Source organism: Rhipicephalus sanguineus, chromosome 3 (assembly GCF_013339695.2).
Source record: "Rhipicephalus sanguineus isolate Rsan-2018 chromosome 3, BIME_Rsan_1.4, whole genome shotgun sequence".
Taxonomy (NCBI): domain Eukaryota; kingdom Metazoa; phylum Arthropoda; class Arachnida; order Ixodida; family Ixodidae; genus Rhipicephalus; species Rhipicephalus sanguineus.
Window position 1 is genome coordinate 13,491,060 of NC_051178.1, and position 576,716 is coordinate 14,067,775.

Genomic DNA, 576,716 nt, shown 5'->3' on the forward strand with positions numbered 1-576,716 from the left:
ATTGGTAAGACCTTAAATATAAAGGGCATTTTCGTCGAATGAGTGCCTTCATTCTCATTTCCAAGGTCCAGAAGGGAGCCGACAGATGGATACACGGAGTGGGATAGGTTTCAAACAGGAGAAAGTGCCTCAGACAGGCTGGCCTAACGTTTCAATAGGAGAACCTATCTTTGTCAAAGGCGCCTTGTCATCCTTGGCGTGTTAGTTTTAAAGGGTTAGTGTTGACGTCATGTCCGGCGGTGGCGCTTGTCGCTAATTTCTGCCCGGAAAGAGAAAACTAGATAGAGGAGTGTAGCCCTTGCCACATCATTTCAAGAACGTTTGCAACGGCGTTCCGGCCCCTCTTCTCAGAGGTAGGGGGAGCTGCAAAGGAGAAAAAGAGAAAAGGGGAGAAGGGGGGGGGGGTCTGCCAAAGCGAGAGCCGTAGAAGGCTGGACAAAGAAAAGAGCGGCGTATGGAAGCAACTTGGAAAGGCTGCAGAAGTGCGGCCCGTCTAGCACTCACAAAGGGCTGCAGAAGATGGTGTGGCAAGCGGAGGTGTACTTTTGAAGCCCACTCGTGCTTAATGGGTGAAGTCATTGGCGGACATACACATCAAGTGTCATCGATGGCCTCAAAAGTTGGGCGGCAGTCCAGTAAGAAGAAGGACGAGGAAAAAAAAGAAAAAGAAAGTCCTGATGGATGTAGGGATTGAAATTTGTGTATCAAATACAATTCCATGTATTTCCTCTCACGTGGTGACCGGAAATTTGTTTGCAGAATGTAAAGTTTGGCTTGATCGAAATTGTGGTCTTGGTTGAAGTGGCTATCCCACCTCATACTCATTTTATGTTTTGTAGAACCCATTTATGATGAAAAAAGAATGTTTGTCGGCAGGAGAGCGTACCTTATTGAGTATTTAAAGGAAAACAAAGGTGCTCCGTGAAGGACACAATTCGTGTTCATTATAATATCAAGGATTTAAGAAAAAAATGCCAGGCCTGCGCTGAAACCGCAGTACAGTCACAGCGAAAGCTGGAAGAGCGTCGTTCCTAGAGCCCGTTAAGCTCTCTTGGGGCTACAATACAAGTACACTAGAAAGGTACCCACTACGCCATAAATCACAATTTTTGTGAAGTTAAGAAGCACCTACTAAGCTATTATTCGTCATTCTGCGGAGAAGCGAGGCACCAGCTACACGTCTGTAAGGCATTATGTGCACTTTGTTGACGCGACGACTGATGACGATGAAGAATTATGGCTCAGCACTTTGTAATGGGTTGGAATCTTTAAACGGCCAACCAGTTATGTTTTTTGCATTGGGTGACGCCCGATCGCTATTTCGCTCTCCCGTCATGCTGTATAACATACGTTGACATGGGAGAGAGACGGGGGGGGGGGGGCGTAGAACCTTACTGAAACCCCGAGGAAATGAATCATGCGCTTATGGGCTTCCTTGGCAACCAATACAAGTGCACTTGCGAGGAACCCACTAGGCTATAAATCATTGTAGTTTTTGAGAAGTAGGGCAGCAGGCACTGTGCCATTTTTCGTCATTCTACGGAGAGCGTTGGTAGCTGCTAAACCCATGTGAGGCATTTTGCGCACTTTGTTGATGCTGTGCCTGATGACGATGAAGAATTATGGCAGAGTCCTTTGTAATGGGTTGGAAGCATTCAACAACCTACTCGTTGCGCAATTCGCATTGTGTGACGCCTGGTTACAGAATTCGCGTTGTGCGACGCTTGGTGCTTATTTTACTCTTCTACCACGCTAAATTGCATATGCTAATGTGGTTCCTTCCCGGCATGAAGCCTGTATAGGACCTTTCTGCAAAGCAGTTTCAAGCACCGGCATGGCTCAGAGGTTGAATGCTGGGCTCCCACGCAGAGGGCCCAGGTTCGAACCTCGTTCCATCCTGGCATTTTTTTCTTATTTCGTTTTTTTTCTTATTTCGAGCGATACTGGTTACGGACACCGGCGGCGGCGGCGGCGGCAGCGGCGGACAACTACGGCGCCAAAAACGGCCGGTGAAATGATGTCATAACAGCTTTCGCTGTAAAAGTAATGAGAATGCCATCGGCATCGTAACAGGAAATGTTCATCAGGCTTAAGCGAGTTTCCATTCCTTAGCGAGTAAGGAATTGAATGTACATGAAAACGCTTGTTATTTCTATAAAATGAGTTTTATGACGTAGAATTTGAAAAAGTTGCACATTCGAGGAAAAACAAACATATACTTGTTGCGCAACTTCGTCGTCGCGCCATTAGTGCCATTAAACCAAGCCACGTGACACCGACAATTTAATGGTATTTAGGCACTTGATATTCTAATCTCTAATTGCATTAGAAGCGTCCCAGTAATCAAATATAATTTGCGTGTGTGCAGGTGTGAACCTGTGTGAACCGGATAATAATGTTATAAACGGTAAACAACCCTGCAAACTCCTGTTCTGGACGTACACATGTATGTAGCACTGCGTACACAGCTAGATTAGATGCTATACGTAAGACTTTTTGATGCCACATGCACTGTGCACCGACGTCTGTGGCTAAGTCACGCCCCGCATTATCATTGTACACCGTCCCGTCTTAGACTTCCCCCGAGAATCAAATAAATGAAAAAGAACAATAGCTTGCTTCGAAGATTCCGAACTATCTCCTTGCTCTATTGCAAATCAGAGGGGGCAGGAAAAGAAGAGGGGTCAAACCGACGACCCGTGAAAGCATCTTCTCTTTCGTCCAAAACTGCTTCACTGGAAGTGAACACAGAGTCACAGAACTTGCGGTTGTCGCTCTTTCTGTTTAGGAGTAGATGACCGAATACAATACATTAAATGAAGGAAATTCGACCTGAAATCACCTCTTGAATTGAAATGATAACGTTAACAAGGCCACCTGAACGTGTACGTTGGATTCTCGGTGACAATGACCGTGAAGCAGTTACGGGGGGGGGGGGGGTCAGGTCGGCCTCAGGGGGGGTTACAACCCCCCCCCCCCCCGTCGGTGCGCCACTGTCTCTAGTCTTCAGTTGTTAATATCAGCTACATTGTTTTATTGGCATGACCATTCTTTATTTGTCTGAGGTCTAGTCAAATGTAGTGATCCAAAGCATCGCTTATATCTTGCTTTTCTCCAAGTTATTGCTCTGTCAGCTGTGATGTTCTAATGATAGGATCATATATACATGTGTAATAATTTGCGGTAAGTCTGGTCGGCTCATCAGTATTGAATGTTTGTGCTTCAATGACGGGAGCATACGCTTATTAAATTCATTTTCATAGAGTGTCATTAAGTTTAGAATGACGGTAATTTTTATTATCTCTAGTCTTCAGTTGTTCATGTCAGCTACGTTCTTTTATTAACATGAACATTCTCCATTTGTCAGGTCTAGTCAAATGTAACGATCCAAAGCATCACTTATCTCTTGTGTTCTCCAAGTTATTGCTCCGTCAACTGTGATGTTTTAGTGATGGGATCATATGTACATGCATATTATTAATTTGGGCTAATCTGGTCAGCTCGTCAGTACTGGATGTTCAGTAAAAACCACTGGAAATTTTTGTGTTAGCCAGTAATAAAAGATTTCAATAAACGATCATGTTTGACCTGAGAAGTGTGCTCCAAAACTAATTTGCATCGCTCCGAAACACTTTTTGATGCTCCAAAGCTGCTCCAAAGCTCCCATTTTACCGCTGCAAAGCTGCTCCAAAACAGCATTATTCCTGCTCCCTAAGCGGCTCCAAAAGGCTGAAGACCACTTCCACCCCTGTAATGGGGGCTTGTTGGTATTGCATTCTACTTGATGGTAGCGCAGGCTAAAAACAAGGCAACAGAAAAAAAAGGCACACTCGACACAACACAGCGCAGACTTTCAACAGGTTTACTTTTCGGTCATCCCGCTAGTAGATGTACCCTGACAACGTAATACGTTGCGTGTGCATGACTAACAAACATACGCTATAACCACTCTCATACATATCTCAAAGACATGAAAAAACAATATCATTGACCATGTGCAAGTGCATTTACCCATGTTGCTAAACCAAATGCAGTTAATCGCGAAGACATATAATCTAGTTCTTTATTCGGCAACACAATGGATGGACTGCTCACGCATACGTCACCAAAAGTTGAAATTCTACTGGCTTCCATGATCAAAGGAGTCATCTTGCACCTACTTCTACTCTTGATAACCGTTTCTTTAAAGGGACACTAGAGGCAAATAAAAATTTCTGAGAGTGAGAGGTCACGGTTTCAGAACGTCTAAGACGTCAATATTATCAGTAGCAGTTCTCTAGTAATCGAGAAATTAAAGGAGTACTGACACGATTTTGAGACACCGCAAAAGGGACATTTTTCGTTTCCTTGGTATGCAGTGTCAACGCTGTCCACACACCGGAGTCGGATAACACGTATAAAATATTTTAATTTGACTTTGAAGTTTTCGTCGCTGAGCATCTGCAAGCCAGCTCCACTGCAATGTACATTATCCCGACGAATCAAGACAGTTCCCCCGAGTTTGCGAGTTCTGCGTCATGCATGCAGCCTAAATCGTAGAAATCACTGTTGGTGTCACTGGTCGATAATCCACTCATCCTTGCTTACGTGCACCACGAGCAGATGACGGATTTGCCGCTAGTACGCCGCGAGTTTCTGTATCCCCGTGACGTCACACTGCTATGAGACGTCACTGAGAAGCCGCCCCCTCGAAATCGAAACCGAAAGTATGGATAATGAAATGAAGGGATAATGAAATATATACGATGCATTCAGGGGCGTAGCCAAGGGAGGGGAGGGGGGAGGGGGCTTTAGCCCTCCCCCCACCCCGGAAAATTTTCGTGCTCTCTTTCACCACCTATCAGGGGCGTCGCCCGGGGGGTGAGATTTATTGGGCTTAAACCTACTCGCCACCCCTTGAATTTTTTTTCTTGTTTTCGTTCTATTATACAACGCCGTCCGAAATAACCACCTTCACCGAAAACCACCCAGGATGTCGTCTAAAATGTATTTTTTTTTTCGAGCACGACAATACCACGGACGGTTAAAAGGTTCTGGATAGTGGCTTTTCTGCAAGGTTTTTTTTCAACCATGCAATTTGTGAAACAGGGTATCACTCTTTTTCTTTTTTGAACAGGAAAAAGAAAATTGACTCTGGTCCGATTATTCCTATTTTTACCTTACTTTCACGCTGCCGGCGTCTGCCATTGTGTTCTTCCTAACCTGGAAGCTCTGCAAGGCGACGCAGGTTTAAGTACAATAATTTTTTAATGACTAACGTCCCCGGATCTAACATTTACTCTCCATGCAGTTACTTCTACAAGGCAACTTTTAGTCTTCACAGATCACCTCGCCAGACGAATAGTCGTTCCGCTCACAGACTGCATGCGAATGATCTTTTTATCCCCAGTTCAGATGAGCTGTTAATCCCCAGGGATTATTTTTCACATTTATTTAGCGCAAGGCGCGAATACTTTTTTTCACGTGTTGTTTTCCGTGGTTACAAAAAATCGCGCGGAAAAGAACGAGACAAAAAAATATTTAGCATTCCGTGCCTCACTGCTTTCGCGGTTAATGCGAGAACTAAATACAAACGTAACACAGAATGAAATGTTTTATTTTTCTATGTACATATAAAACTTCTTTCTTTCCGTAGACTCACTGTCAAATGTACGCGTGCAGTGATAAGAAAAGAAAAGAAAAACGTCCTTAAGAAAAACAACCCCGGTTGACATGTCAAACCCATTGCTGAAAGGACACTACCCTCCGACCACCCTCGAGCCACTTCGCTGCTCCCCCCTCCGCGCAAAACATTACTCGTGGCACCACTTACGGGCTCGTTACCCCAACTCCCGCTCCAGCGATTCTGCCGAACGAGACTGTAAAGCAAAGTGCGGAAATGGTTACCGCGCCGAAGGAATGTCAGCGCGCAAACAATTATCAAAGGTGCCGACCGGGCGCCCGTAACCCCGCGACGTGTGCCTGTTCCTCGCCGTTCACGCATTCGAGCGTCAAGGGCCTACCCGCCGTCTGAGCCGTCTGATGCACGCCACACATGACGAATGCCTCCGGCGACCGCGCCGTGCCGAAAAAGCCGGCCGCATTGTCTTGTACCTCCTTGGGTGGCGACCGCGAAGCGCGCGAACAGCAAACGGTGGGGCCGAACCGACGCGACACCTCGCCACCGCCGCGCCGGGTCCTGGAAGCGGCCCATTCATGCGCAGCCGGAAGGGATCACTGGGCAATCGGGGAGGTCATTACGACGGCGTTTCCAACCCTTCCAGCCGCCGCCCGCGTGGGAGCGGGCTCCTTTGTCCTAGGTGCGACAAAAAATCAGATGGGCTCCCTCATCTCCGGAGCCCAAGTACTTTGCGGGGCGACGCGCAGGCACTTCGAAGCCTGCGGTCAGGGCCAATCCGGTCGCATCTGCTTTCACCAAAAGCCGCCCAAGTAGCGCCGCGCGCCAGAATGAAGGCAGCACCCCGACCGGCGTGGCCTCCCTAGTTTTCCGCTCAAAGTAAACAAGAAAACAACAACTATCGTGCGCCCAGTTCTGACGGCGGTCCTACAGACTGCTACCCAATTTAAGGCCGTGCCGGTCCGATTGTTAGGGAGTCGCGCCAGCCGACGTGGTTGAGCACCCACTCGTGGTCCCAACGGCTACGCTACCCGAGTCGCAACAGAACCGACGTGAAGAGATTTGGCGCTTCAGTTGTGCGGTCATGTCGCAGAAAAGAATATCGTCATTTTTTTGACCTGCGCCAAAGCGTCCAAGCCATGACACCGAAGCCAGCAAAGGTAAGCACATCATATTTTTGTACTATAATCCCAATTCCTTAGAGCACGTGAGCCTCTTTGATTGTCACGCATGAGCGCTTATGGAAGGTGTTGGAAGATGGCTGGGCGTTGAGGAAGTGGTTAAACTTCAACCGCACTGCTTGACGGACAGACAGAATGACAGACCAAACATGTTTAAGTTCCCCAAGGAAGACCATCGTCTTTAAAACTCGAAGCGAACGAAAACAAAGGGGCTAGAAGGTGCGTGCCTTATCGCGCATCATGGCCCTGGGCAATTTCTCTCTCTTTTTTTCTGTGAACGTGCGACTTACTTTCAGTGTGATCGCGAGCGCGCGCGCGGGCACATGGATGCCTTCCGTGGCGGTCGCAGTAACTGTGCAGCCTACGCATCAGCCACCGACCTCCGAGTGTATTACGGATTCGTGGCGCAGTCATTTCGGTTTATTGCATCATTTGTCGATAGAATAGGGGACAAATTCTAGCTGACTGAGAATTAATCGTAAGTTACAGGCCGCGTGCTGGGTTTCCAGCGGGCTTGGGAAGGAAATGGAGGAGCTATAACGTCTCGCTCGCGTGTTCTGACCATGCTGAAAAGTTGTTGCAGGGCCCTTTTAAGCACACGCAGAAAGAACATGAGGTGAGGAATGCGTTTCAATTTTTTCCCCAGCATGGGTAAGATAAATAGGGAAATAAGAGAACTTACCTTTAACGCCTCACTGCATATCTCATATAAGTGACCATCGTTAAAATTAAGGGAAATTATTTGTGAAACGAACGTCTTTTCGAGCTCGCTTTCCCCACACACGATAACCCAGTAGAATCAGCTACGGCAGCAAATTGCGGATTGTCTTACCGAAGCATTTTTCAGAACATTACTGGCGAATGTATTACGGCGTGAACTTATTTTTTTTTATTTCTGTTGCGTTAATTTTCTTTGCCCAGTTGTCTATTTCTACGCGCACGTGTAACCCTGTGTATTTCCCTCCTGCAATAATGCCTTCGGGCACTGCAGGTATTAGAAATAAATGGCAAAAAATATTGTTCAACTGGTACTGAGCTTCACTGATGCGGTCATCCCAGAAAATACTCGTGCAAGTTCACTGTAATTCACCAACGCCACCGTTTCTTGCGTAGGACATCGGAAGAGCCCTGAACTTGATGCTAGAAAAGAAGACGTCTCGCAAGTTGGGCTCGTTCAAGGTGATGATGAATCCACTCTGGGTAATTTACTCACTCCTCTCTCAATTGCGCGCTTCATTGTGATGAAGCGAAGCTGCCTGTTGACCTAGCCTGCGTCTGCAGCACGACTGCTTGCTGTAATTATGAAAAACTTAAGACCAGGCTAACTGAGACCCTTCATGTGTTATCAGGTTTCTCCGTCTTGTGGTAGAGGTGAAGAAGAAGTGCGATAAAAACTTGGAGGACGCTATAGCTTTGCCTTCAAGAGTAGAACGCGATAGCGTAATCGCATCTCCTTCTCAATTGTAGTTCTCGTTCGGTGCCTCAACCGCGCTGCAAGGAAACGAACACCTGTGTGCGTCACGTTAGCCGTTTTAAACTATCGTAAAAATTTTACTGCAAAGTGCAGTTGGGTAGTGCCGACCAAGCCGTAATTCTTCCTTCAGCGAAAGGCGCAGTACGCGTCCATATAAGGCAACACGCGAAGCTACGCAGCTGCTCACGCTGTTGATGTTTTTGCAGCTGATGACGATTTAGGATGCCTGTGCGCTTTGCATTCGGTGGGCCTTTAAAACCACCAGTCTTGCAGAATTCACATGTTTTGACACTTGGCGCGATTGTACGCTTTTGCCACGCAATATTGCATGCGTTGAGGAGGCTCCTCCCCCCACATGACATTCATATAGTGTTTTTTTTCTGAAGCAGCTTCAAGCCGTGATGTGACTCTGTGGTAGAACGCCTGCTTGCCCCGCAGAAGGCCTGGGTTAGATTTTCACTCAAACCGAACATTATTATTTAGTATATTTCTCAAGTTTTCACTCAAAGGCAACTCTGATTTTTCGCTCACAACCGCCGACGCCGACACCGTAATTTCCGCGAAACGAGCTCTTCAACGCTAGCGCATTAAAATAGCTGTGACATTACAATGAGCGCAGGCTGATCAAAGTCGGTAATGTTACCTTTCAAGATTCGTTAAACATGCCCCCCGCGCCTCCGGCGGAAAGACTGACGCTAATAGTGTTGCCGGCATACATGCGTTAAAAAAAATATTGCCACGCCCACTTCTTGTTTTATGTTGATGTATTCAGGTTTGACCAGCAAGGACGGTTATCAACGCTCGACGCTGTCCGCGAAGCAGTGTTCGAGAAACTTCGCGATTGTAGTAGATCGTTTTGTTAAGATTGCGCGCCGCACGCGAATGTTCCAGCTTTGTCGAGAGATAACGCCACCACCAGCGATATTGCTGGAAAGTTCGATGGCGCCTGTATAAAAGCCGACTCGCTTGACCGCTTGTCAGTTGATCGACGGTCGACGCTCTGTTCGCCGCTATCAGTGCAAACCGTGTGTACTGCTGTAAACTAACTTTCCATTTCCCGGGCACAAGTTCGGCCAAATAAACAGCTTCATCTTGAAAACGCCGACTGCTGTCTTCGTCGACGTCACGACCACGTGACATCTGGTGGAGGTGCTTCCCCGTCCATGTACCGAACACACTCCCCACCCCCCCCAACCGTGAGCCAAGCCCACACCGTCAAGGGGACTCCGGTGCCACCGCTGACCAGCGATCCAGCCGCAGACAGCAAGGTCTACCACCAGAATACGGACTCCTACCGGACAAGCCAAAAGCCACGGCAACGAAGACAAGAGCGACGATGACTGTCGCAGTGTCCCCAACGGCGATCGTGATGCAGCCACCCAGGGAGTCGCCGACCTTCCGTGGTTCGCCTTGTGAAGACCCCGAGACTTGGCTCGAGACCTTCGAAAGGGTCTCCACGTTTAATTACTGGAAATGCGAGGACAAGCTACGCCACGTATACTTCTACCTAGAAGACGCCGCGAGGACATGGTTCGAGAACCGAGAATCCGCCCTACAAACATGGGATCTCTTTCGGACAACGTTCCTAAGCACGTTCACGAGCGTGGTCCGCAAGGAACGGGCCGCGGCTATGCTGAAAACCCGTGTGCAGCTGCTCAACGAAAATATTGCCATCTACACGGAAGAGATGAATCGCCTGTTTCGACACGCCGACCCAAGTATGCCCGAAGAGAAGAAAGTGAGGTTCTTCATGCGGGGTGTCAAACAGGAACTCTTCGCTGGATTGATAAGGAACCCGCCGAAGACGGTCGCTGAATTTGCTTCGGAGGCTTCGACAATCGAGAAAACGCTTGAGATGGCAACGCGGCAATACAACCGCAGCTTCTCGGCCACAAGCTACGCCGACGTTCAAGCACTAGGATCCGCTGACCTGCGTGAGACGATTCGAGCAATCGTGCAAGAGGAGCTGCGAAAAATTCTACCTTCGTCGCATCCTCAAGTAGATTCCATAGCCGACGTCGTGCGCCAGGAGATCCAGCATTCACTCGGCGCGCCTCAGCTAGCAGAGCCGCAACCGCAAGCTATGAGCTATGCTGCTGCAGCCCGCCGTCATGCTGCTCCTCCACGCCCCCGCCAAGACGCCACACCGCCGCAGTACCGTCGCCAGACGCCGCCGCCGCCACCGACGCCCTACCGTCCACCTTTCGGCCAGCGCTACACCCCGCCGGCTCTGCTACCACTGCGGGGAGGTCGGCCACACGTACCGCCGCTGCCAGTACCGACAGATGGGGCTACGCGGATTCGCCGTCAACGTGCCGCGCCCGCAGCCAGGCGAACGGCCTCGCGACATCGACGACTACCTCACCTGAACACAGTGGCAAGAACGACGACCTTCCCGCTCGCCGTCGCCCGGCCGCTACATGTCACCGCACCGCCGGCAGTACACTGGCCCAAACCGGGGCCGGTCGCCTAGCCCGTATCCGGAAAACTAAGGGCAGTAACCGATGGAGGTGCGGTTGCTGAACGACGAAATGCTGAAGATCCTCCGCCGTCGACGACGACGCCGCGACGAAGTTCCGAGGCCCCGCCGCACGCCGAACGACGTCCTGAAGACGACACTTTGCGACCGGAAACAGACCTGACGACGCAACGCGGAAGCAGCGGTGCAAACCGACGTAGCCGTGACCCGACGCCGCGACGTAACCGCACGCAAAACGGCGGACTAGCGACCTCGACGTTCTGATCGACAACCATAACGTCACCGCTCTCGTCGATACTGGAGCCGACTATTCCGTCATCAGTGGCCCGTTCGCAGCAAAGTTGAAGAAAGTTAGGACTGCTTGGGAAGGCCCCGAGATCCGGACCGCTGGAGGCCATCTGATAACGCCGATTGGTGTCTGCACGGAGAGAGTCACCATCAATAACCGGACTTATCCTGCGAGCTTTGTAATCCTACAAAACTGCTCCAGGGATGTGATACTTGGAATGGACTTTCTAAGTGACCACGGCGCCGTCATCGACCTGAAGTCTGAGTCGATAACACTAACCTCACACTCTTAATCAAATCCTGGCTAACTCATGCCCTGTAGGCGGGACGCTTCAAAACTCAGGAAAACTCCCGGCTATAGTAGGCCTTCGAAAAGGAGTTAGCCGTGACAAGTGTATATAAAAAACGTGCACCCTTCACCGCCTTTTAGACGGCCTGCAGTATTAGTCGCGCGTCGGTGTGGGCCGCGTAAGTGAGAATCCTGGCCATCCTGGCTACAGCTCAGCGTATGCTCCCGCATGTTACAACTTGTCGGCGCAAGCGTCGGTGTATACGCATGCGCCGACAGCGTCAGCCGCAAAGGCGAGCTATGCTGTGAGGAGGCATACCCATGGAGCTAACTACGCGCTCTCTCTTGCGTGCGAGAGAATAGGGGCTGCTACGCTCTCCGTTGCACTCCGCTTCTGCTGTTTTGGCGCAGAGAAAAGAAAGGAAGGAGGTAAAAACGAGAGTTCGAAGATATTGTGTGACGGGAAGGGGGTTGCGTTTTTGGCGCGAGTGCTTAGTTTTAGCGCATTCCGCGACAGCGACGGATGTTTGATAGGTTGGTGTGGTTTGTTGAGCGTGCCGCGTGAGCCGGTACTCGGCCGCCATGGAAAAATTCTCTTATCTCAATATTAAGGGGGTGATGCGAGGACATAGCGACATCCCCTTGCACGTGCTATGGCTACACGCAAGCAGTTGACGCAGGATTACACGACGCTTTCGCGCCATTTCTGTCTCGCTGGTGCGCACACTGCGGACACAGCCCGGCGCATCGTACCCACCTGGGTGAGTGTTCTTCTTTCTTCACATATATGCTCGTGCTGTTAGCGTTCACATTGTTGCATGCTTGCGCTGATATATATGAATGATGGTACTGAGCTGCCAGAATATTCTATTGCCGGCTTTTGAAATAACTATACGAGTATGCGTACGAGTAACTATACGAGTATACGAGTACTTATCTTTGTTGTAATCGTGATCCGTCTCTATAGTTGCGCACGTGTTGTCGTGCTGATCGCATTTATTGTGAACTCTCGTACAGTTCAGAGGCTTTCGTCGCTCTTGACAGGTGTCACTGAGATAATCAATTCGTGTTGCTTGACAAGCTGTGTAATTTTAGCTCTCGCATGGCTTCTTATCTTTCGGCTAGTAACTGTCTTCTGCATTTATGGTCAATGATACAATGCGGCAATCAAAGGAAGCATATTTTTGCTAGCAGTTGAATGATGATAGGACATCCTTTCATGGTAGATCGTTATACTTCGCATTTACATTTCTTTTTTTACCTTTGGGAAGCGGAAAAGTTTTCCCCCAATCAAAAATTAATAAAACTGCACTTACGAGTACCGAAGACGTTAGTACCGTTTCATTGAATCAGGCGCTCTAGATACGACTAGCGGCATCTCTTGTTTTTAGGAGGAAAAATCAGCAATTTGACTTTCTGAATAGCGACAGTCTTTAAAACGCGTTTTGCTGCCTAATTTCTAACAAGTTTTAAAGCCAGCCTCATTCATGCTCGTGAATATATTTGCGTATTTACTGTGCCCCTTCAATGATTTCTGTGGTTTCGGGTCACATTTGCCAATTGGTCTTATGCAGTGCCAAGTGAAGTGTGTACAAGTACATCAGTGCATCATGCACCAGCTGTGGTGCCTGTGCAAATTGCGGATCTCGATGAAGGTAAAGTAATGCGTCATATGTAATTTAGACGTTAGCTAGTTGATGGCATTTTTGTTCTCTCATCCATCATTTCATTCGATGCACCAGCGATATATAACCGTGGTTGTATAAAAGTAATGTTGTTTTCGTTGGCAGCTTATTATTTAGGTTGGGTTGATCATTGTTAATGTTATTACAGAGAAGTGAAATTCATACAGCAGTCGTAATAAGGGATATAATTGTTGTTCATTCTCGTGATAGTATACACAGAATTTGAAGACGTCGGCAGGTGACAAAACCTTCTGACACAAGAGCCAGGCGCAGTTTTATCGAGCAACTGGCCAGGAGCTCACACTTTGCAGGGTCTCCAGCAGCAGCAGCAGCAGCAACACCGGCCGTGGTGTTGTTTACAATGCCGTAACTGAGCATACGATCTTTCTTCTTGTGTTTTTTATTCATTTTCTTTTTTTTTTGCGTTTCACTCCCATCTAAAAATCTTATTTACTTAACCAATGAATCGTCAGTCTATTGTAAAACTGCTTTCCTTGTACCCGATTCTCATCAAATTACGACTGTGCTGTGGTTTTCACTTGCAGCCGACATTCGAAACAGAGCTTCACTTCTAAAAAAACGGGAAGTTTCATGAAGAAGCTCAACAAGGTCAGTCATCTTCGGTCAGATGTTCAATGCCCGCATGTATTTATTTCGTGGAGGTCGACGAGTATTTCTGAGGAAATGATGTTAAGCTTTCTTTCATAACTGTGGTAAGTTTATGGTTAAAATACTATAAGAAAGCTTCATTAGGAGCTTCTGAAAACACTTTTGTAATTTCCAACTTCTGCGACGCTATTTAAACAAAATTCGACAAGGTGTACAACAGAATGAAAACAACCGCTTCCCAAGTAGAAGTTTTTGTGTGATGGGCGAAAAGGGCAGGTGATCTAAGAACATAACGTCGAATGTGTCTTCTTGCTTTTTTTTTTTCGTCAGGATGACATGCCAGCAGCCCGCCCATTGCCTGACCCCGGAGGTTTGGAGGGAGTACGACAACAAGCCTTTCTACTGCGATCAAGCGCAAGAGAATTTGAAACGTTCGATTGGCACAGTTCTAGGGAAATTTGTGCTTGACGCTGTACGATACGATTATTTTGTGCTTGACAATGTACTATATTAAGGTCCTCACTTACCCAACTGGGTATGCTCAATGCTTCGTCGTGTGCAGAGTGCAATGAGAAATACCCAGTTGCTTCCCAGGTGTTTTGCCGGCGGGAAGCTGCTGAAGAAACATTGAAACGATCAAAAGAAACGATCATTGAAACATCAAAAACGATCATTAACACGATCAAAAGCACCAGAATATCGGATGTCACGTTTATCGTTTCCTTCAGCGCTGAGCATTGCTTTTAGTGCTGTTTGTATTTTTTTACAATAAAAACTTATTTTTACACGTGAGCAGTACCTGTTTCTCGCATGCTTATACACGCTAGACACGGCAGGTACTGTTGAACTATGAAGCTGATAGGGCCAGTCAAGTCATTCTCAACGAAAATGATTCCGCTGAACGATACATTTACGAGGAACATGGTGCGTCCATGCTTTAACCGCCGTTACTGAAAAAAAAGGATGCGAAGTTTTATACGCATGTATAAACACACTTCATGCTTATAGTTTCCAAGTTACTTGGAGTGGTTACTCTAGCTAACCATCAAGGGGAAACTGAGCGTAAAAACTCTCCTATGTGATGTAGTCGGTTCACGTTAAAAAAAATCCCAAGTGGTTAAAATTAGGCACTATTAAAACTCGGTACCCAGAGCTTCGTGAGTACAATTTCTTGTGTTTGTTGCCACTGCGCATCTGTCAAAGACTAGACACTGGTATACGCACGTTACTTTCCGAATACAGTATAGCGTACGTGCCCAGCCAACGCAACGTCTGCGTACACAATTCTAAAACTCCGTTAGCCAACAATCAACCACTACACGGCGTGCCATTTGACGTCAAGGGAGTCCGCATTATGGGTGCCGCAACCTGACTGCTTTCTTGGTTCTTGTGCATGCCACAAACACACAAAAAAATAGTAATGAAGACGCTGGATAGGATCAGTGGGGGATTAGTGAAGAGACCTTCGCCCTCAAGTGGACATATAATAGGTTGGTAATGATGAAAAACAAAATGCTTCCTTGGACAAATGCGCGAATCGTTTGCCGTGAAATGTACATATCTAATTTAATGCTCTAGTAAAAGCAACGGCATGCTGTCGAAATCAAGTGCGAGCAGTAGAGCTCCCACGAGGTTTCTAGATTTCGCAAAACCGTTCACCCTTTTCTCCTAAATCCATGGTAAGCAATGCCTAAGTCTGGAAAACAATATTTGCATACTTAAATTACCGTCCTCTGGAACGTACATATGTGCCAGCGCGAAGTGCGTACGCCGGTGGGTGTACCTCGTAATAACATCGCTTCATTGGCCTAAAAAGTTCAGAAATCGTTAAACACCCTCATGTTCGACAAATGGCCACTCTAGGTTAACTTTCTTGGGATAATATATCATAGTTCAGCAGTTTATGTTCCTCGTGACGACTGCCACACTGAGGCGAAACCGCTTTGTATGTGCGCAATAAAAAAATAAATAAAAATCCAGCTTGCACCAAAGTTGCATCCTTCATAGACCATACGTTGTCTTTTAGCATCTGCGCATAGCTCTGCAACACTAGAACCTATTACTCGATGGTGTCAAATTCCTTTTTCATTAATGCACCACTATACTGCGTTCTGGATTTCTGGTGTGCGCAACACCTCTCAGTAATCCACACATAAAAAAATTAAGTGCGCGTACAAGTAAAAAACCCCAGAAGGCTATCCCATGCACTCTATAGCACAACAAACTAACAGTCGCGTGCGCATGCAAATGCAGCTGTGCGGATGTAGCTCGCCAATTTTGCGTGTGCCGCCGTATTAATCGTTGCGAAATATGCCAAAAATTTATTGAAAGGTGAAACTTGTATGCAGTTAGGCTCTGCATGACCATGAAGGTGCCTTTCGCACAAATACTGCGTATAGTACAGTGCATGGACTCGCGCTTCCAGAAAATATTCTAGTAAACTTATGTTAAAAATATTGTATCATCCAGTGTGAGTTTAGCGAATTCTCCGCTTTGAGACGAGTATGAGGTGTTTTAACTTGCGCGGCGGGACCGCTATACCCGCATGAATCGAGATTTTCTAAAAAATATGGCCACTTATGGAGTCGTAACAGAACGTCGCAAATATTTCGGCGATAACTACTGCCGGATATAAGATCCTGTTCATGTTAGCAGCGAATTCCCGCTTGCGCACTGCGTGTCAGACAACGGCGAATGCCGAGCCGCCATGTCTTTAGCGTGGACAGTCCACTTCACGAGTCACGTCTGTCGCGCGAGTGTCGTCCTAAGTAAGCGCATGTGAGAGGCATTTCTTCCGCGGCGCAGTCCTCCGAGCGACCGCGAAGCTGCATGCAGTCAGCTCTACCTCCTCGCTTCCATGGTCGACCGAAACGTGGGCCTCACTTTCTGTTGAAGCAAAAATATCTGCGGGAATAGTGTCATTCGTTTGAGGGGAAGCGACGTGCACTATCCAACGTTTAGAACTAAGATGAGTTCCTTTACAAGTGAAGTTCATCTGCAGTGCGTGCGCGGCACACCGCACCTGCTCGAGCGTGTTCGCATATTATACATATTGCCGACAATACCACGGTTATCAGCGCATGTTCATCTCAGTGTGTAATTATTACGCGGAGAGGGTCGAGCCAACAACGGTAAGAAGTAAAAGATCCTGGCATATATGAGCGTGAGCGCTTTGTTCTGAAGCACGGTCGACTACGGCTTCGAAATAAACTGAATAGGCTTAGTGACGATATCGGCTACCGGCCCGGTAACCATCGGCGGTGAAGCGGCCAGCGACGTTACTTAGAACACGGCTATTCTCCGTCGTTGCTACGTCGTTGCTACGGCTACGTCGCTGTGCGGTTGGCACGGATGGATTCCGAGCTCACGTCCCACGGCAAGCAAATCTTGACGTTGAAAACTCGTTCAATCCACGAAAGGCAACAGGCTGGCGGCTTACGTGAATAGAACTGGGGTATTATGCACGCTAAGATTCCTTAAATGTCACTGAGGTGCCAGTGCCAAATATACAAATTCGCTTCAAGCATGCTCCGAGCAATAACTTGAGTGACCCCGTATATATTTTCACGAATGTCATTTAAAAAATGTCTCCTTACGTATCAGTGAACACTGCATGTATAATAACGATCTTCACTGCACTAATATGCCAGTGTGTAGCGACCCATTGGTACATATAAACCCCCGTTCTTTTACAATGCTGTCGCCGCGGCGTGCTGTGGTGTAGTGGTTAGCGTACCTGCTTGCTGATCGAATGTTCGCGAGTTCGAATCCGCGAGTGTGTGTTGTGAATTTTTCTGTGGTTTACTTCTGAGTGTAATATGTGTATATGTATTATGTATATCATAAAGTATGTGTCTAAGCCTCCAAATCCCCGATTAGAGCTTGAAAGGTGGCTCAAAATCAATTTTTTGTTTCGCCGCTTCATACACCGCCTATTCGCGGCGAGATCGACCTATAGGTGGCAGCACCGTCACCCCGCTAGTGTGAATACTGGTTTCGTGTGGTGTGTGTAGAGGTGCACGGGGCTTCTGTTTTCAGATCGTGATTTTGTGTTCCGTACCCGCAGAAAACTCTTAGTTATCGATGGTGAGTATTTGTTCGGTGCCACAATGCCGCACATACTGCACAGAGCCAGGGATATGCTTCCATTTATATCCCACCGACGCGGAACGTCGCCGACTGTGGCTCGTTAGGCTTCGTAACGGCAAGACGCCTAAGTACGCGATGGTGTGCAGCAAGCACTTCGACGACGGTGCATTCTAGCGTTCGCGAACGAGAACGGATGGTGAGTAGTCAGCGATAGCTACGCCAATGTGTGCATTTATATGCTTGTTGCTGCTGTGCACTACGAGCGTGAAGACGGTTGTAGTAAGCGAACGCTCGGGGAAGCTTCCATGTGCTTTGATTTTCCTACACTTCCGCAGGAAAATTAAGCGAGAATCAATCGACAAAGAAGAAAATTAATTCATGGAATTTATTCAATGTCATTCATGTACCGTCTGCGCTGTGAATACAAAGTTTGTTCGCGCTTGGCTATGAGTCCCATAACGAGAGTCCCCTAGCCCTTTTGTAGTTCGCGCATGTTCCATTGTGTTTACACGGTCGCGAGAACAATTCTCAGTGTTCCGCAGAGCAAGTGCGTGCACCGAAACGCGGCAAGTGTGTATGCATGATCTGGTGCATTGTAAAGGGTATCGTTTTATGAGCCCTCACTCGCCACGTAAGCGATGAAAATGCGCGAGCAAGTTCATCGCCACTGCTGATCTTGATGAATATATTTTTCTCGCTTGCTCTCTTTTTTTAAGGGTTTTCGCGGAATAGATTGAGGCCTGACGCACTTCCGACACTGAACTTGCCAAAGCGCAAATTTGACAGGCATAAGCTACCTCGCAAGTACACGGGTGTCTTTGTATACATTTCGCCACAAGTTATAATTGCGCAAGGCAACTCAGTTTTGCGATTTCCATGTCATTCCATTTTCTGTTTTGTTTAGGGGACAATTTAAGTACCCAAGTGTCAGACGTGACTTGACAAAAATATTTCTCTGCAGTGGGACCAGGACCGTACACAACTAAAGCTCGTCGCCTAACCTATAAACGGCAGTCCCGAAGTTATACACCTAAGCACAACGCGCAAGTGCATGAGAGCCTTTTTTTAACCACCGAGCCGCTAAAAGGCTATATTCACATGAGATTTCATACTTCTCATCTTTAGGACAACGCCAAGTGCACTTTGCAATGCGCTTGAACCACAGAGCGGCACCTACACTGATATGACGTTCGTGAACGGACGGTACGACGACCACGCACAGCACTCTCGACAAGTGCACTCACTGATCTTATTACAGTACATTTAGCGCCGATCAAGGCCAAATGCTTCTTTACATCGTGTTAGGCATGGGTACGAGCGGTTAAAGTTGCACCAACGCAACGGAACAAACTGCCTTTTGAGGCCCTGCATGACGTACGCGCACATGCAAACACAACGCGGCTAGCAGACGACTCATGGAGCAATCCACACTAGGCGCGCTTCAGCCAGTAGCCGCCAGGCGGCGACTCCGCTCGATCTCGCGGCCAATAGCTAGGACGTGCCGTAGCTGGGACACACCGTAGCTAGGCTCAGGCGGAGCGAGGAGATATTCATAGCCGGCCTCGTAACTAGCCGGGATTCGAGACGAAAAATCTCCGGCCTATTTGAGTCCCGCCTATGAGATGAGCCGAAATAAAAAACGCTCGAAATATCGCTCGAAATAAAAAACGCTCGAAATAAAAAACGAAATAAGAAAAAAATTTCCAGGATGGAAATAAATATCGCTCGAAATAAAAAACGAAATAAGAAAAAAATTTCCAGGATGGAACGAGGTACGAACCTGGGCCCTCTGCGTGGGAGACCAGTATGCTACCTCAGAGCCATGCCAGTGCTTGAAACTGCTTTGCAAAAAGACCCTATACAGGCTTCATGTCGGGAAGTAACCACATTAACATATGTAACGTAGCGTGGTAGAAGAGTAAAATAACAACCAGGCGCCACACAACGCAGATTCTGTAACCAGGCGTGACACAATGCGAATTGCGCAACGAGTGGGTTGTTAATTGCTTCCAACCCATTACAAAGGGCTCTGCCATAATTCTTCATCGTCATCAGTCACAGCATCAACAAAGTGCACATAATGCCTTACAGGTGTTTAGGAGGTACCACGGTTCTCCGCAGAATGACGAAAAATTGCATAGTGGCTGCTTCTGTACTTCGCAAAAATTATGATGATTTATAGCGTAGTGGGTTCCTCGCAAGTGCACTTCTATTGATTGCCAAGCAAGCAAATAAGGCTTCCATGATCCATTTCTTCAGGGTCTCAATAAAGTCAACTCCCTCTCTCTATCTCTTTCTCACGTTAGCGTATGTTATATAGCGTGGTGGGAGAGTGACATAACGACCGGGCGTCACACAATGCGAATTAAGTAACTAGTGGGTCCTTTCCTTTAAAGCTTCCAACCCATTACAAAATGCTCAGTCATAATTCTTCATCCTCATCTGCCGTCGCATAAGAAACTGCTCATAATGCCTTACAGATGGTACCTCGCTTCTCCGAAGAATTACGAGTAATGTCGTGGTGGGTGCTTCCCAACTTCACAAAAATTATTATTTGTGGCGTAGTGGGCACGCTGCTAGTGTACTTGTATTAGTAGCCACAAGATAATTTATAACGGGCTCTAGAAATACCGCTCTTCGAGCTTTCGCTGTGACTGCGCTGCGCTTTCCGCACAGGCCTGGAATTTTTTTATATCGCTTTTGCGCTAGCTGGGATCACAGCATCCACCGTGGCTGCCGCTTTCCTTGCCGGATGGATCTCTCGCTTCGGCTGCCCCAGTGTTGCAAATACGGAGGGCGGCCGTCAAGTTGAGTCCGAGTTGTTCAGAGCACTGACACGTATCCTCGGCGTACGTCATGTTCGTGCAACTTCATAGCACCAACTGATTGGTCTTCACCGGCGGTTACACTCATTGCTCACGACTTCATATGTTGACGAGCTCGTGCTGCTCGAACTTCGCTCGGCGATCAAAGATGAGCTTGCGTGCGCAGGCCGCCGACATGGTGTATCGCACCGCCCTCCCCCAACCCGGGCTACGTGTTCGTAAGCAGGGACCTTGCTTCGTCAAGTCACGTCTTTGTGCGACTTGAAGACATCCGGCCATCACCTACGGCACCGTAAAAAGGTCCATTCAAGGTACAGGACCGTACTGAAAAGACCTTTACAGTAGCTGTAAACGGCCGAACGGACGCTGTGGCGATCGGCCGCGTGAAACCAGCGTGCATGCCCCACTCAAGTAAATACGTCTCACTTCCCCTAAGCTAAACGGTCGCGTCGGCGCGAATTGCGTTTTCTGAATATCCTTTATCATAATAATAATAACAACAAAAAAAGGTCTTCTCCTCCACAGAGGGGGGCTTGTAGCGGCACGCTTCCGTTTCCGCTTACAGTGACACCAACTCCGAGTGGTGCACTCATGCACTCCCGCTTATGGCGCATTCACACTTAAGAGAAAGCAAAAAATCACACCATCTCCGCTAAAGGACACAATGAGGCGATGCGAAGCAGCGTTTCGGCATGTCGAGCCCGCGTTTCAGAGGGGAAGTGGAGAGGGGGAAAGTGGGAGAGGAGTTGTGTGGAGAGGGTTCGCGCATGCGCAGCAGGGGTGCTCACGCCGCACACCACCACAGGATTGAACCCCGCCATAAGATGCTTCGCATCTAAAATGCCACAGCGGCCGGAAAACCACGCTCGCTCGCGCCGGAAATGTTCAGGTTAATTTTGTTCTGCCCCTCTTGCATGCCGCCGCTGTCTTCGCCACTTCGATAATTCATTCGATTTTCCCCGTTTCCTGAGCACTTAATTTCTTACCGAATTAAGGTGGGAGCGGCCCGCAACGTGCTAGGGCGCGTTCCGAGGGACCGAAATAAAGTTTATCCATCCATCCATTAAGGTAATGCATGTAAAACACAGAAAAGAAATAGCTTTCGCCTTTTCAAACCATTCTTTAGGGAGATGCACCTGCAGAAACTACATAAGCGGGCACGCCAGCAGCGGCAGCGGCGGATTCACCCGGCTGTGCGAAAGCGAGATACGTTGGGGCACGCCGACTCGCTGCCGCTTCACCTTCTGCGAATTCCAGTCTTCTCCGCAATCTTAATCCAAAGCAGGCTCTCGAGGAACGCGTCCTTGGCGAGGCTGTGAGTCTTGTCGTGCTGCACGGGTAGTTTGCGATTGCGCCGATGCGAGCCACCGCGAACGCCGTGGCCGTCCTGTTGAATTTGCGGCCGGACGTTGCTTACATCATGTGGTTTAAGTTAGTGCAGCCAAAGTACGGCTGGTACGGCTTCCCGTGAAGCGGAAGGGCGATCCGATTTTTTCGCGTCGGGCTCGCTGCCTGGTTTTCCGGCCGCTTAGGGGGCGAAGCGAGTGAACTTCTGGTTAATTTGTCCGCTTTCGCGCCCTTCGAGGCCAACTGTGGCCGCACCTTTACAGCGGCCACACCGCGTGACGCAATACGCGTGAAATAAGGATCATCCCCAGCGTTCATCGTGTGCTGACGTATATCACGCTGCTCGCCTATGCGCGTCTGCCTACAGGTCCCGATATATTCTGTTTAACCTCTGTGTCGTGCGCTAAACAGTTTCAAGGAATGGAATGGCTCCTCAATTTTATGACGTCTACACAGCGCCTTGACTTGCATTGCTTTCGCCTTTTCTGTGTGCAGCTACCCTTTCTCGAATACGGTGTACATGCTCCTTCAAGAGTTGAGCTTTCAGTTGCAAAGATAACTTTTACGTCTGGTTGCCACCTAACCCTGATACATAATACCATTTCTCAAGGCATCAATTAGGAACATTTCAAAGTCGTAGTTTCTTGACAAATGCTTGAGCACTGTCACGAAGTTTTATGCTTTCACCTTCATTCTGAATTTGCCTATTAAACTTATAGCGTTCGCAGATGACTGAATATAGTGAATTAAAGTAGTTTTTTAACGAGTCCCGCACTTAGCAAAAGGTTTTGGCAGTGGGTGTGGTGGAAACTAACATTTCCTTATGTTCCTCTAAAGACATCTGGGGTTTAAGGTCCCAATACTAATTTAACGTCCCAAAACTACCCACCATATTAAGAAAAGATTTCAACTATATATCTGCCGTAACATCGATATCCTTAAAATTTTCGAACCTTACAAAGTACGACTTTATGTTGCCCACATTCGCATCGAACTCCGCCATGTTTCCTAAATGAGATGAGGCACAGCCCAGCACCCGTTCGCTTTCATCTTTCGGCGATCACCTCAGCGTTCGTCTGCTCTGCCGTTACTATACGCCCTACTCCAATAGCAGCCCTGCCGAGGTGCCACCACTGTTGTCACATGCTCATTGCCAGCTGTTCTATCCAGCCGAGGCATCCGTGCGGGCGGTCCGTGGTTCGAACGCCACCCTAAGCTGAAGCGCCCGAGAAGCCTTTCCTGACTGATACAACTTGTGACTAGGCCTGAGATGCCAGGAAGAATGGGCTTCATTTGTATGAAATGCGCTTCTGTATGTACCGACGCTCTGATGTCACAGCCTCGTCGGAGAAACGTGCCCGGCGTTTTATTTAGACAGGTACGATGGAGGACACACTAGCTTTATTTACACGTACTCGGAAGCGGACTTGCACCGCAGGAACCGCTCTCACGGACTTTATCGCTGTACAAGTAACGATGGTCTCACACACCAAGTCTTCGTTCCCATGGTTCTTTCAATTACTGCTACCAGTCAAGCTTTTGGCGAACTGTCGGTACCCGGTCTGCAAGAAAGAAAATAACAGAAATAACCATCAGTTTCCATGCACAGTTGGATTCGATGTTGTCTCTTCATAAACTGTAAATGCAGTGGCAAAAATTTCAATTTACTGATAGGATTATGACCCAAATACATAGCCAGCTAGAAATGTGTCTTAGAAGGAGGCGTTGTTCACATCACAACGTATCATAAAGGGAAGGCCTTACATGCAGCCCATATTTTACTGCATTTAGGACTAGTCCATGCCAGCTAGCAGAATATTAGTTGGGCACACGGAAGGGTACCTCTGAAGGCTCCCCGGAACAAACCGAGATATAGAGTGATATTCAAAAAGAAATGCTACTTTAGATGAAGCACGCAGATGCTTTAATGAACAATATTCGTGGAAAAAGGGCATTTCATCCAAACATGCCCTTCACTGGACGACGTTACCGTGTTGTGAATATAACCTAACAGAAGATTTTTTTCTACCGAAAAGTCAGGGGGGAGGGCGTGAAAGACCTACAATCTCTCATAGGACATCCAAGTGGGTGGGGAGATCCGGGATGTTGACCCTCCCCTCCCAAATAAAATCCTGGCTATGAACTTAGTGCTACCATATATTCTCCTCATCGAGGCTTAGTCGGCGCATGTATTGAGCCATATAGTCAGTGTGAAAAGAAGATGAGGTGAGCAACAGGAATGTAGCAGGTAATGGGTTATGTAGCAAAGAAATGGTGAAACCTTCATATAAGTTAATACAACAGCTGTTTGTGCAGGTGGCATTTCTAACACCAACAAAGAGTGTAGACATTCTGTGTTTTCAGCCACAACAAGGTGTCTTGTGAGCAATGTAAACAAACATTATGCTTTATATTTGCGTGCTTTTGAAAACAAGCTATATCATCTCTCATAAGGCACGACTACTTCATATACACATAGCTCACTTTGTCTTTTTAAAGAGCAAACAGGAATTGGTAAACAGCAAAGTAAAAAAATATTTGGGGAGGAGCGAAGCATGTAGGGAAGGGTGTTTCAGCTCCAGTAACGTGAAACCTGTGGAGGGGCGAAGCATGAAGTGTGCGCCTGTGTTTCCCACAACAAAATCACTGCTAATGAGCAATGAGAGACAGAAGAAAGATTAGACACAGAGACCCGCAGTCCGCTTTTATTTAACGTTACACGCTGCGAATCTTTATTGTTCAACTACGCACAAGAGGAATCTCCCAGCGGCACTGCATTGCAGGTCAAGGGCCAGTGCCTATATATATGGGGTGGCCGGTGAGCGGTTGTGCAGCGCGAGCAGTCGGTTTTTTCAGGGAACTCACTAGCAGACGCTGCCCGCGTCGGCGTTGTCTCTCGCGGGCGAGAGCGTGTTCTGGTTCCTCGCAAGCTGGTAGTTCAGCGTTCATCGCAGAAAGAGCGTTTCTATTGGCCGCGAGATCGATCTATAGGTGGCAGCACCGTCACCGCGTTAGTGTGGAGAGGCCGTCGGCGGCGCGTATACAAATGCACACAGCGGCGCTTCGTTGTGAGCGGTTTGAGCCGATTCTCGGCGAATAAAATGCGTTGATTGCCGCTTACTGGTAATATATAAGCTCTTCACTGTTGAATCGATGCACGAAGATCATCCAATGTTATTATTACTAGTGAGAGAAGCGCAATCTGCCGATGAAAGGGATGCTCGTCCTGAATGACAGTCTGCGCTTACGCACTTTATGGCGCTTTTGGTTGTTTTCTCTGTACGTGTTGGGCTTGTGTTCTATGTACTACGCACTGCTGTAGCACGACTGAACTACTTAAGTGTTTACTTCTTGTTCATTTGTATACCAGCCCATATTCATGTGCAATTAGCACTGCTCGCGCAAATACGCATTTTTTATTATTCAGTTCTCCATGAAATGTAGGACAGTTGATAAGTTTAGTCAGGGAAGCTACGTGATTGACAGCGCTTTAGCGCCACGGAGACGTTAAACGCGTACGCACTTGTTCTTGCTCCAGTAACAGAATAGAAAGGTAAGAGTTTAGCACAGAGCTTTGATCACAGAGCTTTTTTTTAAACAAATAATGTCCGCTGCCTTCCATCAATTTGTAACAATTCCACACAAACGCTCAAGATAATGTAATAAAAAAGGATGAGACTTTGCGTGAAATTATACGACAGAAATGTAAGGTACGCCGTCGGGATTAATTTTGAACATCTGGGTCCTTCAAAGCGTACCTATAAATCTAAGCACACGGGTGGTTCTGCATAAATTTCGCCCCAAGTTCAAATTGCGCGCGGCAACTCCGTTTTATCACTGCCGTGTCATTCCATTGTCGGTTTTTTTTAGGGGACAGCTTGAGTACCGAAGTGTCAGACTTCACTTGATATAAATGTTTCGCTGTAGCGCGACCACGACCGTACAATAAGAGGACATCTTAAGCACAAATAAAACTCATCGCATAACCAATGAACTACAGTGCCACAGTTATACACATAAAAACAACGCGAAAGTGCACGGCCTAGAGCCTCGTTTTTGTTTACCAACGAGTCGCTGAAACGTTGCCTTCACACACTATTTAATGCTCCTCATGTTTGGGGCTATGCCAAGCGCACTTTAGGATGCTCTTAAACCAGAAAGCGGCACCAACACTGAAATGATTCTCGCGAACGAAGGGCACGACACCAATACACAGCCCTCTCGAAAGTCGCACTAACTGATCTTATTACAATGCGCATGCAGCCGAGCAAGCTCATTTGCTTCTGTGCACCATGTTAGGTATGCGTACCAGCAGTTAAACTCGCGCTAACACAACAGAACACGCCGCCCTTTGAGAACATGCATGACGTACGCGCACATGCAAACACGACGTGGCTAGCAGACGACGCAGGGAGCAATCCACACTTTTCAGCCAGTAGCCGCCAGGCGGCGACTCCGCTCGATCTCGCGGCCAATAGTCAAAGCACGCACCGTTCGCTCTCGCTCGGCACACGGCGCGCACTCAGAAGGTGGCGCCCTCTCTTGCGCTCAAGCAAAGGGATAGGACACGACGATGCAGGCAAGCAAATGGGTCACGACAATGCACGCGGCGACAGCCGACGACGGTGCACCACCGACAAGCCGAGGTCCTAAGTTGCTTCGCCCCTAAAGAAACATGGCTTATCCATTTCAAAATGTTAACAGCGCAAGAATAAAAGGAAGGGACGAGACAACAAAGGTAAAGAGCGCTCTTTACACAGCGCTCTTTACCTTTGTTGTCTCGTCCCTTCCTTTTATTCTTGCGCTGTTAACATTTTGAAATGAATCCACACCAACTTGCCCAAGCGTCAACCCTTGCAAACTACATGGCTTATCCCTCCGTAACATGAATCGGTATAAAACGAAAGTGAAACGTATCTTCACAGAAGTAGCGCCTATTGTGTAGTGATATATGAGCGCTTGTACATTGTCTATTCATGTTTGGCAGCTCTAGCGCCGTTTGACGTCGATGCACCGATGATGACGCCTTGTGGCATGCCTCCATTGCGACGACTAACGCCCATGATCATGATTACACCGTTGTCGTAGCTGAAGTTGTGAACATACAGGGTGTTTCAAGAAATGTGTCCAACCTTCTAAAGAAATCAGGAAAATGCGATATTTGCTCGGGGCTTTCAGAATTGCTCTTTCTGTAGAGGCAGGAGTCTTAAGGTAGTTAAGGACATTATTGAGGACAGTAATTAAGAAAGTTACATTATTAAGTTTTTTAAATAGTGGAGTTAGGTAATTGTGTCAATAGGAGAATTGAAGTTCTTCATGCGAGGAACCCATCCGAGCTTTGATATTTCGAAAAACCGTCCTCTATTAATTGTTGTGGCGTAATGAAGTTCAACCAAATGCAACGGCTTTGAACGGCGAAAGCCATCGAATTCGGTTGAAGTTCATTACTTCGTAGTTATTAATAGAGGCCGCTTTTTCGCAATCTCAATGTTGGGATGGGTTTCTGGCACGAAGAACTTCAATTCCCCAATTTGACACAGTCACCTAACTCCACTAATTATAAAGTTAATTAATTAACTTTATTAATTACTGTCTCAAGTCACGTCTCTAACCATCTTAAGATGCCTAGCGCTACAGAAAAAGTCGTTCACTCATTTTGGACGTCTTAGATGAATACGGCAGATGCGTTCTTCCATGTTTCTGTTTAGGTTCGCCATTGAATATGGTTCAATTTCATTACTTCGTAATAATTACTAGATGTCACTTTTTCGAAATCTCAAAGTTGGATTGGTTTTCTGGCATGAAGAACTTCAATTCTCCCTCTGACACAACCATCTAACTCCACTAATAAAAAAGTTAATTTATTTAACTTTTTAAATACAGTCCCAAATAATTTCTTTAACCGTCTTAAAATCCCTACCACTACAGAAAAACCAATTCTGAAGGCAGCAATCAAATATCGCATTTTCCTGATTTTTTGAGAAGGTTGGACACATTTCTTGAAACAACCTATATATTTGGACACAGCGAATCTTGAATCCCGCATAAAGACGACATCAACAAGCTCATAATCAGCTCTGGTACCCGATATACACTTCAAAACTCCGTGAATTAAGGAGAGAAACGGCACGGTGTGCGCTTTCCAGTAATGGGTAACCGACGCCTGTGCTCATGCATACACTACCACACTGCGCTTCAGCAACACGGGAGGCAGAGGTTCGTAGCTTGAGCCGCAAACGCCTGCGTCCCGCTGGCCTCTGTCTTGCTCGGCACGATATTCGCCCGTCGAAATCGCGTCCTTTCTGCAACGCGCATTGCAGGAGTTTTGTCAAAGGGACAGGCAACTGGACAGAACGTCTGATTAGATCCTTGTAGAAATGAAAAGACCGTGAAATATAGTGACACATTGTAGCATCCTTTTGGCGTTGTGAGTAGGATTTATATTTTTAATTCGTGCTTAAAAGTAAGGAAAACCAGTATGTCGCGCAGCCTAGCGGAAGAGCCTTGAAGCAGGATTATGAAGACGGTACCATTGCTGTACGTAGTCTGATGCTGTCATGCGCGCCATAAAGTGTCCTCAAAGTTAGAGTATGTGTATTATTATCTATTCCCGCTCTGTTCTGTGTTGCCTACGAGGTAAAAGAAGTTGCACGGTGACAAGCGGCGCTGCCTTCGCGGCTGCCAGTGGCCCATGTGGAGCCGCGGCCCATGCGCAAGAAGTGCCCGCATGCATAGTAAACCGCCGCGCTTGAACACGAACAGCTCTCGCACTCACTGTTTGCAGCATGTGTTGTCAAGTGTGTATAAGACTTCATATTCGACACAGATAGAAAAATTCTGTTTAAAAATCACGCCATATCCACGAAGTGAATGATGATTGAGGAGCTGGCTCATAGATAATAGGGTAAACCGTGAATGCTACGTACAATTCTTATGCTGTCATAAAGACGTCACACGTTGTTATAGTAGCGACTGTGATCAGGTTGTTGTCGAATCACAAGCGGTCGCAGACCTTGCAGCTGTGGCCGAACGGGTGGTCGAGGAAATCGCGCTTCAAGCACGCGTTGGCGCCACCAACTTCAGGTAGCGATCGCTTTCGGCGCTTGGCCGCTGCATCCCGCGCCCGTACCTCTTCGAGGTTCTCTTGCCGCCGCTTCCGCACTGCTCCGGCTTCGCGGGCTTGTATCTCGGGGTCCACACGACGCTGACGTCTCTCTGCGGCCTCGCGAGCTCTCCCCGCAGGGTCTTGGCGGCGAGCCCGCGATGCTGCCTGGCGAGCCCTCCGCTCTACCGTCTTGTCTTCTTCGTTCATGTCATTAGTATCGAAGCGCACTGCCGGAGTGGAGCGAGCGCGGCATACTACAGTTGGCTATGCTATATGTGGTTTTGCCTGCGTTATTATCATCATCAAGGCTCTCGAAGAACAAGAGGAAGACTTCTCTTTCGCGCGAGCTGCGCCTGTAGCGGTCGCCTCTGGAACTAAGGTCAAACTTTCGGCGCGGGACTTTGCCCCAGCTTAAGAACCTGGCGAGCCAGCTCCTAAAATATTTCACGGCGTTTTCCACGTTACCACTCCGTGGCTAGACACTCTTACCAGTTAGCCTTCCAATGCGCTAAAGAAAACAGGTGCCCTAAAAATTGGTTGTCAGTCCTTTTAAGGCCGAGACAGATGGTACGATTTTCCATGCGATGCGACGTCCGACGCGGCGGTGCCGCAGCTGGAGTGGCGACGTTTCATGGCATCGGACAGCCGCATCGCATGCCCGGCGTGCATCAAACTGGGCAGATATTTTCGTCGCCGCGTCGGGCCGTCGGACGGTCACAGACAATGACAGCTCTGGAGATGCGTCACGCCGCTGGTGGCGCCCTCTCTCCGTGGCCCAGGCGAGTCGGTGCATTCGAGCCTCGGGTCATTTGCCGACATCACCGCTGGCGGTGGCGTGATACACGTCGAGTACATTTTGTTTGTGACCTGAAATAATTCCTGATTGAATAAAGCGATGTTTGAGGTGTGCCATTTCTGCAAGACAGTGCCCGTTTCCAAACCACTAGCCAGATCGCGAGCAGCGATGCAAGGCCATTTCCCAGGTAAACACAGCGACACCGTCGCCTCAGCGAGCCGGCTCGCTTCGCTTCCACCTTTGCTCTTTGCATCGACGACGCTGAGAAAGTTAATAGCGTAGAAAAGTTAATGCGAGTACAAAACTTAATCGTGTTGGCAAAAACAAGTGTTCTATCACGAGCTCGTGTGTAATCGCGAACGGCGTAGGCGACGGCCGGCGGCCGCCATGCTAGGCCTACCTCTCGCAGTCGTGAGTGACGGCGAGCTGTTGCGATTAGCTTGTCGTTCGCGAAGGCGTAGTTTTAGTGATTATTTTCTTACCGAACGAAGCGTGGCTGTGCAATGTTGTTTGGTTTGTGCTTCATTACGAAGATACGAAGTCATCCGAGTGTGCATGCCGAGGCTCTGTATGTGGGCGGAGCTTACGGCTGATTGCTCGTTCGCTCCGTGTGTGCTGAATCGTCGTACGCCGCATGCCGGACATCCGACGCCGCACGCCGGATCGTAGGCAAAATCGTACCGTCTGTCTCGCCCTTCAGTCGCCGCTCTCGCAATCGAAGCAGTCGGCGGCAGCGAAATCCCTTTGGTGCATGTGGAAGCTGTACTATTCCGATGAGCCGGCGCACGCTAACACGAAGCGAAAGGCAAAGAACGTAACTGCATGCGTGTAGGGTGTCTCGGCGACGCCAGCGCGGCCAGTGTCCCTCGCTGGTATCGAGACGCTTTAACCATGACCTCCGATATCACGCGCAATCTCGGAGTAAGCGCTAGTAAGTGTCGATCGTAAGGCATTACTTGTTTTCACCTCTCACAGACGGCGGCACCGCCCTGCCTACCTACAACGCCAACAGAGAGCACCGTGCGAGAGAGAATGTGTGAAAGATATAAGGCGCGTTCGTGATGTGTCCAGCCAGGGTTGCCAATGGTGGCTACTTTTCGCCAAATTGGCGAATTTGAGAGGCCCGTGGCGACCTAAAATTATGAATGGCGACATGGCGAATTTTTGGCGATTTTCAGCTTAGGTCTCCACTGAGTTATGCATCCTAAGCTCAGTGCCTTCCCAACGAATGAGCGGCACTATTCTCTGTATTTTTCTGGGCTTTGAGGTGCACATTGCGCGCCGTTCTGTATGTACGTCCTGTAACTCGTGTGTATCTCCTCAATTAATCTAGATGCTTCTAACTCAATTCATCTAGATTCATCTAGATCGATGCTTCAGAGCTTCGCTAAAATTTCGCTTCTGAAGGGGCTAGATGACGGGTTGGTCGTGTGTTCCGGCCATTTGTTCCGCCAAAGCTCCAACTGTTCTGAATAGTTTGGCGACTTATTCACTGCTGCAGTATCCCCTAATCGAGCTCGTCTAGCGAAGATTGGCGGATACGCGGGTGTTCGTGCAATAAAAAATTATTTATTCAGGCATTTTCTACTGTTCTCGGTGAGCGTGTGCAATGAAAACAATTGCTATATAACATTTTACAACGTCTACCTGTTCAATTATAACGCACTGGATTGACGCGGGTACATATAAGTGATTATATATGAAAGGGACAGTGGCGTCCGGTATCACATTAGTTCACACTGAAAGGCATAAGACTCACTAATGAACGATACCTGTAAGAATTCTGTCTTGCTACTTTCAATAAACCTGTTAATCCTTTTTTTCATATGAGGGGATGTAAATCTGTCTACAAACAACGCCTTCGCGGCTTTCGCCTAAGGTTTACCACACTTTTACCTTTGAAACGAGCGGACAGGGATGGAAGGATATCATGAGCGTTTTATCCTTTCATACTTGCGCCTCCGCGCACATCTTGCGGCTAGTCAGAGAACCAGGTGCACCAAGCACTCCCATGGTGAAGGGGCGATGCGCCTGGCATGAGAAATGTCAATATACTTTAAGGGCTTTGAATGGCACTGTAGTCTACGGGGCTATACATCAGTGGAAATTCTTATTACTAGGATATGCCGTACATATCTAGAATGGCGACTTTTTTGGCGAAATTCGTAAAAAAATGGCGACTTTTGGCGACTTTCTGCTCGTCGTTTGGCGACATTTACTCGAAAGTCAGTGGCAACCCTGTGTCCAGCATCCGTCAAGGTATCTTAGTCGGTCTAGCGTCGGGCGCTTACCGTCGCGGCCGTAAGGTCGTGGGTTCGATTCCCAGCGGCGGGTCTGTTTCTACCTTTTTTTCTTTCTCCCCCGTTGGCGTCCATTTTATCAACGTCATGACCGCAACGGAAGTACTTGGTGGACCCCGGCATAAAACACTTTCGTGTTAAAAATCCACACAGAATCTCATTTGCCTTTGTGTGAAAGTGATTCGTGAACGTTGAGTTTCATTGTGGATGGCGGTGCTGTCCAGCTCGCTGCAATATCGGGCTTCCCTATAGAAAGCTGTTTGCGCGTGGCACCGACATGGCGTATTTCATGTTTTTCGAAGCTTCGTCGGCGTCTGAAACAGCCGTATGTCCGTAAACTCATATTGAGGTGCGCGTTAAAGGGGCCCTGCGACACCTTTGTGATTGTCTTATTTAGCGCTCGAATGCGTGTAGTAATAAATGCCGAGACGAATGCAAAAAGAATTACCAAAATTGGTGCGCCAAACATGATGTTATTAGTCTTCAAAGTTCAAAACTCGAGCAGACGACGGCAAGAAACGTTCCCTTTCAAGTTTCACTCTCCCGCTGACGCCAAAGGCCATTTACAATCACCGCGCGCCTCTTATAGAGAGATACCGGAAGTCTCGCCTCATGGTGGCCTTCACACAGTGCCTTGCCACCGCTCTTTTTGACGGCGTTGCAACCATGGCTACGACGAACCACGTGCGTCGCCTAGCAGACGGTCCCCTCGTTCGTCGTGCAGTGCACACAATGAGTCGGACGATCTAACAAACCTTGAGCGCGAGCTCTTGCGACGTAGCAATGTCCTGCATGTGGTGCCATATCCGGGCACGCCAATATACCTTGAAAGTGCGTCGCTGAGGCCCGCACAACGCGAGGGTGGCTCCGAAGGTCTGGACGAAACGCTACCCACCCGATGACGCGGGAGGCGACCGTGGTAAGCGTTTAGAATTCTTCTTTCGTTGACAGCATTGTGCAGAACTGAGCTTTGCGAGTTTCGCAGCTGCTGGTGTGGCCGGTATCGCCCGATGCCGCAAAAAGCAAAACGGGGAAGAGTATCGTTATGGTGGCTAGAGGAGGAGGTGTCATCAACGGCGCGCCGGAGACGCAGCATTTTAACAAGAAAGTGTTTTATGCCGGGGTCCACCAAGACTTTCATGACGTATTTCCGTCACGGAAGTACGTCAGCAAAATGAAAGCCATCAAATGGCAAAGAAAAAAATCTATAAGAAAAAGTCACAGTTTCGCCGCAACGGCGAAGCAATGAATGCGAGAGCAACAAATTGGAATGTAACGCGAAGAACGGAAAGCAGCTCGAAATTTCCAGCGCGTCGCTCAAGCGCAAAGGACGCACGAAAAGACACACACAGGACGAGCGTGAACAATCATGCGGCACAGCTCGACACTTGAAGCGCACTGCTCAAACATAAAGCAGGACGCACGAAACGAACGGACAGGTACACACAGGACGAGCGCGAACTAACTGTCACAGTTGTTGCTTATTTCTGTTTGAACAGCGCGCTCCTTTCTCAAATGCGTCCGCTGCAGCGAGCGAAGTGGCCTTCGCACTAGTGATGCAGAACTATCGATAAATCGACTATCGATAGTATCGATAGTTTTTTTGAAACTATCGATAGTGTAGACAAACTATCGATAGTACTACTATCGACAAACTATCGATAGTGCAATCGGTAGTACCATGGTTAATATTACTAGCGATATTACTGCCACGCGTGTGTATTGATTTGTTTTGATATATTCGGGTTTCACCCACAAAGACGGCTAGCAACGTTTGACGCAGACCGCGCCGTAATGTTTGCGAAGCATCGCAATTGTTTGAGATCATTCTATTAGGATTACCCGCCGGACGCGAATAGTCAAGTTTATTCGAGAGCTTACGCGAGCACCAGCGATAACGCTAGAAGATTCGATGGCTGTGTAAAAGACGACGCGTTCCACCGATGATCAGATTACTCGATGGCCGACGACTGTTCTCGCCGCTATCAGTGCGCAGCCTGTACTGCTTGTATTTTGAGTTTTAATTTTCTGGCCACAAGATCGCCCAAATAAACAGCTCCGTATTTCCCAGTCTTGTTGCAGCATTCTTCACCGTCACAACCACGTGACAGTACTATCGATAGTGGTGTAAATAATGATGCTGTTGCTGGCCGGCCATATTGCCAAAATATTTGCGATAGCCTACTATCAGCTTCGCTTATTTTATGAGCAATTTTTGGCGAAAGAAATAAATTATTTCCGTGGTGAAAATAACGGTCTATGTCCATCAAAAATCCACATCCAAAAGCAGCCAATTGCACCTTGCAATTAACAAACTTTGTTCATGATATTTTATTTTATTTTGAAAACATAAAATGCAATATAAATTCAAAGCCGCGCAGTTCCAATGCATGTAACGCCTTCCGTCCCGCTACAGCCGAATAGAATGAATTTATGACTTAGTATCGAAGCTTGGGCGTGTTGGTTAGACATCGGAGGGGATACAGCGCAAGAGAAAACGAGGACAAGAAAGGCGACGCACACAGAGCGCTGACTTACAACACTTTATTGGTAGAAAGGGAAGGATGAACATTTATACACTTCGCTGACATGCGCCACAACCGGGGCAACTGACGATTTTTTTTTTTGAACATTATACATAGAGCAACCATCACTGCGCACACAGGCGTATCACTCATGGTCTTTTTATATATGATATTTCATGAGATGAAAGTGCTATCGAAGGAGAGCTGATGTAACTGCTATCGAACTTTCTGATGAAGTCTGCCTCGATGATTTCGCGTGTCAACTGCAAAGAATGCCTGGCCAGGACCTCGCTTTTTTCAAAGAAGGGCGAACATGTACGGCGAACATGTATGTTGGTGTTTTGAACCGAGGAGCGGAAAACCACTTCTGTCATTCCATTCCGCTCATTCAAAATTAGTAAAAAGAGGAATAACGAATGTGTGCCTCGTCAATGCCCTTAGAAGGTCGTGTCCGCATTCGATGCAAAAAAGTTTTGACGCCCAGGTTAGCCGCTTGGTATCTGCAGGGTATACGAAGGCTCTGGTTTCGGCTGTGGCGGAAAAGCTGTTAAAACAAATCAGACGTGGTGAAAATGACCGTGTACCAGTTGCGCGCGTTGAAAAGAAAAAACTTGCTGTACTTCCGTACATACATGATCTGTCCCACAAACTTAAGAGGGTAGGGCAACGTGCTGGCGTTAAGGTAGTGTTTTCCGCACCGGAGAAGTTGTCCAAGCTTTGCAAGTTTGCTTCGAGTGGCAGCCGTAATGGCTGTTCTGTGAAGCATAAAAAGCAGTTTGTGCCCTGTACCACTGGCGTGGTATACGTGATTCCTCTGTCCTGTGGGAAGAAATACGTGGGACAGACTGGTAGGTGCTTAACCCCTTAACTGCTTTGGACGAGCAGAGCTCGTCCTGCCCAAACTGTCCCCAAACTGCTTTGGACGAGCAGAGCTCGTCCTAGCGGAATTGGTACTCCCCTCTAGCGTTCAGGGCAAGAGGCGCTCTTCTACAGCTTAGATTGCGTGTAATCCACCAGATGGCAGCATTTACTTGGCAATTTATTTTTCTCCTGCGGAAAGAGCGCGGTTTTTGTATGAAAAGATGGCTTGCGGTGGCGGGCACCTATGCATAACTGGCTCGTCAACACGAAAAGAGGCTTTTCGTTTTCGTCATCTTTTTCGAGTGATGATCATTCGGATACAGATGTTTATCTTGTGTCCGGAAGTGAAGACAGCGAAGGCGGTGAATTGAGCATCTCCTCCGGTGATGATGAAAACAGCTCGGAAGCAAACATCGCGAGTGCTCGGCAGTGGATCCTGCTTGATGCGGGCAATCCTCCTGTGAAGCCTCCTCGCTTTCCATTCTTGGTCATTCCAGGCAAGACTTTCAACTTGTCATTGCCAGATGACCTTATGGAATATATTCAACAGTTTCTTCAAATGTGCTTCGTTTGCTCTCGGAAGCGAGGAGAAAACGGGAAAAAATTGAGAAAGGAAACTCGCTTTTGGGGCAGGAGCTGCAACAGGCCCCCTTGCGTTATTCCGTGTTTTGATTTGACTAAGTATGTGGTACAAATATTTTTTTAACATCGACTAGCTATTTTTTAGTACAATCAGATTCGAAATCAGCAATAAAAAAAATAGGCACTTTTGGTTGGGAAATTTTCAAAAAAATAAAGCACTTAAGGGGTTAAACGACCGTCTAAGAGAGCACCACAACAATGTGTACAACACGGTTCAGGGCCACTTGGGCATTCATTGTCGTGACTGTGGCTGCGCGCCCTTCTTTGAAAAAAGCGAGGTCCTGGCCAGGCATTCTTTGCAGTTGACACGCGAAATCATCGAGGCAGACTTCATCAGAAAGTTCGATAGCAGTTGCATCAGCTCTCCTTCGATAGCACTTTCATCTCATGAAATATCATATCTAAACAGACCATGAGTGATACGCCCGTGTGCGCAGTGATGGTTGCTCTATGTATAATGTTCAAAAAAAAAATCGTCAGTTGCCCCGGTTGTGGCGCATGTCAGCGAAGTGTATAAATGTTCATCCTTCCCTTTCTACCAATAAAGTGTTGTAAGTCAGCGCTCTGTGTGCGTCGCCTTTCTTGTCCTCGTTTTCTCTTGCGCTGTATCCCCTCCGAATTTATGACCATGTGTCAGCGAAGCACTCAGGTGAAGAACAGAAGCATGTCAACTTCAGCATGCTCCTCCGGCTCCACTATGTACCACGCGTGCGGGGAACCAAGTTTATTCTGCAATGAGTTTGTGATGTTGATTTTATACTATCGATAGCACTATAGATAGTATTGTTTACCATCGATAGTTCGATAGTGACTCGGCTATCGATAGTGCCATCGATAGTTCTGCATCACTACTTCGTACGCTCTGTGACTTCAGCGCGGACATCGCGGGGAAAGCACAAGACAACAACCCCCCGCTCCACGACACTTTCCTGTCACACTGCTCTTGGATGGATGGATGGATGGATGGATGGATGGATGCTATGAGCGTCCCCTTTATGACGGGGCGGTGACGTGTGTGCCACCAGGCTCGAAAAAATATTGTAGTGGCTTAGCTCGGCTACGCCGGATATACGTAGCGTGAGCTAAGGTTCAGCTGATCATTCGTAGCTGTTCTGGTTGTCTAGGAATAGCTTCATTATCATGCTTACTGCTGCTTCAATGACACACACATGGTGTACGCATTATGTGACACATGTATGTTTATTTTTTTGCAGAACGCCATTTCTCTATTGCCACAAAGACGGCTTGGTGGTCAGTGTAGTAACAGTAACACGCTGCCGTCTCTATGGCAGCGTCTCGTGCCCGGTCCCAATGCCCGCCGCAGCGCCGACGTTGGGACCGGGCAACGCTGCCGCGGCTATGACGTCACTCGTCTGGAATGCGCAGATCGGCGAGGCGCGCGCGGCGGCTCTGGTGCACCAGCTGTGCGCCGTGTGACGTCACTGCTCCTCGTGCATGCGCAGCACGGCGCTTGTACGTGCACGCGAAACTGCTCTGGCTCAGCCAGTGTAGCCAACGCTACCAAAAAAAAAATTCACCATCTCCCACTACAAGGAACCATGTGGGGATACGAAGGAGCGCATCGGTCGACTTAAGGTTCCGTTCATCACCGGCACCTTGCCCGATGTTAACGCATTCTTACAAGTGGAGCACACCAGGAATTCACTGTAGTTGCTGTTGCTGTCACTCGTCCCGAACTCTTGTTGGAGCAAGCCACGCGGGTTCATCGCGCGCCTGCAGAATCTCGTTCCCCGACGCCATCACGTCATTCCTGAGAGAGTGTAAGGGGGAGAAGCCACAGCGTTTTACCCAGCCCCTTACACAGGCCCGAACGCTCTAGCGCGTGCCAGCACACGTGATTTTGTCTGCATTACGCCAAGCTAGACAGCATACGGCAACCCGGGCCCCTAAAGTGCTCTGCACGTATCATCATCAAGGCGGTCGAAGAGAGGGGCGTAGCCAGAAATTCTTTTCGGGGGGTGGGGGTGTTCAACCATACTTTATGTATGTTCGTGCGCGCGTTTGTATGTGCGCGTGTATATATACGCAAGCAAAACTGAAAAATTTCGGGGGTTTTCAACCCTCCAACCCCCCTGGCTACGCCCCTGATCGAAGAACAAGACGAAAAAGACTTCTCCTTGGCGCGAGCGCGCGCTCAATATGTTACAGATGGCTATGGTAGGTTTTAGAAAGCGGACGGTCGCCAATTGAACTACGGACAAAGCCCAGCGCAAATGCTGCTTCGCATCTAAAAAGTGCCGTTGCTACGACCGTCCCATTCGGCGCGTTTGGAATAGAAGTGTGATTTCGTCAAGGCTTTAACACACCGCGAAGTGGTGGCTTTAGCATATAGTGAACTAGAACATATATCCTAGTGGTGCGAACGGAGGAGCCTGGCAATGCAGCGGCTGAAACCGAACGCGTCTCCTCGCCGCAAGGCTGCACTTTTTTCTAACGCTCCCATGCGTTCGCCTATGGTGGACTCACTATGCATTGCTCTTTTTGGTGCCACCCCGCAGATATTATTAATATTTTTTGACAAGCGTCCAGCTTTGACAGCACTGCTCGGCGCCGCCGTTGAAGAACGGTGAGACGCCGTGAGATGGTGTATCACTGGCGTCTGAAATATGGTAGCTGCGCCTTAATCGAAGCAGCTGAGGCAAAATGTAAAGAAAAATATAAGAGTATAATAATAAATTCTAACACTACAGACGCCGCTTAAACACCGCAGTTGTACGTCCTCACCAGAAAGCGGCGAAAGCGCGCATCAAGGCACCTTAATGTGTCCGCTGCCGTGACATCGTGTAGTTGTAAAGGCTTTCCAGAAGTTAACTAGCGTATTTCGGCGTAGTTCCTCAAGAAACTGCTTAGAAAATCATCTCGCGTGTGTCCATTTGTGAAGTTGCTGCTATGTAGACATAAGGCGCACGATGCAGAATAAAGAAAATTATCATCCCCAGCGTATTGTCCACTTTTCCATCTCACGCACTCGCTGCATGCGGGTTGCTTAAAAGTAGAATGAAATTATTCTCAATCGCGGGCACAATTACGTGCATACGTTGTTTCAGCCTCCTGAAACTGCTGAGTACGATATTCCTTGGAAGTTAGTCGAAGCGAGCGGCGTACACGTTCTCTGTTAAACGCGTTGGACAGTTTTATTTGGGCGTCCGCAGCAGCTCTGCGGACGCAGCCTGCCAGCCATTCCCAATGACAGGCTGCGTCCACATATATGTAGCGGGCGCTCAACAAAAACTGTCTAATAATGCACGGCACCGCTACAACGACGCGGAACGTGGAGAAATGCACACAAAAACGTGCGCAAGCGCCTACGGCAGAAGGGGCGGTGCGACTAGAAAAAGTTGCACTGGCGCCACCTGGATTTTTCTTCGCCAAGAGGAACGCCTGAACCCTCCTGTCGCGCCACTCCTGTCAATAGTAATATCTGGGGTTTAACGTCCCAAAACCACGATTTGATTATGAGAGACGCCGTAGTGGAGGGCTCCGGAAATTTCGGCCACCTGGGGTTCTTTAACGTGCACCTAAATCTAAGTACACGGGCCTCAAACATTTTCGCCTCCATCGAAAATGCGGCCGCCGCGGCCGAGATTCGATCCCGCGACCTTCGGGTCCGCGCCACTCCTGTCGCGCCACTAGGAAGAGGCATAGTTTCATACAGATACACAGAGGGAACTCTGGCGCTATGGGAGCTGCAACCCATGGCGCTTCAGCCAGCATGGGATTGATGGGTAGTACACGGATTTGTCTAAACTTCGTTCTTCCGGCTCCGTTTGGCTCCGCGTCGCCTGCATCCGCTTTGTCGCAAAACGAAGTTCAGCAAAAGCCAGTAGTTCCACTTCACTACATTAACCCTTTTAGGATCACCAATTCAAATCTGGTCACGAAGTTCACAGAGAGAGAGAGAGAGAACGTTTATTTACACCCGTCGAGAATGATGGGAGAGGAGGCTTTGGCCTCTGCCCCCGTTCATCCCCCTAGCGGTCAGCCGGAATCCCTTGAAACTCGGCGGCGTTCAGGGCGAGACCGATGACTTTACGTTGTTCTTTGGCATCTTGGCTGCGTAATAAGGCCTCCCAAGATTCTACGTTTCTGCTTGGCTCGTTGTAGCAAGGGCAGGTCCAGACCATGTGCACTAGACCCGCAGTGCTATTACAGTACGCACATCGGGAATCAAACACTTCCGGGTGCCATTTACTGTACACGTGAGGGTTTGGAAACACCCCGGTTTGCAATTTTCGCCACATTATTTCCTCATTTTTGTTCAGCTGTTTAGCTGCCTCTGGATAGATCTTACGGTGGGATTTATAATGTCAGGTGATTTCATGGAACGCTCGTAGTTCGTCTCCTGTGGAGAGGGGTTGCTCGAGTGGAGGCGGCGAGTCAGCGGCGATCGACCGGAAAGTGAGCCCTCGGGCGATCGAGTGCGCCTTCTCGTTCCCCTTCAGACCTTGATGGGCCGGGGACCATATCAGTGAGATTTGCTCTGCGGGTACTGGTCCTTGTCTCAGAACTTCGGCGGCTGCAGCAGAGATCCTGCCCATGTCATAGTTCTTAATGGCTGACTTAGAGTCGCTGAGAATCACTCGTGTACCTTTTTGTTTTATCGCAAGAGCAATCGCAAGTTCTTCTGCCTCAGTTGCAATTGTGTTTTTAAAGGTGCAGCACGAGACCAGGTCCCCACTCTCGCGAACCGCTGTGTATGCTCCCCTTCTTTCGTATTCAGCAGCGTCCGTGTAAAGCACGTCGGATCAACCTTCAAGTTTGGCCTGTAAGGCTACAGCTCTTGCTTTGCGTCTGCCTTCGTGAAACACCGGATGCGTGTTTTTCGGCAGCGGTGTAATTTAATTTTGAGTCTGTCCCTAGTTGATTTAGGTATGGTAGATGTCTGTCTGGAACACTCCGTGGGTTCGAACCCCAAGCGCTCCATGATTTTCCTTCCGCTTTTTTACTTCTCAAAAGCCTTTGATGCTGTGACATCGTGGCGGCTTCTATGAGCTCATCCAAAGTATTGGAGATGCCTAGCCCAAGAAGTTTTACCGTAGAGGTGTTCGGGGGAAGCCCTACTGCAGTTTTGATGCCTTTTCTTATAATGGCTTCAATTTTATCTTTCTCTGCTCTACCCATTGTGAAGGAAAAAACAGCGCTACAAATGGACGAGGACTAAGCAAGAAAACACGACACAGGCGCTGAACTCGCAACTGAACTTTATTGGAAAAACACACGCACACATATATACAGCAGCTGACTCGGTCACATGACCCTCCATATCGTCTGCGCAGCAGAGCAAACCAGATCTACATAACTAACAACTCATGACGAACCTATACATTTGTAAGAACATCCGATAAAAAAGAACAACAACCCATCTATATAAAAGCCTGCATAGCATTCCACACACACACAAAAAAGTCGCTATTAACGCGGCAGCATTGAATCCAGGTATCTAACCTCTTTTTCACTAAGGGCAACCGACGGTTTGCTCACGCACCCTTCCCCTTCCCTTTCAATGTAAAATGCTTCCATCACCTCCCTAGTGCACTTGTCACGATGGCCAAACAAACACGTGGTTTCCTGCGCCATGGGCTGGCAGCCACAATCTCTACAGTGAGCCGGCAAATGTAAACCTCCGGAAGCCGTTAACGATGATAGGTGTTCCTTTAGTCTAACATTAACGCACCGCCCGGATTGTCCTATATACACCCTCCCGCATGATAATGGCAACCTATAAACAACAGAAGACTTACAATGAACATCTCTATTCTTCTTCCTGTCCGGACAGAAAGTACATGCTTTGCGCACCCCCGAGGTTCTTGCATGCAAGCGGGGGCAAATTGAGGACATCTTGTTGGGAGCAGACATTACAACACGCACCCCATACCTACTCGCCGCATTCTTCAATCCATGAGAAAACTTATGCACGTAGGGGACCACAACCGGTCTCTTTTCATTGCGCAGGCCTTCTTTTTTCCTGCGTGTGTGATTGCCTCCTTTGACCCACTTGATTAGATTTTGGCAGCATCTTAAGATTTCCGCATCAGGGTAGCTCGCCGACTTAAGCCTTTCAACTTGACTCATGAAACTTTCTTTTAACGCATGCGCGCACGTTTTCTGGAGCGCAGCTCGCAACGCAGCATAAATAATGCCGGACTTAACTATCTTGGAATGACCTGAGGTAAATGGCAAGATACCCTTTATGGATCGGGGCTTGTAGAGCCAACACAAATGTTCCTCATGAAAACGCAGTCTGATATCGAGGAACTGAAGCTCTCTTTTTTCCGGCAACTCGAAGGTGAACTTCAACCCATGACCAGAATCCTTAAACAGGGATAAGATATCTGCAGTCTTGCTAGGCTGATTGTCGGTTGTACTGATGATCAAGAAATCGTCGACATAACGGAAAACACGGCATGTCAGGTCCCGTACCTTCTCGGCGACGGCCCTGTCAACTTGACCCCAAAAAATATGACTTAAAACCGGTGCCACCTTCGAACCAATACAAACCCCCGATTTTTGGGCAAAAATTCTCCCTTTCCATTCCACAAACATAGACCGCAGGTAAAACGCCAACAATTCTAGAAAGCTTTCCAAGAAAATGCCACAACTGTTGACAAACTTGGCTTCATCATTGTCCTCCACAACGCAAGACTTAACACTCTGCAAAAGTTCACTGTGAGGTAAGGAGTAAAACATATCCTCAATGTCAATGCTGAAAGCCGTACATGAACCCGGGTTGCTTGTCCTGAGAAAATCGACTACACCTTCCGAGTTCTTAACTGAAAAAGGATCGACTACATTGAGTGCTTCTAGGTGCTTCTGCAAGTAGGTCGATATTTCAGATAACCAAGTCCCTTTTTCCGAAATGATGGCTCTAAACGGGGAATCCAGTTTACGGGTTTTTACTGAAAAGAAAACCTGCAAGTTCGATTGTTTTGCCTTTTTTACTCTACTAACGAGACTGCACAGGTTCCTATCTTGCAGCATAGCGATCGCCCCCTGTTTCACCTTCCCTGTTTTGACTTCAACTCTTTTGAAGTTCTTCAAAACAGCCGTTTCAGACTTTTCCATAAAAACGCCCTCTGTCATGACCACAAACATTCCTTCCTTATCTGACACGCATACCCTCAGACCATTTCCCTCCAAAAAATCGACGACATACTTGTCCGGCGAAGACCTTCGTCTAGCCAACGACGTCTGTGCGCACACATCAACACAATCAGACACGCATCTTACTTGCTCGCCTTCAGGCACATACCGGGAAATGTTCCTTGAAAAAGCAACCTTTTCCGCCGGTGGAACCTTCGGTTCAAAAGCGAACTTAGGTCCCAGGCTCAATACCTTGTGTACGTCCTCCGGTACAGAGCAATCACCAAGAAGGCGCACTTCCTCTTGAGTCAGGCATTTCTTCTTCCTGGTCGGTGATCATCTTGGTCGTCTCCCGCCATTCTTGCAGGCGGCGCTGATGTCTGTATGTAGGTTCACTGGAGCAGGCCACCACCAAACAGTCTTGGAAAAACCGTACCTGCCTCCACCACTCGGAGCGCATTATGCGCTCCGAGTGGTGGAGCGCATAATGAGTGGTGGAGCACATATAGTGGTGGAGCGCATTATGCGCTCCACCACTATATGTGTGCGTGTGTTTTTCCAATAAAGTTCAGTTGCGAGTTCAGCGCCTGTGTCGTGTTTTCTTCCTTAGTCCTCGTCCATTTGTAGCGCTGTTTTTTCCTTCACAATGATGATTCACCAACTAGCCCAAGTTTCTCTTCTAGTACTGCTCTACCCAGTTTAAGGGGAAAAGTATAGTACACGGCTTATCACGAAAGTTTGAACCAACCTCAAAAGATTGGCTTCCTTCATCCCCGCATATTTGTTAGAAATGCGCTTAAGCAGGCGGCACGTCTGGTTTGCTCTAGCTTCGAGTCTCCGGATAGTTTCAGTGTTCTTGCCATTTGCTTGTATGCGCAACCCTAGTATTCTAATACTGTCTACGGTTGGAATAGCATTGCCATTCACTCGTAAAGCTATATCACAACCTCTTCCAGGGGGATTGTTTCTTTTCCTTTGTTGTGATGGTAGAAAAAGCGCCTCTGATTTTTCTGCCGAGCATTTCAACTCTATCGGTTCGAGATATTTTTCTATGATATCTATAGCCCTCTGAAGTGTGCTTTCAATGTGTCCGTCGCTTCCCCTGTTAATCCACAGCGTCACGTCGTCCGCGTATATGGTGTGATGTAGGTTTTCGAGTCCGTCCATCTTTTCAGGAAGGCCGATCATCGCTATATTAAGTAGAGTCGGAGAGCGGACGGACCCTTGTGGCGTCCCTCTGTTCCCCAATTTAATGTTTCCGAGCGACCGTCCTCCATGCTGATGGTGGCTGTGCGATTAGAGAGAAAATTTCTTACGTACTTGTATGTCTTGACGCCTACATTTAGCGCGCTAAGGTTCTCGAGTAAGGCTTCATGTTTGACGTTGTCAAACGCCTTGGAGACGTCCAGCCCCACAATGACCTTGGTGTCAACAGTCTTTTTGTCTATTATCTGCTCCTTCAGCTGTAGCATAATATCGCACGTCGATAGGTGTGATCTGAAGCTTATCAGGGTACAGGTTTTGATCTTTCATGAACCTAGTCAGTCTTGTTTGGATGACGTGCTCCATCAATTTTCCAACAGAAGACGTGATGGAAATTGATCTGAGATGCTCAAGACTAAGCTTCTTCCCTGGTTTCGGAATACAGACCATATTCGCAGTTTTCCAAGCTTGCGGTATCTCTCCCTTGTCCCAGCATTCTTGCATATAAGTGGCAAGGTGACGAATGGAGCCGTCGTCAAGATTTCTGAGCATTCTGTTGTTGATTTTCTCTGGCCCGGCAGCCGTTTTGGTTTTGAGTCTGTTAATTTCAGCCCTCAATTCCCCAACCGTGATGTGGCTGTCTAGGTCTGGGTTTTCTGAACCCGCGTAGTCAGGGAGATTTTTACATTCAGCGCAGCTGAGGTATCGATCCCTAACCTCCGCTAATAATTGCGTCGTATGACCTTCATATTTATACACATGCTTGTGAAGTTGCTGTCTAGCCTCCGACTTTGTTTTCTCTGGGTCTAATAGATGTCGTAGTAGCTGCCATGTTTTAGCATTGCCAATTTCCTTATCCATCTGATCGCAGATACTGCCCCACTTTTGCCTGGTGAGTTCCAATGCATGATCTTCAATCTCTTTGTTCAGTGCAGCAACTTGCTTTCGGAGATTCCTGTCTCCTCTTTTCTGACTGATTTTTCGCTCGAGCTCTTTCTTTTTGTTCCACATGCGCACAAGATGTCTATCAACAACTTCCTGATCATCAGCGTCAATCTCTTCGGTAGCATCCTGAACCGATTGGATAACCCCTTTACTCCATTCGTTAATATCATTTATCGGGTCCTGTCCCGACCTGATATTTCTAAAGGCAACCCAATCTGTAGTCTTAATTCTCCTCTTATTCATCACCGGTGGGCCATTCTCAACTATGATATCTAAAATTCTATGATCGCTACCTAGGTCTTCTCCGGTATTGCACCATGTGGCAGTGGTGCCACTGCCTACCAGAGTTAGATCTGGTGTCGTGTCCTTGGATACGCTATTTCCTTTCCTTGTGGGCTTCATCGGGTCCGTAATAATGATCAGCCCATGTTGTTGAATTTCATTCCACAAATTTCTGCCCTTAATCAGCGTGAATTTATAACCCCATGCCGTATGATGCGCATTAAAATCGCCCAAAATCAAAAGTGGACTGTTTGTTGAAATAACCTTGGTTTTCGTGAAAAGATCGCCAAAGTCAAATTTGCGCTGTTTGGGGGAACTATACACATTCAGGATGGAAAGATTCTTGTCTTTGCGCTTGCGAGGAACGAGTTCGACTAAAACATCATCAATCTGCGAATTCCCCGTCTCGTGCTGCAACGTTGGAATGTTTCTCTTTACAAAGGTCGTAACTTGGGTATCGTTACCCAACCCGGAAAAAGATTTGTAGCCAGCTAATTCAGCATTTTTCCCGCACTCCTGGACCGCAATAACCTCCGGTCGATCGCCGTTGGTAAGAAAGGACTGTAAAACCGCACGCTTACGCAAGAAACCCCTACAGTTCCACTCCCAAATCGTGTTATTACAGGGCCGCAGAGCCATCATGTTTGAGTTTGAGCCCTTGGCATAGCCATTCTATCTGTCTGTCCCTACTAGCAAATTCAGCCTTCATTTGCTCGATAGCGCTGCCTACTTGTTTCATCTGTTCCAGTACCGTTTGAAGCGTTCCTTGTAAGGACTTTGTTTCTACCTCAAGCGCTACAATTCTCCCTCCGTGATTTTCTTCAACTTCTATTTCCTTAGCCCTCTTCTTCTTTAAAGGCGGTTGGTTTGCTACGCGGGGTGTTTCCAGTGCCTGCCCTGGTTTACTGGTTAGTTGTGCCTTAATCTCATCAAGTTGCTTGCGTAATTCCGCATTTTGCTCTTGTAGTATCCTGTTTTGCTCTTTAAGAGCATTAATCATTTCTGCATTAGCATCCTGGGAGACTTTAGTTACCCAACCCGCCTGTGGTCCAGGGGACTTTGACTTCTCTCGGGCGCAATCACCACTATCCTGGGGTTCCTTGTAAGAAAGTCCCTGCTTCTCCAGCGATGACAATCGGGGAAAAGATTCCGAGCGTCCTCTCGACCCGCTGCGATGCTTGGATTTACGCCTCGAACGATCTTGACCCCCGTCTGTCCTGCTGTGGCGCTGCGTTTCCGCTTGGGCCTTGCGTCGTTCCTCTTGCTTCCGCGCTGCTTCTTCCAGCTTCATTTCCCACTGTCGCTTTTTCATTATGTAAGGTGTTCGGAAAAGTTCTTTGCACCTTTTGTCTCCGGTTACGTGATCCTTGCCACACAGGCGGCACGTCGGTGTGCATTCATGGTCCTTGGATGGGGAGGTCGCCCCACAACCTCTGCATTTTGCGTGCGGACTGTCGCACACGTCGGATCGATGTCCCAGCTCACCGCACCTGTAACACACTTCATGTCTCTTCTTGTATAGAAAACACTTCATCGGAGTCCCAAAACAGATCATCCATCTTGGCACGTAGTCGTCGACAAAGGTGATGATTACCGAGGTGGAGTTGCCCATCCTCCGCACACCAAGAATGGGACGATTTTCTTCGTGTGAGAAAGCCAGTTCCAATTCCCTCTAAGAGAGTCTCAGATCAAGTCCACGTACCACTCCTTTTCCACAGCTTTCGGGTGCAGCCATAAATGCGGTCACCTCATACTCCTTGCCATCGAGCTTGATGACTTTCAGGCCCAACATTTTCTTGGCGCCATCCCCGTTGGGCGAGCTGTATATCAGCGTTCCTTGCTTGTCGTTCACGACGATCCTGTCCTCCTCCCGACCTTTCTGCCATGGGATGCCTGCGGCCATCCTGACTGCTCCCCCAATTACGGGCGCCGACAGTTTGGTGAGCGTCAATCCTTCTTTGCGCCTGATAATAGGCGCTTTTAGCTGACCGATTCTGCTGTCCGTTCCCCGTTCCGCTCAAACGCTCAACGTTACCGGAGCGCAACGCGCGTTTTTGGTTTTAGCCAAGCGTCTTTCGGTCAAGGCAAGCGCGACGCCACCTGTGCATGAAAGTCACAAGTACGTTGAAAATGGAAATAAAAATTGTACTTGTCTTGCAGCAAGAAAGGAAATTCTGTTTTAAAAGAGTGAATTTATTTATTTTCGATTTACGGTGGTGCTTGACGCATCAGCCTTTTTATTTTTTTGTCACCTTGGCTTAGCGCTGGACTGCAATCTAAGCTACAATTATCCAATCTTATGTGCATGGTGTCTTCATGCTGTTAGGTATACATTGTGCCCGCCCAAGTTCCGCTGTGTTCTCCTGTACCCTTTGTGTATAGCGAGTACTCGTAGACTGAAGGCTGCATTGCTCATACCGGATACAATCCACACAGCCCAAAGGGTAGATTTGTTCGGAGTAGAGACACTATGCATAATACTTCGTGCAACTACAGTTCTTATTTAACGACAGCATCTTGTGTGACTTATTGCGTGAATTACACTGAGCAGTACGATTATAAACTCTTGAACCCATTTTGTTAACTGCTGAGATACAGCAGGCCCGTCATTCTCTGCCTGAAGTGCACATGCATCCAGGTAAAAGGGTGTTCCATTTCGTTAAAAATTGAGCAGCTGCTTATGTTAGAGAAATAAATATTTACATTCTAAGGTATTGGATTAATAATGCTGGAAAAGGCTCATTTTCCGCTCCAAAGCGGTGTTTTACCTGCTCCAGAAGTTGGACTTAATTTGCTTCGATCAATAACATCACTGAAAGTGGGAGTGAACCCGGAGATGCAAAGGTGTTGTTTTCTTTATTGTGAACAAGGGTACAGATACGGTGACGGTGCGGCACAAATGCCTGGACATCATCTGGCTCCTGCACAGTGGTTTCATCTTGTCTGTTGTCCACCGGCACTGCAGTGTCACCACTCCCTTGGACTGGTGGCTCAGGTTCCTCATCTCCAGTCATTCCCAAGAGGAGTGATGCCGGTGACTGGTTTTCTGCAGCAAAATAGAGGGCAATGCAGTGAAATTTTAAAAAAATTCTTACCCAGCGGAACACTATTGCAAATAAGCGATGAAATCTCGCAATGAGGAAATCACTTCCGGTACAACATGCTTCTCGTGCTGTGTGGAGCTGGTGTGAAAATTTAGGTTGCGCATAACGCATTAAGCTGATGTTGAGTTTGACAAACATTGAGAAAAACAAGTGAGAGTGAACAATGTCTACGCACTTGCTCGTCCCCCTTTCTCACGGCGCTTCAAAAACCATAAATTTAGATTGAGTGCTTTCGACTCTCTGAACACTGCTACGAACAGGCACCACGAAATGGGAAGCAAAACGTAATGCTCACATAACCCACAGCCATGAGAATGCAGCCAGCACCACAACACTGAAAAACATTTATGAGAACAACACAACGTTAGCAGTTTTTCGCAAGAATAGAACATCAACATGACATCACACATCGCCAAATTTTCTGGCGTCACTATGTTGTCGTATTACATCACGTCACATTACGAATTCATCAAATAACATCGTCCATTTGCATTGCCTCTGTGATCGGCGCACCAATCACGAAGGCAATGCAACGCAATAACAGAGTCCTATCACCAAGTGCAGCAGAGAAAGGCCGGCGTTATAGTTGGTGAAAATTCTTCCATTCCAGACCTAGCAATGCAAAGTATGAGTTAGCTCAGATGAGCTCACGCAGTATGGACGCTTACCCCCGTATTCAGAAGCGCTTGAGCTTAGACACCGCTTTCAAGTAGCACAAACGCGTTTCAAACGCGGTGCCCTGGGGCAGCGTTCAGCGCGTTGCCCTGTGGCAAGTCAAACTAAAGAGCGTTTCTGAATAGGCGGGAGAGTGGCTGCTGTTAAAAGCTAAATTGTTACTATTGTACATGAAATCGCTTACTTGCGAAGGTATGCGGAGTCCTGTTGACGGAAGTACCAAAGAAGCAGCTCCAGACGCTCCTTCATGGCCCGAAGTGTCAGCTCTCGATGTATCGCTGCAACGACGCTTCGTAGAACGTCATCCCACATGCGCGGATATTCAAAGGGATTGGCCGCGACGACTTCTCGGAGAAGCCACAGATGCTCGAGTATCCTGAAGTGCCGTCATGTTTTGCGTGTTGGCCGAATAACCGCTGTTTTCCGAGCAGCGCGGACTCGCGACACAAGAGGCTGCCATTTTGGTTGTTTCTCCTCGTGTCACGTGATCCCTCGCTCGACGGTCCGGTCACACGCTCAGCGCCTGACCGTCTGGCGCATGCGCAGTGACGCCACCACCGACTGGCTGAGCGGGAGGTGAAATACGGTCAGCTAAAAGCGCCTATTAATCTTGTGATCCGCTTTCGGAAGACGCGGTAGGTGCGACGCCACGGACCGCTCCGCGAGCTTTTTTCCCGCTGCTGTGAACGAGGGTCCCCCGCGTACACCATGCTTGTCGCTTTTGTAGCCGGCTGGCACTGTCCTCCCTTCTTTTCCGCATCCACCGCTGGTGGCGCCATTGCGTTCTCGTTGTTGACGCTCCTTGAGCTCCGCCACGCGTCTCGATACTTTCGTCACCCAGTCCGAGCTTTCCAATTCTGCCGGATCGGCATCCGTACCGTGAACGCTCACTTCCATCGCCATAGCGCAGCCGCCCTACGAGCCGACGCCTGGGCCCTCGGACGCCGCTTCTGCCACCTCGGCGCTAGGGCGCAAAAAAACCTTCAAAGTCGACTTACAGTCTTGAGAATGGTATCCACAGGATCCCGAGCACGTCCGAAAAACACACACAGCACTTTATCAGCAGGCCGTTGTCTTTTACACGAGAGAAAATGGTCATTTCACGGAGCCGACGCAACACACGTCCGTTCCCTCCGGCCCTCTAGTGGCCATCTCACGAAGTTCACAACGATCCATTCTTTTATCTGAAAGAAAACCAAGGCCCGTATTCTCAAAAGGCGACAATCGCAAAAGTATCGCCTTTGGTGCGCGCTGATTGGCTATTGAGCAAACCGGAAAAGTTAGGGCGCCATCTGGTAATTCCGCCGACGTCAATTTTGCGTCATGGTGCTCGACGGTGCTCTCGACATATTTGCAATAAACGAAGGCACCGTTAACCGTCGGTTCGTGGTGAAGTCTAGCATTTCAGTGACGTAGGCGGTAGCTTCTAATATTCAATCCTCGGGGGATATAGGCAGCATTTTTTACGCTGAAGCTTTCATCGAGCATTACCTTGGGGTGTTATCAGCACTCGTTCTTTGCCAGCGCGTGTTTTTCGTGGTTTGAACGTCCCAGGAACATGAACCGTGCGTTGCTCGCGTGGCTTATCGCGAGCCGCCAACATGTTGGGATCTTGAGACGATATCGCTGCGGCAGCACGCTACAGCTGAACTCTCCGAGTACGCCGTGTTAAACTCTCAACGAAAATACGTTTCACGCAAAGTTGCATTCTTTAAATATTATACTGTGCATTAAATAATCGAACAAAAAAACGTTGAAAGCACTTTCAACACGTCTTATATTTCAAGTAGCCACAGCCAAGCCGGCCAAGCCTGGCCACTGCGTAGAAGCAGCAGCACACGCTCGAAAACGCCGCACTCTGGTTGCGCTGCGCTCGCGCTCACTCCTGTGTTGTGAGACAATCGTATTACCAACGGCCAGTTGCAACAATGACGTCACAGGCAAGTGTATCTTTTACTTATTGAACGCATCAAATTCTACGTCACCAAACGCGATACTATCGCCTTTTGCGATCGTTTGAGAATACGGGCCCAAAACACAGCAGTAAACAAAGCCACAAGTGCGTTCGAAGACCGCAAGTACGAAGACTAGGCAAATTTGTGCACTACCCATCATTCCCATGGTGGCTGAACGATCGCAGCGTCAGAGTCCCCTCTAGTTAATTTTAGGAAACTCTATGGGAAGATACTTTAGCACAAGCCTCGCTCATAGCATTCATCCATTTCGAAAAATAGCTCTCCGACGCTCGCCTGGCTGTCGCACCGCGTTCCCCGCTTGCCCTGTGAGAATTAACGACCAGGCTAGGGAAGACAGGACGCGCGTAGCGTTTCTCTTCGCGTTCCGCGATACTTTGAAGGAGTGCATCTCGAGTATCGGTGTTTATAATGAGCTTGTTGATGCCATATTTTCTCGGTATTCACCATATACGGTGTCCACGTAGATCTTGACAACTTGAGCTACCACAAGGGTTAAATCATGATCATAGGCGTTAGTCGTCGGTACGGAGTTGTGCCACTAGGCGTCAACGTTAGTGCGTCCACATCAAGCGGCGCTATATCTGCCAAACAACAGGCGACATTGTACAAGCTCTCACATACCAATGCACTATAAGCAATCAAGTACTTCTGTAGCGACACGTTTAACTTTCGTGTTATACTGATTCCTATGACAGAGGCATCAGCCATCATTTTTTTTCATGACGATGCGTCGGCTCCGAGATGTCATACGCGCACTGGTTTAGGTCCACGGGAGCATATAGCACGGACGCCAGGTGCTTTTTCCGTCCACGACTTCTTACGACGCACACTAACCATATAACAAAATGATTTTCGAGATTAGGCAAACGTATCAATGCAGCTGGCCCAACAAGAGTTTTGCTTCGTACTCTTGTAGCTTTCTGTGGAATATAACGCTTGGAAAACGGCCGATGCAGTGGGTGGTCCTTTACGGGGGGTTATTGCCTCCCCTGGCAACTTCTTGGAAAGGTACGCAGGGACGTTGGAGAACAAAGTTGGAACCGCATCTGTTGTTAGGGAAGGGCGACCACGGGGAATTTTCACTGTTCTAGCGTTGATCACATGTGTGTAGCTGCGAACCTCTCGTCAAAGTGAAGTTCACAGACAATGCAGTTCTTGTCCAGCGGCTATTAGCTTGTACAATGGAACGCTCCCAAGCCTGGCGACGTTCATCACCGGCGGGAACTGCGAAGTGAGAGACCTTTCTATCTTTTTTTTCTGGCTGAGACGTATCCTGTAGTGTATCCAAGGGCGAAGCAATGTCTCTGCTGTCTCTGTTGTTTTGCCATCAGGTAGCGTCAGCACATAACAACAACAAACTCCCAGGTTAGCCGTCAGCGCGATGTAGCGGGCACTTTTCGACTTTCTGGCCAGGCGCGGTGGACCACATAATGTAACTAATGGTGTATCCAGACGACGGACTGACCCGCGGGCGGCTGAGTCACGTGACAGCAAGAACGCCAGTGGCCCGTCCGCTTGCTCCATACACACGCGCAGTCCGAAACGGGAGAAATAAAGCCCGGACCGATAGCAGTTCCAAGCGCAAACGATGCTGCGTCTCGAAAGACAAAGCGCATGTGCGAAGAGCCGCCGGCGCACTCGGCTACCGAAGGAAAAAAACCTGTCTTGTTGACACCTCCGAGCACGCGGCCCGCAGGCGAGGAGGGGGACGGACGGTTCGTGAAAATGTTTTCGGCATTGTTGGCCCTCCCGATCCGCGGCCCAGGGGTGCTATGCAGGATGGCTCGAGTTTGGCGAAACTCGGGATCTTTCCGAGCTCTGGCGACACCCTCTTTTGAACGCGCTAACAGTACGCGAAGGTGAAATTCATCCCTCAGCGCTCGCTCCGTTCCATTGGTTACGATGGAACGCGGCGTCACATCAAGGGCGGTCGAGAAGGTTGGGTGGTGTCTTCGAACTAGAGGCACCTTCTTCCATTTGTTTGTCGTTCCACTGAGTGCAGAAGTGCACACATGCAAGAAAAGTGACAGAAAGTTCTGCTAACTATATTTTTTATGTGTTCGCGGGCCGTTTGAATCCATTTTCAAGCGTTTAATGCCTGCACTAAGTATCCTTCAGAATAATCAGCACCGTGGCCTCCAAGATTACTTCCGACCGAGCGCCTTACAACACCGCCGCTAGAGCTAATCGCCGATGCCACGTGTATAATCACCATGGTAGGCCTCTACATTCTAGCGCGTTGCTCGGCCGGCGCGCGCCCTCTTCCTCCACTTATTAATCGTTTGCACGCTCCCCGAGCAGGTGCGGCCGGCTGATTAGCTAATTGGCTGGGCGGTATACCTAGCTAAGTCAGGACGTGCTATGACGAAGCTGATTAAGCCAAATCATGCTAATGCCGAGCTAATTAAGCCACGTCTTACTAAAAGCATGCTAATGAACCGTGCAAAGCTAAGAACAAATTAAGGCCATGCTGATTAACACGACGCTAATTAGGGGCGTGTAATTAAAACCAAGATAATCAAGACCTTCCTCACCGAGATTGTGTCAATTTTTATAGTGCTAATTAGGATTATGCCAATTACATCTGTACTATTCTAGACCTTGCGAATTAAACCTGAGTTATTAATGTCGTGGTAATTGAAACATTACCAATCAAGACAGGGCTATGCAGTATCATGTTAGTTAAGATAGAGCTAATTAGAGCCATGCTAATTAACACGACGCTAATTAGAAGCGCGCTGTTTCAAACTAAGCTAAATACGAACTTCCTCGCCAAGTAATTAGCATTATGTGAAGTACATTCGTGCTAATGAGGACCTTGATAATGAAACCTGATTGATTATTGCCGTGTTAATTAAAACATTATGAATTAGGACATCACTATTCACTGCCATGTTAATTAATGCCTAGCTAATCAATAGCACGAATCTTGAGACCGAACTGACACGGTCATTACTCTGAAGCAGGCCAAGCATACTGAGTAGACGAGCCACATAACAAGCTCGAAGAAGCTAGTTGACCACAAGCTCCTCCGATGGCCCCAGCCTTGAGAAGCAGTGCAAGCTGAACAAATTATTTTATATGCAAAGAAGCTTCTGAGTAGAGTCCACTGCATGAAATACTTGGCAGGCACACCGGCACTATGACAGCCCCGAGTTGAACTGGGGCCTTTTCAGAATCAACGGGTTTGTGCCCGAGTTCGCACGCCAATCAGTTTTATTGACAGAAGCCCGCGGCGAAGATCGAGTCCGCCCACCGCGTTTGCTCTCGCGGAGGAGCAGTGCTCACGGCGCAACACCAGTGAGCGGCACTATTAATCTATCAGCTTAATCGCACAGACTATGCACGCACGCACGAAGAACTAAAGGTTATATCATCACGTGGCTACGATGTCTCGCATTCAACTTCACCGCGCTCACGATGTACCACTCACAGCCACGAAGCAAGCGCCCCTGGTGGGATTTGCGGCGAGGAATGTTATTATTTACTTGTTTGTGGAGACACTGTTTCTTCTGATTCGTTACTACAGAAAAATCTTCAGACGTGTAATGTAAGTATAACAGTAACCTGTCCATTTATTTATCTGTAATATTCCAGAGAAGCGAAACGAGCTGCACCAGAGCGCTGCGTGTGCGCCCTTGTTGCCTTCGAGAGCGGAAATTTCCATGCTGCAGGTGGAACGAAAGAATTCTCCGAAACAGGACAAACGCCCAGGAACACGCCCATGGAGGCGCGATGATCAGTTAGAAAAAGATAGCGCGACAATCCCGCTGACCTCGCTACGCTGTCAAAAAGTTGACTGAGTGGCGGCGCTGCCGCGTTCGCACGCGGTGTTCCTCTGAAAACCGCTGCAAAGGCCGCACATGCGTATGTGACGCCATACTCGTTCTTGTAGCCGTTTTTATCAACGCTACTATAGCGTGCTCCGCACTGTCTTCCTCTCATGACCACCGTAATGCGAGCTCGGAGCAAACTCGTGTGCCCGAGAAGCTCGGGCCATCCTGCATAGCACCCCAGCTACGGACTCCCCCAACCGGAAGTGGAGGGTCACGTGATGGCGAGGCCGCGGGACAAAAGAGCGGTTTGGCCCGTCGTCTGGATCCACCATAAAGCTATGGTGGCTAGAGGGGGAAGTGTGACGGGCGAGAGCGGAGGGCTGTACGAATTCCCAATGAAAGATGGCGGTCACACCAGGTGGCGCTACCTGCGCCGTAGGTGCTTACGGCGGCATTTGCCCGCTTTGCGCATGGCCGCTAGACGTTAGTTTCACTTGTTTCTAATAATCGCTTATACCCCGCGCCCGTGCTGTTAAAGGCGCTACGTGTTTGTTTCGCTAAGCATGTGTTGCAAGTTCTTAGCGGTGTTAAGCAAGAAGAAAAAAAAAGAAAACCAAGAATGCATTTAAATCAGAGAGAACTGGCGTGCTCCAGGTTTTCATATTTAAATGTTTCTTAATATCGGTTTGCTTTGACATGTTTAATGTGCAACAGTGTGCGAAAACTAGGCTAGTTGGTTGATTTTCATGGTAAAAGCAGCGCAAAAAGATGGCAACACGAGAAGAACGACACAGGACAGGCGCTGAACTGTTCAGCGCTGGTTCTGTGTCGTTCTTATTCTCGTGTTCCTTTTGCGCTGCTTTTGCCATATTTATAGTCTGCTTCATTTGAACTAAACCACTTGCTCGGCTGCATAGCTCAGCTGACTTTAAAGTGTTTTTTCCTCTTGGTGAAGTGTAAACTGTTTACAATCGTTCATAGCGAGTATATTGGCTGCAGTGCACTGCGTTTTCCTTCTTAGTCCGCACCCCCCCCCCTTCATTTCCTCTGTATTGTAGGGGGTTCTCTTGAGCGCGAAATGTTCAAAGCATTTACATTTTCCGGCTCCTTTTCCTTGAGAAAATTGAAGTGGAGATCGGAATGCTGCAGCTGGAGGCTCTTTGATACTGAACATATTATTTTATTATTTTAGCGATTGTTCTATCTGTGCAAGGACCAATGATTTCTGTGAACTTACGGCTTTAGATGCATACTAAATACACGCAAGGGAAATGGTAAAACATGTTTATTTATCACCCATTTGTCATCCCATAATTATGTCAGACATTTGTTATCACATACTTCCCTATCACGTTAAGAGGCCAAATTACCTCACCCTCCTCAACTTCAAGTTATTGGCGCTCCCTTTGGACACTCCTGTCTGGCGAGGCGTACGACGGCACGTTTCGACGTGCCCTCACATATCTCGTGGCACGTTCAAACGCATGCTGAACGTCATTCGACACCACCGCGGCTTCTGCTCGATGTGCGTCGTTTTGTTGATACTTTGGAACGCAAAAGGCTAGCGAAGATCGGGACACTTCGCTGCACTGTGGCGCAGCGGGCGAGCAGCGATGCCACCGATTACTCTCCGCTGCGGTTTCAGTGATGTGATGTGTGCGGACGGGTACCTTCGCGAGAGTGTGCTGTCGAAAGGACGGAAGCTGTCCAATGCGAAGTATGTCTATGACGTGGAAGAAGCTGTTTTTCGCAGAGCCAGCGATTGTGACCTTTCGGCGAAGTGTCAAGCATCGTACGACGTGAACTTACAGGTAAGTGTGTTCAAACTGCGCTAGCAAGCTCGACAGTGTATGCATTGTGCTCGTTATGCATCCGCTTTGAAATAGCTTAGCGCCTCAGGTAGCACTGAGAATATTCAGCCCAGTGAGTGACAGCTGTTTTGAGCGAGACTGTCACATTTACGTAATCTGTAGTTACAGCTCTCGTACTATATTACAGAAGTTGTTTCGCTACACGCTTTCCTTTACGGTGTTTTTAACGGCTTGCATGTGCTCACTAAATGCTCGTATCGCATTCTTAAAAAAAACGTTTTTGAAGCTCACGATGAAGCGTGAAATAAATGTAAAACGTCCGGTGTACAGTGAAGATCAGTCGTGTTAGCGGAAATACAAACATGTCGCAGGTCTCGTGTTTTAAGGACGTCGACTCGCCATCCATCATCTGCAGACCGTTTGCAAACTTGCGATCGGCCGTCGTCTAAGCCTGATACTATAAAAAATGCCTTTGAGGAACCTAGTGGTAATTGACTTCGTGGTGGTTCCGAGTTTGACATGCAGTGTGTGATCAGCAATGGAACATGCGTAGACAACACGGTTTTTCTAGCGGTCATGAATTTGTAACCGGTCTAGAGCTGTGCACTAGAGAGTGACGCATAATACTGTTTTACTCGAATGTAACGCGACTTCTTTTTCTAGATTTTTGCAACCTAAAGTCGACCCTCGCGTTACAATCGAATACCGAAATTCTATTTTTTCTTCCTGGACGTAATAAAATGTCACCCCGGCGTTACTATCGTGGTCATGTTACAATCGAGTAAATACTGCCACGCCCACTTCTTGTCTTGTTTTGATGTATTCGGGTTTGACCGGCAGGGACGGTTATCAACGCTCGACGCTGTCCGCGAAGCAGTGTTCGAGAAGCTTCGCGACTGTAGTAGATCGTTTTGTTAAGATTGCGCCCCGCACGCGAATGTTCCAGCTTTGTCTAGAGATAACGCCGCCACCAGCGATATTGCTGGAAAGTTCGATAGCGCCTGTATAAAAGCCGACGCGCTTGACCGCTTGTCAGTTGATCGACGGTCGACGCTCTGTTCGCCGCTATCAGCGTATTGCTGTACTTTGACTTTCAGTTTCCCGGCCACAAGTTCGGCCAAATAAACAGTTTCATCTCGCACGTGCTGACTGCTGTCTTCGTCGACGTCACGACCACGTAACAAACGGTATGTGTAATGTACGGCGCGATGCGTACGCAACCTAAGCTGTCATGTACTTTCTTTAACTTTTTCAAGGCAAGTTTCAAATAAAAGATTTGTGATGTTTTCCAGAGCGCCAACCCATGTGCATCGGTGGAAAGCAAAGCCGAAGGGAGTCAATTATGCTCAAGACTATTTTTTTTTTCAGTTATTAAAGACATTTTTGATTGTCGCATTTGTGAATACAACAATACCGCCGGTCTCGACGCTTCTTTTTCCTCGTTTGATGATCGCGCACGGCGGCATGGTTCATGTTAGCAGCCACTCGTATTTGTTTGTATGCCCGAGTGCTTCCGGCCGTGCCCGGCAGGGTGGCGCACCCTGTCCGCGGAAAGTCCAGCGCTGGTTCCCGCAGCACAGCCGAGGCTATCTAGTACACTATAGCCAAGGCTACTCAGATTAAAGCCTAATCACGCACTTGTTTAGTACGCTTCTGCATGTAGTCCGCGAACGCTAACTTTTGTAGACTACGTAGCATAAAAGAAAATATAAAAAGAAAAGAAATAGATATTATGTTCAAGTTTGTTCGCATGGAGTGTAAGAATGATGATCCCGTAAAGCATTTACGATTTTTGCTCTTTCGAGTTTTCAGGTTTCCTGGTGTCGATTTCACGTTTTCCTGCCCCAGTAAACAACGATGGCGTCGCTCGGCTGCAACAGGTGCACATCGAAGCTTGTAAACGAGCGCGTGTTCGTTAGGTGATCCGTCGACCAGAAAGAAACGAAGACAGCAGTGCGTTGTGAATTATTTTGTTGATTTGCGCGCATACAATCACGCGGAGAAAGAAGTTGTGTGTAAGTGATACCACCAGCGCAAGCAGGTCTCTTATCGCGATAGCCATCTTGAAGGTGACGCCGGCGACCTGCCTGTCTCCAGCAAGAGCAGCCGCTTGAAAGCAAAACTGCGATTGGAAACAGTGCGCAAAATGAGTGACCCATTTCATACACTGCGTTGCATACATGGTCGGTATTTCGGTCGCCTGTTATTGTTGATTAACGCTGTCGATTGCTTACTGTAACATCGTGCCCGTCGGCGTCTACGGCGAGAAGTGTTTTGGCGCTTTGCGATGAGAGCCATTTACCACGATCGGATCACCCGTGCACAGCTTCGCCTCGGCAACAGGCGCGTTCGCGTGTATTATGCGAGTGACAGCGTGCAGGGCGCAAAAACAGCATTCTAGGCCACGGGAGTAAGGAACGCGTTTCACCCGCCTGTAATTGCAAACGGGAGACGCCCGCTGTGACCGGTCGTGGCCATGATTTCTGCTGCCTGCCTCTCGATGCCTTCGCGTCCCCTGACAAAATGATATGAGCGTCTCCAGAAAGTTATTGCGTCTCCAAATGTAGAAAAACAACAATGCCGACCCTGCATGCATCGAAATTCAGGAAATGGCTGGTTGCCTTTGCGTAATATTTCCAATTGCGCAGTTACTGCTGGGCCGTGCCTTTTTTCTTTGAAAAGTAAAACCGACCGCTTCAATAAAGCTGATTCCTGCGTTTTTTGCAATACAGAATATTCTATACATCGCTTTCCAAAAAAAAATGAAATGTCAGGAACACTATATGGTGCTCGCTTTGCATGCGGACTTGAACCACTGGCACATAGCGTTATATAATGTGATTTGCAGAAGAGCTGAGCAATGATTACAGGTATCTGTGCTGCATCCATAAGTATATCAAGGCTTGTGGTAGATTTGGATTTAATCTGTATAGAAAATATATCTATGTAAATTCCCAATTAACATCATAAGCCGTGAATATTCGTATGAAAACGCACATCTTGAATGCGCTTACGAAACCAAAACCCAAATCGCCCGCGAACGGACTACTTGGCGTAGTAACACATGTGCAGAAGCTCCGCCCAGGTAGCTTTGGCTGTCCTGCCACAGAAAGTTGTCGCCAGGTATAGCATCGTTTGATTACCATTCTCACCTGTTCCACAGCTCACCTGGCGTTGTGTCCGTTGTTTTGAAAATACAGCAGTTAGAAACAAAAGTGATTTGTTTTTGAAAAAGCATAAAAAGGGGTTTCATTCTTTTTTAGGGCTCAGTTACGTAACCTAGCTACCACCGTATGCATATTAAATGGTACTTGTCGCGTCAAGCCAATGAAAACGCACGGCCTTTGTCGTCACTGCCACATGACGATACGTCACTTCCCGTAACAAAAATAGCCGATGTCTGTCGCTGTAGTCCGAAATCAAGGTAGTTTGTCCAGTGAAATAAAATTATAACGGCTTCGTTTTCGGCGATAACACTTGCGCAGCGATGTCGGCGCATTCCACAGTACCACAACAAGCGTTCAAAACAACATGCTTAATTTGTGTCGCAGGTCCCCTTTAGGTAACCACTGGTGGCCGAAATTTCCGGAGTCCCCCGACTACAGCGTGTCATATCGTGATTTTGGCACGTAATGCCCTAGCAACTATTACTGAAGGAGCGTAGACAGCAAGAATTTCGATGAACATTTCAAAAACTCCCGTAAAGGGTTTTAAAACCTCCGTGTGAATGAGTATAACAATTCACGAAAACTTTTCGGCGCTAACTGAAAAAAAAATCATCAGATCCCACGCATTCTGGTAATCAATTTCATGCGAAGCACTCGGGTAGAAGCAGTCTATGCCAGATTTTTTTAGTTGAGCCAAGCGTTATGACGTGCTTCGTGTAAATTGAGTAGTGTGCATATCGTGTGCTTACCAGGCACGCCGAGTACACTGGAGCGTAAAGGGTAGCGCATGGTTCGATGTACTCACGTTAGAGCAGAGACGTCAGTTTCATCGCCACGAAGTGCACGCTACGGAATGATGATGCGCATATGATACGTAGCTGTCGTAGGCGTACTCGCGCCACGCATGACTATAGCTAGAGGGGTCATAGATATGTCATGTTTATTACATTCATATAGAAGCGGACAGCCAACACTGCCACCCCAATTGGCGTTGTCCTGACGCTTGTATACGGTCTCTTATCGAAACAGTTTGACGCACTGGCATGGCTCGGTGGTAGAATACGCAGAATTCCAGCGTTTGATTCCGGCTCGAACCGTGGTTTTTATTCTTTCCTTACATCGGGATATTTAACCCATCCACAACACCGCTGACCCTGGCGCCGCATTTTCTGTGACACCGGCTTCTTCACACTAAGGGGTAAGTTTTCCACAGTGATGGTACAGACTTAATCAACTGTGGCGCATACTCGCGCACCATGGACCGCGCTATGGTGGCATGTGCCGCACGTGACTGGTGGAAATAATTTCATTGCGTACGCGACAGGGATGTCACGTTATTCATATCATGACCTGCGAATCGTGTTCGTCATACATTCAAGTCATGTCAACTTTGACGTGTACCAAGCCAAGGAGACGACCATGGGAGCGCCAAGATGCAAGCGGTTCGATAGATAGTCAGAAGCGTTCAAAATGTCTGAAAAGGAATGTTTGAAAATTTAGTTGAATCGCACCGAAAAAACACAGACTAGAAGAAGCAGACAGGACAGCGCTGTCCTGTCTGCTTCTTCTAGTCTGTTTTTTCGGTGCGCTTCAACCAAATTTTTAAACATGAACGTTAACCAACTGGCGCAACTTGCCATCTGGCCGCTAAGAAATGTTTCACATTTAAAAAGGGGTGAGTGGCACTTACGCAAAAGAAACTAAAGTCAACTTCGTTTGTTGTTTAAAAACAATCTTACATCATCTCAAGTAGCAGAACAACGACATTCATGTCTCGTAGACTATGCTTGTACAACGCCGAAATTGATAAGCCAGCCAGATATATTTTTCTGACAGTTTTATGTTTAGATAAGGCTGAAAGACACTACTTGTGCCCTTTAAGGAACAGTGCGCGAGACAACCGGACAGCGGAAGAACACGCACTCAGCGCTGTGTGTGTCCACTTGTTTATCGCGCTGTTCCTTGAAGTATGCACAGACTCGACCACTCTTAGGGTTCTTATGACTGTCACTGGCAACACGTCGTCTGTGAGAGCTGGCCGGCGGTACATTTCGACGCATCTCGAGACTCCTTGATCGTTACCGGATTCGGGCTTTCCGCGGCGGGGAGCAACCCCACGAAGAGCTCCGATGAACAGCGGGGCGACGTCAAAGCTGACGCCGCCTTCAGAATGGGCCGCTGTGGCTTGTTTGGGATGCCAAGGCGCCGACCGGGCTCGTGTGTTTGGACCAGAGAAATTATAGGTCGCGGTAAACCCTCTTCTGGGGAGAGGCGGAGGAACTCGCCCGACATCCTGTTCTCCCAGCTTCACCCCACGTGAGTGTCATTGACCACAGGAACTTTGCTGCATCGATAAGTGCAACAATCCATCTGCATCAGAGTGTTATTGGCTGGTGTCTTGGTGGGTGGTGTCTTGTGTGTGATTGATTACAATGAAGAAGGGTTTGTCACGAAAACCCATAATCATACAGGCAGTTAATGATATGGGGGCCAATGATGAGGAACTGAGTGAAACATGGGACCTCATCATTTAAAAAAAGGAAGAGAGGCTCAGACAGGAGGAAGAGCGGGAAAAGGAGGTCCACCTCTAACGAGATATGAGGAAAAGAGGCGCGAGCGAGAAACGCGGCCTAAATGCAAAAGAGAAACAGAGAGACTGGAGCTCCGTAAGTTGGAACTTCGGGAGTTGGGCAAGGGCAGTTGTCCCCAGCACGGGGTACCTCTTCCCAACAAGGAGGCACATAGTTCAATGTATCTAGGTACATGCAGCCATGTGTTACGGTATGAGGGGATATCGGTTAGAATTACAGAGAGCTGAGCTAATTGGTAAGTATTCATTCTAAAAAGACAGGGCGTGCAAACACGGACACGGACAGTCAGGGTGTCCTGACTTCTTTCTTGTGTCCGTGTTTGCACGCCCTGTCTCTTTAGAAGGGATATCGGTGTTGTTGCGAAGCCTTAGTACTGCTCAATGGGTTGCGCTCTCCAGAGGCTTCCAGTGGGTCGTTCTCTTCTGAACGCCGCGCGCGCTCGGAGTCCGTGCTTTTGCATTGACTGTCGCCACTGCGTATTGCCGCTGAGCGCCGTCCAATAACCACCTTAAGAAATTGCTCCCACAAAACGTTCGCAGGAAAGCGAGAGAGACCCGAAGAGCACGGACCCTAATGGAAACAGCGCGAGATACGCCAGCGCGCCGTCTTCTTGCGAGTCCATGTATCATGTGATTATGCGCCATCTCCATCTAGCACTCTCGAAGCCGACTGAGAGTAGATCCCGCGCTTCTTTTGTTCGCGACAAACGATGCCCTCGCGCGGAGAAATGCCTCGCGCGCTGGTCCACTCTCTCCAGCGGTAAGTTAGGACAAATGCGCGCGTACAGAACTGCGGCCACCATCAGTTGCGCAGACGCTCCCGTCGGTAAAGGCGGACACCGCAGAACTTGCCCAAGCGATAACCCGTCGCGCGGCAAAACCGTCGGGCTTTGATTATCGTCACGCTCGAATACAATAGCCCGTGAGGGACAATGGACTGGCCGTTCTGGCATCAATGACGAGAGAGAATTTTCGCGGAGTAAGACGACCAATTTATTGTCAAGAGCTACTTACTGTTGGCCTACCGCCTTGTGATGAACAAATTCCCCCTCGCGAATGGCGATCGTCTTGTAAGTCGAGTTGGGAGACGTGTTTGTAAGGGAGAACGATGGGTGTTAGTGCCGCCTTATGATGCCATTCCGCTGTATACGAATTTTCTCGTGCACAGTTTTGTACACGCTGGTGTTTTCGAAGCGTTCTACCAGTTGTGCCATTTGCAATGTTGATTAACCGGCTGTGTCATTGCGGTTCTATTTAGCATGACATACGTATTTTCCTGATCCGGCTCCTTGATATTATGTAGCCACTGCGTTGCAGGGATGCCAAGAAAACAGGCGCAGTGAGTGTGAACTGGCATAGATAGAAAACCGCATATAATGTGCCTCGTAGTGGCAGTTTGTCTTGCGTCGTTTTCATCAAGTCGGCAAAGACATGGCTTCGGGCTGCATTTGAAGTTTGAGTAAGACAACACTGAGCCTTGAAGTAGATAAAGCATCGCTAAAGTTGCCGAGGTTGCGGCAGACAAAAGAACTGTTCTTTGTTAAAAAAAGAGTTCAGCAGTAGACAGATCAGCGTGTAGCATGCTCCCAGGACGTCATGCTGCGATAGCATTTTCTCTCCCGCCACGACGCCGAAATTCGTTGCGCGCCAGCCGAAATCGAACTATCCCCGTTCTCAGATTTGACGCCAGCAGACAGTTCATCGGTATTGAGCACGATCCTCGTCAAAGACGACACCAAAGTGCCTCCAAACTCATCGACGGCTGTGTCAGTCGACTGCGCTGGTCTCTCCGACACCGTTGCCCCCATTTCGCCATTCGACCGCTTTTGCACTAGGAAAGGCTTGCTGGTACCTTTCGCGACCGTGGAAGTCATGCAGGGCAGCACCGCTATTTTTCTTACCAACCAATCTCCTTACATCGTTAAGTTGGTGCGAGGGGAATGTCTCGGCAGAGCGGAACCCCTCGAAGACGCACAAGTTATGGACGCGCCGGATGACACGCACTGTCCCAGCTCCCATACGCTCATTGCTGTTTCCACGTCCAATTCGTCACCTTCTGATGTGTTTGGTTCCTCCATTGCTGACAACCTCACATCGGTCCAGCGTTCTGAGCTTCTGTGCCTGTTTGAAGAATGTCGTTCTTCTTTCGATGTCGGGCAAACTTCTCTCGGCCGCACCTCCGCTGTTACGCATCGAATCGACACTGGCGCCCAACCACCACTGCGGCAACGGCCATATCGCGTGTCTCCCGCAGAACGTCGGAAAATAATGAGCAAGTCGACGATATGCTTCGACGTGATGTTATTCGGCCCTCGGACAGCCCATGGGTGTCTCCTGTTGTTCTCGATGCGAACAAGGACGGTTCTGTGCGGTTCTGTGTGGACTACCGACGGCTCAAGAAGGTCACTCGCAAGGATGTTTATCCGCTGCCGCGAATCGACGACGCGATTGACAGCCTACAAGGAGCATAATTCTTTTCATCTCTTGATTTGCACTCGGGGTACTGGCAAGTACCCATGGCTGATGACGCTCGACCGAAGACAGCCTTTGTCACGCCCGACGGCTTGTACGAGTTCAACGTCATGCCGTTTGGTCTGTGTAATGCGCCCGCGATCTTCGAGCGCATGATGGACACCATTCTGCGCAACTTGAAATGGCGCACGTGCTTGTGTTACCTGGACGACGTCGTCGTTTTCGCTCCAGACTTCTCCACGCATCTCCAACGTATGCGGCATGTTTTGTCGTTTTTGAGCAACGCCGGTCTTCAACTCAATCTGAAGAAGTGCCGATTTGCAGCACGGCAGCTGACAGTCCTCGGCTACGTCGTGTCCAAAGACGGAATCCTTCCCAATCCGACGAAGTTTCGGGCCGTGGCTGAATTTCCCAAACCTACGTCCGTGAAAGAACTGCGCAGTTTCGTAGGACTGTCTTCGTACTTTCGACGACTCATACGTAACTTTGCCACAATCATATCGCTGCTGACGAAGCTCCTTGGAAGTAACGGGCCCCTAAATTCGTGGTCGGCCGAGTGCGACGACGCGTTCGCAAAGCTCCGTCGTTTGTTGACGTCTCCTCCTATACTACGCCACTACGACCCTATGGCCCCAACGGAGGTACACACGGACGCGAACGGTGTAGGCCTCACAGCTGTCGAAGAGTGGTAAGTTGGGCGAGTTGGTAATGATCCATTATGTAACTGCGCAAAAAAACGGACGGTGACACAAGAGGAGAGGAAAGCACAAACAGGCGCAGACTAGCGCATTGTAAGAAATGTGGCTGCTCACCGCTCTTCAGTGACACTTCTGTGTTGTTCCGCCACAAAAATGAAAGAGCGCGTGAACTTGTTGAGGCCGCGCACATTCATAAGCAATCTGGGTCTTGCGTCAGTGTTCCCTCTGTTGCTGTACATGAAAAAGAGTTATGTTATCTTGGTTCTGTATGACGGGCGTGCTATGGTTGATGTGCCCTGGGTTTTTGTTGATATGGGTCCCTCTTGGCTTTTCCTCCCCCCCCCTTCGCCCTTTCTTGCTTTTATCCTGTCCTTTATATTGCCTTGATCTTGCAATAAAGCTTCAGTTGATAGTCTGCGCCTGTTTGTGCTTTCCTCTCCTCTTGTGTCACCGTCCATTTTTTTGCGCAGTTACATAATGGCTCAGAGCTGTCCTTGCGCAGCGCAAACCAGGCTTCCCCGAATATGTCGTCTCATATGCAAGTCGTACGCTTACTAGAAGCCTCTGGAGAGCGCAACCCATTAAAAAGTACCAAGGCTTCGCCATAGTGTGTGTGTATGTTAAAAACTTTAAACGAAAGTGCGAGGAACCGTCATTTTAGCGAGACACTTGGTCTCAGAGGCTATCGAAAGTTCTGCCCTGTGGGGCAGTTGATGTTGTTGTGCGACTCAGTGAGCAGGACGCGGACAACTACGAGGTAGTTAAATAACTGTATTCCGGGGTTACAGAATTTGACTTTGGAGAGAGGAAAGCACGAGTGGCGCGCTGGCCTGAGGAAACTGAGCGATAGGTCGCCGTTCGTGAGATCGGGCCCACGCGTTTTCAAGAGTGTATGAAGGTAGAGCATGTCGAGAACGAGGCCTTGGCCGGTCTGGAGTTAGGGACAATTCCGAAAGACGTTTCTTGCGAGGCCGAGGCTTATTCCAGCAGCCATAATGGGGTCAATGATGAGCTGGCAATCTCCATTGTGCCTCGAAAGGGCATTTCGGAATCTTCAAACGTAGACACGGTTAGCGTGGTGGCTGACCATAGAAAGGACTCTACGCTTCAGGGGTTCGGCGATACCGTCGGGGAGGGCGCAGCTTTAGATTTTATCAATGGTAACAGAGATAAATTGGCCCGACAGCCCAAAGAGGTGGAGAAATCAAATAGATTGTGCAAGAGAGAAGGTGGAGCACAAGCACCAACGAGCTGCACAACTCCGCATATCGCGACACAAACTGATGATCGGAGCACCCTGGGAAAGGATGTTCGCCGACATCGTAGTTCGGCGCAGCGAAAGCTTTGGACAGGTCTCACCCCGCAGCCAGAAAGACTGGGACATAAGGGATTGTAACCGTTTTTCTTTCCTTGTTGCGGCCTTCGAAATCCCCTGATGGCTTCCCGCCCTTCACCCATCGTAGCAACTTCATGACGCGGCTCCTTAACAGTTGATTATCATACCCAGCAGATCTGAGCCTTTCAATCTGTTGGTTGAAACTTTCATTTAGTACATGGGGGCAGGACCTAGAGATGGCCGACTTTAAACATGACGTCATGATGCCATTTTTCACTATCTTAGAGTGACCTGAACGAGAATCTAGAAGCGGTTTTGAGGATCTTGGCGAATACATCCAACAAACATGCTCTTTTGTAAGCCTCAACTTCATATCTAAAAACTGGAGTTCACGTTTATTGGGCGCCTCGCAAGTGAACCGTAATCCAAAACCACGTTCCCGGAACAGCTTCAGGACATCAGTCATTTGATGGCACAAATCACCGGTTTTCATGATCACCAAAAAATCATCAACATATCTAAATAGTTTTATAATTCCCAAGGACTCCATGCCGAGATGCAAGTGACAGTCTAGTTTTGCAAGAAAAATGCTGCTTAGTAGTAAACGGTTACAATCCCTTATGTTCATTGTTTTTCACATGGCGTGAAGAAGGTGGGGGCTAGATACGGCGTAAATGTTGCCTTGTCCGCCCCCAATAAGCTGGGTAGCATGTGTAAGAAAATTCAGGACAAAATAAGCGGAAAAGAGGATGATAACGTTTGTAAAGTCAGGCACAGAATGCAACATGTGCCATGTAATATGGGTGTGGTTTATTCAATTCCTTTGACATGCGGGGCGTGTTACATAGGACAAACGGGCAGATGTGTCAACGTTAGGTTAAAAGAACACGAGAATTCCTTAAAAACAAAAGGGTATGGTCATTTGGCTTCTCATGTGGACAGGTGCGGGTGTGAACCGATATTCAGTAAGGTTAACATTTTAAAGAAACATAGGAACCAGTTTGTTCGAGAGTTAAATGAGGCATATTTCATTAGGAAACAAGGGGGGTCATGTATCAGCGAACCGTCGGTGACGTTATTTGACTGTGAGTTTGAATTTTTGGACCAGCACGTGTAACTTTGATGTATATTGTTGTTGGGCTCGCCTCGCTTTTTGCTTTTACCTGTACGCGAGCTCTATGCGTTCTCTCAGTTTGCGCATGCGGGGAACGTAGGGGCTTGATCATATAAGTGTTGTTTCTGCAATAAAAAGTTTAGTTGTGAGTGTGTTCCGTTTCGCTTCTTTTCTCTGTCCGTGTGTGTGGTTGCGCTGCCGGTAAATATGAAGAGTATGAAAGCTTGTTGTAAAAAAAAAACACACTGTTGAGTTGTAAACAAGACATACTCGCTTACTTGTAAAAACAAAGCACACTGCAACTGCAAGAACAAACGACCTTATCATCAAGTTGACCTGTATACAGCGCAAGATGCAAGAGGAACGAAAGAGGTGTACACACGGACAGCGCTGCTTCTCCGGCGTCCGCGATGTATCTTGAGCTGTACAGTCAAAGTTAGTTGAAAGATTGATCAAGGTCAACTGGTCCGACTGTCCGCTTGTTTATCTGCAACAAACGCGCTCGTTTTCTTGCGTCTGTCGTGAAAGTCGTTATCGACAGCAAACAAAAGGGACACTATGGTTAGGAGAGAGTTCGAGAGCACAGATAAGCGCCGCAGTGAAGGCAGTAGAGGATAAGGAAGATTTGAAGCAGCGGACAGAAATCAGATTTGAACTAATGTGCGGTGAGTCAGTGTGCCACTTCTATCGACCGAAGGCGTGGTGGAAATGTGCGCTCGTCAATCGCACACCTGACGACAAGCATGACTGCGCCGTCCCTCGCGCATCATAAACAGTTTTCATGACAGCGTGTTATATAGAACTCTTTTGTGTCATGGAGCGCAGGTGGAGAAATTAGCGCTCGTAACGCAATCCGGTTGAAAGGAGAACAGCGCTAAAACACGAAGAAGAGGGGCAGACTACAGGGCACAACGGTTCGCCTTTACCTGTAACCACTATTCGTAATTGATCAAAGTTGTACGTTGGAGTTGTTATGGCACTTTTAGAGTGAGGGTGCACCGCACCAGGACACAAGGAACACGAAGCCGGCATACACCTAGTGCCGCGTCTCTTTTGTGCTGAGATGTGCACTATATCCTTGTACAACAAAAATTTAATTCTCGCTCCTCTACCACCTGTTCCTCGCTCCTTCTGCATTTGTGACTGCCCGCGTTCGCATTCTATAGCTTGGCGTTAAAATCAAACACACTTCAACATCCATCATGTACACAGGGCGCATTCCACGCCTCAGACATCAACGTGAGCAACGGTGTGCTACGCTAAGCTAGAGGTGACACCACGTCACTTCTGATGTGACACTCGTAGCCTACGTACCAGATCAGTGTCCGCTGCTCCGCTCCTAGGTCTCCACCGCCCCCGCCACCACGGAGCCAACCAGTCGGAGCACGCTGCATGCAGACGCCAGTTCTAAGTGTGGGACCTCAGTCAGCAGAAAGCACTCATTGCCACAGGGGAAACGCAAAAAAGAACCTACAGGCCGTTTTCACGGGGCGAGGAGGTGTGATCTGGCAACTCACGTTCTCCTCCTTTCTGGTGTGTGGAAACGGCTCAAAGTGCGCGTGCTGGTGTGCGCAAAACGGCTCGGAGTGCGCGTAGCCATGCAAAGGCGAGTGTTTCCGCATTTTACTTCGAACCGATAGAATCAAGCTAACACACCGGGTGGCACCGTTCAGAATCCATGCTACAGCTGGGGACTACCATTACACTGACTAGAGCACTGCACGGGCCGTGATTCTCGGCCCGGGCCTGACCCGGGCCCGGAACTAAAAGCGAGGCCCGGGCCCGGCCCGACCCGACCGCAGATCGGACCCGACATAGGCACGAGCGAATAATCTTGGTGGTGTTGCCCGTACATGAAATCGACAGCAAGACGTTTCAAGTCACAAATGTCTACTCTTTTTTCGTGCATGTTTCGCTAACAATTACACTTTAACCTCCGGTAATTTCTTGTAAAAAGCGGCTCACGGTGGAAACATGTAGCCGAGCGGGGGTACGATGAACGTTTGTTGTGCAAATACAACTGGGATCACCAAGAGCGTTTTGTAGCAGATATTGTAGCACAGGAAGGGATTCACAGAATGAGCTCAGTTTTAATAGGAAGCCCAATACACTGAAACCTCGGTGATACGATCACAGCTCATACGAATTTCGGGGTGATACGAATAATTTTTCATTGGTCCCGGCCAAGGCCCATTGGCCTGCAGTGTAATGTATTACGGTTGTTGCGAACCGATTTTCACCCAGCGACGTTTGATACGAACGTACGCTACCGCCCAGGTACTTATAGGTGCTGTCCGCGCTGTCGCGGAAGACGCGCCAAGCGCGTGCGAGTGCGGGAACGCAAGCGTGGGCATGCGCGCCGCACCGCGAAATCGTCAGAATCACGGTGTAAGAAAAAAGGCCAGGCCTGCGCGGAAAGCTCAGCACAGTCACAGCGAAAGCTGGAAGAGCGGCATTTCTAGAGCCCGTTAGAAACTCTCTTGTGGCTACTAATACAAGTACACTGGAAACATACCCAATACGCCACAAATCATAATTTTTGGGAAGTTGGGAAGCACCCACCACGACATTATTCGTTATTCTGCGGAGAAGCGAGGTACCATCTGTGAGGCATTATGTGCACTTTGTTATTGCGGTGGTTGATGACGTTGAAGAATTATGGCTGAGCCCTTTGTAATGGGTTGGAAGCTTTAAACGATGCACTAGTTACATAAATCATATTGTGTGACGCTCGGTCGTTATTTAACTGTCCCACCACGCTTTATAACATACGCTAACGTGAGAAAGAGATAGAGAGATGGGAATTAAATTTATTGAGACCCTGAGGAAATGGACCATGGGAGCCTTATGGGCTTCCTTGGCAACCAATAGACGTGCACTTGCGAAGAACCCACTACGCTATAAATCATAATTTTTGTGAAGTAAGGAAGCAGCCACTACGCAATTTTTCGTCATTCTGCGGAGAACCGTGGTACTCGCTAAACACCAGTAAGACGTTATGTGCATTTTGTTCATGCTGTGGCTGATGACGATGAAGAATTATTGTAGAGGCCTTTGTAATGGGTTGGAAGCACTCAACAACCCACTCGTTGCGCAATTTGCATTGTGTGACGCCCGGTTACAGAATTCGCGTTTGTGTGACGCCTGGTAGTTATTTTACTCTTCTACCACACTACATTACATATGATAATGCGGTTCCTTCCCGACATGAAGCCTGTATAGGGCCTTTTTGCAACGCAGTTCCAAGCACCGGCATGGCCCCGAGGTAGAACACTGGGCTCCCACGCAGCGGGCCCAGGTTCGAACCTCGTTCCATCCAAGAATTTTTTTCTTATTTCCTTTTTTTTCGTATTTCGTGCGATAGTGGTTACGGACACCGGCGGCGGCGGCGGCGGACAACTACGGCGCCAAAAACGGCTGTTGAAATGATCTCATAACAGCTTTCGCTGTAAAACGTATTTCTTATGGTCAGAATAAACCTTCAGAAACGCGTCACGGGCTCCGAGATTGTGTGCGCGAATCGTTGAGGCTCTTATGTGCCCCCGTGTGCCATCGCGTTTAGATTACAGAGGACATTGGCGCCGGTCTTTTTTTTTTTTAACATGTCGACGCGGGCTGCTGTCGTTGTACTGTGTTTACACGTGCCTGCATCGAGCATCAGACATCCTATGACAGATGGACGAGGACCGAAACTAGGCGAGGACGGTCTTGGCGAAGGAATAAGGCCTGCCACCGTTGAGGTTGCACTTGTGCGGGCGCTGCAGTAAATCTCCCAAAAAGCATCCCCAACGCTTCCGCAATAACAAAATCATAACACAGGAGCATGGTTTAGTAATTTTCTGGCCTTGATCCATCGCGTCAAAGCGCTTCTTTTGTTACTTTTGCTGCAGTATTAAGGTGCCTTGCAAAAAAGCTTACTAAAATTTGGAAAGGGCTACTGCTGTAGCGGGTCAAAACGCGCCTGGTTCATTAATTGAATACGAGCGTACGGGCCGTATATTTACGAGTGCTGGTATAATTGCCGACGTCCAAAAACTTAACTGACAATTATTCAGGGTTCTTGGTGACGTTGCTGCGGCCCTGAAAAACAATAAATGAAAATGTGCGCGAGCTTTCTTTTGTCACATGCTAATTTTCCACGCTTTCTGGTGATACGAATTTCGGATTATACGAATATGTTTGGCGGTCCCGTGAGATTCGTATCACCGAGGTTTCATTGTATTTGTTTTTATTGCACGCTCTATTGATATTTAAAGCATGCTCTAACGAAAAATGAATCGTGCACTCTTCTGGAGAAGTAGCACCTGTCTTCAGAATAGTAGCGCCATGCCACAGCAAGAGAAATACACGAAGAAAGCCATATTTATTACCTTCGTTGTAAATACACTATCCTAGATAAAAATTAAAACGAACCGCGTGCACCACGCGTACTTTTAATAATACGTATATAAGCAGCCCAAAGGGAGAAAAAAAACTATTTGTCAGAACATACTTTTCATATAAAACACCACTGCTAGTACAGTTTTTTTTGGTGTGTGTGGCATAGTTTATAGTTTATTTTTTCACATGGTTATTCTCCCAAAAATTAAATTATCAAGAGATTCCGGCTTGAAGCACGCCATGCGCTGTTGCATCACATATCCAGCCGCGCTAAAGTTTCTTGCGCTAGCCGCAGGGGCGCACATGTGCCTTGCGGATCGTAAAGGCGTCAGCAGTCGTTGTTCTTATCTTCCACCACTGGACAAATTTAGGATATATGTGTGGACCTCTGCGGAATGAATATAGTAGCTGTCCACCTCATCCCTTAATTTCTCTCGTTCCCGAACAACGTGCCACTCTTCAATATTATCTTTAAAACTCCTCCTTCATGGCTTCTTCCAGTTTTCAGCAGTGTATGTTATGCATGGTTTGCAATCTGCTGTTTTTTTTCATGTTCTAATGGTGTATGCCTTCCTAACGATGTCGTGCCGGTAGAAGGTGGCCATTGGGCTACACGTGTATGACTGGCTAGAGATGGACAAAGCGATTTGGGTCTATTTTCGGGGTTCGTTCCAGTTTGGTAATAAAGGCGCGAATAAGCTTCTCGACGCTTACTCATTGGATGAATGTGGTTCGACGTAAGGTGGACATCACCCGGTACGGTGGACCTATGCTAATCCTGCACATTCCAACTCTGTTGCGGCAGTATCATGTAGCTCTCTCGGGCTGCGTGCGGCCCGCGGATCTCTCGCTACTGTCTTCGTCCAATTTTTTTAATTTTCTTTATATGTACGTTCCGGAGCTACAAAGGCATGACAGGTCTAAAGCATTTTTTTTCGTGAGGCACCCCCTGCTATCACAATGTGTTGATACATAACCGGGAAACACTATATTTCAGAATCGGCGGCCAGATTTAGTCCATTTGGAGATAGGTATCTATATTTTGTTGGAATCCTGCCGCCAAATCCCCTTCAGATATGACCCATATATGAGGTATGGGAAAGGTCTTCTTTCAAATGGCAACGTGAGCAGAGATTTTGTCCCCCCGATCCCCTACCTTCGCCACTGTCCTGGCCCTGGTGGGAGTTAATTTTCGTGAATGCGGCCCGTTAGCTGAGGTGAATTCGAGAACCCTGATCTAGCGTAACAAGACGAAAGCTCAGACGTTAACAATGTGGGCACACACAGCAGGCTGTGCATATCTATCTCGCGTCAAATGACCACTGGGAGCCGTGAAGGACAAAAGAATGGGTCTTTCTTCTGTGTAACGATACCGCGCGCAGTCCTTGCGTTTTAGTGAAGGGCTGGGACTTTCGAGGACGTTTCTCGGCTTTGGAGCTCTGTGACCGTTCTTGCGATGAAAAGTTAGAGGTGTAGATTTATTATGTTACATTTATTACTGTGATTACAAAATAACATTTGAGATATAAAATAATAGCGAATGCAGCTAATAAAGCACGGAATAGAGAGATGTTAACTACATAAGCGTCTCATCTATTTACTTTTAGCTCGGCCGTTTCAGATAAATCAGGTAGCCCCATATCCAAGAAGCAAGAGTAGTTCGTTACTTGAGCCTCAAAAAACTTCTTCAAATATCCTGCCCCAGATAAAAAAAAAAAAGACGTTTCCTGTTTTTCGAGATAAAATGTGGAACATACCTGTATGCACAGCGCATGTGTAATAAACTTAGAGGAACACTAAAGAGAAAATTGTGCATTATCAGAAAATTACCCTTTTAAAATTCCAAAATCACGCTCGCCGCGACGAGACTTGGTAAGCGAGAAAACGAGCAAAAAGAAAATGCGAGTAGTGACGGCAACTTGAAATTCGCGCAGCAAGCGCCGTGACGTCATAGATTCCGACGCCGTCTACTGGGGCCATGTAGTTCCTAATCGGTAAAAATGAAGTACATTGACCTCAGAGGGGGTCATACATACATCAACATACTAAATTTCAGAAACTTTTGTTGAGCGAATGTCGTCAAAATACGACTACTACACTTTGAAATCCATGACGGGCCGCGCAGAGATTTCGGAGCGAAATTTAAAAATGGAACTTTGACATAGATTTTTTCTGCTATAAATAAACTTATGATGATGAAATTAATGACATTCGAGTTCTCAGAGTACACTTTATCAGCTTAAACCGATTCAGTGTTTCACTTTAGTGTCCTTTTAAGAACGGAGCAAAGCCCAAGCCCGGCCCGACCCGAGCCCGCCACCTCAAACCCGGGCCCGGCCCTAAGCTCGGAGCTCCAGGCCCGAGCCGCCGTCAAAACTACTGTACGGTTTTCGGGTAGGCCCGAGCCCGTGCAGTGCTTTAACACTGAAACACGCCGAGCGGGCGCAATATTTCGATGTCTAAGCCAGGGGTCTCAAGCTCACCTGAGCTAGCGGGCCGCAGTCACGTAATTTATTCCCACAGGGGCCGGTACAATGAACAAAGCTGAAACGGAGGAAGGCGGGTCGAGGGGGTGGGGGATTGAACAAAATGTCCCCTAACACTGTCATTTGAAAGAGAGCATTTCCCACACTTCACATATGGATCATTTCTGAAGGGAATCGGACGCGGGAATTCCAGAAACATCGATACTGATCTCCAGGGTGGCCTAAATCTGGACGCCGATTGTGAATTATGATTTCATTCCGCGGTTCTGTATGAACATATGGTATCCGTATGGGGTACCTCACGAAAAGAAAAATTGTTGAGACCAGTCGCGCGTCTGTAGCTTAAGGGGCCCTGCAACACTTTTCTTAGTTATATTAGAATAGTCTCATTATTGACGTATCACTCTTCACGAGTCATATGCCGCAAAAATTTTTCGAATCCGTCAAGTCTAAGTGGTGTTACCAAATTATAGAGATCACGTTCCGCAGCTTTCTCCCTCCAATCAACGCCGCGAGCGCGCGGAAAGCTGCGTGGGGCGTGAAAGGAGGGAGGGCGGACGTGCGAGGAGGCGCCGAAGGGTTACGTCAGCGCCGGCGGCATTTTTTAGGGGCGCAGCTCCTTAAAGCGGCACCCCTTCGTCCCCGTCGTAGTGCGTAACCAGTCTTAACGCTAGTACCAGATCTTGACCTCCAAGGTGGTGCCGGTGGGAGATTTCTCCTGTGCGTTGTTGAACAATAAAAAATTCGCAGCGTGCGCGTTAACTAAAAGCCGAATTCTTCTGTCTCTCATTCCCCATTAGCAGCCATTGGCATGTTCCAGTAGGAAACGTTAGTAGAAGTAGAAGTGTAAGTGTTAGCTAAAAGCCGACTTCTTCTGTCTCTCATTCCCATTAGCAGCCATTGTTCACCTCCAAGGTAGTGCCTGGTGAGATTTCTCCTGTGCGTGATTAAACAATAAAAATTTTGTTCAAAACGCCGTTGATTGATGAAATAAACCAACCAAAGACGCCAGATGTTTTATAAAAGCAAAACGAAAAGACGCCAGATGTTTCTAAAGCAAAACGAAAAGACGCCAGCTGCTTAACGAAAGACGCCAGATGTTTCTCCTCTCCTGCGGTCCTCTCCTCTCCTGCGGTTCTCCTCTCCCGCGACGCTGCCTGCGTCGGCGCAGCGGCGCCGACGCAGGCAGCGTCGCGGCAGCGTCTGTTTGAAAAAACCGACCGCTCGCGCTGCACAACCGTTCACTGACCACCCCCGTATATATAGGCACTGGATTTTGACCTCCAAGGTAGTGCGTGTGTGCGATTTCTCCTGTGCGTGATTAAACAATGAAAATTTACAGCGTACATGTAAAATTAAAGTGAGCTGCAAGTCGTCATAACTCTTATCGAACCTTTAATATAAACGCGCCCGATCTCACGTCGGTGATGATGTACTGGGCAGAATTCACGGAAGATTCACGGTTTACCGGTGAACCTCCGCAGCTTCGCCCACTCATCATCATTCACTCCGTGAATATACTGTGATTTTTTTCTTCATTTTTTTCTCTCTGGCGTCTCGGTGCAACCACGTGGTCTGTGGCGCCACTTCCGGTCGGCTTGCGCGGTCGTCGTCGAGCGGAGCCCATCGCACCGTGTATCGCGCGTGCTTGAAAACTGCGAGTCGGTTTGGTAATGTTGGGTGTGCACCTCGAACTGCCGTAGTGTTTTGATCGCTCTGCCAACCATGGACGCAAACTTGCGCGCGCGTTTGGACCGAATGACAGCTGAGATGGGTTTCGACCCACACTCCGATACACCGCCTCGTCGGACTGCTCACGCTTGAATCGTATTCAACACGGCAAAGCTGCGTGCACCCTTCTCCCAGTGGCGGTACTTCGATGCTGTTTGCTCTTCGAATGCGGGCGCACAGCGAGTACGGGCTCACAACAAAGAACTAAAGACTAGAAGAAAGGATCGTGGGGCATCGGGCCGGCGCGGACCCATCCCCCGGCTGTCTGCAGCTACCGTGAAAATGCGAGTCTTCTTGGTTGCTGTGTCGCGGTTTCTCGGGAACCTGAGACTAGAGAACCTGAGACGCCGAGGTACGGCTCGATGACATACTGAACAGACAGCGAACGGGACTCTCGCCATACAGCGAACACAGGTATCCTAAGCTAGCCGGCGCCAGCATTGTTATCGGAGAAATGCTGCACCGCTGCCTCAGTCGGTCGTGAGAACGTACCGACGATGCAGTTTCCAGCTGACGAGGCAACACTCCAACGGCTGCCACTCTCAACGGCAACCGGCGATGGTCAAAAGCACAGAAATATTCACGATTTCGGCACTGCACATGGTGAAGAAAACGCAACCACGCAACTACGAGCAGACGAGCTGTCGGTGAGACTGGAAGTGCTAATATTAATGTTTGTTCGGTGTTTTAACGGTATAACACAATATAAACATACATATTATCTACTTATTGAACTCAAAATTAACAACGAAGGTAATAATGAGGGTGTTATCGTGATTATAACATCAGCCCATGGTGGAACTGCCGACAATCGCGTCATACTGCGGACTAATACATCATTTGTCGAGAGAAGAGGGAGCGATTTTCAGCTGACTTTGAGAATTTATTGTAAATTCCAGGCTGCTCGCTTCGATATAATATTTGGCTCGCGTGTTCTCGGGACCCTCTACTACCGATTGGCTTCGCTTTTTGATCCTGCTCAAAAAGTGTTGCAGGGCCCCTTTACACGAACACAGCGTAGTTAATCGCAATAGGCGAGGAAATAATGTGAGTACCGTTTAGCAGCCACGAAAAATGTAAGGCGAAAGCATTAGGTGCTTTATCAAACATGAGAAGTGACCGTAGACGGCGTCAACACGAGTGATGCAAAAAAAATGCCCCCACCTCCCCGAAGGGAATTGTGAGGAAATGCGAATGCATTTCTTGCGCCCAGAGTACACGGCGCAGTAATTTTAATGGCGTAAATTAATGACGAGACGAGGATTTGTACCGTAACCATTTATTTACACATTCATCAGCACCTGTTTGTGTTGTCATTGTACCTGACGGCCATAATCTCAGCCTTGTGGTCGCCGTTGGCGTTTCACAGCGGCGTCTCGAGCACACATTTCGAGAGGCGCCCAGCCAGCGGACGGGAGAGTGGGGCGCAGGGAGGAGAGAGAGCGAACGGCGAGAGAAGGAGCGGCGAAGCACTGCACCCAATGCCACCTAGAAGAGCGGTGCGGAGCCGGCGCGCGCCCGCGCAAACCGCGGTGAGGAGGCGGAGCGCGCGCAGTCACGTGGGGTGTGACGTCGCTGCGCCGTTGCTACAGACGCTCCTCTCCTTTCCTCGCGCCGTTGCTATGGGACGGCGGATTCAGGGTCGCTTATAAAGTGCATTCGCACTTAAAAAAGTCATTATCACGGGATCACTCGCGGCCGCATTTTCGATGGAGGCGAAAATGCTTGAGGCCCGTGTACTCAGATTTAGGTGCATGTTAAAGAACACCACATGGTCAAAATTTCCGGAAGCTTCCACTACGGCGTCTCTCATAATTAAAGCGTGGCTTTCGAATGTGTAACACCAACAATTATTATATTATTATCACGCGAACACGTCACGATGTGACGTCATCATTAGACCACAAGTCATCAAAAATTGTGACGTGCTCATGACGTCCCATAACGCAAAGTCGCAATCAGCCTTCGAGTCATGATCACGGCCAGACCACGGTGGTCGTGATTAGGTGATCCCACGGTTTGAGATCCGCTCTGATGCGTCGCGTTTCTTGCGCTCTGTCAAACCAACGCGCGTGACCGCATCGGTGTTTCCGCTCACTTTGTAAGCTGGAACCACGGCTGAAACCACAGGGGCTCAAACTGTGCCGCTGACGCGGCGGCCACCATGGGACGAAAATGTTTCGCTCCAAATTGCAAATCTGGCTACAAAACGTGCAAAGAAAAGCTGTGTCTTTTCTCCGCGCCGAAAGACGAAAAGCGACTGCAGCTGTGGAGAAATGCAATTCCACGGAAAGACAGTCCTCCGACTGCTTATGCGAGAAACATTTCGAGCCTCATTTGGTATCGAAGAAACGGGAAGCCAAGTACACGGGTCACGGGATCGCACGCGCCTCTCGTCGAGCATGCCTTGCCAAAGACGTAGTGCCTACGATAATTCCAGACTGTCCACCGCATTTATCGAAGCCGACCAAGCAGAGGGAGAGGCCTGCTGGGCCCTCGGAAGAAGCGAGATATGAGGTGTGCGCGCCTCCCGAAAGGCGGCTGACCGTTGCTGTGACCAGCCACATTCAGATACTTGTGAAAGTGCCATGGAATGGGAATCATCGTTAAGATACTCCTTCGTTAGACTCACCGCCAGGTTCAGGTTTATCAAGCGAATTCGATTCTTTGTTCGAAGCAGCACCAAATATTTTACCTTCGCAGTCCTGGGGCTGTCACCGACTTGAAGCTGACGGGGTAAGAAGCATAGTTTTCTCACAAGTCGAACGAACAGAAGGTGTGCATCATTCAAGGTAGCCATGGTCGCCTACGATAGCTGCCATCAAAGTTGTAGATGTGCTGTATGACATGGCGGTAAAGACGGTCGTACTCGGGAAAGCAATTTCAGTGCCTGAATTACAAGTAACTTGTGGCACCGCTAGCGTAGAAGACGTCACCACCTTGCTGAAACGAGTCGACGAGCTAGTTTTGTGCAACGGAGGACCGCACGCTACTGCTTTTCAGGGATGTGGGCCCGCAAGCGGCTTTTTAGACATGAGGGGTAGATGGCGTCACCAGCAGTGCGCGCTACACTCTTATTCAAGTCACGTATAGTCCGGCACATAAACGGACCATTTTTATTGCACCACAAGGTACTCCATATAAGCGGCCCTTCATTCGCCATTAAGCCTGACAAATTCTGCGGTGACGGGCTGGGCCCACTATATGCGGCCGCGAGCGGACGCAACGCTTATATGGAGCCCGGTGTTTATTGACGCGAAAATGTCTCGAGCGGACGCAACGCTTATACAGGGCCCGTTGTTTTATGCGGGAAATTGAGATCGGCGCCGCGGCGAGAAGCGAGAGGGAAACTTATAGCAAAAGCGCCGAGCGAGCGTGCTCTCAAAGCGAGCGAGCGTCTCAAAGTCCACGTTGACGTCGCATAGTGTTTCCTGCGTTGGCGCTGAATGCGGCCGGTGAACCCGAGATACAGCCAGCGCCTCCCTGATCTTGAGCGATGGCATCTGATTACGTGAGAAGCACGTGCGTCGGAAACACAGCGGCCGTGCCGAGTTACGTCAGGCGCCTCTGCTGCCTCGTTCGCCTCGTAACGTTTTTGTTTAAAGTATACAAGTTCGTATTCGCAATGCCCATAGACTGTCGAACCGCCAAGCGGAATTCAGGAGCGTTCTCTCGAGGAGGGTTAGTAGACGACAAAATGGCAGCACTACGCACTCGCTCCTTTGTTCGGCTGTGCTAGCCTCAGTGTTAACGCGTTGGCAAGAAAGGAACACTACGACTTTGCATGTACCCTGCATCAGTGAACAAACCGGGCCCTCCGTGGCACGAGAAATCTGATTCGTTCTTGCGAGACCCGAAGTTTTCGTGAAAATACTGGCAACTCGCGCTTTCAATGCTAGCACACAGCGTACACATACTATCAGTGCTATCAGCTTCCCGAGGCTTTCTGTAGCCACGTAGGTTAGTTAAATGTTATCGTCTGACACATTCAGTTGAAGCTCACCCTGTTTTACATGCATATAGCATTGGTCAATGTTTCTTGTAGTGCATGAATCTCATAACACTGTACGCGGGAGGTCGCTCGGGCTCGCTATGTGCTCTTGCATGACTGAGCGATCTCAAGCTGGCGATACATTAAAATAGGGCCTCTGTCCTTTGTCAGCAAAGCGCTGTTACGAATCGTGCGAGCGACGTTTCAATCATTCGAGTACGCATCTGCTCGACGCCTTTCGTGGAGCGAACGCTTTCCCCGCCGTCCTTCGCCAGTGCGTTGGTTTCAGACAGCCAGCGCTGCGCCGCTTGTTTTTGTACGTTTGTTGAAAGGTGGCAGCACACTGCAAGCGATTTGCTTGTTGACCGGTCTGAGAGCAAGATTGGCAAGATGTTCTCAGCACCCAGACCGCCCAGACGTCTCTTTAATTGTAAACGTGGTGACGCGGAGTGGTCGAAGTCGTTCGGCGGAGGAAATTCTTCAGATTGCTTTCAGCAGTGATGTTGAAAGAAACCATCTTGACGACGAGCATTTTTCACTTGACGTAGAAGACTGTGAAAGCACCGAGAGTGACAGCGACGATGAACGATCAGCTACTAACTCACGAGGAGCGAGTTGCACTTCATGTCCCCTCGTGCGTTAATGTTCTTTCACGCTCGTAAGTCACTTTGATTGTATTTAATGTATCATATCCTTAAGCGAGATCAAAATAAAGGCATAGTTCCTCTTGTGCACTGCATGTATCACAATTATTGTGGATATTATGGAGCGCCGCATGCAGCCAACACGCTCGAGCTCGACCAGCGAAGCGAAATCGTTAGAGCGATATAATTCTTTTCTCTAATTGATTATTTTCGATATTAAGGTTCTTTTCTCATTCTATTGGCACATACCCCAAAGATTCTTATTTTATTTTCAATACTCGCTTGTAGTCCGATTAATTCATTTACTTTTGTCTAAATTCTAAATTTCCATGTAACGTTTACCGCCGGTTTCATGGCCAATCCCCCTTTGTGGGTAAGAGCCAGGTTCAAGCAAGCAAGCAAACAACCTGCAGTCACGGCCACAATCCACGCCTCTCGGCTAACTTCTTCGACGTTGCGAAAAGCATACGTGCGCATTCTTTTCGATATTCATGTTTTGATCGTGCTGATCGAACCTGCAACATGCGAGTGAAGTGAATTGCACACGGCTAGAGTCTCAGCATGGCTGTGACACAAGCGCTACTGAATGGGATGTTAAATGCTTGTGTTCCGTTGACCGTTGAAGACGTAACTCCGCGTTCCCTACTGCGCAAGTAATGGCGACGGCGTATTGTTTGCAAACCATCACCACGTTAAACGTGCGGTCCTGTGCAGCAGCGATGGCGCTACTCGCTGGCGGCCTACTACTGCGGCAAATCCGTCAGGCAGACTCGGTACGTATACTACCTCGGAGTGCCGTTCAGCTCATACATCAATTCTAGTTCATGCAGTTTTATGTAGCACGCACAGGATTTCGCAAAGCATCGTTGTGCACGGTAACAAAGGTGAAATATAACCTTTCGCACCACAGCAAATAATTAGGTGGCGAGTACTTAGCACTTTCCATGGTTTGGGAAAGTATTTTAGTCTCATATCCATTTCAGCACAGCTCATGACTTCATCCGGTGAAAGTGGCACGGGCCGTACGTCCGCACGTCCTATCTGTTCCTATGCTAACAAACGGGATGACCCTCCTCCTGGCGCCATCTTGAAAAGCGCGGCGCGCCACCTATAGTTCGTGGGCATTGCGAATTGTAGACGTGCCTTTGTTTCTGTTTACTCGTGAATACGCAAAATTACCACGCAAACAACGCCCGCGACGTCTACAAACTCAACGTGCGAAAGAAGTTTTCACCTTTGATCGCGTTCTCTCCCTGCTCACGCTGCTGACTTATTCCCCTTACAGTTCTCTCTCCCATGCGCGTCGAGCGGTGTCTGTCTCTTGTGCGCCCGCTCCTTGCGTGGTCTCTCTGTTTTCGTTGAGAATTCGGTCCCGCGATCGTCTTGGCGTGCTTCAACGTTTCGGAAGTGCCGATCAAGCCCTGCTGCGTGGGATGTACACCTCGACCGACGTCAAATGCATTAAGAGAGGCGCGTGCAGTTATGATGGCACGTGTGAGTGCAAAGTGTGTCAGTGCGATGTGAGTGTGAGTGCATGAGATTGCTCGCGTACAGCCGCCAGCCATAGGAACCAGGCGTGCCACATCAAGTTGCCTGGTGCTCCTACTGCGGGCACTGCCCCGTGAACTATGCACGACTGGGTGAGGCACTTTTCTTGTGTTTGACCGTACATTACATAAAGGATGCTACCTACCCGTCTGCTTTCGCCCAAACATTGGGACTAATTCACAGATGCTGCACAAGGAAGAGAGTTTTCCACGTTGCTGGGCAAGCAGTAAACTGCTGAAGATTCTGGACAAGCTCTAGGACAACGCCTAACATGTTCTTTTTTGTGGAGTTTTATTTCGTTTGTGTGTTTTTTGTTACATTGTTAGGCTGGGTAGATAAGGCTGCTGGCTAGCTGAATTTTCACGAACTTTAGAGACATTTAAGTTTGTTTTATGTTCATGCACTTTTCAGTGCTCTTTCTTTTGAGGATACCTGAGTAGCAGGTACACTAGCATTGGAATCTGTGGCAGACATCATGTGCAATAATAACTGTATGTGTGTGTTTGTGTGTGTGTGTGTTCATATGTACATATTCATTGTTCATTTTGTAGTTTTCCTCGGAGTATAACATACACAGTCATCGTAATATTTCTGATGCATGTACTATGAAAAGTCCTATTTATTAGGGCATTATATTAGCATATCACTTGTCGTTCATGCACAGCTGATACCCATGTTTTGAAATTTTATTAGCCACTAACTACAGAAAAGCTGCGTCCTCAAACTTCAGGCCTACTAATATAGAGGGTATCTAGTTTAGTCATACATTTATGATAAATCATAGTACCTACGTGCACTACACAGCTCATGATAGAGAACAGATTTTCTTTCACTGTGTATTCTACTCATATATTGTAAATTAAGTGCCAGAAACAGGCAGGAAGCACACCTCAAGCCATTCGTCTGTTTCCAAGGTTACATATATGACGTCGATTAAGGCCCACTTACTTGCAATACTTCTTTGTTACTCTAGTCAGTTTTGTGTTATCTTATTGTGTTTAAGTAAAGTTATTATAATTGAAGGCATTTAGGTAGCTGCATTTATGGGGTGCAATTTTCCATGTATGTATTGACCTGCACTCTGCAAGAAAGCAGAGTTTTTTCTACGTATAGGCGTGCTGAAACTCAAGCTAAGTCATTATCAATTAATTCTAGTCAGATGAGAAAGCCTGAAACCCCTAAAGCGTAGAAAAACAATTGTTCTGTTCAATTATTTGATCAAATCTTTCGCAGTTGTTTTTTTTTTACCTTGTTTCTGTAAAAGTATAAGATTCACTTATTAGTTTACAAACGCTGTATTGGTGCATACATTGTTGCACAGTTTTGTTTGTAATTGAAAATAAAATATGTCAAACTACAAAAGTGTGCACTGTGCGTTCAGGCTTACTGACTGTGCAAATAGAGGTAAGTCATGCTGTTTGAAAAAAAACTAGTTAAGTTATGCAAAATATTTATAGCTGTTACTGTCTAGAGAAGGACACAGGTCATAAGGGCCAGTGATAAGATGCATGATTAAAGCATTGCAGAATGCGTCAATCCATGCATGCAGATGATGGTACCGAGAGTTGCATAGCAATTGTGGTCATTACTGATAGAGAAACTGGTTAGGAATTTCAGCTGAACAGTTTTGAATGCATAAACTGTATGTCAGAATGATACATCCATTACAATGCTGCATTACTGAACTTGTAAGGCTGTTCATAAAGAAAATTTTTACAGATAACCGATAGGCCACTGACTGCTGTTTGGGACACAACTGCGAGGAAAGTGCACACGTTCAAGGCCAAATTGCTGAGGTAGTTTGCTAGAAAATAACAAGTGGACAGCCCCCTTATTTGTTTTGAAAGGATACGTTCGTGAGATTCAGTTAGCTTAATCTGATCCAATAGCAGCTTTCAAAACCATTTCAGAGAAACTACTGCCGAGATCCTTTAGGGGGCCATTATGTGCACAGGTTCTGAAGTGGAACACGTGGAGGTTGAGAATTGAGCAATAAGGAATGTGGCATATATATTAAGGTGATTTTATTTTTACATTCACTATTTGGCCACACAATGCCCTATTACTCCAACAACAGAGCATATAGGTGAAAAACCCTTACGATGCATCCTATTGTATATGTATTGACGCGTGTGCTCTGCATGTGAGAAAGACAATGGGGACATCAATGAACATCAATGTCTAGTGGGTCTTTGGGATTTCGCCGAAGACATCATGTTTGTCCTTCATGATGAACCGGCAGTGCAACCACACACGGACATAGGAAAGAAGGCACACAACAGAAGGTACACAACAGCTGTGTTTCGTGTACCTTTCCTCTGTCCGTGTGTGGTTGTGCTGCTGGTTCATCATGAAGGACAACCAACTAGTCCAAGTTTCAGTCTTGTTAGAAATGTTTGTGCCTGCCATTTTTTGTGTCAACAAGCTGTCCTACTCTTGAAGAACTTCTCACTGTCTTGTGTTTGCATTGTACCGTGACAATGTTCTCTATATTTTCTCTCATGGCTCTGCATCTCATTGTTCTGCTCAGTGTGCAGCTGCGCAGCAGCATAACATGTTTCTTCATTCACTTAATGCATTAAATACTGGCATGGGTACTCGAAGAAATGGCGCAAAATGTAACAACAATTAGCGTTGCCAGATGAGACACCTAAATGCCACAGTTCTACAGTAATGCGTGAATGGAAAGGCTTGGAGCACAGAATGGAGATAAGGGACCCATGCATACATAATTAAGTGCCAGGCTGGCACAGTGATGGATTTGGACACAATGCCCAACTTACTGCAAAGATATTTCTCAACACTGCAAGGGAAAGGTCATGCTTTGAAATGATGCCAGAAAAAGAACAAACATATTTCAGGTCTCAACGTTTAGTGAAGGACAAATCTAGTACTGAATGCCAGTACCCTTCATGTGGCACGACGTTTGTCAGATGGTGTGCCGTGGTAACTGCCATGGAAGTGGGCTGCATGTTAAGGATAATATCGAAGAATTGATCGCTTGGCAAGTTGGTAATTCATGACTACAAAGAACTGCGCGAAATAAACTGGCACAAGGAAGACGCTTGTCCGTGCGTCTCCTTGTGCCAGTTCATTTCGCGGAGTTCTTCGTAAAAAAGAATAATAGCTGCACATTTAGACGTGTACGTCTGCATGCTTATGTGAGCGCTATATGAGCTGCTAATTCTGAAAAAAAGCTGCAACACTTGCGCTTGAACTACTACAGAATGTTTTTGTGTATAGCTAGTGTTGGTACCGGCAATAAATCTTGAATTCTCAAGCACAGTTTGTATTAGCTGCTGTACTAGCGAAAGCTAAGGATGTTGCATGACAGCTGATATTTAAATAAAGGTGCACGCAAAGCTACATGGTATGGAACAGGGGCGTAGCCAAGGGGGGTTGGGGGGTTCAACCTCCCCCCCCCCCGAAAATTTTCAATTTTGCTTGTGTATATATACACTAAGACATGCAAACACATGCACAAACATACATAAAGCATGGTTGACTCCCCCCCCCACACACCGAAAAAAATTGCTGGCTACGCCCCTGGTATTGAACATGAGGGAGGTTGACTGGGACACGTAAAGCTCAACATTTATGGGTGTGCTATTAGTGTGAAAGCGTGCTTTTTATTTGCAAATGGTATTTGCAATTATGACACCTAGTAAGTATAAGAATTGTTGCTCTATATCTGCTATTTAGCATTATACGTTTACATGTCGTGTCCCATGATCCGAATCAAGCAGGATGCTACTGACTGCAGATTTTTAAGACAGGGGAATATTTATTCCTAGAAGTCAAGATTAGTGCCCGAGTTCAGCCACTTTTAGCATTTTGCTAGTTTATACATTAAAGCGTCGTTAAGCTCAAAGCATACTCGACTGGATGACGTGGAGTGAAGTAATACTGGCCCTTGTCGCTCCGATCACATCTCGTAGCCAAGGAAAGAATCACTTTCACTCGTCGACAACGGGTGGAATACGAAAACAACCTTCAACCTGCCATGTTCCCCACCACAGGGCCTCCACCAGATCGCTCTTCGGCGATGATATGCGGTCAACTGAGATATGTTGTAGAGCTTAACGTTCATGAACCTTCAAGGTGCAAAACAAGTTCATATTTAATTTGGGGTTGATATTTAGATTTAGCAGCGCCCATTACATATTAGAATGTTTCAAGTTAATCTTTGCATTATTCAGTACAATTGTTGACATGATCCTTCTGAATCCTTCAGGCCACTTCTGACTTTTGAAGAAATAGCATGGTTTTATCCTTAAAAGCTGCATCATATTGTGGCTTCATTCGATTTCTAGCATTGCTAGGTCCTTCTGATGCGACGCTTGCCAGGAAACATATGTTCTAACGGGTGATGCAAGCGATTTCATGCGTGCTCTTTCCGCGCCAGTCATGCACTACGTTTCATCGCTTGTGGAAGCCAAGGGGAGCATCACTTCCAACTGTCAACAACGAACGAACCACGAGAGCGACCAACCTCAGACCCGCCGTCCTCCCCAGCATGACAACTCCACGGCATCGCTCGTCGGCGCCGTCAGCCTCGAGCTCGGGAGACTGCGTTCTTTTTCTGCAAAGGCTCGTTGTTCTTTCGACTCAACAACAACGTTTCTTTATCGTCTATACATACTCGGAGAGAAATGAGCGCGCCCGTTCTGAAAGCTGGTCCGCGCCCCGTACGCGCTGCACTACACCAAACCCATCTTTTGCTCGAATAAGCGATAATGTGTTTTAATCCGATTCCCCGAGATGAACCTCTACACAATATATGTCCGTATAAACGCACCGACATCAACGCGATGCTCGCGAAGGACGTGGGAGACTGTACTTCGCCGAGTGGAGATGAGATCAGCTGAATTCCACCGCCTGTAGTGCGTTAAACATCGCATAAAACTTTTCTTTGGCGGCTGGTTGCACGTCAGGGCACGTTTGGCTGCTGTGTGATGCGGGCAAATGGAAATGAACTCGGAAACGCATCGTTCATTGTTCACCTCTGTCTCCGTGCGGGATGCGCAAGCTGTCGGACGAGAAACATAATTCCACACACAAACTGACTATGACTGCCCGCGAGGGTTCGCTTAAGGTCGTGTACACGTATACACGCGCATATATACGCGAACGATGCATCTCACATATGCACAATTATAGCGTTGTAACTGATCATAAAATCGTCCAAGATAACGTGAAGTGCATATATAAAGCCGCGTAAGTCCACCCAGATCGTGTGGTGCGGTGGCGTAGTGGTTACAGTGTCTGCTTGTCACGCGGTTGGCCTGGGTTCAAATCCCCGTGGTGCAGTGTGTGTGCTGATACATGGTTTATGACTCTGCGCAGTGTTCTTGTGATGTGTAAATGCATATTCATGAGTTGGAAGGCTGAAAAGAACAAAAGTAAGAAAAGAGGAACACGGCACGATCAAATAAAATGTAGAAGACTCTTTTTTTTCTAAAAATCTGCGCAAAGTACCACATATATTTCGACCGCATATTGAGCCATATATAAGCCGGACAGATTTGACCTGAAATACCGCTTAACCAAATCGACGGTATGCGTTACTTTAAGCGGTCACTTTTAAACGGCCTTCTCGCAACGAGATGGCCCCGCATATGGAAGAGCCGCATAAATTTAGGCCGCACAAGAAAGAGCCGCTTAGCCAGAGGCCACATAAAGAAGGGCCGCGTAAAAGAGCCGTTAAGTAGGCCGCTTAGAGAGCCATTTATAAACGTCGAAAATTTGACCTACTTTCCGCCTTATATGCGTTGTTTTAAGCGGTCGTTTGCTAAGAGTGTAGTTACCCCTCCCGATTCTGGCACATGCACGAGGTGCCTTGCGTTATTCGAAACACTGAGATTTCGCCATAGTCGATTAGCCAGGAAATCTGCAGCTGGAACTCACAGACTTCGATTTTCATCAGTTCCAACTGCTCAGCATTTGCTGTCTTTAAGAAGAGCGAACGCCGCTCTAAAAAGGTAAAAAAAACGCATTTCAACGAGTTTCAAAGCGGTGAAGGAAGAGCTTAGACAAGCGCAAAATCAAATGGAAAGCATAAGCACTGAGTCGCTTGAAGAGAAATTGAGCAAGTTGGATCTCTCTGCACATCAAATGGCAGCAATCAAAGAATGCCTGTCGGCTGCCAAATTGAACAATAAGAAGAACAGGCGCTACACCGAAGGCTGGCTCCTCACTTGTCTTCTCCTGCACATACGCAGTCCCAGTGGCTACGCTTTTCTGCGAAACCAGCACACCGAAACCGCTACCAGCCATTAGTACCACTAGAAAGTATCTCAGGTTGGTGTGAGTAGAGTGCGCTTTCGACAAGCGTTTATTTGCTGCCTTAAAGAAGAAGGTAGCACACCTGGACAGCTTTCAGCGTCACGGCATACTGATCTGATGCATACTGATGTACGCAAAGAACTCAAGGTGAACTCGAAGACGATGACATACGCTGGACTTTGGTGACGATGCATCAGCTGCCGATGAACTCCCAGACCATGGTCTAGTGTTCACCTTTCGTTCTTTCGGTAACCAGCACGCTGAACCTATCGCTGTGTTTGCAAGCAAGGGACCTAGGAAGTGTAAAGTGCTAGCACAGCTTATCCTTAATGCTGCTAGAAGAAGCAGGTGTCTGTGGATGCGATCGTCTGCGACGGAGCCACAACGAGCAGGGCCATGTGGGAAGAGGTTGACGTAAGTAGACGCCTGGAGAACACAAACAACTCATTTGTACACCCATAAGGCGAAAGGCATAGTGTTTATGCATTGTCAGATGCCCCGCACTTGATTAAGTGTATTAGAAATCGCTTGCATACGCGAAATTTATATAAAATCAATGGGCAACGCGTTGAGTGGTCGCACTATGGCAGATGGTATGTTGCTGATACAAAGCACTCGGGTAACTTGAGAGTTTGCCCGAAGTTGACGTTTTCGCACATTAACCCTTCGAATACGGAAAAAAAGCGTGTGAAGACGCAACTTCTCAGCAGAAGCGTTGCTAGCGGCCTGGCATTTTATTTAAAAAGGGGAGTGTCAGGCTTCGAGAATGTCAAAGGCACAATTAAATCTACATTGCGCGTGAATGATGTGTTCGATGCACTGAACCGCCGCCACTCCACTGAAGGCGTCAGACTCGGGTCAAAGGACCTGCGAATTTTGGCATGAGCGCTGCATTGGCTTAATTCTTGGGACTCAGAGGTCGGATCGGCCAAAGTGCGGGCTGCTTTTTGACGGAGTCAATAGCGGAGGGTCTTCGAGCGGATCTTCTTTCTGCGATTCAACTGACGCGGTACCTGCTGAATCAGTGCGGGTATTCCTACGTACGCACAGCAAAATTCAATCAAGACGTGTTGAATAAATTTTTCGGTATTATACGTCAAGTCGGGGGACAAAATGACCACCCCTCAATGCCGACGTTTCTTCAACTCTAACACATGCTCAGCATGTACAGTTTGGTGAAACCGCCAAAATTTGGTTTTGTCGAATCGAACACTCAGACGACACATCTATGCTATCATTAGCAGATTTTACGTTGGCATTCGGACAGCAAGGTCCCGCGGAAAGCCGAGTTCAACATTTGAAAAAATTGGGGGACCCTTAAGCTTCGCCTTTAAGAGTTGAACGTGATAGCAAAATTCGGCCCTTAGTGCGCACTTCAACCACTAAGTGCATACTTATTAATGTGTGTTGTTACACACACACGCACACAGACACACACGCGCGCGCGCGCTATGTATCTATTGGCCGCGAGATCGACCTATAAGTGGCAGCACCGTCGCCGCGTTAGTGCGGAGAGGCCTTGGGCGGCACGTATACCAATGCACACAGCAGTGCTACGTTTTGACCTGTTTGAGCTGATTGTCGGCGAATAAAATGCGTTGATTGCAGCTTACTGGTAATGTATACGCTCTTCATATGCACAAAGATCATCCAACGTTACTATTACTAGTAAGAGGAGCGCAATCTGCCGATGAAAGGGATGCTCCCCTGGATGACAGTGTGCTTACACACTATATGACGTTTTTGGTTGTTTTCTCTGTACGTGTTTAGCTTGTGTTCTCTGCACTACGCAGTGCTGTAGCAGGACTGAACTACTTAAGTGTTTACCTCTAGTTCATTTGTATACCAGCCTATATTCATCTGCAATGAGTTCAATAGCACTGTTCGTGCGAATACGCATACGCATTTTTTAAATTGTTATGTTCTTCATGAAATGTAGGAAAGTTGATAAGTTTAGTCAGGAAAGCTACGTGATTGACAGCGCTTTAGTGCCACGGAGACGTTCAACGCGTACGCACTTGTTCTTGCTCCAGTATCAGAATAAAAAGTTAAGAGTTTAGCACAGAGCTTTGATCGATTGCTTAGTGCACGACAGTGATGCAACAAACGTCCGGTAATTTTATGGGAATAAATGTCTTTTCTTTTTTTTTTTCAAACTAATAATGTCCGCTGTCTTCCATCAATTTCGAACAACTCCACACAAACGCTGAAGATAATGTAAAAAAAAAGGATGAGGTTTATCGTGAAATCATACGACAGAAATGTAAGGCACGTCGTCGGTCGGGTATAATTTTGAACATCTGGGTTCTTCAAAGCGTACCAAAATCTAAGCATACGGGTGGTTCTGCATAAATTTCACTCCAAGTTCAAATTCCGCGCGGCAACTCCGTTTTATCACTGCCGTGTCATTCCATTGTCTGTCTTTCTTTTCTTTTTTTTAGGGATAGTTTGAGTACCGAAGTCTCCGACTTCACTTGATAGAAATATTTAGCTGTAGCGGGACCACTACATTAAAAGGATATCTTAAGCAAAACTAAAGCTCATCGCATAACCGATGAACTACAGTCCCGCAGTTATACACTTAACAACAACGCGAAAGTGCATGGCCTTGAGCCTCGTTTTTGTTTACCAACGAGTCGCTAAAACGGTGCCTTCACACACTATTGAATGCTCCTCATGTTTGGGGCTATGCCAAGCGCACTTTAGGATGTGCTTGAACCAGAAAGCGGCACCAACACTGAAATCATTCTGGCGAACGAAGGGTACGACACCAATACACAGCCCTCTCGAAAGTCGCACTCACTGATCTAATTACAATGCGCATGCAGCCGAGCAAGCCGATTTGCTTCTGTACACCATGTTAGGTATACGTACGAGCAGTTAAACTCGCGCTAACATAACAGAATAAACCACCCTGTGAGAACGTGCAGGACGTACGCGCACATGCAGACACGACGTGGTTAGCAGACGACGCAGGGAGCAATCCACACTAGGCGCTCTTCAGCCAGTAGCCGCCAGGCGGCGACTCCGCTCGATCTCGCGGCCAATAGTAGTAGTACAGGTTTTCGATCTAAAGCACTTCCCTGTGCTAGAGTCGAGACACATTTCCCACAATGCCTCACAGATGGCAACACATTATCTAATGTTTGCTGTTTTCTTGATCAACGCCTCGTCTAGAAAGAAGACGTTGGCTTGATTTGTTTTCCACTAGATGGACATAGTTGTCCATTTTTGGAGCTGTTTGAAAGTTGGTGTGTGTTTTTAGCGGCGATGGCTGCACTATCCCGGCTTTTTTGGAAGCATGGCGTCGCGCAAAAAACCTAGTTTGATGGCCTCGCCAATGCGCCTACAAATCGCCGAATGGGCTCATTTTCGTCGTGAGACCTGCCGAACAAAATGCGTTAAGGAGACTCCTTCCACTACATGGCATTTGTATAGTGTCTTTTCTCGAAGCAGTTGCAAGTAACATGGTGGCTTTGTGGTAGGACACCTGCTTGCCCCGCAAATGGCACGGGTTCGATCCTCAATGGGACCGAATACTTTTATGGTTTATTTTATTTGCTTCTTTCTCGATTTTTCGGTTACGGACGATTTTTCTCTCACAAGCGACTTAGCGACGCCGACACCGACGGCGGCATTTCTACGAAACGAGCTCTCTAACGCTACCGCGTTAATACACGCGCGTCTCTTGCAATCGGCACACTGTGACAGTCATATCGGGATTACCCCTGCCGATTAGAAAAGTTTGAGCTTTATAAAGCCTGGCGCTCTTACTTTTGCGGTCGAAGCTGGCAGATAGCCACTACAAGGTAGTAAAAACACAAACAACGTTTTAAAGCCACAAAAGTAGCTGGAGAAACCGATTTTTACAGCACAGCGAGAGCTTGGGGTGCGCGTATTTCGGCCCGAAAACTCGTCACGAACCTAGCGGCGGCCGCGGGCAACTCGAGCAGTACGGCGACGCGCTCGAGGCGCTCGAGGCGCTCGATGGGCCACCTGTTTTATTCTACCCAAGGAGGTTAAAAAAATTGCTGGAGTGGCGATTATTGTGCAAGAGTGAAGCCGTGCCCACCAAAAGATGGCGGCGGCGGCCGCCATCTTAGTAGGGACACGATAAATCATTGGCGCTTGGCGAAGGAAAGCGAGCGTTCTCCACGCACACCAGACGAGTTTAATATGGCAACTTTTACGGGTCAGATAGTGCCCCAAGCGTGTCTTTTGTGTTACTAGTTTTCATCAATAAGCCTCAAAATCATGGCAAATTTTATTGGAGATCAATCGGCAATACTCCACTCGACGGGTTACTTTTGTCGGCAACAACTATCTTTTATTTTATAATTAACGTAGTGTTTATACTAACAGATCAAAGCCATTTGATCTCTTACTAGGCACCACCAGAAAAGAGCATGTTTACGAGTTCTTTGGTGGGCAAAAGCTGGCTTCACTTGTGCTGCCAAGGCGTTGCGAGAGCTTTCACTCCAGAATTTTTTTTTAGACCTCCTTGATTCTACCACCGTGGTCCGGACACATCGAGACGCGTCTGGCTTCAACGCGTTCTTTGCGTCAAAATGGTTGATTTCGTGCTGAAGGAGTACGTAGTAATCTACTTCTTTTTTATCGTTGCGCAGAAACGAGTTTTATTTAACTTTGGAAACTTATGCTTTGATGCACAGTTTTACGAAGCGTAAAAAGTAACGAACGGCCGCTAAACTTGGGAGGCAGACGACAGAGCCAGCGTTCACTCTGCGACTGCTCGTCGTCTGTTTCTTTCTTTCGTTGTTTGTTGATGCCGTAAAGGTAGCGGACTTTTATTTTAGAATATAATCCGCGTGATTGAGTTCCTCTTATAAAAGTTTTCTATTAGAGAAGCTTTATTTGCTCAATCGTATCCGCTTTTTAGGCGGAGCCTCGCTCAACACAAGCCAACGCAAGCCTCGCAGGCACGCATACCGTCATTCCCATCGCGGCAACGGTAGACAGTAGCGACAGATTTTCCTCTCGGTATTATTCTGAGAAACTCTATGCCTGCAATGCCTCCGGCAATGCCTCCTTGACTATACTCGGGGACAACTTTCTGTGGCAATGCAGTCAAGGCTACAGAGACGAACCACGCCGTTTCGTCAGTGTCGCTGCGCAGCTACAAGCAGTTCCGCAAAAAAAAAGTTTTTTCTGCGTAACCTAATTATTCAAAAATATGCAGTTATAATTTTGAGCTGCTAATTGATAATGCCAGAAAATTATTGGTGATATTATGTGAAACAGCGTTATATTTTAGATTTTTCGGGTTTTTTTAGTTGCCGCGTTCCCCACTAGCGTCGCATCGGCTCTGTCCTTCACCATCACCCTACAGAAAAAAAAAATGGCGTCCGCGTCGCCAGTGCCTTCTTCCTTCGGTTGCTCGCCAATTGGCTCGCCGCACAGGATATTCGAGAAGCTTGAGTACCAAAAGCTGTCGAAACAAACCAAGCAAGTGGTCTGCAACGTGTACGCCCAACTGACTGACGCAACCGGGACTCTCCGTCGCTTCCGTGTTTCGTTCGGTTAGCCAGCTTACCGGCGTAAGCGAGCGTACTCAAGGCTGAAGGCAGATGTTTTAAAGGGTACCCTGAAGTCCCCGAAGCGTAAAAGGTTTCGTTTCGCGGCTGAATCACCAGCAAAAGTTACTGGAAAGGCAAGAGTGCAGCGGTATGATAGTTTTACCCTCTCTACTCTTTGCCGGAAAGTACATCAGTACTACATTCGCAACGAGGCGGCAGAAAAGATCCTCAGCGAGGTAATCAGTGACACTGACATGGGGCTACCGAAGCAGCTGAGTGTCAGAAGGATTCGCAGGCTTCTGAATGACATTGGATTTGCATTTCAGAAGCAAGAACAGAACTGTGCACTCCTCTAAAGGGACGACATCATCGCATGGCGGCGGTAATATCTGAGGGCCATTCGAGAAATGCGAAAGGAGAAACGGTACGTACAGTTACTGCTTCGATTTGTTGGACAGAGATATAAATGTCAATGATGTCAATTAAAACACAAATGCCGCATGTAAAAATTCAGAGTTGAAAGAGTAGGAAGAGGAAATAACGATGGAAGTTCTCGTACCGCTAAATATTGAATTTTTAATTCAACCGTCGTCATACATGTTGCCGTTCTTCTTGATATGTATTTTTTTATGGCTTGCTTCTGCATGTGTGGCTCTTATTTATATTTTGTCTGTTATTCTGGTTAAGCAAGCGAAGGCACAAGTACGTATCGACGTGTTCTAATGAAGTATGGATAGCCATGAATGAAGGTATTTCGTTATTCATGTGAGTAGGCACCTTCTGCGAACATTTTTTTATTTTTGTATTTTCCAGTACCACACAAAAACTGCAAATATCTGCCTGCCCGCTAGAATGATATTAGATGCACATCATAAATTTTTGCTGTTTTAATTGATCCCTCTCGTTAAAAACAGAAACCTGGCACATTTTTTCCTTGCTTTCGCAGGGCTATATACTACCTTGACGAGACTTGGGTGAGTGCCGGGCACACCAAGGAAAAGGAGTGGCAGGACGCCATTGTGTCGTCACATGAGGACGCCTTCCGCAAGGGTCTCACAACTGGGCTTCGCGCTCCGAGTGGCAAAGGTGGTCGGCTCATTGTCCTCCATGCTTGAAGCAAAAACGGCTTCGTGGATGGGGCATCTCTGGTTTTCCGGGCGAAAAACAGTGTTACCAGTGACTACCACAGTGAAATGGATGGCCCGCGCTTTGAGAGATGGTTCAAAGGACAACTTTTACCAAACATGGAGCCACGGAGCGTAATTGTCATGGACAGTGCTCCATATCATAGTGTTCAGCTAAAAAAGGTGCACTCGACGTCGTCGCGCAAGGCCGAGATTCAGTCTTAGTTGACTCAAGAAAAAACATCCCGTGGTCTAATGACCAGTTGAAGCCCGAGCTGATTCAGCTGGTTAACCAAAACAAGCAACGTTTTTCTGGATACCGGATTGATGCCCTGGCCATGGTTGCTGGTCATATCATTGTTTGGCTTCCTCCTTATCATTGTGAATTCAACCTTATTGAAATGGTATGGAGCCAGGTCAAGGGGTGTATTGCAGCCAACAACAGGTCGTTCACTCTTGCTGGAGTCAAAGAACTTCTGGACGAAGCCATTGCCCTTGTGACTCCAGAAAACTGGGCGCCCGACTGTGCTCATGTGGTGCGTCTTGAAGAGGAGGCCTGGGAGCAGGATGGTGCAATCGAAAGCACGCTCGACAGCATCATAATTACTCTGGGATCTGACTCCGGCAGCTGCAGTGACAGTAGTGTCAGTAAATTGAGTGGTATAGAGGAACTCTGGTGAACCGGGCGTGCACTGGCTGATGTCATGCTGACTGTTTGTGAGATGCTATGTATTCCTTTTGATGCCAAACAGCTTGGAAGTATGCTCTGTCATTCTAAAAAACAGGGCGTGCAAACAAGGACACAGGAAGGAAGTCAAGACACCACAAACGCCGACTAACAAGTGGCCATGTGCACTATCCGCTTACGTGATTCTGGTTGCATGCAGCACCAAGCAGTCATTTAGTATGTTTGTTGTCAGCCTGTGAATTAGTCTTTTGATTGTCAGTTGTGGGTGGCACTTGTACTTCGCACATAAAACGGCAGCTGAGGAGTGCAAGCAGTGCTGAGTGGTGCATCACATATCTTGTTTCACCCGAAGGAAATGGTAGCAAAAATTTGATTACAACCCAAGATACTGTAAACAGCATTTCCAAATAGCTGTTACGGGTGGATGAACTGATAAGACTGGATGAATTATAGCTCAAGAGCTGTGAGATGGAAGTGACTTCGAGAAATGCATTGTCTGATCATTTGTAACTGTTTCACTCATCTGGCAAAAAATACCATCATGAGTTACACTACGTACGTGGATAATAATTATTGCCCACTTGTTTCGTTTGTCTCCTCGACTGCACATGTTAATTGCTTAAGTAAATGGGTACGTTGCGCACAAATAGTTTTTCAAGTGCGTTTTTACAGGGACAAATGACAAGGTCTTCAGGGAATACGCGCAGTAATGTGCGCGTCTTCATGACGCTTTTACTGTACATTGTAGTCATGTGCTTCATATAGGTGCTCACGGAGTCATAAATGTTTCGTTGAAAATACACGGCTGTCTGGCTTTGATAGATTAAGTTGGCTTGAAAGAAGGGGACACAGTATTAAAGATTTGTTCCTGTGACTGGTGTGCGTATGTGTGTGCATTACTACTTGTGCGACTTTTAGATTTTAGCCAGATGATTATGCAGAATATATATAACAAAAGACCTTGTTTTAGCTGCTGCAATTTTTCACGTAGAACAATTTATTCCTCCTGACAAATACTCGCCGTGTCCAGGTTTAAAACTACCTGCAACCGGCCGCGGTAGCCCTGTGTGTTCAGAGGGTTTCCTTGCTGGTTCAGGAATAGTGTGTTTGAATACCGGCCACAGCCACGAAAATCCACATTGTAATGTGGAGGGAAGAGGGATGGTGTAATCACCAGGCTGAGTATGGCTCAGAATGTTGGCGTTGGACAAAGTTAGCTAATGAAATGTGCTTTACAATGTCAGGAACCAATTATTGCTGGCGAAATGGTAGGTGACTATTTATTTTTGAACTTTAGAACCAGTGCTAATTGCGTAGATGTTTAGAAAGCATGGCATTTTACAGACGTGCAGGGGTTTACACGCCTTCCTGTTCTAAGTAAGTAACGTAACAAGTGCAACATACGATTGCTATCCTGAGGTGGACATAACCGGCGCCATGCAGTATCGTGAGAAATGACCGCATGCCCGTGCGGTTCTAATGAAGGAGACGAAAACGGGCAGCGGTTGGGATTGAGCACAGGATTCGTGGGTTCTGCAGCGGCGCGAGGTCGCTCCTATACGTTTGCTGAGTCGCGGAGCGTGTGGGCAGTGGGCCACCGATGCTTTTTGATGCCGGCGTAACTAAACGCTATGCAAACTGAATTTCACATCGCGCCGCAGGATGTGCGAGCTGCTCTTCGGTATACCACGCCCGCGCTATGTAAGCACGCTACACACGTCAGTTTTCAGCTCTAGATGAGTTTACATATCAGTGCATGCCCTAAAAACTGCAGCGCTGAAAATATTCACGTCATTTCTGGACGACACAAAATGACACAGACAAATTAAGCGTAGGGAACGAAACGCCAATATGCCTGCACGCTCGGTAATTGTGCTTCAACGGAATCAACCAAGGAGTACGTGCGTAGAAATGAACTGCAGGAAATACGCATCTGCCACGCCCAAAGTGAAACCGAAACAAATTCATAGGGGACTGGGGGATCGCCAGTTGGCGCCGAGGATTGCAGACGTGCTCGCGTCGGCCCCGTTAATTATCGTGCCAAGCAGCGGTCAAAATTAAGTGACCATTACCATATTTGCCGGATTTGTGTACGACAGCACCAGGAACACGCTGATACCACTTTTCTGGATAAGCGGACCGGGCTTCTTCTAACAACATAAGAGGTACGCCCGAGCATGCCGGCCCGCCACGCTAAACATAACGGCGTTGCGGAGCGCGGAACCCCGGCAGCCAGCTCCCGGCCCAACCATAGGCACCGTACAGTCGAGTTTTCCAGTGCGACTGCAGCGCCAGAACGCAAAACCTAGCGGACAAAAAACGCAATAATGAGACGGGGTTGCTCAAAATGGAACGCGATGTGCGCGTCTCCCTCTCTGAATGAGTGGGCGGACTGCGGCCGGGATACACGGGGGACGCGTTCGCGCGTCTGTTTTCTGCGTGCCCCTAACGGCCAATGCCAGCGAACTTGGGACGGGCCAGTGCGAGCAACGCAGCTCCCTCTGGTCAGTGTACGGTGCCTATAGCGCCTCGATGGCCGCAATCCCAACGGACAATGACCCACAAGCGCAGGATCCCATGGACACGTCTGACCAAGATATCCAAAGTCAAGTCGGATGTGTGGCCGACGCTGAAGATAACTTCCTTTCACCTGGCGAGGTGATACAGGGGGAATCGACCAGCGAGGACGACGAGGAGAAGCACTCAGCAAGGGAAGACGCTACCAACGGCCAGTGGCAACTTGCATTATCGTTGCGAGAGCGTAAACGCTTAAGAAAACTATAACGAGCAGCGCTTGATGACAGCGGAGCTCGAGGCGTTGGCGAAGGCAACAGCTGCAACGCGGGAACGCCTGCAGGAGAACACGCCAAACGCGGGGGAGAGTCTGCACGAGCTCGATGGAGAACGCGCGCGGCGCCGCTCCCCAGAAACGAGATGAAAAACCATGCGGCCCAAGCCAAGGCTAGTTGTGAAAGAACTTAAAACCTGCGCTGTTGCGCGTGCAATAGAACGTGCCAGCGGTGACCCGGAGACCTGCAAAAGCGATAAACTTCTGCTTCGCCTCCGCAATGGGTCAATAATGATCATTGCAAGTACGCCCTGGGAAGAAGTGGCGGAGAAGATTCTGAAGAGCTCAACGGCACTAAACACCCGATGAACACCTACATATCCACCACTGAAGGATTCCTTAAAGGAGTGGTACATGGGCTGGAACGTGCAACCCCAGAAGCCGAACTCTTAAGACATTTACGAGTGCGCAGGCAAGGTGTGACTATCATCCAAGCCCGGATGCTCGGCAAGTCTGAAACCGCAGTGATAACGTTCGATGGACCGATAGTGCCACGCTTCGTGTACTATTACGGGGGCGAGATGCCGTGTGTGCCCTATCAACCCGTCCGACAGTATTGCAAACTGTGCAAAACCCAGGGACATAGAACGGATGTTTGCCCAACACAACGGATGTTTGCCCAACTGCAAAAGCGTGCAGCACCTGCCGGCTAAGGGACACTCCTGAAGACCACACGTGTGAACCAGAGTGTGCCCTGTGCGGGGGTGGGGGGGCATCCCACAGCCCCATCGCAGTGCACCAGAAAACTAAAACGAGTCCCACAAAGGGGCAGGCCACAACTGTCGCAACGACAAAGCCGACCGCAAACCAACGGGATCTTCAAGACGTTGGTTCAGCACAGACCACGAGGATTTGGCATCGCGAGACGGGGCTCATACCAGGTCCCGATCTAAGTCCCGATCCACATCCAGGTCCCGATCCAGGTCTAGCTCCCGAGACCGCTCCAACTCCGGGGACAGTGACCAAGAGAGGGGTCAAACAACACAACAGGAGCAGCATGAAAGCAAAAAGACGCAGAACAAGAAAGCCAAAAACAAGGTGAGCTGGGCAGCAAAGGCCTCCCAATCCTCACACCACACAACACAACTCAAGCGCCTAGAACACGAGCTAGAGCTAATGCGAGTGAGAATAGGAGACCCGGAAAGAGAAAATAAGGAATTGAAAAAGCAACAAACGCAGCAACCGCAAGGCCCTAAACCAGCCCACGCAGGGCAGAAAGGAAAAAAACTGCCGAATCTAGAAGGTGACAGCGCAATTACCGTGTCGATATTGAAACAAACCATAACAGAAGTTATACCTAGAATCATCGAGCAGGTGATCATAGAGGTAGATCGAAAACTAGATGTTCTGGACAACAAAATTCAGGCACAACAAATAGAATTCACGAAAGCCCTGCGAAAGCATGCCGCAAGCAGTAACATAAGAGAAAAAGCCGAGAAAGCATACAACAGACCAAGACTGTCGGCCATGACCCAGGCGACATACAATGCCTAATAATCAAAAGCACATTTCAGAAGAGTGCCAAATATGGCAGTGGAACTGCCGCGGGTTCCGGCGTAAATGGGGGCTAATTTCACAACTTCTGATGGCACAACGAAATTCGCCAGCTATTATAGTCCTACAAGAAGCCGGAACGAAACCAAAATTACAAGGATATGAGACCTTTGGTACCGAAGATGAAAATTGGAAGGTAGCAGCATTGGTGGACAAGAAAGTTACAGCAATATGTCACAAACCCATAGAGGGAACGGACATTCCGCATATAATAACAGAAATCACATATAAAGGCGCCAGGGGAAAGAGCGCCTTCATAATTAATATCTACAGCTCAGCGAGTCAGAAGAGAGCAACGTTCGAGAAATTATTTCAAGAGACAGCAAAAATTGCGAAGGGGTGCCCTCTAGTGATAGTAGGTGATTCTAACGCGAGACACTCAAGCTGGGGTTACGCAACCCAGGACAATAAAGTCAAGAATATTAGAAGCACTGGGCATGACACTTTTAACAAACCCTGCTGTGCCAACAAGAACAGGAAATAGTATCTCCGCAGACACAAGTCCGGATCTAACCACAACCAAAAACTGTCCAAACGCGGAGTGGTGTAATACCCTCGAAAATCTAGGAAGTGACCATTGCAGTAAAAGCACCACAATTCGCACAGGCTTAATTCGCAGACAAACAGGTACAGCTAAAATAACAGACTGGCGTGCGTATAGAGTATCGCTTAAAGAACAAACTACTGACATAAATGATTTAGATAAGTGGTGCGAAGTCATACGAAATCTAAAGCAGAACCATACCAAAACCGTCACCAGGACGGAGAAAACACCTGAACTGGACCCTCACCTACTGCACCTGTGGGATGCAAGAAGTCTGACCAAAAGATGGAGAGAGAGAGAGAGAAAAACTTTATTTGCAAGTGTGTTTGGACCCCCCGGGTCCCTGGACCACTGCGCGGTCCCACGCCACGTCTACACGGTCATGCCTCTCACCGCGATGACGTCGGCAGCCCGAGTCACCGCAGCAAGTTGCAACGCCGGGTCCCCAGACGAGAGCAAGACCTCCCAGTCCTCCCAGCTGGAGATGGCAGGCTGTCCCCGCCAACGTTCCTAGAACCAGGTTGGTCCCCGCGGGGGAGGATCAGCAGGGCAGCCGAAAAGAATATGGGAAAGGGTGGCGTGAGGTTCGCCACACAGGGAACATTCAGGGGAAGTGCCATAGTAGTGGGACAACAGTTGAGGGGAAGGAAGAGTGCGGGTCTGGATACGTCTCCATAGGATTTGTTGGGAGTGGGGAAGCGACAGAAGCGCAACCGCATGCTCAAAATGAAAATCTAAGAATTAACACTAGAGGCCGAAGGATACGCTAATCAACTTGCAGCAGCCAACTGGGAAAGCTTCTGTGGATCATTAAAGGGAACACTAGGAAGAGCGAAAACGTGGAGCATCCTCAGAGCAATGATTGATCCACTCAAAACAAGACGCGAAGGACAAAAGAACTTGGAGAGATTGTTGCACTCATACCTAGGCACAAAGACCAACTTCTTCAAGCAGTCCGTAGCAAATGCTTCGGTGATAAAGCCTCGATACCTCCATACCACGTTGATTACAGTCGACACCCACACTCAGAAATGGATTAACTCTTCACGGAAGCAGAAGTTAGAGCAGCAATAGCAAGTACAGAACGGAACACAGCGACGGGGGCGGATAAAATATCAAATGCCATGATCAGAAACATGAACGATGAATCTATAGCAGCCCTAACGAAGTTTATGAATGACCATTGGGTTAAAGGAACGACAGCAGAGCAATGGAGACACACTGTCATCATCGTAATCCCAAAATCAGGGAAGAAATTGGCTCTGGAAAACCTTAGGCCCATACCTATTATATCATGTCTAGGAAAGGTCTTCGAGAGATTAGTAAACACTAGACTGCAACGACATCTTGAAACAAACAACTTGATGCCTGACACCATGTTTGGCTTCAGACCACATCTTTCAACACAGGACATTCTCCTGCTTTTAAAAGAGGAAGTATTAGGCAACATCCCAAAGGCAGTAGAACACATTGTCATGGCCATTGACATAAAAGGGGCCTTTGACAACGTAGGTCACAAAGGCATACTGGATGGACTAGCTGAAACCAACTGTGGTAAAATGACGTACGAGTACGTCCGAAGCTTCCTTAAGCAGAGAACCGCAGTTATCAAAGTAGGGGATGCTGAATCCAAAGTCATCCATCCTCCCAACAAAGGAGCGCCACAGGGTGTGGTCATTTCGCCTACACTCTTCAACATAGCCATTGGACTAACCAAAAAACTCCAAGAAATTCCCGACATCCGTCATTCTCGATATGCGGACGATATAACATTATGGATAACGAAGGGCAATTTGGGTGAAAAGGAGGAAAAGCTCCAATTGGCAGCCAATATAATGAAAACATATGCGAAACAAAGAGGACTACAGTGTTCGGCAGAGAAATCAGAACTGATTCGCCTCACAAAAAACAAGAAACAAAGAACAGATTTGGGACTCCAACTGGAGATCAGGCTTGAGGGGAAGGTTATTCCGGAGAGGTCAACACTTAGAGCGCTGGGAATGTGGCTACAATCGAATAACAGATGTCTCCACACTTTAAACACGATAAGAAAAACAACGCAGCAGATTAATCACATGATAGCCCCGGTGGTTCATAATCGGACAGGGATGGGGGAGCAAGACACCCTCAGACTGGTGAAAAGCCTGGTAATCAGCAGAGTAATATACTCGCTACCTTACCATGCCATGAATAGAGAGGAAAAGGAAAAGGCTGATCAAATAATAAGGATGGCATATAAGACAGCCTTGAGGTTGCCACGCAACACTTCAAATGAGAAGCTTCTATCTCTTGGCCTCCACAATACATTTGATGAGATAGCTGAGGCCCAACTCATAGCGCAGAGGAGCCGTTTGGCGCAAACGCAAGCCGCCAGAGCTCTTCTTCGTAGAGTCGGCCTGGGAGAATGCATACGAACGCATCAAAGCACCAAAGAGCTCCCCTGCCAGATCAGAGATTTGTATGGGGTATCACCAATACTCCAAAACATGGATCCGACATTACACGCAGGGAGGAGAAAATCTAGAGCAGAATACATAGACAAAACCACGAAGTTCTTGGACACTGGAAGATTCACGGATGCTTCACCATACTGTGCCAACGCAAAGAATATGGTGGCTGTTGTAAACAGAAGAGGTAAAATCACGGCCTGTGCATCGGTTTCTCGAGCAACCATTATAGAAGCAGAAGAGATAGCCATTGCCTTAGCTATAAGAGAAGGTATGGAGCGCAACGCTCCACTAACAATGATCATAGACTCTCAGGCCGCATGCAGAAATTATCAGAAAGGAAAAGTCGGCGCCAAGGCACACCGGATACTTAGCGAAAGCAGCAGAGAACTGGACAGTAGCTATACCCAAACAATTACTTGGGCCCCGGGACGCGAGGGTGTCACCGGGAACCTCTATGCAGATGAGGCGGCTCGAGGTTTCACTAGTTACCGAGCTGCCGATAGCAACATCGTGGAGGACCCGACACCCATCGATCCTAGTTACAAAGCAGTCCTGCAATATTACAGGGATTTGAGGAGACTCTACGCAGCACCGCACAAGAACCTTTCAGCCTGGATTCGGCGGCGTAACGTAGGCTCCAAACGGACACATATACAAGCATTTATAGATTACATGTGTACTGCCCCAAAGCATACAAACACATGCCCATTGTGTGGGAGCGCACCGACACTCTACCACATCACCTGGGAATGCACGGATCATACCGAAGAGCAAGAGGTGGATAACACCAGATTAAGTGGGAGGCATTGCTGTCCAGCCCTGCCCTCGGGGTCCAGCTCAGGCTGGCCCGGAGGGCCGAAAGGATGGCGAGGGCCAGCGGTGCCGTGGAATAAGGGCACGACCACACAGCGTTGCCTTGTTTTAGAGGCAACGAAGTCTTGCGCAAATAAAGTTTTGTTCTTCTTCATCGGGGACTACTTTGGCGCAGTAACACAGAGCAGTTAGCTCCGCCCCCGTAGCTTTCCCTTCGTTGCCACAGAAAGTTGTCCCCGAGTATACGCCTAGTGCACGCCGACCGAAGCGCCAGTGGTGGCGAACTTGCTCGCTACTCTCGGGGCAGTGAGCAGACGTCCGCCGTACGTTTCTACGTCGTTGTTCGTGTGTCACCGCGTCGTTCACGTTTTCGGAGTGAAATTAGTAGTGTCCGACGCATGTGTGTGGTGGCCGAAGCTTCACGATATGTCAAAGAACAATTGCTGTGTGGTGGGGTGCTCGAACACCTACAAAAACTCGCCCGCAACGCGGTTTTACTCGTTCCCCGCGAGGCCTCATGAACGGGAACGACGGAAACAATGGATCGCCGCCGTTCGTCGGGAAAGGTGAGCCCCTTCACCATTCTCCGCGTTATTAATGCTTCGCTTCTTGCTCCCACGCTTTCGTTCTGCGATATCGGTGTTTGATGCGCTCGATCATGTTGACACCGGATAGCGACGAGGGTTATCGCGGCCTGCCCATGTTTTGGTTCGGTTCGACCTTAGTGCTGAGTGCAGGCTTTTCGCTGATGTTCGACGCAAATTTACCGTGCTGAGGGCGCAGCACGGTAAATTGCTATTTATTGCTATTTTCTTCATGAATAACTCTTGTCTTTTAATTTCGTGTCTTTGCCTCTCCTCGTTTGTAATGAAGTTAAATCACGCAGTCTTTTTCCGAAATTATTACAGACCGATTCTTCTTTAACAGTATCTTTATTTTCGTATCTTTATTTCCTTTACCTGCCTTGCAGGTGCAGAGTGCATCTTGCAGCAGGAAGTCTGGTACTGATGCCTGGCAAGTAAACAAAAAATATTAAAGGTTACTAATGCAGTTGAGGATTTCCTTTCGCATGCAAGCCGTTTTGTACATCTACCATCACACTTATCCCAGAACATAAATCAAGCACAATTTGAAATCTCCTGCTCTCAGACTTTCAGTTTACTGGTAGCAGCAACACATGTACTTATTCGCCTTCCCCCTCTTTTTTTTTTGACGATTGGTGACAGTTCGCACAATTTCACACGCAACTCGACAGGCTCTCGGGTTAGTAAGATCAAGAGCGTGCATGCCCCCCAAATGAAAACGAACATTACAAATATGCAGCACAATTGTGACCCATGAAAACCTAAAAATACTTATGGTGCATGCTGACGATAACACAATAAAACCTTTCTCACGGATGGCTGAGACAATGCTCGCCGGCAAAACACTGATACCGTGCCCTCGATGCAAGTAGCACAATTTGAAACCTACGCAGGTCAATAGAGCTCTAAATCAATGTAAGATATTGCAGGCATACTTAACATACATCTATGACGAAATATCGTGTAAAACATGACGAATCTCTTGAGTATCTATGTAAACTACCGTAAATATTGTTACTTGCATCTCAACGACGGAACAAATTCCGGCCTTGCTGACATGCCTATCTAACGTGGTCGGCGCTTCTCCGCCTTTTAAAGACATCGTGCGGATTCTTTCTGTAACACTAAAGCGCTAACGTACTCGCACTACAGCTTTGTGCAGTTTGAAGCAGGTTAGCGAGAGAATTTCAAGCTGCTAAAACTGCAGCGGGTAGCGCAGATCGACGGACGTAGCGGGATGGCATAGGCGGTGCGGCGCTAGCTCTCAGTTTATTCACCCGTAAGTATGGCGATTTCTATACCAGGGCATTCCATCTGCAATATTAATGCCACAACTGATTTTCTTGGTGGCACTTGTTCGGCGATGGCACGCGTAATCAGCGGTAGCACGATCGCTACATGTGCCGGCATCTCGCCATGCGAGTTCGGAACATTTAAATATCAGTCCGCCTATACGATGTGTATTTTATAATAATAGGTACAGAAACAACATTGCAGCAAAGGTTGAATTTGAAGAACAACGAGGACTGAACGAGGCGTCGCATCAGTGAACAAAACAAACCGGCTACTTACCACGAGCTCCACTTCATAGCTAGGCTTTGTCACGCTGGTCTGCGGGACGCACTTGGCACGTATACGCACTGGGTTGTCCCAAATTCCGTTGACGTCGTGCACGTGGCCACTTTTGTAGAGGGCCGCGCCTTTCCTGCAGCTGTCACCGCAGAAGTAGCTGTCAGGCACCCGAACGCAGGGAAAATCGCAGCCGCGTACTTCAGCCATCCCCTGCAGCAATCCTATGCAATGCGCCGTCGTCTGCCCGGCTCCCCGAGTGTACTGTCGCCGGCGGCCGCTAGGTGGCTTTCAGTGGCGCCTCTATAGACGGCGCACTACGCGTATAGATGCCCGCCGCGTGGTCCGGTAACCCGGTTCCGTACCCTCTCCCTCTTTTTTTCTCCGCGGTCAGGCCACGAGCGCTGCCTATAGCGCACGCCTGCAACTGATGGTTTTTTCTTCCTGTGGCGCTTAAAACGCCCGCCCAGTGTTAAAAGGGAATAGAAACACCTTACTTACTTACTTAATTACTTGCTTGCTTACTTACTTACTAACGGAGGTCATGTGCTCATACCTCCGAGATTGCCATCACGCCTGTTAACGTCTCGGAGGTGCCAAGCGCGGCGCGTGGCGGAACGGATGACATCGTCTGCTGCTGCTGCGGTAAGCGTATTTTCGCTCGCGCCGGAAGTCGGTCAGGCTATGAGCGCTGCCTCACGGATTTTGTGGGGAACTGAGGGAACCGCCGCCGCAATGGGAAAGCGAACGACGCGGCGGGCATCTAGTCAAGGAGGCATTGCCTACGGTCTGAGATAGATGGATGGATGGATACTTTAATTATGGTCCCTCGGAATGCACTCTAGCACGTTGCGGGCCACTTCCATGTCGGAACAGAAAGACCAAGTCTTCCTGCTGCGTCGCGGGCTCGTTGGACTGCCGATAGCTGTTCTTCGAGTCCGGAGCTGGTAATAGCAGCCTCCCATACGGACGGCGTGATGACTTCGCCGTCGCGTTACGCGGGGCACCGCCAGAGCATGTGCTCTAGATTGGCTATATCCGCGCATAATGAACATGCATTAGTTGGCTGTATTTCCGGATAAATCTTCTGCAATAGCGCCGGGTTAGGTACGCCCCGACCTGAAGTAGCCTGAGTGTCTGTTTAATTTTCTGTGTGGTGGAGGGCACTGTCTTCGCCCCAGGTAAAAATGTTTCGTGAGTTAGTTGTAGGCCAAGTGCGCTGCAGCTTTGACTGAACAAGTGGCGGCGTGCTAGTAATCAGTCGCGGCTGAGAGCGGGTGGGTACGGGCGGAACCAGTTGTAGGAGCATATCCTGTGGAGATTTCTTGACCACAGTTTGCATTAGCTTCTCGGAACAGGAATTGAGAGAAGTGAGTCTAAGGTTCTCAGTTTTGATGGATTTCCCTGCCTTTGGTATGAATGTTACTAGACACTCTTTCCAATCCAGGGAAAGGGGTACGTGTTTTTCCGGACCAGGTGGCATCGACGTTTACGAGAAGCTACTGATGTGGATCAATGATGCACGCTATGTATCCAGGTACCTACGGGCGTGACTGAAAGGTTCGCCCACACACGCAGCACCCTGCGCCACATGGTGCTGGAGTGCAAGAACAATCCGGACGTTCCACCTTCATCAGCCCCAAGAGAAAGGAGCGGATCCAGAGGAAGAATTCGAAGCTGCGCTGGTGACGCAGGACTATGGCTACGTGGACTGAGGAGGCCACCCAACTTAGGGCTGAAGTAGAAGTCTGGTCCGAAATATTTCTCTATCTGGTGTGCAAGCTACAAACGATGCCGTTTAATCACCCGGCAAACATGCTAGTGAGCAGCCGAGGCGAATTCTGCGGGCAGATTAATACAATATGGTGTGGGCCTGCCAGGCTAATATTGCCTTAGACAATAAAAAGCCACCAACGTAAGAAGGATGGGAGGCAGCCCTGTCAGCTCTTCCCTCGAGGACCAGCAAGCACTCGTGAATAGCCAGGGCGGTGGCCTTAGCCCAATGAATGCAAAAGTAAAGAACCGGTCACCCTCCCTGTAATTCCTTTGCGCCTTTTGGTCAAAATGAAACGTTTTGATCGTCATCATCCAGCGTCAGAATTTTGGAGCTCTCTTTTGACGTTTTCGCTGTTGATTGTCGTGATAATTCCGGAAAAAGAGCTGTACTTCGTTTATAGACCTGAATATTGAAATAAATTAGCTTTAGGTCGCCTGTTAAAAGCCGTCGCAGCAATCCTGGCAAGCCCGCAATGCTCAGGCTGTAGTCACTTTTGTGTAAAATTATCGTTCGATTTTGGGATCTACACACCTTTAAGGAGCTTCGGGTTTATTTACACTGGCGACCAAAAAGCGACTCAAGGCTCCCTGAACGCTTGGACTTCCCATCGCCATCATAACCTTTGCAGATGTATGAAAATACTTGCGCTTATCGCGAGAAAAATACACGCACCCGGCAAATGCATTAGCAAGCTGATAGAAATGTCATTTACGAAGACTGCAAACTATGTCTACGCAAACAAGCAGGAGCTGTTTGCGAGCGACTGCAAGTCGCGTCCGGGTATCTTTATCAGCGAGAATTTTAGAGATCGGCGGAGATCAGCTGATCATTGTAATCGACGCTGGGCCTAAGTCATGCTATAGGAACAGACGAACCAAGACACGAGAGACCACATGACGCTGCGGCACTTGGAGCGTCTCATATGCAAGTGTCGGTTTATTATTAGCGCACTCGGAAGGGGACGGAGCCCAAGGTTGCCAAACAACTATGTAATGTCCCCTGCACCTTCCTTTCTTGGCGAAGATGCATTGGTCAACACTGCACCTCGAAGATCTGCTTGAACTGCTTGTCGTAAGACAGGAACTTCGTTGGACGACGTGTTCTCAGAGATCTTCGAAGAGGCTGTGTGTCGGAAGCGCTTTCTGCCGGGTTGGTTGGCTCTGCTGGGTGAGTCACAGGAGCAGATGAACCAGAACTGTCGTTGTAATCCTGGTCAGGCATTTGATGCACTTCCGAATCACAGGGTAGCTGCACATCTCTTGTTATCCCATCATCAGATAGGTTGTTAAAACTGAAGCCTTCCGACGTGGCGTTGTCCGCGCGCCTCTCCGCTCTCACTCCCTCTCCCATAGCAACAGCTGCGGGCGCGCGCGCTTATCCTCGCCTCGGCGGAGCTCCCGCGTGTGTGGCGAGAGTGTAGGAGAGGGTAGGTGCAGTGCTTCGCCGCTCCTTCTCTCGCCGTTCGCTCTCTCTCCTCCCTAAGCCACTGCCTCAATGCAGTGCGTTTGAAACGCGTTTGTAGCGTTTGTGCTGCCTTGGCACGGCCTGAAAACAGCGCGTTCTAAACGCGTTTGTGCTGCATTGAAGGCGGTGGCAACATTCCTGAGGTGATTACGAACGCACGTAGGAAGCGTTCGTTGAAAGAGGCGCCCAAAAGGGAGACACTTGAGCGCGTCGATCTGTCCAGCTTTACGCCATTAAAATTACTACGCCGTGTACTCTCGGCGCAAGAAATGTATTCGCATTTCCTCAGGATTCCCTTCGGGGAGGTGGGGGCATTTTTTAGGGGCGAAGCTCCTTATAGCGGCACCCGTTCGTCCCTCGTAGCGTAGTATGTAACCAGTCTTACGCTTTGACCTGCAAGGTGGTGCCGGTGGGAGATTTTTCCTGTGCGTTGCTGAACAATAAAAAATTCGCAGCGTTAGCTAAAAGCCGACTTCTTCTGTCTCTCATTCCCATTAGCAGCCATTCTTTACCTCCAAGGTAGTGCCTGGTGAGATTTCTCCTGTGCGTGATTAAACAATAAAAATTTTGTTCAAAACGCCGTTGATTGATGAAATAAACCAAGAAAAGACGCCAGATGTTTTGTAAAAGCAAAACGAAAGAACGCCAGATGTTTCTAAAGCAAAACGAATAGACGCCAGCTGCTTAACGAAAGACGCCAGATGTTTTCTAAGCAATGGTTTTCTAAACAATGAAAATTCACAGCGTACATGTAAAATTAAAGTGCGCTGCAAGTCGTCATAACTCATCGAACCTTTAGTATAAACGCGCCCGATCTCACGTCGGTGATGATGTACTGGGCAGAATTCACGGAAGATTCACGGTTTACCGATGAACCTCCGCAGCTTCGCCCACTCATCATCATTCACTCCGTGGATATGCTGTGATTTTTGACATCAAAATGAACGGCCGATGATCCGTTTCTATGAGCACCTTTCGGACATATATAAAGTCGTGAAACTTTTCACAGTCGTAGAGAACGCCTAACGCCTCCTTTTCTATTTGTGAGTATCGCTTTTCGCATTTTGTGAGGCGTCTGGAGCTATATTCTACTGGTCGCCAATCTAAACCATGCCTCTGGAATGCTGCGCCAAGCCTGAATCCTGAGGCGTCATTAGAGACTTTACATTCCCTTTTGGGATCGTAGACTGCAAGCACAGGTGAGCTAGTTATAGCCTTCTTAATGGCTTCTAACTCTTTTGCATGCTCGGGTTCCTATGCGAAGTCTCTATTGTGCTTTAACAGTTCACGGAGAAGAGTAGTCCTGTCTGAGAGATGTGGCACGCGTTTTCCGAAATACGTAACCGTGCCTAGGACACGCTGAAGCTCTTGCTTCGTACTTGGCTCAGTCATTTGCACGACGCTGCTGATGGGTTCGGGCGATGGCTGTATGCCTTTCTCACTGATCTTCTCGCCCAGAAAAATTATTTCTTTCATGCCCATTTCACACTTTTCAGCGTTTAACGTGACTCCATGTTTCTGAGCCGCGTCCAGCGCAGCCCTCAAACGCTCTTCATGCTATTTTTCATTCGAGCCCCATATGAGCACATCATCGACGTATACTCTCACACCAGAGAGGCCATCAAATACTTGCGACACGGCCGTCTGGTACACCTCTGGTGCAGACGCTAAACCGAATGGCATGCGAAGAAATCTGAAACGCGCGAATGGCGGGCTGAATGTACCAGAGCTCTCTTCGTCTAACGGAATCTGATAGAAACCAGAGTTGGCGTCTAATCTTGAGAAGATATGCACGCCTGTCAGCTCGGTTTCAATTTCTTCCCGCTTCGGCATTTCAAAGTGCTCACGCTTGAGGCATTCATTAATGTCAGTGGAACCATACAAATTCTCAGAGCGCCACTTTTTTCCCCAACTATAACCAAGGGACTCACCCATTCAGTTGGTTCATCAACCCTTGCGATGATGCCTGCGTCGCTCATACGCTGCAACTCATCCTTTAGCGATTGGTTGAGGAGGTGGGGTACTCGACGCGGGTGTTGAATAACTGGACGCGTTCCTTGTCGAAGCACTATATTATACGGCGTGCGAACGCATCCCAAGCCGCGCAACAAGTTCGGGTAATATTTCATGACGCGTTCCCGAAGCGTTGCCTGTCCCGGTCCAACATGAGACAGCACTGCCAATACCTCCGCGGTGCGACGCACGAGGTCAAAGTCCTCGGACGCAGCAAGCCCGAGTAGGGCACATCTCTTTAACACCACAAAAAATTTCAAGCTCACAGTCTTGCCTTGGTAAGTGACTGGAATCACTACTGTTCCAAGATGCTTGATGGCTTGACCGCTGTAACTGCGTAGCGTTGCCCTTCTCTCCTGGATCTCGTACTCGTGGCCTCCGGAATCCTTGAGCCAACACACAGGAATTAAGTTTACCTGTGATCCCCTGTCTACTTTGAGCTTCAGTTTGCTGTTTTCCACGGGTGTGTTTATAATCCATTCCGAGCTCTTGCTGGTACAAACTTGCAAGATTTGCAATAAGGTGCGTATTTGGGCCGGTTGGTACATGTTCAACGATACGAGAAACAGCGCGACACACGGGACAGTGAAAGAGACGGACCAAGCGCTGACTTACAACCAAGGTTTTATTCCGTACATGGGGGTATATATAGCACACGCAACATGAAAGGAAGGAGAACAGTGACGTGGAACTTTGTTCACGAGTTCTATGAAAGCTTCTGAAAAAAATAAAACCATCATCCACTAGACAGATAGGCAATTTCCCTGGTGAGGAGCGCTAACGATGGCACGCTCACGCACATATCACCTTTTTTGTCAATGCAAAATGCCTCATAAATCTCACGTGCTCGTTGATCCCTGTATCGCCGAAGTATCTTACATTGATCGAACATTGCATGACAGCCGCATACGGAGCTGTGCGCAGCTAGGTGGCTGCCCACAGAACCCCGCATTAGATTGCGATGTTCCCTGAGGCGGTCATTAACACACCGACCAGTTTGGCCGATGTAGCAGCGACCGCATGAGAGGGGGATTTCGTATACCGCGTTATGACAGCATTCAACAAACTTTTTGGCGTGTTTCTTGTCACACACGCGAGGCCCTCTGTCTTCTCTGTTCACCTTATTGCACATACCAGAGAACTTATTTTTTGCTGAAAAGACAACTCTGATGCCTGCTTTTTGTGCTACTTTTTTTAAACCATGAGACACCCTATGCAAATACGGAATTACCGCTGTTTTTGAAAGTGGGCTTTTTTCCTGACGACTAATCAGTTTTTTTGGCTGTTTTAAGCCTTCTAGAAGACCTTCGGCAATGGAACACAGTAAGTTGTCCGGGTAGCCTGCCATGCGCAGTCTGCGCACTGCGAGTCAAAGCTAGTGCACATAGTGTGATGACATGATCGCGTCAACGCTGCCCCTAGACAAGATTTTGCAATCGCTCGCTTGACAAGTTTAGAATGCGCAGAACTGTAAGGTAACAAGCTTTTCTTGGAGCGGGGGGCATACTGCCAGCACACGTGGTCAGATAAAAGCATTTCAAGGTCAAGAAACCGAAGTCTGTTACCAGTGGGAAATTCAGTGGTTAGTTGCAGTTTGCTCATGCAAGAGCGAAACACTTCAACAATTCGATCAGCACATTGCTGTGTGTCAGAGTGGTTAGACCTGTATAATATCAAAAAGTCGTCCACGAATCTAAACACTTTTACAGCGGTCGTCTGATGCAGGCATTCCATGAGGGATCTGTCATATTTGGCTAAAAGAATATCACTTAGGATCGGCGCGAGGCACGAACCTATGCAAACACCTTCTTTTTGAATATAAAGTTTGCCATCATGCTTTATCAATGTGGAACGTAAATAAAAGCTCAGCGTTTCTAAAAAGTTCCTGACGCTGATTCCACACGAGTCCTGAAACCTAACGCTCCCATAGCGGTCGATGCATTCGCTCACCTCTGCGCAGACCTGGTCCAACGGCAAGGAATAGTATAGGTCCTTAACATCTACTGAAAAGAAGCTCACTTTTGAAGGACACCCTTGCTGAAGATAGTCAGACACTTCTTGTGGCTTTCTGATGAGGCAGGGATCCTCCACATCAAGGACAGATAGGGAACGTTGCAAGAACCTTCCCACAAGGCGCTGCCAAGTGCCCTGTTCCGACACAATGACGCGGAAGGGAATCTCCGGCTTATGCGTTTTTGCCGAAAAGAACACCGAAAGGGTCAAGCCCTTCGCCGACCGCACTGACGACGCCAGTTTCTGAAGTCCAGCCTCTTCACAAAGTTTGGCCGCCGTTGCCTTGACCTTGGAAGGTTTGACATTCGTGACCTGGAAGTTGCTTGTGACAGCGGCATCCGCCTTCTCTCTATAGACGTGCTTAAAACGTACTTGTGGGCTAGTTGGTTGGTCATATTCACGATAAACGGCAGCGCACGCTGGGTAAGACAGAAACACAAAACACGAAAAAAAGGACGACACAAGCGCTGAACTTCACGGCTGTCGGAGCAAGGACAAATCCACCTTCCTTGTCTGCTTGAAGCAGCTTGATATCTGCGGCGCGTAGCGACTTGATGACGGAAGTTTGGCGTGAGCTCCCGGCTTGCTTCATCGGCAACAGGCAGTCCACTCCTTCTTGAATGCACCTGTCTCTATCTTCAACAGTCGCTTTTGCCGCAGTGTTCCTGACCAAGCTCAAGAGCTCTACTTGGTCCAATTTCGGTGGTTCGCAAAATTTTGGGCCCTTTTCCAATGCGCATTTTACGCCTGGTGGGATGCTTCCATTCCCTAGAATCACGACTTGATGCCCAGATTGCTGTGTCGGCTTCTTTCTTGGTAAGCTTGGAAACAACTTCTTCCATAGGAAATCTGCCGTCTGGGAAGCAATACGCAGGTCTCTGTTGTAGGCCCTCAGAGCACTGCTCTGCGATGCATTTTCCATACTCGCAGCATATAGGCAGTCCGAGTAGAACCGCACTTGACGCCAGGCCTCTGACCGGAGAATCCGGCACATCCTGTCAGCGTGTCCTTTTGACGGTGTTAAACCACCGAAAATTCGAAGAACTTCTGGTGGCAAGGCTGAATTCTTCAATGCGAACGTATACAGACGTGTCCTGCAGGTCGCAGTAGCCAGCAGATTCATACACACAATGGGGGAGCGAAGAAGGGGGTAGGGTAGAACAGTGCCCGATGTACTAGAAATGAACTGCAATAAGGTGCGTATTTGGGCCTGTTGGTACATGTTCAACGATACGAGAAACAGCGCGACACACGGGACAGTGAAAGAGACGGATCAAGCGCTGACTTACAACCAAGGTTTTATTCCGTACATGGGGGTATATATAGCACACGCAACATGAAAGGAAGGAGAACAGTGACGTGGAACTTTGTTCACGAGTTCTATGAAAGCTTCTGAAAAAAATAAAACCATCATCCACTAGACAGATAGGCAATTTCCCTGGTGAGGAGCGCTAACGATGGCACGCTCACGCACATATCACCTTTTTTGTCAATGCAAAATGCCTCATAAATCTCACGTGCTCGTTGATCCCTGTATCGCCGAAGTATCTTACATTGATCGAACATTGCATGACAGCCGCATACGGAGCTGTGCGCAGCTAGGTGGCTGCCCACAGAACCCCGCATTAGATTGCGATGTTCCCTGAGGCGGTCATTAACACACCGACCAGTTTGGCCGATGTAGCAGCGACCGCATGAGAGGGGGATTTCGTATACCGCGTTATGACAGCATTCAACAAACTTTTTGGCGTGTTTCTTGTCACACACGCGAGGCCCTCTGTCTTCTCTGTTCACCTTATTGCACATACCAGAGAACTTATTTTTTGCTGAAAAGACAACTCTGATGCCTGCTTTTTGTGCTACTTTTTTTAAACAATGAGACACCCTATGCAAATATGGAATTACCGCTGTTTTTGAAAGTGGGTTTTTTTCCTGACGACTAATCAGTTTTTTTGGCTGTTTTAAGCCTTCTAGAAGACCTTCGGCAATGGAACACAGTAGGTTGTCCGGGTAGCCTGCCATGCGCAGAACAGGGCACTTGGCAGGGTGTCGGAACACGGCACTTGGCAGCGCCTTGTGGGAAGGTTCTTGCAACGTTCCCTATCTGTCCTTGATGTGGAGGATCCCTGCCTCATCAGAAAGCCACAAGAAGTGTCTGACTATCTTCAGCAAGGGTGTCCTTCAAAAGTGAGCTTCTTTTCAGTAGATGTTAAGGACCTATACTATTCCTTGCCGTCGGACCAGGTCTGCGCAGAGGTGAGCGAATGCATCGACCGCTATGGGAGCGTTAGGTTTCAGGACTCGTGTGGAATCAGCGTCAGGAACTTTTTAGAAACGCTGAGCTTTTATTTACGTTCCACATTTATAAAGCATGATGGCAAACTTTATATTCAAAAAGAAGGTGTTTGCATAGGTTCGTGCCTCGCGCCGATCCTAAGTGATATTCTTTTAGCCAAATATGACAGATGCCTCATGGAATGCCTGCATCAGACGACCGCTGTAAAAGTGTTTAGATTCGTGCACGACTTTTTGATATTATACAGGTCTAACCACTCTGACACACAGCAATGTGCTGATCGAATTGTTGAAGTGTTTCGCTCTTGCATGAGCAAACTGCAACTAACCACTGAATTTCCCACTGGTAACAGACTTCGGTTTCTTTACCTTGAAATGTTTTTATCTGACCACGTGTGCTGGCAGTATGCCCCCCGCTCCAAGAAAAGCTTGTTACCTTACAGTTCTGCGCATTCTAAACTTGTCAAGCGAGCGATTGCAAAATCTTGTCTAGGGGCAGCGTTGACGCGATCATGCCATCACACTATGTGCACTAGCTTTGACTCGCAGGTGCGCAGACTGCGCATGGCAGGCTACCCGGACAACCTACTGTGTTCCATTGTCGAAGGTCTTCTAGAAGGCTTAAAACAGCCAAAAAAACTGATTAGTCGTCAGGAAAAAAGCCCACTTTCAAAAACAGCGGTAATTCCGTATTTGCATAGGGTGTCTCATGGTTTAAAAAAAGTAGCACAAAAAGCAGGCATCAGAGTTGTCTTTTCAGCAAAAAATAAGTTCTCTGGTATGTGCAATAAGGTGAACAGAGAAGACAGAGGGCCTCGCGTGTGTGACAAGAAACACGCCAAAAAGTTTGTTGAATGCTGTCATAACGCGGTATACGAAATCCCCCTCTCATGCGGTCGCTGCTACATCGGCCAAACTGGTCGGTGTGTTAATGACCGCCTCAGGGAACATCGCAATCTAATGCGGGGTTCTGTGGGCAGCCACCTAGCTGCGCACAGCTCCGTATGCGGCTGTCATGCAATGTTCGATCAATGTAAGATACTTCGGCGATACAGGGATCAACGAGCACGTGAGATTTATGAGGCATTTTGCATTGACAAAAAAGGTGATATGTGCGTGAGCGTGCCATCGTTAGCGCTCCTCACCAGGGAAATTGCCTATCTGTCTAGTGGATGATGGTTTTATTTTTTTCAGAAGCTTTCATAGAACTCGTGAACAAAGTTCCACGTCACTGTTCTCCTTCCTTTCATGTTGCGTGTGCTATATATACCCCCATGTACGGAATAAAACCTTGGTTGTAAGTCAGCGCTTGGTCCGTCTCTTTCACTGTCCCGTGTGTCGCGCTGTTTCTCGTATCGTTGCAAGATTTCATACTGCGCGTTCGACGAGTTGCTGCGCGTCTCTTCCACTTCGTCGACCATTTTCTTCGTTCTGCAAGCCGCTGCATTATGATTCTTCCGGCCACACTTTCTGCATCGTTGACCGTACGCCGGGCATTTTTTTATGTTCATGCCACCTCTTGCACTACCTGCAGGCTCTTTTTTGTTCGGCGTTTTGTTCTTGCTCGAGACTTTTTCTTTGCTGATGGCTTCAACAGCTTTTGTTTCCGGAGCTTGCCACACCCTTTTCTGATTTGCTGCTATTTCTGTGGATTGTGCTGCTTTAATGGCACTTTCCAGCGATAGCGACCTCCTCTGAGTAGGCGCTCTCGAAGCTGGTCGTCAGCTGTACCGAACACAATCTGATCCCGTATCATGGATTCCCGCAAAGTTCCGAACTTGCAAATCTGTGCTTTAAACTGCAGGTCTCTCAAGAAGCTTTCGAAAGGTTCGCCATCCGCCTGGACGCGCTTCCGAAACAAGTACTGTTCGAAAGTCTCATTCTTGAGAGGCTGACAATAGCTTTCAAACTTTTGAAGGAGTGTGTCATAGCTCTCCTTTTTGGTCGTCGTGCAACCAAAAGTGTCGAATACTTCGATAGCTTCCGGCCCTGCGACATGGAGTAGCAACGCCGCTTTCTGCTTCTGACTGCGTTCCTTCTCGCTTTCCGTGGCTTTGAGGTAGAGTTCAAAACGCTGACGAAACGTACGCCAGTTTTCAGCGATATTCCCGGAAAATACGAGATGGTCCGGCGGGCGTAGTCCTTACATGGCTTGAAGACGCGTTTAGACCTTGCACTTCTGACACCATGTAGCCGACGCTGGGCCTAAGCCATGCTATAGGAACAGACGAACCGAGACACGAGAGACCACACGACGCTGCGGTACCGGAGCGTCTCATATGCAAGTGTCGGTTTATTATTAGAGCACTCGGCCAGCAGCTGGGCGCATGCCGCATCTGTTGTTTTGGAGCATTTTTGCGTATCCTTCACCCCATCGCCATGGACTTTGATTCCATTGACGAGGAAGAGGTTGTCACTGTGTTGATGTGCTCTGCCGTTGTGTCAGCGCTGGCAGCATGGAAGCCTCCGAGGAAAAACTTGGTCTCGTATCTGCGTGCTTCGCTGCAAATGTCGTCGAAAGACGATAGTCTTCTGCCGGCCGTAGCTGGCCGTACTACATGAGTCCTCCTCCTCCATGTTGAATCGCAGCATATGGCGCCTAGCGTCGCGTTTCCAGCGCAGCTAAAAAAAACACTAGCATTTTCAGCGCAGCGCAAAAAACACTAGGGTCTTTAGAATTACGTATCTATGTATGTTCTAGTAAAGGAACACACCACCTAATACTTACGTATTGATGTTGCGCCTCAGGTATGCGTAGCATTTGCTTTTTGATCGACAGTGTTCACAAGTATGAACGGCGATACCAGTGCAAGATGGCTGGGCGTTCAGAAAGTGGTTAAACAATGACCGGGTGGCTGAATCGGGTCAGGCTAGTGAAAGAAACCCACGTGACTGGTATGGCCAATTGAGGCGCCATCCATGAACTGGGATCAGAGTTAAAATCTGCGTTCCGTCTCTTTTCTCCCAACTCTCTTCAACCCCATCTCTGGCGGGATCAACTCCCTCTCCTCCGGGAGGCGCGCTTCCCGCCGCCTTGCTGGCGCCGCCGACTTTGAAATTCGTTGGAAAGTTTCGTGTCTGGCGTTGGTAAGACGTGCGTTAGCCGTCGTCGCTCGTCCGTTTCAGAGTGCGCGCTCGCTGTGTGCTTATGCGACGCGATGTTTTACGACTCGGGCTGTTCGTGCATTGTGATTTGTTGCTCGAATACTTCCAGAACAAGTCCCGGAATATATTTATTTATTTATTCAAAATGCCTTACAGGCCCATTTAAGGGCATTGAGTAAGGGGGGCATCAGTATATACACTGCAATAAAAATACAGACAAAAAGTAAAATACAAAGAACAAAAAATACAAATGATAAAGAGCAAGGTTCAACAAAGTTATACAATAGAAAAACGCAACGAAATCAGGTTATAACGAAAAGTTTCACGACTAGAGATGGATACGATGTGATCTGGAAGGCTGCTCCAATGTGCTATGGCTCGAGGTGATGGTGATGAGTTAAATGCCTGTGTGTGACCATGAATGTGCATGAAACTACGTGCATTGTGAATGCGTCGAGATGTGCGTAGAGGAAGATGAAGCGGCAAACAGTGGAATTTGTTACTGTAGATGTACCTATGAAAAAAATCGGCACATCCCACGTACCGTGGGAGTCGATGTTATGCGAAGCCTGCGGCGAGTAGGTGACTGTGGCGTAACTTTTTTACTGAGTGACACGTTACAAAATGATGCTAAAGATTTCTATAAATTTTATGCGCACACATATATATGTTGAAGAGCCGCATATGTGTTATATATGCGGCATATGTGTTATATATGACCGTAAACAACTGCTTATATACCAGTTGTTTACGGTTGGGTAACGCTGCCAATGGCAACGTGGGTATTACCAACACCAGAAGCGGTAAGCTGATATGTAGTGCTTATAAGTGTCCCGAGAACGCATGCACGTTTCACGAACCCGTCTGCATGTGTGCAAGAAGCTCTTGACAGTTCTTCAACAAGGGCATTATCACCGTGATCAGTGAGCACCAGCAGCTGGTCATGACTTGTTATAGGATCCGGTCGTGATCGTGGTGACGAGGGGTCCAAGTGTAGTGAAGTATGTGGTATAGTAGAGCTGTTGGAATTCGTGTATGCCTCGGTCATTTCGTCGACAAATTGTCTGTCGACAGAGTCGGCGACAAGTCGGAACCTAAAGCCACCCTTCGCGTTGGGGAGGTATAGGGCGTCGAGGCTGGTAGACCAGGATAGTGCTACGTAGACAAACATCAGTGGATGGTGTTTGTCTTATTTGTAGACTACCTGGGCGTATGTGGCCTACGTAGCCTAGTCTAAAAAGCGGCTGTCAATCAATCTGGCATCATCCTCGGTCAGCATGAGGCCATCGCCCAGCCTCGTAAGAAATGAAGAGGACACTGCGTCGCTCTGGTGGACGAAGTGCATTTTACGGTGCGGTGATGTGGATATCATATGTAACGTTCAATAATGTATTCCTTCGGGGTCGAGCAATGCTTCAATATAGCTTGCTGAATCATTGGAATAAAACGTAATGTTTATTAGACTGCTATAAACGTGGAGCCAACACTGAAACTACAGACGTTAATCTGATATGACGCCTGTATCGTAGGAGTACACATCGTAGGAGTATCATGTAGTGTTTATTGCTTTCTTGTAAAATTAGATAGCCAGCACCACAACCACAATTGACGTTGCACCGAATTACGCCTGCGTAGGCTGTTTTTCCAAACGAGTTTATAGACCTGGCGTGGCTCTGTGGTAGAATACCTGATTGCCACGCAGAATGCTTGGGTTCGATTCCTGCTGGGATCCTAATTTTCATTCTTCCCATTTGTTGAGTCAACGCTGCCGATGTTGGTTTTCCTTAACGCTCTAGCATTTAAGTTACCAATATCCGTTGTCGCCGTTCCTGGGTAGAGATAAACTGTCAATCACCTGTGGCGCATACCCGTACACCGCGGCCTGTGGTAAACGGGTATGTGCCACACGTGTCTAGTGGAAAGGGTTTGACGACGTACGCGGCAGGATTTTAACGCTGTTCATGTCATGACCCGGCAATCATATTCGTCAAATCCTCTTACCCTCCCATGCCAATTTTGGTCTACACCAAGTTAAGGAGGCGATCATGAGAGCACCCAGACGTAGGCGGCTAGATAGATAGATAGATAGATAGATAGATACGCAGATAGAAACGCTCAAAGTGCCAGAGGTTCGCTAAGAAATGCTTCGCATTTAATAAACATAAAGGGCAATGACGCGTCGTTGATCCAGTGACATGAATATAAGGCCTTGTGTTATTAGGGTGATGCTTGAATGACAGCTGTAGTTACCGGCGATGAATCTCGCGGCCCTATTCTGGACGGCTTCCAACGTACGGATAAGATAATCTTGATGTGGTGACCATGTGGACGAAGCATACTCTAATTGTGGGCGAACATGAGTTAGATATGATAATGCGCGTACGTGAGAAGGAGCGTTGCGCAAATTTCTGCGCAGATAGCCGAGAGACTGGGAGGCTTTTGAAGAAACAGCTGCTATGTGCGTAGTCCAAGATAATTCTGATGAAAGGTGAACGCCGAGATATTTGTACGATAGTGTGGCTGAAACAATGTTATTACCAATAGTATAGCGAAAGGATGAATTAGTTCGCTTTCTAGTGAACGAGATTAACTTGCATTTAGAGGCGTTAAGGGACATCTGCCAAGCTTCGCACCACCTGTAGGTTAGATTAAGGTCGTGTTGGAGAGTGTAATGATCGTCAATAGATTGAATTTTGCGGTAGATGACGCAGTCATCTGCGAACAACCTAACTGTGGATGAAAGGTTAGCAGGCAAGTCGTTAATGTATATTAAAACGAGTAATGGACCCAGTACACTGCCCTGGGGAACACTAGACGTGACATCGCAAATGTTAGATGAAGTGTCGTTAACCACCGTGAATTGCTGACGGGATGACAAGAAGTTGCGTATCCAAGACAGTGTTAATGAATCGATACAGAGAGAAGACAATTTAGAGATTAAACGACAATGAGGGACAGTGTCAAAAGCTTTGGTGAAATCGAGAAAGAGGCAATCGGTTTGATCGTTACTGTTCATATTAAAGTGAAGGTCAGTAGTGAATTCGAACAACTGAGTGTCACATGAGTAGCCTTTCCTGAAGTCATGCTGGTTAGGGAAAAAGAAGTTATTTGATTCAAGGTGGTCATAGATATGAGATGCTATAATATGTTCACGCAGTTTGCAGGATATGCATGTTAGTGAAATAGGTCGATAATTACGGGGCGAGTGCCTGTCACCGGACTTGAATACGGGGACTACCTTTCCGATCTTCCAGTCTTTAGGCAACTCACCGGATGACAGAGACTGGTTAAAGATGAGACACAGAAAGAGACTGGAAATATCAGTGGTGTTCTTCAGTGCTGGCCCCCAAAAGAACAACAGGTGAGCGTGCCCTTTGAGTCGCAGTTTTCATTGTGTCAATTTGAATTCACGTTCATACCGAGTAGCTGTTCTCTGCAGTGGGGCTACAGTTATTGTTTTCAAAAATTGATTCGAAAAGGGCATGATGCTGCGTTTAAATCGTTATACGAACAAGCAGCGGACATGAAGCCCATGCGACGTAACTATAGTTACAGGTTTACAACTCTCACAGAACCGCGTGCTTGAATATGTGCTTTGCATTTGTCTCCGGTTAATTACTCGCCATCGCCTATAACCACGTTTCTAAGGCTGTAGGTAAATGTACGAAAACTTGTGCTGCTCTGAGACGAACAAACGAATTCACTTTTGCACGAGTCGACGGCGCTCTTTATCTGATTGGAACTTGTCCCTTTTCTTCAGGGCGGAAGCATTTTTAAGGTACTCGGGAACGCCACACAGCTGCTCGGTGCGCCCAGAGAAAAGCTGAAGAATTGGAGAATCGGCGCATTTCAAGAAGAGATGCCATGAATCCTCCGATATCATCCGTTCATTTTCTCCGCGTTTATCATCACTAGTTTTATGAAAATCAACGTTTTTGGAAATGTAGTCAATAAAGTGCGGCCAACATTAGTTGTTTTATATGTGGAGTTCATTTTCACATCTTTAAAATTATCTTTACAATATTATTGTATTTTTAGGTATTCAACTGCTTTCGTTGTTTTTGCATTGCAGTGAATGTTCAATTTTGTGATGATAATTTTGTGTCGTATCGTGCGCATATATCAGAAGCTCTTCTGCACCTTTGTCAGTATAAAAATTGTGTTTTTCATTATGTGCCCTAATGTTATGTTCTGTTTTTTTATTCCACTGTTCTTTAAGTTCTTAACTTTACCGAGACCTTTTGTGTTTTTAGTGGTCATGAACACGTGTATGTTAATCTCATGTTCATCACTTCTGTTAATCTACTGAACCTCTATCGCACCGCATTTGATGAAAATGTTGATTTTCGGAAACGATGATAATAAAATGAGACCAAGGATATTTTGTGTTCTGAGTGCAATTCATTCTTTTGCGTTCTGGCGCATGCTGCACGACTGCAGTGTGTTCAGAATGCTTGATTGCAAATTGCGTACATGCAAACGCGCAACGAACGCGCGGCGCAGCACGCACAAGCGGATGCAAAAAAGAAAAAAAAGCGCCGGCGCGGCACGCGCGAGCGGCCGGGCGAGCGGGTTCATGAAAAAACGTGGGGACTGCGCAGCACCCGCACGAAAACAAAAAAAAAAAAGAATAAAAAACCGGCGCTTGCGAGAGAGCTAGGAGAGCAGGTGCGAGGCGCGGCTGGTGTTGCAATGACGACGCATACCGTGTGCGCCGCCATTCTGAAGTTTCAGTTTCTGAATCCCAGCCGCCAGGATAGTAACTGAAGGGACGTTTGGCGCTGCCAGCGCTGACGTCATGAATTAAGGCGTCCTATGGGAGGTATACGGAGTAACCTCCCCCTGATCGGGTGACAGACAGACAAACAGAAAGACAGACAGACCAAAATTTCTGCGCCTGAGTTCCCCAAGAAAAACTATCGTCTTTAAAAGAGACCTTAGTTCTACGGCCGTCAAGCACATTGAGCATATGTTTCTGGAAAAAATTTGAAGGGGTACCGGTTCCCGTATGGCGCCTATTTTGAGTGGCTTGCTTCTGGCACACTATGATAGACAGCTTTCGGATCACGTCGTCTAAGGTGGGTCAACAAAAGTGGTTCGCTACGTGGCCGATTTTTTTGTATTTTGAAGCGGGACCCTTCGCACATGTAGAGCGAAATTTCAGCGTCTTCCAGCCGATCTCTCGAGGCCTCTAATTCACGAAAGAAATTCCAGTCGACGGCTGTGTCCGTTTTATCGACCTGAAACTTCACATCAGCCAAAGCCACACTTGCTGGGCTCACGCGCTGCACTCAAAGAAGCTGCTACTACCACTTTCCTCGGCTCATTCTGGAATCATCAAGCGCACCATAGCACAAGGAACGCTCAAGAATGCCTTCTTCGCGCCAGTCACCATGAGGTCAACAAATGGATCGCCTCACATCTAACGGCTTTTCCGGAACACCTCCTCACGTCTTTGGCAGAAGGTCTCCTCCTTGAGCTCAAGTTGTCCAAATTAAACGCTGGGCTTGAACTTGACAAGTCAAAGCTCCCGGTCATCCCGTACGTGCATACAGTCTCCCACAGAATGCTGCAGGCATGCCGTTGTACAGGTTTTTTTCTCGGGCCCCCGAAAAAGCCACAAATTTGGGGGACGCTTAAGCTTCGCCTTTAAGAATTGAACGCGATAGCGATATCCGGCCCTATCCTTGTCGTGCTCTGATTCGTTGGTCATTACGTTCAGTCGCCCGGTCCCACACACACACACACACACACACACACACACACACACACACACACACACACACACACACACACACACACACACACACACACACACACACACACACACACACACACACACACACACACACACACACACACACACACACACACACACACACACGACATACCTATAGTAAAGATAAAGGTTCAAAAAACCAGAAAGAAGGTTCCTTGTGTAAACAAGTGAACAGGAGCCAGCGAGACCACGACCATTGCAGTAATGCACCGTTTCGCTCCTGGTGGAATGCAAAACGGCAATGGTGTACGAAATTCAGACCACTTGTGGCAGACCATACATAGGCCAAACCGGACTTTGCCTCAACGACGATCCGCGGGAAGGGGCAAACAATGTGAGGAACAAACATGGCAGTAACCTGGCAATTCATTGTGCCACATGCGGGTACTCACCGCTACTCCATGATACCAAGGTTGGCGCAACTACAAAGACAGTCGCGCTCGGGAAATTTTTGAAACCTTTACAATGATGCACATAAGCTCGGAATGTGGTACTGCGCCATCACTCTTCCTTTCTGTGAAGGAATTCAGCTTCCTGCAGCAAACTTAATGACATATGCATCTGTTTTTTATCATCAAAACCACGCCCATTCGCATCTATCTCGATCTTCAACCTCCCCCCCCCCCACTTTTCTAACCTATATAAAGGTGTTTATTGGCGGACACTCGGCGAAGATGAACGACAGCGACAGTCAAGGCGGGGCCCACTCTGCACGAGCTGGGTTCTGTCCGAAGAGGGCAACCCACTAGAAGGGGCCGGAGAGGACGACCCACTTCTGAGTTCCAATAAGCTTCGCTACAATTACTCCGGGTACGAAAAGGGAGCAGCCTGGCGACCTAACAACTTGTCAAATTGAGCGGGTCATGGTAGGCCTTGAGGCGCTCCACGTTTACAATGTCGCGCCCTCGACGGCGCATGTCCGAGGATGGATCGATGGGTTCGATCAGGTAGTTTACAGGGGAGGTGTGTTCAGCGACACGGTAGGGGCCTTCGTATAGGGCAGTAGCTTTGAAGAGAGGCCAGGTGCAGTGGTAGGGATCGAGGGCCATACGAGCGCTCCAGGGAGGAACGTCGGATCAGAAGTGATACTGTGACCGCTAATGCTCCTCTGCCGCTCTTGGTCATGTGTAGTGAAGGTCTTGGGAAGTTCGCGACATTCTTCAGCAAGTCGGGCGGTAGCAGAAATCGGCGCACACTCAGACCGATCCGGCTTGTATGGAAGGATTGTGTCGATTGTGTGCGACGGGTGCCTGCCATACAATAAGAAAAAGGGAGAAAAAACGAGTGGTGCTCTGAGCGGCGGTATCGCAGGCGTAGGTGACGAAGGGCAGAATGGCATCCCAGTTGGTGTGATCGGCGGCTACGTACATGGAGAGCATGTCGCCGAGCGTACGGTTAAAGCGTTCGGTGGGGCCATTCGTCTGCGGGTGGTAAGCAGTAGTTTTGCGGTGAACAACGTTGCACTCTTAGAATGGCTTCGACGACTTCCGACAAGAAGACACGGCCTCGATCGCTGAGCAGCTCCTGAGGTGGACCGTGACGTAGCATGAATCGGTGGAGCAGGAAGGAGGCCACATCACGCGCTGTAGCCGCTGGGAGGGCGGCAGTTTCGGCGTATCGCGTGAGGTGGTCTATAGCGACGATAGCCCAGCGGTTACCAGCAGACGTCAGAGGAAGTGGCCCATACAAATCGATGCCAACACGCCCAAACGGCCGGTCAGGGCAAGGTAGAGGTTGCAGACCTGCCGGCGACAGGTGCGTTGAAGTTTTGCGGCGCTGACAATCGATGCAGGAACGAACGAACTTCTGCACCTAGCGGTACATCCCTCGCCAAAAGTACCGCTGGCGGATGCGGTGGTAAGTTTTCGATACCCCAGAATGCGCACACTGCGGATCAGAGTGGGACGATTCTTATGTCAGAACGCAGACTTCGGGGTATTACTAGTAGCCACTGGCGGCCGTCGCCGCTGTACTTGCGTCGGTGGAGGAGGTCGTCGCGAACGGCGAAATGGTGGGCTTCACGACGCAACGCGCGAGTGGATGGTGTTGCCGACAGTTCAGTCAGCAAGTCTATCAGTGAGGCAATCCAGCGATTCTTGCGCTGTTCGGTAGCGATGGTGTGAGTGTCGATGGAAGAAACGGCAAGGGGAGACACTGAGCTGTGGGCATTGTCGACAGGCAAGAGAGAGCGTGACAGGGCGTCGGCGTCAGCATGCTGGCGTCCGTTGCGGTACAGTACGCGGATGTCGTAGTCTTGCAGGCGAAGTGCCCAACGGGCGAGACGGCCTGAGGGACCTTTCAATGACAACCAGCACAGCGCAGGATGGTCGGTGATGACATCAAATGGGCGACCATAAAAATAAGGTCGGAACTTCGTAAGGGCCCAGATGATTGCCAGGCATTCTTTCTCCGTGACGGTGTATTTGGCCTTGGCTTTAGTAAGCGTGCGACTTGCATATGCCACGACATATTCCGGGAACCCAGGTTTGCGCTGTGCGAGAGGTGCTGGGATCGATACCCAGCACCTCCACCAAATTATAAAGATGTTTATTGGCGGACACTCGGCGAAGATGAACGACAACGACAGTCAAGGCGGGGCCGACTCTGCACGAGCTGCGTTCTGTCCGAAGAAGGGGCCCACTAGAAGGGGCCGGAGAGGACGACCCACTTCAGAGTTCCAATAAGCTTCGCTACACCTATATGAAATTTGTGAACGCACAATAAAAGCTTTGTTAGTAGTCAGCTCCCGTCCCCGTGTGTTCTTCCCTTGTTCGTTCGTAAATTAGCGCTTTTGTTTTTTTAGAAGGAAAAAGAGATGGTGGCGGGAGCGCCCGTCGATTCGCTCTCGAGTGGTGGCTAGCCACACAAGCCGCCTACTTCTCGAACTCCGCCCGCTTGACACTCCGCCCGCATGAATACCGAGAATAAGTTATTAAATTCTCTACGAATTCATTAAGGCGTATTAAATTCACTAAAATTCACTGAGAAGTATTCCTTAGTGAACTGAAGGCACGTTGACCGTTTCTATCTATCTATCTATCTATCTATCTATCTATCTATCTATCTATCTATCTATCTATCTATCTATCTATCTATCTATCTATCTATCTATCTATCTATCTATCTATCTATCTATCTATCTATCTATCTATCTATCTATCTATCTATCTATCTATCTATCTATCTATCTATCTATCTATCTATCTATCTATCTATCTATCTAATGGGTCTGGGCGCTCTCGTGGTCATCACTTTAGTGCAGGCCCGTGGCCAGGGGGGGGGGGGGGGGGGAGGGGGGAGGGCTGGGGGCCCGGTCTTTCTCGCCGAAATTTTTATGAGGGGGGTGTTTTGCTGAAAATGAACAATGAAAATAGGTGATTTTCCCAAATAGGCACATAGCCGCATAACACGGCCCGTGGTATACGGGTATGCACCATAGGTGCTTCGCAGTGTATATGAAATGAGGGACAGCGAAAACAGACTGGGAGTCTTAACGCTTTAAGGAGCACGTGTTGCACAAAATCTGGTGCCGGCGTCGATGGAGTTGTCGATGAACGAAAAACCCCATGAAGGAAGCAAGGAATAAAAAATTGGGGGACGCTTAAACTTGGCCTTCAAGAGTTGAATGCGACAGCGACAGACGACTGCACACGATGTGCGGTCGCCTAGCCAGCAACACAAACACACGCCACACACACGGCACACAGAAGCCACGCGAAAGGTAAAGGTTTCCGCCCTCTTCAACAGCAATTTTATTACAACACTGTACCCACTACGTGTCTGTAAGAGAATGCGCGCACCAATGTGTGTGCCCTCTGTTACGGGTGGCATGCTTTAAAGCAGCAGCAAGTACGCGCGTCATACTTTTTCCAAGTTGCGATGCACCCACGTATGTGGCCGCAGATAGGTGCGGGGGTGCATCGCACCCCCGCACCTATCAGCCGCCACACGTTGATACCTAAGCTCCGTGTGTGCTTGCAGGGACACATGTAAAGTTGGCTACCGTGTAAAGTTGGCTTCGTGTACGAGCTTCAGAGCTGCATCGCGGCTACTCGCGCATGCCTCCCTGCTGTTCACAACATTACTTTGTTACACTGCGATAACAAATACATGTTAGACAGGTAGCTCGTGCGCGTCGTCGATTCTCAGTGAACGGACCGATTGTGGTGGAGCGTGTTGCTTGCAGTTTGTTTGGGATTGGGGAGTTTGACAAGGTAGCGTTTGGTGGGATACCTTGCGCGCGTATTGCTTCACTACGCGTTTTTTTCGATGATTTCATGTGCTATCAGTGCCAAATTCAGAGGGGCGGCCGGGATTTCCTAATCGCGCCCCCTTACTTTTTTTTAAATTCATACCCCAAGAAGAGCACATATAGGTTCTCCCGAAAGCTGACCCCCTTCGGAAAAATCCTGTATCCGCCCCTGTTGCTATGAAATGTTAAAGGAGTCATGAACCACTTTGCCATGTAATGATCTAACGACCTGACTATCGACGTTTACTGCCCCCGGAATCGACTGCCGCGAAAATTTCTCGAATCTGTCAAGAACGAGCGGAGTTACGGAAGTTGGCGCATGCTCTCAGCGCTTTCTCTCTTTTCTCGTGCCGGCGAGCGCACTGGAAGCTACACAGGGAGGGATGGCACGGGAGAAAGAAGTTACGTCAGCGCGCGTCATGAAACGCGACCGCTCTCCTGCTGTGATTCGCGTGCGCCAGTGTGGCTACCGTGTAAAGTTGGCAGATTGAGGATGAGTGCGGCGCTGGCAAGTGGCGGCATCCCGTGGCAAGAAGCGCATCTGATCTGAACGCCGCTCTCGCTTTATGTCGGCTATCAGCCAACGAGGATGTCTTTTGCGATGCGGAGAAACAGATACGCGGCGTCAACTGACAGGCGCCCCGCCCACCGACAAACAGCCTCTGTTTGAAAAGAGGGCGCCTGAGAAGAAAGCAACTTCGCGCTCAGCTTGCAGCCTTTACGCGGCGTGCACGACTGCAATATTTGGCTGAGCAGTTCATAGCCGTGTCAGTTTTCCGCAGGATGCGTTTTTTCAACAAGCCCAAGGGGTGTTTCATGACCCATTTAATCGATGCTTCAAATGTGTTGCACTTTCCATATGAAACTGAAAAAAAACGCTGTTCCGGCAGATGTGTTACATTCGACAGTGGGTGCGCTATCGTTGGGTACGCGCTGAGGTGGTTTGCAAGCGTTCAGTCGTCGACGCAAAACAGCCTTGCTGGAAAGGGTTGACATTCTAAGGCGCCAGCAGGCCCCGAAAGCGACGATCTGAACGCGAATATTATTGGCGTATTCTGTTATTTACGAACACATGTCGCAAGGATATTCAATAAAATATCAGCTCATCTGCATCTACTTCTTAAAGCAACTCACACTTCATGTTCACTTTTCAGGTGCGTGAGACGACGAAATGTTCTACATTTTAATCGTGCAGTAATTCCATATACGACGTATAGCATACATCGGTGACTAGTGACTACAGCAGCGAAACATTTTTTATTTCAAAAATAAAAAAGCAACGTTTCATTTAAATATAGTTGCACAATACATCAGGTCGACGTAGACTGTCCCTCATGAAACACTCCTTGAAACGGGTCAGCAGAACTTTCTTACCGCCATCGCTGTGCCTAGCCATGTCGAGCGCAGAAGCCTCCTCCCAACCATCCTACACTACACGAATGGTATTCAGATATCTCAGAACGCTTTATTCGCTACACTGAAAACTAACAGACGAAATTTATAACCTAGCGGAAAGCTTCATTTTCAACGACGACAGGCTTACATATGACTCGGTGACAAACTTGTACCTTCTCGTTGTGAGGCAGTTTGTTACATGTAATAATTGACAACGTAACAGCCAGGAAATATTGTAAAGTATACAGGCCCTTACACACTCGTCTGACATTTTTAAGCCCCGATTAGTTGCTATCAAACCAGACACAAGCCAGAAGTTATAGCAGCGACAGCAATAAAATTCGGACACACGCCTCCAATATGGCGCCGAATCGGAAGCTTCGTCAAACCTCCGACAGATGGCAGCAATTTTGCATAAGGCCTATACGGCCTACAAGCCCGCGATTGTCGCACTGTGCTGCAGCTTGGGTTAACCCGTGTTTGTCGACAACCTGCCTCGAGTGGCCTTTCTGCGCCGTGTGGGTGAGTCGACGAACCTGGCCGTACCGTCTTTGTACACTGCGGCAGTGTAGAACGTCGTGTCCCTTCCCTGTCGCCTCGTAGGGTAAGCTTCGTGCGAACCTATCCCAACAGGCAATACGCGCAGCTGCGTAGCGGCATGCTTTGTTGATGGTGTGGATGATGAGTATGGTGAATGGCTGAGGCCTTTCCAACAGGTGGTGCGCCCTAAACTCGTTACGCTATGCACAGGTGTGACGCATGGTGCGATTATGCGCTTCTGGTAACGTCACTCCTCGCCCGGATTGACAATTTTGTATTACGATGCTTGAATGCCCTTCGGCATTTTGACGAAGCAGTTCCAATAACTGGCGTGGATGTGTGGTGGAATACTTGACTGCCATGTAGAATTGTTGTGCTCGATCCCGGCTCGAACACTACCTTTTATTTTTTGCGGCGAGCGGGATTGTTCGCTCACGGAAAACGCCCTCAACGCTGACACCACATTGTTTGTGCTGCAAAGTAAATTGCGCTATACGTGCGCGCGCATGGCCGCCTACTGTTAGAAATAGCGTTTGTTTATGCTTGCACTGAGTCGCACCTGATTGTACATGATATGATTTCACGGTGGCTATAAAAACAATAGCCGCCTCTAATAAACGGTTCTTGTTCTGGCAGACTTCGTCTGGCGTGCTTCCCGGATGCTATGCGCTCCACCCACGACCCGCTGTAACAATGGCGACGAGAAACCCACCCACGTAAGACCAAGGGCTTCGCTGCTTCTGCAATGGCGTACCAAGTACCACCGTTTGACGTTGGCAAGGACAAGTGGACGTCGTACGTCATTCGCATCGAGTCCTACTTCGAAGGTGTAATGGACGTGACTGGGAGCCAGACGCTCAGCAACAGAACAAAAGGTTTATTGCGCGTTCCGATAAATAGCGGCTAACAGATGACGTCATTTGCACGTGGCTCACGTGCGTCTCAACACAGAGAGCAGCGTTTGGTGCCGCGTCCTAACATTCCTCCCTTTTAAGTTTAAATATATACACAATTTCTCTAAACACTGGAGCCAAAACGAACGACTGGTCTACGAGTTCGTGTAGATCTTCTCAGCTCGGGTCCCTCGGGCGTGTAGAGAGGACTTGGGCTGGTGATGCCAGGCTCCACGTCGACAGGTGATTGTACCGGAGGAAGCCGGAAGTGGTAGTCAGGTAGTGGCTCTGAAGGCTTCTCCGTCGGCCATGCGCGCCTCAGTTGGTTGCGATGCCTATGGTGCACGTCTCCATTTGCCATTCGAACTAGATAGGAGACTAGACCCTTCACTTTGATTACTTCAGCCAACTTCCATCGCGGTCCCGCAGCGAAGCATCAGGCGTAGACCGAATCTCCTACCCCAAATCCTTTCACGGTGATGTCAGAGGTGGAGTGCTGGCGGACTGGGTGCAGCTTGTCTAATGCTGAACGTAATTTTCTGCCCATCATCATCTCCGCCGGGCTCTTTCCAGTCTCTGAATGTGGGGTGGTATGTTGTTTATATAAGAAGCGGGATATCTTGCATTGGGTGTCGTTTCCCGACTATTTCTTCAACGCTTCTTTTACTTCCCTCACCATTCTTTCGGCCCTTCCATTACTAGAAGGGTGATAAGGTGCTGTAAACACTGAGCGGATGCCGTTAAGCTTGAGAAACGCTTGCATCTCCTCGCTCGTAAATGCGGTTCCGTTGTCGGAAACGATAACATCTGGAACTCCGTGAGTGGCAAACAGTGCACGTAGAGCTGAGATTACTGCCGAAGTTTTCATGGAAGGCATAATCTTCACTTCAGCCCAGTTGGAGAATGCGTCCACCACGACGAGAAAAACTTCGCCTTGTACTGGTCCGGCAAAGTCAATGTGCAAACGGCTCCAAGGTTGATCTGGCTTAACCCAGAAGTGAACTGGTTCTTTTGGATCGCTTTGACGGTTCACTTGGCATCTTTAACAGTGACGCACAAATTCCTCGATTTGTTTGTCCATTTTCGGCCACCATATTAGCGATCTTGCTTGACTCTTCATAGCTGTCATGCCAGGATGGTTTGCGTGCAACAAACGAAGAACATTATTTCTTGCTGCTTGAGGTATGACCACTCGATTTCCCCAGAGGATGCAATCCCGATGCAGAGATAACTCATTCTTTCTTGTTGCAAAAGCCGCAAGATCGTTGTCAAACTTTGTTGGCCAACCAGAGAGAATGTAATTCTTCACAGTTGGCAATATATGGTCCCTCTTCGTGAGTTCCGCGATGTCAGACGCTTGTAAGGGTGGATACTCCACAGCGTCCAACAGCAACACGTCACCAGGTGGTTGCGTCTCGTCTTCGCGTCCCGGTACTGGAAGACGGCTTAATGCGTCAGCGTTGCTGTTGCGGGGACCTGGTCGATATTCCAAGGTGTAGTCATATGCAGCCAAAAGAAGAATCCAACGAAGCATTCTTGGGGAAACAACTTCCGGAATGCGTTTCTCTCTGTTAAACAATCCCAGCAGAGGCTGGTGATCAGTTGTAACAATGAAGTTACGTCCAGCCAAATATTGGTGGAACTTCTTTACGCCATACACGATGGCTAAGCCCTCCTTGACAATCTGCGCATACTTTCGCTAGCTCGATCCAAGCGTTTTAGAAGCGTATGCTATTGGGCGTTCTGTGCCATCTTGTTCCCGGTGAGCCAACACGGCTCCAATTCCAACAGGTGATGCGTCGCACGACAGCACAATTGTTTGCTTCTGGTCATACGAAATAAGAACTGCTTCTGACGATAACAATTTCTTCAGCGCAACAAAGGCTCGGTCGTGCTGGCTATTCCAGCTCCAAGCACTGTCTTTGTCCAACAAGCGGTGAAGTGGTTCCGCGACTTCTGCTTTTCCTTTTAGGAATCGGCTATAAAAATTAATTAGCCCAAGGAATGATTGCAGTTCCTTCTTTGATGACGGCGTCGGTGCGTTCAGGATCGCGTCCACTTTGCTTGTAGAAGGATGAATGCCCGTAGCATCAATCACATGACCCAGAAACTCAATGCTCGACTTGCGGAATTCGCATTTTTCTTTGTTCACCCGCAGACGTGCGTTCTATAGCCGGGTGAGCACTGCCTGTAGGCGTTCCGCGTGCTGTTCTGGCGTCTCTCCTGAGATTAAGATGTCATCGAGATAGCATTTGACTCCCGATACTCCTGCCAACAACGTGTCCATGGTGCGCTGGAACAACCACGGCGCTACGGTAATTCCAAAAGGCAGTCTGCGCACTTTAAATAAGCCCTTCATAGTGTTTACAGTAAGGACATCAGCTGATGCGTCGTCCACCACAAGCTGTTGATAGGCCTGAGCCAAATCCAGCTTCGTGAAAATTTTGCTTGGTCCTAGCGTTGCTAGCATTTCATCAGTTGTGGGCAAGGGATAGACGCTATTTTGAACGGCCTTGTTCACCGTGCTGCGATAATCACCACACAAGCGTACGGAACCGTTTCGCTTTCTCACGACTACGATGGGGGTTGCCCATGTAGAGGACTGTACTGGCTCCCACACGCCTTGCTTAACAAGCCTGTCTATCTCTGCTGCCACGTCATCTCGAAGGGCAAACGGTACTGCTCTGCTTTTCAAAAACCGGCTGTGCTTCATTTTTTAGATCAATGTGCACTGGTTGTTGAGTGCATCCTGGAAGATCATTCGCAAAGACCTCTTGAAATCGCTGAAGTATTTCTGACTCATCAGATGTTTTCTTTATTCCTTGAATTTTAATTCCTAAAGCCTTAAACCAACTTCTTCCAAGAAGACTACTACCTTGCTTGTTCACCACTAGTAAAGGCAACTTTGCACATTTTTGTTTGAAACGCACTTCGACTATTGCTTTTCCCAGCATCTCAAGTGGCTCTTTCGTCCAAGTCACAAGCTGCGTTCCGGTACTGACTAGCGGAATTTTGCCTGCGCGTCCTTCAATTGCTCGCCACGTTTCTTGACTAACCAGCGAGTGAGACGCTCCTGAGTCTACTTCCATCTGAACCTCTTTCCCTTGGATCAGCACAGTGGTAATAAATTTTTCTGACTCGCGAACTTCGTAAACAGAGTAAAGCTCTTCCACTTCGTGCAACGGTCTGCTTGCCTAACTTTGCTTCCGTGCCGGATTTTTTCCTCGCTTCTGTGCCGCAGTTTGATTATGACTTGACGGCGATTCTTTTCTGAAGCGACAAGCTCTAGCGATATGGCCTTTTTTCCTGCAATAGTGACAAGCTTCATAACGAAATTTGCAAGTTTTAGAACTGTGCTCACCGTTGCAGCGGTAACAGACGCCATCTCTGGACGCAGCTGGCTCCTTTGGGCGCGTTTCGTGGACGGCCGCGTCGCCTATGCAGTTCGCGTCGCTGAGGCTCTGTGTCCTGATTTCTCGTTGCTGCCGTTGGGTTGCTTCCGCTGTCACGGCCATGTCGTACGCCACAGTGAATGTCAGGTTCCTTTCTGCCAGTAGGCGTTGCTGCACAGCCTCGTTGCTGATGCCGAAGACGAAAGGATCTCGCATCATCTCGTCCATAGGAAGCGTGTCGTCTCCGAAGCCACAGTTTTCAGCCAGCCTTCTCAGCGCTGTCACGTAATCTGCGACGCTTTCGCCTTGCGCTTGGTTACGCTTGTAAAATAAAAATCTACCGTACAGCACTGACGGCTTCGGATGCATGTGTTCTCGGACCGCTTTCTTGATCTTCTCGTAAGCTGCAGCAGTTGGCCTTTCGGGTTTGACCAGCGTCACGATGAGACTGTAAGTTTCTTCTCCACAGGAGCTGAGTAAAACAGCACGCTTTTCTTCATCCTTCGAAAGCTTGTTGGCTTCGCAGTACATTTCAAGTCGTTCCACATACTCGTCCCATGACGCACTTGTACCGAGGCTGTACTCCCCGATGCCGCTGACTGGCATTGCACTGCGCGTCTTGTTCGGGCCTGCGCTGGTCCGCTGCCTGTCTTCGTCGCCACTGTAATGGACGTGACTCGGAGCCAGACGCTCAGCAACAGAACAAAAGGTTTATTGCGCGTTCCGATAAATAGCGGCTAACAGATGACGTCATTTGCACGTGGCTCACGTGCGTCTCAACACAGAGAGCAGCGTTTGATGCCGCGTCCTAACAGAAGGGAACAACACCGCGGAAGACGCACAGAAGAGAGCGCTTCTTGTCTCGGCTCTCGGATTACGGTCCATTGGCGTCCTCAGTGGACGGTGCGTTCCTCGTAAAGTGAACCAGCTCACCTACAAAGAAGCGGTGGAAATTTTGCAAAGCTTCTATGATCCCCAGCCGAACGAAACTGCAGAGAGCTTCAGACTTTTTACTCGTGTCCAAAATGAAGACGAATCTGCCCAGCAGTTTATCGTCGAGCTCCATCGACTTGCCGACAAGTGCAACTTTGACGACATGTTGGACCGAATGCTGCGGGACAAGATTGTATGCGGAATCCGAAGCACAGAGCTACAGAGAGCACTACTTTGTCGTTCAAGTTTGACCTTGAAGGAAGCCTAGAGCATGGTGCTCGCATCAGAGGCGTCGGGTCAAGGCATCAAGCTCATGAAGAACGTCGACGTGAAGACTGAACCAGAACTACATAGGTTGGCTGACAGGCGGCCAATACGATGCACAAGCAAGCATGAAAGCAAAGAGTGCGGAAAGTGTGGAAAGAAAACCCACTCGGATCAAGCTTGCCGGTACAAGAATGCCAAGTGCTTCAAGCCGTAGCGTTAGAACGTTTAACTGGGCAAGTTGGTGTGATTCCATGTCGAATGAATAAACCGCGCGAAAGAACGAGGACGAACAGAAGAAACAACAGACCACAGCGCTGACTCGCAACTCGCGAGTCGCTGACTCGCACAGCGCAACTCGCGAGTCAGCGCTGTGGTCTGTTGTTTCTTCTGTTCGTCCTCGTTCTTTCGCGCGGTTTATTCATTCGAGATGGAATCCGTAGCGTGCAGAGCAAGTGCATGGAGACAGAGCACTTTTGCGTTAACCGGAAACCCCGAAGGAAACGAGGCGTGTACTTCTCAGCTGTTGACAATCAGCAAAAGTCGAGCGTCGGTGCCGGACAGCGAAATCATCCGTCCTGTACGACGCAAGTTTCGCTGCGGAGGCGTTGACCTAGTTATGGAAATTGACACCGGGTCGCCGGTATGCGTAATACCCTGGGACGTGTACAACAGGCACCGCGAACAGTGGCCCGAAATCAAGAAGACAGACTTCAAGTTGTCCTTTCACCTGGGACCGCTGCCTATCGCTGGTAAGCTCACGCTGCCAATTTCCTACGACGGCAAGACACTGACTGCCTCGATGACCGTAGTTCGTCATTCAGGGCCTTGTTTATGTGGTCGCGACCTTATTCGAGCCCTGAACAACCAGGGTGCTCCTGTTCTAAGCCTGAGCAGTGCCAACAGACGAGATGACAAAGAGCTCGAAGCAATTTTGTCTGAGTATGAAGACGTCTTTGTGGAAGAACTGGGCCTGTTCAAGGTTCCGCCTGTTCACCTCTACGTGAAAGGAGAAGCCGTTCCGAAATTTTTCGAGGCGAGACCCCTGTCGTATGCATTGCGAGACAAGGTTACGGAAGAGCTGGAAAGGCTAGTGAAGTTTGGCGTGCTTTCTCCTATCGCTCACTCTGAATGGGCTACGCCAATTGTGCCGGTGCTGAAGACAGACGGGTCTGTCAGGATCCGCGGCGACTACAAGGTCACCGTAAATGCAGCATGCGTCACTGAACACTATCCGCTTCCAGTCATCGATGACATTCTTGCAGCACTGCACAAGGTAGACGTCTATAGCACCTTAGACTTACGGGACGCCTACAACCAGATTCCATTGGATGACGAATCAAAGAAGTTGACCACCATCAGTACCCACAAAGGCTTGTTTTGCTTCAACCGCTTACCTTTTGGGGTGTCGTCCGCACCGGCTATCTTCCAGCGCACTATGGAAAATTTGCTTGGTGGTCTAAGTGGCGTACAAGCATATTTAGACGACGTCCTGGTGGCAGAAGGGAAAGCAGACAGCGGAAGCAATCTCAAAGCTGTGCTCCACCGCTTCCGTGAATGTGGTATAAAAGTACGGAAAGATAAATGTTCCTTCAGGGAGACGGAAGTATCGTATCTGGGACACAAAATCACCAGTGACGGAATTCATCCACTGGAGAAGAACATGGAAACTGTGATGAAGCTACCAAATCCAAGCAACGTGAGTGAGCTACGTTCTTACATTGGTCTGCCCACTTATTTCAGCAAGTTCCTCCCGTGCATGGCAACCACGCTTGCACCATTGTACGACCTTCTGAAGAAGGATTGCCGGTGGAAGTGGACTTCAAGTCAGCAACAGGCATTTGAACAATCTAAGGAAGCCCTCCGACATGCCAAAACGCTCATGCACTTTGACCCAACCAAGCCGTTGCGGCTCGAGTGTGAGACCTCTCCGCATGGCATAGGAGCGGTTCTTTCCCATCGTGTTGACGGCGTCGACAAGCCGGCAGGATTCCGTTCGCGAACACGGACCCAGGCGGAACAGAATTATTCGCAGCTCGAGCGGGAGGCCTTGGCATTGAATTTCGGCGTAACCAAGTTCCGTGATTACCTGCTGGGGCGGCCTTTCATTCTGTTAACCGATCATAAGCCGTTGGTTGGCTTGTTCCGCGAAGACCGCCCTACACCTGTCATGGCAGCGGCTCGCATCCAGCGTTGGTCTTTGATTTTGGGAGCCTACCAATACCGGATAGAGTACAAGCCTGGAGGAGACAACCAAAACGCCGACGCCCTCAGCAGACGTCCTCTCACGACCCCTGACGATGTCGCCAAAGAAATAACTGATTACGTGCACTCATTGCGGCAACTTGACGACACACTTGTGACGTCACACGAGCTTCGCCGATTGACAGAAGCCGACAAGGTATTGCGAACAGTCAAGGCGTTTATACTAAAAGGTTGGCCGCAAGGAAAACACGTGGAACCATGCTTGAAAGCGTACGTGGCAAGAAAACTTCAGTTGACGTTTGCGCACGACCTCATCTTCTGGGGCCATAGAATAGTCATTTCCGAGGCTGCACGCGAGAGGACGCTTCAAATGCTGCACGAGACGCATCAGGGAGCCTCGGCTATGAAAGCGGTCGCGCGAACAATTGTGTGGTGGCCGGGACTAGACCAAGAAATCGAACACTTGAGTAAGAATTGCGATATATGCTTGAAAGCAAGGCCGTTGCCTCCGGCGAAGACACCGATGAACTAGCCGCCAACTCAAGAAAACTGGTCCCGCGTTCACCTCGATTTTGCCGGTCCAGTGAACGGTACCATGATATTAGTGGCAGTGGACTCGCATTCCAAATGGATTGAGGCAGTGCCTATGCAACATGCCACACCTGAATCGACCGTCACGTCGTTGCGTGAGATGTTCAGTCGTGTTAGCAATACTAGGACGATTGTTACGGACAACAGAACGCAGTTTACATCGGAGACGTTCGCTAAGTTCTTGTCCGGAAACAACGCGAAACACCTACGAACTGCACCATACCACCCACAGTCGAACGGGCTCGCAGAAAGGGCCGTACGTACAATCAAAGACGGCCTCAAGAAGCTTCCGCATGGTAGCCTGTCTACAACACTGACCAGGCTTCTCTTCAACTCCGAAGAACACCGCAAGACGACAAGTCCCCTAAGCAGAGGCTTCTGAACTACCAGATTCGCTCTCGTTTAGACATGCGTCTTCCTCCGCCGTTGTCTTTTTTCTTTATTTTCGCAGCAAGACACTCCATGCAGATTTGGTCCAGGCGACGCAGTTTGAGCCCGGAACTTCGGAGATGGGGAGAAGTGGCTACCTGGCACAATCAAACAACTGAACGGCGCCCGTATGATGACCATCGAGACATCAGCCGGGCTACTTCAACGCCACATGGACCAGGTTCGTCTGAGGGACAGCTCCACGGCTGCAACAAGCGAAACAGTGGCCGGGTCATCACCTGAAACTCAAGTCAAGCCTCATGAAGCCTCCGACACCGAAGAATCAGCTGCGCCTGTGCTACGGCGTTCGACGCGAGCTAAGAAACCAGTACAGCGGTATCCACCATAAGAAGGAAGGGCTGCTGCAAAGTAAACTGCGCTATACGTGCGCGCGCATGGCCGCCTACTGTTAGAGATAGCGTTTGTTTATGCTTGCACTGAGTCGCACCTGATTGTAAATGATATGATTTCACGGTGTTTATAACAACGATAGCCGCCTCTAATAAACGGTTCTTATTCGGGCAGCCTTCGTCTGGCCTGCTTCTTGGATGCCATGCGCTCCACCCACGACCCCGATGTAGCAGTTTGTGACCAGGGGCGTAGCCAAGGGGGGGGGGGGGGTTGGGGGGGTTCAACCCCCCCCCCCCCGAAATTATTCAGTTTTGCTTGCGTATATAGGCATGCACACATACAAACGCACGCACAAAGATTCATAAAGTATGGTTGAACCCCCCCCCCCCCCCCGAAAAAAATTTCTGGCTACGCCCCTGTTTGTGACACAGGTTCTTTAACGCTAGCGCGTTAAAGTTATCTTTGAAACTAACTGAACTTTCTGTCAGGAAGCAGTTCATTATACGCATCTGTAAGGTTTTGTCGTAGCGCAAAAATGATGCCATGTGCACAAAAAAATAAAGAAAACTGTCGGTAGTTCACTTGCCGGGAATCAGAGGAGTACAGCAGCCGCAGCTCTTACAGTTCTTTGTAGTGATTATGAATTTACGAAGGTTTTGAATAGCGCGAATGAGATGAGAAGCAAGAGCTGCTTACCGGTAAGCTGCCGACACGGCCAGTGCTGCTCGCAGTACCTTCGCAGGCTGCAAGCGCACGACACTGTCGAGCGCCATCTGGGCGACCGGTTTGAGCTTGGAGGGTCCCGGTGTGGGCCAGCCATTGGGCGCGTAGCCGGCCAGTCGAAGCCACTGCAGCAGCCTGTTAACACTGTTGGTACCCTGCACCAGCATGCTGCGGAGACCAAACACCAATAAGGCAAAGTACAACCAAAATATGCAATTCTCGCACCCCACATTTACAATGACCTAACACGAGTTTGCCTCGTGTCTGCTCCTTTGTATGTGCTCCACAATCACGCCCTACGTGCAAATGGAGCTATGTAAACGAAGGAATGCTCCATCGAGGCCATGAAGAGGACGATTGCAATAGCGCTCGCCTTGTTTTTGTTGTTCCGCCATCTTGGCTGAAGGACTCCTTACGTACATTTTAAAGCGATAGCATTAGAGCTCGTTTCGCAGAAATTCCGGTGTCGGCGTCGTTGGTTGTGAGTCCGCGTTGTCCGTAACCGAAAAATCGAGAAAAATGCAAATAAAATAAATAAAAATATTCGGTTCGAGAATTGCCCCGCCACGGTGGCCTAGTGGTTATGGCGCTCGACTGCTGACCCGAAGGTCGCGGGATCGAATCCCGGCCGTGGCGGCTGCATTTTCGATGGAGGTGAAAATGTTTCAGGCCCGTGTACTTAGATTTAGGTGCACGTTAAATAACCCTAGGTGGTCGACATTTCCGGAGCCCTCCACTACGGCGTCTCTCATAATCATATCGTGGTTTTGGGACGTTAAACTCGAGATATTATTATTATTATTCGGTTCGAGAATCGAACCCAAGAAGGTGTTCTACCAGAGAGTAACGCCATTGCTTGAGACAGCTTCGAAACAAAAACAACACCATTTGAAAGTCTTGTAGTGGGAGGAGTCTCCTTATCGTATGTAATATTGCGTGGCAGAAGCGTAGAATTGCGCCAGGCGTCAAAACATGTGAATTTCCCAAGAAGCGACCGTACAAAAAGTCACGTGAGTTCCATCCATCTCGTGCAGTTCGTGAAGCAAGCAATGCTGCTATCAAGCGAACGCTCAACCTGAAGAAATGAACAAGTCGAGCGTTGCGTTTGCCTACACCCAGAGGCCACTATTCGCGTGTTTCACGGACATGACAGCCAGCTTGATGATCGCGGCGAGCCGTGCTTCGGCGGTAAGCTCAAAACTCGCTGCCGCTGGCGCGTTTCTTGTGACCAGTAGCAGCCGCTTCCCGACACGATGAAAGCAGGGAACCCCTTACCTATAGTGACTGTCTTGGCCTATATTTCCTATGAAGCCCTTTCCGTTATTCCACGCACGTTTCCGTGCAATGGGGCACACAGCAGCTGCGGTTACTCCGGAAAGGCGCTTTGATGCGCGGTACCGTTCAACGGGATTCGAGCACGTGGATTAAAAAGAAGAAATAGCCCAGCTAAGTCGCACAAGGCACAGCAGAGGTGGAGGGCACGTTCTCTTTTGTTAACCACAGATTGCTTGGAAGGTTATTCAGCGCGTGCCGGTTCATGATAATTTTCTATCAGGGCTCCACCATAAGAGCTGTGTTGTAAAAAAAATCCGGCAGATCCCACGCACTGTGGGAATCGATGTAATGCGAAGCAGACAGCAAAGAGCTGCATACATCGCCTTGTTTGTCTTTGAGGCAAATGAAGTCATTCATGCGATGGCATCTAGTTCACCACATATCGCATGTTTGCCATGCATGCATGCACAATCTGGTATATACCATGCTAGTGAAACATATATTCTGGTATATACAGTGCGTGACTTGTCTTTTCTGTTCATCACGCACTCGTGTCATGCCGTACCAATTTTGGTGTATATCCACCTAACAAAACGGCCGCAAGCGCACCATGACAGTGTCATGTAAATCATACCGTACATGACATGAATAACATGATTCGCATTTTAGGACCGGTCATTTATATTCGTCATACAGTCACATCGCGCAATACCAGTTTTGGTGTATATCACACGAGCGAAATGTCCGCGAGTGATCCATGTGTATGGCATGTAAATCATGCCATACATGACATGCATATCATGGTTTTCATGTTACCACTTGTCACTTACGTTCGTCATACAGTCGCGTCGCGCAATACCAATTTTTGTGTATATCAAGCTAACGAAACGGCCGCGAATGCACCATGAGCGTGCCATGTAAATCATGACATGGATGTCATGAATTTCATGTCACCAACAGTTATTCATGTTATTCATGTAAATCATGTCGTACATGACTTGCATGTCATGATTTTCATCTTACGGCTCTCCTTTACGTTCGTCATACAGTCGCGTCTCGCAATACCAAATTTGGTGTATATAGAGCTAGCGAAACGGCCTCGAATACACGAGGAGCGTGGCATGTAAATCTTGACATACATGACTTGCATATCGTGATTTTCATGTTACCAACTCTGATTTACGTTCGTCATACAGTCGCGTCGCGTAATACCAATTTTGGTGTATATCAAGCTAGCGAAACGGCCGCGCATACACCATGAGCGTGGCATGTAAATTATGGCATACATGACACGCATGACATGGTTTTCATGTTACCACCTGTTAATCATGTTCTTCATACCGTCGCATCGCGCAATACCAATTTTGTCGTATATCAATCTAGCGAAACGGCTGCGAGTGCGCCATGAGCGTGGCATGTAAATCATGGCGTACATGACATGCATGTCATGGTTTTCACGTTACCACGTGTCAGTTATGTTCGTCATACAGAAATGTCTCGTTATACCAGTTTTCGTATATATCCATTCACTTAAACGCCCGCGAGCACCCCGACGCCATGTCATGTAAATCATGCTGCACATGATATACCTGTCATGATTGGCGCCTGAGGACCTGTCATTATGTTCCTTATGAACTCTTGTCGTGCCATACCAATTTTGGTATATATGAAATTAACGGAACGGCCGCCAGAGCACCAAGGCCGTGGAATGTAAATCATGCTGTTCATGACATGGATATCATGATTTTCATGTTATGACCTGTCATTTATGTGCCTAATATGGTCATGTTGTGCCATACCAATTTTGGTATACATCGAATAATGAAACGGCCAGGAGAGCACAAAGTCGTAGGCGGCTTGATAGACAGATAGACAGACAGACAGATAGATAGATAGATAGATAGATAGATAGATAGATAGATAGATAGATAGATAGATAGATAGATAGATAGATAGATAGATAGATAGATAGATAGATAGATAGATAGATAGATAGATAAGCTCAAAGTCGCAGAAGTTCGCTCCGAAATGCTTCGCATTTAAAATTCTCCAACGATTACCATACTGCGAATTTTATTTATTTATTTATTTCATAATACTGCAGGCCACATGACCCAGGCAGGAGTGGAATTACAGAGAAAGAAGAACAATACAAAATAATTGATAACAACACTGGCAGCACAAGCAATATGTCGCTGTCGCTTGGACGATTTATAAGAAAGGAATAAAAAAAATCACGAACAATTTATAACAACACTCGCAGCATAATGGTTTAACAGCAATATAAGAGCAATATAACAGCAATGTAACAGCTTATAACGCGGCATAACAGCAATATAGGTTTCAATGATTCAATATTCATTACGAAAAATGTTGCTCAAGGACTTGGTCAAAATTGTCTGCCTCGCAAACGCCGAAACAGTGCGGGGAAAAAAACTGTGTTTGAATGCCTCCGTTATGGCAAAAATGTGTTGTAGGGTGTGTTTGTGAGTGTTGCGCGTAGTTCTCGCCGTAGTGGTCTTTAAATATGAAGGTGCAGACATACCAAGTTTTCCGTTAAAAATATTGCGCAAGAATTTTAGTCGACTGATCTTTCTGCGGACAGCCAAGGTGGGCATGTTATGAGCTTTCATGAGTTGGTGAATCTAGTCTTTTGTACTTATTGAATATAAATCTGATGGCTTTCTTTTGAGCGCAGTTGTTTAACTTGAGCAAATGCGTCATGCTCGTAACGTGGTGAACCTGGCGGCTCCAACATCCGCCACCGCTGGCTTACGCTGCGCCGGAAGGGCCCTTCCGCTAGAACGTTCAACTCACAAAGTGTACTTTCGACGAACGCAAGTCTTTTCCTCCCAAGCCTCGCAGGTCAACCCACTCCCATGCCCGTGCGCGAGAGGCACGTGTTACGCTGTCAGGCCTTGCAGACGCTAACACAGCGGCTTGCTGCGCTCCGCATTCGCTCTCTTTCTTCCTCGTTCCCTCTATCGGTTACGCCGAAGACGACGGCGACGCTGCTCAACCCAGGAACGGGCGCCAAAGAGCTGCGCTCTAAAAGGCATCGTCAACACGCAAATGAACAACGACCACGCTCAAGCAACACCGCACGTGAGAAATGGCGGCCTCTGCAGGCGATAATCGAGGTGGTGCTCCCACCTCCCGCCGCATGGGGGCGCGTCGATCTGTGAAACACTAAAGTTGAAACACTAAAGTCACCGGAACGGAAAAGTACCGCGACCGTCCGGCCCGCCGCCCTATTTGGTCCATCGCGGCCGAAACTGCGGCGGAGCAGTGTTTGTTTTACTGGAATATCGCGTGTTTTACTAACTGCCTGGGTTGTTCCAAGCCCGAATGAAACATCGCTGCTCTCTAAATGATAAGGCAACAAATAGAGGCAGTTCCTGCACACGCCATAGTTGCCAACCAATTTTTAGAAAATACCCTACGCCATTATGCCTATATGGTTAGGTAGCGCACTTTCGACGGGGACAAAAGAAACAGAAAGGACACGACACTCGCTACACTCGCAACTGAATTTATTTCAGGAAAAATACTTCAATATATATGCACCCAAGCACCCCCGAGTGACACAGAAATGAACCAACCCTCAATATCACCTGATTAAAGACAAAATTTTGCACACTCCTGTGAAAGGATAAGTTATGCACGTGTGAAGATAAACCGACAGTCAATGTATTCCTATCTAGGACCAAACTATCTGCGCACACTCAAGCGATACAAAAAACAAAAGTTAACGAAACACGAGCAGCTTGTACACTATAAAAAACCATGTACAATCTAGGGTTATTGCAAGACGTTTCAACAAGAAATCAACACTCGCTTAAAACGGAAATAGGAGCAAGAATGAGGGCGCAACAGAAGCAATCCTACAATTTAAGGCCCTTCCAGGAACGTGACTTCCCGATGACTTAATGAAACTGATGGTTGACTAATGCAGCAGTCTTTTCGCTTGTTAATGTGAAACGCTTCAACTATTTCCCTGGTTAGTTGGTTTACATGATGGAAAACGACGGAGGTGTGATCAAACAGTGGCAGACAGCCACATTGAGAACAGTGTCCCTTTATGTGGGAATGATCCTTTTTTTCCAAGGCCCTCTTATGCTCTGACAGCCTGGTGTTCAAACACCGACCCGTTTGCCCGATGTATACTTTTCCACAAGATAGGGGTAAACAATATACAATGGACAATTTACATCTAACAAACCTACGTTTGTGATTTATCGTGCATCTGTTGTTGTTAGTCTTTTCTGCTAAGGAAAGCTTGCGGTCTAATCTTGCACATATTTTACCAAGCTTGTTGGGCGCCGAGAACACTACTTCTAGGTCAAACCTATTGCCTACATTTTTTAAGTTATGTGCAGTTTTGTGCGCATATGGTATAGACACCATCTTTTTCCTGTTTTCATTTTTTGTTGTCATTTTGTTCCTGGAGTTATCTCGTACGTAACTAATCAGCTTGTTTGCTGATCTACACAGCACGTGTTTTTCATACCCTGCATTTTTTAACCTGCTAATTTGTTGACTGAAGCTTTCGCTAATCTTTTCTGGGCACGACTTCGTCAGTGCTGCTCTCAGACATAAAAATGCTATGCCACTCTTTACGACCTTAGAATGAGCCGAACTATAGCTAAGTAACGGTTTTTCCGTTCGTGGATTGTACGACCAGCATACATGTCCAGCTGCGGCAGCTATTTCAACATCCAAAAACTGCAGCTTGTCACTATTTGGTAACTCAACCGTGAATTCCAGCCCTTGACTATTGTTCCTAAATATTTCTAAAACTTCTGCTACTCTATTTTCGAAATCACCCGGTTTAACAAAAACCAAAAAAATCATCGACAAAGCGGAACACCCTGAGTGCAAGTCCTTTGAGGTTCAAATCTATTGTCTTGTCTAGGCTAGCTAAGTAAATTGTGCTCAAAACCGGGGCTACTTTCGAGCCTATAGTAATGCCCGATTTTTGACGGTACAAACTATTGTTCCACATTACAAATGTCGACCTCAGGTAAAAGGATAACAATTCAAGAAAAGCATCAACCGACACACCACACTTATTCACGAACTCTAACTCATCGTTTTCATCTGTTATACAGTGTCTTACACTTGACAATAGGGGACCATGCGGAATGTTGTAATACATATCCTGTACATCAATACTGAAGAAACTGCATTTACCCGGGTTATGAGTGCTTAAATACGCAACTAACGCCTCTGAGTTTTGAAGAACGAACGGATCTGACACTTTTAATATCTTAAGGTGACTCTGAAGGTACGATGACACACATAACTGCCACGAATCTCTTTCGGATACTATGGCCCGGAATGGAACACCAATCTTATGTGTCTTAGCGGAAAAGAATAGCTCAAAATGCAAGCTGCCTGCGCGTTTTACTGCTGATGCAAGACGGTCAAAATTGTTGTTCTCTAGTAAAGCGACAGCTTTTTGCTTAACCTTATTTTCGTTAACGTGAATACGGACAAAATTATTTTCTACTGCTACCGAAAGAAAGAGTCCTTGAAAGAGTCCTTCCGGTATGACAACTAAACAACCCTCCTTATCTGAAGTAAGAAAACGCAGGTTGTTCCGTACACCAAAGTTCACCAAAGTTCTTACGTGTTGTTGTTTTCTGTCGCCGGTTACTGTCCTGGAAAGCACATCCACGCATTGAGTGATGAATCTTGGACGCTCTTCATCCGACACTCGGCGAGCCATGGACTTGACCAGTGTCATCTTTTCCGGTGGGGAAAACGACGGCTCGAAACAAAACTTCGGACCGAGTCCAAGAATTCTTCTGTAGTCCTTGGGAACTGAAGCGTCTCCCAGAACGACAACTTTTCCTTCTGCGGGTTGTGTCTTCTTCGGTTTTGGCAGGTGCGGTCTCGTGTTGTCCCATAACCAATCAGCGAGGTTGTCAGACGTCCTGCACCACTCCTTGAAGCGTCTGTTGGGTTCCCTGTCGTAACGTATGGCGCGTGCTACCTTCAAAGATTCCTTGAAATGTCTTGCCTGTCTCCACAATTCGGATTTTACAATGCGGCAAATTCGTCTTGAGTGCGTCGGGGATGGTTGAAGAAAGCCACACATAAATTCGAGCTCCTTGGGGCAAATGTTGTATCTGACATTCCAGGATGCCACTCTTGCCTTGCAAACACATATAGCCATGACTGTGGCCAGGGAGCTGGGTTCATACTGGTTGAAGTTATTAGAACATATAAAAGGGCCCGTTGCAATAGAAATGAAGTTCAATAAGGTTGAGAGCTGGGCTACACATTAACAAGCGAAAAGACTGCTGCATTAGTCAACCATCAGTTTCATTAAGTCATCGGGAAGTCACGTTCCTGGAAGGGCCTTAAATTGTAGGATTGCTTCTGTTGCGCCCTCATTCTTGCTCCTATTTCCTTTTTAAGCGAGTGTTGATTTCTTGTTGAAACGTCTTGCAATAACCCTAGATTGTGCATGGTTTTTTATAGTGTACAAGCTGCTCGTGTTTCGTTAACTTTTGGTTTTTGTATCGCTTGAGTGTGCGCAGATAGTTTGGTCCTAGATAGGAATACATTGACTGTCGGTTTATCTTCACACGTGCATAACTTATCCTTTCACAGGAGTGTGCAAAATTTTGTCTTTAATCAGGTGATATTGAGGGTTGGTTCATTTCTGTGTCGCTCGGGGGTGCTTGGGTGCATATATATTGAAGTATTTTTCCTGAAATAAATTCACTTGCGAGTGTAGCGAGTGTCGTGTCCTTTCTGTTTCTTTTGTCCCCGTCGAAAGTGCGCTACCTAACCATATAGGCATAATGATCAGTCACCAACTAGCCCAGCTCTCAACCTTATTGACCCTACGCCATGATCAAAATTACCATACTTTGCCCTATACAACTTTCTATTACCCTACATATTACCCTACGCCTAAGAAAAGCGCTTCGAAAAGTAGTTTCGAAGAGAAGCTGAATAACATGAAAGGCAGCAGATCAAAAGCGAGAGCGTTCCGGAAATCGTATGACAAGAGCATTGGCTCACAGTTGCAAAAATTTCACAGGCGATTACGACACTGCCGAAAGCGAATTCTTAGCGCAGCTTCGTGCTGGGGCAACATCAACTGTGCTTGAAGTTTCGGCTATCCGCAGTCATAGCAATGTAACATTCGTTACATACTGCCACAGTAGCTGCCAGCGCACACAACTCCGGGGCATTCCAGGCGTCTCGAACCAAGCGAAACGCCGACAGCCCGTTACGCCAAGCGAAGCCAGCCGCAGTACACGTGCCAGCCCTGCATGCGCACGAGCTCCGACCGACGGGCCTGCGCGCGTGACGGAGGACGTAAGCGAGGTTACAGGCCTGTGGCTCGTGATATCGACAGACTCCGCCTTCGCTCTCTTTCGTCTTCCTTCGCTGTATCGATTACGCCGACGCCAGCCAAGGAGTTCAACGCCGCTCAACGCAGGAACGGGCGCCAAAGAGCTGCGCTCTAAAAAGAATTCGGACACTCATGAGCAAGTATACGGCTGATAGTGTGAGCGACATGGTGACAAAGAGCATTAAGCGAAACATCATCGAAGCGGGAAAGATGCATTGGATAGCAGCGATGGAAAGAAAACAGGCTACGAGTAACTACCGGAGGAGCAAATACGAAACAAGCAAGGATCCATGTTACGATAATTCAAGGGAAAGCACTTTGCTGTTTGAAGCAAGGTCGGGTTGCTTTAGAACGCATAGTTAAAAATCTATATTATGTAAAGAATAGAAATGCAAACGCGTGGGGAAACGAAGGAGCATGATTGAATGTGGAGATCTACACGCGGGTGTATGTTAGGGCATTAGCCTACATGAAGCCATGGTTTTAGTGACAACATTAGAAAGCTAAACAGGTCGGCAATAGAAATAAGTAAAACATGACTGCAGGAATGGTGGCGGAAAAGTAGGCAGAAAGCAAAAAAAGCAGGAAAACGAGGGTAATCTGTGATAAGGCGCACAAAGTTGGGCTGTGAATTCATAAGCATTTTTTTTAGGAAGAGAACTTAACTCAGCTGGACATGAGTAGGCCGTAATGTACTACTACTACTACTACTACTACTACTACTACTACTACTACTACTACTACTACTACTACTACTACTACTACGACTACTACTACTACTAATAATAATAATAATAATAATAATAATAATAACAACAACAACAACAACAGCGAAATATTGAGCTTTGGAGTGCAGGTCACCGCCCGGTTATAAATGGAGGCTGTCTCGTCAATCCATCCACTGTCACCGAAGTAGAGGTGTGCGCCGCCGCCGCCGCCGCGCAGTAATTGCGGCGCGCCGCCGTTAGTCGTTTCTTTTAATTCGAATGTTGAATCTGAAAATAAAATACAGCTCTTCGCTGGAGGAGCTCTTCTCGATGTGTCCATTTAAAGAACTGTCCAATTCAGCGGTCGCTGAATGGCGGGAGCTTGGCGAGAAGCGCGCCCCCTGTTTCTGGTTCTTATTGTGCAGCCCCATCATGACATCACGAAGCTTTCAAACACTCTCGACACAAATGGGAGGGACGGAATGCGCTTCAATGCAACGAACACAGCCCTGAGAGATCCGATTTTCGGTGCACATGCATTTTGATCGTGTTAGCCATCGATTTAGGTTTAATGCGGCCGCTCGTCTAACGCGGCTGCAAGGTCGGTACGCATTCCCTGCATTGTTCTCAGACATCTAGGACACAGCCATATGCAAATATATACCTATATATATATATATATATATATATATATATATATATATATATATATATATATATATATATATATATATATATATATATATATATATATATATATATATATATCGGTGCGTTAGTACACTTCTTCCTTTCACTCTTACTTGAGTAAATCGATAAATAAATACAGAAGTAAAGAAAATGGCAAACTTAGAATATAGCTGAGCTAGTTGGTAGGTATTCATATTAAGACATGCCGTGGAAACACGGACATAAAAGTCGAGAGAGTGAACAGCTCTCTCTCACGTAGACCACTACTCGCACTTGATTGATAGGTATGGCCTCTTACGTGGGAATGCGCAGATAAATATTTGTGTCTACTTTCGGTTCCGCCACTGTGTGATTTTTGAGTTCTTAGAGGCGTTTCTGGTGTCTTGACTACTCTCCTGTGTCCGTGTTTGGACGCCCTGTTTTTATAAAGGGCCCCCAACAGCCTCTGAAAATACAACAAAAAACAAAAACAACGAGCGCGTTATTCTCTCTTGGCGTTTCTTGTGCTTTGGTGCACTTCGTGATGCCAGAACAGTGATTCACGTGACATCATCAGGGTACATACTCTCGACTGGTCCATATACGAGAAATAACAGTTGTGAATTGTCTCCCATACTGCTTTGCTATGTAGCCGCCCACCCGCTCTTGCTTCTCTCGCACGACTATCGTGCGCTATTGAATGACTTCGCTTCATTTTGTGCGTTTGCAACCGCGCATGCAGAGACTGTAGCCGACAAACGCGAAATCATGATAGGTTCAACGCTTAGTGCTGACATTGTACGCGTGCTTTATGAAGAAATAAGTGGCGAGGAGATGTCCTCCCCTGTAAGAAGGGTATTGAAGGCGAGAACGAAACCAAAGGAAAAGGCGCCGGTTATATGATTCTTCCAAAGGACGCACTCTTTACAGTGGAGACGATGCAGCTTTCCTGGAAAAAGGCGAGCCCGCTTCGACGGTTTTTTGTATATTGTTATTGCGTTAATTAGCAGCTGTATAGGCACTCAGGACAGGTTTTCACCGTTGTCGTCATGCTCCGTATAAACTATAAATCGATAACATCGCTCCGCGCATTGTATGTTCTACGCGCGAATAAAAGCTCGCGAGCGTTGGCAAGGAACATGCATGGCTAAAGCAGAGATGAAACAAGCTGGCCATCTCCGTCACACGGAATAACAGCAACACGCGTGCGAGGCCTGCCGTCAATTGCTCCTCAAGCTGAAGGAAACACCCCGCCCGTCATTTTCTGGGCGAAGGAGCAGGAAGGGTTGTCTGGGGAGAGGGACTGCGTAACTCGAGCAGTGTATGTGAACTTTGACTATAAAGGCGCCGTCAAGAGCGCTGGCAAGCGCGCTATTTCGGCAGACATCCCCCAGCGGACGGCTCGTATACCTTCTACGCGCTGTGAGCGCTGTGATCTCAACGCTTCGCGCTCGGACCACTGATACGACAAACTGACCGAAAACCGCTACTCTCCCGGGAGCGGCCGTATTGCCATATACCAGCGTTTTTTACAGTTAAGTGAGATCGGAGCAAAAAGAGTTAGCTGCTAGCCCTCGTTCATGTAACATTACGGCGTGTACTTATCGCATTCACTGCTTCGCCCCCCCTCCCGCGCCGCGCCGCCGCTGGTCCGATGAACGCCGCGCCGTTCACGCGCCGCTGCCGGTGATTTTGAGTCCGGTGCACATGTCAACACCGAAGTAACTCGCATAGTCCCTTATGCGTTCCCTAAGATTACCAGAAGGCGAAAACGATTTTTTTTCTTCTTCTTAGTCGATTGTATTGATTTCTGCACCCAGCGTGCTTCGCACTGCCTCCTGGATCTGAGGCATGACAAGCTTTCTGCACCTCACGTGCCTCCAGGATCGGCCCACCTATGAACAAATAACGATGTCATGTGACCACCCTATCATTTGACGTCACATTGTGATATGACAATGCCGTTACTATGACTTCATGATGTCAGAAATTCTGGCGATGACGTCATGAGGGGACGTCGTTATATTGTGTTGATTTTTTGCATTCCTCGCGTTGACGCCTATGGTCACCTTTAGGGGCGAAGCACCTTAGGGTCGAGTCTTGTCCGTTGTTTCTTGTCGGTGCTCACGGCACAGCACCGCGTAAAATTGAAGCATACGCTTTATCAAGAAACTAATATCAACCATAATTGCGACCCAACAATATAAAACAACTACAAGCACAAACCCTTTATAATAGTCGGCGACTTCAACGTAGACATTATGGATCTTAGGACCTGGCTTTATCGTCGACTCTTTACGTTACATCTATCCAGAGGCAGCTAAACAGCTGAACAAAAATGAGGAAATAATGTGGCGAAAATTGCAAACCGGGGTGTTTCCAAACCCTCACCTGTACAGTAAATGGCACCCGGAAGTGTTTGATTCCCGATGTACACACTGTAATAGCACTGCGGGTATAGTGCACATGGTCTGGACCTGCCCTTGCTACAACGAGCCAAGGAGAAACGTAGAATCTTGGGAGGCCTTATTACGCAGCCAAGATGCCAAAGAACAACGTAAAGTAATCGGTCTCGCCCTGACCGCCGCCGAGTCCCAAGGGATTCCGGCTGACGGCTAGGGGGATGAACTGTGGCAGAGGCCAAAGCCTCCTCCCCCGTCATTCTCGACGGGTGTAAATAAACGTTCTCTCTCTCTCTCTCTTAGTCTACATTATATGGGGCAACGCTCGGGTAACGCACGGTTACTTACCCATATGATACCCAGTGCTTCGGCCACTCGTCATGATTCACTTCGTGGAAATGCGTGGATTTTTTGCATGTTTGATTAAGTATCTAAGGCTTTTGCTTTAATAACTGGAACCGACCGCTGGGTCAAAATTTAAAAGCCCCTCCGCGCAACGAACGAATGGGAGATGAGGGAGAGGAAAAAAACTGTAGTGGAGAGGCAGATGAAGAAGGATGCTGCAACATGCGTTACCAGAACCAAACTGATTTATTCGATTGCCCACGCGCTCCTATCTCGTGACTACGCCGACCTCGTTCTCGTCGCTGCGTCGGCACGCCAGCACGCGTCAGGGCCCCCCGCCGTGTAGACAGAGTCGTAGTCAAAATGTGTCCATTAAATAGTCCTGATCGAGAAAGCGGAGTGGCGGAGGGGTGCTCAATTTTCTTCAGGAGGTCGACGCTGAGACTGGCGAAGAGCATGGGTTGAGATCCTGAGTGAATGGTGCAAGTTCGAAAGGTAGCTGTCGCCTGTCCTTTCAAGTGACCTCGTTGTGCATCTGAAGACGGTCGGTATCGGATTGTTGTTTTGAGCTCCCAGGCAGGTGGCGTCGCTGCGATTTCGAGAAATTGGCGGTCTGAATGAAAGCGACATGGCGTTCACGTTTCCATTTAGGTCACACGCCACTTGCTAATTGAGCAAGAACCGCTGGCACATAGAAGCGGCGGCGCAAGAAACGTTTCAGCTGGCGTCTTCCACTGAAGAGCATGAACTTCGAAGCTCGGCAGCGTCGGCGCTGGGACGGGGAAGAAGGTTGGGAGCGCGAAAGACGCGTTGCAAGAGTCACCCGTTGGCTGGAGTGCGCACGCTGTGAGCGTCGAGAACACTCGAGCGGCACGGCGGCGTCTGAGGAGAAACCTGTTTGTTCAGTTGACGGAGAGGTATCCGTAGCTTCTGCGAGCTCCGCTGGCGTGGGCACATCAACTGATGATGTCGGTGCTAGTTGATTGAGTTGCACGGGTAGATGAAAGCTGACGTTGGCGATGGCAGGAGTGGCAGGCAAAACGGCGGCAGGCGTCACTCGGTTGTTTCACGTGACGTTCACAGTGTCGTCCGGGGCGCGGCGTCGAAACCATGTCGTGCAATGACTGCGTGGTTACCTGCGAACTGACTGATGCCGTAGCGCCAAAACCTGGTGGAATCGGACAACTTGAGTCTGCTTGTTTGGGCAGCGTGGTCGGGACAGTCTGAGGCTCGAAACCAACGTTTAGCGCGGCAGGGAGTAAGTGACGTGGCACTCCCGGTTGAAGTAGTGCTTGCACAAAACCTCCAAGTCGGTCATATGACTGTGGTCCAAGAGGAGGCACAACGCATCGCAGAGCATGGTCTACTTGTCCTGCTGCGAGACGATGTTACGCAGGTAGACTCCACCTTGATGAGCCAGACAGCTGCACTTCTTGGCCAAAAATCGGGGAATAGCGGCGGTAACAAGATGCAGTGCGCCGCGGCTTCATCTGGTAGTCGCGCCATGGGGATAGGCGGATCAGAGGTTGGTCGACTCGGTGCGAGTGCCCGGTGGAAGCTTCTGGTATGTTCCATGGTCCGGTGTCGCCACTGTAGCGGAGAGCCAGAGGAAGAAGAATGCTGCTACATGCGTTACCAAAACTAAACTGATTTATTCGATGGCCCACGCGCTCCTATCTCGCGACTACGCCGACCTCGTCCTCGTCGCTGCGTCGCCACGCCAGCACGTGACAAAACCATTCATGAGAAAAAACAGTGCTAGCACAGGGATGGGTGACGTATTATATTTCGTCTCTGCCCTATGCTGGTCATAGGTGAATTAGGACAATTCGAATTTAGTTCAAAGAAAGATTTAGCTTTCGGATCTCTTTGGGAACGTAACCCTCGCATATGTCGCGCCGATCGTCTACATTTTTCGCTGATAAATGACGGGCAAAATCTTGAAATTACCGTATGTCTTATAAGAAAATCACATCCGAAAAATACTCACTGGCCGAAAAATACCGAACATACCCTACAAGTAGGGTAATTACCCTACGGCTGGCAACACTGACGCACGCACGCACGCGTGCTAACGCGATTAAAGAAATGCGAACCGCGCGGCACTCACCTGCTCCGCTGTACGCATTTATGTTTAAGCGCTTGTAGCCTAGCTGTAAATAAAACACGCACCTGATGCAATTAATGATGATTGTGACGAAGCGCGATGAGGATAAATGCAGATAGCGTAGCGCGAAAATTTCCTATCAAATTTATAATCTTTCATTCTTTAACCTCCGTTATAAAATAATACGATATACGATAATATAATACGAGCGATGGAAAGGAAAATGATAGGTGTAACCTTAAGAGACAGGAAGAGAGCAGAGTGGGTCAGGGAACAAACGGGGGTTAAGGATATCATAGTTGAAATTAAGAAGAAGAAATGGATATGGGCCGGGCACGTAGCACGTCGGCAGGATAACCGGTGGTCATTAAGGGTAACTGACTGGATTCCAAGAGAGGGTAAACGCGTGAGGGGAAGACAGAAAATTAGGTGGGTAGATGAGATTAAGAAGTTTGTAGGTATAACGTGGCAACAGAAAGCACAGGACCGGGTTGATTGGCGGAACATGGGAGAGGCCTTTGCCCTGCAGTGGGCGTAGACAGGCTGATGATGATGATGATGATGATAAAATAATACAACATTTGATAAAACCACTCAATTCTTGGCCTATCCCCCACGGTGGGTGTGAGCCACAGTTGAAGGTGAACAAGAACAAGCGTATGCGGGCGCCGCGCTGTTCCCCTTTCTTTTGATCGCCTCGGTACATGCTAGGATACGTGACGCGCTGGCGTACCGAAAGATTTAAACTACATGGAGCCATACAACAGATGCCTAGTGACCCATCTGCGATTTATTTTACGCCAGTTTTACCAAAATTTCAAACTATATGATCCGCCCGACTCTTGGCCGATCCCCCTGAGTGGGTAGGTGCCAATCATCCTAGGAGCATCATCATCATCATCATCATTACCCCAGCTGCGCCCATACTGATGCTGTTGAAGCCGTGTTTCGTTTTAAATGCGAAGCATTTCTTAGCGAACCTCTGGCACTTTGAGCGTTTCTATCTACGTATCTATCTATCTATCTATCTATCTATCTATCTATCTATCTATCTATCTATCTATCTATCTATCTATCTATCTATCTATCTATCTAGCCGCCTACGTCTGGGTACTCTCATGATCGCCTCCTTAACTTGGTGTAGACCAAAATTTGCATGGGAGGGTAAGAGGATTTGACGAATATGACTGCCGGGTCATGACATAAATAACGTTAAAATCCTTTCGCGTACGTCGTCAAACCCTTTCCACTAGACACGTGTGGCACATACCCAATTACCACGGTCCGCGGTGTACGGGTATGCGCCACAGGTGATTGACAGTTTATGTCTACCCAGGAACGGCGAGAACAGACATTGGTAACTTAAATGCTAGAGAGTTAAGTAAAACCAACATCGGCAGCGTTGCCTCAACGAATGGAAATATTGAAAATTAGGCTCCCAGCAGAAATCGAACCGAAGCATTCTGCGTGGCAATCAGGTATTCTACCACTGAGCCACGCCAGGTCATAAATTGGTTTGGAAAAACACCCTACGCAGGCGTAATAGCGGTGCAACGTCAATTGTGGTTGTGGTGCTGGCTATTTAATTTTACAAGAAAGCAATAAACACAACATGATACTCCTACGATGTGTACTCCTACGATACGGGCGTCATAACAGATTGACGTCTGTAGTTCCAGTGTTGGCTCAGCTTTTATAGCAGTCTAATAAACACTACGTTTGTATTCCTATGATTCAGCAAGCTATATTGAAGCATGGCTCGACCCAGCAGGAATACATTAACGAAAGTTACATATGATATCCACATCAACGCATCGTAAAGTGCACTTCGTCCACCACAACGACGAAGTGTCCTCTTCATTTCTTAAGAGGCTGGGCGATGGCCTCATGCTGACCGAGGATGATATATTGATTGAGAGCCATTTGCAGACTAGGCTACGTAGGCCACATATTCCCAGGTAGTCTACGAATAGGACAAACACCATCAACTGATGTTGGTCTACGTATCACTATCCAGGCCTACCAGCCTCGACGGCCTATGGCTCACCAACGCGAAATGTGGCTTCAGGTTCCGACATGTCGCGGGCTCTGTCGACAGACAATTTGTCGACGAAATGACCGAGGCATCCACGAATTCCAACAGCTCTACTATACCACATACTTCAATACACATGGACCCCTCTTCACTACGATCACGACCAGATCCTATAACAAGTCACGACCAGCTGCTGGTGCTCAATGGTCACGGTGATGATGCCCTTGTTCAAGAACTGTCAAGAACTTGCACACATGCACACGGGTTCGTGAAAAGAGCGTGCGTTCTCGGGACACTACATGATATGTAGTGCTTATGAGCACTACATATCAGCTTACCGCTTCTGGTGTTGGTAATACCCACGTTGTCATTGGCAGCGTTACCCAACCGTGAACAACTGCTTATATAACACATATGCAGCTCTTCAACATATATATGTCTGCGTATAATATATATACAAATCTTTAGCGTCATTTTGTAACGTGTCGCTAAGTGAAAAAAAAGTTATGCCACAGTCACGTAGCCGCCGCATGCTTCGCATAACATCGACTCCCACGGTACGTGGGATCTGCCGAAATTTTTTTAGGAATTTTCTTGAGCAGCTTAAGGCAAACCTTTACAAACACTTACTACGTCAGGGCAGCCTTTTAGCGAAGCTAATAAAGGAGGACTGAAGCCGACACCTGAAAGAACATACACACCTCTTAATGAAACCGACAGACAATAAAGCCAGGGGAAGCATAGGAGACATTGTTTGTGGTTTCTTAAATGTATCGTAATGATTCTCACCTAAACTGAAAGAAGTTAAAGTAGACGAGAAATCCCCCTTACAGTCGGTGGGATCCGATCCCACATCCTTTCCTTCGGATAGTAAGAGCTGCCCGGCAATGCATGAACCTTCTCCGGCAACTACGCGAAAACACGCTGGGTGCTATGAAGGATGGCCCGAGTTTGGCGAAACTCAGAATCATTCTGAGCTCTGGCGACACCCCCTTTCGAACTAGCTAACAGTACGAAAATGTCAAATCAATCCCCCAGCGCGGCTGCGTTCCACTGGTTACGATGGAACGCGGCGTCACTTCAAGAACGGTCGACAAAGTTGGGTGGTGTCTTTAAACCAGAGGCATCTTCTTTCATTTGTTTGCCGCTCCACAGTGCAGAAATCCATCCATGCAACAAAAGTGTCAGAAACTTTTACGAACGATATTTTTAGAGGGACAGGCTGTTTAAATTCCTTTTCAAGCGCTTAACGTCTGCACTACATATCCTTTAAAATAATCAGCACCGCGACCTCTCGGATTATCTCCGGCCGAGCGCCTTATAAAACCGCGGCCGGAGCTAATGGCCGAGGCCACGTGTGTAATCATCATGATGTACATTTCAGCGCGTTGCTCGGCTGGCGCGCGCCCTGTTCGTCCTATTCTTAATCGTCTGCTCACTCCCCGAGCACGTCCGTCCGGCTGATGAGCTAATTGGCTGGGTGGTGTACCGAGCTAATTAAGCCAAGACATGCTATGACCAAGCTAATTAAACGAAGTCACGCTAAGACTGTGCTAATTAAGCCACATCTTACTAAGACCATGCTAATAAAGCCGTGTAAAGCTATGACCGAGCTCATTAACACCATGTTAATTAGTACAACGCTTATTAGATGCGCGCTAATGAAGACCAAGTTAATTGGGACCTTACGCACTAAGGTCAATTTAATTAGGATCGTACTAATTAGCTCCATAATAGTTAAAGCTATGCCAATTGAGCCTGAGATGAAAACACTACCAATCAAGGCAGAACTATTCAATAATATGTTAATGAAGACCTTGCTAATTAATACCCTCGAAACTGAGACCGAGCTGACGAGGCCTTCGCTTCGAAGCAGACCAAGCAGACGGAGCAGACGAGCCACGTGGAAGAAGCTAGGTGATCACAAGCTCATTCGATGGCTCCAGCCTTGAACAAGTAGTGCCAGCTGACCAAAATATTTTATATGCAAATAAGCTGCTGCTTAGCGTCCCCCGCATAAAACGCTCAACAGGCACACCGGCACTATGACAGCCATGATTTGAACTGGGGCCTTTTCAGAATCAACGCGTTTTTGCTGAGTTCACGAGTCAGTAAGTTTGATAGACAGACGCCCGCGGCGATGATCGGGTCCGCCCACCGCGTTTGCTCTTGCTGAAGAGCAGTGCTCACTCCGCAACCCCAGTGAGCGGCGCGATTTATCTATGAGCTTAATCGCACAGAAAATGCACACACGCACGAAAAACTAAAGGCTATCTCATCACGTGGCTACGATGTGTCGCATTTAATTTCGCCGCGTTCACGACGTACCACTCACAGCCATGAAGAAAGGGGCCGTGCTGACATTTGCGGCGAGAAATGTTACTATTTACTTATTTCTGGATACACTCTACCGATTCGTTACTGCAGAAAAAATCTTCAGATGTGTAAAGTAAGTAACAGTGACCTGTCCATTTATTTCTCTGCAATATTCGAGCGAAGCGAGCTGCACGAGAGTACTGCGTGTGCGTCCTAGTTGCCTTCGAAAGGGGAAATTTCTGTGCCACAAGTGGAACGAAAGAACTTGCCCGAAAGAGGACACACGCCCACAAACACGCCCATGGTGGAGGCGCGATGTTCAGTTGGCAAAAAGACAGCACGACAATCACGCTGACGTTGCTGCACTGTTGAAATGCTGAGCGAGTGGCGGCTCACGCGTTCGCGCGTGCTGTTCCTTTGAAAACTGCCGCAAATATCGCACATTCGTTCGTGACGCCCTGCTCGTTCTTGTAGCCGTTTTTATCAACGCCGCTATCGTGCGCTTCGCACTGTCTTCCTATCATGGTGCGACCTCGGAGCAAATTCGTGTTCCCGAGAAGCTCGGGCCATCCTGCATAGCACCCCTGCATTTATATAGGGGCGACGTAAGCATTCCCCGAAACAACATTTGCGAATACTCAGTAAATGTTTGCCTGACAAAGGCGGGTATATTCCGCGAGAACAGAATTTCTCCTGGCGTATTCTGTGCAGCCACACAGCCTGTTGCTTGCCGTCTTTCTCCCCGCTCGGAATAGTAAACAGCGATTTGCCCGGTTCTCGCCGGTTCCTGCATCCAAAAGCTCAACACACGCGCATCCCTTCAATCTCTTGATAGCCGATCAAGCGTCGACACTATACCGTAAAGTCTGTATACGCTTTTGAAGCACCTTGCAAGACAGAATATTGCCTAAACTGTCTTTAAGCAACGCATACTAGACTCTAAAAACTGGTAAGGGTATCGCAAGAGGAAAAAAAAAAGCCGAGTTACTCTTCAGAGCGTTGCTTTACTTTCGCAAAGCATCGCATATAGTGAAATGCACGTTCACTCTGTACGAAAGGATAGAGTGCAGTGTGCTTATATTGCACCTCTATCTGAGAGAGTGGAATGCCCGTATACTCATCTGGCATGAGAGAGTAAAACACAGGTATACTCCTGCTCCTCACACATACACACACACACACACACACACACACACACACACACACACACACACACACACACACACACACATATATATATATATATATATATATATATATATATATATATATATATATATATATATTGTAGAAAAGCATTGGAACGCTCTAATGGGTCGTCCTCTCGAGCGCCTCCTAGTGGGTCGCCCTCTTCGCCTCTTCTCGGAGAGCACGCCTGAGCACGTTGGTGGCACTGCGAATGCTCTTCTGCCGCTCTTGGTCATGCGTAGTAAAGGTATTGGCAAGCTCGCGACACTCCTCAGCAAGTCTGGCTATGGCAGAAATAGGTGCACACTCAGATCGATCCGGCTTGTATGGAAGGATTGTGTCGATTGTGTGCGACGGGTGCCTGCCGTACAATAAGAAAAAGGGTGAGAAACCAGTGGTGCTTTGAGGGGCGGTGTTGTAGGCGTAGGTGACGAAAGGCAGAATCGAATCCCAATTTGTGTGATCGGCGGCGACGTACATCGAGAGCATGTCGCCGAGCGTGCGGTTAAAGCGTTCGGTGAGGCCGTTCGTCTGCGGGTGATAGGCAGTAGTTTTGCGGTGAACAACGTTGCACTCATTGAGGATGGCTTCGACGACTTCCGACAGGAAGACACGGCCTCGATCGCTGAGCAGCTCCTGGGGTGGACCGTGGCGCAGCATGAACCGGTGGAGCAGGAAGGAGGCTACATCGCGCGCTGTAGCCGCTGGGAGGGCGGCAGTTTCGGCGTATCGCGTAAGGTGGTCTACAGCGACGATGGCCCAGCGGTTACCAGCCGACGTCAGAGGAAGTGGCCCATACAAATCGATGCCAACGCGCCCAAACGGCCGGTCAGGGCAAGGTAAAGGTTGTAGACCTGCTGGTGACTGATGCGTTGAAGTCTTACGGCGCTGACAATCGATGCACGAGCGAACGAACTTCTGCACGTAGCGGTACAATATATATATATATATATATATATATATATATATATATATATATATATATATATATATATATATATATATATTGTCACGACGCAGAAACGGAAGAAGTCGGATATACTTGCAGCACAGCTCACTTTAATTATGCGAGGCACTAGAAAAAAGGGATCGGGCGTGAACCTCGTCTTCCTCTCTTGCTGCGCGAGCTCTTCTTTGTTGTCGCTGTGCAGATTGGATGCGGCATTTGCCTCCCTCCGGAGAGAGCATCGTCCCGATGCGCTACTACAAAAGACGGTGTAGTAGACGTATAATGGAAGTTAATCTGCCCAATAGGGCTTCATTCGTACAACATGCACGATTTCCGATTTGTGCTGGCGAGTTCGCGAGTGACTGTCCGGGATAACCTCATAGTTCACGTCACTTGGGCGTCGCACAACACTGTAGGGACCAAAATACCTCTTCAGTAATTTTTCAGAAAGTCCCCGTCGTCGAATAGGGCTCCAGACCCACACTTTCTCGCCTGGTTGATAGCTGACGTATCGATGTCGCAAGTTATAACGCTGTGCGTCGTAACTCTGCTGCCGGGATATTCGGACGCGTGCCAGCTGCCTCGCCTCTTCAGCTCGTTGAGTAAAAGTTTCAGCGTCCGTGTCGGTATCACTGCAGTCATGCAGTAACATAGCATCAAGCATCGTTGTCACTTCACGGCCATGAAGAAGACTAAATGGCGTCCTTCGCGTAGTTTCCTGCTGAGCTGTATTATAGGCGAACGTGACGTACGGTAGAATGTCGTCCCAATTTTTATGATCCACGTCTATGTACATACTCAGCATGTCGGCAATAGTCTTGTTGAGACGTTCTGTTAAGCCGTTGGTTTGTGGGTGGTAGGAGGTAGTTCTGCGATGAGCTGTTCCGCTGAGCTCAAGCACTGTCTTCAGGAGCGTGGCCGTGAAAGCGGTACCTCTGTCCGTTATTATGACTGTCGGAGCATCATGCCTCAGAACGATGTTTTCAATGAAGAACCGTGCGGTTTCTACTGCGGTGCCGTTTGATAGAGCCTTTGTTTCTGCGTAGCGCGTAAGATAAGCGGTGGCGACTATTATCCATTTGTTTCCCGCATGCGAAGTCGGAAATGGTCCTAGAAGGTCCATTCCAATTTGGGCAAACGGCACGGTGGGCACTTGAACTGGTTGTAACAATCCAGCTGGTTTTAAAGGTGGCGATTTCCGTCGTTGACAATTGAGGCACGTGCGCACGTAATGCTTCACAGTGGCTGGAAGCCTTGGCCAGTAGTATTTTTGTTGGATTCTGGCCAATGTGCGCGTGTATCCGAGATGGCCGGACGTCGGCTCATCGTGGCAAGCTCTCAGCACCTCTTCACGAATGGACGTCGGGACGACAAGTAGGTGGGTGCTTCCGCTGGAAGAAAAGTTCTTCTTATATAGCACACCACTGCGCAAGCAGAATGACGGCAGGCTCCTTGCAAATGTCCTAGGAATGCTTGTAGTCCGGCCATTCAAGAAATTAATAAGGGGAAGCAACTCGCTGTCTTCTTTCTGCTTATACGAAATCGTGGCCGTGTCGACTACTCCTACAAACGCCATGTCATCATCTTCTGGGGCATCGTCTTGCTTTATCGGTGACCTGGATAAGCAATCGGCGTCGGAGTGTTGCCGTCCCGATTTATACACGACCGTCATATCAAATTCTTGAAGGCGTAAGCTCCAACGTGCTAGCCGACCAGATGGGTCCTTCAAGTTGGTCAGCCAGCAAAGAGAGTGGTGGTCGCTGACTACGTGGAAGGAACGGCCGTAGAGATATGGGCGAAACTTCATGACTGCCCATACGACAGCAAGACATTCCTTTTCCGTTGTGGAGTAATTAGACTCGGCACGGGAAAGCGTCATATTTGCGTATGCGATCACGCGCTCGGCTGAGTCTTGCCACTGGACGAGCACAGCGCCTAATCCTACGTTGCTGGCATCTGTGTGGATCAGGGTAGGAGCGTCCTCGTCAAAGTGAGCAAGCACAGGTGGTGTCTGCAGGCGCTGTCGCAGATCGTCAAATGCCGCTTGCTCATCGTCGCCCCACACGAAGGGAACGTCTTCTCTCGTTAGGCGTGTTAAAGGCGATGCTATGTGCGAGAAATTGGCAATAAATCTACGGTAGTACGCGCAGAGGCCAAGAAAACGTCTCACTGCCTTCTTATCCGTTGGCGCCGGAAATTTTCTGACGGCCGTGATCTTGTCGGGGTCTGGACGAACACCTTCATGGCTCACAACATGTCCCAAGAACTGAAGTTCCTTGAAACCGAAATGACATTTCTCAGGTTTCAGTGTCAGCCCGGCAGACCGTATTGCTCGAAATACCGTTAGCAGCCGTCTTAGGTGTTCGTCAAATGTTTCTGAGAAAACAATGACGTCGTCTAGATATACCAGACAAGTCTGCCACTTAAGGCCTGATAGGACGGTATCCATTAGTCTCTGAAATGTTGCTGGAGCTGAGCACAACCCGAAGGCAAGACTTTAAACTCGTAAAGCCCATCAGGCGTTACAAAAGCAGTCTTTTCTCTGTCTCGCTCATCGACCTCAATTTGCCAGTACCCACCTTTGAGGTCCATCGACGAGAAGAAGCGTGCATGCCTCAGCCTGTCAAGCGAATCGTCGATACGCGGTAATGGGTATACGTCTTTTTTTGTCACGCGGTTCAGCTTGCGGTAGTTGACACAGAAGCGTAAGCTTCCGTCTTTCTTTTTAACCAGCACTACCGGTGATGCCCAAGGGCTTTTTGACGGCTGGATGACGTCATCGTCGAGCATTTTCTGCACTTGTTCTTGGATTGCTTCGCGCTCTTTCGGTGCTACGCGGTATGGATTTTGTCGAATTGGTCTTGCTGTCTCTTCCGTTATAATCCGGTGCTTCGTCAGTGGCGTTTGATTTACCCTCGAGGTCGATGAGAAACAATCTTCGAACTGGTGCAGAAGATCTACAAGACGCTGCCTCTGCGCTGGTGATAAATCCATGCTCACGTCAACAGGTGGTGGTGCTGAAGCGGCTGGCGTCTCTTCCGGTTGCACTGCAAAACACTCGCGGACGTCTACAATCTCGTCGAAGTAAGCAACTGTGGTGCCCTCTGTAATGTGTCGACGCTCGTTGCTGAAGTTCGTCATCAGGACCTCTGCTTGCCCGGACACGATACTAACGAGAAGATACTGACGAGATACTGACGCCAAATGTCGGTTTTGCGAAGTGGTGGTCGCATCGGCGTCGAAGTTTCCCTGTAGTACCAAGGCGCTGTCGGCGGCTGTGGCTGATGGTACTGCTGCGGTGGCGGCCCATTCGATGGCTGTCGACGGACAATGTCTGCATACAATGGTTTAACATTGTCGCTGTTCGGCTCGGGAAGCGAAAGCGCTTGCCTTATCTCCTGACGCACAACTTCGGTGACTGACGCAATTGCGCAGTCATTCGGCGTGGCAACGAGCTTCTTCACCTCTTCTTGTACGATTTCTCGTATTAGTTGGCGCAAAGAACGCTCGTCAGGTGTTGTCACTGCGGTCATGGCCGTGGCGCTGACTGGCCCACTGTTGTTTGGGCGGTCATACTGGCGGTAGCGTAGGTGTAGTGCGCGTTCGATGGCTATCGCCTCCTTAGAAAATTCGTCGACGCTCGTAGGCGGGCTGCGCACGAGACCAGCAAAAAGCTGCTCCTTAACGCCGCGCATGAGGTGGCTGATCTTTTTGGCTTCGGACATATCCGGATCTGCCCGATGAAATAGACGGGCCATGTCCTCAACAAACATCGCAACAGATTCATTTGGCTTCTGAATCCGTGATTCCAGGAGTCGCTGTGCATGCTCTCGTCTTTCGGTGCTTGCGAAAGTGTCCAGGAATTTCCGCCGGAACTCGTCCCACGATGACCACACGCGATTCGTGAACCATGTTCGGGCTCCGTCTTGAAGAGGGAAGTACACGTAGCCCAACTTCTGTCCGGCGTTCCACCCGTTAACGTTGGCTACGCGCTCGAACTCCTCGAGCCAGTCATCTGCGTCCTCATAGGTGTTGCCGTGGAAGTCCACCGGAATTTGAGGGTTCAAAACAGTCACCTGTGTCGTGCTTGGGCTGGTCATGTCTGGGACACTGCTTACAGGCGCGGTCATCCTTTCTGGCAAAGGACCGAACTCTGGGCTCAGGCCCAACAGGCGGCGGCTGGTGCGGTGAACGGGCGTGTCGACGCGCGGAACTCTTTCTGGGCTAGATGCGGGGCTGCTGGCAGGTGTCCCGAACATGTACCCAGCACCTCCACCAGTGTCACGACGCAGAAACAGAAGAAGTCGGATATACTTGTAGCACAGCTCACTTTAATTATGCGAGGCACTAGAAAAAAGGGATCGGGCGTGAACCTCGTCTTCCTCTCTTGCTGCGCGAGCTCTTCTTTGTTGTCGCTGTGCAGATTGGATGCGGCAATATATATATATATATATTGTGAGCGCTGACTGTGTCGTTCATCATCTTGTGCATACAAATCATCGTGATCATCATCATCGTGTTGGCTGGCGGGTGTTCGGTTTGTGGTTCGCGCGCCTTGGCTGTAAATATAACAATCGTTCCGTCGTACCTGACGTCGTTTCACAAGTGGTGGAGCGTGCTGTGATTCCCACGTCCTCTTGCTCTACCGGTCACCCCTGGAGCTCCGGTCTGGTCGACGGCTGTGCTTGCCAACAACATCTATGGCACAAAACGACGCATCTCCTGCCGTCGCTGCCGCGCCCGCTCAGCCTGCTGGGCCTCAGTACACCGTGAGTACCTCGCAGCGAGACCCTCCAGTATTTTCCGGCCTTCGCGGTGAGGACGTAGAAGAATGGCTGGACAATTACGACAGAACTAGTGCTTGCAATTACTGGGACGAGGCACACAAGCTGCGCTATGGTCGCTTTTACCTCAAGGAGGTCGCGAAGACGTGGTGCCATAACCACGAAAGCGACTTTCCTGATTGGTCAGCCTTCACGGTGCAGCTGCGTCATTTCTTCGGCACGTCTGCAGGACGCTCTGAGGTAGCGAAACAGAAGCTCGCTACTCGCATCGAGGGACCCGACGAATCGTATACGTCCTACATTGAAGACGTTCTGGCTCTCTGCCGCCGTGCCCAAAGTGACATGCCCGAGGGTGATCGTATTCGTCATGTCCTGAAAGGCATCAACTCTATCGCCTTTAATGCTCTGGTCATCCAGAACCCAACTTCAGTTCAGGACATCATTACAACGTGCCAACGCCTGGACGCACTCCACTCAATGCGCCTTCCACACGCCTCCTGTGACTCTCGCCTTACTGGAGAACACGAACTGCGCGCTCTCATCCGCACCATCGTCAGAGAGGAACTTCACGGCATTGTTCTAATCCTTCTAATCTGCGGGACATCATCAAGCATGAATTGGTGTTAATGACGAGCGTCGCACGTGCCCCGTCTCCTGCGCCCTTCCATGCGCCTTCATATGCCGAAGTTGTATCACGGCCTCCGGTACCAACTCCACCTGCACCTGCGGACGTCGTATACGACCACTTGGCCGCGATGGCAGCCAAGGCACCAGCACAACAGCACTCCGCTCCCTGGCGCCCTGCACGCCCCATCTGTTTCTACTGCGGCATACGAGGACATATCTCCCATTTTTGCCGCCGGCGCCAGCAAGATAAACGACGAGGATATTCCTCCTACGCGAGAGATTTTACTCCGAGGCCCGATCCCTACGTTCCGGAACCCTACATTCCCTCGTCACAACGCTCGCCTTCTCCTCCTTTGTCCCACGGCGACCCTCGTCCTTCCCGCTCACCCCGCCGTCGTTCACCATCGCCGTTCCGTCGTACTTCTTCGCCTTTACGGTCTGCCCAAACACCTCTCGACAGCCAGTCGGAAAACTAGAAGCTGCAGTTTTTGGCGGGGAAACTGCTCGTCGTCTAAGTACAATAATTCCTCCTGCGCGCCCTGCAAATTTACTGACTGTATGTGTGGAAGGTATTTTGGTGGACGCCCTTGTAGACAGTGGAGCCGCTATCTCGGTCATTCATTGCGAATTATACTGTCGTCTACGAAAAGTGCAAACTCCGTATGTTGGTCCGGTGTTATGCGGCGCCAATGACGATCCAATTTACCCTATTGGAGAGTGCACTGTTCGTGTTCTGATCGACGAAATTCGCCATCATATTCAGCTTGCTGTTCTTTCTTCGTGTGCTCACCAGATTATATTAGGCTGGGACTTCCTGTCAGCTGCTTCCGCTGTCATTTCGTGTGGTTCGCCCGTTATTCGCATTACAGACACCGAGCATTCTAGTGTTTACGATTTCTCGTCGCCTCACCTTGTCGCAGCTGCGGATTTCGTCCTGCCTCCAGCCCAAGAACGTATTCTCACAATTAAATCAAGAGACCCTATTGATGGCCACGCAGTGGTGATCCCTGATCAGCGGTGTATTTTTCGAGGAATCACCTTCGCCTTCGCGGTTTTCACGTTTTCGCGGTTTTCACGTGGTCATGCCAGTCTCACCGCCTACAACACATCAGAGACGCAACTCCTGTCGGAGGGGTGCACTGTTACCAGCCTTATCGACACATCACCAGTATTTGTCGTCACTGTATCGCCTCCCTCGTCAATCGCAAAATCTACGCCCGCGGGAGGTTCAGATAATGCTCTCAAGGCCACATTGAGTACCGATCTCACTCCAACCCAAACGCATGACTTACTGGCCATTTTAACGAAACACCGAGCTTGTTTTGACGTTTGTTCGGATGGGTTGGTTCAAACTACGGCGGCCTCTCATCTCATCGACACAGATGGGTCTCGTATCATTCCCCGTTGCCCTTAGCGTGTGTCGTCTTCGGAACGCAAGGTTATCGAGGAACAAGTGAATGACATGCTCGCACGCAATGTTATCAGGCCTTCAGCTAGCCCTTGTTCTTCTCCTGTTGTCCTAGTTAAGAAAAAGGACGGGTCAGTACGATTTTGTGTTGATTACAGGCCACTAAATAAAATTACCCGGAAGGATGTATATCCTATGCCTCGGATTGACGATGCCCTTGACACCTTACAGGGTGCTGAATACTTTTCAAGCCTCGATTTGCGATCTGGCTATTGGCAGATCCCGATGCACGAGTCTGATTAAAAGAAGACCGCATTTGCTACACCTGATGGCCTCTTCGAATTCAATGTTATGCCTTTTGGGCTCTGCAATGCCCCAGCCACATTTGAGCGAATGATCGATACGGTGCTGCGGGGCTTAAAACTGAATACCTGTCTTTGTTACCTGGACGACATCGTCATGTTTTCGTCCAGCTTCTCACAACACCTAGAACGTCTAGACGAGGTACTAACGTGTCTAGCCAAAGCCGGTCTCCAGCTAAATACCAAGAAGTGTCAGTTTGCGAGCCGCAGCATCAAAGTGTTGGGTCACGTCGTCAGCAAGCTTGGTATTGAACCTGATCCTGACAAGTGGCCGCTGTCTTGCACTTTCCTAAACCCACTACGCTAAAGGACCTTCGCAGCTTCCTCGGCTAAGCGTCGTAGTTCCACCGGTTTGTCCGTGATTTCGCCACTATCGCAGCACCTCTTCACAAACTTCTGACCACAAGTGCGTCCTTCGTTTGGACGGATGACTGTGAAGCTGCTTTCCAGACCCTCAAGCGATGCCTCACGTCAGGGCCAATTCTTCGCCATTTCGATCCCTCAGCACCTACTATCTTACTTAGGATTGCCATTTTTTGGGCTTGTTGGTATACTGAATAATAAACCATCTTCAGCGCTAGCAGACAACAAATCCACCTTCTTTGTCTGCTGAAAACTGTGTGTTCTACCAGCAGACAAAGAAGGTGGCTTTGTTGTCCTCGAGGAAGGTGATTTTGACGAGAAAGCCTGCTCTGCTATTACCAATGTTTTTAATGTGTGTCACAGTGTGTCTCTAAGAAAGATAAAACTAGAAGCGAAGCGTCTTTGCAAAAATGTAGGTCTTAGTAGTTTGTTCCGTGAAATTGACGACCCGAAGACAGATAGCCTTCAAATCATGTTTAGTGCAAAGACGCAAAAACCCGAGTGCCCTTTAAGGGTAATAGTTTCAGAGATAGGGTCTTGGCAGAAGAAGTTAGCAGTTTTCTTGCAAGAAAGGCTCGGCATTCTTAGTATTGACGACCCATTTTTGGTAAAGCGTTCCGAGGAAATCGTAGATTTCCTGAAGGATAACGCAGACAAAAGCTTGTTGGCTTGCTCCTTTGACATAAAGGACCTGTTTTATTCTTTGCCACAAAACAAACTAATAGCATGCGTAGAAGAGTGCATTGATGACTATGGCGCGGTGCCTTTTCAGAATTCGGCTGGGCGGTTCACTGCTTTTTAGATTTGCTTCGTTGCTACCTTCGTTCGACTTTCGCCACTTGGAATGGGAAAGTTTTCCTTCAGAAGCAGGGCGTCTGTATCGGCTCCTGTTTGGCGCCGATACTAAGCGATATATTTTTAGCCCACCATAACAGGAATCTGGCACGCGCCCTGTCGGAGCAAAGGGTGGTCAAAGTTTTCAGGTACGTGGACGAATACCTCGTCATGTACGAGCCGAATGCACACGTATCAGTAGATGAGCTCAAAAGTTTTTTTCTGCAAGCCTTAGCCCACTTATTCTAACAGTCGAAGAGCCGTCTGATAAGGTGCTGCGGTTCTTGGACATTGAGCTTCAATTCACGGATCAGCACACGTGTTGGGAATATAAACCCAGAGCCAATAAACCCCTGTTGCCGTACAGGTCCGCTCACTCGAAGCTCGTTAAGAGGAGCATTGCTAATCTGTGTCTTGGAAATGCGCTGAAAAAGTCCTGCCACCATAAGATTCATGAAAGTCTAATGAATCAGTCGGTGAGGTTATCGGCAGCGGGTTTTCCGGAGTCGGTACAGGTGTCTGTTGCCGAGAGTCTTCTTAAAAGATGCCGCTTGGACGTTAACCCCCCGGACGCACAGGCGAAGAGTAAGAGCAGAGTGGCAGTAGTGCCCTATCTGCACAGAACGGCGCACAACCTGAAGAGAATGGCTAATCATGTGGACATAAAAGTAGTGTTTTCTGCGCCCGAAAAACTGGGCAGGATATGTCGACTAACAGATCCGCATCGTAAGAGATGTTCGAAAAACCATCGTGATCCCCTCGTGGACTGTGTACAAGAGGTAGTATACGAGCTCCCGTTGACCTGTGGAAATAAGTACATAGGTCAGACGGGAAGATGCCTTAACGACCGACTTCGCGAGCATAGGTTAAACGTTACTAACAAGAATAATTACGGTCATTTGTCTGTGCATTGCTTGTAGTGCGGTTGCGCACCATTGTATGCTTCATGCACTGTTCTTGGGTTCGATTCCTGCTGGGATCCTAATTGTCATTATTTCCATTCGTTCAGTGAACGCTGCCGATGCTGGTTTTCCTTAAAGCTTTAGCATTCAAGTAACCAATGTCTGTTCTCGCCATTCCTGGGTAGATATAAACTGTCAATCACCTGTGGCGCATACCCGTACACCGCGGCCCATGGTAAACGGGTATGTGCCACACGTGTCTAGTGGAAAGGGCTTGACGACGTACGCGACAGGATTTTAACGTTATTCATGTCATGACCCGGCAATCATATTCGTCAAATCCTCTTACCCTCACATGCAAATTGTGGTCTACACCAAGTTAAGGAGGCGATCATGAGAGCGCCCAGACGTAGGCGGCTAGATAGATAGATAGATAGATAGATAGATAGATAGATAGATAGATAGATAGATAGATAGATAGATAGATAGATAGATAGATAGATAGATAGATAGATAGATAGATAGATAGATAGATAGATAGATAGATAGATAGATAGATAGATAGATAGATAGATAGATAGATAGATAGATAGATAGATAGAAACGCTCAAAGTGCCAGAGGTTCGCTAAGAAATGCTTCGCATTTAAAAAAGCTCCACGTCACAGTACCAGACACTTAGAGGAATGGTTAGTGCCCACACCGCGTTCAAACTACAGGAAACAAATGCTTCGATACACAATACCTACACTATTAAACAGCCATAAATCAATACAGTTTGATCTCTTTACGGCCTCCTTAAAGAACTTAAAATTTAAATTTAAATTTTAAAGAACTTAAAAAGATGTATGTGGTTTCTGCATAGATTCATGTTGGAATGTTTAGACATCTATGATTTCGTTCCCTTTTAGGAAGAAAGTGTCAGTCGAAATCTGTAAAAGCACTAATATGCCCCTGTATATATGCGCGTGTGTGTAGCTTGGTGTTTGTATAATTATGTAAAAGTGTGTGTATATGTAATATTGCCCCACTACCAAAGGTTGGTAGGCTTGTCAGGCTGTCCGGGGACAGCTTATTTTCTACTATCCCCCCATCTGTATCTCTCAAAGATGGCAATTGAACTTAGTATAATATATATATATATATATATATATATATATATATATATATATATATATATATATATATATATATATGATGCTACGAAGATGAAGAGGGAGACGTCATGAAAGAGGACGACGTTCCCTGATTCCGCGCGGACATGGCTCCATCTTGTATGCCTCGCTTTGTTCTCTGTATATACCCTGTAAATATAACCTTCGACGCCTTTTTCTGCCCGTAACATTTTGGTGGAGGTGCGGGGTATCGATCCCCGTCCCTCTCGTCGTAACAATATATATATATAGTCGCGGGGCTGGAGGCGACTAATCAAAAATGGCAGCGTTTCCAGCGCCTCCCAGTGCTTTTCAATGTACTGGACGGTACTGGGATAAAGCCGAATATCCACGTCTTTAGCTTTTGATTTCTGCAGTTAAGTAAACGAATATCACCTGATGGGGTCCGTCGACGATCGAAACTACATCCGAAATGTTTTTAAATTATTCGTATTAAGTTTTTCGCTACGAACGTCATGCGCAGAGATACTGCCCTAAGCTAAATGGTCCGTACGGCTAGAGTGGGCTATTACGGCTGCAGTCGCGGAACGTGAACAATAATGACCGAAAATATGTCCAAGGCCGTTACGAAAACAGAAGTGTTCAATGTGCAGTTGAGCAGTACAGCGTTTTCTACACAGAAATGACTAACCGCTTAGCTAGTCAATGCGAATGCCGCACATATCTTCGGTTACGCTAATCGTGTTTGCTGAGAAATGTGCCGGATTGACGTTTTGATACCGGGAAGCACAAAACAAACAAATGAATTACCTTGTGCTTGGTTGTCGCATGTACGGAGACACTCGGACCGGCGTTTCTAAACAAGAAAATGTGGACAGATCACTGACATGATCAGTGACAACGTGAAAGAAAAAGGTCGCGCTCGTCGTCTTCCAGTGTGGCGTTGCATAGGTGAGAAGCCGCACTTCCACCTCATGCAGTTTAAATCCACGTATACATTCACTGTTTATAACGCTCAGACAAAATGGTTCAATGTATAAACTAAACAACAGCGGAGATAGGGGGCACCCCTGACGCACAGACCTCTGCACACTGATGGGCACACCGGATACCTTATTGACAATTAGTTGTGCTGAGCAATCCCCTGTACGCCATAGCCACTCCGTCTCCAATTACTTTTCCCGCATTGACATAATCTAGAAGACAGAGAAGTATTTCATGGGGGACTTTGTCAAAGGCCTTTTTCTAAATCGATTTGCAGCATTGCCACCGCGGTTCCCATTTCGTCGCAGCACTCTAGTACACTGCATGCTGTATGTATATTCATGAAAATCGATCGACCTTTAATACCACATGTTTGATGTAGCCCTACTAATACTCTAATGATAGTTTGGAGACGTTTCGCCAGAATTCTCATAAGAATTTTATAATCACAGTTTGTTAAACATATGGGGCGGTATGCTGTCACTCTGCGGAGGACCATCGGGTCTTCTGATTTTGGAATTAGAATAGTGTGCGATCTTGAAAATCACAGTGGCAAGCAGTTATGGCCAAAGGCTCATTGTACACTTCCGCTAAAACTGCAGCAATAGCATGCTTAAATGTTTTGTAAAACTCTGTCGTTAATCCATCCGGCCCAGGCGATTTCCCAGCATTCATTTTTTCTATTGAACACTTAACTTCTTCTACAGAGATTTGATGTTCTAAGACTGCCTTAGTTTCATCGCTAACTCTCGGCATCATGTGCAAAAACTATTTTTCAGATCGCGCCATTTCTACAGTAGAACTTGCGAACAATTCACGATAGTGTTCATAGAAGGCATTCCCGATTTGATCGGCATCCTCAATGACTTCACCCTGCATTTCGATTTCTGTAATCTGATTTCGTCGCGCATGCCACTTTTCTACGCCAAGTGCTCTCTTTGTCGGCGTTTCACCAGCCATTATGCGTTCCATTCTTACCCGCACAAGTAGATATCTGCTTATGTCAAACTGCTCCAGCTTTCGTTTCACTACACGGATGTCGTCAGCAAACATTCCTGGTCTTTCATTCTCTTCGATTAACATTTTTTGCAAGTTAGCCTTGAGGAGTGATTCTTCTTATCTTGCTTTTCGATGTATGGCGGTCGAACGCTCCAATCCTTTCAATTTAATTTCTTGTTTAAACAATTCCCACTTTTCTCCCCACCTTTCTGGTCTATCACATTCCATTTTTTGAAAGCTGTTTTCGACATCCGATGAAAAGATGTCATTTAACAATTTAGAATTTAATTTCCATTGGTCCCAGTCAAACTTTTTTCCTTTGTGGCCATTAATGAAGAAGCTGACTAAGCAGTGATCGCTAAATGACACGCACTCCACACGATACTCATGACACAGAGCTTCTTTTACAAATGAAGGAGGTTTAGAGAGTCCTCATTAGTCCCAGTATGGCCCTTCCCTTTTTTTCCTTTCGATCCCTCTCCCTTTTTACGCAACCAGTGTTTGTATTGTAAATAGCGTTTCTTCTTGTGTTTGTTTGTTTCTTGTCAAAAGCAGGCAAAAAAGAACAAAAATCCAGTGTGGCGTTGCGGTAGCGCGTCGGACTCGCAATTTCAGGGTCGCTGGTTCGAGCCTCGCTCGCGCGCGTTTTTTTGTCTAACGTCTTTTTGTCGTATTGCTCTTGATTATGTATCGTTACGATCAACACATGAATAAATTGTCAAAAACAATTTTAGCGTCCTACTTTGGCCCGCGTTCTGCTATTTTTTTCTTGAGGTGTACTACTACTCCTTTCAGAGGGGTCCAGCTACTCTGTTTCGTTCAGAGCTATGTTACTCGGTTGAGGTGGAGTACTATAACCCTTTCTGGTGGCATTACTATACTCTGCCTCAAGAAGAGGTGATTTACTCCGGAAAAGAGAGTGAAATATGGGACAAGAATATACTCTCCCAAAGAGAGCGCCCAGCAATCTCTTTGTTTTTAGAGTGTAGAAGAGGGCTCGCGCTGTAGCGTTCCTCAAGCGATAGGCATAAATTCGTTTAAGAACTCTACTTACGAAAACACCGTACGAGTTTTTTTGTAAAAATGTGCGCATCGCATGTGTGTCCTTTCTTGGTTCTGTAGCACTGTCCTGTAATTATTACTCTTCCATAGAAATGCATAGCGTCATCTTCCCTCCTTGTTTGTAATATTTCATTACATAATAATCTGTCCTCGATTTCACAAAACTTCTATTTCGTAAATGTGTTTCCATATTGGTCAACCAGCTTCGCTAATGATATATCCCGCATCATGATTGGCCGAAGTAATCTCTTACGAAGATTTTTAGCGTAAGACGTTTTCGTGAATATAGGCCCTGAGCTTTTTTTGCGCCTTGCCCATTTCTTAGGTAATGCCCAAGCATCGGACCTTCAGGGGCAATAAGGGATAATGATGATGAGGCATAAAACCACCGATCGGCAGAACCACTCGACGACTGGTATTTCATTGTTCGTAACTGTTCGCATCGCTGCATGCCAAGCGCCCATCTCTGCTTTCCGAACTGGTGACAACGTCGCAGAACTAATTGTAATCCTCGTGAAAAATCACTAGAGAAATCAGCCTCCTCGCTGCAATTTTTTCCCGCGATGTGATCAGTGACGCGAAATTGCGATACGATGAAACATTAATCAAGTTCTAGCGTTGGTTGATTGGTGCATGAGTATTTGTGATTACGTCGGCCGCAGATGTTTGTGCTTGTCACAAACGAGCGCACATAAAGCGCGCGCGCGGCCGCTTTCAAACGGCTGCGCGACAGAACCGCGCGAGACGTGCGCCCAAGAAGCGCGAACGACAAAAAAACAAGCATCAAAAGACGCCGGCGTGCCGCATCCTCCTCACCCACTCGAGCCAGACGCAGACAACGCGATCAAACGCCCGGCAAAACCTGAGAAGGAAGGGGGGACGCATCACCGAGCGGCGCCGCCGCGAGTAGAATCGGCGAGAGAAATCTCGAACTATTCTTAGCCTTGGCTGTACTCCACGCCGAAGAACCCTCCTGACGCTTCTACAAACCGGGGGAGAAGGGGTAGAAGCGTGCAAACGATGACGAGTCAGGCAGTCGAGACAGTCGAGACAGGAGTGAGTCAGTCGGCCCGGATATGGTGAAGCTATGCTGAGTGTGGCTCCGTTAGCCAAAGAAGACGTGGTTATGATGGTGTGCGGTCAGTCGATCGGCGATCTGGAAGAATCGGATGACGACGCCGTGTGAGACGTGACAAGTTATGACGACGGTTGAGCTACGACAATCAACGCTGGAGCTGGCGTGAGTGTTTCGTTGAATAGAAGCATTCGATTACCATCCAAGTATTGTGGACTGGATACGCCATTGTATATTCAGGACTTTAACTGTCATTGAATAGTTGTAATGCATGCGATTGCATTTGTAGCGTGTGCTGTTTGTTTAGCTCCCGTTGTGTAAACACAATCTGAGTAATACTGTGAAGTTGTAACTGCTACCAGCCGAGTGTGCATGTGTTTGTGTTATTTGTATTGCCTTTACTGAGAATATATTTCGTTTTCGTTTGTGTTATCGACTCTCGGCTCTGACTCGGTCTTTGGACCACAACCGGCGTTCGCTGAGGCACCAAAGGACCAACTCTAAATTGTCCACGCTTTCGTGGTGCGTTTCGGGGGGCCAATACGTCCGCCCCTGGAATCCGCCAGGCGATTGCCAACCCGATTAACGGGATCAGTGACAATTATTCTGGCGTCCGCGACACAGGACCTTTTTGGTGCAAAGTGTCTCCAAAGTAGGGAGAAAGAGCCTTGAGACGTTGATGGTGCTTGCGAACGATTTTTGTGTGCTGCACCGCGTTCTCGCTAACCTGTGTGCAGAGAGTGTTTTGGTATTTGAAGTTAGGCAGATATTTTGTGCACGCGGCTAGGTTTGTTGACGGGCATTATGGATCTTGAGAAATTAGTTGCCATTGGTAAGAAGATGGGTTTGTCTGGGGCCGAACTACGAAAGTGGGTTAGCTAAAAGGAAAAAGAAGAAAGAGAAAGAGCTAAGGAAGAAAGAGAGATGAAGGAACAGCAGCTGAAAGCAGAACTTGAAAGGGAGAGGTTGGCAGCTGCGAGGAAGAAAGAAGAGCGAGAGGCTAAAGAGTGACAGCTGAAGGAAGAAAGAGAGCAACAATTGAAACTGGAGCTGGAGAGAGAAACTGCAGCTGAGAGGGAAAGAGAAGAAAGAGAGGCGCAGATGGCTGAAAGAGAAAGGCAACGGCAGCACGAGATAGAACTCGAACGGCTCCGTTTGCAGCAGCGCATGGAAACTACCGTCCAGGCTAGAGTGGAGAGCAGTGAAAGGGAAGATCATAGCTTCCGTTTGAACCCAAGCAAACTGCTTTTGGCATTTGATGAGAGGAAAGATGACCTTGATGCATACCTGCACAGGTTTGAGACAATAGCTAGAAGCCAAAATTGGCCGGAGCAGCAATGGGCAACAGCTCTGAGCACTTGTTTGAGTGGCGAAGCGCTCAGTGTGTACGGTAGGTTGACACCTACCGATGCAGCTAATTACACGAAAGTGAAAGCTGCTTTGCTGAAGCGATTTAGATTCACCGTGGAAGGCTTCCAAGATCGGTTCCGTATGGGAAAGCCAGCTGATGGCGAGACGGCAACGCAGTATGCCGCGCGGCACAGCCATTATTTTGACAGGTGGATGGAACTTGCAGAGACGACACAGGAGTACGGTGAGCTTAGAGAGCTTTTAATCAGAGAGCAATTTCTCACCAGTTGCCACCCGAGCCTGTCACTGTATCTGAAAGAGAGAAGAGCTAAATCGCTTGAGGACATGCTTGAATTGGCCGATCAATCCTTGGAAGCGCAAGGTGGCACGAATCTGGCCAAAGTAAAAAATTCGGGAGATCCCACTTACCGTGGGAGTCGATGTTATGCGAAGCATGCGGCGGGTAGGAGACTGTGGCGTAACTTTTTTTACTGAGCGACACGTTACAAAATGACGCTAAAGATTTGTATGAATTTTATACGCACACATATATATGTTGAAGTGCCGCATATGTGTTATATAACCAGTTGTTTACGGTTGGGTATGCAACGTGGGTATTACCAACACCAGAAGTAGTAAGCTGATATGTAGTGCTTATACGTGTCCCGAGAACGCACGCACGTTTCACGAACCCGTGTACATGTGTGCAAGAAGTTCTTGACAGTTCTTGAACAAGGGCATCATCACCGTGTTCAGTGAGCACCAGCAGCTGGTCATGACTTGTTATAGGATCCGGTCGTGATCGTGGTGACGGGGGGTCCATGTGTAGTGAAGTATGTGGTATAGTAGAACTGTTGGAATTCGTGGATGCCGCGGTCATTTCGTCGACAAATTGTCTGTCGACAGAGCCGGCGACATGTCGGAACCTGAAGCCGCCCATCGCGTTGGTAAGGTATAGGCCTTCGAGGCTGGTAGGCCTGGATAGTGCTACGTAGACCAACATGAGTGGATGGTGTTTGTCGTATTCGTAGACTACCTGGGCGTATATTGCCTACGTAGCCTAGTTTACAAAGCGGCTGTCAAGCAATCTGGCATCATCCTCGGTCACCATGAGGCCATCGCCCAACCTCGTAAGAAATGAAGAGGACACTGCGCCGTTCTGGTGGACGAAGTGCACTTTACGGTGCGGTGATGTGGATATCATATGTAACTTTCGTTAATGTATTCCTCAGGGGTCGAGCAATCCTTCAATATAGCTTGCTGAATGATAGGTATACAAATGTAATGCTGATTAGACAGCTATAAAAGGGGAGCCAACACTGGAACAACAGACGTTAATCTGGTATGACGCGTGCATCGTAGGAGTACACATTGTAGGAGTATCATGTAGTGTTTATTGCTTTCTTGTAAAATTAGATAGACAGCACCACAACCACAATTGACGTGGCGCCGATATTACGCCTGCGTAGGCTGTTTTTCCAAACCAGTTTATAGACCTGGCATGGCTCAGTGGTAGAATACCTGATTGCCACGGAGAATGCTTGGGTTCGATTCCTGCCGGGATCCTAATTTTCATTATTTCCATTCGTTGAGTGAACGCTGCCGATGCTGGTTTTCCTTAACGCTTTATCATTCAAGTAACCAATGTCTGTTCTCGCCATTCCTGGGTAGATATAAACTGTCAATCACCTGTGGCGCATACCCGTACACCGCGGCCCATGGTAAACGGGTATGTGCCACACGTGTCTAATGGAAAGGGTTTGACAACGTACGCGACAGGATTTTAACGTTATTCATGTCATTACCCGGCAATCATATTCGTCAAATCCTCTTACCCTCACATGCAAATTTTGGTCTACACCAAGTTAAGGAGGCGATCATGAGAGCGCCCAGACGTAGGCGGCTAGATAGATAGATAGATAGATAGATAGATAGATAGATAGATAGATAGATAGATAGATAGAAACGCTCAAGGTGCCAGAGGTTCGCTAAAAAATGCTTCGCATTTAAAAGGAGGTTCACGAGGAGTCGAAGAAATCGGCTCCAGAAGGAAACAAGCGTGCACCGGAGAGTGTTCCGCGATGTTTTCTGTGTAGCCGGGTGGGCCATCGCGCTAACAGTTGTCGGACTAAGTTCCCACGCCCCAGTGTGATGAAGTGTTTTAAATGTGGACAAACTGGGCACAAAGCAGACACATGTCGAAGCGATGCGAGTAAAGTCCACCAAGCAGCTTGTGCGTATGCTACGCCAAAAGAGGAAGCGGAAGGGACCAATGATGAATTGGCCGAACTGAGAAGCGGGAAGAAGATGCATTTCATTGGTGCTGCCATGACAACAGACACAACGAAAGAATGCCGACACTTAAGGGGAAAGTTGGTGGAAAGGAAGTGACGGTATTAAGAGATAGTGGGTGCACCACTGTTATCGTACGAAAGAAATTGGTCCGAGACAGTGAGTTCACAGCGCCAATTCCACCCCGGTTCGCCTGCTCGATAGTTCCATTCGAATGCTTCCTGAAGCCAAGATTGAGGTTGAGACCCCATACTTCAGTGGGAGAGTTACTGCCCTGTGCATGGATAACCCCCTGTTCGACCTAATCGTGGGAAACATCGACGGAGCTCGAGGGCCATATGATCCTGAACGTTTGGGAGAAGACCCGAAGATGGAGCCCTCGTCGGTTCGGGAACCGCGACAAAAAGGAACCGCGGACGGGAATCCCATGAAGGATGTTGCCCGAACTCCAATTGAAGCCGAGGTGTCAACGAATGGCAACAATGAGGCACCAACGGTCGCTGTACCGCCGGTGCAAAACCGCCGAGCAGGTGATGTTGCCACCAAGCGGCCACCACCACCCGTGAGTGGAATGATGACGAAGGTGGTCGTCCAGCAAAACACCACGACGCGCATAAGTTGGCGAAGCACAGCGAACGTTCTAGCGAACGCGACCACGCCCTGCCGGTGTCGAATGTGTCGACGGCAGCAGAGACGCTCCCTCCGGCACCGTCAAATGGAACGGCTCGCAAGAAAAAGAAGAGGAACAAAAAGAGAGCGAGCGAGCACCGAAAGAAGGGGCGCAAGCGCGAGTCTACTTGAACAGGACAGGGTGTTGGAATTGAATTTGTTTGAAGTGTCTTTCAGTTGGAATGTGTTGTGTTATTATACCCTGCAGGAAGTATGTATGGCTGGTGAGCCCAAGTGTCGTTTGCTTAACAGTATGTGTAGAGAACTATTGATATTACTGTATAAGCGTTGTAAATGAGGAGCTTTGTTTTAGGGGCGTAGCTCCTCTTAGTCTAACCTTGTCACGTCTCCGTTGTCCGGCGTATCTCCCGGTAGCCGGCAGTAAACGGCAGTATCTGTCCGGTGGTGCTGGTGTGCGGCGTGACCACCCTTACTGCGCATGCGCATACCCTCTCCACACACCTCCTCTCCACTCCACCTCACCATTCCCCATGTCCTCTACCCCTTTCCCTCTCCACTCACCCTCTCACCTTCCCCCTCCCATGCCCCTCTCCACTTCCCCACTCCCATGCCCCCTCTCCCCTCCCCCTTTCCACTCTTCCTCTGAAACGCGGGCTAGACATGCCGAAATTCTCTCCTGCGCAACGCCGCGATAAGCTCGAGCGCATGCGCGTCCCCTCCCCCTCTCTGTCCTCTCCTACGCTGCCCCCCTCTCGCCCGCCTGTCGACCGCGTTCCCCGCTCGCCCTGTGAGAATTAACGGCCAGGCTAGATGGAAGATACGACGCGCGTAGCGTCCCTGTTCGCGTTTCACGACGCGAGGTCGGTAGCATGCCCAACGCCAACGGAACGCGATCGTGCAAGTGCTCCGGCTTCGCATCGCCTCATGGTCCTCCTACGGTCCCCCCCCCCTATCTTGCCTCGCGGCGCAGCGGCGCCGACGCAGGCAGCGTCGCGAGGCAGCGTCGCGGCAGCGTCTTGATTGAAAAAACCGACCGCTCGCGCTGCACAACCGTTCACTGACCACCCCGTATATATAGGCACTGGATTTTGACCTCCAAGGTAGTGCGTGTGTGCGATTTCTCCTGTGCGTGAATAAACAATGAAAATTCACAACGTACATGTAAAATTAAAGTGAGCTGCAAGTCGTCATAACTCTCATAGAACCTTTAGAATAAACGCGCCCGATCTCACGTCGGTGATGAAGTACTGGGCAGAATTCACGGAAGATTCACGGTTTACCGATGAACCTCCGCAGCTTCGCCCACTCATCATAATTCACTCCGTGGATATGCTGTGATTTTTTGTGCTTTTGCATTGTTTATATGAAATGTGTGATGGTGTATTGTATTGATGTACTTGAGTTTATCTTTTGTATGTCGTGACATTGAAATGCCCTGCGAATTGTTTCGAGAGTTCTATTGTGAATGTGACGCGCATTGTCTGTGGACTGAGTTATGGACTCTGTAGGTGGGACATTTTTGGTTGTATATGTGTGCGCTCATTTGTGTTGGTTGAATATTATATGATAATATTCTTGAAGTGGGGGGCAGTGTCACGAACGAGCGCACAAAAAGCGCGCGCGCGGCCGCTTTCAAACGGCTGCGCGACAGAACGGCGCGAGACGCGCGCCCAAGAAGCGCGAACGACGAAAAAACAAGCATCAAAAGATGCCGGCGCGCCGCATCCTCCTCACCCACTCGAGCCAGACGCAGACAACGCGATCAAACGCCCGGCAAAACCTGGATGTTTCTAGAAGGAAGGGGGGACGCATCACAGAGCGGCGCCGCCTCGAGTAGAACCGGCGAGAGAAATCTCGAACTATCCTTATCCTTGGCTGTACTGCACGCCGAAGAACCCTCCCGACGCTTCTACAAACCGGGGGAGAAGGGGTAAAAGCGTTCAAACGACGACGAGTCAGGCAGTCGAGACATTCGAGACAGGAGTGAGTCAGTCGGCCCGGTGATGAAGTTATGCTCAGTGTGGCTCCGTTAGCCCAAGAAGACTTGTTTATGATGGTGAGCGGTCAGTAGATCGTCGATCTGGAAGAATTGGATGGCGACGCCGTGTGAGCCGTGGCAAGTTACAACGACGGTTGAGCTACGACGATCAACGCTGGAGCTGGCGTGAGTGTTTCCTTGAAAAGAAGCATTCGATTACCGTCCAAGTACTGTGGACTGGATACGCCATTGTATATTCTGGACTTTAACTGTCCTTGAATAGTTGTAATGCATGCGATTGCATTTGTAGCGTGTCATCTGTTTGTTTAGCTCCCGTTGTGTAAACACCATCTGAGTAATATTGTGAAGTTGTAACTGGTACCAGCCGAGTGTGCATGTGTTTGTGTTATTTGTATTGCCTTAACTGAGAATATATTTCGTTTTCGTTTGTGTTATCGACTCTCGGCTCTGACTCGGTCTTTGGACCACAACCGGCGTTCGCTGGCGCACCAAAGGACCAACTCTAAATTGTTCACGCTTTCGTGGTGCGTTTCGGGGGGCCGATACATTGGTTTACTTTTTCGTGCCCTTGGAATCCGCCAGGCGATTGCCAACCCGATTAACGGGATCAGTGACAGTGCTGTTTCACTCACCTTCCGACTGGCGTGGCAGGTTTCTGCTGAGACAAGACAGACGTTGCAGCTCGCCGTCGCCGCACGTGATGCACGGTCACTATGTGCACCGGTCCGGGATTCTGCAAAAGATCGCCTTTTGAAGAACTCACGGTGGCATTTGAACGCATTGTTAAGGGAAGCTGCTAGCGATACGTCTATGCTATAATATATTCAAAATAAACTGACGCCCTATTGCTGACACATCGCAATCTCCTTGACCCAATTATGTATAACGCTTTTTTCGGCATAATACGTTTCTTTGATTTTCTCGTCCACGTCTGAGCAATGTGGTGAATGCAATGCAAAGTGGTGAATGTTTACCATTGTAACACGGCTTGCACAAGTTCACCTTTACTGCTTTTTCTGTGATGTAATGTTCAAGGTAACACTTTGAGAACTGAAAGGACTTTGCAAAAAGCCAAGAAACGCGCGTTACCCACCTGCAGCTCCGCGCATGGTGCAAGAACACGCAAACAAATCGCCATTCGAGAAAGTGAAGACGCTGCTTGTGTTATGCTACTCCACGTAGTTTATTATTAGAGGCCGGATTTTTATGCACTAAAAAAGCTCGTTTTAGCCGCCATAAATAGGCAGGCAAAACAGCGTTTTAGGCTTCCAAAATCGTGAATATAGGCACAATAAATTTCGACATAAATGCAAATAATTTCCAAAGAAGACTTGCGCGACCTCTGTCTACGACAAGAAAACAATAATGTTAATGCTTAACAGGGCACAAAGGCGCCAACAGTTGAACATAGCCGTGCAATTATGCTTTGTCTCACACGGTTCCCAGAACACGGTCTTTGCCGTGTTCTCTGCACGGCGAGTCAAGAGAACACTGTCGAATGAACACACTCCTGGGTGTCTTTTCGGCATGACTGAGAAAGGCAGAGCAGGATCACATATCCAGATCGCTAAATGGCCACAAGGGAGGCATTCCTCCTATTGGCCGAGTCGAATCGCATATAATCCCTGCCAGTGAACCACTGGCATAGCCAGGGGATTGGGGGAGTTTTCAGGGGTTCAAGCCTCCCCCCCTCCCGAAACTTTTCATTGCATGTGTATATATGCACGCACACATATAAACGCACGCACGAGCATACATAATGTATGGTTGAACCCCCCTCCCCTTTCCGAAAAACATTTCTGCCTAGGGTACTGCAGTCAACACCTGACAAAGTAAATTACAAAGCTCCTCTCGAGCTTGTTAAAAAAAAATTACAAAATTACAATTACAAAAAAAAAAAACAAACCAAAGCCGCGTGAACATCCCATTTTTCTTTCCTTCTTTGCTCCTCACTCCTTTCCACTGACGGCTCTCCGCGGTCTCGCGTTCGCCAACAACTGAAGTTTGCGTCCGTCTCTAAGTTTCTTCTTTCGTATAGCTTTTTCGCGCCACCTGTGCGTGCCTAATTTTATTTTTCTTGAACAAGCGCCTGGCGCACAGCCCTCATTAGGGCTTCAAGATCAATGTGGGCCCCTAACCTGTCCCCCTTAATGCACCGCCTTCCATGACAGCACGTGCTGTTGTGCCCTTCCACCTTCTGTGATGAAGGACAACCTGCCCCCGGGCTTTCCCCCGGGCTACACCTTGAGCGGCAACACCAGCCACTCCAGGGCCTACGACCTTCTTGTGAAGAAGGCAGCAGGCCTCGTGCGACAGGAGGAGGCACAACGGGTCAGCCCACCTCGCCTCTCAGCCACCACCACCACAGGAAAATGTCGCACGAGGAAACTGAGAGACGCCACCAGCCTCCTGCGCAAGGAGGAGGCCCCAAGCACTCCCAGGCGTACTCGAAGGGCGACGAAAACCTCGGCCTTCCCGCGGAGCATACCACGGGCGAAAACACGCAAGGCAGAGAACGGCACAAACCTCCCTGCTTCCATCGACGTCCCCCCCTCAATACGAGGCAACACAGCAGACGGCCGCCGCCATTTTCTCGCCGCAAACATCGTCTGCCACCGCCATTGAAGGAGCCCCCGCCATCCCTCCACTTCCCAAAAATGGCAAGGAATGCAACCAAGGAGAGACGGAGCTGGAGGAAAACCTGTCTTCCCTCCCTCGCCAAGAGAGCTACAGGAACACCAGTCACGAGTTCCCCTCTCCCTCCTCGTGCTCGTACGTCACCCCGGCGTTCTCCTCTCCCGCCGTTTCCACCGCGGAGAGCAGCCCGACCGGTTCCCCACCTGCCCCCTCCGCAGCAACTGCCTCCCCACCTGAACAAGCTCGAGAGGCCGCGGCCACCGCAAACAGCCCGAGAACCCTGTCCCCTCCTGCCCCCAACCCTGATGTCATGGCGTCAGCGAAGAAGGGAAGCAAACAGCTGACAAAACAAGCAGCAGAAACACGAGCGAGCGGCGAGGCCCCCTCCCCCAAAAAGGAGCCAGCCCCTCACTCGCCGAAGCTGTGTCTTGGGCACCCTGACTACTGAAACGGAGGCACCAGCCTTCCCTCTGCTCCCCCCTACCGGTGCCCCCCCTGGCACCCCTCTGTGCGCCCCACTTGTTTCAGCTCCACAGAGTGCCCTTGCAATACCTAAAACGAAAGCAAGTGCTCAGAATGCTGCTGCGCCTCGCCGCGCCGCACCCCGGGCCAACGCCCGCGGCCCTGTGGAGACGGTCATGTACCGGCCCAGGAACAGGAGAGCAAACTTTCGCGCCTCCACACAGGAGGCCATCTCCTCGTTCCTGGCCACAGTAGACGCTGTGGTTCGCGTCTGTGTCAATTTCCGACGCAACGTCGTCGCCGCAGATACGCCCACCGGCTCTCCACTTGACCCGCTGCTCAGCATCAGCGACATATGCGGCATCGCTGTGCGTGCGAGGCAAGCCGCAAATAACAGGTGCAGCGGCATCATATTCGGTGTTGACACGGCACTCGGAGAGGAAGAGATGCGGGAGAACATCTCATCGAACCTCCCTGTGACCTCATGCTCTCGTTCCGGGCACAACATCATCGTCCGCTTTGAGGGCAGCAAGTCACCCACGGAGGTTTCCCTCTACAAGCAGCGCCGTACCGTCAAACCACGACGCCCGCGGCCTCTCCAGTGTGGCCGCTGCCTACGGTACGGCCACGTAGAAGCGGCTTGCACTTTCAACCAGCGCTGCCTCCGCTGCGGGGGGCCCACAAGCCCACCGAATGCTCGGCCGTAACACCGTAGTTGCATATTCTGTGGCGACAAACACCCCGCCACAGAACCACGCTGCCCTCGCTGGCAGAGGGAGCGCCTATTGGCAGAAGCCCGCACCCAAGCCAGGAGAGAGCCGGGACACCAAGAGGCACATCCACAACAGGGCGCCAAGAAGGCCTCAGCCCCGAGCTCCTTCAGGCAGACCCATGCCTCCCAGCCAGTGAGGCAGGGCGTGCTCTTCGCTGACATGGCCGGCGGTCACTCTGGGAGTGACTCACCGGCAACACACATAGCTCCCAATGTTTATTCCACCAGTGATCGGCGCGAGTCGGCGATTGCCGTGCTAGCGGCAGCAGAGTGTACAGCGCTGGAGTTCCTCCCACCCAGCTCCCCTATCTACTCGCTGTGCGTGGCGGCTCTCGCCACACAACAGGCCCTGAACCAGCATGGCGAGCAGTCCACACCACCGCGCCAGGCCGCGCATCCTGCAATGGAATTGCCGTTCGCTGCGCCGCCGTCATGCTGAGCTAGCGGAGCACCGGTCTCTGCGCGACTTTGACATTCTTGCTCTGCAGGAGACGCGCGCCCGTGCGGAGGACCTATCGCTTCGTGGCTTTTTTTTTCAGTTCAAAAACTAAGTTAATTCAATCATCAATCAGTTACAGAGTACAGTGTACTGTACATTGATCATACATGTCAGATAAGGAGCAGGGTTAGCAAAAAGGCAATTTAATGCCTGACAAAGTGCTGTAACCCGTCCCAGTCAATAAAGTGCACAAGGATCAGTGATGTATACATGTTAAAAAATTAGAAGCGAAACAAGCAGCCACAGTTACACAATTTTTGATAACAGTACATAAAACATCGTTAGAAGAACATTAACATTTCGAGGCCTGTTTGCAAGACTCAGTTGATAACAATAGCGTATTATAACATTTTTTGATAGAGACAAAGCAAGGAATATGTGCAAATATCCAGACTTGTTGAATACAAAACCATGCTACTACTATTCACTAAATGAAAATGTGACAGATGCACGTCAATTTTAACAACTTGAGAGATGCCACCTAGAAAAAAAGTCACTTTTGAAGCATTAGTAGATACGTGTGTATTTTTTTTTTAAACGCAATTACTGAGCGGCTCTCTTGCACGATGGTGGTAATTGTGGGATGTACATTCAGTAGTTTAGGGATCATATGCGTCAGCTTTTGTGTACCGTAGTTTGTCCGTATTCTTTCACTGCAGTATGTGATGCGTCTAAAGCTGTATGTATGATGCCTTCGAGAATATGCATCGTGAAATCCCACCGCGTTAGACTTCAATTTATCATATATAACTGCCGCTATTTTTTTTTATAAGATGTTCTCAAACGTTAATATGTTGTGCTTGTGAAAGAGCGGAGTAGAATGCGTTCTAGGGCGAACACCTTCAATTATCCGTACTATTCTCTTCTGTAATTTATAGATGCTTTCTTTGTTTGTTTTAGTAGTCGTTCCCCATATTAATAAACAGTAATGAATACGCGAGTATACTAAAGAATAATACAGTTGCTTGGTTACCCAAATTGGCAAAAAACATCTGATTTTCCCGATTACTCCAATTGAGCGTGAAAGATCGGTGCGAACTTTGTTTATGTGATATGTCCAGTCGAGTGTTTCATGAAAGATAATACCAAGAAACTTTTGACATGTCACCCGTTCAATCAAATCTCCCCGAAATTTTACTTGAATGTCACGGGGTACCCTTTTATTTTTTGGCCGAAAAATAACATATTTTGTTTTTTTGGTGTTTAGTTCAAGCTTATTTGCTATTAACCATATTGATAAGTGCTGAAGCCATCTGTTTGCTTGCTTTTCTAAGCTATCCATATCTTTGCCGGAGAAAAAGACGTTTGTATCATCGGCGTATAAAACCATGTCTGGAGTTAGCCGTATATTTATAATATCGTTTATATACAGGAGGAACAGCAGCGGACCTAATATAGATCCCTGAGGGACGCCGTACTTAATTTTATCCATTTTTGATATTGCATGCTGCGTGTCGCAGTACTGAAATCGATTTGTTAGATAACTGCTTATTAACTTGAGGGAAACACCTCTTATGCCATATTGATTTAATTTCACCAGGAGAATTTCATGTTTGATCGAATCGAAAGCCTTTTTGAAATCAAGGAATATTCCAAGCGTGTAGTACCTCTGCTCGAAATTATTTATTATTTTGTCCTTGATAGACAGTAAAGCCTGTTCTGTACTTTTTTTCTTCTGAAAACCGTATTGCTCTTTTGTTATTATATTTTCTTGGCTACAAAAGTTTGAGATTCGAACGTATAAGACTCGTTCTATAACTTTTGAAAATATTGGCAAGACAGATATAGGTCTATAATTATTTAAATCATTTTCATTACCTTCTTTGTGAATGATTGAGACCCTAGCTATCTTTAACTTATCAGGAAATACTCCGGTGCTTAAAATCAAATTACATATGTGTGAGAGCGGCAGACTAATATACTGTGAGACTGCTTTTAATGGCTCTGCTTTCATCGGCTACAGCGGCCCTGTGGTATGCGCGGAGAACAGCTGTTCGGATGTGCCTTGCACGGATACCGATCACGCCCCCGCGCCCCCCGAACTGCTCTGTATGTGCGCGCGCGTCCATCGCACACGCGTGCGTCTCCTGCGAGCGGTTCTGTGACGACGACGTGGAGTGCGCGGCTGTGACGGTGCGCATGGGGGGTGTCGATACCTCGGTGGCATGTGTGTACGCCCGTCCGAACGTCAGTTGTGACTTTGCTTTCGGGCCACACGTTGCCGCGGCGCTATCAACTGACTGTGTCGTGTGTGGAGACCTTAACGCGCACCACGACAGCTGGGGCTCCGCCAAGGTAGACCTATGCGGCCGGTGCCTATCGGACGCGATTGCCACCGCAGGCCTCGTTACACCGGCGAGCCAACTTTCGCCCACCGCGGAAGCCGGCCTTCCTGCATCGACCTGGCACTGGTGTCACAGTGCTGCTCCTACTCGTGGACACGAGCCCATTACACCGCCGGGTCGGATCACTACCCCATCCTCCTCTTCCCGTACACTCGCGTCGCGGGGCGACGCGAGTGTACGATGTGGTGAGGTGGGGTGTCTTCCGTGAGCTGTGTTCTTCCAGACAGCCCGCTGGTGACTGCTTCTCGCACGTGGCTGAGTGCGCCCGACTGGCCACTACGCGTTGTGTAGTTCCTAGAGGTGTGAACGGGCTCCGCGTAGCCCGAAAGCCCGAGCCCGACCCGGCCCGCGGGCCGGGCTCGGGCGGGCCGACCCATTTCCACCTCGGGCCCGGGCCGGGCTCGGGCTACTTGGAGTTTTATCGGGCCGGGCTCGGGCCCGGCGCAAAGCCCGACTCAAGCCCGAAATATAGAGAATGAGCGGGAGCTGTTTTCCAGCACGCATACAGCGCGTTTTCCGGTTTTTACTGCTTTTCCTTTCCATTCGCTACTTTAAACAAAAGGGGTGCTCTCCGATTATCTCTCTATGGAATCGTCCATCTGAAGTTTTAGTCTTCTGGAAAAACAAGCAGCAGAGATATCCCAAGCTTGCCAGGCTGGCAAAAAAGATAGCAATTTCGGCGACGAGTGCAAGCAGCGAACGCAACTTCAGTTCGGCGGGCTACATAAAGCAAAAGCGCCGCACTTCGTTGAAGCCGGAATCGTGGGACTGCTTGCTGTTTTGCACGACAGTTTGTAATCTGTGTAATAGAGACTGCTCGCCGTGTGTCGTTTGATCATATTCGATATGCTCAATAAAATGCCAAATTACCGGAAAACGATGTTTTGTTTTCGCAGCGAACCTTCAAAAAGCCGGGCCGGGCCGGGCCCGGGATTGTGTTTTCGTACGTCGGGCCGGGCCGGGCGGGCGCGCAGCCCTTTGCCGTCGGGCTCGGGCGGGCCTTCGACAAATTCAGCGGGCCCGGGCCGGGCTCGGGCTCGTAAATACGGCCCGTGCACAGCTCTAGTAGTTCCAGCCGTCTCCCCATGCCCTGACATTAAGCTTCTCAACCTTCGTGCTGCCCGTCGCCGCACACAGCGCCGTGCATTCGCACCGATCGTACAGAACACTGGACGGAACGAAACCGTATTGACGCTGTGTGCAGACGTCAAGCGCGGCGCCTCAGGCGCAATAGCTGGACGGGTGTCTGCTCGTCTCTGAGTGACCCCCACCGCCGCAACCACGGCTGGCCCATCATGAGGTGTCTCGTAAATCCTAGAGCCCCTCGCTGCCCCGTCCTTGCGATCGCGGTGGCGCGCGGCATCACCGAGCTCGCACTATCTGAACTACTGGCAGACGCCTTTGTTCCCCAGCCCCCGATCCTACGCGCGTCAGCGCCGAGAATCTCGGAAGCCGCCGTCCAGTTCTGTCGCTTCCTGCGCCGCCTGACGCTGCCATTTCGGAGCACCCAGCCTGCCTGTGCGACGCAGACTTTACAGAACACGAGCTTGCTCGTGTTTTGAACCGCAGACGTCACCGCAGCGCCCCAGGACCGGACTGCATCACGCACAACATGCTGCAGAATCTCGATGACAGCCAGCGCCATCTCCTGCTCGCTGCATTCAACGAGGTCTTTCGCAGCGGCTCCCTCCTGGATTGCTGGCGTACAGCGATGGTTTTCCCGGTGCTGAAGCGCGGTAAGCCGCCGCGAGACCTGAAGTCATACGGGGCGATCTCTCTCACCTCAGTGCCGAGTAATACCATGGAGGGGATGGCGCTTCATCGCCTCCAATGGATAGCCACTGCGGTCGACACTTTCCCACCACACCAGTGCGGCTTTCGTGCCCTGCGCGCCACAGCCGACTGCATAGCCGCGGTCCTCGGCACGCTTGAGCAGGCACTGCACGAAGGTGAGACAGCCCTGCTTCTTCTCCTCGACGTGCAGTCGGCCTTTGACTGCCTACCACACGCTGCTATCATCGACCCGGTTTGTGCGCTAGGAGTACAGGGCAAACTCCTCCAGTACATTAAGGCCTTCCTCACCGAACGCTCACTGATTGTCCGTGTGGGGAGGGTGTCCAGTACTCCACGTCCTGTCACCACTGGTGTGCCTCAGGGGAGTGTGCAGAGCCCCTTCCTATTTAACCTGGTCCTCGAACCTCTCATTGAATGCCTCCCGAAAGGTGATACCTTTGCTGTGCGCGCGGCGATATACGCCGACGACATCGCCCTGTATGTGCGCGGTCCCACCCGCTACATCAATACCGTCCGCCAGTGCCTCCAGAGTGCTCTCCTAGCCGTGGCCGGGTTCTTGGACGGCATCGGCCTGCGCATCTCGGCTGCGAAAACTGAGGCACTCCTTGTGCATCCGCGCGCCAGTGCTCGCCGCACCACTGCCCCCATCACACTGCACGGTGTCCCACGGCCGTGGAAAACACACGTGCGCTACCTTGGCCTCACCATCGACCACAGACTCCAGTGGAACAACGAGGTAGGCCATGTACGCCGTGAAATGCGCCGTGTTGAGTGCTGTGTGCGTCGTATACTCGCGCGAGGCGACGGATGCCCCGCGTCCTTTGCGATGACCATTTACGGGGCCATTGGGATGGCCAAGGTGCACTACGCGCTGCCCCTGTGCCTCCTGCGCCCCTCGAGTGGCATGCGATCGACGCCGACCACCGCCGAGTGCTCCGAATGTGCCACGGACTTCCGCGCAATTCGCGCATTGCGGACACGCTCGCGGAGACCCGCGCCTGGCCGGCGTCACTCAAAGGCGAAATGCGCGCGCTCTACCACCTGGAACGCCTCAGCCGTGCACCGGATGGAACAGCCATCATATCGCAGTTGCGCGCACTGCCCGACTCCCGTGTTGGCTTGCTACTCAGCACATTCGACGCCATCGTCGCGGACAGCGCCCCAAAGATTTCCCCGTGGCCTCCCCCTCATCGGAGAGTCGCTCTCTCCATCGGGTTCGGCCTCCCAGGGGTCCGCTTCAAGCGGAACACACCCGCCTGTGCCATCAAATCAAATCAAATAAAATCAAATCAGTTTTATTTACATCCTGAAGATGTGGGCAAGCTTGGGCAAAAAAGCGATACAATTCGGTTGAGGAAAGCCCATGCCCCCATATACAAGCCATACAGTAGGGACACACAAGGATGTCAAAATGGAATCAAAGAACAAACTAGCGGGTTACATACACCAAAAAATACTGTCACAAATACTATCACAAAATCAAACCAACGCGTTACATCAGAGAAAACCAGAAAGAAAAAGGAGGAAAAATTGGTTAACGTGACACTTTAAACCCTGTTTCTACAATATTTACGATTAGAAAGATAAAGAGTATGTCTCAATGTATATATGTACAGATAGTCATTCGCTAAAGATAATTACTTGACACAATAATTAATCCATAACAACAGGCAAACATCAAACAAACAAAAAATAATGAAAATACATCTCTGTTCATACAGTACAGCAATTTTTTTACGGAGATTAGTTACAGGAAGTGTTTTTTTAATATCACTTATACTGCGTTTCTCTAATTCTATTTCGCTACTGAGGAGTGTGTTTAGTAAGTGAGGCAAACAATACTGCAACATCTGTCGTCCGTATTCTGTTCGGCAAAAGGGGATGTTCCAGAAGTCTTGTTTGCGGAGAGAATAGAAAGGAGCATTTCCTCTCAGGTTAGCGAGATTTAGAAGGTCATGTTGATTTTTATAAACTGACTGTTTTTATTTGATAGCTAGTTTCCAATCATAATATTTTTCTATGGGTACAACGTTAAAATGGTGAAACAATTCCTTTGTATGCGCACGATGTTCAACGTTAGCTGTAGACCGAAAAGCTCTTTTTTGTAACATAAATATTCTATGGTTATTTCTTTGTGTGGAATTTCCCCACACTAAAAAACAATAATTTATGTGGGATCAAAAAAAGCGTGTTGTAGAGCATGAGTTTTAACGATACAGGCAGAATGTGTCGAAATTTTCCTATTGCACCCACACTTTTAGCCACGTGAGATTGAACGTGGTCAAAGTGATTGTCCCAGGACATATTTTTTTTTGAAACAGCACACCTAAAATTTTTATTGAGTTCACAAATTCTATAGGCGCCGTGCCTCAAAATAAATGACTGTCAATGGTGACTGAAAGCTGACGCGAATGAAAAAGAACGGCCTTTGTTTTCTCATCATTGATCAACAGTGAGTTTTCTTTACTCCACTTTTGTATGTCTTCAAGGGCGTTATTAAATGCGAAGCATTTCTTAGCGAACCTCTGCCACTTTGAGCGTTTCTATCTACGTATCTATCTATCTATCTAGCCGCCTACGTCTGGGTGCTCTCATGATAGCCTCCTTAGCTTGGTGTAGACCAAAATTTGCATGGGAGGGTAAGAGGATTTGCCAAATATGATTGCCGGGTCATGACATGAATAACAATAAAATCCTGTCGCGTACGTCGTCAAACCCTTTCCACTAAACACGTGTGGCACATACCCGTTTACCACGGGCCGCGGTGTACGGGTATGCGCCACAGGTGGTTGACAGTTTATATCTACTCAGGAACGGCGAGAACAGACATTGGTAACTTAAACCACGGAGCAAGAATTCTTGAGGAGGCGAAACTGCGCTCGCTCGGGCGCCCTAATAAAGTCACGAAATCGGGCACAGCGCTCACGCGCCCTCTGTCGTGAGAGTCCGCTAGCAGAGAAGGAAAAATGCGCGCGTCCCTTTCACCGCGCTCTCCAACGAAGCTCGTCGCTTCAAGGCTATTCGTCGCCGATTCGCCGTTCGCGCTTCACGCCCGAATGGATGTGTTCTTGTGCGTCCTTGCCGGCTCCATATTTTAACGCGACAGCGTTAAAGAGCCCGTTTCGCAGAAATACCGCTGTCGGCGTCCGTGTCAGTGAGGCTAGCAACTGAGAAGGCGATGCGCACGGGGCCCGATTACGCTATCGCGTTCTACTCTTAAAGGCAAAGCTCAAGCGCACTCCAAGGTTATTCGGTAAATTAACGAGAAAAATGGCGTCACATGCAGGAAAATTACCATCGTGATATTTTTTGTACAACGTGAAATCTATAATTTTTTATAACGTGAACTCATAGTTAGGTATATTTATTTCAACGAATGATGGGACTTACCCTATATGCCATCAATTCAGATTTAGGTTGTTGCGGCGGCCGCATTTAGATGGAGGCGAAATGCTAAAGGCCCGTGTGCTTACATTTAGGTGCACGCTACAAAACCCCAGGTGGTTGAAATTTCACATTGTCTTTTTTTTTTGAGAACAGCAGACAAGTATCCGGAACAGCGCGCGGAAAGATTGAAGGCACGGCGTCTCGTAACAACACTGGCCGTTTCGGTTTGTCAAGGCGAACTTCGCCACCAAGTTCGCCATAATAGCGCCACCTGTTTATGTCACTGTCCGAAAAGTGCTTCTCGCAAACGTCAGCTGTCGGTCTTTTCTTGGTATGGCGCGAGCCCACGCTTCCAACCTCACTGGGTCACTAGGAACTTCGATGGTAATTACCCTCTCCTTGCAGGACGCGTACCCACTGCTGCAGTTCGGCACGACGCATTTCCGCCCCATCCTGAAGAAGCACTGGTCGAAATCTGCAAAGCACTCTCCTTTGTCGCGGCGTGAAAAGCGCGCGCAAACATCGAGGACTCGGCGCCGCCAGCGCAACGCGCGGAAGCCACGCAAGCCACTGAGAGCGCTAAAGAGAAAGAAACCAGCAAAAGCGAAGGGAACTTTCCGTCCCAAGGCCACCTGCGCATGCGCGCGCACAACATGCGAGAGAGGAGCGAGGATCGCGTGCATGCGGCGGCAGACGTCGTCTGCTCAGGGGCCACTACTAGCAGTTCGTTCCAAGCGCTGTACGGCCTATAATTCTGGCAGTATCTATTAGGAACTGCAGTTAAAATATCTGCCATATCTGCCGATTGATGTTACAGACAGAAATCTTAGAAATTTTACATTTTACGAGGCGCTATCACGATTTTTATGCGTCGCGTCCATAGAAGAGCATGTAAAAGATGGCAACAGGCCGAAAGCGTCATCTGTCGTGCTTCGGCGTAACCGCATTTCGCCGTGACGCTATCGCGCCGCCCTCGCGCGCTGCCGCGGCCGAGAGATTCTCCTCCTCAAATACTTCTTTCTCCGTGACTTAAACGCTAGAGCGTTAAGAAAAACCAACATCGGCAGCGTTGACTCAACGAATGGAAAGAATGAAAATTAGGATCCCAGCAGGAATCGAACCCAAGCATTCTGCGTGGCAATCGGGTATTCTACCACTGAGTCACGCCAGGTCTATAAACTGGTTTGGAAAAACAGCCTACGCAGGCGTAATATCGGTGCAACGTCAATTGTGGTTGTGGTGCTGGCTATCTAATTTTACAAGAAAGCAGTAAACACTACATGATACTCCTACGATACAGGCGTCATATCAGATTAACGTCTCTAGTTCCAGTGTTGGCTCCGCTTTCATAGCAGTCTAATAAACATTACGTTTGTATTCCTATGATTCAGCAAGCTATATTGCTCGACCCCGGAGGAATACATTAACGAAAGTTACATATGATATCGACATCACCGAACCGTAAAGTGCACTTCGTCTACCAGAACGACGCAGTGTCCTCTTAATTTCTTACGAGGCTGGGCGATGGCCTCATGCTGACCGAGGATGAAGCCAGATTGATTGACAGCCGCTTTGTAGACTAGGCTACGTAGGCCACATACGCCCAGGTAGTCTACGAATACCACAAACACCATCCACTGATGTTGGTCTACGTAGCACTATCCAGGCCTACCAGCCTCGATGGCCTATACCTCACCAACGCGAAGGGTGGCTTCAGGTTCTGACATGTCGCCGGCTCGGTCCACAGACAATTTGTCGACGAAATGACCGAGCCATCCGCGAATTCCGACAGCTCTACTATACCACATACTTCCCAACACATGGACCCCTCGTCACCACGATTACGACCGAATCCTATAACAAGTCATGACCAGCTGCTGGTGCTCACTGATCACGGTGATGATGGCCTTGTTCAAGATCTGTCGACAACTTATTCCACACAAGCACACGGGTTCGTGAAACGTGTGTGCGTTCTCCATCATAAGGGCCAAGTATAAGCACTACATATCAGCTTAAGGCTTCGGGTGTTGGTAATACCCACGTTGCCGTTGGCAGCGTTGCCCAACTGTAAACAATTGGTCATGTAACACATATGCGGCTCTTCAACATATATATGTGTGCGTATAAAATTTATACAAATCTTTAGCGTCATTTTGTAACGTGTCGCTCAGAAAAAAAGTTACGTCACAGTCACCAACCCGCCGCATGCTTTGCATAACATCGACTCCCACGGTACGTGGGATCTGCCGAATTTTTATTTGAGGTGCTAAACATTGCAGATTTTTTCCAGTGAAAAATAGGCTGGTGTCATCAGCGTAAATTACATAAGTTGGTGCTTTGTTGATAGTGTTTATATCGTTTATGTAAAGGATGAACAATAAAGGACCCAATATTCTTCCTTGCGGAACGCCAGTGACTACCTGCTGTAACGACGAAACTGCCGTTCCTAAGCTGACACACTGAAACCTATGCTTCAAGTAGGATTTTATCAAGAGCAGTGGCATGCCGCGAATACCATATAGTTGCAGTTTTTCTAACAATGTTGCATGGTGAATCCGGTCAAACGCCTTTGAAAAATCTATGTAAATGCCTACACATATCCGTTTTAATTCAAAACCCTTAAGGATGATTTCCTTCTGGGTCAGTAGTGCAGATTCAGTTGATTTGCCGTGGAGAGCGCCATACTGAGATTTATTAATTGGATTGAAAGCGTGACAAAATTTTGTTACTCGTTTATGAATGATCTTCTCAAGGCCCTTTGAAAATATTGGCAATATAGAAATCGGCCTGTAATTCGACAACTCATTCTTATCGTCCATTCTTATCGCACAAGCCGCTGCAAGAATGGACCATGACCTGGAAGGAAGAGTGCAGTTCTTCACTGACGGCTCCTTGCTCCAGGACCATTCTGCGGCCGCTGCCTGCACGGCACCGCAGCTGGCATTGAAGCGCCAATGCCGGCTTGCCTACCTTGCGTCCTCCACCACGGCGGAGCTGGTAAGAATTCACCTCGCTGCTGACCTCATCCGTGAATCGGCGCTCATCGATCGCGCCGCGATCTTCACAGACTCGCGGTCGGCACTCCGCCAGCTCGCCAGAGAGGAGCGCGCCCCCCCCCCCACTTGCACAGCGTGTAGCCCTGCAATTGCACGCACTGCGAGAACACGGTTGCGACGTGGCTCTCCAATGGATACCGTCACACGTTGGAATCGCGGGGAACGAAGCTGCTGACGACCTGGCGAGGACTGCACACGACCCTGCGGTTCCGCTGACAACGTACGCGGACTCCGTAGATTTAGCACGCCAGAACATCCGGCGAGAGCTCGCTCGCAACCACCCTGATGCGCGTGTAGCCTCCGGCTGCCCCCCGCGTTATCTACCGGAGGGAATGCTAAACCGAAAGGAGCGCTCCCTCCTGCTCGCACTGCGGACCGGCTCTGTCTGGCCCGCCGAGCGCCGGCACCGCCTTCGCGGTGCTCCCTCACCGCTATGCGGCGACTGCGGTGAGGAAGAGACACTCCAGCATCTCATCTCCTGTACCGCTCTGGCTCTGCAACGGGAGCACCTCGCGCGCGCCTTCAAGAGGTAAGGGTTACCCTGCGCGACCATGAGCGATGTGCTGCACCCGGCCGGAGCTATGGACCGTGTTCGCGGTGCCCTACGCGCGGTGCTCGAGTACATTGATGCCGCGCAACTCGGAGACCGCCTGTAGGCCGTGCTCAACGCCTGATCAGCAACGACAACGACGGATCTCCCCCTTCGTCTGCCCCCAGCCCTCTACCTGTTGTGACCTTCCCTTCCCTCCTACCATCTATCTCCTCCTTCCCTTTTAACCCCCTTCCCCTAGAGTGACGCCGTTGTGGTGTCCTCGACTGAGAGACAGTTACTGTATCACTCCCCCACCTTTCTATCTTCCATTTTCCATCAAGAACCTCTTCTCGCCAACCGCTCCCGCCGTGTCAGTGCGGCGGCGAATGCTCGCCGGCTTGTCCTACTTCAATGCTGCTAGCGGTTGTTTTTTGGAGCTGGTTGAACTAGAGGACTAGGTTCGACCCCATAGTTCCGAATAGTCAGTGTTGCATGGTAACATGAATATTGGTCTCAAACTGCACCCAGGAGCGAAACTTGAGGCTAAATAGTGCTCATATCAGCCCCAATTTCGAAAATAGGCATTTATAGGCATTTTTAAGCATTTAGGCACAAACCCCAAAAATAGGCATTTATAGGCACTCTAAAAACACTCTAAAAGCACTCCTCAGCCTCTAATTCATGCTCATATATCAGAGTGGTGCGATATGACCGCAAGGAACAAAATAGGCATTTGCCTAAAATCCGGTCTCTATTTATTATGAAGAGCGGTGTCACACGAGACCACAGCAAGAGTTCCTGCTAGTTTGTCACGGACGGCTCCGATTTTCCTATTTCCTGAAGCATGATTTGCATATGAGACGATTTTTGGGCCACCCTTGTTGTCTTCCTGCTTCCTTGAGGATTTTTAGCAACACGATTCCACTGTACGTACACTCTTGAAAAAAGGAGTCAAAAGAGGGTCACGGCCGCGTGACTCTTTTCGGATGTCCATTTGACCCCTTTTGGAAAGTAGACGAAGAGAAAGAGAGTTAGCATTTCGGCTGGAGTCACGGGACCCTCCTGAAGCGCGTTTCGATTGGCTTCCGTGATGAAGGCGCCGTCGTATACGCCATGCGTATCGCGCGTTTGCCGTTCGGCGCCTTTCTGGCGCGGTGGCTCGCCGACAGAGCCAGCCGGGCTGGCGCCGCGCCTCGGCCTTCTCTCTCAGTCTGCTCGGTTTCTTGGAATGCGTTGCGTCGGTAGCGCGGGTTGCGTCAGTTGCCTGTCGTGCAGTTTTGTGTTCGAGCTGCGGACACGGATGGAATATTCATGGAGCTGCGGACATGGACAACGTGCGCCCGTTAACGGTCAGTGTACTCCTTTCGTAGGTACTAATTATACAGCTTTAGCTGGGCGTCTGCAGCAGCTCTGCGGAAGTTATCTGCCAGCCATTTCCAACAGCAGCCTGCGTGCGCGGGGCTGTTGCGGATGCCCAACTAAAGCTGTCACTTAACGGGTTGACACTGTTATGCGCGCTGCTGTACAAGCTCGCATAAAATGAGCGATGCAAACAATTATCAAGGGTCATTTTTTGCTGATCGCACGTTGTGTCTGCACTGCAGAAGGTGCAAGATGTCGTTTTGAGATGCGCTTTTGTCTGCTTCATAACAACATTTCCATCAACCTTGCTTTGCTTGAGTGTGCAGCCTGCTTCCGCGCGGGGGAACGTGAAAAAAAAGACCGTCCACAGAACGCTTTGACGAACTATATATTATGGTTTTTCTTGGCTTAAAGACGGTAGTTTGAGGTCCAGATATTGTAGGATGCTTCCAGCACGTACGCGTTAGTCACTTAAGTTGGACACGGTTCGCCGGTAAGGGGAAAAAGCTAGAGACCTTCGACGGCGGTCGCCGCCGTGCACTTTTTTCCTTTGTTTCTGTTTGCTGTTCTCGTGGTTTGCCAACATCTGCGATGACGCTGTAACAGAATCAAGTCAGTGTACCTGATTGTGGGAGTTATGTGCGCTAATTCTAGCATATGACATGTCTGATCTCGACGTAGACGGCGTCCGCGCGCGCTGGGTGTCATTCGGGCGCTCGTACTCGAATGGGTTTGCTGAGTATTTAAGGATGGGTTACGTTTGTAAAACATGCGGTCAGTAACCGCTCACGGCGTGCCCCTGACTGCCGGAGGATGTGCTTGGTTGTCGGAATATGGTGGCGCAAAGCCAAGCTTATTCTGAAGTCAAATTTTGAAGCCATTTCTCAAAAGAGAAGTGCTTTCATTCGTGCATAGCCAGTGCTTATTGCGAAACGATGTTCCCGCTGCCTTTTACGTGAAAATTTGTTTTCGTTGGGAAATTATTTCGAACGAAACACTCGTATCAGATGTCTGTACAGTAACGGTTTGTTGAAGAATGGGTGGTTTTAAATACAAATAAGCAGTGTGTATGTTGTGATTATTCCCAGAATCCCGGATAACTTCTCCCGCCTCTTCACTCCAGTTGACAGACACACTCGGGGTAACGAAGGTGTCGCTTGGTCTGGCGCTTCACCGCTCGGGATGGAAAAATCAACAGCGGCGTTCGCCCTGTCAACCGAACGAGGCAGTCGGTCCTACATTTCCTTTGGTTGGACAAGACGACGTAGGAAGAGAGGTGAGTGGCCCTAACGCAAAGGAGCTGAAACCAATTTCGTTTGTTGTTTAAAAGAGGCTCACATGATCTTGTGCTGCAAGTTTGTCGCCAAGTGACGTGTTACAAAAGGTACTATTTGCAAGTTGTGTTTTACACGATAACGGCAAAAAACTTCGTTCCTTACCATGCCTGTTTGCATTTGTTGTTTTGTTGTGAGCCTTCATTATGTCCGTGTGAATTGCTTATTGTGTAGATTTTGCAAACTTTTAGTGTAATTTCATTTCTCATCATAATATCACCTTCTGCTTTTCAGATACCGTTTTTATGGTGCTCACGCTGAACAGGAGCGACCGCCTAGCAAGTCAGAAGTCTGATGCCTCCAGCCGTCACCGCTTTTTTATTTATTCTTGATCATAAAGAATAAAGATTCAAACGTGATGCCGATTTCTGCAGTTTATTTTGTACTATATGACACTATGCACATCAGTCACACATTTTAGTTGGCTATACTCATACAAGCATGTAAGTGACGAACACGTAAACTTCTTAATTGGAAATCACAGACCATCTTTTCGCGCTTTCTATACTACTTCGCTGCGAAAGGTGTGTTGTTTTGACGCGTTTTATTCAAATAATGCTAAAATTGAACTATTCTTTTTTTGCAGTCGCTGAGCAGAACAGCAAGTATTATTGGACTAGCTTAAAATGAATACTTCACTATTTTCAACAGTAGTCGCGCAAAATTAGAGCAAGGGTCAAATTTGTAGCTTGAAATAGTTGTGGAGTCGCTTGACGCTTCGGTGTAGGTCACTTGACCCCCGTAGGAGTGTTACCGGCAAGAGTCGTCTAACCCCCTATAAGTGGTAACGTGATCCTTGGATAAGAGTCCTAGCACTCTTCCTTGAGGGTCAGGGAACTCTCCTAGAGCGCGCCGACACTGACCCACCAAGAGAGTCACCATGACTCTTTAAAGAGCGTCCTAAACGTGGCAAGTCAGAACTCTCCGAAAAAAGTCACGTATATGCTTTTATTTTCTTAGAGTGTACAACGTATTAAAAACAAGGCGTGATGCAGCCGTCTCACTCTGGGAGATACAACTTTTCTTGAACAAAACATCAATATCTTACGTCGCATCCGAGATTGGAAGTTGCACAGAGACATTGCACATACTCCTGGTCAGGAATTCTTTTATGCTCGGGAATACTGAATGTAAAGCTCATTTTCTACCATGTGTTTCCTCTCTCTTTTTAGGCCCCTGACATTCAAGCTCCCCCATCCATTTCTCAAGACCATCAGCATATTGATGATCCTTCACTCGTTAACCACCTGGAATTTTTCAATCTTCTGTGTTTTCCCTTCTACTGTGAGCACGCCAATGGCATCAGGCTGCATACGATCGTGTGAATATTATTTGTGTGCCTTTATACGTAGGCTGATAACTAGAGGACATATGGTGAATATCAACTACAGTCCTATTAATTATTTGAAAATTATTTTGGCTTTATTTGTTAAACTCATGTGCCCACATATATGAATAAAATAAATTACTTCTTGCATGAGAAGTAGTACGACAAATACAGTTAAAATTAAGCAGTCTTTATGTTGGCTATCTAAACATACATATCTGAGTACTTACACATCACCTTTTATTCGGGTCGACTGTTGACAAATACGACTTGCGTATGATCATTAACATTGCAGCTTTCAGAGGCAGTGTGTTCTCAGAGTTCGTCAATTGAAATATCTATGAGGAAGTCACACTTTAGTCGGCAACCACAACAATAGCAAAGCGTCAAACAAATTTAACAAATTTCATGGCCACATAGCGTTACACGGTCGCGTGCTACCTCAATTAACAAGCGAGGTGAATGCGCACACGGGCAAACACAATCGCCTCTCAATGAAAGAGAAAGAACACTGGTTTTGAGAACGGTGGCGGGATGAACAGCGCTAACGGAAGTGAGCGAACGCCTAGAGTTGCTTCTTCCACTTCGACATAAATCGAACGTCAGGCGCCCGGTGAAAGGAAAACGCAGGCAAAGACAGTCAAACTTGACTGGGAACATCTGCACAGAGCAAGAAAAATAGGCCGAGTTTTCTATCGACTGTTCAGCGCGGAAAGCCCTGCTCTTTAGAGTTTGATATGGGGGTCTAACAAAAGTAGAGGCGCATGCTCAGCAACGGGAATAGCTAAGAACCGAAGAACTGAAATTCGCGCAAGTTTGTTGATATTCACACCTGAACGGGAGGACGACGGCCGCTGTAGCTCAAGTGGTGGAGCATCGGTCCGAACGCAGTAGTTTCGGTGCTTACCGGTGGCAAGTTCGTCCACTTTATTTCTGTATACTTTCATTGCAATTACTGCACTAACAAAGACAACAAATAACGCCCCCTCTACTTTGAGAAGCGACACAATCTAAGCCAAAAATGGTAAAAATGAGAGTAACTGCGGGTTTTAGTCCAAAAGACCAACTGTTACTCCCCAAAAAGACCAACTGGAACAAGATGGCTGACATGTCTTAAGTTTGCCGAGTAACCGTTTAGGGTTAGGTTGGAAGGGAGCAACAGAAGGACGAACGGCAACATTTGCTCTTGGCGCGCAACCGCTGCTCTCTTGCAGGACGCACCCTGTATAGGTCGATGCATGGGCCACATTTTCTTGCGGGCTGGCGTAAGGAAACTACTTTCTGTAAACAGAACAGAGAGATACGCACGCTAATAGGGACATTTAGCTTGTACGTACACTTTTTAACGTTACCCTGTTACCGGAACACATGTTTTAGAAGAGTTTTAGCTCCCCGTACGTAAACGTTTACGTAAGTACGTAAACGGATACTTTTACGTTTGAATAAACCATGAAATGGCGATGATAACTGCAGTTCAATTATATTTAATTTTGATAAGATTGTATCACCGCTGCGGCAAAACCACGAGGGGTTTTTAGCGTGTACAGTATCCCGGTATACGCAAAGGGGTGTATACTCGGCGACAACTCAGCTTGACATTGGAGTGAAGGCTACGGAGGCGGGGTTCCACACATTCGTGTTGCTCCGCAAGTAGTACGGCAGCTTGGGGCTGATTTCGGTTTTGCTCGCTCGCATTGTTAACGCTTTTAGAAAACTACATACAGGAAAAATGTGAATGGGAGAAACATTTCGATTGATCAGTGTACATTTTAGCGTCACATTAGGGGTATATTTTCCTTGGAGAACGTTTGCGGCCGCACACTGACCCACTACGTCATGGACGCCATGTTTACCTTGGAAAACAGGCGTGCTGAAAAGGCGGTGATGTCTAAGAAATGGAAAGAAAACGAAGGTATTCTTGTAAGGTGAACAATAACTGTATTTTACCTACAACTTCCGGCAACTGCTTGAGTCTCAGAATAAATAAAGCAGCATTTATTTCAGCAAGGCCAGCGATAAAATTATCATTAAACTTAAGTACTATTTCTTGGGGCGGTAGTAGGCATGCGCTTCGGTTCTGTGGCTTCCACAGTGCTGTCAAGAAAAGTTGTCGCCGAGTATAGAATACTTAGTTATCCGACGATGGTGCCGCCATCTTGTGACGCTTCGTGCAACCACGTATGGGCACGTTTGTTTTCGCCTAGTGTTTTTGAGGAAAAAAATGATTGAAAAGATAACTCATTCGTAATTATTCCGCGGCAAGGCATTTACACCAGAAGTAGAACGCACGATGTTTCTGCAATAGCAATTTTTTGCTTGCCTGGTTCATCTTGTTTCCGCTAGATGGCGTCACCTACTCAGCCTGTTGGGGTATTTATGTCAAGGCTTCTCACGTTTTCACGGCTTCGGTATCATATTTCTAGCTCACTCTAGTGACTTTAGCCGCTAAAACAAGGTGATCGCAATTGGCGCTCACACTTCGGCTTATTTTTATTAGAGCCTCGGTAAAGCGGGTATCGCGAGTAGCCGCGAACGAAGGTGGATTTGCGAGATAGGGCCGTAAACTTAAAGCAAATCTGGCGAGTAGTTCACGTTCCTTAAAGGCCCGCGCATGCACAGATTCCTTCCGGCAGCTCGTAACACAGTAACGTAAAGCTAAAAGCCTCTAATACAAGCTAAACGTTCCTAATAAAAGGCATGGTTGCACTAGAACGCCAGAACCTGAAGCTGCTGTCGTCGCAAGTTAAGTGGTGTGTTTGCGTATAACACTTGGCATAAATATTTAGCCCGAGAATGTGGCAATAAAACGCGAAGCTTCGCGACACTCCGTATATACTTCACGACAAAGAAGTGATTGAGAGAAGTACACAGTTCATAGACTTTACATTTGCGGTTTTTTGCTGAACAGCAGTCTCCAGTACAAATCAGCAAAAGCCCCGACTGCAGGGTTGCAGCAGAGATCACACAACGAAAAATCGCGATGCGCAGAAAAACTAACAGCGAGCTAACGCCACTGCCCCTCCACCGCCCACCCCCTCTCATCTCTACCTTCTCACTGGCTGATTTTGGCGGGAGGGCAGCTATCGCAATCGGGTCCGGTAGTTTGATTTAGCGTTTAATCTCAGAGCAAATGGACGTTATCAGCTCGGGCTGTGTTGTCTTTTCAAGGGGGAGGTGACTATTCCGCAAAAAAAAAGAATAATATTATTAATATTGATATTAATATTAATAATGATAATAAAGAAGAAAACACACCCCTGGGCAAAAACGAAAAAAAAATTACTGGTCTTTTAGCTAGCGCAAAAGGGAGCTCTGGCAAAGCCTGTATTTTCGCGAGAGACTCATTACACTGACGTTTTCAGATGTTTACACTGTTACTTTCGATTCTCTTTCAAACATCACCACTGGTTCTGCACGCCTATGTTCATTTCATTAACGTGTCAAAACGCGCAACGACCCTTCGGTACCTACATAACCCCGTTTCCTTTCAGACGGGGCCGTAGCGTGTGGTGGCTTAGTGGTTAGCGTACGTGCATGGCGATCAAGTGGTCGCGAGTTCGAATCCTGTGTGTTTGTTGCAAATTTTCTGAAGTTTACTTGTGAATGACAAGTCTGTATATCGTTTGTACATCCAAACAAAAATCTGTATAAACCTCAATATGCTCTACAAGTCAATCAAAAACGACTTTTTTTTGGCCCAAGAAGAAACTAAGGAGTAACGGCAAGGAGCATCCGTTGCTCCCTGGAGGAGCATCAGGAAGAAGAAACAGTTGGGCCTCAAGGAGCCACTGGGGGGACTAACCGTTCATCCCCTGAAGGAGCAACTGAAAGGAGAGCAACGGTTCCACCCCTTGCAGTTGCTCCTTTTAGGGGAGTGGCAATGCACTTGCTCCCTCAAAGGAGGAACCTCTATATCCCCGTTGCTTTCTTTTGGCTTAGAGTGTAAAGTCTTGGTGTATTGGTTCGTCATCGCTAAGCGGAATATGTAGCGCAGAAACGAACACAGTGCAAAAATACGACGGGACAAGCGCTAACTTTCCACAAAACTTCATTGCAGATATATGGGCACAAGATCTGAAACTGCAAGAAAGAAGGAAAGGAAAAGAGAGAGAAAAGTGCGCCTCAAAGCAGCATATCATCTTCGTTGCCGCAGGGACACACGTGACGTAGTGAAGCGCGCATACGTTTTCACCAGAGGCAAAAACGCGCACGAAACATCGCGCGCGGTTCGCGGTATTTATTTCGCCGCAGGCGCCCGCGAGTGTGCTCGCAGTTGCGTCTTGCGGGACGCGGCAGCGGTGGCTGGCGTTTTGAGTTGTCTCGTTGCATTCGATACATCTCGTGAAAACACGCAGCGGCGCGCGCGCTTCGTTAGCCGATATCGCGCGCGTGCGTCTTTCGTCGAAGGCTCTCGTCGGCTGTGTTTCTATGCGGTCCTGCCCTCCTTACAGTCAACGGTGGAATTGTGACACGAACGAGCGGACCGCTTCCATTGTCGTGCTGTGTCACAAATGACGGGGCTTTTCGAAAGCCCCTTTTTAGGAGCTTGCTCGCCAAGCTTCTTATGCTCGCGCCTTGTCCGTCGGCGGCGTGTACACTAGTTCTCATTGGTCCCGCCAAAAGTTAGTAGGCGCAGCTGCGCTCTCTCCGGTGATTTCAAGAATGCTCACTAGATGGCGCGTCGACGCTCAAGGCGGCGCACACCATGTTCGGCGCGTGCGCTAGTTAGATGACCTTGAGGGCCACGCCACTCGTTTGGCGCTCGCGTTTGGCGTGCTTCCTTTCACCGAAGCTCACTCAGTGAACACTTTTCGTTGCCGCTCCGCTGCATGAACACCCCAGCCGAGGCAGCAGCGCGGCGGACTCGCAACGCAGCTGCAGCTCGGGCTCGCCGCCAAGACCCTGCGGTGAGAGCCTGGGAGGCCGAAGCGAAGAGGGCTCGTCGTCAAGCAAACCCGGAGCTACGGGCCAGCGAAGCAGAAGAGAAGCGGGCGCGCCGTCAAGCGGACCCTGCGGGGAGCAGCATGGAAGCGGCGGCAAGAGAACCCCGACGAAGTGTGGGCACGGAATGCCGCGGCTAAGCGTCAAAAGCGGTCGCTACCTGAGGTTGGCGGCGCCGACGCGCGCTGCAAGCGCGATTTCCTCGACCACACGTTCGGCCACAGCTGCACAACGTTGTCACGTCTATATATGAGAGGAATGAAGTACGGAGGATTCGCGGGTTACCCGATCATCTCTGAGCAAACTCCTCTAACATCATTCACTTTGTGGATATCGCGCGGGAGGGGCAGTAATGAGAGGATCGTGCGGATGATCTTTTCTTGGAATGGAAGCAGAGCCCCGGACGTTTAGTCCTGTACGCGTCGCTCGGAGCAGCTGGGCTGCGACGTGTGTTGGAAGAAGACTCGAATGTACGGAAGTCCAGAAGAGTGCCTGGGCAGTGTACGTTTGCGCGCTATGGTGTCGTGGTTCTCGCGCATAGTCGGGGAGCACAAAGTGAGCCAAGTAGCGGCAGTCATTTGCAACATGGGGCCTCCGAGTCGTGCGCGCAAGCAGTGCGGTGCGGTAGACAGCACTTAGAATGGAGTTACCGCAGCAGGAAATACCTTTCAATTCAATTTTATTTCATCTCAAGGATGAGGGCAGGCTCAGGAGAAAAGTGACGTTTGTCATTTGAGGAGAACCCGAGCCTTCCTAATACATGGCAAGCAACAAGGACATGGGTCAGCATAGGCCATGAAACATAGGTCATGTGTCACGAGGCTATTTAATCAATAAGCTCTCGTGTAGGTTCGGTAAACATGTAACTGATGACATAACCGTCATCAAGAAAGGAGGCGAGACCATTTGCGCCGAAAGAAAAGAACAGCACTCAGTATATTTAAACAAACGGAAAAAGAGAGAAATTGATAGAAAATGGAACAAAGCATGCAAGAGATAGAGAAGGTGAACAGGACTATGGGCCGCTTAATAAACAGTAACAATGCATAGATGTAAGTTCAGAAGGAAAAGACCGTTCATCGTTCCGTACACGTAGCCCCACAGAAGAGACGCAGTAGTGCAGGCGGCGATGCTGGAAGATGCGGGACGCAGGCTCGGCTTGGATGAAGGCGCCGCTCGGAGGTACAGTGGCGTCGGGCGAATCGCGGTCAGCGACCTTTCGGCGTTCGTCCACCGACGCTTGGAGAGGAAGCAGGAGACGTAGGCGTGCCTGGCCAACGCCAGACGTTGAGTAGAAGCCTGGCCAACGCCAGACGATGGAAGAACCTTGGATCCAGGTGGGAGCCCGCAGCGGCCTCGATGCAGGAACTCTGACGGCTGCCACCCCCGCGCCCTGGTCACGTTCTTCTCTCGGCCACGTCTCAGCCCCGTCTGCCCGCTCTTCTGTTTGCACCCGTGGCTCTCTTCTTCTGAATCGCGTGGAAGATCCTCATTGGACTAATTCGTCTTGCGTAACTTCACGCACCCTGTTCGCACATCTTCTTCTTTCATTTGCCGCCCCGAGAACTTGCGTACGCACATTCAGCCGTCGTCTTTTCTTTTCTTGCGCCGGCGCCTTTGGTCACTCTCGCGCACTTCACTTATTACACCATGACATAGGCAATCAACATAGACCACGAAATGTTTGGCGCAGTACAAGGGGAAATGTGCACCTAAAGTAATGCTATGCACAGAGACTAACATACGTAGCAGTTTCTTACTGCACAATTGCCGACGTAGAATGCAAAATATGACGGATTACAAAATATTCCTACACCCGCACCATCGGCCTGCCGAGTCGTCTACCGAAGTGGGCGAGACAGCACCAAAGACACCACTTGGACTCCCCGGGCCACTTCATAGACTTCGGCAAGTGTTTACTTCATTGAAGTTTGCCAGTGAATGATACGTACTATTTGTATGTGTGTTGCCTGCATAGCAAATAAGTGCGCGGAGCTTGTCTAATCCTCACGCGGTGCGGATGGAGAGTGGAATAATAGTTCAATAACTATTATTCCACTCACTTTTAACTCTTATGCGCCTCTTTCCTATTATCTTCTTTCTTACCAATTCGTACGCGGCGCTACACCCAAAACCTGCAATGAAATACCAACTAGCCTGCATTGACATTCTTGTTCAATAACACGTACAGCCAGGGTGGAAAGAAACGCGAACAGTGAGGCACCTACACTCTCGCCTGTTTCGCATTTCCTTTCAAGCAGTTGTATCCTGGATGGTGATCAAAAGCCACTATAGTCGGTGACAGCCTAAGAATAAATATAAGCTCCGCCCACGAGGCCGCATTGCGCATATTTGGCATGCCTCCGCGCTACAAACGAAGTAGTTCCGAAACAATGGCAATAATTCTCACGTATATAAACCTTATTTTGCAATACTGCACTAATATTGAAATAAAGAAAGCAAAGCTAGATGAAATAAATTGTGAAGGCACGGAGTTCAGCGTCAGCATAACAGTATATGTGTTGTTTAAATCGCACCCGCCGCCGCGTTCATCTCGGAGTCTATACGAAGAAGTAATGTACATCTCAAAGGTGATGTTTCTGAGCAGTACCTATTATCGTATTAAATCAAGGAATGATGGACTTAACATAAAACTTAAAATAAAGGAATCGTTATTTTACGGTTTCACAGAACAAAACAGGGACATTAATCACATTTAATAAGGTCGTTTGTAATTTATTTGCGAAACTGTCGCCGCCAGTTTTCTTCACTGTCTGCTGTAACTATAGCAACTGTGACTCAAAGCGAAGTATGGCGAAGTGGTCTGAGATTACCTTTGTGAATTTCGACTCTTGTGTTGCCGTAAATAGCGCATTTGCGTCTCTCGTGGGCGTGCTTGTTATCGTGTTTGAGGTAAAGGGCAAGGCTTCATTTGACGTCTTGTTTCAACGAAATAAAAGCGTGTAGCACGCATGGCATTTAACTGTGGGGGCCATTGCATGCCTTGCCGTTACGTTCACGCCAAGGAGGTGCACGCGGCTAAATTGGCATTGACTAAAAGCTTTACGTGGGATTGTTTCTCACTTCGGCAACTCACATTGGCACTGTCATTACCCCTTAAGCCCTTGAACGTTCAAGTTTTTAATTAATTTATTATTTGTTGATTACGTACCTGCATCGCCCCAGTGGGCATTACAGCAGGAGGGGGGGCACTTTTGCTAGAGGAGGGGCCCCTATCTTCTATATATGTGTGTGTCTGTGCGAAGGTATAAATATATATTTACGTAGATTGTGAAGAGGCTGTTATCGGTCGCCGTAAGACAAATAGGAAAAGGATACACGCTTCTCAAAAGACAGTTTATTTCTCAAGGTTTCGATCGGAGACCGATCTTTATCAAGGCAAAATTTACGAGGCTTCGATGCGCTTTTATAGCATCGTCCTCCGTGCAGGTAGAGCGAGAGAAAAAAAATAAATAACAAAAACTGTTGAAATAAAAAAATCAGTAGCCAAAAGACCACACGTATACACTCGGACATAGAAAAAACACGTGCATCCTCGAAGAAAAAAAAGGCAAACATATCGATAAATAAATAAATAAATAAATAAATAAATAAATAAATAAATCATTCAATCAATCAATATAGATGTCTATATAGATAATCTCGGGGGACACAATCAGTAAGTACATTCCTTTCGTCCATTGTCAAGCCCCACCTCTCCGGCTCCCCCCTCCTCATTTGTTCGTGAAGCATAGTGAGGGGGTGAGCCTTCACAAGGAGGGATAAGCGCTTAAAAAAAGTATCTATGCACTATAAGCATCGCGAGTTTAATATAAACAAATTATCACTGCGTAATACATACACACAATACACGCGAAATGCTAGAAAACGCATGTTAGACATAAACAAGAATTCTAAATATGATATCGTGAAGTATGATGCAACGCTATTAAAAACAAAAGCTTTTATTTTTTTCACTCATTAATAGTTTAAGCGGCGTCACTTCAGTTACGATCACGATCCATGCAATCGACGTGTCAAAGCGAGCGCATCATTTCACGGTTGGTAGACAACGATCACCTCGCACGGCGTTTCTCAATGCAAGGCGTTCGTGCATCGAGCGCGATACTTACGCGACGGACACTTCAACCTAGCACATCATTCTGGGCTGGTGGAACTAAATTCTCTTGATACGACGCAACTGCGCCAATAGGCGCACGTCACATAATCACAAACGCATGAGATGACCACAATTATCTTCTTATAATGCACACGCCACTGCATATTCTCCACACCTTGTTTGTTTACTTTGGCACTTTGTTGCGCTAACAGGCTATGCTGGTCGCTTTCTTTCCCTAACGCTTCGTCCGCACATATGTCACTTATATAGGCACACAGCACGGCGCATATCACCACAGATCAAGATTCCCACGTTGCGAGCTCCATTTAACACACACACACACACGGACATGTGGCCACGCTAATGCCATGGCGTTTGCGGGCGGTAAATCGTACACAGACGCGCACATTCCGACTTCACTTTCACCTCGCTGCACACGAACGAATGCGACGACAATCGCCGACGTGGTGACCCTCAGGCGATATGCTTGGTGTATCCGAGCGATGGAGGGAACACACGCCGTGTTGAGATTTGACGATACCGAAAGGACGGAACGCGCAAAAGCGTTGTAATACACTCCGAGCTGCTGCCGCTTCGGTGCGCTTCAAACGCGGCACAGTCACAAGCTTCTACTGCATCAGATGACGACAGGCGAGGATGATGCTGGGTACACACGGATAACAGTAGGAAATAGCTTCTTCTAGAAGAAACAAAACACCGCAGGAAATTCGAATTGACCGATCTCGGTCTCGATGCAGCGGTACCTCGCCTCTCGTCGCGAACGGCGCCATGTTGCAATTTTCATTGGTTCGTCTTAACCGTTACGTCATGGTAACGAGCGGCCGTAGTTGGACGCGCATAATACAAATGGACAGCGGTACAGTTTACTTTTTATTCTTAGCTTGTCACCGACTATAGAGTCATCTACGATATAATTCTGAACCATTCTAGCATAGTTTTACAGCGAAAGCTGTTATGAGATCATTTCAGCGGCCGTTTTTGGCGCCGTAGTTGTCCGCCGCCGCCGCTGCCGCCGCCGGTGTCCGTAACCACTATCGCTCGACATAAAAAAAAACGATATAAGAAAAAAATTCCAGGATGGAACAAGGCTCGAACCTGGACCCTCTGTGTGGGAGCCCAGCATTCAACCTCTGAGCCATGCCGGTGCTTGAAATTGCGTTGCAAAAAGGTCCTATACAGGCTCCATGTTGGGAAGTAACCGCATTCACATATGCAATATAGCGTGGTAGAAGAGTAAAATAGGCACTAAGCGTCGCACAACGCGAATTCCGTAACCAGGCGTCACACAATCCGAATTGCGCAACAAGTTGTTGAATGCTTCCAACCAATTACAAAGGGCTCCGCCATAATGCTTCATCGTCATCAGGCACAGCATCAACAAAGCTCATAATGCCTTACATGCGTTTAGCAGGTACCACGGCTCTCCGTAGAATGACGAAAAATGGCATAGTGCATGCTTCCGTGCTTCTCAAAAATTACATTGATTTATAGCGTAGCGCGTTCCTCGCAAGTGCACGTGTATTGGTTGCCAAGGAAGCCCATCAGCGCATGATCCCCGGGGTCTCAGTAAAGTTCTTCGCCTCCCCCTCCACGCGCTCCCACGTCAACATATGTTTACAGCATGGCGGGAGAGAGAAATAACGACCGGGCGTTACCCAATGCAAATTGCATAACTGGTGGGCCGTTTAAAGCTTCCAACCCATTACAAAGGGCTGAGCCATAATTCTTTATCGTCATCAGTCGTCGTGTCAACAAAGTGCACATAATCCCTTAGAGACGTGTAGCTGGTGCCTCGCTTCTCCGCAGAATGACGAATGACGGCTTAGTGGGTGCTTCCCAACTTCACAAAAATTGTGATTTATGGCGTAGTGCGTACCTTGCGTGTATTTATGGCGTAGTGGGTACTTGTATTAGTAGCCTCAAGAGAGCTTACAACCGGCTCTAGAAATGCCGCTCTTCCAGCTTTCGCTGTGACTATGCTGCGGTTTCAGTGCAGGCCTGGCGTTTTTATTGCCACCAAGGTCAGAGCGCGGTGAAAACAGTGTGCAGCGCTGTTTGCGTTTTTAGGGGCGAAGCTCCTTATAGCGGCACCCGTTCGTCCCGTAGTAGTGTGTAAGCAGTCTTTAAAACGGAGGGGGCGTGCACACATGAAGGCTCCCTAAAGACAATGCGCTGCGACAGTACGTGATATGTATCGCCCTCTCCTCTCCTACGCTTCCCCCTCTTTCTCCTCTCCTACGGTCCCCCCCCCCCTATCTTGCCTCGCGGCGCAGCGGCGCCGATGCAGGCAGCGTCGCGGCAGCGTCTTGATTGAAAAAACCGACCGCTCGCGCTGCACAACCGTTCACTGACACTCCCTATACATAGGCACTGGATTTTGACCTCCAAGGTAGTGCGTGTGTGCGATTTCTCCTGCGCGTGATTAAACAATGAAAATTCACAGCGTACATGTAAAATTAAAGTGAGCTGCAAGTCGTCATAACTCATCGAACCTTTAGTATAAACGCGCCCGATCTCACGTCGGTGATGATGTACTGGGCAGAATTCACGGAAGATTCACGGTTTACCGATGAACCTCCGCAGCTTTCATCATCATTCACTCCGTTGACATGCTGTAATTTTTTTCTTCTTCGCCAGCACGCGACTCCGAATCTCGTCACGTTCGAGGATCTTTGCCCCAGCCTTTTCGTCGTCGTCTTCGAGCACACACATCACACCAGGGCACTACCCCTCTTTCGGGCGCACATCACAGATGTGTAATTTTAGTGACCATGCCATTTTATTAATAAATACTCGTTCTTTGCTCCTATTATCATAGAGAAAGAAAACAAAGAGTGGACACTCCCATAGACCCCAGCGGCCCAATCGACCCTAGCGCACCTGGTGGTTGGTGAGAGCAAGTGGCCTGCGCTTCCTGTTTCGGTTTCACTGGCGCGAATTTTGAATTACTGTGCGTAACCGACGTTTGGCTATGGCGAAAGTTACTTATTTCTTCGCCCAAATGGCAAAGCTATTGTTTTTCGCTTTAAATTAGCGATTCCCTATTTGGTATAGTTCAATGGTTCGTGCGAATTGATGTCGTGACGTAATTTTTATTTCATTTAGGTTATAATATAAAGACATGCAGGAAATCATAATTCACTGCGGCTTCATTTATAGCGCTTGTGTTTTTCTTTTGGAACAAGCGGTCAATATATATATCAATCAAAGACACAGCGTATCCGCAATGTTTTTATAACAAGGCACGGTAGAGGCTGAGCATATAAAACGCACAAAATGAGAACAGCACCGGACAGAAAATTAAGGTAGATAACAAATGCATCTCGGCTTACAAATAAATTGTAAGAAATACAGAGAGAACACAGACAACGCACACATCGCTAGAGTTGGCAGAAGCTGGTGAAGTATGACACACTGGGCCGTAAGGATCTCTGGCAAAAACCCAGCTCACAAAGTTGAAGAAGGAAGAAATGAAATACACATAACAATCAAGTCGCGATGCACGACTGCGTTTCACCGAAATAATGCACTGAAAAAAAAAAGCGTACAGAAACGACAGGACACAATATACCGGAAAAGTCGGGATTTATTCGTGGTCCGAGGCTTCGGGAAACGCGCCGTAAAGCATGCGAGGACCAGTGAACGCTCCTCAATGTTTCGCACCGAGCTAAGCGCACAGACGCTCGCATCGGTGGCAGACGCAGCACGCGTCGCCTTGGATTGACGCATACGTTGCACAAAGTTCACGTCTAGCTGCCGCATAGAGCCGCAAACTGTTTTTTTAGCGAACCTCGCGGTCCTTACAACCTTCAGAAAAAGGTTATAACTACGCGAATAAGACACCATCTCAGAAAGACGCACACACAGGAAGAGCAACGTGTGTGTTTGTGCGGGCTTCTATGTTACTTACATGGTGTCTTATTGGCGCAGTTGTAACCTCTTTCTGAATGAATGACCCAACTAGCCCAACAACATCTCATTCTACAAGCTTCTCTTGCAAACGTGCCTCACCTGTTGTCTCACACACGAAAACACCGACGCAGCCGACGTGGACGAAACCTTCCCGCTGTCATGCATGGGTTTGTCGCTTTGAGATGGTGTTTATGACAGTACGGCTGAATGAAAATAACTAAGTAAGGTGTGCTGAGTAAATTGTTTTTATGTATAAAGAACCTGCCAACTTTGGGCGTATAATTATTATTTTGTAAAAACAATTCTGTTGGATTGATGACAACTTATTCTTTTTTCGCGCTTGCGACCTCTGGCGTTTGGTGAGAGCACTAGTTCATTACGTAGTCGTAACGTACTTCCTGAGGCCAGATTTCGCGGAGTGTGCTCTCTTAACTTTTTTTCTTTCTCTATGCTATTATCTCTTATCCGTGTCTGCTTTTCCGTTAATCATTCCTCCTGAACATCACTCTTGCACGGGGTGACGGAACCCCGCAGCGACGAAGTGTGGACAAGCTGTTTTGTCAACGGCCCATTGGCTGGGCATGGCGTCCGAGATTTTACGGCGTGCGTGTAACTGTTTAGAGGCACGTACCCCACGATTATAGTGAACTAGAACCAACCTCTTCTAGTTCACTATACCCACGGTGGTGTAGTGGATACGCTGCTCGGCTGCTCACCCGAAAGTTGCCGGTTCAATCGCGGCCGCGGCGGTCGCATTTCAACGGAGGCGAAATGCTATAGGCCCGCATACTATGCGATGTCAGTGCGCGTTAAAGAACACCAGGTGGTCGACATTTCCGGAGCCAGCGTCTCTCATAATCACATCGTGGTTTCGGCGCGTAAACCCCAGAATTATTATTACTGTTTAGTCGCAGAGGCCATCAAATATAATTCTTTGCGTGCAGAAAGGTGGCACCGCAATTGCACAGCTCGCCTCTGAATCGTTCTCAAATTGCGGTGTTCTGCACAAATAAGTCTCGCACCCATTCGCGCGTTTGCCGCTCGTTGCTGCCGCGTTTAGTGGTTCCTGCGGCTCGCGGCAACATCGCTTGCCGTGCGCGGCCTGTCGCGCGCCTTTCTGCCGCTACTGAGGACGAACCTTACGGAACGCGGCGGACGCTCAGAATTAAATTTCGTTCTGGCTTAAGCATAAATTAAACTGTTACCTTCTTCTAAAGCAACCGGCTTCAGAACTAATAGATCTCATTAAAGTCGCCTCCACAGCTGCAAAGTAAGACCCCCTCATTATCTTAGGGGACTTTAATTAAATTGACCACACGTAGACTGGGGATATATACATACAAACAAGAGAGGGGCGGAATTATAGAACACCTTAAAGAATGATTTTAGTACGCCTACTCGAATCGGCAACAGTGTCAGCGCTAACACTAGCCCAGACCTTACTTCTGGCCGCAATCTTACCGCGCCGGTCTGGAGCAACTTAAATGAAACTCTGCGCAGTGATCATCATATGATTACTGTAGAGGATGACTTCGCCAAAAAACTTAGAACCAACCGTGTTCCACACACTAGCTGGGAAAGTTTTCGTAAGCACTGAGAGGCCAAGCCTCTCGAGTCTTCTTTTAACCTCCACGCATGGATGACAGAGCTCATACAGGATGTCCAGCTTTTCACGCAAACGTTCGACGCCGCCCTCGAGACCCCCAGTAGGTTAACGCACTTATACCGAGCACAAACTACTATGCTCCAAGCACAACTAGTAAACCCAGAAACTCAATAGGAGACAAACTCAAACTGCACACTAAACATTTTTACACCCTTAAGGGTGTAAATCGGTTTGTCGCCAGACGGACACCCTTAGGGTGTTATTGAGTACACCCTTCAATTAGGGTGTTAATTTAACACCCTAAAGAAAGGGTGTTCAGCAAAAATTTTATGGGGTGTTAGGGTGTTAGCTCGTATTAACACCCTTTTGTATGGGTGTTGGAAGGGTGCACACGATTCCTTTAGCGTCATGTGTAATGGCCGAAACAGAAGCTTTAGGTGGTCGCAAAGGGCATCATGCATGTGTTCCTGCGGATGTCATTAATTCGGGGTGTACTACCGAATTTGCACAAACGCGTCTTCATATTGGTTTGGCAAAGGTCGTGTTCACATAAAGAGGGCTTGGTTGGAAAGACACCTCGAATTAGTGAAATCTGCAGTGATCCATGCGTAAGCCTCGTGCGTTCATCTGAAGCTTCAAATTCGGTCATCACCCACTTGTGCTGCATATTAAGGATCATGAAATGAAATCAGAAGTAGTACACAGATATAAATACATATATATATATACAACATCATGTACGAGCATATGTACAAAGCAATGCTTAATATGGCTTCCACATCCAGTCAAACTGGTCTGTAAAACATAACACTTGGTTTTCAAAAAATATAAAATATTTATTGTATGCTGTGATACACAAAGGTATGAAAAACTGGGAAAAAACAGGCATGGGTAATGATCAAACTTTTTTTACGTACAACAAAATTTGTGTTATGTGCACTTTGAAAACAAACATAAGCTGATCGAACCTGCCAATGAGGGTGCCTGATACTTGAAAATGATTTGTTAAATGAAAATAATGAATTCCTTATTAAGATGTATTGAATAGTCAAAAAATCTAAAACATTCTTACTGTGCTCGAAAACTAACAGACCTTTGCATTATATCAACACTAAAAATATAATTCAAGCAAACAGATGCCGAAAATCGCCCGTTGTACTAAAATTGCAAAACTGAAACGGGCGCTTTCATACAGCAAGCCGTTTCATTGTCCTTAACAGAAATTGATCATGTTTGAGCTCGAGGTAGGGTAAATCTGCAAAACCGCAAGTAGATGCACTTGGACCCACTGGAACACCACTGTCTAGTTGATGCAACATATGGCACCTCTGAAATACCGCTGTCAGTAGATGGAGCACAAGAGATTGCAAGAATGTCACCCTGCATTGAAAAATAAAATGCATTGTGTGTACTGCATATGCACCTTGTACTACAGCTCAAACACAATCGTAAAAACGTTCCCGCTATTTATTGTGTCCTTGTGTGTTCGAGCACTGATACAACGTGAATACACACCTACTTCCCCAGACCCGTTCGCTACAGTATATTATTGTTCGCATACAGTATAATGTCCTGTACAGTGCAGAAAATTTATGCCAGTGTAATAGCACGCATAATTAGTTGCGCAGGGAACAAACGGCAAAGGGAACAAAGCTGATGCTATGGGCGCTGCTGGTCTCCCTGTGCATTAAAAAAAGGCGCACACAGTGGTGAACCTTTTCTACAGCTGCTTCTGTTTTACGAGCTGGAAAAAATTGTTAATATATGGAGCACCTACTAGCTCTGTGATCAACCTAGGCGAAATATTGTGCTGTAATAACTGTCATATACGCAACAAATGAAACCAACAGACAATAATAAGCGCTGTCTAACAAACAAACTAGCCCTCCAACAACTACTTTACTTTAATAACAATTATAGTTGTGTACTTGATCGGTTCGAATACGAATCGAGTATTTCGATAATATATTAATTATTAGCATATTGGGCTAAAAATGTGAAATCACGCTTTTTCGAATATTCGGACAAATTCGAACAAATGAAGACTTGAGTGCTACGTATTCATGTCTTTAAAGTAAGATATCACTAACACGTAATCGTTCTAAGCCTGCTAAGGTTAAAACGTAATTGCGACAAATCGCCAACCAAGACTATACCCTGTCGTCGTGGCTGGCCATATGCATATGCATACCGGTTGGTGCATGCCGCGATCACGATTTGTCGCGGAAAGATTAACCGCGTCCCTCAACTCGTGATATGGCCGACGCCACGCAAAAGGTCTTTCGTCCTTTGAGAAAGCGAAAGGCCTATCAATAAGTCTGACTTCAGCGCGAATGCACGCGGCAACGCCGTTACAGATAAACACCGGAAAGCACGAAAAACGCGGTTACGGCCATCTATGAACTTGCCAGTACGGGACAGCCCCATAACCATAAGAAAGTGAAGCCATCTGCCACAGCGCTGTTGTATGCGTGCTGCGCGGATTAAATAGGTGACGAGCCAAACGCGCCTGGCCGCCATTGGCTGCCACCTTCGTTCCTTGTGATGAACCGCGAAGTACGCGTCCGTCGCGGAAACTAAAACAGCTGGCCTTCGCAAGGCCTTTCGCTTTCCCAAAGGACGAAAGACCATTTGCGTGGCGTCGGCCATATCAAGAGTTGAGGGACACGGTTAATCTTTCCGCGACAAATCGTGATCGCGGCATGCGCCAACCGGTAGGCATATGGCCAGCCACTACAACAGGTGCGGTTCGTCGCAATTACGTCTTAACCTTAGCAGGCTTGGAGCGATTACGTGTTAGTGATATCTTACTTAAACGCGGCACCTGCGCTCTGATAGGAGAGGAGCGGGTGCGAAGAATATTCTACAACGGGGGGTCGGCAACCTGAAGCCCGCGGGGCAGTATTATGTGGCCCCCCACACAACGTCAGGACCTCTCCCCCCTCCTCTTTTCACTACCTATCTGAAGACCGACATGGCAGTTCTGACCTCAAATGGGATTAGACAAGAACAAAAATTGCTTGCAGTTGGCATTACAACGATTGTTTGTAAATTGCAGCCTTAGGAGATGCGTGCTAAACCATTCCAGTTTTGTACGTTATTGTTCGTTCCACGAATTCGTTTGCTTTGACTGAAAACCGTCCATAACGCTGAGAACATGGACCGTCAAAATAAGTTGTGCCGCGCGCGATAGAGGCCGAAAGGGGAGGATCAACCGGTTGGAAAACGTGAAACTGCGCGTGCCAAAGATCATGATGTGTGTGTGGGGAGGAGGGGGGGGGGGGGGGAGGGGAAGGGCCCCCGAAACAGCACAATGCAGAGAAAACACGAACAAGCGGCGGCAGCGAGTGTTTCGTTTACGTAAGTGAACCGCTCCGTACATACAATGACATCTCACGCAAGACACAAACGCTAACCACAACAACATAAAAGAGAAAGCAGGTACTCGCCTGGAACATTCGTGATGATAAGATCCCATACCGCCTACAATGGCGTCACAATGGCACGGCTGAATCTCGACGTATCCATTTTCGACAGCGTACAACCACTTTCGCTGAGAAGACGCATGGCTAACGCACAACCTATGGGCGACATCTTAGATCACACCACGCGCATATCAATCACAGCTGCACAACATATAAGTTAACACATCGCTGTACGGCTGTACGCGAACGAAAACCAAACTATACCGCACGACGACGCACAACCACAGCCAAGCGAGAACGAAGCACGGCGCGGCTTCCCCTGGCTTCCAGGCTAAAAACACCCCACGTGATTCTACGCGCTATCACGTGACTGCCGACTGTTTCCATCGCCAGGAGCGCTAGGAGCAAAGGAGGGAGCGCACAGCCTTGGCTTCCGAGATGGAAGGTGCGCTATCTCGGAGGCGATGGCATAGTTTGTAAGAATGGTAGACTGGGCGTGTTGGTTTAGCATATTTGAAGTGTAAGGCGCGGTAACGACGACGGACAGTACGCACACGCTTGTGACAGTGCGTGATGGGCATATAAGCTGTGCTGTTTTCGAAGTAAACATTGTTGAAAGTGGCGCTCTGTGTGTGTACCTTACACTTCAAATACGATGTCATAGCGTGCGTAGTTCTCGCTCCCTCCCGCAGTTGCCGTAGTCTTCGTCTTTTGTGACCCTTGAGCAGTGGGATGGGAGTTGGCAGTGCGTGCGCCGTGCCGTGCATTCAGCCATCATTGGGTTTACAGCATATGACTTGCACTTATTGTCATGCCGTAAGTTTTACGAGCATGCGCGGTCATGCAGGCGCTGCGCTAAATCGGCGCAGCACGTGAGGCGACATGTAACATGCATGGAGTTTGTGGTGTCCTAGGAACTCTCTTATGCAAAGGTGAGCGCAGGGAGGGGGGGGGTGCGGCCGCTTTCTCAAGTAATCTGTAAGGGGGCGCCAAATCAGCCCCGTACATTTACTCTGTCGAACCTCTCGCGTCATCTTTAATGCGCAGGGTTATGGTTGCGCATGCTCTTCGACAATAATGTCAACCGAGGACCTTCGATGGTGAATACGAAGCACAATTTACCTCCTACCTTTACCCCCGGTGGCCGTCGGGAGAAGCACGCCATCGCTTCATTTTCATTTTTGCATCCATGGCTCATCCATGGTTGATCTTGTTTTGTTCCTTTCGGACTCGACAAAGTGCAAAGAGGGGGGGGGGGTGCTGCAGTGAGACTTGCCCCTCCCCCCCTGATGGAGAAATCTGAGCACGCCTATGTTCTCATTTTCCTCGTTTGGTAGCGAGGTGCTAATATTATTGTTACTCATGTGTGTCCCCTTAAAGTGACATTGATTTCCTTCCGAGTCCTTGCTTACCTTTTCCAAGTGCTTCTGTGCGGAAATAACGTGGAGAAATTGTGCGGCAAGTTTTTGGCATCGTATATGGAACCGATAATGATTTCCCTGCAGGTTTCCCTTGCATGGATGAGTGGTACGAATTCGGGTGTCGAAGTGTTAGCTTCCGTAATGTTTACATTAGCTGGCTAATTAGTACCACAAGGCAAGTGTCATTGTGTCCCATCTTGTTTAATGGACCTTGTGGAGATAGGTTTGCGAGACGCTTACCCTACGAGGCGACCGGCAAGGGACGCGACGTTCTCCACTGCCGCAGCGAACAAAGACACTACGGCCGGGTTCGTCGATTCTCCGGCACGGCGCAGAAAAGGCACTCGAGGCAGGAGGTCAACAAACAACACTGGTTTATTAACCCAAGATGCAGCACAGTACGACAGTCACGGGCTTGCAGGCCGTAAAGGGAACTCCGCAAGACCGATCGAGTACGCTTGCTAGCGGCGCTAAGACTATCACACAAAGGGCAGCAGTCGAGCACACGAACGAGAAGCCGCCTGCTAGAGCAGCGCGTCAACCTCTCGTGCTAGCCTGAGAGCATCCCCCGCCACGAGCGAATCGTCGGGCGCATCTTAGCTCGTAGGAGAGGAGGATGTCACCAGCGGCCCAATGGGGAATGGCGCTGCGTTGTGACGTAGGCCCGCGCAGCGCGCCAGCGTAGCGTGCCCGGACATGCCAGCGCGGGACGGAGCCGACGCTTGGCTCGCCCAGACAAAGAGGCGCCCTGGCCGCCATCTTGGCGATTGCCGGTGCCTAAGTGCGCCCGGGCTACGCGGCCGGCACGCGCGCGGCAGCTGGGGAACGAGGCGCCAGGTAGGGGGACGCTCTCGATCCCCACAACCTCAGTGAGGCCTCGGCTTACTCTAATGTTCGTCGACGAAAAATTCATATCACAGATACATTTTCCACTGCACGCGCGTAAACAAGTGGGTCGTGAAACTTTATGCATCAGTGTGTAATGTTTGCATATTTATGTATATCAGAATTGCGTGCTCTATGTTGTATACATTCCACATGTACAATTGTACTATATTAGCCTATATCTTGGTCTGTTCAAAGCAATTCTTTTTTTGTCCGTCTTATTGGCTAAGCGAACACTTAAAAGTGTTCATACCGAAACTTGTAAAAGGTATTCATGCCGGCGGGATGTTTTATATCAGCTTTATACCGCTGGTGTAAAACAGCTTTATGCCCAGAAACAGACAGCTTTATACCTAGAAAGCTTTTGTAATGAATTCAACTTTTGTTCTAAATTGCTTTTACATTTGCATATGTGCCCTCGTATAAATGTTCATGCGGTTGACATGTATAGTGGAAAATATGAAACGGTAGGGCACACCTCGAGCCTGTGCAAAAAAAAAAAAAAAAAGTGTTTGCTGATTTTCTTGTACATTTTCTCGAGTCTTGTAGTATTTTGTGAAGCAATGATACTTCGTCATTTGTCTATGGTATGGTATGGTAAACTTTATTGAGGTCCTGCAGGGCGTGTCTCAACACGCAGCGGGCCGCTCCCACGTAGGGACCGTATGTGAAAATAAAATATCACGAGAATTAACATTGTGCCAATGGCTCCACCATTTCCTTTTCTCCTAATGTCACTGACATCGTAACCTTAGAAAAGGCAGTACAACAACAGACGCATTACGCAATGCACGCGATTTTAATATGCATGCATGGATGTAGCTTAGTGCTTCAATGTGTACCTTTCACTTCTTCCATTAACACCCTTATGAAAGACATTAACACCCTTTTTCCGCGCACACCCTTCTCTTAGGGTGTATATAAAGAAAAAAGGGTTTTGTGCAATGAAAAAAAGGGTGTTAATGTCATTAACACCCTTGTTACACCCTTAAGGTTGTAAAATGTTAAGTGTATGGCGCAACTTCAAAAAACGCCAGGCCTGCGCTGAAACCGCAGCACAGTCACAACGAAAGCTGGCAGAGCGGCGTTTCTAGAGCCGCTTGTAAGCTCTCTTTGGGCTACTAATACAAGTACCCACTACGCCATAAATACAAGACGCCAGGCGAGCCACGCGTCTACCAATGAGAGCCTCGGCCAGCGTTCGTGAGCAGCGTGGCAGGAGCCATGCGCGTTTAAGGTCAACGACCCCGGTGGTGAGCAGCTTTGCCGACCGCAGCTGGCAGCGAAACTACCACGCTACCCAGGCATCGAGTGCCTTCACTCAACGTCGTTGAGCCGTCAGCCCTCTCCCGGGACTTGACTTCCGCTATGCCCCGGTGAACTCACTCTTTGCTTCATTCAATCGTTGACTTTTCGTTCGCACTCTTAGCGCTTGTTCTATTTCTTTACTCTCATTAGAGTTCCATCATCCTCCGTAAATACATTATTTTTCTTCATGCATAAACGGCCTCGTTATTGTCCCGATGACGGTTAAGTCATCGTGGTTCTTTTCCCACAAACACGAGCACGTCGTTTAGAGATCTGTCTCGCCATATACAGCTCGTTACAATCTACCAATCTCCCGGTCCACTGGGTGTTGTTGACCACTGGGAGTGGTAAGGTAAAGTAATTCGTCATTGCTGTGGCCTCCGCGACTAGAACCTGCAACGCGTTACGCGTCCGTCCCATTCGGCGCGTTTTCAATAGAAGTTGAATTTTGTCAACGCCTTAAAACACCGCGAGGTGGCGACCTTTGCCGAAGCGTCGTAAAAGCGTCGGCTTCGCTCACTATCACGCTAATACAAACCCAAAAATAGCTCTGCGACGCGCGCCTGCCTCACCTGGCCGTAACACAGCTTTCCATGCTCACGCGCTCGCCCCGAGGAAAATTGCGGCCGGGCTACCGGGGCGCCACGACGCGCTTTGCGTTTCCCCCTAGTCCGGCCGTGGTGTTTAATCACATTTTGACATGCCGCGGGATGGCGACCTAGTTCTGCGTCTAATATGCGACGCTCTTCTGCCTATCACACCTTGTTCTCTGATTACGCTTTCATTGTTAAATACTACAGCTACCACAAGGGTTTGTTTCGTCATTTAACATGGACGTTAGTCCTTGGGATGGAGATGTACCGCCAATCATCAAAGTGGGTGCATACACGTTAAACGGCGCCATTACCCGCCAGACATCAATATATATTGTGCAAACTATCTTATATCAATGTACAGTAAGCATTCAGTTTCTTCTGTAAGGGCACGCTTTACTTTCGTGTTATTCCGATTCCTATGACGGAGGGATCAACCGAATTTTTTTTTCTTATATCGCCTTTTTTTTCTTATTTCCAGCGATAGCGGTTACGGACACCGGCGGCGGCAGCGGCGGCGGCGGATAACTACGGCGCCAAAAACGGCCGCTGAAATGATATCATAACAGCTTTCGCTGTAAAAGAAATAGTAGGGTGCCTTGATGCGCGTTTTGTCCGCTGGGGGGGCGCACACATCGAGGCACACTAAGAAATAGAAGAGCACAGCGCCGCTCTCAGCAAATCTAATCGGCACCAAATATGCGACGGAATGCGAGGTAATCTCTCCTCATTTAGGGCCTGGCATCTTCATCAACATATAATAGACGTCAATCAAACTAATAAGCAAATGCAGCTTACACTCAAAAGGCTTGCCCATCAAAATCGACATAATCTGCAGGCACTGTTAGACCAACTACAATCAATGTATGCTACTGTGGGCCAGGCGAAATCATATGCCGACTACAGTGGTCCCGATCAACCTTCCCTCGACTGCCCGATTCAGGAGGCCGAAGTCGGAGCAGCCCTTCTTAAGCTCAGAAACTCGACTCCTTGAGAGGATCAAATAACGAATGTCATGCTCAGGAATCTAGATGAACGTTCTTTTTCTATTCTTACCGATGATTTAAATGAGTGCTAGTAAAGGGTGGAGACACCAGCGGAATGGATGCACGCAAAGATAATTTTTATCCCGAAAACAGGTAAGTCCATTAAAGAGGCCACGACAACCAATATTCGATCATAATCTGTGTTATGTGGATCAATCCTTGCGCATTCACAAATAAGCTGGCGAAAGTTTAGTGCATTTGGTCAGGCACCTAATTTATAATCGAATATTTTTATAAACACGAGAGCAGCCCGAGAGTCAGGCAACACTGGTGCACTCGCGAGCCGTGACGTAACAAGCAGCTAGCTGTGCAGCGTCGGCATTGCGGCGAACGATATTGTTCCGTGGTCAGCTGCAAGTCATATCGAGATATTTTGGCTTTCTTCAGCTTGGCACTGAAACTGAATGATTTGCAGCGGCTGAAAATTTGGTAGAAGACGACGGGTCCGTTCCGTGCTGCGCATGACGTCACACGCGCCATGGCAAAATGGCAGTCGCCGGCGGTGGGCGGGGATTACAGCCGGCGACTTCTAGGGCTTCTTTTGGACTCAAATATTCTTTTACGGCTGTGATGTGATAAGTGGCCGTGTGTGAAGGGCCAAGTGAACAGTGAAGTGCGGGAAATGCGTTTGAACTGCGCGCCTCTGAGACCATCGAGGAAGACGACAGGTGGAATTGGGGCACGCGGTGGCGCGAGACGCGGTGGAACGAGACCGAAAAAGAAAGGGAAGAAGACAGGCAGAGCTGATGCCGGGCTCTACCTGCTCTTGCCTACTCTGGGGGTTTGGCCAAAGTTTGAGTAGCGACTTCATTTCCCTTTCTGATAGGCGTTTCTCTAGGGTCAGAATCGATTAGCGAGTACATTTTTGACTAGTAAGACCAGACAGATGCCCTTTTCCTCACCTGGACCAGGGGCCTTCCTCTGGTCTGCTTCTCTACCTCCGCAGGAGTTACCAGTAGACCTGTTTCTGCGTAATGGCATTTCATCTGTGCCTGTGGCCCTTGTCCCAAACAACGAAGGTGTCATACGGATGAAAAATCCAAAAGTGATCCAGGCGGAGCTGAGATCAGCTACAGCCCACTACCACAGCATCACAGAGGTCCGACAGTTCGGCAAGGGTGGCATTCTATGCTTCTCGTCTGACCAGCTCTGTGTTCGAGACTTGCTCAAATGCTCGGTGTTTGCTACCAATCCGGTAAGCGCCTTTATTCCACCCCACCTAGCATGCGTGAAAGGACTTGTACGGGGCGTCGATGTCAACATGACTCCAGCTGAGGTTCTAGAGCTGTTTTCCGAGGCAGGCGCGATCGCAGTTTATAGGTGTGGACGAGTTGTTGATAAGAATAAGGTCCCAACTGAGTCTGTGATAGTTACATTTGCTGGGTCGAGTCGCCCAACTGAAATCAAGGCGTGGCCATTAATATACAGAGTTGAACCGCTGTCGCCTCGTCCCCTACAGTGTCTTAAGTGCTGGCGCTACGGTCACACAATGAAGGGATGCAGGTCAGCTCCCAGATGCCGAGTTTGCGGTGAGGCGCACAATTCTGATGAATGTAAAAGTAATGAAGAAAAGTGCTGTCTTTGCCATGAAGCGCACTGCGCTGATAACCCAGATTGTTCGGCCAAGGCACGGGAAATACAAATTCTTGAAATTGTTGATCGAAGACGGTGCTCTCGAAAAGACGCCATTGTTGAAATTCAGGCTCGATCTCAGGGGTACGCTGGTGCAGCAGCCCGCCATAACATAGCAATGGAAGCATCTCTTTCCCTGTCCATTGCGGACATGATCGATAAGGCTATAGAAAAGGCAATGCAACGCCTCGCTACCACTCTTTGCGAGTCCTTGTCACATATTATCGCTAACCAGATGGCGCACGTATGCGACAAGTCAAGGGATATGGGTACAGCTTCACAAAATGCTGAGTTTACACCCCTGATAAGTGAAGCTGAATCTGAGATCACTGCTTCGAATGCACAGCCTGCAGGGTCCTCTCGAGGGCGCATCCAGAGGCAAAGTGATGCCATACCGAATGATAATCAGGATTCAGATGATATAAACATGGACCTCAAATCTCTGAAGCGTTCTAGATCCCCTACCTCCAAAAAATCTGGATCACCAAAACATTCGAAAAGCAAAAAATACCAGAAGGAGAACCTCTCGAAAAGCGACTTTCTAAAAGAAAGCATTCTGGATAAGGCTGTCGCCGACTCAATTCTGTCGAAACCATAGGGTCCCTGAAAATTTTGCATTGGAACTGCCGATCTATTCACTCAGCTATAACATATTTGTTGTATTTGTCTTCTAAATTCAATCCCCACATTATTGCAGTGCAAGAAACTTGGCTTTCCGCACATCATTCGTTTCACTTAACCAACTTCAGATCGTTTAGACTAGACCGTCCAGCCAAAGGCGGAGGTTTAGCATTCTTTATCAATAATAAAATTAGTTTAAAGGCCAAAATTTCATACAAATGTATGTCCCCAGAATGCGAAATTTTTGCCTTAGACATCACCTTGCCAGGATGCTCACCTTTCTCTCTAGTCAACGTCTACTTTCCTGTGGCCGTACAAGACACGCGAAGCTTAGACATGGCAGTCCATTCATGGTGTAAAGAAAAAATTTTGGTTGGAGGTTTTAATTCCCACCACACCTGTTGGGGTTTTCGAACAGATCCATGTGGCCAACGATTGTGGGACTGGTCTATAGACAACAATTTATTGTGCCTCAACGCTAGAACTCCCACATTTATCCGAGATCGATCCCGCTCTGCATTAGATTTGAGTTTTGTAAGCTCGACAATTTCTAGCTCTTCGTGGACAGCCCTGGACTGTGCCACCAATAGTGACCACCTGCCCATAATGTTTGAGATTGATTACCCCATAATAACATCATGTTCTCACGTCCGAATTTTTATAAATTATTCAAAATTTAAAAATGACCTAAAAGCAGCTTTAGCATCCCCCTCTGAAGACAGTGATGAAACTAAAGCTATGAAATAAAGCGCAGTAATTAAAAGAACATATAAAAAAGCAGAGTTTACTATTGAATCGGCCAAGAGGGTACCTTATAGTCCATGGTGGAATTCAGATTGCTCACGTGATCATAGACGACGACAGGCAGCTTGGAAGCAGCTAATTCATAATCAGTCCCCCAGAAATTGGTCAGACTACAAATTCATTGCTGCTGGATTTAAACGCACGGTGGCCCAAGCTAAAGAGGAGTATGACAAAAGACATTTTGAACTTCTTTCCAAACCTAAAAGTAAAAAAGCGTTATTTCGTTATATGAGATCTCGAAAAATCCTATCGTCACCAGTAAATACTGATTATGAAAATCTATCGTCGGAAGAAATGACAAAATCTTTAGAGTCAATTGGTAAAGGTCTAGAAAGTAGATTCTCTTCGAATGTGCCGAACAACTGGCAAAAATCTACCATAACGGCTAACTTTGAAAAAGTGACACTGTCCGAAGTGTCAAACGTGATTAGATATTTACCTCTGTCTGCTCCTGGTCCTGATGGCATTACAGTGCCTATGATTAAAATTTTATACAAGTTATCACCTGATGACGTCCTCAATTTGATAAACTATTCTTTAAAAACCGCCTGGATACCGTATGACTGGAAAATAGCCAAGGTAATACCTGTACTAAAAAAGCAAGAAATAGGTTTTAATATAGAAAACATCAGACCCATCTCTCTAACGTCTAATATGATCAAGCTTATAGAGAGGGTCCCAAATGACAGGATAAATATCTGGATGGCAGACAAGTCAATATTAAAACCAAACCAAATCGGTTTTCGAAATGAGTGTTCAATTTGGTGTGCTCATGCTGATCTAGAGAGTCGGATACGGCTTGCCCGAAAAAGAAGACATTACGCTGCTCTTGTCACACTTGACATAGCTAAAGCTTATGATAGTGTCGAGCACTCCATTCTACTGAATACACTACAGAGCTTAAATTTTCCACAATACATTATTGAGTGGATAGCAGAATTTTTAAAATCAAGGGAATTTTATTGTGTTAAGGATGGCTGTTGTTCATCTAAATTCAAACAGAAACGCGGAGTTCCTCAAGGGGCAGTCCTATCTCCGGTATTATTCAATGTACTGATGAGCTCTATTCCAACTGACCAAGACGTCAATGTCTACATTTATGCAGATGATATCGCGTTTTTCGCGGCAGACAGTGATATTTACTCATTACATCAAAAATTGCAAAGGTATCTTAATACCATAGAAATTTGGCTGCAGTCGCTTTCATTGTCGTTAAACATCAGTAAAAGCTCGCTCTTGGTGTTTCCCCTAGCAGATTCAATTTCAATTTCCGTATTTTATAAGCAGGAACCCATTCCACAAGTGGATTCTATCAAATATTTGGGCATAATTTATAATTAAAGCCTTAATTGGAGTCCACACATAGAATATATAGCAACAAAGGCACAACGAGCGTTAGGCTTATTGCGTAGGCTGAGTAACCGAAAATACGGTTTACGTAGAGACACCTTGTTAATGGTGTACAAAATGTACATGCGCCCAATATTGGAATTTGGGTGTATATTATTTTCGGGCGGCCCTGCGTATAAAACAAAACCTTTAGTTTTATTGGAGCGTGAAGCGCTCCGAATGTGTCTGGGACTCCCAAAGTTTGTGGCCATAAATGTAATGTATCAAGAAGCACGCCTTCCAACGCTTCTTTGTCGATTCCGCATCTTAACGGTGCAAACTTTTTTAAAATTTTACAGTTCACCGGCTAGAAGATATGAATACGCCTTTATCAGTGACCCCGACTCCTTCTTTCTTGCCCATTGGCCACGATTCCATACACCCCAAATAATTTTCGTTCAAAAGAAACTGGACAGCATTAAGGTGGACATTAGAACGATAATTGAAACTAATGGCTCACATAACAATATGACGATAGAATATGATGAAATCTTCCCCCCAAAATCTAAGTTCCAATCTCTCAGATTTTTGAATAACAGGTTAAAAGATTACTTGGTTCATGCAGGAACAAAAAACATAATAGCCACAGATGCTTCTGTGAATAATCAAAAGGCAGGCGTAGGAATTGCTTCCGATTTCCTTGGCTGGACATTCTCAGTAAGGCTGCCAGATTTTACTCCTGTTTTTGAGGCTGAGCTCATGGCTATTATTTTGGCGCTTCGAAAATTGCCTTCAATCGAAGATAGTGCAATAATAATAACAGATTCTCTTTCGGTATGTACAGCACTTACAGCTTCAGAACATTCACGAGCCCTAATGACTTTGCGCACATTAGTACCGCCACAACTGAAACTCCTGAAATTATTGTGGGTACCAGGTCACTGCGGGATACCATTAAATGAATTGGCCGATTCTTTAGCCCGGGCTTCCCTCGATGGACCAATAATTTCGGTACTCCCAGAAGTAGAATACATAACAGCGATCAGATATAGAAAATTAGCAATTTGTACAGATATGATGGAAATTATTACTAAATCGCCAGAATATCAACACCTTAAATTTCCATGGAAACCTAAGTGGAGTCAGTCTAGAAAGTTTGAAGTTATTATTTCCAAATTTCGATGCCGTGTCCCCCCATTAAACTTATATTTGCACAGAGCTGGTTTGGCGATATCACCCCTTTGCCCATTTTGCGAAGAAACAGAATCTATTGAACATTATTTTATATCATGCGGCAACTATTCAATAATTAGGAAAAGACTTCTGGTTATTCCATTTTCAGCGATTGGTTTAAGTTTAACTGCGGAAAATGTGCTAAATTTCGGTGCCTCTGTTTTGGGACATTGTCATAGAGAAATCTTTGATGCTGTGTGTAATTTTATTCTAGCAACTAAACGTATTCCGACGTAAGGTCTACTTTAAGAAATACGGAAAAAAAAATACTCGCGACATAATTATAAATTGTGATTAAAAGTAAGGCGTAGAGTCAAATTGGGTTGGATCAGATAAACTCAGCTGTCTGGTCGGATCAAAATTGTAATGAATGTAATTATCCTTCATAGGCTATAATACATTTTGCAATTTCATTGCTCTTTATCTTCGTTTTTTTTTCTACTTTACTAATAGGGAGGAAAAAATTAATGTAGTTATCATCCATAGGATACCATAATTTTTCTTGGCCAATCCCCCAGAGTGGGTATGTGCCAATAGTGAAAGGCTTCAATCAATCAATCAATCAAAAGTGGCTGGCGATCGAAGGACCAGGGCGCGGGAACAGAGATATGTCGGGTTCCGGACTCGAGGTAGCAGCAGGTTCCAACCTGGGGCCAAACCAGCCGTCCAAGCACCTGTGGTCAAACCAGCCGTCCAAACACCTGTGGCCAAACCAGCCGTCCTCGTACCTGGAGCCGAACCGGGACCACCTCGGGCCTGGCGTGGTTCAAACGTCGCCAGGACGTTCCCGCCAGGCGAGCCACGCGTCTACCAATGAGAGCCTCGGCCAGCATTCGTGAGCAGCGTGGCAGGAGCCACGCGCGTTCAAGGTCAACGACCCCGGTGGTGAGCAGCGTTGCCGACCGCAGCTGGCAGCGCAACTACCACGCTACCCAGGCATCGAGTGCCTTCACTCAACGTCGTTGAGCCGTCAGCCCGGGACTTGACCTCCGCTATGCTCCGGTGAACTCACTCTTTGCTTCGTTCAATCGTTGACTTTTCGTTCGCACTCTTAACGCTTGTTCTATTTCTTTACTATCATTAGAATTCCGTCTTCCTTTGTAAATACATTATTTTTCTTCATGCATAAACGGCCTCGTTATTGTCCCGATGACGGTTAAGTCATCGTGGTTCTTTTCCCACAAACACGAGCACGTCGTTTAGAGCTCTGTCTCGCTAGATACAGCTCGTTACAACGGCCCACTTTTGAAATCTGTATAGGCATAATAGACCCCTTACTTCTAGTTTTCGCTGAAAACCACAAATCTTTGGGCGACCGTGTCATGGCGCCTTTTTTGTCCACCATCTCCGTCCCATCTCCCTCACTTCGTGCCTGGGCAAACTGTTTGAGCATGTCATCCCCCCCCCTCTCACGCTCCAAATGGGATCGCAGGGACTATATCCCCATAGCATGGTGGGATTTCGATCCCACCTTTCTGCACAGGACGCCCTACTGCAGATTTCGCACGTTATCCTCAATGGCATAGTACACCATCCAAGAGCAGTTGTGGCCGTAGACCTCACCAAAGCGTTACGGAGAGTGCGATCCTGCAGGGATATGTAGTTTTACGTTTTAAGCCCTAATTGCTGCTCTTGCTGCAATTAGGGCCTAAGATCTATAAGTATATCCGGGCCTTCCTAAATAGGCGCACTGCCTCCCTGCATATACATGATGTACGAACGCCCCTCTTGGTAACATTGGCACCAGCGTTGCGGAATGGGCGCCTCCATTCCATTCCAATTCCATTCCGGGGAATTAGAACTTGCCGCAATTCAATCCCTTTCAATTCCTCAGAATGCAAAAACTTAGCCCATTTCCACTCCGGGAATGGCCGGGCAGTTCAATTCCATTCCTGTAATTCCTCAACATAGGAACGGCATCTTGATAGTTTTATCGAGTTAAGAATGAACGCCCCATATAGCTGATATCATCAGATGCATTAAGAACTGAAAAGTACGCAAAACACGTTACCAAGGTCGAGGGTGACATATCTCGTGCAGTACAACCACCCTACTAATTCCCATAGGGGCTGTTCTCCCACTACCTATAGTGTTGGCGTGGTGAGCATGTTTGAACGAATGGTGATGTTTTAATATTGTTTAAGCTGAAATGTGTTAATGCTAAAATGAGGACATTGCGTATTTTTATGCTGACAAAAGTAGTGTTCAATAGACTGAGCAGTTCTGCCACGCGTCTGGAGCACCCGTAATATGGAGAAAACTAAGAGTCGGTTAATGGGGAACAAAACCCTCTAGATCTGCTGGTATTAGTTGGAACAATGCACCGCTCGGGCACCTTGTGCCTTTGCATCGAATACGGAATAAGGAAAGATTTGTAGTAGGCGCGTTGCTTCTAAATGTGCCGTGCTTGTAGTCAGCCAAGCCATTTTAAAAATATATTGATTATTGTTAAATTCGAGGCTCTGACTTAGTAATGTTTGCTGTTGGAAAAACAGCGCGTAGACGAAAACGTGCTATATTTTCGGGAAAAAAGAAGATGTTCACGATAAACTGCAGCGCACACCGGGTTAAGACAGATACACAAAACACGAAAAAAGGACGACACTAGCGCTGTCCTACTTTTTTCGTGCTTTGAGTATCCGTCTTAATCTGGTGTGCCCTGCCGTTTATCGTGGATATGACCAACCAACAAGCCCACAAGTACACTTTAAGAGAAAAAGAAGGTTGAACCCTCCGTCGTAGGAATCGGAATAACACGAAAGTGAAGCGCGCCCTTACAGAAGTAACTGAATGTTTACTGTAGATTGATAGAAGTGAGTTTGCACAATGTATATTGATATCTGGCAGCTATAGCACCGTTTAACGTGGATGCACCCACTTTGATGATATGTGGTACATCTCCATCCCGACAACTAACGTCTATGGTAAATGATTAACAAACCCTTGTGGTAGCTGTAGTAGTTAACGGTGAAAGCGTAATCAGAGAACGAGGTGTGATAGCCAGAAGAGCGTCGCATATTGAACGCAGAACTTGGTCGCCATCCCACGGCATGCTAAAATGTGATTGAACAGGAATAACACGTTTCGAGCTAGTTGGTTGTTCATACTGAGGCGAAAACAGCGCGTACAGACGAGTACGAACAGACAAAAGAAAAGGCACAGACACAGGCGCTGGACAGAACACCACGGCCGGACTACACCACGGCCGGACTAGAGGGAAACGCAAAGCGCGTCGCGCCGCCCCGGTAGCCCGCTAGCCCGGCCGCGATTTTTCTCGTGGCGAGCGCGTGAGCGGGGAACGTGGTGTTAAAGCAAGGTGAGGCAGGCGCGCGTCCCAGAGCTATTTTTAAGTGCGAATGCACTTTATAAGCGACCCTGAATCCGCCGTCCCATAGCAACGGCGCGAGGAGCGGAGAGGAGCGTCTGTAGCAACGGCGCAGCGACGTCACGCCCCACGTGACTGCGCGCGCTCCGCCCTCCACTCGGTGGCTGCGCGCGCCCCGCGTATTGCCTGTGGTGATGAAGGCCGGCGGCGAGACGCCGAACGAAAGCGTGCGAAGCGAGCCGAGCACCCCGAAGCCGATCTGGCGCGGGGACGCGCGATGCGTGAGCGAGCGCGGGCCCTCGAATTCGATCGGCCGGACGCGCGCTTCAAGCGAGACTTCCTGGACCACAGCTTCGGATATAGCTGCGCGGTGTGCGATCGACTGTGGTTCGACAACAACCTGAGCCCCATCTCGGGCGTGCGCAACGCCGCCAACAAGTTGAACGCGTTGCGGGTTCTTTGGAACGAGTTCGGAAGACAGATCATCATCATCAGTAAAAGTGCTTTGCACTTAAAAACGGCCAGACCTCCGCGGGTCGGCTGGCGCGTGCTCTCTCGCTGCCGTCTCCTTCGCTCGGCTCTGCAGTTTAGTCGCGCCCCCCCCCCCCCTCATAGCATCACCCCGTGCTTCGCACTTCCTCATACTCCCCTTCGGGGAAATGCGGGTTTTTTTGGTTTGGATTAGCGTAATGCTATGAGCGGCGCCTACGCTTCTACGACGCTTTAGGGTGCCTTGATGCCCTTGATGCCCGCGCGCTCCGCTGAGGGTGAGGACAGCCGCGTCGTCTGCTACGGTGGCCGCCATTGCGAATCCCATCGCAGCTGGTCAGCATGCGAAACGTGCTACACAACGCGCTTGCGGTACGCGGATACGTCCGGAAGTAAGTGCACGCTAGCGAGCTTTTCTTCTTATTTTCTTTTTAAATGCGAAGCATTTCTTAGCGAACCTCTGGCACTTTGAGCGTTTCTATGTACGTATCTATCTATCTATCTATCTATCTAGCCGCCTACGTCTGGGTGCTCTCATGATCGCCTCCTTAACTTGGTGTAGACCAAAATTTGCATGGGAGGGTAAGAGCATTTGACGAATACGACTGCCGGGTCATGACATAAATAACGTTAATATCTAGTCGCGTACGTCGTCAAACCCTTTCCACTAGACACGTGTGGCACATATCCGTTCACCACGGGCCGTGGTGTACGGGTATGCGCCACAGGTGATTGAAAGTTTATGTCTACCCAGGAACGGCGAGAACAGACATTGGTAACTTGAATGCTAGAGAGTTAAGTAAAACCAACATCGGCAGCGTTGACTCAACGAATGGAAATAATGAAAATTAGGATCCCAGCAGGAATCGAACCCAAGCATTCTGCGTGGCAATCAGGTATTCTACCACTGAGCCACGCCAGGTCTATAATGGAAAAACAGCCTACGCAGGCGTAATATCGGTGCAACGTCAATCGTGGTTGTGGTGCTGGCTATCTAATTTTACAAGAAAGCAATAAACACTACATGATACTCCTACGATGTGTACTCCTACGATACGGGTGTCATATCAGATTGACGTCTGTAGTTCCAGTGTTGGCTCCGCCTTTATAGAAGTCTAATAAACATTACGTTTGTATTCGTATGATTCAGCAAGCTATATTGAAGCATTGCTCGACCCCGGAGAAATACATTAACGAAAGTTACATATGATATCCACATCACCGCATCGTGAAGTACACTTCGTGCACCAGAACGACGAAGTGTCTCCTTCATTTCTTAAGAGGCTGGGCGACGGCCTCATGCTGACTGAGGATGATGTCAGACTGATTGACAGCCATTGGTATACTAGGCTACGTAGGCCACTTACGCCCAGGTAGTCTACGAATAGGACAAACACCATCCACTGATGTTGGTCTACGTAGCACTATCCAGGCCTACCAGCCTCGACGGCCTATGCCTCACCAACGCGAAAGATGGCTTCAGGTTCCGACAAGTCGCCGGCTTTGTCGACAGAGAATTTGTCGACGAAATGACCGAGGCATCCACGAATTCCAACAGCTCTACTATACCACATACTTCAATACACATGGACCCCTCTTCACCACGATCACGACCGGATCCTATAACAAGTCATGACCAGCTGCTGGTGCTCACTGATCACGGTGATGATGCCCTTGTTCAAGAACTCTCAAGAACTTCTTGCACACATGCACACGGGTTCGTGAAACGCGCGTGCGTTCTCGGGACTCGTATAAGCACAACATATCAGCTTACCGCTTCTGATGTTGGTAATACCCACGTTGTCATTGGCAGCGTTACCCAACCGTAAACAACTGTTTATATAACACATATGCAGCTCTTCAACATATATATGTGTGCGTATAAAATATATACAGATCTTTAGCGTCATTTTGTAACGTGTCGCTCAGTAAAAGAAAGTTACGCCACAGTTACCTACCCACCGCATGCTTCCCATAACATCGACTCCCACGGTACGTGGGATCTGCCGGATTTTTTTGATGCTTGGACAGCCTTTAGTGCTGTTGTTGCCTAAATGTTTATTAAGGGAGCACGTAATTCATGTAAACTGACGGCATGTGTATGTGGTATGGACTAGAGGTAGACGTATACATGTTGAAAACGAATCCTCTTCCATACGCCGGAAACGACACAGTTAAGTGTAATGCCTTACTTAGTTTTCTCGTAAACGCTGCGTTCCCAAAACACAAATAATCGTTTAAAGTATTTATATCCATGTCAGCAGCAACACCAGTATGTGCATCTCAACCTACACATTCTAGTGTTGCGAAGCTACCTAAGCGCGATTAAGGTGGCCTATTTCGCTGAGTTTACAAACAATTTACGCCTTTATTATAAATGACATTCGATTCCATGGCGCAAAGGTCACGGGATCGAATAACGGCTGCAGTGGCCCCATTTCCATGGAGGCAAAACGCCAGAGGTCCGTATACTTAGATTTAGGTGCACGTTAAAGAACAGATGGTCTAAATTTCCGGAGCCCTACACTACGGCGTTTCTCATAATCATATCGTGGTTCTGGGACGTAAATCGCACAAATAATATTATTAGAAAAAATGAAGGATATCATCTACAGACAAGAACGCATACCGTATTTCATGATAAATCTCACATCACAAAAATAGCGAAAGCAAAATTCAAAGGCAGATACAGGACCAACCAAGTGCAGTAAGGAATGTTTACGAAGTAAATAGAAGGATTCATACACACGTGAACAGAAAATCTTTTAAGCATACAGCTGATTGATATCAGTGTGCCCATTTCTTACGCAAGGTTGACGCCGGCACAGGTTTTGCTTGCATGTCAATTCGAAATACTAGCTGGAAGCTTACGCTGAAAATGGATGATATTCGTGGAATGCCACTTGTCGCGTTTGATTTTTACAGTCCAAAGAAACCTTCTTTTCGGGTCTCTTGGAAAACGATACAGCTTCCAGCGTTCCTGTATGATTGGTACACTGCGGTATACGCAACATCCGGCCATGGTCACTGTAGCGAGCGCATAAAACTGGAGGGAAACGAGCACCGACCTAACAGCACGCGTGCAACGCACAAGTGACCGGGTGGGGGATTCAATATGGCGACCACGCTGCCGCCAAGGCCGAGAAGGCGGCATCTGCCCTTTCAAAACCTGACACCACTCTAAGCGGGGGCGCGCGCATCGAGGCACTCTACGACGCTTGGGCTAAGATCGCCACCTCGCGGTGTGTTAGGGCATTGACAAAATTGAACTTCTATTGAAAACGCGCCGAATTGGACGGACCTGTAACGCGTTGGAGATGCTAATCGCGGAGGCTACAGTAAGGAAGAATTACTTTACCTTACCGCTCCCAGAGGGCAACACCACCGCGCCGACCGGGAAGTGGTAGATATAAAAGGCGCGTTTGTAAAGCCTCTAGAGTATGTGACCGTAGCGCAGTGGATAGCGTGCCCGGCATCTGTTGTTGCGGACCGAGCGGTCGTGGGTTCGATGCCCGTTGGCGGAACTTTTTTTCTTTGCCACCTGATCCGGTAAATGTTTCGACGTCATTTCCGTGACGGAAATACGTAAGTGAAGTCCTGGTGGACCACGGCATAATCACCTTAATGTTAAAAGACGTAATTTCATTCCCATTCCATTCCGTGCAAAAGGCGCGTAATTCCATTCCCATTCCATTCCTCCAAGCGTTGTCCCCATTCCATTCCGGGGTCGCGAAAATGAGGAATGATTCTGGAATCCTTCAAATTCTGGAGTGGGAAATCCGCAACACTGAAATTTGGCACCCATCAGGAGACGGTTTTATCCCTACTCTTTTTTTGACATCAGCCTGATCCCCCTGGCGAAAGTTCTCAGCCGTATTCCACACTTGGGGCATGCACTACAGCACTATGCAGCTATAGCACCGTTTGATATGGATGCACCCTCGTTAACGCCACCTGATCCGGTAAATGTTTCGACGTTATTTCCATGACGGAAATACGTAAGTGAAGTCCTGGTGGACCACGGCATAATCACCTTAATGTTAAAAGACGTAATTTCATTCCCATTCCATTCCGTGCAAAAGGCGCGTAATTCCATTCCCATTCCATTCCTCCAAGCGTTGTCCCCATTCCATTTTGGGGTCGTGAAAATGAGGAATGATTCTGGAATCCTTCAAATTCTGGAGTGGGAAATCCGCAACACTGAAATTTGGCACCCATCAGGAGACGGTTTTATCCCTACTCTTTTTTTGACATCAGCCTGATCCCCCTGACGAAAGTTCTCAGCCGTATTCCACACTTGGGGCATGCACTACAGCACTATGCAGCTATAGCACCGTTTGATATGGATGCACCCTCGTTAACGCCTAGTGGCACATCTCAATCGCGACGACTAACGCCCATGATCATGATTTAACCGTTGTGGTAGGTGAAGTTAACATATACCTGAACACAGCATATCGTCAATCCCGCGTATAGATTGCGTCGGCAAGCACAAAATTAACACTGGTACTCGATATGCACTTCTTCAAAGCGTCGTCAGTTGAGGAGACACACGACACAGTGTGCGCTCCCGAGCAATAGGGTAACATACGCCTGTGCTCATGCATACATTACCACACTGCGCTTCAGCAATGCGGGAGGCAGAGATTCTGAGCTTGAGCCGCGAACGCGCGAAGGCGTTTAACGTCCCGCTGGACTCAGTCTCACTCCACGAAGGCACGACATTCACGCGTCGACATCGTTGCCGTTTTGCGGCGCTTACTGCAGCAGTTCTACTAGTCGGTGCTGTTACACTCGTAGCAGCAGGCGGTGGAGAAGCAACGTTGGTGCATGTGGAAGCTGCCCTACTCCGACAACGAGCCGCCATTCCACACGCTAACACGAAACGAAAGGCAAAGAACTTAACTGCGTCTAGAGCGGCTCCTCAATACTAGCGCGGCCAGCGTCCCTCGCTGGCATCAAGATGCTCTAACCAGTGCTTCCGAGATTGCGCGCCTGCCGTCGAGCATTCTCTGAGGCCATATTTTAACCGTGCGGTCGCCAAGTCGCTCTCTGTCGGCGCTCGTTAGTGTCACGACGCAGTACTTCACTTCCCAGCTCACAGACGGAGGCACCGCCCTATCTTTCCTATCCCAGCCAACAAAAAGCATCTTGCGAGAGAGAATGTGTGCGAGATATAAGGCGCGTTTTTGAAATCTCGCGCATCTGCTACGGTGGCCTTGTCGGTAGAGCGCCGGGCGCGTATTGTGGCCCGAGAGGTCATGGGTTCGATTCCCGGCGGCGGAACTGTTTTTTCTTTCTCATCCATTAGTGTGCATTTTATCAACGTCATATCCGAGGCGGAAATACGTCAGTGATGTCTTGGTGGACTCCGGCATAAAATACTTTCGTGTTAAAGATTTAAGAGGGGGGGGGGGGACACGTGACCGGTGTGCCACCGCCTGGCTACGCCACTGTGTCGCATAGACTCAAAAAGATAGGCCTACGTTCTGACGTTTCTCTTGTTTTTTGGAAACTATAAGCTATGTTCTAGGACACGTCCAGTGCAGCAAACACCGCGCAAGTGCAAGGAAAAAAAACAAAAAAAAAACTTTGTTGAACGTGCCGACAAAGTCGTGTAAGGTGTTCCCCGCTCCCGCGGTCTCAAATATGTCGGTCAAGCGAGGCCATGCGTGAACATCAGGTTACAAGAACCCACGCCTCGTCTATTATTTTTTAAACATGGAGGAGGCTTGCAAGAACCCAATTTGAAGGTGCAGAAAGAAACTGAGGGTTTCCTTCCCCGGCACTGCTCAGTGCAGCTGTACTCCTATTGCGGCCGTGGCAAAACATGCGAATGATCAGAGAAGAATGATCATTGAGGCCTTGGTTATCGCCAAGGGTAGCTGTGTCAGGAAGCCCTCAGTTGCCTTGTCCCCGAAAGAACTGGCATTTCTTGACCGCGTAAAGGATGCCACACACCTTTGACATGCATTTCGTTGCGTTTTTTTCTTGTGCATCCGTCTATTGTGCATTTTGTTTCATTCGATAAGATTTTTAAATGCGAAGAATTTTTTAGCAAACTTTATGTTCGTTTGCACCGAAATTGGCGCAGGAGGACTCGGGTATATGACGAACACATTGGAAGGTCATAATATAAATAACTGGACTTCCCTGTCGCGTACGTCATGTTATCCTTTCCACCAGACCCGTGCTCCACATACCCGCATATTGCTGCCCATGGTATGCGGGTATGGGTCACTAACACCGTGACGCCGAAAATGCGGTGCTGGCGTCGTCGGCCTTGTCGATGGGCGAAATATCCTTATAGGAGCAACATCCACGCTCAAGCTGAAATCAAATCCAGACATTCTGCATGGCACTCGAGTATTCTACAGCAGAGCCATGCCAGTGCTCCAAACGTATACAAACGTTATGTCATGACAAAGCCAACTCTGCTTGCAGTGTGAAATGTCCGTTTCTATATCAATGTACATAGTAAACATTACACATGTACACAGCGATCCACTGTTAACGGGAACATCGGAGCGTCTGGCGGCGGCTCGGCGCCACACGCTCCGATTCGAAGCGCGGAAGCTGACGATGAAAGAGCACCCCTCACAGCGCGCACTGCGCCTGTGGGAAACTCGTTGCAGCCGCCGGCCCGCGGTGGCGCCGAGCTGCCGCCACACGCTGCGATGTCCCCGTCAGCAGTGGACCGCTGTGTACAGTGGGGATGGAAAGAAACGCCGACATGTGGCATCTACGTTCTCGGATGTTTCACATTTATTTTCAAGCGGTTGTAGCCTGGATGGCGATAAATATCCACTAGAGTCATGCATGATACAATCAAGAACCATTCTAGCATCTGTTTATTGCCACAAAGGTCAGAGCGCGGTGAAAACCGTGCGCCGCGCGTTACGCGTTTCTTACCATCCTCCATGTACAGCTATGACTCCGCAAGGCATCGTCAAGCGCTGCTCGAATACGCCTACGGCCGTTACTTATGATTTGGACATCTTCACACCATATCGTACAGTTCGTGGCGATAAAATTGGCGTCTCTTCCCCAACGTGAGTTCCGACGTTACTTCGGGTTATGGTTTATCCTCACATTAGTGTACTCGCCCTGCATAATAAGCACCCGACTGTGCGCAACGACTAAATTTACAAAAAAAAAAAAAAAATCCGGCATATGCTGTTACTCGCCGACTGCTTCGCATGAAAAAGGTTAGCACACTGCGTGGGATCTGCGCATTTTCTACTTAACTTGCCGACGCCTCTTTCGCGATGGTTTGCGTGCGCTCAAGTGAGTAAATATGCTGACATATACGTGCGGCGTTGTTCTCTTTTAAACGAGCCAAGTTCACCTTAACTGAAACTGAGAAAAACGAGTTTTTTGGTACTTAATATATGGTCGGGCCTGCTCCAACAACTTTTTTTGCCCGTGTGCTCATGTAACCCAAACACTTCAAATCTATATTGTGGCTAAAATATGCATAGATCTCTATCACTATTCACTATTGTAGTCCTGAATAGTATTTGCTGTTCAGGACTAAAATTGAGATTTGGCTTTTATAGATGGGAACGCTTAATTCGGGCTTGAATTAGCACATAAAAGAAGTCTAAATCGCATCGAATGAACGATGTAACAATATTCTAAGACAATATTTACACATCTTTGCGCTTGCGTCGGTGCCGTGCTTTGTTTCATGGGCGTAATGACAATGTTTAGGCTTGCAGAGCGAGTGGTCCTTCAAGGCAAAAGGTGCACCATTCAAGCCTGTCAGTCGCGTTTCCTTATTCTTGGCATCAATTGAAGGCCTCCAAAAAACGTTTTAGCTCTTTTTAGCTCGTTATGTGCCCCGCCATTTCGGATCACTTCTTCGTCATCGAAGAATAGATCGGTGCCTAAAATCTTCATCTCAGTGGTCTTCTATTTCGAATATACCGTCTCGAAGCTAAAGGACACAATACTTTAGCGTAAAACTCGAAAAGAAACTAAGAGGCAGCAAGAAGTTGGAAAATCAGCCTGTTACTCTTCATGTTGGAGTTTTGCCCTACAACATCATGTCCTTCAGTAAGTACAGATTCACCCCTCCTCCTCACAAAAGAAAGGTAATTGTGCAACGAATGCCCGATAGCTAAGAAACTGGGGCACAAGAGTGGTTCCACGCAAGATCTAACAAACGATGGCTGGTTGACCTCTTAAATTTATTTCAAAATTTTGTATATTATTGCCTGATGAGTGGAAAGAAGAGATCCGCAATTTGTTTGGCGCCAAAAATTTTTTCGAAGCACAGGGAATCAACAATGACGAAGTGGTAGAGTGGAGCGCTCATGCGCTCTGCTGTTTTGGCCAACTTTCGCTATGAAATGCACAAAATATATTAAAGTTAGGTAGATGAAATTTCTTTAACTAAATATATGCATGTTTCTGCTTCTGCTTTGGTATGTTTAGTTTTTATGTCTTGAGTAGATGTTTTTATGAAAAACCTCATAATTCTCCAGGAAACGTTCTTTTCTTTATTTTGAAGGTCTTTCTCTCAAGAAAGCCTTTCGGCAGAGCGACAAAAATTCCGAAATGCGTTCTTCGCATACTTATCTACCGAACTGCCGAATCTCATATTTATATATATTTTTAGTAAAGAGATACGGTCGGGCTAAGTTCAAGAAAACACCGAATAATGGCAATTTCTGGCGACAATTAAAAAAAAAAAACATTTGTGATATTTCTTAAACATTGTCCACTTATTCTCCTCCACATCAGCTTTCACAATCATTAAAAACATATTGCATAATTTTGTTGCACTTATAGTTACGGCCACTGCTATGAGGCCCTCACGCATGGCTCACCGCACCATGAAAGTCTCAAGATCCGAAGCTTCCATGCTTAAAGGGACACTAAAGAGAAACAATGAATCGGTTTAGATCGATAAATTGTGTTCTGAGAACTCTGATGTCGTTAATTTCGCCATCGTAGGTTTAATAATAGAGGTGAAAACCAAGTTCGAGGCTTCATTTTTAAATTTCGCTCCGATATCTCCCCGCGTGACGTAACGAATTTCAAAGGGTATTTATCGTATTTTGGCACCATTGACTGAACAAAATTATCCCAAACTTGGTATGTTAAGTCTATGTCCCCCTCAGAGGACAATGTACTTTATTTTTACCGATTGGGAACTACGTAGTCCCAAGCAGGCGCCGTCAAAACATGTGACGTCACGGCGAATGGTGCGGAAACTTTAAGGTGGCGTCACCACCCACATTTTGTCTTTGCGTGTTTTCTCTCTTACTAAGCGTCTTCTCGCTGCAAGCGTGGTGTTTTTGGTATCATGAAAGAGTAGTAGAGCACCAAGTCGGGCTAGTTGGTTTAGATTCATAATAACGACTAAAACTGCGCTAAAAACACAAAGACAAAGACGAGGAAAACGCGAGTCCTGCTTTCCTCGTCTTTGTCTTTGTGTTTTTAGCGCAGTTTTAGTCGTAATTATGAACGTTAAAAAGTACTTTACTGATATGAGAAAAATCGTTTTGCTCTCTATTGTCCGTTCAAGAAGCTTCTTAATGTAAATTTTCGCTAGTGTGGATGGCAGGAGAGTGAAGAGTTGACAGCGTAGCCGGGGTGCTGTCGTTGCTGCATGAACTTGCCGAAAGCTTTCGCTCCAATGCACGCAAAACCAGCAGTTTCCTTCGGCTGAATTTCCCGACGCTAACTCTACGCCCGCCGCATCTTGCAGCGAACATTTTCGGATACCAACTTCTGCCACCTTCTGCACCTCAGTTTGTTTTCTCTTGATGTAGGCAGGCCTGTACCGACTTCTAACTGTGCCAGGAGGTTTCAAAGAGGACACGGTGGTAGTCGCAGTGATCTGGTTAATGACGCCGATTTCTTCTTCGGGGGCATAACAATGTCATCGTTCAGCTGCGTGTTCCATGGAGATCTTTCATTGCAGTGGTAGCAAAAGCACGCGTAGCACAAGTAGTCCGTCTCACTGAGTCACTGATCTTTCGGGTGTTAAACGCTCCTTCAAAGCATTGATGTGTATGTCGGTAATTGTGTGAAATTTTGGCTTCTTTGCAATAAGCCTATTGTGCCTCGAAAGGTAGAGAGAGAGAGAGAGAGAGAGAAAGCTCTTTAATGAAAAACGGAGAATTCTGCCGGCGTACCTAAAGGCGCCTACATGCGACTCTGTACAGGGGAGGGGAGTGAGGACAGAAAGGCCCTAGGAGGAGCAGGGCAGAAAAGGAGAAGGAAAAAAAAGAAGATAATATGATCGTGGTATGTACATGTCACAACGTAATGATGCTGATGTAAGTTGAATTACAGTTTATCAATTCGGTGAATGTCCTCGAGGAATCGGAACAGAAATTTTAAAATTTTACGCTGCTGAGAAGGAGAAGACGTAGGTCCAAGTATATTCCCGTCTCCACAATGCACTCATTCAGAGCTATACTTTCTCGCCATGAGCCATGAGACGCACAGGAGGAGTAGAGTAATAGCAAAGCTCAAGCCCTATCGGCGTCAAACGAAGTGCTGATGGTATGCGCTTTATTAGAAGATTGCCACAGCTGAAGCGATCAGCGTAGAGTAGAGTAGACCCTGGAAGCTGTGGCTCATACCCACACTGGGGGATTGGCCAAGAACCGCTTAGTTTTTAAAGGAAAAATTGAAATTGAAGTTCAAACTTTATTTAATTAATACGAAAGAGGTATAAATGAATTAGAGTTAAAATTCTCCTACTAATAATAATATAGAATACAATTGAATCAATAAAACCGATAATTTGGGGGAAAAATAGAAATAATATTTTGAAAAGGTAAATTTTACAATATAAATCTTTTTGAACCTTTAAGGAACTCCTGCAATGCATCAGCAATCTTTCCCTCACTGTGGCCCAGAGAAAAAGCCCCGAAAGACAGTACATTTTGTCCATTTAATTCTAATCTAAGCAGACGGAAAACGACACCTAAGGTATTTTTGCGCAAGGTAGAGTACCTCTTGCAGGAAATGAAAAAGTGCTTCGTTGTCGCACGTATTCCGCAAAAAGAACAATTAGGCGAAGCTGCCAGACCAGCTCTGTGTAGATAAAAATTTAGATAAGGAGTCTGACAACGTAGTCTTGTGATTGCGACTTCTATTGCTCGTGATTGACATACTTTACTATTCCACCGATGATTTAAGTGCTGGAATTCTAATATGGTAGGTAATGACGGTGCGGAAAATTCCTCTAACATCATTTTCCTCCTAAATCTAGCACCTGTAATGAATTTGGATGCGGGCAATACCTGAATTACCGGGCCATTCAATGATGACCTAGCTAGCGCATCTGCCATTTCATTCATAAATAGGCCCTTATGCCCAGGAGGCCACACTAACTTGATGAACTTTATGTGCAGTGGAACTAATGACTTGAACGCATCCAAAAAATACGAGTCCTCGTTTGCAGTTAGGGAGGAATATACTGATAGTGAGTCCGTCAAAATTATTGCGGAGCTTATTGATGCTTCTAATTTACGTAGAGCTAGAGTGATGGCTAAAGTTCTGCTACAAAGATGGGTACAAAATCTGTAAGGCGAAGTGAAAACGACCAGTCTAGAGTAGGAGAGAAAGTCCCAATTCCACATTTTTCTTCATTTCGGGAAGCATCCGTCGCTATCACTGTCTTAATTGGCATATGTTCCAGGTAATCACATAATATAGCGTTTAATAGGTGGTATGACATTAGTTTTACTTTTTTTGGAAAAATGTCATCAAACTGTATTTTAATAGAGTTGTTACTATTACTGATTATACACAGATCATTAATTTGAACGTTTATTTTGTCAAGAAGGCTTTCTATAACTAAAATTTGGGGCTTATGAAATCGCGGCCAATATAATCCAAAATACAAGTCAGGACGTGCAATAAAAACTGTTTCGGAACGTCTAACGGGGGATTCCTACAGCCTTAGAAATGCCTGTACTGCTAACAATTTAAACCGGGTAGCAAGAGAGGGGAGTCTTGCTTCCATATACAGGACCTTTATTGCAACAAAATTAGGAAGACGTAGGCATAATCTCAAAGCTTGTCTCTCGAGAACTACAAGAGGATGAAGCTTGTAAGCAGCAGCCCCAGCGTATAAGATGCACCCGAATTCAAGCACTGGACAAACATACATGCAGTATATTGATATAAGTGTATAAGTGTGTAAGAATCCAACAGCACCAGAACGATGTCAAGAAAGGCAATGCAAGCTCGAACGCCTTGGCGGATCATCATTTAAACAGTAACCACATCATCGACTGGGATTCTGCGAGCATAATTGCGACAGAGAAGCGCCTATCGACACGGCTACTTTTAGAATCACTGCACATTCAAACGACCAAAAACGCGATTAACCGGACACGGGGTAATCTCCCCGAGATATACATGCGCACTCTGCGCCACCCATTCCATAAATAGTTACGCCCTCTTGCGTGCTCTTCATTGTGAACAAGGGACCCGTAGCGGCCCCGAAACGTCAATATATGATTGTTTTTCCTTGAACAAGGCGAGTGCCTGTTTTATTTCTTCCAATGAATCCCCCTCGCCTGACGAGTTTTCGTCGAACCTTGGACTATAAGTGTATGTCTCCTCATACCTAATCGGCAATGGCTGATCTTCCTTAATAGTCAGACGGCTCGAACACCTTTGTTGCGATGTTTTTAATATGAGCCTTCCAGTCATAGATCGGTCATATATGACACCGAGATATTTTACCTTCTCTACTTGTGGAATAGGCTCGAGATGATAGGAAAGTGACATATGGATAGGGTCTTTTTATAGAAATGTCAGCACGGCGCATTTACTGACATTCAAATGTAGATGTATACTATCAAGCCAGCTTTCTAGTGCTGACAAGTACGACTGTAATATTTGGAACAGTTCGTCAATATCGCCTGCTGATGAAAAAAATGCGATGTCATCAGCATATACATAAGTGTGGACATCGTCATGTAGCGGGATAGAACTCATTAGGATATTAAATAATACTGGGGAAAGGACTGCGCCTTGCGGTACCCCTCTAGTTTGAGCGTACATAGAAGACGAGATGCCGTTTTGGAAGCAGTAGAATGTTCTATTTCTTAAGAATTCCGCAATCCATGCCTGAATATACTTTGGAAAGTTAAGGTTGTGAAGCCGATTGATTAAAACTATGTGTTCAACGCTGTCTTATGCTTTTGCGATAACAAGAGTGACTAACGCCGCATGTTTTCTTTCACGCCTAGCTAATAGTATACGACTTTCGAGATCTATATGGGCCTGCCATATAGAGCATCTTCATCTGAAACCAATTTGTGCTGGATTTATATTCGTCTCTCATTAATGAAATTTATTATGCGGGTGTTTATAGTCTCTTAATTTTTTTACAAAATTTGAAGTAAGCGCAATGGGCCGAATGTTGTCCAATACATACCCCTTACCCGGAACCTTAAGTAATGGTATTACCTTAGCAAATTTCCAATCTGATGGCAGCCATGCCATTCTTAGTGATTGATTACATCTAATAAAAATACTTGGGATTCCGTATTTAGCACTTTCAGCATTGAAGACGTCTTGACTCCATCCGGGCCAGGAGCACGTGATGGTAAGCTACCTAACAATTGTGATAATTCCGAACCGGAAATTTCTGAGAAATATTCATCAAATAATGCTTGCAAAGGAGGTAGTGATAGTTGAGAGGAAAAACGATGTTGTAGCCCTCTACCAATTGTTTCTAACGATTCTTTTATATCTTGCGGAGACAAACGGATAGAATCTGCATTGATAGGCCGCGGAATCATTTTCTTTTTACGCAGAAATCTATATAATGCGCCTTTATTGTTAGATTTAGAAAGGCAATCGAACGTCCGAATATCGTAATTTTCTTTTGCTTTCAAAACAGTTCTTTTAAAAACACCAGCGTAGAATTGGTAGTCCTTCCAATTTGGAGGACATTGATTGCACAGCAACTTTTTCCAGGATGCCTTTCTACGTCTATAGCCCCTACAACAATCGTCAGTCCACCAAAGAGAGTTAGGATTTTGCGCAACTCACGAGACCACGAATTCAGCTTTCTCGCGAGAATTCTGCAAGACAGAGCAGATGCTCAACGCTGTCGACTTCGTGCTCATATGGGATATTGAAGCGAGGGAAGAAAGCAACGATTGTTTAAATTTAGGGTAACTAATGAACTTATGCGCGTTAGAAACTGATGGGACAACGGTACTTATTATTTCAAGTGTTATCGGCAGGTGGTCGCTATTTGTAGCACAGTCAACCACTGACCAAGCCAAAATATTCAGGCTGGAGCTAGCGAAAGTCAGATCTAAGGATGACGCGATGCGACCTTTCACGTACGTAGGGCTTCCTGAATTTAAGCATGTTAATTGATTATCTTGTGACCAATCCCACAAGCAGCTGCCACGCGCATCAGTTTTTAACCCCCAAGTAACATGATGGGAGTTGAAGTCTCCTGCTAATAAAAAATTTCTTCCACACATGCCAATTATTCTGTCCAATGGCCGGGTGTCATGCACGCCTGAAGGGAAGTAGGCATTGGCTATTGAAAAGTTCTGACCAGACGAAAGTGTTATGCTTATAACTAGTATTTCATATTCTGGTTTGAGCAGTTTTAATGTCAACTTTGCTTTGTGACAAATCCTGCTTGATATTATTGTAATTATGCCACCACCTCGAGAAGGGCGGTCTAATATAAACGAACGGTAATTCTTAAAATGAAAATTGCTCTCTGGAGAAAGCCAGGATTCTTGTATTAGAATTAAGTGAGGATTTAACTGAGAACTAAGACAATGCAAATCAGTAATAGCAGCAAATATCGAGCGACAATTCCACTGTAAAACTTTCAGGGATGCTATTTTGGCTGAAGAATTGTTGTGGAGACAACTTTCCCCAAAATACTCTCCTTCAGTACTTTACTGGGCGGAAGCTTTTTTGATTTAGTCTGAGGAGAAGGGGGAGCAGCACTGTTCAATGGGGACCGGCTGCGTTTTGAGCCCGGGCCTCAAGATCGACATCTGAGACCGCATGTAAGTCAAGCAAATGTTCCTGACCAACATCCGAATGACACGCTGGGGAGCCACAGATGGTATCGGCAGCATTCTTCTTATCGTTACATAGTGTATTATCTTCACTTGCGTTTAGCAATTGAGGGGACTCCGCAGTGTCTGTTGGTGCTGGCATTAGAAGCTTAGCAATTTGATTAGTGACAGCTTGAGCAATGCACTCGGTAATACTAATTACTATTTGCTCCATTACCTTAGCCATAGATTTTTCTACAGCTATCTCAACCGCCTGTGCAAGAGACGTCTCAGTGTACATTTGGCGGGCTGTAACGCCAGCATAACCATGCAACCTCTCCTTTACAGTAGCAATGGCTTCTCTCCTAGAGCACCGTCGTTTGTCTACAATATCTAAGACCTGCATTTCTTGCTGTCTAATTGGGCGATCTGCATTGTCAGCAGCGTGTTGTCCACCACACAAGCAGCACATGTCTTCTTGGGCCGTACATTCTCTATTTGAGTGTGCGTCGCCATATCTGCAACATCGGCTGTCTGATTTACATCCGCCGGCGCTATGCCCAAATCTCCAACAGTTCCTGCACTGTAATGGACGAGACGCAAGCTGATCCACTCCGAAGATTAAGGGCCATGCTTTAATTTCAGAAGGACATAAAGTACTAGCAAAAGTCGCAATTACTGACTCTGTGGGGACTCGCTTGTTGTCTAGAACTCGATTGCATCGGTAGACAGCCACTACTCCGGCCACAGAAAGCTTTTCAATTGTCTCAGCAGAGCTCAGTTGTGCGTCTACACCTCTTACGATGCCTTTAGTACAGGCCAGATGTGGTGGTATACACGCAGTCACCGGGATCGATGCAAAGGAGGGACATTTTAGAAGGTCTTTTACACATTCCTGGTCTGGCGATCGGCACACAATTCCACCACGATCAAACTGCCGCACGTCGGCAATGCTCTAGTAGCCTGGAGTCACTGCATGGAGCTGTTCCTGAATCGCCTTTGGGTTATTCAACTTAATGAAGTGCCCACCCAAGGGTACCAGAGCGACGGGAACGCTGCTCACACCACTGCGGCGAAATAGGTCCAGAGGTAAGTTATGCAAAGAGGCCGTCCGCGGGGAACGATCCTGACCAGGAGAATTCATGGCGCTCAGTGCGACCTCAAGCAGAGAGAACCAAGCAAATAAATCGAACCTGCATGAGATGAAAAAAAAACACCCAAAGATATTAGTCAATTAATACAAACTATCCGGTTGTGCGACGCTTGGTGCTTGTTTTACTCTTCTACCACGCTATATTGCATATGTTAATGAGGTTCCTTCCCGACATGAAGCCTGTATAGGACCTTTTTGAAAATCAGTTTCAATTTCAAGCAAAGGCATGGCACAGACAATAGAGAAAAAAACGGCATGGCTCAGAGGTTGAATAATGACCTCCCACGCAGAGGGCCCAGGTTCGAACCTCGATGCATCCTGCAAATTTTCTTTTTTTTTTATTTCATACGATTGCGGTTACGGACACCGGCTGCAGCGGCGGCGGCGGCGGACAACTACGGCGCCAAAAACGGCCGTTGAAATGACTTCATAACAGCTTTCGCTGTAAAATTGTGATTTATGGCGTTGTGGGTAGCTTGCTAGTCTACTTCTATTAGTAGCCCCAAGAGAGCTTACAACGGGCTCTAGAAACGCCGCTCTTCTAGCTTTCGCTGTGACTGTGCTGCGGTTTCAGCGCAGGCCTGGCGTTTTTTATTTGGCGCCGTAATTGTGCACCGCCGGCGCCACCGGTGTCCGTAACCACTATCGCTCGAAATAAGAAAAAAAATTCTAGGATGGAACGAGGTTCGATCCTGGGCCCTCTGCGTGGGAGGCCAGTATTCAACCTCTGAGCCATGCCGTTTTTTTTTCTTTATTGTCTGAGCCATGCCTTTGCTTGAAATTGAAACTGAGTTGCGAAAAGGTCCTATACAGGCTTCATGTCGGGAAGGAACCTCATTAACATATGCAATATGGCGTGGTAGAGAGTAAAATAAGCACAAGCGTCGCACAACGCGAATTCTGTAACCAGGCATCACACAATGCGAATTGCGCAACAAGTAGGTTGTTGAATGCTTGGAACCCATTACAAAGGGCTCCGCCATAATTCTTCACCGTCATTAGGCACAGCATCAACAAAGTGCGCATAATGCCTTACATGCGTTTAGCAGGTACCACGGCTCTCCGTAGAATGTCGAAAAATGGCAAACTGCCTGCTTCTCTACATCTCAAAAATTACAATGATTTATAGCGTAGTGGTTTCCTCACAAGTGCACTTGTATTGGTTGCCAAGGAAGCCCATAAGCGCATGATCCATTACCTCGGGGTCTCAGTAGAGTTCTTCGCTCCCCGCTCTCTCTCCCACGTCAACGTATGTTATACAGCATGGCGGGAGGTGGAAATAGCGACCGGGCGTCACCCAATGTAAATTACGTAACTGGTGGGCCGTTTAAAGCTTCCAACCCAATACAAAGGGCTGAGCCATAATTCTTCATCGTCATTAGTCGTTGCGTCAACAAAGTGCACATAATGCCTTACAGACGTGTAGGTGGTGCCTAGCTTCCCGCCGAATGACGAATAATGGCTTAGTAGGTGCTTCCCAACTTCACAAAAATTGTGGTTTATGGCGTAGTGGGTACCTTGCTAGTGTATTTGTATTAGTAGCCCCAAGAGAGCTTACAACGGGCTCTAGAAACGCCGCTCTTCCAGCTTTCGCTGTGATTGTGCTGCGGTTTCAGCGCAGGCCTGGCGTTTTTTATTACACCAGCGTGGCCGCACTGGGGATCCGCGTGAAAGGAGGCGCAGATATCGGCCCTTAGCTGGCGAGGAACCACCAGCGACCATTTGCGGCCCTCAGATAGGCAGTTTCTGCGGTACAGGAGCCCGTCGCGTACGGTGAACTGTTGAGGTGTGCGTCGCAGCAAACGAGTGGCGGTAGGCGGTGATGGCTGAGACAGGAACTCCATTATAGAGACTATCCAAGGGTCCTGGTGCTGCTCAGATGGCATGTCAGTGTATGTAAGTGACGTAGAATCGTAGCTGGAAACGGTCGCAGTTCCGTATTCATGGGGAAGATGAGAGCGGGAAAGAGCGTCGGTATCTGAATGTCGGCGGCCTGGCCTGTAGACGACACGGATATCGTAGTGTTGGAGACGTAATGCCCAACGAGCTATACGACCAGATGGGTCTTTTAGTGATAACCAGCAGAGAGGCGTGGTGATCAGTCACGACATCAAATGGGCGGTCATATACGTAAGGTCGAAATTTTGTGACTGCCCACACGATCGCTAGATTTTCCTTTTCTGTGACCGAATAATTCTCTTCAGCTCTGGTGAGAGTGCGGCTGGCGTAAGAAACGATGTACTCGTCGAAGCCAGACTTGCGTTGCGCAATAGCGCCAAGGCCTACTCCACTAGTATCCGTGTGGACTTCGGTAGGGGCATCTAGGTCAAAGTGAAGAATCGGTGGTGATGTCAGTAGATGACGTAATTTCGTGAATGAGTCGTCGCAAGCGGAAGACCATGCCGTGACACCTTGGTTGTCAGCAAGTAGGCGTGGTAAAGGGGCCATTATGTATGCGAAATTACGGACGAATCGCCGAAAATATTAGCATAGGCCTATGAAACTCCGGAGTTCTTTCAGTGCTGACGGCTCGGGAAACTCGGCGACGGCGCGGAGCTTTGCAGGGTCGGGTAGAACGCCGTCCTTGCTGACAACATGCCCCAAGATGGTGAGCTTCCGGGCGGCAAAATGACAGTTTTTGAAGTGGTAGCCCATCATGTGTGAGGCATTCCAAGACACCTGCGAGGCGCTGAATATGGGTATCGAAGTCCTTCGAAAAAACGACGACGTCGTCCAGATAGCAAAAGCACGTCTGCCACTTGAGACCTCGAAGTATATTGTCCATAAGACGCTCGAAACTGGCAGGGGCGTTGCAAAGGCCGAACGGCATCACGTTAAACTCGTACAAGCCGTCGGGAGTCAGGAACGCAGTTTTGGGGCGATCGGCTTCATCCATAGGTACCTGCCAGTAACCCGATCGAAGATCCAGCGATGAAAAGAACTCCTCCCTTTGCAAACAGTCGAGAGCGTCGTCGATTCTGGGGAGCGGATAAACATCTTTGCGTGTGATCGTGTTAAGGCGCCTATAATCAACACAGAATCGAATGCTACCGTCCTTCTTTTAGGGGTGAAGCTCCTCTTAGTCTAACCTTGTCACGCGTCCAGTGTACGGCGTCAGGCGTAACCGGCCCATCACCGATCCTTTGCAAACTGCCCACTACTTCGTCTCTGCAAACAACCCACTGTGATGTATTTTAGGATCGTCACGCCGCAGAGCGTGTGACGCGTTGCAAATGGAGGAGACGGTGGGTGATTGTAAAAACCAAACGGCAATTATATTCGGACGGCACACACACACGAAAATACATAAGGCGAGAACGTACAACTGTAGTCGCACGTCCCACGTGGCGGTACTATAGAGTCCGGGAAGTAGTGGGCTGCTAGTCCAGGCGGTGACGTAGTCGTGCGTGGTCGGGCGTGGTAGCGAAGTCGCAGCAGCAAGGGTCATGGGGCGAGTGGGCGGCCAACCACTCGGTCGACGGTAGCCGTCATTGTCGGTAGCTCCCCGCGTCTCTTCATCTCCAGGCGAAGATCCTGCGACGCTCGCTGTCCTGACGACACCCGGCAGGATGAACCACGCGCGTAGATGCGGGTTCCCCGACACAGGAGGCCACGAACAGATCTGCCGACGTGAAGAACGTGAGGCACTCGCTGTCCCGAAGACAGGCGCCTCTATGCGCGAACCCCGCTCGTCGATGCGGGTTCGGTTGACCTCCGGCCTGTTCCGACCGTGTTCCAAGACTGACTCGCCTGCGCGAGCACTTTTCTTCGCTTCTGAAGCACGAGCTGTTTCTTCTTCCTCTGCTTCCAGCGATCGGCCACTCCGTCGTCTGCTCTCGCTGGGTCGCCTTTACGTGCTTCTTCACAATTACCCCCCACCTAAGAAAGTTCTTCCTCCTGAAGAACTTGCCGCTGTTGTTTCAAAACTTGGGGCATCGTAGCACGCACGCACTCGCAGCACCAGCACTGCACCACACTTCCGAGCACAGCACACACGGCACGCATGAGTAAACAAAAACTGTGACCAAAGTTCCGAGTACCGCACACTCGGCACTTGTGGGAATAATCACAGCACACGAGAGAAGTTTACCCTCAGCTCTAAGTAAAAGTCATAAAAGCAAATTTCATCTGCAAGACCGAATAGTTTTAAAGCATCAAGTCGAGTAGATTCGATGTTCATGAACCTGGCAAGCGACTCATATAGTCTGCGCCTACATTCTCGCTACCTTTATATACGCGGCCGAGAAGTCGTATTCAAGTACCACGTATGAGATCACTTTTTCCGTGCGTAGAAGCTTCGCGGTCCATATTTCTTCGCTTGCTTCCTGTGGTAGGCGGAGTCTGCTAAGTCATCGATGGCTTGTCCTTGAGCTGCGATTTGCAATCCGTGGTTAGGTGCGAGCAATTGCGACATGCTGCATCGACAACCGATTCGGTTCGTTGAAATGATTCACATGGTAGCTTGTTTGCTTTCTCTGACACCAGAGATAATGGTCGCACAATCTCATTTGCTACTCTCTTAAGAGGAGCATCAATGACGGGTGTTTTTCTCAGCGGTACTTGACCGATTAGGTGCTTGAGAAAAATACTCTGGCACATGTCGCAATATTTCACAAATCGTGCGATATCTGATTTTACCCCTGGCCAGTAGAACTCCTCGAGGACACTATCTGTTGTCCACTTTATTCCTTGATGACCAGCAAGAATTTCTTCATGAGCCTATTGCATTACAAAATGTCGGAGGGATGTTGGTACAACAAGTTGTTCCATTTCTCTACCCGACTGTAGCGTGTATCGCCTATAAAGAATTCCTTCTTTTACAACGAATTCATTATCGGCAAATCTCGTCTTTAACGGTCCGTCAACTGTTTCCCAGCATTTCTGAAGGCTTCCATCATCCCTCTGTTTTTTCCTCAAGTCGACTGAACTGATATCCAGGCGACTTATTGCTGGTACGGCTAGCAGATGAGAACTTGTCTGTCTGACTGTTGCAGCCACTTGGGTGTTCTTGTATTCCTTCGCAGCAGATGGTAGGGTATCTGCAGGATGGGATCTAGTGGTCCAGCCTTTGTCAGCTTCCGCCCTAGATGAGTCTTTCACAGGACTAGCCGGGTATAGATGTGTTTCCCAGTCATTATCAGGATCAGAGACATCACGGACCCCTTTTACGTTGCCCAAAACAACGTCGTAGAGAGGGTTGTCCATGCAGATCGCGCGAGTCCTGCCTACGAAGAAAGGTGAAACGATTCGCACCTCTGCTTCCGGGAGCTTTAATACTCTTCTGTCCAGAAGGCAAACCGAGGAAACTTTTCCTGTCAAATTACTCTTTGGTACAAGGGACCTGTTTACAATAACAGAGTCACATCCCGTATCCCGTGAGACAGTAACGGGTTGGTCTTCGAGGACACCTTCGGCAGTAGGCATAGACATGTCCCGTCTAGGCATTCCCCCGGTCTTGCGTACCAAACAATTAGTACTTTGCCGAAAAATCTGAGTCTTCCTATTTCTTGTTTTGGTCACCTCCCCTTGCTTTTTCAGACACGAGGCTTTCCTAATACTGCTTCCCTCGTTAAGACAGTCATCAGTGCTATGCCCACTACGCCTGCACTTTCCGCAAAAGGATTTTATTGTCCTTGTCCCCTTTGTGCTTGACCAGTAGTCTGCAGCTTTGTGGCCACGTTTTCCGCAAAGAAAGCATTGCAGCTTCTCTCTTTCCTCTTTTCTAGGCGTGGTCTGAGCTTGGTCTGGTGGCTTATCAAGTTTGGCGTTCTCGTTTTTGCCTTTGCCGAGATTGACTAAGCCCTGAGCCTCCATATAATGATCAGTAGCTTCGGCCAGCTTTTCGATTCCTTGGCAATCCCTTTCTCCCAGGAAAATTGCCAGCTTCTCATGGCACGTCATGAGGAACTGCTCCGAAACAATAACGTCTCGCAGAGCGTCATATGTTCGTTCTGTCTTGGCCATCTCCTGCCAATGGTCAAAATATCCTAAAATTCGTCCAGCGAACTGCCGACCGGTTTCGGAGTTCTCTGGTTTCGCCGACCGATATTTGGTGCGGTACCCCTCTTCAGTAAACCTGAAGCGCTGCAACAAAGTCTGCTTCAGTGTTGCATAATCCATGGCATGGTCAGGTGCCATTCTGCCAACAACACTTAGCGCTTCGCCTGTCAAACAGAGGCTTAGTGAGAGGGCCCATTTATCCTGCGGCCAATCTTGACTCACGGCGACGGATTCAAAGCGCTCGATATAAGCGTCTAACTCGTCGCGACTTCCGTTGAAGGGAGGTATCAGTTTGTGCGGACTCTGGTAGCTTTGACGAGCGCTCATGTGCGCGCCCTCCATTAACTGGGCAGTACTCGTGTTACCAGTTGTCGCATCTAACTCCCGCAGCTTCAACCTTAGTTCCAGTACCTCCTTCTCTGCCTTCAGCCTCGCCAGTACCTCAGCATCAGTTTCTTTTGCCGCATTGCGTTTGGCTAAGCGTGCTTCACGAACTTCTCGTTCACGCGCGCGCTCTTCCTCTATCCACTCCTTTAGCGCTGAACCGCTCAACCCCAGTTCCTTCCCAATTGCCGTGAGCTTGTCTGTCTCCATCGTCAACCGTCGACACGCCTCAGCAACGCGAGGCTCTTTTACACAGGTTAAGAGCAGTCCTGTTTCGCGGACGCCAGAAATGTGATGTTGTATTTTAGGATCGTCACGCCGCAGAGCGTGTGACGCGTTGCAGATGGAGGAGACGGTGGGTGATTGTAAAAACCAAACGACAATTATATTCGGACGGCACACACACACACACACACACACACACGAAAATACATAAGGGGAGAACGTACAACTGTATTCGCACGTCCCACGTGGCGGTGCTATAGAGTCCGAGAAGTAGTGGGCTGCTAGTCCCGGCGGTGACGTAGTCGGGCGTGGTAGCGAAGTCGCAGCAGCACGGGTGATGGGGCGAGTGGGCGACCAAACACTCGGTCGACGGTAGCTGTCATTGTCGGTAGCTCCCCGCGTCTCTTCATCTCCAGGCGACGATCCCGCGACGCTCGCTGTCCTGACGACGCCCGGCAGGATGAACCACGCGCGTGGATGCGGGTTCCCCGACACAGGAGGCCACGAACAGATCTGCCGACGTGAAGAACGTGAGGCGCTCGCTGTCCCGAAGACAGGCGCCTCTGTGCGCGAACCCCGCTCGTCGATGCGGGTTCGGTCGACCTCCGGCCTGTTCCGACCGCGCTCCAAGACTGACTCGCCTGCGCGAGCACTTTTCTTCGCTTCTGAAGCACGAGCTGTTTCTTCTTCCTCTGCTTCCAGCGATCGGCCGCTCCGTCGTCTGCTCTCGTTGGGTCGCCTTTACGTGCTTCTTCACACCCACTACGACCCATCACCGATCCTTCACTTCACCGACCATAATGAAGGGGGAACGGAAGCCACGTATAGCTACCACTTACGATTAATAAAATTTCTTGTATAAATATATACAGTGTTTGTCACGTCTTTGATGATGTACTGGGCTATCGCTTGATTTCACGGTGTAACCATGATTGCTTCAGGAGCTTCGCCCAAGCTCTTCATCATTCACCCGTGGATATGCTGTGAATTTTTTAACGAGTACCCCAGGGGAGGCCCAAGGGCTGTGGGACGGCTGTATGACGCCACGATTAAGCATATCAGTCACCTGGTCGTCAATAACTGAGCGTTCAGCGTGAGAGACCCGGTATGGACGCTGGCGCAAGGGCGCATGGGTGCCGGTGTCAATATCATGAACGATTGCAGATGTTCGGCCCAAACTGGGTTGCTTGTAGTCGAAAGACGTCCGAAAGCGCTCGAGGAGCTTCAAAATTTGGGTCCGTTGAGCAACAGCAAGTTCCGAATCCATTGATGGAAGGAACACATCCAGGGAGGATGCGTTGGACGTGGTAACGGAACTGACACTGTCGACCTGGAGGCTTGCTAGATCGGGCATTTGACTGGCGCAAACCAAATCAATGTCCTCAAGCCGGCCCATACATTCTCCGCAAAATAATGTGGCTGGGACCGAAAGCAGATTCGTCACGTAAATGTTGGCGCAAGAGTCGACGATCGTCAGAAGAGAAGAGCAAAAGGAAGATTGTTCTTGCGAGAGGCAAAGTCAGCTTATGGCGTGAACATGGCGCTAGAAAAGGGAGCATAGTTGCAGGAGATCGGCACAAGAACAGAAGACAAAGGTGGGATGTCCGTGTCTGCTGCGACGACGACACAAGAAAAAGAAGACTTGCAAGAATCGACTTCGGAGATCGCTGATAATTCTAGCTCGGCACGGGCACAATCAACAGCGGCATGATGTGTAAAAAGGAAGTCCTAGCCTAATATGACGTCGTGCGAGCACTGCGAAAAGACGACGAATTCGACCACATAGAAAACGTCCTGAATGAGTAGCCTAGTCGCGCACGTCATAGAAGGCATTACGTGATGCGCGGTTGCCGTGCGCAGGGAGACGCCAGAAAGCGGAATCATAATTTTTCTTAACTTGCGGCACATTGCTTAATAGTCAATACAGATACAGCAGCTCCAGTATCGACTAATGCTTGCACGGCAACACCATAAACGTACACAGGGATTCCGTTGGCAGGTAGAGAACAAGGCCTTGTAGAGTTCGACAGCAGCGCAGTTCTTGCCTCCGGAACTGCGATGGTCAGTTTTTCGTTTGGGCGGGTGGTGGTCGACGAACCATGGGCGAAAGCGAACGTCGCCGCGGGGAGGGCGATCGACGTGGGTTGAAGGCGCGGCGGTTCGATGAAGAGGTGTCTGAAGTAGCGTGTGGAGCCATTGACTGTGGTGGCTCTGGGCGGACGTAGCTGTAGCTGTGATCAATGGTACCTGGACGAGGAACGCGTCGGCGACAGAACCGCTCAACATGGTCGGATAGACAACAGTAGTAGCAGATTGGCCGGTTATCCGATGTGCGCCAAGGGTTATTGGAACGCGTTGCAGGACGGCGATAAAAGGAACGTCAGGACCGCCGGCGCCCGCGTTGCGTAAAAGGCGTTTGTTTGGGGAGCAGAGTCCGCGATGGGTGGCAGCGCATGTGACTGCCTTCTCGCGACGTCAGCGTAGGTTAGGGGCGCGGTTACAGGCGGTGGCTGGTACGTGGGCGGAGTGCCTCGGAGACTTGCTCTTCGATGGTTTGTCGCAGCGACGAAGTGAGCCCATGAGTATTCCCAGGGAGAAAGGGCGCAAGAGACAATTGGCGCGCCACTTCCTCTCGGATGAACTGCTGTATCTGCTTCGTCAAGACCGCCGGGTCCGAAGATATGGCGCGAACGGTCGCTGTTGACGTGCTGGTCGTGTCCGCGTGGAAATGCGCTGCTTTCGCATCTCATCGTAGCTCTCGCAGTGCTGAATGACGTCTGCAACTGTTTCAGCGTTTTTCGCCACAAGCATGTGGAGAGAGAGAGAGTACAACTTTAGAGTACAAGCATGTGGAACGCATCGTCTTCAATGCCCTTCAATATGTGCTTTGACTTTGTCGGCTTCGGACATGACAGGGTTGAAGCGGCGGCAGAGGCCTACGACGTCCTCAATATATGAAGTGAAGCACTCGCCAGCCAGTTAGGCACGATCACGCAAGCGCTGTTCTGCGCGGAGCTTGCGCACGGTTGGTCGGCCGAATACGTCAGCGAAGGCCGTTTTGAAAGAGGTGCTGTTGGAAATCTCAGCTTCGTGGTTGTTGAACCAGAGTTCCGCTGCTCCTCTCAGGTAGAAGTGGACGCGGCGAAGTTTGTCGCTGTCATCCCACCTGTTGTTGACACTCACTCGTTCATAAGAAGAGAGCCAGTCCTCGTCGTCTTGCTCATCAGTACCGCTGAAAATGACGGAGTCCCGCTCACTTGGAACACCGGCACAGCGGACAGCTTGGGGTGATGTAGCATTCTACGGTGTAACATCGTTCGGCATTGTTGAAGGGGAAAGTAGAGTCCGGCTGCGGAGTTCCAGGATGGAGAACAGAACCAGCACTCTCCACCACTTGATGGTATGCGTTTAACGTTGAGGCAGTGACGCGTTTATTAGGAGATTGCCACAGCTGAAGCGATCAGTGGTCCAAGCCGAGCAAGCGCGAGCACCAACAACAACCGTCCTCGTCTTCTTCTTTTGCTGGCGTTCTTGTCTGCGCCCTACCACGTTACAGTGTGAACAGCAGACCGAACACGCGGCCAGTTCAGGCCGTCTGCTGCCGACATCTAAGATAGGCAAGCGCATCCGGTTACCGATAGTTTTGGTTCTTTTCCTTTGACGTTCCTTATTTTGCTTTGCCGCTGGAGCGCCACGTTCATGCTTTCCACTGATCGCATCTGGCGCAGCGCAGTTTCTCTGACAGCAGCGTGCGTGAAGCGAGCGCTCATAGCTCTCTTATAGAGTTTTCATCTTGCTTCCATCTCCGCCGTGTTATCAGCGCCTAGCTGCGATGCGAACAGAGGGCGGATAGAATAGCGAACCTCCAGTGCACGTGCGTTCAAGTCACCCGAGAGGTGTTGTTGTTTCGAGCACAATCGGTCTGAGGACGCGAAAGCAAGCTGTCACTACGGCGTCTCTTATAACGAGCATCACGGGCGCACGCGCGCCTGCTCGGTAGGCCAGCGTTCGTGGCCGCTGCAGTGACCAAATAATTTCAAAACTAACGTCGGCCGTGCCACCGACACCTTTTTCGGTACTGCTGGCCTTTTAAGAAGAAATCCAATTCTGCCTGCATTTTATACACTTGCTGAGCAAGAAGTCGGATCTACAACAATTGCCAATCTTTGCCTAAGGGTGTCATTAGAAGGGCCGTAACTATTAGTGCAACGAAATTATGCAATATGTTTTCAGTTATTCTAAAAGCTGTTGTGGAGGAGAATAAGTGCACAAAGTTTAAGAAATCTCAAAAATGCTTTTTTTTAATTGTCACAAATGTCCTTTGTCCGGTGTTTTCTTGAAATTAGCCCGATCGGATCTCTTTACTGAAAAGTTATATAAATATAAGATTCGGCAGTTTGGTAGATAAGTATGCGAAGAACGTAATACGGAATTTATGTCGCTCTGCCACAATGCTTTTTTGAGATAAAGGCCTTCAAAGGAAAGAAAAGAACGTTTCCTGGGCCAATTTTGAGGTTTTTTATAAAAACATCTAAGCTACACGTAAAAACTAAAAATACCTGAGGAGAAGCAAAAATATTCATATATTTAGTTTTGGAAATTTCAGCTCCTAACTTTAATATATTGTCTGCAATTCATAACGAAAAGTTGGCTAAAAACAGCAGAGCGGATGAGCGCTCCACTGCACCTCTTCGTCAGTATTGATTCTCTGTGCTACGGACAAAGCCCTAAAGTGGTTCCCCGCGCACATGGGGGACATTGCAGCTATCTACACTAGCAGCCGTAAAAGCAACAGCAGCGATGCCAACCACCAAAAACCCACCGGCACCCCGCCCAACCACAATGAGCGCGTCCACCTTGTCGCGAGGCAGCTTAACCGCCGCGACGCGGTCACCTAGGGAGCAGCCGCTGTTGTTGTTGTGAGGGGCTCAGGCGGAGGAACAGCGGGGGAGGCCACCGGTTCCGGCCCCGCCCCTATTACACCACCACCGCCTTCGTTGTTGCGGCAACCGAAGTCGTGGCGGAAGGAGCAAGGAACCAGAGGTACGCCGACTGCTATGCCGAAGAGTTCCCGGCCACGTACCACGAGGTGCTCGCGCACTATAGGAAAGACCGAAAGAAATATCCGGAATCCCAAGTGCGTCTGGACAGGTCGCAGGCGGTGGACCTGAGGCGGCTGCAGACGGGAACTTTCACCAACCCCTAACACCTGCACCACCTGTGGCCCGCGCTGCACCCATCGCCTAGCTGCCCGTGGTGCGAGCACGGACGGGCTAATATGGCCCATGTACATTGGGAACGCGCGAGAAATGAAGATAGGCTACGAGGAAGGATGAGGACAACTGAAGGACCCTCTGAAGCGGGGCACCTTGCTGAGCGATGGCAAACCGCCTTTCTCAGCGAGGCCCCCAAAGACCAGGAGTGGGCCGTCGCCGAGGACCTCGAATGCTGGATCTCTGGCAGCCAACCCCGGGCAGAACCGTTAGAAACTTTATTTTTGGCGGCAAAACAAATTGCGCATCTCTTATTTGCACTCATCAGGCAATAATATATGAAATTTTCAAATTAATTTATGAGGTCGACCAGCCATCGTTTGTTCGATCTTACGTGGAATCACCCACAAGTGAAAGTGACCGGATGCGGCCATGTTGGTTGTTTTGGTCACGATCGTTGACGCAGCGCTAGTTTAATGGATCTGGCCAAGTTCTCTTCAAACAGGTGCAGGATATGGCTAATTTTTTTATCTACACGTCCTTTGTGATTTCCCCGTAGAATCAGGAATCGCCCCATTTTGATTACAGTTGTCTTAAATATATATATATATATATATATATATATATATATATATATATATATATATATATATATATATATATATATATATATATAGGTTTTCCCACATAAATTGAGCCAAGATTGAAAATGAAAGGCACTTCAGAGGCAAATTGAACCAATCGTATACTACTCGCACTAGCCTATAGATACTCAGGCTATTTTTTATTTTCCCCTAAACTAATTAGTTACTTTTCTTAATTACCAACTTTTTAATTATTGGCTGAAAACCCAAAATATGGACACTGAGCTGTTGAGCACTTTTAGAAACCACGGACTGAATTGTTTTCTGTACGATACGTCTCACGGTGTTATTTTTTTCCGCGTTGTAAAGAAAGCCCACGAAATTTGAAAAGAGGCCACGTGACGGACGGCGAGCGCACTACTATAGTGCTGCTCTCAAGTGTGCAACCGGTGAACGAGGTGGCCTGCGGCTGCCACGGGGCAGCGGCAGGGTGCTTTGAAAGTGGCCGATGTTTGGGCGTCCGTCTTTCGTTGAATGACGGTGCAAATGCACGCTGCTGGCCTAGCGCTGCCGAGATAAGCGTCTAAGACGGATAAATAAAACAAGAAAATAGCATTATTGTCGCTTTTGAACTTCAGATGCGTAAAAGGAGGCGACGACGTGAAGCAGGGGCGTAGCCAGGGGGGGGGGGGGTGGGGGGGTTCAACCCCCCCCCCCCGAAATTTTTTAGTTTTGCTTGCGTATATATACATGCGCACATACAAACGCACGCACGAACATATATAAAGTATGGTTAAACCCCCCCCCCGAAAAAAAATTCTGGCTACGCCCCTGACGTGAAGCTAGTCACGGGTGGCGGTGGGCAGGCGAACGGCATGAGGAGACTTTTTTTTCAGTGATCGGTGTTCGGGGGGGGCAAAATTAAGCCGCGATTACAAAACATGTTCAAAGAGGTCACCATCTGCTGCAATACAACTCTGGCATCTCTTTATGAGATTTTCCGTGACGTTCTTCACCATGGTTTCGGGAATGTTTTTGCAAACTTGTCTTATTTTTTCTTTTACCTGATGTTGTGGTTGCTGTCTGGTATACCTGACTCTCGACGTACCCCCAAAGAAGAGAATCAAGGGGGTTTAAACCTGGAGACCTTGCGGGCCTAGCAATGGGCCCGTGCCGCCCTATCCACTGCTGCGGGAAAACTTCATCCAGCCTTTATCCAGCGCGCTTCATCCAGCACGCATTCCTGCTTCTGTGCGCAGGAGCTCCAACATGCTGAAACCAGTTAATCCTTTAATCCTATTTTGAAGTGGTCTATCCAAGATATCGTTGACATATCGTTCGTCTGTAAGTGTGCTGTCGAAGAAGATAGGTCCGATAATAGTACCACCGTAAATGCCACACCACACATTGAAAGACCACTGATATTGGTGACGCGCCTGCCAAACCCAGTGAGGGTTCTTGTCACTCCAATAGTGAGCGTTGTGGATGTTCACTTGAGCCTTGCGCGAGAAGTTAGCTTCGTTGGTCGAACTTACCTTGTTAACGAAGCCTGGTCTTCCTCTGTCTTACTTAGGATCGAGTTTGCAAAGTGTGTGCGATTCTGGAAGTCGCGAGGCTCCAATGCTTGGTGCAGCTGCGCGTGGTAGGGATGAAGTTCTCCTTTGTTTAGTATTCTCCACGACGAAGATTTCGAGACACCAGCTTCAGCACCCACAATACGGACACTTCAGAAAACTTGGACAGGATATCCCTCTCCACGTCCTCGCCCAAAACTGAAGATCTGTTCCGTTGCGTGGTAAATCCCCCATTCTCTTTCAGCGTTTCATATGTACGCACAATGGTCATTGAGCTTGGCCGCGTACCTGGATGCCAGCGTAGAAACAGCTTAACTGCCTGCGTTCTGTGTCCGCGTGATGCGCCTAGGGCCACAACCCTATCCGCTCGTTGCTCATTCGAGTACGGCATGTGAGCTGCTTACACAGATTAAAACAATGTAATGTTGCTGTCCAGAACACGAAGGGTTACGGGTGTCTGAGGAGCACCTGAAGAAAGACAACTCGTCAGGAATGGTTCGCACGACGCAGACGCTTTGTGGGGCCTCTTTTTGTTCAAACTGCAAAATTGCAACAGCTGTCGAGGCCTTTCATCGTTCTGTCGCGTTTCGCCCTATCTGCTGAATCAGAATCAAACTGCTGTTTTTTTCCTCGCAGTCGTGACCGCTTTATCACCGCGGTAGCGCTCGGCCAGCAGCGTACATTTGCACCGTCATTCAGCGAAAGACGGACGCCCAAACATCGGTCACTTTCAAAGTACCCTGTCGCTTCCCCATGGCAGCCGCAGGCGACGTCTTTCACCGGTTGCACGCTTGAGAGCAGCACTATAGCAGTGCGCTCGCGGTCAGTTACGTGGCCTCTTTTCAAATTTCGCGGGCTTTTTTTACAACGCGGAAAAAATCACCATGAGACGTATCGTACAGGAAACAATTCAGCCCGTGGTTTCTAAAAGTGCTCTACAGGTCAGTGTCCATAATTTGGGTTTCCAGCCAATAATTAAAAAGTTAATTAATTAAAAATACTTAACTAATTAGTTTAGTGGAAAATAAAAAATAGCCTGAGTATCTACAGGCTAGTGCGAGTAGTATACGTTTGGTCCCACTTGCCTCTGAAGTGCCTTTCATTTTCAAAGTCTTGGTTCAAGTTATGTGGGACAATCTTTATATTGTGAAGGCATTTATTGACGGCGCGATTGACGGCGGCGGTGCACAACGACGACAGTCACGACGGAGCGCGGACTCGCAGACTCTCACGAGCGCGAGCACGAGGGGCGTGCTCTCCGAGAAGAGGCGAACAGGGCGAACCACTAGAATTCGCTCGAGATGACGACCCATTACAGCCTTCCAATGGTTCTCTACAATTACCCCGGGTACGAAAAGGGAGCCGCCCGGCGACCTAACAGCTTGTCACTATGAGCGGGTCAGGTTGGGCTTGAGGCGCTCCACGTCGACAATGTCGCGCCCTCGACGGCGCATGTCCGAAGATGGTTCAATGGGTTGAATCAGGTAGTTGACCGGGGACGTGCGTTCGACGACACGGTAGGGGCCTTCGTGTTTGGGCAGTAGTTTGGAAGAGAGGCCAGTTGCAATGGTAGGGACCGAGAGCCATACGAGCGCTGCAGGTAGGAAGTGTTGCAGAAGTGTTGGGGCACCGCGAATGCTCTTCTGGCGCTCCTGGTCATGCGTAGTCAAGGTGTTGGCAAGCTCGCGACACTCCCACCAAGCCTGGCTGTGGCAGAAATAGGCGCACACTCAGATCAATCCGGCTTGTATGGAAGGATTGTGTCGATTGTGTGCGACGAGTGCCTGCCGTACAATAAGAAAAATGGCTTTGAGGGGCAGTATTGTAGGCGTAGGTGAAGAAAGGGAGAATGGAATCCCAATTTGTGTGATCGGCGGCGACGTACATCGAGAGCATGTCGCCGAGCATGCGGTTAAAGCGTTCCGTGAGCCCATTCGTCTGCGGGTTGTAAGCAGTAGTTTTGCGGTGAACAATGTTGCACTCTTTGAGGATGGCTTGGACGACTTCCGACAGGAAGACACGGCCTCGATCGCTGAGCAGCTCCTGGGGTGGACCGTGGCCCAGCATGAACCGGCGGAACAGGAAGGGGGCTACATCGCGCGCTGTAGCCGCAGGGAGGGCGGCAGTTTCAGCGTTTCGCGTGAGGTGGTCTACAGCGACAATGGCACAGCGGTTACCAGCGGACGTCCGAGGAAGTGGCCCATACAAATCGATGCCAACGCACCCAAAAGGCCGGTGAGGGCAAGGTAAAGGTTGCAGACCTGCTGGTGACTGGTGCGTTGAAGTTTTGCGGCGCTGACAATCGATGCAGGAGCGAATGAACTTCTGCACGTAGCGGTACATGCCTCGCCAAAACTACCTTCGGCAAATGCGGTGGTATGTTTTCGAGACCACAGAGTGCGCACACTGCGGATCAGCGTGGTACGATTCGCATATGTCCGAATGCAGACTGCGGGGTATTACTAGTAGCCACTGGCGACCGTCGGCGTTGCAATTACGTCGGTGAAGGAAGTCGTCGCGAGTGGCGAAATGCTGGGATTGACGACGCAACGCACGAGTGGATGGTGTTGCCGATGGATCAGTGAGCAAGTCTATCAGTGAAGCCATCCATTGATCCTTGCGCCGTTCGGCAGCGATGGTGTGAATGTCGATGGAAGAAACGGTATTGTGAGACATTGAGCGGGGGGTATTGTCGTCAGGCAAAGGGGAGCGCGAGAGTGCGTCGGCGTCAGCACGCTGGCGTCCGTTGCGGTACAGCACGCGGATCTCGTAGTCCTGTAGGCGAAGTGCCCAGTGGGCGAGGCGGCCTGATGGATCCTTCAATGATGACAACCAGCATAATGCATGGTGGTCGGGGAATAAGTGGCAGGCAGGCTCGCCACTTATTTTTGTCACGGATCTCCGGACAACAGCTGGCCAGAAAGAACGGACGAGGCGAGAGCGTTACACACAACTATTTTTAATTACACACACACACACACACAAAAGAAAACCACACGTAGTTATCCAAACCCACTGCAAACATTAAAAAGGAACACACAAAAATAAAACTAGCGCTAAACACAGTTATCGCTCAAAGAACAATTGAGTGAGAGACAAACAGCTAAAAGTACGAGGGGTTCATCGCTTACACCACTCACGGCGTTCTGTCCCGTTCGAAGAGTCGAGGCGTTGCGTGGTGCACAGGCGTTGAAGTAGGCGTCCCAGTCGATGCCCCCGGCTTCAACTGTGGCCTAATGCGGGCTGGCGTTGCCGATGAGGGTGGGCAGCACCGGGTAAATGACCTGGGCGTCGCAGGTCCTTGATATGGCCAGGGTCTCCCGGGAGGAGAAACTCGCTCGGTCGAAGCCTACGGAGCGGTGCCGTAGGTCGGTGCGCTCGAGCCAACAGCCGATGGCGCGTCCTGGGCGTTGCTGGTGGTCCCAGGTCCATGGACGTGTCCTCGAACAGGCGGTGGCTACGGTACGATGCCGTAGCACAAGGAAGAGCCGGAGCGCCCGGAACACAGGCCGTCGACGCTCGTCCCCAGCTTTCCAAGCTCACGCGCTGCCGTTCGAACACTCCGGACCCCCTATGGCCACGTCACCCGCTTTTTTATATCGCCCCGCTTCGTTTTCCTCTTCTTCTAGTCGTGCGGTTATACGTCACGATACCCTTGGCATCTTCCTCTTCTTTTCCCACGTCTTTGCTGTCACCTCTTACATGTGATAGACGTTGACCGGGGATGTGCGCTCGACGACACGGTAGGGGCCTTCGTATTTCGGCAGCAGTTTTGAAGAGAGGGCACTTGCAGTAGTAGGGACCGAGAGCCATACCAGCGCTCCAGGGAGGAACGTGGGCTTAGAAGTGGTGGAGCCATCACGAATGCTCTTCTGCAGCTCTTGTTCGTGCGGAGTAAATGTCTTGGCAAGCTCGCGGCACTCTTCAGCAAGTCTGGCTGTGTCAGAAATAGGCGCACACTCCAATGGATCCGGCTTGTATAGAAGTATCGTGTCGATGGTGTGCGACGGGTGCCTTCCGTACAGTAAGAAGAAGGGTGAGAAGCAAGTAGTGCTCTGATAGGCTGTGTTATAGGCGTAGGTGACGAAGGGCAGAATGGCATCCCAATTGGTGTGATCGGCGGCGACGTGCATTGAGAGCATGTCACCGAGCGTGCTGGTAAAGCGTTCGGTTAGGCCATTCGTCTGCGGGTGGTAAGCAATAGTTTTGCGGTGAACAGCATGGCACTCTTTGAGAATGGCTTTCACGACTTCCGACAAGAAGACACGGCCTCAATCGCTGAGAAGCTCTTGGGGTGGACCTGAGGCAGTATGAATCGGTGCAGAAGAAAGGAGGCAACATCGGGCGCTCTAGCCGCTGGGAGGGCGGCGGTTTCGGCGTATCGCGTTAGATGGTCAACAGCGACGCTGGCTCAGCGGTTACCACCCCAAGTCAGAGGAAGTGGTCCATACAAATTGATGCCCACGCGCCCAAACGGACGGCTAGGGCAAGGTAAGGGTTGTATACCTGCTGGCGACACGTGCGTTGCAGGTTTTCGGCGTTGGCAATCGAGGCAGGAGCGAACGAACGTCTGCACGTAGCGGTACATCCCTCGCCAGAAGTATTGTTGTCGAATGCGGTGGTAAGTTTTCGATACCCCAGAGTGCGCGCATTGCGGGTCAGAGTGGAAGGCCTTGCATATTTCAGAACGCAGACTGCGGGGTATTACTAGTAGCCACTGGCGGCCGCCGGCGTTGTAATTGCGTCGGTGCAGTAGGTCGTCACGAATGGCGAAATGGTGGGCTTGACGACGCAACGCGCGAGTGGATGGTGTTGCCGACGGATCAGTGAGCAAGTCGATCAGCGAGTTGATCCATTTATCCTTGCGCTGTTCGGTAGCGATGGTGTGAACATCGATTGAAGAAACACCTATGTGAGATACTGAGCAGGGGCGTTGTCGTCAGGCAAGGGAGAGCGCGAGAGGGCGTCGGCGTCAGCATGCTGGCGTCCATTGCGGTACAGCACGCGGATGTAGTCTTGCAGGCGAAGTGCCCAGCGGGCGAGACGGCCTGAGGGATCCTTCAATGACGACAGGCAGCATAGTGCATGATGGTCGGTGACGACATCAAATGGTCGACCATAAAAATAAGGTCGTAACTTTGTAAGCGCCCAGATGATCGCTAGCCACTCTTTCTCCGTGACTGTGTAATTGGTCTCGGCTCTGGTAAGCGTACGGCTTGCGTATGCCACGACATATTCGTGGAACCCTGGTTTGAGCTGCGCAAGGACAGCACTGAGGCCTACACCGCTGGCGTCCGTGTGTACCTCCGCTGGGGCGGTAGGATCGTAGTGGCGTAGTATGAGAGGAGACGTCAACAAACGACGGAGCTTTGCGAACGCGTCGTGACACTCGGGCGACCACGAATTTAGGGGTCCGTTACTTCCAAGGAGATTCGTCAGTGGCGATATGATGGTGGCAAAGTTTCGTATGAAGCGTCGAAAGTACGAACACAGTCCTACGAAACTGCGCAGCTCTTTGACGGACGCAGGTTTGAGAAATTCGGCCACGGCCCGAAGCTTGGCCGGATCGGGAAGGATTCCGTCCTTGGACACGACGTAGCCGAGGATTGTCAGCTGGCGTGCTGCAAATCGGCACTTCTTCAGATTCAGTTGGAGGCCGGCGTTGCGCAAACGCGTCAAAACATGGCGCAGACGCTGGAGATACGTGGAGAAATCCGGAGCAAAAACCACGACGTCGTCCAGGTAACACAAGCACGTGTGCCATTTCAAGTTGCGCATAAGGGTGTCCATCATGCGCTCGAAGGTCGCGGGCGCATTACACAGACCAAACGGCATGACGCTGAACTCGTACAAACCGTCAGGCGTGACAAAGGCAGTCTTCGGTCGAGCGTCATCCGCCATGGGTACTTGCCAGTACCCCGAGCGTAAATCAAGGGATGAAAAGAATTCGGCTCCTTGCAGGCTGTCAATCGCGTCGTCGATTCGCGGCAGCGGATAAACATCCTTGCTAGTGATCTTGTGGAGCCGTCGGTAGTCCACACAGAACCGCACGGAACCATCCTTCTTCGCAACGAGAACAACAGGAGACGCCCATGGGCTGTCGGAGGGCCGAATAACGTCGCGTCGAAGCACATCGTCGACTTGCTCATTAATGACCCGACGTTCTGCGAGAGACACGCGATATGGACGTTGACGCAGTGGTGGTGGGGCGCCAGTGTCGATGCGATGCGTAACAGCGGAAGTGCGGCCGAGAGATGTTTGCCCGACATCGAAAGAAGAACGACATTCTTCCAGCAGGCACAGCAGTTGGGAACGCTGGACCGATGTGAGGTTGTCAGCAATGGAGGACCTAAACACATCAGCAGGCGACGAATCAGACGTGGAAACAGCACAGAGCGTACGGGAACTGGGACAGTGCGTGTCATTGGGTGCGTCCATAACTTGTGCGTCTTCGAGGGGTTCCACAATGCCGTGACATTCCCCTCGCACCAACGTAACAATGTATGGAGATGGGTTGTTAACAAAAATAGCGGTGCTGCCCTGAGTAACTTGGACGGTCGCGAAAGGTATCAGAAAGCCTTTCCTTGTGCGAACGTGGTCAGATGGCGATATGAGTGCAATGGTGCCGGAGAGACCGGCGCAGTCGGCTGACACAGCCGTCTACGAGTTTGGAGGTAGTTTGGTATCGTCTTTGACGAGGATCTTGCTCGATACCGATGAAGTGTCTGCCGGCGTCAAATCTGAGAACGGGGAGAGTTCGATTTAGACTGGTGCGCAATGAATTACGGCGTCGTGGCGGGAGAGCACTTCCCATATCCCAGGATGACGTCGTGAGCATATGCAGCAATTATAATGAACTCGACGTCGTACAGAACGTCCTGAATGACGACGCGAGCTGTGTATATTGCTGTAGGATGAATACTCTGGGAGCTGGCTGTACGGAGAGATATCCCTATCAAACTTTGCATATTTACTCAATTTTGCTCATGCGAAAAGCCCTCGAAGAATCGATATACATAAATAAGTCATTATTTTTACAGTTAGATCACTTCATTAGCTTGCCGGAAATACCACTTTATTGAGTGCATCGCATAAACGTTCTTTGGAAAAAATTGTTGTTTAATGCCCTTTAGCTCATTCGGCACAAAACTACAGACTCTCAGAAACAGGCGGGAAAATTTTTGGCAACAGAAATAAACGAGCAGAACGAGTTTCGAACTTCAAGACTCAGTTAGCAGTCAGAGCTTGTCTATTTCCTTCTTTTTCCGTTGTCCGAATTTGTGATCACTTGTGTGTTGTACAATAACACAGTTCCACTTACGGCTGATCACTCTAATTATGACTATTTGCTACTATTATTCTTTTATCATTGTTGTTGCGCCGCATAAAATTGCGATTTAAGCAATATTTGAATGAGAATAGCTGAATACAACAAACCCCTTTATTTAGCCTTGCGGAGGTGCTTCAGTCATTTTCACCTCATGGCGCACACGCATCCGGCGGATTAGTTGTATGGGCGTGGTTATTTTCGCCGCCGATTGAGTGATGTCGCTGTGGTCGCGCGCTGGCGCCACTTGGGTGGAAGTGACGTTGCGCGAACGCTCGAGGAAGGGCGCTTTCGCTATTTCGGCTTTGGCAGCGTTCATGGACGCAGGTATGCCAGGTTGAAAAGACAAAATATAGCCAAAAAGTAGGAAAACTAGGCACAACTTAGCCAACTTTAGCCGAAGGCAGCAAAAGTAGCCAAAAGTAGTCACGTGTGAGTGAAAATGACTGGGTCGTTTTTATTTCAACGGCTAAATGCAAAAAACTTTTGGTGAAAATGTAAATCAGTGTAGTCTCAACCTTTCAAAATCAGAACGGCAGAGATTCAAGCAGTAATTGTTCACTTTAGCGGGAATAACACATCTCGAGCTAGTTGGTTGGTCATAACGAGGCGAAAGCAGCGCACACTTGACGAGGACGGACAGCGCCCTGTGTTCCCTCTGTCCGTCCTCGTCAAGCGTGCGCTGTTTTCGCCTCGTCACGTTAGCGATGATTTCGTGCACGATGACCAAGCTTCTTGTGCTGTTGCAAAAATGACTCTTAACGCGTCCTGCATGCCTTTATTTAAAAGGCCATGTGGCGAAACTAAAAATGAGTACGGAATGAGTGTGCTGGCAGTTATAGTTACTGGGTCTGAACCATAAACTGTAGTCATTTTCACAATCCTTTTTGCTTGATGCCCAAGTGCAAGCACTCTATATTGCTGAGTTGCAGCCTGTAGCTAATAATAAGAAGGGATACAATCAGTTCTTCGGATATCTGATTTCAAATGTCAATTAACGCAGGGCGCCCTGGATGCGAAACGCTTTCGATTGTCCTGTTACCATCGAATACGGTGGTAGTCGCGCTCAGCAGTATAGGTGGGGTGCTATGCACGATGGCCCGAGCTTCTCGGGCACACGAGTTTGCTCCGAGCTCGCATTACGGCGGTCATGACAGGAAGACAGTGCGGAGCACGCAATAGCAGCGTTGATAAAAACGGCTACAAGAACGAGCATGGCGTCACAAACGCATGTGCGGCATTTGCGGCGGTGTTCAAAGGAACACCGCGTGCGAACGCGTCAGCGCTGCCACTCAGTCAGAATTTTGACAGTGCAGCGACGTCAGCGCGATTGTTGCGCTATCTTTTTGCCACCTGATCATCGCGCCTCCCAAGGGCGTTGTTCATGGGCGTTTATCCTCTTTCGGGAAATGCTTTCGTTCCACCTGCAGCATGGAAATTTCCAGTCTCGAAGGCAACAAGGGCGCACACGCAGCACTCTGGTGCAGCTCGTTTCGCTTCTCTGGAATATTACAGATAAATAAATGGGCAGGTTACTGCTATACTTACATTACACGTCTGATGATTTTTCTGTAGGAGCGAATCGGTAGAAACAATGTCTCCACAAACAAGTAAATAGTAACATTTCTCGCCGCAAATCGCACCAGGCGCGCTTGCTTCATAGCGGTGAGTGGTACGTCGTGAGAGCGGTGAAATTGAATGCGAGACATCGTAGCCACGTGATGATATAACCTTCAGTTCTTCGTGCGTGTGTGCATAGTCTGTGCGATGAAGCTCACAGATGAATGGGGCCGCTCGCTGGCGTTGCGGCGTGAGCACTGCTCCTCGGCAAGAGGAAACGCGGTGGGCGGACCCGCTCTTCGCCGTGGGCGTGTGTCAATCAAATTGATTGACGCGGGAACTCGGGCACAAACTCGTTGATTCTGAAAAGGCCCAGTTCAACTCGTGACTGTCATAGTGCCGGTGTGCCTGTCAAGTGTTTCATGCGGTTGACGCTACTCAGCAGCTTCTTTGCATATAAAATATTTTGGTCAGCTTGCACTACTTGTGCAAGGCTGGGGCCATCGGAGGAGCTTGTGAACACATAGCTTCTTCCAGCTTTTTACGTGGCTCGTCTACTCAGTATCCTTGGTCTACCTCGGAGTAATGACCTTGTCAGTTCGGTCTCAATATTGGTGCCATTGATTAGGAAGGTCTTAACATGATATTGAATAGTCCTTTTTTAATTGGTAATGTTTTAATTTCCACGACATTATTTACTCAGGATTAATTCGTAAGGTCCTGAATAGCACAGACGTAATTAGCATAGTATTAATTACCACGATCTAATTAACACGACCTCGGTGAGTAAGGTCTAGATTATCTTGGTTTTAATTACGCGCCCATAATTACCCAGGTTTATTTCGCAAGGTCCTGAATAGTACAGAGGTAGGGAGCATATTCATAATGAGCATGATCTTAATTAGCACGCTCCTAATTAGTGTAATGTTAATTAACATTACCTGCTAATATCTTAACTACCACGTCTATAATTGCTCAGGTTTATTTAGCAAGGTCCTGAATAGTACACAGGTAATTTTACCTTATACCTAATTAGCACGACCTTAATTAACATGATATCAATGAGTAAGGTCCTGATTATCTTGGTTTTAATTACACGCTCCTAACTAGCGTCGTGTTAATTCGCATATTCTTAATTACCTTTTTTCTTAGCTTTACACGGCTTCATTGGCATGGTCTTAGTAAGACGTGGCTTAGTTAGCTCGGCCTTAGCATGATTTTGCCTAATCAGCTTCGTCATAGCACGTCCTGACTTAGCTAGGTATACCGCCCAGCCAATTAGCTAATCAGCCGGGCGCACGTGCTCTGGGAGCGAGCAGACGATGAAGAAGAGAAGGACGAGGGCGCGCGCCAGCCGAGCAACGCGCTAGAATGTACAGGCCGACTATGGTGATTATACACGTGACCTCGGCGATTATCTCTAGCCGCGGTGTTGTAAGGTGCTCAGTCGGAACTAATCTCCGAGGCCAAGCTGCTGATTATTCTAAAGGATTCTTAGTGCAGACATTAAACGCTTGAAAATGAATTCGAACGGCCCGCGCACACATAAAAATATAGTTAGTAGCGCTTTCTGCCACTTTTCTTGCATGGGTGCACTTCTGCACTCAGTGGAATGACAAATAAATGAAAGAAGGGTCCCCTAGTTTGAAGACACCACCCAAACTTCTCGACCGCCCTTGACGTGACGCCGCGTTCCATCGTAACCAATGGAACGGAGCGCGCGCTGAGGGATGGATTTCACCTTCTCGTACTGTTAGCTCGTTCAAAAGGGGGTGTCGCCAGAGCTCGGAAAGATCCCTAGTTTCCCCAATCTCGGGCCATAGTGCATAGCACCCGTGGTCTGCAAATTAGGCCCCATGGAATAGGTTTTCCCGATTCCCCTCCACGTATCCAGTAGTCCTTTTTTTGTGTGTAATGCAGGTGCCGCACTAAAGTTTGGGAGCAGAAAAGTCGCCTTAGCTGCCCTGTTCTGACACCGTGTTCTCGAACGGGGGCGGCTGCTACACCATCAGACAATAATATTTGGTTAACGTCGAGCGAAGACAAAAGTAACCAAGAAGTAGCCACGTAGCCAAATCGTTTTTTGATTCCACCGGCCCCAAAAAATCTGCAAAATTGGCGCAAAGTAGCCAAACTTGGCAACCCTGCATGGACGAACGTCTTTCGCGCGCGGGTCCGTGAGGCGATAGCGCGGCTCGGACCCGTGGACTGGCGCGGTGAGTCGAACGTCGGCAACGCCGTATTCGCGGTGCATTGCATCTGTTTGTGTGTGTTATGGTCTCTGTGTGTTGTGTTGGAATATTTCTCATTTTACTAGTTATTAGATTCGGCTGGCGAGCCCGCCGTTGTAATATGGTTCAACAAAAGTAAACGTGTTCGTTTGCTCGACAGCCTCTACTGTGTTCCATGAGAGCGGTTCATTCAGACCCCACAGCCTTCAGAGACTACGAAAAGGCATTCGACTCATTAGAGATACCTGCAGTCTTAAAGACACTAAGTCGACAAAGAGTACCTAAATTCAATGTCAATACCTTAGTCGACATCTACCGAGAGTGCACAGCTACTTTACCTCACCACACATAAAAAGCGATAAAATTACGGGAAATAACAGGAGTCGGACAAGGAGCTCCAATATCTCCAATGTTGTTCGCTGCGTGCTTGGTGCAAGTATTTAAACAGCTAGACTGGGAAGAAACAGGAATCAACGTTAACAGATAAGGGCTCAACAACCTACGACTTTGCAGATGAACTCGTACTCTTCAGTGACAGTAGCAACTAATTAAAAAAAAGGTATTGAGGAATTAAACCGACAAAGGGTTAATGTAGGCCTAAAAATGAATACGATGAAGACAAAGATAATGCTGAATAGCACGGCAAAAGAGAAAGAGTTCATCATTGAAAACCATACATGGGAGTGTATACATATACCCCGGCAGGCCCGTAGCCAGCAATTTTTTTCGGGGGGGGGGGGCACTTACCTCTTTGGCAAAAACACCTATTTTCATTAGTTATTTTTGGTAAAAACACCTACTGCACAAAAATTTTTTTTTGGGGGGGGGGGGGTGGCGGGCCCGGACCTCTAAGCCCTCACCCCCTGGCTACGGGCCGGTACCTCGGACCACTACTAACAGGGGAACCGAATCACAAAGGCGAAATTTATCGAAGAATATGAATAAGCTGGAGCGCATTTGGCAGGCACTCCCAAATAATGTCGGGAAATCTGCCACTGTCATCAAAGGGACAAGTGTACAGTTAATGCTTACTACCAGTTCTAACATATGGGACTGAGACATGGAGGATGACTGAGCGTCTAGAGGATAAGTTCAGGACCACGCAGCGTGCAATGGAACGTAAAATGACAGGGCTAACATTAAAGGATCGGAGGACGGCAGAATGGGTCAGGGAACAAAGAGCGGTTGCAGACATGCTACTCAAGCGAAAGAAACAGACCTGGGCTGGCCACGTAATACGTAGAGCAGACAACGCAGTAAGAGCAAAACAATGGCTACCAACGGGTGGGAAACGCACTCGAGGAACGCAGAGTCGGTTAGATGGAATGAGGAAATTAACAAGTTTGCCATGATAAAACGCAACTAGCTCGCGCAGGATAGGGTAAACTCGAGATCCTCGTACAGTGCCTAGAATATACTTACTAGTGTGCCGACCGCCGAGTGCTTCCAATGGGAGACGCTGGCACGGCCGGTAATGCCTGCCGCCGGAGGCCACTAGACGGCGACGCCCTTTGGGACCGTGCAACCGAGCGGCGCATCAAGCGCGCTTCGGATGCGCGTTCGTAAGCGTGGGCGTTGTGGCTTTCGAGAAAGAAGTGTCACCGCACGTCATTGCCTTCTATGCGCGCGGTTGGCACTTGTTTCATTTCACGGAACCGCGATTTCGTCGCAGAAAAGCAGGCGTAACGACATTTTGTCCCATAGTGCACGAGACATACGAGTGGGTCTCATTACTCAGCGTGCCTGCCGACACAGAACATTTAGCCGAGTGGGAAAAGCATTTAAAGGGCCCCCTAAACCACTCTGAGTTAAAAAGACCAGAATGTGGTTTCTTCCTCGCCTTCAGTACACCTCTTGCAGTCGCTCTCTCCTCAGCGTCACTATTTCTTCACGAAACACGTGAATAATGTCTCTATAAGCGTTGAGGCTATCAGGACTTAACGCTTTTTGGCCACACACTGTTATCTGCGCTTGCGCTGTCGCAGATGTACCGAACGAAGGGAAATCAGCTGATCGCGCATGATAGCCGCGCGAGACAAGGCAGAACGTGCATAGCAAGGCAGGGTGTGCAAGGCCATTCACGACCGATACTCCACGTACGTGGACCTGATCGAGAGCTTATTTCCTCGTGGCGTCACGTGAAGAATTGTGCCGAAAAGACGCCATGAGAAAAGAACGCGCTCATCATTCGCATTTTCAGAGGTTGTTTCGGGGGGAGGGGCTTTAAAGAGCGCAGATGGCTGTCGTTGTGAGAAACGCTTCAACAATTCCTACTCTGAGCGTGGTCAGGTGATTAAACAGATCATTAGTAAAATAACTGGCGTTATGTGATCAAACAGATCATTAGTAAATTTATGGTAACGAGCCGCAAATTGGTGCCAATTTGGCATTTGTGGATATGTATCGCACATAATCATGAAAAAAGTTGTACTTCTTTCTCGGGAACCACGCATTCATTTATTGGTACTTTTCGAAGACGCACCCTGTATCGTGAATCTTAATAACGATAGCTGTGTGTACTATCGTTTGTAGGTGCAATGAAATCGTGTTCTTTTGATTACGTTTTGCACCTCAAGCTAACGTTCCTAGAATATAGCCAAGGGCGTTGTCTGAACCAACGTTCCCCAGCGCGAAACGGGTTTGGACAGCCCATGGCGTCTCTCGCACGCGCGCGCGTTTGTTGACTAGAGATGCCGCTCCATACAGCACGGCCCTAGAGTTACTGTATATGCTACTTACCTAAAGGCAGCGTACACAGTAACTATACACGGCCCCTGTGGCTATCGCCGTATGGTGGCCGCACTTTACTTACTGAATAAAGTTGAGAGTACGATGGAACGTCAATGCATTCGTTTTTAAATCAGTTGGTCGGTGTCCGAATATCTTTAACTAGTATTTTACTTACTGAATATACTTACACTAAAAGGACAGACTGGTGGGCTAGTTTGTAGTCTATAACTCTGAACACTAGCGCAAAAAATCACACAGACGACGACAGAGCAAGACAGGACACAGCGCTAAGGGCAAGCATTAGCGAAGGTTCCACTTATTAGGCGCGGCTTGCGTCGATGGAAGACACGTTCAGCTGTTCTAGCCGAAGTCCCAGTCAAAAAGGAAAGCTTCCACATGTGCTCCCAACGCAGTAGATCTATGGGTCGTCGTGGCACTCCTACCTTGAGCACCGTCTGCTTGGGCGGGAACCGACCGACGGGAGCGTGCGGCAGCGGCGGCACGGGCAGTGGCGACAGGGGTGAGTGGGCCAGCACCACGGCCAAGAAGCCAGCCGCGCCGGCTACCCATAGTGGCACCACGTGCTTCGCAGCCACCACCAGGGGAAGGCCCCACTCTGCGTTTCATAAAGAGTTCATCAGTACTATTTCTTGAAGTCGGCTCGGTTTCCTCTTGGACGGCGATGGTAACTGCGAGTTATATCACGGATACCGCTTTACTTTCAACATACACTCCCAATACAAATAACGAAAGAAGGGACGGTTTCTTTCTTAGAGGCAAACTAATGAAGCCCATGAAGCACGGGGCAGGTTATTTATAAGCTTCAAAGTGATGTGGTAAATAGGACGTAATTTGAAATGAATAAAATTGAACGAAAAAACAACTTGCCGTCCGCAGCGACCGAACTACAAACTTGGAATAACGCGGGAGCTGCTCTACCGAAACAATTACGAGTACAGTGAACTGCGCTAGGTGGTGCTAGTTCATTATGTTACAGCGCGAGTAAAATGATGAAGAAAGCTCGTTCTTGTGGCACTTAATGAATCACTACAACGGCGCTCGTTGTCCCACCCGTGTTACTCGGTATTTATGTACGGGAGGTCCTGGCAGTGTTAGCCTGCGCCACTTCTAGCCACCACAACATGTGTGGAACACTGAGATTTGCTAGCACGGGATCCTTTTACATGCTAGCACGAGATGCTTGCTATGTAAGATGTACGTGGTATTCTAGCTCATTCGGACGAAGCATATAAAAAAAAGACCATGCGCTTTAAGAAAGTTCTACCTGCTATATTAAATTAGTGGTAGTCATGTGCACATACAGCCTGTAATTTTTTTCATTGCTAAGCACTAATTAATTAATCGGCTTTATTAGCTAATTGTTCTTCTTGTTCGAATCGGTTAAGCAATACCATGAAACGGCAGGCTGCCTGGCGTAATGCTAGAATCAAGCATTTATTTTGTGGTGAAGTCTGCCGGGTTGTTTTTTTCCGAAAAAACAAAAGCGCGTTAAACGCGCCAACTGTAAATTGACGCGCGCTTGCGCGTCACTACTCCAGTGCTTCCAAGCGTTCTTTGATACACGGCTGCGTTTGTTTATAACCGCATTGTACAGGGCTTCACGCTCGATGATGAACTCGTCAGTGGCGTGTTTTAATGCGCGTCCATCCAATAGCATCAAGGCTTCTACAATGAACGAACGTAGCCCTCTATCAATCAAAGAACGCTTGGAAGTGCTGCAGTCGCGGAACCCGAGTTCAGAACCCGAGTAATGGTGGCCGCATTAGCCCGGAGTGACCTGCCACGTACTGGCTGACAATGGCCGCGCGTCTCTGACGTGTTCCTGCCGCGAGACGTCCTGTGCCCGTGGATACGTTGACTTCTCGGGCTTCGGGCGCCAGCCCTGGCGTAGGTGTCCGGCCGGGACGCGGTTACGGCGTCGGTGCCTTCACTTAAACGAGCAGTCTTGAGAGGCTGTTCCGCACTTTCCAACGCGCTCCACTCCAAGGCTTGTCAACCATCATGGACCTTTGTGAGACCAGCGTTCGTGCCTCGTCCCTCGACAATACTCAGGAAGTGTTAGGTAGAACTTTGCCTTCGCAGATCAATAATGCATGATTGTCAGTGTTATGTGGGCTCGTTTTCAGCGAGTGCATTAAATGTTGTGTGCAAACGGTCTCGTTGTGCCTTGGGTGCCTGTGGCGACGTCTCGGATACCCGAATGATAAGACCCTACACGTTTCAAAATAGATCAACAACGTAACAACGCAACGCAGAAGCCACGACGACGGATGGTGACACGTGATCCAGAAAAAAATTACACCATCTCTCATTAAAGTGAGAGATGGTGTAATTCTTCGCGTGGAACGTGTTCCTCTTCGCGTTCCACGCGAAGAGGAACACAACGCGCGTCGTGCGTTCCCTCTAGCCTGGCCGTTAATTCTCACAGGGCGAGCGGGGAACGCGGTCTACAGGCGCGCGAGAGGGAGGCGGCGTAGAAGAGGAGAGAGAGAGGGGAAGGGGACGCGCATGCGCTGGCGCTCATCTTGGCGCTGCGCAGGAGAGAATTTCGGCATGTCGAGCCCGCATTTCATAGGAGTCAACCGAAGCAAGAACGCGCGCAGCGCTCTACCTTTTCAAGGAGAGGAGACTAGAGGAGGAGAGTAGCGCATGCGCCGCGAGAGCAGAAGCAAGAACGCAGGAGAAGCAAGCGCAAGCAGCTGCTGTGAGAGAAGTGGAGAGAGTAACGCGCAGCTGTTGGAGAGAGGGAAGGAGGAGACTTGCGCATGCGTAGTGGGAGTACGGACTACCATGCCGCGGGACATACCCCCGAGCAAGAGATGCTTCGCATCTGAAATTATCTGGAATTTGGCGCGACAGCAGGGCGCGTGAAGAGCAACGCTGTAGCCACGGTGACCTTCCCTCGGGGTGGAGGGTGCTCTCAGCCAGCAGCACGTTCGGCCGTAGTCCCGAGTGTTCCTTTCTGGGGGGCATGAAAAATTGTCGAAGCCAGCAGCACTGTCGGGTGTCCTCCCGAGTGTCTGGCGGATGCCAAGGGTCGGAGTGCGCTGCTTCGCTTGGCTTCACGTCTGGACGTCCACTCCATGGAGCTGCACCATACCACGCTAAGCCGCTGCGATAGCTGCGTTGTCGAAGCTCCATCTTCGAAGGTGTATCCCGCATCAGGCGTTCCTTTTCCCCGGTGAGATTTTTCTCACGCAATGACTCAGCTTGTGTGTTTTCTTTTTAAGTTCATTTTCATGTGTCGTAAAGTGTCGTGCGTCTGTATAGCGTCCGCAGTTGTGCATCTTATGTTCATCTACACATACAGTGAGAACGGTCCCTGCCGGCGGCAAGTTATCTTTTCGTCCACTTTACTTTTTTCACATTTATATTCTAATTACTACAATTACCACCCCCTATACTTTCCTTGGCATTGCTGTCTGTTAGTTCGCATTAATATTGTGTCTAGCAAAGAAAAACGAGCCCTTAAAATAATCTTTTCCTTCATTCATAGCGAGGGTCTCGTTCTGGCAGACATAATGCCTTCAGGTAGTATGCGAGGGATTATTGATCAGCTGCCTGCTCGTATACAGATCACGTGCTACGTGACGCCAAAAAGGCAGAAAAAAAGAGTGTTCCACACTCGCCGCCATGGCTTCGACTGGCGCTGACTGACACTCCTAAGTTTCAATCCACATATATACCCTACAAAGTGGACGGGGAGATGACCGCCGCCGTAGCTCAGTGGTAGAGCATCGGACGCGTTATTCGAAGGTCGCAGGTTCGGTCCCTGCCGGCGGCAAGTTATCTTTTCGTCCACTTTACTTTCTTCACATTTATATTCTAATTACCCCGCCACGGTGGTCTAGTGGTTATGGCGCTCGACTGCTGACCCGAAGGTCGCGGGATCGAATCCCGGCCGCGGCGGCTGCATTTTCGATGGAGGCGAAAATGTTTGAGGCCCGTGTACGTAGATTTAGGTGCACGATAAAGAACCCCAGGTGGTCGAAATTTCCGGAGCCCTCCACTACGGCGTCTCTCATAATCATATCGTGGTTTTGGGACGTTACACCCGAGATATTATTATTATATTCTAATTACTACAATTACCACCCCCTATACTTTCCATGGCATTGCTGTATGTTAGTTCTCATTATTATTGTGTCTAAGAAAGAAAAACGAGCCCTTAAAGAGACCCTGAAACGGATTTTTGAAGTTTTGTCAGCGTTTAGGCAGGAGCATCCCCAAATCATTCGCACCAGAGATTAGGCGATGCACCGTGTACCAAGGTCGCTACGGAATTTATATCTATAGCCTCCTCCTCACCACTGCCTTTGCACCCTCAACTCACAGACACCCTGGCATCGCCGGCGATCGCAGCGCTCTCATGAGCGCACTCGACGGTTTGAGCTTCGCTCAGTCATGGCCTCAGATATTGCGCGCAATCTCGGAGGCCCAACAAAGACGAAGCTCGCGGAGTGGTTGATATCTGCTCCGACAGGTGCCGCCACACTACGAGCAGATCTTATTTTATTCTCCTGTACGGCGACAATCTGCAAAGGCGTGCGGACAAACAAAAGTAATTCGAGAACGATCAGCGATAAGCGTAAACTCGAGCAATGTGTTTGTGTCTTCAGGGGCGAAGTTACAGCCACAAAAACGTGGATCGTGGCATTGAACAGATAGCGAGAGCGCGACGCTCATTGCAGCGACGAGCTGAAGGGATTCCGCTCGCCAGGTGCCTCACGAACATTGCACGATGTCGCAGCTTTACAAGTCACCAATTGCTAGAAATTGCTAGGTATGTGGTACACAACACGGCTAGGGCAATTCATTGTTTCCCAGATAAAGAACCCTCGAGATAAACACTAGCTCAGCTCACGTCAACACGGAGCACGTTGTTACACAGGCAGACGACGCTCGCTGCCCACATGAGGTTTAGTGACGTGGACTGGTCATATCCAATCAGATCAGCCGCCGGCGTGACGTCGCGCATCCATGACGACGCGCACTGGAAATGGGCGGTTTGAAAACGCGTTTGGCTGAGCCGCTGTGATCGGTGGCGATTCGCAGCTTTAAAACCTTGTAATAAATTACAGAGTTTACGCACAGAGCTTAAATCGGTCTGTAAATGACCCTTAGGACTTGCTCTACCGGCTCAATGTGTTCGTACAAAATCCTCAAAACCGTTTCAGGGTCCCTTTTAAAGTAATCTTTCCTTCTTTCATAGCGAGGGTCTCGTTCTGGCAGACATGATGCCTTCAGGTAGTATGCGAGGGATTATTGGTCAGCTGCCTGCTCGTATATAGATCACGTGCTACGTGACGCCAAAAAGGCAGAAAAAAGAGTGTTCCACACTCGCCGCCATGGCTGCGACTGGCGCTGACTGACACTCCTAAGTTTCAATCCACATATATACCCTACAAAGTGGACGGGGAGATGACCGCCGCCGTAGCTCAGTGGTAGGGCATCGGACGCGTTATTCGAAGGTCGCAGGTTCGGCCCCTGCCGGCGGCAAGTTATCTTTTCGTTCACTTTACTTTCTTCACATTGATATTCTAATTACTACAATTACCACCCCCTATACTTTCCTTGGCATTGCTGTCTGTTAGTTCTCATTAATATTGTTTGCCTTTGAGTCAAATGAAGACATTCATATCATGACATCTAGTTCACTATATATGGCATGTTTGTCATGCATTCATGCATGTAGAATCTTTAATATAATGAAACGTATATTCTTGTACATGCAATGCGTGTCCTGTCGTTTACATTTTTCACGCACTCATGTCATGCTGCACCAATTCTGGTGTATATCCAGTTAACGAAACGTCCGGAAGCGCGCCAAGACAGTGTCATGTGAATCGTGCCGTACATGGCATGCATGTTAGTATATGCATGTTACGACCTCTCATTTATGTTCATCATACAGTCACGTCACGCAGTACCAGTGTATACCAAACTCGGCCGTAAGCGCACTATGAGCGTGGCATGTAAATCATGCTGTACATGAAAGGCATGTCGTGATTGTTATGCTACCATCTGTGATTTGTGTTCATCATACAGTCGCGTCGAACAATGCCAATGTTGGTGTATGTCAAGCTAGCGAAACGGCCGCGAGCAGCCCATGAGGCTCGCATGTGAAGCATGCCCTGCACTACATGTATGTCATGATTGTCATGTTACCGCCTGTCGTTTATGTCCGTCGTACAGTCACGTCACGTAATACCAATTTTGGTGTCTATCAAGCTAGCGAAACGGCCCCGAGGGCACCATGAGCATGACATGTAAATCAATGCCTACACGACATGCATGTCATGATTTTCATGTTACCGCCTGCCAGTTATATTCGTCATACAGTCACGTGACCAAATACCAGTTTTGAGGTATACCACGCTTGCGAACCGGACGCGAGCGCCGCAAGGGCGTCGCATGTCAATCATTGTGCACATGAAATGCATTATTCGAAGAGTTTTAATCGATTACGGCAACCCCACCCCGCCACAGTGGTCTAGTGGTTATGGCGCTCGGCTGCTGACCCGAAGGTCGCGGGATCGAATCCCGGCCCGGGCTGCTGCTTTTTCGATGGAGGCGAAAATGTTTGAGGCCCGTGGACTTAGATTTAGGTGCACGTGAAAGAACCCCAGGTGGTCGAAATTGCCGGAGCCCTCCACTATGGCGTCTCTAATAATTATATCGTGCGTTTGCGACGTTAAACCCCAGATATTAATATTATTACGGCAACCCCCCCCCCCCTTTCTTATATCGTGTGCTGGTTAACCGTCGGCGAAGTGCAGTGATGCTTACTTGCTATATTGCGCTATTATGGCATTTTGTTGTGTATACTGTTTTCTTTGTCATCTAATAATGGCGAGCAATCGCAAGAGGACCACGGTGGAAATTGTTCACAGAAGATTAAGAAACGACGACTGCGATGTGTGATACAGGTGGTAAGCATTACTCGAAGCCAGCTGCGGAAACTCTTTAGATATTACCTGCTTCTCGCCCACTTTACTAATGTGCCAAAGAGTCATCCTCCGAAGAAAAATGGTCATGACTAAAATTACAATGTTGAATACCCCGTTCCCGAAGGCACCAATCCGCCTCTTCCGGTAAGTTATCGGTATCTCGCTGCATAGCCAAGATCTTTTGTGTAATTTATCTTGACAATCAGGTCGCTTTCGAATTACAAAAGCGATTTTTATGTTTCAATATGTTGGACTGTTGCTAATTCCTATTTGTTCAAAAAGCTGCGTCCTCTTCGCAGGACCGCTTCCTTGGTCCCTGCAGCGTGTTTTCGGCACTATTGCTTTATTGAATGAAAGCAGCAAGGCGGTGCGCCAAAGCTCAACAGCGAAGTTTGGTGTTTTTTGTAGATTTCAGACGTGCTAACGCATCGTCTAGTTGCTTAATTTGTTTGTGTTCGTTTTCGGCTCCACGCTGTTTCATTGTGTTTGATTGCACAAACTCAGCTCTCCTTGACTTTGATAAACTAGCGATTTTCTTCGCCTGCAGTGTCTATGGCAACATTCTTAGGTATTTTATTTAACTCTCAGGTCCGCCATGGCGGCTCAGTGGTTACGGCTCTCGGCTGCTGACCCGAAGGAAGCGGGTTCGAACCCGGCCACGGCGGTCGCATTTCGATGGAGGCAGAATGGTAGAGGCCCGTGTGCTGTGCAATGTAGTGAACGTTAAAGAACACCACATTGCCTAAATTTCCGGAACCCTCCATTTCGGCGTCCCTCATAATCATATCGTGGTTTTCTGACGTAAAACTCCACATAATATTAGTATGCAACTCTCAGGTTTTACTGGTTGTTTTTTAATACGAAAGTGTTTTATGCCGGGGTCCATTAAGACTTCAGTGACGTATTTCCGTCACGGAAATGACGTCGAAAAATATACGCAATCAGATGGCAAAGAAAAAAAGTCCCCTCAATGGGCATCGAACCCACGACCGCTCGGTCCGCAACAACAAATGCCGGGCACGCTGTCCACTGCGCCATGATCACAGACTCTAGAGGCTTTACAAACGCGCCTTTTATATCTACCATTCTCCCGGTCGGCGGGGTGGTGTGGCCCTCTAGGAGCGGTAAAGTAAAGTAATTCGTCATTACTGTGTCCTTCGCGATTAGCACCTGCAACGCGTTACACGTCCCTCCCATTCGGCACGTTTTCAATAGAAGTTCAATTTTGTCAATGCCTTAACACACCGCGGGGTGGCGACCTTAGCCAAGCGTCATAAAAGCGTCGGCCTCGCTCATAGCTCTGCAACGCCATAGCGAGGCGCGCCTGCCTCACCTCGCTTAACACCGCGTTCCCCGCTCACGCGCTCGCCCCTAGAAAAACCGCGGCCGGGCTACAGGGGCGGCACGACGCGCTTTGCGTTTCCCTCTAGACCGGCCGTGGTGTTCAAACACATTTTAACATGCCACGGGATAGCGACCAAGTTTTGCGTCCAATATGCGACGCACGTCTGGCTATCACACCTAGTTCTCTGATTGCGCTTTCACCGTTAACTACTAACGCTACCACAAGGGTTTGTTTAATTATTTAGCAGTGACGTTATAAGTCGTCGGGATGGAGATGTACCACCAATCATCAAAGTGGGCACATCCACGTTAAACGGTGCTATAGCTGCCAGACATCAATATACATTGTGCAAACTCTCTTATATCAATGTACAGTAAACATTCAGTTACTTCTGCAAGGGCACGCTTTGCTTTCGTGTTATTCCAATTCCTATGACGGAGGGATCAACCATGTATTTTCTTGTTTAACTGCACTATACATTGGTCAAAGAGGTGCCACATTGTAATATGCGTTGTTTATTTCTTGACTGGTTCTATTGCCGTCATATGTTACTCCTGAGCAAATAAAAGATTATTGTTTACCAATGAATGAAAGAGGGAAAATATATTAGAAGGCAGGGAGAGTGGCCTGAGGAGAGTGGCCCACCAGGCATCCTACACTGCGCTGGGAAAAATGCAACGGGAGAAAATAGTGATGAAATATGATGATGAAGTATGATAATATTGTTTATTATGCTATATATACCCACTAGCCCAAATAAAATGTCCGCCTTATAGCGTATATATACCCTTTTCATGATTGTAAAGCTAGTTTTCCTGCGATGCAGTTAGCCCAGTTCATAGCAGTTAGTCTGGTCACTTCCGCAAACAGCGTGTTCAAGCGCAGTTTGCTTACGCTATGACACGGAAAATGTAGACTCAGCTCTATTGAAATAAACACACAAAATAGACAAACCCCAGCACGTGCAACTACGACCTCGTATCCACTTGAAGCACAACAGGTGCCGCCTTTGGTTCGGCGAATATGCAGCTCAAGGAAGCGCACTCGCGGATTATGAAAATGGTCCAACAGACCCTGGAGAAAAGCAGCTTTCAACTAATGCTTGCACTCCCACGTCAGCCAGCCTTCAGAGGCCCCCGTATTCTGCTCTTACGCGAAAGGAGGACAGTCGCGAAATACAATGCGTTCTAATGCGAACTAACAGACAAATACTGCAGATTGGGCAAGTTGGTGCATTGCAATATCGTACTGGTATAGCGCAGCTCAGGTTGAGCATGAAGGCTCAAACTGGGCTCAACCTTCATGAAGGCTCATGAAGGCTCATGAAGGTTCATGAAGGCTCATGAAGGCTCAAATCTTCATGCTCAAACTGAGCTGCGCTAACTTGTACGATATAACAGACAAAAAAGCCAAGGAAAGTATAGGGGATGTTATTTTTAGTAACTATGATGAAATCTGAAGAAAGTAAAGTGGACGAAAAGGTAACTTGCCGCTGGCAGGGACCGAACCTACGACCTTCCAATAACATGTCCGATGATCTACCAACTGAGCTATACCGGCGGTCATCCCCCGGTCCACTTTACGGGGTATATATGTTTTTCTTTATGCTTAACAAAGAAAAACCAACCCTTAAAGTTCTCCTTTTTTAGTTTTTATGTTCTAAGGTCTGATACATTAGACACGCTCACAGTTCGGGCTCCTCGGTGGTCTAGTCTTTGCGGTACTCGACTGCTGACCCGAAGGTCGCGAATCCTGGCTGTGGCGGCAGCTTTTTCGGTGGAAGCGAAATTGCTTGAGGGGCGTGTACTTAGATTTAAGCGCACATTAAAGAAGCCCAGGTGGTCGAAGGATCCGGGGCCCTCCAATACGGGGTCTCTAATAATCATCTCGTGGTTTTGGGACGTAAGACACCAGGTAACAGACAGATAATGAACTTGATTGAGATAGTCCTGAGGAGCACCGCAGCCGTTCAAGGCGGCAGCGCCGCGGGCCGCTCCCACGTGGATAATAATAATAATAATAATATTAATAATAATAATAATAATAATAATAATAATAATAATAATAATAATAATAATAATAATAATAATAATAATAATAAGTGGTCTGTTTGAGGCCAGTATGTCGCTGTGCAACCTCGCATGGGTGACCTCAAAAAAGAGATCACGTCCGTCTGCAATTATGGCATTGTCGAGGGCTTCCATAATATCTAACGTACAAACGGAGAAAAGATGGCGTCCCTACGAGTGCGAGCGTCTTATTTACTTCCTCTTCCTCCTCGTCTCTGCTTTGCCTTTCGCGGGATTTCGCCACGCTGCATGTTTCCGGTGCGTCTTTTCGACCTGTGTGGTAGCCGACAACGCCTCCGATTTCGGTGCGCTCGAGCAGGCAGGCTTCGAGCAAATACGACCTGCGGCGGAATCGTTCATGGATGATGGCCCCTGATCCTTCAATCCGTAACATCACCCAAAGACGACGGGCCCCCTGTAACCGTTGGGCGAAAGTGCGAATTCTCACGAAGGCGCAAATGGGCACATGTGATCTCTAGCGCGTCTGACAGAAAGACTTCGGTCGAGATCAAACACAAACAATACCTCACGAACAACGAGATATCTTTTTTGAAGCACCCATCGCAAATGTCGATTAATCGAATAAAACACCACAAAGAAATCAAATAATCAATGAAAGTGCCACGCCCGCTTCTTCTGTTATTTTGGTGTATTCAGGTTTGACCAGAAAGGACGGTTATCAACGCTCAAAGCTGACCGCGGCGCAGTGTTCGAGATGCTTCTCGAAACTTCTTCGGCGATACTTCGGGCCATACAAGGTGCTTCGACGTCTCGGCACTCTTGACTACGAGGTCGTCCCGGACGGCATTACGAACTCCCAGCGACGCCGCGCACGACCTGAAGTCGTCCATGTCGTGCGCCTTAAGCCACGTTTTCGCGTCAGCGAACCTGGGTACTCTACTTTTCCTTTGTTATTGTAATTTATTTGTGTATGCAATTGTTTTTTTTTTCCTTCCATGTTCTGTTGCAAGCATCGGGACGATGCTTTTTCAGAGGGGGGCAATGCCACGCCCGCTTCTTCTTTTATTTTGATGTATTCGGGTTTTACCAGCAAGGACGGTTATCAACGCTCATAGCTGACCGCGGCGCAGTGTTCGAGAAGCTTCGCGATTGTAGTAGATCGTTTTGTTAAGATTGCGCGCAGGACGCGTATAGTCTAGATTATTCCAGTGCTTGCGCGACAACCAGTGATAAGACTGGAAAGTTCGATGCATGACTATAAAAAACGGCGCATCCCAGCCTTGGGCAGTTTTTCGACGGTCGACGCCCTGTTCGCCGCTATCAGTGTACAGCGTGTATTGCTGTAGTTTCAAGGTCGATTCAAATAGGTCGCGAAGCTTCGGGCGAAAAGCGCTTCAGAACCTATTGCCAACGACACCAGCAAGGGGAGTTATGGGTGCTGCGATTGAAGCGCGACTATGTTGGGAGGGAACAAACACTAATAGCGAAAAACCACGTTTTATTCAAGGGTAAAGAAATCTTTATGTTTTACAAATTACATTTATTTGCCGAACAATATTAAGTAGGTGCAATGTGCCAAGATAGTACGACAGTGTTTAATTCTCACGAAAAACCTGTTTCTTACCCCCTGAAGAGAGGCGCACGTCATTGTCATTCAGTGCCATTTCAGTGCAGCCCTTGCGGTGCATGGAAAGGCGCGCTCGTAAGTTCGTCTGCGGCGACACGCCCCCTCAGGTGTTCTGGTGTTTCGCACTTGCATGCGTTCTGTGCATTATTGTGGCGAGAATTTGATTTTGGTGTGCGCGAAGTTGCTAGGTGCGTTTCATCGTCGGTGATTGTGTTGGCTACGGTGTTCAACGAACAACGGCACGAGGAAGCTAACATTTCACACCGAACACTTTCCTCGGTACTCGCGGAAACGATGTGGTGTTCCAAGGATGCAATAGCAACACGCGTACGCCTGGCGAGCCCCCTCTTCTAGATAAGACACCGGGGCAACGGTTCGGAGTAGTGTGCTTGCTGGATTGTCATGGATCAATATTCCTGCTGTCCGGTTTCCTTCGTGAACACGCGGTGCCTACTATATTTCCTGTTATCGTTGAGCAGATCGCTAAGTTATCTGTCGCGCTACAATTCGCATGTCTTGATACGTTACACGTAAGGTTAATTTATCGGAACAAAAGGCAAAACATAGTGCACGTAGTGTACGCACTTTTTGTACTTATTACGACGTTTGTCGCTCATTGTGTAGGGTGTGTTAAATTGCGTTATTGTGACCATTGAATAAAACTGAAATATCATAATTTTGGCGTGAGCAGGCGTCATTCTTCTCGTTAGAACTGAAGCACACATGCAATGCACTCTTTAAGTCCCCTGCGCATGTGCGAAGCAAATAAGCAACGCTGTAAACATGAGGGGTACGCTGCTGCCTACTTTATTCACGCTGTGGAAGATGACACGCACGCAGAATAAAAGCTCAAAAAATAAAGTTTCCTGGTAAAACCAAGGCGGATTGCACGACGGTACACTTAAACACCGCTGTTTAGTCACGGGTCGATATTAGTTTAGCTAGCGCTGGCTTCAAGCGCATTCGCCAAGGGCTTGCCGGCTCGCCGTAGTGCAAGTCCTTAGTGATCAGGGGCCTAAGAAAAATATTTTGAGGTCAAATGTCGCGGTAGTGCCAACAAAATGACGTCACTTTTTTACCGGATATTGCGTCACATCCGCTTTATTTTTTTTTCCGCCGGAAGTGTTCCCTCCTCACACAGATGGCGCTAAGCCCCATGAGCAGCTGATGAGCAGCCATTTTCTGAACGTATGGGCTTCTATTGAAGCTTCGCTACCATTCACATTTACCTTGGTGGTTTGACTTTTCATTTCGCGGCCACAAGTTCGGCCAAATAAACAGATTCATCTTGAACACGCCGGCTGCTGTCTTCCTCAAAGTCACGACCACGTGACGTTCATGCTAAATTAACGAACGAGATTAATCGATTAAACATTTTAATCGACCATCCCTACACACCTACCGCCGCTACCATGAGGTGGGTCTGCGCGGAATTACCATCAACGAGCCACGTCCAGAACGATGTGTACCGCCCCGTGGCTTCGCCGACAGGAGCACAGTGGCTGCCCCCGACGACCTTCCCGATCACCGTCGCAAGGCCGGTACAACGCCGACCATACAATGGCCAAAATCGGGGCCGGTTGCCTGGCCGCAAAACTGCAGGCAGCAACCAATGGTGCAACACTTGGATGGCCACTTGACACGCGGATATGGAAACATGTGCGTATATTGAACATCATATGTTTCGCCTATTTGCTACTTTGCTAACACTCGTCTAGATAATGTGTTCTCGTATGCATGCCTCGGCATTCACATTACGTAACACCTACCTGTCTTGGGCATCTCACATTTTTTATGTGAAGAACAACGCCAATCGGATACTGGGGCATCAGCGTCGTAACTTCGTAAAAGCACCTTCATTCTTAAAATGAACCATGAACAAAACATTGATTCGCCCAAAATTAGAATATGCTTGTCACTGTGGCTTTTTGGGCTAGTTGGTTAAATGCATCGAAAGGTACCAGAGCGCTAGAGTACAGGGTCGAGGAAGGAAGAATATGTTGCCTCAGTCCGGGAGCGAAGCCGTGCAAACTTAGCTCGAGATAACTCTAAGCCTTTCGTTATTTCCAACTACAACAGATCAGCAAGCATATCTTCCATAAAAATCAAGCCTCGATCTATCACCTCTTGCATCTCGTCGTAAGATATCTCGTTTCAGCATCTTTCACACTATATTTCATGATCCACAGCACCCTGACGAATTCATATTGACGTCTCAGTATGTTTCATCTCGGTTAGATCGCGCACAAAAGGTACGTATTCCATTTTCCAGAACTGACCCTTTTTTAACACGAAAGTGTTTTATGCCGAGGTCCACCAAGACTTCAGTGACGTATTTCCGTCACGGAAATGACGTCGAAAAAATTTACACGTTCAGATGGCAAAGAAAAAACTTCCGTCAACGGGCATCGAACCCACGGCCGCTGGGTCGTCGACAACAGATGCCGGGCACGCTATCCACTGCGCCACGATCACGGACTCTAGAGGCTTTACAAACGCGCCTTTTATACCTACCATTCTCCCGGTCGGCGGGGTGGTGTTGCCCTCTGGGAGCGGTAAAGTAAAGTAAATCGTCATTACTGTTGCCTCCGCGATTAACATCTGCAACGCGTTACACATCCGTTCCATTCGGCGCGTTTTCAATAGAAGTTCAATGTCAATGCCTTAACGCACCGCGAGGGGGCGATCTTAGCCCAAGCGTCGTAAAAGCGCATTTACACTAGGGCGACACGACACCGACGCAGACACGAGGCAGACGCAGACGGTCGGCCGACAAGTCTCCCGCCGACGATGTCGCCCGACCGCCTGGTCGCACTAGGCCGACGACAACGCCGACGCCTCCAAAGACAGCATGTCGTAGTAGTATAACATGATGGCAGACCAAAAACACCAGCAAAACGCATCAGCAGACTGGTCGTCGGCAGGTCGTCGGGAAATCCGTGGCCGAGCGAAAATTTGCCCATATCGTTGGTGCGAACGTCGAGATTCTCGGGCATTTGACAATGGGCATCGTGCGCACCCCTCCGACGTCTTTTCTTTGCTTCCCTTTGTCTGTCCGCACCCCGAGAGGGACAATGGTAGAAAAGGGAGGACGGCCTTAAAAACTTGCCCATGCGTTGAAGGGGGAGATCTCCCCGCGCGAGAGCCCAGCAGCGTTTGAACGGGCATTGTGCGCACCCCTCCGACGTCTTTTCTTTGCTTCGCTTTGTCTGTGTGCACCCCCGTCCCCCGACATCGGAAGGGGTGGCGGGGGCTGCGGCGCTACACCGAGAGGGACAATGGTAGAGGGGGGAGGACGGCCTAAATGAGCTGCAGGTGGTCCCCGGTTTTTAACTTTTGCGAGCAAGTTTAGTCGTTGTCGCTGTGCGCGCCTTCTGTGTGACAAGAGAATCGGCCGACGAAAGGCTGGGAGCACGATAAGACGTGGACGGCGTTTTTCACAGACGATCGGCCGACTGTTGGCGTCGTAGCAGTGTAGATAGGACGACGACACGACAAAAGGCACTCCCGGCGACAGTCGGCAGACCGAAATCGGTGTCGTGTCGCTCTAGTGTAAACGCGCCTTAAAAGCGTCGGCCTCGCTCATAGCATCACACTAATCCAAACTGCGACGCGCGCCTGCCTCACCTGGCTGTTACACCGCGTTCCCCGCTGACGCGCTCGCCCCGAGAAAAACCCGCGGCCGGGCTACCGCGGCGGCACGACGCGCTTTGCGTTTCCCTCTAGTCCGGACGCGGTGTTCAATCACATTTTAACAGGCCGCGGGATGGCGACCAAGTTCTGCCTCCAACATGCGACGCTCTTCTGGCTATCGCTCTTCTGGTTCTCTGATTACGCTTTCACCGTTAGCTACTACAGCTACCACAAGGTTTTGTGTAATCATTTAACATGGACGTTAGTCGTCGGAATGAAGATGTACCACCAATCATCAAAGTAAGTGCATCGACGTTAAACTGTGCTATAGCTGCCAGACATCAATATACATCGTGCAATCTCTCTTATATCAATGTACAGTAAACATTCAGTTACTCACTGCAAGGGCACGCTTCACATTCGTGTTATTCCGACTCCTATGACGGAGGGATCAAACATCCTTTTTGTCTTTTCTACCAACGACATCAGAACAGTGAAATCACCTTCCTCCCCATGTAAACTTCATCACAAATCACCAACTATTCAAGAATGCCTTATCATTCTTTACGGCAATTTCATATTTGCTCATTTTGTGTTATGTTAATCATGTAACGACTCCCATCTATATTGCCTTTGCAATGAGGGTATCCTAAATAGGTAAATAAATAGATAAATCAATAAATAAATAAATAAAAACTTCGGCTGATCCCACGCATTGTGGAAATGGATTTCATGCGAAGCAGACAGCGAGTAGCAGCCTATACCAGACTTTTTGCTTTTATCCAAGTGTTAGGAAGTGGATCGTGCCTTTGTGTAAACTTAGTAGTTGTGCGCATATCGTGGGCTTGCCCGGTAAGTCAACTAGACGTATCTGGAAATTGAAAAAAATGATAACTGCGCTAAGCACGAGACACCAGAAACGAAGTGGAAACGAAGTGGTTGGTGAAGTGCCAGTAATCCGTCTAGGCGGCACGGTGTTGCCTCCCGAAGTTGAAAAAGTGTTGAGCAGGGGACCGAAGTACAGCGTCGAAGCACCAAGCACGATCTCCTGGCAACTGCCCATAGCATTGCGGACAAAGTGCATGCTGAAGAAAGGGAGCGTTGTCGTCAAGAATGCGTAGAGACCGTGCAGAGCGGCTACAAGAAGAAGGACGGCACCCGCATGATGCGAAGAACGGCGGGATATATGAAGGACTCAGGCCATGCACTCATGTTGGCGGACAACGACGGAAGATTTGTAGTCATGCCCCAGGGGCTCTTTGGTGACAAGGCCCTAGCGGCTCTGAAGAACTTTCGGATTTCGGATGTGAAACCGCCAAAAGCAAAAAAGAAGGCAGTGGCGTTGCTGGGAGATTTAAAACTCGACCGGATAAGGAGCGAGGTGAAGAACAATGCGCTCACCGTATTCTTCAGTGCAAAAAACTCATCAGGTGGATTGTCCCTTCCGAGCCATTGTTACGGAGCGTGGAACATGGCAGGCTACTGTCAGCCGATATCTGCAGAGGCAGCTTACGGGGCTGGCCCCTGAGGACCCGTACAAGATCGCGAGTTCAGACCGACTAGTGGGGCTGCTCCAAGATAGTATACCAGGAGCGAACTCCGGCTTTTCTATTGACATTGAGGAGATTTTCTACTTGATTCCCCACGAGGACCTTTTCAAGGTAGTTCGCAATTGTACTGAACGTTCTGGTGCGGAGGCGTTCCAGAACTCGAGTGCTGTCTCGGTAGGGGGAAACTGCTGGAGACCTACCTTACATCTACGATTGTGAGTTTCCAGGAGAGCTTTTACGTACAAAAACGAGGCATATGCATATGGTCTTGCATAGCGCTAATGCTCGCTCAGATATTTTTAGCTGATATAGATTGTTCGTTGTCCCGTGTCCTTACTGACGATTACATTGTTCGTGTCTCTAGATACGTAGATGACTTTTTAATACTTGTAAACACTGACTCTAACGATGACGTTGAAGGGATAGCTAAGCGCATTCTTCAGTCTTTTAAATCCACAGCAACTAAGTTGAACTTTACTTTTGAATTGCCTGACAATGCATCTCTGCAGTTCTTAGATTTAAAGTTGTTTTTTAAGGACAGCAAACACTTGTGCTGGTCGTACTCGCCACGCACGAACAAGGCCCTATTGCCTTTCGATTCCTCGCACTCGAAGCTTGTGAAGAGGGGCATGGCGGTGTCATGCTTAACGTCTTCTTTAACCAAGTCATGTCACCACTATGTCAATGATAGTTTCTCTTCACAAGTGAGTCGTCTCCGACTTGCAGGTTTCCCGCAGACGCTGCTTCAGGCTGTAGCAGAATCACTTTTAAGGGTCATTGCCACCGTGCCACGGCCGATGACGGAAACGCAGAAGTAAATGAAGGAAAAGAATCGGAGAAGAATGAAAGGCGCAAGTATGAAGTGATGCCGTACATACACAAGGTGTCGCACGGCATTAAAAAGGTGGCGAGAAGATACGGGGTCGATATGGTTTTTTCAGCGCCTTGCAAGTTGTCGCGTTTGTGTGCCATGTCCAACGCGAGCAAAGTGAACAATGGAAGATGTGATGTTAAACACAGACGTGCGTATGTACCCTGTACATCTGAAGTGGTCTACGAATTCCCCCTGACCTGTGGAATGGTTTATGTGGGGCAGACCGGAAGGTGTATTAACAAGCGTTTGATGGAACATGCTAATTCATTAGGAGACGGGAGTGGGAAGCACCTACCAGTTCATTGTGGCGCATGCGCGCAGGGATGCAAGCCCATCTTCAGTAGCACCAAGGTGATAGGGCGAGCCAGAAGCCAAAGAGCAAGAGAAATCTTGGAGGCATCTTGGATAGCTAGACACGGGCCTGATAAGTGCGTCAGCGACAAATCCGTGTATCTGTCCAGAAAAGAGCGTGATTTCCTTTGTAGTAGATAGGAGTCTTGGGGGTGATGAAACCTGTCACGTGGTCATGAATGTCATTGTGCACGCGCTTAGTTTGTTTCATAAGGGTGGTGTATGTTTCAATAAAACCAGTTGTTAGTCTGCGATCGTCCTGTCCACTTCGTTTCTGGTGTCTCGTCCTTAGCGCAGTTATATATTTTTTCAATTATGTCTTACCACCTAGCCCCCCAACGTACGCTTCTCGAGTTCGTATCTGGAAAGGCTAGCTCATGGTCCACCGCAACGTCGGCACAGACGCTAAAGCAGAGTAGATTAAGGGGGTAACAGCGCGAACACACACCCACAAGAGAGACGACACGGACACAAAAGCGCTGTAAAGCAGAGACGTAATTTTTTTATTGCGACGCGTTTGTTTGCGTACCAAAGGCACTTTGACCGTTTCTTTCTATCTATCTATCTATCTATCTATCTATCTATCTATCTATCTATCTATCTATCTATCTATCTATCTATCTATCTATCTATCTATCTATCTATCTATCTATCTATCTATCTATCTATCTATCTATCTATCTATCTATCTATCTATCTATCTATCTATCTATCTATCTATCTATCTATCTATCTATCTATCTATCTATCTATCTATCTATCTATCTATCTATCTATCTATCTATCTATCTATCTATCATTCGTACTAACACAATTACCTGCTCATCACATGAATAACGTGATGTACTTGTCGCCTACCTCATGAAACTCTTTCCCTCGGTCTCGTGTGGCACATAACCGCATTTTTTTAACTATTGTTATTTGTTGTATTTTTTTCGCTGTTGTTGTTATTACTTTTGCCGTGTTGATATTGTATCTATCTCCTTTGTAACAACTTCTGGGTGTTGAGGGTATACTAATAAATAAAATAAATAAACACCACGGCCCATGGAATACGCGTATGCGCCACAGGTGATTCACAGTCCACACCGGTTCAGGAAAAGAGAAAATAGACTTTGAAAAATTTAACACAATGGCGTGAGGAACCCTTGTCACAGAAAATGTGGTGCAGGCGTTGGCGGCGTTGTTGGTGAGCTAGAAATCCCGATGCACGTTATGTTTATCCAATCAATCAATCAACCATCAATCAGTTACAGAGTGCAGTGTACTGTACATTGATCACACATGTGAGATAAGGAGCAGGGTTGGCAAAAAGGCAATTTACTGCCTGACAAAGTGCCGTAACCCGTCCCAGTCAATAAAGGGCACAAGGATCGGTGATGTATACATGTTAAAAGATTAAAAACGAACAAGCAGCCACAGTTACAGAATTTTTCATAACAGTACATAAAACATCGGTAGAAGACATTCATACTTCGAGACCTGTTTGCAGGACTCTGTTTATAAAAGTAGCGTATGATAACAATTTTTATAGAGACAAAGCAAGGTATATACATGCAAATACCCAGCATTTTGAATACAAAACCATTCTATTACTACTCACTAAATGAAAGTGTGACAGATTCATGTCAATTTTAACAACTTGAGAGATGCCATCTAGAAAAAAACCACATTTGAAGCCTTAGTAGATACGTGTGTAGTTTCTTCCTAAAAGCAATGTATCAACCAGCAAAGATCAAACGACCAGATCGTCAACCAAGACAGTACATCTTATCCCACAATAAACATGCATGACGCCACAGCATGTTGATCGGCCCTTACAACAAAAACGATGCACGCAAAAGGCAACGCAGTCAAGATAAGCCAAGAACTGAACCTGAGCGATTACGGTACGAGTGCTCAGACTACTCTTTTATCACGCGGAAAGCGTAGGTGCCAGGTTACCTGTAAAAAAACTAACTCAGAAGGGTGTAGGCTGAGGGAAGGCTGGCTGACACACTCGAGAGCGTTGTTTTGCATAAAAAAAATCCTCCACGATCTGTCTGGACATATTATTAAGGTTCCGGTACAGCACTGTTGTGTCAGTTAAAAGCGGTTCACAACACCATTGCCGACAGTGCACCGCGAGATGCGAGTATGGGGAACCTTTGAGAGAGCTGAAATGCTCTCTGAGCCTAACGTTCAAACATCTGCCCGTCTGTATTTACGTCCGCATGAAAAAGGGATGCAATAAACAATATTGCATGTGTAAGAAACAAAGCGCATACCGCGCCTACTGGTACACCTAGCCTTTTTGTGGTCCTCCTTACAGCACATGCGTCTCTGCAGTCTTGGTCAAATGGCGCCCACCTTGTTTTTTGCGGTGAAAGCATGTCAACATTCTGTTGTAGATTTCTTGTGCCAAGACAATCCGGTGGGTTGCGGTGCGTTTGGTGTCGACGTCGAGAGCATGTATTATTGAATGCCCCAGGATGCCCTCATGGATAGTGTAAGAGAATGTATTTGTGCAGATAATGACGAGGTCGCCTTGATGACCAGATGTGGTGGTTCGGCTGAAGGTTTCTTAGGATTGTTAACTGTTTACCTCCGCTCCACGATGATTTCCTGGGAAGGGGCTGTGTATGCACAATGGTCAGGCGTGTGTATAGGGTCTCGAGTGGCACCTGTCCCGAGTCAAATATTTTTGGCGAAGGTGGACAAAGCCATTAACAGCCAGCTTTGTGGCCTGACCCATAAAATCATGAGGTACGTGGACCTCATTTTTGTTTATGCGCCAAATATCGACTGCAATGTAGCTGAGGTGCTCAAGGTTAACTGCAGACATGACTGAATAGCGCAATAAAAACCACAGACAAGGTAGAGACGATAGACAGGACGGAGCGCAAACTTCAACTGAGCGTTTATTGACAGAAAAACTGGAAACCACTGCTGCGCAAGAGGATGCGCAACACGCAAAAAAAAACACTCAAGCACGCCCCCCAAAACGTCACTAACTTTAACACGTCCCATGCTTACGCAATCCACACGTGCCACACCTAGCCAAACGGTTCCGTGCGCAGATTTCTTTTTAAGAAAATGCATTCTTTATTGCTGAGAGCCAGCGACAGTGCACTCACACCGATCACCCGCTTTTCTTATGCAAAAGGCCTCGAAAATTTCTCTGTCTGCTTGCCCTCTCAACCGCCTGAGCACACGGGTTGCGTGTTGCGCATCCTCCTACGCAGCTGTGGTTTCCTGTTTTTCTGTCAATAAACGCTCAGTTGAAGTTTGCGCTCCGTCCTGTCTGTCGTCTCTACCATCTCTACCTTGTCTGTGGTTTTTATTGCGCTATTCAGTCATGCCTGCAGTTAATACGCACCAACTAGCCCAACTCACGTCTCTCATTATGCTGCTTTCTAGTACATTGGGCCCTGTTTTTCCACCTTCTTTTTGTGTTGATCCGTCGGTAACTCTAGTCAACCTCTTTGCCATAACTACGTGTCGTGCGCGGGTTCTTACGTTCGCACTCAAGAACCGTCTCGTGCCATTGGATGTTCGTGCTCTCTTCACCCCATGTGCCCCCTCAGATAGCCATGCCAGAAGAATTACGAAGACTACGCGGTCAGAACTTTGGCGCCAAGTCCGCCACTTCCAGCTTTGCCTCCGTGTACTCACCGAGTCTCAAGTGACTGGACGCCGCAACTGGGAAGCCGTGTTCCAGAGGAGAACCCGTGAGGCTGCGAACTTTTCCAACTTTCTCTGGGAAAAGTGTGTTCCGTCTCTGAATGCTTGGAAAAAATGCAACAGGAAAGCCGCTGCAGCTGCTGCGCCCCATAACCACTTTTAAGTGCTCTGTTCCTACCAAAGTTCATGACGTGTTAAAATGCGGGCCAAAATTTAGCAATAGGCATAATGTCACGCCAGCATCTTTGATAGGCCTTGTAAGGAGCCTTGCTTGTCGTGCTGGCGATGACGAACAGAGTATATGTATATAGGAGGGTGTGGATTGCTTGCCCGCAAAGTGTCGCTATGCTCGGGCGCCTGAAGATGCGCACCTAAAAGCAAATGACCTTGCCTTGCTCGTCTCGGACAAGAAAGGCGGATTTGTAATGCTACCCAATTCAGTATATCGTGAAAAATCAAGAGCAGCAGTAGATGAGAACTTCGTTATTTCCAAATGCCCTTCAGCACAGCTGAAGAAAAAAGCCTTAGCGTTGTGCAAGGACATGGATCTTGAAAGACTTAGAAAGTGCCTATCAGTGACAAAAAAGTCAAGTTAAGCCCCTTCTCTGCTAAAACTCACAAAGGGACGCCACTGAGGTCGATTGTGACGGAAAAAGACTGTTCGCAGCGTGAGCTTTCGAAATTCCTTCAAAAGCAACTCAATGTTTTGGATACTGATGATCCATTTCTTGCACCTAATTCAAATTCGGTCATCCAGTATATGTCAGAGCACGAAAAAACGGGGGAGTGTTTCTTTGCCTTTTCGGTAGACGTAGATGATCTGTTCTACCTCATTCCACAGGATGAACTATTAATTGTGGTTAGAGATCGCATAGAGCATTTCGGGTCTGTTGCCTTTCAGAACATTTCGGGGATTTCCATTGACAATTTTCTGGAATTGCTCCTATTTTACCTATCATCTACACTGGTTGATTTTAACGGTGATGCGTTCATTCAAAAGGACGGTGTTTGTATCGGCTCACGCATCTCGCCAATTTTAAGTGATTTGTTTTTATCCAATTTTGACAAGGAAGTGAACGCGTGTGTTGACAAGACTTGTGTTGCAAAAATTTTTAGATATGTAGATGACTTTCTGGTTTTTATGAAAGGCGTGGCTAATGATGCAAGGGATGTTGCTGTGAAAAGTGTTCTGGAAGCTTTCAAAGCTAATCCATGCGGGCTAAGTTTCACACATGAGATGCCAGTAGACGGGTGCTTGCAATTCCTCGATCTCCGCATTTGGTTTATTGAATATAAACTCTGCTGGACATATTGCCCCTGTAGTAAGAAACCCATCATCAACTATAATTCAGCCCACTCGAAGACAGTCAAAAGGGGTATAGCAGTGAATTGCCTTCGAGCTGCCCTGCAGAAAACTTGTGAGCACCAGGTGGCCTGGAGTGTTATGCACCACGTTAGTAGACTGCGAAGCGCGGGGTTCCCTGACGGCACCATAGTGTCTGTAGCGGAAAGCCTCATTTCCGATGTGAAGCATGCTCGACCAAGCACGGGGCTCAGTGAGCAGTGCAGTCAGGTGCGTCATTTACCGGTGCCGTACATGCACAAAGTGTCGCACCGTCTCAAAAAGGCAGCACTGAAGTGCGGCGTTTCACTAGTTTTTACTGCGCCGAAAAAACTCTTCAGGATATGCCGCATGATGAATGCCGCGGAGGGTGTTCGCGCCTGTGCAAAAAAGCTGCCACGCTGTTCGCAGAATGCTCCGTTGCAGTGGCTTACATGATTCCACTGTCATGCGGTAAGATCTACATTGGTCAGACGGGTCGTTGCTTAAACGACTGTTTGAGGGAACACCGTGCAGCTGTCAATGCAGTAGCTGCTGCCGGACATCTCGCGGACCATTGTCGAAGATGTATGTGCACAGCGCAGTTTAACTGCACCCGTGTGCTCAGGCGGTTGAGATGGCAAGCAGACAGAGAAATTTTCGAGGCCTTTTGCATAAGAAAAGCGGGTGATCGGTGTGTGAGTGCACCGTCGCTGGCTCTCAGCAATAAAGAATGCATTTTCTTAGAAAGAAATCTGCGCACGAAACCGTTTGGCTAGGTGTGGCACGTGTGGGTTGCGTAAGCGTGGGACGTGTTAAAGTTAGTGAAGTTTTGGGGGACGGGCTTGAGTGTTTTTTTTTTTTTGGGGGGGGGGGGGTTGCGCATCCTCCTGCGCAGCTGTGGTTTCCAGTTTTTCTGTCAATAAACGCTCAGTTGAAGTTTGCGCTCCATCCTGTCTGTCGTCTCTACCTTGTCTGTGGTTTTTATTGCGCTATCCAGTCATATCTGAAGTTAATACGCACCATCTAGCCCAACTAACGTCTCTCATTGTGCTTAATGTGTTTTACGAGCATGGCCAAGGCTGGTGTTTCTCGTTTGAGACACCCAGAGACAATATAAGCCAGTTTTTAGACCTGCGGATAACGTTGGGGGGCTCGCATGTATTCTGGCTTCATGCCTCGTTTTGAAAATCCCTAATCAGCTTTAATTCCTACCATTCGAAGCTTGTCAAGCAGATGGGCAGATGTTTGAACATTACGGTAAGAGAGCATGTCACCCCTCTCAAAGGTTCTCCATACTCGCATCTCGCGATGCACTGTCGGCAGGGCGGTTCTGAACCGGTTTTAAGTGACACAACAGTGTTGTACGGAACCGTGATAAGGTGTCCAGAGAGTTCGTGGAAGCTTTTTTGATTCAAAAGAACGATCTAGAGTGTGTCAGCCAGCCTTCCTTGAGCCTACACCCCCATGAGCTAGGTTTTCTTACAGCTAACCTGTCAACTACGCTTTCCGCGTGGTAAAAGTCTCTAGTCTGAGCACGCGTGCCGTAGTCGCTTGCGTTCAGTTTTTGGCTTATCTTGACTGCGTTGCCTTTTGCGTGCATCATTTTTGTTGTAAAAGCCGATCAAGATGCTGCGGCATCATGCTATTCATTGTGGGATACGATGTCATTTCTTGGGCGACGATGTGTTGTTTTCATCTTTGCTGGTTGATAAATAGGCGTGGATTCCGAGAATAAATTTTAGTTTGAAGTTATCTTCCTGGCTTGAGTCTACGTATTTTTTGCGCTACCTTCTCTATGATGCATTCTTACAAACTCGCCCAGATTTCCGTTTTTGTAATTACTGTTTGAATAAGTATAGCAGGAAGGAACAAATACGGTAAGCCAAGATATCTTCGGTTAGGTAAAAGCTTGTTCCATTACATCCTCCTGCCGTATGGGTGACGCTATAGCTGTTAGAACCTTATTCGCATATCGGTCAATCTCATCGCATGTAAGTCACACATCTACGAGAACATTCGAGTCGCTGATGTGTTAATGTCACGACACGCAATGCAACCCAATTCTTGCATTCTTCAGTCTTCTTGACGAAAGACATTGGCAGTGGCGGCAGCGACAGACGGACGGTAAATTTAAAGCTCCTCTTCTGTGTTTTACAGCTATCGTCGAACAAACCTGCTGGGACTCTGGACCCATTATCCAGCGAAACAACAAACTTCTGGCCCACGCCCTTTCCATATTTTCGCCGAGGTTTATCAAGGCCCTACAATCTTGCGTGACATCAGAGCCAGCAGCGACACCAGAGGGACCGAGGAAACTAGGAGGCGTGTCTGGTCATTTTGGCAGTGGCGGCAGCGATAGACGGACGGAAAAATTAAAGATCCGCTTCTGTGTTTTACAGGTTGGTGTGTTAACGGTATTTGTTTTATGTACAATCGCGGCCACTGTTAGAGGGAACACGGAGCGGGTGACCGCGCTCCGCGGAGCGCCACGACGGGCGCTGTGCGAACTACTGCGGCGCAAGCGCAGTCAGCGCCACAGGCGGAGTTAGCTGTGCGTCGTCTGCTACGGTGCCTGCCACTTCTCCTCGAGCGGCGAAACCTAGATTGCGCGCTTTGGAATACACAAACCCTGGAGCAATGGCGCGTCAATAGATACTATTCTAAATCAGTTATGAATGCGCGCAGGCATGTTGTACGCCTAAAATATTAACTGCGCCTTTTACTTCTAAAGGTTCCCTTTGATCACAGAGGGTGGGTTGGCATGCTAAGGAAGTAAAAAAATTACACGACAAACAAGAGATATTGATAAATCTGTGCTTCCGATTTATTATATATGGGATGAAGCCAAGACCACGGCTGCAAATGAAGCTTAGATGATGGCCTCCTTCCTTTCGGAGCCAATCGAGGCAGCAGGGTGCAATGTCCGAACCAATGACGAAGGCGAATTTTAGTACCTGGTTGTATATCCCCGATGGCAATCGCGGCAGCCATCCTACGTGGCAGGGAACTGTATAACGAATCCACAAGGGTGGCATCCAGCTTAAGGCGTTCCCATTCAGCCTGGACTGCTCTCCAAAGGCTGTCCCTTGACATTCCATGGAGGGGCTTCGATGCGAGTGCCGCTTTCATTTGGCCCCAAATATTTTCAGTAATATCGAAGTCTGCTGACTGGGGCGGCCATTGGAAAACGGCGATGTTGAGCTGGCGTAGTAGGGCTTCAACTTTCTTCGAAGTGTGCACAGGCGAACGGTACGTTGGAATACAGGACCAGCCCAGTGCACCTTTGCAAGTTCGCGATGGGCCACTGTGGTCAAAATATCGCAGTACTTGTTCGCTGTGAACTTGCCGTCGATTCTCACAAGAGGCCCGAGACCGTCTTTTGTGACCATGCCCCAGACACTTACAGTTGACCTTCCGCTTTTCGAGACTATTTGTCAGAACTTTGGTTGGTACCTGCATCAAGGAAAAAAAGAAAATAACATTTGGGTGTCTAGACTACAGATTGTGAACGCATAAAATAAGGAAACGTACAGATAGCTGAAGCAGTTACGAACTTGTTCAAGCTATGTTTAAACGTGCAGTGTTTGAAATGCCTTTACGATTAACCGCAGTCTCATAAGTCGTCATTGCGTTCTTCTAAACGATTTCGGTTCACGTTAATGATTCCTGGGTGGTCAAAATTAATCCGGAGCCCCCCCCCCCCCTACGAAGCGTCGCATCGCCTCTGTAGCGTCGGGCGTTAAAAGTCATAATCAATAATGGTCCTGAAAACGAACGCATCCGGGAGTCTGGAGATGTATGCATGCAAACGGAATGACGCACCCATTTAAACGTATTGACAGTACGAAATTGGAAGCCCATGCTGGAAGCACATTTCTTTCTTACAAAAAGCACGTTTGCAAAAACACATTCTCGTGTAGCTTACCGGGTGTTGTCAGGGCGCCAAATACGGGCTTGCTGATCGCACGATGTAGTAAACGTGCACTCGTCTGTGAAGATGACTTGCTTCCACTGCTCAGGTGAACGTTGCGCATGCTGTCGACAAAACTGCAGCCGTTTTTCTTTGTTCTGAGCGCGAAGGAGAGGCCTTTGGGCTGCAATCCTGCTCTTCAGACCCGCTTCCCGGAGGCGTCACTTGACCGTTTTCACGGATGCTCTCAAGTCGAGGGTATTTTTGATTTGCTTAGCAGAGAAACCTGGCTTCACGGCTGCCGCCGCAACGATCCAAGCACCCTCTTGTTCAGTCGTAACTCGAGACCTCGGCTTCCGCGGAGTATCCTTGATCCGGCGGCAAGATTTAAATGCTCTTACAATCCTGTTGACTGTCTTGAGCGTTCTTCCCGTCGCTTCGGCGATTTTTCGCTGCGCCCTACCCTTGAAATGGAGCTCGACGATTTCCCAGCGTTCATTCTCAGGAACTCTGGCCATGCCGGAAGGTATTGCTTTGACGAAATGCCACACTAAGAACACATGCAGCCCCTTTTAAACTCATAACGAGCAGAGTTTTATCAAAAGTGGGCGCAACTTTCGTCGCCTAAATGTGCTGTTTGACATGTGAAGAATCCAAGGCACGCGCTGTTAATCTTATGCCACGTGCTCTATTTCCTTTTGTAACCAGGTGAAATTTCAGCGACCAACTTCATTTTGCGACGAAAACGAACGTCTGAAATTCGAAGCCGAATACTGGGTGTAGCATGAACGGCGCGCCCAGATAACCCAGTTGAAATACTTTCTATCGAGCTCCATATCTACAGTATTTTGAACCAGAGCGTGTGCGGCGTAGTGGGAGGCACCGTAGCAGACGACGCGCAGCCAACTCCGCCTCTGGCGCTGATTGCGCTTGCGCCGCAATACTTCGCGCGGCGCCCGCTTGGTGGCCCGAAGAGAGCGGCCACGCGTGCCGCGTTCCCTCTAACAGTGGCCGCGACTGTACCTGCCGCGTCTGCCAACCCTAGTAGAGTTGTGAATATATTTAGTGCCTGTTTAAATGTCGCGGTGTGTATTGTGCCGTTCAGCCGTATCCGACAATGGCTTGTGCGTGACTAGTTGTGAGTGTAAATTCAAGTTTAATTTTGGCACTTGCTTCGGTATAGCTGAAGAAGCTTTCACTGGAAAGCCTGATAGTTCAAAGAAATCATGGAAATGTAAATCATGTCGCTGGGTGGGGCAGGGGGCGGATGCTGAAACCACCCGTAAAACGCCACCCACTGAATTGTCTCCTACTTACAGGTCGTCGCCCAGCTCCTGCGTTCGCAGGAGCGGGGCTACGACCTTTAAAGCGCGCCCCGTGCGCTCTTTGCGCAATCCCGCTGGTGAGTAAGAAAGCACGCTGAAGTAAATGGTGTATATAAATATCTCGCCGTTAGCATGCTGAAAGACGGTAGTCTTGGTGGCCTAGCCGTCTAACGCCGCGCGTTTCGGAGCGATAGGTCAGCCGTTCGATTCCGCGCGTCGGAAAGTATTTCTGAAATATTTTCCTTTGTAGCTTTTATATATATACATATACGGAGCATGACGACGGCGACGGCAAAACCCAGCCGAGACTGTCCATATAATTGCTATCGCAATAATAGCGGGTCAAATTAAGCTCCCACTCTTGAACAACAGCGACGTTGCTGCTATACATAGACTTCCGGCTAAACCAGGCAAAACACGTGGCATCACTATACGCTTTGCACGCCAAGAACTTCGCGACATCTGGCTTGCAAATAAGAAGCAATTAAAGGACGACGGACACATTTTTTTCTGTTAGAACATGACACGGCTATCACGCGCTGTCCTATCAAAGGCAAAGGAGTGGGCCCAGACTTCAGGATACGCTTATGTATGGCACTCAATGGGAAATGTTCTGGTGCGCAGAAAGAGCGGTGACCGTGCTGTGGTCATACGCAGTGAGGATGACCTTGCCACTTTCGTGACCTTGAAGTGACAGCGTGAGAAGTACTGGCAAAAGGATTATCGGGAGTTTAAAAAATAAGTTTGATGATGTTAATTTATATCTATTGCAGCTGAAACACCGCTTTGATATACATTGCTTTAGCGAAACATGGGTTACATCAGAGGACGAATCTGTTCCAATTCCCGGATACGACTGTGTGTCTGCACATCCAAAGAAGAAGCGTGGTGGCGGCATTGCTATTTATGTATGTTCTGATTTGTCGTATAGTACAATTCCTGACCTTAAAGGAGCACTGACACAAAAATTTTGCACCTTGTTTTTTTTGTTGCAATAGATAGCTTATGATCCACTTATCACGGCTGCAAACCTCGTTTGCGCGAGTGCGCGACGGTTATTTATTTAGAGACGTTTTTAGAGCGCCCAGTCGCAGTTTCGGTTTCAAAGAGCACCGAGCTAGGCAGAGTCCTCCGGGGGCCGGGAAAACACAGCTGGCCACGTGAACACGCAAAATTGTGACCTAGGCGGCGCGCGAGCGTGGATACGGTGGACGCCGAACCAGGTCAAGTGGCGCCAGCTATGGAGGATTAGAAACAACTAACAAACGCGTAATCTATGTCCTCCGAGCATTCGGAAGCGTCCATCTCGACTCGCTAAGCTTACAGCATGGATTGATCATCCCTGGAAACACATCCCGACAAAGCGTGTACATCCTCAATATGTACAGCAGCCCCAGCCACCACAGACAACGGTTCACACGCCTGTTCCAGAAAGCCATCCGTCTCGCAGAGTCCAATCCGCTAGTGATCGCGGGTGACTTTAACGCCGCACATCGTGCCTGGGGGTACGCGTACGACACCCCCAAGGGTAACGAGCTTTGGCAAAACGCTAACGACATGGACTTTGTTCTCATCACGGACAAGGCTTTCCCTACACGCACCGGCACATCAACACAAAGAGACACCACCCCGGATCTCTGCTTCGTCAAGAACATTGCCGACGCCCGTTGGTCCAACCTCGCGGTAGATCTTGGTAGCGATCATTTCTTACTGGCCGTACACCTCCCCACTGTCTGCAAGAAGAGCAAGTTGTATACGTGGGTTGACTGGGACCTTTTCCGGAAGACCCGCGCAGAACGACATCCTCCAGACGCCGCCCCAAGCCTCGAGACGTGGACGGCCCAGCTCAAGGTCGACGTCGACAAGGCGACCAAAACCATCACTACGGACTTACCAACCGAGAAGATGGACAGTCGCCTCGCCCACCTGCTCGAGGCCAAACAGTCTCTACTGGCCCGCTGGAAAGGACAGCGCCTTAATCGGAGGTTGCGTAAACGCATATCTGAGCTGAACAAGAACATGGAGGATCATTGCCGCGCCCTTTCTAAGCAAAAGTGGGACGAGGTTTGTAACTCGATTGACGGTCAGGTCCGAAATGGCAAATCCTGGAACCTCCTCAAACACCTGCTCGACGACACCAACACCCGCACGAATCAGCGTCATTCGCTCGCGAAGATACTCCATCAGGCTAAACGGACCGCGCCACCGGAAGACGTCACCAAGACCCTCGTGCAGAAATATCTCCCGCTTCCCACGGGCCCTTCGACTCCTCACCCAGAATACCTTGGTACCGACAACACTCAGTTAGACGCCGACTTTTCCGTCGAAGAGGTGCGGCGAGCTCTCCACGAACTCAATGGCCGTTCCGCCCCTGGCCCCGACGGCATCACCAACAAGCTTCTACGCAACCTGGACGACCCCTCCGTCACTTATCTCACAGACACCATCAACGAAATATGGAAAAAGGGCGAGCTACCCGATGCCTGGAAACTCGCCCACACGATCCTCATTCCTAAACCGGGCAAGGCGCCGAGCCTAGATCACCTGCGTCCCATCTCGCTCACATCATGCGTGGCCAAGGTGGCTGAACACGTCGTCCTCAACAGGGTCGGTCGATACCTCGAAGATCACGATTGTCTCCCACACCACATGATTGGCTTCCGGTCAGGATTATCGACTCAAGACGCTATGCTACTTTTAAAGCATCAGATTCTCGACGGAGGTAACACTCAGGACACTCGTGCCATACTCGGCCTCGATTTAGAAAAGGCCTTCGATAACATCACACACTCGTCCATTTTGAAGGCGATCGCAAACCTCGGGCTGGGGCGTCGGTTTTACGACTTTGTCCGCTCCTTCCTCACTGGGCGCAGAGCCGTCCTCTGCGCAGGAGACCTGGTGTCGGAAGAAGTCGAGCTCGGACAGCGAGGCACTCCCCAGGGATCCGTCCTCTCACCGACGCTCTTCAACCTCGTGATGATCGGACTCTCCGAACAACTCTCAAAAATCCAGGGGTTGAACCACACAATCTACGCGGACGATGTCACCATATGGTGCTCCACAGGGTCGGATGGCTTCATCGAGTCCACCCTACAGGAGGCCATCGAAACCACCGAATCCTACCTCGAACACACCGGTCTCAAGTGTTCCCCCGCGAAGTCGGAGTTGCTGATATACCTGCCCAAACGCCGCGGCGCAAAGCCCAAAGGATGGCAACCCCCGGCCGAACGCAACATCATCCTCCACACCAGAGATGGTCGTGCAGTCCCCAGGGTAGACTCCATTCGGGTCCTGGGCATGATCATCGAGTGCCGCGGAACCAATACCCAAACGGTGCAGAAGCTCAAGACTAGGACTGATAACGCCATACGGCTAGTACGTAGAGTGGCCAACCGGCACCACGGCCTGAAAGAAGACAACTTGATGCGTCTCGTACACGCGTTTGTTCTGTGCCATTTCACGTACGTCGCTGCCATGTACAAATGGCTACGTACTGAGCGCGATAAACTGAACGCCCTTATTAGAAAGGTCGTTAAAAGAGCCCTCGGCCTCCCTATGAGCACTTCCACGGAGAAACTCCTCGAGCTCGGCGTGCACAACACGCTTGAAGAGATCGCCGAGGCTCAGGAACGGGCGCAGTTGCTCCGACTCAGGACCACCAAGGCGGGCCGCCATATTCTGCACGAGCTTGGCTTCTCCTCGACGGCCGGGGACCCCCCAGAGTGGACGCCGGTTCCCCGTGAAATCCGAGATCTCATCACGATCAATCCCATTCCGCGAAATGTACACCCCGACTACAACAGAGGCAGGCGCCTTGCGCGGGCGACCGCCTTTCTCAAGCGCATAGACGTGAAAGCGGACGACGTCTCGTTCGTGGACGCCGCTGCCTATCGCAACAACCGAGCCTTCGCCGCGGTCGCGGTTTCATCCACGCAGCGGATCCTAAACTCCGCCACTATCCTCACCCCAGACCCCGAAGTAGCTGAGCAAGTAGCCATAGCCTTAAGTGTGCTCGACAGCAAACGAGAAGTCATCTACAGCGACTCTAGAGCGGCCATGAAAGCCTTCGAACGTGGCGTCGTCTCCGATCAGGCGTTACGCATCCTCCGCAGCGTGGATCCGAGTACTCTCAAGCATCACACCGTCATCTGGTTCCCTGCCCATCTCGGCCGGGTGCCGGGCGCCCCGTCCAACCTCAACGAGATCGCCCACGACGCAGCGCGCGCGCTTACCGACCGCGCCGTCACAGGGAAACCTCATCTCGCCGAGTTAGAAGCCAACCGGGACGCACCCATTACGTATAACGACATCACAAAACACTTTTACCTTGGACGCCGCATTTTTCCGCCCCCGCATCCGAAACTTAACAGGCCGCAGGCGCTAACCCTACGCTTACTGCAAACGCACACATATCCAAACCTCGCCAAGCTTCATGTTTTCTATCCCAACGCGTACCCCAGCGACACGTGCCCCTCGTGCGGACACACGGCGACACTCACACACATGCTCTGGGAGTGTAGAAACGCTCATCCCGGCTCTACCTCACACAAGTGGGAGACGTCCCTCAGAAGCTCGCTTCTCGCCGACCAGCAATGGGCTGTCCAGCAGGCCCACGAGGCGGCCGCCAGGTATTCTCTGTCGGTCCCTACGTGGGAGACGCCCGCTACGCGCTGAGCGCGTTCTGTAGGACGTAAATAAAGTTTTTCCAATCCAACAATCTCAAAAACGGCGCCGAATCGGGACGAATACAATGCTGTCGAAGCTTAAGGACATGAATCTAAAGCAAATGGAAGCATCAGTTCGGAACTTACACGTTACAGAGCGCACGGCGGCCACTTGATAGATTCGAAGTGGACGACAACCGCTTTTGGCAGTGCTGCCATGTTTTTCGGAGGCGCGAATGCCTCGCCGGCGAAGCTTGCCGTGCAAGTTGGACAGCTCTCGCGCGTGCGGCGACGGCCGACGTTCTGCGGCACCGCGCCGTTGCGGCAGGCTTGCCGCTAGCGTGAGCGGGCCATAACATCTGCCAACGGGCACGACGAGCGAACAGCGGAAGAGAACACAACTAGCACACGCAAAGCCGCAGGCACGGAGGAAGAAATGGCAGGTACCACGGCACAACCAGCCACCAGCCAACACAAACTCGTGACGTAGGTTTGTTTACACACACCCCGCGTTGATGTCGGCGTCGCGAAGCGCCCGCATCTCGCTCAGTCGCGCGGCATGCACTTTAAAATTGATTTTAAATATGTTCTAGGCTATATTGGCCCTTGATATTTCGTGGACGTTGTGTACGGCTCCACATACATCTATTTCACTCATTATCTCGCCTTCGAAATTTTGTGTCAGTGCTCCTTTAAAGCTGTTAATGAATCCTATGAATGTATTGGTATCCAGTGCATGAAAAACTTGATTGCACTTATCTATCGTCCACTTTCAGGGTCACTCAGCATGGACGAAGGAAACACCGCGCCGACCAAAAGTAAAAAATATATTTGGTCGGCGCTGTGTTCCCTTCGTCCATGTCCTTCCCCGGCCAGGCTGGTTTCCGCCAAACTCTCGACTTCACTCAGCACGTTTTTGGAATTTATTAAGAAAAATTATTTGAAGTAAGCACTCAATCAAACTTGAAACAACCTTAATAGGCGACTTTAACATAGACGCTTATCCGACCAATCTTGATTTTAAGCGTTTTCAAGAACTTTTTGAATCATACGGGTGCTCAAATGTCATTGACGGGCCCACACGCATTGCACCTACAGTACAGACAACGCTTGCTTGACATCTATGTGCAACAAGTTTTCCTACGGAACATACCAGAGCAGGTGTCCTGATGTGTGATCTTGGCCATCACTTACCGATATATTATCTACTGCCTCCAAAAGCGCCTTGTCAAAGAACACACTACCAAAGGGTATATTCCGAACAAAGTGTAAAAAAATTCGTAGAATTGATCTCTTCCTATCAGTGGGACGAAGTTACTGCGAATACCGACGCACACTCAGCTTTCGAGGCTTTTATATCCACCTTTGCGCTATTATACGCTAGATGCTTCCACCTTTTGAAGCTCAAAAAACACGAGAAAGCAAGAAAGCCTTGGATATCACGTGATCTCTATAACAGAACTAAATCGCGCAACAGGCTCTTTCAAACTTTTCTAAAAACTAGAAGAGATAATGATTTCCGGGTGTTCAAATCTGAACCAAATAAGCTAAACTCTGATATTAAACGCGCAAAATAAGAATATTATATGAATAAGTTAACCGCTTTATCGGGAAATTGAAATCTCATGTGGAAGGTGATCAATGAGGTAATGAATAGAGTTTCTATAACAAATAAAGTTAAACGTGCAACAAAGCGGGCTATCAGATGTTCATATTGCAAATGCATTCAATGCACCTTTTTACAGATGTTCGTTCATCTTCACAACCCAATGTATCGGTCACTCCATCGGAATATATATCAAATCGGTGTTGTTCTACTGTGTTCTTGGTGGCCACTGAGGAGTGGGAGGTCCAGAACATAATCTCATCGTTAAAAGACAGTTGTGCTGCTGGTGCTCATGATATAAAGGCGAAGCAGCTGAAAGCCGTTAGCGAATATGTAAGCATACCTCTTGCACACATCTGTAATTGAATTCTTTCGACTGGCGTCTTCCCGGATAAAATGAAGCTGGCCCGAGTGACCTGTATTCATAAAGGTGGCCCAGTTAACGATATGAATAACTATAGGCCGATCTCCGCGTACTATTTGTTTTCGCGAAAATTGCCGAACGCGTTGTAAACAAAAGATTGGGTGGCTTTTTAAACACAAACAAAATAATTGCACAACACCAACGTGGTTTCTGTAAAAATAAATCTTCAGAAACAGCTTTACTCCAAATAAAAAAAAATACGCCAGGCCTGCGCGGAAAGCGCAGCACAGTCACAGCAAAAGCTGGAAGAGCGACATTTCTAGAGCCCGCTGTAAACTGTCTTGGGGCTACTAAACACTAGCAAGGTACCCACTACACCACAAATCACAATATTTGTGAAGTTGGCAAGCACCTACAACGCCATTATTCGTCATTCTGCGCAGAAGCGAGGTTCCAGCTACACATCTGTAAGGCATTATGTGCACTTTGGTGACGTGACGACTGATGACGATGAAGAATTGTGTCTCAGCCCTTTGTAATGGGTTGGAAGCGTTAAACGGCTCACCAGTTACGTAATTCGCATTGTGTGACGCCCCGTCGCTATTTCGCTCTCCCACCATGCAATATAACAATATAACATACGTTGACGTGAGAAAGAGAGAGAGAGAGAGAGAGAGAGGGGGGAGAACTTTATTGAGACCCTGATTAAATGGATCATGGGCTTATGGGCTTCCTTAGCAACCAACACAAGTGCACTTGCGATGAACCCACTATGATATAAATCATAGTAGTTTCTGTGAAGTAGGGAAGGAGCCACAATGCCACTTTTTGCCATTCAACGGAGAGCCGCGGTACCCGCTAAAAACATGTGAGGCATTGCAATCAGTTCTGCGGAAACCCGCAAGGTGGCGGAAGGGTTAAGAAAGGGAAAATAGACAACCACCGGGCCAGGACAAATTTTTCGGCAACTAAGAGGCTTTATTTCTGAGAAATCCGTATGGTTTTCGTTGTGGCTTCGTGCTACAAAGGAGTGGTTGTCTATTTTCCCTTTCATGTAAGGCATTATGCGTACTTTGTTGATGTTGTGCCTGATGACGATGAAGAATTATGGCACAGCCCTTTGTAATGGGTTGGAAGCATTCAACAACCTACTCTTTGCGCAATTCGCATTGTGTGAGGCGTGGTTACATAATTCACGTCTTGTGACGCCTGTTTGTTATTTCACTTTTCTATCACGCTATATTACATAGTGTGGTTCCTTCCGGATATGAAGCCTGTATAGCGTCTGTTTGCAAAGAAATTTTAACACGGTCTCTCTTTCGAGAAGAAGCAGCTAACGTGCGTAGACTTTTGACCCGGTTCCGGCGTGGCTTGGCATTCTGGACGTTTGTGCCTGTTTACCGGACATTTGAAGATTCCTTGGACTATGTGAAATTATGTGTGTTTTGTGCATATGTGCATGTGAGTGTAATTCTAAAGCGACGAATTATTTTGTAATACATGGCGAGATTTGTTGGCATTATTACCATGCATTAAAGAGAAAAAAAAGCACCGGCATGGCTCTGAGGTAGAACACTGGGCTCCCACGCAGAGGGCCCAGGTTCGAAACCCGCTACATCCTGGAAATTTTTTTCTTATTTCCTTTTTTTTCTTATTTCGTGCGATAGTGGTTACGGACACCGGCAGCGGTGGCGGCGGACAACTACGGCGCCACCGCTGATCTCATGTGATCTCATAACAGCTTTCGCTGTAAAAGAACAAATTCTCGACAACGTTGAAAACCGAATGCTAACCCTTGGTATATTTCTTGACTTTAGAAAAGCCTTCGATTGCATTCAACATAACGTTCTCTTCGAAAAAACTACCTCTCTATGGTATTCATAGCGTCGCATTATCTTTAATGAAAAAGTTATGTAACGTCAGGAACACAGTGCACTATGATAAATGGTGTTATTTCTGAAATTCAGTCTATTAAATACGGCCTACCCCAAGGCTCAGTTTTAGGACCTGTTCTATTTTTGTTGTATATTAATGATGTTGTTCAGGTACAGGACTACTCTAACATTATAATATATGCCGATGACACCAACGTGTTCTTCTCAGGAAGGAAATTGCACAGTATTTTTGAAGAAGCCAACACGTGGCCACAAAAAATAAATTTGTGGCTTAATGCAAATAAACTTCAATTAAATGTAAGTAAAACAAAATATTTGCTCTTTAAATCAAAAGGAACGAACACGCCTTCTCTACGTCAGTTAAAATATCAAAAAATAAGTATTGAACAGTCAAGCACAGCCAAATTCCTGGCGGATATATTCCATGAGAATATGTCCTGGTCACCACATATTGACTCTCTAAAAAATAGCATTGCTGTAGGTGCACTAGACAGGTTGCGATATTTGCTACTAACAAGCGTGAAGCACCATATTTATAACGCACTACTACATTCCCGTTTAACATACTGTCTTATAGTTTGGTCGACCTCTTCTCAGTGTAATTTAGGGTCACTTCAAACACTTCAAAACCGCGCAATGCGTGCAATAGAAAACTTAGGACATATGGTCAGCACCAAAACGTACTATATCAAATATAAAATATTTACAGTGTCCAAACTCCATACATATAAGCTATTTCTAGAGATTATGCGGCAATTCCACAGCGACAAACATTCCTTTGAAAGTAAATGCTGTCGCAAAGCCTGTCGCAAAAAACGACAGGCTATAATTTCAGAAATATTTTATACCTATACCACATAGCAGAACAAATTACGGTCAACAAAAACTTGCGGTGCAAATTCCTAACCTCCTCAACGACTAGGCCTTAACCGCATATCTCCTCAACTCTGGAATTACTAAGCAAGCATTTCAAAAAATGACAAGAAAATTATTATTTTCGGAGGACTAAACCAACGTTATTCTATGAAGACTATGATTCTGCATCAATGTATTTTTTTTTTCGCACGTGGCTCATGAGTCCTATCAGGTTGTTCTTGGTTGCCGTTCATTTTTTGCTCGAGAGTTACACGTGCATCATCTGTTATATTTGTGCTTCTACCTTTTAGTGCTATGTAGCTGTGAAACTGATAAAATTGATGTTTTTTTTTTCTTTTCGATTATTGCCTTTGATTTTGATGAATTGTAATCTCATCTGTGTAAACAAGTGCAATGATTGATGTCTATGTATGCTTTTATGTTCTAAAATGTCTTTCTGCTGCTGCTGCTGCTGTATGGGTGGCACGGCCCAGTCAGGCAATGTTTGCCTTTAGCCATGTCTCCTTGGACAATTCAGTGTTCTGAATAAACTAATGAAGAAAGAAAGCATGAGGAACTTGAATAAGGGCATTGCCGCGGCATGAGACTTTGCGCGATAGACGCCACATGCATTGAAGTACGCGGAACAGGACAGCGGCGAAGAGAAGTGCCTTGGTGCGGACACAGCTAAAATTAACAAAAGCAAAAATTGGGGCTGGCATTAACCCTTGGCTCCGGCTTCTGGTAATGCCACTCGCACCTCGACGTTAACGTGCCCCGGTGTATTCCTCGGGTTAACTTTGTGCTTTGTGACATTGCCGAATCGGATCTGAGAGACCATGTAGCAGCCTGGATGCCGCAACAATCCCAGCAGAAAACGTATGCCCTTTCGGTGAACACATTCCGTCAATTTTAATAAATTATACAGGCGGATAATTGGTTTTTGTCTGAACTAAACTTATGCTCCGGTATGGTAGGTATCCAGAATAACTCCTATCTTTAGGCAAAACCATACATTTCATAAGTTTTAGCTTTACAAGACTTCTGAATATTGGAGAAACCGCAAGTGAGTGCTCAAGCGGAAGCTCTAAGAAGAGAAACGAGAGGGTCACTCGTTGCTCGCGACACTAAAAAGGCAGAAATAAAAAAGGTTCGAGATGTGTGCGCCCTTGTTATCGAGACCACGTGACTCTCCTATAGCAATAGGAAAGCGCAGACCTCATCTCTCACTGGAAGAATCTGGCGGAAGGGGTGTCACTGCGTTTAATTTTATTCGGGTAGCTTACTGGCAGCCGCATCAGCTTGAGAAGAGGAGTTGAGCCAATTCAATTCAATTCAATTCAGTTTATTCCGACATCACAGGAGACATTACAAAAGTCACAACAGTGATGCTGTGGGGCGAAAGCAAAAAGCCATTAAGGCTTGACGAAGGCTTTCGCACCATTTGACAACATAGCAACAGCAGCAAGAGATCATCAGTTATTATACAATATCAAAACATGTACTTCAAGGTCATGCCGATTTGCATTTTATTAACACGTTGAAAAACATTTACAGAACGGAGCAGTATAAATGGTTTATTGTAAGAAACTGTTTAAGGTTAGTGGCAGTAAGTAGCTCATCATCTGGCGACCATAGTTAGTACGTGTGTAAGGAATTTTCCAGTCATCGGTGGCTCGTGTGCTATAGGGGCAGGTATAGGGTGTCAAACGCGCTAAATCAGTAAGAAAAGAGTCGTGATTCTTTCGGGAAGTACGATATCGCTTCATTAAAATTGTATTGTATATCTCAGGCATTGGTTGTAAATTAAGGGCTTCGAAAATGAGTTTGGAATGTTCATCGCGAGGAACACCTGCAATTATGCGCACAGCCTTTTTCTGTAATCTATATATTCGGCCTAAGTTCTTTTCCGATGTGGTGCCCCATACTAGATAGCAATAGCTTAATGTAGATAAAAATAGCGAATTATATAGTAAGAGTTTAATTCTTTGTGGCAAGAGAAAACGTAAGCGCGATAAGATACCTACAGTACGAGAAAGTTTTGTATGGACAAACTCAGCCTGATCCTTCCATAGCATGTTTTCGTGGAAAATTACTCCCAGAGTTTTCACTATCGGTTCAATTTTAATAGATTCTGAGCCAATCACTAATGATAAATCGCAGTTTACGGGCTTATTTATTGGACGAAAGAGCACAGATTTTGTTTTTGAGGTGTTTATAATTAGCGAATTTCTTATGCTCCAAATGTGCAGCAGTTTCAAGACACTATTTGCTTTGTCAACTAGTTTATGCAAATCGCAGTCTTTAAAAAATAAGCTGGTATCATCTGCATAAATAATAAATGTTGTATTGTTATCGATGTTTGTGAAGTCGTTCACATACAGATTAAAAAGCAGGGGACCCAGAATACTTCCTTGGGGCACGCCATGTGACAGTTTTTTAAAACTAGATGCGTAGCCATTAATATCTACTTTTTGCTGTCGGTATTTCAAATAGGTTTTTATGACATTTTTAAAGTTCCCCCGAAAACCATAGTGTTCTAGTTTTTTAATTAATGTAATGTGGTTGATTCTGTCAAATGCTTTTGAGAAATCTACAAAAATTCCAAGTGTATATATTTCCTCTTCAAATGCATCGAGTATGATTTCTTTTTGCATTAGTAGGGCAGTTTCTGTTGAGCGCTGCTTTGTGAAACCAAATTGAAAAGGCGTCATAATGTGGTGCTTGGTTAAGAATGACACTATTCGTTTACGTAACAACTTTTTAATTACTTTAGAAAATACAGGTAAAATAGAAATTGGTCTGTAATTGGTCATGCTATTTTTGTCACCACCTTTGAAAATAATAGAAACTTTGGCTATCTGAAGACGACTAGGAAACGTGCCCAATGAGAACATTAAGTTATTGATGTATTCTAAAATAGGAGATATGACATGAATAACATGCTTAACTGGACGGATTTCTAGGCCGTCTACGTCACAACACCTGCTATTCTTCAGTGACATGAAATCTGCCGTAACCTCCCGTGTAGTCACTGGAAATAGAAATGCACTTTCGCCTACTTGCGAACCCATGAATCGCGCAAAATTATTGTCGTGCGAGCTCTCTCCAATAGAGGTAAAGAATTTATTGAAGGCTTCAGCAAGGTCATCACCAGTTAGAACGCGGTTGTCTACAATGAGTAACGTTCCCACGGTGGCGTTGCGACCGCAGTATCTCGTATCTGAACATTCACGATACATTGTTTCATGTATCAGAATACAGATACTGATAGAAGCCTTGAGAGACATATCGCGACTCAGATACAAAATACCCACAGAGCATCTAAGATAGTATCTAAGATACATAAGGGAGGCTCAAGTTCAGGGAAGAAAAGATTTTAAAAGACATGAAAAATTTGTGACCACGGGGTGTCGCTGGAGCCGACATTTCGTGAAGCGGAGAGCCTTGAAGGACCGCTTGTCGAAACATCGGCGACGCCCCGTGTATTTCGTCTCATAATCTCCACCACTGATCCAAGGGGAGTTCCTGCCACCTGAATTAAGTGCCCGTTTTAGAGAAAATGTATCAGCAGCGACAGAAAAGGAGGCAAACTTTTAGCGAGAAATTCCAGCTCTACTGTTTGCAATCGAGCACACTTCTTTGAAGAGAAGGGCTCTTAGTTCGGTATACTCTGCATGGAAAATTTCCATTTCTTGTACAAACATGACGCCTGATTATTCGCCCGGTAGAATGATACTTGCAGTTAGAGCTCTCAGCAACGTCCCGTATGTGACAGTCGTTGAATCTCTTATCACAACGGAAAAAAAATAAATAGCGCAGCTTGCACGAAGGCTGGGTCACAGCAGAGCTGGTGGGCACCTTTAGCTCTGGCTTGCTTAGGCACCTCTCGTCTTACAACCCCTTGCTATTCTGTACTATACAGGCCAAATTTGCTAACTTGTTTTCCAAAACCTTTCTTGTGTCTATTTCTTTTTATCTCTTTTTCTGTCTTTTTCTCTCTATTTTTCTTTTTCTCCTCTTTACTGTGTCTTTGTTTCTCTTTGCCTACCTCTCTGTTCTTTCGCCTTTTATCTTTTTTCTCTCTTGTTTCGTTATTTCTCTTTTTCTTTCTACCACTTTATCTCTCTCTGGTTCTCCCATTTTTCTTTCCCTCCTCCTCACCGCCCTTTTTCTTGCCCACCTCCTTGCTATAGTATACTATAAAAGGATGTGCTACGCTCTGCTTGCGTGCTCTGCTTTCGATGCTCGCCTGCGGATCATGGGTATTTGAGTTGGAATCTCGCCTCGCCAAGAAATTTTTTTGCCAAGAATTTCTCGCTTCGTCTTGCTTGCTGTCTCTCTGTACTCGTTCTTTCGTCCATCACAGTTTCTGCATCCCACGCCAGACAAATCGGCGCATGTGTTCTAGGAGAGGGCGTGCTGGTTCATGATGATAGCTTTCTATTTACGACACACCGGAAACCTCGAGCGTAACAGCTCAGCTGTAACGGAGCTCTAATAATTAATCAAGCTTCTAATGCAGCCCGTAGATCCACAAAGGATGCCAGCCAGATGCCTCTCTGACAGGCTTCATGAGTGTCAGAGGTGGAAGGATTATGGAGAGCCCCGAAAGCTCTTGCGCATGGCGCTTACGTCTGTGTGTGTGTGTGTTTTTCTTTTGTACCCAAGCAAGGATCACCTGTTTCACTGCATTGAAGAGCGCGAAGCAGCATCAATGGCCAAGCTCGTAAGATGAAGCAACCGTAAGATGTCATAAAGCAATCATACCTTGGGATTGATTACTTTCTGTATATTTATTTTGACAATTTAGTGAGGCTGGACAATGGGTGTATTCTTGTCTGTGCTGTTTAAATAGGATATTGTGAAAATAACAAAGACCAGGCATGCTGCGTCCGTCCTTTTCATCTACCATTGAACATTTATTTCGCCATACACAACTAATAAATATTCGTATCTGACTGAATCTGGCCTCTAGGTTAAAGGAACTCGAGTAATCGCGGTTCACCAATGAATTTTTATCAGTGTTTTCTGGTTCGCGCTATCATCACAAGTAATTGTGTCTCGGTCGCGACGCGCACTGGATTCGCGTCGATGCAAACAAGACCTAACTCGAAACATGTCATGGCTCGCTGAAGCACCGTGTTGAGCGCAACCGATTATCATAATTGTTGGAGAAGGTCGGTGTACTCACTCTCAATCAGGTGATGATGTGCTTTCTTGCGCAGCAGAGATTCTTTTGTCGTGGCCGCCTCGGAGAGCAGGGGAGACTTAAGGTGGACGCGTGCTGATGCCAGCGCGCCACAGCACCCGAGCAACAAGAGGAAAGCGTACGGTGCCATCGTGGCCACACGAAGTGAACGGTGCGACTCGGCGCGCCGTTCATTGAGCTCTCTCCTCCCAAGATCAAGGTCACGAAAGCGGACACGGTCGTTTACCTTCGAGGAAGCGCTCGGCCTGGTGCGGCGTGGCACCGTTCACGCGCGGCCAAAACTGCTTCCCCTGGAGGTGTCCAACTTGTGCATCCGCTAGGCTGCACCTTACAGTTTTTTATTGCATAGCATGATGTACTTTTTTTACTAGTGTTTAGGATCATAATAGATATGAGTTCATTTATTTTGTTTGCTATTCCAGCGAGCATTCCGCAAGAGGCGCCAGTGGGTGCCAAACTGCACGTAGGAAACGCGTACTTTCGAGACTGTTTGCGTTGATGGTGTGTGGAGCGACCATTCAACTCTCACGTGAATGTTAATTTCTACGCATTTCGCGCGAAGAGCGTAACGATATAGGTTGCATGCTCCCAAAGTAAATCAGGAGTTGTTTATTAAGTACGATAGTCTTTCTTGGGGAACTTAGACGCTGAAATTTTGGTCTGTCTGTCTGTCTGTCTTTCTGTCTGTCTGTCACCTGAATCAGCCACCCAACTAAAGTTTAACTACTTTCTGAACGCCCAGCCATATTGCACTGGTAACGCCATTCATACTTGTCAACATTGTCGATCAAAAAGCAAATATAGCTGAGGCGCAACATCAATACATAAGTATTAGGTGGTGTGTTCCTTTACTAGAAAATACATAGATACGTAATTCTAAAGACCCTAGTGTTCCTTGCGCTGGCATGAAAATGCTAGTGTTTTTTGGGCTGCGCTGCAAATGCGATGTATAGGAGCCAGATGCTGCGATTCAACATAGAGGAGGAGGACTCATGTAGTATGGCCGGCAGAAGACTATCGTCTTTCGACGACATTTGCAGCGAAGGACGCAGATACGCGGCCAATTTTTTAATTGTTTACATTTCGGTCACGCTGCAAGCGCACCACTTACTAATTATATACAGAAATTTTCGACACTCTACTGCGTAGTACGTCAGTTGTTATATCAGAGATCGAGCACAGTCTGCTTGATTTTTTTAAAAAACCCCTTTTTCATTCGCACATGTTCTGTATTACGCTTGATATGCATGCTAATAGTTTGTTGAGCTGGCAGAAACATTTTTAGGTATTTCTTTATTTGCCTGCGACGTTCTGTCCCCAAACAGCAATTGGCCACATTTCGTTTTTGCAAGCGCAGAGTAAATCGCAAAACCGTGTCTTGTTGGGCTCCCTCAATTTACTCTTTTTCCTCTCCTGTTACGTTGATGATTTGGCAAAATTTTCTATGATCCATGCGTTTCCATGTCACCGAAATTGCTTATCGTCAGCGTAGCTTCCTGCAGTCAATAAAGGGGACGGTGATAACGAAGAAGATGGCGAGAGCCCTGCCGGGCACTTATCGAGACACTGCACCTGATGTTGGATACGCCATTGGTCCCTGCATAGTGCGGATGGTAATGCACGGCTGTGTCAGCTGGTACACGCTCTGAGTAAGGGGGGATTGCGCAACTAACGCCAGTTTCTCCCCTGGTACTCGGTAGGCCAAACCTCTCAGCTGAAAAAATTCACCGACGATTACGATACTGCCTAATGCGAATTCTGAGCGCCGCTTTGTGTTGGGGCAACACCAACTGTGCTAGGGTACGCATTACAGCGCTATGAAGACGGGACAAGAAAGGAGACGAGACCACGGCACTGTAGTCTCGTGTCCTTTTTGTCCCGTCTCTTCAGCACTGTTTTAAAGACGATAGTCTTTCTTGGGATACTTAAACGGAGAAATTTTTTGGTCTGTCTGTCTTTCTGTTTATCGGCACGTCACTCGATTCAGCCACTCGGCCAAAGTTGAACCACTTGCCCAAGGGCCAACCATCTTGAACGGCTGACTAGGTTCATACTTGTGTGCATTGTCGATCAAACAGCAAACATTACGCATATCTGAGGCGCAACATCACTAGGTAAGTATTAGGTGGTGTGTTCCTTTAATAGAGAATGCATACATACGTAATTATAAAGACCTTAGTTTCTTAAGCTGCGCTGAAACTTGCCTTCCTCCGTGCCCTCTGCACGAGCTCATTGTTGTGTTTCGGTTTCGGTTCTGTATTGCACTGTACGAATGCCATGGGGCGCCGCTCTGGCATTCCCCTTTTACCCAGGCGACGTGTAAATAAAAGAGTGTGTGGAGAGTACTCGTTGAGTGCGGACGTTTCTTCTGCTTCAGCGCTTCGCGCCAAACCGCGTGTTCGGGCTGGCTGGCGTCCACGCTGGTCGCGTTGGTTACCACCGGTCTTCGCCTGCTGCTGCGCCGGGACTACCAGCCCGCAACACAGCACTTATGTTTCCTGAAGTATTGCCAGATGGCGTCCATATCTCACGCAGCGCCTCTTCTATCGTCTTTAGACGACATTTGTAGCGAAGCACGCAGATACGCGGCCAATTTTCTCATTCGTAACCAACTGTATTTGAAGTTTTGGCTTTCCGTAGCCGTAGCAATGTAACATTCGTTACATATTGCCCCATAAGCTGCCAGCGCTCAAGTGCAACGCACACCACTCTGTGTATTGCAGGCGAACCAAACGAAACGCCGACAGCCCCGTTACAACAAGCGAAGCCAGCCGCAGCGCGCGTGCCAGCCGTTCACGCGCAAGAGCTCGAACCGAGGGGCGAGCGCACGTGACGGAGGGATAAAGCGAGTTTAGAGGCTTGTGGCTCGTGCTATCGAGACTCCGCGTTCATTCTATGAGTTACGCCGACGCAAACAGCTACGCCACTCAGCGCAGGAACGGGCGCCTGAGGGTTGCGCTCTAAAACAAACAAACGAACAAAAAACGTAATCAGTGACACTGCTAATGAGGCGCTTTTATTCGCGTTGAAGGGGAACCGCCATCTCGCTTGCAACACCGCTTGCATTTGTTTCTTCAAACTGTGTTGCTCTTGCACATGTTTTCATCAGCTTCGGGCTGGCTAGAAGTACACGTTGCTGGGCTAGTCGGTTCATGTCTAAGTACAAGCCACGAAGTATGGCTGTTTCTTGCGCGAGGAAATAACGAAGGAAGGGGTCCAGGGGGGCGCAAACTTTCGACGCGAGTCGAAAGTTGGCGCTAATTTTGTGATTAATAAAAAATTGTCAAGAACAGCACATCATTCCCATGAGAAATGCAGCTTTTTATCTCATGCAAATGATACACTTGATAAATCAAAGAGCCTGCTGCAGCTAGTAAATTTTGTGCACAGCTCAACCTGTGCTAATATACAGGGTGTTGCCAGAAATTTGCCCGAAAATACTCAAAAACAAGGAAAAACAGAAATTTCCACGCTGCCTTCATAATTAGTTTTCTTTGTGGCGGCAAGCTTGTTAAGACGAGTAGAGGCATCAATCACGGCAGTAAATAAATAAATTAAGGTAATTAGGTAAAAGGATATTCTGTTCGCAGACAGCCTTGGACTACCAACGGTCTACTGCGCAGCATTGAAAAAAAGAATAACTTGCGTAAAAAGGCAAAAATGGAGCCATTTAACTGATCACTTTTGGAGCGGTGTAAAAAGTACTCCAATATGCTTTGCATGTTGTTAAGGGACAAAACGCGCAGCTACTACAAAAACCGTATGCTTAACAATGGAAATGACAGCCGCGAAAATTGGCAATTAATTAAGGAATTTTTAAACCAGCAAGCTCCCGAGCCGGGGATTTCAAAAGCTGTTGTTGGTACACGAGTGCTCACAAATGCCTCCGACATTGCTAATGCCATTAAACCAACATTTTTCTAAGGCCTACTTCTGCTGTTTCCTTTCTCCCTCGATGCTCGCATTCTTTTTATTGAAGCCCTGCTTCCCCGCACGAAATTACTCAAGTAGTTAGGCAACTAAAATGCACAGGTGCAGGCCTACATAACATTCATCCTTTTAGAATAAAACTCATTGCCTCGGAGATTTCCATTTCTCTGGCCCATGTAATTAATTTAAGAAAGGTGATTTTACTGAGGAACTAAAAAAAGGCAAATGTAGTTCCAGTGTTCAAAAAAGGTGGCCGCATTCTAATCAATAACTATCGTCGAATAACTATTCTTCCTTTTTTTAGCAAAGTTATCGAGAAACTGCTGGTTACTCGACTGAAAAATTATCTGAACAACTTTAGTGTTTTGACACCTTATCAGTTTGGTTTCAGGCCCAAGTTTCCTTCTGAACTCGCACTAATCGAATTCATAGATTACTTTAAACATTCCATCGACATAGGCTTCTTCGCCGGGGTCGTATTTGTGGATCTTTCAAAAGCCACCCTTTTTACAAAATTAGACTCTTATGGTATTTGTGGCTTGGCGCTAACGCGTATACGTAATTACCTGTTGAACAGGTCTCAGCTTGTTTTAGTCAGCGATTCTTATTCTAACTCTAATACCATAAATCAAGATGTTCCCCAAGGCTCAATACTAGGACCCCTGCTTTTTTATAGTACATTAATGACTTACCCAAATGTCTTAATTCATCTAGATGTACTCTATACGCCGATGACACCACCATATTTACCTCTGATAGTGATTTAGATAACTTACCTAGGGAATTGAATAAAGACGCGGCCAACATTGTACAGTGGGGCCGTAATAATCAGCTCGTAATTAACCCACTTAAAACTACGTTCATGCTATTTCACTCCGCACGTAAAACTGCACCATTCGTGCCACACCTAACCATAGACGCCCATCTTATTCATCCCTCTGACGCAACCAGGTTTCTTGGTGTTACCATTGATTCTCACCTAAATTTTGATAAGCACATTGCCGTTATCTCGTCCAAAATTCCTTTTGGAATTCGAGTTCTGATTAAAACCCGCACATACTTCCCTTTGCACATTCCTTGCTCATTATACTTCGCCTTCATTCATAGTCACCTAACATACTGTTCTTCCTGGGGAAACACCTATAGGATTCACCTGTCCAAGATTGCTCATTTACAGAATAAAGCTATGAAGATTATAACCTTTTGTCACTGCACAGACTCCGCTACGCCTATCTACAGTAATCTTGGCATTCACCTCATCCATCAATCGATATCTCTGATACTAGGTATGCTCATATATCGCGCGCGTCAGCATGATATTGAATTAAACAGTATTCCACCCCGTTATCTAATAAATGCAAATTTGACCACATTCTCCTTACAACATAGCTTACTGTTGCCGGTGGTTCACTCAAACTATGGTAAACAGACAGCGTTGTTTTCTGGTATTTACCTTTGGAACTTACTACCTACGTCATTAAAAGGTGCCACAATATAAAACCATTTAAAGCACAATGAAATAAACATTTCTTTCAACATTTTTGCGAACATTTCATGGTACCACCTTTCTCGTTTCCTTAAGTCATACTTGTTTTTCTTTCTGTCATTTTCATTTTTCTTTGCCATTTTTTATAGGAATTGCGTTTTTGCTTTCTTTTGAGTTGTGCGGATTGCTTTACGCGTTGTTAACTTAGAATTCGAGTCGATTTGTTTTAATGCGTATTATTGTGTCGGTTTCTGTACTGTTGTTGCATTTCATGCTTTTGAATTATCTTTCCTGTTCTTTTTCTTTTGTTTTCTTTTTTCTGTTTTTTTTGTTGTTGCTCATGTATTTTTCGTATTCGTGTTTCCAACATGCTTTTATTTTGCTCGCCACTTGCCTACCCTGTATTCAATCAATACAATATAGCTAGTAGGTCCCCCTGACAGTGTTTACTTCGAGACCTCCTTCTGTAATACTTATGAACCATGTCACTTGTATTTTTACGATGTTTCAATAATTTTCAAACTTCAAACTGTTTAATTAGTGGAGACAGGCGATCGGGTCAGATAGGAAAATTGCCGCCCTTACTGCAAAAAACCTGTTGCCGCTTTCACATGTCTCAAAAGCAGCTGCTGGCAATTATTAGCGAAGAACAAAATTTGACCAATTTCACCGGCGACATCGAAACCGAACAAGACTTTGATTTGGGCGAGTTGGTATATGCTTAGCTGGGGAAAAAACAGCGCAAAAGGACGAGGACGCAGGAACACATTAGACTGGACGAGCGCTCGCCCAGTCTACTGTGTTCCTGCGTCCTCGTCCTTTATAGGGCTGTTTTTCCCCAGTTAATCGAAACCGAAACTCTGAAGAGTAACTGCCATACCCTTCCGAGACGCCCAGAATGAGCGAGCGTAGGTGTACCAATCATCGATCGACTTCGCTTCGTGGTTGTGCGAGTTTCGTTTGCGATTACAGCATGTATGGCGCACCTACGTTAACAAATGCGGAAGAACTAACGCCACTGCAACCATCGTAGTACAGTGTACTAGAAGGGGGCAGTGGAAGTGGAACGAATGAAGCGGCCGCGCCACATCTCCGGTGATGCCCCGACGGGCGATCGTAGCGGCGGCGCTGTAGTCACTTTGTACTGAAGCTGTGGAAAGCGTCTGCGTTTGGCGCGCGCGCGTTTCAACCCATGAAAGCGTGTAATTGTGCGTTTTGAGCTCATATAATGCATTACTGAGCTTTAATCATATGCAGGCATATGATTGCAGGCGTGCCAAAATTGCGCCGAGACGTTCCCTGTTTTTGGAGCCTGCCGACCCGCAAAAAAGGCGACAATCGGATTTAGCACATATGCGCCTAGCTGCTCACTGATCTTAAGGGATGAATCGCGCAAACGAGACAAGGAATAAAAGAAGAGACGACAAAACACAGAGCGCCACAAGCCCAACTGACAGCCATTCTGATGCCCACTGATTGCTGTACGGTTTACAAACACTTCGAGCCGCGCTACACGTTAAGTGACTACGAAGAAGCAACAAACCAGCGACGAAAGGCTACAATCCTTCTGTCGGCAGTCTCTACGATATCCAGAGCATTGATCTTTATATGAGCTCCGATACGCTCGACTGTTTCATCAGAAACCTGAGTAGAAATTACTCTATCACAACATTTATATTAGAGATGGCTGAGTTCTGTTTCTTTAATGCCGAAAGGCGATCTTGTTTAAAGAGCGTGCTTCCGTGTTACTGTGCATCGGTTATGCGACCTCTGAGGGCTTAAAATACGAGGAAGCCCAGCCGAAGGCACGCGCTGACCTCTGGGGCACAAACTTCATGCACCGGGCTTATACAAAGCCTCCTCTAGAAACATGTCTGCGGCGTCGCCGGCTATCCCATTGTAGCCGTCCCGCCTTGATTTGTGGTCGCTTGTCGAGAGATGGCGCACCGTACTGCCCTATTGTTTTCAAAGGGGCTGGCGCGGTGTGACGTCGAGGGGGGTAATGTGCGCATGCGAAAATGTGTGTTGCAAGCGGCCACCGCAAGGATCCCCAGCTACTGCCCCATTAGAAACGGTGAAGGAGGGAAGGGTAGCGCGGGAGGTTTTTGGCTCACGCGGGAGGCACAGCCTGGAACCATCTCGAAGGGAAGCAAAATGCAACGCAGGGCGACGCCGCCACGGGTAGAACCGGCGAGAGGAATCTCGCTCTTTCCCTAGCTTTGACTGTGCTGCACGGTGGAGAACACTCCCGACGCTTCTAGTACACGAGGGAGAGGAAATAAAAGCTCGCACCTGAGTCAATGAGTGAGTCGATCAGGAGTTATGCTGAGTGTGGCTCCGTCAGCCAAAGAAGACCAGTTTATGATGTTGTGCGCTCAGTTGATCCTCGATCTGAAGAATCGGATGACCGCGCCATGTGAGCAGTGACAAGTTACGTGAGTGTTTCCTGAAAGAGAGACATTCGGGATCGATGGAGAAAACTACGACGAAGAGCCCTGGAGTTTGCGTGAGTGTTTCGTGGAAGAGAAGCATTTATGTGCCGTCCAAGAATTGTGGACTCAATAAGCTGTTGAATATTCAGGACTTTAACTGTTCTTGAATAGACTGTAATGCATGAGATTGCATTTGTAGCGCCTGAACTGTTTGTTTAGTTAACGTTGTGTTAACACTATCTGAGTTATATTGTAAAGGTGTAACTGGTACTAGCCGAGTGTGCATGTTTGTGTGATCCTTGTACTGCCTTAACTGAGAATATATTTTGTTTGTGTTATCAACTCTTGGCTCTGACTCGTTCTTTGGACCACAACCGACGTTCGTTGGCGCACTAAAAAGACCAACTCTAAATTGTCCACGCTTGTGGTGCGTTTCGGGGGCCGATACGTCCACCCTTGGAATACGCCCGACGACGGCCATCCCCATTAACGGGATTAGTGACAATTATACTGGCATCGGCGACAGGACCTTTTCGGTGCAAAGTGTGTCCAAAGTAGGGTGAAAGAGCCTTGAGACGTTGATAATGCTTGCGAACGATTTTTGAGTGTTGCACAACGTTCTCGCTAACCTGTGTGCAGAGAGTGTTTCGATAGTGAGAGTTATGGAGATGTTTTGTGCACGCGGCTAGGTTTTGATTGACGGGCATGAGGGTTCTTGAGAAGTTAGTTGCCCTTGGTGAGAACGTGGGTCTTTCTGGGGCCGAACTACGAAAGTGGGTGCACCAAAAAGAAGACGAAGGAGAAAGGGCTAAGGAGGAAAAAGCAGCAGAGCTTGAAAAAGAGAGGTTGGCGGTTGAGAGGGCCAACAAAGAGAGAGAAGCAGAACTAGAGAGACAGGGGTTGGCAGCTGAAACAGCCAAGGAAGAAAGAGAGGCGAAGGAGCGACAGATGCAAGCTGAGATAGCTGAGAGAGAAGGGCAACGGAACCACGAGTTGGAACTCGAACGGCTCCGTTTTCAACAGGGCATAGACACCCCCGTCCAAGCTAGAGTCGAGAGCAGGGAAAGGGAAGATCATAGCTTCCGTTTGAACCCAAGCAAACTGCTTGTGGCGTTTGATGAGAGGAAGGATGACCTTGATGCGTACCTGCACAGGTTTGAGACGATTGCTAAAAGCCAGAATTGGCCGGAGCATCAATAGGCAACTGCTTTGAGCACTCGTTTAAGTGGCGAAGCGCTCAGTGTGTACGGTAGGCTGACGCCAACCGATGCAGCTAATTACACAAAGGTGATAGGTGCTTTGCTTAAGCGATTTAGATTCACGGTGGAAGACTTCCGAGATTGGTTTCGTACTGGAAAGCCAGCTGATGGCGAGACGGCAACGCAGTATGCCGCGCGACTCAGCCAATATTTTGTCAGGTGGATCGAACTTTCAGAGACGGCACAGGAGTACGGTGAGCTTAGAAAGCTTCTTATCAGAAAGCAATTTCTCACCAGTTGACACCCGAGCCTGTCGCTCTATCTAAAAGAGAGGAGAGCCAAATCGCTTGAGGATATGCTTGAATTGGCTGATCAATTCTTGGAAGCGCAAGGTGGCCCGAATTTGGCCAAAGTGAAAAAGGAGGGTTTCGATGATTCGAAGAAATCGGCACCTGAAGAAAAGAAGCATGCAAAAAAGAATGTTGCGCGATGCTTTTTGTGTAACCGAGTGGGTCATCGCGCTGACTGTTGTCGGACCAACTTTTCACGTCCCAGCGTGATGAAATTATTTAAATGTGGACAAAGTGGGCACAAGAAAGTCGTATGTCAAAAGATACGAGCAAACCCCACCAAGAAGCCTCTGTGTATGCTCCGCCAAAAGAGCAGGATGAAGAGATCAATGGGGAATTGATTGAGCTGAAGAGCGGAAAGAAGATGCATTTCTAGTAGAACTCGCTGTCGGGCTAGTTGGTACATGTCTGAATTAAATAGTCAACTTCGCGCCAAAATCACATTCACACAAAAGAAGAAACACAAGACAAGACGGGCGAGACAGGAGAGCGCCCGTCCTGTCTTGTGTTTCTTCTTCTGTGTGAATGTGATTTTGGCGGGAAGTTGACTATTTAATTCAAAGATGCATTGCCTTGTTGCCGGGATAACAACACGGCCAACAGGCACTACGAAAAGAATGCCGACACTTGAGGGGAAAGTTGGTGGAAAGGAAGTCACGGTACGAAGAGATAGTGGATGCACCACGGTTATCGTGCGAAAAGAATTGGTCCGAGACAGTAATCACAAGCAATACCAACCCGGTTCGCCTGATTGATAATTCAATTCGAATACTTCCTGAAGCCAAGATTGAGGTTGAGACGGCTTACTTCTGCGGAAGTGTTACCGCCCTGTGAATGGATAACCCCCTGTTCGACCTCACCATTGGAAACATCGACGGAGCTCGAGGGCAGGACGATCCAAAACGTTTCGGAGAAGACCCGAAAATGGAGCCCTCGTCAGTTGGGGAACCGCGAAAAGCAGAAATAGCGGAAGGGAATCCTGCGAAAGATATCACCCGCGCTCAAGTTGAGGCCGAGGTGTCACAGAATGTCAATGAGTGGCCACCGACGGTCACTGTACCAGACGGGAAAACGTTCCGTGCAGGTGGTGCTGCAACCAAGCGATCGCCATCATTTGAGAGTGAAACGAAGACAAAGTCGGTCGCCCTGGCGCAACATCACGGCGAGAAGTTGACGAAGCTCCGAGAACGTTCTAACGAACGCGACGACGCCTTGCCGGTGTCGAATGTGTCAACGGCTGCAGACGCCTCCTCCGGCACCGTCAATTGCAACGCTCGCAAGAGGAAGAGAAACAAAAAGATAGCGAGCGAGCACCGAAGGAAGAGGCGCAAGCGCGACACGATTATGACAGGATAGGGTGTTGGAATTGAATTTGTTTGAAGTGTTTTGAGTTTGAATATGTTGTGTTATACCCTGTGTCAAGTGTGTATGGCTAGTGAGCCCAAGTGTCGTTTGCGTAACATTAGGTGTACAGTGTACAATTAGTGTAACTGTATAAGCGTTCTAAATGCAGAACTTTGTGCGTTCGCATTGTTTTGTGTGAACTGTGTGTTGGTGCGTTGTGCTTATGTACATGTGTTTATCTTTCCTGTGTCGCGAAATTGAATCGCAATGTGAATTGCATTGAGAGTTATATTGTGAATATGACGCGCATTGTGTGGTGGACGGAGTTATGGACTCTGTATGTGGGTCATTTCTGGTTGTGTATGTGCGCGCTCATTTGTGTTGTTTGAATATTCTGTAATAATATTCTTGAAGTGGGGGCGGTGTAACAAACGAGCGCGTCATTAAGGCGCGCGTGCGGCTGCTTTCAGACGACAGCTGAAATTCACGGCGCCGAACAAGCGCACACAACGAAATACAAGTATCAAAAGACGCCGATGCGCCGCACACCTCCCTGCCCCAGCCGTAGACAATCAGCCGCCTCGGATCGAACGCCCGGCAAAGCCTGGAACCATCTCGAAGGGAAGCATGATACAACGCCGAGCGATGCCTCCGCGGGTAGCATTGGCGAGAAAAATTCCGCTCTTTCCCTAGCTTTAGCTCTGCTGCAGGCTGGAGAACACTCCCGACGCTTCTAGAACCCTGGGGAGAGGAAATAAAAGCGTGCACCGGAGTCAGAGAAGCAGTCGCTCCGGAGATGGTGAAGTTATGCTTAGTGTGGCTCCGTCAGCCAAAGAAGACGTGTTTATGATGTTGTGCGGTCAGTCGATCGTCGATCTGGAAGGATCGGATAATCACGCCGTGTGAGCAGTGACAAGTTACGTGAGTGTTTCCTGGAAGAGAGACATTTGGGATTGACGGAGGGAACTACGACAAACAGTGCTGTAGTTTGCCTGGAAGAAAAGCATTCAAGTTCCGTCCAAGAATTGTGGACTGGATACGCTGTTGAATATCCGGACTTTAACTATTCTTGAATAGGCTGTAATGCATCATATTGCATTTGAAGCGTGTGATCTCTTTTTTTTAGTTCCCCTTGTATTAACACCGTCTGAGTTATATTGTGAAGTCGTAACTGGTACCAGCCGAGTGTGCATGTTTGTGTGATGCTTGTACTGCCTTAACTGAGAATATATTTTGTTTGCGTTATTTAGAATATGTTTGTGTTTGTGGGCCGTTTCTCTTGCTTGCTATACACCCATATTGACATTACATGACGTTTCTAAACGACGCACATAATCGGCGGGTAGTAACGTGACAATCATGACATGCATTTCGTGTGCAGCATGATTTACATGCAACGCTCCTGGTGAGCTCGCGGCCGTTTCACTAGCTTGATATACACCAAGAGTAGTATTGCATGACTTGACTGTTCAACGAGCATAAATGACATGTCGTGACGTAAAAATCATGAGATGCATGTCACGTAAGGCGTGATTTACATTTCACGCTCATAGTGCGCTTGCGGCCGTTTTGCTTGCTTGATAGGCACCAAAATCGGTATTGCGTGACGTGACTGTATATACGACGAACATAAATAACAGGTCTTAACAGCGAATTATCACATTCATGTCATATGTGGTATAATTTATATGGCTCTGTCTTGTTGCCCTTCGCGCGCTTTTGTTAAAGGAGTACTGACACGAATTTAAAAAATTTTCGGACTGTTGCTCTAAATAAAATACTGGTGTCGAGAAACCTAAAACGAGTATTGTGATGCATGAGAATGCATAGTATATATTTTAATTACCGCTATCTTAGAGACACTTTCGGTTTCGATATCGAGGGGGCGGCTTCTCAGTGACGTTTCATAGCAGTATGACGCCACAGGCATACAGAAACTCTCGACGTACTAGCGGCAAATCCGTCATCTCACTGTCGTGCACATAAGCAATGATGAGAAAATTGTCGTAGTGACCCTCGCAGTGATTTCTACGATTTAGGCTGCATGCAAGACGCAGAACTCGCTAACTCTCGGGCAACTGTCTTCACTCGTCAGGATAATGTCCATTGCAGTGGGGCTGGCTTGCAGATGCTCAGTGACGAAAGCTTCAAAGTAAAATCAAAATATTTTATACGTATTCTCCGACCCCGGTGTGTGGACAGCGTTGACGCTGCATACCGAGGAAACGAAAAATGTCACTTTTGCGATGTCTGAACATTGTGTCAGTATTCCTTTAAGTGGATATATACAAAATTGGTATGACATGACATGAGTGCGTGAAGAACATAAATGACAGGTCATGAATTGCATATACCAAAATACACGTTTCATTGGCATGGTATATACCAGATTGTACATGCATGCATGACAAACATGCGATATATACAGAAGCACTAGAATTTGGGCTAGTTGGTGCTTGCTAACAGACATCATGTAGCGGGAGAAAGACACAACGGAGACACAGGTGGTTTGTGGTTCTGCGTGTCCGTTGTGTCTTTTTCGCGCTACACGATGTCTATTAGCGTGTGATATATTGTGCACTGGATGTGTGGGGTCTGAAATTATCGCCGCTCTCGGAACACACGGAGACAGTTCACGCCGTCGGGCAACAAACACGTTTACGTTTTTATTATACTCTTCTTTACATACGACGGGCTCGGCTGCCGAATCTAATACACAACTAGTAACACACACAAACACGCTAAGTAACCTTATACAATGCTTATAGAATACACGGAAAACATAACACACACCCAAGAAAACATAAGACATACAATGCAGCGCGAATGCGGCGTCGCCGATGTACGACTCACCACGAGGGGCCCGCGGTATCGTACTCCACTGACCCACCGCGGGACACGGCCATCCACGCACGCCGCCGAACCCCCAAAGGAGAGCCCCTTCCTGTTTCCTGCATGCTGGCCTAACCTCTCCGCGACGCCGGCACCACTGCGCTTACCCTAGCGCGAGCGAGCACAGCCCCACTGCTCGCTCGACGGCCGTTTAAACCCAACTGCGGCCTATACGCGAGACACGCGTGCGCCATGCGGCGCGAACTACTTTTCAGGGGGTGATAGCACACCCACAGTTGTCATGACATGAATGACTTCATTTGCTTCAAAGACAAAGAAGGTAATGTATGCAGCTCTTTGCTGGCTGCTTCGCAGTGAAGTCTAGGGTTTGACGAAAACTCGTCTGGCGAGGAAAAATCATGGTCGATGAAAACGTACACTCGCCAAAATAAATAAAGCAACAACAGAATTGACGTTTCGGCGCCCAGTACGGGTGCCTTGTTCACAATGAACGAATGCATGCTGGTCTTTATTATATATGCGTCGAAAGGCGCAACGCGCTTGCGTATACCTCAGGGAGTGGACCCCGTGTCCGATTTATCGTGTTAGTAGTTGACTGTATGCAAAAAGATTCGATGAGCAGGCGGGATGATAACTTTTTCTCTTTTTCGATGATGGAAGCCGATTGCCAATCAAGACAGTGTCCAGTTTTTTCACTATGTTCTGCCAGAGCGTTTGAAATCGTGTGCCCTTTGGCTACATCATTACGGTGCTGCTGCAGTCTTCTTTTAAAGTTTCCAGTCTCGCCTATGTAGCACACCTGGCAGTCTTGGCACGGAATTTTGTAGACGACGCCAGGGTATCTTTCCTTTTCAAGACGGTCTTTCACTCGAACGAGTTGTTGTTTCAGCTTGCTTGAGGGGATGTGGCAGACTTGCACTTCATAATCTTGAAATATTCTTGAAAGGGACTCGCTCACGCCTCGTGCATAGGGGAGTGAAGCCCGCTTCCTCGTTGTCGTTGCCCTGGCAGAGGGGTCAGCTGCGCGCCTTTCTTCAGTTTTTATAAAACGACTGGGGTAGCCATTGCCGATCAGGTCCTGCGTCACTCTCTTCAACTCAGCTCTGCGTGCGTCGGAAGTAGAACACAATCGGTATGCGCGGTTAAACAGTGTCGATGCAACAGATCGTTTTTGTCCAATGGGATGTGCCGAATCGAAGTGGAGATATTTCCCTGTATGCGTAGGCTTTCGATAAACGCTTGTTGAAAGGCCGGATGCAGTACGTGTGACGTCAACGTCCAGGAAAGCCAAGCGACCGTTGACTTCTTCTTCAACGGTGAACTCAATTGTGCTCTGGAATGAGTTCAAGTGTTCCAGAAAAGGGACGACGTCTTCACGGCGGATAATGGAAAAACAATCGTCTACGTACCGCAGGAACAATTTCGGTGCAGGCTGGACTGTTGCGAGGGCTTCCTCCTCAAGGGCCTCCAATGCGATATTGGCACAAGACACTGACACCGACGCTCCCATTGCCGTTCCGAACACTTGCTTGTAGAAGGAACCATTAAACGAAAAATATGTGTTGCGCAGGCAGAAATCCAAAAGACGGCACACATCGTCGGCCTCCAACGGGGTGCGCGCAGGCAGCGAGTCGTCGTTCTTCAATGCTGATCTGCAGCAGTCAACAGCATAGTCTACTGGTATGCGTGTGAACATAGACTTGACGTCAAAAGATACCATGATTTCCTCGCTGTCTAAGGTCACGTTCCGGATCTTGTCAACAAAGTCAACGGAGTCCTTTACGTACGTCGACGTTCGTCCTACGAGGGGGCGGAGCACATCATGAAGATAGCCAGAAAGACTGTGCAACGGGGAGCGCGTATAGTCTACAATCGGCCGCAGCGGGACGTTGGGTTTGTGAACCTTGGGCAGGCCGTATATTGCAGGAGCCGAACCGGTGTGGCACAACAGCCTGTTATACAGATGCTTCTTTTCGGGCGGCACAAACTTGAAGACGTCAGTCAGCAGCTTCTGAAGTTCTGACTCAATCTTTCTTGTAGGATCCCGGTCGATCTTCGAATACGTAGTTTCGTCCTGGAGATGCTCCGTCATTTTAGAAACGTAGTCATCACGGTTCATAACAACCGTCGCATTCCCCTTATCTGCAGGCAAAATAACAATGGATTTGTTATTCTGTAGTCTTTTCATGGCTTCTTTGTCGAGGAGGCTCATGCTTGAGGTCCTAGCATTGCGAAGCTTTGAAAGCGCCCCAATAGCGCGGGTGCGCGCTTCACTTTGTAGAGCAGGCTCGACTTGGCGTACGGCCTCTTCAACCGAACACACCATCTTCCGCATACTCGGCGTGGTACCAGTGTTGAAGTTTAGGCCGCGACTTAGTAGATGAAGCTCAGCAGCATCAAGGTGGTGTGACGACAAGTTGCAAACACCAGCTTGGTTGTCCGGGGGCTGATATTTGTCCAGCAAAGACACAAACTTCTTTTCCTGGCACTTTTCTCGTTCGTGGCGAGTCGCAGCTGCAGTTCCATTGGAGTGGAGTACAATCTCGTGGAATTCTGTGGGGGCGACGCGCTCAAGCGTGCGTTGGCTAAAGAAAACCTCGTTTTCCAACCGTTTTATGGTTGCCTTTGTTTCAAGGATGCGTGCTTGCAGAAGGAGCTTCTCGCAGCGTGACACAACCTGCTTCCCAAACGGCGTACGGACCAAGACTGGTAGGCGAAGTGACTTCGGGATGACGCTGTGGGCTTTACAACGCAGATTGAACTGTAGGTGGCATTGAAACGATGCCAGCTTTGACTTGAGGGAAACAAATTGCCGGACCTTGGTTACGGTGGACTGTCCATGCTTTTCGCGAAGCGTAATGAAGTCTAGGGTTTGACGAAAACTCGTCTGGCGAGGAAAAATCATGGTCGATGAAAACGTACACTCGCCAAAATAAATAAAGCAACAACAGAATTGACGTTTCGGCGCCCAGTACGGGTGCCTTGTTCACAATGAACGAATGCATGCTGGTCTTTATTATATATGCGTCGAAAGGCGCAACGCGCTTGCGTATACCTCAGGGAGTGGACCCCGTGTCCGATTTATCGTGTTAGTAGTTGATTGTATGCAAAAAGATTCGATGAGCAGGCGGGATGATAACTTTTTCTCTTTTTCGATGATGGAAGCCGATTGCCAATCAAGACAGTGTCCAGTTTTTTCACTATGTTCTGCCAGAGCGTTTGAAATCGTGTGCCCTTTGGCTACATCATTACGGTGCTGCTGCAGTCTTCTTTTAAAGTTTCCAGTCTCGCCTATGTAGCACACCTGGCAGTCTTGGCACGGAATTTTGTAGACGACGCCAGGGTATCTTTCCTTTTCAAGACGGTCTTTCACTCGAACGAGTTGTTGTTTCAGCTTGCTTGAGGGGATGTGGCAGACTTGCACTTCATAATCTTGAAATATTCTTGAAAGGGACTCGCTCACGCCTCGTGCATAGGGGAGTGAAGCCCGCTTCCTCGTTGTCGTTGCCCTGGCAGAGGGGTCAGCTGCGCGCCTTTCTTCAGTTTTTATAAAACGACTGGGGTAGCCATTGCCGATCAGGTCCTGCGTCACTCTCTTCAACTCAGCTCTGCGTGCGTCGGAAGTAGAACACAATCGGTATGCGCGGTTAAACAGTGTCGATGCAACAGATCGTTTTTGTCCAATGGGATGTGCCGAATCGAAGTGGAGATATTTCCCTGTATGCGTAGGCTTTCGATAAACGCTTGTTGAAAGGCCGGATGCAGTACGTGTGACGTCAACGTCCAGGAAAGCCAAGCGACCGTTGACTTCTTCTTCAACGGTGAACTCAATTGTGCTCTGGAATGAGTTCAAGTGTTCCAGAAAAGGGACGACGTCTTCACGGCGGATAATGGAAAAACAATCGTCTACGTACCGCAGGAACAATTTCGGTGCAGGCTGGACTGTTGCGAGGGCTTCCTCCTCAAGGGCTTCCAATGCGATATTGGCACAAGACACTGACACCGACGCTCCCATTGCCGTTCCGAACACTTGCTTGTAGAAGGAACCATTAAACGAAAAATATGTGTTGCGCAGGCAGAAATCCAAAAGACGGCACACGGCACACGGCAGACGGCAGTCGATGTACTGCTTCGCAGTACATCGACTCTCACAGTGGGGGGGGGGGGAGGGGGGGAAGGAGGGGAATCTGCCGTAATTTTTAGCTTGAAATGCCAATGCAAGCTGTAAATAATTAACCGGGAGAATCCAGTTATCTTCAAAAAATTGGTATGCGAACCGTTAAAAATAATGATTGATCAAAAGCGTTCGAAAACGAAATTGAGGTACGTTGATAACGCCGGCATAAGCTGGAACGCCAATGGAAGCTTTGCTACTGGTGGCAAAAATAGTTATATGTTAAGACAAATCCTTACAGAGTTCCCGTTACAAAAAAAAAACACATTTTACAGAACCTGCAGCGCAAGCACGTGAGTGCTTAAAGAAAGGTGACGCAGTGGAGGAACGAAGTCAAATGGGACGCACACGTGCGGAGTTCTTCTATATCTGAAACATTATCCTTTAAAATGACGCTTTCTACAAAGACATTGACACTACCAAAACATATTTCTAAGCTATAATAATTATTTGATTTAGCCTTTACAGTTCAATACCTTACTAAAATGACAAGTTTTAACTAGAGAAGGCTGCTTGAAGTCAGAAATACGATGTTTAGGCAATTCCCTGTAATATTTGTCATTTCTATACAGATGGAACAGCTATTCCTGTAGATCCTTAGACAGTAATCCACGAGTTGCTGTAGCGGTTATTTTAGGAAGTTCTGCGTTGGTGTTTATAATCGTATTCAATATTTTATATCAGGGGTCTCAAACTTACCTCAGGTGGCGGGCCACAGTCGCGAGCTTTTCTCCTGCAAGGGCCAGTACTATGAAGAAGAATGATGCGCGGGGGGGGGGGGGGGGGGGGAGTGGTTTGAACAAAATGTCAGCTACCGTTGCCATTTGAAAGAAGGCCTTTCTCATGTCTCATATCTGAATCATACCTGAAGGGGATTTCACGTGAAGATTAGAGACAGATATGCATACTGATCTGCAGAATGACTAAAACATGGGTGCCGATTCTTAAGTATACAGTTTTACAGCGAAAGCTGTTATGAGATCATTTCACCGGCCGTTTTTGGCGCCGTAGTTGTCCGCCGCCGCCGCCGCCGGTGTCCGTAACCACTATCGCTCGAGATAAGAAAAAAAAACGAAACAAGAAAAAAATTCCAGGATGGAACGAGGTTCGAACCTGGGCCCTCTGCGTGGGAGCCCAGTATTCAACCTCTGAGCCATTCCGGTGCTTGAAACTGCTTTGCAAAAAGGTCCTGTACAGGCTTCATGTCGGGAAGGAACCACATTAGCATATGTAGTATAGCGTGATAGAAGAGTAAAATAAGCACAAAGCGTCGCACAACGCGAATTCTGTAAAAAGGCATCACACAATGCGAATTGCGCAACGAGTAGGTTGTTGAATGCTTCCAACCCATTACAAAGGACTCTGCCATAATTCTTCATCGTTGTCACTGATCCCTTTAATCGGGTTGGCAATCGCCGGGCGGATTCTAAGGGCTGGCGTCAAGGCCCTCCGAAAACGCACCACGAAAGCGCGGACAATTTAGAGTTGATCCTTTGGTGCGCCAGCGAACGCCGGTTGTGGTCCAAAGACCGAGTCAGAGCCGAGAGTCGACAACACAAACGAAAACGAAATATATTCTCAGTTAAGGCAATACAAATATCACAAACACGTGCACACTCGGCTGGTACCCGTTACAGCTTCACAATATAATTCAGATGGTGTTTACACAACGGGAGCTAAACAAACAGATCACCCGCTACGAATGCAATCGCATGCATTACAACTATTCAACGACAGTTAAAGTCCTGAATAAACAATGGCGTATCCAGTCCACAATACTTGGACGGTAATCGAATGCTTCTCTTCAAGGAAACACTCACGCCAGCTCCAGCGTTGATCGTCGTAGCTCAACCGTCGTCGTGACTTGTCACGGCTCACACGGTGTCGTCATCGGATTCTTCCAGATCCACGATCGACTGACCGCACACCATCATAAACACGTCTTCCTTGGCTAACGGAGCCACACTTCGCATAACTTCACCATCACCGGGCCGACTGATTCGCTCACTCCTTCGCTGACTTCCCGACTGACTGACTGCCCTACTGTCTGGTCGTCGTCGCACCAGTCGCACGCTTTTATCCCTTCTCCTCCGGTTTCTAGAAGCGTCGGGAGAGTTCTTCCGCGTGCAGTACAGCCGAAGCTAGAGAAAGGGCGAGAGCTTTCTCGTATGTTCGAATCGCGGCGGCATCGCTCGCGGATGCGTCACCCTTTCCTTCCAGAAAGATCCAGGCTTTGCCGGGCGTTTGATCGTGTTGACTGCGTCTGGCTCGAGTGGGTGAGGAGAATGCGGCGCGCCGGCGTCTTTTGATGCTTGCTTTTTCGTCGTTCGCGCTTCTTGGTCGCGCGACTCGCGCCGTTCTGTCGCGCAGCTGCTTGAAAGCGGCCGCGCGCGCGCTTTATAGCCCGCTAATTTGTGACAATCGTCATCAGGCACAGCATGAACAAAGTGCGCGTAATGTCTTACATGCGCTTAGCAGGTACGACGGCTCTCCGTAGAATGAAGAAAAATGGCACAGTGCCTGCTGCCCTACTTCTCAAAAATTACAATGATTTATAGCTTAGTGGGTTCTTCGCAAGTGCACTTGTATTGGTTGCCAAGGAAGCCCATAAGTGCATGATCCATTTCCTCGGGGTCTCAGAAAGTTCTTCGCCCTCCCACCCGTCTCTCTCCCACGTCAACGTATGTTATACAGCATGACGGGAGAGGGAAATAGCGATCGGGCGTAACCCAATGCAAATTACATAACTGGTGGGCCGTGTAAAGCTTCCAACCCATTACAAAGGGCTCAACCATAATTCTTCATCGCCATCAGTCGTCGCGTCAACAAATTGCACATAAGGCCGTACAGACGTGTAGCTGGTGCCTCGCTTCCCCGCAGAATGACGAATAATGGCTTAGTAGGTGCTTCCCAAGTTCACAAAAATTATGATTTATGGAGTAGTGGGTATCTTTCTAGCGAACGTGTATTAGTAGCCCTAAGGGAGCTTAGAACGGGCTCTAGAAACGCCGCTCTTCCAGCTTTCGCTGTGACTGTGCTGCGGTTTCAGCGCAGGCCTGGCGCTTTTTGGTCCATGGTTTCGGTTCAACGCATTGCGACCGCATGGTGTGCCTCACTGAAACGCTGGAGATCAGTCATCTCTGTAGCTGATGAACATATTGTCACGCGGTCATGACGTCGACGAAGGCAGCAGTCAGCACGTCCGAGATGAAACTTTATTTGGCCGAACTTGTGGCCGGCAAACTGAGAGTCAACTACAGCAATACACTGATAGCGGCGAACAGAGCGTCGACCGTCGATCATCTGACAAGTGGTCAAGCGCGTCGGCTTTTATGCCGGCGCTATGGAACTTTCCAGCGATATCGCTGGTGGCGGCGTTATCTCTCGACAAAGCTGGATCATTCGCGTGTGGCGCGCAATTTTAACAAAACGATCTACTACAATCGCGAAGCTTCTCGAACACTGCTTCGCGGACAGCGTCGAGCGTTGATAACCGTCCTTGCTGGTCAAACCCGAATACATCAAAATGAAACAGGAAGTGGGCGAGGCATTGCCCTCCTCTGAAAAAGTTCATAACTGAGGATACTTTTCGCGCAAGTCGAACGAGGACCCATAACACAAAGAACAGGACGGACGCCCGTCCTGTTCTTTGTGCTCGTCCTGTTCGGCGCCCGTCCTGTTCTTTGTGTTATGTGTCTTCGTTCGATTTGCGCCAAAAGCATCCTCAGTTATGAACCAGTACCAACTAGCTCAAACCAGAATCTCTGAAAAAGCATCGTCCCGATGCTCGTGAAAGAACAAAGAAGAGGAAAAAAAAAACAAGTGCATAAACAGATAAATTACAATAACAAAGAAAAAAAGTAGAGTGCCCAGATTCGCTAACGTGCAAAAAACGGCTTAAAGGGCCCCTCACCAGGCCACATGGCAAATTTTAGTTAGACACTGGAAGTTGTTGTGTGCCGAATGAAGAGCAGTATGGCGCAAGAATTTTTGAAATGGGTTCATTACGAGCTTAGAAAAACAATAATTTGTAGCGGCCCGAAACCATAACGCGAGGAGGCGAGTTTCAAACCCTTGCCACTCGCCCCGTGTAGCTTTAGCAAGCCAAATCCCTTCCCTGCCCTCTTCGCTTGACACATACGCATGAACACGTCATGCGCATACATGGTCACGTGCGCATGACGTGCCCGAGCCAGCCCGAGCACGCAAGGGGCGTCGCACGGACGCAACTTTTTTTTTATGTAGCGGCCGTGGGCGTTGTGTGGGCGTTCTTTGTGGTGTACTACCTGTTTCTGCGGGACGGGCATGAAAGTTGCGGCATTTGTACGGGCACGAGAGCGGCGGTATCATGAGCCAGTGCTGCATTAACGTTTACTTCGACGCGGTAGAATAAATGAGCATAATGTGTGCTCGAACGCGCCAGAACATTACTTTCGTTTCCAGGGCTGGCGTCTGCTCGATGCGCTAACCGCGGGGACACGAACTCATGAGAAAGCGAGGCACATTAGCCCCGCATCTCGCTGCAATTCACGGAAAAAAATGAAAAAGGCGCACACATTCCCTTTGTGTGTCTCATTATTTCTTTCAAGTTCTATTAATCTATTCAAGCAACAAATTACACAAACAACACATGTCGTGTCAAATAATTATCGCAGTGTCACGTGCTACTGTTGGCGACGTCAGAGCACAGTCGTCTACGTAGAGGAGCGATGTCACAGCACTACCATCTACGTTGGGCCATTTTATCATGTACGTCATCCCCTCATTCTCTAAAGTGCGCGCCCGCAAGGGGAAGGGCTAGCAGCGTTCACCTTGCGGCGCGTAGCGTTGCAGATTTTGGCAGACGTTATCGTGAACGTCCAGTGTATGCATTGCGCTCGTTAGCTCAACATTGTCAAACCTGGTGAGGGGCCCTTTAAGGCGCACGACATGGATGACTTCAGGTGGTGCGCGGCGTCGCTGCGAGTTCGTAATGCTGTCCGGGATGACCTCGTAGTGAAGAGCGCGGAGACGTCGAAGAACCTTGTATGGCCCGAAGTATCGCCGAAGGAGTGTTTCGCTAAGCCCACGTCGGCGTATCGGCGTCTAGACCCAAACACGGTCGTCGGGCTGGTATTCCGCGAAGCGTGGTCGAAGATTGTAGCGACGGCTGTCGGTGTGCTGCTGGGTCTTGATGCGCAGGCGGGGGAGCTGTCGAGCTTCTTCGGCACGTTGTAAGTAAGCGGCGGCGTAGAGGTTTTCTTCGTAGGAGAAGTTGGATAGCATGGCGTCAAGCGTCGTCGCCGGGCTCCTTCCGTAGACCAACTGGGACGCTATGACGCAAGACGATATTCTCCACGAAGAATTTGGCTACTGGGCGGCACTGCCCTTGGGCAAGGCCTTTGTCTCGGCGTAGCGGGTGAGATAGTCACTTGCTACGACGATCCACTTGTTGCCGGAAGTCGACGTCGGGAACGGCCCCAGTAGGTACATCCCGATTTGCTGAAACGGCCGGTGAGGTGGTTCGATTGGCTTGTAGAGAAGCATTGGAGCGCTCTAATGGGCCGTCCTCTCGAGCGCCTTCTAGTGGGTCGCCCTCTTCGCCTCTTCTCGGAGAGCACGCCCCTCATGCTCATGCTCGTGAGAGGTTGCGAGTCTGCGCTCCGTCGTGACTGTCGTCGTTGTGAATCGTCGCCGTCAATCCCGCCGTCAATACACGCCTTTACAGAGTGGTGGAGGTGCTGTACCGTCACCACAACTTCGGTCTCCATTCGATGCCCCTAGAGCTTCGATCCCGTACCGTGCCATCTACCATGCCGCAAGACGCCGCTCAGCAAACGCCGCCTCCTGCCCCGATCGCTTGTCCCGGTGTCCCCCGTGTCAGCGACCCTCCCGTCTTCACCGGCGCGGATGGCACCGACGTGGAGGACTGCCTCGCGATTTACGAACGAGTGAGTGTCCCCAATAAAAGGGACGAAGCAGGCAAGCTGAGCAACTGCGTTTTCTACCTCGCGGGTGTGGCAGGCATGTGGTACAAGAACCATGCATACGATTTCTCGACGTGGTCGGAATTCAAGACCGCCATCGTCGACGTGTTTGGCCGCCCTGCCGTTCGTAAGCTGCAAGCCGAACAGAATTTACGTGAACGAGCTCAGCAGGCAGGTGATTCGTTCACGAGCTACAGTGAAGACATCCTTGACCTGTGCAAGAAAGGCGACGCGAGCAAGTCGGAGTCTGACAGAATCAGGAATGTTATGAAAGGTATCGACGATGATGCCTTCACCATGCTGCTGGCCAAAAACCCTCGCACAGTGGCAGAGGTCATTACGCTGTGCCAAAGTTACGAGGAGCTGCGCCGGCAGCGCTTGATGACACATCGACCGCCATCACGCGATGGTGATCTCGCGGGCTTGTCGGCCATTCCTGACCACTCCACCTTGCTCGCCGAAATCAAGTCGTTCGTGCGTGAGGAAATTGCCCGCCAGGTCTCTCTACTGGCTTTCGCTCCACCGGAGCATGTTGACCAGCCGCCAGCTACACTTCTGCCTCCTCTCCGCCGAGCGATCCAGCAAGAAATCGCGGAGGTCATTCCTGAATACCGCCAGCCGCCTCCAGTGCCTGCGCCACTAAGCTACGCGCAAGCTGTAGCCAGGCCGCCCCCAGCGATTCCTATGGCTGGTCCGCGAAGTTACGCCAAAACCGTCGTCGGACCACAAGCCTTCGACGCGGTTGTGCCGCCTACATACGTCGACGTCATCCCCAGGCCCCGACTGCTGCCCACAATGCACTCATATCAGCAGCCGCCTCGTCCATCCCGTTCTGCGACATGGTTGGTACCTGTGAACCGCTGGCGCACTTCCGACAACCGCCCCATCTGCTTTGCGTGCGGTTGCGCCGGTCACGTCGCACGCTACTCCAATCGCGTGCAGCCGCCTCGGGTCGCGTCAACCCTCAACAGCCCATCAAGCCGCCCTTATTATGACCAAGCGCCGCCTATGTCACCGACGTCCCGCCCCGCACCGTCTACCCGACGTTGACCGTTTCCACGACGTCGCTCACTGTCGCCGATGCGGCCACGTCCGGTCTCACGTGACCAGGAAAACTAGTCGTCGCAGTCCACGAGGCAAGGGCTGCGACGCTATCGAACTGCGAAAGCCCTTAGCAAAGCCCATCGAACGTGATAGACGTGTATGTGGACGGTGTTCGCGCATCTGCCCTTATCAACGCAGGAGCCGCCGTACCCGTTATGGACGCCAAGCTTAGCCGATTACTGCGAAAAGTGACGACGCCGCTTTCCGGGCTCTCCCTCCGTACAGCCAGCGCCCAAAGTATTCACCCTACAGCGGTGTGCACAGCCCGCGTCATTATTCAGCATGCTCTGTACGCCGTCGAATTGATCATAATTCCTGCCTGCTCTCACGACATCATCCTGGGATGGGATTTTCTCTCCAGCCACGACGCCGTTATTCATTGCGCACCAGCCGAAATAGAACTCTCACCATTCTCTGATTTGACGCCGGCAGACAGTCCGTCGGCTGCGGGAAGGTACTTGTCAAAGACAACACCAAGGTGCCTGCAACCTGGTCAACGGCGGTGTCAGTGTACTGCGCCAGTCTCTCCGACACCGTTGCAATTCTCTCGCCATCTGACCGTGTTTGCACGAGGAAAGGCTTGCTGGTGCCTTTCGCGACCGCGCAAGTCACTCAGGGCAGCACGTCAATTTTTGTTATCAACCCATCTCCGTACAGTGTTATGTTGGTGCGAGGATAATGTCTCGGCATCGTGGAACCCCTCGAAGACGCACAAGTTGTGGACGAACAAGATGAAATGCACTGGCACAGTTCCAGTACGCCGGCCGCTGTTTCGACGTCTGGTTCATCACCCGCTGATATATTTTGTTCCTCCATTGCTGACGACCTTACGCCGGTCCAGCGTTCCCAGATTCTGGGCCAGTTGGAAGAATTTCGCTCTTCTTTCGATGTCGCTCAAAATTCTCTCGGCCGCACGTCCGCCGTTACGCATCGCATCGACACTGGCGCCCAGCCGCCACTGCGGCAACGTCCATATCGCGTATCGCCCACAGAAAGCCGTGTAATCAACGAGCAAGTCGACGACATGCTTCGACGCGATGTTATTCGACCTTCTAACAGCCCCTGGCCATCTCCTGTCGTTCTTGTTGCGAGGAACGATGGTTCTGTGCGATTCTGTGTGGACTACCGACGAGTCAACAAGATCACTCGTAAGGACGTGTATCCACTACCGCGAATAGACGACGCGATTGAATACCTGCAAGCAGCAGAATTCTTTTCATCTCTCGATTTGCGCTCAGGGCACTGGCAAGTACCTATGGCTCATGACGCTCGACCGATGACCACCTTTGTCATGCCCGACGGCTTGTAGGAATTCAACGTCATGCCATTTGGGCTGTGTAATGCGCCCGCCACCTTTGAGCGCATGATGGATACTGTTGTGCGCAACTTGAAATGGCACACGTGCCTGTGCTATCTTGACGACGTTGTTATTTTCGCCCCGGATTTCTTCACGCACCTTCAACGCCTGCGGCATGTTTTGACACGTTTGAGCGACGCCGGTCTGCAACTGAATGTAACGTGCCGGTTTGCAGCACGGCAGCTGACAATACTCGGTTACGTCGTGTCCAAGGACGGTATTCTCCCCGAACCAGCCATGCTTCGGGCCGTGACCGAGTTCCCCAAACCTGCGTCCATCAACGAACTGCGCAGTTTCGTAGGACTGTGTTCCCACTTTCGGGGCTTCATTCGGAACTTCGCGACTATCATATGAGCGCTGACGAAGCTCCTTGGAAGTACCGGACCCCTATATTCGTGGTCGTCAGAGTGCGACGACGCTTTCGCGAAGCTCTGCCGTTTGTTGACGTCGCCTCCCATACTACGCCACTACGACCCTACGGCCCCTACAGAGGTACACACAGACGCCAGCGGTGTTGGCCTTGGCGCTGTCCTTGAGCAGCGCAAACCAGGGTTCCCTGAGTATGTCGTGGCATATGTAAGTCGTACGCTCACCAAAGCCGAGACCAATTACACCGTCACCGAAAAGGAATGCCTGGCGATCATCTCGGACCTTACGAAGTTCCGACGTTATTAGATGCGAAGTATCTTAAGGCGGAGCTCAATCCGGTGGTGGTGGTGGTGGTGGTGTGCGGCGTGACCACCCTTACTGCGCATGCGTATACCCTCTCCACACACCTCCTCTCCACTCACCCTCTCCCCTTCCCCTTTCCACATTCCCTTTCCACTTTCCCTTCCCACTTTCCCTCTCCCCTCCCCCTCTCCCCTCCCTCCCCTCTCCATTTTCCCTCTCCCATTCCTCTCTCCACTTTCCCTCTCCACTTTCCCTCTCCCCCTCCTCCTCTCCCACGCCCCTCTCCCCTCCCCCTTTCCACTCTTCCACTGAAACGCGGGCTAGACATGCCGAAATTCTCTCCTGCGCAACGCCGCGATGAGCTCGAGCGCATGCGCGTCCCCTCCCCTTCTCCCTCCTCTCCTACGCTGCCCCCCTCTCGCCCGCCTGTCGACCGCGTTCCCCGCTCGCCCTGTGAGAATTAACTACCGGGCTAGATGGAAGATACGACGCGCGTAGCGTCCCTCTTCGCCTTCCACGACGCGAGGTCGGTAGCATGCCCAACGAACGCCAACGAAACGCGATCGTGCAAGTGCTCCGGCTTCGCATCGCCTCATGGTCCCCTTTATCGGGAGATGGCGTAATTTTTTGTATGGTCGCCCATTTGAGGTCATCTCCGACCACCATGCATTCTGCTGGTTGTCATCATTGAAGGATCCATCAAGCCGCCTCGCCCGCTGGGCACTTCGCCTACAGGACTACGATATCCGCGCGCAGCACCGCAACGGACGCCAGCATGCTGACGCCGACGCACTCGCGTGCCCCCCCTTGCCTGACGAGAATAACCACAGCTCCATGTCTCACAATGCCGTTTCTTCCATCGACATTCAGGCTATCGCTACCGAACAGCGCAAGGATCAATGGATCGATTCACTGATAGACTTGCTCACTGATCCATCGGCAACACCATCCACTCGCGCGTTGCGTCGTCAAGCCCACCATTTCGCCACTCGCGACGACCTCCTTCACCGACGCAATTACAACGGTGACGGCCGCCAGTGGGTACTAGTAATACCCCGCAGTCTGAGTTCGGATATATGCGAATCGTACCACGCTGATCCGCAGTGGGCGCACTCTGGGGTATCGATAACATGCCACCGCATTTGCCAACGGTAGTTTTGGCGAGGCATTTACCGCTACGTGCAGAAGTTCATTCGCTCCTGCATCGATTGTCAGCGCCGCAAAACTTCAACGCACCAGTCACCAGCAGGTCTGAAACCTTTACCTTGCCCTGACCGGCCTTTTGGGCGCGTTGGCATCGATTTGTATGCGCCACTTCCTCGGACGTCCGCTGGTGACCGCTGTGCCATTGTCGCTGTAGACCACCTGACGCGATACGCTGAAACTGCCGCCCTCCCTGCGGCTACAGCGCGCGATGTAGCCCCCTTCCTGTTCCGCCGGTTCATGCTGCGCCACGGTCCACCCCAGGAGCTGCTCAGCGATGGAGGCCGTGTCTTCCTGTCGGAAGTCGTCGAAGCCATCCTCAAAGAGTGCAACGTTGTTCACCGCAAAACTACTGCTTACAACCCGCAGACGAATGGGCTCACGGAACGCTTTAACCGCACGCCCAGCGACATGCTCTCGATGTACGTCGCCGCCGATCACACAAATTGGGATTCCATTCTGCCTTTCGTCGCCTACGCCTACAATACCGCCCCTCAAAGCACCACTGGTTTCACAGCACTTTTCTTATTGTACGGCAGGCACTCGTCGCACAGAATCGACACAATACTTCCATACAAGCCGGATTGATCTGGGTGTGCGCCTATTTCTGCCACAGCCAGACTTGCTGAGGAGTGTCGCGAGCTTGCCAATACCTTTACTACGCATGACCAAGAGCGCCAGAAGACCATTCGCGGTGGCCCCTACACTTCTGCACCCACGTTCCTACCTGGAGCGCTCGTATGGCTCTCGTTCCCTACCATTGCAACTGGCCTCTCTTCGAAACTACTGCGCAAACACGAACGCCCCTACCGTGTCGCCGAACGCACGTCCCCGGTCAAGTACCTGACTGAACCCATTGAACCATCTTCGGACATGCACCGTCGAGGGCGCGACATTGTCGACGTGAAGCGGCTCAAGCCCTACCAAGACCCGCTCATAGTGGCCAGCTGTTAGGTCGCAAGGCGGCTCCCTTTTCGTACCCGGGGTAATTGTAGAGAAGCATTGGAACGCTGTAATGGGCCGTCCTCTCGGCAAGTGTTAACGTAGTGGGCGACGTCGGCAGGAAGGCGTGGCCAGTAGAATTTTTCCTGTATCCTCGCGAGCGTGCGGGAAAAGCCGTGGTGGCCAGCCGTAGGGTCGCCGTGCAGGGCCTGCAGAACTTCTAGTCGCAGTGCCGAAGGTACAACGATAAGGTAGTTCGCCCGGGCCGCAGATAAGTTCTTCTTTACGAGGACGTCATTTTTTAAGAAAAATGACGCCAATCCCCGCCTGAATACTTTATCAACAACGGCGGACCTGCCCTTGAGGTATTCCACAAAGCCCCTGAGTTCCGAGTCGGCTTGCTGTCGTTCAGCGAAGTCGTCGGCACTTGTTGTTCCCAAGAAGCAGTCATCATCGTGGTCGTCCTGCGGCGGTGCGTCGACGGGGGCACGAGACAGGCAGTCGGCGTCGGAGTGTTTTCTTTCCGACTTGTAAAGGACGGTAATGTCGAATTCTTGAAGTCTTAGGCTTCATCGTGCGAGGCGACCTGAAGGGTCCTTCAAGTTGGCTAGCCAACAGAAGGCGTGGTGGTCGCTCACAACTTTAAGAGCCTGCCGTACAGGTAGGAGCGAAACTTAGACGTAGCCCAGATGATGGCAAAACACTCCTTTTCCGTTGTGGAATAGTTACCTTCTGCTTTGGATAGGCACCGGCTAGGATAACTGATGACCCTTTCCAGTCCGTCGGTCTTCTGCACAAGGACGACGCCGAGTCCTACGCTGCTTGCGTCGGTGTGGATTTCCGTATCGGCGTATTCGTCGAAATGCGCAAGTATCGGAAGCGCCTGCACGCGTCGTTTCAGTTCTTGAAATGGCTCGACTTGAGCCGTTCCCCACTTGAACTGCACGTCGCCCTTCGTGAGGTGAGTTAGTGGCTCGGTGATGCGTGAAAATTCCTTGACGGGGCGTCTGTAATAGGCGCACAAGCCGAGAAATCGGCGTAGGGCCTTCTTGTCGGTGGGCGGCGGGAAGGCAGCGATGGCAGCTGTTTTCCGCGGTTCGGGGCGAACTCCAGATTTGCTAATGACGTGGCCCAAGAACAGGAGCTCCTCGTACACGAAACGGCACTTTTCTGGCTTCAGGGTGAGTCCGGAGGTCTGGATTGCTTGAAGTACAGCTTCAAGGCGCCGGAGGTGTTCGTCTATGTTTGAGGCAAACACAACGACGTCGTCCAAGTACACAAGGCAAGTCTGCCAGTTCAAGCCAGCGAGCACTGTATCCATAACGCGTTGGAAAGTCGCAGGTGCCGAGCAAAGACCAAAAGGCATGACCTTGAACTCGAACAGGCCGTCCGGTGTTATAAAGGCAGCCTTTTCTCGGTCTCGTCGACTTCGCTTTGCCAGTCGCCGGTCTTGAGGTCCATCGACGAAAAATACTTCGCGTTGTGGAGTCGATCCAGGGCGCCGTCTATCCGTGGGAGAGGGTACACGTCCTTCTTTGTGATTTTTTTCAGGCGACGATAATCGACGCAGGAACGTAGGGTACCATCCTTCTTCACTAACTGCACGGGAGACGCCCACGGGCTGTTGGACGGCTGGATGATGTCGTCGCGTAGCATTTCGTCGACTTGTTTCTTAACAGGCTCCCGTTCCCGCGTCGAAACCCGGTAGCGAATTTGACGGAGTGGTGGAACATGTTCTTCTGTTATAATGCGGTGCTTAACAAGGGGCGTTTGACGGACCCGCGATGACGACGAGAAACAGTCTTTGTATTCCTGCAGAAGGCATCGAAGCTCTTCCTCTTGGCGAGCGGGAAGACTTGGGTTTACGTCGAAGGGTGGCTCAGGTATTGGGGTAGTCGTCGTAGCTTCGTCAGAATTTGAAAAGGCAAGCATCGCTGACGGCCAAAATTTCTTCGATGTATGCAATCGTCGTGTCCCTACTCAAGTGTCTGTATTCTTGGCTGTAGTTCGTTAGCATCACGCTTCCGTTTCCTTCATGCAACCGAGAAATGCCCCTTGCGACGCAAATGCCACGGTCTAGCAGCAAACGCTGATCGCTCTCGATGACACCTTCGATGTTTTCAGCTTTTTCGGTGCTGACGAGAATTATGACGCTCGAGTGAGGCGGAATCGTAACTTGGTCCTCGAGCACGTTCAGGGCATGTTGACATGGATTCGTATCCGGTGGTGTCGTTTTGTCCGACGATAGAGTTATCGACTTGGTTCTTAAGTCGATGACGGCGCCGTGATGGTTTAAGAAGTCCATGCCAAGTATGACGTCCCTGGAGCAGTGTTGCAAGATTAGGAATCTCGTAGAATGCGTGCGATTATTCATTGTGACACTTGCTGTGCAGACTCCAGAGGGCGTTATTAGATGGCCTCCAGTGGTACGCATTTCAGGGCCTTTCCAAGCAGTCGTAACTTTCTTCGACTTCGTGGCGAAGGGCCCACTGATGACGCAATAGTCGCCTCCAGTATCGACGAGAGCGGTGTCGTTGTGGCCGTCGATGAGAACGTCGAGGTTGCTAGTTCGTCGTCTTGCGTTGCGGTTGGGTCGCGGCGTCGGGTCACGGCTGCGTCGGTTTGTTCCGCCGCTTCCATGTTGCGTCGTCGGGTCCTCTTCGGTCCGCGAGATATCGTCGTCAGAGGGCTGTCTGGTTCACGTCGTGTTCTGAAGGTTTCGTTGCGGCGTCGTCGTCGGCGGCGGAGGATGTTCGGTAGTTCGTCGTACAGCAACCGCACCTGCATCGGTTGCTGCCCTTAGTTTTCCGGATACGGGCTAGGCGACCGGCACCGGTTTGGGCCAGTGTGCGGCGACATGTAGGACCCGGCGACGGCGAGAGGGAAGGTCGTTGTTCTTGCCACTGCGTTCCGGTGAGGTAGTCGTCGATGTCGCGAGGCCGTTGGCCTGGCTGCGGGCGCGGCGCATTGACGACGAGTCCGCGTAGCGCCATCTGTCGGTACTGGCAGCGGCGGTACGCGTCGCCTGCTTCCCCGCATTGGTAGCGGAGCGGGTGGTTCTCTGGGGCGCTGACTGCTGCCTTCGTCGACGCCACGACCACGTGACATCTGGCTTGACGGGGCCGTCCGGTACATGAAAGAAGCGGCACCTCCACCAGATGTCACGTGGTCGTGACGTCGACGAAGGTAGCAGTCAGCACGTCCGGGATGAAACTCTTTATTTTGCCGAACTTGTGGCCGGGAAACTGAAAGTGAACTACAGCAATACACTGATAGCGGCGAACAGAGCGTCGACCGCCGATCAGCTGACAAGTGGTCAAGCGCGTCGGCTTTTATACAGGCGCTAGCAAACTTTCCAGCGATATCGAAGTTTCCATCGCTGGTGGCGGCGTTATCTCTCGACAAAGCTGGAACATTCGCGTGCGGCGCGCAGTTTCAACAAAACGATCTACTACAATCGCGAAGCTTCTCGAACACTGCTTCGCGGACAGCGTCGAGCGTTGACAACCGTCCTTGCAGGTCAAACCCGAATACATCAAAATAAAACAGGAAGTGGACGTGGCAATATTGTCACGTGGTCGTGACGTCGACGAAGGTAGCAGTCGGCGTGTCCAAGATGAAACTTTTTATTTGGCCGAAGTTGTGGCCGGGAAACGAAAAGTCAAACTACAGCAATACACACTGTATCCCGATGGCGGCGAACAAAGCGTCGGCCGTCGATAAAACTGCTCATGGCTGGGACGCCCCGTCTTTTATACATCACCACGGCCGCTACATAAAAAAAAAAAACAGGTGCGACCTGCTGCGTGGTGCCGAAACGGAGTCTCGGGCCTAGTTCTCCTCGCGCCCGCTCTGGCGCCACTACTCCGGCCAGCCGTTCACGGAGAAGCGCTTCTACACACGCAGTGGTACGCGCGACAGTGACTCTAATCAGGCAGTAAATAACGCGTTTTGTAGTTGCACATCACAGGTTCGATGCTGAAGTCATTATTAGAACTGCCTATTAGATAACATATGTGAACAGTTTGCCCTAGGAGTGCCAATCTTTCGCAGAGTGGGCCTCGGTACTGTCCATGAATGCTGCCCGTTTGACTCACCTGAATTGAATTTGGGACGTTAAGCCTCAGATATTATATTATTATTATTATTATTATTATTACCTGAAATGAAAGTGTGACTGAATCACTGATCCCGTTAATAGGGAGGCAGTCGCTGGGCAGATTCCAAGGGTTGACGTATCGGCCCACCGAAATGCACCACAAAAGCACACACAATTTAAATGTAGGGTCCTTTTAGTGCGCCAACGAACGCCGGTTGTGGTCCAAAGACCAAGTTAGAGCGAAGAGTTGACATCAACAAAATGTATTCTCGGTTAAGGCAGTACAAGCGTCACACAAACTTGCAGACGCGGCAGGTATCAATTACAAATCACAACATCACTTAGCTAAGGAGGGGATTCTTAAGGGCTCGTTTTTCTTTGTTAGACACAATATTAATGAGAACTAACAGACAACAATGCCAATGAAAGTATAGGGGGTGTTATCTGTAGTATTTAGAATATAAATGTGAAGAAAGTAAAGTGGACGAAAAGATAACTTGCCGCCGGCAGGGACCGAACCTGCGACCTTCGAATAACGCGTCCGGTGTTCTACCACTGAGCTACGGCGGCAGTCATCCTCCCGTCCACTTTATGGGGTATATATGTTCATTTAAACCTAGGAGTGTTAGCGCCAATCGCAGCCAAGGCGGCGAGTGTAGAACACTCCTTTTTCTGCCTCTTGGCGTCACGTAGCACGTGATCTTTATACGAGCTGGAAGCTGACCAATAATCCCTCGCATACTACCTGAAGGCATCAAATCTGCCAGAACGAGACCCTCGCTATGAATGAAGGAAAGGAGGGGCCTCTTAAGGGCACGTTTGTCTTTGTTAGACACAAGATTTATGCGAACTATAGACAATAATGCCAAGGAAAGTATAGGGGGTGTTATCTGTAGTATTTAGAAGATAAATGTGAAGAAAGTAAAGTGGACGAAAAGTGCACAGCGACACACAGCAGTTTTGAGGCATCACACCGCTAGAAAAAAAACGTGTGCTACACACGCGCGCACCAAAAAACCGCACACAGGCGCATGAAACATGAGGCAAGTTGCCCACACACGCGGTCACACACAAGAAAGACACGAGAAAGCACACGGATACGCATAAATCCTGGGGCTACCACACTGTAACACGAACTGGCGTCTGCTTTGTGTACGTGAGTAGTGCCGTGCTCAGCCAAAACAGCGGCCGCAGCTGTCAACTCACCCGACCCGCGCTCGCCCATTGACGGCGACGGGACGCAATAGGCCGTACCTGTTTTTTTTTTAGGAGCGAAGCTCCTTATAGCATCACCTGGTCGCTTGTCGCTCCGGCCGGCGTTCCCCCGCCGTCGCGTCGCCCGTATCATTCAATAGATGGCGCTGTCCCATAGAGATGCATGCAAACTGCAGTTGGGTGACGATATACTAGATGGCGCTGTCCCATAGAGATAGGTGGAGGGCCACGAGCGCGCTAGAGGACGGACGTGTTTTTTGTGGGCTCCGGAATGACAGCGTCAGAGACGTTTTTTTTTGGCATGATTCGAGCTTGTTTTTTTAGTTATATGAGTACATAAGCCACTAGAGTGAAGCTTAAAATGGCTTACAACTTTCTGCTGTTTCCTGTGTGACAGTGGCCTGGGATTTTAAGTGCGAATGCACTTTATAAGCGACCCTGAATCCGCCGTCCCATAGCAACGGCGCGAGGAAAGGAGAGGAGCGTCTGTAGCAACGGCGCAGCGACGTCACACCCCACGTGACTGCGCGCGCTCCGCCTCCTCACCGCGGTTTGCGCGGGCGCGCCGGCTCCGCACCGCTCTTCTAGGTGGCATTGGGTGCAGTGCTTCGCCGCTCCTTCTCTCGCCGTTCGCTCTCTCTCCTCCCTGCGCCCCACTCTCCCGTCCGCTGGCTAGGCGCCTCTCGAAATGTGTGCTCGAGACGCCGCTGTGAAACGCCAACGGCGACCACAAGGCTGATATTATGGCCGTCAGGTACAATGACAACACAAACAGGTGCTGATGAATGTGTAAATAAATGGTTACGGTACAAATCCTCGTCTCGTCATTAATTTACGCCATTAAAATTACTGCGCCGTGTACTCTCGGCGCAAGAAATGCATTCGCATTTCCTCACGATTCCCTTCGGGGAGGTGGGGGCATTTTTTTATTATTTGTTTGTTCAGCCACCACGTGGCTGAAAGGTACACATGTGCTTTGAAGTGTAGCATACTTGTGGAGTTTTGTGATACCATTTGGCTTTAAGTGTATCTAATCCGCCGTGTGAACGATCTAGCCATGGTCAAAAAGACCGTAAAGTGTTCAGGGTGCGGAATGGGGTGGAAAATAGAGGTTTGTACGGATGAGAATACAGAGGGAGCTGACGCCAAGTGTAAGCAATGCGAGTTAGAGGCGAAAATCGAAATAATGATGGCTGCCCAGAATGAGCTCATGGTAAGAATCGCCGAGCTGGAGAATGCGTTGGCGACAGAGCGGGAAAAAACGATCGCTATGATGGAAAGGCTTAAGTCAGCCGAGCAGAAGTTAGCAAAGGCAGTAATGGTGAACAAGGAAGCAAGCGACAGCAGGAACAGCGGGGCATCGACCACCACAGTGGTAGACGCGAAGGGGGAAACAGGTTTGGAAAAGACAGGTGCAAGCGTTACGCGACCCAGCTACCGCGAAGTACTTTTGGGAAGGGGAGGGGACAAAGCAGCAGTGGCACGCGCTAATAACCGAGGCAGTGGCCAGGTGCGGGACAGTCCTGCAGAAAGTCGGAGCACGTGATAATCGCCGGGGATTCGAATTTAGTTAGATGCGCAGACGCAGTCAAGGAAAGGGTGAGAGGCGACAAACGAGTTTTAATAGGGAAGTTCCCGGGACATGGGCTGGGATCAGTGATGAGACAAGCTAGCGCTGAACTCGCAACTAAGGCTAATGGACGTAACCTCGTGATAATCGCAGGAGGTCTAAACGACGTCTTGAATGAAGAATCAGCCGAACAAGCGACCACATTGGCGAAAGGGGTCGATGACATGCGCGCCATTTCCCCTCAGATGCAGATAGTGGTATGCACAATACCGGAGGTACCGGTGCGTGACTGCAACCTGCAAAGAGCGGTTGTCGACGCAAACAAAGAGATATGGCAGATGAGACGAGAGAAAGGCATCGAGGTAGTGGAAATAAACAGAGAGGTGCACAGGTCGGGTGGTTTTCGAAGAGACGGAATACACTTCGATAGGAGGCTTGGTCATGAGGTGGGATGGCGACTTGCAGGACGTGCAGTAGCTTTTTTGGGGGGCACGCGGACCCTTCGGTGCCCAGGGTAGCTTGTAATGAGGAAAACAACCAGGGGGACTCATTGACAGGCAGTATAACGAAAAACCAGAGAAAAGGTAAAAGAACGGAGAAGGCGCGTGTTGCAATAAGTTACATTGACATGCAGGGTGGCAGAAAAAGGCAAAATGGTTAGAGATTGAGGAACAGTTAAACAAGGAACAGATAGCTGTTTATGCGGTTACAGAAACACACCTGAGAGACTTGGAAGAGCCACCACATATTGACAATTATATTTGGGAAGGGCGTAACAGGATCACATCAGAAAGGAGAGGTGGGGGTGTTGGAATGCTAATTCATAGCAGAACAAAATGGGATAGAGTGAAACAAACGTGTTCAGAGCACATGGGTTTCGGGCACAGTAGGTGGAAAGAAAACGTGGCTAGGTGTAGCTTACTTGTGGATGGGGAATAAATGCAGAGAAAAGAATCTGGAGATAGTGAAATGCATAAGCACCGATATTAAAGAATTTGATCATGATGCCGCAATAATCCTTCTAAGGGACATGAACGCTCACATTCATGACCTTGACGGTTATTCAGACACCAATGGCAAGTTATTGCTAGATCTCTGCGAGCAACATAGTCTTAAGATAGTTAACGTGGGGCCTAAGTGTGAGGTGCAGATCACGTGGGAAGTCGGAAACAGGCAATCGAGCATTGATTATTGTATCATGACAGAAGGAATATATGACAAACTTAGAGAGATGAGAATAGACGAGGAAGGCATTAACAGCTTGGGTAGTGATCATGAACGCATAATATTACAAATGGGATATAAAACTGAAAATAAGAACATAGAATCAAGGTTTGGCAGCCTGTCTTTAAATGACAAACAAATAACAAATATAGCCGCAAGAGTCGAGGAAAAAGTAGACGAACTACCAGGCAAAGACTGGAAGTATAATGAGCTGCTACATGTAATCACGAAAGAAATGGAAAAAGAGAAGAAAACTATTCGTTGGAAAGGAAAGAGAAAGCCAAAAAGTTGGTCGAACAAAGAAATCCGGGAGGCGATCAAGAAGCGATGTGAGGCATCACGGGAGCACAGACAGGCAAAAAAGGAGAAGCGGCCACAGGACGAAGTCAACTAAATATAGGAAATATATTTAGAGCAAAAATCCATTGTGCAGAAATTAGTCCAGGCAAAAATTAAAGGTGAAAGTGAACGCTGGATGACAGAGATTCGCGAAAAGAAGAAGGCCGCGCCTAGGATATTTTGGAACCACCTAAAAACTCTGGGTAGGAAGTCTGTCACAATGCAACAACATATGGTAGATGAAGGAGGAAATCAAGTGGAAGGGTATGAAGCGCAAGGTTACATCCGAAAGATAACAGCCGATTCGTTTAAAAAGGTCGCCCAGGGGATTACCCCGGTGAGTAAAAGTACGCAAAGGAGTGCAACCGACGAAGATGTAGTACAAGAGAATTTCGATTTGAAGAAGGCCGAAGGAAAAATTCCTAAGCGCACTACTCCGGGCTTAGATGGGGTTCCCGTCAGCCTCAATAACGAACTCGGACATAAAACTAAACAAGCACTGCTGAAAGCCGTAGAAAAGTGCTTACAGGAGAGGGAAATACCAGACAGTTGGCGAAAAAGTAGAATGAACTTAATCTATAAAGGCAGGGGAGAAAAGGATAACACTCGCTCGTATAGACCGCTAACAATTACATCGCTGCTATACAGGTTGGCGATGCAGGCAGTAAAATTAAAAATAGAAGCTTGGGTAGAACAAAATGATATTTTGGGAGAACTTCAGATGGATTTCGAATCGACAGGCGGTTAGACGCTAATCTGTTTGTTCTTACCCAGTGTATAGAAATATCGAAAATAGAAAACAGGCCCTTATACGTAGCTTATCTAGATATCACCGGGGCGTATGACAACGTTAATCAGGAAATGTTGTGGGATGTATTGAAAGAAGTGGGCATAGGGGACGACTGTATACAGCTTTTGAGGGAAATATACCGAGAAAATACAGTTTGTATAGAATGGGAAGGAATAAGTATCAAGGACAGCTTTGAAATTAGCAAGGGGCTGAGACAGGGATGTCGTTTGTCCCCGCTGTTATTCATGCTGTACATGGTGAGGATGGAAAGAGCGCTAGAAGGTAGTAACATTGGATTTAATTTGTCACACAAACAGGTCGGCACGATGGTTGAGCAGAAGCCTGCAGGTCTACTTTATGCTCATGATATTGTCTTATTTGCGGACAGTGAAGGTGATATACAGCGACTGGCAGATATATGCGGAAGGGAACGTGAGGCTCTAGGACTAGGATTTAGTGCAACAAAATGTGGATTGATGGTATTCAATGATCACGAAGACCATGCGGTCATAATACAGGGCCAAAAAATACCAAGAGTAAGGGAGTACAAGTACCTCGTGGTATGGGTAAATGAGGGGGACAGATATATGGAGGTACAATAGAAAGCATCGGTAGCAAAGGGAAAGAGGAATGCTGCAATTATGAAGCACAGAGTTTTATGGGGATATAATAGGTACGAGGTGCTTCGAGGGCTGTGGAAGGGTGTGATGGTCCCGGGGCTTACATTTGGGAACTTAGTGGTGTGCATGAAGTGAGAGGTATAATCAGGAATGGAAGTAAATCAAAGGACGGTGGGCCGCCTCGCGTTGGGCGCTTACGGGAAGACGACAAATGAGGCTGTAAAGGGTGATATGGGATGGACAGGCTTTGAAGTGAGGGAAGCTCAGAGCAAAATGAGATTCGAAGAGAGGCTGAGGAAAATGAACAAGAGATAGATGGGCAGAGAAGGTTTTCAGGTATTTGTATAGAAAAAGCGTTGACACGCAGTGGAGAAAAAGAACTAGGAGGCTCACCAGTAAATATACGGCTAGCGGTGCGGGCGATATGGCAACAACCCTATCGAAAATTCTCATATGACACGTATGCCTCATACCCAATAATCTCGTATGAACACATATGAATCATATGTGTTCTCGTATGATCATACGGGATTATTGGATATGTGTCATACGTGTCATATGAGATTTTTCAATAGGAAAGGAGCATCAAGCAGAAGGTCAGAGAGGCGGAGAGGATTTATTGGATGGCAGCGATGGAAAAGAAGCCGGCTCTGAGTAACTACCGAAAGGGAAAAAACGAAATAAGGAGGGAAAGGTTTTACGATAATTCAAGAGGAAGCGCTTTGCTGTTTGAAGCAAGGTCGGGCTGCCTTAAAACGCGTAGTTATAAAGCGAGATTCAGTAACGAAGAAGAACAATGTACATGCTGCGGGGGATGTAAGGAAACGATGGAACATGTACTGATTTAATGTGGCCATATTCACTCAGGTATACGTGTGGGCACGAGTCTACATGAAGCCTTGGGTTTTAGGGACAACAATGGAAAGCTGAACACGTCCGCAATAGAAATAAGTAAGAGACGGTTAGAGTATTGGTGGCAGAAAAGTAGAGATAGAGTACAAACATTAATAATGGGGAAAATAAGGTTGTTGAAGTTGAGACTGATTTTCCCCCGGCTGCTCAAGATGCACCAGTTGGTCGAGGAACAACGCCATACTTTGGGGACAGAAAAGAAACAGACAGGACATTGTGTAACGTGTCTGCATCAGCAGACTATTGGAAGTCGGACACAATTGGGTAGCCTGAAGAATCGCCCGAACGATGATTGGTTGTGCATGCAAGACTGTGCTGCCATCCAGCAAATTCAAGAGCGTCCCTCACTGCTCACACGAGAAGACGCAACCTCATCAAGTGCTGCAAGAATTAAACCCAAGACTACAGAACGGCCTTCCCAGCAAAGAAAAACTGAACGTGAGGATATCGCTGGACCGTTTTGGCAACAGATGCCTGCTGCTGAAACCGTCGAAGCGCCATGTGCTGAGAGCCCTGTGGACCTGCTCGCCTACGTCCGCGAGCTGACAGGAGAGGACATCCTCAGTCTCCATGCCAAAGCACGAGAGAAGCTTCGGCAACTAAAGGAGGAGTCCGAAAAATATAAGGCTTACACCTTCAGGCCACGTCGAGGAAGCGGAAGGATCAACGCCTACGGAGGCAATAGGGCAAGCGCCTGACCGTACAGACGAGACACCACTGCGCGGCCGGGAATGTGTTGAATTTCCCGCGTTCAGCCTGCTGGAAGAAGAAGACGAGCTTTCGGCCAGCGAGCGCGTGAGCTCGTTCTACCAGGAACGAAGGAGCAACCTTGAGGTTCTGAGCTCATGCGGACGCCAATAAACGTCTGTTTGAGCTTGTAAGTCCGCGTCGGCTGTTGTTTGTCCCACATATTTTACATTTGGTGCCGTTAAACCCGGGAGGCGACAGCCGGGAGCAACCGTCAAGAGACATCGCTGGTGGCTACCGACTGGAACAACAGCCGCGAACTACGGAGGCCAACAGATCATCTGATCGCCATGGACAGGCTCAAGATGAAGAGGACCACGCGACGGGCCCAGAACACCAAGCTTATACAAGAGGCAAGTGCGCTACTTGAGAATGATGACGCGACAGTGCGACAGATCGACTCGATTTGTGAGAGGCTCAAGAGCAATAACGAGGAGCTGAGGAAGATTAATGATGAAATGGAGATCCACATAAGTGACGAGGCATTCGAGGCGGAGTACGCTACCGTAATTGAATATGAGGACAACGCGACCCGCATCTTAGCCGAGCTCCAGAGCAAACGCCGCCAGCATAGCGAAACATCTCCAATGTCACCGCACATCGAAGTTCGCGACGTGCCAGCGTCTATGGGACCTTCTGATAGGCTAGGAGCCAAGGTACCGAAGCTGACGATTAACCCTTTCGCTGGTGACTTGTGCAAGTGGAACGAGTTCTGGGAGCAATTCGATCAGGCCATCAACCAGAACGGCAATCTTTCAACTAGCGACAAATTTAACTACCTGAGGCTGTTCTTGAAAGGAGACGCAGCGGCAGCTATAGCGGGGCTTCCTACCACCGAAGCATGCTACGAAGACGCGTTAGACATCCTGAAAAGACGCTTCGGCGATAAAAAGCGCTTGGAGCAGGAGTACTTTTCAAGACTTCGAAGGCTTCCTCCTGTGCGTTCTTCTAACGAAGTGGCCAAACTCCGCAAGTTATATGACCATGTGCTGATTAACACGCGGGGACTGGAGGCGCTTGGCATCAGCAAGTCGTCCTTTTCATCGATGTTGTGCGACATTCTGCGGAGGGCATTGCCACGTGACATCGTCGTGGCATATCATCGATCCTGCGTGACACAACCTGAAAGCTCCAACAACGTTCAGCATGACACGGAACTAGAGCGTCTTCTTCACTTCGTCTCTATTGAACTGGAGAGCCTCGAAAAGGAGTGACTTTGGGGAACAAAAAGGATACGACGAGGCGGCTCATCCTAAAGACGAGAGTCGAGCTCGCTTTCTCAGCGCGACCCCAACGTCATCAGTGCTGCACTGCCAAGTTGCTATAACTGAAACGAACTCGAGCTGCAATTTCTGTAAATCGACGGAGCATTTGACGGAGTCATGTAACATGGACTTACCGTTGCCAGAGAAGAACAAACTTCTTTCTGCCGACATGAGGTGCTTTCGATGCACATGTAAAGGTCACCGAGCAAGGGATTGCAGGCGTAGAGTTACATGCTCGGGCTGCAAAGGTCGTCATGCAACCACTATGTGCGACCCAGACAAGCTAAGACGAAAGCTGCGTGAAGACGTTAAAGTGACCGGCGAACTCTCCAGATCTGGAAACACCAAAATGACAACCATGGAAAAGTTTGAGTGGATGTTTCAAGGGAGTACCGAACCCTCATCGTCAAAGACAGTTGACTCCCTATTCATGAACATGACCACCCGACCAGACAAGGCAAACCGCACAGGATTGGACGAGATCACCTTAAAGGGAAAAGAAACACTCCAGCGCTACGAGACCCGACTCGGAAACCATGTTCAAACCTGCAAAAGTCAGAGCCTGGAGCCGGCCTTTCATACTAAACAAAAGCGAGTCGCCCAGGCGAAGGAGGCCGCACTACGTGAAGCTCAAGCTGTAAGAAACGTGAACGAGCAGGCCACTTCAGTGGAAACTAAGATGGCCGAGCTGCGACTGAATTTGCGCGAGGAGCAGGCTGCTCGTGAGCGGGAGCACAGAGCCCATGCAAACAAGCTGAAGGAACTTCAACACCTGCTTATCAATGAACGAACTCATCGCGAGAACTTCGAATACAAATTAAAGGAAGCCATGAGGAAACCTGCGCAGGCAGAATTAGTGAAGGAGTACGAGTCCAAAGAGCTCACTCAGGAGTTGGACGAGGTGCGCAAGAAGCTGCTGGGGTCGGAGGAGAAGATGAGACTGATTTTCCCCCTGCTGCTCAAGATGCACCAGTTGGTCGAGGAACAACGCCATACTTTGGGAACAGAAAAGAAACAGACAGGACATTGTGTAACGTGTCTCCATCAGCAGACTATTGGAAGCCGGACACAATTGGGTAGCCTGAAGAATCGCCCGAACGATGATTGGTTGTGCATGCAAGACTGTGCTGCCATCCAGCAAATTCAAGAGCGTCCCTCACTGCTCACACGAGAAGACGCAACCTCATCAAGTGCTGCAAGAATTAAACCCAAGACTACAGAACGGCCTTCCCAGCAAAGAAAACCTGAACGTGAGGATATCGCTGGACCGTTTTGGCAACAGATGCCTGCTGCTGAAACCGTCGAAGCACCATGTGCTGAGAGCCCTGTGGACCTGCTCGCCTACGTCCGCGAGCTGGCAGGAGAGGACATCCTCAGTCTCCATGCCAAAGCACGAGAGAAGCTTCGGCAACTAAAGGAGGAGTCCGAAAAATATAAGGCTGACACCTTCAGGCCACGTCGAGGAAGCGGAAGGATCAACGCGTACGGAGGCAATAGGGCAAGCGCCTGACCGTACAGACGAGACACCACTGCGCGGCCGGGAATGTGTTGAATTTCCCGCGTTCAGCCTGCTGGAAGAAGAAGACGAGCTTTCGGCCAGCGAGCGCGTGAGCTCGTTCTACCAGGAACGAAGGAGCCATCTTGAGGTTCTGGGCTCATGCGGACGCCAATAAACGTCTGTTTGAGCTTGTAAGTCCGCGTCGGCTGTTGTTTGTGCCACATATTTTACAAAGGTTATTCTGCGTTAAGAGGCAGAGAGATGGACCGTGAATTTATATTTTTTTGGTATAATAACATAGATTTAATCAGTGTAGGTAAGGTAATAAGTAAATTTGAAACAAGGAAGTTTTTTCTTGTTTTTTTCTTCGAGCCTGGTGGCAGACATGTCACCGCCCCGTTATAAAGGGGACGCTCATAGCATCCATGCATCCATCCATCGATCCAGAAAATAGAATAAAATAAAGAAAAATATAAAATAAAAAATAAGAAATAAATAAAAGATAAAAATAATAAAAAAGGAAAAAGGAAAGTTAATCAAAGCGGCGTATCGCTTTGATTACTGCTGGGCGAAACCACTGAACATTTCATGGTGTAAACATGATTGCTCCAGGAGCTTCGCCCAAGTTCTTCATCATTCACCCGTGGATATGCTGTAATTTTTTGATGTAGCGGCCGTGACATCACGCATCGAACATTCCAGTCTTATCACTGGTGGTAGCGCAAGCTCTGTAATATTCTAGACTACTCTCGTCCTGCGCGCAATCTTAACAAAGTGATATAATCCAAGCACCAAGCTTCTCGAACACTGCGGTGCGGTCTGCGTCGAGCGTTGATGACCCTTCTTGGTGGTCAAACCCGAATACATTAAAAGAAAACAAGAAGCGGGCGTGGAAATAATAATTCAGACAATAAGATTACGCCTAGTGCGCGCCGACGGAAGCGCCATAGGGGGCGAACTCGGTCATTACTCTCGGGAAAGCAAGCAGACGGCCGCCGTGGTTTCCTACGTCGTTGTACGTGTGTTTCCGCGTTGTTCACGTTTGCGTAGTGAAATAGGCAACGTTCGTCGTATGTGTGGTGGCCGAAACTTCAAGTGATGTCGAATAACAATTCATGTGGAGTGGAGTGCTCAAACACCTAAAAAAACGCGCCCGGAACACGGTTTTACTCTCTTATCGCAAGGCCTCCTGAGCAAGAGCGACGAAAGCAATGGATCGCCGCTGTTCGTTGGCCAAGGCGAGCCGCTTCGTCATTGTGCGAGTTAACACGTCGCTTCTTGTTCTAATGCTTTCGTTCTGCCATATCGGTGCTCGCTGGATGCACTCGATCATGTAGACACTGGTAGACGACCAAAGTTATAAGCCTGAGCATGTGTTGGTTCGGTTCGACCGCCGTGCCCCCCAAGGGCACTTCGCTGAAACGTTCTATATTTCAGAAGTGTTGTAGTTCGGGCGAGTTGGTTATCCATGAACTTAGCTTGTACTAGCGCGGTACATGTACCACGCTATTACAAGCTAAGTTCTATATTTATTATTTACAGAAACAGAAATGCAGCCATGGTTGACTTCAGAAAGAACAAGAAGTGATTCAGATGACACCTTTGTAAACAAAACAAAGCGGATGTTCACCGCGAGCTGTACCTTGTAGCTGGGTCTTGTTACGCTGGCCTGCGCGACGCACCTTTGATATTCACCGGCATGACGATTCACTCCACGCGGACGTTCGTTCTCCTCCGCAGTCGGTCATCACATGTCTCCTCGGCGACCTTCTTCAAAACTTGTCACTGCCCCCGCGGCGTCACCTCTTGATACTTTACTCGCAGCACTAGATCATCAAACAACACGCCTTCTGCGTTCGAGCGAACGATGCTATCACTAGACCGACATAACTTCTTCGTTGACTAACTTCTCACTGACTGACTCTCCGTCAGGGTTGCCACTGACTTTCCAGTAAATGTCCCCAACGACGAGCAAAAAGTCGCGAAAAGTCGCCTTTTCTTTACAAATTTCGCCAAAAAAGTAGCCATTCTAGATATGTGCGGCATACTCAGTAATAAAAATTTCCACTCACGTATAGCCCCGTAGAACACAGTACCGTCCAAGACCCTTAAATTATATTGACGTTTCTCGATGCCAGTTGTATCGCCCGCTTCACCATGGGAGTGCATGATGCCGCTTCTCCGACTAGCCGCAAGATGTGCGTGGTGGCGCAAGGGTGAATGAACGAAACGCTCATGATATCCTTCCATCCCTGTCCTCTCGTTTCAAAGCTAAAAGTGTGGTATAAACCTTGGGCGAAAACCGTGAAAGCATTATTTGTAGACAGCTTTGCGTACCCTTATATGAATTAAAAGGATTGAAAGGTTTATTGAAGGTAACACGACAGAATTCTTACAGGAACCGATCATTAGTGAGCCTTGCACCTTTTCAGTGTGAACTAATATGATACCGGACATCACCGACCTTTTCTTATAGTTACTTATATCTACACGCGTCAATCCGATGCGTTATTGCTGTATAACAATGTAAAATGTTATATAGCAATTGTTTTTATTGCACACGCTCACCGAGAACAGAGAAAAATGCCTCAATAAATAATTGTTATTGCAGAAATAGCCGCGTATCCGCCTCTCTTCGGTATTCCAAAACAGTCTTTGCGAGCTGAACTGGGGGTACTGCAACAGTGAATAAGTCGCCAAGCTATTCACAGCAGTTGGAGCTTTGGCGTAACAAATGGTCGGAACACGCGGCCAACCCGTCGTCTTGCCCCTTCAGATGCGAAACTTCAGATAAGCTTAAAGCACCTAAAGCCATAAACCTATAGTCAGTCACTGCCCCCTCGCGGTTTGCAAGGCAGTCCGCTGACTTACATTTTGCTAGAATGTCGCTGGGGGACGTTCCAGTAGCTCCTGCATCTAGATGGCATCCCGAACTAAGGATCCCACTCACTGATCTTATTTTCACAGAACATCAAATAAACGTTTTATTATCTCTCTAGATGAATTGAGGAGGTACACACGAGTTACAGGACGGACATACCGAATGACGCGTAATGCGCACATTCTACTCGCGGGTCTAAAACCAAGAAAAATACTGAGAATGTTGCCGCTCATTCGTTGGGAAGTCACTGAGCTTAGGATTCAAACCTCGGTGGAGACCTACCGAAAATCGCCAATAATTCGCCATGTCGCCATTCATAATTTTAGGCCGCCACGGGCCTCTCAAATTCACGAATTTGGCGAAAAGTAGCCACCATTGGCAACCCTGCGTCTCCGTCGCCGTGCTTGCATTGCCTGTGTCGGCTCGCGCCTGGGTTCGGGAAGGGGGAAGGCGCGTATGATTCATCGGTGCGTAGCACAGCGAAAGCTAGGGAAAGGGCGAGATTCTCTCACCGATTCGTCTGCGGAATCAGACGGCGCCGCTGGCGCTGCTTTGCTTTCTCGAACCTATAGGGAACACAAGCTCAAGTTTGCGGCGCGACAACAGCGCCGCGCCAGCCGCGCTGCGGCTCTGTCGGAAAGCTCTGAACCTTATGCGCGGCCGACTCAGCCCCTTTCACGGTAGCAGTAGCGCACGTGCGCACGCGTTCGTCTCTCGGTGCGGGTAACTGGGGGGGGGGGGGGGGGGGGGGGCATCAGCTGCGTACGTTGAACCGAGAGGCCTGCTGTGCGAAGCTGCGCATTTCCGCGATGGCAGAAGCGACCCCGCGGAAGCGCAAGCGTGGTCCGAAGTATTGCGGTTTAGTGGCCAGGCACAACAATGCAGACAACACCAAGACACACGATTCACGTGTTAAACTCTATCGGTTCCCGGGCGTGTCGCACGAGAAATAAAGGCGGCAAGCGTGGATAGCTGACAGCGTTGTCTCGCCTTCTATTTTGGCTGTCTGAGTTCATCGCTTTGGTTCGTTCCGACTATTGAATCGGTAAGTAACGCGGCGCATGCACGCAGCGACTACAGTAATGATTACATGCTGTCTTCTCGCATTGGTAAAGTCCAGTTACTGTTGTAGGTGAAGAAACTTTGTGTTTTGATTCCCCGTGCTCGTGAGACCTACCCGTCATTGTTGAACGTTCACATTCGCGTTATACCGTTAGCGTTGCGCGGTTGGTTGAATTCAACTGAACTCGGCACATTGTCAGAAGTTCGGCGCCTGCACTTCACGCGTCGGGAAAGCTGCTTTATCACGCCGGAACGGACGTGCGTGCACTTTCAGCAAGCTTTGACATCGTTCTGCAGGTTTGCTTTGTTTTTGTCACTTTATTAGGGTGATATATATTTAAGCCGCTAAATATAACTGGTACTTAATACATGCTTTGCAATTGCAACCTTGAAGTAACAACCTTCTGACTTTGTGCGATTTTGTAGCCGCGTTCACGCAACAGGTTTTATACGCCTGTCAAGTTGATATCATAAAAAGAGACTGCAAGCATGACGCGAGAGCCGAAAAAACGAGGCGAGCGGTTCATCTTGCTTCACAGCTCAGCTAGCTGCCTCGCGTCTTAATCGGCGGGTGATTCTCCAGCGGCACGGAGGACTTGACTCTAACCTTCTCAGGAAGCAGTGCCATGGCCGTATAATCTTCTTTTCGCACGGCGCAAACGTGTGTTCACGAAAGTACACGGCTGCTACTGTAAGCATGCCATATCAAAACAACAATCATATGATTCGTAGTCCACGCCGCAGAACATCGATAGCGTGTACGGCTTCATTTCGGAGTGCATGTGGACCATTATTCATCTTTAACATGACAGAATGAGACTTACCTCGAGGTATACGTCCTACACGGTGTAACCGCGACTTGAGAAATGCATTTCGCTTTGATTCGGGCGTCGTTGTCGTCGATCGTCTGCTCTTCACCGTTAACGTGATTGACGAGCCTTTCTCATTTTATCAAGTTCGCTTTTCGGAAGTGCCAGTCAAGCTTGAAAATCCATTTGAAGCCGCAAGGCAAGCGGTACATTGTGAGGCGCCGCAAGTGCACCGCGAGAGCTCTGCACGTGCACAGAAGCGAGCAGCAACGCGGTGGAGAGAAGGGAAAACGCGCGCTGCTTACACCCCAGTTTCTCATTTAGATGCGAAGTATCTTAAGGCGGAGCTCAATCCGGTGGTGGTGGTGGTGGTGTGCGGCGTGACCACCTTTACTACGCATGCGCATACCCTCCCCACACACCTCCTCTCCATTCCCCCTGTCCTCTACCCCTCTCTCCTTTCCTCTCTCCACTCACCCACTCCACTTCCCCCCACCCCTTTCCCCTACCCCTCTCCTATACCCCTCTCCACTTCTCCTCTCCCCTCCCCTTTCCACTCTTCCTCTGAAACGCGGGCTAGACATGCCGAAATTCTCTCCTGCGCAACGCCGCGATGAGCTCGAGCGCATGCGCGTCCCCTCCCCTTCTCTCTCCTCTCCTACGCTGCCTCCCTCTCGTCCGCCTGTCGACCGCGTTGCCCGCTCGCCCTGTGAGAATTAACAGCCAGGCTAGATGGAAGATACGACGCGCGTAGCGCCCCTCTTCGCGTTACCACGACGCGAGGTCGTAGCATGCCCAACGAACACCAACGGAACGCGATCGTGCAAGTGCTCCGGCTTCGCATCGGCTCATGGTCCCCTTTAGCGGGAGATAGTGTAATTTTTTTTCTGCCAGAGATGGCGCTGCCTGTCAAGAGCAGCAGCGCCGCTAAGCGTTGCTTGGGAAGCGTATTCTCGAATATCCCGATCTTTCGTGTGCGTTGGCTGTGTCGGTGGCGTCTTCTGCGGAGAGGGTAAGGGGCGTGCTCTCGGCGCCTTTTTATACTTGTTTTTTCTATGCGCGCGCTCTGTCGCGCACAAACCGTCGGCGCCGCCAGCCAGGCTTTCATGCCATCGTTCGAAATCGGCGACGTGCGCTTAGTTAAGCGCTCGTTCGTGACAAACATCGTGCACAACTCCACTTTCGTCGAGGCCCGCGCCTTTCCTGCAGCTGCCAGTGCAGAATTAGTTGTCTCGCACCCGCACGAAGGGGAAATAGCAGCCGCGAACTTCATCCATCTCCTCACACCAAAGCTGTGCAAAGCACTGTCGTCTGCTCGGCTTCCCGCACGTACTGTCGGCGGCGCCCGCAAGGTGGCTATCAGTGGCGCCTCTATAGGCGGTGCACAAGGCGTATATATAGGACGAAGACAGTCATGTGCGGGCCGTGTCGCTAGCGAAAGGTCCGCTGGCAACATGCGGGCCGCGTGTCTGATACCTCTGTTTTATGTCACAAACAAGAGTCGCATGTTTTACTCTAAAGATTTCTTTTATAATACAGAACGCGTGGTGTGGTTGAAGAATACAATTAAATTGGTCATAATGGGACGCTGTAATGGCTAACCTATATACATTCCGCCGAACCGGTGAGACATCGCGAGATCTGAAACAGAATTTGTTGTATAATATGAATTGTGGCTCTGCTGTCACTAGTGGGTACGCGCCATTTCTGCGGTAAATCGCCATCGTCGTAAAGAAGTTGCAATCGATTGTTCGCCATTCTACATAAGCCAAGTGCAGAACGGGCTGGCGGCGATGTTGCCGGGCCTTCCTCCTCCGCGACCGCGGTTGACGCGTTCCAAGTGTGTATCGGGGTGTTGGCCGAGCAGAATCATGCCTGACCACGGCGGCGCGGTGCACCGCAGTAGCGCCCTCCGGCGCACCACCAAGGCGTGTTGCTTTGAGCAGGGCGTACGGCTGACGCCCCCTGTGCCGTCACCGACGATCGCGCCACGTGTTCACTACCGGATGCAGCGCGACACGTCCGCATCGGCGAGCACGCTTTTCACCACAAGCTCAACGGAATCTGTGGTTTCTGAATCGAGTAGTCGCGGCAGCGCAAGATCTGGCCATCCTACGTCGACGGTCGCGATGGTTCAGGTGTGTGCCATATATAATTTATTTTCAGAGCCGCATGAAATATGTGCGCTAACACTTGCTGCAGTAGGTAGTATCCGCCATCGTTACCAGAACAGCTAAGGAGGATGGCTTGGGCGTGTTATATAACGGCGAAAAACTGAAGTGCACATGGATGCAACACGACGAGGACGAGCACTGATGTCTGTACCTAAAAGCATTATATATATATATATATATATATATATATATATATATATATATATATATATATATATATATATATATATATATATATATTATAAAGAGGTTTATTAGCGGCGACGATACTCAACAGCGACAGTCAAGGCGGGGCCGACTCTCAGCGCGAGTTACGTTCTCTTCGAAAAGAGCCGAAGAGGGCGACCCACTAGGAGGTGTTCGAGAGGGCGACCCATTACTAAGTTCGATCGCTTCGCTACAATTACCCCGGGTACGAAAAGGGAGCCGCCTGGCGACCTAGCAACTTGTCACTATGATGGGGTCGTGGTAGGGCTTCAGGCGCTCCACGTTGACAATGTCGCGTCCTCGACGGCGCATGTCCGAAGATGGTTCTATGGGTTCGATCAGGTAGTTGACCGGGGATGTGCGTTCGACGATACGGTAGGGGCCTTCGTATTTCGGCAGTAGTTTTGAAGAGAGGCCGGTTGCAGTGGTAGGGACCGAGAGCCATACGAGCGCTCCGGGGAGGAACGTGGACTCAGAAGTGGTAGTGCCACCGCGAAGGCTCTTCTGCCGCTCTTGTTCGTGCGTTGTAAAGGCCTTTGCAAGCTCGCGACACTCTTCAGCAAGCCTGGCTGTGTCAGAAATAGGCGCACAATCAGATGGATCCGGCTTGTAGGGAAGGATTGTGTCGATTGTGTGCGACGGGTGCCTGCCATACAATAAGAAAAAGGGTGAGAAACCAGTAGTGCTCTGAGGGGCGGTATTGTAGGCGTACGTAACGAAGGGCAAAATGGCATCCCAATTTGTGTGGTCGGCGGCGACGTACATCGAGAGCATGTCGCCGAGCGTGCGGTTAAAGCGTTCGGTGAGGCCATTCGTCTGCGGATGGTAAGCAGTAGTTTTGCGGTGAACAACGTTGCACTCTTTGAGAATGGCTTCGACGACTTCCGACAAGAAGACACGGCCTCGATCACTGAGCAGCTCCTGGGGTGGACCGTGACGCAGCATGAATCGGTGGAGCAGGAAGGAGGCCACATCGCGCGCTGTAGCCGCGGGGAGGGCGGCAGTTTCAGCGTATCGCGTGAGGTAGTCTACAGCGACGATGGCCCAGCGGTTACCAGCGGACGTCAGAGGAAGTGGCCCGTACAAATCGATGCCAACGCGCCCAAACGGCCGGTCAGGGCAAGGTAGAGGTTGCAGACCTGCCGGCGACAGGTGCGTTGAAGTTTTGCGGCGCTGACAATCGATGCAGGAGCGAACAAACTTCTGCACGTAGCGGTACATTCCTCGCCAAAAGTACCGTTGGCGAATGCGGTGGTACGTTTTCGATACCCCAGAGTGTGCACACTGCGGATCAGAGTGGAACGACTCGCATATGTGAGAACGCAGACTGCGGGGTATTACTAGCAGCCACTGGCGACCGTCGCCGTCGTAATTGCGTCGGTGGAGGAGGTCGTCGCGAACGGCGAAATGCTGGGCTTGACGACGCAATGCGCGAGAGGATGGTGTGGCCGATGGATCGGTCAGCAAGTCTATCAGTGAGGCAATCCATTGATCCTTGCGCTGTTCGGTCGCGATGGTGTGAACGTCGATTGAAGCTACAGCTATGTGAGGCACTGAGCTGTGGGCATTGTCGTCAGGCAAGGGAGAGCGGGACAGGGCGTCGGCGTCAGCATGCTGGCGTCCGTTGCGGTACAGCACACGGATGTCGTAGTCTTGCAGGCGAAGTGCCCACCGGGCGAGACGGCCTGAGGGATCCTTCAAGGACGACAACCAGCATAGTGCATGATGGTCGGTGACGACATCGAATGGGCGACCATACAAATAAGGTCGGAACTTCGTAAGGGCCCAAATGATTGCCAGGCATTCTTTCTCCGTAACGGTATAGTTGGTCTCAGCTTTAGTAAGCGTACGACTTGCATATGCCACGACGTATTCCGGGAACCCTGGTTTGCGCTGCGCAAGGACAGCGCCGAGGCCAACACCGCTGGCGTCCGTGTGTACTTCTGTAGGGGCCGTAGGGTCGTAGTGGCGTAGTATCGGAGGAGACGTCAACAAACTACGGAGCTTTGCGAAAGCGTCATCGCACTCTGACGACCACGAATTGAGGGGCCCGTTGCTGCCAAGGAGCTTCGTCAGCGGCGATATAATAGTCGCGAAGTTGCGGATGAAGCGCCGAAAGTAGGAGCATAGTCCTACGAAACTGCGCAGTTCTTTGACTGACGTAGGTTTGGGGAACTCTGACACGGCCCGAAGCTTGGCTGGATCGGGGAGAATTCCGTCCTTGGACACGACGTAGCCCAGTATTGTCAGCTGCCGTGCTGCAAATCGGCACTTCTTTAGATTCAGTTGTAGCCCGGCGTCGCTCAAACGCGTCAACACATCCCGTAGGCGTTGAAGATGCGTGGAGAAGTCCGGGGCGAAAACTACCACGTCGTCGAGGTAACACAGGCACGTGTGCCATTTCAAGTTGCGCAGAACGGTATCCATCAATATATATATATATATATATATATATATATATATATATATATATATATATATATATATATATATATATATATATATATATATATATATATATATATATATATATATATATATAAAGATTTAAAAAGCAAAACAATGCGCTCTAAAAAAGTTCTACCCATAGTTATTGGTGTTACTCATGCCTACATACTACGTGTATTTTTTATTATTGCTCGACTCGATAAGCTATTACTTTTAACTTCAAGGCCGCCCCTAATAGCTCCAGAATAAAAAATTATCTTGAGTGGAAATCGGCCTGGTTGTTTTTTCCTAAAAATCAAAAGCACGCGAAAGACGCCAATATAAACGCGCGTTCGCGCACCTCTATGCAAGCGCTTGCAAATGCGCTTTGATTGATACATGGCTGCGCTCGCTCTTTGTACAGGGCTTCATGTTACTTGACGGACGCGCATCAATAAACGCCGAGGACGCGTCCATCATCGAGCGTGATGCCCTGTACAAAGGGGTGATGAGCGAAGGCAGCCGTCTCCTGAAAGATGTCATGCGAAGTGTCATCATGTACAAGAACTTGGAATACCGAGTAACTGCCATTTATGTCCACCATTGGAGACTGCGACAGCTTTCTATGCAATGACACGGCGTGACCGATTGCGACCACTGCGACACAGTGAATGTTGTGCCCCAGGTTCACCATCGGCAAAGATTGAAGTCAAGCCCCAGCGACTACAGTGACATAGCCAAAACCATCCACGAGAGTTATTGGCGGCAGCTTCGCTCGATCGCAGTCCGTAACCAGGAATATGGAGGGATAGATGGATGCTATGAGCGTCCCCTTTAAAACGGGGCGGTGACAAGAGTGCCACCAGGCTCGATTAAAAAAAAAGTGTTTCCCTTTTCTCTTCTTTTTCTTCATGTTGGCCTAATGTCTCTACCTCAATTAAATCTATCATACGACAGGAAAAAAACGTAAACTCTCAGCCCAGTTCTCTGCCCTTTACGGCAGAATGTCATTTTCTTCCAATATTTATTTTTGTCCTTTCTCACTAATTTTGTGCCACCAGTACTCTAACCGTCTCTTACTTATTTCAATCGCGGGTGTGTTCAGCTTTCCTTTGTTGTCCCTTAAACCCAAGGCTTCATGCAGGCTCGTGCCCAAACGTACACCTGGGTGGATATCGCCACATTCAATCACAACATGCTCCGCCGTTTCCTTATCTTCCCCGCAGCATGTGCATTGTCTTCTTTACGGAATCTCGCTTTATAGCTACGCGTTCTAAGGCAACCCGATCTGGCTTCAAACAGTAAAGCGCTTCCCCTGGAATTGTTGTAAGATGCCTCCCTTCTTATTTCATTTTTTCCCTTTAGGTAATTACTAAAAGCCGGTTTTTTCTCCATAGCTGCCGTCCAGTAAATCCTCTCCGCCTCTCTGACTTTTCGCTTAACGCTCTTTGTTGACATATTGCTTACACTACCAGCTGTATATATACCTGTGAGCCTCCTAGTTCTTTTTCTCCACTGTGTGCCCACGCTCTTCCTATACGAATAACGGAACAACTTCTCTGCCCATCTAATCTCCTTCGTATTCCTTAGGCCTTCTTCGAAACTTATTTTGCTGTGAGTTTCCCTCGCCTCAAAACCTGCCCATCCCATATCGCCCTTTACAGCCTCATTTGTCGTATTCCCGTGAGCACCTAACGCAAGGCGTCCCACAGTCCTTTGAGTTACATCGATTCCCGAGTGCACCTCTGCCCTAATGCACACCACTGAGTTCCCAAAACTAAGCCCCGGAACTTGAAATACGTGGCGCAAGGTTGCAACAGAGAAGAAACAAGAAGAGACAGAAAGAACGCCAACTCACAACTAAGTTTATTTTCATGAAGCGTTCACAATATAAAGGCTCTTGGCGGACATGCGCAGAACATTTCCTTCACCGCACGTGCACGCATGAACAGACGAGGTTTAAAAAGAAGATCGTAATCATGATATCTGGAAACCAGCAACAAACAAATATATCCTAATGTAAAGACGTCGAAAAAAAAAACCGAAACACAAACCTGCGCAAAGGTCGAGGAAAAAAACAACAAGAAAAAGACTGACAGACACTTCGTAGCGAAACTTGGCGAAACCATCTAAAGTACATCGAGATCCAACAGTTGGAATTCACTATTATGCAGCGAAACTGACGGCACGCTGACGCAAGAATCACCTTTCTTCCTTATGTGAAAGGCTTCCAGTAACTCCCGCGCCAGCGCATACCGGCTCCTTCAAAGTAGTGGCGTGCGATCGAACTGCGGTGCGCAGCCACACGAATCAGAGTGGAAGGTTAAATGAGACTTAGCAAGAGTTGTGTTTGGGCAAGTTGGTTCATACTTGATGCAGAACAAACGGGCGCAATGGAACCGGGACATACACAAGAGGCAGGCACACAGGACAGGCGCTCAACTTTCAGCTGAGGTTTATTGAGAAATAATGAAAAATATATACCAGCAACCAGCAAGAGCGATAACATTTTTCAGTCATCCACCCGATAACAAAAGTGCCAAGACCTCTCCAAAAAGCCACTTCATGGCTGCGCACCAACGCTAAATCAGCTTCCTACCGCTCAAAGGCGATAGAAAACGTCCAAGATTAAAGACCATGAAACACTTGCATTAAAAAAGTAAACCTAGAAAGACGCATGCGCATTCACCAAGCCTTAACATCGAAAGGAAGCAAGCGCCATCTAGACTAAACAGGCCGTCAACGAACCATCCTAACAAGGTGGAAACAAACTACCCCACCATTAAGGAAAAATATTTTTTTTGTGGGCTAGAGACTCTGCGCATATGGTGAATGGAACTAAAAAAATTGTTACCCAAGAGCCGCGTCAGTAAAACAAACAGTTTTGACAACAGCATAAAAATTCAAAAGCAAAATTTGAACACATAAGAGTCGCGTCAAAAACGATAAGAAAACCAACAATAGGTCATTAACAATGCCTAAACAGCAAGGAGCTGCGTCCGAAAAACAGTGGAGAAAGAAGTAATGAAAAAATAACCCGCTCAGCCCTAGTAACAAGGACAACAGCAACAAAACAGCTACGCCAAGAAATGGAAGCTTACAGATAACCTTCTAGGAAGGCGACCTCCTTGTCACAGAGTGTGATAGAAGGTACACGGTACACTTATCACCGGACTTGTGGATATGGTATGCTTCTACGATTTCCCTTTCTGTTCTGTCATGTGAATGCTTGAGGAAGGCAGTGCGCGCAAACTCCGGAATGCAACCACACAATTTACAATGCTCCGAAAGGTGGTCACGAGTGTTATTCTTGATTGACAAACTATGCTCTCTCGCCCTTTTATTGAAACATCTCCCCGTTTGCCCGATGTACACCTTATCGCAGCTCAAAGGAACACGGTACACAACGTTCGCTGCGCATGCAGTGAACCGAGTGGCATGCCGCTTGGAACACTGCGTGCGACCGCCATTACAAGCAAGACGGCAAATTTTTGAGAGTTTGCATGGCGCTGAAAACACAACATTGACGTGGTACTTCGAAATAACTTTTTCAAATTATGGGAAATGCGAAGGATATAAGGAACAGCTACGGTTTTCTGTCTTTCATTAGTACTATTGTTAGTTGTACAAGTGCGCTTCAGCTTCTGCAGTAGGGACTCACACACTGTAGCAACGACGGTGGGAACTCAGCCGCTTTTTGACGCTCAACCTGGATTGCAAGCGCTTTTTTCATTTCATGATGACAGGATTTTTCCAAGGCCGCTTTTACACGTGTCGTGGCAATCCCCCTTTTGATAAGCTTTGAGTGGGCACTGTGAAATGGCAACAAACCTCTCTTGGTCCTGGGATTATACATCCGGCATAAATGATTTGGCTTAAAAATAAGTTTTAAATCTAGAAATTGAATGGTGTTCCGCTCTACCGTTTCCCAAGTAAACTTAAGTCCTTGAGCGGATCTTTCAAGTAGGTTCAAAATACCTGCAGTAATATTGTCGGGAACCGGTCCTTCTACATCACTGAATATCAGCAGGTAATCATCCACGTATCTAAATGCTTTTACAACCTGAAAATCGCTAAGTTTGGGTGCGATAGGCTTGTTTACATAGGATAGAAAAATGTCGCATAAAACAGGTACGACTGAAGACCCAACACATATTCCTGATTTTTGCACATAATGTTTTTTGGTTGCAAATCGGTTTTTGGTTGCAAAAAGGTTGCAAATCGGTACCACGTGCCGGTAGCCTTCTGTGCTCCGAATAAGCTTTCAAGGCTCTGTGCCCGCATTTCTTCGACAGGTGCGAAGGCGGCGTGCGATAAGAAGCCTGCAAATCCCTTTCTGCGTTGTGCCGTGGGCACTGTTTATGACATTCGCCTGAGCTGTGGCAAGGTCTATATATGCCAGACAGGTCGCTGTACAAATGACCGTTTAAGGGAGCATTCTTTATCAATTAGAAATGGAACAGCGTCTCATTTACCCTTCCACTGTGCTTCGTGTGGCTGCACACCGCAGTTCGATCACACGCGACTACTCGGAAGGAGCCGGGATGCGCTGGCGCGGGAGTTACTGGAAGCCTTTCACATAAGGAAGAAAGGTGATCCTTGCGTCAGCGTCCGTCAGTTTTCCTGCATAATAGCGAATTTCAACTGTTGGATCTAGATGTACTTTAGATGATTTTGCTACAAAGTGTCTCTCAGTCTTTTTGTTGTTTTTTTTTCTTCGACCTTTGCGCAGGTTAGTGTTTCGTTTTTTTTCAACGTCTTTACATTAGGATATATATGTTTGTTGCTGGTTTCCAGATATCATGACTACAATCTTCTTTTTAAACATCGTCTGTTCATGCCTGCACGTGCGGTAAAGGAAATGTTCTGCGCATGTCCTCGAAGAACCTTTAAATTGTGAAGCCTTCATGAAAATAAACTTAGTTGTGAGTTGGCGTTCTTTCTGTCTCTCCTTGTTTCTTCTCTGTTGCAACCTTGCGCCACGTATTTCAAGTAACAATGCACCAACTAGCCCAACATAACGTACTGTTAAGCCTCGGAACCATTACACCCTTCCACAGACCTCGAAGCACCTCGTACCTATTGTATCCCCACAACGCTCTGTGCTTCATTATTGCAGCCTCTTTCCTTTTGCTGCCGAGGCTTTTTCCTGCACGTCCATGTATCTGTCACTCGCATTTACCCATACTCCTAGGTACTTGTATTCGCTTGCCCTTGGTATTTCTTGGTCTTATAGGGACATCGCCGAACAGCGGCTCTACCGGCCGCCCCCGAAAACATGCGTGTTTTCTATGGGAGAGCGTCGTTTTTCGCGCATAACTTGTCACAGAAGCCATCTTTGAAAAAAACCCGCATTTCCCCGAAGGGGAGTATGAGGAAGTGCGAAGCACGGGGTGATGCTATAAGGGGGCGCGCGCGACTAAACTGCAGAGCCGAGCGAAGGAGACGGCAGCGAGAGAGCACGCGCAAGCCGACCCACGGAGGTCTGGCCGTTTTTAAGTGCAAAGCACTTTTACTGATGATGATGATCTGTCTTCCGAACTCGTTCCAAAGAACCCGCAACGCGTTCAACTTGTTGGCGGCGTTGCGCACGCCCGAGATGGGGCTCAGGTTGTTGTCGAACCACAGTCGATCGCACACCGCGCAGCTATATCCGAAGCTGCGGTCCAGGAAGTCTCGCTTGAAGCGCGCGTCCGGCCGATCGAATTCGAGGGCCCGGGCTCGCTCACGCATCACGCGTCCCCGCGCCAGATCGGCTTCGGGGTGCTCGGCTCGCTTCGCACGCTTTCGTTCGGCGTCTCGCCGCCGGCCTTCATCACCACAGGCAATGCGCGGAGCGCGCGCAGCCACGGAGCGGAGGGCGGAGCGCGCGCAGTCACGTGGGGCGTGACGTCGCTGCGCCGTTGCTACAGACGCTCCTCTCCGCTCCTCGCGCCGTTGCTAGGGGAGAGGAGGAGGAGCGCGGATAACGGCGGATTCAGGGTCGCTTATAAAGTGCATTCGCACTTAAAAATCACACCATATCCCGCTAAAGGGGACCATAAGGCGATGCGAAGCAGTGTTTCGGCATGTAGAGCCCGCGTTCTAGAGGTGAAGTGGTGAGGGCGAAAAGGGAAAGGAGAGGGAGAGGGAAAGGGGTGATGTGGAGAGGGGGAGGGGATGGAAGATGTAGAAAGGGGGAGGGGAGGGGAAGTGCGGAGGGGAGGGGAGAGGAATGGGAGAGGCAGCAAGGGGGGAGAGGGAAGGGGAGAGGTGATGTGGATAGGGGAAGGGGATGGGGAAAAGGAGTGGGGAGTGGAGAGGGGAAGTGGAGAGGGTTTGCGCATGCGCAGTAAGTGTGGTCACGCCGCACACCACCACCACCACCACCGGATTGAACTCCGCCATAAGATGCTTCACATCTGAAATTCCTGATAAAGTAGGCTATGGGCGCCTATCCCAACATCTTAGGGAAGGGATATCATCATTTACGGCCGGAAACCCGCTCCAAACTGCGGGCAAAATTTGGAGTATCGAAGTCTACGGAAACGTTCAAATTTTGGAGGCTTTTTTTACCGCTGAAAAGCGATTTGCGATAAAGCTATTGCATCGATTCATATAGTCCTGGGGATTTATCAACTTCAGTGACTTAGCTTTCAACTGGGTGCAGCAGCATCTCTTGACATGGCAAAGAGTGTTTCCAAAATCTTCGTTTTCACAACAAGGTCGCGGAATTGACTGTGGTAGGTATACGGGCTGTTTAAAGAAATCTGTCCAAAAATCCTCAAAACTATGGAAAATTAGATATTTTCACGCTGCGTCCTTAATTAGTTTTTCTGTGGCGACGGGCATCTTAAGTTGAGTAGACAACTAAGAAAAATTAGATATTTCCACGCTGCATTCATAATTAGTTTTCTGTGGTGGCAGGCACCTTAAGTTGAGTAGAGGAAGCAATTACGAGAGTAATAAAAAATTGTTAATTAACTGTCGAATCAGCGGATACACGCGGCCGGGTAAAATGAAGAAATGGCAGCCCTTCCTGCGAAAAGCCTGTTGCCGATTTCAGATTAGGCAAAAGCAGCTGCTGGCAATTATTATCGAATAAGGAAATCTGAACAATTTCGCTGGCGAAACCGAATCCGAAACTCGGAAGAACGAAACTGCCACTCTCTTTCGAGACGCCTAGAATGAGCAAACGAGATTGAGCCGATCATCCATTGACTTCGCTTCGTGGTTCTGCGGATTTCGTTTGAGATCAGAGCACGTATGGCGCACGTGCGTTGAAGCAATGCAGGAGAACTAAGACCACTGCAATCGCCGTCATGAACAGTGACGTCAATGTGGTCGCCTGCTAGTTGCGCTCATTGGAGCTTCGGTTTCGCCGGTGAAATTGGTGGAACTTGATTGCTCCGCAATAATTACTAGAGGCCGATTTTTCACAATCTCAAAGCGGCGATGGCCTTTTCGCTGAAAGGAGAGCGGTTATGCCATATGACCCGGCCACCTGTCTCCGATAATTAAAAAGTCATCTCATTTTATTAATTTGTGCCATGATTGCTGTGTCATCTTAAGACGTTTCCCGTCACAGAAGGAGTTGTTCTGAAGACAGCGAGCAAATATACCATTTTTCTTATTGTTGATGATTCGCGAACACATTTCTTGAAACACCCTGTATTATTATCAGCCCATAGCTCTAACCTGTTCCTGCTATAAGTTATTAGAGAACATCATTCATAAACACATTACTTCGTTTCTTGATACTCACTCTACTTTCTCACCCGATCAGCATGGCTTTAGGCGAGCTTTTTCACGCTTGTTAGTAAAATGACACGTTAATTTAAGGGCAATTACCTGATTTGTGGACTGGAATGGCCTTCCCCCCTTTCTAGTCTTCTTGTAAAATTCCTGTTTTGAGCGACTGTGAAAACAGGTAAAAATACATTGCAATAAGTTCTTACGTATTTTTTAATACTTTGGGGCGACTATTGGCAACGCCAGCCGATGATCAGTTTTTTTGTTCATCAATGAGTGAAGAAATGCCGGTGACAGCAAATGCCACAGGGTTCATCGTTGCTAATGTAGTAGCTGGCGTAGGAAGAGGCTTCTTTTGTCCACACGGATGAGAACCCGACGTGTCAGCTTCGCTTAACTCGTCATTTTTATTGTATGTAAGTGTAGGGGTTGGCTGCCAGTTTATTCAAGTCTCCATAAAGGAGAATATGTGTGTCATGGCGTTTGTTAGTAAGCTGAAATATTATTTCAAATGGTCTAGGCTATCTTCCGTGCCCAAGTGCGGTAGAAATCGAATCTGGGCCAGATGGTACCAGGCGAGATATTTCAGCGAGCAGGAGATGCGCGACGCTAACATGCGTTTAAGAAGCTTGCACATTGTGCACGCTACAGCGATAGGCCGAAAATTATAGTAGCAGAAGAATTGATGTCTGGGCAAGTTGGAATTGGTTATGCATCTTCGAAACAGCCATGGGCTTGGACGGCAGTGAATACTCGCCCATTGCTCGACACTGGGCACAACACGGATGCACCCCCAACTTTCATGTCACCATATGTATTTTCAGGCATAAGAATCAAGCTAGCAGAGACATTGTTGAGGCTCATCACATTAACAAAAAAGGCAATCTATGTGTAAGCATGCCATCAATAGCACTGCATGACGATGAAATTTGTTTCCTCAATCGTTTCATCACATAGAAAAAAAGTGTATATGTGATCATCGTTTCGTAACCATTTCTAATCTTTACAGCAACACATGTTTATGTATCCTGTCGGCTATCAATGATGTAAGAGCACGTGGTACTTGGTGAAGGTTTAAATAGTGTATGTTCTTTCTAATAAAGTTAGTTGTGAGGAGGTGCTCTGTGGTGTGTAGTCTTTCCTTTGTCCCTGTTTTTGCGCCGCCCGTTTCGAAGAAGATAAGAGTGTTTGGCTTTGGACTTCCCTGGCTTCTGTATTGGCGCAACATCGGCATGTTTCCACAAATCAGGCATCCCTTCGGTGGTCCAAATTACGTTGATTGTGTCAAGCAGCCCCTGCAGTGCGGGGCCATTGATGTTCTTGAACACCTAATAAGAGATCCTATCTGACTAGCCAAAGTACGCCTTGCGTTCTTTGGCTAGTCGGTGGCTGCCTGGAGTTCCGTCACTGTAAACGGCGCTTGCATACCTTCGATGTCTGACTGACTGGGAGTCACATAACTTCCGGGGGCAGGTCATACGGACAGTCGAATTATGGTGGCGCCTCATTTTATGCTTGGAAGAAAGCCGTAGCTTCTTCTGAATCGAAGTGACTTAGAGTACATCTAGAAGATAGACACTCCCTGGCTGTTAGGTGTTGCGTGCGGGTGCCTTATTCTATACGCCACCGCCCCACTCCATACCAGGTGATAAGGCGGCAAAGTCATGTGGCGCATGCTATTGGAGCCAATGAATGCAGTCAACAAAGTCGACTTCAACCGTGGTCCATTGACCATGACGAAAGCTTGCTGTAAACATAACTAGCAAATATTGTTCGGAGTTCATTCATGATCGCTTTCTCTGTATTTTAGTGCACAAAGGTTATGCTCATTTGTTTTTTTTATTTATTTATTGGTACTGCAACCCTTTCCAGGGTTTTAGCAGGATGGGATACAATACAGGAAGAAAATATATATATCATAATGGCACTCAAAAAATATATACAGGTAGATGATTGCAATGATTTACAACACACACACACTAAAGACAGCAAATTCAGGCTAAATTCCATAGCAAAGCATTTTTCAAATGTGTCAATGAAACAAAACAACAGGCAACGGAGGTGTAATACACAGTATATACGAAAAAGAACTCATTATGTTTAGCCGTCAAGAAAGGATGAAAATGCTGAAATGCTGAAAAAGAATGCGCTCGAACGATGGTGCTGCTAAGGTTATTCCAATTTGTGACTGTTCGTGGGAAAAAACAATATACTTGAAACAGTCGTTACGAGTACGGAATGGAGTGATTGCTAGTTCATGCCTTTGGCGCGCTGAATAACCGGATGAGAACGAAATTCATTCACTAACGTTGACGTTATACTGCCCCTTAATTAATAATAATATCTGGGGTTTAACGTCCCAAAACCAAGATATGATTATGAGAGACGCCGTAGTGGAGGGCTCCGGAAATTTCGACCACCTGGGGTTCTTTAACGTGCACCTAAATCTAAGTACACGGGCCTTGCCCCTTAATTAACTGATATAGAAATTTTAATCGTGACGAGCGGTTTCTTTCTGCTAACGGCGTTAGGTTAGCGCGAGCTTGCAGCCCACGTACTGAACTGCGTCGGAAATCGTTATAGATGAACTGTATGGCTCTTTTTTGGACATTTTCTAGTTTCAGAATATTACCTTTCGTATAGGGGTCCCATATTACAGCAGCACAGTCTAATACTGGTAGGACAATGGAATTGTATGCTAATTTTCTTACAGCAGGGGTAGCCAAAGTTAGTGTTCACCTTAAAAAGAATAATTTCCTGTAAGCATTAGCTGTAACGTAAAGAATATAGTTATTCCACCTAAGATCGTTCGATATCCATATACCAAGATATTTGTATTCCGACACCTCAGACAAAATTACGCCGTTGAAATTATATGGAAACATTAAGCGCCTTTTCTTTCGAGTTATCCGCATGAAAACTGTTTTCTCGATGTTTATGCACATCTGCCACCGCTTGCACCATGAAGCAACACGCTGAAAATCACTGTTCAATAGTTTGTGATCTGATTGGTCAATAACGTCTGTATAGAGAACACAGTCATCCGCGCATAATTTTATTTTGACAGAGATGTCTTTTGCTATGTCATTTATAAATAAAAGGAGTGGCCCCAGGACCGAGCCCTGTGGGACACCCGATTGCACTGGTAGGTAATTAGATTGATGGCCTTTAAATGCAACAAACTGGTGGCGATTGTTCAGGTACGGAGAAATCCAACTAACAAGACGAGATCTTCTAAGCAAACATTGTAATTTGAGTAATAATTTACTTTGTGATACTTTGTCGAAAGCTTTCGAGAAGTCCATAAAAATTGCATCAATTTGTTTAACATTATTTACTGATTCGGCGAAATCATAAATGGTAGCAACTAGTTGTGTACAGGTCGAGTACGCTTTCCGAAATCCATGCTGGCATTCTGTCAAGATGTTATTAGTATCCAAAAATTCTATGATATGTTTATGTATAATGTGCTGTAATATTTTGCAGCTGGTAGACGTTAAAGATATCGGTCGATAATTCTTTATACACTCTTTGGCACCGCTTTTATGAAATGGTATCACTCGGGCTGTCCTCCAGTCATTCGGGAGTTGGCTTTCTTCTAAGGAACGCAAAAACACAATGTGCAAGTATTTCGAAACCCATTCAGCATACCTTTTTAGGAAAGCGCTGGGTATATCGTCAGGGCCTGAACTTTTCTTTTCATCGAGTTTTAAAAGCATGTGGCAAATTCCCTGTTCACTTATTAAGAGATTAGAAATAGGGGGTAAAGAGTTCTCTAAAACAGGTAACACACCATCATCACAAGTAAAAACGGAGTGGAAATGCTCCTTATATAAGTTAGCAATTTTCTCTTCATCATCCAAGTGAATACCATCAACTTCAAATACATCGCATTGGTAATGTTTCGGTGACACCTCCCGCCAAAATTTCTCTGGGAACGCTGTGATGAATTTAGGCAACGATTCTCCATAGCAACGTTGTTTATCGGTAGACAGTTGGATGCGAAGCTTAGATGAAAGAGAGAGAAATTTCTGTCGTTCATTTGGTGAAACACTGCTTGTTTTTTTTTTTTCATTTTATTTTTCAATCTCTTTAGCTGCCTTTTCAATCTCAGCGTCTCTCGAGTAAGCCACGGATTCTTTTTTCTTTTCTTAACAATAGTTGGTACATATTTTTCAATGCAATCATTAACAATACACTTAAAGCGATCCCACAAATGTTGTACATCTACAACGTTTTCCGAAAAAGAATTCAAGTGAAACGAAATCGTGTCTATAATGCAAACATCATCATCTCTGGAGAAGTTGCGGAAACGGACGGAGCTACAATTGTCTTTCCAATTCATATTATTTATTGTTAATAACACAGCCTCGTGATCCGATATACCGGGAGATACATCACACGCTGATTGACTACTTAAGGTTCAACTTACAAAGAAAAGATCCAGAATCGATTCGGAATCGCCCTCTTTTCTGGTATATGTATCAACTAATTGTGATAAATTAAAAGAAAAAGCAATGTCAAGCATGGCTTCTCTTAAACTATCTTTATCATTTTTGAGCGACATCGTTGCCCAACACACGTTTGGCAAGCTAAAATCTCCTGAAAGAATAATGCGGTCACTTGGTTTCATATGCTCGTTCATGTATAGCTTTAAAGAATCCAAAACGTCAACACCAGAACTAGGGGCCTGTACAGAGCGGCTATAATATATCTAACTTTTTCATAGTAGACCTTACAAAAAATGCATTCAACGTCTACTAAGTCAGGCATTTTTACCAGCTTAATGCTCTCCTTGAAGAGGATTGCTACACCGCCACCCCTGCTACCCCTGTCCCTTCTGATTGCGCCATACCCAAGCGGAATGAACTCGCTGTCCTATATGTCGTCACTTAACCATGTTTCTCTCAGGACAACGATATCTGGGTTGTACGACAAAAGAATTCCCTCTAACTCTGTACGCTTGTTTAGCACGCTCCTACAATTACATTAAGTATTCCTAAAGGACTGCGCTTGGGTTCAGACCGTCAGTTTCGAGGGCCTGATCTCTGTAGCTTATAACGGGACTTTTTTTCGGCATCACAACCAAACAAAGTCCCGTCAATGCTCAACTCATCGTAAAGCAGCTTTAATTTCAGGTTTTTTTTTGTCTTTCTTTCTGAGCACTCTCCCATAAAAGCTTCCGTGTGTCCCGTACTCGCCTAGAAAAGCCTTCAGATAGTGACAATTCACTACCCTTTAGTTTATGCGAAGCTTTAAGTAGGGCGCTCTTTTCTCGGTAGTCAAGAAATTTAAGGATCACAGGACGGGTTTTATTTTCGCTTTTTCTTCCAAGCCTGTGGCACCTTTCAATGCCGGTTACGTTGATGCCCAGTTTATCATTAAATACTTCGTCTTTTACTTTGCGTTTTAGGTCTTGTGCTCTCTCGACTCTAGCTTCATGTAAGCCATAAATTATTAGGTTATTTCCTCTGCTTCTGTTTTCTAAGTCGTCAACACGCTCAGTAACTTTAGCAAATTGTTCCTCGAAATGTGTTATTGATCATTCAATGCTATCTACCTTAGAACTCAGCATACTTAAACTACCCAATCGTCGCTCGATGTCATCAGTTCTTTCTGTAATTTGTAATAACCGTCTATCAAGAAAACTAGTAAACAACATGAGTATGTAAAAGCAAAGTTCAGGTGCACGCTTTCCCAACGTCTGCTTGCTTGAGGCGACGGTTTGCAGTGTACTCTCGACACGGCGTATATTGCGGAACTTGACAGACCACAGGACACTGGACAGTGTTTTCTATGACCAAAGTTTGAAGTTTACTCGGGCCACCACACATGGCTCCTCGAAAAACAATTTCATCCTAGTCCCGCGTGGATGTCCTTCGTGTAGTGATTTCAAAACGTCATTATTCCTGCGCGTGGCACAATACCGCAATTTTGCCATGGTGTCCAGTAAAATACGGTGGTAAATGGTCGGCAGGAACATTTGCTGGCGATCCATTTGACGTAAAGAAGTGGACCTTCTACAGGACAGGATATTTATTTGTTGCTTTTCAAATACCTTCAGCTGATAACAGTATTTCATCTGTCGCCGGTAATAACTGCACGTAGTCACTGGCGGCTGCTTGGTTGTTTAGCGGAAGTCGCGATAATTCTTCTATGTTAGTGACACCCCCTCCCCCTTTCCTAGATACACTTTCAAACGGCAGGCCGTAAGCCGCAGCATGAATCGCTCCATTCAGGCAGCTTATAATGCAAGAATGGGCTTAATGCGTCCAAGTAGGCCTTTTAGTCGCAAAAGATGAGAGTGCATAGCGAAGTTGACATAACATCTCCCGCTAAAGGGGACCATGAGGCGATGCGAAGCAGTATTTCGGCATGTAGAGCCCGCGTTTCAGAGGTGGAGTGGTGAGGGGGAAAGGGGAGAGGAGAGGTGATGTGGAGAGGGGCAGGGGAAAGGGAGAAAGGGGTAGAGGGAAAAGGGGTAGGGAGCGGAGGAGATGACAGGAGAAGTGGAGAGGGGGAAGGAAATGAATAGGGGAGGGGGAAGTAAAGAAGGTTTGCGCGTGCGCAATAAGGGTGGTCACGCCGCACACCACCACCACCACCGGATTGAACTCCGCTATAAGATGCTTCACATCTAAAAAACGCAAAAGCAAAGGACTAGTAAAAAAAGCACACGGACGACCGCGCTGATTTGCAAGGTTGGTTTGTCAAAACCGCTCAATATATACCTGCTCAGTACCTGAAGGTCGCGTGGTCATATCCCAGTCACGGCAGCCGCATTTCGATGGAGACCAAATGCTAGAGGCCCCTGTACTTAGGTTTGGGCGAACATTAAAGAGCACCAGACGGTCAAAATTTCCAGAGCCCTCCACTACGGCGTTCCTGATAGTCATATTGTGATTTTGAAACGTAAAACCCCGACAATTATTTTATACCTGCGCAGTAATAGCAACAAAAAAAGTCACAGTTTCGCCGCAAGGGCGAAGCAATGAACGCGATAGCAAGAAAATTACACCATCTCCCGCTAAAGGGGACCATGAGGCGATGCGAAGCCGGAGCACTTGCACGATCGCGTTCCGTTGGCGTTCGTTGGGCATGCTACCGACCTCGCGTCGTGGAACGCGAAGAGGGACGCTACGCGCGTCGTATCTTCCATCTAGCCTGGCCGCTAATTCTCACAGGGCGAGCGGGGAATGCGGTCGACAGGCGGGCGAGAGGGGGGCAGCGTGGGAGAGGAGAGAAGCGGAGGGGACGCGCATGTGCTCGAGCTCATCGCGGCGTTGCGCAGGAGAGAATTTCGGCATGTCTAGCCCGCGTTTCAGAGGAAGAATGGAAAGGGGGAGGGGAGAGGGGCGGGGAGAGGGAAAGTGGAGAGGGAGAGGGGAGGGAAAGGGTGAGTGGAGAGGGGGTGTGTGGAGAGGGTATGCGCATGCGCAGTAAGGGTGGTCACGCCGCACACCACCACCACCGGATTGAGCTCCGCCTTAAGATACTTCGCATCTAAAAAGCGACCCGTGATGGACGCGCTGCGATGTTGCAACTACCGCGCGAGCAGACAGCGGAAGCGCAAGGTTGTCCCTGCGCAAATATTAGAAGAAGCGAGCGAGCTGGCCTACGACTTTTAAATGCGCCCGTTGCGCTCCTCGCGCCATCTCGCTGGTAATGAAGAAACGCTTATAAGCGCCTGCCGTCACTGAGTCCTGCCAGCGGTAAAGGGTGTGTATATAACGCTCGCCGTTACCTACCTCAAGGGACTGCAGCGCTTTGTGGCGTAGTGATTAGCGCCACGCGCTGCGGAACGAGAGGTCGCTAGTTCGATTCAGCGCTTCGGACAGATTTTTCTGATGTACTTTTCTTTGGGGCTTATATATATATATATATATATATATATATATATATATATATATATATATATATACTTATATATATACGGTGCGCGGCGACGGCAAAAACCAGCCGAGACTGTACATACTGCAACGCCCACTTTTTGTTTTATTTTGATGTATTCGGGTTTGACCAGCAGGGATGGTTATCAACGCTCGACGCTGTCCGCGAAGCAGTGTTCGAGAAGCTTCCCGATTGTAGTAGATCGTTTTGTTAAGACTGCGCGCCGCACGCGAATGTTCCAGCTTTGTCGCTGGAACATTCGATAGCACTGGAACTTTCCAGCGACATATCGCTGGAAAGTTCGATAGCGCCTGTTTAAAAGCCGACGCGCTTGACCGCTTGTCAGTTGTTCGACGGCCGACGCCCAGTTCGCGGCTATCAGTGTACAGCGTGTATTGCTCTAGTCTGAGTTTTCATTTCCCGGCCAGAAGTTCGGCCAAATAAAGAATTTCATCTTGACCACGCCTGCTCTGTCTTCGTCGACGTCACGACCCCGTGACATCTGGTGGAGGTGCTGGGTAACGATCCCAGTGCCTCTCGCAGAGTTTCGACGTGAGAACGCGAGGCCGTGAAGAAACAGGTCGACGAAATGCTACACGACAACATCATCCAGTCGTCGAAGAGTCCGTGGGCATCCCCGGTGGTGCTAGTGAAGAAGAAGGATGGGACTCTACGTTTTTGTGTCGATTATCGTCGCCTGAACAAAGTGACGAAGAAGGACGTGTATTTCCTTCCCCGGATAGACGACACCCTGGATCGATTACACAACGCAAAGTACTTTTCGTCGATGGACCTCAAGACCGGTTACTGGCAAATAGAAGTCGACGAGAGAGACCGAGAAAAGACTGCCTTTATAACACCAGACGGCCTGTTCGAGTTCAAGGTTATGTCTTTTGGTCTTTGCTCGGCACCTGCGACTTTTCAACGGGTTATGGATACAGTACTGGTCGGCTTGAAGTGGCAGACGTCCCTTGTGTACTTGGACGGCGTCGTTGTGTTTTCCTGAAACATCGACGAACACCTTCGGCGCCTTGAAGTTGTACTTCAAGGAATCAAGACCTCCGGACTCACCTTGAAACCTGAAAAGTGCCGCTTCGCGTATGAGGAGCCCTTGTTCTTGGGTTACGTGATCAGCAAGGATGGTGTTCGCCCGAACCTGCGGAAAACGGCTTCCATCGCTGCCTTCCCGTCGCCCACCGACAAGAAGGCCGTACGCCGTTTTCTCGGCTTGTGCGCCTATTACAGACGTTTCGTCAGAGAATTTTCACGGATCGCTGAGCCACTGACGCAACTCACAAAGGCCGACGTCGAATTTAGGTGGGAAACGTCGCAAGTTCAAGCATTTCATGAATTGAAACGACGCCTGTAGACGCCTCCGATAGTTGCGCATTTCGACAAATACGCCGATACGGAAATCCACACCGACGCAAGCAGCGTAGCACTCGGCGCCCTCCTTGTGCAGAAGACCGACGGATTGGAAAGGGTTATCAGTTATGCTAGCCGGTCGCTATCAAAGGCAGAAATCAACTACTCCACAACAGAAAAGGAGTGCCTGGCCATCATCTGGGCTACATCGAAAATTCGCCCCTACCTCTACGGCCGGCCCTTCAAAGTTGTGAGCGACCACCACGCCTTGTGTTGGCTCGCTAACTTGAAGGACCCTTCAGGTCGACTCGCACGGTGGAGCCTACGACTTCAAGAATTCGACATAACAGTGGTTTACAAGTCCGGAAGAAAAGACTCCGACGCTGACTGCCTGTCCCGCGCCCCCGTCGACCCACCGCCGCCGGACGACCAGGAGGACGACTGCTTCTTGGGAAGCATAAGTGCCGACGACTTCGCCGAACGACAGCGAGCGGACTCAGAACTCAGGGGTCTTGTGGAATACCTCGAGGGCAGGACCGCCATTGTTCCGAAGGTATTCACGCGCGCATTGACGTCGTTTTTCATGCGCAACGGTGTTCTTAAGAAGAACTCGCCGCATCGAGCCGATTCCCTTCTCGTAGTGCACTCTACATTGCGACCAGAGGTCCTCCAGGCTCTGCACGATGACCCGACGTCTGGACACCTGGGTGTTTTTCGCACGCTCGCAAGAATACAGGAAAAGTACTACTGGCCGCGCCTTGCCGCCGACGTAACTCGCTACGTCAAGACCTGCCGGGACTGTCGGCGACGCAAGACACCACTGACTAGGCCAGCCGGACTTCTGCAGCCTATCGAGCCACATCGACGGCCGTTCCAGCAAATTAGGATAGACTTACTGGGGCCGTCCCGACGTCGAATACCGGAAACAAATGGATCGTCGTAGCTACCGACTACCTCACCCGCTACGCGGAGACAAGGGCCCTACCCAGAGGCAGTGCCACCGAGGTAGCGAAGTTCTTCGTTGAGAACATCGTTCTGCGTCGTGGCGTCCCAGAGGTCCTCATCACCGACAGAGGTACGGCGTTTACTGCTGACCTAACTCAGGCAATACTGAGATACAGCCAAACAAGCCACCGCCGGACCACAGCGTACCACCCACAGATCAATGGCCTCACCGAGCTTAGGCTAAACAAGACCATCGCCGACATGCTGGCCGTGTATGTCGAGGTCGAACACAAGACGTGGTATGCCATCCTTCCGTATGTGACCTTCGCATACAACACGGCCATGCAAGAAAGGACGCAAATTACGCCGTGCAAGCTGGTCTAAATGCCGAACCATATTCAGCGTTTTTGCCGGATTTTTCTGACGTTGCGTCCCTCGGCGTCGTCGCATCAACGCCGTCAGAGAGGGCGGCAAACCATATGAAGAGCGTGAACTCAGCGTCGCACAGTGTGACCAAAGGGAATGAACCTGACACCTCGTAAAGCAGTCTACAGTTTCCGTCAATGGACCAACAAGATATATTCCTGATTATAGCTTTTATGTCTCATGTGCAGTTCTGTGGTGCAAAAAACGAGTCGCAGTGCCGCCGAAGGGTCTATTTTTTGACTTGTAGCGCCAGCTATTGGCATTAAGAAGAGCCACAAACTCGTAATATATGGTCTCTGAGCTTGAAGCTGCCGCACATCGTTGAGGCCACGTATTCGGCCAATACACTCATTCCTTCTAAGGCTACCGATGAACTTGAGTACGGCTCTCGGAAAGAGTTCAAAGATATCACGAGCGCTTTGCTGTCGAAGCTTCTAGGCATAGAGTTTCTTACAATAATACCTATAGGGGAATCTGGCGCCAGTGTCTACGCGGGCTCCTTGAGCGGCGCTTCAACCACCATGGGAATGATGGGAAGTACACGCTTCGGATTTGCTTCGGATGGATTAAGTTCTTGAGATTCGCGACGCTTGTTTGCCGAGCCTAAAACAAAGCAATATGAAGTTATTTCGGATTGAAACTTGCTTCATTTTTTTACGTAAAGCTTATTGCAAAAAAGTTCGCGTGATCGTGAGAGTGAATTCAAACCTGGGGTGATATTCTGGACATTGTCGAATTCCGCCATGTTGTCAAATTCCGCCATGTTGCTGATTTGATTGGTCACGCGAGGTCGTTCGCATTGCGGCGCTGCAATGGCGTTACGACACAGGAATCCGCGATGACGTAACGTGACAAAAAATAGTTAATTTTTTCCGAAGTAACGCTTCGCCGTACCCTGCCGTGTAGAAATAAAGGTATGGGTTGAACAACGAAACCGAAATATGGTACTGAGCTGTGCCTACGCTCAACTTGCGGTTTATCGAAACTACAGCTCGCTTGACGAAGAGCCGCCATGTCTGCAACACGATTGGACATTGCACTTATGGCGCCCATTGCGTCACAGGACCTCACTCTTTGTGGCGTCAATTTGACGTTGCGTGACGTTGCATCCTGCCAAATTTGCAGCTTAAAATGTGAGAACGATGAAATGCCCCAAATTGGCCGCCATATTGTTGTAAATTGAGTTGCTTCTTCGATGTGCAGCCTCACATACGTATGTGTAGATATCATTCCGTGAGTTACTTTACAAGCATGTTTTCGGTTAGTAATATTATAAAGTGTTGTACATGAAGCTTGCTTGTAAAAATAAAAGGTTATCGTTTAATTTGGCTTGTTCGAAGTTGCGGTTCTCGCCGCAAGAGAACGCTAGATAAGTTAAGAAAAATGGCGCGGCGCTTTGTCGTGTGTAGTGGCTGGAGCTGCAGGAAGAAAGAGAATTCCGTGAGTACCGCGATGCTTTTGTGATGACCGATAAATTGTTTCAACTGCGGTGCCGGCTGACGAAGGACATTGTGCGATGGCTGTGCGGGGAGCTTCGCGAGGACCTGGAGAGGCGGCGTACGGACACGAGAACAGCCTCGACCGATGGTGTTGTTTTTGTTGAGCTACAAGTGCTTTGCGCCCTTCGCCACCGGCAGTTACCACGACGCGATCGCAAACAACGAGGACGTGGCGACGAGCTAGTCCAGTGTGGGTCTCACGATTCATGCTGTCATGGAAGCGATCGTCGAGCGCCTCGGCAATGAAAGGATCACCCTCCCTGCCAAAAGGAAGGCTTTGTCCACATATATGCAAGACTTCAAGGCTGCATCGAGGTGGTCGACGACACGTTTGTGTGCATAAGTGCGCCGTATGCAAAGGACGACGGCAACAAGGCTGCTTACTTTTGCCGCGAGAACATTTACGCCCTCAGCGTCATGGTGGTGAGAACAAATTTCATCTTATTCAATCTCGCGCATGTCGTTAGTAGAATGCACAGCAGGAACGTGAAAGATAGCTTTACGCCACTCTCTAATATTTTAACGACATTTGCCGTGGCTCCAACTGCAGTGGTGGAAAAGAACGCAGTATTCGCGGTAAACAGAGCTTCCGTCACTATTTAGTTTTGGCAGGGGTGACTTGACGCCATAAAAAGTTCATCGAGCTTGATATTTGATCGTGATAGCTTTTAAGAAAAGTAATGCATGAAAGGAAATCAAACGTAGTGATTGCGCTCTAATTTCAGAAACAGTGGTATGCAGACATGCAGTAACTGCCACATATTAAATGAAAGATAAAGCTGTCGAAGCTGCGCTTCGAAAGTAACTCGAGAGAAATAAGTGCGTTGGACCACACAGTTACAGTTGTTCTGCATGTAGCTGGTTGTATTGCTGTTGCCGACGTCCTTCCAATGCAAACAACACTCTGCAGGTATGTGACCAACCTTGCCGATGACTGCCCTCGTACTCGGGGCCCGTGCACTACGCCTTCATGTGGAGGACATCCACCGTGAGACAGACTTGGGCAGTGGACTCCGTGGCCAGGGTGGTGAACAGCTGCTTGGTATGCAGGCGTGAGAATGCTTGTGTGGTGTCTTAGTGTAGCAAAGACATTATAACTACTCGAGTCTCTTTGTCCAAATTTCTGCCCCATATGTTATTTCTGGCAGCATACCTTGGTCGAACACTATCTACTTTAGTGGCACTGGTGTTCCCTTGAATGAAAGTTCTCTAATGCACACATTTGACAAAACAAGTCATACTGAGACCCGAGGCAGCACACAATAATCCAACTTGCTCTCAGTGTATAATTGCAACTTGTCTTTCTATGTTCATGGGAAAGACTACTAGTGCAATAGAACGGTCAAGCATGAAAAAAACGTTCATGAAGACATTGTATGATCTTTTATTATAAAGTGGTGAAATAATAAATAGTCAGCATGTGGTGATACAGAAATGAAATGCTACACTCCGAGGCTATGTTATTAAAAGAATACATGAAATGCAACTGCCATAAATGTTGTACATTCATAAAAACAATTATGCATAGAATGGTCAACTTGTATGAAAAAATAAATAGAAATAAGCAAGCACAGCCAAGTGCTGTACAGCAATAGAATAAGTCAACTGAAATCTCAAAGGTACTTCACTTATCCCTTTCAGTCACGGTGTGTACATATGTACACATCAACTTCGAAGTCGCATCACGCACCGCGTGTTTCTTCAAATGACCTGAAACTTGGTGTGCAGACTCGTGCAGGCTTCCTGAGTGCACAACTAGCGCTTATTTAACTTCATTATGCTGTATATTTCTGCGGATGCTCACTTTGCTAGAGACACTACCATGTTCGACGATCGTTCGACGTGCGACGTTCCAAGACCAACGTCAAGAGTATTTTTTTTCTTCACTCGAAAAGCATACAACCAAAAAACAAACTGTGCGTGCATTTTGGGCCTAAAGCTGATTTCTTTTATGCAAGGATTGAAGCTGACCGATTGCAGAATAATTAGATATTTAATTACTCGCTAATTAGCATTAATTACTGTAACTCACACAAAACAACACATTCCTTAATTTTATTTCTTGAAATGTAATACTGAGTGCCTTGAAATCATGCCATGGAAGTTTGATGCATTTGCAGACAGTGCTTCATAATTCGTGACTGAAAGGGTTATGGTTCATAAAATAAACTAAAAAACAGCTTAAAAGATTGCAAAAGAAACATGCTGTCACTTTACATTCACAGCCCAAGCACAAAAAAAACTAATGGAACCCTAGCCTTGAGTGTACTGACCGTCTGCAACCACTCCTTGCACATCAGTCCCATGCAACCAAAGGAAAGCACAACACCCTTAACACCAAAGAAGACGTGCCTTCTGTCACTCCCTCACCTGGTCTATGAAAGAAGTTAAGGGTTGCAGTTCCACATCTTTGTTGTCATTCCCTCTGACGAAGGAATTGAGTTGATTCCAAACCGTTTGGAGGTAAACCCATTTTGTCGTTGGAGCCTTTCAAAAGTCGTAATTAGGTAACCTAACCACACAAGCAATTCTCTCAATATGTCTAGCTGCAAAAAAAGGGAAAGCAGTGCATATCAATGACATGATGTCTTCGAATAAGTTAAATTAAGAGAGAAAGGACTAGTACATATTGAAGCATATATTAATATTATGCTAATTGAAACACTGTCCTCCGCAGGTGATAGTGCATACCCGCTGAAACCTTGGCTGCTTAACCCCATCCCTGGAGCATATCCTGCAGGATCCCCTGCTGCCCGATTCAACTGTACCCACTCGTCACTGCGGTGTGTCGTATAACCGCGCATTGGAGTCCTCAAGGCCCGCTTTCGGTGCCTGCAGAGGCGCAGAACACTGTACTATGGCCCACTCTTCAGGTCGGAGATCATCGCAGTTTGTGTGTTGCTTGACAACCTCGGTGTTCTGCAGCAGCTGTCTGAGCCAGACGACATCCCTTGCACTGAGAAGCTCGAATGAGAAGACGCGGACCTTTACAACAACAATAGCGATGATACAGCTACAGTAGGCATGCACCAGGCGGGTAGGCAAAAGCGGGATCACGCTGTGCAGTGGTTCACAGCTGGGCACCACTGGATGTGATGGGGTTTACTTTCCTGCGAGATGTGCACAGAAACACGAAACACAAGAAGCTCTTGTTTTTTCTCATGACAAAGTAGCCACTTGCAGTGTGTTCGATCCTATACCTATCTCCTGTACTTGTGTTCTTGCAGAAATTGTATTCTGACAAAAGCTTCATAGTGTTTGTTCATTGAGATCATGCTGATTGTACCAGGCAGTTAGGCAAAAGCGTGCTCAGCTTCTGCCTCGAATCACAGCAGGACTAGTTTGTTGATACCATAGTAACTCGGGAAACAGCCTGTGTTATTTCGCAGCAGCGAATGCAACCTTGAATGCCATTCTAGAGCATTGTTTTCAGCACTTTGTTCACAATGCCAATCCAGTCAAAGACATTTCACATCTTGTGATGACTGTACGAGTCTGGCAGGTGCTGTACAAACGCTCTATTCATGTAGTAGCCACTCGTACATGCAAGAGCACAAGCTTGCTCCGGTTGGCAATCTATGTAAACACGTATAGTGCACAAAACGAACCAGTACCGAAAGGGGCGACGCGGACACAGTGCTGTGTTAATCCTGTCCTGGTTTCTCCTGTGCACTGTAGAGGTTTACATGCAAGAGTAATAAGTGATATTTCAGAATGCATTGTGAGGCAGTTCACCATATTTTCTAATGATTTTCCAACTGCTTTGCAGAAATCGCTTTTTTGAGCAGCCATATTATGGCTTGTCCTTGCAATAATAAAAATGACACAAGTTGTCTCATTGTTTACATCAATGTCTCATCCTTCACTGCTGCCAACAACAACAAAGGATGCCTCTAATATTGTGCCAGCCAGTTTTGAAACAAGGACAATTAAAAAAAAAGACATCTCGTGCACAGACATCTCGTGCACTCCTAGTGCTGCCAGTCCAATGTAACATCAACTACGTGAAATACTACAATTCATCTTCTTTATCTGTGGTCATAATGCACTTCGTATCCGTACGTTGTAAGCAACGTAGAAGTACCTTCCATAGTGAACACCTTCTGGGATGCATCACTTCTGCGGATTGAGATTCGCCTAGACCATATCATTTAGATTCAATTGATGGTCGGATATTTAACTCTTATTGCTTCTGCTTCTGTATATTTACATGATTGTAACTTTTATTTACAGTAGTCCTTACGAATCCTTAGCAAAACATATGGCACCATCTTAATGATCACGACAGGTCAGAACATACTTCGCGCATCGGAGACGTTATAAATAGCACAACTAGCTGTTGGGCTAGTTGGTGCATTACTTCAGATAAAATAGACACTGAACCGCCACCACAACAAAAAAGACTCAATAAACAGAAAAGGCGTTATTAATACTTTCAATGAAGTGCAGCTCCTTATCTCTATACTGTGGGCAGCGCTTCTGGACGCCGCGGGCCTTGGGAACGAAGGATCGCCGAAGCCCAACACAGAGTCGACGCGCATAATTGTAACGATGCGGGCGTTGTCCACCGAAACGTGCGCCGCCAAATCAAACGGCCTTCCGCTTGTACTCCTGCAATAAGCATGTGCACAGCTGACACGTCAAGGCCACCCAAGTGAAACGCAAGCTTACCTGATTGCGCTGCGGTTTCGTGCTGCCGCTACCTTACTTCGCCATAGACGCCGTCACTCCGGCGGCGTCTTGCTGCTGGGGCCCAAGCAGTTAAGGCACTCTGTCAACGTCTGTCACAGCTCCCGTCGTACCTCCGGCAGTAAGTCGCAAGCCACTCTTCCCATACGGGGACGATCGATAAAAAAAATGCAGCATCGCGGCCCACTGTTCGGCGATCCTGCCGACAGAACCACAGAACACGTACACAAAATAACCGGAAAAATAACGATTGCGGCTATGTCGACGCTGGCTTGGCTGGCTCGCTTATTGGCTAGAAAAGTTACTATGGCTTCGTCGCTCATCTCCAAAAATGACGCTAAATTGCGGACGGTATCGTCTGCTTCACGACTTTAAAAGTGAACGCATCACTTTTCTTTTATTTTTTTCTTGTTGAATTTACAATTAAATAAACAAAATGTTACTTGACTGCACGTTTCTTTGTATTTTATGTCCCCTTCACGTCACGTTTCGCAAGCATTTAATACGTTTGCGTCATCAATGTGTATACGTCACGCCTCCGTCAAATTCGACAGAAAATGGCGCAAGTCCAGATTAGCACCCCTGGACAAATTTAACCCCCAGGGTATGCATTGCTCTGCAATTGTGTTCCAGATTTGGCATCACAATATAATGAATTATTTTCTTTACGACACTTGACACAGACGCGCTTATCTTTCCCTCGAAAGTACGCATTATCTATTTATGGAAATAACAGTACCGTATTGAGTGAGAAACATTTCATGTATCACCTGCTGCGATGCCAGATGCGTCTGTCCAAGTGGCCTGCCTCCAACGCATCTCTCGTTTTGTTGTGAAGTCAAGTCAGAGGAGCGTGACGGTGCGTCTACTTAGCTTCGCCGTCGTTTTGCAGTCGATTTGAAAGCGTTTTGACAAGTAGCGCTTATCACAAAGCGTGAACTCTATGCAGTTTACTGCACTGGCATGGGACGCTACATCTATGCGCAGCAGTGAGCGCACGACGTTTTGCTAAAACTGTCATATACAACCTGTAGAGCTGCGACATCGCAGCAAAACAAGAGATCTAGCGGTCTTCAGCCTCTTTGAACAACAAAAGCACTGCTTGGGTGCTTTGCAACGCACCCCACTACCCAGGCCTCACAAAGAACGAAACTGAAACTGCGGAAAAAGATCCGTAGACAGTTCGCTAGTTAACGCAATCCAATCCGAAGCCTGTACTTCCCATCATTCCCATGGTGGTTGAACGATCGCAGCGCCAGTTTCCTCTCTAGGTTATTGTAAGAAACTCTATGCTTATAGGAAACAAGCTAAGTCAAATACAAGCATCAGTTGAGAACTTCAGGGCCACACAGTGCGCGGCGACGACTTATTTGATCCGAGGCGGGCGGCAGCCATTTTGGCAGCAGCGACGACGCCGTTACGTAGCGGAAGTTGCTGCCAGCCGCACGCTGATTGGTTCTGCGTCCATCGAACTGCTTCCAGCGTCGACGCTGCCACCCGTGATGTCTGGACCGTCCAGAGGCGGACGTTTCGGCCACCGTCACCGGTAGCGTCGACGTCGAGGCACGCCGGCGTACGAAACGCCGGGAAAACGCCGGCAAAAACGCTCTATATGGTTCGGCCTTAAGGAAGGAGCCCGCAACGACGCTTGACACAATGCTACCACCGCCACCGATGAAGACGATCTCGACGTTGCCGCCTATTTGCAACGCGCTGAAGAAACTCGACAGCTCGCCTGCGTGCGCATCAAGAACCAGCAGAGGGTCGACAGCCGTCCATATAATCCTCGACGACGCCACATGGAGTACGAACCCGGTGACTCTGTGTGGGTCTGGACGCCGATACGCCGACATGGGCTCAGTGAAAAACTTCTTCGCCGATACTTGGGGCCATACAAGGTGCTTCGACGTCTCGGTGCTCTTGACTACGAGGTCGTCCCTGACGGCATTACGAACTTCCAGCGACGCCGCGCACGACCTGAAGTCGTCCATGTCGTGCGCCTTAAGCCGTTTTTTGCGCGTTAGCGAACCTGGGGACTCTACTTTTTCCTTTGTTATTGTTATTTATTTGTGTATGCACTTGTTTTTTTTTCCCTTCCATGTTCTGTTGCAAGCATCGGGACGATGCTTTTCCTTTCAGAGGGGGGCCATGCCACGCCCACTTCTTGTTTTATTTTGATGTATTCGGGTTTGACCAGCAATGACGGTTATCAACGCTCGACGCTGTCCGCGAAGCAGTGTTCGAGAAGCTTCGCGATTGTAGGAGATCGTTTTGTTAAGATTGCGCGCCGCACGCGCATGTTCCAGCTTTGTCGAGAGATAACGCCGCCACCAGCGATATCGCTGGAAAGATCGATAGCACCTGTATAAAAGCCGACGCGCTTGACCGCTTATCACTTGGTCGACGGCCGACGCCTAGTTCGCCGCCATCAATGTACAGCGTGTATTGCTGTAGTCTCAGTTTTCATTTCCCGGCCACAAGTTTGGCCAAATAAAGAGTTTCATATTGACCACGCCAGCTGTGTCTTCGTCGACGTCACGACCCCGTGGCAATATAATTGCTACCGCAATAAAAAGAAAAAGGAAGGATAAACATGACGAAAGAAAAGCAAAGATAAAACTATCATGAGTGCGCGTCATGAGCATCACGCGTGCATACGCGTGGAAGAGAATATTTGTTTTGTCCGATATTGTCCAAAAATTACACCATTTCCCGCTAAAGGGGACCATGAGGCGATGCGAAGCCGGAGCACTTGCACGATCGCGTTCCCATGGCGTTCTTTTGGCATGCTACCGACCTCACGTCGTGGAACGCGAAGGGGAACGCTACGCGCGTCTTGTCTCTAGCCTGGCCGTTAATTCTCACAGGGCGAGCGGGGATCGCGGTCGGCAGGCGTGCGAGAGGGGGGCAGCGTAGAGGAGGAGAGAGAGGGGGAGGGGACGCGCATGCGCTGGTGCTCATCGCGGCGTTGCGCAGGAGAGAATTTTGGCATGTCTAGCCCGCGTTTCAGAGGAAGAGTGGAAAGGGGAAGTGGAAAGGGGAAGTGGAGGGGAGAGGGAAAGTGGAGAGGGGAAAGGGGAGATGGGGAGGGGCGAGGGAAAGTGGAGAGGGTGAGTGGAGAGGGTATGCGCATGCGCAGTAATGGTGGTCACGCCGCACACCACCACCACCACCGGATTGAACTCCGCCATAAGATACTTCGCATCTAATAAGCGAAAGGCCGGCTGAAACATTTGCTGTCTAGCCTAGCTATAGCTGAAGCCTCGCAGTGTTCGCCTATCAACTCAACTGGTGCCGAGGACGCTTGACCGCAGCACAACGCCGGAAGTCAGGAACGCAGCCGCATTCCCGGCAAGAGTGGCCAGTTGCCGCTGGAAAAAGCGCTGTCAGCATGCTAGTTTAGCCGCTAATTCAAACACCGGCCCGTTTGGCCGATGTGCAGGGTCGTCCACTATTAGTATGAACACGGCGCGGCCACGTATCAAAGCTAAGCGGCGCAGGCGCACGGTTGGCCTGAAGCTCTTCTTTGTTGTGGAGCACGGCTGTCGGCAGGCCTGTAGTGACTGAGGCGTTGCGGGAAAGCACGCTTCGCTTACTGCAGCATTCGTGCAAAATGCTCAGGATTGCTTTGATTTGTGGTACTTAACGCCGAAAAGCGTGGTAGCACCAACATTAAAACTTTGTGATGTCGCGTTAGTGTTATTAGCACATCGGGTTCTGGTTCCTTCGTTATATTCGTGCGCAGAAGCCCAATAACGTTCCGGGTGCGTCCTTATCGCACTGAATCAGTTTAATCGCCATGTGATTATGCTGCCTCGACGTCACCTTGTGATGGGTATTGGACTGTAACTGTTGGACTTGAAGTGCGGTGTTTCGTTATATCGGTGAGACGTCGAAACCGAAACCACGTGAAGTGCATCAGATTAAGGAAAAAGAAGAGCGCACAAAGGAAATGCTGTGGACGGGGCAAGGCGGAGAAGGAAGAGGAAGACGAGGTGGCTGGCTTTTGGAACGTCCAAGGGAAGACGTGCGTTGCCTTCGTTGCCGACTAATCGAGGTGGTCTCAAGGCAGTTGGGTTCCGGACCCGAGCCAGCAGACTCGATGGCAACATCTTCGACCCGCAAGGACGATGCCTGCTGTACCACGTGGCTGTGGTAATGGTATCCAGGGTGAACTCGGCAAGCTCTCCATTGACCCGTTGACCGAGCCTCCAGGAAGAACCGGCCCTCTTCGCTCCTGCCCTACCGACGCCTACATCACCGACGTCTCGCCGCAGCCTCGCCACAGCACCCCGACGTCTACCTCTACCAAAACCGTGAGATGAACTTTGCTAATTTTGCCGGACTGTAATTTTTGTAGTCAGATTGGGACTCTTACTTATTCTTTTTGTATAGATACAGTTTTTTCCCTTTCTTCATTGTACTTTCTTTCTTTAAGTTATTTTTAGAAATAATGAAGGAATGTTTTTCCACCACACGGTTTCGTTGATTGTGTCACTGAAACAATTATTTCAGTGACAGTACTTAAACGTTCGAACCTAACACACGACAGATTGGCGTCCGCTACGACAGGACGAAACTGTGTGGTAAAGCGTGCATGAATTGAAGGGGTTCGGAATGTCTTCGGCAGAGTTTGTAACGTTGGGTCAGAGCATGGGTCTGCAGGGCGCAGAACTAAAAGCCTGGGTGGACGAGCAGTCTGAGAAAGCACGGGCCGATAGGCAAGCAGAGCGAGAGGCTACGAAGGAACGCCTGGAGCTAGAAGAGCGAGTCCTAGCATTGCGGGTCAAATTGGCCGAGGCTGGAAATAGCCAGGAACGAGATGCTGGTGCTCGACAGGAAAGAAACGAGTCACCGATGATGATTAACCCCCACAGTTTGATCCCCGTCTTCAAGGAGGATCGCGATGATCTCGACGCATACCTTAAACGGTTTGAATCCGTCGCTACCGGTCAGGGATGGCCGCTAGACAAGTGGGCCACCGCACTCAGCTTGTGTTTGGATGGTGAGGCCTTGAAAGTTTTTGGTCGCTTGTCCCCTGAAGAATCAGTGGACTATGACAAGGCTAAGAAGGCATTACTTCAACGCTTCCGGTGCACAGCTGAGGGTTACAGGGAAAAGTTCCGGCTGAGCAAGCCCCAAGATGAGGAGACAGCGAAGCAGTATGCCACGAGGCTTTTGAGTTTCTTCGACCGTTGGATGGAAATGGCCAACCGAGGAAAGACGTTTGAAGCGGTACGAGACATAATCGTTAGCGAGCAACTGCTTCAGAATTGCCACCGACGTCTGACATTGTTTCTTCGAGAGAGAAACTATCAAACCCTTGATGAAATCGCTGAAGCCGCAGATCACTATATGGAAGCACAAGGGCACAAGAATCTCTTGGTGTTCAAGGAAAGGCCGGAAGAACGTGCTGCAAAAGAGAAAGAAGGAAGTAGTTCTGGCAAGACGCAAGTCCGATGTTTCGTTTGTGACAGATATGGGCACAAAACATCCGATTGCCGTATGCGCTCGAAGCAACAATACTGTACGTATTGCCGGAAGACTGGGCATAATGTGCAAGACTGCAGACGCAAGGGCTCAGGCACAAAAGAAGTCGCCGGTTTTGTCTCCATGAGAAGTCGCTTCTTTAACAGAAGTCAAGTCTCCAGGCTACGAGATGAAGAGCGAGGTACAAGCGCTTCTCGAAGCCCAAGTTTAAACAGCCACGACATGCCAGTCATGCAAGGAGTAATGTTTGAGAAGCCTGTATCTGTTCTACGTGACACAGGCAGCAACAGCGTAGTCGTACGACGCTCTCTGGTGCCGGATAATGCATTGACGGGTAGAATGGCAACCTTACTGTTGGCTGACGGTAGTACCACTGAGGCCCTGGAAGCCGACGTACTCATCTCGTCGCCATACTTTTCAGGCGCCATTGTTGCAAAATGCCTGGACAACCCTCTCTACGATGTCATCATCGGAAATGTGCCAGGTTCTCGGGACCACACGAACCCAGATAAAAACTGGAAGAAGACCTTGTCCACTCCCGTATGCCCAGCTCAGAACGTAAAAGGGAGCAAAACGGAGGATCTCCACTCAAGGCCCGCGGTGGTTCTCGCAAAGGCCTCAGTGGCTCGCAAAGGGAAGAGACAAGAGGAGGTAATGAACCTCATTCGGGTCTCACGAGAGACATTTCAACAGGAGCAGAAGAATGACAAGAGCTTGGAAGTTTGCCGAGCTAAGGTGGGCAAAACCTTCAAAGGCAAGGGATCAACATCCTGCTCATTCCACGTACGTGGCGATCTACTGTACCGCTCCTACCAGTTTTGTCCTGGCAAAACGATTGAACAAGCGGTAGTACCGAAAACGCTCCGTGCGCAAGTTCTTGAGCTAGCCCACGAAAACCCGCTCTCCGGACACCAAGGCATGAAGAAGACTACCGAAAGGGTACTGAGCGCGTTCTATTGGCCTGGTGTTCAGGAAGACATCAAGAGGTACGTGAAGTCGTGTGACGCGTGCCAACGGACGTTCCCGAAAGGAAAGTTGAGCAAAGCGCCGCTTGGCCGTATGCCGCTCATAGACACGCCATTTGAGAGAGTGGCGGTTGATATCATTGGACCACTCTCTCCAACTTCACAAAAAGGCAACAGGTATATTCTCACGCTTGTGGATTTTGCCACTCGGTATCCTGACGCGATACCACTGCCAGCTATTGACTCAGGAACTGTAGCCGAAGGGCTTGTGGAAATCTTTTCACGCATAGGATTTCCGAAGGAAATTCTATGTGATCAGGCGTCATGTTTTACCTCGGAGTTAATGAAAGAGGTAAACAATCTACTGCAGATCAAACACCTGAGTTCCACTCCGTACCATCCCATGTGCAATGGACTGGTTGAACGGTTTAACGGAACAATCAAAGAGATGCTCCGTAAACTCTGCCAGGAACAACCTAAGTCATGGGACCGGTACATAGCTCCTCTGTTGTTTGCCTACAGAGAGGTTCCACAAACCAGTCTTGGTTTCTCGCCTTTCGAGCTAATCTATGGCCACCAAGTACGAGGTCCACTGACGCTACTTAAAGAGATCTGGACCAAGGACGAGATCGATGAAGAGACTAAAACAGTCTATGGTTACGTCCTCGACCTCAAAGAGCGTCTGTTTCAAACTTTGCAGATAGCTCACAGAGGACTCGAAAAGGCTCAGCGACTACAGAAGAAGTATTACGATAGAAAGAGTGGTCGCCGTCGTCTTAAGGTGGGTGACCGAGCTTTGGTTCTTCTTCCAACGAGCCACAACAAACTTCTTAGGCACTGGAAAGGACCTTTTGTAGTGACAGCCCAGAAGAATGACTTCGACTACTGGATTGACGTCGGCCACACAAAGAAGCTGTTTCATATTAATATGTTGAAAAAATATGAGGAACGCCAACCGAACGTACCTGCACAGGCCTCATCGTTCGTTGTGGTAGAAGAAGACGTGACCGACAATCCTGTACCAAGTTTCACTGTGGAGAAAACTTCCGGGATTGAGAGCATTCGGAAATCATCTGCTCTCAGTACAGACCAGCTTCAAGAACTTCAACATCTCCTGGAAGATTACCAGGATATTTTTTCTGACGTCCCGGGCAAGACAAACTTGTTGCAATGTCGTCTTGAATTAACGACAACGGAGCCGGTAAATACGCCGCAATACCCTTTACCTTTCGCCATGAAGGATGCCGTCGAGAAGGAAGTGGCCGATATGCTCAAGCTCGGCATAATCGAACCCACAGAATCACCATACAACTCTCCACTTGTTCTGGTCAAGAAGCCAGACAAGTCATATAGAGCATGCAGCGACTTCCGCCGCATAAACAGTGTGCTCGTTGCGGACGCTGAGCCGATCCCAAGAACCGACATCATGTTCACGGAGGTGGGGAATAAGAAATATTTTTCAAAACTTGACCTGACGAAAGGATATTGGCAGGTGCCCTTGGAAGAGAGTTCCAGGCCTAAAACGGCGTTTTCTACACAGTCTGGTCATTACCAATTTTTATTCATGCCATTCGGAATAAAAACGGCATCAGCAGTGTTTACCCGACTTATGCGACGACTCTTGACAGGGCTTCCCAACGTAGTGCACTACATCGACGATGTCCTCGTCGCAACATTCACGTGGGACGAGCACCTGCAGACGCTCCAACGTCTTTTTGATAGGATTAGGGGCGCCGGTCTCAAAGTAAAGCCACAAAAATGCGAGATCGGAGCAACCACCATCACTTTCCTCGGCCATCGTCTCGGCGAAGGAAAGATTCAACCGCACGAAGACACGATTGAAAAAATCCTTCAAGCACCTAAGCCTCAGACAAAGAAACAAGTGCGTTCGTTCCTAGGTCTAGCAGGCTATTATCGTGACTTTGTTCCACGATACGCTGAGAAGGCGCAGCCTCTCGTTGACATGCTCAAGAAGGGAGAAGCCAATCGGGTGACCTGGACTCCAGAAAGAGAAGCGGCCTTCGTAGACCTCAAGCATGCGATGTGCACTAAGCCCGTCATAAGAGCGCCAGACCTTAAGAAGGAGTTTGTACTTCGTACTGATGCATCTGACACTGGACTTGGCGCCGTGCTAATGCAGGAACATGAGGGTGTCTTGCATCCAATCTCTTATGCTAGCAGGCAATTAGCTCCCCGTGAGACCCGCTACTCTGCAATTGAACGCGAATGCCTGGCTCTGGTATGGGCGGTGGAAAAATTTCACATTTTTCTTTATGGAACCGCCTTTGTGATACAAACTGATCACCAGCCTTTGTTGTACCTGACGCAAGCAAAGCATTTAAATAGCAGAGTTCTGCGATGGAGCCTTACCCTTCAGGAGTATTCTTTCCGTGTTGAATACATCAAAGGCTCAGAAAATGTTGGGGCAGATTATTTGAGTAGGACTTGACACTGTCCTATAGTTCCATTAGTTTGGCTGCTTGTGTTCCCATCACTATTCGCAACGTTTTTTTTTCCTAAAAAAAACTTCTCTTGGGGGGGCTTTCTGTGATGGGTATTGGACTGTAACTGTTGGACTTGAAGTGCGGTGTTTCGTTATATCGGTGAGACGTCGAAACCGAAACCACGTGAAGTGCATCAGATTAAGGAAAAAGAAGAGCGCACAAAGGAAATGCTGTGGACGGGGCAAGGCGGAGAAGGAAGAGGAAGACGAGGTGGCTGGCTTTTGGAACGTCCAAGGGAAGACGTGCGTTGCCTTCGTTGCCGACTAATCGAGGTGGTCTCAAGGCAGTTGGGTTCCGGACCCGAGCCAGCAGACTCGATGGCAACATCTTCGACCCGCAAGGACGATGCCTGCTGTACCACGTGGCTGTGGTAATGGTATCCAGGGTGAACTCGGCAAGCTCTCCATTGACCCGTTGACCGAGCCTCCAGGAAGAACCGGCCCTCTTCGCTCCTGCCCTACCGACGCCTACATCACCGACGTCTCGCCGCAGCCTCGCCACAGCACCCCGACGTCTACCTCTACCAAAACCGTGAGATGAACTTTGCTAATTTTGCCGGACTGTAATTTTTGTAGTCAGATTGGGACTCTTACTTATTCTTTTTGTATAGATACAGTTTTTTCCCTTTCTTCATTGTACTTTCTTTCTTTAAGTTATTTTTAGAAATAATGAAGGAATGTTTTTCCACCACACGGTTTCGTTGATTGTGTCACTGAAACAATTATTTCAGTGACAGTACTTAAACGTTCGAACCTAACACACGACACACCTAAACCGCCATGTTGGAGCTAAGTTGTGCGTCCATGACGTCATGTGCAAGCTATCGATATAAGAGGCGCTTGAAGAGGGCTCGGGATAATTTCGAGCACCTGGGGCTATTTAACGTGTACGGGAATTGGGGAATAGCGTGCACGAGCGATAAAATGAAAAGAGCACCATACCCAAACGGGTGCTCATAGTGCGAGTTTAATCGAGCCGATAAAAATAGGTCCAGTAAAAGAACGTCCTGTAGCTTGAGCGTTTAAAAATAGCCCGATCATTTTTTCTCGTTTATAAACCAGACAAATAGCTTCGAAATCATCTCTAGCCCCGTAACGAAGCCGCCTACAGGAGACAGAGTGCCATGCCCATGCTTCAAAAGCTACAGAGTGGTCTTCGGAAGGGAGAACGCCAAGGCCTGTTAGGCGACAGGCCTGTTGAGGAGGGACTACAAAATTTGTGGGACATTGTGCAAGGCAGCGCTCGTGGGATCAGCCTAGAGAATAATGAATTTAACGCAGCGGTAGCTCTGTATTCAAAGGTGCAGGCGTTCAACGGCAGACAGGCATTCGTTTAAAGACGGTAAAGCGAAGAATTCAGAAGCTGTGGACAGAGAAGCTGTTTACCAAAGTTGGGCCATGGTAAAAATTACAAAATATCATTTTTCGCGCAGCTCCACTGCACGGAAGACCGGTAGGAGCAGAAAAGAGTGTACGTAGCAAGTGGCAGGACGGGGTAGTTCTACTGCGCCCATACAATCCAGAAAGGCAGAGCAAACGGGGATATGACGCAACAAAAAGTAACATCGCTACCATAGTTTAGTTTGTTATATCTGATATTCATTGTAACAGTGCAGATAAAAATAGGCTATAACAAATCAGCAATGTGGCTCGCGCAAAAAATCAAGGTAGAAAAAACGCATTAGTCTAAGCTTAAAACCACTATAAATGAAATGCGGTAATGCTTAGCTGTCTCCTTGTGGAAATTCAAACTTGGGTTCACGTGGTGGCGCAACTAGCAATACGTGTTCTTTCTTTCCCTCTTTTTTGTGCTCGACGACCAAAATTTCCGGAACTATTTCAAAGAACTAAAGGAAATGTGGTTGCGAGTTGTCTTGCAACAATTATTTTGCTTTTTATGCTCCCTTTGACGTTCTGAGCCACAGCCAATGTAGCGGCGTCTCGTGTTTGCGAGGCGCATGCTTTGGGGGTTTCAGTTTCCTTCGATTGCATGTAAGAGCACTGGCCCTGCTTCACAGGCATACGCGTCTGCTACAAACCCTAGTGTCGTTAGAACGCGTTGAGCGTCTATACGAGTGCTGCGTGGCTCACGTCGCGCTCTACAATTTTCATGTGTTTTCGTTGGAAAAGTGCCCCTACCCATTGGAAAAGTGACACCAAACGATCCGTGAAGTTCAGGGGAGTATTTGGACACCAAACAGCTCTCTTAAGTGTACCTCGGACAAACACACGGACCACAGACTTCGGAAAAGAGTGAGCTTCGAAAAGGACGAGCTGCACCAAACGCCATCTCGGCGCGGCATCTCCTACGCCGCCGGCGTCTAGGGAGCCACATCGACCACTACGCAGTTACCTGAACGAGAAATGGAGCCACAAGCCATTTCTTCGACACCACCACCAGCAGCAAGCACCTCAACTACCACCGTGGTTGAGGACATGGACCTCGCCGGACCTTCGACAAGCAAGGCCCAGGGCAACATGCCAACGGCAAGTCAACCTGGAGCCTTCGAGAGAACGAAATCAGAGGACGACTGGCACACCGTTCTCACCTTACGGCAGAAAAAACAGCCAGAAAGAGCAAAGAAACAGGGGCAGAAGAGACCCCAAAAATAGAAGAGAAACGAAACTCAACCAAGACCACGACGAAGAAAGGGGGTCAAGCACACGCCGCTTCCAAAGGACCATTTTAAGATTGTAATTAGGCCTCACCTTGGCCTACCACTACGCGCAATCACTACCCCGGAGATGGCAGCGGTAGTCACTGCAGGTTGTCAACACACTGTAACAGGTGAGCATTTTTCGGATAAAACCGGGATCGCACACAGTCATCATTTCAACCTCGGAGCAAGAAGTGGCGGAGCGGCTTCGTCGCATAACCGCGCTCACAATATACGGTCGCACACATGCCGTAAACGTGTACGCGGCGACTGGTGAAGAATCCCTTATGGGAGTGATACACTGCATACCATCCCGCACGCCAGCTGAAACGCTAATGGCCAACTTGCGAGTACGAACGCAAGGTGTGGAAATAATACAAGCACGCATGATGGGAGAAACGAAGAGTGCAAAGATCACCTTCTGTGGCCCGACTCTCCCGCGCTTTGTGTATTACTGCGGAGGTGAACTGGCCTGCCACCCGTATAGAGCCACAGTGCAAGTGTGCAAGACCTGCTGCAGCAAGGGCCACCCTGCAGATGTGTGCCCCCTCCCGGATGCTCGCGTCTGCCGCATATGCGGAACTAGAGACCCGACCGACGGACATACGTGTGTGCCAAAGTGTGCCTCGTGCGGAGGAGAACACGTCACAGGTGACCGCAGCTGTACACAGCGACTCAAGCAGCCGAGAGCGACCGCCAGGCATCCGCGAAAGCGCCCGCCCAGCCCTAAGCGTAAGGAATTACGCTGGTTTTCATCAGAGGAAGAGGAATCGGAGCTTAGCGACGACGGAAAGCCGCGGTCGGCGAGCCGACACAGCACTCCTACACGCCACGATCGAAACGCAGCCCGAGCCTGCTCCAAGTCTCCACCACCACGCAAACCAAGATCGAGGTCAAAATCCAAGAAAACAACAACAAACAGTCCCAGACGAAAAGGAGAGGAAAAAACTCCCATTAGAGCTACCTCGAAACCTGTGAGACAGGAGAAGCAAGCTCCGCCTGCATAGGGCCGGCAAGCTGGGTTGACGTCGTATCTCACACGACCACCCCAATAACACAACACGAGAATATCAAAGAATAATCGCAGAAAATAAACAACTTAAAGCCAATCTTGCCGCACTACAGGCAGAGGTAGCAGCACTCAAACAACATTTGGCTAGTAGGACGATCAGCCAGAACACACAAAGCCAACAAACACAAATACAAACAGGTGCAACAGAACCAGCTCCCCCAATGCGCAAAATGTGGAGGGACATCTACGCAGCATAGGACCCCAACTCCAACTTTTGTTTGCGGAGCTGGGAAATCTTAAGATACGTCGACGACTCCGTCAAAGGGGTCAAAAAATCAAATAAACGGGGAAACTCAAGCCCTGGAGGCCGGCGTCCTAAGGTATTGGCAATGACTGATGCGGATACATTTGAGAGCCCCTATGATGGCTAGACACATCACACGCCACCAAGAGAATCTCGAGTTATGGCAGTGGAACTGCCGTTCCCTGCGCTACAAAGAATCTGCGCTAGCGCAGTTTGTGCAAGCCGCCGCAATTGCGCCAGATCTCATATGTTTTCAAGAAGCAGGCACACCAAAACGCTCAATATTGGGATACACACTTCACACAAACACCGACAACACGGGGACGGCTATTCTGGTTCGGAAGGATCTCGATGTAAACGTAGAAACTGTACCAGGAATTGACATAGGACACCAAATAGCAACAGTATGGCCTGTTAAGCGAAGTCGCCCGATGAACATCGTCACGAGTGTCTACACTTCTCCTCGAGAATGCAAGGCGGACTTTACACCCTTTATCTCACACGCTATGAACAGCGCGAAACGAGGTGGCAGAGTGATACTGCTAGGGGATTTCAACACCTGGCATACAGAGTGGGGCTACAAAAGGGATACGGCAAAAGGAACCAGCTTGCTGAAGGCAACACAGGCTCATGATCTAATTCCCGTCACGCAACCAGACTCTCCCACAAGACTGAAAAACAGCGTGGCTAGAGCAGGCCCGTAGCCAGGGGAGGAGGTCCGGGGGCCCGCCCCCCCCCCCCCCCCCGAAATTTTTATTATACATGGTGTTTTACCGAAAATAAATAGTGAAAATAGGCGTTTTTCTCAAATAGTCAAGGCTTTCAGCAAGTGAGCCCCCCCCCCCCCCCCCCCGAAAAAATTCCTGGCTATGGGCCTGGGCTAGAGACTCGGCTCCTGACCTAAGCTTCGTAAGTAATGAACGAGGAGTCACTTGGGCTAACCTAGACGACACACTCAGGAGCGACCATTACATCCTTAGCATCTCTATACAAACGGCCAAAATGAGGCAGTCGACCGGTACAGCACGCCTCACGGATTGGAGGAAATTCAGGGAATGCCAGACTGATGTTCTGGACCTCAGCACAATAAAAGACTGCACGACCTATTTACGGGACGCGGCGGACCAAGCCACTAAACAAATTCAAACAACACCGAGAAACCCAGCCATCGACAACCATCTTCTGCACTTAAAGGAGTGCTGACACGATCTTGAAGTGCAGCAAAACGAACGTTTTTGGTTTCCTTGGCAAGTAGTGTTAACGCTCTCCCCACACCGCATCCGGGAAACACGTATAAATATTTAAGTTTGATTTTAAAGTTTTCATCTCCCAGCATCTGCAAGGCAGCTTCACCGCATGGAGAGCCCTATGACGTTTCAAGTCAGCTCACTTGGTTTGCGAAATCTGGGTTCTGCATGCAGCGTAAATCACAGAAATCGCTGTCGGAGGCACTGGACAACAGTTCACTCATCATGAACCACGTTCGACTGACAGCAAAGGACAGCAGGTGCATATTTCGTGGGTTGCAGTCTGCCCGTGACGTCAGGGGCAGACTTGACACGTCACTATGAAGCCGCCCTCTTGAAACCGAAACCGAAACTGCTGGTTGAAAGAAGCGGCATTAAAAATATATGCAAAGCATCCCCAGGCACCACGACACTCTTTTTAGGGTTCTCGACACCCGTGCTTTCATTTAGAGCAACAACCCGAAAAATTTTAAAAGTCATGTCAGTACTCCTTTAAGGGAGGCAAGACGCAGCATCACCAAAAGTTGGGAGAAGCAGCGGCACAACCGAAAGCTCAGAGAGTGCATAGCGCAACTCACGGAGGCAGCCAATGAATATTCGCAAGAGCCGTGCACTGCTAACTGGAGGAGCTTGTGCGACTCTCTTCGGGGAAACCTAAGCACGAAGAAAACTTGGGCAATCCTTCGTAATACGCTTACTCCTGCTACAACACGAAGAGAAACCACGGTGGCCCTCCGCCGTATACTTAATCACTACACAGGCTCAGACGCGGACCATCTTCGCGAGCTCCAAGAGACGTAGCTGGGAGGAAGGCCAACACGGACAACCACCTCAACCTATATGGGTTCGGCAAACCCTGCCCTTGATGAACCCATATCACTCGCAGAAGTGTACACTGCAGCGCAATCTTTTAAGAAGAACACTGTGCCCGGACCGGATTGTATCACGAACGCCACGATTAGAAACTTAGCTAGCGAAACCCTAGAGAAGCTAACAAAGTTCTTCAATGACACGATTTGGAAGACAGGAGGACCTATACCACCTTTATGGAAGGAGGCACAAATAATCGTAATACCCAAGGCAGGAAAACCAGAATGACTCCAGAATCTCCGACCAATATCGTTAACCTCTTGCCTGGGTAAACGTTTCGAGGAGGTCATCCATGCACGACTTGGGAGGTACCTAGAGGACAACAATTTCGTACCAAATTCCATGTTTGGCTTCCCACAGGGGATTTCTACGCAGGACGTCGTCCTACTCCTTCGGGACGAAGTTCTAAACCCACCACCTGGAAGCATGAATAGAATCCTGCTTGCATTGGACCTGGGGAAAGCCTTCGACAATATATCTCATGACACTATATTGACCGGCCTACAAGAGATAGGCTGGGAGGGAGAACCTACAGCTATATGCATAGTTTTCTAGACAACAGAGCGGCGTCCATAGGCCTGGGCCATCTAAGGGGTGACAGGGCTCGCATAGCGAATAATGGCACTCCACAGGGCTCTATACTGTCCCCCCTACTATTCAATATAGGGATGCGGAAATTGGCTCTAATGTTGGAGGAAGACACAGAACTTGGAGTAGCCATCTACGCCGACGACTTCACCCTTTGGGCGACGAAAGAATTCTATGGACACCGAAAAGAAACTACAAAGAGCAGTGGACACAATAGACGAATACACCAAGAGGGCAGGCATGACATGCGCGCCGGAAAAATCTGAATTCATACAAATCAGGCCCAAAAGCACCCGCCGCACGCGCTCCCCAACTTTCGACCTTGAGCTGAACGGAAACCAGATAAAACAAGTGTCGGAGCTCAGGGTGCTGGGAATGCTGATAGAGGAGATGGGCAGCGTGTCGTCAACGCTAAAAAAACTTAAACGCACAACCAGGAGCGTAGCGAGACTCATAAGGAGAGTAACCTGCAGTAATGAGAGCATGACGGAAGGAGACACCAGGAGGCTGGTACATGCCTTCATCAATAGCCGCATTAAATATGCTCTGCCGTACCAACTCACACGCAGATGGGCAAGCAGAGCAGGCCAACATACTTATGAGCATTGCCTACAAAGCCGCATTGGGCCTCCCAGATTGCACTGACACAGAGCGCTTGGAAAGCTTGGGAATTTATAATACATACGACGAACACGCTGCAGCCGTATTGATCGCGCAGAGAGAAAGACTCAACTCGACTATGCATGGCAGAGTATTGCTGAAGAGGCTTCACTATCCTTTGTCACCACAGTTCTGCGGTGAGGACACGCGTGAAATAGCCGGAGAAGATAGGGAACACATACACGTCGCCCCGATCCCGAAAAACATGCACCCCACAGTTAATGCCGGCCGCAGACGAGCAAGAGCGTTGGCGCTGGAACGGTTACAAAATGACCCAGACACCTATTATACAGATTCCAGTTCATACCCAACGAGGCAATGAGGTGGAAACGAACGGGCGGACCGCTTGGCTCGAGCATTAACTTTCCGAGCCGCGGACGTGCCGACCCGGGCGGATTACTTCATACCTACGCTACCGCGAGATATCCTCGAGAGCCAACGACGGGCCCGGCAGACAATTGCGCCGCCCCACCCTAAACTCACACGCTGGCAATCTAGGGATTGGAGACGCCTACAGACAAGCACATATCCGAGCATACACACATTCAGTAAAATGCGGCCGTCCCAATACGCTGACCGCTGCCCTTGGTGTGGCGACACACCAACACTCATTCACATCACTTGGAACTGCCGACAAAGACCAGCAGAGGGCAACTCACCCTCATCACACGCAACCAATTCTATAGGTCGTGGGAGGTGCGACTCACCCGGCAGGACTTGGCGAGCCAGCAGGCAACCTTGGACCAGGCCAAGCGAGCCGCTCGGGCCAGTGGGGCCCTGGAATAGGGGCTCCAATCACGGGAACCTCAGTTTCCCTTTTGAATAAAATGTTTATTCCTCCTCCTAGTGTCGTTTCCGCATTGTCAGCGCGCTGTCAACCAGTGCCTTTGGAAGCACTCTTCCGCCTTTACTGTTGAGCTCCTTGAACCACTTTTACAAGCAGTCACGTGTCGGAGCCTCACGATTCGAATGTCGCAAATATTTGTCGAGTCCCTCAAGAACGATCGGGGTTACAGCAACACGCTTTGAGCGTTTTCTCTATTCTCTCGTCCCCACGAGCGCGGTGGAAGCTGAACATGGAGGGATGACACGGGCAATATTAGGTACGGCTGCACGCCTAAGGGCCTTGAGCGCGCGTGGTGAAACGTGATCGCTATCTCCCGTTGTGATTGCTGTGCAGAACCTGGCTGCTCTGCAATGTTAGCAGACGGTGCAGCGCCCGCACGTGGCGACACCCCGCGACAAGAAGCGCATCAGATGCAAACGCCGCGATTGATTAATGTCAGCTATTGGCCAATAGCATGCTATCTGTTGTATGACGCTGTACAGAAGGCGCAGGGAGATTCTCAGAGAGTGAACATATTCTTCGGTATGAAAAGAGGACGCCTGACAAAATGACATTTTGCGTTCAGCTTCTAAGCTCTCCTTGCCGCGCACAACTGCACCATTTTGCTGAGCTGTTTATAGCAGTGTGCGCCTTCCACAGGAAGGGCTTTTTCACCAGCCCGTCCGGATCGCACCAGACAATACCGAAGGGTGGTTCGTGTCCCCTTTCACTAACTTACACAATGGTTGTAGCTGTGTAGGCATGTCGGGGATTAACTTTGCGTAAAAACCTAGCATACTGAAGTATGCTTATAGTTCTAAGTAGACATGTGCGCCGGACCCAAAATCACCGGCGCCGGCGCGCTGGTGTTTCCACCTCCGGCGGCGGCGCGTGAACGGCACCGGCGGCGGCGCGGCGCTGGAGTGGGGGGGGGGGGGGAGGGCGAAGCAATGAATGCCATAAGTCCACGCCGTAATGTTACATGAACGAGGGCTAGCAGCCAGCTCTTTTTGCTCCAATCTCACTTAACTCTACAAAACGCTGGTGTATGGCAATAAGGCCGCTCCCGGGAGAGAAGCGGTTTTCGGTCAGTTTGTCGTATCACTGGTCCGAGCGCGAAGCAGTGAGATCACAGCGCGTAGAAGGTATACGAGGCGTTCGCTGGGGAATGTCTGCCGAAAGAGCGCGCGTACCAGCGCTCTCGACCGCGCCCTTATATTCAAAGTTCACAGTTGCTGCTCGAGTGACGCAGTCCCTCTCCCCAGACATCCCTTCCTGTTCCTTCGCCCAGCAAATGACGGGCGGGGCGTTTCTTCCTGCTTGAGGAGCAATCGACGGCAGGCCTCGCACGCGGGTTGACGTTATTACGTGTGACGGAGATGGCCAGCTTGTTACATCTCTGCTTTAGCCATGTTCCTTGCCAACGCTCGTGAGCTTTTACTCGCGGGTAGAACATACAATGCGCGGAGCGAAGTTATCGATTTAGAGTTTATGCGGAACATGACGGCGACGGTGAAAACATGTCCTGAGTGTCCATACAATAAAAAATATACAAAAACCGTCGAAGCGAGCTTGCCTTTTCCTGGAAAGCTGCACTGTCTCCGCTGTAAGTGTGCGTCCGTTCGAAGAATAATATAATCCGGCGCCTTTTCCATTGGTTTCGTTCTCGCCTTCAATACCCTTCTTACAGGGGACATCTCCTCGCCACATATTTCTTCATAAAGCACGCGTGCAATGTCAGCACTAAGCGTGAAACCTACCATGATTTCGCGCTTGTCGGCTACAGTCTGTTATCTCTGCATGCGCGGTCGCAAACGCACAAAATGGAGCGAAATCAGTTAATCGCGCACGATAGTCGTGTGAGAGAAGCAAGAGCGGGTGGGCTGCACATAGCAACGCAGTATGGGAGACAATTCACAACTGCTATTTCTCGTATATGAACCAGTCGAGAGATGTACCTTGATGATGTCACGTGAATCACTGCTCTGGCATCACGAAGTGCACCAAAAGACAAGAAACGCCAAGAGAGAATAACGCGCTGGTTGTTTTTGTTTTTGTTGTATTTTCAGAGGCTGTTAGGGGCCCATTATAAAAACAGGGCGTGCAAACACGGACACAGGAGAGTAGTCAAGACACAAGAAACGCCGCTAACAACTGAAAAATCCCACAGCGGCAGAACCGAAGGTAGAGACACAAATATTTATCTGCGCATTCCCACGTAAGAGGCCATACCTATCAATCAAGTGCGAGTAGGGGTCTACGTGAGAGATAGCTGTTCACTCTATCGACTATTCTCTTAAGTCCGCGTTTTCACGTCATGTCTTCTTGATATGAATACCTACCAACTAGCTCAGCTATAGTCTAAGTTTGCTGTTCTCTTTACTTCTGTAATTATTTATCGATTTATTCAAGTAAGAATGAAAGGAAAAAAGTGTACTAACGCACCGATATATATATATATATATATATATATATATATATATATATATATATATATATATATATATATATATATATATATATATAGATATATATATATATATATATATATATATATATATATATATATAGCCTTCGTCAGGGCATGTGTGCCCTGACGAAGGCCGGTCCCCGGCCGCAACGTTGGCAATAAAGCATCGTTTTTCGTTCGTTCGTCCACTTCACTTCAGCATCTATATATATATATATATATATATATATATATATATATATATATATATATATATATATATATATATATATATATATATATATATATATATATATATATATATATATGTATGTATATATATATTTTTATATATACATATATATATATATATTTTTATTTATTTATGCACAGTGTACTAGGTCCAAGACTCCAACAATATGCTATCCAGCGAGTTAGGTCGTCGCCCTTTAAGGCTGGAGGACGCAGGAGTGTTAAGGTCGGGCAATACTCGTGATATTTCTGGAGAAGAAAAAGGTACTACAACTTCTGGGGAGCTATTCTCTATGCGTTCATCCAAAGGAGATGTCCACAGTCTATTTCGGCAGAGCGTATTCAGTGATTCGAAAGAGCGGTGAGCGTTGATGTCACGTCGCTCTTGACCACGTCGCTGCACCGAAGCCGCCAGCACATTCCTAGCGTAAGGAGTGAGTGGACGAAATGCACAGAAACAGAAACTTTTCAAGTCTGAATTTGCATATGAATGTGTCCCAGATGTTTGAGAACGATGCAGGGAATGCGTACCGACCTTACACCTGCGTTAGACGAGCTGCCGCATTAAAACTAAATCGATGGCTAACACGATCAAAAGATATGTGCACCGAAAATCGAATATCTAAGGGCTGCGTTCGTTGCATTGAAGCGCATTCCGTCCCTATCATTTGTGTCGAGAGTGTTTGAAAGCTTCGTAATGTCATGATGGCGCTGCAGAACAAGAACCGGAAACAGGGGGCGCACTTCTCCCCGAGCTCCCGTTATTCAGTGGCCGCTGAAATGGACAGTTCATTACATAGACACATCGAGAAGAGCTCCTCCGGCGAAGTGCTGTATTTTATTTCCAGATTCCCCATTCAAATTAAAAGAAAAGACTAACGGCGGCGCGCCGCAATTATTGCGCGTCGGCGGCGGCGGCGTGATCTCTCTTGGGACATCGGCGGCGGCGCGAGCGGCGTGACTAAAAACAGGCGGCGGCGGCGGCGCGGCGGCGCGGCGGCGCACACCTCTAGTTCTAAGTCATTCCCTGGAGCCGGTGCATTCTGCACAGCTTCCACCTTTTCAATGCTGGGCTTAGTTGCACTAGCGCTAATAAAAGGACCGAGATGTGCGACGGAGTCTGTGAAGAAGTCGCATTTCTCTTGACTGAGGCGAACGCCATGCTTCCGAAACAAAGGAAAGGATTGCTTTGACGCCTTACAAACGCTTCTGTTCGGACGCTCCAGTGCTAATGACATCATGCAGGTAGCAGATAACGCATTTCAGGCCTTTTAGTGCTTGATTCATCACCGACAGGAATATGGCTGGGGGACTGGGAATTGTATATGGCAAGTAAAGGTACGGATGTGAGTGCAAAGAGTGAAGAGCCTTCGAGAGCCGGGGTGGATTTGTTGGCAGGCGGTGGTCAGGTCTAGAGCAGTGAAGACATTGCCTTCGGCAATCACTGGAAAGGCAGATGAAAGGCATGGATGTTAATCATGTGGCACCCGGTTTGCTACCCTACACAGCGAAGGGGAGGAGGCAGTTACTGGAAATCTGTATCACATAAAGGTTAATAGATAATTAGCTCAAGTAAAGTGCATTGGGGATAGTTGGAACGACGTTTAAACTGTGTTAAAACTGCGCAGATGAAAGAAACCAAGTTGGAGAAGTAGACAGAATTGCGCTTGGCCTGTCTAGTTGTACTTGCGCTCCAGCCTCTGCAGAGTGTTACCTCAGTTTAATGGATAACGCTCTTTCGTTTTGCAGGGCTTTCATGTAGGTATTCGAGTTTCCAGACAACATCCCCGTCTTCTCTGCCTGAGAGCAATGACCAAATCTGTAGCCCAGTCACTTCGTTCTACGGGAAATTTTGTGTTCGAGCTGTCCAATTCTCTCTTCAACTGTTTTCCGTAGCGAATATGGAACCGGTCGGGCCTTGCAGAGAACTGGTGTGGCGTCTTCCTTTAGGACCACTGCGCTTTGCGTTTCTTTAGCGCATAGTATATAGTATAGTATGGAAACTGGGTGTTAAAGGGAAGCTAGTGTGAGGAGAGGAGAAAGGAGGAGGTAAAGCATAGCATAGTACAGAATAGCAAGGGAATGGGAAGTGAGGGCGAGGAGGAGCGAAAAGAGGGAAAGGAGGAGGGGAGATAGCGCCACTGCATCACAATTGAAGGTTTGCCGGGACCGGCGCCAACTGAAAACTGCCACCACATCTACCGGAGGCTGAGTACGCTACCTTCAGCGAAATCTGTGGCGTAACTTCCGTATGGAGTATCGTTGGTGTTGATAACTACGGATTTCTGTTTTTCAGGCAAGTTAAAATTGTCTGATTTTGTTTCGTTCATGGATCTGCACCTGATGGCATGTCTTAGTGAATTTCTTGTGGCGTTCTTGCCAACAATAATGTCACGTGGTCGTGACGTCGACGAAGACAGCAGTCGGCGTTTGCAGAATGAAACTGTTTATTTGGCCGAACTTGTGGCCGGGAAAATGAGAACTAGAACTACAGCAATGCACGCTGTACAATGATAGCGGCGAACAGGGCGTCGTCCGTCGATCAACTGACAAGCGATCAAGCGCGTCGGCTTTTATACAGGCGCTATCGAACTTTCCAGCAAAATTGCTGGTGGCAGCGTTATCTCTAGACAAAGCTGGAACATTCGCGTGCGGCGCGCAATCTTAACAAACCGATCTACTACAATCGCGACGCTTCTAGAACACTACTTCGCGGACAGCGTCGAGCGTTGATAACCGTCCCTGCCGGTCAAACCCGAATACATCAAAACAAGACAAGAAGTGGGCGTGGCATTGCCCCCCTCTGAAAAAGCATTGTCCCGATGCTTGTGAAAGAACATAGAAGAGGAAAAAAACAAGTGCATACACAACTAAATTACAATAACAAAGGAAAAAAAATAGAGTCCCCAGGCTCGCTAACGCGCAAAAAACGGCTTAAGGCGCACGACATGGACGATTTCAGGTCGCGCACGGCGCCGCTGAGAGTTCGTAATGCCGTCAGGGACAACCTCATAGTCGAGTGCGCCGAGGCGTCGAAGTACCCTGTACGGTCCGAAGTATCGTCGAAGAAGCTTCTCACTAAGTCCTCGTCGGCGTATTGGCGTCCATACCCATACACGGTCACCGGGCTGGTATTCCATGTGGCGTCGTCGAAGGTTGTAGCGGCGACTGTCAGTCGTCTGCTGGTTCTTGATCCGTAGGCGGGCGAGCTGTCGTGCTTCTTCGGCGCGCTGTAGGTAGGTGGTCACGTCGATGTTTTCCTCGTCGGTCACGTTTGGTAGGATGGCGTCGAGCGTCGTTGCCGGGCTCCGTCCGTAGACCAACTTGTATGGCGTCATCTGCGTCGTTTCCTGTACGGCCGTGTTGTACGCGAAGGTCACGTATGGAAGGATGGCGTCCCACGTCTTGTGTTCGACGTCGACGTACATGGCCAGCATGTCGGCGATAGTCTTGTTTAGACGCTCGGTGAGGCCGTTTGTCTGTGGGTGGTACGCGGTGGTGCGGCGGTGGCTTGTGTGGCTGTATTCCAAGATCGCCTGAGTTAGGTCAGCCGTAACGCCGTACCTCTGTCGGTGATGAGAACCTCTGGGGCGCCGTGTCGCAAGACGATGTTCTCCACGAAGAACTTGGCTACCTCGGCGGCGCTGCCTTTGGGCAAGGCCTTTGTCTCGGCGTAGCGGGTGAGGTAGTCAGTCGCTACGACGATCCACTTGTTGCCGGAAGTCGACGTCGGGAACGGCCCCAGTAGGTCCATCCCGATTTGCTGGAACGGCCGGTGAGGTGGTTCGATTGGTTGCAGAAGTCCCGCTGGCCTAGTCGGCGGTGTCTTCCGTCGCTGGCAATCTCGGCAAGTCTTGACGTAGTGGGCGACGTCGGCAGCAAGGCGTGGCCAGTAGTATTTTTCCTGTATTCTGGCGAGCGTGCGGGAAACACCGAGGTGTCCAGCCGTCGGGTCATCGTGTAGGGCCTGGAGGACTTCTGGTCGCAGTGATGAGGGCACGACGAGAAGGTAGTCTGTTCGAAGTGGCGAGAAGTTCTTCTTCAGGAGAACGCCGTTCCGTAAGAAAAACGACGGCAGTCCTCGCTTGAATACCTTCGGGACAACGGCGGTCTTGCACTCGAGGTGCTCAATAAGGCCCCCCAGTTCCGCGTCGGTCCGTTGCCTTTCGGCGAAGTCGTCGGCACTTATAGTTCCGAGGAAGCAGTCGTCGTCGTCGTCTTGCGGCGGCGCGTCGACGGGGGCGCGAGACAGGCAGTCGGCGTCAGAGTGTTTTCGTCCGGACTTGTACACGACGGTAATATCGAATTCTTGAAGCCTGAGACTCCATCGTGCGAGACGACCTGAAGGATCCTTCAAGTTAGCTAGCCAACATAAGGCGTGATGGTCACTGACAACTTTGAAGGACCTGCCATAGAGGTAGGGGCGAAACTTTGAGGTAGCCCAGAGAATGGCAAGGCATTCCTTTTCTGTTGTGGAATAGTTTGCTTCTGCCTTGGATAGTGACCGGCTAGCATAACTGATAACCCTTTCAAGCCCGTTAGTCTTTTGCACAAGGACGGCACCGAGTCCTAGGCTGCTTGTGTCGGTGTGTATTTCTGTATCGGCGCAATCGTCGAAATGCGCAAGTATGGGTGGCGTCTGCAGGCGTCGTTTAAGTTCTTGAAAGGCTTGCACTTGCGCCGTTTCCCACCTGAATTCCACGTTATTCTTCGTGAGAAGCGTCAGTGGTTCGGCGATCCGTGAAAAGTTTTTGACGAAGCGTCGGTAATAGGCACATAAGCCGAGAAATCGGCGCACGGCCTTCTTGTCGGTGGGTGGCGCAAATTCGGTGATGGCAGCTGTTTTCCGAGGGTCTGGGCGCACTCCAGACTTGCTGATCACATGACCCAGAAACAAGAGCTCGTCATACGCGAATCTTCACTTTTCTGGCTTCAGGGTCAGTCCAGAGGCCCTGATTGCTTGAAGTACTGCCTCAAGCCGCCGGAGATGCTCGTCGAAGGTCGAGGAAAACACGACGACGTCGTCCAAGTACACAAGGCACGTCTGCCACTTCAATCCGGCCAGTACGGTGTCCATGACACGCTGAAACGTCGCAGGTGCCGAGCAAAGACCGAAAGGCATGACCTTGAACTCAAAGAGGCCGTCGGGTGTTATAAAGGCAGTCTTTTCTCGGTCTCTCTCGTCGACTTCGATTTGCCAGTAGCCGGTCTTGAGGTTCATCGACGAAAAGTACGTCGCGTTGTGAAGTCGATCCAGGGTGTCGTCTATTCGTGGGAGGGGGTACACGTCCTTCTTCGTGATTTTGTTCAGGCGCCGATAATCAACGCAGAAGCGCAGTGTCCCGTCCTCCTTCTTCACTAACACCACTGGTGACGCCCACGGACTCTTGGACGGTTGGATGATGTTGTCGCGTAGCATCTCGTCGACTTGTTTCTTTATCGCGTCGCGCTCTCGAGTAGAAACTCTGTAGGGGCTCTGACGGAGTGGTCGAGAATTTTCTTCTGTTATAATGCGGTGCTTCGCGAGGGGCGTTTGTCGGACCCGCGATGACGACGAGAAACACTCCTTGTATTGCAAGAGCAGGGTTTTGAGCTGGTCTTGCTTGTCCTTCGAAAGGCTCGGGTTGACGTCAAAATCCGGTTCGGGACCTCTATTCGTCGAAGCAGGTTCGGCAGCATCGAAGAGGGCGAAAGCATCGCTGGCGGCTACACATTCGTCGATGTAGGCAACCGTCGTACCAAAGTTGAGGTGCCTATATTCGTGGCTGAAGTTTGTCAGCACTACTTTTGCTTTACCGTCACGCAGCTCGGCTATACCTCGTGCGACGCATATTTGACGGTTCAGGAGTAGGTGCTGATCACCCTCGATGACGCCTTCAAGGTTCGCAGGTTTTTCGGTGCCGACGGAAATAATGACGCTGGAGCGCGGCGGAATGGTCACCTGCTCTTCTATCACATTCAATGCATGGTTGCCTAGCATCGCGTGGGGCGGGAGCGCTTTGTCCGAGTTCAGTGTTATCGACTCAGACCTCAGGTCGATGACGGCGCCGTGGTCACTTAGGAAGTCCATTCCAAGTATCACATCCCTGGAGCAGTTTTGTAGGATTACAAAGCTCGCAGGATAAGTCCGGTTATTGATGGTGACTCTCGCCGTGCAGACACCAATCGGCGTTATCAGGTGGCCTCCAGCTCTCCGGATTTCGGGTCCACTCCAAGCGGTCTTTACTTTCTTCAACTTGGTGGCGAACGGTCCACTAAAGACAGAATAGTCGGCTCCGGTGTCGACGAGGGCTGTGACGCTGCGGCCGTCGATAAGAACGTCGAGGTCGCTAGTTCGTCGTCTCGCGTTGCAGTTAGGTCGTGGCGTGGGGTCACGGCTGCGTCGGTGTGTTCCGCTGCTTCCATTTTGCGTCGTCGGGTCTTCTTCTGTCCGCGAGATTTCGTCGTCAGGGGTCTGTCTGGTTCGCGTCGTGTTCTGAAGGTTTCGTCGCGGCGTCGTCGTCGGCGGCGGAGGATCTTCGGTAGTTCGTCGTACAGCAACCGCACCTCCATCGGTTGCTGCCCTTAGTTTTCCGGATACGGGCTAGGCGACCGGCCCCGGTTTGGGCCAGTGTACGGCCGGCGGTGCGGTGACATGTAGCGGCCGGGCGACGGCGAGCGGGAAGGTCGTCGTTCTTGCCACTGTGTTCCGGTGAGGTAGTCGTCGATGTCGCGCGGCCGTTCGCCTGGCTGCGGGCGCGGCGCGTTGATAGCCAATCCCCGTAGTCCCATCTGTCGGTACTGGCAGCGGCGGTACGTGTGGCCGGCCTCTCCGCAGTGGTAGCAGAGCGGGCGGTTGTCGGGGGCACGCCAGACATCGGTCTTCCTCGGGGTGCTGCGCTGGCCGACAGGTGGTCGGTAGGGCGTCGGTGGCGGCGGCGGCGTCTGGCGACGGTACTGCGGCGGTGTGGCGTCTTGGCGGGGGCGTGGAGGAGGAGCATGACGGCGGGCTGCAGCAGCATAGCTAATAGCTTGCGGCTGCGGCTCTGCTAGCTGAGGCGCGCCGAGTGAATGCTGGATCTCCTGGCGCACGACGGCGGCGATGGACTCTACTTGAGGTTGCGACGAAGGTAGAATTTTTCGCAACTCCTCTTGCACGATTGCTCGAATCGTCTCACGCAGGTCGGCGGGTCCTAGGGCTTGAACGTCGGCGTAGCTTGTAGCCGAGAAGCTGCGGTTGTATTGCCGCGTTCGCATCTCAAGCGTTTTCTCGATCGTGGAAGCCTCCGATGCGAATTCAGCGACCGTCTTCGGCGGGTTCCTTATCAATCCAGCGAAGAGTTCCTGTTTGACACCCCGCATGAGGAACCTCACTTTCTTTTCTTCAGGCATACTTGAGTCGGCGTGTCGAAACAGACAATTCATCTCTTCCGTGTAGATGGCAATATTTTCGTTGGGCAGCTGCACACGGGTCTCCAGCATAGCCGCGGCCCGTTCCTTGCGGACCACGCTCGTGAACGTGCTTAGGAACGTCGTCCGAAAGAGATCCCATGTTTGTAGGGCGGATTCTCGGTTCTCGAACCACGTCCTCGCGGCGTCTTCTAGGTAGAAGTATACGTGGCGCAGCTTGTCCTCGCAGTTCCAGTTATTAAATGTTGAGACCCTTTCGAAGGTCTCGAGCCAAGTCTCGGGGTCTTCACATGGCGAACCACGGAACGTCGGCGGCTCCCTGGGTGGCTGCATCACGATCGCCGTAGGGGGCACTGCGTCAGTCATCGTCTCGGCGGTCGATGTGACGATCTTCGGCTGCCTGGCGTTTTCGGGAAGGAGCCCGTACTCTGGTTGCAGTCCCTTCTGCCGGCGGCTGGTTTGAGGATCCGGGTTGTCCTTAGAGTCGTCTTCTTCGCGGCTTGGGCTTGGGTCAGCGCTCCGCGGTGGCGTCCGGATCATGAAGCAGCACCTCCACCAGATGTCACGTGGTCGTGACGTCGACGAAGACAGCAGTCGGCGTTTTCAGAATGAAACTGTTTATTTGGCCGAACTTGTGGCCGGGAAAATGAGAACTAGAACTACAGCAATACACGCTGTACAATGATAGCGGCGAACAGGGCGTCGTCCGTCGATCAACTGACAAGCGATCAAGCGCGTCGGCTTTTATACAGGCGCTATCGAACTTTCCAGCAAAATCGCTGGTGGCGGCGTTATCTCTAGACAAAGCTGGAACATTCGCGTGCGGCGCGCAATCTTAACAAACCGATCTACTACAATCGCGACGCTTCTAGAACACTACTTCGCGGACAGCGTCGAGCGTTGATAACCGTCCCTGCCGGTCAAACCCGAATACATCAAAACAAGACAAGAAGTGGGCGTGGCAATAAGAAGGAGGCTTACTTTTCAATTGAGTTCAGTTTTCAGTCTGCGCCTGTCCCGTTTCTACTTCTCTGTGTCCAGTTTTCTACGCGCGAAGCCTCCTCAAGAATCTGTACCACCTCGCCCAGTACATCGCTTTACCTCTAACTTTTATCTGATCATAATGTGGTCACGTTAGTCTGTGTAGAACAGGGCATGTTTTTCATGGTTAGTGTCTGATGAGGCACTTAAAGGGACCCTGCAACACTTTTCCAAGTACCCATCGAATGGCTTTATCAAAGTAGTTTATTGCCTCACGAATCGACCGCCGCAAAAAGTTTTAGAGTCCGCCAAGTACGCGCGGTGTTTCAGAGATTTGTCGCACGCTGTAATTGCTTTCTCGCTCCTCTTGCCCCGACGACCGCGCTGGAAGATAAGCAGGGCGGGATGGCACGGGGGAAAGAAGTTACATCACGCGTGCGTCATGACCTTCAGCACTTTTGCTTTTTTTCTTTGTTCGAGCGCACGGCTTACGTTCGGTGTGATCGCGAGCGTGGGCACGTGGCGCCCTACCCGCGGTAACTATGCAGCACACGATGCTGAAATCAGCCGATGGCTGTGAATTTGGGTATATGACGCAGTCATTTGGGTATATAGCATCATTTCTCGAGTGAACAGGGAACGCTTTCTAGCTAACTTTGAGAATTAATTTTAATTCCAGGCCGCGTGCTGCGCTGTGGTTGGCTAGCATGTTCATAGGAGCCTCGACTACCGATCCGCAGCGTTTTCTGACCATGTTGATAAGTGTTGCAGGGCCCCTTTAAGGCTTTCGCATTAGGAAATTTTCATTGAAATTTAACGCTTTAGCATGCCTTGTCTTGTTTTCTTTAGAACCGAAAGAAGGGAAATCGAGAGGTTAGTTTCTTGGTTAGACGCAACCAAACGAATCGAACAGACAGTTAAGCCAAGGAAAGCATAAGACGCATTCTTTGTTGCTTTGAACAGTAGCGCTATAAATATGACATACTCGTCAGGGAGCGCCCACTGGCCGCAACACTACCGAGCAGTGTGCGGAACCACATGCTCTCTTTTGTGACGCTTCTATAGCTGAAACGGAGGTGACACACTTGCTGTGGTCGTGCCGGGGCCTAGAAGAGCAAGCACGCCTTCGCCACCTCAGTCACCGTCCGTGTCGTCCTCCCGACTTACAAGGGTTGATAAAAGGACTATTCAACCAACCGATATTTATTAGACCTTACGCACGAGTTCAACTTGTTTGTCTACGTATGGCGAGCCTCTCGTGATAATAATGTAAATATGTTATGCCTAAGCCCAGTCTTTCGAATGAAAAAAGGCTAATATTGGTGGTGCGTCTTTTCGTTGTCTATGTAGGAACACAAATTTCAGAGTATCTGTGCACGCGACAACCAACCAGAAGATTTGTTTGTGTGCTGCCCAGGATCAGAACGTCCATCTGACACGTTTTGCAGTAAAGATGATTTGCTAAGCGATGATGTGTGCGGCATAGGCGCGGAGTCGCTAAGCGGTTAGTCATTTCTATGCAGTAAACACCGTACTTCTGAACTGTACACTGAAAACATAGGCGTGCGCACGGGGGAGGGGGTTGGGAAGGAGGCAGGAGGGGCGGTCGCCCCCTCCTAGTTACTTAAGAGGGGGGTGGCGCAAACTCTGCACCATACTTTCACTTAGTAGGGGGGGCGCTGCGATGAGCCTCGCCCCCCCCCTGAAGGGGAATCCCGCGCACGCCTATGACTGAAAACCAGTTTTCGTGACCCGCTCGAACCTACTCTATGCCATTCTTGTTTACCTTCCACTTGCCACAGCCGTAATAATTGACTCTAGCCGTACCGACCACTAGGCCTAGAGCTGTACTCCATGCGCTACGTTCGCTGGGTAGAGCGTGAACATTCCATTACTCCATTACTAAGAGCATAGTAAGCATTCGAATTGTTAAGGTGTTTAATAGACAACACTCAACGACAATGAGTAATGGCGACAGTCACGACAAGGCACGAACTCCCTGTGCGAGCGGCGTTCTTTTTTCAAGCAACCAAAGAGGACGACCCACTAGAAGGCGCTGGAGAGGGTAACCCATTACCATGTCCCAAGGCTTCTCTACAATTACCCTGGGTACGAAAAGGGAGCCGTCCGGCGACCTAACAGCCCGTCACTATGAGTGGGTCATAGTAGGCCTTGAGGCGCTCCACGTTGACAATGTCGCGCCCTCGACGGCGCATGTCCGAAGCTGGTTCGATGGGTTCGATCAAGTAGTTGACCGGGGATGTGCGCTCGACGACCCGGTATGGGCCTTCGTATTTCGGCAGCAGTTTTGAAGAAAGGCCACTTACAGTGGTAGGGACCGAGAGCCATACGAGCGCTCCAGGAAGGAACGTGGGTTCAGAAGTGGTGGTGCCATCGCGAATGCTCTTCTGCAGATCTTGTTCCTGCGTCGTAAATGTCTTGGCAAGCTCGCGACACTCTTCAGCGAGCCTAGCTGTGTCAGAAATAGGCGCACACTCAGATGAATCCGGCTTGTATGGAAGTATCGTGTCGATGGTGTGCGACGGGTGCCTTCCGTACAGTAAGAAGAGCGGTGAAAAACCAGTAGTGCTCTGAGGGGCGGTGTTATAGACGTAGGTGACGAAGGGCAGAATGACATCCCAATTGGTGTGATCGGCGGCGACGTACATTGACAGCATGTGGCCGAGCGTGCGGTTAAAGCGTTCGGTTAGGCCATTCGTCTGCGGGTGGTAAGCAGTAGTTTTGCGGTGAACAGCATGGCACTCTTTCAGAATGGCTTCCACGACTTCCGATAAGAAGACACGGCCTCGATCGCTGGGAAGCTCTTGGGGTGGACCGTGACGCAGTATGAATCGGTGTAGTAGGAAGGAGGCAACATCGCGCGCTGTAGCCGCTGGGAGTGCGGCGGTTTCGGCGTATCGCGTTAGATGGTCAACAGCGACGATGGCCCAGGGTTACTAGCCGAAGTCAGAGGAAGTGGTCCATACAAATCGATGCCAACGCGCCCGAACGGACGGTTAGGGCAAGGTAATGGTTGTAGACCTGCTGGCGACACGTGCGTTGAAGGTTTTCGGCGTTGGCAATCGAGGCAGGAGCGAACGAACTTCTGCACGTAGCGGTACATCCCACGCCAGAAGTATCGTTGTCGAATGCGGTGGTAAGTTTTGGATACCCCAGAGTGCGCGCATTGCGGGTCGGAGTGGAAGGCCTCGCATATATCAGAACGCAGACTGCGGGGTATTACTAGTAGCCACTGGCGGCCGTCGGCGTTGTAATTGCGTCGGTGCAGGAGGTCGTCACGAACGGCGAAATGGTGGGCTTGACGACACAACGCGCGAGTGGATGGTGTTGCCGTCGGATCAGTGAGCAAGTCGATCAGCGAGGTGATCCATTTATCCTTGAGCTGTTCGGTAGCGATGGTGTGAACACTGATTGAAGCAACAGCTATGTGAGATACTGAGCAGGGGGCATTGTCGTCAGGCAAGGGAGAGCGCGAGAGGGCGTCGGCGTCAGCATGCTGGCGTCCGTTGCGGTACAGCACGCGGATGTCGTAGTCCTGCAGGCGAAGTGCCCAGCGGGCGAGACGGCATAAGGGATCCTTCAATGACGACAGCCAGCATAGTGCATGATGGTCGGTGACGACATCAAATGGGCGACCATATAAATAAGGTCGAAACTTTGTAAGGGCCCATATGATCGCCAGGCACTCTTTTTCCGTGACTGAGTAATTGGTCTCGGCTCTGGTAAGCGTACGGCTTGCGTATGCCACGACGTATTCGGGGAACCCTGGTTTGCGTTGCGCAAGGACAGCGCCGAGGCCTACACCGCTGGCGTCCGTGTGTACCTCCGTTGAGGCCGTAGGGTCGTAGTGACGTAGTATGGGAGGAGACGTCAACAAATGACGGAGCTTTGCGAACGCGTCGTCACACTCGGACGACCACGAATTTAGGGGTCCGTTACTTCCTAGGAACTTCGTCAGCGGCGATATGATGGTGGCAAAGTTTTGCATGAAGCGTCGAAAGTATGAACACAGTACGACGAAACTGCGCAGTTCTTTGACGGACGTAGGTTTGGGAAATTCGGCCACGGCCCGATGCTTGGCCGGATCGGGTAGGATTCCGTCTTTGGACACGACGTAGCCGAGGATTGTCAGCTGCCGTGCCGCAAATCGGCACTTCTTCAGATTCATTTGGAGGCCGGCGTTGCTCAAACGTGTCAAAACATGCCGCAGACGTTGGAGATGCGTGGAGAAGTCCGGAGCGAAGACGACGACGTCGTCCAGGTAACACAGGCACGTGTGCCATTTCAAGTTACGCAGAACGGTGTCCATCATGCGCTCGAAGGTCGCGGGCGTATTACACAGACCGAACGGCATGACGTTGAACTCGTACAAGCCGTCGGGCGTGACAAAGGCTGTCTTTGGTCGAGCGTCATCAGCCATGGGTATTTGCCAGTACCCCGAGCGCAAATCGAGAGATGAAAAGAATTCTGCTCCTTGGAGGCTGTCAATCGCGTCGTCGATTCGCGGCAGTGGATAAACATCCTTGCGGGTGATCTTGTTGAGCCGTCGGTAGTCCACACAGAACCGCGCAGAACCGTCCTTCTTCGTAACGAGAACAACAGGAGACGCCCATGGGCTGTCGGAGGGCCGAATTACACCGCGTCGAAGCATATCGTCCACTTGCTCGTTAATTACCCGGCGTTCTGTGGGAGACACGCGATATGGACGTTGCCACAGTGGTGGTTGGGCGCCAGTGTCGATGAGATGCGTAACAGCGGACGTGCGGCCGAGGGAAGTTTGCCCGACATCGAAAGAATGACGAAATTCATCCAACAAGCACAGAAGCTGCGAACGCTGGACCGACGTAAGGTTGTCAGCAACGGAGGGACCAAATACATCAGTAGGTGACGAATCAGACGTGGAAACAGCACTGATGGTGCGGGAACTGGTACAGTGCGAGTCATAGGGTGCGTCCAGATCTTGTGCGTCTTCAACGGGTTCCACTTTGCCGAGACATTCCCCTCGAACCAACGTAACAATGCACGGGGATGGGTTGGTAACAAAAATAGTGGTGCTGCCCTGAGTGACTCGCACGGTCGCAAAAGGTACCAGCAACCCTTTCCTAGTGCAGACTCGGGCAGATGGCGAAAGGAATGCAATGGTGTCGGAGAGACCGGCGCAGTAGACCGACGCAGCCGTTGACGAGTTTGGAGGCACTTTCGTATCGTCTTGGACGAGGACCCAGCACCTCCACCGAATTGTTAAGGTGTTTAATAGACAGCACTCAACGACAATGAGTAATGGCGACAGTCACGGCAAGGCACGAACTCCCTGCGCGAGCGGCGTTCTTTTTTCAAGCAACCAAAGAGGACGACCCACTAGAAGGCGCTGGAGAGGGTAACCCATTACCATGTCCCAAGGCTTCTCTACAGAATGTAGTTTCAGTCATAAGCGACTCAATCTATGTCATATTTGTTCATTAGACTACACCAATAAGAAGCTAACAAAAGCGAATAATGAGCCTTAGCAATCCTTCCTCCACAGCGGATAAGTGCTGCCGGTGACACACGGCTGTCAGCGCTACGAGCCCATACGGAAGAACTAACTTCTGAAGCAGATCGATGTTGATTGTGAGACTAACACTAAACATATTTTGTGTTGAGAATTATATGTTCTCTCAAGGTGTATGTGCTCCATAGACGGCCGTTTTAGCGTATACGTGCGCCGGTCGCCTAATTATAAAGTGGGTAAGTGTTAGACGCAGAATCGAAGAATATTTTGAAAATATTACATAAGTAATACGCTTGACAGCCCCTGATTCAATATCAAATTTTATACAAAGTCCTCCCAGCTCGCCCAGTTTCCTTGAGTGTGCCGCCAGTGTTGCGAATGAGTGGGCAGACACTTTACAGTCTCCCCTGCGCGCCCCAGTGCGCTGTAAAGCGCTGGGCCAGAGTAAATTGAGAGGCGCTGAAAATGCTGTACAGCGTGTCCCAGTGCCTTGCAGCGAGTTGTAAGACAATAGGATACGCCGTACAGCATTTTCAGTGCTGCCCAGTGCACTGCAATGCACTGGCCGGCAAGAGGAATGCCGTTCTTTTTTTCCGATAGGGTGATGATCTGTGCAGAAGCGGCGCCGAGTATTACACTGCTTGCACGGATGTAAATATTGGTTTTCGCTCGTTTGTCGAAAGAAGGAGTACAGGCGGCGACTGCAGGCGTCGTTCTGGCACATCAAATGCATCGATCTGTGAAGCTTCCTACTTAAAATCAATGTCATGTTTCGATAGGATTGCCAGTGATGCGACAATGCGGGAGAAGTTTTTCACGAAGCGTAGATATTAGGCACAAATATATTCATATCCTGCCATTTTCATAAGAAGGATTTCCCCAGCAGAACTGCTTTTGTAGCGTAGTCATTGAGTTATGCTGTGAGCACTTTTCGCGCGTGTTTTTAAACGTAAAGGCACCTTTATTTTTCACGATCAGTTTTCTGAGAATTTTCGAAACTTGATGTCCGTTTTCTAGCAAACTGTCCGATCGATTGCGCTGAAATTTTCTGAGATGATACATCCTATCCAAATTACCTGAACCTAAAAATCTGAAAAACTGCGCGAGGTATAATTAAGGGGAAAAATCATTCATTGGAAAGACTCTCTTACGGCACGTGACATATGTGAGGACAATATTTTTGTTTTCATGTGAGATAAACGTAGGAACCCGCTTTTAAAGCTAGGGGTTCATGACACTACCATGTGGAATTAGCATGGCAGATTTCTCACTCATACTATTTTTTTTTGTTTCTGAGAAACGTTACGTTTAATTTTACACCCATGTACAAAATTTGGCACTTCAATACAATATAGTAACAAAAGCCAGAGAAGGTCGAAATCGCACAAAATGAAGGCCGAAAGCTTTCTTACTGAGCACGCAAAATTTCACACTAAAATGTCGAATAGTTCTTGAGAGATAAAGCTGAAACCAAGGTGACCCTACCATAACCTCTTGAGGGTCTGGAAAACATGACACGAATGAGCGTGCGCAGCACCCTACGATAGCTATGCCGTATGTACACCGCATCTCGTACAACTTGAAAAAAGTAATCTCAAAGTACAACGTCAATGTCTCGTTTGCGGCTCTGTGCAGGCTCTCAAAGATGGAAAAGAAACGGAAAGAATTGTGACAAGATGCATGAGACTGATTTCACCGCATGTGCCATTAATGTCGTTTATAAGATCCCCCTTAGCTGCGATAAAGTATACATAGGGCGAACGGCTAGATTTTTCATTGATAAAGCGAGAGAGCACGCGCTGTCACTCGGGAGGGCATTCGGCCGAGCATTGCAAATGATGCGGGTGCACACCTGTGTTTGCGCGCACAAGTTTCCTAAAGAGGCCGCTAGATAGGACGGAAAGGGACATTGTGGAAACTTACTATATTTTAAAGGCCGGTGACATTAGCATGCCTTCAATCACACTGTTCGACAGCAACAGTGTGAAACTTGTTGGAAGTCTCCTTGACTTTGTGCCTAGAGCCTTGTTTTACTCTCGTACTTTTTAGACTTTTATTGACGCCCCCCTTGGACCTGTTGCTGGTATTTTTGTCACACTTTTTGTTTTTTTGACGCAGAGCCTTCTCCTTCATTTTATGTTTTTCTTGCTCTTTTTTCCTGCTGTGTTTCCTTAGAAATACGTCATCTTAAAATGATGCACCGCTTGCATTAAAAGTATTGTTTTCTGCTTTCCGTTTAACGAAAACCGTGGTCATAGTTACACGATGTGCGAAGCTTTTTGGTGGCTGAGTTCGCGTTTCTTCTACGGTGTTTCTTTGCTTTAAGAGTATCTCTTCGTTTGTATTGCAGTGCGTTGTACATGCGGGCAACTACCAACTATGTAGCGTGGTCTTGATGTGACTGTTTCTAGGGATGACTTCCTGCTGTTTTCAGTTTGCTTTTCGCGATGTCGCTCATGCGATATGCATATATATTTGCGTATGGTTCTTCAATAAACAACAGCTGGCGCCAGTCCCGTGCACCTGTGCGTCCTTGTGTCTTCTTTCGCTAGGATTATTTTAAGAGCTTGCTCGCCAAGCTTCTTATGCTCGCGCCTTGTCCACACCGCTGTGACCGTCGGCTCCCTACTTCTCATGGGTCCCGCCAAGAGCGCAGCTTCGCTCTCTCCGGTGATTTCAAGAATGCTCACTAGATTGCGCCACCGATCAAGGCGGCACACACTACGCTCGGCGCAGCTGCGCTCTCTCCGGTGATTTCAAGAATGCTCACTAGATGGCGCGCCACCGCCGGCCACTTTTTTCGTGGGCTCCGGAATGACAGCGTCAGATAAGTATTTTTTTTTTGCATGATTCGAGCTTGTTTTTTCAGTTATATGAGTACATAAGCCACTAGATTGAAGCTTTGAAGCATAATAGGGCTTACAATTTTGTACTGTTTCCTGTGTGACAGTCGCCTGGGTTTTTTTTCCGTTCGGTCACCACGTGTCTGAAAGGCACACATGTGCTTTCAAGTATAGCATACTTGCGGAGTTTTGTGATACCATTTGACTTTAAGTGTATCTAATCCGCCGTGTGAACGATCTAGCCATGGTCAAAAAGACCGTGAAGTGTCAGGGTGCGGAATGGGATGGAAAATAGAGGTTTGTAGGGATGAGAAGACAGAGGGAGATGACGCCAAGTGTAAGCAATGCGAGTTAGAGGCGAAAATGGAAATAATGATGGCTGCCCAGAATAAGCTCATGGTAAGAGTCGCCGAGCTGGAGATTGCGTTGGCGACAGAGCGGGAAAAAACGATGGCTATGGGGGAAAGGCTTAAGTCAGCCGAGGAGGGGTTAGCAAAGGTAGTCATGGTGAACAAAGAAGCAAGCGACAGCGGGAACAGCGGGGCATCGACCCCCACAGTGGTAGATTCGAAGGGGGAAACAGGTTTGGAAAAGACAGGTGCAAGGGTCACAGGACCCAGCTTCCGCGAAGTAGTTTTGGGAAGGGGAGGGGACAAAGCAGAAGTGGCACGCGCTAGTAACCGAGGCAGTGGCCAGGTGCGGGACGGTCCAGCAGAAGAGTCGGAGCACGTGATAATCACCGGGGACTCGAATTTAGTAATTTAGTTAGATGCGAAGAAGCAGTCAAGGAAAGGGTGAGAGGAGACAAACGAGTTTTAATAGGGAAGTTCCCGGGACATAGGCTGGGATCAGTGATGAGACGAGCTAGCGCAAAACTCGCAACTAAGGCTAATGGACGTAACCTCGTGATAATCGCGGGAGGTCTAAACGACGTCTTGAATAAAGAATCAGCCGAACTAGCGACCACACTGGCGAAAGGGGTCGAGGACATGCGCACCATTTCCTCTCAGGTGCAGATAGTGGTATGCACAATACCGGAAGTACCAGTGAGAGATATCAACTTGCAAAGAGCTGTTGTCGACGCAAACAAAGAGATATGGCGAATTAGTCGAGAGAAGGGCTTCGAGGTAGTGGATATAAACAGGGAGGTGCACAGGTGCGGCGGTTTCCAAAGAGACAGAATTCACTTCGATAAGAGGCTTGGTCATGAGGTGGGCTGGCGACTGGCAGGACGCGCAGTAGCTTTTTTGGGGGGCACGCGGGCCCTTCGGTGCCCACGGTAGCTTGTAATGAGGAAAAGCAACCAGGGGGACTCTTTGACAGGCAGTATAGCGAAAAACCAGAGAAAAGGTAAAAGAAGGGAGAAGGCGCGTGTTGCAATTAGTTAGATAAACATGCAGGGTGGCAGAAAAAAGGCAAAATGGTTAGAGATTGAGGAGCAGTTAAGCAAGGAACAGATAGGTGTTTATGCGGTTGCAGAAACACACCTTAGAGACTTGGAAGAGCCACCACATATTGACAATTATATTTGGGAAGGATGTAACAGGATCACCTCAGAAAGGAGAGGTGGGGGTGTTGGAATGCTAATTCATAGCAGAACAAAATTGGATAGAGTGAAACAAACGTGTTCAGAGCACATGTGGGTTTCGGGCACAGTAGGTGGAAAGAAAACGTGGCTAGGTGTAGCTTACTTGTGGACAGGCAATAACTGCAGAGAAAAGAATCTGGAGATAGTGAAATGCATAAGCACCGATATTAAAGAATTTGGTCATGATGCCGAAATAATGCTTCTAGGGGACATGAACGCTCACATTCATGACCTTGACGGATATTCAGACACCAATGGCAAGTTATTGCTAGATCTCTGCGAGCAACGTAGTCCTGAGATAGTTAAGGTGGGGCCTAAGTGTGAGGGGCAGATCACGTGGGAAGTCGGAAACCGGCAATCGAACATTGATTATTGTCTCATGACAGAAGGAATATATGACAAACTTAGAGAGATGAGAATAGACGAGGAAGGCATTAACAGCTTGGGTAGTGATCATAAACGCATAATAATACAAATGGGATATAAAACTGAAAATAAGAACATAGAATCAAAGTTTGGCAGCTTGTATCTAAATGACAAACAAATAACAAATATAGCCGCAAGAGTCGAGGAAAAAGTAGACGAACTACCAGGCAAAGACTGGAAGTATAGTGAGCTGCTACATGTAATCACGAAAGAAATGGAAAAAGACAAGAAAACTATTTGTTGGAAAGGAAAGAGAAAGCCAAAAAGTTGGTGGAACAAAGAAATCCGGGAGGCGATCGAGAAGCGACGTGAGGCATCACGGGAGCACAGACAAGCAAAAAAGGAGAAGCGGCCACAGGACGAAGTCAACCAAATATGGGAAATATATTTAGAGCAAAAATCCATTGTGCAGAAATTAGTCGAGGCAAAAATTAAAGGTGAAAGTGAACGCTGGATGACAGAGATTCGCGAAAAGAAGAAGGCCGCGCCTAGGATATTTTGGAGCCACCTAAAAGCGCTGGGTAGGAAGTCTGTCACAATGCAACAACATATGGTAGATGAAGGAGGAAATCAATTGGAAGGGTATGAAGCGCTAGGTTACATCCGAAAGATAACAGCTGATTCGTTTAAAAAGGTCGCCCCGGGGATTCCCCCAGTGAGTAAAAGTACGCAAAGCAGTGCAACCGACGAAGATGTAGTACTAGAGAATTTCAATTGGAAGAAGGCCGAAGGAAAAATTCCTAAGCGCACTACTCCGGGCTTAGATGGGGTTCCCGTCAGCCTCATTAACGAACTCGGACATAAAACTAAAGAAGCACTGCTGAAAGCCGTAGAAAAGTGCTTACAGGAGAGGTAAATACCAGACAGTTGGCGAAAAAGTAGAAAGAACTTAATCTATAAAGGCAAGGGAGAAAAGGATAACATTCGCTCGTATAGACAGCTAACCATTACATCGGTGCTATACAGGTTGGCGATGCAGGCAGTAAAATTAAAAATAGAAGCGTGGGTAGAACAAAATGATATTTTGGGAGAACTTCAGAATGGATTTCGAATTGACAGGCGGTTAGACGATAATCTGTTTGTTCTTACCCAGTGTATAGAAATATCGAAAATAGAAAACAGGCCCTTATACGTAGCTTATCTAGATATTACCGGGGCGTATGACAACGTTAATCAGGAAATTTTGTGGGATATACTGAAAGAAGTGGGCATAGGTGACGACTGTATACAGCTTTTGAGGGAAATATACCGAGAAAATACAGTTTGTATAGAATGGGAAGGAATAAGTAGCAAGGACAGCGTTGAAATTAGCAAGGGGCTGAGACAGGGATGTCATTTGTCCCCGCTGTTATTCATGCTGTACATGGTGAGGATGGAAAAAGCGCTAGAAGGTAGCAACATTGGATTTAATTTGTCACACGAGCAGGTCGGCACGATGGTTGAGCAGAAGCTTCCAGGTCTATTTTATGCTGATGATATTGTCTTATTTGCGGACAGTCAAGATGATATACAGCGACTGGCAGATATATGCGGAAAGGAATGTGAGGCTCTAGGACTAGGATTTAGTGCAACAAAATGTGGATTGATGGTATTCAATGATCACGGAGACCATGTGTTCTTTATACAGGGCCAAAAAATACCGAGGGTAAGCGAGTACAAGTACCTCGGAGTATGGGTAAATGAGGGGGATAGATATATGGAGGTACAAGAGAAAGCATCGGTAGCAAAGGGAAAGAGGAATGCTGCAATTATGAAGCACAGAGCTTTATGGGGATACAATAGGTACGAGGTGCTTCGAGGGCTGTGGAAGGGTGTGATGGTTCCGGGGCTTACATTTGGGAACTCAGTAGTGTGCATGAAGTCAGAGGTACAATCAGGAATGGATGTGAATCAAAGGACGGTGGGCCGCCTCGCGTTGGGCGTTCACGGGAAGACGACAAATGAGGCTGTAAAGGGCGATATGGGATGGACAGGCTTTGAAGTGAGGGAAGCTCAGAGCAAAATGAGATTCGAAGAGAGGCTGAGGAAAATGAACAAGAGATAGATGGGCAGAGAAAGTTTTCAGGTATTTGTATAGAAAAAGCGTTGGCACGCAGTGGAGAAAAAGAACTAGGAGGCTCACCAGTAAATATACGGCTAGCAGTGCGGGCGATATGGCAACAGGGAGCATTAAGCGGAAGGTCAGAGAGGCGGAGAGGACTTATTGGATGGCAGCGATGGAAAAGAAGCCGGCTCTGAGTAACTACCGAAAGGGAAAAAACGAAATAAGGAGGGAAAGGTTTTATGATAACTCAAGGGGAAGCGCTTTACTGTTTGAAGCAAGGTCGGGCTGCCTCAGAACGCGTAGTTATAAAGCGAGATTCAGTAACGAAGAAGAACAATGTACATGCTGCGGGGGAACTAAGGAAACGATGGAACATGTACTGATTGAATGTGGCGATATTCACCCAGGTATACGTGTGGGCACGAGTCTACATGTAGCCTTGGGTTTTAGGGACAACAATGGAAAGCTGCACACGTCCGCGATAGAAATAAGTAAGAGACGGTTAGAGTATTGGTGGCAGAAAAGCAGAGATAGCGAACAAAAATAAATAATGGGGGAAAAATAAGGTCATTCTGCCTTAAGAGGCAGAGAGATGGACCGTGAATTTATATTTTTTGGTATAATAACATAGATTTAATCAATGTAGATAAGGTATTAGGCCAACATAAAACAAGGAAGCTTTCTTTTTTTTTGTTTCCTTCGAGCCTGGTGGCAGACATGTCACCGCCCCGTTTTAAAGGGGACGCTCATAGCATCCATCCATCCATCCTCAAGGCGGCGCACACCATGCTCGGCGCAAGTGGCGCAAGCGCTAGTTAGGTGACTCTTCTAGGATACATCTCCGCTTGGATACATCTCCGCAGCTTGAACACCCCAGCCAAGGCAGCAGCGCGACGGGCTCGACGCCAAGACCCTGCGGTGAGAGCCCGGGAGGCCGAAGCGAAGAGGGCGCGCCGTCAAGCGGACCCGGAGGTGCGGGCCAGCGAAGCGCGCCGTCAAGCGGACCCTGCGGTGAGAGGTCGCAGAGCAGAAGCAGCTCGGGCTCGACGCCAAGACCCTGTGGTGGGAGCCCGGGAGGCCGAAGCGAAGAGGGCTCGCCGTCAAGCAAACCCGGAGGTGCGGGCCAGCGACGCGCGCCGTCGAGCGGACCCCGCGGTGAGAGGTCGCAAAGCAAAAGCAGATCGGAAGCGGCGGCAAGAGAACCCCGAAGTGAGGGCGCCGGATGCCGCGGCTAAGCGTCAAAAGCGGTCGCTACCTCAAAATGTATATACTGCATCCAACCGTACATTAATAAACATTGTGTATGTAATGCATATATAACAACGTTGTCACGTCTATATGTGATGGCAGAGGAATGTGTACGAGCATTCGCGGGTTACCCGATCACCTCCGAGCAAGCGCCTCTAACATCATTCACTTCGTGGATATGGCGGTGAATTTTTTTTCAGAGGACGAGCGCTTCGATAATGGTACATTCGGGAGGCTGTTTCAAAGCACTCCGGAGGGTCTGACAAACTGATGCAATAAAGCAACTAAGTATCACTGCTAAAATGAGCGTGCCAATATACGATAAGGAAGGAGGTACATGAGTTGCGTACCTGATCACTGTCGTTGTGGACCTTTAAAGCTGTCAACTCACCACTTTCAAACACGACCAGAACGAGCACCTGGATGTGCTCGAAGGCTTGCTTGTATGGCAGTTTCGCTGGATGTACGTGGACGGTATGAAGCGCACGGAGCGGTCTGAAATAGCTTCTAGCCTGTTAATAAATGTCACGTGGCCAGGTCCCATACGCATGAGACATGCTAGCGCATGACGAATGTAGCTTATGTGTAACTACAGTAACGCTCTTTGTTTGGGCCAGTTGGTGCCTTCATGAACACTTAGCATGGCAGCGCCAAAAGACACGGACAAAAAAAGAGTGGCACACAGCGCAAATGTCAAGCTTTATGTGGGAACGCCAAAGGGCGTCTATGTGAATTCACATCGGCTCGTCACGGGCCAGCATTACATCACTATCGTGTGGATCATACCGGTTGCATACGCCCAGTGAAAAACTATTGCTCTTACAAACAGGAAATTGAAATGGCCATGCACAACTCTATTACTGCATTCCACATGACAGCGCAGTAAAACAGTGCATCGAACACAATGGTGAACTCGCGTTTCGAAATGAAGCAGGTGCAAGTACCGAACACTTTCGATTTCAACTTGAACACCTCTGTTATCAGAGATGAAGATATCCACTATGCAGTGAGTTGCTGGTTGCCCCGATGCTCTGTGATATTTACCTCGCCTCGGTCGGCCGTAGACTTGTTTCATCTGCTTAGCTTCTAGGCGCGTGGCTTGTACTTAGGTATGTCGACGATTAGCTTGTTTTCTTTTACTCTTCTAGCAATGCTATTTTCATAGTAAGATTTCGTTTTTTATCGGGCAGTTTTCTATTGTCTCTGGAGGCTTTAACTTCTCTCATGAGAAGCAGTTCAGCAGTAGCGTAAAATTCCTGGATTTAAGATTATTTTGGGCAAGTTCACGTATGTTAGGTGTACAGTCCAAGAACGAGCAAGCATTTGTTGCCTCATAACAGGGCATTTTCCAAGCTGACCAAAAGCGCCATTCTGGCACTACGGTGCCGTTCAGCACTTGAAAAATTGCGCCAACATGAGACTAAAGAAAGCTTCGCACGCCAGGCTGAACGTATGCGCAAAGATGGCTATCCGTCAGATCTTAAGTTCCTGTGAGCGAGTTTTGCACAACTTAAGAACTTTGCAGATAGCGGAAGAAAAAGAAAGCCAGCTTAGATCAGGCAAACAGCCTATTCACGTACTGCCCAACTTCCACCATTTGTTACACAATGTGAAAAAAGTAGGTAATCGGCTTAGTATAAGAATGGTTTTCTACAGCCCCGTGCAAGTTGGCAATAGTGTGTGCAATGATGCCTGTAACAAACCGCACGCAAACTCTTCACGGAGCGTCCTTCTCTGTTATTTTTTTTAACAGGAAAGTGCTTTATGGCGGGGTCTACTAAGACTTCAGTGACGTATTCACGTCACAGAAATGATGTCGAAAAAATGCAGACGATGAGCTGGCAAAGAAAAAATGTTCCGTCCACGGGAGTCGAACCCACCACCTTTCGGTCCACGACAACAGATGCCGGGCACGCTATCCACTGCGCCACTGTCAAACACACTAGAGGCTTTACGAATGCGCCTTCTATATCTTACACTTTCCTCTCGCAGTGCTCTTGGTCGGCGGGGTGGCGTCGCCGTCTGGAAGCGGTAAAGTGAAGCAATGCATCATGACCGTGGCCTCCGAGTTTAGCTCGTGCAACGCGTCGCTGCTACGCGTCCGTCCCATTCGGCGCGTTTCCAATTGGAGAGGTGCAATTTTGTCAACGCCTTAACGCACCGCGAGGTGGCAACCTTAGCTTAAGCGTCGGCCTCGCTCATAGCATCAATCCATGCCAAAAATAGCTCTGCGACGCGCACCTGCCTCGCCTGGCTGCAGCACCGCGTTCCCCGCTTACGCTCGCCCCGGAAAAATTGCGGCCGGGCCACAGAGGAGGCACGGCGCGCTTCGTTTGTTTAAGCAACTACCACAAGGGCTTGTTTATTCATTGATCATGGACGTTAGTCATCGGAAGAAAGACGTACTACTAAGCGTCAGCATGGGTTCATTCACGTTAAACTGTGCTGTATATCTGCCAAACACCAATAGACATTGTGTAAGTTCTGTTCTATCAACGCACAGTAAACATTCAACTACTTTTGTAAGGACATGTTTTACTTTCGTGTTATACCGATTCCTATGACGGTGGAATCCGCCATGTTTTGTAGCATTAACTACACTGGCCTAGCCGAGCCAGTTTCGCGTGCCTCCTCCAGAGCTGTGCTGCGCATGCGCGAGAATCAGTGATGTCACACAGCTGGCGCACCATAGCCGGCACTTCCCGCGCACTCCGCCGCTGCCGCGCGCGACTCGCTACCGCCGGTCTGCGCTTTTCAGAGGAGTTACGTCGTAGCCGAGGTAGACGTACTGGCGCCGGTGCGCGTGCAGCTATTCGCCTTCGCTGTGCAGTCGCCGTGTGACACTGTGCTGGAGCCGCTTGATAGCGCCTCTGACTGGTGTTTGGAAGTGTGGTTTAGCCATAGAGAAGGAGAGCGCAAATGCTGCTCAACGGCGCAGAAGAGCGGAGAAGCTTGACTCATCGGATCCCGAAGTAGTTGCTTGGCAAAATAAATATACATGTGCCACATAATACGTATGCCGTGTGTGTGTCATTGGAGCAGCAGTAAGCATGATAATCAAGCTAATCCTAGACAATCAGGAAAGCTAAGAACAGTCAGCTGAACCTTTGCTAACGCTATGTTTTCCTGGCATAGCCGAGCTAAGCCACTGCAACATTTTTTAATTACGTACTTGTGTTATTTATGAATTCTTCATTTAACATTTTCTTCATTTAACATTTCTTCATTTAACATTTCTTCATTTAACATTTTCTTCATTTAACAAATTCTTCATTTAACATTTTCTCCCCTCACAAAGAAAGGAGGCAAATGTTTGGACAGGAACAACCAAGTAGCTTGGCGATGTTCCCGCCAATGTCTTGGCATAGAGGATAATGACAAGCAAGTCATGCTGTAAACATTCAACATAATGCATTAATTGTAGGCGTTGCGGACGCATGCCCAAGTTTGAAGGCAGTCTTCCTGCGGAGACTGCAAAGGGGATGCTTATTTAATTAATCTGACAACTGCATGCCTTCTTTGATTGCAAAGAGCCGCACTTTTTAGTGGGCTTTATATAAATGGCACCCAGTGCGCCGTTTTTATTATACTTTTTATATGTATTGTTCTATTCATTTACCCGCCACGGTGGTCTAGTGGTTAAGGTGCTCGACTGCAGACCTGTTATGTTTCTGGCTTGCTTGCATATCTTTTGATCTACTGCGTCTGTATGGTTTGCGCATGGCCATATCAATGTCCTGTTGGTACGAAAGATGGCTTTTCAACGGTGGTCTGTCACTGATATGCGCCTCCCGAGGGGGGTGTAATGTTCGTACGAGACGAGCCGATGTGTATTCATATAGACTTGTTTTGGAGTTGGAAAATAAAGCTGGGAGCTTGCACCTATTTGTGCGTGTCTGTTGGCGCTGCCCAGCTTGGTGGTATATACAACTGTTCTTTAGAGATTGCTGCGTGAAGAAAGTTTCTCTTTAAATCACCGAGTATGCGATGTGATTTCATTGCTACGTAGTCTCTGTGGTGGAGCATGACAGAGTTAGTAATATGATCACTAATGTATACTCAACGTATTAGACTCTCCCGTACCAACGTTACAACCATATAGTGAGGCACATATCAGTGAAAAGCAATTTTTCGTACGAACGGGACGTCGAAATGGCCGTGCGCAAACCAAACAGACGCAGAAGATCGAAAGAGATGTAAGCGAGCCAGAAATAGCCAATAGAAATAGTAAAGCAGAAGTGAGAATTAGAATAAAAAATGCAGCACTGACTGTCATTTAGACAAAGCCATCTAAAGGCAGCGAGTCCTTTGCAATCACACAAGGCATGCTAACGCAACTCTGAGAATTTCTAATAATTCCTTTTCAACTGCACTCGACTACCTTCAAGTGGTACAGGATAACGCGGCGCGCTTCTTATTATTTAACCCATTAAGGCCCAAGCAAAAGCTATTCGTTGAATTTAATAAAAATTTCGCGCACTTATCTAACTACAGTAGACAACAACATCTGGTAATTTTCATAGAGTTACATCTATTCCTTCAGAAGTTATGATACTGTACTTTAGAAAGTACGCTGGGCTCTTGCTATAGCAATGCAAGCTGGCTCGGCACAAGAACAGCAAGCATGCTTGGCTCTTGCCATACTATTACCAAAGTTGTTTTGGCACATGCAGCTTGTCGAAGCCGCGACGCATCATGCAAAGCGTTGCACCATACTTTTCGCAGCATCATTTCTATTTATCACAGACAGTGCACTTCAACCGTTTTCAATCTTGTGAAAATGCCCATATGGATGGAGGGATTGGCAGGCGCACAGGACACGGAGGACCTCTTGATAGTTCTATTGTGTACACGGCACAAGTAGTGTCCTGCAAGTATGCAGGTGAATGACAGCAGTCGACGCATAGAGGGTCTGCTAACCTCCAGCAGGTTGGCAGATCCTCTATGCATTCAGTGCACCAATATTGATGATCTGTGTAAATAGGGCCTTCCATCACTTTTTCCCACGAATGAAAATTCTGTAGTTATACGCAGCTTGATTGTGGAGGTGATTCTCTCCCATGCCAATATTTCTCTAGCTGCTGACGATGTTTCGTGAAGGCACTACGTTTTTCTTTTGAATTGATGATAATCTGCTTACAGAGCATAGTGGCTCGACTGTGTCATAGTTCATCGCCACAGCAACTATGCTATTGTCATTGACCTTTACGAAAAGAAACTCGTTTCCCGGATCAAAACAGAAGCAGTCTTTCCGATTTCTTTCGTTCCATCAGGCCGAAGGCATTCATTCGCACAGCCGCCTTCCCCCTCCGCCTTAGCCGTTTCGGAGTGACAATTAACTTCACCAAGAGGCTCTCGTGTATCCCTGCCGGCATCTTTGCAGTCTCCCGAGTCTCAAATGACCTTAAAAACGGCATTCTTCCGAGGAAAGTACCTGGTTCGATCTCTGAGGCAACCTACAACGCAATGCACATGTAAGCTCTCACGAAGGCCCAGTGTACTACGAAAAGTACACCAATATTTCATTACCCCTCAGAGCAAAACTGTGCACTACAGCTGATTCTTGCGCTTTGCCGCGAATATATTGTTCATTCTGAAGCACAATCAATCTGTTTTTTCAATATATACAGAGTGAAACCTTAAATTAATTGAGAAAACGTAGTAGTCGTCACATGCGTTCGACGGGCGCTCGTTTTCCAAAAGTTTAACAACTCGTAGCACAGAAAAAATTGACCTGAGTCAATATGTTAGATTAGGAGTGTCTTGCTGCAACTTTTATCATCAAGATGCTAATCAAAAAAATTAAAATATTGGATAGTGTATTTTCTATTCTAAAAAAATGAAGTGTACTTTGTAAAGTACGCTGGGCGCTAATGGGTTAACTACCATCGCACTTGCAGTATGACGTCAATGAGACGCCCCATTTCCTTGCAGTCACTCGAATCACGTTGCAAAGCATCTCACCTCATGCTATTTCACAGGATATTTATTCATCCGCTTTTGAAAGGACAGTTCTTATCGCTGAGCTCGCTTTAGGCCATCATCATAAAGTACGCTTCACAAATTGCCGTGCTAACATTTTTTTATTATTCCGTTGTCCCGCGCACGTCCAAAGACTAGAACCACCTTCCCTCCGACATCGTTTCCCTTTCAGATCTTGACTTGTTCTCGCCCACCTTGCACAGTTATTCACTTGAGTTTATTCACTTGATGAAGCGTAAAGTGTATATTGTACAATTCTTTAATATTGTTTCCCTGTATTTCTCATCGTATCTCCATTTGAAATCAGTTGTGTCAGCCTAACATGGCATCTTTGTACGCATTGTAGTTATTGATTTGATGTTTTTGCAAACTTCCTTGTCATTTTTATTTACCCCATCCTGCACCGTAAAGCTTTGTGCGATTGAGGGCGAAACAAATCAAATGAAATGAAATTGAAATGATCGGCATTGCGTCCAAGTCTAGAAGTAGTTAGCGATACATGTACAGTTACGGGAAACTTCTATTGTATTATATTTATAAATGTTAAGCTCCATTTTCCACTGAGTACACCGAAACAATGTAGTCTTCAGGCTATCTTTGGGGTTTCATATTCTCTGGCGTTAGCTGATTTTACGTTGATAGTACAATCGTGAGTAAAAAGGAAGATAGAGGAGCATATTTATGGAAAGTAATTAGTAAAATTAGAAATAATAATGGGCCGAGAACAGAGCCCCGTGGTATGCCTGTACGCGTGGGTACTTCCGAAGAGTTAGTATCGTTAGTGAAAAGAAACTGCTTGCGGTTAGAAAGAAATTGTCTGTTAAATCAAGCAACAACGTGTCAATGCGCAGGAAGTCTAATTTCAGTAGGTGGAGCTGATGGTAAACCATGTCGAATGCTTTCGCGAAATCTAAAAATATTCACTCATTCGCCACATTCATGTCAATAGCAATGTGCACGTCATTCGTAGTTGGGTTCGCATGAAAAGCTTCGCACAACAAAATACCGAGCATTATGAGCAGTTTTATAGCGCGAAAAAAGACGATGGACTGAAAAGAATAGAGCGGACACAGCGATAACATGCACGCCTACGTGGTAAAGTGCTTACGGTTCTCGGCTGCTGATCCAAAAGTCTCAAGTTCGAAGCCGGCCCCGGCGGTCGCATTTTGATGGAGGCGAAATGCTACAGGCCCATGTGCTGTGCGATGTCAGTGCACGTTCACGAACACCAGGAGGTCGAAATTTCCGGTTCCCTCCACTACATTGTGCTTCATGATCATATCGTGCTTCTAGAAGGTGAAACCGCTTGTACTATTAGAGCAATACTTTCGAGCACTTGTATTTTCTGAAGCGGTACGATAGGTGTGTGTAAGAAACAAATGAAGAAAGAGAGTGGAGGAGAAACAGCCAGCGAGAAAACATGAACGCACTCCGTTGAGCGTGGCTACTGAGATGATGCTGTTCACGCGGTGACCAGCTAAAGTGCCTCGTCTGTCGCTGCGGCCGAACGAGCTTCCCTATAAAACACTCTTGATGCTGACTTGAAAACTTGGCGCGGCCGAAGCAGAGTGTGATGATACATGCCTCTTTCTAATTGTTTTATTCGCATATCGCGAAAGATCTCCACTGCTGCGCTCAAGTGACGCATTACTGAGTAGGGTAATCGTCAGCAATTTTTTACAACTCTAGAAAATCACTCTGTAGTTGCACAAACGAACATCTCAAATATGGCGAAGGCAGTTTTTTCTTGGCCTCTGATATCGTGTAGCTGGGTGTGCTAATGGCCCAACATTGACCCGATTCCGTAGTTGGAGAACGCACTTTTAATTAGCAGGTATTAACTATGCCTTGCGCAGCTCCCAGTGGAAAAGTACATCTCGCAGCGCAGCTCGGACCATCATGGCTCTGATCCGGCCGGACAGTCGCAGTACCAAGCGGTCTCTTGGCACAGCTACTCTGTCACAGCCGGCACGTTTATTGTGCTTGGATGCTTCGCTGTCCTCGCTGTATGCTTCGTCGATGAAACGCTTTTTACGGCCCGCCGCATCTCTGGCCCATATCACCAAGGTGACGATCATCAGAGGTCTGCAAAAGCCGACGACTCGGAAGCAATCCTTGCAGGATCTAGGAATCTTGTCAAGTACGATGCTGCTCCCAACAGATCGTCGATGGGCCGGCAGGTCAAGACTGTGCAGGAACACGCAAGGTACGCATGTTAGGTGAACCCCTTAACGCGTTGGCCTTGACAGACGCTTGAATGTCTTTCAAATAAGCAAAAAAGGTGCTTGGATGCGGCGCAAAAGTGATTTTTTATTATAAATAGCATGAAAGTTTACTTTCTGGCAAATCCTATTCTTCAACCAAATAAACAGCAGCGGCATGGCCGCAATTCAACGATTGTATGGTCGCCAAATAGCCATAGCTAAAAGTTAGCAAGTGGCAAGTAGCACGCTTACCTACTGTGCAGTATCGTGACAGCGGCGTACCAACTTGTTCATGAATGGGGGGGCCCTCGAAGCACACACACACACACACACACACATATATATATATATATATATATATATGCAGACGGCAGCAACATGATACAACAGGACACTACATTTTACATGTCATGCCTCAGAACAAGCATACACATCCGTATCATACAAGTAAGGAGTATTTTTTAGAGAAAGTTTCGTTGGGCGAGTTGGTGTACGTTCATGTTTGCTTTTAAGCACGAAGGAGCACAATCACAAGAAAGGACACGGGGGGCGCTCTGTCCCACGTCCTTTCTTGTGATTGTGTTCCTTTGCGTCTTAAAAGCAAATAAAGCAGTATTTGCAGCCACGACTGTTTAAACATTAACCATTAGGAATTTTCAAAAAGTGATAAATACATGGAGAGAAGCGCAGGAAAATAGCAGCATGGGAGATCTGGCAACAAGTGCACTTCATCGTCCTCTGTTCTACTTGTCTTTTGATGCGCCGCTTTCCTAGAATTTATCCATGCACCAGCTAGCCCAGCAACGCATTTAAAAGTGACTGCAAGAATGATTACATATGAGCATACGTTACTTGTGTCGCTCTCAGTAGTACATTTCGTAGATAAATTGGTGACATTTCTTTTCTATCAATAAGTTGTTACATTTAATTGTGCTTAGTAACAGAGGTAACAAAAGCTTCAGCCTAGGTTTTGCTCAATTAGTACTGACATACTTTACTTGCCAGTCTAGAGGTTTGCCTCTACATTTTGTTTTGTTTGCTTTTAGTCCAGCTAGTGATTCTGCCATGTTATAATTATTGTTAATATATTCAGTAATATTATCAACTAGCCCAACTTTGTATTTTCTGGAACATTATCAGTGTACATAGAATTAACCTAAATGGTGCAGGGTTTATTATAAAAAGGCCACTGAAAAGGGTATGTAGGACTCATTTCATATTGCATAAACTATGCGGTTTTGCAACAGCGCCACTTGGTAATATTTTTATTGGTGGTTATTGCTCGAACGAGCCATGCGAAATATTTATTTTGTAAAAACGTGCCTTGTGCAGAAGCGCGCCGACTGACGTAGGGCACACAAAATGTTGTTGCGTAAAATATCATTTCTTCTACAGAGTTTACTCATCATACTCGTGATGTGCTTATCACGTATCATGTGTTCGTCAAGGCAGATTAATACCAGTTTGGGTGTGTTAACCCTTGTTACTAGCCGTGAACCTTAATTTCTAAGAAAAGATAAAGTCGCGCCATCTGCATAGATTACAAATCCAGCTTTGCTATCAATGTTTAGGATATGGTTAATAGCGAGTGTAAACGGAAAGGTCACAAAGCGCTTCCCTGTGAGGTACTGCCCATCTGAGAATTCACCTGCAAATATTACAATCTGAGTTCCACGTTGTAAATACGATGAGGTTCAAAAACTTGCTATACATCCAGTACCATAAAATTCCAACATTCTTAACAAAACGTTGTGGTTGACGAAGTGAACGGCTTTGGAGAAGTCTAAAAATAGGCCGTGTGCCACTTTGTGACATTGAGTTTTGTAATTAACCTCATGAGCAAGAAAAGCAAGCTTCGTCGATATGATTTTACGGAAAAAAATTGACAGACCCCACGTACCGTGGGAATCGATGTAATGCGAAGCATGCGCGTGATGGTGACTGTGGCGTGATTTTTCACATTGAGCGCAATGTTACGGAATGACGCTAGAGAAATGTGGAATCGGTATACGCACACTCATTTGTTGAAGACCATATGTATTATATAACTAGTTGTTTAGAGTTGCGTAACAATTCCAACATGGGTGTTACCAATACCAGACGCGGTAAGCTGGTATATAGTGCTTATATGCTTCAATGCTGGATAGTGCGAATCCGAACAGGACAAAGAAGGAACAGAGATGCACAGGACAGCGGTTAGCTCGCAACTGAGCTCCATTGAGGAAAGTTTCCCTAGATATGCACACAGCCGAGTTGCACGTGCAGGAGCACTGCACGTACGTTACAGTCACAGTTACAATTGTTATGCTTATACTTGTCCGTTATAACGGAGAACGCACGCACGTTTCACGAACCCGTGTGTATGTGTAGAAAGGGTTCTTGACAGTTCTTGTACAAGGTTATCATCACGGTGATCAGTGAGCAACAGTGGCTGAACCGGACTTGTTAATCGGATCTGTTCGTGATCGCGGCTATGAGGAGTCTAAGTGTAGTGAATTGCGAGGTATAGTGCAACTGGTGGAAATCCTGGACGCCTCTTACGATGAAATGATGTATGATGCCTTCTGTCGTGGACGTGACAGCGAGGTCTTTTGATGCCCTGTCCATATCCAAGCCATCCTTCACAGAGTATAAGGACCAATCGTTGTCGTGTATTGGTAAGTCAATGTTGAAGTCACCGGTAATGATGAGAGGCCTGGTTCTCTCAGCAGATTTATTGTAGGAAGCATTGACCCCGGTTTTTGCGTTATCCACGTTGCGGACCACGTGGACGAGTGGATAGTACTTGAGCGTCATCCACGGGTTTTTTTTTGTCTTCAACTTCCTCACTTTCCTTGCGTCCGCCGCGGTGGTGTAGCGGCTACGGTGCTCGGCTGCTGACCCGAACGTCACGGGTTCGATCCCGGCCGCGGCGGTCGCATTTCGATGCAGGCAAAATGCTGGATGCCCGTGTAATGTGCGATCTGGGTACACGTTAAAGAATAACCAATGGTCAAAATTTCCGAGCCCTTCGCTACGGCGTCTGTCATAATCATATCGTGGTTTTGGGACATAAAACCCCAACAATTATTATTATTATCAATTTCCTTGCGTGTCAATGTGTGTGTTCGCGGTTTGTGTGTTGGTTGAGACCCTGTATCACCTGTGGCGCATACCCGCATAACATGAACGCTGGTATACGGGTATGTGCCACACGTGACTGAGAGAAAGGGTTTCATGACGTACGCGACAGATATTTTGCGTTATTCATTTCATGACCAGTGAATGGTGTTCGTCATACACTGATCCCCTGCTATGCCAATTTGGGTATGTTACAAGTTATGTAGACGACCAGAAGAGCGCTCAGACGTAGGCGGCTAGATAGATAGATACGTAGATAGAAACGGCCAAAGTACCTGAGGTTCGCTAAGAAATGCTTCGCATTTAAAAGTATTGCATGGGAACTAAAAAATTATAAAGGTCAACGAATGGCACCTTCGGCGTCGCACTTTCACCTTTTATTTCTGAGAGCGGGGGCAAGGAGGGCAAGTGTGCCCTTACAACTCTTCCTCTCAGTAAACATGGCTATCGTCAGAACCTCATACTTGCATCGACTAGATCTGGACTGGCATAACAACAAAGTTGTCCGTTTTTTTTGTTTTTTTTCTGCCTCGTATAATTGCTGTTTATGATCGGTCTAAGTCTTCTGCGTCATGCCCACAGCGCCTGTTCGTAACGCGATGCAACCAAAGGCGCTAAAACGTCCCATCTCTAAATGATTTCCCACGTATTGTTAGGTAGAAGATCAAGGTACTAAATTACTTCTGATACTGCCTTTCCTCGCCATTACTTCTTCGCTCTTGGTTATTCATCGTTGGTCGGCGCTAAAATAGCTTGCCTGTCACGCAACGCTACAAAACCGCGAAACTGGCGACGTCAGAATTCCGAGTACGCACTAAACCGCGCATTAGTGTTTATATTCATGATGAAACAAGCGCCATAAGCACGAAGACTGAGAAAGGACACAAGACGGAGCGCAGAAACAGAAATAATCAACAATTTTGTGACACAGAAATAATCGACAAGCACGAGAAGCGAACAAGAGAAATAATTGAAGCGTTTCAAATTGAGAAAGGAGGCGATAAGTGCATCAGCCAGGCGTCTATTCTGCTAACAGATTCTGAATTTGCCTTCGTGGACGTGACATGACTCGGTCATTTCTTTTCTTGCTTTTTTTTGGTGGTTAACATGTGCTTACCTGCTGTATGCCATCGGTTATCATAGCGGTATTTAGCTGATTCACGCTGTTTCTGATAATAAGAGGTTTGCGGTGACGTGCATTCATGTGACAAAAAAGGAAAAGAAGCGCTCCGTCTTGTCTCTTTTCTGAACCTTCGTGCTTGTTGCGCTTGTTTCATCATGAACCTTTACCAACATGCCCAACCGGCAGTCATCCTAAGTGTTAATATGTGGAGCAAAACTTGATTTATTTCGTCTTGTTCCGAACGAAAGGGAAGATGGCATCGCGACGATGGTTTAGCAGAGGCTATAGTCGTAGCAGGCGGCGAGAATGGAATGGAATGGAATGGAAACTAATTAAAATCATGTTAAATAACACGTCGCTAATTAGGAGCGTGTATATAAAACCAAGATAATCAAGACCTTACTCACCGAGATCGTGTTAATTATTATGGTGCAAATTAGGATTATGCTAATTACCTCTTTACTTCCAGGACCTTGCGACTTAAACCTGAGTTAATATTGTCGTGGTAATTAAAACATTAACAATCGAGACAGGACTATTCAGTATCATGTTTGTTAAGACCGAGCTAATTAGGATCATGCTAATTAACACGACGCTAATTAGGAGCAGGCTAATTCAAACCAAGGTAATTAGGGACTTCCTCGCCAAGTACGCGGTAATTACGATCACTCTAATTAGCATTATGTTAAGTACATTCGTGCTAATGAAGACCTTGACAATGAAAACTGAATCAATAATGTCGTGTTAAATAAAACATTACCAATTTAGACATAACTATTCACTGCCATGTTAATTAAGGCCTACCTAATCAATAACCCGAATATTGAGACCGACTGACACGGTCATTGCTCTGAAGCAGGCCAAGCATACTGAGTGGACGAGCCACGTAATAAGCTCGAAGAAGCTAGGTGACCACAAGCTCCTCCGATGGCCCCAGCCTTGCACAAGTAGTGCAAGCTGACAAAAGTATTGTATGCGCAAAGAAGCTGCTGAGTAGCGTCCACTGCATGAAACACTTGACAGGCACACCGGCACTATGACAGTCCCGAGTTGAACTGGGGCCTTTTCAGAATCAACGAGTTTGTGCCTGAGTTCGCACGTCAATCAATTTGATTGACAGACGCCGTCGGCGAAGATCGGGTATGCCCACCGCGTTTGCTCTTGCGGAGGAGCAGTGCTCACGGCGCAACGCGAGCGAGCGGCACGATTAATCTATCAACTAAATCACACAGACTCTGCACACACGCACGAAGAAATAAAGGTTGTATTATCACGTGGCTGCGATGTCTCGCATTCAACTTCACCGCGCTCATGATGCACCACTCACAGCCACGAAGCAAGCGCCCCTGGTGGGATTTGCGGCGAGAAATGTTATTATTTACATGTTTGTGAAGACATTGTTTCTACCGATTCGTTACTACAGAAAAATCTTCAGACGTGCAATGTAAGCATAGCAGTAACCTGTCCGTTTATTTATCTGTAATATTCCAGAGAAGCGAAACGAGCTGCACCAGAGTGCTGCGTGTGCGCCCTTGTTGCCTTCGGGAGTGGAAATTTCCATGCTGCAGGCGGAACGAAAGAATTCTCCGGAAGAGGAAAAACGCCCACGAACACGCCCATGGGATGCGCGATTATCAGTTGGCAAAAAAATACGGCAGTTCTCACGCACTTCGGGAATCGATGTAACGCGAAGCAGCCAGCAAATAGCTGCATACATCGCCTTCTTTGAGCCCAATGAAATCATTCATCACATGGCACCTAGTTCACTATATATCGCATATTTGCCATGCACACATGCATCCACAATCTGGTATATGCCATGCTAATGAGACGTATATTCTGGTATGTACAATGCATGACCTGTCGTTTATGTTCATCACGCGCTCGTGTCATGCCATACCAGCTTTGGTATATATCCATTTAACAAAACGGCCGGAAGCGCACCATGACGGTGTAATGTAAATCACACCGTACATGACATGCATAACATGATTCGCATGTTAGGACCTGTCATTTATGTTCGTCATACAGTCACATCGTGCAATACCAATTTTGGTTTATATCAAACGAGCGAAATGGCCACGAGTGCACCATGAGTATGGCATGTAAATCATGCCATACATGACGTGCATATCATGGTTTTCATAATAGCACCTCTGACCTATATTTATCATACAGTCGCGTCACGCAATACAAATTTTGGTGTATCTCAATCTAGCGAAACGGACGCGATCAAACAAAGAGTGTGACATGTAAATCATGACGTAAATGATATGCATACCATGATTTTCAAAGTCCCACCTGGGATTTATGTTTGTCATACAGTCGCGTCGCGCAATACTAATTTTGGTGCATATCAATCTAGCGAAACGGCCACGAGCGCACCATGAGAAGTTCATGTCGTACATGACTTGCATCATGATTTTCATGTTACCACCTCTGTTTACGTTCGTCATGCAGTCGCGTCGCGCACTACCAATTTTGGTGTATGTCAAGCTAGCGATGCGGCCGGGAGTGCGCCATGAGCGTCGCATGTAAATCATCTCGTAGATGACATGCATGTAATAATTTTCATGTTACCACGTGTCAGTTATGTTCGTCATACAGAAATGTCTCGACATAGCAGTTTTCGTATAAATACATTCATTTAAACAGCCGCGGGAGGCGCGAGATCATGTCATGTAAATCATGCTGCACATGACATGCGTGCCATGATTTGCACGTTAGGACCTGTCATTATGTTCGTCATGAACTCTTGTCCCATACTAATTTTGGTATATATTAAATTAACGGAACGACCGCAAGTGCCCCAAGGCCGTGGAATGTAAATCATGCTGTTCATGACACGCATGTCATGATTTTCATGTTATGACCTGTAATTTATGTTCGTAATACGGTCATGTTATCTCATACCAACTTAGGTGTACATCTGATTAACGAAACGGCCAGGAGAGCACAAAGTCGTAGGCGGCTAGATAGATAGATAGATAGATAGATAGATAGATAGATAGATAGATAGATAGATAGATAGATAGATAGATAGATAGATAGATAGATAGATAGATAGATACTCTCAAAGTCGCAGAAGTTCGCTAAGAAATGCTTCGCATTTAAAATAGCGCGACAATCACGCTGACGTCGCTACTTTGAGTGGCGGCGCTGACGCGTTCGCACGCGGCGTTCCTTTGAAAACCGCCGCAAATGCCGGACATGCGTATGTGACTCCATGCTCGTTCTTGTAGCCGTTTTTATCAACGCTGCTATCGCGTGCTCCGCACTGTCTTCCTGTCACAACCGCCGTAACGGAGCAAACTCGTGTGCTCCAGAAGCTCGGGCCATCCTGCATAGCACCCCAGGGCGTGTCACCGGCCGCTTGCAGCGACGAGACGGTTAGAGGTAGCGATGGTGGGCTGTCTATAGCTCTTCGCAAAACACTACTGTTTATCTGTGGCCTCCGAGAATAGCTCCGGCAACCCGCCGTGTGATCAAGTGGGGGCGCGAGTGAGTGTGTGCCTCACAACACGAAATCACGGCACAGCAAAATGGTAACAAAAAACAACAATTTTGCATCTTGCTGCCCTTGAGCAGGGGTGCTATTCAGGATGGCCCGAGCTTCTCGTAAATACTTTTCTCCGAGCTCGCTCTAGGGCGGTCATGACAGGAAGACAGTGCGGAGCGCGCGAAAGCGATGTTGAGAAAAACGGCTACAAGAACGCGCATGGGGCGTCAAAAACGCATGTGCGGCATTCGCGACGGTTTTGACCGGAACAGCGCTTGCGCGATCAAAACTGGTTCGCTTCCGTATTGGGTTTGCGCACTCGAATTTTCTTCCGGTTAAGTTGCGGTTTGGAGAAATGAAACTTTCATGCAGTTTGGCGCCGCGAGCTTTGCCTTGCCTTATGACGGCTAACAACACAACACCATGAACTTGTAGGAGGACATGTTTTGTAGGCAGAATGAAAAAAATATGGGCGCCTTTGCACATGGCGGATTGGCGTTTTCGCATAGATAGAAGTGACGTTTTATACCATATATCTGCAGCAGGCGTGCTGAAAGACGTGGCTGTCTTAGGAAGCCGCGTCTAAAGAGTTCGAAGTCCTCGACGACTGGTCTCCGACGTGTCGATCATTGCGTGTTCTCTCTCTATCTCTCGCGTGTTATTTATACTTGTACTCAGTATTTGCCAATCCAAAGAAAATTATTGAGGAGTTCGAGCAGCCAAGTTTAATTCGGTTACAAATATTTGGAGAAAATGACCCAGCGTTCACAATCAAACTGAAAGCTTCCTGGTCCGTAAATAGCTCATTGACACTTACCGATATCATATTGCACGTACAAAAGAACTTCATAGCAGGGAACAGCGCAGAAACACGAGACAAGAGAGGTGACAGGACTTGGCGCTTTTACACCCTTTTAAACTACAAAAGAACTTCTTTGATAAAAAAACATACATGCAGAAAAATCAGACGTGAGAATATTGAAACACAGTGACCTCACCTACACTCAGACTATGAGAAAGTCACCGTGTACTTTATGCATACAATGTCCACAAATCAACTATAATATCAGCATATAATGACGGCGAACCAGCTAGTATGTAGCGGAAAATGTGGTGTTGATGACTAAAGGCTAAATATTGGGAATGATAAGGAACAGCATTCATTCAAATCTTGAAGCTTTATTCAATCCGACATTACATTATCGCGGACGCTGAGATCCGAAGTAAAAAATCCTGTGCACGGGCTTGACTACGAATCAAACCCGTATAAAATGGCAGGAGCAGGCAACGTAACTAGCCATAAAACAATGCACCGAGCGAAAAACATTCTGATTGAAACCGTACAAATATAATCGAGAATAAACGGTAGAATAGCTGAATAAATTTAAAAACGCGCAAACAGTGAAAAAGCAGCTAGAAAGTAGGGCAAGTTGGTGAGGATTCATTTTGGTCAAACTGCGCGGTGGGGCTGTGTCCCATCCCACCATGCAGTTGGACCAAAACAGAAAAAAAAAATCATATTAGCGGTATCGCCAGTAGTGAATTAAGACAGGGGTCTCAAGCTCAACGCATCCTAACACTATTTGTATTGTGCAAAATTACACATCACCGATCTGCTTTCAAAATGCTGTCAAAACGCTTTCTACTACTGACTGAATTCCGTGCTAGTAGGTCTATTCCTTCCCAGGTAGCGCAAAACGGATAATTGACGTTTTCTAAACTTTGTCCGAGACAATAAAAACGTCTCGAACACGTGACCGAATACAATCTAGAGAATGTCGTATATCTCGTCTAATGTCCAGCTAGAATCCGTTTTTAGCACCATCCGGAAAACTTTTTAAAACCGTCGCTAAAAATTCCATTCTATGAAAGGGATTGGTGGATACTTAAAATATCCCATAGGTCCAAATTTTTGTCAGTTATCCTATAGCATTGTCATTGAAAAGACGTTTTCTGGACGGTATAATACGTCATGAGGGATCTCTCTTCTCTTTGCTGTCTTTTCCTTGTGCGTGCATTTAGTGCGCGTTTATAGCAAGCCATCTCTGTTATAGTAATTACAGTTACTTTATTCTGCAATTACTATAACAGAGTGAGTGTTCTGCAGATTCGCAGAGTAAAGTGTTCACGTCAAAATTTATTACGTAAAACAGCAACGATTTCTCAACAGCATAGAAACCTAAAAACCACAAAATGAGATATAGCATGCGAATAGATATCATTATAGAGAAGCGGCAAAAAAACACAAAATATCGTGGTAGTTAAAGTGCAGCTATATTGTATCCAACCTTCAAAAACACAACTTTTTGTTTCATGATTAATGATTAGCATAATTGTTGGCAAACAATAACAATGCAATATGACTAAACTTAGGATGTAGCAAAGCCGTCCTGCAATATGTAAGCGTCGTCTCAATTAGCTCTGCCGAATGAAGCACAAGGATGAAGTGAAGAGAAATTTTCGAAAAAGGAATTTCGTTGAAGCCAACGATTCGACAAGAGGGCTCGTTTCCGTCAGGGCCCTGACGTGTTGAAACGCCTCCGTGTTGAAACGTTTCAACACTTCATCTTGCGTTGAACTTTTTTGTTGTAAGAAGGAGCAAGAGGGACAGAGAAAAGAGAATAGGCAGGGACGTTAACTAGCGTGCAGTTTGTTACCCTACTCATGGTGAGGGGAATGAGGGAGTAAAAAACAGAGAGTAAGATACATATCACAACACACACACAAAGAGAGAGGAGCATATCAGAGGCGGTCGCTCAATTGCCTTGAAGTATTGCAAGAGGGCTCGTGTGGTTTTCTGGCTGATGTGCTGTGAAGCCAGACTCCCAAGATCATTCCTTCGGTAAAAGGCCGACTATCAAGTCTCCTCAAGGCGCACTGGAGATTCCGGCGATGTTGAAATTGGGGACAGCGGCACAGGAGGTGATCGATAATCTCTACGCAGTTACGGTTATCGCATACTGATGAATCTACCATACCAATACGAAGGCTGAATGAGTTAGAAGAGGCTACACCGAACCACAGCCAACACAGCATTGTAAGCAGGAAAGCAGGCATGCATCAAGCACCTCCCAATGGGCATTGAAACTCTCTCGGACATCCGAATAAAATCCGAACGTCCACGTCCTAAGCAGTTGTCCAGGGGACATCCGATGGATATCAATGTCGGATTAAATGTTCAAGTCCGTTTGCTTTTCTCCATCGGACGTCCTCGGGACATAACGGGCAGGACATATCACCAGTCGCGTACGATTTTAAATTGTTTCGGGCTTTATTTGCGAACTTGTGGTTTTCGGTACTTATGAATCAAGGATATGTCTTTGAGGGCCATTATGCGCGCGATAGGTCGAATTTTCAACAGAATATGTGATGTACATAATTCACTACGCCTTTCAAGTACTTAATTACAGCAGCCAAGCCTATATATCGCTTTCAAAAACCCCTCGGTCATTTCTTACAGCGCAGAAAGCGCGCCACGCCCGAGAAAACCCGCACGCTGCCAGTATGGCCACCACGGGTGTTTATTGAATCGCCGCATCTGGCTGAGCGTCGAATTTTCAACACAGCACAAAAAACACTAGCATTTTCACCGCAGCCTCAGAAACACTACAGTCTTTAGAATTATGTATCGATATATTTTCTACTAAAGGAACGCACCATCTAATACTTACGTATTGACGTTGCACCTCAGATATGCGTAATATTTGCTTTTTGATCGAGAATGTTCACAATTATGAACCCCGCTACCAGTTGAAGATGGCTGGGCATTCAGAAAGTATGGTTAAACTTTACCCGGGTGGCTGAATATCGGGTGACAGACAGACACCAAAGTATCTGCGTTTGTTCCCTAAGAAAGACAATCGTCTTTAATATTTGACGATATGGCGTGCAAATTAAGCCACGTCGATCGAGGCGGCGACGCCCTTTAAAACAAATTACACATATTTCGAAGCCGCAAATATTACTCGATCGTTGCAAGCGACGAAGCGACTACGGTTGATCTGCGGTTGCCACGCGCATTTTTCCCCTCCATGGCAATGAAAACATCAAAACAATAAAAAGAGCTCCTGCGTCCGTTGAACCTCCGAATATCCGCCCTAGACAACGGTGGGACATCCGCTGGATTGCCAATTAGTATGCGCCTTATAGTCCAGCGGATGTCCGCTGTACGCCTATCGGCTATTCGCGGATGTCCACTGGACGACCAAGACATTCAGAAGTGAACATCGACTGGACGCCCGCCGGAGTTTAAATGCCCAATGGGCTGGTGTGTGTCTCCCTTCGTTTCAGAACAATCGTTCGGTAGCGCTACATAAAACCACGGTTGTGGAAATCGACTCCAATGTGTTGAAAATACTGATAAGAAAACAAAACTGCAAAATAATATTTGGCCCATCCAGCCAAGGATGCGTAATAAAATAAGGAACGTAAATGTCTTGCAAAGTCTTTGTTATTGAAGGGCATTGCTCACAAGATGGAACTTTTAGTAACTGTCTTACAACATGCCTCTTTGAACATTTTTCACTGCAAAATGTTGACAAATAACTCTGGCATCATTACAGAAGAAAGACTAGGCGTTTGGAACAAAATGCGCCATCTAAGACGTTAGCTAAAAATATTTGTGGATGCAGCAACCATGCTTCAAACTGCACCCAATAAATAAGTAACGGTTTCAGGCATTGAAATGCAGTGTACGAAACATATCACATGAATTATGGTCTGACGTGCCTAGAGAGCACACTTAATAACCTGAAATGTGCCATGGCTAGCAGAAAATATGAACGTGTAAAGTGTAGCAACATAAAACAAAAAAGCAAAACTAAACCAATTGTAGCGCTAAAACAATATGTATGAACAGAAAACTGATGGAAACGACCACAAAAATTGCAATGAATGGGCCACTTACTAAAATGAGTAACTAAAATTTAGAAATATGGATATGACAGCCTGATCAAAAAACGAAGTTTGTATTATGACGCCCATTATTAAAAAATGTAGGGCTAATAGAAAAATTATAATGATAAAGCGCATCATCTAAAGAAATTGTGACCATTCCCTTCTTTTTACTCAATAAGTACACAGCTATAAACTAGGGATTGTCTGAGGCAGGTCAGGGTATTGCACTTCGTACATCACATTGCTCACTGTTAAAATATCGCAACGTGTCGCAAGGCAGTCTGAACACATGGCTTCATGACAGGTACTTGATGGAAATCACTAGTCACTTCCGGAAGTCTGCTAAAAACACATGAAGTGGCATGAAAGTTGCACAATTAGCAGCTAACATGGGGCAGCGTTCCACATCAAACATAGTTTGGTGCAATAGCCATGCCGATAAACACAGATGCTCAAAAAAGTTATAAACTGGTTTATAAAATGTCACTTTTTTTTTTAAAGCTGCCAAGGAAAAGAGAGAAATGCAGACCTCTTCAGATCCATCTTTATTCATACGAAAACGTGCCGGTCACCTCATCAAAAAGAAGAAAGTCATAATTTAGTTGGTGTAGCCTTTGTTTCTAAACCTCTAGGGCGAGTGCCACCTGCAATAAATAGGAGAAATAATCATTTCATTATATGCTATAATACCCAAAATAGGACGGCGTGAGAAGTTGAAACTCGAAAATCCGTACGGCGACAGAGAGCGAGCATGCTATATTTAACCAGGGACAAGAGACGCTCAAGAGAACCTTTTGGTTCTGCTAAGGGGTGCCGGCTTTACAGAGAAAAGGAGGCTAACAGAGTACGGGAAGCATGAATCACAAGTCCGAAAGCGCATCGAGGTAGTCAAGGCAGCACTGAGAAATCACAGCACTGAGCAAAAATGCCGAACTCCTCCCCGTGAAAAGCCTGCTTCACATGACAGCGATCGCCCCGCCACGGTGGTCTAGTGGTTATGGCGTTCGACGGCTGACCCGAAGGTCGCGGGATCGAATCCCGGCCGCGGCGGCTGCATTTTCGATGGAGGCGAAAATGTTTGAGGCCGGTGTACTTAGATTTAGGTGCACGTTAAAGAACCCCAGGTGGTCGAAATTTCCGGAGCCCACCACTACGGCGTCTCTCATAATCATATCGTGGTTTTGGGACGTTACACCCCAGATATTATTATTATTATTATTATTACATGACAGCGATTTCCAAGAGCGGAGCGGCTGCCGTCAATGGAGCCCAAAAACAGGTTTTACAGCGACCGCTGGTCGCAGCGATGGAAATCGCCGCAACCGGGAAAGTTCGCTCGCGGCACAACGTCTGCCCAAGGTAAACCAATGGGAGAGCAGTGACGTTGGGAGCACGTGGATCCAGGGGGGGAGTGGAGGAGCGGAGGCGTGCGCCGGGAGGATCTCGCTTTCCTAGCAGACGACATTCGCTGCAACGAGCTGGCAGTGCAGAAGTGCCGTTCTTTTCCTTGGTTGTTCTCTACGGCGCTTCCATCAAAACAGACAAATTGTTTGCACGCGTCATTTTGTTTTTTTTTTGCATTTTTATAGAATTGTGGCGACAAACTGCGCACAAACCGGCGCAGCCTCCGCCTCGTCACTATCTAGCCCGGCGTGACACGGCTGCGTGCTACACCACGCCTCCGATAAGGGACAGCGCCACCGCAGCGTCACCGGAGGCTTACGTCACCGACGGTGGCTATAAAACCGAGCTGTCGAGCTCAGAAAGGCCCCTTCCTTCCTTCGCTACCCGACTGAGCGCAGCGTCGGTATGCTCGCCCCGCTGCTGTTACTACGCTAATAAAAGTTATGTTTTATGTTGGGACAAAGAGTGCTTAACAGCGCAAACGACCGGAGGGGATAGAAGAGACGAGACAGAGCGCTGAACTGCGGACAATTTATTTCTTGCGAAGCTCTTTGCTTTTATACAGTCACCAGTTGCACTAGTCATGCGCGAAACACAATGATAATGCATAAGTACATCACACCGACAAGCGAAGGAACAACTTTTCTTTATCGGTGAGCGCGACAGAAGGGGTGCTAACACAAGCATCTTTCAATGAGCATATCTTTTCTGCCTCTATCATCTCGCGTGTGGTGCGATCCCTGCATGTAGCAACAATAGTACACTCTGAAAATATTGGCCGGCAGCCACATGTGCTGCAGTGAACGGACAGCCATCCTTGTTTATAATGATTCACATTGTACATATGGTCCTACAGCCTCTCATTTATACAACGACCTGTTTGACCGACGTAATATCTTCCACACGATAACTGCAGCTGATACACCACGTTACAGATACAATCTCTAAATTTATTTGCATGTTTAGTAGTGCAACCGAGGGTGGGTCTGGACGGAGGAACGGACAGCTTGCACAGGCGACTCAATTTTTGGGGGCCGTAAAGAACACCTTCACATTAACTCGCTGTGCCACTTTCTTAAGATTGTGCGCTATCTTGTGCATATAAGGAACCACGGCGAAAGCCTGTCTAGCAGTGACAGGTTGAACTACGTTTTCGTTCCCTTTGGCCTGAAGTTCACGCAGCAGGCCTTCGGCAAAGGAAACTTGCACGTGGTCAGGGTATCCAGCCGACGTCAGCCTTGAAGATTGCTCAGCAAAGCTTTCGGTAATCTTGTGCACACAGGAATTTCGGAAGGCATTCATGAAACAAGATTTTGCGATACCTCGCTTAACTAATTTAGATTGCGCGGAATGAAATGGCAAAACAGGCTTCTTTCCACGCGGTTGATACATCCAGCAAGTGCGGCCATTATTCAAAAATAGCTTACAGTCAAGGAACCTGATTTCAAAATTCTCAGAAAGTTCATGAGTAAGCTCAAAATGTTTGAAACCACTCCGCATCAGGTCTAAAACTGCAAGAGCGTCATTCTTATACGATGCAACATCGGTGTCCATAAAAATTTAGAAAATCATCTACGTATCTGAAAACGTGCGTCACATTAGTGTTAGTGAAAGCTTCCGAAATGGATCTGTCTAATTTGCCTAAACACAAGTCACTGACGATGGGAGCGATGCAAGAACCAATACAGATACCGGATTTTTGAAGGTGAGGTTTTCCATCCCATAGGATGTCCGTCGACTGCAGGTAAAACCTAAAAACTCTAAAAACCCACTGACGCTGACGCCAGACTGAGTCTGGAATTTCGAGGCGCCAAACTCATCTATATATTCTTCAATGCATTGTAACAATGCCTCATGCGGAATAGAATAATACAGGTCCTTGACATCTACGGAAAAGTCGAAGAGACTGTTGTTCCAACGTGACGCAATAAAATTCTGGACTTCACATGAACTTTTTACCAGAAACGGATCGGATTACCAGAAGGCTTCAAGGAAATCCTCCTTGGCATCTGACAAGTTCTTATGGACACTTACAAGATTTAGCTTGCGAAGCAGGCTCTTAGCTTTACTTTTGACCTTTTTCGCTGACACTTCAGCATGGCAGTCAAAAAGGGTCGAAACCGTGCGAGAAGCTTTTTCCCGGTACTTTTTAAGGAACATTACGGCAAAGCCACCCTCTTTGTCAGCAGGTAACACACATAATGATTGCTCTTTCGTAAAGTCAACTACGCGTTTTACACGAACATACGAAACGCTTGCCTTACACCGATTTAGAACATCACGCCGTCCGCTATGCAGCGGTCTTGCTCTTGCGCTGGAGCACGCCGAGAGACTTGTCGTACGGTAGCCAAAAGGTCGTGCGGGGAACGCTTAGGCTCCACCGCGAACTTCGGTCCTAACGAAAGCACGTTAGAGACATGCTGGGGCAAGTCCAAGTCTTCCTGATTGTGGATCGGCCATTTCGGCGGTTGCTGTCTCGTAGGTACTACGTTACGGAGCTGAAGGAGCTGAGTCTTCCAGAGGAACTTGGTTGACATGGAAATATGCCGCCGAAGTTCTCGCAGAGTCTTCGCACCGTTAACAGGTGTGCTGGAGATCTGTACATGAGCACATAGGTACTCATTGTACAGTCGTACTTGCCTTTGTGCTCATGTACCGATCTCCAGCACACCTGTTAACGGTGCGAAGACTCTGCGAGAACTTCGGCGGCATATTTCCATGTCAACCGAGTTCCTCTGGAAGACTCAGCTCCTTCAGCTCCGTAACCTAGTACCTACGAGACAGCAACCGCCGAAATGGCCGATCCACAATCAGGAAGACTTGGACTTGCCCGAGCATGTCTCTAACGTGCTTTCGTTAGGACCGAAGTTCGCGGTGGAGCCTAAGCGTTCCCCGCACGACCTTTTGGCTACCGTACGACAAGTCTCTCGGCGTGCTCCAGCACAAGAGCAAGACCGCTGCATAGCGGACGGCGGGATGTTCTAAATCGGTGTAAGGCAAGCGTTTCGTATGTTCGTGTAAAACGCGTAGTTGACTTTACGAAAGAGCAATCATTATGTGTGTTACCTGCTGACAAAGAAGGTGGCTTTCCCGTAATGTCCCTTAAAAAATACCGGGAAAAAGCTTCTCGCACGGTTTCGACCCTTTTTGACTGCCATGCTGAAGTGTCAGCGAAAAAGGTCAAAAGTAAAGCTAAGAGCCTGCTTCGCAAGTTAAATCTTGTAAGTGTCCATAAGAACAAGTCAGATGCCAAGGAAGATTTCCTTGAAGCCTTCTTCAGCGCAAAAACGCATAAGGTCGACATGCCTTTTAGGCTAATAGTATCTGAAAATGGTACCTGGCAAAAATGTGTTGCGCTCTACCTGCAGAAAACCTTGAAATGCCTAGAAGTGAACGATCCGTTTCTGGTAAAAAGTTCATATTAAGTCCAGAATTTTATTGCGTCACGTTGGAACAAGAGTCTCTTCGCCTTTTCCGTAGACGTCAAGGACCTGTATTATTCTATTCCGCATGAGGCATTGTTACAATGCATTGAAGAATATATAGATGAGTTTGGCGCCTCGAAATTCCAGACTCAGTCTGGCGTCAGCGTCAGTGGGTTTTTTGAACTTCTTAGGTTTTACCTGCAGTCGACGTACATCCTATGGGATGGAAAACCTCACCTTCAAAAATCCGGTATCTGTATTGGTTCTTGCATCGCTCCCATCGTCAGTGACTTGTTTTTAGGCAAATTAGACAGATCCATTTCGGAAGCTTTCACTAACACTAATGTGACGCACGTTTTCAGATACGTAGATGATTTTTTTTAATTTTTATGGACACCGATGTTGCATCGTATAAGAATGACGCTCTTGCAGTTTTAGACCTGATGCGGAGTGGTTTCAAACATTTTGAGCTTACTCATGAACTTTCTGAGAATTGTGAAATCAGGTTCCTTGACTGTAAGCTATTCCTGAATAATGGCCGCACTTGCTGGATGTATCAACCGCGTGGAAATAAGCCTGTTTTGCCATTTCATTCCGCGCATTCTAAATTAGTTAAGCGAGGTATCGCAAAATCTTGTTTCATGAGTGCCTTGCGAAAATCCTGTGTGCACAAGATTACCGAAAGCTTTGTTGAGCAACCTTCAAGGCTGACGTCGGCTGGATACCCTGACGACGTGCAAGTTACCGTTGCCGAAGGCCTGCTGCGTGAACTTCAGGCCAAAGGGAACGATAACGTAGTCGAACCTGTCACTGCTAGACAGGCTTTCGCCGTGGTTCCTTATATGCACAAGATAGCGCACAATCTTATGAAAGTGGCACAGCGAGTTAATGTGAAGGTGGTCTTTACGGCCCCCCAAAAATTGAGTCGCCTGTGCAAGCTGTCCGTTCCTCCGTCCAGACCCACCCTCGGTTGCACTACTAAACATGCAAATAAATTTAGAGATTGTATCTGTAATGTGGTGTATCAGCTGCAGTTATCGTGTGGAAGATATTACGTCGGTCAAACAGGTCGTTGTATAAATGAGAGGCTGAAGGAACATATGTACAATGTGAATTATTATAAACAAGGATGGCTGTCCGTTCACTGCAGCACATGTGGCTGCCGGCCAATATTTTCAGAGTGTACTATTGTTGCTACATGCAGGGATCGCACCACAAGCGAGATCATAGAGGCAGAAAAGATATGCTCATTGAAAGATGCTTGTGTTAGCACCCCTTCTGTCGCGCTCACCGATAAAGAAAAGTTGTTCCTTCGCTTGTCGGTGTGATGTACTTATGCATTATCATTGTGTTTCGCGCATGAATAGTGCAACTGGTGACTGTATAAACGCGAAGAGCTTCGCAAGAAATAAATTGTTGGCAGTTCAGCGCTCTGTCTCGTCTCTTCTATCCCCTCCGGTCGTTTGCGCTGTTAAGCACTCTTTGTCATGTTATACCAACACACCCAATCCTACTGTCTCTTATGTTGGGATGCGTCCTTCCATCGACACGGCATCCCACATCTGGTGACCCGGAAACTGAACAAACCGCACCGCCATGGCCGACCCAGAAGCCCTCACCGCTCTGCGCCAGCACGTGCAGCAACTTCAACAGGAGCGGCGGACCCAGCAACAGCAGCATTCCCGCAACGCCTCCACAACCGAGGCCGTGCCTGCCGGCTCCGCTGAGCACGTCAGAGTTCCCACAGAAGGCATCCCGCACTCTGCCTCATGCGACACCTGGCGTGTCGCTGTCAAGCTCCCGCCGTTTTGGGTGGACTCGCCAGAGGTCTGGTTCGCCCAGGTCGAGGCCCAGTTCTCCCTGGCGCGCATCACGCAAGACCGGACCCGCCACGATTACGTCGTCGCCCACCTGGACGCACGTTACGCCAGTGGTATCCGGGATATTCTTCTCAACCCACCAACGGCCAACCTGTATCAACCCCTCAAGAATGAACATATCCGCCGCCTGTCGCTCTCTGAAGAATAGAAGATACGATAACTTCAGTCCGCAGAGCTTGCTGGACGCAAACCTTCGCAGCTCCTGATCCACATGCGTGCGCTCGCGGGCAACACGCAAGTCCAGGATCCTTTCCTGCGAGCGCTTTGGCTCCAACGACTCCCGCCGCACGTCCAGGCAATTCTGCAGGCTCAGGTTCGCCTACCTCTCGACGAACTTGCAGAGATTGCTGATCGCGTCATCGAAGTCTACTTACCGTAGTTCTCGCCCACCATCGAGGCTGTAGCCGCACTGCGGAACACCGCAGAACTTGCACGCCCTATCGACGACATCGATCGACAGCTCGCCTCCATTCAACAACGCCTGGGTGAACGTCTTCCGATGCACCAGTGCCGCCACACGCAAAGCCGTGACCGTCACACCACTTCGTCGCGGCAACCCGACAACAACGGCCCGTGTTACTACCACCGACGCTTCGGGGACAGAGCCTGGCAATGTCGACCACCCTGTTCCGCTGGGCATTCAGAACACGCCAACGCCAGCTCGTAGAGGCGGCCGCAAGCTGCCAACCCGGAGCCACCTTCAGCGCCACCTTCAAGCCGGACATCCACGCTACACCAGCGGAGCTCGTCTACGGGGAACCACTCCGTCTCCCAGGTGAATTTCTCGCTGCACTGCCATCCAGCACTACGACGTCAGATCCCACCGACTTCGTCACCCGGCTCCGACGCACCATCGCCGCCTTACGTCCGTCACCTGCAGCCCATCATTGCAAGCCAACACCTTTCGTCTTCAAGGCATCGTGCACGCACGCTTTCCTCCGCGACGACACCGTCCCCAGGCCTTTTCAGCGACCCTACAGCGGACCCTACCTGGTCGTCCATCGCCACAGCAAAAACTTCACTCTGCGCCTCAACGGGAACGACGTCTGCCTCTCAAGTGACCGGCTCATGCCCGCATACATCGCTTCGAACGAACTGGGCAGCGCCACTCCATCCACAGCCGCCGACGTCGCAGTCCGCTCCGTTCACTACACGCTCTGGACGTCTGGTACGCCTCCAGACCCTGAGGGCTCTGCACTCCGCGGGGGGGGGTGATGTGGCGACAAACTGCGCACAAACCGGCGCAGCCTCTGCCTCGTCACTATCTAGCCCGGCGTGACACGGCTGCGTGCTACACCACGCCTCCGATAACGGACAGCGCCACCGCAGCGTCACCGGAGGCTTACGTCACCGACGGTGGCTATAAAACCGAGCTGTCGAGCACGGAAAGGCCCCTTCCTTCCTTCGCTACCCGACTGAGCGCAGCGTCGGCATGCTCGCCCCGCTGCTGCTACTACGCTAATAAACAGTCGTTATGTTGGGATGCGTCCTTCCATCGACACGGCATCCCACAGAATCGTAGAACTATCAGAGGTCCGGAGAGGGGGACCCTACGGCACTCCGCACTTGTAGTTCGCAGCACATGTTTCTGTTTTTTAGATGCGTAGCAGCTCTTTGACTAGCCTGTGTAACGCTACCCGTCCGCACAAACGCGAGGCAACGCGCTTCCCTCGGCGCAGGTGTTGGAGTGGTGCCAAGTAGGTCAGGCCACAGCTGGGTGTTGACGTCACGCACCCCTCGAACGCTTCCCTCGCAGGTGCGCGCGTACGTCACTCTCCCTCACCCGCCGGAGCGCCGCAGCTGCCGGCTCAAACGCCCGCTCGCCTCTCGTGTCTGCGTTTCAGACAAACGTTTACACCAGTAAACGCTACACCGAGTTTCGCTTCAAACGAATCTTCCAGCGCTCACCGCAGCACCCGCGTTAGCGCCGTTCAACCCGTGACGCCACCCGTGCGCAACGCTGTTGCTTCGCATCCCATCAGCGTTCCCTTCGGGGAGATGGCCCAATTTTTTCGTGTTTACTACTCTGGCCCAACACGTTCGAATATTTTGCTGTTTTATTGCGGTAGCAGTTATATGGACAGTCTCGACGGGTTTTTGCCGTCGCCGTTGCCGTCGCCGTCATGTCCTTCCGGTATGAAGTCCAAATTGATAAGACCCCCGGCCCATTGCATGATGTACCGCGGATAAAAGCGCGCGAGCGGGGGCGACGAACGTGGCCGAAGCAGAGTTCAAACGAGCCAGCCCATTTCCGTCGCTCGGAGGGTGCATGCGATAACATCATCCCCGTCGAAGAAGACAGGAAACACCGCGCCAGTTTCTACAAGCCTTACAAGACGCGAAGACGCGGGGGGGGGGGGGGTGTCCCGTGAGGAGAAACTTTGAACTTCAAATCTAACCCCCGTATTCAGAAACGCTTCTTGACTTGAACTTGACTTGCCACCGCCTTCAACACGTTTCGAACGCGCTGCCTTTAGGCGGTGGCAAGTCAAGTTCAAGTCAAGGAGCGTTTATGAATACAGGGGTAAGGGCGCGGTTGCGATCGCTGGCGCGCGCTATCTCGAAAGCCATCACAGCGGGCGGCTCGTATACCCTACTACGTGCTACGCTCTCAACGCGACGTGACTATGCGAAGACAACAGCGTTTTTTAGTTTTTAGTTACGCGAGAACGGACACAAAACATTTTGCTGCCAGCCTCACTGTGTAACACTACAATTTGTTGCTGTCGCATTCATTGCTTCTCCCTATGACCTTTTTCTTAATGCGAAGGATTTCTTAGCGAACTTCTGCGACTTTGAGCGTATCTATCTATCTATCTATCTATCTATCTATCTATCTATCTATCTATCTATCTATCTATCTATCTATCTATCTATCTATCTATCTATCTATCTATCTATCTATCTATCTATCTATCTATCTATCTATCTATCTATCTATCTATCTATCTATCTATCTATCTATCTATCTAGCCCCCTACGACTTTGTGCTCTCCTGGCCGTTTCTTTAATGGGATATATACTAAAATTGGTATGGCACAACATGAATATATTGTCACGTGGTCGTGACGTCGATGAAAACAGCAGTCGACGTTTGCAGAATGAAACTGTTTAGTTGGCCGAACTTGTGGCCGGGAAAATGAGAACTAGAACTACAGCAATACACGCTGTACAATGATAGCGGCGAACAGGGCGTCGTCCGTCGATCAACTGACAAGCAGTCAAGCGCGTCGGCTTTTATACAGGCGCTATCGAACTTTCCAGCGATATCGCTGGTGGCGGCGTTATCTCTCGACAAAGCTGGAACATTTTGTGCGGCGCACAACCTTAACGGATTGTTCCAAAACAATCGCGAAGCTTCCTACACATCACGTCGAGGCCTGCGCAGCGCGTTGCCCACAGTCTTTGTGGGTGAAGCTTACACTCATGAAATATAAGACTCGCGGCAATGCCCCCCTGTGAAAAAGCATCGTCCAGATTCTTAAAAACAGAACATGAATACATGCAATACTAAAGAAAACTAATAAAGAAAGCAAACATTAGAGTCCTCAGGTGCGCTAACGAGCATAGTACGGTTTAAAGCGCACCACATGCACGACCTCGGGTCGAGCTCGGCGCCTCTGGGAGTTCGTGATGCCGTCGGGGACAACCTCGTAGTCGAGTGCGCCGAGACGTCGAAGTACCCTGTACGGTCCGAAGTATCATCGAAGAAGCTTCTCGCTCAGTCCGCGTCGTCGTATTGGCGTCCAGACCCAGACATGGTCGCCGAGCTGGTACTCGACGAAGCGTCGTCGAAGATTGTAGCGGCGGCTGTCGGTGTGCTGCTGGGTCTTGATGCGCAGGCGGGCCAGCTGTCGAGCTTCTTCGGCACGTTGTAAGTAAGCGGCGGCGTCGACATTTTCTTCGTCGGTGACGTTGGGTAACATGGCGTCGAGCGTCGTCGCCGGGCTCCTTCCGTAGACCAACTTGTACGGCGTTATCTGCGTCGTTTCTTGGACGGCCGTGTTGTAAGCGAAGGTCACGTACGGAAGGACGGCGTCCCACGTCTTGTGCTCAACGTCGACGTACATGGCGAGCATGTCGGCGATGGTCTTATTTAGACGCTCGGTGAGGCCATTGGTCTGCGGGTGGTAGGCGGTGGTGCGGGGTGGCTCGTCTCGCTGTACTTCAAGATCGCCTGAGTTAGGTCCGCAGTAAAGGCGGTACCTCTGTCTGTGATAAGGACCTCTGGGGCGCCATGACGCAAGACGATGTTCTCCACGAAGAACTTGGCTACCTCGGAGGCACTGCCTTTGGGCAAGGCCTTTGTCTCGGCGTAGCGGGTGAGGTAGTCAGTCGCTACGACAATCCACTTGTTGCCGGAAGTCGACGTCGGGAACGGCCCCAGTAGGTCCATCCCGATTTGCTGGAACGGCCGGTGCGGTGGTTCGATTGGCTGCAGAAGTCCCGCTAACTTAGTCGGCGGTGTCTTCCGTCGCTGGCAATCTCGGCAAGTCTTGACGTAGTGGGCGACGTCGGCAGCAAGGCGTGGCCAGTAGTGTTTTTCCTGTATTCTGGCGAGCGTGCGGGAAACACCGAGGTGTCCAGCCGTCGGGTCGTCGTGTAGGGCCTGGAGGACTTCTGGTCGCAATGATGAGGGCGCGACAAGAAGGTAGTCCGTTCGCAGTGGCGAGAAGTTCTTTTTCAGGAGAACGCCGTTCCGTAAGAAAAACGACGGCAGTCCTCGCTTGAATATCCTCGGAACAACGGCGGTCTTGCACTCGAGGTACTCAATAAGGGCCCCCAGTTCCGCGTCGGCCCGTTGCCTTTCGGCGAAGTCGTCGGCACTTATAGTTCCGAGGAAGAAGTCATCGTCGTCGTCTTGCGGCGGCGCGTCGACGGGGGCACGAGACAGGCAGTCGGCGTCAGAGCGTTTTCGTCCGGATTTGTACACGACGGTAATGTCGAATTCTTGAAGCCTCAGACTCCATCGTGCGAGACGACCTGAAGGGTCCTTCAAGTTAGCTAGCCAACATAAGGCGTGATGGTCACTGACAACTTTGAAGGGCCTGCCATAGAGGTAGGGGCGAAACGTTGATGTAGCCCAGAGGATGGCAAGGCATTCCTTTTCTGTTGTGGAATAGTTTGCTTCTGCCTTGGATAGTGACCGGCTAGCATAACTGATAACCCTTTCAAGCCCGTCAGTCTTTTGTACAAGGACGGCACCGAGTCCTACGCCGCTTGCGTCGGTGTGTATTTCCGTATCGCCGCAATCGTCGAAATGCGCAAGTATGGGCGGCGTCTGCAGGCGTCGTTTAAGTTCTTGAAAGGCTTGCACTTGCGCCGTTTCCCACCTGAATTCCACGTTATTCTTCGTGAGAAGCGTCAGTGGTTCGGCGATACGTGAAAAGTTTTTGACGAAGCGTCTGTAATAGGCGCATAAGCCGAGAAATCGGCGCACGGCCTTCTTGTCGGTGGGTGGTGCGAAGTCGGCGATGACAGCTGTTTTCCGCGGGTCTGGGCGCACTCCAGACTTGCTGATTACATGACCCAAAAACAAGAGCTCGTCGTACGCGAATCGGCACTTTTCTGGCTTCACGGTCAGTCCAGAGGCCTTGATTGCTTGAAGTACTGCCTCAAGCCGCCGGAGATGCTCGTCGAAGGTCAAGGAAAACACGACGACGTCGTCCAAATACACAAGGCACGTCTGCCACTTCAATCCGGCCAGTACGGTGTCCATGACACGCTGGAACGTCGCAGGTGCTGAGCAAAGACCGAAAGGCATGACCTTGAACTCAAAGAGGCCGTCGGGTGTTATAAAGGCAGTCTTTTCTCAGTCTCTCTCGTCGACTTCGATTTGCCAGTAGCCGGTCTTGAGGTCCATCGACGAAATGTACGTCGCGTTGTGAAGTCGATCCAGGGTGTCGTCTATTCGTGGGAAGGGGTACACGTCCTTCTTCGTGATTTTGTTCAGGCGCCGATAATCAACGCAGAAGCGCAGTGTCCCGTCCTTCTTCTTCACTAACACCACGGGTGACGCCCACGGACTCTTGGACGGCTGGATGATGTTGTCGCGTAGCATCTCGTCGACTTGTTTCTTTATCGCGTCGCGCTCTCGAGTCGAAACTCTGTAGGGGCTCTGACGGAGGGGCCTCGCACTTTCCTCCATTATAATGCGGTGTTTCGCCACCGGACTTTCTCGAATTCGTGATGACGACGAGAAGCAGTCCTTGTATTGCAGGAGCAGGCTTTTCAGCTGGTCTTGCTTGACCTTAGGGAGGCTCCGGTTGACGTTGAAATCTGGTTCGGGACCTCGATTCGTTGAAGCAGGTTCGGCAGCATCGAAGAGGGCGAAAGCATTGCTGGCGGCCACACATTCGTCGATGTAGGCGACCGTCGTACCAATGTTGAGGTGCCTATATTCGTGGCTGAAGTTTGTCAGCACTACCTTTGCTTTACCGTCACGCAGTTCGGCTATACCTCTTGCGATGCAAATTTGACGATTCAAGAGTAGTTGCTGATTGCCCTCGATGACGCCTTCAATGTTCGCAGGTTTTTCGGTGCCAACGGAAATAATGACGCTGGAGCGCGGCGGGACGGTCACCTGCTCTTCTATCACGTTCAATGCATGGTTCCCTGGCGTCGCGTGGGGCGGGAGCGCTTTGTCTGAGGTTAGCGTTATCGACTCAGACCTCAGGTCGATGACGGCGCCGTGGTCACTTAGGAAGTCCATTCCAAGTATCACATCCCTAGAGCAATTTTGTAGAATTACAAAGCTCGCAGGATAAGTCCGGTTATTGATGGTGACTCGCCGTGCAGACACCAATCGGTGTTATCAGGTGGCCTCCAGCTGTCCGGATTTCGGGTCCACTCCAAGCGGTCTTTACTTTCTTCATCTTGGTGGCGAACGGTCCACTGAAGACAGAATAGTCGGCTCCGGTGTCGACGAGAGCTGTGACGCTGTGGCCGTCGATAAGAACGTCGAGGTCGCTAGTTCGTCGTCTCGCGTTGCAGTTAGGTCGTGGCGTGGGGTCACGGCTGCGTCGGTGTGTTCCGCGGCTTCCATTTTGCGTCGTCGGGTCTTCTTCAGTCCGCGAGATTTCGTCGTCAGGGGTCTGTCTATTTCGCGTCGTGTTCTGAAGGTTTCGTCGCGGCGTCATCGTCGGCGGCGGAGGATCTTCGGTAGTTCGTCGTACAGCAACCGCACCTCCATCGGTTGCTGCCCTTAGTTTTCCGGATGCGGGCTAGGCGACCGGCCCCGGTTTGGGCCAGTGTACGGCCGGCGGTGCGGTGACATGTAGCGGCCGGGCGACGGCGAGCGGGAAGGTCGTCGTTCTTGCCACTGTGTTCCGGTGAGGTAGTCGTTGATGTCGCGCGGCCGTTCGCCTGGCTGCGGGCGCGGCGCGCTGATAGCGAATCCGCGTAGTCCCATCTGTCGGTACTGGCAGCGGCGGTACGTGTGGCCGGCCTCTCCGCAGTGGTAGCAGAGCGGGCGGTTGTCGGGGGCACGCCAGACATCGGTCTTCCTCGGGGTGTAGCGCTGGCCGACAGGTGGTCGGTAGGGCGTCGGTGGCGGCGGCGGTGGCGTCTGGCGACGGTACTGCGGCGGTGTGGCGTCTTGGCGGGGGCGTGGAGGAGGAGCATGACGGCGGGCTGCAGCAGCATAGCTAACAGCTTGCGGCAGGCGCGCCGAGTGAATGCTGGATCTCCTGGCGCACGACGTCGGCGATGGACTCTACTTGAGGTTGCGACGAAGGTAGAATTTTTCGCAACTCCTCTTGCACGATTGCTCGAATCGTCTCACGCACGTCGGCGGGTCCTAGGGCTTGAACGTCGGCGTAGCTTGTAGCCGAGAAGCTGCGGTTGTATTGCCGCGTTCGCATCTCAAGCGTTTTCTCGATCGCGGAAGCCTCCGATGCAAATTCAGCGACCGTCTTCGGCGGGTTCCTTATCAATCCAGCGAAGAGTTCCTGTTTGAAACCCCGCATGAGGAACCTCACTTTCTTCTCTTCAGGCATACTTGGGTCGGCGTGTCGAAACAGGCGATTCATCTCTTCCGTGTAGATGGCAATATTTTCGTTGGGCAGCTGCACACGGGTCTCCAGCATAGCCGCGGCCCGTTCCTTGCGGACCACGCTCGTGAACGTGCTTAGGAACGTCGTCCGAAAGAGATCCCATGTTTGTAGGGCGGATTCTCGGTTCTCGAACCACGTCCTCGCGGCGTCTTCTAGGTAGAAGTAAACGTGGCGCAGTTTGTCCTCGCAGTTCCAGTTATTAAATGTTGAGACCCTTTCGAAGGTCTCGAGCCAAGTCTCGGGGTCTTCACATGGCGAACCACGGAACGTCGGCGGCTGCCTGGGTGGCTGCATCACGATCGCCGTAGGGGGCACTGCGTCAGTCGTCTCGGCGGTCGATGTGACGGTCTTCGGCAGCCTGGCGTTTTCGGGAAGGAGCACGTACTCTGGTTGTAGTACCTTCTGCCGGCGGCTGGTTCGAGGATCCAGTTTGTCCTTAGAGTCGTCTTCTTCGCGGCTTGGGCTTGGGTCAGCGATCCGCGGTGGCGTCCGGATCATGAAGCAGCACCTCCACCAGATGTCACGTGGTCGTGACGTCGACGAAGACAGCAGTCGGCGTTTGCAGAATGAAACTGTTTATTTGGCCGAACTTCTGGCCGGGAAAATGAGAACTAGAACTATAGCAATACACGCTGTACAATGATAGCGGCGAACAGGGCGTCGTCCGTCGATCAACTGACAAGCAGTCAAGCGCGTCGGCTTTTATACAGGCGCTATCGAACTTTCCAGCGATATCGCTGGTGGCGGCGTTATCTCTCGACAAAGCTGGAACATTCTCGTGCGGCGCGCAACCTTAACAGATTGTTCCAAAACAATCGCGAAGCTTCCTACACATCACGGCGAGGCCTGCGCAGCGCGTTGCCCACAGTCTTTGTGGGTGAAGCTTACACTCCTGAAATATAAGACTCGCGGCAATATGACGAAAATTAATAATAGCTGATAACATGAAAATCCTGATATGTATGTCACGAACGGCAGGGTTTACGTGCCACGGCCTTGTGGCTCTTGCGGCCGTTGCGTTAATTCGATATATACCAAAATTGGTATGGCATCACAAGATTGTCTGACAAACATAAGTGACAGGTTTTATCGTGCAAATCATGACACGCATGTTATGTACAGCATGATTTACATGACATGATCTCGCGGGGCTAGCGACCGTTTAATTACATAGATATATACCAAAAATGGTTCGACGAAGCATTTCTGTATGGCGAACATAAATTACTGGTGGTAACATGAAATCATAACATGCGTGTCATGTACGCTATGACATACATTGCCCGCTCATGGTGCGCTTGCGGCCGTTGCGCTATCTTGACATGTGGCAAATTTGCTATTGCGTGACGTGACTGTATGAAGAACATAAATCACAGGCGTAACATGAAAATCATGACATGCATGTATGTAGAAGATGATTGACATGCCACGTTCACGGTGCGCTCGCGGCCGTTTCGCTAGCAATCAAAACACCGAAATTTGTGTTGCATGACGTGACTACGACGAGCATAAATGACAGGTGGTAACATGACAATCATGACATGCATTTAATATGCAGCATGATTTACATGCCACGCTCATGGTGCGCTCGCCGCCGGTTCCATACCCAGGAATTCGGGACATCGCTTCTAGTTCACCGTTTTTCACACCACGTGGCGTACTTGCCTTCAACGTTCAAAATTCGCGCGATGACGCTTGCCGTAATCGCACGAATTGAGAAAACCACAATAGATACAAAAAAAGCACGACGACGATATCCGTTACAACCAGCGAGCGTGAACCTCAGTCGCCGAGTGATAACCGCAACGCATGCAGCGAGCGGCCGGTTGGGCTGCTCGACCGTGAATCAGCAGTTCTGTTGCACTCAAAGGACGCACACGTACAAGTCGCTCGGCTGCGCTTGATAACGACGTACTCTCGAAAGAGCGTGCTGCCCTTCTTCTCATCCCCTGCCTCTTCGAAATATTTCGTCCGATGATGTTGTTGGCTTCAACTGGTTTCTTAAAAGAAATCTAGAACGTCCTTTAGCGCTGCTGTTTTGTGAAGTGAAAACGCTAAATTCCATGAAATAATGCAAGCTTGGGAAGTGGTGAAGACAATCACGGGTTTCCGAATATGCAGACAGTCTTGACGTCCCTAATTTCTGGTGGCCTCAATTTATAAAAGGTATATTTTTCGCTATTATGCGAAGACGCCTGGGCGTTTTATATTCGCTGCCACTGACATTTTTCTTTACAGCTCAATAAGCAGCAGAAGTAAAGGAAGAATACCTTTGCGAGCAGAATATTGTTCGATGATCTTCTTAAAATGAATGGTTTTAATAAGGTCGCTTTAGTTTCAACATCGCGCTTTTTGTTTCTAAATAATGTAACTAAAGACGTCGGAAAGCACTGACTTCATTATACGCATGACAAGCTACACAGGCCGCGTTTTCCTTTCTGCAAAGTGTTGGTGAACGAGTAATTAAACCGATTAGATTGATCCCGCCTTCTTGTTTGACTGCCTATGCTGGTGTGCAGAATGGTAGGAGGTCGCGGCTTCAAACTCGGCTCTTGCGGCCAGCTTTATTCGGGACAGAATAGCGCGTTTCTATTTTGACATGGTAAAGTTCGCTGAAAGGGCCCTCGTCAGGACCCCTTTAATATATTGATTACGAGCTGGAATATTTCATTCATGTGAACAAGGGACCAGGAAGGTTCTCGAAAAGCCGCTTTATTTTTATTCTCTCTGTCGTGTGTTTGTTTACCGTAAGACAACGTAGCGCCTCACCAGGCGATGTTTGTCGAACCTCGGATTACACTGAAAGCTGTTAGGGGCAAGCTGAGCAACCTTTCACGAATGTATTTTTTCTTTTCGGTCAATCAGTTCGCTGTTCACTATTGTCAGAATTGGAAGGCATTAAACTGCCGCGTTACCGTGCCGCCGGAATGTGAACATTGCTGTCAGCGCACGCTTTGTCCGCCGCGATGGAGCAGTGATTATGGTGCTCGGCTGCTGACCCGAAGGTCGTGAGTTCGATCCCGGCCGCGGCCGTCGCATTTCGATGGAGGCGAAATGCTAGAGGCCCGTGTACTGTGCGATATCAGTGCACGTTGAAGAACACCATATGGTCGAACTTTCCGGAGCCCTCCACTACGGCGTCTCTCATAATCATATTCTGGTTTTGGGACTTAAAACCCAATATATTATTATTAACGCTGGCCTTACCTTTGCCAAGGCGACGGTCTGCGAGCGGAGTTCTGTCCCACCCTTCCCTTACGTATCGTAGGCAATGTACCCTGTTTTGCTTACGTGAAGAGCCCCACCTTCTTTCTGTTTTCCTTCGCGGCGCCTTTAGAGTGGCCGCATTGCGCGTCTCGCAATGGGAGGTTAACTGAAGTCACGCGTTGCAATAAATGACGCTGAAAGCAGCGTGCTGCATTGCGCGACTCACATCTCGCAGGAAGTGTGGCGCTCTCTGAGATGCAAGGACTACTCTTTATTATTTTAATACTTGGTAGACACGATGTTCACCTACTAATCTACGGACCTAATTTGTCAGAAATCTTAGATGATGAAATTCTTCGGTTTCCTCGACTACCGCATCCCGCATTGCATCATCTCAATCATACAATAATGTCAATAAACACTTTGCATCGTCCGAGGGTTCATAATGAACTATAATTCATTAAGGCGAGAGCGTTGTATCGCTCGTGATTTTAAAAATATGGCGTTCGGCGGCGGCAGTGCTGGGCAGTATCGAAGATACATGTATCTTAGATACTATCTTAGATACTCTGTGTATCTTGTATCTGTATCGCGATACGTCTCGCAAGACGTGCATCAGTATCTGTATTTCGGATACATTGAAGAATGTATCGTGTATCTTAAGATACAAGATACTGCGATCGCAACACCACCGTGCAAAACATAAACGCTGACTGAACTCCGCTTCTCAATATGTTACTGTTGCGACTAAGCCACCAGAATTAAAGTAAGGGCAGCGACAGATTTTTATCTTTCCGCCAGAGTTTTCGAACGAGGGCAGGCGATGAGCTCTGAGCGTCCCCATTGATGGACCAGAGTCACGTGGTACCAGAATTAAACTAAGCGCGCAAACAAGCGCGCAAACGTCTGCGCCCAGCCGACCTTTCGTATTCTCGCTTTTTTTAATTCGTTTTAGTGGCGCCTGTGCTACGACACTTGGCTCTTAGTCACTGTACTGTGCCATGCATTGCAATGCGTGCAGCGTGACTGTGCTTTCGCACAAATTCTGATGCCTCTGTAGTGTCGTTATTACAGCGAAAGCTGTTATGAGATCATTTCAACGGCCGTTTTTGGCGCCGTAGTTGTCCGACGCCACCGCCACCGGTGTCCGTAACCACTATCGCACGAAATAAGAAAAAAAAGGAAATAAGAAAAAATTTTCAGGACGGAACGAGGTTCGAACCTAGGCCCTCTGCGTGGGAGCCCAGTGTTCTACCTCAGGGCCATGCCGGTGCTTGAAACTGCGTCGCAAAAAGCCCTATACAGGCTTCATGTCGGGAAGGAGCCACATTAACATGTGTAATGTAGTGTGGTAGAAGAGTAAAATAACAACCAGGCGTCACACAAACGCGAATTCTGTAACCGGGCGTCACACAATGCGAATTGCGCAACAAGTGGGTTGTTGAATGCTTCCAACCCATTACAAAGGCCTCTGCAATAATTCTTCATCGTCATCAGCCACAGCATCAAAAAAGTGCACATAATGCCTTACAGGTGTTGAGCGGGTACCACGGTTCTCCGCAGAATGACGAAAAATTGCATAGTGGCTGATTCCCTACTTCACAATAATTATAATGATTTATAGCGTGGTGGGTTCCTCGCAAGTGCGCTTCTATTGGTTGCCAAGGAAGCCCATAAGGCTCTCATGATCCATTTCCTCGGGCTCTCAATAAAGTTAATTCCCTCCCTCGCTCTCCGTTTCTCCGGTTAACATATGTTATAAAGCGTTGTGGGACAGTTAAATAACGGCCGGGCGTCACACAATATGAATTACGTAACTAGTCGGTCGTGTAAAGATTCCAACCCATTACAAAAGTCTCAGCCATAATTCTTCATTGTCATCAGCCGTCGCATCAACAAAGTTCACATAATGCCTCACATTGGTACCTAGCTTCTACGCAGAATAACGAATAATCTCGTGGTGGGTGCTTCCCAACTTCCCAAAAATTATGATTCGTGCCGTAGTGGGTACGTTGCTAGTGTAATTTTATTAGTAGTCACAAGAGAGTTTATAGTGGGCTCTAGAAATGCCACTCTTCCAGCTTTCGCTGTGACTGTGCTGCGCTTTCCGCGCAGGCCAGGCGTTTTTTCATGATTCTTTTGCGTTGTCCTCCGTCACGAAGTCTGAAGAATGCAAGAATGGGGTTGTTTTGCGTCTCGTGGCTTTCACACATTGGCGACTTGAAGAACCTCGTGGATGTAAGTTCTGACTTATATGCAATGAGATTGACTAATATGCAAATAAGATTCTAACATCTACAGAACCATCGGTACCGATGCTATATCTAAGAGAACAAACATTGAGCTAACAGAAGCTATATTGGTGTACCTCTCTTTCTCTTTTATTCAATGAGTTGTTAAAAGAATAATTTGATTGTTAGTACAAGCTCTTCTAGGCTGTCCATTTCCATCCCATACATTAACTGTGTGTCTGTATTGTTTTTTTCGGTCTGGTTACTACAATATGTCGTTAATGTGCTGACAGGATAAGCTCTCTCCTTTATTCTTACTCTGACCTGTTGCATCATTTTGCTACTGTTTGCATACATATATTCCACTTGAGTTTATTGTTGTCAAGGCGATGTTGAGGACAAATATATAGTAATCTGCGTGTGCCTGAAGTATATAGGAACAAACAGCGAAATTGCGTCGGCATTATAATAACGTAAATTATTAGGAGCCATCTCACAGATATTGGCAAAGGGAATGGAGAAACATTGTTATACAAAGTGCTCCGTTTTCCTTATTAGCGTCGCAACGAGTGTTTCTGCCGTATTTTCCATAGGCACTGAATTTTCTGTGGTCTTAACTTAAATGCTCAATTGCCACAGCTATTAGTTTTACCCGCCGTGGTGGTCTAACTGCTGATCCGAAGGTCGCGGCCGCCGTATTTCGATGGGGGTAAAATGCTGGAAGCCCGTGCGCTTATATTTAGCTTTTAGAACCCCAGGTTGTAGAAATTTTCTAGGGTTGGCATTTACAAAGTCCTATTCCTTTCGGATTGGAATGGCCGACAACGCTCTTTGCGATGCCTGTCGTTGCGAGGAGACGCTACACCACGTCCTGTGCGACTGTCCTGCATATAATGTTCAGATACTCTGGCGTCCGTTCTAGCGCACCTTGACAGTAGACAAATGTCTGGTGAAACTATTCTTGCGTGTTGTCAACAGAAGACATCGCAGCTGAAGGTGACGAAGGCACTGCTGAGGTTTTTGAGAGAAATGGATTTGGACAAGCGGCTCTGAGAGTAATGTCGCGTAGCACGCAAGTGTGACCGACTGTGACTGACTCTGTGTGTGCTGTTTCGTGTGCTATCTTTCCCCCTTTTTCCTCTCCATCTTTAAATCTCCCCCAACCTGTTCCCATGTGTAGGGTAGCAAACCGGTTTTTCTGAACTGGTTAACCTTCCTGCCTTTCCTTTTCTACTATTTCTTGTCTTCTCTCTCGGAGCTCTCCACTATGACATCTCTCATATTCATATCGTGGTTTTGGGACGTAAAACGCAAGAATTGTTACTAGCTCTTGGGGGTGCCGCCTGTATCGGTTTCTATACTTATTCGCGGTGTTTGATACGGAACCGCTTATATGTATTTTACTTCGATATATTTGTTTTCCTTCTTTTAGGCTTCCTAAATGCCTTTTGCAGCTACTAATCACCAGGTAATTGGAGACATAAAAGTGGCAATATAGTGGGAATAGCAGCGATGTCCTGTGGCGCTTTGTGCAACTATACAATACGTCTGAGACGTTTCTGGGCTGCACATGTTCTTTCGTAGAAGAAAAAATGTTAAAAAATGCGCATTACTGAGTGCGTCGCCAACGAACGCTTTACGCCAGGACGTAAGTAAATAGGAAAAGAGATTGCAGTTTTATGTCCTCTACGTAAACACGATGCGTAGCAAAGAATGTCGCTGCCAGCGTTCTTGCTGCTGTACACCTGCCTCGTGATCCAGTATTGCGAAAACCGTGATACCTTAACAGGCAAGGTAGAAGTCCCCAGTGCACCATCGCGCGGAGGCTTCTTATTCAAGTTCTTGTGATTAGATGGCAACCCGCAAGGTCATCGGCAAGCAGAGCAGCGATCACCACCACTTACAAAAGCGACAAGCAAAAACCGCAATCAGCGAAGGGTATAAAGAGCTGTTGTGCTAAGCAGCTAAAGCAACGCCAACAAGTTGTTTCGGAATGAAACTAATATACCTTGAGCAAGAAATACAAATCTTTTGGGATACTATAAGAGGCATTTCATTCAAACGCAACAAAATTGGTCGCAGTTAATAAACTTTCAAGCAAACATTTTGGTTCATAGGCGTTTAGTGCGACATTATAGATATATAATAACAAATTTGCAAATGTATCGGAATGTATCGTAATTTGCAATTGGAATGTATCGTATCGGATACAATCAGTGTTGTGGTATCTTGTATTTGTATCTCAAATACTTCTTGCCTGAGTATCTTGCATCGTATCGCGATACAATTTCAAAGAATCTTTGCCCAGCCCTGAGCGGCGGGAACACCATTGGTACCAAAACTCGAGTGGGCCGATACCCGGAGGGTTTGCAACAACGGGTGAGGTGGAAAATGTTTCAAGGTGAGGGTGGGACGAACAATGCAATTGACTAACAACGTTAAAGTAGTTTAATTAATGAATGTCTCTCCAGAGCATAGGCTACTGTGGTCTCCTTAGCGTCAGCCAAAGGGATTAAATTTTATTCCAGCGCAGCCGAAATAATGTGTACCCGTCGTGGGAGCAATTGGCAGATAAGGTGCGGTGCTGCTAAGCGCGGTGGCGGGTTCGATTCCCTGCCATGGCGGCTTTATTGCAGTGGGAACGATATGCAAGAATACCCGCTTGCTTAGATGTAGGTGCACGTTCAAGAACCCCATGGTGTTTAAACCTATTACAGAATTCCCCACTGCGACATGTCCCATAATGACAATGTGGTTATGGCACGTAAAATCTCCTAAATTATTATTACTTACATAGGCCGCTAGGGTACAATAGAAACAATACGTTAAAAACAACCCCGTAGACGCGCTTCATGCTTAACGCGAGAGTGTCGCGCACCGAGTTTTGCCTAAATTAATGTTGTGATGTTCTATCATCTGCTTATTATTAATTCGCAATCATCCACGTGCGCATTCGCGTGGATACTTGCCGAAGTGTTCCGACCGAAGTGTCCACGTCCGCATCCACGTGAATGCGCACGTGGACACTTCGGAATTACGGATGCTCTTGCCGCAGGATTAAAAAAACATTTATAAAGCGAGAGGGTTATGATATTCTTCTAGTTTTGCTTCCTTTTTTCGCTGGGCCGTCTTCTGGCGCTGCTGTCGCACCCGAAAAGCTACAGCGCAGTGTGTATTTTCGCGGGGTACAAGTCAAGAAATGGCTTCTCCTAGAAATGGCTTCTCTTTGTATTTTTTTTCCAGTCATATTAGAAGTTGAGAAATCCAAAACACGACTAGACGCTTAAGACGAGTGCGGTTTAAACCAATGCACTGTGAAGAAAACATTCAACAAGTTTGAATATAAAGACATTGAGCTTTAATTTTGGTAATTCAATTTACATAAACAAACACTCTACCAGTATCGAGTGTTGATAATAATAATAATAATAATAATAATAATAATAATAATAATAATAATAATAATTGTTGGAGTTTAACGTCCCGAAACCCCGATATGATTATGAGGGACGCCGTTGTGGAGGGCTCCGGAATTATTGACCACCTGAGGTTCTTTAACGTGCACCTAAACCTAAGATTTATTGCAGTATGTTTATATATGGTTCGTCGACGCCCCGATTCCGTAGGGCTTGCGTAACTGCTGATACTCGACCGAATCAAATACGTTCTCGTAATCTATGAAGGTTATATATAGGAGTTGGTTATATTCCGCGCATTCCTCTATCGCCTGATTGATAGTATCCATGTGCTCTATTGTCCAGTAGCCTATACGCAATCCTGCTTGGTCCTTTGGTTGATTGAATTCTAATGTTGTCCAGATTTTGTAGCTATTATCTTTGTAAACAGCTTGTAGACAACGGACAGTAAGCTGATCAGCCTGCAATTTTTCAAGTCCTTGATGTCCCCTTTCTCATGAATTAAGATGATCTTAGCATTCTCCCAAGATTCTGGTACTCTCACCATCGAGACACTTCGTAAACAGGGTGGTCAGTTTTAAAGACGATAGTCTTTCTTGGGATACTTGAACACAGGACTTTTTCTCTAACACATTCTGTCCACTGTCTTTCAACAGATCTGATGTTACGTGATCCTCACCAGCGGCTTTGGCTCTTTTCCTTCCAAGGCTTTCCTTATTTCCCCTGTCCTTACCGGTGGGATGTACGATTCATCTGGGCTACTACTACTTCTTACATTATCTTCCTGGTTGCTCCGGCTATTGTACAGATCTCTGTAAAACTGCTCAGCTATAGTACTTAAGCTATCCTATCCATATTCTTAGTGACATTGCCTTCCTTGCCCAGCAGGCTGACGACGAGGAAATCGAGTCCTGGTGCGGTCACGCGAAAGAAAGAATGGTAACGTATGGTGAAATTGTCATGAATTACTGTAAGGCAAGACCTTTTGACAAGTCGCTAAATAAGCACCAGTCGACAACATGGCGATTATTACAGACACGAACATTCCCTACACCCACGCTGTACAGTCGCATATACCCGGACGTTTTACACCACAATGAAAAGCTTGCAGCGTCGCTCGCGCCGACCTCGACCACATTATCCGGGCATGTCCCGCAGCGATACATACCATCAAACACAGCAAGAACCCTAAATTTAAGATAACCACGCCCAAGCAGTGGGAAGCTATGCTGCTGAGCGCGTGCCCGGATGACCAACTCTGGGCAGTCCGGCTGGCCGAAGACGCCGCCAAGACCCAAGGTCTGGCTGCCGCCTGAGGAAGGGGGGGGCTCCCGTGGGGCTAGTCTCCCAGCTTCCGCCTCTGTTGACCCCAGCAAGGTCAAAAATAAAGTTACGTCTCTCTCTCTTGCTTAGTGCATACATCTGGTTTTTTCCTGTGCCCAGTTTTTCACCGCTCTTCACCGCTTTGAGGCTTTGTCCGTTCTAGAGATGACTAATAAAAACATGGGACGAAGTCCCTTACGTGCGAGCCGGGCCGTGTCCCCTGCCCCTACAGCATAAATAAATAAAACAATACACTTCGGCTCCCTAGATGAAGTTCAGGAGTGGTCTATGCAATTCGCGAATCCATTTGGAATCAACGTCCATCGACACTGTCGACGAGCTCAACGTGAGGTTCTGATAATTAGAGAGTACTCGAGACAGTATAGCCGGCGTTTACTAAAATAAAGTATACATTGATTAGTCCGCGTGCACGTCGCTCGCACCATATATGTAACAGACGGTAAGCTTTTATCGCCCTTCGTTGACACTAACTGCAGTTGTACTATATAAACGCTGGTTGTGCTTTCGCGTGTTGGCTAGCAGGTGAGTGTATACGGCAGATATGTACAGTCGTGAGCAAGATGAGCTGCAACTCTGAAATTACCTTTTAAATAGGACATAGCGGTAAAAGCAGCGAGCAAAGGCAAAAGTATTCATGAATCCAATTGCTCAAACGGAAATGTTTCTATGGCAGTTCAGTACGTCACATTTACATTAGTGCATTACAAGTATTCGTACACTAAGCAATATTTCGGTTTTCGGCTAATATTAATGACAACAGAACGTCTTGACGGCATCGGCACACGGTAACGCACATGCCGTTTAAGTGCTACGTCCGATATACATACCTGCGTTCGGCAATACCTGCACTGACTGTGTTATTCCTTTGACATTTCATGCGTAGAGATAGATGCAGACGCGTTTGGATATGTCAAAGTGTTTTACGATGTAAGAATATTGAACGTGTTCTTTTCGTTTCGTGCTCCCACGGCGCTAACGAGCAGCGGGTGACCGAACGGCTGGCTCGCTCGATGTGCACGCTTTCCTTAAGCCCCAACCGCATGCACGCGATTTTCGAGCGACGGCGACGAGCGACAGCGACCAACGGGCTCCGTCGCGATGTCGCGTCGCGACGGGAGCACCCACATGTTCGCGACAAAGTGTCACGGTTGCTAGATTTAAAATTATTGCGTGCACGCAGGTAAATTGCAAAAAAGAATTACAGAGTAGATGAATGGCAGCATGTCAAATTTATTATTGACTTGTGTAAGATAAGGAAGTCACAGCAGCGTTAGGGAATTTTTTTTTTTTTTGCAATGTTTTGTTTAACTGCGACAGTAGTATCTGCTGTGACCTCGAGGGGGCGCCCGGAAGCGCACGCTATCTATCTACTACGCATCTACGACGTCTACGACGCTACGACGCACTTTAAACTGCGTCATTTTAGCGATGATTTAGGGTTAATGTACGAGTTGTGTTTGGACGACCTTTCGCCTCACGGCCATGGAACGTAGAAAAAAAGCCGCAGCGCTACGACTGATGCTCATCCTCAAGCAGCGGCAGATGAGTGCCCGTGAACACTGGGTGCGGCCTGTTTGGGTAAATCGCGCCCGAGAAAGCGAGTTCTTCACGGCGGTAAGTTGACCGGCACTATCAAAGGATTCGAGCGGTGGAATGGACCTGTTTACTGTATTACAGGTGGAGAAAATGAAAAACGGAGACGCCACGCTTTTCCAGAAGTACTACCGTATGACGCCACAGACATTCGACAAACTACACAGCATGGTGAAGTTTGCACTGACGAGAGAGTGGCTGTGCAGAGAACCAATAACCTCCGGTGAACGGCTCGCGATGTGTCTGAGGTGAGTACGACTTTCTCTACCTGTCAATTTTTTTTGTCAGTTATTCGAATTGCAGTTTTGACGGCGGCGTCATTGGTAATGAGCGACAATTCGAGGTAGATGCAAATAAATATATGAGCCGCAGGGCGTGCGCTCTTTGGCTTTCATTGCGGCACGGTTTAGGTCAGGTCTATACCGAGAAGCGAAGGCAGGTGAGCGATTGGGAAGGCGATACTCGCTCGTACTGTGGACACACAAAACACTGTTTTCATAAAAGTGCTGTTGAAGAGGGCGGAAACCTTTACCTTTACTATAAGGTATGTCGTGTGTGTGTGTGTGTGTGTGGTCGTGTGTGTGTGTGTGCGCGTGCGAGCGGATATCGCTATCGCGTTCAACTCTTTAAAGGGCCCCTCACCAGCCTCTTGCCATGCAAAAAAATTTTAAAGAACGAGCACGTTATTCTCTCCTGGCGTTTCTCGTCTTTCTGGCGCACTTCGTGACGCAAGAACTGTGAATCACGTGACCTCATTACGGTACATACTCTCGGTTTAGTCCATATACGCGAAATATCAGTTGTGAATTGTCCCCTACACTGCTTTGCCATACAGCCGCCCACCAGTTCTTCCTTGTCTCGCATGACTATCGTGTGCGATCATCTGATTTCACTTCATTTTGCTTGTTTCCGACTGCGCAAGTGGAGATAGGAGCATGTAGCCGTCAAGCGTGAAATTCTGATAGGCTCAGTTGTTAGTGCTAACATAGTACAGGTGCTCTTAAGAAACAAAGGGCGAGGAGAACATATCGCCTGTAGGAAGGGCAGCGAAGTCGAGAAACCACTCCCTCGTCTTTGAATGCAGGGTGGTTAGGGGCCCTTTAAGGGTGCCCCAATTTTTAAGCACGCTTTCAGGAATTTACTGTTATGTGGCAGTGGCATGTTTTCTTTTTCTCCTTTTTTGTTTCAATTTAGCCTGTCATTACATCTCTTTCAGGTACCTGGCCTCAGGAATGGCCATACCCGATGTGGCCATGGCCTTCCGAGTAGGCATAGAGACTGCCAGAGTAGCAATTCACTGCACGTGCCGCGTGTTGTGGGATGTGCTATCTCCATTATACATGAAGGTAGGTGAATGTTGTCAGAAATTAAGACCACGTTGCATGAAATGTGCCACCTTCGTGATGTGACGTAGTGCTAACAAAAGTCGTGCAGACCCACCTTAAACGCATCATGTCTAACAGGAATGCTTGAAGGCTTAATATAATTGGCTAACTGTATGTTGCACTACTGGTATGTTTCATCTACATGTTTACATTTCTTTTCCCTCTTTCTTTTCCTCCCCCTAACCCATCCCCAAATATAGTGTGTCAAGCTGGAGTTAATCCAGTTAATCTCCTTGCCTTTCCTGCATTCTTTCTCCATCTCTCTCTTTCTACACAAACAATGTCTCACCTCAGCTGAACAGAATCGGTACAACCGCTCTAATATTTATGTGTAATGTCGTAGAAAAGCTTTCGTGCACACTCTCAATATTCATACTGTAGCCTTGTACGGACGGCTCGGTGTTTTTGCATGTGTATTTTAGAAAAATGGGCGCAAGCCTCGTTCAGCATTATGTATTGGCTACGACCTTGCCAGTTGAGACTGCTTTATTAGCCATCACTATAGCATGCATCTTAAATGTTGAAATTGGTAGTGATGATGTGGTACCACACAAAGGCCAGTATGTATTATATATGTATGGCTGAAACAGCATGACATTGTTATAAAAAAATGTACCTAGTTCACGTATCAAAAAACACACGTGCTGTAAAGCACCTCCATCTGCCCGTTACTATTGCGTATGCACATGTCCAATATCGTGTCCTCAATGTTTCCGAGCAATGGGCGCGCTGTACAGGCTCCACAATTTTTTTAACAAGACTCTGTACACTTTTGCAGCCGCCAACCGGAGCTGAGTGGCACGAGATCGCTTCAGGTTTCTGGCAACGCTGGCAATTCCCCAACTGCCTGGGGGCTGTCGATGGAAAACATGTTCAAATCAAGTGCCCGAGGAAATCGGGAAGCTTGTACTTTAACTACAAGGTAAGATGTCTGCTGCACACAGACATACATGCAAAGCTTAGCTTTAATTTATCGGCAAAGGAGATGGTTTCATTATGACACTAGCATGTAAAATGTTTTTCAAGGAGCACGGAACAATTTGGCCCCAGCTGCCAGAAGTTCAGCGTTTCCTCAGATGGGACGAAACCCTAAAAAGGGAGTAATGTTTCAAGTGAAGAGTTTCATGGTATATTGGATACAGGATCCCATATGCATTCCCCTAAGATGCCTCGAAGGCGAAAGCCTTTTTTTTCTTGAATCGATGTATTCATCGTCCTCCACCCCCCTCCAAAAGCATCCTGCACTGACGTGGTATTGCACTGCCTCCAGTATCATAGGCATTGCAAGCTTTCTGCACCTCACCTGTTTATGCACTGCCTCCCTGATTTGCCCACCGGTCATGGAGGCAGTGCAAAGTAAAATGTAATCTGCGTATTGGTCACGGAGGCAGTGCAAAGTGATAATGTCGTAATGACGTCTCATAATGTTAAGTCATAGTGACATCACGATATCGTTACAAATCGTGATGATCTTGCATCACTCTGGTTGACGCCGACGGTCAATTTTCGTGTTTGATGAGGCAAGTAAGGCTTTCGCTTTATTAATTGAATGAGGTATTTGAGAGAGCATGACGTTTTCTTGTTGGTGTGTGCCAAGATGGCACACACCAACAGCGGGGGGTCATTCCATGCGAAATCATCCAGCGTTTTTTCAACCATCACAAATATGGCTGAAAAAATTTCCACATTGTTCTTGAAGTTCGAAACTCGTTCTGCTCGTTTATTTCTGTTGGCAAAAATTTCCCCGCGTATATGTGAAAGTCTTTAGTTTTGCGCCGACTGACCTAAAGGGCATCAAACAATTTTTTTGAAAGGGCGTTTATGGGATGCACTCGATAAAAGGGTATTTCTGGCAAGCTAATGAAGTGATGTAACTGTAAAAATAATGAAATATATATATATATATATATATATATATATATATATATATATATATATATATATATATATATATATATATATATATATATATATATATATATATATATATATATATATATATATATATATATTGATTCTTCGAGCGCTTTTCGCACGAGCAAAATTGAATAAAGTTGCGGAGGTTGATATTTTTTTCCAAGAACAAGGCAAACTCAAACGGTAGAAATGAATTATGCACTGGTGGCCTGTTCGACGTACTACAAAAGAAAAAATAGTTTAGTTGCTGAAGGTGTAGCAGATCGTCGAAAAAAAATTGCGAATTTAACTTTTTTTCCTATTCACGAATGTAATGCAGGCCATGTTTGGCCCTATGTATGAGTGGGTGTAAATAATATGAAAGAAATAGCTACACAGAGTAAATAATTAAAATGAACTCACTCGTAATGTTCACAGCATCTGTAAGACAGATGTTTAGGTTGAAAAATGCACCGAAAGAGCATTACCTTGTACCAAAGTATAACAGTTGTCTCAATTACGCAAATCGTTAGAGTTCATTAAAATATGTACATGACCAACGTGATATTGATATCATTCGGGAATTTTCAATGAAACTATCAACCGCAGGCATTGATTGCTTCCGAAAATTGCAGCACACGTCACATCGTTCTTTCAGTATTTTTTAAAAGTGGCAAATGTTGCTACAAGTTAATTTGTATTGCTCTTAAGTGACACTCTGCTACCTGCTAATTTATCAATGCTTGAACACGAATGTGAAACATGCATATATGTCTCCAATAAGAAATTAAATTGCTTTGGTGAGTGTGTTAACATTGGTCATGCTTTGAATGGACATTTCTCTTGCACAGGAAACACAATGCAGTGACAGCCTATTTTGTACAATATTAATCCCTTTTCCATTTCGTGCCATTTGCAGAAAACCTTTTCGATTGTCCTCATGGCTGTTGCGGACAGCCAATACCTATTCAGGCTCATAGACGTCGGCGCCCCTGGAAGATTCAGCGATGGTGGCGTGTTCAAGGACTCTCCCATTGGAGAGCGACTGAAGCAGGGAAAGCTCGGCTTGCCCAGGGCTGCTTCGCTGCCAGGGTCATCCAAAAGTTGCCCTCATGTGTTCGTTGAAGACGAGGCATTTCAACTTCGACCTGACTTCATGAAACCTTTGTCAGGCAGCCGGACCGACCCAAAGGACATCATTTTCAACTATCGTCTCAGCCGTGCAAGGTAAACATTTTAAGATGAAAAATGCGTTGCAGTAGAATGTTGAGTGCGTGTATTTCAATTCGTTTATGGAATTTGCTAGGGCGAAAACGCATAATCTCGACAATACGCACAAGACATTACACAACCACGGTACACTTAACCTATCAGTATGGTAAGCCCTGCGGAAGGCAGGTTTATTGTGGATCTGGGAGAAAGGTGTCGGTTAAGGCGAATCACTTGTCATCATATGTTCAGATTTGAGGAACCAACAGGTAGCAGAAAAATTGTCAAGTGACACCACATTGAGGCTACTGGAAGCACAGGTTTCTTCGAAGAGAACTTTTGTCCTACTCTCAAGCAAGGAATATTTTTCTATACATGTTGCGGAGTTCCACCCTGGAGTTTTGCTTTTTGCTAATGGCCACCGAACTGAAATGCTCTCAACAGTGTCCTCGTGATTAAAACTCCCGAATAATTCTCCCACTTTCTTCTGCTCAGCTTTGATGCAGTTGAAATTTCACTTGTGGTTACGTTATCTTCATAAAAGTCAGCACAGGTAAAACGTGTACAGGAGAAGAAGAAACGAGAACAGCGCCTTCTGATAAGGTGTACTTTTGTTGCTCCATGTTCACTTTGTGCTATTTTAGGAGAATGAGATGGTGTAGTGATCGCTATAAAGATGTGCTGCTCGTTGTTTTTATACGTGGACTTGGTTGCATTTATCTTCTATGGTAAACTGTATGAAAAAAAGTTTACTTTAGATTTGTCGTATAATTTCACCTACACAGCAACGACAATTGAATTTTAGGAATGTGTTTCAGGTCAAGGTATTGAGCTCTTTGAATCGCAAGTCCGCACTGTGTAACATGAGTGTTATAAAATTTTTATTTTTCGTGTTTGTGGGCTCGTGTCTTTTTACAGACGGTGCATCGAAAATGCGTTTGGCATTCTCACAGCGAGGTGGCGGATCTATCACAGGGTGATCGACCTTAAACCTGAAAATGTTGACTATGTAATCAAGGCGACTTGTGTGCTGCATAACTTCTTGTGCCTGGAGTGTGGCGGTGGAGAGTACTACTGCCCAGTGGGTTATGCTGACTCTGAGGACACTTTTGGGAATCTTCGTGGGGGTGCATGGACGGAAGACATTGGAGCTCAACGAATGTTTCCCTTACAAGGCGCGCGAGCTGGGAAGTGCTCACGGTGTGCAAGCGATGTTCGCTCTTCCTTCATCGATTTTTTTTCAAACGAAGGGCAAGTACCGTGGCAGTGGAAACTGCCAGGACTACGGTGAACAGTGTGCACATAAATGATGTTCAAGTACATTTCCAATATGAATACAGCTTAAGTACTTCAGAGCTAGATTATTCTGACACACTGCAGTGCAAAAAAAAATGCACAGAACTCAAAACACGTACAGAACACAAACGATGACATAGCTGCCGTAGGTCGGCAAAAAAAGGTGGAGCTCACTCAACAAATATATTTTGTACGTTGCTCTGACTCGCGGCACAACCTGAGTCTGTGTGAGTCGACTCATGAGCGAGTTTGTCAACATATAATCGGAGCTAATGCTCAGTGCTTGTCGTCGCTGCAGTGTGTCGGAAATATTTAAGAAGTTCAACTTGCCATCTGCATTATGTAATGCATACTTTCGCCTTCCGTGCTCTGCCCAAGTGAGGGGTCCATGTTTAACAACTCCAAGAAGTGTGTGCTTTCAGATGCCCGAACTGACCCTGTGATGAAAAAAAAAGATTATTTGAAGTGTACAGTGATTATTAGGTACCACTCTCTGCAGCCAAAACGTTACGTATTTAAAGCCGCGTATGTTGAAAGTGTACCATGTTTGTTACTACAATGCATGCAGTGAAGTGCACTTGCATAATTCCTTGCCATGTTGCTTTAGTCTCGCCAACAACACTGGCAGTGAATATTGTACTCTCGATACCTGTGATTATTAGGTACCACTCTGCAGCCAAAACGTTACGTATTTAAAGCCATGTATGTTGAAAGTGTACCATGTTTGTTACTGCAATGCATGCGGTGAAGTGCACTTGCATAATTCCTTGCCATGTTGCTTTAGTGTTGCCAACAACACTGGCAGTAAATGTTGTACTCTCGATACCTGTGATTATTAGGTACCACTCTGCAGCCAAAACGTTACGTATTTAAAGCCACGTATGTTGAAAGTGTACCATGTTTGTTTCTGCAATGCATGCAGTGAAGTGGACTTGCATAATTCCTTGCCATGTTGCTTTAGTCTTGCCAACAACACTGGCAGTAAATGTTGTACTCTCGATACCTGTGATTATTAGGTACCACTCTCTGCAGCCAAAACGTTACGTATTTAAAACCGCGCATGTTGAAAGTGTACCATGTTTGCTACTGCAATGCATGCGGTGCAGTGCACTTGCATAATTCCTTGCCATGTTGCTTTAGTCTTGCCAACAACACCGGCAGTAAATGTTGTACTCTCGATTCGGCGACTTGAAAAATAAACAGTATGTTTATTATCATGTGAATGGTGTGTTATAAGATACAGTTAATTAAAAACACAGCGAAACTGCTTTATTGCAGTAAAAGCAACAATGTTACGAGGACAGATAAACTCTCGATAACTTAAACTCCAGGGGATCTCCGGATTTTGTTTGAATTATCAGGAGTCTGAATAATCAGAGGTTATCAAGACTCGGGGCAACATACCTACTAGCGTTGTCATGTTTATTGTTACTCAGGGCTGCAGCCACGTCATAAACGGCTCTGAACAAGTGCAAGTTTTTAGATTTTAGCGATCATACTGGTACCTGTAATTATACAACGCATCATAGCGTGTTTATTTTGAGGGATGAAATGTGTCCTTTGACAGCTGGTAGCCCCTTTTAAATTTTAAGACAGTTTCTCGCACGACAACAGTGTACTGCGGCAAATGTAACTTGAAGCGTTCAGCACGCGATCGACCAAGGCCAGACAGAGGGTCCTTTTTTTTTGTTCCTCGGTCAGTATGCGACTGTTGGTGCTTGCGGCCATGGTAGTTTGGCTGTGTTGTAGGAAGGTAATCGGTTTTATTTGTGGCTGTTACTTGCATAAAACCTTGAATGTTCAGATAGAAGCAACAAAGGCACCAGATATTTCCGGGCATGGACAAGCAAAAAGTTTGAATTAACTGGCTTCAAGATACATTGAAAGCATAGCGGGCCAACAAAAAATTTCAGATTTGTTTGAATTATCCAGAGTCTACTGTACTGAAAAATGCCTTTCAAGAGTCCGGCTCACTGTCATGCAGATACTTTGCAGCGGTGTTAAGCAAATCCAATTCCATGTCTTCCCTAAGCCTTGGTGGACATCGCCTCAGCTTGGCGGCAATAAGCTGCCCAAAATGCTCTGCCTCGTCCGGTACTTTGGACACAATGCTTGTAAGTGATGCTATTTCGTCGTCATATGGCTTCTTGCGTTTGCGACCACCCTCTGGCCGAGAATTTTGGCTGGAATTAGTTGAAATCTGGGTAGCTGCTGCTGAGCTCGTGCTCGCTTTTCTCCGTGTAGTACGTGGGCACGTGTCAGGTTCCGTCGAGGTGCTCGTTTCCGAATAGATGTCCGTGAACAGACTCATTGTTTCCTCATTGTTTTGTCCTTGCTCAGTGTCCTCACTCTCGACATCACGCAACTGCTCAAGGTTTCCCGAGGTACTACAGAACATACAGAAGAAAATACAGCAAGCATTACAATTGTATAGTTGCGTAGCATGCAAGTAAAATGTTCACTATAGTGTATGCAAGCACCTACAGAAATACAGGTAAAGAATGTTTACAATGCACCCTCACTAGGTGAAGTTGGAACGTGCAAAAAAAATGGTTGTAAATTCAAGACAAAGGAACCTCGTGCTGCGCATTATGCCAACAAGCAAACGCAGGCGGAGCAAAAGAGTGCGACTGGGTGTACACAAAGGCACATTGCTGGATCACTATCGCATGCATGCACATATGAAACTAACACATACGTGTTGAATCTTGCAAAAGATGCTATTTTGGCTATGGTTTCAGCGGACCGTAAAACAAACTCGTACTTTTCGCCACATCCCCAGCAAGTTAGTTTTCTCAGGGCCACAATTTTCTCGAAGACAGTAGTGGCACACACACAAGTTAAAACCCATTAGTAGTAATACTAATAATAATTGTGGACACCATACATCAAAAAACTACTATATTATTATGACAGGGCTCCAGAAATTTCGACCAACCGAGGTTCTTTATGCACCCAAATCTAAGCACACGGGCCTCTAGCATTTTGCCTCAATCGAAATGCGGCCGCCGCAGCTGGTATTCGATACCGCGACCTCCGGGTCAGCACTTGAACACCATCACCACAAGACCACCGCGGCGGGTAAGTTTAAACACATTCATGATGGAGAAAAGGTAAGTTATTTTAATGCTAACGCACATGGAACAGCGCATGAGAATTTTTATACGACTTCTTCGCAAAATGATTTTATGCGTATCATGAAACATTAACCTAATACATAGCAGATTACTTTTCCACGTTTTCCCCAAGCAAACGTCACAGGCAGGCAGTGTAACATGTTTTGATTGGTGCAGCAATGTAACTCCGCTCAGCTACTGAGCGCATGCATCGATAGCATGAGCGCTGGCATACCGACAAATGGAATAGTTACGACGACAAACTTGAACATGCGCGCATGCATACAATGCCGGACGGCGCATCGCGTCAATACGCTCAATTCATGTTCGAGCGTTCCGTAAAATTACATTTTCAAGAACGTCGCTGTCACATTGAGTACACATAAAAAAAAGAAAAACTCACGGCCGGCCTACGATGCTGTCTTGGAGAAACAGCAGGCGGTCGTAGAATATCCAGGACTTTACCGAATCTTCCACTTCGCTGTCCTCGGCTCCAGCACCACTTTGCAGGACAGGGTGGCGGGCTTTGAACACCCGTCGGAACGAATCCCTCAGGTTCTTCCAGCGTGCCTTCACTTCCCCCACTGCGTACAAACGATGGTTCGATTGTTATTCATAGGATGAAATGCGCACGCACCGAAACCGCCGTGATAATGTCATGGTCAAATAAATAATTCCTAGGCAAGGCGTGAATCAAGCTAGTGGGGACTCGGATTTGCTATGTGAAATATCATATTGCATGCAACAAAGTGCTTCATGCTGTGAACCATGCCTGACAAATGCCCCTACTGCAAGCTCGCATATTTTCGCTATATTGCGTTGTAATACCTCTTAAAAACACATTGCACGACACGCAGCATGCGTCCAAAAATTACTCACCGTTGGATCCCATTGCGGTTGCGACACGCCGCCATGCTACTTCTTTCAGTTGCTGGGACTTGTACAGCCGGCTCGTCATGTCCCATATCACGCTTTCTTTCTCAACTTCGTCGATAAGACGCTCGTTGAATTCGTGCTTTTCGAGGTTGGACATCGCTGCCTCACAAGAAGGGCCACCTCACACCAGAGCCGTATATTCCCTTTGGGAGAGTTCGGCGCTCTTTTGATCTCGCCGCCAGTCTGGCAACAGCGCGCTTCCGCGCCGCCGACGCCATTTCGTGCCGAGGTTTCTCGTGATGCTGTACCCGTGACGTCGCTGTCGGCATTTATGCTTCCTCTGTGACCGACCTGGTGTGTCTTTGCTGCTGATCGTGCACGTGTCGGCTGCGTGGAACATCGTGGACCTGCACGGACGTCGCAATGGGGGCTTGCAGCGCGGTCGCTGAAGAAAGGGTTCGCCAGAGACGGAGCGTTGCGGGCGCACGCCAACGCGAGCTTACAGTGCCGCGGCACAAAATGGCGGACAGCGCCGCGCCGCCGCTAAATTTGGATGGTTGTTGGCTCCGCCCCTCCGCCGAACTCTCCGAAGGAATATACGGCTCTGCCTCACACGACGACGATGTTGACATTGCAGCAAGCTACCATCATTGCAGCAAGCTACCACCGAAACATCAAAACGAGCCGTCGATCAAAATTAACGACAAAATACGGCCGCTGCCTCGCTCTCCACGTGAGATGGGGTTGTAAAGAAGGTAGGCTATAACTTGCATTCATTGAAGTACGCGCCGATTGGAAGCATCAAGAGCAAATTGCAACCGAAGCGAGGATCGATGATGCTGCCATGTTGCCGGAAATCGTCACGCTCACTTCCCGGCGACAAGCGATTTTTTCTAGTTTTCCAGAAAGCTTCCACGCGACAAGCGACGGCGATGGATGGCCCTCCGCGACAGCAAATTATGTCACTCGTCGCCGTCGCCCGAAAATCGCGTGCATGCGGTTGGGGCTTTATAGTGCTTCGCGCTCCCGCGGGGCGTTAAGGAATTGCTTGGAAAGGTTTATTAGCAAGAATCTCCCAATGCATTCACTCTCTCTCTTTATGCTATCTTCTGATGCTTTGTAATCATATCCCTCAATGAATTTTATTAGATATCCGCACTTAATAATTATTCGTCTATAACTATCAGTGCAATTAATTACTCCTTTAAATTGCAGAAGGGTGTCTTGAAGGGCCAATTGGTACCTGTACTGCACTGAAAGCAATGCAAAAACGGGACGAAGGGTAAGGAGCAAAAAAGACAAGCGCCGTTCCTTTGTTTCCTTAGCATTCGTGCCCTTTTCGCGCTGTTTTCAACGCAGTATCCTTTAAATTGTGATCTCTCGTAGACGTTTCTTGTGGCACATGCCGTGATAAATGACATCTATATTAAACGAATAAGTATCATTGATTACCAATTAATGATATTTGTCGTTGCTAATAAATAACGATATTCTAATATTTCCCGCCATAGTACTATAACTTAGAAGGCACTGAGATCGGGCTAGTTGGAACTGATCCATATTTTCTGTAAGCGCGAAGGACACGTAACACAATCGAAGCACACAGGACAAGCGCTACTTTCAACTAAGGTTTTAATGGGCGGCACACCAAATATATAGGTGTCGCCACCAGAAGGGAAAGGTAGAAAACATAGACAACATAAAAACCAATCGTACAAAAAGAGATACATACTATCGCAGGGCAGGGTCCAATCGTTCTAACACGTGTCAAGAGCATATGCGCAAGCAAGGCCTTAGTTACGAAAAACTTAACAGACATGTCTATTACGTTTTTCTTAACTAAGGTCTTGCTTGCGCAATGCTCTTGACACGTGTTAGAACGATTGGACCCTGCCCTGCGATAGTATGTATCTATTTTTATACGATTGTTATTTTTATGTTGTCTATGTTTTCTACCATTCCCTTCTGGTGGCGACACCTATATATTTGGTGTGCCGCCCATTAAAACCTTATTTGAAAGTAGCGCTTGTCCTGTGTGCTTCGATTGTGTTACGTGTCCTTCGCGCTTACAGAAAATATAGTACTATAACTGCGTAGATTGAGATACTAACTATCTATCTTAATTATGTCCTACACTGACAGCTCTCATCCCTACATTTAAAACATGTTGAATTCATTGGCACCATTCATTAGTAATGCACCGCATGCCAAGGTGCGAATGTAGATCTACGTTAGTAAGTGATTCTTACAGTGAAGTCTGCTTGGCTAACCTAGTTTTAAAAATGCTTGGCTGGTCTTGACTTGACCAGCCGAGTGTCGACACGTGCATTCACACGACGATGGACGAAATGTTCACGGGATCACATAGTAAATCACGAGTATAGGATAGGTGTTGAGCGTGTTCACTTGGGTGCAGCTAGGCAATCACAACACCAAGTAGGTTAATTAGCTGAAGTAGATTAATTAGAATAATTAGCTTAATAGCACTGTAACGGAAAAACAGCGCGAGAAGACAGGGGCGGAAGGGGCACACATACCGCGCTCGTGTGTGTGCCCCTTTCCGTCCCTGTATTCATGCGCTGTTTTTAGATGCGCAGTATCTTAAGGCGGAGCTCAATCCGGTGGTGGTGGTGGTGTGCGGCGTGACCACCCTTACTGCGCATGCGCATACCCTCTCCACACACCTCCTCTCAACTCACCCTCTCCTCTCCCTTTCCCCTCTCCACTTTACCTCTCCCCTCCCCTCTCCACTTTCCCTCTCCCCTCCCCCTTTCCACTCTTCCTCTGAAACGCGGGCTAGACATGCCGAAATTCTCTCCTGCGCAACGCCGCGATGAGCTCGAGCGCATGCGCGTCCCCTCCGCTTCTCTCTGCTCTCCCACGCTGCCCCCCTCTCGCCCGCCTGTCGACCGCGTTCCCCGCTCGCCCTGTGAGAATTAACGGCCAGGCTAGATGGAAGATACGACGCGCGTAGCGTCCCTCTTCGCGTTCCACGACGCGAGGTCGGTAGCATGCCCAAGAAACGCCAACGGAACGCGATTGTGCAAGTGCTCCGGCTTCGCGTCGCCTCATGGTCCCCTTTAGCGGGAGATGGTGTAATTTTTATTGCGATAGCAATTATATGGACAGTCTCGGCTGGAAAATGTCCGTCCCCGTCGCCGTCATTCACCGTATATGTATATGTATGTATATATATAGAAATGCCACAAAGAAAAATAATTAGGAAATTCTTTCCGACGCGCGGAATCGAACGGGCGACCTGTCGCTTTGCAGCCCGCCGCGTTCGACGTTAGGCCACGACAGCACCGTCTCTCAGCCTGCTAACGGCGAGCTATTTTATACACCATGTAATTCAGCATGCTTTCTTAGTGGCCACATAGATGGCACGACGTGTGCGCGTGTGGCGCGCTTTGGGGATCGTCGCCCCGCCCCTGCGAACGCCGTTGCTGTTCGCTCCACAGGGCGTCGTCGCTTTCGTGCGCTTATCTCAAGGAAAGAAGGGGCGGCCGGTGGGCTGCTTCGCTTCGCTCGCTGCAGCGGCCACGTTTGCGAAAGGAGCGCGCTGTTCAAACAGAAATAAGTAACAACTGTGACAATTAGTTCGCGCTTGTCTTGTGTGTACCTGTTCGTTCGTTTCGTGAGTCCTGCTTTATGTTTGAGCAGTGCGCTTCAAGTGGCAAGCTGTGACGCATTAGTTCGCGCTCGTCCTGTGTGCGTTCTTTTCGTGCGTCCTTTGGGCTCGAGCGACGCGCTGGCAATTTCGAGCTGCTTTCCGTTCTTCGCGCTACATTAAAATTTATTGCTATCGCAATCATTGCTTCGCCGTTGCGGCGAAACTGTGACTTTTTTCATTACAATGCTACCAAACCAACCAGCCCGCCTACATCCAATAGCTTAATAAGTCTAAGTGGCACATTGGAGACTTGGTCTTGATTAGCTAGCATCCCAAGTCAGACTAGCCTTAATTATAGGTTAATTAACTTAATTAGAGCGTAATTATCTTAACTCGCGCATTCGAGGCTTGGTCTCGACTAGCTTGTATTCGATGTCAATGTAAGCCTAATTAACTGATTCGCCTAATTAAACCCAAATAGGCTCAGCACCATTTACTCTTAATTAGGCTTTGCTCGGCACATCTTGCCGAGCGGGAAATGGCTACGCATACCAGAATCTCAACTCGGTTTAATCGAGGGTGATAACCCTTTGACTTAATTATGCCTGGCTAATTAGGTTCTGCCCTGCTCAACTAGGTTTAATTAGGATTGGCTACGATTCACTTGTCTTAACTAGGCCAGCATGATGATGATTGTTTGTCTACATCGCGAGTCAGACAAAGGGTGGGCATAACAGCTCTGATGTAAAAATAAATATTTTATTTGTGCTGCAGAGCCCCTAATTGCCAATTAGCAAAACATTCTAAATGTATTCAGCCTCTCCTTCTATGCTTTCATTTGATGCATTACAATGATATCGTCGTAATATATTTATTGATCATCTACCCACATTTGATAATTGCCTACAACGATCACTAATGAACTGTAATATATGTTTCTCGTGCATAAAATTTCATTTGACACTTTAATCACACGGTTTCAAAAATTTTCCCCAAAAATCATCCCTGATTAGTAATCATCGTTCACTACCACTAAAGATAATTGCGTGTCATTATCTATCTCTCATCGTAATTTCGTACATGAATACCCTATATATTTGAAATCCAAGGTTTGACGGAATCCCGTCTGGTCGGGAGGAGGCATTGAAGAAAAGGAATAAACGCCGACCACAATAAAAACACTTTAAAAACAAACAAGACGTTTCGGCTCCCGCACGGGAGCCTTGTTCACAAAGAAGTGTAAAGTCAGTTACGTTTCAATAGGTGCCGCAAGCATCGCGCATACACGTGAGCAAAGTTTCCGTCGTTGCGGTTGAGCGTGCGCTCTGTCGTCTGTATTATCAAGGATTCCAGATTAAGACGCGAAGACAATTTTCTTTCTTTTTCAATGATGCTGGCGCTGTCCCAATCGATTACATGGCCAGTCGATTTTGTGTGTTCCGCCAAAGCATTAGATGCAGCGTTCTTTTTCTTGACGTCGTAGCGGTGTTGTTTTACTCTCTGCTCAAAATTTCCCGTCTCGCCCACGTAAACATGATCGCATCCGGCACAAGGGATGCTGTATACCACTCCGGGATACTTTTCTTTTGCCAATTTTTCTTTCACATTCACCAGCGAGTGTTTTAGCTTGTTTGCTGGAACATGGGCGATTTGCACGTTGTATCTGCTGAATACTCGGGCCAAAGATTCGCTGATTCCGGGCACATATGGTACCGCTGCTCGCTTTTTTGGAGGCGCGTCAACATGACGTGCAGAGCATGACAGTCTGTTTTCAACAGAGCGAATAAAAGAATCCGGGTACCCACTAGAAATAAGGTCGTGATGCGTCTTATTACGTCGGCCGAAGCATCTTTTTGGTCCGAGCAGATGCGGTTTGCTCGAAGCAGTAGAGAAGAAACAACTGACCGTTTCTGGGAGGCTGGATGCACGGAATTAAAATTCAAATATCGGCGAGTGTCGGTGGCTTTTCTATACACGGAAAACGATAATGCATGGTTGTTGCGCTTAACCAGTACATCAAGGAAAGGAAGTTGGCCATGCTGTTCTTCCTCGACAGTGAACTTGATAGCTGGATTCATGTTATTCAGGTGATTCGTAAAGGCTGGGAGAGTGTCCCTCTTAATTATGCTGAAACAATCGTCAACGTAACGAAGAAAAACTTTTGGCTTCAGGGTAAAGGAATTCAGTGCACGTTTTTCAATCAATTCCATTGTTAAATGGGCGGCTGTAACTGATACAGCGGCCCCCATCGCTGTTCCGTGCACCTGCCTGTAAAATGTGCCCTCGAAGACGAAATACGTATTGTCAAAACAAAACTTCAAAAGCCTTCGAAGGTCCGGTACATCGATGGGGCACCTCTCGGCAAGAGTTCCGTCCGCTTCTAGAGCCGCGGTGCATGCTTCCAAAGCCAAGTCCGTCGGGATACTTGTGTATAATGCTTGAACGCCGAAGGAGACTAGCATTTCGTCGTCGTCTAGTGTGCAGTTGTGCACTTTCTCGACGAAGTCTAAGAAGTGATGAACATGCGTAGAAGTTTTTCCCGCGATGGGAGTTACGTGGGCGAGACGGGAAATTTTGAGGAGAGAGTAAAACAACACCGCTACGACGTCAAGAAAAAGAACGCTGCATCTAATGCTTTGGCGGAACACGCAGAATCGACTGGCCACGTAATCGATTGGGACAGCGCCAGCATCATTGAAAAAGAAAGAAAATTGTCTTCGCGTCTTAATCTGGAATCCTTGATAATACAGACGACAGAGCGCACGCTCAACCGCAACGACGGAAACTTTGCTCACGTGTATGCGCGATGCTTGCGGCACCTATTGAAACGTAACTGACTTTACACTTCTTTGTGAACAAGGCTCCCGTGCGGGAGCCGAAACGTCTTGTTTGTTTTTAAAGTGTTTTTATTGTGGTCGGCGTTTAACCCTATATATTTCATGTACGTATCCTTCTATACTGAAATCCTTCTATTATGAGCTTAAAATTCGTGATTTCATTATTACAAGTGATGGCTATATTGTCAGGGTGCAAATATGCATAATGTTGCAGTGAATTCTTGCTGGTCAACTTTGTTATTTATCCATAATAATTCAGCTAAAATACCCCTAATCACCAATTGCAACTTAAGATTCTTATATCTTCCATCCTCTTCGTCTCCACTTCCATGTGATACATTGCAACGCGATCCTCCGATTAGTCGATTCTTACTTACCCCTATCTTGTTTAACACTAAGTGTAAGTATTAATAAGTCCAGAGTACAATTACCGTATATTTTATACATTATATTAGTAATTAGCTATAACAGTAGCTACTGCTGGTTACATGCGATAGCCATCTATATCAATGGCGCACATTGCAATAATATCTATAAATATATATTATACATGTCCTTCTATACTGACCGCTATCACCAATAAGTTTTAATTAAATTGTTAAATTCATTAGTACATTTGGTTACATATACTCAATAGAGGAAGATTCGCATGCGTATCAATGCCTCTCGCTAATTCTTACTTGCTTTGAATTACGAGGAGCTATTCTCGTTTTTGATCATCTGCTCTAATTAACCTAAGATTTCACATTGCAAATTATCAACTGAGGACCTCCACAGCAATCATACCCTCCATATCTTGAGCACCTTCAAGAAAAACAAACTTGCATAAAAACACTGATATTTCACGTGTTTTGGGGCCACCGAAAACGCTATGAAGCGCATGCACCCTTATAAGGTGCTTTTGCTGCAATGCACTTTTTACAAAAGTTCCCGTCAAACCTCAGAAACTTCACCAACATCAGTCAAACTTCACAGGTACGAAGACTGAATCATCGAGATTGGGTCACTTCAGTGATTTAAGCAGGTGAGGGCGCATTGTTTCTATATAAATTTTTGAATTCCCTCCTATAGAGTTTTACATAGCACATAAAAGTGGTTCTCGAACCCAGGAAATATATGGGAATGAAGAAAAACTTCTCGCACTGTGAGATTATGGCTCCCAGATTAATGGACGAAGTCATTTAAGCGTATATTGAAGGCTTGCAATACAATAAATATTTAAAGGTCGTGTCCCATTCAGTGACGCTGCCACTCAGCAGCCAACGCAACAGATGGCGCTATTGTCGATGTCCCGAATTCCACGACATGTCTATAGAGGGTTTCACTGTTTACTAACACAGGCCCTGGACCGCTTCCGGTTTCCTGCGCTGGCGTAGGCTAGCAGGATTGGCGGGGAACAAAAGCCTTGGCGAGTAGCCCGTAGAGTTTCAACACTTTTCTCCCTGTGTGTAGCGAAATATTTGAATCAAATATTCTTCTAAGCTACACACAACACTAAAAGTATTAGTGTTTAACTATAAACGCCTTTCTTTTATGTGAAACTGGAAAAAGAGTATTCCCTTGCTCTGACAAATCTTTAAAAAACGCTTTACGCTTCGGCGTTGCAGAATAATAAATGAGGTGACCAGAAGTTTCTTGGGGTACACCACGTGCTCCTGCTATCGCAATCTTGAAACCGTCTATACTCGGGGACGACTTTCTGTGGCATTGAAAGGAAAGCTACGGGGGCGGAGCGTCTGCACATGTACTGATACGTGAAGTAGTCCGGTTTGACGTGCGTCTCGTAACGCCGTGGAAAGTCATGGCTAGCGTTGCATTCCGACGCAAACGCAGCTGAGCGTGTAAGGTTGTGATGCAGGTTCTTTCTTTTTCTGTTTTCGACAGCTCTTTTTACGACGTGAGCGTCGGAGAGCTTTGTCAGTGACGAAGCCGTTGGTTTAAACACACAAAAAAAACTTTAATAAACCATTAGAGAGGGGAAAAGTCTACAAAACACTAAACACTGAACAAAAAGTTCACGGCACACGGCAAAACTTTCTTAAACACAAACAAAACACAATTTCAAAGTTTTAAGTTAAGCGGTAAAGTTCCGGCGCGGTTGAACAGCAGAGTGGGGAAGAATATTAGTCTGGTCTCACCCACTACCGAAGGCTTGGCTGGAGGACCGTAGAGTCGACGGGTCTGCCTGGTGTTGACGAGGGGGCGGTCGATGCTCGGCGATGCAGGGCGAAGCCAAGATTAGCCCGATGAGGCGGATCGATGCAAGACTCGGGCCCGAAGCCCAACTGCCGTTGCTTTGCCTGCACCGGGATCAGCAGGCCTTGCTCTCGAACGGACGAACCGTTGAGGTTCGCCCTCCCTGGACGCCGCAGTCCGAAGGTTCCGGCCGGGTGAAGTCCTGAAGGCTCGGGTCCGTAACCCGACTGCCCGTCTTCAGCGCCCGGCTACCGTCTTGCTGTCCCGTTCGCCTCGAACTGCCAATTCTCAGTCTTCCAGGCTTTCCTCGACCTCAGGCACACTTGTTTTCTTCTGATTGGCGCTGAGGAACTGCGTGGTGGTCATCTATTGGCTTCGGGTAGCTCCGTGTTTTTACCGCATTGGATCTTGTTTACTTTTTATTTTCCTTCTTGCGCCCCGCGCTCTTACGCGCCACGGTCCTCGACGTCGTCGTTTTTGTATAGGGAATCCCGCACGTGCCTTCAGTCTTCTTTTCACGTCGCGCACTTTTCAAACATGCACGTAACGCGCACCACTGTCATCACAATGGCCCCCTTTTCGAGAAGTTTTTCCGTTCGAAAAACTGTTGCTCGGTGCGCGAAACACATAAGCTATCACCTCTAAGCACTCTAAACACCACACACTTTGTTCTTTGGCACGTCTCACGTCGAAACAATGAGGAGCACAACACGTAGCACTAAACGACCAACGATAGAACATTGGCACCAACCATAACGAAAAAATGGTGCAATAACTATAGTATAACATCAATAGAACTCTATAACACAGACAATCTTACAACAGGAACATACGGGGATAGTCACTGCAATCTACTCATATAGTCGGCCCCCACATTCTCAGATCCCTTAATATGTTCTATGCGAAAGGTGTATTCCTGCAGGGCTAAACTCCATCGCAGTACTCTGCTGTTGAGGTGCTTCGCCCGAGATAAATACTGCAGTGGTTGGTGATCTGTTTGAACTATGAAAGATGTTCCATATAAAAATATGTGGAACTTCTCCACAGCCCAAACTAACGCGAGGCACTCCCGCTCGATGGCCGAGTAGTTCTGTTCTCGGGGAAGTAGTTGACGATTGGCGTATGATACTGGGTGCAAAACACCATCGTGTTCTTGCATAAGGACTGCACCGATGCAAGAGTCGGAAGCGTCACTGCGGAGTATAAATCCACGTTTGAGATCCGGAGCTTTTAAAATGGGTCCAGACGCCATGGCGTGTTTAAGTGTTTCGAACGCTTCCTCTCGTTGGCTGTTCCAACAGATCTTGTTGTTCTCCCTTTTCTTTGTCATTTCTGTCAGAGGCTGAGCCTTCTCTGCGTAGTGAGGTATTAGATCGCGATAATATCCTGTCAAGCCGAGAAAAGAGCGCAGTTGTTTCTTTGTAGCGGGTCGTGGGGCTTTTGCAATCTTTGCAATTGTATCCTCTACCGGTTGAATTGTTCCATCTCCCAGTCGATGACCCAGGAAAACTATCGACGTCATTCCGACCTCCGACTTCTGGGGCTTGATTGTTAGTCCAGCCTCTCGGATCCTATTCAACAGGCTATGTAATGTTTGGATATGTTCCTCCCAAGTTGTCGTAGCGACGAGAACATCATCGATGTAATGCACGACGTTCGGCATGCCCTGAAGGAGACGTCTCATTAGCCGAGTAAACACTGCGGACGCTGTCTTGATACCGAACGGCATATAGAGGAAGTGGTAATGTCCGGATTGAGTGGAGAATGCAGTTTTTAGCCGTGACTCTTTGTCCATGGGCACCTGCCAATAGCCTTTAGTAAGGTCAAATTTGGAAAAGAATTTTCTGGTGCCGATCTCAGTAAACAATATATCCGTTCTTGGAAGGGGTTCTGCGTCAGAGACTAACACATCATTAATGCGACGAAAGTCAATGCAGGCACGATAACTCTTATCTGGCTTCTTCACCAACACCAATGGCGAGTTGTATGGCGAGTCAGACTCTTCAATCACCCCGAGCCGCAGCATTTCTTCTACTTCTTTCTCGACTATCTCTTTCATTGCGAAAGGTAGCGGATATTGCTGAGTGTTGATGGGATCAGACGTTGTCAGTTGGAGACGGCACTCTAACAAGTTTGTCTTTCCAGGCACTTCGGAAAAGACGTCTTTGTGGGTGGTTAGGAGCTCGAGAACTTCTTCTCGCTGACTTTCCCGAAGGTTAGGACCAAGCTTGATTGCTTCCGTACCCAATCCCTCTGTAGACTTGAAAGTAGGCACAGGTGTGTCCGTCTCCTCCTCCTCCACTACAATGAAAGATGCTGACTGAGGGGATATTTGATGCGGACGCTCTTCGTAGCGTTTTAGCATATTAATATGAAACAGCTTAGTCGTATGTCCCATGTCCAGCCAGTAGTCGAAGTTACCTTTCTTTCCTGTGATCATGAAGGGCCCCTTCCAATGCATTAGCAGTTTGTTTTCCGTCGTGGGAAGTAGTATAAGGGCGCGGTCTCCAACCTTTAGCCGACGTATTCGACTTCCCCGGTCGTAGTATTTCTTTTGAGTTACTTTAGCTCGTGACAGGTTCTCTTGCGCCAACTGTAATGTTTTTTCCAGTCGATCTCTGAGATCCAAGACATATCCATATGTTGTCTTCACCTCTTCGCTTTGGTGGTCTCCGGTCCATAACTCCTTCAGCAGACTAAGAGGACCCCGAACATGTCTACCGTAGATCAGCTCGAAAGGCGAAAATCCCAGACTGGCTTGCGGGACTTCCCGATACGCAAACAAGAGGGGTGCTAGTAACCGGTCCCATGACTTAGGTTCCTCTTGGCACAATTTACGTAACATTTGCTTCAGTGTGCCATTAAACCGTTCCACTAACCCATTACATATGGGGTGATAGGGAGTGGAGCTGAGATGCTTGATCGCCAACAAGTCATTGACTTCTCTCATTAGCTCTGATGTGAAGCATGATGCTTGATCGCACAGTACTTCACGTGAGAACCCAATTCTAGAAAACATCTCTATCAATCCCTCGGCTACTGTGGCCGAATCGATGGATGGCAGGGCTATCGCATCGGGGTATCTAGTGGCGAAGTCCACTAATGTTAATATATAGCGGTTACCCATATGTGATATTGGCTTTAAGGGACCGATGATATCCACTGCCACTCTTTCGAATGGCGTGTCTATCAACGGCATGCGACCGAGAGGTGCCTTGCCCACTTTGCTCTTGGGATATGTACGCTGGCATGTGTCGCAAGAGCGCACGTATCTTCTCACTGCTTCTTGGACTCCCGGCCAATAAAAGGATTGTAGAACACGATCAATTGTTCTCTTTATTCCTTGGTGCCCCGACATCAATGTTTCGTGCGCCAAAGTAAGCACTTGTCCACGCAGTCTTTGTGGCACTACTACTTGTTGGATCATTTTACCAGAAGGTAGCCGGTAATAGCGGTATAGCACCCCCTTTTCTATTTGGAACGAGTAGGACTCCGATCTTCCTTGTAGTACTTGACCTACTTTGTTCCTGCAAGAATCTAAGGTCTTGTCCTCCTTTTGGGCGGCGCCAAGATCCTTTCTGGTCATTTTCAAGGCGCATACATCGCTCTTGGAAGAGGCCGGTCGTTGCTCTCTGCTTTTCACACCGACAACCAAGGATTCAAGAAAACCGCCTTCTCCCTCTGTTTCTTTACCACTTGCGATGCATTTGGAGTTGGGTCTCCCCACACTTCTTTCTTCCCACTTCTTATCGGGGTCATGGACTTCTCGTGAACCTGGTACGTTTCCGACGATAATGTCATACAGAGGTTTTACCATGCATTTGACGATAGATGTACCAGAAAAATAAGGTGAATGAATCCCCACCTCTGCCTCAGGAACGGTGATGCTGCTGCCATCGGCTAAGAACAGCGTAGCGGTAGTACCCGTCAGAGCTTCATCGGGTACCAAAGAACGACGCACCACCAGCGTGTTGCTACCCGAATCTCGCAATACTGAGACAGTCTGGCCGAAGATTCTACCCTGTAACACGGGCATGTGGTGGGTTGCGAACTTCGGGTGAATTTTCACCGCGCCAGCCACGTCCTCTTGCTTATCCAGCGTATGGTTATGTTCTCTTGCGGACTCTTCTGGCGACAAAAGGCATGAGGTCTTGTTGGCTGGTCCGTTCTTCTTTGAGCAGGTCTTGTTATCATGCCCTGTCTTGTGGCAATATCCGCAAAAAGGTTGCTTGAGCTTCGATCGGCATTCCGACGCCCTGTGACCCATCTTGCCACATACAAAACAGTGCACTGAACCTCTCTCAGATGAACCTCCCACTTTTTCTGAGTTCTTGCTCTCCGTTTTTTACGGAATACTAGCAAGTTGGGTTGCCTCTGAGCTTCCAAAAAATTGTCGGAGGCCTCTGCCAGGTCCTCCAACTTGCTGTAGCTCTTTTCACGCAAGAATAGCGCCAACCGTTGGTGACAGTTGCTTAAGAACTGTTCCGTAACTATTAAGTTACGAAGAGCCGAATACTCCTTCTCGGTCTTGGACATTTCGACCCAACGATCGAAAAAACTCAGTAGCCTAGTTGCGTACTGCTTGCCCGTTTCACCGTCCTGTGGCTTGCTTTGTCGGAACTTTTCCCGGTAGCCTTCTGCCGTAAAACGGAAACGCTGAAGCAACGCCAACTTAGCTTTATCGTAGTCGAGGGAATCCTCTGGTGACAGCCTTCCAAACACCTTTAAAGCTTCTCCGCTCAAGCATAAACTTAGAGCCGTGGCCCATTTGTCTCTAGGCCATTCTTGACCGGTGGCGACCCTCTCGAACCTCTTTAAGTAGGCGTCCAAGTCGCCCCGGCTTTCATTAAATCCCGGTATAAAATTGTGAGGATTCACAATGCATGGAACGCTTGATCCCTGCGCTTGGTCACCCGTTCTTGTCTCCACACGGTTACCCTCAGCTTCGGCGACTTTGAGACGCAATAGCAAGTTCTGGTTCTCCATTTCCAGCTGCTCCTTCTTGGCACGTGTCTCCAGTTCGAGTTGTTCCTTCTTAGCTTCGCGTTCCGCAGCCCGTTCCTCTCGCGCTTGTGCCTCCTTCTCATCGTACCAAGCTTTGAACTCCGCCCCTTCAATCCCCATACGTTCCGCCAACGCCATTAGCTCCCGCATGTTCGTCATGATTTAAACCGCGTCCGAAACCCAAAATGAAAAACAAACGGCTTCGTCCTGTCGCTGCGGACGCCAATTTGTGATGCAGGTTCTTTCTTTTTCTGTTTTCGACAGCTCTTTTTATGACGTGAGCGTCGGAGAGCTTTGTCAGTGACGAAGCCGTTGGTTTAAACACACAAAAAAAACTTTAATAAACCATTAGAGAGGGGAAAAATCTACAAAACACTAAACACTGAACAAAACGTTCACGGCACACGGCAAAACTTTCTTAAACACAAACAAAACACAAGTTCAAAGTTTTAAGTTAAGCGGTAAAGTTCCGGCGCGGTTGAACAGCAGAGTGGGGAAGAATATTAGTCTGGTCTCACCCACTACCGAAGGCTTGGCTGGAGGACCGTAGAGTCGACGGGTCTGCCTGGTGTTGACGAGGGGGCGGTCGATGCTCGGCGATGCAGGGCGAAGCCAAGATTAGCCCGATGAGGCGGATCGATGCAAGACTCGGGCCCGAAGCCCAACTGCCGTTGCTTTGCCTGCACCGGGATCAGCAGGCCTTGCTCTCGAACGGACGAACCGTTGAGGTTCGCCCTCCCTGGACGCCGCGGTCCGAAGGTTCCGGCCGGGTGAAGTCCTGAAGGCTCGGGTCCGTAACCCGACTGCCCGTCTTCAGCGCCCGGCTACCGTCTTGCTGTCCCGTTCGCCTCGAACTGCCAATTCTCAGTCTTCCAGGCTTTCCTCGACCTCAGTCACACTTGTTTTCTTCTGATTGGCGCTGAGGAACTGCGTGGTGGTCATCTATTGGCTTCGGGTAGCTCCGTGTTTTTACCGCATTGGATCTTGTTTACTTTTTATTTTCCTTCTTGCGCCCCGCGCTCTTACGCGCCACGGTCCTCGACGTCGTCGTTTTTGTATAGGGAATCCCGCACGTGCCTTCAGTCTTCTTTTCACGTCGCGCACTTTTCAAACATGCACGTAACGCGCACCACTGTCATCACAAAGGTACGGGTAAAAGGCGCGACTTTTTCAAGCACGCAAAAACGCAAAGTGAGAACATATAAAGTAAAACAAATACAAATATCTCCCTTGTGTGCGCTGCGTTCCGTCTCAAAAAGCTACATGTAGAAAATTAAGGAGTACTTTATATATCTCACAAGAAAATACGGACGCAATTGTGCGACTACATTCATTAGCGGTAGGATACGTCCACTGTGGCTCTGTAGCTTTCCCTTCATTGCCACAGAGAGTTGTCCCCGAGTATAGGTTGGTATACACCAAGACTAGTTTTTCGTGACGTGACTGTATGGCAAATATAAATTACAGGGGTAACATGAAAATCATGGCATGCATGTCGTGTAGGGCATGATTTACATGTCAAGCTCATGGTGCGCTCGTGGCCGTTTCGCGAGCTTGATAGTGTCATGTGGTCGTGACGTCGACGAAGACAGCAGTCAGCACGTCTGAGATGAAACTGTTTATTTGGCCGAACTTGTGGCCGGGAAACTGAAAGTCAAACTACAGCAGTACACTGATAGCGGCAAACAGAGCGTCGACCATCGATCAACTGCTCATGGCTGGGATGCGCCGTCTTTTATACATCACGCATCGAACTTTCCAGTCTTATCACTGGTTGTCGCGCAAGCACTGGAATAATCTAGACTATTCGCGTCCTGCGTGCAATCTTAGCAAAATGATCTACTGCACTCGCGAAGCTTCTAGAACACTGCCGCGCGCTCAGCGTCGAGTGCTAATAACCGTCCTTGCTGGTCAAACCCGAATATATCAAAATAAAAAAAGAAGCTGGCGTGGCAATGCACACCAAAATTGGTATTACATGACGCACCTCTGCGACGGACATAAATGACAGGTGGTATTATGCCAGTCATGACATGCATATCGAGTAGGGCATGATTTACATTCCAGGCTCATGGGCTGCTCGCGGCCGTTTCGCTAATTGACATACCCCAACATAGCTACTGCGCGACTCGACTGTATGACGAACACAGTTACAGGTGACAACATGACAATCATGACATGCATTTATTGTACAGCATGATTCACATGCCAGCCTCATCGTGCGCTCGAGGCCGTTTCCCTAGCTTCATAAACATCAAAAGTGGTATTGCGAGACGCGACTGTATGATGAACACTACTGGCAGATGGTGGCATGACAATCATGACATGCATTTTATGTACAGCAACATTTACATGCCACGCTCATTGTGCGCTCTCGGCCACTTCCCTAGCTTGATATACACCAAAACTGGTGCTGCGTGACGTGACTGTAAGACGAACATAAATGACAGGTCTTAACCCGCAAATCATAACATGCGTGTCATGTAAGGCACAATTTACATGAGCCTGTCTTGGTACGCTTCCGGCCGTGTCGTTAACTGGATAAACACCAAAATCGGTATGGCATGACATGAGTGCGTGACGACCATAAACGAGAGGCCATGCATTGCATATACCAGCATATAAATTTCATTATTTTACTGACTGTACACGCATGAATGCATGGCGAACATGCGATATACAGTGAACTAAATGTCAAGACACGCATGACTTCATTTGCCTCAAAGGGAAACAAGGCGATGTATGCAGCTCTTTGCTGGCTGCTTCGCATTACATCGATTCCCACGGTGTGTGGGATCTGCCGGATTTTTTAAATAATGACGTACCCCGTTGCCGACAAATGCCGCCGCCTCTTTACTAGAATGCCGATAGGCAAAAAAGAGAGACGAGCTCCTTCACAAACCCACAATATCGTTTAGTGGGCCGCTTGCATCCGGTTGCCGGCGCAGACGGCGCACCAACGCCTTGCGGCATTCGAGAGCAAAAGCCACCGAAAGACCTGTGAAAGCTTAAAACCACAAAAGGCAAATCTTTCTTTTGCTTTTCCATGGCCACGTTTACGAGTGTGCAATAAGACTTGCGTGGTAAAGAAAGAAAGCTGAAACAGAAATAAACGTGACATTTGAAGTTGTTTAATTGCACTCTGATACACTTTTTCATCCTCGAATCCTGATACACATTTTCATCCTCGAATGTTTAGGCGCGTGAAAATTGAGCACCGAAGGCTGGAGAAGCTCGGAACCCAAGTGCACCAAAACAAGCAAACTCGGAGAAAGGAAACCTGTGGATAACGGGCACTTTCCCCAACCATCACTGCACATCGCAGGGGTGCGCGCCGCGCAAAAGCAGTGCATGTGAAACGAAGCCGCGTCCGAGCGTCCTGGTGCCGCTCGACCGCCGCTCAGTCGCTCGCATGTGAAACAGGCTAAACGCGTCTTGACTTTCATGCCCTCAGAAATTCGCAACTATGAAAAAAGCGTGCCCAGGCTCTCGTTAAATGCAGAGAGCACTGTGGAAGAAACCATGAACTAGTACGCTGTCGCTGGATTCTCTTATACACAAACTTATTGACACAATAAAGCGGATTACACATGCCGTGACGTCTAACTATGCAGTTTTAGAAATGTGTGCGCAAAGCTTTGCGGCAGCGTTCGTCGCCACTGCGCATGCGTTACACGCTACGCACGCAACAAGCGCTACCTTTGCGTACCCTATTTTAAAACTGGCTACTGTGCATGCGTCGTACGCCATCATCTTGCGTACTCACCTCAAGTGGTGGAAATAAATACGTACCCAACGAACGCTATCGTTGCGTGCCAGGGGCGTAGGTAGATACTTTTTTCAGGGGGGGGGGGGTTCAACCATACTTTATGTATGTTCGTGCGTGCGTTTCCGTGTGCATGTATATATACGCAAGTAAACTTGAAAATTTTCGGGGAGGGGGGTGTTTGAACCCCCCCCCCCCCCCTTGGCTAGGCCCCTGTTGAGTACCCTATTCCGAGACTGCCTATCATGTGGCACACGTAGCTTAAGCTAATGTCTATTTTGAAACTACCTCATCAAACGTCCAAGAGAAAACATTCATTTTTCTGCAATTAGGTTAACAATATACATGGAGTTTCCGCCCATGTTCGTTCCAACGTGAACTGAAACCATAGCCGGTATTTACGCTAGGACAGCTTTAGGATGTGTGCAGAATAAAGTCCGCAGTCACGTACTGCTGAGAGATGTCACGCATGCAACGCGTGATGCATTGGAACATGCTTTTTCATTTGTCATAATTCTCTAATGCTCAGCGCAAATGAAATAAAAATGAACTTACCTTCAAAATGATAGAAACCCGTGGTTTACACAATCCGCATGTCCAAAAGAAATCTACTCGCATATCAACGTAACCACGTCCACCCCTCGAGCATAGAAGGAAGTTGCGAGGGCGTCCCGCGCGTAAGCTGATGGGTGCATTTTTCCGCAGGGAATCTTACGGGACTAGGCCTAACGGTCAGTCAGCGTGACAGTCGCTCCACAGAGAAGTACGTATATCCGGGTACACAAGTTTAACACGCAGAGAAGTATAGTTTCTTCGCAGCTGCGTTTATAGCCTGCATTAATCACGACACAAACACGCAATATAGCAAAAGAGGGCATGACCGGTGAGCGCGACCGCCCATGCGATATCGGCGAACCTAACTGACATTGCAGAAGCAACAGCCGTGCGGAGGGATACAGAGTCAGCGCTAAGACCTTCGTGAGGAATTTAGACCGTTATCGCTGCGAGTAAATTACAGTAAATTACGTTAAGTAAACTGCTTCACGAACTTCGAAGTCTTCATGATTGTTGATGCAATGTCGACACCATTGCGCGTTACTTTCTTTATCGCAATGAGAGATGGCGTGCGCAGGCTTAAGTTCAAACTTCAATTCGCGGTGGTTCATGCATGCCCATGCATGCATCGACCAAATGGCGCGCGACCCACTGCTCGGCAAGAAAACGTCTCATAAAGTGCGTCTTCTAAACGTCACAAACAAGACGTTTTTAAAACATCGAAATTGGTTTTGAATAAAAAAAACGTCTTGAAATGTCTCTTTAGAAGACGTCGCAGAACAAAAATGGTCTTCAAAAGTTCGTTTTCTAGACGTAACCAAAAACAGATATAATACGGCTTTTCTGCGACGTTTTTAAAACGTCGAAATTAGACTAGATCCCGTTTTACACCATTTATCCCTAAAATTGACGTTTTCGAGACCATGTGTGCTACCTAGGTTTGCACGTATCGTTTTGGATGAGTGCTGAATGCATAATTGTTTCCCGAGTTCGTCGTGTTGTCAGCGTCACAAAGTGCTTGTAAACATTTGCGCGTCATTCTAAATTTCCTTAGCGTAGACCAAATTGTTATTTCATTGAAGCTGTGTTACGTTATTCATTCTTCATTTACCTGTACCAATATAATGTTTGCTATTCTTTTACAGAAATTTTATTTATGCCCTTGTGTTCGGTGCTGCCGTGCTGTTAGAAATCCAAAAAATAAAAAAAAAGTCAGGAATGAAAGGACTATGGATGCTTGCGATGAAAAATTGGTAAACAGGGTTGGTGTGCTGTAGGCGACGTTTGGAGAAGCGGACTTGTCTTCAAGGCTGCAACGGTTAGTGCAATGATTTGTGTTAGAGTGGATACACTGTTAGAGCAATGATTGGTGACAGGGCCTCATGCAGGCACAGAATGTTCTCCCTTTAGCCTTGCCATCCAAGGATCACTCTGTGTGTGAAATATTTCAAAATTAATAAATAAACAAAGCTCAGCTAGCGGGCCGCAGTCACAAAACCTAGTCTCCCACGAGGACAGTTAAGAAGGTTGGAACAGGAGCGGGGCCTGCAAGCTTGAATAAAAAGTCACAGCATATCGACGAAGTGAATGATGACGACTGGGCGAAGCTCCGGGGGATCATTAACCGTGAATGCCCCCGAACATTGCCCACTCGATCATGCAAAGACGTGACAACACGTGTGTACAGTACATACAAATTTGTTTATTAATAACACTGCGTATATGGTGTTGGGATGTGGGCGGCGTTTTCCTCTCATTATGACCGCCCTATGATAGGTCATAAGGTTCTTGCATGGGATCCAACCTGAAGTTTGAGAAGACGAGGTCAACGCAAGTCCCTCTGATCGAGCCTGAAGGAAGTGCGGCAGCCTTCTTTGTTTCTCTTCCGTTTTCTTTCCTCCTGTCTTTCTCTCTTTTCTTTTATTTATTTTCTTCCTCTCTATTTCTGGCCTGCTTCCTCTTTGTGAATTCTTATATGTGGTTTTGCCTGCGCTCGGAGAACAATATGAAGAAGCTGGTTATGATATATGTGGGTTGGTCTGCGTTAATGTCATCATCGTCAAGACGCTCTAGGAACAAGAGGAAGAAGACTTCTCTTTAGCGGAAGCGCGAGAGTGAGCGCTTGGAGTACTAGCGGCTGGCTACGGCGCAACGGCAGACAAGCCTCGTCCCTAAGGAGCTTCGCCCCTAAAAGGTCCGCTAACGCTGCCATTTTAAACGGGTCATGAAGCACCCCTTGGCCTCGTTGAAAGAACACATCCTTCGCGAAGCTGACGCGGTATGAACTGCTCAGCCAAATATTTCAGTCGCGCGTGCCGCGTGAAGGCTACAAACGGAGCGCGAAGTTCCTGCTATCTCAGGCGCCCTCTTTTCAAACAGAGGCCGGTTCTCACTCTTGTCGGTGGGCGAGGCGCCTGTCAGTTGACGTCACGGATCTGTTTCTCCACGTCGCAAGAGAGAGAACATCCTTGTTGGCCAATAGCCCACTTAAATTAAGAGCGGTGTTTGGATCAGATGCACTTGTTCCCGTTGACGCCGTGAAAAATAGTTGTTGTAGTTGGGTGATTCCACGTAAGATCGAACGAATGATGGCTGGTCGAACTCTTTAATTTATTTCAAAATTTTATATATTATTGTCTGATGAGTGGAAAGAAGAGATCCGTAACTTGTCTTCCCATCGAAAGTTTTTTCCAAGCACAGGAAATCCATAATGACGGAGAGGTGGAGTGGAGCGCTCATCCGCTCTGCTGTTTTGGCCAAGTTTCGTTATGAATTCCACAAAATAAATTAAAGTTAGGTAGCTGAAATTTCTTTAACTAAATATATGCATGTTTTTGCTTCTGCTCAGGTTTTTTTTGTTTGTATGTGTAGTGTAGATGTTTTTATAAAAAACCTCAAAATTGGCCCAAGAAATGTTAATTTCTTTACTTTGAAGGTCTTTATCTCAAAAAAGCCTTGTAGCAGAGAGACGAAAATGCCGCATTACGTTCTTCGGGCACTTATCTACCAAACGGCCAAATTTTATATTTATTTACCTTTTCAATAAAGAGATACGATCGGGCTAAATTCAATAAAACACCGAACATTGGAAACTTTAGACGACAATTAAAAAACCCATTTTTTATATTTCTTAAATTTCGTACACTTATTCTCCTCCACATCAGCTTTCACAGTCATTAAAAACATATTGCATAATTTCGTTGCACCAATAGTTACGGCCCCTCCAATTAGACCCTTAGGCAAGGATTGGCAATTCCAACTGCTTGCCCAGCAAGTGTATAAAATGCAAGCAGGATTGGATTTCTTTTTATTAAAAGGCCAGCAGTACCGAAAAAGGTGTCGACGGCACTGAAGACGTTAATTTTGAAATTATTTGGTCACTGCAGCGGCCACGAGCGCAGGGCTACCAAGCAGGCGCGCGCGCACCCGAGATGCTCGTTGTATGAGTCGCCGTAGTGACACCTTGTTTTCGCGTGAACCTGCACTAGAGCTTCGCTATTCTATCCGCCCTCTGTTCGCATCGCAGCTAGGCGCTGATAACACGGCGGAGATGGAAGCAAGATGAAAATTCTATAAGGGAGCTATGAGCGCTCGCTTCACGCACGCTGCTGCAAGACAAACTGCGCTGCGCCAGTTGCGATCAGTGGAAAGCATGAACGTGGCGCTCCAGCGGTAAAGCAAAATATGGAATGTCAAAGGGAAGAAAAGCAAATCTATGGGTAACCGGTTGCGCTTGCCTATCTTAGATGTCGGCAGCAGACGGCCTTAAATGGCCGCGCGTTCGGTCCGCTGTTCACACTTCATTCGACGCCGATAGTGCTTGCACTTTGCTCTTACTCTACTACTCCTGTGCGTCTTATGGCGAGAAAGTATAGCTCTGAATTATTGTGGAGACTACCTTTCGAAGCACAAGAAGCTCAATTATTGAAAAGAAGCCAAAATTTCACAGAGTTACCGGCATACACATCAATGCTTTCAAGGAACGTTTAACACCCGAAAGATCAGTGAGCCTCTTCGATTATTCGCTCGGGCTGCCCGACTGCCCGCCAGACGTTCGTTTTTCTCGGACAGCTCTCAGGCAGTGCCGAAGCTCCGCTCACCTGCCCGAACGCTGCCGTAAACGCATTCGTTTTTCCCTCTCCGGCAGCCAGCGGGCTGCCCGCGGACTCGCTCTCCTGCCTGACGATTTTGCGCTGGCAGCGAGCAGACGACGCGCCCTTTTGCATGTTTTTTTTTCTTTTTCGTCACATCGTCTGCTCGCGACTTCTTGGAGCAGAAGTTCGCCGCTCGGTTTGACGAGCTATTTTCGGTTCGCTGCTTTCATGATGGTTGAACGTGCATTTCACTTGTAGCCTTACCATGCTTAGCATGGCGTGTGTCCTAACGCTACGAAACAATATTTTAAACTAGGTGCAGACAGAAGTGCGCCCTCTCTAGAAGGATGGATGCGTTATGCTTCACGATGGTAATCCCGTGTATGTGATCGAAGGTAACACATTTCAGTGTCGCGCGAGTAATTTTGGTGTTGTCTAGGTTTAATTCGTGTCCTCTTGCAGCGCCGAAGCTTCTTTCGGTTTTAGTAGCTCTCCTCCGATTCTGATGATCGCGATATGCGAATGTGCCAGCCTTCAAGTGCCCCGATGACGTCTGGAAGGCCGGCTTCCACCTTTGGCGTTAACACAGCGCACGAAATGCTTGCTTCGTGTGATGTCGTTGCTGTCCGGCCACTCGATCTCTTTCGCACTGATAGCAATTAGGAAGTGAAGAACGCGCCGAAATTTGCCGTGTACACTCCACCCACTCACTTAGAATTTTACCGCAATTGCACACATTGTAGTTTGCGTGCCGAGATAGCTTAGTCCGATCAGCACGGTCTTCTCTGCTGACAGCTTCGTTCTTCCGACTCTAACTCTGCGGATAAAATGCGGACCTGTCAAGTTATTTCTTAAGAGCCGCAGCTGTGCTTCTGGATAGTCGAAACATTTTTCTGTAGGTACACATGCGCTGGCAGAACCATCTCGATGTACAGTACGGTACACGGTGCCGATCCTACCTCATCAGCCGGGCCAACAACAGGCTGATGGTGTGATGCACCACGTCACCACTTTCCTCTTCAATCTCATCGTAAGCGTGTAGTAGTACTGCGATTGCGTGTAGCAGCGCAACGAACTCGTCTGCCGAAGCCGCCGTGTCTACAGGCCGAAGATGTAGCAGACGACACAGAGCTCGCTGCGCTAGCGTGACGGTGATGATGATGGTGCTGTGGCGGCAGCCTCGGGCTGCCCGACGCTTGCCCGAGAATTTTGACCCTCATCACAGTGACGCATAATGACGTCATTTCCTGCCAGAAAGGAGTCCTTGGGCTGCCGTCTGGCTGCCCGAACAAAGAAAATTGAAGAGGCTCAGTGACTGTCAGTGAGACGGACTACTTGTGCTACGCGTGCTTTTGCTACGAGTGCAATGAAAGATCTTCACGGAACGCGTGGTTGGACGACATTCCTATGCCCCCTGAAAAAGAAATCGACGTCATTAACCAGACCACTGCGACTACCGGCGTGTCCTCTTTGAAACCTCCTGGCACAGTTAGAAGTCGGTTCAGGCCAGCCTACATCAAGAAAAAACAAACTGAGGTGCAGAAGGTGGTAGCCGAAAACGTTCGCTGCAGGGTACGGCGGGCGTAATGTTAAAGGGACACTAAAGAGCAAACCGATTTTTCTGATATTTTAGTATTTTTTCACAATGCCAAAAACACCATGCTTGCAGTAAGAAGACGCTTAGTAAGCGAGAAAACGCGCAAAAAGAAAATGTGCGTGGCGACGCCACCTAGAAGTTACCGCACCATTCGCCGTGACGTCAGATATTTTGACGGCACCTTCTACGGACCTCGTAGTTCCTAATCGATAAAAATGAAGTTCATTGCCCTCTGAGAGGTCTATAGACTTAGCATACTAAGTTTGGGGTAATTTTGTTAAGCCAATGGCGCCAAAATACGATAAATACACTTTGAAATCCGTGAGGTCGCGCGGGGAGATTTCAGCGCGAAATTTAAAAATGAAACTTTGAACTTTATTTTCTCCTCTATTAATAAACCTATGATGGCGAAATTAACGACATTAAACTTCTCAGAGCACAATTTTTGCGATCTAAACCAATTCATTGTTCATCTTCAGTGTCCCTCTAAGGTGATGCATCGGGCAATTCAGCTGAAGGAAAGTGCTGGTTCTGAGCGCATTTGACTGAAAGTTTTCGGCAAGTTCATGCAGCAACGACGGGACCCCGCGAACGCTGTCAACCGCACTCTCCTTCCATCCACACTAACGAAAAACTATATTAAGGAGCTTATTTCTTAAGCATGGAAGCATCGGATCTTCAGACCTGCATGGTGCGCTGTGCCTTGCCTAAGGGTCTCTTGGAGGGGCCGTAACTATTAGTGCGACGAAATTATGCAACATGGTTTCAATGATTGTCAAAGCTGATGTGGAGGAGAATAAGTGTACAAAGTTTAAGAAATATAAAAAATGGGTTTTTTTAATTGTCGTCTGAAGTTTCCATTGTTCGTTGTTCTCTTGAATTTAGCCCGATGTATCTCTTTACTGAAAAGATATATAAATATAAAATTCGGCAGTTTGGTAGACAAGTACCCGAAGAATGCAATGCGGAGTTTTCGTTGCTCTGCTGTAAGGCTTTTTTGAGGTAAAGTCTTTCAAAGTAAAGAAAATAACGTTTCTTGGGCCAATTTTGATGTTTTTTTAATAAAAACATCTACACTACACATAAAAACTAAAAATACCTGAGCGGAAGCAAAAACATGCGTATATTTAGATAAATACATTACAGCTACCTAACTTTATTATATTTTGTGCAATTCATAAGGAAAGTTGGCCACAACAGCACAGCGGATGAGCGCTCCACTCCACCTCTCCGTCATTATTGATTTCCTGTGCTTCGAAAAAATTTTTGGCGGCAAAACAAATTGCGGATCTCTTCTTTCCACTCATCAGGCAATAATATATAAAATATTCAAATAAATTTAGGAGGTCGATCAGCCATCGTTTGTTTGATCTTACGTGGAATCACTGAGTTACATAAACAGGCTGAAGTACGGAAAAGCTTTGTTGCGAGTTTTTAAAAAGATGACTCACTTCCGGTAGAGACCAACTGTCGTCTGTTGAACTTAGCGCGCCCGCGGACGTTCGAGTGCAACCTACATTTGGCCGCACTGCCCTTTCGGTATCGCAGCCTCTTGTGCCTCGCTTGTTTCGATTAGTGTCGACTGTCATAACTGGCCTCAAATCTAGCAAAACTTTTGTGTGGCGTTGACTTCTAACGCCACGGATCTCGTGGTAACTTGGTCAGGGTGTGCACAGATCGAGTTGCAAGCAGGTTCTTAATTAAGAGGCCCTGAGAGCGGCCCCTCATGAACCATGAGGGTTGGATTAAAGCTGAGGGTTTCAACATTATTGTAGCCTTAGCTACACTGGCCGAGGCGGAGCAGTTTCGCGTGGCAGTTTGAGAGCCGCGTGGCGCACGTGCGAGGATCAGCGACGTCACACGGCGCACAACTAGCGCATCGGAGCCGCCGCCGCGCGCGCTCCGCCGGTCTGCGTCTTCGAGCGGAATGACGTCAAAGCCGTGGCAGATGCACTGGCGCCGGCGCGCGCCCAGCTGTACGCCTCCTTTGCGCTGCGCTGCAGCCGCGCACATGCGCAGATGTGGGGTGGTATATATATATATATATATATATAGCGGGGAGGAAGAGGAGCAAAAGAAAAACGGAAGGACAGCGAGGTTAGCCAGTTGTCAGACCGGCTGGCTGGCGTTTGCAAGTGTGGTAAAGCCATGGAGGAGAGCGCAAATGCTGCTAAGCGGTGCAGAAAAGCAGAGAAGCTTGTCAACCAAGAAAGCTAAGAATAATCAGCTGAGCCTTAGCTAGCGCTAGGTATAATCTGGCGGAGCCGAGCTTAGCCACTGCAAATTTTTATTCTTTTGACAGGGAATGCACACGCTCATTTAACCTTTGGATAATACACTTCACGTCGAAGATTTACGGAAGATGGATTTAGCGGTAAGGTCGAAATGATACAACCTGAATTCCACTGGCAAATCACTGAGAGCACTTTTGCTTCCAGTCTTCTTCAAAGAACAACCATCGGCCTGTGTTTACCCTTACGTAAGGCCAATGCATAATTTATGGGGCGTCATTCAGGCCGAAGTCATTCAGACCTTCTGCTCATTCAGACCTTCTGCTCCGAATTCTTCGGTTGGTCGTGTTGTGACGTTATAAAAATTATAAAAGTGTACCCTCTTGAGTGCTTCTCCATATATCGACAATGCTTCACTCGCCCGAAATTCTTGGATACCAGCGTGACAAAGGTATCCTCAGCTGGCCGAACGTATGTGCATTGCATGGGCGTATGCTAGCTATGGAGCAATTTTCGTAATTTCTTCCGTAGGCTGAACGCGTCCAGTGGCAGCAGCGTGGACTCGGGCAGCTGTTCAAAGACCGCCTGTGTCTGCATTGTAGGGGTCAGGGCCTGCCGCCGCACAGAGCCCCTCAGAGACAAGGACGAGACACTGAGCAACAAGTCTTTTATCATTCCATGACTCGGCCGCGACTCATTGTCTAAGGCCACTGAGCGCGAGCCGCGATCGTGCCAGTGTCCAAGAGGAGACGCCTCAACGTCGTCTTCTTCAGATAGCCCACAGCTACAGCTCATGCTGCTCGCTTGTTTGTCCTCTGTCGTCCTACCGGCTATTAATCGTGACAATATGTTGGGCCACCGACTCCTTTTTCTGAAGTTTAGCAGGCTTAACATTGAGCTCCGCATACTTAACTGGATTGAGTATGTTACCTGGATTGAGTATGTCCCCCACAATGGAACCCAATTTGTGACTGCTAAGAACTCCGCTTCACCTATCTGTATAGTAACTTCTGGTGTGCCGCAGGGCTCAGTACTTGGGCATTTGCATTTTCTTATCTACAATAACGATATGCCAGACAATTTATTAAGTAATATCCGGCTTTATGCTCACGACTGCGTCGTTTATTGTGAAGCAAAGCCGGGTGATTCCTTCCGATTTTAGTAGAGCCTTGAAGGGCTCCTAAACTATCCACAGGTCGAAATTTAGTCGTGGTGTTGCAGTTGGGCACGAGACTACAATGAACACTTAGAGGAGAGAATTTTTCGAAACGTTGCTGTAATAGCGGGGTTGCGCGCGTCGAAAAGAGGCCCTCGCTCGTTTCCCTCTTTCCTTCGCTCTGCGCCGTTCGTCGGCTTGTCTCTCCTCCTGGCCGAGTGCTCCCACTCACCGTGCGAGCAGGAAGAGCGGCGAGCGGACAAACACGTGTGGTGGATGACGAGCAGACATGTTGACGTCACGGCGAACACTGAGGGGCTGATGATTGGCGAAAGGCACGGAGAGGAGAAAGGATTGCTGCTGGGAATTCGTGGGGCGGCGGCGGCTCGTAGCGCTGCCGTGTTTGGCATTGTTGATCCTGACGGCAATCTGAACTCGATGTGCGCGTTGTTTGATATGTTAAAAAGTTATCGGAGGTGGTTTAGGGGCCCTTTAAAGCTATTTCTTTATGGTTCATTATGAACAATGGCTAGTGAAACAAAGTTTACGATGATGGTATACAGGGTGTTCAAAATTAAGCTTTAAGGTTTTCTTTAAATTCAACACTGGGAGGCACGTAAAAACCACCTTTGCAGATAAGTTATGTACCAAGGGGGACACAAAGTGAGACAATAATGATCGCTGTCAGCAGCCCAATTAACTAAAATTGAATAATGAGTGCAGCAAGCGGGCATGTTTGTATTCAAAAGTTGGAGAAAGTCGCGTTTCTACGCAGTTCCGAATGGAAGAATTTTTCTAGCATGTCTGTGTCCCGAGATATCCTGCTGCAAATTTAATTGCGTTTGAATGATTACGCATGCAAGATAGTGAGCACTGGCGCAAAGATCCTCCCCGATTTGCCGCGGCAGTTGCGTGCGGCGTTCAATCTGAAAAAGGGTCGAAGGCATTGGCAAAGGTGATAACGGTTACCTTTTTGCTACCGGCTGGGCGGTACATCAGGACGGTACATTGCGCCGATTCTCACGGTCTTGCATGCCTAATCATGCAAACCACAATTAAACTTCGCAGCGGGATATTTGGGGGCAGACATGCTACAAGATTTCTTCCAAGTGGAATTGCGTAGAAACGCGACTGCCTCCACCTTTTCAATACAAACATGCCCGCTTGCTGCACTCATTAAAAAGTTAATTATTCAATCTTCATTAATTGGGCAGCTGACAGCGATAATTATTGTTTCACTTTCTCTCCCCCTGGATACATAACATGCCTGCAAAGGTGATTTTCACGTTGTTCCCAGTGCTGAATTTCAACAAAACCATAACGCTTAGTTTTGAACACCCGGTATGGTGCTTTACGGCGCAAGAGCCCCCGGTTGCCAAAGAGCGCCAGTACATGATATGGCATGTGAACAATGATGGAGTTTATTGGCTGTATAAGGGCCTAAAATTCTGTGCGCTAAAGTGCGTAAAAACATATAGTTGTTAAAATCATGAGAGTTACATAAGTGTGGATAATGACAATGAGTGGCGAGTGTCGTGGTATTATAAGTGAGAATATCGAATTAGCGCTAATGCCTCGTTAATTCCCTTGAATCCAAGGGCTGGGAGGCAGGTTGTTTCTATAATGTAAGTACCGCAGCAGCACCCACAGTTGAGAGGCTGTGCTACGGATTTCCTGGACACATGACATTAAAAGTATGTACAACTTTTGAAATCTCTATAGTGATTCGTGTTTAATCCCTACCTAAAAAAACGCCAGGCCTGCGCTGAAACCGCTGCACAGTCATTGCGAAATCTGGAAGAGCGGCGTTTCTAGAGCCCATTGTAAGCTCTCTTGGGGCTACTATAACAAGTACACTGGCAAGGTACCACTATGCCATAAATAGCAATTTTTGTGAAGTTGGGAAGCACCTACTAATCCATTATTCGTCATTGTGCGGAGAAGCACGGCACCAGCTACACGTCTGTAAAGCATTATGTGCACTTTGTTGACGCGACGACTGATGACGATGAAGAATTATGGCTCATACCTATGTAATGGGTTGAAAGCTTTAAACGGCCCACCAATTATGCAATTTGCATTGGGTGAAGCCCGGTCGCTATTTCCCTCTCCCGTCATGCTGTATAACATACGTTGACGTGGGAGAGAGAGGGGGGGCGAAGAACTTTACTGACACCCCGAGGAAATGGCTTATGCGCTTATGGGCTCCCTTGGCAACCAATACAAGTGCACTTGCGAGGAGCCCACTACGCTCTAAATCATTGTAATTTTTGAGAAGTAGGGAAGCAGGCACTACGCCATTTTTCGTCATTCTGCAGAGAGCCGTGGTACCTGCTAAACGCATGTAAGGCATCATGCGCACTTTGTTGATGCTGTGCCTGATGACGATGAAGAATTATGGCGGAGCCCTTTGTAATAGGTTGGAAGCATTCAACAACCTACTCGTTGCGCAATTCGCATTGTGTGACGCCTGGTTAGAGAATTCGCGTTGTGCGATGCTCGGTTGTTATTTTACTCTTCTACCACGCTATATTGAATATGTTAATGTGGTTCCTTCCCGACGTGAAGCCTGTGTAGTACATTTTTGCAGAGCAGTTTCAAGCACCGGCATGGCTCAGAGGTTGAATACTGGGCTCCCACGCAGAGGGCCCAGGTTCGAACCTCGTTCCATCCTGGAATTTTTTCTTGTTTCGTTTCGTTTTTTTTCTTCTTTCGAGCGATAGTGGTTACGGACACCGGCGGCGGCGGCGGCGGACAACTACGGCGCCAAAAAGGGCCGCTGAAATTATATTATAACAGCTTTCGCTGTAAAATATTAAAGGATGAAGTGGTATTTCCTGCTGGTAAGGTAATGTGAACTGCTTTTTCCTGTACGGCTCTAGTTCTATGCATGTAAGAATACATAGCACTGTGTGCGGCTCACCACATCTATGGCAGCTGGGCGGGTCACCACCGGACAAAAGGTATGCGTGTGTGCTGTGAGTGTGCTGTGAGTGTGCTCTATTCTTATGCTACAAAGTGTGACATCTGTACGTCGTGTTTTAGGGGCGAAGCACCTTAGGGTCTCGGCTTGTCCGTGGTGCATCGTCGTCTGCTGTCGCCGCGTGCAGCGTCGTCACCCATTTGCTTGCTTGCATCTCGTGGCCTGTCCATTTGCTTGAGCGCAAGAGTGGTCGCCACCACCTCAGCGCTAGCCGTGTGCCGAGAGAGAGCGAACGGCGCGCGCTGACTATGGAAACGCTCTTTCTGCGATGAATGCTGAAGGAGCAGCTCGCGAGGAACGAGAACGCGCCCTCGCCCGGACGAGACAACGCCCACGCAGGCAGTGTCTGCTAGCAAGTTTCTTGAAAAAACCGACTGCTCGCGCTGCACAGCCGTTCACCAGCCACCCCGTATATATATGCACTGGATCTTGACCTGCAAGGTAGTGCCGCGGGGAGATTTCTATGTAGTCGAACAATAAAGATTCGCAGCGTGCTCGTTAACTAAAAGTGGACTGCGGGTCTATGTGTCTAATCTTTCTTCTGTCTGTCATTGCCCATTAGCAGCGATTTCGCTGTGGGAAACATCGGTGCACACTGCATTCACTTCAAAATGTTAACAGCGCATAGAACGATTAGCATGGGACAAAACAACAGAGGTAAAGAGCGCACACCACTATTTACTTCTGTTGTCTCGTGCCTTTCTAATCGTTTTATATGCTGTTAACATTTTGAAATTAATCCACACCAACTTGCCCAAGCGTCAACCCTTGCACACTGCATGAATCGCCCCTCCACAGGTTTCGCGTTAGTGGAGCTGAAACACCGTTCCCTACATGCTTGGCCCCTCCCCAAATTTTTTAACACGAAAGTGTTTTATGCCGGGGTCCACCAAAACTTCAGTGACGTATTTCCGTCACGGAAATGACGTCGAAAAAATATACCTAGTCAGATAGCAAGGGAAAAAATTTCCGTCAACGGGCATCGAACTCACGACCGCTCGGTCCGCATCGACAGATGCCGGGCGCGCTATCCACTGCGCCACGGTCACAGACTCTGCAGGCTTTACAAACGCGCCTTTTATATCTACCACCCTCCTGGTCGGCGGGGTGGTGTTGCCCTCTGGGAGCGGCAAAGTGAAGTAATTCATCATTACTGTGGCCTCTGCGATTAGTACCTGCAACGCGGTACACGTTGGTCCCATTCGGCGCGTTTTCAATAGGAGTGCAATTTTGTCAATGCCTTAACACACCGCGAGGTGGCGACCTTAACCTAAGCGTCGTAAAAGTGTCGGCCTCGCTCATAGCATCACGCTAACCAAACCAAAAATAGCTCTGCGACGCGCGCCTGCCTCACCTGGCTGTAACATCGCGTTCCCCGCCTACGCGCTCGCCCCGAGAAAAATTGCGGCCGGCCTACCGGGGCGGCACGACACGCTTTGCGTTTGCCTCTAGTGCGGCCATGGCGTTCAATCACATTTTAACATGCCGCAGCATGGCGACCAAGTTCTGCGTCCAATATGCGACGCTCTTCTGGCTATCACAACTCGATCTCTGATTACGCTTTCACCGTTAACTACTACAGCTACCACAACGGTTTGTTTAATCATTGAACATGGACGTTAGTCGTCGGCATGGACATGTACCACCAAGCTTCAAAGTGGGTGCATCCACGTTAAACGGTGCTATAGCTGTCAGACATCATTATACATTGTGCAAACTCTTATATCAATGTAGAGTAAACATTCAGTTACTTCTATAAGGGCACGTTTTACTTTCGTGTTATTCCGATTCCTATGACGGAGGGATCAACCATGTTTTTTATGTAGGTGGCTAGTTAGCGAGGTCTGGCTTGACCATGTGCAGTTTACTATGCGTTTAACTGTCCCATGAACGCTGCCTGTGTAACGTGATTGTTTTTCTCAGAAAGGGCTTTAGGTCCAGTACAGGGACTTACCTGGATGTGTCGGGGCCATCTGCACCGACAGATGTGGCAAGCCCGTCAGCGAGGACAGTACGGAGTACCTTCTGAGTACATTACCCTCGATATCACGGCGCCCGGGCACCCAGCATACCACAACATTCTGCTCGGACGAATAAGCGGTGCATAAAGTGAAGAGAGCCCCACAATCACTGGATTTGTGTGTTTTTTCGGAGTGTTAAAGGGACACTAAAGAGAAACAATTAATTGGTTTAGATTGATAAAGTGTGCTCGCAGAACTCTTGTGTAGTTTATTTCACCACCATAGGCTTATTATTAGAGGACAAAACCCAGTTCAAAATTTCATTTTTAAATTTCGCGCCGAACTTTGTAATTCGTGACGTAAAAGGTTTCAAAGAGCATTTAACGTATTTTGGCGCCACTGGCTCGATTAAATTTCCACAAACTCGTTATGTCAAGTCTCTGGCCCCCTCAGAGGACAATGTACTTCGATTTAACCGATTAGGAACTACGTAGGCCCAAGCAGGCGCCGTCAAAAATATGTGACGTCACGGCAAATGGTGCGGGAATTCCAAGGTGGCGTCGCCACCTGTATTTCTTTTTGCGCGTTTTCTCGCTTATTAAGCGTCTTCTCGCAGCAAGCGTGGTGTTTTTCGTATCGTGGAAGACTACTTTACTAATGCGAGAAAAATTCTTTTGCTCTTTAGTGTCCCATTAACGCTTTCGTGGACGCTTAAGGAAACCGTGTACATAACTGCCCGAGGTATGTTTAATTGTTTAATTGGGCTTAACAGCCACTAATATCACGTAGGCCTCTGTTGTGAAGATGGTTGCATTTCAGTGCAGTATGCCGCCATCTGACAGGGGTGGCCCGACCACTGCCCAAGATACACCAAATTGAGGCTTGGATGCGTCTGTGAAGAATTCAACACAATGATATATGTGCATCAATTCAAGACAGTGCATGCGGATATGTGCAACAGGCGCGTGCTTCGTAATTTCTACGATAGAGAAATCGCAGTTCATAAGCGGCCATTTGCACGGCGGGATCTGTTCAGCGGAAGCCATCAGTTAGTTTTCAAGCAGTGGGATGTCCATTTGTTCAGCAAGTGCTCTTACACAGAGAGAGTAGGGAACAAAACGGAGCTTACAGCATAGTATGCAGGATGTTCGTTGTTAGAGTTTACTTTCAGGAAGTATGCGAACAGGGAATAGTGCTACACGCGTATTGCCAGTTTCTTGAACCATGCGCCTGCGTGGCCGACGAAGACAACGAAAATCTCTCTCTGCTCGGGCTCTGAGCTGACCCGTTCAGCGCTGCAACCGCTGTCTGTTGTAAATATATCTCGTCAATAGTCTACAGTGCAAGCGAACCTTCATTTAGGTAGGATCTTTAGTGGAGGTGGACCGTTCCCTGTCCTCGCCACGAAGCTACACAGTGGCCGCATCGTCCAGTTTGTGGCCATGTCTTCCCACGACCACCAGTCTCAATCTACTTCTGCGGCGCCAACGACAACATATGTCGCGGTGTCCAACCTCCATGATCCCGGGACATTCTCCGCCCAACCTGGCGTTGAGATCGATTATTGGCTTAGCATGTTTGAACGTGATAGTCAAAAGTCACCGGTTCGACCCTACCATGATGCTCGCCTATGGTATCTTCTACTTGGGAGGAATCCCGAGTGTCTAGATTGATACTCATGAGACCGAGCTCACGAGGTGGGATACTTTCAGGGAGAAGCTACGCGACATCTTTGGGAACCTGACCGGTCTTCATATGGCTGCACGAAAAGAGATCGCTACCCGTGTCCTGTCGCCAACTGAATCGTATGTCTCGTACATACAGTAAGTGCTCGCCCTTTGCCGGAAAGTGGACGAGGCAATGGCCGAAGTTGACAAGGTGGGTCATATCCTCAAGGGAATTGCGGACGACGCTTTCAGTTTGATTGCATACACTATCGTCTCCACCGTCGACCTCATCATTAAAGAATGCCGCTGCTTCGAAATGCCCAAAACCCGCCGCGTCTTACCTGAATCTTCTCGGCTACCGAACACGGCTGTCACGTCAACCTGCGCCGATCTCGGCGCCACACCACCCTTTGAGGACAATGTGACACGTATCGTTCAACGGGAGCTTAAAGCGACAAGTCCAGCGCCATTCCACCCACTTCCATTCTACCATACCGCTGTCCAAGCAGCCCCCGCGGTCTCAGTTATCCAGGCTGCCGTGCGACCAGAAATTGGTAGCCTCGGTTTCCCTGTCACCTGCTACGTCTCTCGACCCTACTCCCGAGCGATGCCAATAAATCCACGCCGCAATGACCCATATTGTCCATCAAGATACGCTGACCCGTACACTGACCCTCACCGGAATTCCCCCAGCCGTACGTGTGCTGCTCCTGACGTACCTAACAGCCGCCCTACTACTCGTTCACCTCGCCTCAACGCCGTCGTTCCCCATCGCCCCAACTACGCCCCGCTGCTATTTCTCTCCTACCAACTACGCCTCTCGGACGGAAAACGAGATCATGTAGCTCGTGGAGGTGGTGCTCCATCATTTTCGACTGACTCAAATCCTCCGTTGACGCTCTCTGCTAACAAGAACTTAATTGAAGGGCATGTGGGCGGTATTTTCTGACGGCATTAGTTGATACTGGAGCTCAGGTGTCCATAATCAGTGCTCATCTCCGTCGCCGACTCAAAAAAGTACTAACGCCTGCTACAACTGAAGCCGTTCGCGTCGCCGATGGCGGAACTGTTGCCGTCAATAGAATGTACACCGCTCGAATAAGCATTGCCAGCCGACACGTTTCCGTACTCTTTAGGGTGCTCAACAATTGCCCTCACCTCATCTTAGGGATGGGCTTCCTATCGACACATTCCGCCCTGATCGGCTCCATTGGAACTCCTTGCTTGGATCTTCCTTTTCAACCCCGAACTCCAGAACAGCCTCTGCGCCACAGACTTTATCCGCATGCCGCCTAAATCCCTAACATTCTTCCAATTGGAAACAACTTCACCCGTGATCGACAGTGGCTACGTCGTAACGCCTGTCCATGTCGAGATTTGGCTCCCACGAACGTTGTCTCCAACCTCTTCTTCAGATGACAGACCACTTGTACCTTATTGTATCAACTTCAGTGCAAGAAACTCAGTGGAAGTACCATTCACTGATCCATCAAAGCCGTTTGTGAGAACTGCTCTCCTATCTTTGCACACGACAAGGCAATCTACGTCAATCCCAGCGTCGTTCACATCAACGCCATCATCAGTAGCACTGTCGTCAGCATCGCACTTGTAAGGTGGAGGAGAGGATGGGAGAGAGGGACGGAGGTCATCTGCTATTGCATCTTCCTTGGAGATGCCATCTTGCCCTGAGAACAAGTCAATACTGTCTGCGTCGTTGAGGTGTCAGGGTCCTTTGTTGCCAAAGGACAGGCAGATGCGTTTGTAGTTGTACAAAAAATCACACCATCTCCCGCTAAAGGGGACCTGAGGCGATGCGAAGCAGTTTCGGCATGTAGAGCCCGCGTTTCAGAGGGTGGAGAGGGGAGGGGTGAGAGGCAAAGGGGAGAGAAGTGGAGTAGGGGAGGGGTAGGGGAGAGATGAAAAGGGGAAATGGGAAGGGGGAAAGGGAAGAGGGGGAGGGGAGAGAGGGAATGGGGTAGAGGGGAGGGGAGAGGGGACGCGGAGAGGGTGAGGGGAAGAGGGAAGTGGAGAGTGGATGGGAGGGGGGAGTGGAGAGGGAGAGGAGGTGTGTGGAGAGGGCTTGCGCATGCGCAGTAAGGGTGGTCACGCCGCACACCACCACCACCGGATTGAACTCCGCTATAAGATGCTTCACATCTACAGTAAAACCTCGGTGATACGAATCACCGAGGTTTTGGTGTGCGCGTGCCCACACCACCACCACCGGATTGAACTCCGCTATAAGATGCTTCACATCTACAGTAAACCTCGGTGATACGAATCTCGCGGGATCATCAAAAATATTCGTATCATCCGAAATTCGTATCACCAGAAAGTATGGAAAATTAGCATGCAACAAAAGAAAGCTGGCGTACATTTTCATTTATTGTTTTTCAGGGTCGCAGCAAAGTCACGAAAAGCTCTGAATGGCTACCAGTAAAGTTTTTAGACGTCAATGATCACACCTGCACTCGTAAATATACGGCCCGTGCGCGCGTGTGTAATTAATGAACCAGGTGTTTTGTGATCCGAGACAGCTAGTAGCCCCTTCCGAAGCTTGGTAGGCTTTTTTGCATGACACCAAAGTACTGCGGCGAAAGTAACTTAAGGAGCGCTTTGACGCGATAGATGAAGGCTAGAAAATTTCAGAACCGCGGTTCTATGTTATTATTGTCTTGTCGCGGTGGTGTTGAGGATCTTTTCGAGAGATTTACGGCCGTGCCCTCGAAAGTGCGTCCTAAACAGTCGTGCATGTTGACGTAGAGAGGCCCAACGTTTCTGAGGCCTAGCCCCGCCAAGACCATCCTCGTCTTATTTCGGTCCTTAGGACGTCTGCTACATGTGGACATTGCTTGCATCAACGTGGCAGGCACGTTACACACGGTACGACAGCAGCACGCGTCGACACGTTAAAAAAAGGAAAGAGCATGACGCCAACTGCATCTGTAATCTAACGCGAAAGCACACGAAGACATATTAAGGCCTCCAAGATGCACGCTCACAAACCCGGAGGCTATGACGCGTCACTGAAGGTTTATTCTGACCACTGTGTAAGAAAGGCATTTTTCTTAGACCGTGATTCTCACGAACTGGCGGCGCGGCGCGCGTGCCCGCGCTTGCGTTCCCGCGCCCGTACGTGCTTGGCGCGCCTTCCGCGACAGCGCGGACAGCGCCTCTTCGTACCTGCGCGGTGGCGTAAGTTCGTATCAAACGTCGCGGTGTGAAAATCGGTTCGCAACAACCGCACTCCATTACACTGCAGGCCAATGGGCCTTGGCCGGGACCAAAGAAAAATTCGTATCACCCCGAAATTCGTAAGAGCCGTGATCGTATCACCGAGGATTCACTGTAATAAGTGGCTGCAATGACCGGCACTTGCTCGCCATGGGCTATGGTTTTGCTCACATCAGAACAATTTTACTATGGCCTAGCTCTCAAGGAAGTCGATACCGCAGGTGTTACGTGCTCGATGGCATCAGCGGGGCTGCTGGCAATCTCACTACGAAAGAACTCAACCACAGAGTCGTGAAGTGGCTTCATAGGTGATGATTGATTCTCCATGAGGCGGAGTTTCTCCTCGATAGCAAGAAGAGCTTCCCACTCGAGGTCTCTTGTTTTCGCTACACTAATATGGGCCATGAGGAAGAGGCATGCTTTAATGAACATTCTCGTAACGTGCAGATGCAAACCAAACAAAAATGTTCACAAAGCAAGTGTAGATGCACAGGCAAGTAAAAAGCTAAATGGTAACTTTGATGCAACCATACATTTCTCGTTCGCTGGATTCATTGACCGGGTGAACAAAGTACTGGTTCACCTTTTTCTTGGCTGCGTCGTATGAGGCATAAGCTTCCGTGTCAATCATTAGAGACGACAAAATAGCACGAGCTTCAGGACCCATGCAGTAGAGCAAGGTGTAGACTTTTGTTTTTTCGGTCGCAGACGCTAGGCCTGACGCGAAGGAGAAGTCTTCGAACTGTTGAATCCATGCCGACCACTTAACTGCGTTGTCGCAGTTAAACGGCGGCGGAGAGCGCGGGGAAACGCTGGCGCCAATGGGAGCCGCAGAACTTGAAGTCTCGGGATCGGACACCTTAGAGGCAGTATACCACTTCTGACACCATGTCGAGACGCTCTGCTAGTAAGGGCAATGCCCTCGAACGCGCCGTGAGCGCAGCACTTCGCAAGAGACACCCCATAGGGCTACATGCACATGCACATGTCATGAAGAAAGCCAGAACGTCAGTCTGCTTGTTCTGAGACGTTTTTTGTAACGTGCACGTCGAGCACCTGGAAACCCAGGGACATGCGCAGTTTTGTTGTGCTCGGTGTCCGTCGCAGATTGGTCCGTGAGAGAGTCTTGGTTAAGGTCACAGCAGACTGGAGTATCCGACACCAGGCCAGGAGGTTCGCTTGTCAGTTCATGAACATTTCCACAGGCTGCTGACTCTTCCATTGGCGAAGATTATCGGGTGGAATTCTCAAAGAGGCAGTTGCTGGAGAAGTAGGCGGGGAACTGACACATGGGACAAGATGTCGACGATTTCGGACGAGAACGCGGATGGGCGTCTCAACCACATAAGAGCGTGGCCTTTGAGCAGGCGTCAGAACTGTATCCCACGCTTTAACGTCTTGCACCCACACTTCTTCCCCTTCTTTCAGGGCAGAGAGATCATTAGAAGCCTGGCAGGCATTGTAACCCCTGTCTTTGGAGTCTAGTCCACGGACCGTCAGGTTTGAGCTTCGATCTTGGAACTGGGATGCGCGTTCGAAGGGATCGTCCCATGAGCAGGCCAGATGTACGATTACCGGAAATGCCTGCGGCGTTGCGCGGAGACCAACGTCGATGACGCCTATGCTGAATGACGCCGAGACCAAGTATCGCCTCGTAACCAAGTATAGGTGTGTCGATACCATCTACGACGTAGTGTTTCTGTTGTATGGAGCGAGTCCACCAGGTCAAAGTCGCGAAAAACGCACCGATCAGGTTGAGTGTGTTGCGTCCCGGCCCAAGAAGTTGGTCGCCTCCTGTCGGGTGAGGCGGAGTTGGGCATCCCTGGAACGCCACAGGTACAACATACGCATCGGCGCCCGAGTCCACTTTGAAGCGAAGCGCGCGTCCATTGTCTTCCAAGCTGATGAAACGACCGCGGGAGGCGGTTACTGTGAGTAGCCGAATGGGGCTGAGACGCTTCGTCCTGGAACGGCAAAATGCAGTGAAGTGTCCTCTCTTGTGGCATAAGTTGCATGTAACCTTCTTCGTCGGGCAATCTTGGCGAGAGTGCGCCGAGTAACCACAGTAGTCGTAAGAAGCGTTCGATGCTGGCTATCCTATGGACTAGAGCAGCGTTGACACGCGTCTGAGCTGCGGGCACTGGCTCGCTTCTTTCCGAAAGCGTCTGTGTTGAGAGAATCTGCTTGAGAGCTCTGGGCTTGTTTCTCCTTTCAGCGTCTTGGTGCTGGTGAGCTTGAGTCAGCGCATCGTGAAGAGTGAGCTTCGAGACGCGGCAGAGCTGGCCCGACAGGCGGGAATCCAGTAGACCCGCGACAAAACGATCGCGCACGAGACGATCTTCTACCGTGATGGCTCGTTCACACTGAGCATTCCGGCGACCAGAGAGCCGCAGAATTCGGTTCGGCGGCGGCGAGATTCGCCGAATCGACCCTCTCCGCGCCGATCGCTCCCGGACCGATTTTTGCGGCAACCGCTGCCGGATCCGCTCGCCGCGGAACTTGAAAAAATGGCGGCCGAGTCCGACACGCTCGTGACGTCGCAGTCGAAAAACATCCACATAGCGGAATTGCTCATCGAAATGGTGCGAACGACCTCGTCCTTTACGACAAACGCCACCCGAAGCACAAGGACAGTTTACTGAAGGACGATTTGTGGAATAAAATTGACAACGAGCTTGGATTGACTGGTATGTACGAGTACTGCTGTCTATGTTGCTTTGTTTCTGATGCAGCGAGCACCTGTTTGAGCATTGCGATGTAGCTGCCTTGCACGCCGTAGTTGCAAAAAGCGTTGAAACGAGCATGGTCGTTTTAGCAGCGCTGAAGACCCGCGAAATTGCATGGCGTAGTAGGTGGATAGCAAAATGACGTCTTCCGGTTCGATGCCTAGCTCTTCGCTGTTCCAAGGTGTGTGCCATTCAGTGTAATCGGGGAGAAAACACGTGCTTTCTGAGACGCGGTTGTTACCAGTTATCTTGCCTCCTCCCCGATTACACTGAACCGCACACAACTTGAAGCAGCGACGAGCTGAGCCTTGACGGTTCCTAGAACCGGAAGTGCTGTAGCAGACGACGCGCCGTTTTGCTATCCACCCCTTGCGAGCCGCGACAACATCCGGGCAACTGCGAATCCATCCCGCGCTCACCCGTGGTTGATGGTTTACTCGACAGATGGCGCAATATGGCTATCCGGTGGCGCGGTGCGCGTGCAGTGCGAACGACACTGTGTTTCGGCGACAGGAGCATTCCGGTCGCTGTGTACGGCGGATTTCCCAGTGTGAACGAGCCATGAGAGGGCAGTAGGAACTTCTTGACAATGTTTTTGAGCATTGTATAGAATGCGTCTACAGAATCTCCGGGCAGCTCATTGCGTTTGTGGAACGGACTGGACTTGTAGTCTTCACTGACCGGGTGAACAATGTATCCGTTGAACTTTTCCTTGGCTACGTCGTATCAGGCATACGCTTCCGTGTCAGTCATGAGAGACGACAAAGTAACACGAGCTTGAAGACCCATGCAGTAGTGTAAGGTACGGACTTGTGTTTCTTCGGCAGCGGACGCTAGGCCTGACACGAAGGAGAAGTCTTCGAACTGTTGAATCCATGCCGGCCACTGACCTGCGTTGTCGAAGTTAAACGGCGGCGGAGAGGAAAGGGAAACGCTGACGCCAATGGGAGCAGCAGAACTTGAAGTCCCGGGATCGGACGTCTTAGTGGCAGTACCCCGCTTCTGACACAATGTACAGACGCTCTGCTGGTAAGACAATGCCCTCGAACGCGCTGTTAGCGCGGCATTTCGCCAGAGGCACCGTACCCTCCGGAGTCACGGTCCAAAAGCCCCCTTTATACTCGAACTTTCCCTACATAACCGTGAAGGCTCTACTAGTAAGTCATATAATGTCTATGCGACCTCTACAACGGATATTATTGATGTCCTCCCGACGCGCTGCATCACTGCGCCACACTGCGTCGTCACCGTCGCCGCTAACCGGATATGTCTCGCCGTTATATATTTCGGCTTCACGAAGTACGTGCTACCTCAATGCACCTCGGCCGCCACGCTGCGATCTTTATCAGACGACCACGTCACCGTTTTTGCAGCTTGCATGTGCTCAGGTTTTCCTTATCGCCCACCGGATACCACATGCCTCGACATGTCCTTACGCGCGATTATCGCCCAAGACCTCCAACCTGAGCAATCCGCCTTTTCAGCGGCTTGGGGCGGCTTGCTGCCGCGGCATCTTTGACATCGACAATCGACTACCCGACCAGACTTCTCTTATGAAGCACCGCATAAACACAGGAGATGCTGTTCTCATTCACCGCCGACCGTACGGGTGTTTGCAACAGAGCGCAAGGTTATTCAAGGAGAAGTGAACAAGATGTCAGCCAAATAAATGCATTATTGAGCCCTCTATTGAAACTCGTTGATGACGAGGAGAAGAAAAAGACAGCGGGCACGGTAGAGCGCGCGGATGAATAAGCAAATAAAAATAAGAAGAATGTTGTTTCTCGTTCGCATCGAATGCAGTTTGTCTGGATCCTCTCGTCTCGTTTCTGCGACATGGCACCATGACCAGGATCGCGGCTGCTCCTCTTCCGACTGGCCACGGGATACTAGGACGAAGGGCTGGCCACAGAAGACGGACGAAGAGGAGGCCCCAGGGCGAACCGACGGCTGCGAGACGGGACATCGACAGCTGAGAGCGGCACATAACGGAGAAAGACACAACTATGCATGAAGACTCGCCGCTGAAATCTGTAAGCGACCAGCAGTTCCTAATTTATTGAAAATGAAGCGAGTGTTGCAACACCTTTTCTTCTATTAATAAATCATGCACACTGTATGCGAGAGTACTCCCTTCCTGCCCGAAAAGTAGATGCGGCATCTGCTTTTCCGAAAAGGATCTTTGCGGCAAGGAAGTTACTCCTTGGTCGTGTGTCACTGCGCCTGAACGCCTTTCCGAAAGATGTCCCTTGTCTAAAGGACTTTAGGGTGCCCGTGTGTGAGAGTTTACTGCATGCAACTTAAAGCACAGTATTAGGTGCGTACACAATGTACAATGTACAAAATGATGTACACAATGTGCCCCGCTTCTGCGGTGTATGTTGCGTGGATGGGACCAGAATGTGAGAACTCGCTAGTAAATTTCGCAGGGATAAAGATGAGTTTCTAGCACGCCGTTGACTGTATGTAACTGCAAACCTCTTTTTTAGAAGACACGGTGACGCTGCATAAACACAGGCGTGATCGCACCCGCATTATCGTTGAGGCTGCGTGGGTTGGAATTGTATGCAACACATGCGTGGGCAAGCCATCCTTGTCCTTCCCTGAGGAGGAATTAAGGTCTCAGGGAGGCACTGGAGCGCCCAACAAGTGATAGCTTTTTTCTTTGTTTTGCCGTCTGTAAGTCCATTTTTCGCAATGCCTACCTTCCTTTTTCGCGTGTTCTTGTTTGCTGCGCTGTTATCGAGTGTATATTTTCGTGACCTGCATAATAAAGTCCGTTGGAAGTTAGGCCTTGTCCTCGGCTCACTTTGGCGCTAGTCGACAGCTTGCGCTGTAGTTCTTGTTTGTCCTGAATCATTTGATCCCTCTCTCCCGTGTACAGGGGACATTATTGAAAGAAACGCGAACAGCTCTCATCATGCTATCACCTTGGTGGCAGTTATATAATGCTAGAATGGTTGTTGATGGTACCATGCATGACTTTATCGACTCTAAATTGCCACCCAGGCTACAACCACTTGAAAAGAAATGCGGAACTGCACAGAACGTAAATGCTGCACTGTTCGCGTTTCCTTCAGTCGCCATAGTACATTGAGTGTGTCCAGAGCGAATAAATTGGTGTAAAACTGTGCATATATGCACAGGCATAAGAGGCTGTTGTTCCTTTGCAGGGAAAACAGCAGTAGCAGACGCCTGTTCCCGAGTCTCTTCCCAATCGCGGTGGGTACTGACACTACCAGACCTCCGCCAGAAGAACGACAAACAGCGCAGTGGCAGGACGCAATCTGTTGGACACAGTCATGCCTCGCTGAAGGCACAGCGCTCATGTACGTATGTCGAGGAACGTTGGTACATTAGACTTAAATGGAGCTATGCCGGCAGGTAAGGTGACAGTCGTGAAATGGTTACATGTGCGGGCAAGAATGGTCTTCCAGTTCGTATGGGTGGGGCCGAGTGTCCTGGTCTCCACGGCGCATGTCTGCGCGCTGGAGGTAATACAATAGCGCAATCTGCGCCTCAGGGAGACAACTGGCCACCCATGATTGCTACATACAGATGGTTAATGGTGTACTTCGCCTTTTGAGTTTTCTCTCATAGGCATCATACTCTGAAGATTCGCAAGACGCGTGGCGCCACCTGTCGGAGCAGTACTGGGTAGTGCAAAGTCCGACTTCCTTGCGAAGTGTGCTGTGGGACCAGGTGCAACTAGCGAGTGCGAAACAACGATTGAGCTTAATATTGCGTGTGTTTGCCTATTTAACACTCAGAAAGAGAGCGATGAATTTCTTCCCGCTGGACGCACGCGCCACCGTTGTGCTTGCTGTATTACTCGCCAGAATTACGGTGCAAACAAAAGCAGACGCGCTACGAAGAAACGCCGCAGTCTACGCTGCTGTTGCGTTGTCAATTGCCACGGGCGTAAAAGACTTAATAACGACGTTCAGATTTGCCGATTTTCATAGCTGTCGTACGAAGCAGAAAGGAGATAGCGCTAGATACGGGCCTTTGCGAGCGTGTTGGTTAAGCAAATTACTCGCGTTCTCTAGAGCTGGTCGCATGAGAAAGTGTGATAATGTGGCTCAGTTATTGTTTTGAGCAGCCTTGACGTAGAACCGTAGCAACCTTGACTTTGAAGCTCAGTAGATCCTCTGACCACGGTGCGCGCCGTGTAACACGGTGTGGCTTCCAGCTAGTTGGTACTCCTTGATCAACTATTTCTTGCGCTAAATAGTTTTGCGCAAGAAATAGTTGATCATAGTTTAGCACTGTGTGAGCAGCTGTAGGCGGACTGAAGACGCGTGATAAACATCCCGCACACCAAAACTCCTTAGGCACGTGCGTTTTGAAGGCTCAAAGTTCCTGTTTTAACTAGCAAATGCTTACGCGTGCGTCATACAAGTAAATCGCAAAATGTTGGTCATGACCCCCTTCAGGTTTATTTTGCCCGGGGCCTCCTCGATTCCCGGAGCTAATCTCTGAGGCCATGGTTTCGCCTTTCGTTGTACCCCGCCAAAGCAGACACGCACGTATCCCCATTTGCAGTATATACAAACGGAAGGAAACCATCAACATAACATTCGAGGGTGCGTAATAAAATAGTCCAACGTACAAGAAGCGAGAGATGAAGAGAGAATGCAACTGAAAAGAGGAAAACTGCCTGGGCCATTCCTCGTTTATAAAGCGGGCTTTGTACCACTGCTCGTAAGATACAGTCCTAACTAAATGAAGGAAGGAAGTGGAAATATTAAGGGCTCGTTTTTCTTTGTTATACACAATATAATGAGAACTAACAGACAATAATGCCAAGGGAAGTATAGGGGACGTTATTAGTAGTAAATGTAATTAAATGTGAAGAAAAAAGTGGACGAAAAGATAGCTTGCCGCGGGCAGGGACCGAACCTGCGACCTTCGAATTCCTAATTCCTAACTAAATGTACTTCTTCGCTTTGACATTATGTAATATACCCAAATTGAACGCCGTTAGGTGCTACAGAACGGAAGTCGAAGGGCTTCCTTCGAGCTCAATGTCGCGCGATGCTCGCTTGTGCTTGCGAGTTCCAGCCCGCAGAAATAACAAACTTCTTTTGCAATGTACCCGCAGTTTGCTTTGATGACCTTCCTACTTTTCTGAAGCGTGGATTGGCGGTAGAAGTTTTCCAGGTCCTTGATTTTCAGGAAACCGTGCCTCGACACCAACCAAAGAAGGGGTTCTATTGTGGCCTATGCAGATTCGCTTGCGGACGGCGCTCTTTGCACTACCCAGTTGGCTCCTGGGCTGTGATGAGGGCGCTGGTGGCGGTGTTTTTCGCAGCGCCACTTGGCAGAGTCTGTCGTCTATACCCCTAATAACTGTGGCACAGTGGGAGTGAATCTGCGCACTATGAATATGCATGACATCACAGGTGGCATGCACAACAGTATTGAATTCGGGTTAAATTCCACCTATATCTTTCTGTGATAGGCAACTTGTTCTCTCGAGTACCATTTTGATGCGTCGGTAAATATAGCGTTCGAAACGCTGGTTTTAGAGAATTTCTTGAGCACGGAATGAAGGAAAGAAGGAGAATGGATCAAGAGCTTGTTTCGTTAGTTAGAGACAACTTAATGAAATCAACAGATGAATCCAAAAATAGATATAGCTAACGTTATTTGTATTCTTTTAACTGTAGTGTAGTGCAAATGATATAGTTGTAAAGGACTTGAAATGGACGTAAAGACAACTATCGGCCTGTAGAGACCCGGCCTGCACCTTCGGAAAAGGCGGAACAGCACTTATTGCTGGGCGAGTAGCTGCATCGCAATGTTAAGACAAGTTGCGCATACGTGGTCAGGATTAGGAAGTAGGCTGCAAGAGCGCCTTTCCTCTCAGCTTGGATTTTCTCAAGATCGTTCATTTGAATGTTTTAATGAGCAAGATGGCGGAAGAGAAAACGGCGTCGACGAAGCGTGGAATGCGCTCTATTAGGTTACAGAATCAGGCTTCACTCTTGTTTTTCTACTATTTTACAAATTGCTTTAATTCTATGGTTCAAATTTCCTTCTCATTTACTTTTATTCGTACTATCCTGTTATTCAATTATTTTCGCTTCATTTTTATTTTGTACACGTAGCGAGCACTGTTTGCGAGATAATTGCGTATTGAGAAGTAAACACAAATATAGACACGTCTACAATACGAACTTGTATATTTTAAAGAAAAGAGCTGGGAGGCGAACAGTACAGTAGCGACGAGGCGACTTACGAAAGTTGAACACGGCTGCAGGGGCGCACGTGCTTGGCGCGCAGAGACGATCGACGAAGATCAAAGATGCGCTTGCTGTAGTTGGAGTTGACCGGCGGCTTTCGGCGCCCGCACAGGAAACACCTGAAAGCGTCGACGTGGAACTTTGACTGTGGTCCCTCGGCGGTGCTGCTACAAGTTCTTTCATCGTACACGGACAAAATTTACCTATGATTTAAGACTTGACCTTTAACACTACCCTGTTGTTGGCCAATGCTCCAGCGCGGGTGTGTGAAACGGTTTAAAGGTTCTACTCAAAACGGCACGCGCGCGTGCATGGAGGGTGACGGAGGAGGAGCGTGATCTGAGCTGTGATCTAGCGAAGCACCAGTTTGAGCCGGCACTCTCGGCCTGGCTTCGGCGAAGGAAAGTTGTCGCGCCAGCTCTGCGCTAGCGACGGAAAGAGCGGGTATTCATTTCTGGAGTTTGCATTCTGAGGAGCGGCTGTCGAACTTGGCGACGTTCGAGCTGGGCTCGAGCCTCGGATTTCTTGCAGCTTCTCACGGTAGTTCTGGGCGATTCAGCAGAGTCTCCCCTTTAGGAGGCCGGCCACCGGGATGCCACGTCGTCATTAGAGCTGGTCTCTGCACGGAAGCGGCTACCGAACCCGTCGGTGAGCTTAACGTACTGGGCTTACCACCAGTAATCGACGTCCGCGATAGCGGCGTCCTAATAGACGCTGCAGGCAATTACGCCAATGACGACGGCTTCAGGATCGTCGATCACACTAACCCTGGGCGCGACGCGACTGAGTTCGTACTTTTGAGAAAATTCTGGTCGACGCAAGCAAGGGCGTTTAATTCAGGCAGTGATTTCAAGGCCAAGATGGCCAGACTGAAGGTAGACTTGAGTGCTAACCAGAGTAGGCGGAACATCACGAACGCGAATTGCGCCTAGCGCATGTAAATATGGGTCACCGCTATCAGGTGAGTTCGCCTGGATCGGCATCATCCGACCCATGTTCTCCCAGGCCGTGGCAAATTTGCCGCAGAGGCTAACGCTGCCGTTCGACGAGCAAAAGGACAAAAAAATAACAGTTGTCCAGGGCTGGCAGAAGGGTGAGTGGGCTAGCGCTCTGAGTTTGCGTCCAGTTGGCGAGGCTTTCATAGCGCGTGCTATGTTTTCTGTTATTAACACTCCCGGCCCACGAATTGCTACGGGTGCATTTCTAGGCAACACAAATGTTGTATAGGCCGCGTGATTACTTTGCCGTCGGCTAGCTTTAGGCGACATTAACGCACAATGCCGTCGTTTCCGGTAATGTTCTTCAGAACACGTGCGAGTTTCCAACACAACTTTGGCAAGGCATCATCACGCACTATGACTATAATGCCTTCAGCAATACTAGTGATGTCCACCACTGGCCTATTATGGGCGCTTCTAAGGAGTAATAAATATTCCTTGTACCAGCGATTCCAGAAGTCTTTTTGCATCTTTTGTCTCTGTATCCAGTCTTTAAGTAGCTCAGTATGGGAGCTAGGTACCACGGCTACAGTTTGTAAGTCAGGAAGTGCCGTCAGTCGCTTGCCATGTAAGAAATGAGCAGGTGTCAAGACTTCTGGTTCCACTGGGGCAGGATATGAATACGTCAGAGGTCTACTGTTAATGATGGCTTCAATTTCTGCTAGGACCGTGCTCATTTGACCATAATCTAGAAGTGACCTCCCTAGAGCTCTCCTCAAGTTTTCTTTCACTGACCTCACCATACGCTCCCAAAATCCTCCCCACCAAGGAGCGCGGTCAGCAGAAAATTGCCACGTAATACTATGAGCAGAAAGATAATTCCCAACCTCACTTCCCCGAATAGTGTCATATACAACACGAAGTTCGCGAGAAGCACGTTTAAAGCACAGAGCATTGTCAGAGTAGATCACTGACGGAAGTCCACGACGTGCAATGAAACGCCGAAAAGCTTCCAAGAAACTGTCGGCTGTTGAGCGCAAAACAAGCTCCAGATGAATAGCACGTACTACCGCGCAAGTGAACAGTACGATGTAGGATTTTTGTGCCGGCTCACTCTTCAGGTACACTGGTCCAATAAAATCTACACCAGCAATGTCAAATGGTTTGGACACATTCACTCGGTCAGCAGGTAGCGCCGCCATCGGAGCCGTCGCAGGTTTCACGCTTAATCGCGCGCACCAAGTACACCGCCCGATCACTCTTTTCACGCACTGCTTCCCCTTCGTCACCCAGAAGCGCTCTCGGAGTTCTGCGATGGTTGTTGCGACTCCTGCGTGAAGAAGCCTCCGGTGCAAGCCCATTGCGATGAGTTCAGTGGCGATGTGGTTACCAGGAAGCAGGATCGGGTGTTTGATGCCTTCGTGGTACACGACGTTCCGAAGTCTCGTTTCAATTCGCAGCAAGCCATCCTCCTCAGCAAGAAAGGGGTGCAAATCCCGAATGGTCGACGCCTTGAGGAGATCTCGTCCTGCCTGGAGGGCAGCTAATTCAATGCCGAATCGTTGCTTTTGGGTAACGGACAGCCAGTACCTTTCAGAAGCGGCAAGCTCCTCAGTCGTTAGGTGTCCTTGAGGGGTGGGCCGGGCACGGCAGGCTGCGACGAACCTCAATATCCAAGCCGTAACTCTAAGCACCCGCAACCAAGAACTATGTCTTGATAGGTCAAAAACAGTGTCCACCGATGTCGAGGATGCATAGAGCGTTACGGTGTCTACTGCCAAATCCTCTTTTACATCATCTTTTACAGGAGTCGGATGCTTGGGCCGTTCTTTGCGTCTTGCCAACCAAGGCGGTCCTCGCCACCAAATTTTGCTGCCAATCAGTGACTTTATCGACGTGCCTAGGGAAACTAGGTCCGCGGGGTTTTCTTTTCCAGAACAATGATTCCATTGGGAAGAGTCGGTAATACCTCGGATTTCTGTGACCCTGTTTTTGACAAACTCTTGCCACTTTGAAGGGACGCCTCGGATCCAACCAAGCGCCACCGTTCAATCAGTCCAAAAATAGCATTTGGAAGAAGGGATTGCCAGTGTGTCACTTATGAACTTCGCTAGTCGGGCACCCATTAAAGCTCCAATAAGCTCAAGCCGTGGAAGTGAAAGCTGTTTTATGGGAGCTACTCGGGCTTTCGCCATGGCCATCTCAACGGGTGCTTCATTGTGGTTGTGCCGCAGGTAAGCAACAGCACCGTAGGCGGCCTTGCTTGCGTCCGTAAATACGTGGAGCTCATAATCCAAGTCGCTAATTGACAAACAAAACCTGGGTACTGAAAGAGTCTTGACATCACAGACTTCTCTGCACCACATATCCCACTCTTGAGCAAGTTGATTTGGAATTTCACAATCCCAATCGAGTTGTAGCGGCCAAATACGCTGAAAGAGGATCTTAGCGCGGATAAGAAATGGAGCTGCAAGACCGAGAGGGTCGAACAGGCGAGCGGAGGTCTGCAAGATGACCCGTTTCGTAGGCTTAGCTCCTTGGAGACGTTCAAGAACAGGGTCTACGTTCAAGCTTAGCTTGTCTGATCTGGTGTTCCACAGCAGTCCGAGTATCTTTGTGTGGTGCGGCTGTTCTATGCGGTTTTCCATGTCAGTGCAGTTAGTTGCCCACTTCTGCAACTTCATTCCCGCCTTGGCGAATATTTCTGTGGCATGATCGTATAATTCGCAGGCGTCCGATGCGGTAGCTACACTGGTAACCATGTCGTCCTCATAGAAGCAACTCGCCAACTTCTCTGCTGTTCGGCGATACTTTCCAGGTACGCACTGGAAGTGGTACTGCAATGTCGCACTCAGTAAAAAAGGGCTTCCCGTAGTGCCAAAGGGCACGCGAGTCATGCGGTAATCGCGAAGGCGATTCATGTCATGTACTCCTGTTGGTGTTCTCTCAAACCAAAGGAATCTCAGGGCGTCCCTATCACACGGCTTGATTCCAATCTGCAAGAAAGCCTTCTGGACGTCAGCCGCGACTCCAAACTGATGCTGGCCAAAGCGCAGCAGCATCTTCAACATGTCGCTGCTGAGGTTGGGGCCCTTTTCTAAGTGGTCATTTAGCGAAGTCGTTCCCGTGGCATGGGACGACGCATCGAAGACCACTCGGAGTTTCGTCGTGGCGGACGATTCTCTTATTACTTCTCGGTGGGGCGTGTAGTATTTTGTGGTGGTCGCATCCTCGACGAGGGGAACTGGTTCCGCATGACCATCCTTAATATACTGTCTGACTGCCGCATGATAGTTGAGCAGAACTTCTTTGCTCTGAGAGAGCCGATGAAGTAGGCAGCGAAGTCGTTTGACAGCTACCGCACGATTATCACGCAGGTCTGATGGCAGTTCCTTCCAAGGCAGACAGACCTCGTATCGTTGATCGCGCAACTCAATGGTTTCGTTGAAAGCTTTCAAAACCTTCTTATCATGGGAGGATGGTTCATCCGCATCTGTGATCCCTAAGCTTTCAAGTTGCCAAAACTTCTGCAGCTCTGAGCCTACGCGTTCCTGCAGCCTAGGCGTTTGCAGCATCAGTTCATCGTTCATGCAGCAATTCGTCCGAAGTACACAAACGTTTGAGATTGTGTGTGGATGAATGGTATCATCGTTGTCAAGGGGTCCTTGGAATGTCCAACCCAGTGCAGTTTCAATTGAAAGAAGACCTTTGTGATTATCATGCCAAGCGATGTCTCTTCCAAGGATCTTCCACAGTTGGTCTGAGCCAATTAATAAGCTAATGCCTTCTTCTTGTGGAATATGCGGAAAGCAAAGAGCATCAGCCAATCGTCGACCGCGATTCTGTAACCCTTTGCGAATTCATGGTCTTGGGGTACTTCAACAACAACTTGACAGATGTGCTGTACCTCTATTGCTTCAATAATATTGTCACGTGGTCGTGACGTCGACGAAGGCAGCAGTCAGCAAGTCGAGATGAAACTCTTTATTAGGCCGAACTTGTGGCCGAGAAACTGAAAGCTACAGGAATACACTGATAGCGGCGGACAGAGCGTCGACCGTCGAGAGACGGGAAAGTCACCTGCGACACCATGGCTCAATTCCGCTTCGTGCGACTTTTTTACTTCGTGCAGGCTCTGGTCCGTTTCGCCACTTATCCGAGCTGCCACGTGTCACGCACCGTCTATCTGATGCCTACGGATCAACAGTCAAATCAGCCGGTGCACAGCGACAGCGGTGAAACGCCGTACCATCTGATGACTTTCAACGATTATCCGCAAGACGCATCGCTCCGCTTGACCCGGACAGCCGCATCGACAAAGCAACCAGTTTCAGCGCAAGCTATAACCAGGCTCGGAGCTTCGCATCGCTTCAGTGGGCACGGGAAAGTCACCTGCGACACCATGGCTCAATTCCGCTTCGTGCGACTTTTTTACTTGTGCAGGTTAGTAACAAATGTTCTCTGTTCGCTAAGCGCACTAGCAACAGATGTACTTTGCTTTTCCCGTGCCCCCACGCACTGTGTACCGCATATGATGAATATGTTCATGTACTTTCTAAGCTGTTGTGTTGCGGAGATATTGAAAGCAACCCCGGTCCCGATGAATGGCAAAAAGAAGTGCTAACGATGTTAAGAGAACTAAAGGCTGAGACGGGTAGGCTAGCCCAGGGCCAAGTGGATATCTCGGCTAATGTCGCAACAGCGCAGAAGTCTTTCGAAGAAAAGTTTGTCGCAATGAATACGCGAATATTGAAAATCGAGGCCCAATGTGACAAAATCGATGACGTAAAAGAGCGGCTCAATCTAGCAGAAGAGGCCGTGAAAACCTTCGAACAAACAAGCACTGTCATGAGTTCACGCCTTGACGACATTGAAGACAGGGCGCGTCGTGATAACCTAATCTTTCATGGTATCCCGGACGCTAAGGAATCGTGGATACAAACCGAGGAAAAAATTGTAAGCCTTCTGACGCAACATGTCGACCCGAACATAACTGATGATGTAATTGAGCGTGCGCATAGGTTAGGTGGCAGCTACCAAGAAAACAGGTGTAGACCTGTCATTGTCAAGTTTAGTCGTTTTAAGCTTCGGCAACAAGTTCTTTTTAAGCGAGCAACGTTTAAAGGTATTAATGTTTCCGTCACAGAAGACCTTTCAATAGCCACACGAGTTGCACGGAAAAAACTATTTGAGTTTGCAAACTCATTGCCACAGTCACCAGCTTTCTCAGTTCGGCATGATAAGTTGTATGTAGGTAACACTTGCTACATTTATGACCGTGCAACTGATGGTATACTAGAGAAGGAAACTCGTAAGACTACAACTCCCGTTCCAAACGACAGTGTCACCCAAGATAAGCCATCGGGTAGTCGCAATGGACCCGCCTTTAGTACTCGTAACCGCAAAATTAATGCGAATTCTACTCATTCCAGTCGTTCTCACAAGTAACAATTAGCCGGAGGTAGGAATGATGACGTGACTGCTCTTTTCAATGTCCCTGTTCTTTTTTCCAACATAAGGAGCATTATGAAACACAGGATTCAGCTTAATTCTATTATTTCCTCAATGGAGGCAAAATTAGTAATATTAACCGAGACATGGCTCAACTCAACGGTGGAAAATACAGAAATTTTCCAGACTGACGTCACATATGATGTGTATCGGTGCGATAGAGAAGATAGACAGGGTGGTGGTGTATTGATAGCCGTATCGCAAACAATTTCCTCTTTTCAAGTAGAAGTTGTGTCCTCTCTGGAAACAGTCTGGGTTGGTATTTCAAGCAAGCACACAAAGATTATATTAGGCGTATGCTATCGTCCTCCAAACTATACATCGTCATTGGTCGATGAATTGCATGACGTTCTCGGCTATGTCGTCACTCGGTATCCTTCGTCACCAATTTTTCTTTTTGGTGACATGAATTTTCCTAACATCACCTGGCACACTGGTGTTCCTCTGCTCGACCCCTTTTCAACACAATCCCAACAGTTCCTAGATTTTTGTAATTGTTTTAACTTCACCCAGGTTGTAACGAAACCAACAAGGGTAACTAATGAATCGTCTAATACATTAGACCTAGTTTTGTCAACACATCCAGACTTCATATCCCCAATTATCTATCTTCCTGGTCTGAGCGACCATTTGGTGTTACATTTCGACATCACCATGTCTTTTTCACGTGGAACTGAAGAAGACAAGTACATCCGGGACTACCGCAATGCAGATTTTGACGCCATTAACCAAGATATGTGCGCGTACTTAGACACATTTTGTTGCAATTTTGAAGAGAGAAGTGTACAAGAGAACTGGGATCTTTTCAAAAACTTAGTTACTAATCTCACCAATGCGCACATTCCCCTTCGACGCATACGGAACAACACAAAAAGACCGTGGTATAACACGCATCTAAAACGTTTGTCTAATAGAAAAAAGCGCATTTTCCGCACAGCCAAGTTGCAAAATACTAGAGATTGCTGGGTAGCGTATCAAAATGCTGAGGCAGAATACGTGGAAGCTGTGCGTGCTGCTAAGAATCGTTTCCAAACGCATACGTTGCCTGAATTGTTATCAAGGAACCCCCGGCAATTTTGGAACGTTATCAATTCTAACCAAAATGCGGATTTCTCAATCAACGATGACTCTGGTGAGCCGCTACCACCATCTGAATGTGCCGCGTTATTTAACAATATTTTTTCAGCCAATTTCTCGGGAAACACTGCTGCACCTGTTGACGCAGTTGTGTGCCGTGACTACCGCTCAATGTTTCCTATCACTTTTGATTCTGCAGGAATTTCGAAGTTAATTGACACCTTAAAAACATCCTCATCATGTGGGACTGACGGTATCAACTCAAAGTTTCTCAAACAAACAAGCGCATATTCGTCTCTCTTCTTGTGTAAGATTTTCCAGCAGTCACTTGACCAAGCAACCTTGCCGCTGGACTGGAAGGTCGGTAAGGTTGTGCCGATACACAAGTCTGGTAATAAACACTCCGCTCTTAACTATCGGCCCATTTCACTAACGAGCATTCCGTGTAAACTAATGGAACATGTACTGCACTCACACATTGCGAAGTTTTTAGAATCGAATTCATTTTTTACATCGGCCCAACACGGTTTTAGGCGTACGTTTTCCTGTGAAACCCAGTTGCTTCTTTTCACTCATCACCTGCATACCATTCTTGATAAACAATCTCTAATTGACTGCATTTTCCTGGATTTTGCAAAAGCATTTGAAAAAGTCAATCACGCTTTACTAATGCATAAGCTCTCCTCTCTCAACCTTGACTCGAATGTACTGGCATGGCTCGACTACTTTCTAACAAACCGTCTTCAGTACGTCACTGTTAACGGTCATGACTCGCCGGAAATAAGTGTAACATCGGGTGTACCGCAGGGCTCAGTTCTGGGACCTCTGCTGTTTTTAATATATATTAATGACCTCCCTGACTGCGTTTCTTCATCCGTTCATTTATATGCCGACGACTGTGTGCTTTACAGAGAAATACGTACCGATGATGATAGGAACATCTTGCAGACAGACTTAAATAACATTAGGAATTGGTGCGATAAATGGCTTATGAAATTAAATCCCAAAAAATGCAAGCTAATGACAGTCTCCCGCCAGTTTAATAACTCCTCAACATACAAACTGGGTGATGTTTATCTTGACCACGTGTCGTCATACCGGTACTTAGGCGTTACCATTTCTTTCAATCTAACATGGAATGCCCATATAAACGTCATCACGAACAATGCTAACCGTACATTGGGATACATACGTCGAAATTTTAGCAACGCCCCACTTTCCTTGAAGATGCTTCTTCATAAAACCCTCGTGCGCTCGAAATTGGAGTACGCTGCTGCAATCTGGAACCCTCACCACGAAAACTTGATTAGGCACCTTGAGCTAATTCAAAATAACGCTGCACGTTTTATTCTATCGGATTATCACCGTACATCAAGCGTAACAGCAATGAAGCACCACTTGTCACTGCCACCTCTATCACTGCGTCGCAAGTACTTCCGCCTTTGCCTTTTCCATAAGACCTACCATCATCCATCACTGCGTAATGAGCTCATTACGCCTCCCACATATCACTCCTCTCGGATCGACCACGAACACAAGGTTAAAGGTACTTTCTGCTACACAAACACATTTTCTTGCTCCTTCATACCGGTCACATCAAACGATTGGAATCGGCTACCAGGTGACATCGTTTCCATCTCTGATCACTCCCTCTTTCGTCATTCTTTATCAGCTCACCTATTTCGCGATAGCTCTCCTTAGTCATCCGATCTATTCCCCCTCCCTACGAATTTCTGTCTCCACGTGTCAAGATGCCAGCGTTTTCCAGTGGATTCTTGATTTTTTGTGTGTGCGTGTCATTTCTCTTACTTTTACACTTTCTTGCTAGTGCTGTATAATTTTACCACATTCACTATTTGCTTATTGTGATTTCCTTATTTTTACGTTTCACTTTTGTTGCGTTTCATTGAGTAGAGATGTTTTTTGCTTTAGTCTTGTTCATGTATAAAATAGTACGTATATTTTTCATGTTGTAACCCAGTCCCCTCTGTAAAGCTTCGGCGATTGAGGGTAACAAAATAAATAAATAAATAAATAAACTGAGAAGCGGTCAAGCGCGTCGGCTTTTATACAGGCGCTATGGAACTTTCCAGCAATATCGCTGGTGGCGGCGTTATCTCTCGACAAAGCTGGAACATTCGCGTGCGGCACGCAATCTTAACAAAACGATCTACTAATATCGTGAAGCTTCTCGAACACTGCTTCACGACCAGCGTCGAGCGTTGATAACCGTCCTTGCTGGTCAAACTCGAACACATCAAAATAAAAGAAGAAGCGGGCATGGCATTGCCCCCCTCTGAAAAAGCATCGTCCCGATGCTTGCAACAGAACATGCAAAGGAAAAAACAAGCGCATACACAAATAAATTACAATAACAAAGGAAAAAGAGTTCTCAGGTTCGATAACGCGCAAAAAACGGCTTAAGGCGCACGACATGGACGACTTCAGGTCGTGCGCGGCGTCGCTGGGAGTTCGTAATGCCGTCCGGGACGACCTCGTAGTCAAGAGCGCCGTGAGGTCGAAGCACCTTGTATGGGCCGAAGTATCGCCGAAGAAGTTTTTCACTGAGCCCACGTCGGCGTATCGGCGTCCAGACCCACACACGGTCACCGGGTTGGTACTCCATGTGGCGTCGTCGAAGATTATAGTGACGGCTGTCGACCCTCTGCTGGTTCTTGATGCGCAGGCGGGCGAGCTGTCGAGCTTCTTCGGCGCGTTGCAAATAGGCGGCAACGTCGAGATCGTCTTCGTCGGTGGCGGTTGGTAGCATTGCGTCGAGCGTCGTTGCCGGGCTCCTTCCATAGACCAGATTGTACGGCGTCATTTGCGTCGTTTCTTGCATGGCCGTGTTGTATGCGAAGGTCACATACGGAAGGACGGCATCCCACGTCTTGTGTTCGACGTCGACATACATGGCCAGCATGTCGGCGATGGTCTTGTTTAGCCGCTCGGTGAGGCCATTGGTCTGTGGGTGGTACGCTGTGGTCCGGCGGTGGCTTGTTTGGCTGTGTCTCAGTATTGCCTGAGTTAGGTCAGCAGTAAACGCCGTACCTCTGTCGGTGATGAGGACCTCTGGGGCGCCATGACGCAGGAGGATGTTCTCAACGAAGAACTTTGCTACCTCGGCGGCACTGCCTCTGTGTAGGGCCCTTGTCTCGGCGTAGCGGGTGAGGTAGTCGGTAGCTACGACGATCCATTTGTTTCCGGTATTGGACGTCCGGAACGGCCCCAGTAAGTCCATCCCAATTTGCTGGAACGGCCGTTGAGGTGGCTCGGTAGGCTGCAGAAGTCCGGCTGGCCTAGTCGGCGGTGTCTTGCGTCGCTGACAGTCCCAGCAGGTCTTGACGTAGCGAGTCACGTCGGCGACAAGGCGCGGCCAGTAATACTTTTCCTGTATTCTTGCGAGCGTGCGAGAAACACCCAGGTGTCCAGACGTCGGGTCGTCATGCAGAGCCTGGAGGACCTCTGGTCGCAATGTTGAGGGCACTACGAGAAGGGAATCGGCTCGAAGCGGCGAGAAGTTCTTCTTAAGGAGAACACCGTTGCGCAAGAAAAACGATGTCAGTCCTCGCGTGAACACCTTGGGAACAACGGTGGTCCTGCCCTCGAGGTATTCCACAAGGCCCCTGAGTTCTGGGTCCGCTCGCTGTCGTTCGGCGAAGTCTTCGGCACTTATGGTTCCCAAGAAGCAGTCATCCTCCATGTCGTCCTGCGGCGGTGGGTCGACGGGGGCGCGGGACAGGCAGTCAGCGTCGGAATGTTTTCTTCCGGACTTGTAAACGACGGTTATGTCGAATTCTTGAAGTCGTAGGCTCCACCGTGCGAGGCGACCTGAAGGGTCCTTCAAGTTAGCTAGCCAACACAAGGCGTGGTGGTCGCTCACAACTTTGAAGGGCCGGCCGTAGAGGTAGGGGCGAAACTTCGATGTAGCCCAGATGATGGCCAGGCACTCCTTTTCTGTTGTGGAGTAGTTGATTTCTGCCTTTGATAGCGACCGGCTAGCATAACTGATGACCCTTTCGAATCCGTCGGTCTTTTGCACAAGGACGGCGCCGAGTCCTACGCTGCTTGCGTCGGTGTGGATTTCCGTTTCGGCGTATTCGTCGAAATGCGCAAGTATGGGAGGCGTCTGCAGGCGTCGTTTCAATTCTTGAAATGCTTGAACTTGCGACGTTTCCCACCTGAATTCGACGTCGGCCTTCGTTAGTTGTGTCAGTGGCTCGGCGATCCGTGAAAATTCCTTGACGAAACGTCTGTAATAGGCGCACAAGCCGAGAAAACGGCGTACGGCCTTCTTGTCGGTGGGCGTCGGGAAGTCAGCGATGGCAGCTGTTTTGCGCGGGTCCGGGCGAACACCATCCTTGCTGATCACGTGACCCAAGAACAAGAGCTCCTCGTACGCGAAGCGGCACTTTTCAGGCTTCAAGGTGAGTCCGGGGGTCTTGATTGCTTGAAGTACAACTTCAAGGCGCCGAAGGTGTTCGTCGAAGTTTGAGGAAAACACAACGACGTCGTCCAAGTACACGAGGCACGTCTGCCACTTCAAGCCGGCCAGTACTGTGTCCGTAACCAGTTGAGAAGTCGCAGGTGCCGAGCAAAGACCAAAGGGCATGACCTTGAACTCGAACAGGCCATCTGGTGTTATAAAAGCAGTCTTTTCTCGGTCTCTCTCGTCGACTTCTATTTGCCAGTAACCGGTCTTGAGGTCCATCGACGAAAAGTACTTTGCGTTGTGTAATCGATCCAGGGTGTCGTCTATCCGGGGAAGGGGATACACGTCCTTCTTCGTGACTTTGTTCAGGCGACGATAATCGACGCAAAAACGTAGAGTCCCATCCTACTTCTTCACTAGCACCACCGGGGATGCCCACGGACTCTAGGACGGCTGGATGATGTCGTCGCGTAGCATTTCGTCGACCTGTTTCTTCACGGCCTCGCGTTCTCGCGTCGAAACTCTGTACGGGCTCTGACGGAGTGGTGTGGCGCTTTCCTCTGTTATGATGCGATGTTTTGCCACGGGAGTCTGCCTAATTCTTGACGACAACCAAAAGCAGTCCTTGTATTGCAGGAGCAGGGTTTTGAGCTGTTCTTGTTTGTGCTTCTGAAGGCTGGGATTGATGTCGAAAGCTGGTTGCGGCGCTTTATTCGTCGGAGTAGGCTCGGGAGAATCGGTGAGGCCGAAAGCATTGCTGGCTTCTACGATTTCTTCGATGTAGGCGACCGTCGTGCCTTTGCTCACGTGCTTGTACTCGTTGCTGAAATTCGTGAGCATAACTGTTGCTTTCCCTGCCCGCAGCTCTGCTACTCCTCTTGCGACGCAAATCTTGCGGTTAATCAAGTGGTGCTGGTCGCCTTCAACAACGCCTTCGAGGTCTGCTGATTTCTGAGTGCCGACGGAAATGATGACGCTGGAGCGAGGGGGAATGGTGACCTGGTCTTCCAGCACATTCAAGGCGTGCTTTCTTGGCGGAGTGTGCGGCGGTAGTGCCTTTTCCGTGGATAGTGTTATTGACTTAGACCTCAGGTCGATGATTGCACCATGAAGGCCTAAGAAGTCCATACCAAGAATGACATCTCTCGAGCAACGCGGCAGGATTACGAAGTTCGCGGGATAAATCCGGTTGTTAATGGTGAGTCTCGCTATGCAGATTCCTTCTGGCGTTACGAGGTGACCTCCAGCTGTCCGGATTTCGGGGCCTTCCCAGGCTGTCCTAACTTTCTTCAGCTTCGTGGCGAACGGACCACTGATGACAGAATAGTCGGCTCCGGTGTCGACGAGGGCTGTGACGCTGTGGCCGTAGATAAGAACGTCGAGGTCGCTAGTTCGTCGTCTTGCGTTGCAGTTAGGTCGTGCCGTCGGGTCACGGCTACGTCGGTTTGTTCCGCTGCTTCCACGTTGCGTCGTCATGTCTACTTCGGTCCGCGAGGCTTCGTCGTCGGGGCTCTGTCTGGTTCGCGTCGGGTCTTCAAGGTTTCGTCGTGGCGTCGTCGTCGGCGGCGGAGGATCTTCGATGTTTCGTCGTACAGCAACCGCACCTCCATCGGTTGCTGCCCTTAGTTTTCCGGATACGGGCTAGGCGACCGGCTCCGGAATGGGCCAGTATACTGGCGGCGTTGGGGAGAGGCGTAGCGGCCTGGCGACGGCGATCGGGAAGGTCCTCGGGGGGTCCACTGCGCTCCTGCCAGATAGTCGGCGATGTCACGTGGTCATTCACCCTGCTGTGGACGCGGCGCGTCGATGGCGAACCCGCGCAGTCCCATCCGTCCAGGGGCGTAGCCAGGGGGGGGTTGGGGGGTTCAACCCCCCCCCCCCCCCGAAATTTTTCAGTTTTGCTTGCGTATATATACACGCACACATACAAACGCACGCACGAACATACATAAAATATGGTTGAACCCCCCCCCCCCGAAAAAAATTTCTGGCTACGCCCCTGCATCCGTCGATACTGGCAGCGGCGGTAGGTGTGGCCGGCTTCTCCGCAGTGGCAGCAGAGTGGACGATGGTCGGGGGCGCGCCAAACGTCGGTCTTCCTCGGCGTGTATCGCTGGCCGGTTGGCGGCCGGTATGGCGTCGGTGGTGGCGGCGGTGGTGCCTGGCGGCGGAACTGCTGGGGCGGCGCGGCGTCTTGACACGGGCGAGGTGGGGGGTCGTTGCGTCGGGCTGCAGCAGCATAACTCATTGCTTGAAGCTGCGGCGGTGCCGGCTGAGGAACACCCAGTGACTCTTTGATTTCCTCGCGGACAATGTCGGCGATCGAATCCACTTGAGGCTGCGGCGAAGATAACAGCTTGCGCAACTCCTCCCGCACGATCGCTCGGATGGTTTCGCGCAAGTCGTCGGTGGCTAGTGAGTGCACTTCGGAATAGGTTGCAGACAGCGGCGAGCGGTTGTACTGTTTCGTCCGCATGTCCAGTGTCTTTTCAATAGTCGTAGCTTCGGTGAGGAATTCGGCGACCGTCGTGGGCGGGTTGCGGACAAGTCCCGCGAAAAGTTCTTGTTTGACACCCCGCATGAGCAGGCGAATTTTTTTGTCTTCCGCCATCGCAGTGTCGGCCTGACGGAAAAGTCGATTCATCTCTTCCGTGAAGATGGTGACGTTTTCGTTTGGCAGCTGCACCGGGGTCTCCAGCAAAGAAGCGGCTCTTTCCCTGCGGACGACGCTTGTGAACGTGTGCAGGAATGCGCTGCGGAAAAGATCCCAGGTCTGCAGTGAGGACTCCCGATTCTCGAACCAGGTTCTGGCCGCGTCTTCGAGGTAGAAGTACACGTGACGCAGCTTGTCTTCATTGGTCCAGTTGTTAAAGATGGCGACACGGTCGTATGTTTCAAGCCAGGTTTCCGGGTCTTCAAACGACGATCCGCGGAAGGTTGGCGGCTCCTTGGGATGCCGAAGAAGGATCGGCGCAGGCTGCACGGGGTCGGTCATCGTCGCTGCGGTCGATGTTGGGATCTGCGGCTGTCTGTCTTTTTGGGGAAGGAGCCCGTGCTCTGGCGGCAGTCCCTTCTGCCTGCGGCTTGTTCGACGATCCGGGTTCTCCTTGCCGTCGTCCTCGTCGCGGCTTGGGCTTGGGTCAGCACTTCGCGGGGGCGTCCGGATCATGGAAGAAGCAGCACCTCCACCAAATGTCACGTGGTCGTGACGTCGACGAAGGCAGCAGTCAGCAAGTCGAGATGAAACTCTTTATTAGGCCGAACTTGTGGCCGAGAAACTGAAAGCTACAGCAATACATTGATAGCGGCGGACAGAGCGTCGACCGTCGATCAACTGAGAAGCGGTCAAGCGCGTCGGCTTTTATACAGGCGCTATGGAACTTTCCAGCAATATCGCTGGTGGCGGCGTTATCTCTCGACAAAGCTGGAACATTCGCGTGCGGCACGCGATCTTAACAAAACGATCTACTAAAATCGTGAAGCTTCTCGAACACTGCTTTACGGCCAGCGTCGAGCGTTGATAACCGTCCTTGCTGGTCAAACTCGAACACATCAAAATAAAAGAAGAAGCGGGCGTGGCAATATGCTGAACACCATCGTGCTGGCTTTGTAAGGTTTCTTCAACTAGTCGTCGACGCGTACTTGGACCTCCACGTTTGTTTCCAAACACGTTGACGGTAATGTCAATTTCTCCTAGCACCTTGAGGTTCATTTTTCTTGAAACGTCTTCTTTAATGAAAGTGCGCTGGCTACCATTATCCAGAATGCCTCGTATATAGCAGGAACCTTTTGCGCCCTTTATCCATCCTCTGAATGTTTGCAAAAGTATGGTATCAAGGTTACTCCGCCTATTTCCATCTGACACAGAGTACATGGAAGTACTGCTCGTTGCTTGTTGCGGTGTCGTCGTTATGTGAGCAGCTTTAGCATTCTTTCTGGAACACATCGAAGAAGCGTGTCTTCCTTGGCAATACGAACAGCTCACCTTACGTCGACAGTCTCTTGCCCGATGTCCCTTGGTTGTACACCTGAAGCAGCAGCCAGTTGTCGACAGAAGACGCTTTTTCTCCGAGTCAGGAATCGATGCGTCGCAATCCAGCGTCGAATGTGACTTCTGGCAGAAAAGGCATGCCTCCTCCTTCGTTAAGGCACTGTTATTGAGGACTGCAGCTGATGCCGTTGGCAGATTCTTACGGCTGCCGGAAGTCTGCTGTTCACTGCTGTACGACACCCGTCGCTGGTAGGTGGTCTGCTCCCTGCACTCGACCTCGATGCGAAGGTACTTGAGCAATTGCTGAAGTTCTTCTTCTGAGCTCGGCGGGTTGTTCGCACTTGACGCTTCAAGTCGCCACCGTCGGTATTATTCCACCATTATGTCTTGCGGAATCGATTTCATCAGCACCTCGCACAGCATGGCAGCGTAGTTCGACTCCGAGACGCCGAGGCCTTTGAGTCCCCTTATGTTCGCTTGGACAAAATCGTAGAGGCTTCTGAGGGCACTGGCGTTCGCCGACATAGTGACGGGACGTAGAGTGCGAAGGTTTTCGAGGTGTCTCTGCTCAATAATTCGCACGTCTCCGAAACGCTCCTTCAAGGTGGAAATGGCGTCCTCGTAACTATTGTCCGTTGTCAGTATGCCTGCAATAGCCTTTGCCGCCGGGCCGTCAAGAAGAGACCGGAGGTAGTGAAACTGATCGACGTTGTTAAGGCGCGGGTTCTCGTGCACGGAGTGGCGAAAGAGGTCCCAAAAGGGAAGCCATTTCGTAGGGGACCCATCGAACCTCGTTAGGTCCAGCTTAGGAAGCCTTGCTCCGGTGACGACTGAAGGTTCTCTCGGGGCTGGTTTACTCGACAGAGCTCCGGTGTCGACGGAAGTTTCTCTCGGGGATGCTTGACTCGACAGAGAAGAGTCGGTTGGCAACTCACCGTTGGGTCTTGATGGCACAGAAGATCGGAGAGTTAGCTCCTGTATGTGATGTCGTAGAAGGCCAACACACCCCGCAGCTCGGTCCTCGTACTCTAGCAGAGAGTCGAAGTCCGCAAGCACTTCGTCATCAGTCATCTCTGCGTGCAGTGCTTCGTTGGCTTTGACGAGCTCGTCGGTACTTTTCTCCAGTCGCTGAAGAATGCTGCGAAGTCCGGCCAGATCGAACTCATTCGAAGCTAGAAGGTCACCGACTTCATTGATGATCTTAGTGCTGTGTCGCCGCCGAGCTGCTCGCGTGCTTCGCAGGCGTTCCATGGTCCTCCACGAAAACCGGGTCGGGTTTCGGCACCAGTGTAAAATCCGAAGACTTCGTTCTAATATATACCGGGTTTAAGGACAATACGTTTGAAGATATAGAGCAGCGCGTCCCAACGCAGCCGTTTATTCCAGTCCAAAAAAACCAAAACCTCGCGTGCCACGCGCCGTTTCTCGTCTCCCTCTTCTTCTAGCGCGCGCTATGTTTTCTGTTATTGACAGCTTTGATAGCGTTTGGCCTCATGCCACTCTCTTGACTACGATAAAGCTGAAAAAATACCGCCTCTCCACTGCCTGAAAGCCGCCCAAACAGAGAAGCTGATGCCCCTCTTTGTGAGGATATTGCAGTCTTTTACATGTCTTTCTAAGTACTTCTATGTTTGACTAGTATTTTCTAACAGGCCAATTGTTCATGACTAGGCGAGTTGGTTTGTCGGGCTTGAACTGGTACAGCGCATTGCGAAAAAAAGAAGATATGTCGAGCCGGCTATAGGAAAGGGCTGAATGCCGACTTCCAGTTGGCCGTTAGCACTCTGCCCTTCCGTCTGGCCGGCTCGGCCGTTTCTTCTGTTTTCCGTGATCCGCTGTACCAGTTCCAGTATTTTCTAAACATCTCCGTGTGGTATCATCGCACTTCATTTGATAATATGTTAAGCTATGGGGCGACGATATGCTCTCTCACGGCCGCGCGGAAACACTGCGGTAGCATTCTCGTGCGCCCGTGACCCAACTCGCCCAAAACTCGCATTACTGTCGCGGCTGCGCAAACGCAAGCAGCGTCGCGAGCGCTGCTGCTTTGCATGACATGCCCACCTCACCAAGGAGGCACACCTTCTAATCTATCTTTAGATTGTCGAGATTGTAAGTGCACGCCAAAATTCGATCAATGCGCAGTGTTGTACCGACATAGAAATGAAGAAACGTGCCTTCTTTCTTTTCCGCCGTTGTGCGTCTATTCAGTTGTTAGTCGGCGTTTGTGGTGTCCTGACTTCTTTCTTGTGACCGTGTTTGCACGCCCTGTCTTGTTAGAATGAATACTCACCAACTAGCTCAGCTCTTAGTTATTCTAATCACCAAGGAGGTATGGCGAAAGTGATGTCAACCAAAGTCAACGTTTTAATGCTAGAGTGACCCCCGAAAATGCCCTAGATTGCAATAACAGTCCCTGGATTGACTTCTTCATGTCGTTAATCAGGCTAATCTACCTTTCACAAAGTACAAAAATAATTCGCTCTCTCGCCCGATTCTGCAGAATTTTATTGGTAGTAAAAAGCTACATAATAACAGCAAGTCAAGGCGTTTTTCATATATTTTTTGCAGAGTGATCGCATATAAAGCACTTGCAGATGGCACCAGTTGCTGCAGAGAGAGACAGATTTGACAAGTTCACTTTGGCCACTCATTGAAGGCATAGATGTGATCGTTCTGGTCAATTGAGTCTCTAGCACCTTGCTTGTGCTTGCAGGCCACGAGATGACGGTCAATTTTTTATTTTATGCATTTGCAATCAGCTTTGCATGATTAGTAGTTGATGTGCGGGGGCTCTTTTTTATTGGCTGATAGATCTTGTGTATGTTCGTTCAGCTTCACATTTGGTCAAACATTTTTGTCACTATTTACGCTGTTATGAACACGGCGTGACGGAAAGTCTGAAAACACATTAACAGTCTTTTCGTCTCTTCCCGCCATTTTCATAAAGATGAATTTGTACCAACTCCGCCAACAACAGTCCTACTTTTGCTCTCTTTCTCCCCAAATCTGCTGTTCCAAAAGTTATTAGAGATGGAGACTTTGCACACTGAAGGAACGCGGCGAGCGTGAAGTTGGCACGTTTGCATGTGCACTACAAGACATAATGCCTCTTTGTTTCACAGAGGAGCAATCACTCAGGACGCTCATGATTGTACGCGCGTGCATACTAAACACTTACGACGACAATGTTTCATTTCCCCTCTGTATTCAGCATGCATTAATCGCGCCTTCACCAGGCCCGGCAGAACATCGAACTTATCCTAAATGAATCAGCTGCAAATATCGAAAATTGGCGTTTTTTATGACCTTTCTAGTTGCAAAAGCGTGATTAGGCTGCGTCATGTAACCTTTCCGGCAGAGCCTTTGAAGAATTACTAGATTCAATAAAAATACGGTGAATCCCGGAAAGATGTAAAAAACCCATAGATCTAGGAATAAATTCCTAGGGCTCGCATCAATGTTTGGCGAGGCGTCGCTGCATGCACACGTTCTCCCCATCCAAGGCAACGCTCCTTACTTCCTCCCCCTACGAGCGAGCCACGCTCGGCGAGGCGCAGCCCTCTCCTCTTCCTATGGAGCCTTACTCGGGCCTCACCACAAGGCCACGGGACCAGAATGCCTCGAAGGCCTTCTTTCCATCATCAAAATCGAAGTGAGCTAGAATGGCTAAAGAATTCTGGCTTTCCACTTTCAACTTTATCGTACATTTCAATTCAGGTTGCTCCAATCTTTAGAACTGTCCGCTTGTCGGCCTTGGCAGCGCACTAGTGCGGTATTAGGCCTAAGAATGTTTAATTAATCACATACTTTCACGGGCTTTCACATCGGCTCAAAGATATTGCAAATGGCTATAAAAAAAAGGAAGACGTTTACAGTAGCCGTGTAACGCTTAAGAAAGCGCGAAGCTGGTTGATCTTAACGTCGCCTTCTTGGCTTTCCTTTGCGAAGACAGAGAAGAGTCTTACCACAGTCTGTCACAGACCATGCAAGAATGTCTAAGCTCCAGCGCCAGAAATTAACGTGCAAACCTTGCGGTGGCACTCCCGCTAGAAGCGCGGACCTTCCGTCGCTCGCACTAGCGGCTAGGCAAGGTTAAACCCATGCGGTGCGCTGCTGTGGCTTAGTTATTGATAAGCAATGGCGCGGATGGTTTTTTGCGGACACCTGACGCCTTACCACTAGGTTTAAGAGCTTCGCTCTTAATAAACGGTCTTTCTGCTCGTGGTAGAGTTGGAAGACCTTGCGCTGCGATAGTTAGGAAGAATGGCCAGTCACAAAATAATGTGTGCTTCGTCAATCATCGTACTCGTTTTGTGATATGTGTACGTGTAGTGTATAACATCCCGCTAACTTGTGGGAAAATATATATATTGGAGACTGGCACCTGCCTTGACGAGAGGCTATGGCTGCACAACAACATATTGCCACCTGGTGTAAATGGTACACTTACTTCAAATATATTGTTACGGGGATGATCTCATTGTCGCTCATGAGGTTGTAAACCTTTGTCACAAAGCAGGCATGTCATCTTTAGACACGTGGATCAAAGATCACTTGAAATCATATAAGCTTTTCACATTAAGAACAACCATGATCGCTGCATCTCCGCCCCATCCATCTATGTCCATGGTTGTGAATTCAGCGTTCTCGAAAAATGTGACACATATCTGTAATGTGATAGGGCGCAGTCGGCCTACATGTATTTATTTTTTTCTGCGTAACAAATACGACAGTTGTTAGTTCAGCGCCTGTCCTGTGTCGATCTTCTCGTGCCGCCGTCTTTACCTTGAAGAACGAAAGAGATGTGTCCTCTGCGACCGTCCCAGCCGCCGGTCTACCAATTGTCGGGCGTGACGCGTTGACCGATATGAATGGAGGAGTAGCAACGCGACCATCGCGTTCAGCTGGCCTCGCAGGAGAGGACGCAGAGCAGCGTGGCTCGTGGGTGCGAGAGCATCAATGGTCTGGCTGGGCGCGGCAGCCGCAACCGCTTCGATCTCTGGCCTCGGCCACGTCACAATAAAAAGCGACAACGACACGGCCTATCCGGCCGCTGTCTCGTAGTCGCCTCTTCTCGACATATGGCGGTCACGGACACAAGGACAAGGAACCGGCGCTGCACCGCTGCTACCGAGCTCCCGCAGCCATGTACCAGCAAGCCTACGAATGGCAACCAGACAAGGACCGACCGCTGCATTCGTTCCAGTTCTCATGCGTCGAATCCTGGTTCGAGCAGCTCAAATCGGCCCATGAGCTCAACAACATCTGGCTCCAGGAATTTAAGTACGACGTACTCGAGTACATAATTCTTCCTTCTGACCTCAAAAGCCGCCTCGCTTCAGTGGCGTAGCCAGGGGGGGAGGGCACTGCAGGTTCGTACCCCCCTCCCCTCGAAAATTTTTCCCCATGGGGTACAGAGTCAAAATGACACTCGACCCAGCTTAGCTACCCAGACCCCACGTCGGATCAAGGAAGTGCCCCCCCCCCCCCGCCGCACCCGAAAAAAATTTCTGCCTACGCCACTGCCTTGCTTACCTCGCGACGGGCTCGCGCCGTTACGAGGAACTACGGGACGTCATGCTCCGGTGTTGCGGCTCTAGATATCGCCCTCGTCCGGAGACTGACCGCACAATACGGGACTTGTCACCACCGTTGAGTTGAGTCCACCTCGCGCTTCCTCTCGCCCAGCCACCGCGATGAGGTAGCCAACATTCGTATTTCCACTGAGGCGTCAACCGAGAGGTGCGCTACAACGATGTCCGCGGCCAATGTTCCATAACACGGTCCCGCCAACCACGCGTGTTTCTACACATCGAGGTCCCGTGACAGCGGTGACACCGCAGGCCATGCCGGCTATGAGGCCACACGACCTGAAATCTATCGCGGACAACATGTCGCGTGATGTTCGCCGACCAATTCCAGAGACACCACCATCCCCACCTCATAAAAATCACCGGCGACGCAAAGGTGCGTCCTGCCACCTGCCTTCGGATGGATAGATGCTATGAGCGTCCCCTTTATAACGGGACGGTGACATGTCTGCCACCAGGCTCGAAGAAAAAAAAAAGAAAAACCTTTCTTGTTTCATGTTGGCCTAATACCTTATCTACATTGATTAAATCTATGTTATTATACGAAAAAAAATATAAATTCACGGTCCATCTCTCTGCCTCTTAAGGCAGAATGACCTTATTTTTCCCCATTATATATTTTTGTACTTTATCTCTACATTTCTGCCGCGAATACTCTAACCGTCTCTTACTTATTTCTATCGCGGACGTGTTCAGCTTTCCATTGTTGTCCCTAAAACCCAAGGCTTCCTGTAGACTCGTACCCACACGTATACCTGGGTGAATATCGCCACATTCACTCAGTACATGTTCCATCGTTTCCTTAGTTCCCCCGCAACATGTACATTGTTCTTCTTCGTTACTGAATCTCGCTTTATAACTACGCGTTCTAAGGCAGCCCGACCTTGCTTCAAACAGTAAAGCGCTTCCCCCTGAATTATCATAAAACCTTTCCCTCCTTATTTCGTTTTTTCCTTTTCCGTAGTTACTCAGAGCCGGCTTCTTTTCCATCGCTGTCATCCAATAAGTGCTCTCCGCCTCTCTGACCTTCCGCTTAATGCTCCTTGTTGCCATATCGCCCGCAGTGCCAGCCGTATATTTACTGGTGAGCCTCCTAGTTCTTTTTCTCCACTGTGTGTCAACGCTTTTTCTATACAAATACCTGAAAAGCTTCTCCGCCCATCTACTCTTCTTCATTTTCCTCAGCCTCTCTTCGAATTTCATTTTGCTCTGCGCTTCCCTCACTTCAAAGCCTGTCAATCCCATATCACCCTTTACCGCCTCATTTGTCGTCTTCCCGTGAGCGCCCAACGCGAGGCGGCCCACCGTCCTTTGATCTACATCCATTCCTGATTGCACCTCTGACTTCATGCACACCACTGAGATCCCAAATGTAAGCCCCGGAACCATCACACCCTTCCACAGCCCTCGAAGCACCTCGTACCTATTGTATCCCCATAAAGCTCTGTGCTTCATAATTGCAGCATTCCTCTTTCCCTTTGCTACCGATGCTTTCTCTTGTACCTCCATATATCTATCCCCCTCATTTACCCATACTCCGAGGTACTTGTACTCGCTTACCCTCGGTATCTTTTGGCCCTGTATTAAGACCGTATGGTCTCCGTGATCATTGAATACCATCAATCCACATTTTGTTGCACTAAATCCTAGTCCTAGAGCCTCACACTCCCTTCCGCATATATCTGCCAGTCGCTGTATATCATCTTGACTGTCCGCAAATAAGACAATATCATCAGCATAAAATAGACCTGGAAGCTTCTGCTCAACCATCGCTCCGACCTGTTTGTATGACAAATTAAATCCAATGTTGCTACCTTCTAGCGCTTTTCCATCATCGCCATGTACAGCATGAATAACAGCGGGGACAAAGGGCAACCCTGTCTAAGCCCCTTGCAAATTTCAACGCTGTCCTTGCTACTTATTCCTTCCCATTCTATACAAACTGTATTTTCTCGGTACATTTCCCTCAAAAGCTCGTCACCTATGCCCACTTCCTTCAACATATCCCGCAAAATTTCCTGATTAACGTTGTCATACGCCCCGGTGATATCTAGATAAGCTACGTATAAGGGCCTGTTTTCTATTTTAGATATTTCTATACACTGGGTAAGAACAAACAGATTATCGTCTAACCGCCTGTCGATTCGAAATCCATTCTGAAGTTCTCCCAAAATATCATTTTGTTCTACCCACGCTTGTATTTTGAATTTTACTGCCTGCATCGCCAACCTGTATAGCACCGATGTAATTGTTAGCGGTCTATACGAGGGAATGTTATACTTTTCTCCCTTGCCTTTATAGATTATGTTCATTCTACTTTTTCTCCAACTGTCTGGTATTTCCCTCTCCTGTAAGCACTTTTCTACGGCTTTCAGCAGTGCTTCTTTAGTGTTATGTCCGAGTTCGTTAATGAGGCTGACGGGAACCCCATCTATGCCCGGAGTAGTGCGCTTAGGAATTTTTCCTTCGGCCTTCTTCCAATTGAAATTCTCTAGTACTACATCTTCGTCAGTTGCACCCCTTTGCGTACTTTTACTCACCGGGGGAATCCCCTGGGGGACCTTTTTAAACGAATCGGCTGTTATCTTTCGGATGTAACCTAGCGCTTCATATCCTTCCAATTTATTTCCTCCTTCATCTACCATATGTTGTTGCATTGTGACAGACTTCCTACGCAGCGCTTTTAGGTGGCTCCAAAATATCCTAGGCGCGGCCTTCTTCTTTTCGCGAAGCTCTGTCATCCAGCGTTCACTTTCACCTTTAATTTTGGCCTCGACTAATTTCTGCACAATGGATTTTTGCTCTAAATATATTTCCCATATTTGGTTGACTTCGTCCTGTGGCCGCTTCTCCTTTTTTGCCTGTCTGTGCTCCCGTGATGCCTGACGTCGCATCTCGATCGCTTCCCGAATTTCTTTGTTCCACCAACTTTTTGGCTTTTTCTTTCCTTTCCAACAAATAGTTTTCTTCTCTATTTCCATTTCTTTCGTGATTACATGTAGCAGCTCACTATACTTCCAGTCTTTGCCTGGTAGTTCGTCTACTTTTTCCTCGACTCTTGCGGCTATATTTGTTATTTGTTTGTCATTTACATACAAGCTGCCAAACTTTAATTCTATGTTCTTATTTTCAGTTTTATATCCCATTTGTAATATTATGCGTTTATTATCACTACCCAAGCTGTTAATGCCTTCCTCGTCTATTCTCATCTCTCTAAGTTTGTCATATATTCCTTCTCTCATGAGACAATAATCAATGCTCGATTGCCTGTTTCCGACTTCCCACGTGATCTGCCCCTCACACTTAGACCCCACGTTAACTATCTCAAGACTGTGTTGCTCCCAGAGATCTAGCAATAACTTGCCATTGGTGTCTGAATATCCGTCAAGGTCATGAACCTGAGCGTTCATGTCCCCTAGAAGGATTATTTCGGCATCATGACCAAATTCTTTAATATCGGTGCTTATGCATTTCACTATCTCCAGATTCTTTTCTCTGCAGTTATTCCCCGTCAACAAGTAAGCTACACCTAGCCACGTTTTCTTTCCGCCTACTGTGCCCGAAACCCATATGTGCTTAGAACACGTTTGTTTCACTCTATCCCATTTTGTTCTCCTATGAATTAGCATTCCAACACCCCCACCTCTCTTTTCTGATGTGATCCTGTTACATCCTTCCCAAATGTAATTGTCAATATGTGGTGGCTCTTCCAAGTCTCCAAGGTGTGTTTCTGTAACCGCATCAACACCTATCTGTTCCTTCTTTAACTGTCCCTCAATCTCTAACCAATTTGGCTTTTCTCTGCCGCCCTGCATGTTTATGTAACTAATTGCAACACGTGCCTTCTCCCTTCTTTTGCCTTTTCTCTGGTTTTTCGCTATACTGCCTGTCAAAGAGTCCCCCTGGTTGTTTTCCTCATTACAAGCTACCTTGGGCACCGAAGGGCCCGCGTGCCCCCCCCCCCCCAAAAGCTACTGCGCGTCCTGCAAGTTGCCAACGCACCTCATGACCAAGCCTCCCATCGAAGTGTATTCCGTCTCTTCGGAAACAACCCCACTTGTGCACCTCTGTTTATTTCCACTACCTCGATTCCTTGAAGACGCCGCAAACGTGCCCCCTGGCGCGAAGTTTTGGCGCCCGCACGCCGGCGATGTCAGAGTGCTCGGTGCGGCGGCATGGTGCCCTTCCTCTCAACGCTCGACGACTCCCGCTGCCAATTTGATGCCGGGTCGCCTAGAGGAAAGCAAACAGCGGTTCGGCACTGACGATCGGCGCCCTTCACACGATGTAGACGCGGCGCCTGGACTGTCTCCAACGTGCCGAACCTGTGGTCACGACAATTGCCCTCATCAACCGCCTACCAATCGGCTCCCGTAAACGGCTAAACTAGCGTTCGAGTACGACAGCTGCAGAATGCAGTGGTTCTGGCTTCTCCGTGGCAGCGTCGGGAAAAGTCCAAAGGCGCCATCAGCATTGTCGTCGGCGCCATCCACGCCCATGACACTTTCCGTCGACGTGCTAAAGGCTTGGGCCGGCGCGCGCCAACCTGGATCTCTCTCGCGGATTTCAGCCGCGCTGGATACATGACGCAGGCAAACGAAGACGAGAGTATACTCATAGTCCAACTGCCTGAACACTGCATATTTCCGCATGCCTCAATTGGCATTAGACGAGTTCTCGCTCATGTATGCAGTCTGTATCTACTGTTTACACCGTGTTTTTTTTTCTTTTCAATCGCGCGACGCGCTAGGGGGCGAGGTTGCTGATGTGCTCGAAATTTAATACCCTTTTGACTGTGACGGAGGAGCTGAGGCATTTCTGGCCTAACAAGTGTGAAGTTCCCAGACAACGCAAGGACATCCCGAGGTTGCGCAAAAGATGTGGAAATGTCGACGTGAAGATCCCCAATTTATCAAAAGTTATCCTCTCCGCATCCATTTGACCGTCCAAATCACTTACTGCGAATGTTCTTGGAACATGTTGCCAGACCTTTTCTGGACCATTTAAGTATATTTCGCGGATATTACCGTCTCCATTCAAATCAGCCAATTTTGTGTGCTGGTTCTGTTCTGTATAGAATGATTATTTTAAATGTCACTGCTTAAGTAAACAGCTCATTACAGCAATCGGAACATGATATATGGTGTGTTCGGTGGTCATTGCTTTCTGTGCCACCAAACAGCACTGTAAAGCGTAAATACATTTTGTATGGACAATAGACATCGTAGCTTTTGTCGTATACCGTAGTGCACCATCTTGTTGTCTGCAGTGCCTACAAATTGTGCAGTTAGAACTGGTAGGTGTGCAGGCTCAGTATTATTGATTTACAGACTGCTTTCCATGCCGTAATGCAAGGCGCATCGCGATTAAAGCGGTACTGACAGACAAATTCAGCGGCTGAGATAGCCTGTGCGACCGATTCCCGTGAACATGCGTATACCATATGCAAAATATCAACAACGAATATAGCTTGGAAGGTATTTTAAATGAATTTTGAAATTTGCATGTGCCATCGACACACTCGCGGTATTGACAACCTCAGTGGTGACCCTCGGTGACACCCCCACTTTCCTCACGGACCACGTTGTAACAACTTGTGATGACGTCATAGCCACCATTTTTTTGCCGCGTTCGCTCCAGCATGCTAAAACTAGCGCACACCGGGCACAGCGGACAAAGAAATGTGACAGTTATATATATATATATATATATATATATATATATATATATATATATATATATATATATATATATATATATTATATATGTGTGTGTGTGTGTGTGTTGCTTTAATAAAAACGATAGTTGGAAGTTAGCGCTTGTCCTAGTCATTAGTCATTTCTTTGTCCGCTGTGCTCGGTTTTCGCTAAAGTTTTAGCATTATGGAATACCAATTAGCCCGCTCACACACCTTGCTTCGCTCCAGCAGCCTACTTCTCGGCCGCTGCTCGCAAACCGCGCGGACGTGATTCACAGTTCTGTGTGCTGACGTGATCGAGCGCTGCACCCGCTAAGGGGTGATAGTTGCACCCGGAGGCGCGTCCTTTTTGAAACCGAAACTGACACTGGTCAGTAATGATAATTAATTATCTCTCGCTCGCTGCAGCAAACGATGTGCCGTGTTATGACTAACAGGCCGCCAGCAACACATTGCAGCAAAAAAAAAGAAAAAAAAAACTTGAGGTTCGCAATCACAGTATCACTCACTTGTCGTCTTCTTCCTTCCACATGCCCGTTGGTTCGTCTCCTCCACTACAATATCCCCGGGGGCGAAGCTTAGCCATCCTGGGGACTCGGGGAGTAGGTAGAATAACGAGGTCCTAGTGCGTCTTTAGTAGGTCGACGTGTACGGTCTCGCATCCACGACGGCGCAAGTGTGGCGATTGTGTGAGGGGCTCGACGATGTAGTTCACTGGCGAGATGGCATCAATGACACGGTGCGGACCGTTGTACACTCTTAGAACAAAGGAAGTCCCCCGACGCCCTTTGCGAGAGTTTTGGCTTGTCCCGCTGGGCACTCCACTTTCCTGGGTGAAACAACTTCCTCTAGACAGGGAGTGATTCAACGCCTCCTCATGGAGTACAGTACTCCGTCTGCGATAGAGTGAAAGCACTCCTACGAGGGAGTAAAGCTATCACGTTGAAACAGCTTTGAAATAAAATTAATTGAGCACAGAAAATGGCACATTCATACGCTCACACATCCACGCAACCAAAACACGTAGAGCGCTCGCAACAAAACCGCATACTTTAAACAGAATTTTCCCGTTCTCTTAGGGAGAGAGACGTGAACGCAGGTGCGATGTTAGTGAGCGTTTCGCTACACTGTTAGTCAAATACTCGCTGGAATCCACGCCTGCAGGCAGGAAATCCATTCAAATTATGGCCGCGGCTAGTCAATAAATTATGCGACTCCGTAGGCGGCTCCCAGAGAAAGCAACACAATAGCCTTGATGTAGCTTCTGCAGAATTTCAGTTCATATTTTTCCTGGCTAGGTATGGCCTACAGCGCTTACGTGTGGCGTCATGCTAATAGGCGGCCCTAAAGCGGCCGCGAAGAAAAGTTGGCACTCGAACGGCGTTTGACGGAATAATTTCTGTAATACTTATCTCTAGGGATAATTAGAAAATGGACATCAGTGAAAACACGCACATATGACAACACATACAAATCGCACACGACACAGGAATCGAACTCATAACCACAAGCACCGAAAGCACACACTTTAACCACTACGCCATAGAGCCACCGCATGCTTCGTTGACTTTTCACAACCTTATATATTTACAAAGTGGTTTGCAACGAGAAGGCGGAGCTTGCTACTTCTTTTTTTATTTTTTTTTGCATAACCCGCGTGCGTTTGCGCGTGCATTAGGTTTGTAAATAGCACGGTGCCATGAACTCACGAAGGCCACCGTTAGCACCTTCAACTCCGACTTCCGTTCGTCGTTTGTCGAGCCGCAAGAGCAATCATAAACGTGTGTTTTTTGTGTGTTGACCATACATCGTGGATGTCTCGCTCGCCCAAAGATTTGCTGATACCAACGTTACAAGTACCTTTAGGTAGCGAAACTCACGTATGTGTATTCTACGAGAGTGTGCTGTTGAGCAGTTTTGGTTATTTTTGCCGCGAGCTGCAAGTGTCTGCAGTGCGTTCTCAGCTGTTCGAAGACCATCATCTGTCGCATATTTTTGTTACATACGTCGATGTCAGAGTTCCGAGGGCATTTTAGCGTGCACCTATACAAGCATGCGCATTTATTGCGCGTATAGGTGCTGTTGCGAGCTGCACGCAGGGTCAGCGGCACGTCTGAGCAGTTAGACGAATATTTGCGTAACGAGCACTTACGCGCGCTGAGGCACGACCACGGAGAAAGAAAGACAGGAGGGGAAACTCCGGGCCGGCGCCAGCGCCAGCGTGCGCCGCGATAACGTCACCCTGGGAGAGGAGGTTGGCCAACGTGCGCGCAGCGCGCCTTGCGGCGATGAAAAGAACTACCTGCTTTCCCCCGCGGAAGGAGAGCGCGCGCGCCCACGGTCGCCGACGGCGCCCGGGCGTCGTCTGCTACACATTCAACTGGCCGCTTGCGCTGCGTTGCCATGTGCCGCCAAAAAAAGTTCGTACAAGAGTGCATTGTACTTAAAAAATAAAGAACGTGTAGAACGTCTTAGTGGCAATCTTTCTTTTTATTTATATTTTGCATAAGATACCTTTCAAACGACAACGATAGGAACAAGCTGGCACGCTTCAGAAAGCAGACGATCTGCAATCGTAGCAGGCTCATATCCGCCTCGTGCATCGGTATGGTGGCGCCACCGCTCGGCTCAGGCGGCTGCACCTTCTCCCAACCCCCCATAGGATCCGATGCATTTTGAATGAAGTTTGCAATTCCGTTGCGCAAAAAAAAAAAAAAAAAAAACTAGCGCCATCTCTTGACAATACGCCACACCGATGACGCAACATCTCCTCTTGCTTCCACCGATATGCCATGCTCCAAGGTGACTCCTCTCTCCACTTTCTTTCATTTCTTTCGGTGGCCGTGAGAGCGCGCTGTGCACTGTGCAGTAGCGCACCCGACAAGACTGGCTGGGCTCGTCGCTTTCGTCGCGTCTTCCTTGAACGTTGCAACGTTAATATTGTGTTAAGGCGGTGGCCACACGTCGGACGATGAGCCCTGATTTCGTTCAGCTGCCATCTCATCAACGGCAATGTTTCAGACGCCTCAGTTGTGTACTTTTGTCCGTTGGTTGCTGGACAAGATGGCCTCCTGCAAGACCACGTTTTTCCAAGTCAGCTGTGTGTGTAATTCTCGGCGTCGTAGCAGTTTGATGACGCGAGGACGTCAACTGGTCCTACATCGTGGGCACCGCTGAAGTGACCGCTAGCTTGACGACATTGTGCCAGAATATTCTAGCGTACTGTACGCGCACGATTGTGCTACACTTAAAATACCGCGCTTGGCCTCGCGCATCAACCTGGTACGCCTGTGTGCAACAAGTGTGTTGTTATCGTTGTTGCGTCGGTTAATATTGAATTGCAATTGGAATACCGTTTTTACAAAGGTAAGTGAAGCTGTAAGTAGTTGCCCTTCTATATGCTCGCTACTCCACGAACATTACTTCTAGAATCGCACTTTATGTTGAGCTGCACGTACCAAAGTAGAATCTAGCATACAATATACATTACACGCGTGCGCATTTCCTATAGAAATCTGAGTAATGCCACGCGTGCGCATTCCCTATATAAGTCTGATGCTCAAGTCTGATGCTCATGCTCAATTTAAAGCGCATGTGTTAGAGGATTGTGGCTTCAATGGTGAAAGTGATTAGATATTCCGAAATATGTGACTGCAATGCAGTTAGATCTTTCTCATATGTTAACACGGTCTGTGAACCAAAAAAAAACGCTGTGAATGTTTGTTGGTCATTTGCTAAAGTACTTTCACGCATTATTATGCAGCTGTGTGACGGCTGTTAAAACGTTCAGCAAGTTAGATTTTGGTTTTCTTGGCCTAGTTGAGTGCTACGAGTGTTGGGCGAAGATAAAAACGCGTCTTTTGTGCGTTTCTTAAGCAGGCATACAGCCGTAATAGTCATTGTTGTCACTGTTTGGGGTGTTCACTGTTTGGGGTGTTCAATAAAACAAGAATGCTGTTTTGTACTGCAACAGTTTTATTTCATCTGTGTTAACAGATCACGCAAACAACTTGGACACATGCACGTAAGAAACGTACGCAGTGCATCGCGCGCACGCATAAAAAAACGGGCCTGTCATT

General features: G+C 48.4%; 3 protein-coding genes across 4 annotated transcripts; 1 reads left to right on the forward strand and 2 right to left on the reverse strand.

The window, feature by feature from the left end:
* Positions 1–23,245: 23,245 nt before the first annotated feature.
* Positions 23,246–323,431, reverse strand: LOC119386457 (uncharacterized). Of its 2 annotated transcripts, XM_037653742.2 has the most exons (6): positions 323,105–323,431; positions 280,367–280,539; positions 184,337–184,437; positions 141,526–141,720; positions 69,677–69,750; positions 23,246–23,445 (listed from the first exon to the last, which is right to left on the reverse strand). In XM_037653742.2, the coding sequence occupies exons 1-5, from the start codon at positions 323,250–323,252 to the stop codon at positions 69,702–69,704; spliced, it is 666 nt and encodes a 221-aa protein (XP_037509670.1). In that variant the 5' UTR covers positions 323,253–323,431; the 3' UTR covers positions 23,246–23,445; positions 69,677–69,701. The 2 variants fall into 2 exon arrangements, with proteins under 2 accessions (XP_037509670.1, XP_037509671.1); XM_037653743.2 differs by lacking the exon at positions 69,677–69,750 and having other exon boundaries at positions 323,105–323,430.
* A 170,540-nt stretch (positions 323,432–493,971) lies between these two features.
* Positions 493,972–495,692, forward strand: LOC119384835 (uncharacterized). Its single transcript, XM_037652521.2, has 2 exons — positions 493,972–494,258; positions 495,159–495,692. The coding sequence occupies exons 1-2, from the start codon at positions 493,972–493,974 to the stop codon at positions 495,529–495,531; spliced, it is 660 nt and encodes a 219-aa protein (XP_037508449.1). The 3' UTR covers positions 495,532–495,692.
* A 1,801-nt stretch (positions 495,693–497,493) lies between these two features.
* LOC119384809 (transcription factor Adf-1) lies at positions 497,494–513,298 on the reverse strand. Its single transcript, XM_037652504.1, has 4 exons — positions 513,112–513,298; positions 499,532–499,687; positions 499,056–499,236; positions 497,494–497,923 (listed from the first exon to the last, which is right to left on the reverse strand). The coding sequence occupies exons 1-4, from the start codon at positions 513,296–513,298 to the stop codon at positions 497,494–497,496; spliced, it is 954 nt and encodes a 317-aa protein (XP_037508432.1).
* Positions 513,299–576,716: the final 63,418 nt, after the last annotated feature.

What these genes read in the sequence shown, in the direction of transcription:
- LOC119386457 (XM_037653742.2), bottom strand. Translation starts at nt 323,252, where the DNA reads ATGGCACCGTACGCTTTCCTCTTGTTGCTCGGGTGCTGTGGCGCGCTG. An exon ending in CCTGCCACGCCAGTCGGAAG is followed by an intron (nt 141,721 to 184,336) that starts GTGAGTGAAACA and finishes TGGTCTCCGCAG; the next exon opens with CATGCTGGTGCAGGGTACCA. An exon ending in GCCGTGTCGGCAGCTTACCG is followed by an intron (nt 69,751 to 141,525) that starts GTAAGCAGCTCT and finishes GTCTGCATGCAG; the next exon opens with CGTGCTCCGACTGGTTGGCT.
- LOC119384835 (XM_037652521.2), top strand. Translation starts at nt 493,972, where the DNA reads ATGGCTGTTGCGGACAGCCAATACCTATTCAGGCTCATAGACGTCGGC. An exon ending in TATCGTCTCAGCCGTGCAAG is followed by an intron (nt 494,259 to 495,158) that starts GTAAACATTTTA and finishes GTCTTTTTACAG; the next exon opens with ACGGTGCATCGAAAATGCGT.
- LOC119384809 (XM_037652504.1), bottom strand. Translation starts at nt 513,298, where the DNA reads ATGGGGATTGAAGGGGCGGAGTTCAAAGCTTGGTACGATGAGAAGGAG. An exon ending in CAAAGTCGCCGAAGCTGAGG is followed by an intron (nt 499,688 to 513,111) that starts GTAACCGTGTGG and finishes CTTGTGAGGCAG; the next exon opens with CGATGTCCAACCTCGAAAAG. An exon ending in AACCGCAATGGGATCCAACG is followed by an intron (nt 499,237 to 499,531) that starts GTGAGTAATTTT and finishes GTTTGTACGCAG; the next exon opens with TGGGGGAAGTGAAGGCACGC.